General features: G+C 42.1%; 8 protein-coding genes, 1 non-coding gene and 2 pseudogenes across 22 annotated transcripts; 4 read left to right on the top strand and 7 right to left on the bottom strand.

Moving 5' to 3' along the window:
- Positions 1 to 85751: 85751 nt before the first annotated feature.
- LOC128571237 (superoxide dismutase [Cu-Zn]-like) lies at positions 85752 to 86374 on the top strand (annotated as a pseudogene).
- Positions 86375 to 108401: 22027 nt separating this feature from the next.
- Positions 108402 to 109713, bottom strand: ACTL7B (actin like 7B). Its single transcript, XM_053558687.1, has one exon. It carries the CDS (start codon positions 109655 to 109657, stop codon positions 108404 to 108406), a length of 1254 nt encoding a protein of 417 aa, XP_053414662.1. The 5' UTR covers positions 109658 to 109713; the 3' UTR covers positions 108402 to 108403.
- Positions 109714 to 115652: 5939 nt separating this feature from the next.
- Positions 115653 to 117149, top strand: ACTL7A (actin like 7A). The gene has a single exon (XM_053556470.1). The coding sequence runs from the start codon at positions 115700 to 115702 to the stop codon at positions 117020 to 117022; it is 1323 nt and encodes a 440-aa protein (XP_053412445.1). The 5' UTR covers positions 115653 to 115699; the 3' UTR covers positions 117023 to 117149.
- Positions 117150 to 121086: 3937 nt separating this feature from the next.
- Positions 121087 to 196436, bottom strand: ELP1 (elongator acetyltransferase complex subunit 1). Of its 2 annotated transcripts, XM_053566348.1 has the most exons (38): positions 196258 to 196436; positions 193384 to 193498; positions 192213 to 192417; positions 190821 to 190973; positions 187964 to 188045; positions 187090 to 187170; positions 180985 to 181070; positions 176814 to 176910; positions 176276 to 176366; positions 174499 to 174622; positions 173023 to 173116; positions 169724 to 169954; positions 168605 to 168775; positions 165630 to 165729; positions 163297 to 163479; positions 159871 to 159977; positions 159443 to 159546; positions 158216 to 158269; positions 158015 to 158120; positions 156806 to 156921; positions 156107 to 156180; positions 155412 to 155490; positions 155242 to 155321; positions 153250 to 153387; positions 153061 to 153146; positions 152605 to 152753; positions 149844 to 149967; positions 148848 to 148945; positions 148013 to 148214; positions 144942 to 145003; positions 134552 to 134614; positions 134129 to 134189; positions 132242 to 132355; positions 131622 to 131733; positions 129233 to 129360; positions 128383 to 128537; positions 125916 to 125991; positions 121087 to 121728 (listed from the first exon to the last, which is right to left on the bottom strand). In XM_053566348.1, exons 3-38 carry the CDS (start codon positions 192360 to 192362, stop codon positions 121661 to 121663), a joined length of 3999 nt encoding a protein of 1332 aa, XP_053422323.1. In that variant the 5' UTR covers positions 192363 to 192417; positions 193384 to 193498; positions 196258 to 196436; the 3' UTR covers positions 121087 to 121660. The 2 variants fall into 2 exon arrangements, with proteins under 2 accessions (XP_053422323.1, XP_053422312.1); XM_053566337.1 differs by lacking the exon at positions 193384 to 193498.
- Positions 130040 to 130146, bottom strand: LOC128579965 (U6 spliceosomal RNA). The gene has a single exon (XR_008378332.1). It is a non-coding gene; the product is annotated as a U6 spliceosomal RNA (small nuclear RNA).
- Positions 196437 to 196564: 128 nt separating the features above from the next.
- On the top strand, positions 196565 to 204886 carry ABITRAM (actin binding transcription modulator). 3 transcript variants are annotated; one of them, XM_053566388.1, is made up of 6 exons: positions 196565 to 196698; positions 198541 to 198592; positions 199527 to 199656; positions 202430 to 202506; positions 202586 to 202655; positions 202751 to 204886. In XM_053566388.1, exons 1-6 carry the CDS (start codon positions 196566 to 196568, stop codon positions 202886 to 202888), a joined length of 600 nt encoding a protein of 199 aa, XP_053422363.1. In that variant the 5' UTR covers position 196565; the 3' UTR covers positions 202889 to 204886. The 3 variants fall into 3 exon arrangements, with proteins under 3 accessions (XP_053422363.1, XP_053422376.1, XP_053422370.1); XM_053566395.1 differs by lacking the exon at positions 196565 to 196698 and adding an exon at positions 196699 to 196867; XM_053566401.1 differs by lacking the exon at positions 202586 to 202655 and having other exon boundaries at positions 202751 to 202839.
- A 1941-nt stretch (positions 204887 to 206827) lies between these two features.
- Positions 206828 to 274982, bottom strand: CTNNAL1 (catenin alpha like 1). Of its 2 annotated transcripts, none has more exons than XM_053566363.1 (20): positions 274746 to 274982; positions 259502 to 259691; positions 251157 to 251344; positions 249419 to 249538; positions 246281 to 246370; positions 245122 to 245292; positions 241591 to 241791; positions 238997 to 239083; positions 233950 to 234108; positions 231882 to 231974; positions 227193 to 227343; positions 219054 to 219091; positions 215376 to 215426; positions 215079 to 215233; positions 211545 to 211593; positions 208272 to 208328; positions 208022 to 208135; positions 207231 to 207314; positions 207032 to 207086; positions 206828 to 206938 (listed from the first exon to the last, which is right to left on the bottom strand). In XM_053566363.1, exons 1-20 carry the CDS (start codon positions 274884 to 274886, stop codon positions 206907 to 206909), a joined length of 2226 nt encoding a protein of 741 aa, XP_053422338.1. In that variant the 5' UTR covers positions 274887 to 274982; the 3' UTR covers positions 206828 to 206906. The 2 variants fall into 2 exon arrangements, with proteins under 2 accessions (XP_053422338.1, XP_053422348.1); XM_053566373.1 differs by having other exon boundaries at positions 207032 to 207080; positions 274746 to 274978.
- LOC128568661 (cytochrome c oxidase subunit 6C-like) lies at positions 244009 to 244237 on the top strand (annotated as a pseudogene).
- Positions 274983 to 281645: 6663 nt separating the features above from the next.
- TMEM245 (transmembrane protein 245) lies at positions 281646 to 385477 on the bottom strand. 2 transcript variants are annotated; one of them, XM_053566318.1, is made up of 18 exons: positions 384852 to 385477; positions 375708 to 375825; positions 373705 to 373806; positions 357808 to 357924; positions 355068 to 355274; positions 351643 to 351812; positions 350415 to 350438; positions 344035 to 344139; positions 334766 to 334848; positions 333545 to 333635; positions 326516 to 326614; positions 322849 to 322980; positions 313487 to 313609; positions 313201 to 313346; positions 299060 to 299160; positions 297330 to 297504; positions 295065 to 295259; positions 281646 to 282052 (listed from the first exon to the last, which is right to left on the bottom strand). In XM_053566318.1, exons 1-18 carry the CDS (start codon positions 385434 to 385436, stop codon positions 282007 to 282009), a joined length of 2619 nt encoding a protein of 872 aa, XP_053422293.1. In that variant the 5' UTR covers positions 385437 to 385477; the 3' UTR covers positions 281646 to 282006. The 2 variants fall into 2 exon arrangements, with proteins under 2 accessions (XP_053422293.1, XP_053422300.1); XM_053566325.1 differs by lacking the exon at positions 350415 to 350438.
- Positions 385478 to 388733: 3256 nt separating this feature from the next.
- FRRS1L (ferric chelate reductase 1 like) lies at positions 388734 to 424760 on the bottom strand. 2 transcript variants are annotated; one of them, XM_053575072.1, is made up of 7 exons: positions 424432 to 424747; positions 408342 to 408426; positions 406905 to 407043; positions 403222 to 403468; positions 391222 to 391299; positions 390738 to 390821; positions 388734 to 389047 (listed from the first exon to the last, which is right to left on the bottom strand). In XM_053575072.1, the coding sequence occupies exons 1-7, from the start codon at positions 424667 to 424669 to the stop codon at positions 389031 to 389033; spliced, it is 888 nt and encodes a 295-aa protein (XP_053431047.1). In that variant the 5' UTR covers positions 424670 to 424747; the 3' UTR covers positions 388734 to 389030. The 2 variants fall into 2 exon arrangements, with proteins under 2 accessions (XP_053431047.1, XP_053431038.1); XM_053575063.1 differs by lacking the exons at positions 388734 to 389047; positions 390738 to 390821; positions 391222 to 391299 and adding an exon at positions 393761 to 400271 and having other exon boundaries at positions 424432 to 424760.
- A 4577-nt stretch (positions 424761 to 429337) lies between these two features.
- Positions 429338 to 575680, bottom strand: EPB41L4B (erythrocyte membrane protein band 4.1 like 4B). Of its 8 annotated transcripts, none has more exons than XM_053566250.1 (26): positions 574796 to 575680; positions 537899 to 538003; positions 527236 to 527278; positions 526320 to 526398; positions 524137 to 524181; positions 522238 to 522290; positions 517078 to 517198; positions 515919 to 516006; positions 515669 to 515757; positions 515043 to 515112; positions 514780 to 514949; positions 512428 to 512537; positions 510320 to 510350; positions 507200 to 507233; positions 503480 to 503544; positions 473396 to 473613; positions 471167 to 471285; positions 464885 to 465010; positions 461482 to 461549; positions 457953 to 458051; positions 451119 to 451296; positions 448619 to 448696; positions 441191 to 441307; positions 438978 to 439046; positions 433188 to 433333; positions 429338 to 431982 (listed from the first exon to the last, which is right to left on the bottom strand). In XM_053566250.1, the coding sequence occupies exons 1-26, from the start codon at positions 575096 to 575098 to the stop codon at positions 431913 to 431915; spliced, it is 2694 nt and encodes an 897-aa protein (XP_053422225.1). In that variant the 5' UTR covers positions 575099 to 575680; the 3' UTR covers positions 429338 to 431912. The 8 variants fall into 8 exon arrangements, with proteins under 8 accessions (XP_053422225.1, XP_053422216.1, XP_053422235.1 ...); XM_053566241.1 differs by having other exon boundaries at positions 451119 to 451305; positions 574796 to 575653; XM_053566260.1 differs by having other exon boundaries at positions 451119 to 451305; positions 473411 to 473613; positions 574796 to 575653.
- Between the last annotated feature and the right edge of the window lie 1036 nt (positions 575681 to 576716).

Genomic DNA, 576716 nt, shown 5'->3' with positions numbered 1-576716 from the left:
AACCCCATACCCATGATTAAGGTGGCATTAAATTTTTCCCCCATTGCCAAGAAATATATCAGATTGAAAGAGAAAAACTCAAGGAGGCCAGTTGGAGAAGGTAGGTAGAGAGATTTGGATATTCATCAAAGTCCTGAGCTGAAGCGATAACTATTTCTTATGCTCCTCACATGTGCATAGCACTGTCTGGTTTATAACAAAGCACTTTCATGTGTGACATTTGATTTGTCACAACATCCCTGTGAAGCAGGACCGAAAGGCTCAGAGTAACCACGTCAGAGTGACATCACAGGCAGGAAACAACAGCTGCATTTCATCGATTCATTTGTCCATCCATCCATTTAGACAAATATCTGGCAGGCAATCAACAAGGCAGGAGATGGGCTGTGATAATGAGCCACACTGTCCCTGTCCTCATGGAGCTTACAGACCAGAGGGCATAGGAGGCAATGGATAAAAAAGAAACCAGTAATTAAGACACTGTGAACTGTGCAAGAGGGTGCTAAGAGAAGACAAATATCATGAGAGGACAGAGGACTGAGGGTGGGACGCTTCCTCAGGGTGCAGGGGTCAGGAGTGGCTTCTGAAGAATAGTTGGTAGCTGAGCCAGGAAGGGTGAGAAGAAGCCATCCATGTAAAGAGGGGAAGCTGATGGGTTCCAGGAACCAAAAAAAATAGCCTGGGCTTGGATTCAAAGAACTAGTGCCCAAGGTCATTCCACAACTATAATCCCCAGTCATTGGCAGAATGAAAGGATGAAGCCCGACTGCGGGGAGAGGGGCAGGCCCTCTCCTCCATTTCCAGGATATAAGACCAGGAGAAATTTCCTTAACCTTACAGCTCAGTTACCCAGCCTGAAAACTGGAACAATAATAATGATACTCACCTTTTTGGTTGGTGGTAGAGTGGTTTAATGAGACGATCCCTCAAAGCATTAAGCCTGGTATGCAGTAAATACTCAGGAAGCATGGATTGTTGTGAGGATTAGAAAGACACTGGGGAGGAAAGGAAACATTTCTGAACTACTCTGTGCTCATGCTGTGTAAGTGATCATTTTCATAACCCTGACGGTCCTGTTTTACAGGTAAAGGATACATATATTCCTTACCCAAAGTCACAGTGCAGTAAATCATGAGACTAGGATTTAACTTGGATCAGGGCAATTCCACAGATTATAATTTATCTGGCCTCTTACTATCATCCCAAGGAAATATCAGAGGCCCAGTTTTTCTCTACAGGGAAGACTACCTGCTCTACCCTGATCACTCAGGAGCCCAGATCCTGGGAGGGAAGGGGGCACAGTTCCATTCAGAATGAATAGGGGAAGTCACCTAGGCATGTGGGAAGGCTCCCTGTCCGAGCAGGATCCAGAGTCGAGTGATCCATCCCAGTCTCCATCTGTTCATCCCAGTCTCTGACAATCCATCCCAGTCTCTATCCATCCATCACTGTCTCCATCCCTCCCTGACAATCTTTGTCCTTCACAGACTCTATTCAACTACCACAGTCTCTACCCGTCCATCCCTATTTCTGAAAATCCATACAAGTCTCAATCCATCTTTACCTCTGTGCATCCACCCCAGTCACCATCCGTCACAGTCCGTCTGTCCATCACAGTCTCTGCACATCTATCCCAGTCTCCAGCCATCTCTCGCAGTCTCTATTCATCCATCCTAGTCTCTGTCCACCCATCCCAGTCTCCATCCTTCACAGCCTCTGTCACCTGGACATGGAGTCCCCAGGCAGTCAAGTAAGCCAGGCATCTGCCCTCCAGTGATTCCTGTGCTATTTATTCTCCCCATTCTACAAACAATGGCTCAGAGTCCTTTTTTGATTCAAAATTTACATTATTTGGCATTTTGTCAGGAAGCTTCTTCTTGAGGATAGAAAACACTTTAAGAGGTAGATGGCATTTTAGGGATTTCATATTTTAATGAACTGGATAATATAAGAGAGAAAAAGAGAAGAGAGGAGAGGAGAGGACAGAGCAAAAGTATTTTCCCTCGGGCTAATCGAGAAGTCATAGTCTAGTGAATTATATCAGTTTCTTCCCCTTTCCACTTTCCTTTCTAACCTTTAGTGCCATCCACCTGCCCATAAAGATGCTCTTGCAAACCTCCCTTGAGAAACTTAAAAATTAACCGAATCATCAAAGAAATTCTACAAAGAGCCGCCACTTCCTGAGGACATTCCATGAGCCAGGCAGTATACAGGTATTTTCTAACATTGTCTCATTTAATCTCAAAAGACTTCTACAAGGTGGGTGACATTAGCCCCACTGTATACAAGGTAATGAGGCCCAGAAAGGGTAGGCCCTCTGTCACAGAGAAAACACTAGAGGAGAGATTTGATCCCAGACCTAATTCTAAAGCTTTTTTTTTTTTGGAGACAGAGTCTCACTATATCACCCTCAGTAGAGTGCTATAGCATCACAGCTCACAGCAACCTCAAACTCTTGGGCTTAAGCGATTCTCTTGCCTCATCCTCCCAAGTAGCTGGGACTACAGACGCCCACCACAACACCCAGCTATTTTTTTTTTTTGGTGTTGGGGATTCATTGAGGATACAATAAGCCAGGTTACACTGATTGTAATTGTTAGGTAAAGTCCCTCTTGCAATCATGTCTTGCCCCCATAAAGTGTGACACACCAAGGCCCCACCCACCTCCCTCCTTCCCACTTTCTGTCCCACCCCATAACCATAATTGTCATTAATTGTCCTCATATCAAAATTGAGCACATAGGATTCATGCTTCTCCATTCTTGTGATGCTTTACTAAGAATAATGTCTTCCACGTCCATCCAGGTTAATACGAAGGATGTAAAGTTGCCATTTTTTTTAATGGCTGAATAGTATTCCATGGTATACATATACCACAGCTTGTTAATCCATTCCTGGGTTGGTGGGCATTTAGGCTGTTTCCACATTTGGGCGATTGTAAATTGAGCTGCAATAAACAGTCTAGTACAAGTGTCCTTATGATAAAAGGATTTTTTTCCTTCTGGGTAGATGCCCAGTAATGGGATTGCAGGATCAAATGGGAGGTCTAGGTTGAGTGCTTTGAGGTTTCTCCATACTTCCTTCCAGAAAGGTTGTACTAGTTTGCAGTCCCACCAGCAGTGTAAAAGTGTTCCCTTCTCTCCACATCCACGCCAGCATCTGCAGTTATGAGATTTTGTGATGTGGGCCATTCTCACTGGGGTTAGATGATATCTCCGGGTTGTTTTGATTTGCATTTCTCTAATATATAGAGATGATGAACATTTTTTCATGTGTTTGTTAGCCATTCATCTGTCGTCTTTAGAGAAAGTTCTATTCATGTCTCTTGCCCATTGATATAAGGGATTGTTGGCTTTTTTCATGTGGATTAATTTGAGTTCTCTATAGATCCTAGTTATCAAACTTTTGTCTGATTGAAAATATGCAAATATCCTTTCCCATTGTGTAGGTTGTCTCTTTGCTTTGGTTGTTGTCTCCTTAGCTGTACAGAAGATTTTCAGTTTAATGAAGTCCCATTTGTTTATTTTTGTTGTTGTTGCAATTGCCATGGCAGTCTTCTTCATGAAGTCTTTCCCCAGGCCAATATCTTCCAGTGTTTTTCCTATGCTTTCTTGGAGGATTTTTATTGTTTCATGCCTTAAGTTTAAGTCCTTTATCCATCTTGAATCAATTTTTCTGAGTGGGGAAAGGTGTGGGTCCAGTTTCAGTCTTTTACATGTAGACATCCAGTTCTCCCAACACCATTTATTGAATAGGGAGTCTTTCCCCCAAGGTATGTTCTTATTTGGTTTATCAAAGATTAGGTGGTTGTAAAATGTTAGTTTCATTTCTTGGTTTTCAATTTGATTCCAAGTGTCTATCTCTCTGTTTCTGTGCCAGTACCATGCTGTCTTGAGCACTATGGCTTTGTAGTACAGACTAAAATCTGGTATGCTGATGCCCCCAGCTTTATTTTTGTTACAGAGAACTGCCTTAGCTATACGGGGTTTTTTCCAGTTCCATACGAAACGCAGAATCATTTTTTCCAAATCTTGAAAGTACGATGTTGGTATTTTGATAGGAATGGCATTGAATAGGTAGATTGCTTTGGGAAGTATAGACATTTTAACAATGTTGATTCTTCCCATCCATGAGCATGATATGTTCTTCCATTTGTTAATATCCTCTGCTATTTCCTTTCTGAGGATTTCATAGTTTTCTTTATAGAGGTCCTTCACCTCCTTCGTTAGGTATATTCCTAGGTATTTCATTTTCTTTGAGACTATGGTGAAGGGAGTTGTGTCCTTAATTAGCTTCTCATCTTGACTGTTATTGGTGTATACAAAGGCTACTGACTTGTGGACATTGATTTTATACCCTGAAACATTACTGTATTTTTTGACGACTTCTAGGAGTCTTGTGGTTGAGTCTTTGGGGTTCTCTAAGTATAAGATCATGTCATCAGCAAAGAGGGAGAGTTTGACCTCCTCTGCTCCCATTTGGATTCCCTTTATTTCCTTGTCTTGCCTAATTGTATTGGCTAGAACTTCCAGCACTACGTTGAATAGTAAAGGTGACAGAGGACAACCTTGTCTGGTTCCAGTTCTAAGAGGAAAAGTTTTGAGTTTTACTCCATTCAGTCAAATATTGGCTGTGGGTTTGTCATAGATAGCTTCAATCAGTTTTAGAAATGTGCCACCTATGCCTATACTCTTCAGTGTTCTAATTAGAAAAGGATGCTGGATTTTATCAAATGCTTTTTCTGCATCTATTGAGAGGATCATGTGATCTTTATTTTTGCCTCTGTCAATATGGTGGATAACGTTTATAGACTTGCGCATGTTAAACCAGCCTTGCATCCCTGGGATGAAGCCTACTTGATCATGATGAATGACTTTTTTGATGATAAGCTGTAATCTATTGGCTAGGATTTTGTTGAGAATTTTTGCGTCTATGTTCATGAGTGAGATTGGTCTGAAATTCTCCTTTTTGTTTGGGTCTTTTCCTGGTTTTGGTATCAGGGTGATGTTTGCTTCATAGAATGTGTTGGGGAAGATTCCTTCTTCCTCAGTTTTTTGGAATAATTTCTGCAGTACAGGAATAAGCTCTTCCTTGAAGGTTTGATAGAATTCTGGAGTGAAGCCATCTGGACCAGGGCATTTTTTGGTTGGAAGCTTTTTTATTGTTTCTTTGATCTCAGTGCTTGAAATTGGTCTGTTCAGGAGCTCTATTTCTTCCTGGCTGAGTCTAGGGAGAGGGTGTGATTCCAAATATTGATCCATTTCTTTCACATTGTCAAATTTCTGGGCATAGAGTTTCTGGTAGTATTCAGAGATGATCTCTTGTATCTCTGTGGGATCAGTTGTTATTTCCCCTTTATCATTTCTGATTGAGGTTACTAGAGATTTTACTTTTCTATTCCTCGTTAGTCTGGCCAATGGTTTATCTATTTTATTTATTTTTTCAAAAAACCAACTCCTTGTTTCTTTAATTTTCTGAATGATTCTTTTGTTTTCAATTTCATTGATCTCTGATTTGATTTTGGATATTTCTTTTCTTCTACTGAGTTTAGGCTTAGATTGTTCTTCTTTTTCCAATTCCATAAGATCTCTTGTGAGATTGTTGATGTGCTCTCTTTCTGTTTTTCGAATGTAGGCATCTAAAGCGATGAATTTTCCTCTCAATACTGCTTTTGCAGTATCCCACAGGTTTTGGTGGCTTGTGTCTTCATTGTTGTTATGTTCAAGGAAGTTAATGATTTCCTGTTTTATTTCTTCCTTCACCCATCTGTTATTCAACAGAAGATTGTTTAGTTTCCATGCCTTTCGGTGGGGTCGAGCATTTTTGTTAGAATTGAGTTCCACCTTTAGTGCCTTATGGTCTGAGAAGATACAAGGTAAAATTTCAATTCTTTTGATTCTGTTGATATTTGTTTTGTGTCCCAGGATATGATCAATTTTGGAGAATGTTCCATGGGGTGATGAGAAGAATGTATATTCTTTATCTTTGGGATGGAGTGTTCTATATGCGTCTATCAAACACAGTTGTTCTAGGGTCTCATTTAAGTCTCTTATATCTTTGTTTAATTTCTGTTTAGAGGATCTGTCCAGCTCTGTAAGAGGAGTGTTAAGGTCCCCTGTTATGATGGTATTATCAGATATCATTTTGCTCAGACTGAGTACGGTCTGTTTCAAGAATCTGGGAGCATTTAAATTGGGTGCATAGATATTTAGAATTGAAATGTCTTCTTGTTGTATTTTTCCCTTGACCAATATAAAGTGACCATCTTTGTCTTTTTTGACTTTAGTTGCTTTAAATCCACATGTATCTGAAAATAAGATTGCAACTCCTCTTTTCTTCTGAATTCCATTTGCCTGAAAAATTGTCTTCCAACCCTTGACTTGGAGTTTTGTCTTTTGAAGCCAGGTGTGTTTCTTGCAGACAGCAAATGGATGGCTTGTGTTTTTTAATCCAGTCAACCAATCTATGTCTCTTTAGTGGGGAATTCAAGCCATTAACATTTATTGAGATAATTGATAAGTGTGGTAGTATTCTGTTCATCTTATTTTGTGAGAGTCCATTGCTTAGTTTTATCTTTTGCATCAGTGTGGAGGTTTGGTTCTGTCCTTTAATTTCTGAGTTCTTACTTTGCTGCTCATCCATTGTGGTGGTCAGTGTGCAGAACAGGTTGAAGTATTTCCTGTAGAGCTGGTCTTGTTGTGGCGAATTTCCTCAATGTTTCTATATCCGGAAATGATTTGATTTCTCCATCAATTTTGAAGCTTAGCTTAGCAGGGTACAGAATTCTGGGCTAGAAATTGTTCTGTTTAAGTAGATTAAAGGTAGATGACCATTGTCTTCTTGCTTGGAAAGTTTCATTAGAGAAGTCTGCAGTCACTCTGATGGATTTGCCCCTGTAGGTCAACTGGCGCTTACTCCTGGCAGCTTGCAGAATCTTTTCTTTTGTCTTGACTTTGGACAGGTTCATCACAATGTGTCTTGGAGAAGCTCGGTTAGAGTTGAGGCGACCTGGGGTCCGATAGCCCTCTGAAAGCAGTGTGTCAGAATCTTTGGTGATATTTGGGAAATTTTCTTTTATAATATTCTCTAGTATGGCTTCCATTCCTCTGGGGCATTCTTCTTCCCCTTCTGGAATTCCTATAACTCATATGTTGGAACGCTTCATAAAGTCCCATAATTCTGACAGTGAACGTTCTGCTTTCTCTCTCTTCTTTTCTGCCTCTTTTACTATCTGAGTTATCTCAAAAACTTTGTCTTCTACCTCTGAAATTCTTTCTTCTGCATGGTCTAACCTGTTGCTGATACTTTCCATTGCGTCTTTAAGTTCCCTGATTGACTGTTTCATTTCCTTCAGCTCTGCTATATCCTTTTTATATTCTTCATATCGTTCATCTCTTATTTGATTCTGTTTTTGGATTTCCTTTTGGTTATTTTCCACTTTATTAGCAGTTTCCTTCATTGTTTCCATCATTTCTTTCATTGTTTTCAACATGTGTATTCTAAATTCCCTTTCTGTCATTCCTAACATTTCTGTATAGGTGGAATCCTCTGCAGTAGCTACCTCATGGTCCCTTCGCGGGGTTGTTCTGGACTGGTTCTTCATGTTGCCTGGAGTTTTCTGCTGATTCTTCCTCATGGGTGATTTCTTTTATCTGTTTCCTTGCCCTAATTTTCCTTTCTCTTCCTCTTGCTCTTTTAGTTCTCGTGCCTGTGTTCTAAGGGTTACAGGACCAGAAGGGTGAGAAGGTTTAAGAGCAAAAAAGGGATGAGAGAAAGGAGGACTGAGTGATAAGAAAAAAAAAAAGAAAAGAAAAATAGAGAAAGGAGAGGGGGGTGGGTAAAAGGAATATTGACAAAAAGAAGAGAGGTACAGAAAGAGGGAGACAGAGCAATATAGGTGTACAGTAGGGTACTTTGATACAACCTTAAAAAAAAAAAACCACCTTCTGGGGGTGCCCAGTGGGGTGGTTCCCTTGAGGTCAGCAGCTCTTTGCTAACCTGATCAGACACAGTACCCCACCTCCACCAAGTAGAGAGGAAAGACAAAAATGCTGTAAATCAAAGCAAAACAAGCAAACAGAAAACTTTACGGGGTAAAATTGGCTGGAAAAAAAAATAATAGCGGTAGAAACACTAATAAAAATGAAGTTCTAATTATTGAAATAGGCAGCAATGGGAAATTATAATTAAACTAGAGAAATTGAGAAAGAAAAAGGATCTGTATGGAAAAGGTTGAACTTAAAAAACAAAACAACAATCCACAACATCAAAATAAACAAAAAAGAACAACCAAACAAAAAAAAAAACACACAACCAAAAACAAAGCAGTATGTATATGTTATTGAGTATTGTCTGGGCAACACGTGGTCTTCTGGGGTATCAGATGTTAATCACAGTTCTGATATGACTGGAGGCTGCTAGTTTCTCAAAGCCCAGCAGGTAGACACCCTGAATCTCTCTTCAGCCTACTTAAAAGGCACTTTGAACTTGTTCACTTACAGAGCAAAAGCTTTCTCAGGGAAGTGCTTGTCACTGGAATCACTGCTGAAGTGGCTATCCACTTACCCTGTGTGTCAAAACTGGTCTCCCTCTGCCCCTGAGGGTTAGGGCTGCAAGGCGGCTCAGACCCCGCCCTTAGGCTACTTGGTCGCTGGGTTACCAGCTCCCACCCAATTCCAGCTCTGCGACCCTGAGGGCGGAGCTTGCCGGGGCAGATCCCTCACAATGTCTGCCTGTGACCCAGAGCCCAACACTATTAGCTCCGTCTGGCTCAGCGGCTCAGACTGGGGCCCTAGAGAAAGGCCAGAGTTCTCCGCACTCCCGCTCAGGCTCTCCCCAAGGCAGTTCAGCTGAGTGCCAAGTCCAAAGACACCAAAACAGTTCACAGGTAAGGCCTTTCTGGTTTGCAGTCTCGCTGCTACTTAACTTACAGTTGCGGGCGGGTTTAGACGGATTGAACACACGCGACCACTTGCCGGTTTTCCACTGTTTTAGTCCTCCTCTTGGGGTCCAGAAGTCTCTCGCTGACTCCCTGTATCCTCTCAGGGGTGATGATAGGCAGATCCCAGCAGCCAGAGATGCCTGGAGTCCTATATCCCCAGACTCACGGTGCCCAGATGCAAAGAAGCTGTTACTCGGCTGCCATCTTGCTCCGCCTCTCTGACCCAGCTATTTTTTTATTGTAGTTGTCATTGTTGTTTAGCTGGCCCAGGCCAGGTTCAAACCTGCAAACCTCAGCATATGTGGCCAGCACCCTAGCCACTGAGCTATGGGAGCCGAGCCCCTAATCCTAAAGCTCTTGTTCTCTTTGTGCTGTCAGACTGCCTCTCAAGAAGCAAATGGAGCTTGCTTCAGTTAAGGAGTTAACTACGATCTGGCGATAAGGCAGTGACTCCTGATCCAGGTGTCCCTCTGGGGCACTATCCAGTGACCACCTGAGAGAGCTGTATACCAGTGCTGCTCCAAGTGAGGTCCTCCCAGCAGCAGCAGCAGCACCACCACCACCTGGGGGCTGGGAAGAAATCCCATCCTTGGGCCCGAGACCCACTGAATCACTGCAGGGCTCAGAGTGTGTATGGGCAAGCTCTCCAGGGGAGTCTGATGCCCACTAAACTTTAAAAGCCTCTGCTGTCCACAGCATCTCTCTGCGACTGGGCTAGTAGCATTACTGGCCGACTACAGATTGGGAACCTCAGATGTGGAAAAGGAGTGCATCTTCCTCCAAGGACTCAGAGTTCCTTGTGGAACAGGGAATTGAACCCACCAAGTTTCACTTCAGGTTCCATTCCCACAATTAGGAATTCATCCATCCCCACAGGGAAGAAGAATAGAGGCTGAATCTGGCAGATTAGAAATGTTCAATAACAAAGCCTGTCCCACCTCAGGAAACTGTGGAGCCCACTGTTCCCTCACTGCACTTCCAGTTCATGATGGGACTTCTCTGATCAGGTAGCGAACCTAAGCCCCCAACAAACCAGGGCTTTTCTCTTTGTGGTTCTTTATTTCCCCTTTGTGTCCATTTTCACAGTAAATACTGAAAACAAAAGTACTCTTCCAGTTTCCATTTTGGCAGTCCTTTTGCTTTGAGTTTACTGACTGCCTTGGGATTGATGGTACGAAGTATGGATTACAGATGCTTGAAGAACAGTTATGAAGTCCAAGGTTGGGGGGAGTTGTGAAATCGAGTAGATATGTAAATCCAACTGTTATTAATAATGCCCTTTGCCTTCTTTTTCTTAAATCAACCTTAAATGTGTGTTCCAAAAATATCTGCCTTCACTTTATTTTGGAAATGTTTTAACACTGAAAAGCAATGGCCTTCATCTCAGCATAGTAACATAATTATTTTCACTTTTGCCCATTCTGCTCAGGGCCTTGTTTTCATATGCATATACAGTTTTGCATGGCTGTAATTACACAGTAGAAGTGATAGTTAACTCTTGTTTTTTTCCTGGTAAAAGTTTCTAAAGTTCCTACATTATCTCCATGGTGAGCATTTTCAATTTCTGAACAATGGCCTCAGGAGTTGGCGTACATACCACTTGGCGTGCCTCAGTGAATCAGGGGGTATTTATTGAGCACCTACTATGTGTCAGATGCAATTCTAGGCCCTGGGAATCTAGAAGTGAACAGGACAAAGTTCCTGATTGTGAGCCTACAGCTCAAGGAAGAGTCTGTCCATGTGAATGGCACCCCTGGAGCTGGCACTGCACGGCCATGTGGCTCACACTGGAAAGTTACTTCATTGGGGCAGATCCCTTCACTCCTTTAGGGGGCAGGTGAATGGAACTAAAGGCCAGGAGCAGGCCTAGGGACACACGCATCTTCATGGCTGCCACCACAGTGATATTACTACATTGTTCTCCTAAGGCAACTTTCCTGTACCAATTTTCATCGCTAGCAGAGACAGCAACTGTGTTACTTTCATCAGGAACTCATCAGCACTGAGGGTCAACATTTTTGCCAACATGTACCAATTGACTTAGTTCACAGCATTCTCTGAAGACAAGCTACGAATATAAATAAGCATACTCCCTGGTGTTTTCGTTCTTCCTTCTGAGACTTCCTTCCATATATAGGATAACACTGTTAAGGACTAAATTTTGATGCCTCCCCCCAAAAAAAATTTCATGCCCTAACTCAATGTGATGGTATCAGGAGGCACTTTGGGGAGGTGCTTAGGTCATGATAGTAGAGCTCTGATGAATAAATAGGGTTAGTGCCCCCATAAAAAGACACAAGAAATTTGTTTTCTCTCTCTGCTTCCTCCCATGTGGGGATACAACAAGAAGGCCATCTGCAAACCCTTCCCAGACACTGAGTCGGCCAGCACCTTGATCTTGGGCTTCCTAGCCTCCAAAACTGTAATAAATGTTCATTGTTAAGCTACCCAATCTATGGCATTTGCATCCCAAGCTAAAATAAACACTAACCAGGTGATGAACATCAGAGTTAAAACAGGAACTGATATATTTGAATGATCTTCCTAGAACTAAAGGCAGGAGAAGGCTTGTCTACTGTGGTTTAAAATTTTTCTTTGGGGAATAATCTGGACCCTTGTGTTAGGCATGAAAAGGGAAGGGAAAGAGGGTGCAGCCTCCTCCAACAATCATATCTGGGCAGCGCCCTGTTCCTTGGAAGCTGGCTTTCCTCTCCCATTATTGGCTTCCCATCCTTTCAGGATCCCCAGGACACCTCCTTACTAGGTGGGTCTTTCCTGATCCCCATCCAGCAGAATAGGCTGGAGGCTCCCCCACTCTTCCCTCCATGCTAGACCAGACCTTGACGGAGGCTCCCCCACTCCTCCCTCCATGGTAGCCCAGACCTTGATGGAGGCTCCCCCACTCCTCCCTCCATGCTAGGCCAGACTTGACGGAGGCCCTTTGTTGCAGGAATAGTCAACTTGCCTTTCACCTGGGTCTTCCCTATAGACCCCGAAGGCCAGGACCTATCCTCCACTGCCTTGTGTCCCCAGCAGTGAGCATGCCTAGCTCAGGATAAATGCTCAACAGATGTTTGCACTGCCCAGTGAGGCAGAAGAGCCAGAAAGAGGATAAATATTCTGGCAGACTGAAAATAGAAGGTAAGTCATAGTCACCAGCTCAGTGTGATCCTCAGCCATCTGGCCCTTCAGGAATCCCCAACAAATTCCAGATTCCTGAGTGCCCTTCCTTTAGAAGCTCGGGGACACGAGCAGATCTTATACGTATTTCCCATTTGATCCCAAGCACGTGTTCCTTTCATTTTCAGATCTCCTTAATTCAAACTCTGCTGCCACTCACTGACATCTTCACGTTCTCCCATTGTTGTGTTAAGAATCTGCCCAAACCCTACATTTCAGAACAGAAAAGTATATTTCAACGTTCTTGTGCTTTAACATGAAAGAAGTGAATGAGGCCATTAAATAACTGGTCTCATATTTAATGAACAACTTACAGCAATGCCGTCTTTTCAATCCTCAAAAACAACCCTGAGCTATTATCCCATTTTGCAGGTAGAGAGGTGAACCTCAGGGAGGTCAAGTTAACTGCCTGGAGCCATGAATGGCAGGCAGGATGGAAACCCTGGCAGGCTCTGCTCCAGGCCATGGGCTCTCTGCTCTGCATTTTGGCTGCAGTTAATAGCAAATGCCTGACAGTCAGAAGGCCAAGTTCCCACCGACCTCCAGGAGAATTCTCGCCACCATTGCCTTCTTGTTGGCATGCCATCCTGCTCTTAGCAAATGGAAGGAAGTGCCAATGCTGTCTCAGCATCAAAGGACTATAAAAAAGGAGAATCACAGGCTCCAAAGCCAAGCAGGAGTCCAGAGTCTTTGATGCGTCCTTGTGTTGCTCATCAGAACAGCTTGTTCCAAGGCATAATGTCTACTTTAGAAAGCCCCAACGTGGCTCCTAGGGCTAGGTTGCTACAATACCCATACATCACAGTGACAGTCATGTTTACAACATGTCTGCTTTTCATAACTGGAATCCACATGATCCAGGGGAGTTGGACACTCCAACTTGTGGGCACAACATCTGGATTGCAAAGTGGAAAGTGCCATTGCTACAAGAGGGTTGAAAAGCACTCAGCCCAATCCTGTTGTTTCACCGGTAAAGAACTGAGGCCCGAGGCCCTAGCCCCAGGCTGATCTTCAGTCTCCCTGTCTGAAGGAAGGTTGGCCTCACCCCCCACCCCACCCCACGGGAAGGCTCTTCCTAATCTACCTATCTATGAGACTAGAGGCCCCATAGAGGCTCAGACTCACCTCTCTGGACCGAAGCATAGTGTCAGAACTCAAGGAACATGCCAGAAACAACAAATAAAAATCTGAGAACACTCCAAGACGGGAAAGGAAGGAGCCACAGCACATTGGGGGCCACAGATGGCCCTCCTCAGTTGCATAAAAGATCATTGATCAACATCAATTTTACTTTCCTTAATAATGCAAGCCATCGGAACAAGACACATGCTGTCTGCCAAGGGTGCTATGTGTACACAGAACAAAGTGAAGGCTAAGCTTCTGGTACCCAGCTAACAGGGCTGGTACCCCAAAAGGAGATTTTACTGTATTTTTTTACACTGTCTTAATTTTAATGACAGTGATTTTAATAGAAAAGGAGTGCAGGATTAGGCCATTTGTCAATCTTAATAAGTTAAACATAAAGTTGCAGGAGTTGATTTGCGCAGACTAGCTTTCAAGATGAAATGAAAAAAAAAACAATCATGGAGCTTGCACGCCGCCTAGTGGCAGTACTGGATAACTGCTGGGTCTACCCACTAGGAGCATCAGCCCTGCCAAGCTGACCAAGACATAGTCAACCCACATCAGTGGTGATCCTTCCACGTACCAGGGTCTGGGCTATGTGCCAACATATACTTAGTATCATTAATGTTCACAATTAGGTGACTCCAATTTGACTCGTTTTATAGACAATGAAAGAGAAGCTCAAAAAGCTTAAATCACTTGTCCAGAGTTACCACGCTGGAAAAGATTCCAACCAAGACCTGGGGAATTCCCAGTCCAGGGCTCCTTCCCCAACATCACACAGAGTACACAGTGTTAAGGGTACAGAGATGAATAAGATCCAGAACCTGTTGGGCTGTTTGATCTTGCCGTGTTCACATATTTTAACTGGGCAGGCAGACTCATATTAAATAATCAGAACACAAAGTCCTAAGTGCTGTTCGCACAGGGTTAGGAACCAACTGTAGTTAATGTGCTTGGGGATCCCAACCCTCCCTCACCCCAGGGCATCCCCAGCCAACACCCCAGGCCCAGGGAAGCAGGACACCGGTGCGTGGACCACTGCATCATTAATGAGACCATCATGAGCCACTGCCTGCCTCCAGCCTGACACCTGTGTAAGAAATGTGGCCCCAAGTTGAGTGGCTGTAAAAACAGACATCAATAACCAGCCTAAACCTTCCACTCAAATACTCCAAGTCAAAGTAGAGTCGAAAGAGAGTTCACAAGGGTTCCCATTTGTCTTTTACAGGGTTTGACTTCTCAGGTCAAGGAAGATAGAGAATCCAGGGGAAACGGCACAGAGAAAATCGGGCTATTATCTTAGTTTGTTGACAGGACTGACAGGTTAAGAAATGCCCTGTAGAAGCCCTTGGTGTTTATTTTTGCAAGGTAGCAGGGTGCCATTCTCCTTTTGGCACTGGTAAAAACCATCCCACAAGAGAAAAAAAAAAACAGTCACAGATTTCTTCACATGCTAGCCTTTTACATACATAGAACTTATGTGTAGAGTTTTCTCTTCTTTTGTTAATGCGCATAAGTACAATTTTATAGAAATAACAACACAACTTCACACACTATTTTGCAAACTGCCTTTTTTTGCCTATACTGTGAATGGTTTCTCATATTACTTAAATCTTCCTCTATCTCCTTTTTTGATAATTGCCTGAAATTCCAATTTACACATTCAACTAATTTTAAAATATATAACTATTTAAAAATAGAAAATGAAACTCACGTGGCTTCAAATGATTATAAAAATCCTTAAATCTAAGTCCTTGCTACATTTTTATTTTTTACATTTAAATCTATGTGTGTTTTTCCAAATATTTAACCAGTAGCTCCATGTCTTTTAATCATATAACATAGCGGTTAAGGGTACACACCTTGGTGTGAGGTCTGGGTTCAAATTCCAGTTGCATAGCATACTAACTGGGTGACACCAGGCTGTGGAGTGACTGCACCTGAGCTTCGTTCCCTTGTAATAAGTAATGATAGCCCACGATGGCTTGGCGCCTGTAGCTCAGTGGTTAGGGCACCAGCCACATACATCAGAGCTGGCAGGTTCGAATCCAGCCCACGCCTGCCAAACAACAATGACAACTACAACCAAAAATAGCCAGGCATTGTGGCTGGCATCTGTAGTCCCAGCTACTCGGGAGACTGAGGTAAGAGAATCGCTTAAGCCCAAGAGTTTGAGGTTGCTGAGAGCTGTGATACCACTGCACTCTACCCAGGGCAACATGGTGAGACTATGTCTCAAAAAATAAATAAATAAATAAAATAGCCCATGCTTCCCTGGGCCACTGTAAAAAGTAAATAAAATAATGTAGAGAAAGCCCTTTACAAACAGATAATGTTCAATAAATGTTTGTTATTTGTATTCCTTCCCTATTAATGCAAACTCCAGTTGACCCTTGAACAACACAGTTTAAAATGCCCAAGTCTGCTTATACACAGGTTTCTTTTCAAGTCCTGTTACCTGTGTGCTTGCCTCTCCTGCCTTCCCTTCCACCTCCTCCATCTCTTCTGCTTCTGGGCCCCTTAGACAACAAGACTGACCCTTCCTCTTCCTCCTCCTCTTCAGCCTCATGGTAAAGATGAGGAGGATGGACACCTTTATGCCAATCCACTTCCACATAATAAAGAGTAAATATATTTTCTCTTCCTTATTATTTTCCTAATAACATTTTCTTTTCTCTAGCTTATTTTATTGTAAGAATACAATAGCACTGTATAATACAAATATAAAATGTGTTAATTGACTGTTTATGTTAGTGGTAAGGTCAACAGGCTTTTAGCTAAGTTTTTAGAGAGTCAAAAGTTAAGTGCTCAGCGTCCCTAACCCCCATGTGTTCAAGTTGTACCACCTTCATGCCACTGTAGATCTGCACACATCTGCGCCTTGGTCTGAGGTTTCCGTTCTGTCCCATTGGTCTGTCTGATGACTCTTGCACCAGTAGGACACAGCTTTAATTCGGTGCTACAACCATTTCAGTAAAGCTGAATGTGGTGTCCCCCTGCTCTTTTTTATTCATGTTTCTTAGATTTTCTCACTTTTATTCTCCGAAATTGGAAAACCATTTTTTTCAAGTTGAAAAAGGGTTCAAGAGAATGTTATAGAAATTCTATTAACATCTTTTCATACAAAAATCTGATCAAGTAATCACTGCATATCTCTTCATCGACTCCCAACTTTTTTCATGCCCCTCTGTACCGTATTATGATTTTCATCACACATGCTCTGTATATTTCTCAAGTTTATTCCTTTTTTGTGTGTCATTTTCTATTATTACCATGTTTGGGACTTTCTATCCTACTATAGAACAATTCAAATCTCTGCCCCTCCCTGGAACTGACGTCATACCCCCATCATCATGACAATCCAAACAACCCCAAATCTATTCCAAATATCTCCCAGCTGATGAGGGTTACCAGGAACCAGTATTCCAGGCAGGTTCTGCTATCAGGGTTTTGTGCACTTATTCCTGAAAAGACATACTATGCCTTTGACTGACTGGGGAGCCCTGTGCATTACATAGCAGCCACATTGGCAGGAACACTGACATCACATTTTTTTTAATGAAATTCAAAGACGGGAAGAAACTTTCACAAGGTGACACAGCTGGTTAGTGAAGATCAGGATCTGGCTCCTTTTACACATAATTGATAATTAAACTGTCAGCAACTATCAGCAATTCTAAGTTCATCCAGCCCATTTCAATCTCAGTCAAAATGTTTTACATAAACAGGGAGATGGGGGGGTGGAGAATGGACTAATCCTATATAATTTTACATTAATAATAACAGCAGCTTTAATAATGGCAGTAATTATTGTATTTTAAGTGCCAGGTACTGTGCTAACCAGCTTACCCACATTTCCTGCTTCAACCTCTACAATGTAGGTGTACTTATCATCACCCTTCTAACAATTAAGAATCAAGTCTTAGAAAAGTAACAGGGTCATACAGAGAGAAAGGCAGAAATGAGGTTTGATATCCACAGCTAGTCTAGTAACTAGTAGGCTACCCACCTTCAAAGAGTAATATATCCTTATGCTTGCACAGGAGTAATTAATAAATTATAGAAGAATAACCATGCATGGCTCTATATTTTACATCAGGCTTTCATACAGAATTCCAGTCCAAAGTCTCTTTTTTAACAGCTTTCTTTACATCAAAACAGCCAATCTACACAATGGAATCCCAGAATAGTATCTAAAAGCTAAATTACCCCCTAATTACTATTTGGAAGGTGTTTGGCTGAATTTAAAAACCCTTAAGAGTTAACGGTTGCCTTTGGTAACTGTTAATATCTAAATTATTTTTAAAAGCAAATCAAATTTAAAACTTTTAATATTCAGTTCATAAAGGTTTCTTGGGTGTCGAATGGGTTTTGATGAGGACTGAGAGGGAGTTGTACTAGAAATCAAAACCATATGCTCTATAGTTCCCTGCATAGACCACACGCCTGGGTTTTGAAAACAAGGGACAAAGCCTTGCTCACATCCATCATTTTTCCCCAAACACAATATATTTGGGGAAAAAAAAACTCCAACCACACTGAAACAGGTCTAGATTCACCTCTTTTTCTACAATGTTATTCAAGACATCAAATAATTAGAATAACTAATAAGGTACAACATTCAAATGGGAGAGTCACAAGAGAAAACAGTTTGAGAGTCATTAATAGCAAAGGAACTTTAAATGTCACTTAGTCTAACCTTGTCTCAACATCTTATACACATGGGGACGTACAGAAAAAAATTTTTTAATTATTACACTGTTTGCAGCAGAATTAATGTATTTATTTGTTCACGTTTGTAATTTTAATCCCTAACACTTGCCAAAAATGAAGATCATCCAAACAGAAAGATATAATATGGGCAGCACTTGTAGCTCAGTGGGTAGGGAGCCAGCCACATACACCGAGGCTGGCAGGTTAGAACCTGGCTCAGGCCAGCTAAAACAACAATGACAACTGCAACAAAAAAAATAGTCAGGCATTGTGGGGGGCACCCGTGGTCCAGCTACTTGGGAGGCTGAGGCAAGAGAATCACTTAAGCCCAAGAGTTTGAGGTTGCTGTGAGCTGTGATGCCATAGCACTCTACCGAGGGCAACATAATAAGACTCTGCCTTGGGGCGGCGCCTGCGGCTCAGTCGGTAAAGCGCCGGCCCCATATACCAAGGGTGACAGGTTCAAACCCGGCCCCGGCCAAACTGCAACCAAAAAATAGCCGGGCGTTGTGGCGGGCGCCTGTAGTCCCAGCTACTCAGGAGGCTGAGGCAAGAGAATCGCTTAAGCCCAGGAGTTGGAGGTTGCTGTGAGCTGTGTGGGGCCACGGCACTCTACTGAGGGCCATAAAGTGAGACTCTGTCTCTACAAAAAAAAAAAAGACTCTGCCTCAAAAAAAAAAAAAGGATATAATATGGCAGAAAAGAAATAAATGTATCAAAAACCCAGAGTGAACAGGACTAATAGAATTATTGTAATGAAACGTTACATTTTAATTTGCTATTTCTAGTCTCCAATGCCAAAAAAAGAAAAACAGAGGAGTCACAGATTTCTTATTTCCATATGAAAGAAGACTGGTTATCGTTTGTCAGGTGAGACGAGAATTTTCCTGATACTGATTTCTGGCAGGAATTTATCAGTTGACATTCTATATTTTATATGAGAGACATTAAAAATCATTCCTAATGATTCCATTTGCACTGGTTTCACTAAAGGTAAAATACAGATTTCTTCCCAGGTCACTTCTCATACTGACCATAAATAAAAGTTAAGGCATGACGTTAAACTGTCACTCAGCGATGCTTCTGTCTTGCAGGCCGCTGAGTTACTACTGCAGCTGAGGTATATAGGTTAATGCTGATTGGTCGTATTGCTATGAAGGTATAACTTACAGTACAGAGACAAATGGATGAAACGTCACTCAGATTCGCTTCCTCAAACAGCAATAGTCCTGGCCTAGCTTTGGACAAAGGCTGGATCTCTCCTTAATTAACTCCCTGCTGAGACCCAAAAGTACAACTACTCTTTACTGGTTGGCAAGATCCATACCCTTTGGCGGCTATGTTTAAAAACAGAGTATAGAACATGGAAGTAATAAAAGATTTTGAAAGCTTAACGACACTGTGGCACTAATGTGCAGTAATGGCTCCTAGTGAATCAACCCTTCTTTGAGTGGTTCCTGGCTATGCTGACTCCAGGCTTCACTGTGGAACTTGCTTTAACCAATGAGATTTGCCCTCCTTTGTTACTCTCAGTCCACCATGTACAGAAAAGCCCAGGCTTTTCTGGGAGGTGAGAAATCATGCAGAGTAGATAAGGGTGTGCAGCTGATACCCCATAGCAAAACCAGCTTGCCAACCACCCCAGACATGTGAGTGAAGTTGTCCTAGACCATCCAGCTCTAGCCGCCTGACCAGCGGACTACAGAAGAGGCCAATAGTCAACCCATTAACAGTAATAACATGGCTATTTTTTTAAGTCACTATGATTTGGATCAGACACGTATTTAGGAGCAAAGCCAACCAAAGCAGACACCTATTGCAAGCAAATTATGAAGTGTGAAGGAGATTTTCAAAGGGCACATGGTCGTTTTTTAATCTCCGGATCGAGTGGTCCCATGCATCTAGTTTGTAAGTGGGTGAGATAACAATAATGTGAGAACGTGGTGTACAGAATCCATAATGCATTTCCCTATAGAAACTCTGACCAAAAGGATGATTGGGTTACTAGGCTGGGCCACAAAAGTGTATTTAACCAACATAAAAAAATATATATATATAGTTTAAAAAATATATATATTGTTTAAGAGATACATGGATGGTATAAAAATGCTTAAGTAATTATTATAATTAAAGTTGAAAGTGCAATTGGACAAGAAAATGTTAAATCTAAATAATGGTGTTTGAGAAAAACAAGTTCATTTTCAGATTTTTTTTCTCTCAATTACCTAAGCCAACGGTTTCTGTGGTAAACGGCATCTGACACGGCTTCAAAGGATTCCCACTCCGGGTATTCATGCCACTGTGAAAGCTTCTTCCCTTGAGTGTGGGCTGGATCTACTGTATTGTTTCTAATCAATAGAATGTGGCAAAGCAATAACACGTCACTTTCACAGTTAGGTTACAAAGGACTGTGACGTCTTACTGGCACTCTCTTTTTATTGCCTTCTCAGCTTGCAAGCTTTGATAAAGCGAGCCGCTATGATGGAAAGGCTGGCATGGCAAGAACTGAAGGGAGCCACTGTCAACAGCCATTAAGAAACTAAGGCCCTCAGTCCAAATAGCCTGCAAGGCACTGAACCCTGCCACAATCCAGCAAGTGAACTTGGCAGGAGAGCCTTCCCCAATCAGGCCTTAAGATGAGACCACAGCCCCAGCCAATATGTTGGCTGCAGCTTTTCGAGAGATACTAAACCAGAAGACCTAGGTAAAGCCAGGCCTGGATCCTGACCCACAGAAAGTGTGGCATTAACAGAAGTGTTGTTTTAAAATGCTGTAATTTGTCACACAGCAATAGATTACAGATTATAGTCTCCAAACCTGCACAGACATAAAAGTTACATGGAGAGTTTCTATACTTTGGTTCATAATTTAATTTTAAAATTTTTATTTTTTAATTTTTCAAGTTAAACAATCTTCATTATTAAATAAGTTTCACTCATAGGTTTCTGATTATTCTAAAGGAAACCTTCAGAATATTATTTTTGGATGAACTCCTTCATCCAGAAGCTGGTGAAGCTTTTTTCTTTGAACCTAGAAATCACTTTTTTTTTCTTTCTTTTTTTTTTTTAGTTTTGAGAGTTTAAGCCTTCATGGTTTGGATTTCATTCCAAGTTCAGACTGCTCGGAGGTCCAGTGGGATCACAAATTGGCAAAATACATCTGGCTCCTCAAATCAAGCAACTGTTACCAACATCTGAGCTTCCACACTAAGCTTTGAAAGGGTATTTTCATATCACATGGGGAGGCTTCCTGCTGTGGGCAGAGGGGGGCTCGAATCAGGGAAGGCAGACTCAGTTGAAACACACACACACCCCTTCCCCTCCCCCTCCCCCACCCCCACCCCCACTCCCACTCCCGGATTGACTGGGCCTGTCATTTAAGACTAAGTCATATAGACAAATTCAAAGTTCACTCAGGGACATGGGCAAAGAAAGACAACAAAACACACATTCTTCTCTCCAACATCTTTTCCCAGACTTGAGACCTTCACACAGTAGACACCCAATAAAGTTTATGAAATGCTTGAAAGAAACAAACAAAGGAGAAGGAGGGAGATAAAAGGGAGAGAGGGAGAGAAGAGGGAGGGAGGAGAAAAGAAAGAAGAAGGAGGAAGTAAAGATTCTAAAGTGATTTTGAGTAGGAGCTCATTTACATATTTGCATACATCGTCTTATAATGGTTTTTTTTCAGGCAGGCTTTCACTGTGTTGCCATGCTGGGGTGCCATGGCATCATCAGGGCTAACTACAGCCTCAAACTCCGGGGCTCAAGCAGTCCTTCCAGATCAGTTTCCCAAAGTGCTAGAATTACAGGCATGAGCCACCACACACAGCCTACGATAAATTAATAATAAATACAATTGAGTGCTTACTCTGTGGCAGCCACTGCTAACCTGCATCACACACATCGCCTCAAACGTCACAGAACACCATGAGGAAAGCATGGTTAGTAATCCATTTTACAGAGGTTAACTGAGGTTAGAGAGATGAAGTAAAGTGCCCATGGTGCCAAAAATAAGGGCAGGGCCAGAATCTGAATGCAGTTCTCACCGGTGAGAGTCTGAGCTCTTTCTTTCTCACTTGTTCCCTCTACTGTTCATCCTTAGGGCCACAGCACACTTTGTTTCTCTTCTTGTCACTTTTCATCCTGGTGACAATCAATGCAGGTCGTGGGCACATAGGTGTAAGCCCCAGCAGAAAGTAATCACATGCGTCACAGAGCTCACTCACAAGAAGGAGAGGGGGTGGCATTCACAGGCTGGGTAGGCTGGAGGAGCCAGCTCCTTCATGCCAGAAGGGAGGGGACAGCACTCTAGGAAGAAGAAACTGAACCGAAAGGACCCAGTGTGGCTTCAGGGCCAAGGCGTAATGGACTGGAGCCCAATGTGTGCCAGACACCCAGAGTAACCCTCTTGACCAATCACTCACTCAACAAGTGTAGGAGACACCTGAAAAGAAATACCTTGGTAATAAGGGAATGGGGAAGGGATCGGTCTCTCATTAAGAGCACAAGAGAACACACATCATTGCCTGGTAGTCTCCGCACCTGTGATGTAAAGAGCCATGGGAGAAGTTACTCAGGGCTCCTATTAGGCTCCTACTAAGACTGACTGCTGCACCTTTGAGGCGCTCAGGCACCTCTGATCTGATTGAGACAACGGGCTCCCCAGCACCTATGGGAGCCAGACCCTGAGCAAGCTTGAACAGCGATCTGTGTCCTGACAGTTTCATGGGCCAGGGCCGGCAACCTAGCGTACCAGCTCCAACAAACAAGTCTCTGACCCCTGTTTGGTGTTTAGGAATAAATGATTCCCCAATCATTCTGAGGAATCAAAAAGGGCCCCAAGCAAACCACTCAGGGACACTAAGGCAATTCATACCTGATTCCTGCCCTCCAAGAGCTCTCAATCTGGAGAGGGAGGAAGACACATGGACGGGGCAGTCACACTGTGTAGGGAGAGTGGAGGCCATAAGGTCAGCATTGGGGACTGTCACAGAATGCTCCATGGAGGAAGAAAGGTTTGAGCTGGGTCTTAAAGAATGAATAGGAGCTCTAAGAATGAATTCTCCCCAGGATAATCAGGGAAAGGCCTGGAGGCAGGAAAGAACAAGGGGGAACACAGCAGGAGGACAGGGGTGGGAGGACGGTGATAGGGCGGAGGTCTGGGAAAGGCCAGCAGAGAAGAGCAGGAGCTAATCCTCCAGGTCCAGAAAGACCTGGTCCATCATCTTACAGGAACAGTCCTTTTCCTCAGGGGGAGCCAGCTGTGAAAAACAATTAAGTGCGGAGATTTTCCTTTTTAAATGATCTTTGTTGTGAGGGAAGCGAAGACCTAGAAGGAAACCATCTGAGGGTCCAACAGAAGAGAGAAACAAACGCCCCCCGCCAGTCTCTGACAGAGGAGGCTGGCACGCACTGGCCATTACACTCTGCCTTGAGAAGCTGCCCTGAGACCCGGCTTCTCACAAAGGCTCACAGGCCAGAGGCTGCCGGGCATGCTCAGCTCAGTCCAGCCCTCTCTGTCCCAAGAACTAGAAGCCAAAGAAACCTAGGAAGAGGGAATGTTGCCAGAAACCAAAAAGGAGCTGAGTACAAATGGAAGTGAGAAGACCTCTGAGAGCCCTGTGTTGCTTCCACCCCACGGGCCCTTCCCAAGCGAGCTCTACCATGTGAAGAGCCCCACCAGCATCCTTGCCTGGAAACCCTGCCCACATCCTTGGAGTCATTCTGTCTCCCAACCCCTTCGCCCCCCACCCAGGCTCTTTACTAAGCTCAGGATGCAGGGTGCCATGGTGGGAAGAATACAGTTCTGCCAGATCAATGCCCTGCACCCCAACATCCCAGCTCCCACAGTGATTAACTACACTCCATCCCTGGGCCTCGGTTTCCCCATTGACAGTCCAGCCTCCCACATAGAGAATGGATGGAAATAGGCTTTGAGAACACAGAGCACTGTCAAAGTAAGAGAAAATTTCATTTTAAATCAACTGCCTGAAGCAGAGATGATTGTTTTCTTGGGCCCACAGTGTGGGTGCTTAGTAAGAAATGTTGTTGTAGCGTCTGTAGAGACAGTTCTGGAGCTTAAGGCTCACCAAAGTTGCTCTGATGCTTCCTCTTCCATTCATGGTCAAGATCACTGAAGCCTCACGAGAAAGGAGAAGAGGCCCAGGTCACTTCACTCAGGTCTCCTGGAACTTAAGTGGCTGTCCCTTCCTCCAGTGCCAAGGAGCCAGCTGTGTAGAGTGGACCCCACCTTCTAGAGACAAAGATGGGCCGAGGGAGGTGGCAACCCCACAGGGGGAGGAGACAACCAGGCATTGTTTGCCCCCCGAGGCTTGGCAGGGCTAAGTCTGAGTGGGCAGAGGAGTGGGCTGGAGGCCCTGGCAGCCTGGGGGGCAGCCCCTGTGGTGGGGAGACCACGGGGAGTTCTGTGTGACAGCTGGACTTACAAATGGGGCATTGTTCCCTCCCTTTGATCCATCTGTTCGCTGAAGGGTGGTGGGCAGAGAAAGAGAACTGAGTAGGGACCACCTGCCAAAACCTCCAGAGGAAGCTGTGAGCGTCCACGTGAAGGAAGGGAAGTACTGAGTGCCCCCACAGCGGCCCACCCCGACCGCCCGACTGAAGGTAGAGACACGGCAGGAAAGCCCCTCCCTGGGCCCTGCCCCTTCCCTCTGATCCTTTCTCCTATTTCAGTCGGCTTGTGCCATGCTGTGCTTTGGGCTTTGCCTGCTTTTGGATTTTTTTTTTTAATCTTTTATTATTTAAGCATGTCTTTTACACTTCAAAATTTCCCTTATAAAAGTTTTATAATAACTTTTTACATTTATTATATGAACCTTTAAAACCCAAAAATTCAAAGCTGGTGAGTTTGCCCTGAAACCTGCATCCACTCATGACATCGCAACCTTTTGGAAAGGAATCTGATGATACGGATGAAGAAGAGGAAACATGTCTCTCTCTCCTTTCTGCTGAAACTAGCTCATCTGAGACTGCTATGGGCTAATAATTGCACAGTATCTCATGAATCCTCATTAAATCCTATGGGGTATGATACAAATCGAGTTCACAGGTGAGTTCAGTGATGTTAAGAGTAATTTGCCCAGGATCACACAGGTAGTAGATCAGAGGCCAATCCAAGGTCTTCTGACTCTAAAGTCAAGACACCTTCTATTGAGCCAGCCTTTTTGGGTCACCCCATAATCTCACTCTTGGGAATTCATGCTGAAAAATTTTACTTTCTAACTTTAAAATAAAAAGTTGTCACTGTATTGTTGATTCTGATACCAAAAATCAGATGTTATCTAAATATCAATTACAGAAGCTGAAGCAAGGGTGAAACAAATCTACTAGAAACAATATTATTCAACAATTAGAAATTAAAATGTAGCTCAAGGAGTAGGGGGTGGCAGGTTCGAGCCCAGCCCCAGCCAAAACTGCAAAAAAATAAAATGTAGATTATAGCACATAAACATTTTCAAAACTGGAAAATGCATACATGTGTTAAATGTATAACTGTGTAAAAATGTATCTATGTAAATCAAGCAGGCAGGAGATACAGGCAAAATGAAAGCACTATTTACACGGAAGTAGAATTCTGGGTAAATTTTTCTTTACAAGTGTTTTTTAATGCCATTTTAATGTCTTAAAAATAAGTAAATTTATAATGGCCCTGCTGATTTTTTGATGCCAGAAGCATGTGCTTTCCCAAATTCTGTTCTATTTGCCAGTTCAAATAAATCTAATTTTGCTTTACAGAAATAAACATAAAATCGTTTTCTTTAAACTAGGATTTTTTAATTCTATGTTCTATATGGGATAGTTTATAATTTTTCACTTTCTTCTTTGGGACCTTCGAATACATCAAAACCATGCCAATATCTGTAATTGCTCCTTGACTTTGACTTCAATTATTATGCTGTAACAACAGTGTGGCCTTCAGCCACTGTGGGAGAAGGAGAAGAGAAAACTGCAGAAAGCGCTCGATGCCCTGAAGATAGGGGCGGCCAAGGAAGGCACCTGCTCCAGCGTGGGGCCACATTCTCTGGGCACCTTGGCTGGGGCCATTCTGTGGGGACTTCGAGATCTCCCGTGTTTAAATCAGAAACCATTTGGTCATAAAGAGCAGGACTAAAACTAGCTCGGGTTGTGCAGGAGTTAATTCTGAGATTCCTGGAGATATCTGCAACACCCCCAAAGCACAGGAAGTTCAGCCAGGCCCTGGGCGGTGAGGAAGCCGGGGCCCCTCTCTGTTTCTTTCTCTTCTCTTTCTTCCTCTCTTGCCTCCCTGAATCTCTCTCTCCTCCCAGGGGACCCAGCCCCAGCCACACCTTCCCTGAGATCCTGATGCCAGCATTCTCCTGGCTTTTCCTCAGGCCCCTTCCTCTGCGGCCTTCCCCACCCGGCCTCATCCCCTCGGAGAGCATCAAGTTCTGTCATAACAAGAAGAGTCCGAGTTTGACTCGGAAGCCCAGAGGGCAGGCGGGTGGTGGGAGGAGGCTAACACAAGAACATCCGTCTGGTCAAAAGCAGCCAAGATCAGAAAGTAAAAAACCAGGGGTTGATAAAATACCCAGAGCAACAATACAGGGGAGAAAAGAGGAATATTTATCCTCAAAGCAGAAAAACAAAAGGTTGGTAAACTGAACTGGGTCATAGTTGTGAATGGCAAGAGGCGTCACCATGAGCTGCCCTGAGGCTTGGCAGTGCTGGGGAATACCACGAAGCCCCCTGAGTGTGGTGCCCACCCATCTGACTCAGCCAGCAGGTGCAAACATGGAGCAAGGTGGAGCAAGGAGGTAACAGCAATAAAAAGGCAACGATCGAATGAGCAAAGATGACGGAACTACAGGACAGGAAACCTGCTCGGCCATGACTTTGGCAAGCAGCCCTGAATAAATCACTGTCCTCTTTGAGTTTTAGCTTCCCCATTTATAATGTGAGGAGATTGAACTCAAAAACCCTTCAGGACTCGCCAGCAATGGCCCTTGAGGCAGAGGTGTGCTAAGTCACTTTTACAGGCCTGTGATAACCAATTGCTAAATTGGGGGGTGGGGAAGGTGGAATTTGGGAGCCTGTTCTTAGACATAGCCTTTAGGAAAAAAATAAATGTAAATACAACCTTTTAAAATTAAATTGAAGTAGATATTTACAATTAAATAAATTATATTAAAAACCAACAGCAAATATACTCAGCATCACTTCCTAATTATGTTACTACAGTTTACTATTACCTATAAACCAACAGTTCATCTATACCAGGGGTAAGCAATTAGTTTCTGTAAAGGGAGAGATAATATTTTAGGCTTTGAGGGCCACAGTCTCTGTCACGTCGTTCTTTTTTTTTTTTTTCTTTTTTTCTTTTTAATGCTTTAAAAATGTAAAAAGAAATCTTAGCTTATGGGCTACACAGAAACAGGCCACGGGTCAGATTTGACCCACAGGCCATAATTTGCCAACCACTAGCATCTGTTCTTGAGGTCCTTCACATCCACTCCACCTGTATGGTAGAGACGCTGCATGGCTGCATGCTACTGAGCATCTTTTCCCAGCTCCATCTTAAACCATGTTAGCAGCTTCAAATAAGCCGTGGTTGGTGGGAGCACCTACACGGTGCAAACTGGCCATGCGGCACGGCAGGCCTTTCATTCCTGCAGAGCTAGTCGTTAGACATTTGCCAGCACTCCACCATCCTGAGATTACAGGGGGAGAACAGCGCAGAAAACTAAAGTGTTTACCAACGCACCCAGGAAATTAGGTAGGAAGCAGGATGGAAAGGGGAACTGCAGCGCCTGGAGTCAGGGAAACAGCAAGACCGGGGGCCACCCAGGCCTACACGCCCGGACAGGACCCCATCCACAGGGGATCTTTTGTGGCCACCTCAGGTTTCAGGTTTGCTTTTGTCTGCCTGAAACTCTTCCTATTTTTCTCTTCTCTCACTTTGAAAGGGCTATTTCTGTCTTCAGGGCTGCCCCAGACGGTAACAAAGTAGCTGAGGTCTGCTCAGCAGCCGCCGAGGACAGACACTGGGCAGAGCATTCATGGACATGAGGGAGACGAGCAGATGCCACAGGGAACAGCGGTCTCGTGTGGAGCGGCCTCCTCTGCCCTTCTGGGGGTGGATTTGGGGCTTCTCTTAAAATAGAACAATAAACGTGCAGGTCTAGACTAAGCAGCAATTTTGGTTTCAGAGAAAGCTGATACCCAGCAGGATGTGAATAACCCTGAGAAAGTTTGTTCTCAGCAATTTGGGCTCAATTAGGCAGGAAAAGTGTCTGCTAGGGAAAGAAGATACGATCTAAACTGGGAGTAGCCTTTGGGGGCATTTATGCGGGACCCTCTTACAAATGCCCAGACTGCAAACACGAGCAATATGGCCGCTGCCTGTGGGTAAAGGAGGTACGACCTCAACTTTTTTGAAAGACATTTCTGGTGCCCTAATGCCAGGGAAGATCCACCCTAGACATGTGCCCCACTTCTCACCCCCTCTGACCATCACCAGGAAAACTGATGGAAACCAGAACAAAGCCATGTGTTCTCCAACTCTCAATCACCTGATCTAAGTAGCATGAAATGCTGGGGTCCAGGGGGAGCACAGTGGGAGTGGCGGATGAGCACAAAGATGGTTAGGGACAGCTGCATGGACAAAGAGACCCTTGGACTAGACCTTGGACTAACCAGAGAATAAAAGGGAAGGGTATTCAGGAAACATAACAATGCATGTCACAATTGTTATATTTAAAGGTGATATTTAAAGGTGTTCAAATCCATTAGTCAAGGGAAAATTCAAATTAAAACTGCAGTGAAAGGTAAAAGCCACAGAAGAAAATCAATTCCACCCTACCAATGAGAAAACAGCCAGACATCAACAAAATCAGAACTTCTCTTGAGCCTGTCAAAGAGCAGAGGTTCCAAAGCAACCAGGAGAACCAAATTCCAAAGAGAGGCGAGCCCCTCCAGAGAGACACACCAACTCTTCCTCCTTCGCCAAGATACTGGGGAGGAAGTGGTGACTGCTGTTAAAAGAAGATAGGAAGAGCTAACATTATCACAAATGCTTTTTTTAACTGATTCACAATGATTATATATATTATAAATATGTCCTCCCCCTGTAACCTCAGGATGGTGGAGTGCTGGCAAATGTCTAACGACTAGCTCTGCAGGAATAAAAGTCCTGCCGTGCAGCGTGGCTGGTTTGCACAGTATAGATGCTCCCACCATATATATTATATATAATACACTACATATATTATAAATATATAATCTGATATAGCCTATGAATATTAATTGATTCATAATGATTATATAGTATCATGTGATACTTTGATATCTACATACATTTAATGATCAAATCAAGATAAGTAGGATATTCACCACCTTGAACAGTTGTCATTTCTTCATATTAGGAACATTCCAGATCTTCTCATCTGAATATTTTGAAATATACAATAAATTATTCATTATTAACAGAAAAGCTGGCTTGGTGCCTGTAGCATAGTGGTTACGGCGCCGCCACATGCACCAAGGCTGGCAGGTTTGAACCCGGCCCAGGCCAGTTAAACAACAATGACAAACAACAGCAACAAAAAAATAGCTGGGCATTGTGGTGGGCGCCTATAGTCCCAGCTACTAGGGAGGCTGAGGCAAGAGAATTGCTTAAGCCCAAGAGTTTGAGGTTGCTGTGAGTTATGACACCACAGCACTCTACCGAGGGCGACATAGTGAGACTCTGTCTCAAAAAAAAGAAAAAAGAAAAGCTGAGTGGGTGGGAATGACTTAAGAATCCCTTGGGCCCAAACATAAAAGGAGTTCATTCTCCCAGCCCTAAAAAGTGCTCAGGCAGACAATAGAGAGGAGGGAGCCCTCACTGGCCCACAAAAAGGTAACTTGAACCTGCCAATGTTCCAGAATCTTCCTTCATGAGAAATCAAAGCTTTATATCACTAGGGTAGGGAAGGGCAACCTTCCCACTCCCAAGGCCCAGGGAAAGATCTCGTCTGAAGAAAGGGTAGACACCAGCCCACTTTCATCTGGGGAAGAAGACTCACCCTCACGTAAGCCTTCCACTGAGGAATAGGCCACAGCAATCACCAGCTGGGGGCTAGAGCAGACAATCCCCTGCCACTGGTTTCAGCTGATGAGATGCCACTACATACTCCAGCAGAAAGGCCAAAATTAGTAAGACTGATGATGCCAAGAACTGGCAAGAACACAGAGCAGCAGGAATTTTCATACACTCCCAGTAAGACTGTGAATTGGTAAAACCACTTTCAAAAACTATTCAGTCATACCTAGTGAAGCTAAGCATGTGCATAATCTTATGAGCCAGCAATTCTGCTTCCAGTACATGTATATCTAAGTGAAATGAGTATCCATGGGCCAAAAGGCTTGTAAAAAAAAGTTGTCATGAATCAACAAAAAAAGAGCCAATAGAGAAGAATCTTCTCTAAGGAAGACAGATGAATGGCCAACAAACATATGAAAAAAGGAGGGGGATTGGAAGGGAGTGGTGTAGTTCGATAGAGGGAGTGTTAATGGTAGGACCACACCTATGGAGCATATTGCAAGGGTACAAGTCAAATCTATCAAGTATTGCACACAAAAATCTTAACACTGTGATTAAGTAAATGAGGTGAAAGCTATGTTAATTAGTAGTACATAAGCACTCCAATTTGTACAAATAATCAACACATTGAATCCCACAAAGGCATAAATGTATCATGATCTATGTATATATGAAATAATCTATGTAATAAGAAAAAAGAAGAAATGCTCATAGTCCCTAATCATCAGACAAATTCAAATCAAAACCACCATGAGATATCACTTAACCCCAGTGAGAATGACCCACATCACAAAGTCTCAAAACTGCAGATGTTGGACAGTGCCTGTGGCTCAAGGAGTAGGGCACCGGTCCCATATGCCGGAGGTGCCAGGTTCAAACCTAGCCCCGGCCAAAAACCACAAAAAAAAAAAAAGTCTCAAAACTACAGATGCTGGCATGGATGTGGAGAGAAGGGAACACTTATACGCTGTTGGTGGGACTGCAAACTAATACAACCTTTTTGGAAGGAAGTATGGATAATCCTCAAAGAACTCAAATTAGACCTCCCGTTTGATCCTGAAATCCCATTACTAGGCATCTACCCAGAAGAAAAAAAAATCATTTTATCATAAAGATATTTGTACTTGACCGTTTATTGCAGCTCAATTTACAATTGCCAAAATGTGGAAACAACCTAAATGCCCACTAACCCGGGAATGGATTAACAAGCTGTGGTATATGTAAACTATAGAATACTATTCAGCAATTAAAAGAGATGAAGGATCCCTGGTGCTACTGTTTTACGGAATCATTAAAGAAACAGTGGTATGTCTATAAATGGAATACTACTCAGCCAAAACAAAGAATGAATTATTAACATATTAATGTATTAATACAATGATCTGGGCATACACTAATTAATATATTAATACTTGATGTATTAAGCATTAATACATCCAACAGGATAGATCTCAAGGACATTATGCCAAGTGGAGAAAAAAAGCCAATTTCAAAAGGTCACATACTGTAAGATTTCATCTATGTAAGATTCTTATAGTGACAAAAATTATAGAGATGAAAACAGACAAGGGGAAGTGGGTGGCAGGGAAGTAGATATGACTGTAAAAGGCTTTGGGGCAGAAAACGGCCATGCATAACACAAGCCAGAGAATCTACTCTGTTTCCCCGAAAATAATTATTTTCAGGTGTGCTCCCAAAGATGCGCTAGGTCTTATTTTCAGGGGACGTCTTATCTTTCCTGTAAGTAGGTCTTATTTTTGGAGGATGTCTTATTTTGGGGAAAACAGGGTAGCTCATTCATAATGGCTCTACTCTAACTTCCCAAGGCTCTAATCCTTCACCCCTCACACATACCACCCCTACTCCCACTCCACTGCCACCCTCAGTAGCTTCCTCCTGCTGCTTTAATATCCAGTAAAGGGGCAATGGCTTGGGCCTTGATCAAAGGACCCTATTGATAGTGGACCTTCCCACTGGCAGCCCAATATGGCGCCACCCGTCCACTAGGAAAGGCAGCTTGCCCCTTTGCTCTATGACTCCTTTTCATCTCCTGCAGAACTCTTTGAGGAACTCAGAGTCCTTTAACATACTTTGTGCATGAGCTGTCTTGTAAGTTTGAGAAGGTTTTTTGGTTGTTGTTTTCTTTCCCCCTCTTGCTCCTGTATGTTCCCTGGATGCCATGCTCTTAAACTGCTTCAAAAACAAATATGCTGTTGTAGGGGATTGGTAGTTAGTATAACATTTCTCTGTTATTCTGAAATCAGACCCATGGGAAGCCTCCAGGTACACAATAAAGTCTGACATAATCCGCTTAACAAAGGAGCATAAGGGCCTGGTGATCTTGCACGGAACAGGCAACTCCCTGATGTACCCTTGAATGGCACCCTGGGTCCCAGGAGCCAAATGAGAAGAGAAGGTGCATTTCACAAGTACATGCCAGAAAGAAAAACCCTGTAGAAAGGTGCACATGCCAAACTGGCCCCTGAGTGACTCGTCTGCAGGGCTGTGAGCCAGGCCCTGTGCTTCTGGCTGGGGACACTTTCTCTGGAGCAAGCAGACTACCTAGCAGAGGGACATTTGAGCTGGGCCTAAAGGATGTGCATCTTTCCAGGCAGTAGTGGGGATTAGGGAAAGGGGAGTGGTTTTCCAGATAAAGGGAACAGCACAAGAACTTTTCTCGGCACATGGGCAGTCTGAGGTGACATTCTGGGAGAAAGAGGGGAAATAGAAATTAGCCTTGTCTGTCATGGTGAAGAACTTGGCCTTTAGGTGATGAGCAAACACTGGCAGTTTGGAAAGCACAGAAGTGACTCAATACTTCAGAAAAATTACTACGGTGGCCTAGGCAAGCAGATAAATTACAGAGGTGAGTCTCTGGCCAGAGAAGTTAGTTAGACACTCAGCGCCTTCTCTCATCCTCCTCACCAACAAGAAGTGATCCAGCTTCCTGGGAGATTTACACATGAAGGTGATTTGACTGCAAGCACTGCCTCCTCTTGCTGGGACATGACCTATCAAAACAAGGATCAAGCATTTGCTGATGAAAAAAGCATGGAGCACAGTTTTAAGAGGGTTGGGGGCTCCCAACCCCAGCTCAAAGCTGCAAGATTTAGGCCTTCCTGAGCCTGTACAATAATTCATCAGTGGACTGCAGGTCCACCTTGAGAAAGATCTAGTGCTAAGTGCAGGATAGGGAGTCAGGGCCTCTGGCTTATCTGAAAGAGGGGAAGCAGTCTGGCAAGGGTCTGTATAAGGGGGCTACGGAGCCTCCTGAAAGGGGACATATCCTCAGGGAAGAAAGCATGTTAGACTGTTACAAAGTCCTCAGGGTGAGAGAACTGTGAGTTCAGGGAGGTATCTGCCCCTCCAGTTTGTCTCTTGACTCAGCCCCCATTGGCTTCATATCAGAGTTCCTGTTGAGCAAGGGGCTGTGAGTAAAGACAGAAACACCATAGGGCTCAGAGGGCAGCCAGCAAAGAACTGCAGGAGAAGCTGTAGCCCCTTCCAGACTAGTGCAGAGCAGAACAGTGTCCCAGTCATTCCACTCTCTTTTTCCATTTGAGCTGCTCTAACAAAAATATCATGAACTGCAAGGCTCAGAAACAATCAGCATTTATTGCTCACAATTCTGCAGGCTGGGAAGTTCAAGATCAAGGTGCTTGCAGATTCAGGGTCTGGTGAGGGCCAATTTGCTCCTCATAGATGGTGCCTTCTTGCTGGTGAAAGCAGCAACCACCTGGAGCCTCTTTTATAAGAGCACTAATACTATTCATGAGGGCTCCCTGCTCATGACTAATCACCTCCCAAAGGCCCACTTGCTAATACCATCACCTTAGGTTAGGACTTTGACCTGTGGATCTGGGGAAACACAAACATTCAGTCCACAGCACCTACCCTATAGCAGCAACACTCACCACAGGCATGGCCACACACTGCAGTCCTCTGTGATGAGCCAGTATAGACATGAGAGCAGCAGAAACTCCACATTCTGAGCTCATGGGAAACACAGCCTAAAGAGTTACTGGGGGCCCAGAGGGAGCCTCTGCCTGAGTGGTCAGGGCCAAGCTGGGTTACCGTGTCCTGTGTGCTTCATGCAAAGGCAGTACTGCCTCCCCAGAAGTCCTCGTTTTTCAAGTTCTGGATGAGTGTTGTTCATACAAGGAAATGTTAGCAATCTTGAGACAGTCTAATGTTAAAGCAGAATTAGAATTTAAGTAAAGTAGGAAAAAAATATTCCAGACTGCACCCTCTGCCACAATTTGACATCATGTCCTCAGAGCATACTGGTTTTGAGTGGCAGCAGACATGTGTGTGATGATCTTCCCAGCATTCCTATTGTTCTCAGTTATGTAAACACTTCCCAATACCTCTGTTATTTCTCTACACCCCTTCTTAAGAAGCCATCTGACCTGTATACAAATGTTTAGATAACTTGGGATTTTCAAGCACATGGTCATGGTTAATCTTAGAATATCCAGTGTCAAAGCCAAGACCTTTCCAAGCAGGAAAGACTCTTATTTAGTGTGTTGACGTCGTGACGGGTGGTTGATGGTTTGAAAGGAATCTAGGGGTTATTGTAATGTAAGATATTATCAAATCTCTGTCCAAGTCTTTGTATCATAGCTGGGCATGGATTAGATATGGTGAACACCGTGTGATCAATAAAATCTCTTAAGACTTTTCTGCCAAGACTCTCTGCTCCACATTGCTTTAGGACCCCAAGGGCTCAGCTTACTGAGGGATGGGCCTGGAATAACAGTTATAATATAATAGTTCTCAGCTCTGAGAACTATGTCATGAGCACATAACTCAAATGTTGCTGGGTTAAATCAATAGATTGGTACATGTGGAGAGCAGGCTGTGAGACTGGCAGGGCCCTCACAGCCTGGGGAACATTCAGAGAATGAACCCCCAACTGTTTCTCCTCCATTCCCAAAATAGCCATATTCCTTTCTTCATGCTCCCTCTGCCAGAAGTCACATAGTTCTTCCTTTGTCTTGTTAACTATGCTGGGATCCTCATGATCTTTCCCTTCTTGCTTTTTGTCATATGTTAACAAAGTTGAGTAGCAACTATTAACAAGATGATTTGTCTTTATTAAAGTTATTTACATTTTCCTATTCTACTGTAAGACCAAAACTATGTCTTTTGCTTATACAGTTTCCCCATATTGTCTATGCTACTTCCCCCTAGACAACCAGCACAGATACTATAAATAAAGCTGATTTTGTGCTTTGGTACTGGCTGCAGCCATCATCTCAGTCAGCCCTCCCGATCCCATCCTTTGTTACTGTGTCTTCTCTTACACTGTATTTTTCTCATTCCCTACCCATTCCGCTCTGGTTCACTCCCCTTCACGGCGCTGGTTCGCTACAGGTACAAATTTGCCTTCTCTCCTTTCCTCAAATAAGCCAAGTCTTCCCCTTGCGCTGAGTTGTTCTGTTCCACTGCAACACTGTGAACCCAGATCATCGCATGGCCGCCTAGTGAGCAATCAGGTCTCACCTCAGATGTCACCTCCTCAGAGCACAGAACTACCTCTAGAGTGCTGGAAATGTTCTACTGCTTGATTGGGGGAGGGGGGTCCAGGCATGTTTATTTGGCAAAAATTCATCAAGCTGTACATTTGTGACTTGTGCACTTTTCATATATATGTTACCTGAAAAGTCTTTATTTGACTAAAAAATATTTAACAAAAAAAGTCACCTCTTCAGAGAAGCCTTCCCTGACCACCCCTTGCTCCTCACCCTTTCACTTTCCTGCTGTCATATGATATTGTCTTCATGGCATTACGACTGTCTTATGTTAACAGGTCTACGTCTATGTTTACTTGGTCGTTTTCTGTCTCCTTCTCTAGAACATAAGTACCAACAGAGAAAAAGAGCAACCCCCATCTTGTTGCATGCTGTATCCCTGGTGTCTGTAACAGTGCCTGGCAAAGAGTGGTTAGCCAAGAAACAGTGAAAAAATGAATGGCATTTTTTTCCCCAGTCCAGTTCTGAATTACCTGCATATTTAGAATGTCTCTGGATGAAGGATGAACGTGTCTCCTTTTGTGGGTCACTTGAGCCAGTGGTCTCAAGGTCTTTCAGACCACTCTGGTCAGTAAAAGGTCACACATCTTCTCTACACCAGGTACAGCAGCAAATGCTCTGCCCTGCGGTCCCTCAGCCCCATGTGTGTCACCTCCACTTTTGTATGAAGTGATGAAAATAATCTCTAGCTCAGTGGTGCTTGCAAAAATTAAATGAGAAAATAAACATGAAACTGGTTTTAAAGTAGTGTGGATTACATGACTGCTTTTAAACAGGCTATTATTATTTTAAGAATAATTCAAGAAATGGCTTTGCATTTATTTAGTAGAATTCATTTAGTTTGGGACACTATTAAGGATGGATGGAAACAAAGGATCGCCTTCCTTCTGTGCATATGAAAAAAGGTACGTTTGTGTGTCAAATTTGTTTTCAAAAGATTTCAAATAACAGTAGGCATGAACAGTATTCACTGGGTTTCAATAAAATCACATGAAATTACTCATTTCCTGATATTTTTTAAAAAGTGGTTTTTATTTACTTATTTACACATACTTCCCTATTTCCACATTAGATCTGTTTTCCTGAAATACTTCCAAATGAACTAAAATTAAATGTGTGCTTTCACATTTCCTGTGGAAAACAACTGAAGAAGTCTTTGGAAATAGCCTAAAATTGCCCAATTCCCTCACAGCCTGCCCTAGAATCAAAGAAACTACCGGTAAAAATACCAATAATAATGAATAAGTAATCTTTAAGTGGGAAATAGTTTTATTCAAACGACTCCCTCAGATTCCATGGACCACTTCTCTAATTATGTCACAAATACCAGCAACCATAACACCTAAAGCAAAGACCCAGCTTCACCCCTGGGGAGGAAGGCAGTGCCCACTGTAGCACCAGTAGCTGGAAAAAAGTGCAAGGACCACATTCAGGCAGATTTTGTATATTTCTACTTAAGAAACTGAAACATGATGTCACTTAGAGTTTCCAGGCAAATGCAGTCACTATGGCTAGTACCCCCACCCCTGCCCTTCTCATTAGACATTTTCCTGCCAACAAGGTGAAAATCACATTGGATGGGTTTTAACAGGCAAGGGGGACTTGATAGCACAATGGCTTTAGAAAGCAAGGATAGGACAAGTGCAGAAAGGAGGGGGCCACTTCCCAAGAGCTAGAGCTGCACTTTCAGATCTTGGGTGGTGGTCGGTAGTCCCCTCTGAGTACAGAGTGAGGAGAACCCACTCCTAACCTCAGAGAAAAGAAAGGAGGGTCCTGCCTCCTCAGAAGTTTCTGCCAGGGTCCATATTCTATGTCTAGAAGTAACATGTGTGTGGATTGGGCAAGATAAAAGGGAAAGAGGAGTGGACATGAGCTGGAAAGGCATAAAGGCATTTCATAAACACACATTTCTAAAAGTGTGTAGGAAACTGCTAGTTTCCTACCCAGTACACAAACTCCTCTCCTTCTTTATCAATAGAACCCATGTTTTATTAAGGGCAGAAATGGCCCACGTAAAAGACTACATAACCCAGCCTCCCTTGCAGCTTAGTACGGATATGAAATTATGTTCTGGGCAATGACATAAGTCCTGCTGACAAGGAAGGGGAAAGGAGTGGCTGGTGGCCAGAGAATCAAAAGTATCTGTCCCAGTCCCTAGCCACAGTGAGGGGTACGGGTGCATGACACCTGTGTTCTATTCTGTACAAAGGCTATGAAGATACTAAGTGGGAATTACTCTAATATTACAGAGGTTTTCCTAACATTACATAAACAAACAAATGGATTTGAGAGCAATGCCTAGTCATCAGCTGTGTGACTTTCAGCAAATTACTTCTCTTAGTCTGGGTTGTATCATATTAAAATGGAAAAATAAATCTCACCTCACAGAACTACTGTAAGGATTCAATAAATGTAATTATTTAAAGCATCCGACAGGAGTCAATCGCATGGTAAATAATCTAAACCTGGCATCCCCTTCACATCTTTTTCTCAATGCCCTTCAAGAACTAAAGGCCATCGTGCAGAGAAAAAGAGGTTGAATGTTGAGAAGGATGGGGTCTGTTAGACTGTTTACCTCCTTTCATGTACAATACATTTGAAGAATCTTAGTTTCTGCTCTCCTCCTGAAACCAGATCTTATTTAGAAAAGTGGGGATTTCTTTACCACTAATAGAATATTCATGTCATTCACTTGATGCCCCTCATGGCTATCTGAGATGCTGGAGCTGTCCCCACCACCACCATGTGACCCATACCAGGTGGGGACCAGGGAGTGGGGAGTGGGGAAGAAAGGCCTTTAAGAGATTTAGAGTCTCTTTTTTAGAGTCTGTTTTATGTCTTTGGCAAATGTCTCATACACTTAACTTGCCTGATTATTCGGCAAACTTGGCCAGTAAAAGTGTCCTTGCTCTTCAGAGAATTTGATGGTGAGGAAACAAATCCAGATTTGTACCTTGTATGACTAGCTTATTTCAGTAATTTAGAGACTTAAAAAAAAAATACAGTGAGTTAGAAGCACTTTTCCTGCTCCCCTTGGAACTCCTGCACCCCTTCCCCAACTCCACCATCCCCACATACACATACCCTACTCCAACCACAGTATTCTACCCTGAACTGTTTTACTTACTGGGGTTGCAGACAGGTTTCATTTGAAAAAGGCTAAAAATGTAAAGCTAAAGTTTTTTTAAAAGCATTGTTTTCTTAGCCCTTACTAAATTTTTTTTTTTTTTTTTTGCAGTTGTTGGCCGGGGCTGGGTTTAAACCCACCACCTCCAGCATATGGTGCCAGCACCCTACTCCTTTGAGCCACAGGCGCCACCAAGCCCCTACTAATTTTTAAAAAGAATAGCACAAAAATGAAAATGTTAATACTATTAATAATAAGTAGGGGGCGGAGCAAGATGGCAGCCAAGTAACAGCCTCTTTGCAACTGGGAGCAGTGAGATTGGGAAGAGAAGACTCTAGGCATCTCTGGCTTGTGGGCACTGCCCAGAAATATCCCTTTGGGGACGCAGGTTGACAGCAAGAGACTTCTGGACCCCAGGAGGAAGACAAAAGCAGCGGAGAAGTGGTAAGTGGTTGCAAACAGCTGCCATAGCTGTAACTACAACAGCAGCAAGATTGTTGTTTTGTTTGGACTTGGGCACTTGGTTGAATTACCTTGGGAGAACTTGGGCAAGAGTGTGGGTGACTTTAAGCATTGTCCAAGGCACAGGACAGAGCCACTGGGCCGGATCGAAGCTAACATTATTCAGCTGTGGGTCTCTCACACAGCCATTGTGGGAGAACTGCCCCTGCAGTTCCGCCCTCAGGGTCGGACTCAGACAGGTCGGACTCAGCCAGGCTCAGACTGGGAAACCTTGGGTGAGTGATCTAGTGACTGTGCGCAGCGCCAAAGACTGATACTGATATGCTGGGAAAGAGCAGAACTTTCAGCATTTGGCAGTGGAAGGGCTGCCCTGCAGCCTTGGCCCTCAGGGGCATAGAGTGAGGCCAGTTTTGGCCCACCGGATAAGTGGGCAGCCACTTCAGGAGAGATCCTAGCACCAAGTGCTTTCCTGGGAAAGCTTCTGCTCAGCCAAGGTTAACTATTTAAAGTGTCTTTTGGGGCGGCACCTGTGGCCCGGTGAGTAGGGCACCGGCCCCATATACCGAGGGTGGCGGGTTCAAACCCAGCCCCGGCCAAACTGCAACAAAAAAATAGCTGGGCCTTGTGGTGGGCGCTTGTAGTCCCAGCTGCTTGGGAGGCTGAGGCAAGAGAATCATGTAAGCCCAAGAGCTGGAGGTTGCTGTGAGCCGTGTGACGCCATGGCACTCTACCGAGGGCAGTAAAGTGAGACTCTGTCTCTACAAAAAAAAAAAAAAAAAAGTGTCTTTTAAGCACACTGAGGAGAGATTCAGGCTCTCAACCCTGCAGGGTTTGAGGGAAAAATACTCAGCAGAGGCCTCTAATCTCCATCTCATTCAGATATATCAGCACTGTGATTAGCATCTAATACCCCAGAAGATCACCTGTTGCCCAGACAAAATTCAGCAAGACATATGCACTGATTTCTTTTTGGAATTGTTTTTTCTTTTTTTTTTTTAAGAGACAGTCTCACTTTATCACCCTCAGTAGAGTGCTGTGCCATCATAGCTCACAGCAACCTCCAACTCCTATCCTTAGGCAATTCTCCTGCCTCAGCCTCCTGAGTAGCTGGGACCACAGGTACCTGCCACAACGCCCAGCTATTTTTTTCATTGCAGTTTGGCCAGGGTCGGGTTCAAACCCACCACCCTCAGTATATGAGGCCGGTGTCCTACCCACTGAGCCACAGACACCACCCTCTTTTTTGGATTTTTTTTTGTTTTTTTTATTTCAAGTTTTCCCCCCTAGTTTTTTCCTTTGTTTTTTTCTTTTTTCTTTCTTCATTTTTTCTACTATAAATATGATTTTCTATTGTTCCCTTCTTTAATAAGAAGAACTTCATTTTTGCTAGTGTTTCTGACCCTGTTAATTGTTATTTCCACCAATTTTATCCTGTAAGTTACTCTGTTTGGTTGGTTTGGTTTGATTTATAGTATTTTTGTCTTTCCTCTCTATTTGTTGGAGGTGGGGTACCATGTCTGCTCAGGCTGGTAAAGAGCTGCTGACCTCAAGAGAATCACCCAACCCAGCATGCCCAGAGGTTGGGGGGTCTTTAAGGTGTGGGTAAAAGTACCGTACTGTACACTTTTATTACTCCTGTCTCCCTCTTTCTGTGCCTCTCTTCTTTTTGTAAATATTCCCTTTTAATCACTCCCTCTCCTGTCTCTTCTCTGTTGTTTGTTTGTTTTTTTTCTTCTTTAAATCTTTCTTCCCTTCTTGCTCTTCAATCTTCTCATACTTTTGGTCCTGTACCAAAAGGACTCATCAAAACCTTAGGCCAGAGGCATGGTAACTTAAAGAGCAAGAGGAAGTGAAAGGAAAATTAGGGCAAGGAAACAGATAAAATAAAACATTCAGGAGGAAGAATCAGCAGAAAAATCCTGGCAACATGAAAAAACAGTCCAGAGCAACCATCTCCTGACCAAGGGACTGTGAGGCAGCTACTGCAGAGGATTCCATCTATAAAGAAATGATAGAAATGACAGAAAGGGAATTTAATATACAGATAATGAAAACAATGAAGGATATTGCTGAGAAAGTGGAAAATACCCAAAAGGAAATTCAAAAACAGAATCAAATAAGAAATGAACAATATGAAGAATATAGAAAGGATATGGCAGAGCTGAAGGAATTGAAGCAATTAGGGAAGTTAAAGATGCAATAGAAAGTATCAACAGATTAGACCATGCAAAGGAAATAATCTCAGAGGTAGAGGACAAAGCTCTTGAGATAACTCAGATAGTTAAAGAGGCAGAAAAAAAGAGAGAGAAAACAGAATGTTCACTGACAGAATTATGGGACTTTATGTAGCGTTCAAACATACGAGTTATAGGTATCCCAGAAGGGGAAGAAGAATGCCCCCAGAAGAATGGAAGCCATACTAGAGAATATTATAAATAAAAATTTCCCAAATATTACCAAAGATTCTGACATACTCCTTTCAGAGGGTTATCGGACCCCAGAACACCGCAACTCGAATAGACCTTCTCCTATTCGATGAAGATGAGCCACATTGCAATGAGCCTGTCCAAAGTCAAGACAAAAGAAAATATTCTGCAAGCTGCCAGGAGTAAGCTCCAATTGACCTACAGGGGCAAATCCATCAGGGTGACTGCAGACTTCTCTAATGAAACTTTTCAAGCCACAACGGTCATCTACCTTTAATCTACTTAAACAGAACAATTTCCAGCCCAGTTCTATATCCTGCTAAGCTAAGCTTTAAAATTGACAGAGAAATCAAATCTTTTACTGATATGCAAACATTGAGGAAATTTGCCACAATAAGACCAGGTCTACAGGAAATACGTCAACCTGTTCTACACAGTGATCATCACAATGGACCACCAGCAAAGTAACCACTCATAACTTAAAGAACAGAACCTAGCTACCACAATGATGCAAAAGATAAAACTAAGCAATGAACTAAAATGTTCCTTTTGGAAAAATGGAGAACACTTAGGGATCTAAAAACAGACCTGCCATTCAATCCTACAATTCCTCTACTAGGTATATATCCAGAAGACAAAAAATCACATTATAACGAAGATATTTGTACCAGAATGTTTATTGCAGCCCAATTCATAATTGCTAACTCATGGAAGAAGCCCAAGTGCCCATCGATCCATAAATGGATTAATAAATTGTGGTATATGTACACCATGGAATATTATGCAGCCTTTAAAAAGATGAAACTATTACCTCTTTCATGTTTACATGGATGGAGCTAGAACATATTCTTCTTAGCAAAGTATCTCAAGAATGGAAGAAAAAGTATCCAATGTACTCAGCTCTACTATGAAACCAAGTTATAGCTTGGTTATAGCCCAAGAATATGGGGGAAGGGGATAGGGTGGAGGGGTTAAGGGGAGGATGGGGGTAGGGAGGGTAATTGGTGGGACCACACCTACAGTGCATCTTATAAGGGTACATGTGAAATTTACTAAATGTAAAATATAAATATCTTAACACAATAACTAAGAAAATGCCATGAGGGCTACATTAACCAGTTTGATAAAAATATTTCAAATTGTATATAAAACCAGGACATTGTACCCCGTGATTGCATTAATGTACACAGCTATGATTCAATTTTTAAAAAATAAGCAATGGACTGTCACAGAAAAGATGAATAGAACACTACCACACTTATCAATTATCTCAATAAATGTTAAGGGCTTGAATTCCCCACTGAAGAGGCATAGACTGGCTGATCAGATTAAAAAACACAAGCCATCCATCTGCTGTCTGCAGGAAACAACACCTAGCCTCAAAAGACAAATTAAAACTCAGAGTTAAGGGTTGGAAGACAATTGTTCAGGCAAATGGAATTCAGAAGAAAAGAGGGGTTGAAATCTTGTTTTCAGATACAAGTGGATTTAAAGCAACTAAAGTCAAAAAAGACAAAAATGGACACTTCATATTGGTCAAGGGAAAAATACAACAAGAAGACATTTCAATTCTAAATATTTATGCACCCAACTTAAATGTTCCCAGATTCTTGACACAGACCTTAATTAGTCTGAGCAATATGATATACTATAACACAATAATAATAGGGGACTTTAACATTCCTCTTACAGAATCCTCTAAACAGAAATTAAACAAAGATATAAGGGACTTAAATGAAACCCTAGAACAAATGTGCTTGATAGACGTATATAGAACACTCCATCCCAAAGGTAAAGAACATACATTTCTTCTCATCAGCCCATGGAACATTCCCCAAAATTGATCATATCCTAGGACACAAAACAAACCTCAACAGAATCAAAAGAATTGAAATTTTACTCTGTATCTTTTCAGACCACAAGGCACTAAAGGTGGAACTCAACTCTAACAAAAACGTTCAACCCCACACAAAGGCATGGAAATTAAACAACCTTATGCTAAATGACAGTTGGGTGCTGGGAGAAATAAAAGAGGAAACCCATTAACTTTCTTGAGCATAACAACAATGAAGACACAAGCTACCAAAACCTGTGGGATATTGCAAAAAACAGTCCTGAGAGGAAAAATTATCATTTTAGAAGCCTACGTCTGGAAAAACAGAAAAACAGCTGATCAACAAACTCACAAGTCATCTTATGGAATTGGAAAAAGAAGAACAATCTAAGCCTAAACCCAGAAGAAAAGAAATATCCAAAATTAAATCAGAGATTAATGAAATTGAAAACAAAAGAATCATTCAGAAAATTAATGAAGCAAGGAGTTGGTTTTTTGAAAAAATAAATAAAATAGATGAACCTTTAGCCAGACTAACTAGAAATAGAAAAGTAAAATGTCTAGTAACCTCAATCAGAAACGATGAAGGGGAAATAACAACTGATGCCACAGAGATACAAGAGATTATTTCCGAATACTACAAGAAACTGTATGCCCAGAAATTTGACTATGTGAAGGAAATGGATCAATATTTGGAATCACACCCTCTCCCTAGACTTAGCCAGGAAGAAATAGAGCTCCTGAACAGACGAATTTCAAGCAATGAGATCAAAGAAACAATAAAAAATATCTCCCCTCCCCCCCAAAAAAATGCCCTGGTCCAAATAGCTTCACACCAGAATTCTATCAAACTTTCAAAAAAGCTTATTCCCATACTGCAGAAATTATTCCAAAAAATTGAGGAGGAAGGAATCTTTCCCAACACGTTCTATGAAGCAAACATCACCCTGATACCAAACCTAGGAAAAGAACCAACTAAAAAGGAAAACTTCGGACTGATTTCACTAAAAAATCATCATAAGGACATTTGCATTAGACTGTTTATCGAAGCTCAATTTACAATCGCCAAAATATGAAAACAGCCTAAATGCTCACCAACCCAGGAATGGATTAACAAGCTGTGGTATATGTATACCATGGAATACTATTCGGCTATTATAAAAGATGGAGACTTTACATCCTTTGTATTAACCTGGATGGAAGTGGAACACATTATTCTTAGTAAAGCATCACAAGAATGGAGAAGCATGAATCCTATGTACTCAATTTGGATATGAGGACAATTAATGACCTAGTATACAGTGGGGGGGTGGAGGAAGGGCAGAGCAGAGAGAAAGAGAAGGGGGGAGGGGGTGGGAGAAGGAAGAGCAGAGAGAGGAAAGGGGGGAAGGGTTTGGGGTTTTCAGTGTGTGACACACCTTTTGTGGGCAAGACACAAATATAAGAGGAACTTTACTTAACAAATGCAATCAGTGTAACCTGGTTTCTTGTACCCTCAATGAATCCCCAACAATAAAATAATAAGTATGGGACTTACAAACTTATATGAGAAAAATGATGGCACTTGTTAGAGGTGTTAAGAGTGTTTAAAGCCTTGTCAGTTCATTTAGCTAGTTCACAGCATTTTTCAACTGTGATATAATAACAAAATTAAAGAACATGTATGAAAAGTTGAAAAGATAACATCAAAGCTGTGAATGAAAGCCAAGGTGTACATGAGACTACATTTCAGCCTTCGGGTTTACAGTCTCCACCCAGTAGCTGGTATATCTATTCTTGGGAGTGTTGTGCTTTCACATAAGCTTTCAGGAATGTGTAAAGATGGGGAATGCAGGTGCAATCTGGCTCTTTCTATAGCTGTGCCCAATAGCAACCTGCACAGTGGATACTCCAAAGAAATAGCCATGCCTACAGACCCAGGTGGAAGCTTGTCAGGGAGCACCTGTAGCAAGCATGTGTAGAATCGAATACAACTGCCCTGGGAACTAGGTCCAAGCAGCCCCAAGTCAACTAACTCAGGAAGCCTTGAGAATGGGAAGGAGAATTAGAAAGGTTCTCCTCGCAGGCCAGTGGCAGGGCCCAAGGATAGAGGGGGACTAGCCTGAACAAACCTCTATGAGCACCCACAAAGAAAGTCCCACTGGTTTTGAAGAAGTAGAAATTAGTCAGTGCCTAATAGGCAGACCTAGTTGTTCTGGAGATTCTTATTTGAGACAAAACATGAAATTTGAAATATAATTTGTACTGGACTAGTCTGAAAATTCTTAGGTAAGAAAATACAAATGTTCTTGGCAGTGCCTGTGGCTCAGTGGAAAGGGCACTGGCCCCATATACCTAGGGTGGCAGGTTTGAACCCGGCCCCGGCCAAACTGCAACAAAAAATAGCCGGGCATTATGGTGGGCGCCTGTAGTCGCAGCTACTCAGGAGGCTGAGGCAAAAGAATCACCTAAGCCTAGGAGCTGGAGGTTGCTGTGAGCTGTGACACCATGGCACTCTACCAAGGGCGATAAAGTGAAACTCTGTCTCTGAAGAAAAAAAAAAAAAAGAAAGAAAATACAAATGTTCTTTCATAGCTAACCCTAAAGCAGTGCTGTCCAAGAGAAAGCTCATAAAAGACACATATGTAATTTATAAAAGCTTACTAATGAGATATTTTACATTACATTTATCTTATAAAAATCCAGGGTATGCTTTACACTCAACAACATATCCCAATAAATGCCATGTTTTCATAGGAAATACTTGATCTGTGTTTAGATCATAAAATTTACAGCTAGAAAATGGATTCATAGACCCAGATTATTTCAAACTTACTTAAAAGTTTTCCAATAACTAAATTACTAGTTTATAAATTCAAATTTGTTGAGGTTAAACAGAATTTTTAAAATTCACTTCCTCAGTGCTAGTATAGACTCATGGGACAGGTGGCTCCCATAATGAATAGCACAGTTCTAGATAATCAGACTCCATGTCTATTTTTATACCAGAACCATTACTGTATGAATGTCTGCTCAGAAATAAACAGTATGTAACAGAAATAAGAATTTTTTACTTTTGCAGAGTGTTTTGAGATTTATAAAATGCCCTATAAGCCCAGTGAAGTATGGTGGGTAGAATATGGGCCTTGACAGCAAAAATACTCCATCTCAGACACCCTTATTTGAACCTTTTGCATTAGCTTTGCCCAGCCTCAGTTTCCTTGTATGTAAAAAGGCATTGATAATTATGTCCCACCAAGCTCATGGAGTTGATGTGAAGATCAAATAAGCTAATATTTGGGAAAATTACTGAAAGTTTTAGAGATGTGAGTTGTCATTGCTATTGTGACAGTGTGAGATGGGGATCATAACTTGTTTTACAATAAGGAAACTCAGTCTCAGGAACTTAATCAAATAACCCACAGTCACACAGCCAGGATGACGGGGTAGAGGAGGGACTCAGAATTGGATCCTCTAGCTCCAAGTCAAATGCTTTCTCCACCGTGGGCATCACAGATGCCTTACAGAAAATCTAAATGCTCAACACCAGTCTGATGATACTCAGAGGTTTAAGTAAAGGAAAGAAAATTGGATCAAGAAATCAGAATTCAACATAGCAAAAGATGATGAAAAAACCAAAAAAGGCTCCACACACTCTAAATTAGAGGTACTGACCATGAGAGGAAGGATCGGTTTTCTCACACAAGACTCTAAAGTTGGCTTGCCAAACTGCTCCTCAGACTGTCAGGAACATGCAGAGAGCAGGCAAGTGTTTTCAAATCTAAGTGGTTGTATGTCCCTTACAGAAATACTACCAGCCTGAGAGGCTCAGCCATGTCTTGGAAGGGCACAGAACTTTGGGAGATGAGTCAGAATCAGAAAACCTTACTAAGCCCCAAAATTTTAGAGACAGCTATCATATAAAACCTGAGGATTACATATAACAACTGGAGAATCTCCTTGCTGGAGTTTACTGCACCCATTTAACCTGATGTCAGAGGTGGCACTTTCTAGGTAAATCTTTCCGTGACAGTAGGGAATTGTAACTGGCCATTTTCTAGGGGTCTGATATCAAGACATTGGCAGAGTTATGCTCTCTCCAAAGCCTCTAGGAAAGGATCCTTCCTCGCCTCTTCCAGTTTTGGGTGGTTCCCAGTAATCCTTGGCATTCCATGGTTTGGACACCTCAGTCCAACCTCTGCCCCCTCGTCATAGCCGTTCTTCCCCTGTGTCTCTGTCTCTTCTCCTCTTCTTATGAGGACACCAGTCATATAGGACCTACCCTAGTGGTGTTATTTTAGGCTATAATCTTAACTTGATAACATCTGCAAAAAACCTTATTTTCCAAATGAGATCCCCTTCACAGGTACACAGCTTAGGGCTTTAACTTATCTTCTGTGGGGATACAAGTCAACCCATAACAATGAGAAAATCCCCTTCACTTGTTTTCTCAGTCTATCCCTGTCAGATACTCAAGGACATTCTTTCCTGCACCATCATTTTCTTCCTTTTTATTGAATCATTCCCATCAGCATGAAAATATGCTATAATACCTAACACACGGAAAACAAAAACCAAAGAAACAAAGCCCTCCCTCCATTCATCTCTAAATATGGCTGCAGTTCTCTCTCCTTTTATAGAAAAACTACTCAAGAAAAAATGACGTTTTTTACTTCTTCATATGCAACTCTATCTGAACCAGCTCCACTCAGCTTGCTGCCTGTGATTCTTCCTGTCCAGGTCATAGATGACCCTCACATTTTGAGACTCCAGTGGTGAATTTTACACCTCACCTCCCTCCTCATCTCCTCAGGACTGGTCACACTGATTGCCCCATCCTCCACACAAAGCTTTTTTCACTGGCTTCTGGAACTTCATCAGGTTTTCTTCCTATCTGATTTACACTCCTCTTCCCAAATTCTAAGGCAGGTATCCTCAAACTTTTTAAACAGGGGGCCAGTTCACTGTCCCTCAGACCATTGGAGGGCCGGACTATAGTTTAAAAAAAAAAACCATGAACAAATTCCTATGCACACTGCACATAACTTATTTTGAAGTAAAAAAACAAAATGGGAACAAATACAATATTTAAAATGAAGAACAAGTAAAGTTAAATCAACTAACTTACCAGTATTTCAATGGGAACTATGGGCCTGCTTTTGGCTAATGAGATGGTCAATGTCCGGTTTCATATTTGTCACTGCTAGTCATAACAAGTGTTGCAAGTGTGCATCAGTTAGTCCTGATCTGGTTGGAGATTTCAGATGTTTCATTCTAGAAAACGTCTGTTCACAGACATAAGTGCTGCCAAAGATGGTTGCCATTTTGAGTGCATGGTTCCTGAGATTAGGGTATATCTCAGAGGGGAGAGATGCATAGAAATTACGAAGGCTGCTTGACTTAAATGTGTCTTTCAGAGAGTCACAATTCTGCAGTGCAACCAGTTCCATTTGGTAAATCATATCCACATTTTCAATGTCAATAGAAAATGGGTTCCGGAAAAGCTGTATGTCCTGTTCATGGAGATGAAGCTCTTTAAATCTAAATTAGAACTCCTTTTGCAACTTTTCCAGTGAATCCACACGTTTTATTTGGGAATGCAACCAATGGATTATCCGCTAACAGATTCTGAGTTGTGGGGAGATGGCAGAAATTTTCCTCCTTCACTTGTTTGATGAGGAGGCCTAATTTTACTTCAAATGCTTTCACATGTGATTGCATATCACAGAAGAGTTTCCCCTTTCCTTGAAGTTGCACATTGAAACTGTTGAGTAGCTCTGTTACATCTGTCAGAAAGGCAAGGTGCCATTTCCATTCTGCATCATTGAGCTCTGCTACTTCTTTGTTTTTTAAAAGCAGAAAAGCTGTAATCTATGGAAGTAAGTCATAGAAATGTTTCAAAACTCTCCCTCGACTCAACCAACGGACTTCTGAATGGTACAGAACATCTTCATAGGCAACATTTAGCTCAGACAGAAATTCCTGAAATGGTCTGTGGTTTAGTGCATTACCTGTAATGAAGTTAATACAAGATACCACAGTTTTCATAGAGTCCCACTTCAGTGATTTACTACACAGCGCTTGTTGGTGGATGAGGCAGTGTATGGCTATTGGATGAGAATGGTTATGTTTGTCCATCTCTTGGTTAATGCGAGCGAATTAGTCCTTTCTTAGACCCTACCATGCTAGGAGCACCATCAGTTGTCATACTGGCTAGTTTTGCCCAGTCCAGCTCCAAACTATTCACAGTTTGGCAAAACTTTTCATAAAAATCCTTTCCTGTAGTCATTCCTTTGATGCTTTGCAGTGCAGCAAGCTCTTCCATGACTTCAAAATAGTCATTTGTCCCATGAATAAAAATTAGAAGTTGTGCAGAATCAAGAACATCATTACTTTCGTCGAGTGCCAAGGAAAAATAGAAAAGTTTTTTGCGGAGTTTTGCAAATGCTGATGCAAATTGTCTCCCATTTCTTCAATCCTTCATGTAATTGAGGGTCCTGAAAGACTCACTGTACTAAATAAATCGGCCTTCTCTGGACACATCTCTTTGGCAACAGAAAGAAGGCATTCTTTAACAAATTCTCCCTCCACGAATGGTCTGCCAGTACATGCTATTAGCTTGGCAACTTGAAAACTTGCTCACAGTGATGAAGTATTTAGCTGTTTCTGCTTCAGCTCAGTATTTTGCTGAGCTGTCAATGTATATTTCAGTTTTAATATTTTATCTTTTCTCACTTCTCCAACCAAACAATCATATTTATCTTTATGTTGAGTTTGATAGTGTCAACGCAAATTATATTCTTTGAACACAGACACTATATTCTGGCACATCAAGCACAGCTCTTCCCTTGTACTGCATGAAAAAGTTATCATAAGTCCACTGTTCTTTGAATATCCTACACTCCAAGTCAATTTTTCTCTTTCTTGACATCATTGTTTCCTAGGGATTCCAAATTAGTAAAATACATATATATATATATTCTATATATATATATATATATATATATATATACATCGCACTCCAAAAACAATATACCAGCAATAACTTTGCCCAGAGATATATAGACTGCACTGCCCATCAATGTAGTCTGATCAGTGCCCATCAATGCAGCCTTGCCAGTCCACATCATTTCAGCCTCACCAGTGCCCATATGGTGGAACTCTGCTTTTACCTCAGGCTCACACTAGTGCAGTACAGGAACAGGCACAATTACAGAGCCGGTTCCTCTGCCACCTTTCCAGTTCACTACCCTGTGCGAACCACACTGCGATCTGTGAACTCACACAGGAATCTGATCGCGTGGGTGAGAAGACCCACGCGATCAGATTCCACTGCAGGAAAAAAGAAGGCACGTATGCCTTTTTCTTCCGAATCTAATGTGAGTTCAGCCATATGCTTGTGGCCATATGCTTGTTCAGCCATACAAGCATATGGCTGAACTCACACTGCTCAGAGATGGCAACAGTGTGAACCAGGGCTTACACAGCACAGAACATACAACATCATACACAACTGAATAGCAATCAGAATATAAATGCACTTACTGGCAATTAAATTGGGTTTCCTACTCCTTGGTTGTCTGCAGAGCCAGATTAAGTTCCCATGGGGTCCTAGGCAGATTACCAGTTTGGAGCCTTCATGCAATAACACTGAGCACTGACCATTTGCATTAACACTGACCGCTGACCATTTGTGATAACACTGAGCACTGACCATTTACATTAACACTGACCGCTGACAATTTGCATTAATATGGAGCGCTAACAATTTGCATTAACACTGAGCACTTACAATTATCATTACCTCTGAGCTCTGACCATTTGCATTAGCACTGAGTGCTGACTATTTGCGTTATCACTGTGATGCAACCCCCCTAGAAACCATCCCCAACCAACTTAAAAAAAAAGCTCTCCTAACTTCAAAAAAGGCGCCCCATCTGCAAAAAAAGACCTCCTAACTTCAGGAAAAAAAGGCCCCCTTAACTGCAAAAAAAAGGCCCTACTAACTGCAAAATTAAAAAAAAAAAAAATAGACCTCCTAACTTCAAAAAAAAAACAAAAAACCCTAACTTGTTCTTACCTTGGTCCTTAGGCAGCAGCAGGCTCTGCACAGGCAACCTGGTGACTCCTCTGATTACACCAGAGACTGAGAGGAGGAGTCGAGAGACAGAGAGTAGGAGGGGAATCAAGAGAGAGTGGGGCACGTTCCACACATGCGCACTGCGGGCCGGGAGGAGTGGGCTGCTAAGCAGGACGGCAAAAACACCCCGGAGGGAGAGACAGAGAGAAGAAGTGGAGTCGGAGAGTTGGCGCACATTCCACACATGCGCACTGCGGCCCGGGACAAGTTGGCTGCTAAACAGGACAGGCAGCTGTGGCAAAAATACCTGGCGGGCCGGATAAATGCCCTCAGCGGGCCACATGTGGCCAGCGGGCCGTAGTTTGAGGACCCCTGTTCTAAGGTGACATGCTCTCCAGGGTTCAGTCCACTGTGGATGAATTGATAAATCCCATAGCTATAAATATAATATTTACACTGATGACATATGTGTACAAAGACAGAGATATAGTGATATAGATATCTCCCCCAACCATTCCCTCCATATATCCAACCTATACTTAAACATCTCCACTTGAATTTCTAATAGACATCCAAGACAGAACTATGAAATATGCATCTCCAATCCTAACAACATTTTCACTCTACCTATGTAGTTAATGACATCATTATTCACCAAGTTCCTCAAGCTCAAAATTTTGGAGATAACAAAGGCATTATCTCTACCCCAGTTTTGCTTTTCAGATTTCATGGGAAGGCATCTGACAGTTGGAACTCGAATTACATCCAGAACGCTAACTACAAGTGAATCCAAGGATTTTTTTCATACCCTATATATAATCCAGCAGTAAATTCCGATGATTCCATCTTAAAAATAAATTCTGAATCCAACCACCTCTCACCCTCTCTACCAACAGACATCATCCTAGTCCACTGTGATCCCCACCTAGGCAGCAAGTGCCTCCAACTGCCTCCCTGTTCCAATTATGCCCCAATAAATCTATTCTCCACCCAGGAATAAATCTAAATAAGATCATGCCATGCCTATGTCCTTGACTCTCCAGTGGATTTTCATAGCTTCCCCTAACGTGGCAGAAAAAAATAAACAAGTGGCCATGCTTGCCAAGAGAAACCCAGGAAAAGCTTAAAAGCATGACCGCTGCTTCACTTCTGCTTTTCAAATGTGATTGGTGCAACTTAAATTACATGTAGATCTCCAGCTGCAAGGTAGGCTGGGGAATGTAGCTTCTCAGCTCAGGAAGACCCTTGGAAAAATATGAGAATATATGCTTAGACCAATCCACCATGTTCCCACGGTGTTCACTGCAGCAGCATTTACACGAGCAATTAGTATATAGGAAACAGACTAAACGACCAAAAGTAAAAGGCTGGTAAAATAAAGTATACTAAATCCAGGTTTAAAAACTGCTCATTCCTGAAGGACATTTTATCAATGAAGTGAAAAATCTTACAATATATCATTTACCAAAATAAAATCTGCTCAAAAAGTAGTACATTCAGCTCGGCGTCTGTAGCTCAGTGAGTAGGGCGCCAGCCACATACACCAGAGCTGGTGGTTCGAATTCAGCTGGGGCCTGCCAAACAACGACAACTGCAACCAAAAAATAACTGGGTGCTGTTGGGGGGGGCCTATAGTCCCAGCTGCTTGAGAGGTTGAGGCAAAAGAATCACTTGAGCCCAAGAGTTGGAGGTTGCTGTGAGCTGTGACACCACAGCACTCTATTCAGGGTCACATAGTGAGACTCTGCCTAAAAAAAAAAAAGTAGTATATTCACTCTCATTCCTAATTTAGGGGAAACTAGGGACATTTGCATATGGCCTATATATTATATGATATTGTAGAATCAACACTAATTTTACAGGCATGATAATGGTATTGTGATTATACGGAAGGTCCTTGTTCTTAAGCCAAGTGTCTTGAATTTTTATTTTTTTTTCATTAAATCATAACTGTATACATTGATATGATCATGGGGCATCATACACTCGCTTCATAGACCATTTGACACATTTCTATCACAATGGTTAACATAGCCTTTCCGGCGTTATCTCAGTTACTATGCCAAAACATTTACATTCTACATTTACCAAGTTTCACAAATACCCCTGTAAGATGCACCACAGGTGTGATCCCACCGATCCCCCTCCCTCTACCCACCACCCCCCCCTTTCCCACTTCCCCCTATTGTTAGGTTGTAACTGGGTTATAGCTTTCATGTGAGAGCCCCAAATTAGTTTCATAGTAGGGCTGAGTACATTGGGTACTTTTTCTTCCATTCTTGGGATACTTTACTAAGAAGAATATGTTCCAGCTCCATCCATGTAAACATGAAAGAGGTAAAGTCTCCATCTTTCTTTAAGGCTGCATAGTATTCCATGGTGTACATATACCAAAATTTATTAATCCATTCGTGGATCCATGGGCACTTGGGCTTTTTCCATGACTTAGCTATTATGAATTGGGCTGCAATAAACATTCTGGTACAAATATCTTTGTATGTTGTGATCTTTGGTCTTCTGGGTATATGCCCAGCAGAGGGATTACAGGATTGAATGGCAGATCTATTTTTAGATCTCTGAGTGTTCTCCATATATCTTTCCAAAAGGAATGTATTAATTTGCATTCCCACCAGCAGTGCAGAAGTGTTCCCTTTTCTCCGCATCCATGCCAACATCTCTGGTCTTGAGATTCTGTGATATAGGCTAGTCTCAGTGGAGTTAGATGCTATCTCAAAGTAGTTTTGATTTGCATTTCTCTGATGATTAAAGATGATGAGCATTTTTTCATATGTCTGAAGGCCGAGCGCCTGTCTTCTTCAGAGAAGTTTCTCTTCAAATCCCTTGCCCAGCCTGCGATGGGATCCCTTGTTTTTTTCTTGCTGATGCGTTTGAGTTCTCTGTGGATTCTGGTTAATAAACCTTTGTCAGAGATATACCCTGCAAATATCTTCTCCCATTCTGAGGGCTGTTTGTTTGCTTTACTTACAGTGTTCTTAGCTGTGCAGAAGCTTTTTAGTTTGATCAAGTCCCAGTAGTGTATTTTTAAAGCTGCTTCAATTGCCCAGGGGGTTCTCCTCATGAAATACTCACCCAGACCAATTTCTTCAAGGGTTTTCCCTGCATTCTCCTCTAGTATTTTTATAGTTTCATGTCTTAAGTTTAAATCTTTAATCCAATGAGAGTCTATCTTAGTTAATGGTGAAAGGTGTGGGTCCAATTTCAGTCTTCTGCAGGTTGCCAGCCAGTTCACCCAGCACCATTTGTTAAATAGGGAATCTTTTCCCCACTGAATGTTTTTAATTGGCTTGTCAAAAATCAAATAGCGGTAAGTAGCTGGATTCATCTCTTGGTTCTCTATTCTGTTCCAGATATCTACTTCTCTGTTTTTGTGCCAATACCATGCTGTTTTGATCACTATCGATTTGTAGTAAAGTCTGAGGTCTGGTAGTGTGATTCCTCCTGTTTTGTTTTTATTTCTAAGTAATGTCTTGGCTATTCAAGGTTTTTTCTGATTCCATATAAAACGAAGTATTGTTTTTTCAAGATCTTTAAAATATGACAGTGGAACTTTAATAGGGAGTGCGTTGAAATTATATATTGCTTTGGGTTGTATGGACATTTTGATAATGTTGATTCTTCCCAGCCATGAGCATGGTATGTTTTTCCATTTGTTAACATTTTCAGCTATTTCTTTTCTTAGAGTTTCATAGTTCTCTTTATAGAGATCTTTCACGTCTTTTGTTAGGTAAATTCCCAAATATTTCATCTTCTTTGGCACTACTGTGAATGGGATAGAGTCCTTAACTGCCTTTTCAACTTGACTGTTGTTGGTGTATATAAAGGCTACCAATTTATGGATGTTGATTTTGTAACCTGAGACGCTGCTGTATTCCTTGATCAGTTCTAGGAGTTTTGTAGTAGAGTCCCTAGTGTTTTCCAGATACACAATCATATCATCTGCGAAGAGCGAAAGTTTGATCTCTTCTGACCCTATATGGATACCCTTGATCGCCTTTTCTTCCCTAATTGCGGTGTCTAAAACTTCCATTACAATATTGAAAAGCAATGGAGACAATGGGCAGCCTTGTCTGGTTCCTGATCTGAGTGGAAATGATTCCAATTTAACTCCATTCAATACGATATTGGCTGTGGGTTTGCTGTAGATGGCCTCTATCAGTTTAAGAAAAGTCCCTTCTAGACCAATTTTCTTGAGTGTTCTGATCATGAAGGGATGCTGGATATTATCAAAAGCTTTTTCTGGATCAATTGAGAGAATCATATGGTCTTTGTTTTTTAATTTGTTTATGTGCTGAATTACATTTATAGATTTACGTATATTGAACCAGCCTTGACACCCTGGGATAAAACCAACTTGGTCATGATGTATAATTTGTTTGATGTGTTGCTGGATTCTGTTTGTTAGGATCTTGTTGAATATTTTTGCATCTATATTCATTAGTGATATTGGTCTATAATTTTCTTTTCTTGTTGGGTCTTTTCCTGGTTTGGGGATCAGGGTGATGTTTCCTTCATAGAACATGTTGGGTAGTCTTCCTTCTTTTTCTACATTTTGGAACAGGTTGAGTAATATAGGTACTAATTCCTCTTTAAAGGTTTGGTAGAATTCTGACGTGAAACCATCTGGTCCCGGGCTTTTCTTTTTAGGGAGGTTTTGTATAGTTGATGCTATTTCTGAACTTGATATGGGTCTGTTCAACATTTCCACTTGATTCTGGTTAAGTCTTGGAAGGTAGCGTGCTTCCAAGTATCGGTCTATTTCCTTCAGATTTTCATATTTCTGAGAATAAAGTTTCTTGTAATATTCATTAAGGATTTTTTGGATTTCTGAAGAGTCTGTTGTTATTTCGTCTTTGTTGTTTCTGATTGATGATATTAGAGATTTTACTCTTTTTTTTCTGATTAGGTTGGCCAGAGATTTATCTATTTTATTGACCTTTTCAAAAAACCAGCTTTTTGATTTACTGATCTGTTGTATTATTCTTTTGTTTTCAATTTCATTTAATTATGCTCTAATTTTGGTTATTTCTTTTCTTCTACTGGGTTTGGGGTTGGAATGTTCTTCCTTTTCCAAATGCTTGAGATGTCCCATTAAGTTGTTAACTTCCTCTCTTTCCGTTCTCTTGAGGAAGGGTTGCAGTGCTATAAATTTCCCTCTTAGAACTGCCTTTGCGGTGTCCCAGAGGTTCTGATAGTTCGTGTCTTCATTGTCATTTTGTTCCAAAAATTGGCAATTTCTTTCTTAATCTCATCTCTGACCCAGCTATTATTCAGCATAAGGTTATTTAACTTCCATGTTTTTGTATGAGTATGCAGATTCCTGTTGTTACTCAATTCAAGTTTTATTCCATGATGGTCCGAGAAGATGCATGGAATAATTCTATTCCTTTAAATTTACTGAGGTTAGACTTGTGACCTAAAATGTGGTCAATTTTGGAGTAAGTTTCGTGGGCTGATGAGAAGTATGTGTATTCAGTTTTTCTGGGATGAAATGTTCTGTAGATGTCTGCTAAATCTAAATATTGGATGGTTAGGTTTAAATCTAAGATTTCTTTGCTCAGCTTCTTGCTGGAGGATCGATCCAACACTGCCAAAGGAGTGTTGAAATCTCCGATGATTATGGAGCTGGAGGAAATCAAGTTACTCATGTCTGTTAGAGTTTCTTTTATAAATTGAGGTGTACTCTAGTTCGGTGCATAGATATTAATAATTGAGATCTCATCATGTTGAGTATTACCCTTAACAAATATGAAGTGACCATTCTTGTCCTTCCTTACTTTTGATGGTTTAAAGCCTACTGTATCTGCAAATAAAATTGCAACACCTGCTTTTTTCTGATTACCATTTACCTGAAATATGGATGACCATCCTTTCACCCTGAGTCTGTATTTGTCTTTTAAGTTAAGATGTGACTCTTGTATGCAACAAATATCTGGCTTAAGTTTTTGTATCCAGTCAGCTAACCTATGCCTCTTTAGAGGACAGTTTAAGCCATTCACATTGATAGAGAGTATTGATAAGTCTGGTGGAATTTTGGGTATCGAGTTTTCCAAAGGTCCAGTGGACATTTTTAATCCCTTCGCCAGTGTGGAAGTTGGAGTTTGATCCGAAGTTTCTGAGTGAGTTTACTTTTGTGGTATAGGATTGGGTTGGTCATTGTGGAGGATAGGTCTGAGAATATCCTGAAGAGCTGGTTTACTTATGACAAATTTTTTCAACATATGAATGTCATTGAAGTATTTAATTTCTCCATCATAGATGAAACTCAGTTTAGCTGGATACAAGATCCTGGGTTGAAAGTTATTTTGCTTTAGGAGATTAAAAGTTGATGACCACTCTCTTCTGGCTTGAAAAGTTTCAGCAGAGAGATCTGCAGTTATTCTAATATTCTTACCTTTGTACGTAATAGTTTTCTTTCACCGGGCTGCTTTGAGAATCTTCTCTTTCATGTTAACTTTAGTGAAGCTAATTATGATATGTCTGGGGGATGACTTATTGGGGTTGAATCGTGCTGGGGTTCTGAAGCTGTCTACTATCTGAATTTCAGATTCTCTAGGCATGTCTGGAAAATTTTCTTTCATAATTTCATGCAGAAGGGCCTCTGTGCCCTTTGAGGCCACTTCATCATTCTCAGAAATCCCAATAATTCGTATATTGCTTTTTTTCAAATTATCTGAGAGCTTTCTGAGTGAGTGATCCATTTTTGCTCTCCTTTTCTCTTCCTCTTTGAGAGATTGGGAGCATTCGAAGACTTTATCTTCAATGTCAGAAATCCTTTCTTCTGCTTGCTCCATTCTGTTGCTGAGGGATTCTACTGTATTTTTCATATCTTTGAGGGCTGTAAATTCTTGCTTCAGTGTGTCTAAGTCTTTGGTGGTTTTGTCTTTAAATTCGTTAAATTCTTGAGACAACTTTTGAATTTCTCCTCGAATTCCTAATTCCATTTTATTAATCATGTCTGCAATCCAAATTCTGAATTCGATTTCTGACATCTCAGCCAGTTGTTTATGAATGGGATCTTCAATCACATCTGCCGTATCTTTTCTTGGGGGGGTTGATCTATTCTGGTTATTCACGTTACCAGAGTTTTTCCGCTGATTCCGTCCCATGGTTATTTTACTCCCTTTGATTTTTCCCCTGGGGCTTTATCAAGGGCCCGTACAGTGTTGTGGCCTGAGAAACTGGGGCCCTGTCTTGTGTGGTGGAGCTAAGTGGTTCTGTCTTGTTTTCAGCTGGTTTCTGTTCGATCCTATTGCAACTTCTACTCTGGCTTGAAGTCTCAGCTGTGTGGAAAAATCAGCAATTAAGTCACCCCGCCTGCCCTCCTCTGGCCCCAGTTGGAAAAGGAGAATCAAACCTTCCTACAACCGCACACCCAGGGCACCGCCTGAAAAGTCCTCAGTCTATTAGCCCAGTTCGAAAGGTCCAAATCAACTGTCTCAATCGGCACCTGTCTCGGGTGGGAGAGTTCAAGAGGTCTCTGGGAACTGGATCACAGGGGCCTGGTGACTCCTCTGACACGGCTCATCCCAGTGCAGTGTGGAGTCAGGAGGAGCCACCCAGCAAACAGAGAAGTCTGGGAAGGTTGACGTCTCCTTCCCCACTTTGCCCCTCCGTCGGACCCAGTCACTGGTATCTCTGCAGATGGCTAACCCAGTTGCCTGCAGTGAACAGACACTCCAGGGGTTTGCACCTGCCTGAATCGCAAGGAAGTCTGCCAGGCCCCCGCAGACTGCCGCTATTTAGCAGGAGGATATGGGGCCTGACATCTTTGAGTGCTTGATGCAGGTGATGGGAAGGAGGTGTTCACTCAGGCTTAGCCCCATCCCTGATGGATGCTGTTAACAGAACAGAACAGAACAGAAACTTTGCGGGGTTCTGTCTCTGTTCCTGCCAAAATCGCCTACAGAAGACGGGCTGTTCTGAGTTCAAACGTCTTTGCTGCTGGAGGTTTGTGTCCTCTTTGCTGCTGAAGGTTTGCGTCCAATCACCTCTCTGGGTCGGCCCCGCCCTGGAAGCTTCCCGGGTTTGTGAGCAGTGTCAGGAAATCCCCCGCTCACAGGTGGCCTCCTCTGGTTGCCCAGGGAGACAGGGGGTGTGGCCTCAGAATATCCAGAAGTGAGCCGTTCTGCCGTTAAAGAAAAAACGGCTGTTGCTCTGCCTCCAGGGAACTGCTGCTCTGGTGTGGGCACTCGGCCAACCCTTTTCTCCTCTGTCTTGTGCCCCAGAGTCAGGACTGAGCAGCCGCAGTTTATGCTGGGTCCACACCCCTCGAGAGATCCCCCAAGAATCCGAACTCTTGGGGGACAGGCCCCCAGACCCCGAGTGGGAGTGGGGGGGAAGCTAGAGTTTCATTCAGTTTTATGCCCGGCCGTATTGTTGCCCGCCCGGGGAGGGCTGCTACACTGCACCGCAGGGAAGTGCCACCAAGGCTTGATTTCCCCTCAGCAGAGTGCCCTCTCCTCGCTCACGTGTCTCAGAGTCAGCGCTGACCTGACGCAGCTCGGGCACTGTGCACTCCCCTCGAGAAATCACCCAAGGATCCGAACTCCTGGGGGATAGGCCTCCAGACCCCAAGTGAGAGTAGGGGTGCTCAACGGGAAAGCTAGAGTTTTATTCAGTTTTGTGCCCGGCGGTAATGTTGCCCGGGGAGGGCTGCTGCACCGCACCGCAGGGAAGTGCCGCCGAGGCGTGACTCCCCCTCATCCCGGTGCCCTCTCCTCGCTCGTGTGTCTCAGAGTCAGCGCTGACCAGTCACGGCTCAGGCACTGTGTGCTCCCCTCGAGAAATCACCCAAGGATCCGAACTCCTGGGGGACAGGCTCCCAGACCCCGAGTGAGAGTGGGGGGGAAGCTAGAGTTTCATTCAGTTTTATGCCTGGCCATATTGATGCACAGGGAGGGCTGCTGCACCGCACCACAGGGAAGTGCCGCCAAGGCGTGACTCCCCCTCAGCCGGGTGCCCTCTCCTCACTCACGTGCCTCAGAGTCAATGCTGACCAGTCGCAACTCCGGGACTGTCCACTCCCCTTGAGAAATCACTCAAGAATCCGAACTCCTGGGGGACAGGCCTCCAGACCTCAGTGGGCGGGAGGGGAGTGTTGGGGATTCAGGGTTGCCGGCAAAGGATTTTTAAAGTTTTATTCAATTTTATGCCCGGCAGGAGAACGCCACGGCACCCCAGTAGGGGAGGTAGGTCCAGTTTTTAGAAGGTCTCTCCCGTGGAGTGTAGTGGGAGGGCCTTTAATTTCTGCCCGTTTGTTTAATTGTGGGGCTCTTGAGCCGGTCTCATGGGGGAGGGGGACTCCCATCCGCTTGGTGGTGGATTTTGTACCTTTTGTTTGCGTCCTGGTGATCACAGCTTGCCTCAGCGGTGTTGATGTGCGTTCTTCAACCTTCTCTCTTGGTGTGGCTCAAGTCCACCAGGATACTTACTAAATTCCTGTCCCTTAACTCTCCTTCTGGATGGGAACCTCTGTTGAAAGCTGGCTTCAGTCCGCCATCTTGTCTCCCTCCTTGAATTTTAATTACTTTCAAATAATTCAAAATAAAAGCAGAGAAAGAAATGTCAACACTGGTGAATCTAGGAAAATAATACATGGATATTCATTGTACTATTCTTTTAAGGTTTGGGCTCAAAATTTCCTAAATAAAAATTTAGGGACAAAACTTCTGGGGAACAGTAACTAGTTTTATTTATTTGCAAGGCTGTTTCCTTTGCTCGTGCTACATCTTCAAAAAACATGTGCTCCAGGAATGCATGTATGCAAGGTTTTCATCTCCAATAACCCAGTGCAGGTTGAGGTTGCTCTTTATTCCTTTTCCCATTCTTCCAACATGTAGTGAGACACAACAACTCTTCCAGTAAACAATGCATAAGACACACACAGGAAATAATTAAATGAATAATGCCAAATGTATGACATATATGCCCCATCAGAACCCCTATTACACAGATGGCAGGCACACTAATCCATCCAGGTACTCTTTCTACCAAACCTTGTTATACCTCAGAATCCTTCTCAATACACTTTCTGGTCATCTTGATTAAAGCATGGGAGTTGGTACATGAGATAAATTTGCCATCCATTTATGAAATACAGTAGGACCTCTGTAAGTTGACCACCCCAGAGACTGTAACAAACTGGTCAACGTACATACTGTACTGATATATACATGTGGTGAATGTCCAGTCTGTGAAAGTTAGGTCAACTTAAGGAGGTGGCCAATATAGGGAGGTGGTCAACTATAGAGGTTCTACTGTAGTTGACTTTAGCAAATCTAAAAAAAAATATATGATTGTCCTGAGTTTCTCTGAGGCAGCTCTGGCACAAAAGATCTCCGAGTCACGCTATGCCTCTTAGTTCTGTAAGCCTGAGAAAGCCTCTTAAACTTCTTTGGCCCTCAGTTTGCTCATCTGTAATGACATTTACATAGGAAGGGTGACATCAAATGAAGAGTGGTGTCACGAAGCATGGAAAATTCACTCTTCTAAAAGCCACCTGCTAAGAGTATTGACTATAATTCAGAATAAAAAAATGAGTTCTAAGAACCTCAAGTATTACCTGTTCTTATTTTTCTTTAGGCCAATCCAGAAATCGGGCTAATTCTGAATTCTACTTCTCAACATCCTGTTGGTTCTTCATTTCTCCAAATTCTAAAAGCCTTGGGGTTGAAAACCTCAGACCCTTTTGCTGCTCACTCCATAGATGATTTTCTCTAATCCCACGGCTTTAAGTATGATTCACATGCTGTTGATTCCCAAATTTTGAAAGTGTAACAAGATGTTAAAAGGGAGTCTGGATGAGGGTCTGACACAACAGATACCAAATATGAACACAATGCAAATGGGTGTTTTCCAAGTGGAAATCTGAAACCAGTTTAACTTGAACCTCTCACTACATAATCAAGGGCATTCAACGGTTTACTAGGGATTGAGGGGAGTAAGGAGGATTTTTTAAAGGTTTTCACTGGAGAAAGCTGTGCTGTAAACAACTCATGGAAAATAGAATGTTCGGGGAAGTTCCCCCACTACCACCTCGCCAGCTCAGATCTAGTGACTGAGGATGACTTAAGAGCTGACATGTGTTCCCTGCAGTCTGGAGGAGGGAGGGGGAGAAGCCATCTAATTAACTAGAGTCTAGCTCCTACCTGGGAATGTAAAGGTGAGAGGCCGCTAAAGCGGGGGTGGGGGGAACAGAGAAGAGGTGATGCCCTCGGAGATCTGCCAAGACACAGGGTGTGCGTCTCCTGTGTACAAGAGGCCCGGCCATGAAGGAGACAGAGGCAGCCCAGAGGCTCATCATTCTTGATCAAGACGTGTGCTTCACAGAGTGACAGGAACGTAAGTGAGAAACTCTATGTGGAGTGAGCTGCAGGAAAACCAGCAGCAGCTGGAGGAAGAGGCGGCGTCACTCAAACCCGCTGTGCTGCTGAAGGAGGAGCCATAGCAGCAGGTGAGCATGAAGAACAAGCCAGCCCCAGGGAAAGTGAAATCCTGCTGGGACGGCATGTTCTGCCATGTAAGAACTGTCTGATCCCCTTTCCCTACAAGGTCTCCAACTCTGGAGTGGTTGAAATCACAGCCAGTAAGAAGATGAGCAAGGAAAGAGAAAAAAGCTGCCCACAACTTCTTCCCCAGCATGGGTCGCCTACCTGCCTGCCACAAGCAGGAACTTGACATTTATTTCTGAAGCTAGATAGTGGTTACCTAAACAGAACCATGGGACTTTCTGATAAGAATGAGCAGAAAAATCATGGTGCCTGACTGATCACCCAATGGCAGGGAAAACTCTGTTCCACTGAAGGTTAAAAGGACAATAGGAGACAAAAATAAAATTGTATTTAGATTGCATCCTGGAGCAGTGCTTTCTCACAATAACCTCATCATATCCACAGACAATTTTTTTTATTTTTTTAAGACAGGGTCTTGGTCTATCTCCAGGGCTACAGTGCAGGGCTGTCATCATAGTTCACAGCAACCTCAGACTCCTAATCTCAAGAGATCCTTCTGTCTCAGCCTCTCTAGTAGCTGGGACTACAGACACATGCCAATATGCCTGGCTAATTTTTCTATTTTGTAAAGACAGAGTCTTATTATGTTGTCCAGCCTGGTCTTGAACTCATGGCCTCAAGTGATCCTCCCTCCTCAGCCTCTCAAAGTGCTGGGATTACAGGGATGAGCCACCACACCCAACCTAAACACAGATTCTTGATTTCCATCCCCTGACCTATTCTTCCCATAGTCTTCCCATCTCATTAAGTAGGACCGTCATCATTCTACTTGGTCAGACCAAAATGCTTAAAGTCACCCTTGCATCCTCTCTTCCTCCTACAGCCTAGAGTCAAACTATCAACAAATTCTACGAACTCTGCTCTCACAAACCACTCTGAATCTAAGTGCTTTTGACCACAGTCTGATCTGAGCCACGATTGTGTCTCCCCTGGCTCGCTGCCATAGCCGAATGAGAGGTCTTCCTGCTTCCACCCTCGCCCCTCCACCATCTGCTCTCAACACGCAGACCAACTGACCTTTGTACATCAAATCAGAGCTGCCCAAACTCCTTCAATGCCTTCACTTTTAACTCAGAGTAAGAGCCAGCATCCCCAGAATGCCCACACGATCTAGCCCCGAATCTTTTTCCAACCTCATAGCTTACCACTCCTGCCTGCTGGCTCGGATCTGGCCATTCTGGGCTCCTTGCTTTCCCTCAACATGCTAAGCACTCTCCCAACTCAGGATTCTTTGCTCCTTCTGCCTGGAATTCTCTTCCACTTTTGGGCTTTTGCTAAAGTCTCTCATCAGAAAAGCTTCTCTACCTGCATAATGTAAGCAGCAACTCCATCCCCTCCTCTCCCCCACTTCCTCTTAAGCTCCAGTTTTCCTCCTGTCACTATGGCTATGTCCGTGTCACTTACAGCCACCTGAAATACTAAATGTTTCTTTACCTTTTTATTGTCTGCCTTCCCCTACCAGCTACCAGCATGTCAGCTCTCCAAGTCTAGGGGCTTTTTTTCCACTGATGTAGGCATTCACTATTTTTTTAGTAAATGATTTGATTTAAAATACTTGTAAAGCCTCCTGAGTTCCAATTATTATATGAAAAAAAAAATCTTCCATGGTTTTCTTGCAGTTTTGTTTTACTTTTTTTTTCTACATCTCATAAAAAACGTAGAATACAGAAGAGAGTGCTGTGGCGTCCTAGCTCACAGCAACCTCAAACTCTTGGGTTTAAGCAATCCTGTTGCCTCAGTCTCCTGAGTAGCTGAGACTACAGATGCCCACCACAATGCCTGGCTAATTGTTTTATTTTTAGTAGAGACAGGGTCTCACTCTTGCTCAGGTTGATCTCAAACTCCTTAACTCAAGCAATCCCCCTACCTCGACCTCCTAAAGTCTTGCAGTATTTAAAAACCATTCTGAAACAGAAAGGAGCTGGGTACCCTCAGCATCCTCCTGAGTCCTCTCAGGCCTACCACCTCCCATCCCCGTCCCATCTTTCCACAGGAGCACACTCCCTCCCATCCTGGGAGTCTTTCCAGGACAGACAGGGGTGGAGAGAACCCAGGGGGTCTCTCCTTGGCAATTGTGGCTACACATTAGGACTTGACTCTGACACATGCAGGCATCAGGGCCAGATCCATGGCTCTCCAGGCCTCTGTTCTGACCGCCAGACAAGAATGTCTGTCTCTGTTAATTTGACTTAAGCTCTGTTTAATTACTAACTTGGTAGTTTCTGTACTCTGCTTAGCTGCTTGTCAAGTATGTGGCACTTTTGATAATTTAAGGGTTGGAATTTAGTCTATTTTTGCAATTGAAAATCAGCCTGGAGCCAGAGTTTCCCTTTTATTCAGAAAGACAAAACAGACGGGACATCAAAGGCGGTCATCCTGTAATTTTGTCTTTGCTGATACATTAAAAGCAGGCCTTTGCACAATGGCTGCTGGGAGTCATTGGAAACTTCTATCAGGCCTGTAAATATGTAGTGTACTCATATCATCCGTTTTTATCTTTCTACGTCCAGCTTTGTCAGAAAATTTATACAGCAATGACAAACAGCTGCACCCAGAGGCAGCCTGCTGGAGGAAGGGGAGGAGGGGACAGAGAGCTTGAGGCTGGGAGCAGAGCTTGGGAACCAAGACCGGCTCCACAACCTCTGGGCTCAACATCTTGAATCCTTACTTAAGACAATTTTAGCTGCCGTCATGAATTCTACATTTGTTCATTCAAACCAACATTTATTTGGTACTTCACAGATATTAGACACAAGGATCACACAGGTGAGAGGATATGGTTCCTGTGCTCAGGAAGTGCTTGGTCTAACAAGAAGACAGGGTGGGAGACCCTCTCAGTCCACATAACTGCTGTAACCAAGGTATCCAGAAAGTAAACAGTGCTAAGACGGAGCCAGGCGACTTGAAGGATGCATTGAGGAAGTGGGTGAGTGATCAGGACAGAGAAGACAGCCTTCAATGAACAGGAAAGGGAATGTGGAGACAGGCTGTGGAGTGGGGGGAGTGAGACTGTGAAAACCGAACGTGTGAAAGTGAAGACAGGGAGGCTTGACCTGTTAGGTTAAAGTCAGGACAGAAAACCTGAAGTCACAGGGCCAAATGGGCATAGATAGAAATAATAGCTAGCACTTACTGAGCTCTTATTGACACAGTCAATACTTTCAGATTGAATCCATAGGGCTCGAGAATAGTATAATACTTGCTCAAGATGATTCAGCTGGGAAGAGGTGATGATGAGGATTTGAGGGCAGACTCCAGAGCCCAGCCCTTAACCATCATGCAGGCTTGCCAGGGCTTTGCAAATATTAAATAAGCTGATGGATATGAAAACAACTGCAAATTGCAAAGTGCTGGCCAATAAAATGTAGCCGCTGATGTCTATTAGACTGATCACAAAGTTCCCCCAAACAGGGGGCCTTTCTTCTTCATTGTCACTGGACAGTACAACCCTGAGCAGTTTTTCCCAGGCTCAGAGTAACAAGCAAGAAAGGCGATGAGAGACAGAAGCCAGTCTGAATGAAAGGAAAGGAGGTCTGGGCTTTCATGAGTCACACTGAGGGACAGAGAATGATAAAATCAAACCAGGCAGTCCTTCTGAAAGCTTAGCCTGTGCTGGCACCTGCTGGTGCCCACAGTAGATGTGCCAGCTTCACCTTCCTCCAAGAATTTTTCCCTGTAGGGTAAATGCCCAGGGCAGTTGTATGTGTGAAGAGGATGGAGGAAGGGGGGAGTGTTACAGCAGGGAGACTTTTTCTTGGTTTTTTTTTTTTTTTGAGACAGTGTCTCACCTCCTCACCCTCGGTAGAGCACTGTGACATAACAGTTCACAGCAACCTCAAACTCTTGGGCTTAAGCGATTCTCTTGCCTCAGCCTCCCAAGTAGCTGGGACTACAGGCCACAACACCCGGCTATTTTTTGTTGTTGTTGTTACAGTTGTCATTGTTGTTTAGCTGGCCCAGGCCAGGTTCGAACCTGCCAGCCTCGGTGTATGTGGCCAGCACAGTAACCATTGTGCTATGGGTGCCGAGCCAAGACTTCTTTTCTTAACTGAGAGACTGCTGTGCATCTTTGGGGAAAACTCCAGCCTCAAATTTACTAATAATAACCCCAACTAAGTGCCTCATATGAGCATGCATGGTGCTGAGGGGTTCACGCACCTTTCCCAAGAACACCACCTATAGCCCACCTCCGTAAGACACAGATAACTAGAGAAGGTTACTTGATTTGGCCAGGATCATGCAACTAACTAGTAAATTGCAGCCCCAATTCAGGAACCAACATTCGTTCATTCATTATCCTTTTTATAGGAGTAGATTGTTTCCAAACATTTATGTTCAAAACTTTTTTTTTCTCTTTCCTCTGGGCTGGAGCACAGTGGTGTCATTTGTACATAGTTCACTGTAACCTCAAACTCCTGGGCTCAGGCACCCTTCTGCCTCAGCCTGACACGTAGCTGGGACTATAGGCGTGGCTAATTTTTTTTTTTTTCCATTATTTGTGGAAATAGGGTCTTGCTGTGTTTCCTAGTCTGTTCTCAAACTCCTGAACTCAAGCAATCATTCCATCTCAGCCTCCCAAAATGCTGGGATTACAGGTATAAGCCACCATGCTCATCCTTAAATTCAAAGCTTAATTCTCCCATTTGCTACATCTGGGATGCTGGCCCTGTCAATCACCACTGGGAGTTTTGTTCTGATTGACTGATGTGTTGATACCCTTTCCTTATTCCAGGAGAGGATTAACATGGCTACCTTAAAACATTTTCTGCCATGTGGGGAGACTCCCATCCAATGTTGTTTTTAGAGATCCTGAAAAAGGAATTAAGTAACAATATAAATACTTTTAAAACCCCCTCATAAAATGTATCTTTGAAATTAATGGCTCTTGATAGAAACAAGAATTCTAAGGTGCCTCATGAAATGGTTTCCAAATTTACCAGTAGCTAGGGGACTTATTTCCTGGGTCACTATTCAGTAAACATTCACACTTTAGAAAATTCTCTTAACACTGTGTTCAAGCGAAATTTAAAGAAAATAAAGATTAAAGGTTGAACCATATGAAATTGCCAATATTATACTATTTTGACTTCCAAAATAAAAATAGCAAATTGACAGGATTCCACATAATTTATGTGGGCCTTCAATAAGATAGTTCCTTTCTTTATAAGTGCAAAGCTTTTGGACAAGCCCACTCTGGATCAGCAGGCAGGCACAAGACTCACCTGGAGAATTATTTAATATGCAGATTCCAAGACCGATCCCCACACCCAAAAATTCAGATTTCAGTAATAGAGTTGGGGAGGGGTAGTTCAGGATTGTGCCTCTGTAAAAGGCACCCCAGGTATCAGAATGCAGGGAAAGTGTGTGACATTTCTCTCAAAAGGAGCATTACTGGACTAAAGAATAATAAATACATTGTTCCCAAGTCCTCAGAAGACAGCACCCGAAAATGCTGCACTCTCCAAGGGCATCCTCAGCCTGCTGTGGGCAGGCCAGTTTGAGGACTTCTGAAGCCTGGAGGGGCAGTTTCAAATCCTACTTCCATAATTTTCTCCCTGTGACAGGTCTTTTCTATATCCAGCTTTTTTGTTTTAATGACCCACCCTCACCTTTGTTGGTTTTTTTCTTTTGTTGATTTTGTTTTTTGGCTGAAATTAATAATTGTTGCAAGAGGACTACTTTTTGAATAGCTACTTTGGGGTAATAGGCCCAGCGCCACCCGTCTACCTTCCAGAAGAGAATTCCTGCGGCTCCACTTTGTGGTTTATAGACTATTTATAAGCATTTACCCATCTTCTACATCAGATCCAAACCAAAGCCTCGTTCTTTCCACTATGTTTGTTTTGCTGCAGAAATGGAAATGAGTCTTTTTCTCTATCCTGTAATTTGGATTGTTTAGTTTTCCTCTCTGGATGTCTTTGATGCTGCTGAAGAAAGAAGTCCGCAGGAATCTGGGGAGAGGAAGAGGGCACACTGCAGGGGGTGGAGTGGGCGGCAGTGCTGTTTGCCTCTGTCTCTGTGCCCTCCGCCATGACTTCCCCAGCTGCACTAAGCTATCTCCTTCCTGTTTCTGCTTTTCTGCCACTTTAGCTGAATGGAAGTATGTCAGAATTCAGGGCTGGGGATCCAGCTTTGCCACTGACTCTATATGGAACCTGGAACAAGTCTCTTTCCCTCTTGAGGCCTTGCTGCCTATGTGAAAATGTTTAACCAGACAATCTCTAAATTCAATTATTTTCATAACCCCACTGGGCTGTCGATCATACCCTTCTCTTTTCTCTCTGATGAAGTAAAAAAGTTGCTTCTTTATAGGCAAGGCATGAAAGTCATGACCATCCATGTTCCCCTAGAAGCCCCTGAGTTCTAAAGATGATGCCATTACTACCTAAGATTTTCCAAAGACTTTCCGAAAGTTTAAATCCTCTCACATCCCTACTGCGCCAAATACCCTCACTATTACCCCTCACTAGTCCCAATTTAACTGCAACCCCAGAACTTTCTATGTTAATTTCTGCCTCTCCTCTTCCCTTTATTTCTTGCTGGGAAGTTCTAGGAAAAATGTAGTTCCTGTCCTAGATATGTACTGCAGAGAAGCACTTGCCAATGTCTACAGTAGGATGTTTACAGAAGTCTTACCATAATGAATAAAAGGAAACAAATGTCTATCAACCTAAAAAAAATTGAGAAATACATTAATGGAATACTATATAGCAGTTTACAGCAATAAGGCAAATCTATATTTGGGGGGGGGGACGCCTGCAGTTTTTGGCCAGGGCCAGGTTTGAACCCACCACCTCCTGTATATGGGGCAAACACCCTACTCCTTGAGCCACAGGCACCGCCCAGCAAATCCATATTTACTTACATGAGTAGACTGACAACATACACGGTTGAATAAAAGAAGCATGCTATAAAATGATATGCATAGTATGCGATCTTTGGTAAACTATACATACTCTAAGCATACACATACCCATAAATGCACAGCAAAGACTTGGAAAGATATATAAGAAACTGGTAACATTATGTCCTCCAAAGAAGGGATGGTCAAGGGGACTTTATGTGAATTTTTTTTTTTTTTGGAGACAGAATCTCACTGGGTAGAGTGCCATGGCGTCACAGCTCACAGCAACCTCCAACTCCTGGGCTTATGTGATTCTCTTGCCTCAGCCTCCCGCGTAGCTGGGACTACCAGTGCCTGCCACAACACCCAGCTATTTTTGTTGTTGTTGTTGCAGTTTGGCCAGGGTCGGGTTCGAACCCACCACCCTCAGTATATGGGGCTGGCACTTTACCCACTGAGCCACAGGTTCTGCCCAAAATATTTTATTAATAATAATTTTATTGAAAGTAAATCATCCCTTAAGAAGTTTAAAATTAATTTGAAAACAAAGCACAAAGAATGGGAGAAAGGAAAAGTATCCTCTTGTAAGTTCTGACACTATACATGAAGTAGTATAATATTATTCAAAGATAACTATATAAAAGATGTGATACATAAAGAGCTAGTAAATGGTAAATTTTAATCTAACAATATCAACAACCACAATGTAAATGGTCTACACACCCCAATTAAAAGGCATGATACTAAATTAAAAAAAAAAAAGTGAAACCCACACAATATGCTGCCTACAAGAAATCTACCTTAACTATAGAAACATAAATAGATTAAAATAAAGAAAAAGGATGTACTATGCAAACACTAATCAAAAGAAAGCTCAAGTCCTTGTATAAATATTAAAGTAGACTTTACAACGGAAATGTTACCTGAAATAAAGAGTGTCATTAGAAAATGCCAAAGGGAACAATACACTAACAACATATATAAATCCTAAATCTATTAATATGTACATCTGAAAGTAAAGCTTCAAAATGCAGGAAGCGAAATCTGATAGAATCCAAAAGAGAAATAGACAACTCCATGATTTTAGGTGGACACTCCAACAATCTTCTCTCAGTAATAAAAGAAAATCAAGAAAGACATTGAACACGTGAACAATACTATAAAAACACCAAGTCTTTGATATTTAAAGAAAACTCTATTCAACCGCAGCAGAATAGACAGTCCTTCCAAACATTCAGACAAGATAGACCAAGTAATGTGTCATAAAACAAATCTCAACTAAATTTTTAAAAAAATGTTATTATATTATACAAAATATGTTCTCTCACCACAACAGAATTATTTTAGAAATCAAGAATAGAAAGATACCTGAAAATTCCACAATATTTGAAAATTAAAAACATACTTGTGAATGAAAGTCAAATCAGAAATTACAATTTAAACTGAACAAAAAGGAAAGCACAACATAACAAAATTTGGGGGATACAATTAAATCAGTGGTTATAGGGAAATTCATTGCACCAAAAGTTAACAGCAATAGCATTCTCAAGAACATAAACATTCCTAAACCCACCAGACTTTGCGGAAGTAAGGCAAGCATCAACCCAACTCTCTATATGCCTAGGAAAAGCAGAGTTATGAAAGGAAGCAAGAGTGGCTTTGGTAAACAATCTAAGCCAATTTTCTAGGGAAAAAAAGTTAAAACTACAAAAAGATCATGCTGAGGCTTAAATTTTTAACTCAACTGCAGATCTAAAAGAATGCTGCCTATTAAAACATGCAAGCATGTTGACCTAGGAGGAGATAAATAACAAGAGAAAGGGTCAAATGATCCAGTCCTAAGCTTCATTTTTTGTTTTATCATAAAAATGACAAAATCTTTTCTGTATTTCAGATTAAAATGAGAGTACAAATGATTAGGTTACATTATTTATATTTGTTAGGGCCTAACAAAAATAGGTTGTTACTTAACCTAACAGTTAGGTAAGGTTCAAGTTGTAGTTGAGCCCTTCACCCAGGAGGTGGCCATAAACCCCTATGTTGTACTGGTAAGATGAGAGCACACGATTGCCCCTCTCTCTTCCCCTCTACCAGCTCTCTCTCAACCAATTGCATTTAGTTGTGTTTTTCTCTTGTGTGGACTTGTAGTTGGTCATCTACTGGTTTCATATTGAGTACACTGGATACCTGCTTTTCCAGTCTTATGATACTTTACTAAGGAAAATGTTCTTCAACTCCATCTAGGTTATACAAAAGATGTAAAATGTCCATCTTTGTATGTCCAAATAGTATTCCATGGTATACATATACCACAGTTTATTAATCCATTCATGGGTTGATGGGCACTTGGGTTGTTTCCATGTCTTGGCGATTATGAATTGAGGTCCCATAAATATTCTAGTGCAAAGGTCCTTGTGGTATAATGATTTTTTTTTTCTACTTATAGGTCTGCTTGTACCTTTTTAGGATTCTCCATACTTCTTTCCAAAGAGGTTCTATTAGTTTGCAATTCCACCAACAGTATAAAAGTGTTCCTTTCTCTCCACAACCATGTCAGGCATCTGCAACTTCAGGACTTTGTGATGCGGGCTAATCTTATTGGGGTAGGTGCTGTCTCAGGGTGGTTTTGATTTGCATTTGGGTGATGATTAGGGAGGACGAACATTTTTTCATGTGTTTGTTAGCCATTCATCAGACAATAAAATCTTGAGGTTAAGTTCATTTTAAAAACAAAAGTTTATACTGAGAATGGTCTCAAGTCAATAATCTAATAAGTATTGACTTTACACTGAGAAGAACGGTCTTAAGTCAGTAATCTAGTAAGTATTGACCTTAAGAAACTAGGAAAAGGAAGGCAATATAAACCCAAAGAAACTGAAGGAAGATAACAAGGAGACCCTGGCATGACTGCATCAGTACCTGAGTTTTGAAAGCTTTGCCTCCACCGCCCTCCCCACACCCCCACGCCCCCGCCGCCCCAGTCTGCTGGACTCACCTGGAGGCCCCAGGCTGCGATGCTGGAATCTCCTGAGCCAGACACAGGGTTCTGCCACTGCCCCCACTACTGTCCTGGCAGTCTTCTACATGGAGGCTCTCCAACGGCTCCCCTTGGCCTGCCTGAGGATACCGACACCTTTCTGGACTAGCAAGATGGTGGGGAGCCGTGTGGGTGATGGTACTGCGTGGAGACTTCGAGGTGCTGAATCCCCGCCAAGTCCATGTGGCAACTGCAGCAGAACCTCCAGCCCAGCAGTGAACGCAGGTGCCAAGAGAGGCTTCCGGCTCCCTTCACCTCCTGCAAGGAGCCGCCCGGGGCAACTGTATGGAGGAAGGATGAGATCTGGAGCCTGCACTAAGTGGGAGACGGAGAGCCGGGTACTGCCGGAGAGGCCTTGAGAGCCAGCAGTGAGCGTCAGACGTCAAACCACGATGATGGTGGAAGTGATCTTCCTAGAGCTCAGGCAAAGAAAAGGCGGGTCCCATCTCCTGCGGGACAGACTCCAAGCTCCGGGCTTTTCAGGGCCTTCCCAGGCCACAGCCTGGACCACGGCCCCGGTTACGGCACCCTGTGGTGACTGGACAGCTGGTCAGGCACGCACGAAGGGGCAGCCCAAAGGCCTGGTCCACTCAGCTATGACCTCATCTGTGTGAGCGGACTCCCAGCCCTTGCTTCCGGAGTCTGCAGCCTACAGAGACACAGGGCCAGACACTGGGCCAGACGCCACGCAAGCCCCGCCCCCAGGCCGTGAGCCCGCCCCCAGAGTGCTCTGGGCGGGGCCTCCCCATACTCCACCCAACCACTGGCTCTTTAGTTCCAGCTTTCAGTTGTTGAAGATTAGCTAGATGCGATGCACCCAGCCAACAGCGAGGTAGAGAAGGTACCTGTCATCAAGGAAGCTAACTCAGTGACCCAAAGGTACAACACAGAGAAACAAGTTGTACTAAGACGAGCAAGGACGCTGTTCCCTTCTTGGGAAGGTCAAGGAAGGCCTTCAGAAGGACACCTTTTTCACGTTAAGAATCAGAAAGGAAGAAAATGAGGCAACAGATTTTGCAGATTTGGTGATGAAAAGCTCCCACGTGAAGGCCTAGGGCTCCTTTCACAAGTGGGCGGCGTAACAAATCTGTTGAAGGGGTGGGAGGAACAGAATCTTGAGAAAAGGAAGGGAGATTTGGCGTAGTTTGGAGCAGCATGGCATGGGAACTTACTGAGGGACAAATGTCCACTGCACAGGGCAGGCAGCTTTGTTTTCCTTTTTGATGTATCCCATGTGCTCAGTACGATGACCACCATACTTCCCTCAAAAACTCCCGTTTCAACTGAACATGGACAACGTGCACTTGACTTAGTTTTTGCAAGCGACCTTCCTGCCTTTGGTTTTGTGTCCTGGGACAAAGTTGCTGAAATAAGCATTTTAGCCTTTCCCCAAAGTTACTTTTTGTAAAAGTCTATTCCATCTGGGCAAAAACTAGAGCTCTTATTCCCTAGGGTGTTAGCTAAGTCCCTGATCTAGGAGGCTGACTCTCTGACTTGGTGGGACCTTCCTCCTATCTCTCCTCCTTGATGCATTTGGCTTTGACTCTCTGAAGGTCCTCTTGTCCTTTGGGGCTATATTCTTTTTCTGGCTTTTTCTTGGGGCCTGCAGCTTAGGGACACCAGGCTTCTGCTGACCCAGGCTGCTCCACAGATGGAATTCATTGGCCTTAACTATTTCCCTGGACTGTAACTTTAGCCCACCAAAGAATTTCTAAGTTCATTCTTAAATTCACCTCCATCATCATATTTCTAAAGTGGAAACTCAGATTATAGAGATATCTTTCTATGATAAGCACCTTCCCTCTGGAACTTCCCCCTAAGGGCTAGGCCTTATGGTGGGGGCAAGGTCTGGAACTGAAGTGGGAGTAAGGGATTTGTTATCTACATTTGGATTTCAGAAGAGAGCATGAGATTGAATAATAGAAAGGACAGTGATGGGGTACATCTGTCTAAGAGTAGGCGAGAAGCCAGCAGGAACTTTCTGTGCAGACAGGGGAAACCTCAGGAGAACTGTCTGCTGCAGAGGCCCCCAAGGTTTGGGGACTTGGAAGCTCCTAAGGACTGTGCAGTTGCTCTAGTTGGCCTTCCTATCACCAGAAGGGTTGGAGCGCTGTGGGCTACTGCTCAACAGCCAGGTGCGTGGTAGACTGGCAGAACTGGGTGTTGGTAGTGTGCCCTCAGTTGCCTTAGATATTATCCCCTCTTCTTTATCTTCTCCTCCCATATTTGAAAATCTATACTCTTTATGACTTGTATCAACAAGGGCTTCCAAGTAGTAGTGCTGAGAAAAGAGTGCCTACCTGTTTCCACACCTCTGTCACTCCCCAGAGATAGAACCCAAAGAACAGAAAGAAAAAAACTCCTGCTGACTAATTACAGTATGAACATGTAGAGAGACACAGGCCTCAGCAGATAGCTGCCACCAGGAGCAGGTTGAAATGAGCAAGTTTTCTGAGCAGTCAATGCCTAAGACTGTTGCAACAGAAGAGACCGAAGAGGGGTTTGGGAAGGTGAGCTCTCTGGGATGGTATTCCATGGGATTGAAATCATGCCAAATTGAGGCAATGTTAAAGTAGAGTTCAGCAAAGGTAGAGTAGATGGTGGATGGGGAAGGGGAGTGACTGACCAATGAGTCGGTAGGATTCCTGGGTGAATGAAATATTGATGAGAGATGAGAGGTTGAGGTCCTGACAAATAGTAAGCTCATGAGAAGAGATAGGGTCTAGTTGGGGAAGAAGGTCGAGTATCTGAGTATGTCCGAGGGGAGAGGAGGAAGGGTCACTGGTGAGGAGAGAAAATGGTCCAAAAGATTGTGAGCTCCCAAAGCAAAAAGGCATCTTGTGCCCGAGATTGAGACTGAATAAGAGGCTGGGGTGGGGGACAGAGAGGACCTTCCATCTATTGGTTGAAAAGATAAGAAAGCCAGGAGAAAGTGAGAGATGAGGCGAGACAGGGGCAGGGTGACTCCCATGACAGAGGAGATGGGGCCATTGTCACACTGGAGAAAAAGAGTGAAAATGTGGGAGCCAATGGCAGAGCCTCTGCAGGCATAGAAAAGGCCCGTGGTGAAGTTAAAAGGACCCAGTGTGAAGGGCAGGGTGCCGTGAGAAGAAAACAGCCTTGCAAGAACAGAAGTAGAGAGACGTTAGGGGTAGAAGAGGGGATGGGATTCTGGAGGGTCCCAGGCAGCGAGGCTGAGAACAGGTCAGAGGTGGAAAGGACTCAGAAGGAGAGGCTGATGAAAGGGTGGAGGCCAGAGTTAAAGAAGATGCAGGAACAGGAGCCAGGAACCTCAGGGACACGGAGGGAGTAGCATCTCTCTTGAGCTTCCCAAAAGCACAAGGCCACCTGCCCTGGCCATGCGTTCATGCCTCTCCCTGAGCAGAGCATGACCCACAGTTGGCAAAACTGCATTGGGCAGGGAGCTTGCCTGAGTGGCTGCAAGAGGCTGCAAGCTTCAGCCAGGAACAGAGTAGGAATGAGAGGCCAGGGCAGGCACCTGGAGCACTCTGTCCCTTCCCGTCCTCCCACACCTGAGACCTCTTGTACCCCTTTATCCCTCTCCCCGAGGCTTGCTTCCCCATTCTGTTACTTAGGGGTTTCTCTTCCAGGAACAACCGCAGGCCTTAAAATTGCATAGCCCATGCCAGGAAAACAGTAACAGGAAAGAAGGAAAGAGATTAATTACTCCCAGAAAAGATCTCGTGTCCCTGCTGCTGCTTTCTGGCAAGTTCCACAAACGGGAAAAGCAAGAGCCTGGGTTACATGCTGAGAAAGTGAAAATTAGTTTGGCCTAAGAAAATGAAATTTTGCTATGCCATTCATCAGGCTGGGAAAACAGATGCAGATAAAGCCAGCTACAAAGTTAACAGGAAATTGGGCGGCACCTGTGGTTCAAAGGAGTAGGTTGCCGGCCCCATATCCCTGGCCAAAAGCTGCAAAAAAAAAGTTAGCAGAAAATTCTATTTCTCCCAGGGAAACACTCCACGTGGGAAGTACCCTAATGGCACTAGTAGCGTGACTACTGCTTTGGTACTAAGCAATCTGCTTTTCTAAAATCATAGTTTATCAGAAGCTTTGTTTTTGAAATCATTTCACTAAGAACAAAACATCCCACTCTTGGCTGTAAGATCGAATTCACTTTGACACAGAGGCAGCCTTGATACTCAATCCAGGTGCAGATAAAGATAAGGGGTTTGGGGACAGAACATTCCACATCTTAATTTATAGATTCTAAAGAAAAGAGACCTGATGTCATCCCTTTACATTCAGTCCTATTTTGTGTTCACCTATAAAAATACCATTTCACTTAAATTTCATCTAAACACCACCGTTCCCAAAATCACATCATAACTTTTCCCTTCCTGGTCTCCCTCACTACAATGAACCAATAGGCTGACTTTGTCAAACTATAAGTTTGCTCTTGGCTAGCTGAGACTGGTAAGATTAGGACATTTTTAATAAATTGTGGTACATGTATACCAAGGAATAATACGCAGCCTTAGAAAATGTGGAGACTTAACCACTTTTATGTTTACATGGATGGAGCTGGAACACAGTCTTCTTAGTACAGTATCCCAAGAATGGAAGAAAATGTATCCAATGTACTCAGTACTATTATGAAACCAATTTATAATCACCCACACTATCCTATGAAAGACAAAACACAACTATAGCACAGGATGAAGAAGGGAAGAGGATTCATGCTTCTCTATGTACTCAATCTTGATATGAGGACAATTAATGACAATGAAGGTTATGGGGGGGTGCAGAAAGAGGGATGGAGGGAGGGGGGTGGGGCCTTAGTGTGTGTCACACTTTATGGGGGCAAGACATGATTGCAAGAGGGACTTTACCTAACAATTGCAATCAGTGTAACTGGCTTATTGTACCCTCAATGAATCCCCAACAATAAAAAAAAAAAAAAGAAGAAAAAACTAGTACACAGGAAATATTACAAAGAGAAAGAGAAACATAGTGTTTACATTTGGATTTAGGCCATCCCGATGCGAATGTATTCTGATCTATGTGTACTTGACTTAATAAAAAAATAAATTAAAAAAAAAAAAAAAAAACATTCAAACATAAAAAAAAAAAAAAAAGAAGGGAAGAGGAGGGGGGTGGGAAGTGAGAGGTTGGATGGAGGGAGGGTAAACAGTGGGACCACATCTATGGTGCATATTGCAAGGGTACATGTCAAATCGATTACGTGTACAGTATAAATGTCTTAACACAATAAGTAAGTGAGGTGAAGGCTATGTTAATCAGTTTGATGTAAGCATTCCAAATTGTATATGAATCAGCACATTATACCCCATAAATGCATTAATGTATACATGATTTATGTATTAATGACTTAATAAAAAAATAAAATAAAAAAGATTCAGACATTTTAAGATCCCTTTGAGTTTTGAGGACTGGCTTCTTGGACTCAGTAATAATGTGTATACCCAAGACTCCTTGAGTCTCAAGATTTTCAAATCCTGTCTTCACTGTGTGGTTTTACATTGAATTTAGACTCTGATTGTCTCTTTGGCCCTTCAGCATCAGGTTTATTATTTGTCTCCTAAAAATTTTGGCTTCCAATCCGACTCTGGTGTATCTTTGTCTTTCAGCTCTACCTCCCGTGTTCTATTTGTACACACCTTCTGTTCGTCTATGAGAACTTTTCCAGTCTCCTCTGGGTATGAGAACTTGGCTTCGGGAACGATGTCGCTGTGCATTCCATGCCAGCTGGCTGCTGGTCCGCAAGTAGAGGAAGATTAACCTTGAGGTCGGGGGCTCAAGACACAAGTAGTACGTGCATATTACCTTTGCTCTACAGCCAAGCAATTTCTGCCTCTCTGCTAATGAACTTGTGCTACCTCCTGGCGTAACTTCACTGAGAATGAATTAGGAGTATAGTAGCCACATGGGGAACTTTGACATAAACAAGAAGGTTCAATTGAGAAGTGCCTAAGGCAAAAAGGGGACAGATACCCTCCAGAGGAGGTAGTATGTCTGATCTGTCTAAAAGAGGGAGATCAGGCTCGGCACCGGTAGCTCAGCGGCTGGGGTGCCAGCCACATACACGGGAGCTGTTGGGTTCGAATCCAGCCCAGGCCTGCCAAACAGCAGTGACAACTACAAACAAACAAACAAAAAAAAAAAAAAAATAGCCAGGCATGGTGGCAGGCCTGTAGTCCCAGCTACTTGGGAAGCTGAGGTAAGATAATTGCTTAAGCCCAAAAGTTGGAGGTTGCTGTGAGCTGTGACGCCAAAGCACTCTACCCAGGGCAACAGCTTGAGGCTCTGCCTTACAAAAATAAATAAATAAATAAAAGAGGGAGATCATGGATGGATGTGGGCCCCCTCTACATTCACGTTCTTTGGTGGTTAATTGGCACTGGCTTTTAATTGTGTGGCTTGATAAAACTGTCGAGGGCTTGAGTTTTACTGTGTAAACCAGCTATAATCACTTTCTTTTGTGTCTATATGACATATATGTGTCTATATAGACACAATATATGTATAAATAGAGAGAGAAACATATATATATAATATATATATATGGGTTAACTGCATCTAAACTTTCTCCCTTCTTCTTACAGAAGGAAGAGAATCTTTCACAGCAATAATTTCATATTTCTCAAAGCCACCCCTCCCACTCTATTGTTGTTGCTGCCCTATCCTCCCTTCCCTGCACTTGGGAAATTTTAAAAGATTAAATGCTCAGGAAAAGAATCACGGTTATTATCAAAAACTTTAAGTAGACAAAAATTTCTTTCAAAAACTTAGTAAACTTTCAGTTGGCACCCATGTTCAGTGGTTAGGGCACCAGCCACATGCACTGAGGCTGCTGGGTTCAAACCCAGCCAGGGCCTGTTAAATAACAATGAGAACAACAAAATAGCCAGGCGTTGTGGTGGGCACCTGTAGTCCCAGCTACTTGGGAGGCTGAGGCAAGAGAATCGCTTAAGCCCAAGAATTTGAGGTTGCTGTGAGCTGTGATGCCACCGCACTCTACTGAGGGCAACATAGTAAGACTCTGTCTCAAAAAAACAAAGTTAGTAAACTTTCTTTTACATTAAAAAGTAGATAAATATATTTACATTGTAACTTTTTTTCTTCTTTTTTCTTTTTTTTTTTAGAGACAGTGTCTCACTTTATCACCCTTGGTAGAGTGCTGTCGCGTCACAGCTCACAGAAACCTCTAACTCCTGGGCTTAGGCGATTCTCTTGCCTCAGCCTCCCAAGGAGCTAAGAGTGCAGGCGCCCACCACAACGCCCAGCTGTTTTTTGTTGCAGTTTGGTCAAGGCTGGGTTCGAACCCGCCACCCTTGATATATAGGGCCACACCTTACCTACTGAGCCAGACACCTCCCTACACTGTAACCTTCTTTACTATAATTATGAGAGAAAAGATTTTGCTTTCTTTTTTTTTTCCTTTCCTGCCACTTCAGGAAAGAAAAAGATCTTATTTTCAATATAAGGGCTTTTAAATGTTTTTAAGATTGAACATTTGCCTCATGAATACAAAGCTTTAAAAATACAAATATTTTTATACAAATATATTTTTTAAAGTAACCTGAAATGTTTCTGATAAATAGATAAATTTTGGACACATTGAGTTAATTATGTTGATCAAAGACAATTCTATGTTCTGTATTATCCTGGTTTTATATAAAATTAATGCCAAGACAGTATTCTAGTTTATATAATACTAAGATTAAAACTTTTCAAAATTTAAATGTTTGAAATTTCCTATATTGGTTTTAAGGGAGAAGAAAAAGATCATTATGGAAGCAAATTTTTTAATATTATAAAATATAAAATTGTATTTAGGTAAAATCATAGCACAGATGTAAGTTACAAGAGTTTTAGTCTTAACAAAATTCTTATAATTGTATAAATCATGAAGACTTATGTTTTAGCTAACATTGTAATTTCCCAGCTACTCAGTTAAAATTTAAAAATTTTAGAATTTTAGAAACTCTTAGAAAATTTTGAGTTCTTCATATATACCTGGATAGTTTCTATGTTAAAAAAATATAAAATAGGCGGCGCCTGTGGCTCAGTGAGTAGGGCGCCGGCCCCATATGCCGAGGGTGGCGGGTTCAAACCCAGCCCCGGCCAAACTGCATCAAAAAAATAGCCGGGTGCTGTGGCGGGGGCACCTGTAGTCCCAGCTACTCGGGAGGTTGAGGCAAGAGAATCGCTTAAGCCCAGGAGCTGGAGGTTGCTGTGAGCTGTGTGATGCCACGGCACTCTACCGAGGGCCATAAAGTGAGACTCTGTCTCTACAAAAAAAAATATATATATATATAAAATATATACTGTATATAGTTTTTATTTATCTTTGCTCATATGCATCATATAAGGAATGTAGATTAATAGGATGTGTAGTTGCCTTTGGATGAGGTGTTCACTCTGCCTTGTGAAAATGTAAAAGGTAACAGAAAATGTGAACTCAAAAACTTGGGCAGTTCTTGGTTTTTTGCTTCTTACTGTTCCCTGTGTTTGGAGAAAACAAAAATTAGTTACCTTAGCTAATTGTGGTAATTAATTAAAATGATTAAGACTATACTTTATTTAATACAGGTTGAATATTCCTGATCTAAAATTCTCAGAACCAGAAGTGTTTGAGATTTCAGATGTTTTCAGATTTTGGAATATTACCATGTACATAATGAAATATCTTGGGGAATGGCACCCACGTCTAAACATGAGATTGACTTATGTTTCATATATACCTTATACACATCACTGAAGATAATTTTATACAATATTTTTAATAATTTTGTGCATAAAACAATTTGTATACATGGAGCCACCAGAAAGCAAAGTTGTCAGGTGTGGAATTTTCCATTTGTGGTATTACATTGGTACTCAAAAAGTTTTAGATTCTGGAGCATTTTAGATTTTGGATTTTCAGATTAGGGATGCTCAACCCATAATTACAGAAAAGTATAAATGTGTATGTAAGATAAAACAGTTTGGTAAGGGATTATTACCTTATTAAAATGGTAACTCAAGGTAACATAGACATTTGCTTTAACATGCTGAGATAAATTATATCTTAAAACTAAAATTAATTTTGTCATATGAGTATCTATGTATATCTGCATATATAAAGGTATATTAATATTTTTTAAAATTCTATAAATAATAATAAAAAGGCAAATTTCATGGTATATTCCATGTAATTCGATTTATTTGGAAGAAAGGGCTTATAAATCTTTCTCTGCAAATTGTAATATAGATGATATAAAAAGACCAAGTTTTTTTGCACCCAGATAACAGAATTTTCTTTTAAGTCACCATCTTTCTGGCACTCTCTTGAATAACTTTAACACAAATTTCCTTTTGTTGGTGTTTTTTGTCACTGGATCAGACATCAGAGAAAGACTACTGAGGAGCCTCAGTGAGAAGGAGCTTACCAGGTACTAATAACAACTAACACAACAGAAAATCCTCCCAGATACAAAGACATAGCCTGTGCAGAGTCACTGGAAGGCTGTCCTAACAGAGACAGTAAGCAGAGATAGAGAAGGAATCATTCTGAAGCCAGCGGCTGCAGGAAGAGACGCCTTCCACCCAAGACCATCGGGACCAACTGACTTCATAAAGTATCCAACTTTCCCAAGACCCACCAGACAAGATAACCGAAGCCACAGATTTTCATGCTTCAATCTGTATATACTTTTGCTCTTTTTCCTTTGTTCCTTCTTCTTTGCCAATACTTTAATCCTTGACACTTCTTTATAAACCATAATACCTCTAAGATCTTTATCCTTAATACCGCTTATTGCAGCCTTATTCACTCCTTGGTGAGAGTCCAACACCAGGCTACCGTTTGCTCATGATTTGGCTACAGTATGAAATTACACTGTCTGCTGAGTTTGTACTTCTTTCTTCTGGGTGCCACCCAACTTCCTTTGCTACCAATTTCTTGGAATTAGTCAGCTGATTTCCTAGGTAATGGGACTCAACCAAGAAGTAATTTAAGGATGATAATACTGTAACACGCCAAACAGCAGAACTCTGAAACCCCCTTTCCATCAAACACAAAAAGGAAAGTTTCAGTCTCAAACAAAACAACGCTCAGAAACCTTTTGTGAAATTGAGCTTTGCCAACCGAACTTTCACAAAGGGAAAACCAGCCATGGGTTTGAGAGCAGGGGCAGTGAGGTGTTTTGAGAAAACAAGGTACAAGGAGAGGACAGGAAATGGTAAGAATTCAGCAAGGGAAGATGGACCTCCATGGGGTCCCCAGGCACAGAGGCAACAAAGGTAACTAAGGCTCTCAAGAGTCCACAGAGAAGACACTGTAGAGTCAGCAGAGGGCCGCCGTAGAACTCAGGGAGAAGCTGGAAACCAGAGGCAACATGCTCAGAGTGCGGCTGGTTCTGGGTCTTCTGAGAGTCTGATGAGAGGTCGCAGGCAGAGCTTGAGAAGACCCCTTCAGTGGAAGGGCATGAGCCAAGACTCTGAGCATCTTCCACAGGCTCCCCAGACAGCAGAACGTCTGTCAGCTTCCATGGCCACTACAGGACACAATTCAGAGCAGGACTCTTGAGGCAACTTGCCTCAAACTGCCTGTAACAGGGAGTTTGTCTAAGTGGCTGCAGAATAAAAGAGGAATTTGCTGAAGTCAAAAGAGCTGGGCTGAGGCGCTACCAGAGCGGGAAGCATGCCACATTCCCCCACCTCCCGACTGCACAAACTTCTCTTATCCTCACCCCAAGGCCTTCTTCCCAAGGTTTCCCTCCCATGTCAACCCCGGGCTTCAATGGGCCCTGAAACTGATCAGTCCTAGGAAAAGGGGTGCAGGAAAGGGGAGAGATCAATGGCCTTTCCTCAGGAAAGCTTATCCCCTGCTACCTCAGAGTCTTTCAGTCTGAGAAACCAAGAGCTGGGTTACTGGTGGTGGAAAAAGAGGCTGACTGGAATGGTCCTTTACGGGAGACTAAACTCTGAAAGCACCAAAATTCGAATGTAAGGGGAAATGGTCCATGACAGTGAGGATCGTGTGATCCTCACAGCAACCCCGGGAAAGCCAAACAGCTGTCCCAAACCAGAATCAGACTCCAAAAACAGCAATGATCCCAATATATTTCATTCCACTCACCCCTAGTGGCGCCTCCATGACGCTTTCATTCAGACAAGTGGGCGGAAGAGGTTTCCCCTGGGCCTCCTCCCTGAGGGGTTCCATCTTCTAACAGAGACTTGCTCTAGGAACTGACGTCCTCAGAGATTGTGGACCTGGGTCCTCATGGAAAAGTGAGATCAAGGTTAGCCTGTGGGGAGCCCAGCCCTGACGAGAAACTTAGCCCTTAATGCTACACCTTGGCAGGTGCGGTGGCTCACACTTATAATCCTAACACTCTGCCAGGCCAAGGCAGGTGAGTCACTTGAGTCAGTAGTTCAAGACCAGCCTGAGCAAAAGTGATACCCCGTCTCTACTAAAAAAGAAAAGTAGAAAAACTAGCCAGGTGTTGTGGCAGGCGCCTGTAGTCCCAGCTACTTGGGAGACTGAGGCAAGAGAATTACTTGTGCCCAAGAGTTTGAGGTTGCTGTGAGCTATGATGCTACGGCACTCTACTGAGGAGGATAAAGTAAGACTCTGTCTCAAAAAAGAAAAAAAAAAAAATTCTACACCTTTACTTCTCTTTATGACTCTGCATAATCTTGAGAGACTGGAGTGAGTGGCTGAGACCCAATTCTCACTCTCCTCTCTCTCCGGCAAGCTGCAGACATTTATTATTCATGAGTAATCTGATACTCTGTCATGAATGAATAGAGCTCCATGACTCATCTTGTTATTCACTTTAAAGTGGATAAAAATATTTTGGTTTTTTCCTTCTTTGAAAATTTTAAGAAGGATTTTCTGTATGTCATGGTCAATTGACTATTTCACTTTGTATCCTCTTCTGATGAAGGGCACAGCTTCCCAGAAGTGGAAGAGCATGTGTGCTCGACCATGTGGGACCCTGCCCCTGAGGACAGAGCTGGGGTTCCAGCATCTGGTTTGAGACTTTCACAGACATCAGCCTTGTTCTTCCCACCAGCCCTAACCCAAGGGCAAGCCTTGGCCCAGAGATATGTAAGATGGGACTGTGGCTGATGACTCAGAGTTGAGGGGCTGTTCTCCTACAGGTATCCCGAACCCTCTTACTAATCCAGTCCATAGCCAGTGAGTGAATCACTAGAGCCCTGTACCACACTCAGCGAGCAGAAAAATCTCAGTTCCCTTTGATGAAATGCTAATCTTTCCTGAGAGTTTCCATCCCAGGTGGAAAAATTGTCTTCCATGAAATGAGTTCCTTGTGCCAGAAAGGTTGGGGACTGCTGCTTTACCCCATTGGTCATCACGCCTTTGACTCATCAATTATATAGGCTTTAAAAGTCTAAAGTTCTCCCAAGAGATTTTGCTAACTCCAGGGATTTAAATTCTCAGGATTTCTTTTGTTTTCAACTCCAGCTTGTCACATTCTGTCTCACATTATCCCACCTTACTCAGCCATAGGACACACCCATCTTCACGTTTACCCAACAGAGACCACGTTCACGTAAAAGCATTAGTGTTTGGGAATGACCATATTTTAAAAAGGGGAGGGGGAGGCTCAGCACCTGTAGCACAGTGGTTACGGCGCCAGCCACATGCACTAAGGCTGGTGGGGTCAAGTCCAGCCCCGGTCAGCTAAGCAACAATGACAACTACAACCAAAAAATAGCCTGGCATTGTGGCAGGCGCCTGTAGTCCCAGCTACTTGGAAGGCTGAGGCAAGAGAATCACTTAAGCCCAGGAGTTTGAGGTTGCTGTGAGCTGTGACTCCACAGTACTCTATTAAGGGTGACATAGTGAGGGGGGAAGGGGATTTATGCTGCCATCTACTGCAGTGGTTCTTCCCTCTCTCTAATTTCCCAAAGCCTGGACCAGCTCTTGTCCCCTGTGAGTCATGATGAGGAAGGCAGTGTGCATGTTGAAGGGTGACGGCCCGGTGCAAGGCACCATCCACTTCGAGCAGCAGGGAAATGGACCAGTTATGGTAAAGGGGAGCATTACAGGATTGGCTGAAGGCGACCATGGATTACATGTCCATCAGTTTGTAGATAATACACAAGGCATACCAGTGCAGGTCCTCACTTTAATCCTCAATCCAAAAAACATGCTGGGCCAAAGGATGAAGAGAGGCATGTTGGAGACCTGGGCAATGTGACTGCCGGCAAAAATGGTGAGGCCATTGTGTCTACTGAAGATTCTATGATCTCACTCTCTGGTGAACATTCCATCATTAGTCGCACCATGGTGGTCCATGAGAAACCAGATGACTTGGGCAAAGGTGGAAATGAAGAAAGAACAAAGACGGGAAATGCTGGAAGTCGACTGGCATGTGGTGTAATTGGGATCACCCAATAAACATTCCCAAGGGTGTGGCCTGAGTCCTAGTAATTCGTCTATTATCCTGCTAGTTATAGAAATGTAACTTGATAAACATTAAACACTGTAATCTTAAAAAAAGAAAAAAAAGCATTAGCGAGCAATGTAGGCTTTGTAAGATAACTGTGAGAATGATGAAGACATCACTTATTATTGCCCAGGCATTTCACGCGTGTTGTTCTTGGGGACAAAGCACCCCCAGGACAAGTAACTTTAAAATCTCTAACTGCTGAATTAAGCAATAATTTATTTTCTTATCTGAAATAACCTTGGCCCAGGGCATCCAGTGATGATGCTTTGCCAGAATTGGCAGCAAAACTATCAAGATTGAGGGAAATGTTCTCAGTTAACATTGCTACTGTAATATCATTACTTATAGGTTCTTTAAAGTGAATAGAGAAAGTAAAAAATTTTTACTACAATTTCTTATTAATGTGTCCAATACAAATTTAACATTACAGGGCTTTTACTTTGATTGTATCTCATGTCTCACAATGAAGCACTTGGACCTCAGTAACACTAACATTCTTATTTTTTATCCTCATATGTATGTAAAATACTTTCAAAATTATAATACAAATATTACTTCGAATAAAACTACTGCATTAAATTCAAAATTATTTGCAGTTCTTTTTGTCTTAGAATGATATTCTAGTCGCTCTGAGATTTCCCATCCCAGGTGGCTCTCCGTGTCAACATAATTACTCTAAAAAACTGGGTAGAGGAATAAGATAAGGTTGGGCTTTGCAGGGGGCTGGCCCCGGGGTTCCCTTGCCAAACTGATGTTTCTTGGGTGTTGCATATTAGTACCCAAGAATGTATGCCGCAGGAGCATGTCCCAAAGTCACTTGACATAATCCTTTTCTCTATGTGGTTAGGTAGCCAATTTGATAAAGAGGTAAGTATATTAGTTTCAACTTACTTTCAGTTTTAAGATTAGCTTTATTTTCCTTGTTGATTTATTTTTCAAAAAATATAAAACATTGGCTCGGCACCTGTGGCTCAAGCAGCTAAGATGCCAGCCACATACAGCTGAGCTGGTGGGTTCGAATCCAGCCCAGGCCAGCCAAACAACAGTGATGGCTGCAACCAAAAAACAGGCGGGGACTGTGGCGAGCACCTGTGGTCCCGGTTACTTGGGAGGCAGAGGCAGGAGAATCGCTTCAGCCCAGGAGTTGGAGGTTGCTGTGAGCTGTGGTGCCAGACCACTCTACCCAGGGTGACAGCTTGAGGCTCTGTCTCAAAAATAAATAAATAAATAAATAAAAATAAAACATTTACATGGTTCAAAAGCTAAAATTAAATAATATCTTCAGAAAAGATATTAATGTTTTCACTTCCAGGCCTTTCATTTGATTATTAAAGTGGTTCATAAAAAACATCACGGGGATGATAACTCTAGATTTCGTCTTTTCTCTCAAGATGTAGAGGAATATGAGGAGCAGGAAAGAACAGCAACTTACAGAAATAGACATGGTTCAAATCCTACTCACTCTTTGAGAAATTGGACATTTCTCAAAGTTTCTGAGACTTGGTTTCTTCACATGAAAATGAGAATCGTACCCATCTCCTAGAACCAGTCCATGGCTTAAATGAGATAACATGTGAAATGTCCAGGCCATAGCAAGTGCTTGAAATGTGACAGCTATTCAGTATACTTCATCTTAAGAAATTAATGAGACCTTGAAGTTTTAGGCTAATTTCTTGCTCAGTTTTGGTATCCTTTTTTAGACCTTTTACATAATGTAAAAATAATAATATATGATAATAATTTGAGACACAACTCTGTATCTTGTAGGATACAAAAATTCTGTACCTTATAAATTACAAAAATAACTATTTCAACTCTTTGAACCAAAAAAAAATTTTTTTAAGCCTTTTTTTGGATGGTGACTATGAAGTAGAGCATCACACCTAGAATCCTAGCACTTTGGGAGTCTGCAGTGGATTGCTTGATACATGTACCAATCTGGGCAACACAGTGAGACCCTGTCTCAAAAAAAAAAAGAAAAGACATAAAAAAGGAAGGAAACTTCAAAGACCCTATTTGAAATAAGGATACAAAAGCAGAACCAACATTTGTTATAGCATTAAATAAAAGTGAGATAAAATGCTCAGCAAATGCAAACTTCAAATGGAGTAGAAAAACAAAAGGATATTTTATGCTGTATATAAGCCACATGACTAAACCAAAGAGACCCAAAAAGATCATAAAGGCCAAGAGAATTAACTAATACAACAATAAAATCATAAAGTAGCTAAATAAAAAAACAGATACATGAAAATGACAAGTCTCTAAAATTCTATTTGGGGCCCCGAAACAAAACTGGAGAGTAAAATACATCTTCTTTTTGGATAAAAAGATACAATATTATATAGGTGCCAGGTTTCTCTCAATCTCTAAATCAGTTGTAATGAAAATACCCACTGGATTTTTGGTGATCTGATCAAATGTTTCCAAGCTTAAAAACATATGAGAATAGAAAACATCTGGAAAGAAAAATAAAGGGGTAAGTCAGGGGCCCAAAAGGAATTAAAACGTTTTAATAACATTTCAGTAAGTAAAATACTGCAATACTGGTACAGGATATATATAGGAATGTGGATGTGAATGTGGATATGAACAAGTTGTCACAAATATATGTGGAAATTTGGCATCTTGTAACAGTGGCATGGAAAGTCAATGAGAAAAGATGGAATACTCAACAAAGTAGGGATAATTGCATAGGAAGAACCACATACAAAACACTCCTTAAATAAGCATATATTTTAAAAAGTAAGCGTGCTAGTTAAAATCTCAATAATTATAATAATTCTAATCTTAGAGTGGGAAAAGCATGTCTATGTTTTAAAAACATTCAAAAAGTATAACAAAAGAGCATGATTTTTAAAATAAACTCAGACAACACATAACTATACAAATCCCAAAGTGTAGGCATTCTTCTCATCCCTCTAAAATTCCACTCCTGGGAAGTAAGCACTGTTAACACTTTGGTGCGTATGGAAAGGCGTTTTAAAGTATACCCTGAAACCCAGACATCTTAAAGGGGAAAAAAGACTCATTAGTAGGACAATATGAATTTCTAATATTTCCACATTAAAGTAGAAAGTAAAAGTATAGTCAAAAACAAATTACCAATTTGGAATAATTGTAACTCCAATGATGAGGAACTAATGCCCTTGTCATGTGCAAACATTCTAAGAAACCCATAAGAAAAAGATGACTATATGGCCTGACAATTAAGTTCATGAACTTGCTATCATCCTCTTATGTTGGCAGCACTGTATAAACAACTCAGTATGGTTTCATAACCTTGGCATATCAGTGTCTTATAGTTGTGTTTCTGTTGACGTGTGGTGGTGTCTTGTGGAATGCCATTCATTATTGTTGTTTTATGTTTTTGTGTGTTATCATGAGACTGTTAGATTTTGAATGGAAGCAATGAACAAATATTACATTTCTTGTTAAACTTGGCAAAAGTGGAAGTGAAATCAGGGATAAGGTATCCAAGTTTATAAGGATAATGCCATGAAGAAAATGGCAATGTACAAATGTCTTAAACGTTTTCCTGAAGGGAGAGAAGGTATCACTGATGAAGAGAGGTCGGGACAGCCAGTAATGAGCAGAACTGACAAAAACATTGCAAAAATTGTGTGTCAAAATCATTGGCTGACTGTGAGAAGTATAGCAGACCAAGTAAGCATCCTTTCAATTAAGAAAAATCTTGACTGGGGCGGTGCCTGTGGCTCAGTGAGCAGGGCGCCGGCCCCATATACCGAGGGTGGCGGGTTCAAACCCGGCCCCGGCCAAACTGCAACAAAAAAATAGCTGGGCGCTGTGGCGGGCGCCTGTAGTCCCAGCTGCTCGGGAGGCTGAGGCAAGAGAATCGCGTAAGCCCAAGAGTTAGAGGTTGCTGTGAGCCGTGTGACGCCACGGCACTCTACCGAGGGTGGTACAGTGAGACTCTGTCTCTACAAAAAAAAATAAATAAATAAAAAAAAAAATAAAAAAAAAAAAAAAAAAAGAAAAATCTTGACTGAAAATCTGGGCCAACAGCTCATGGCCCTTGCATCATGATAATGCACCAGCTCACATGGCACTGTTTGTGAGTGAGGTTTTAGCCAATAAACAAATAAATGTATCAGAACATCCCCCTACTCACCTGATCTGGCCCCCAGTGATTTTTTTCTTTACCCTAAGAAAGAAAGGAAGACATTTTGATGACATTCAGGACATCATGTGTACTACAACCACAGCTTTGATAGCCATTCTAGAAAAAGAGTTCTGAAATTGCTTTGAAGAGTAGACTAGGCACTGGCATTGGTGCAGAGCTTCCCCATAGGAGTCTTTCAAATGTGATCATAATGACATTCAGCAATGGAGTGTTGTGAACTTAATTGTTAGCCTTCATAATTCACAGAAGGATTTCACAGTTAGAAACATATTTGACAAGCTATTTACTCACTTGAGAAGCATAAGTTAAAAAATAAAAAAGCTTAAGTTTCAACAACAGTAAGGGTATCTTCCCCCTCATCAGAATGACAAAAATAATAAGAATTTAAACAAAGATAATATTCTGACCTGGTATTAAAATAATACTGAGACCTGCATATTTTTTCTATCTTTATTTCACACAATACTGAGAACAAGCAAAAATCATGCAGCCATTCTCATGGAAATACTCTTAGACAATCAGAATGAAAAACAACTAAAATGATATACTCATGAGGACTAACAATTTCTCCTCAAGGCTTACTTCAGAATTTTAGTGTTACGGTGTCTACCCAGACAAAACTGTCAGGTCATAAACTGAAAAAAAAATCCCAGCCAATTCCCCAGCTTGCAAGACTTCTTTTAAAAAATCATCTGGCCACATGTTTCTGCCTGGGGTACTTTCCCTCAGTCCTACAGAAGTAAATGTTTCCCATATTTGCTATCCCTGTGTGCTTTAGACTTCTCTTTTACTCTTTTTGTCAATTACCTTTTATTAATAAACAATTATTTATATTAAATATATTCAGATTACTGGTGTGGTTTTGGCTCCTGACTGGACCCTGACCTAGGCAAGTACCAACCACATATGTGTATTAACTGTATTTGTTTTTGTATGCTGCTCTAACAAATTATCATATAAATTTATGACCTAAAACAACACAAACGTAATAGTTTACAGTTCTAAAGGACAGAAGTCAAGTACAGATCTCACTGATCTAATCAAGTTGTCAGCAGAGGCTACATTTCTTCCTGGAGGCTTTAAGGAGGGGATGTGTTTCTTGTTCATTGGTTGTTAGCAGAATTTGATTCCTTACAATTGCAGAGTTGAAATCCCCAGTCTCTTCAAAGCCAACAATAGCATGTTGAGCCTTTCTCAAATGGCTAATGCCTCCTCCACCTTCTTCTTTTCATCTTAGCTCTCTGGTCCAGTCAGAAAAAGTTCTGTTTAGATTGGGCCCATCTACTTAATCCAGAATAATCTCCCTCATCTCTTAATTACATCTGTGAATTCCTTTTGCTGTGTAAAATAACATTCACAGATTCCCAGGATTAGGATGTGGACACCTTTGGAGGGTACCATTATTCTGACAACCACAAGGTCTATTTCCCTAAACCTTCACAAACAATCATAGTTATTATCTTTTTAATCATTGAAATGATTGACTATCATCTCTTTAAAATACTATTAGAAAAATCTGTTGATTGAGCAAAGTTATTAGGCATAGTAAAGGATTAACAAATTGAACATATTATCATATCCAAAACTGAACTTACCTCTCCATCTTGAAGCCAAATTTACTTCTAATGTTCCCTAACTTAGCACCAATATTCACCCATTGATCCACTGAGAAATCTGTCTTTATCTCCACAGCTTGTATTCTTTCCTCCTCCTTTGCTATTAGCCAAGTGTGGGTAGGCTTATATGAATTATATGAATCACTTACACTGCCTCTTGCTTCCAACCTTCTGTTTCCAGATGTGTTTTCATAGAATTCATTGCATTGAAACCAGAGGTTTAATTAGTGAGCTTGGGCTGCCATAAAAAAATGCTATATTAGGCTTGAACAACAGACATTTTTTTTCTTGCATGTCTGGAGGCTAGAAGTCCAAGATCAAGCTGCCAAAAACCCAAATCTCATACTTAAAATCTTCCTATGTTTCCCCAGTGCTTTTAGGATAAAGTCCAATTAGCTTGATTTTCAACATCCTACATCATCTGTCTCCATTTACCTTTTTCCCACTTCACAACACTCCTCCCACACTCTAGTCATGCTAAACATCTGTTTCCTAGAATGCATGGTATTTACTCTTGTCTCTAGGATTTTGTTTTTGTTATTCCCCCATCTATTTTGTCTAGATCCTCTTCTGCTCCTACAGGAAGTTTTCTCTGACATAGCCTGCTCCCCAAGTGTAGGCCTGGTGCTCCTCCAAGGTACTCCCAGTGCACCCTTACCTCCACTCACCCCACTACCTCTTATGTGGTGGATGGATTGATGGATGGGGTGGATGGATGGGTTGATAGATGGATGGATATGTGGATGAGAGAATGGGTGGATGGGTGAATACATGGATAGATGGATGGATGGATAGATGGATGGATGGATGGATGGATGGATGGATGGATGGGTGGATGGATGAATGGATGGATAAAAGTGTTGCATTTGAAGTGACTCTTGGGCATCCAGGTGAAGCCACACAGTAGATACTTAGGCAAATATGGAGTTCAGAAGATAGACATGGGATGAAGAGAAACCAAGTTCAGGCTCGCACATATTAGTAGCTTTCTCCTTGGCAAGGCACATTTTGTAAAGTATCTTGAGTCATCCAGAGTACTATGCCAAACCCTGGTTTCAAGTGTATTTATCTTTATCTTCTGGGATAATCCTTCTCACCACATCTTAATCCCATCCCACTGGTATTCATGGTCCTGAAGTCATTACTAACAATAAACCATTTCTTTTTTTTTTTAGAGACTGTCTCACTTTGTTGCCTTCGGTAGACTACGGTGGTGTCACAGCTCACAGCAACTTCCAGCTCTTAGGCTTAGGCAATTCTCTTGCCTCAGCCTCCCGAGTAGCTGGGACTACAGGCACCTACCACAACGCCCAGCTGTTTTTTTGTTGCAGTTTGGCTGGGGCCGGGTTCGAACCCACCACCCTTGGTATATGGGGCCAGCACCCTATTCACTGAGCCACAGGCACTGCCCACAATGAACCATTTCTAAGTTACTTCATTATAATATTTACCTTTGAGGTCATCATCCTCATTTTATAGTTAAAGAAATGGAGGGCATGGGCTTGGCGCCTGTGGCTCAGTCAGCTAAGGTGCCAGCCACATACACCTGAGCTGGCAGGTTCGAATCCAGCCTGGGCCCTCCAAACAACAATGACGCCTGTAACCAAAAAATAGCCGGGTGCCTGTAGTCCCAGCTACTTGGGAGGCGGAGGCAAGAGAATTGAGCCCAGGAGTTGGAGGTTACTGTGAGCTATGATGCCATGGCACTCTACCCAGGGTGACAGCTTGAGTCTCTGTCGCAAAAAAAAAAACAAATAGAGGGCATGAAGGTTATCCTCCTTGGTGATTTGCAAAGATTATATTTATAGATATGCATAGATGGATGGATGGATGGATTGATGAATGTGTTGGCTCAACTCAACCTCCATTCCATCCTCCTTCAGAGCTGTCCTAATCAGAACAGTAGCCACAAGCCACACGTGGCTATTCAAACTTAAAAAATTAAAATTTAAAATAAAGTCCTTCAATTGCCCTAGCTGTATTTCAAATGCTCAGTAGCTACATCTGGCTGGAGGCTACCGTACTGGATAGTGCACATACAGACTCTTTCCCTCTCCATAGAAAGTTCTATTGACAGCTTGGATCTAGAGTGCTTTCCTGCATGGCAGATGTTACAAAGCTGAAATGACACCCGCCATACTCCTTTGCAGGTTCTGGTTGCAAGTTGTGTTTACCTATTAGATATGCCTGCATGAGTTCAGTAAGGCAAGTGAGACAAGGGGTTGCTTTTCTGCATCAGCTCTCCAGCCTCCTGGCGTCAAAGGCAGCTGTGGCATTGGTGCTGGCCTTGCCAGGGTATCAGCAGCTTCCCGATTTCCACTTCCTTATCCCTGAGAAGAGCTACAGTGATGGATTCTTGAACTTGATAGTTTCAAGTGGCCTCAGAATTGGTAGCTTTCCTGGTGGGTACTGTTAGTGTAGTGTTGGCCATGCCATACCTAGAGACTCAAAACCACAGCCAGCTCCCCCACACTCACGACTATTTTGGTAAGCAAAATTTGGTTAATATTCCAGGAGCTAAATTATCTTCCTGCCTAAAATATTCAAAATGGATTCTATTTCTTGAGCCAAATTCTCATCAACACGGGAAAAAGTAGACTTATAATCCAACTTTTGTGTTTTCAGATCATTCCTTAAATTTCCATACTCTGTAAATGCAATCCAGTCTCCTAGCAATTGGACTAGGTAACCAGGTATTTGATTGCCTTTTTTTCCCTAACCACTAGACCACCAGGGATGGTTGCCTTTGAAAATTGTTTCCCTACTTCATTCTCCTTTAAAATACTACTTATGCCTTTCCATATTAAACTTTGACTATAAGAATTAACTGTGGTTAACAAAATAACCTAATTCCCTGGACTGATCCAAGCATGCATGTGGACCACAACTACTGCACTATAATAAATTCACTATATAGAACACACATTTTTCTAAGTCCACCATAGTGAGTGAAATAAATATCTTTTTTTTTTTTTTTCGAGACAGCATCTCACTTTGTTGCCCTTTGTAGAGTGCTATGGCATCATAGTTCACAGCAACCTCAAACTCTTGGGCTTAAGCAATCCTCTTGCCTCAACCTCCTGAGTAGCTGGGACTACAGGTGCCCACCACAACACCTGGCTATTTTTCTTTTTTAGAGACGGGGTCTTGCTCTTGCTCAGGCTGATCTCCAACTCCTGAGTGCAAGCAATCCACCTGCCTTGGCCTTTCAGAGTGCTACGATTATAGGTGTGAGCCACTGCACCTGGCTCTGAAATAAATTTCTCAGATAAGACTCATGCCAGCATAAATCAGTTCAGCTTGTTTCCTAATTTATTTCTACATGAAATGAGCTATCGGGGCATTTGGTTGAAATGTAGGGGAGGTGGAAATCTGAGACCTGGCTTGCAGCAACTTGGATGCAAGGCAGGCCAGGGCACAATGGGCATGGGAAATCTCATCACTGGGGATCGTAATCTCCACCATGACTCTCTTTCCTTGCTCCTTAAACCCAGGCCTGAGGCTAGACATGAGTTAACACAGGAGTCTAGGAATGAGCCTGCACATATTTCACCATGAATCACACTGATTCTGTGGAAGAACACACAGTATGGGTCCCAAATGATAGGAAAATAAATGAATTGTCAAATCACTGGTCATTTATAAATTGGGTACAGCCTGAAATGACAGCTTCCTACTAGTGTGAAACAGCCATGCCCTTTTTATTTATAAGCTTGAGACTTTACAACCACCTACGCATGGTCAGCACCTGTTTCCAAAAAAACATTTCCACTTACTGGGGAGGCTTCATTCCACAGAGCAAAGAGCCTGGACTCCAGGATCTGAGATCTGAACTCAGAGACCTGAGTTCAAATCATAATACCATCATTTATTAGTCGTGTGATCTTGAGTGAATTGTCTCCTGGCTCTGAATCTAAGTTTTATCAACTATAAAATGGGAGATAATCCTATTCATAGAATTGTTATAAGGATTACACGAGAATGCCAATTTGCTCACTTAGGAAATTATCAGAAAAAGAAAAGGGCTGGGGAATAGTTCTACAGAGAAACTCAGTGCCCAATTCAGTGATTTTCCAAAAGCATGCTCTGGCCTAGGGTCACTGGTGTTTTGCTAAAAGTATTATCCACTTCTTACTGTGCTCTACCATTATAAGTCAGAGTAAAGAATAAGTTTCTGTATCTGAAAGACCCCCAACATATTTTAAAGGAGATGGAGATTTGTTTCTTTGTCACTAATTGTCCTGAGGTGCTGGTTGGTGAGTGGTTATTCTCCATGCAGTCACTGAGGAACCCAAGTTCCTTCCATCCAGTTGCCATGACCACCTTCTGGTCTGCATGGTCAACACCAGACCCCCATAGGCATATTATGTTCAGCCCAAGGGAAGAGGTCAAAGCTGCTCCAGGACAAAGAACTTTTTTTACACTGAAGATGACTCCGAAATTGTATATAGCACTTGCATGTATATCTCATTGGCCTGAACTTAGTCACATGTCCACTCTTAACTCCACGACCCCACCCCTACAAAAACTAAAAATAGGCCATGCACAGTGGCTCAGACCTGTAATTGTATCACTCTGGAAAGCCAAAGTGGGTGAATTGCTTGAACTCAGGAGTTGGAGACCAGCCTGAGCAAGAGTGTGACTCCATCTCTACTAAAAACAGAAAAAACTAGCCAGAGATGGTGGTATATGCCTGTAGTCCCAGCTACTTAGGAGGCTGAGGCAAGAGGCTCACTTGCACCCAGGAGTTTGAAGTTGCTGTGAGCTATGATGACGCCATGATACTTTACCCAGGCAACAGCGTGAGACTCAGTCTCAAATAAAAATTAAAATTAAAAAGAACAATTAATTAATTAATTTTTAAAACATTAGCCAGGTGTGGTGATGCTCCTCTGTAGTCCCAGCTCCTAGGGAGTCTGACATGGGAGGATTGCTTTAGCCCAGGAGTTTGAGGCTGCAGTATTCAAAAGGCCTAGGCACACTTATAACTCTGACTCAAACTATACAAAAGCAATTAATGTTACCAAAACACACCTACCCTCATAATATTCTGAAATAAAAAGACACAAAGTAAAATGTGAGCTCTTCCCCCACCCCAGTTTCCTGGTCTCTCAGTTCTCCCTAAAACCTGCCTTCCAGGGAAGCCCAGAAACACACAAGCATATAGGCAGCTCTGTAACTTTGGAGGATTTTTGTATTTGCCTTGAGTTTTATGGGATTGCCTCAACAAGTATAAATTAAATTAAATATATTAAGAACATCTGAGTTGCAGACAGACCATTGGGGAGGCCTTGACAGCGTTCTTTTTCACCTCCCATTCAGTCTTTTGGCAATTTCGTTCATGCCCTTAGCTTTCCTCACCTCTAATGTAAAACCCTCCACCCCACCCAGGCCTCTACCCCTGGCTTCATCCTCTTTCTGGAGGCTAAATATGAACTCCAGCCACATCTCTGCCCCTGGTCTGGGCACTCAGGTAGGATTGATCCCTTTCTCCAAACCTACTTCTCTTTGCCTCTTCCCAGATTGCAGACTTTCAAACTCACCCCACTAGGAATGTCGCTCCTCTTTCCCTCCACCTTCTGCCTCATGGCTCTGCTCCTCCAGTGAGTTGAGTCCAGTAACTTGAACGCCAAGAATGCCTCTTCCTCTTGCACACCTTTCCACTGCCCTAGTTCATTTTTTACCACCTCTGGCTCTATATAAGGCAATCTCATAAGTGCCTTATGCATATACACTCATTTTATCCTCACGACAACCCACCAAGGTTCATACCAGATGAGGAAACTGAGACTGAGATAATAAGAACTCTATTTCTGAAGATCACCAGACTCCATTGTGCCTCCTGTGCCTAAACTTTCCACGGTCACCATAGCCTTCAAGACTCAACTCAGCTGCTACTTCCTCCAGGAATTCTTTTCAGAGTCCCCACTATTATCACAATAGTTTCAGACTTTTTTATTTATTTTATTTTATTTTTAGAGACAGAGTCTCACTTTGTCACCCTCGGAAGAGCGCCGTGGCGTCACAACACACAGCAACCTCCAACTCTTGGGCTTACGCGATTCTCTTGCCTCAGCCTCCTGAGTAGCTGGGACTACAGGCACCCGCCAACAATGCCCGGCTATTTTTTGTTGCAGTTTGGCCAGGGCTGGATTTGAACCCACCACCCTCGGTATATGGGGGCCGGTGCCCTAGTCACTGAGCCACAGGTGCCGCCCAGTTTCAGACTTTTAGTCTACCTTCTTTCATAGAGGGTTGTCAGACATAATACTGCCAGATAAAATTGCATGATTCATATTTATATTGAAAAATTATTCCTTGTTTATTGAAATTCAAATTTAACTGGGCATCCCTATCTTCATTTGCCAAATCTGACAATCCTAACCCTCCCCCATCCAAACCATACACAAATTGGTGGCAGGACTTAAGCATTTTCCGGTCCCATGCTCCCAGCCGTAGGGGTAGCACAGACCTGGACCAGGTGGTGCTCATTCAGGTCATTGTACTGAGCTGAAGTCAGGTGCTCAGAGAAGGTTTCATTTGTCTGCTCTGCTAGCTTTTACCACCCTGCCTGCCCCTGGGGGACAGTACATCTCTTCTGTCTTCTCAATGCACCAGGCACAGTGCTGCGTGCACGTAACTAAACTCAGCACATCTCTGAGCCTCCATTTCCCCATCTGTAAAAACAGAATACTCTTAAACACCCACCCCCAGTCTTTCTTCTAGGCTACTCGTGAGAATCAAATGCCACAAAGAAGGTGCAATGATGTTTTGCAACCGAAAAGACCTGCAGCCCTGGGGAGGACGAACACCCCCAGCAGGAGCAGTTCTAATTTAATGATATGGAACTATACAACCTATATCTAATTAAGTTTTTCAATACTTTTAAATATTGAAAGTGACTAATTGTCTACTAAGGAATAGCATGGAATTTCGCAATCTAAGAACCAGGGTGAAGTGAAAGTTCAGACAAGGAATTTGGATACAGGTATTTTATCAGATATTTGTTTCGTATATATTTTTTCCCATTCCATGGCTTGCCTTTTCATTCTCTTAACAGTGTCTTTCAAAGAGAAGATTTTAATTTTAATGAAATCTAACTTCATTCGATTTTCCTTTCACATCATGCTTTTAATTTTGTATCTAAAACTCATAAACAAGGTTACCTAAATGTTCTCCTATGTAGTCTGATCAAAGTGGCTTTTATTCCACCTGGTGCAGGTAGGGTAAAATTCCTGACTGGGAAGAAATCCACACGTGGGCTATGGCAGAGAGGGATATTAAATGGTCAGAGAGGGGGAAGGAGGGGGATTAATGGGATTACACCTGCGGTGCATCTTACAAGTGTATATGTGAATCCTAGTAAATGTGGAATGTAAAGGTCTTAGCAAAATAACTAAGAAAATGCTACAAAAGCTATGTTAACTAATGTGATGAAAATGTGTCAAACGATCTATGAACCAAGTGTATGGTGCCCCACGATCATACTAATGTACACAGCTATGGTTTAATAAAAATAAATAAAATAAATAAAATAAATGGTCAGAGAAGCAGGGAATGGCCTATTCACTATTTCCTGGGAGGGACATACACTCAGTCCTTCCTGGACTGGTCAGTAATCTGATTCTATCAATAATATGTATTCTTTGCTCTGAAATCTACTTTATCTTGCATTAATATAGCCCATTCTACTTTTTTAAATACTAATGTTTTGGGAGGTGGAGATGGGAGAATCACCTGAAGCCAGGAGTTTGAGACCAGCCTGAGCAAGAGTGAGACCCCATCTCTATAAAAAATTGGAAAATTAGCCAGGCATGGTGGCACATGCCTATAGTCCCTGCCTCCTGAGGCAGCAACCTCGCTCAAGCCCACAAGTTTGAGATAGCAGTGAGGTATGATGATGCCACTATGCTCTAGCCTGGGCCACAGTGTGAGACCTTGTCTCAAAACAAACTAACAAAAAACCAAAACCCTAATGTTTGCACGGTATCTATTTTTCTACCCTATTACTTTAGCCTACATATGGCATTAGATTTGAATTTCCTACAGACAGCAAGTGGTCGATCATGTTTTGTTGTTGTGGTTGTTGTTGTTGTTTAATCCACTCCACCAATCTCTTTGTTTGCTTTGTTTGAGACAGGCTCTCCCTCCGTCCCCCAGGCTAAAGTACAGTGGAGCAATCAGAGCTCACCACGACCTCCAACTCTTGAGCTTGAGCAATTCTCCTGGCTCAGCTTTCTCCTAGGACTACAAGCGTGTGTCACCAACCCAGTTATTATTATTGTTATTATGTGGCAGAGACAAGGTCTTGCTATGTTGTTGAGGCTGGTCTCAAACTCCTGGCTTTGTGCTCTGCTCACTTCACCCTCCCAAAGTGCTAGGATTACAGGCATGAGTCACTGTGGCCAGCCCAATCTCTCTTTTTTTTCCAGCCCAATCTTTTTTAATTGGCATATTGGACTATTTACATTTACAGCAATTGACATGTTAGGGCTCGAGTTTGCCATTTTATTATTTGATTTCTCTTCATTTCCTCTGTTTTTGGTTCTTCTGTTTATCTTTTCTTAACTTGCCATGGTTTTTTTATGAACTTTAAAGAATTCTGTCTTGATTTATTTACCTCCTTTTTCTTCTTCTTTTTTTATTTAAGACACAGTTTCACTTTGTCACCCTCAGTAGAGTGCTGTGGCGTAACATCTCACAGCAGCCTCCAGCTCTTGGGCTTAGGTGATTCTTTTGCCTCAGCCTCCCGAATAGCTGGGACTACAGGCGCCCACCATAACACTGGTTATTTTTTTGTTGCAGTTTGGCCAGGGCCAGGTTCGAACCCTCCACCCTCGGTGTATGGGGCTGGCACCCTACTCCCTGAGCCACAGGCACCACCTGTTTGTTTTGTTTTTTTAAGTCAAAGTCTCACTCTCTCACCCTGTGTAGAGTGCCGTGGTGTCAGCATAGCTCAGAGCAACCTCAGTCTCTTGGGCTCAAGCAATCCGCCTGCCTCAGCCTCCTAGAGTGCTAGGATTACAGGCTGAGCCACCACACCGAGCCCTTACATCATTCTTGAGTATTAATTTGTATAATTTTCTTAGTGTTTGCTCTAAGTATTACAATAATCAAAAGTTGTTTGTCACAGCCTACTAGTACTGATGTTTTGCCACTTCAAGTGTAGAAACCTTAAGTTCACATAGTTTCTTTTACTCTCTCCACTTTAAAAATTGTCTTAAATGTTTCCTATATATACTTTGAGCACCACTGTCACATCAGTGTTACCATCAAATATGAGTTCAGACTTCCTATTTCATGATTATGAGAAGTAAGATAGGCTATTATATATATATATCCCTATTTTAACACTTCTGATATCTTCTTTCCTTTCTGAAGTCCTAAATCCCTTTCTGTTATCATTTCCTTTCTGTTTAAAGAGCTTTCTTTAGCCATTCTTAAAGGTTAGGTTTGCTAGTAAAACAAAATAGAACAAACCCTTCATTTTCCTTTATTGTAGGAGCTTTACTTCCCCTGCATTTTTGATGGAGAGTTTTGCATGATGTAAGGTTTGGGATTGACTGTTCATTTCTTTCAGTACTTGAAGAATGCTGTGCCACTTCTTCCTGGCCTCCATACTTTCAGAAGAGAAATCCACTGTCCTTTGCATTAGTAGTGTTCCCCCAGAAGCAGGGCATCATTTCTCTCTGTCTGCTTTCTAGATACCTTTGTCTTTGGTTTTCAGAAGTTTAATTATGATGTGTCTCAACGTGGATTTCTTTGGGTGTATCCTATTTGGGTATACTCTGTTCTTGAATCTGTAGGTTTACTTATGTTTTTTGCCAGCCATTATTTCCTTGAACACTCTTTCAGTGTCCTACACTTTCTCCCTCCTTTGGTTTTGGATCTCTGATGGTGTGAATATTAGCTTTTTGGTTATTTTCCCACAATCCATGAAACTCCATTTCTTTCTTTTTAGTTTACTTTCTCTCTAATTCAGTTCATATTGGGTCAATTGTGTTGATTTTTTTCCTCAAGTGTATTGATTCTATCTTCTATCACCTCCATTCTAATATTAAGCCTATCTAGTAAATTTTTTATTTTGGTTATTACATTTTTCAGTTCTATAATTTCCATGTGTTTATTTTCATGGTTTCCATTTCTTTGCTGAGATATTCTATGCTTTCACTTTCAAAATAATTTGTAATTGCTTGTAAAATAATTTTATAATGGCTGCTTTATGGTCCTTGTCAGATGATTCTAACCTGATTCAACTCATCATTGGGAGTCTGCTGGTTTTCTTTTCTGATACTTATTATAGTTTTCCTGGTTCTTGGTAGGACAAGTATGAGAAGTTTGGGCCAACTATAAAGTTAGAGGGCACCGTCCCCAAGACTATTCTTATTTCTGACACCAACTGTAAGTTCAGGGGACCCCCCCCCATACCGTTAGTTTCAATAATTTACATGAAGGACTTCCAGAATTCACTGAAAGATATTGTCTTAGGGTGATGCCTGGGGCTTAAAGGAGTAGGGCTGTGGCCCCATATGCCGGAGGTGGCAGGTTCAAACCCAGCCCTGGCCAAAACTGCAACAACAACAAAAAGATATTGTCTTAAATATTTCCTATACATACATTGTATGGTTATGGTTTATTATAGGGAAAAGAGAGAGACTAAAATCAGCCAAGAGAGGACACGCACAGAGAAGAGTCCTGGAGGATCCCAAGTGCAAAGTTTCCACTGTCCTCTCCCTGTGGAGTCAGAATGTGTTACTGTCCCCACATCAGTGTGTGATCACAGCCAGGCAGGGTGGCTCACACCTGTAATACACATTCAGGTGAGCAATAAATTCAGCATACTTCCCCTGGGCACCAGCTCTGTGCCAGGCCCAAGCCTGCATTCCAGATGCCGAGATGGACAAAACACAGTTTCTATCCTTTCTGCTGAGGTATGCAGGTGATAGAAACTAAAGCAGATGTCCCAAGGCCACAGCAGAGCTAAGGGGACACAGGGTGGGAGCCCTCTGTCTGGGCATGTCAGGGAACACGTTCCAGAGAAGCGGACATTTGGGCAGCAACTTGAAAGATGAGTGCACTTCAATAGGTGGTGCAATGTTCTGACTGGAAGCTGCAGCCTCTTATTCACCCAGCATCTTCGTTTTGTCCCACATCATGTCACAACTTCTTGTTCATGTCTAAACATTTCTATTATGCTTAGTATGTATATGCCATGTACCTTTGTGAGAGCAGTTGGTTTACTGGGAGTGTCCATTAGGATCACCTGGGGATCTTACAAATGCAGATTTCTAGGTGAGTCACAGGGAGTTTTGCTTTTGTATTTATTTTTGGAACTAGTTCCCTGTGTGATTCTGCTATCTGTCATTTCTCTTGCACTCTCCCACGCTTTAAACATACTATCTCTGGGTATGGACATCCAATTTGTAAAATTTGCTGATTTCTGTTGGGGTAAATACACCCTCCGTGGCAATTTTCAAGCTACCAATAATTCATACCTGATTATTTAACCATCACCTCTCACCAGCTATTAAGAGCTAGCTCCAGCATGCCAGTCCTCACAGCTCTACCCTCACCTATCCACTGGTTTAAGAACCACCACGTTACAAGAACATGTATGGTTAAAAAAATAAGGCTGGGCACAATGGTTCATGCCTATAATCAATGGGAGGTCAAGGCAGATGGATCGCTCAGGAGTTGGAGACCAGCCTGAGCAAGAGCAAGACCCCATCTCTAGTAAAAATAGAAAAGCTAGCCTGGCATTGTGGCGGGCACTGAAGTCCCAGATACTTGGGAGACTGAAGCAGGACGATTGCTTGAACCTAAGAGTTTGAGGTTGCTGTGAGCTATAATGTCGCCACAGCCCTCTACCCCACTCCCCATACTATATTCATAAAATGGCAAACTCTTAATGGGTTGTGTTGTAATAAGTCAGTTTCTTTAAAGCACTTATGCAAATAACTCTCAGAGCAGTCTTGGTGTAAACATTTAGGGGAAGCCAACAGGCAGAGGCTAACAGGCCTCCTGCTCTGTTGCAGTGGTGAGACTTCACCACTTGAGATCGCTCTAATACTTGCTTAAGTCTCTGAAGTCTCAGGCAAGCAAAGTCCTCTGCTAAAAGATTGCCTTCTTTGGTATCTCAGGATGATGACTATGAAATTACATCATACTTGTTCATGATTCGAAAGCAATTTTTACATGTATCTTTTTCTTGGAAAAGAGATTAGTAATTTGCAGAAAGGAAGGAGACAAGGGCAAAGAGGCATTTTGGAATCACAAACTTTGATGTAGCACAAGACCTTGATTTACCAGGCAGATGAACCTGGACAGGACTCAGAACCTCCCCACACCTCAGTGTTCTCATCTCTAAAAAATGGGTCAAAATATATGTAACTTCCACCTCACTAACTGGAATTCAGTTGGCACATACTAAGCACCCATTCTGTGCCATGCTCTGCCTTGGGCTCTGGAAAAGCCAAAAGGAGGGAGGCACCACTCCCGCCCTCAAGCAGAAGCTCTGAGTCTAACCTCAGGGACAGAGATATAAGAAGTGAATATACAGTATAAGGTGATGGTCAACAGATACTCTTGGGTCTCTACCCTTCCACAGTGTGTTATCTGACACACTTAAAAAAATTCCTATGTAGTAGCTTTTTTGTTAGGTGATAAATGAAGTGTAGGTCTCAGTGTTTCAATTATCAGTGGCATCTTCAACCCCGGTTTCTCCTCCATGCAAACTTGCCCCAGAACAATGCCACTATTGAGAAGGGAAACTGAAGTCACTAGAATGCTCTCAGTTGCAAATGGACACACAACTGGGCATGAACGATGAGGCCGAATATATTAGGTCATAGAACGAACATACCTGGTAGTGCCGGGCACTCTAGGCAGGGTTTGGTTCAGATGTTCACTTTGTCTTTGGGGCATGTCCTGTTTCTCTGAATCTCTGAGTTTCACAATCCTTGGTAGCTCAGCTTCCAGTTGGCTTCCTTCCTGGTAACAGATTTTTCTTTTTTTTGAGACAGAGTCTTACTTCGTTGCCCTAGGTAGAGTGCCATGGCATCACAGCTCATAGCAACCTCAAATTCTTGGGCTTAAGTGATTCTCTTGCCTCAGCCTCCCAAGTAGCTGGGACCACAGGCGCCCATCACAACACCCGGCTATTTTTTGGAGACGGGGTCTCGCTCTTGCTCAGCCTGGTCTCGAACCTGTGAGCTCAGGCAATCCACCCACCTCAGCCTCCTAAGTGCTGGGATTATAGGCGTGAGCCCCTGCGCCCGGCCACCCTGGTAACAAATATTGCCATAGCAGTTGTAGGACATACACTGCAATCTCACATCAACTTTCCAAGCAAAAGGATTATGACTCACTCCACACAGCTGGACTGAGATCACACATTTGCCCAAAGCCAATCATTATGGCCAAGGAAATGGGATGCTCTGATTGGTTGATCCTAAATCACATGCTTCACTCTCAGGGCTGGAGAGTAAAGTCAGCCCTGGACCATATCTGCTGCCGCAGGGAAACTGGGAGTTAGGGGGAAGTGGAACATCCACTACTCCACCTCAGGAATATTAGCTAGACTGGAGTTTCGGATTTGGAGAAGCAGTGAGGGGGTGCAAACAGAGTTCATGATCTGCACTTCACACATTTCCCTCCTCCTCTTCCCTGTGTTAGCACCACGTTTAGATAGACAATGTTTCTATTTCTTTTCCTAAGAAATATATATGAGAGGCTGGCCATAGTGTTAACCCCTCTACCTATGGGGCACAGAAGGGGGTGATGCTTCTAGATAAAGAACATGGGTTACCACCTCCCCCCCCCCCAATTTGTTTTCACTCTTATACACTTCACTCTTCTGTCCTTCCTACTTGGCATTTCCAAGTGTGCCAAACTCCTGCTCATTCTGCAGGACAGGAAGTCACCCTGCTCTGCAGGAAGTACCCTGCACAATTCAGGCTGCAGCCTTCTGGCCTTGCTTCTTTCCTGCATCCACTCTCCTTCCAGCATTAGGTATGAGGTAGAAACCTCTAGCTTTTGTAATTTTATGCAGCCTCAGAGAGTGCCCCAAATCAGGATCTGCAGTGGGACTGTGCATTTACTATCACTTTAATGGAGTCTCAAGAGGCAGAGGAAGTAAATACACAGGGTCAGTGAGTCATCTGAAGCTGGAAGTCACTGACCCACTTTTCCACCAAAATTAAATAAATTCAAGCCAAGAAAATTTCTTTAGTTTTTTTTTTTTTTTTTTTTTATAGCCCCGGTCAGGTAAAGGATGCTTTAAAGGTAAAGAAGTTGCTGAACACAGGGGAATGAAAGGAGGGGATGGACTGGTGACACAGACATGGCTTTCAGAGATCAAGACCAGTATGTAGAAGAGGGTTCACACATAGCACCTGCTTAATAATCACACCTGTGTGATTTGGGGCACATCACTTTCTCCTCTACAAACCTGTTTCTGGCTCTGTATTCTCATCAGGTTTTTATAATCAGTGTTAGTCAACACTTCTTGGGTTGCAAGCAACAGAAACTAATGCTAATTAAGTGAAAATTGTAGTTGGAGCAGCAAGTATGTATGAAGACATCAGTAGAGACTTTAGCAACTTGGAAAATATAGGCACACCAAAAGAATTCACATTCAAGAAAAGTCTTATACACTCTGTTAGCCAAACAAAACATGTCTACTGGCCACCTTTGGCCCCCAGGCCTCTAGTCTGTAATGTCCCTGTATAGGAAAGAGCCCCAAGCTCTGTGCCTGGCACCAATCCAGAACAGAAGCCCAATTCTGGGCAACAGGGAAAGACCTTAGTTGATAATGACTATGTCTGGTTCTTGCTCAAGTCCACAACCCCTAGCACTAGGCCCAGGACAGGATTGCCCCAAATAAGGACCCTTTGCTAAGGTAGGAGCTGGCTCAAGGACTTTTGAGTTTCAGCTCATCTGAGACTGTGCAGCTCACTGATGTCTGATCCCATAGATGGGCATGGACCAGGTCATGGGCTCCATTAGAAGGCAGGGGTAGGGAATGGGGCAGGAACCACTCTTCTAGGTAGGCGGTCAGACCCCAGCTGAAATATTACAAGCCTCACAGCCTCTCCTTCAGCCTCATCATGCCCAGTAACTTCTGTTTACAGCTTTCCAATACAGCACCACCACCTTCCACCCTCATACACACTTTGCTCAGACCTCATCTCCCTACCGAGTGGCTTCTACCAGCTGTGTGTAATCCCTGGTCATTTCTCAGTCCTCTGCATTGGGCTTAGCCCATAGTAGATGCTTGCTAAATGCTTCAGGTTGCTGACTAATTATTAAGAACTATGTTGGCCCTTCTGGAAATGATCATGACTTGGGTCAGGAGACCTGGGCTCAACCACTCACCTTGGGCTGGCCCTCTCCCTCCCCGGTCCTCAGTTTCCCCATCTCCACAGCAGGGAGAGGAGCTTATCATTTCTTTTTCTTTTTATTTTTTTAAAGACAGAGTCTCACGTTCTCATCCTAGAGTGCTGTAGTGTCACAGCTCACAGCAACCTCCAGCTCTTGGGCTTAGGCGATTCTCTTGCCTCAGCCTTCCGAGTAGCTGGGACCACAGGCACCTGCCACAACGCCCAGCTATTTTTTGTTGCACTTTGGCCAGGGCTGGGTTTGAACCTGCCATTCTCCGTATATGGGGCCAATGCCCACTCACTGAGCCACAGGCCACCCCTGAACCTTATCATTTCTAAAGGACCTTCTTGTTCTTCTGATATCCTCTGGGTTCAGTGGCTCGCTCTGTGACTGCAATATTGGCTGGGGCTGAAAGGGGAGGCCCACTGATAGATAGAAACGGCCCCTCACCTCAGGAGATGCATGTTCATGCCTGTGGGCTGCCACTGTGAGGGTGGCAGGCAATAAGGGGAGTTTAGTGAGGGAACCAGGGTTGAGTACCCAGTGACAAAGCTGGGAGCAGGTGACTGTCAGGAGCAGAAGCAGGAGACTGAAGTCAGATACCGGACTTTAGTGTCCCCTAGGCAGACATTTAACTATGTGACCCTGAGGTGGTTGTTTCATCGGCGCCATTCCGTCTCTGCTGATGGGCGTTTTGACCCCAGAGGAGTTAATGGAACAGGAAGCCACTCGGGGCTCTGCGGCAGGTGGAGGGGGTGGGCTCAGTGAGGGGACACCCCTCCCACCCCAGCACATCAGACCAAAACGTACCAATACTTCTCCCCACCACCTTCTGCTATCAGATCAGAGCAAGAAATCCAGACAAGAGCTGCTGTGCATTAAAGTTTTATGTGAAACTCTGTAAATGTATAGCATGGCCGGCGGGCTGCTCAGCACTTGGTGTAGATGGCCACGCTGCCCCGCTCCTCGAACTCCTCCTTGCTGACCCAGAGCTGCTGGAAGGCCTGCAGGGAGGCCAGGATGGAGCCGCCGGTCCACACCGAGGTCTTCCTCTCGGGGGCGGCGGCCACGGTGGGGCTGTCCCCGGGGCAGAGCAGGCTCAGCTCCCTCTGGAAGCGCTCGGGAAAGCCGTCCAGCATGGTGCAGCCGCCGCACAGCAGCACGTTGGCGGCCATCTCCTCCTTGAAGCCCGCCTCCTCGCAGCGGCTCAGGCAGGCGGCTGTGAGCGCCGGCAGCCCCGGCTGGCTGCTGCCCACCAGGGCCGGCGTGAAGAGCATCTCGGAGCAGCGGAAGCGCTCCTGGCCGATGGTGATAAGTTTGCCGTCCGGGAGCTCGTAGTCCACGCGCAGCTCGTCCAGCGCCAGGCGCTGCTCCTCCTCAGGCAACAGGGCGGCGTAGCAGCACTTCTTCTTGATGTGCTCCATGATGTGCAGGTGTTCGTCGGTGAACTTGTGGCCCGCCTCGTTGAGCAGCTTCATCAGGTAGTTGGTGAGGTCGCCCCCCGCGTAGTCGACGCGGCTGGTCAGGCCGGGCAGCACGTCGCCCTCCGAGATGGGCACCACGTGCGACACGCCGTGGCCACTCTCCACCACCAGCCCCGAGGTCTTGCCGTACGAGTAGATGGACAGCAGCGACTGCGACGTCACGTGCATGGCCGGGATGCCGAAGGTCTCGAACATGAGCTCGGCGTACTTCTCGCGGTTGCTGTTGGGGCTGAGCGGAGGGTCGGACACCAGCACTGCGTGCTCCTCGGGGAGGATCTTCATGGCCGTGTGGAAGATGTATTCCCAGATGTTCTGCACGCAGTCCCAGTCCACCACGATGCCGTGCTTTAGCGGGTTGACGAGCTTGAGCGGCGTGTCGGTGCCCAGCAGCTCGTGGCCCACGTAGGTCTGCTTGCTCGTGTCGCCCGAGTCGGCCGCCTCGGGGCAGCGCTTGCCCACCGTGGACGAGATGAAGTAGGTGGGCCTGGGCTCCCCCGCGTAGCCGCACTTGCAGTACTGGGAGCCCAGGTCGATGATGAGCGCCTTGATCTTGCGCACCTTCTTGGGCTTCATCTTCAGCTGAGTGGCGGAACCTGCATCTCGGATTCCAGCATCTGGGCCTGACAGTGCTCCTGCCTCTCCAGGGTCACCCTGAGCAGTGCCCAGGGGCATGAGGTTGGGGCTGCTCCTCGTCGCCATCTGCCTTCCCTGCTCACCTTCTCACATCCGCATCCTAGAGGTCCGCTGGGAGAAATAAGTGCACTCCAGCAGCGCCTTGGCAACCGCCAGGATTGTGATGTCACCTGGGCTGGTCCATTCAGCGGCGGGGAGGGCTCAGCTTCCACTGGCCCTCATAGGTCACTTCAACCCCCATCCCTCTAAGTTGAGTTTGATCCAGAACAGAGAAGGCGCTGCCGGTTTTAGAAATTCAAGGACACTGAGATCTCAGAGATTTCTTCTCCCCCACCTTACATCTCCACGTAACCCGGTTTACTACTAACTGAATGCCTTTTCCCCTGCTTCTTGGCCGAGCGGATGCTAATACTCAGTATCTGAGCCCCTACAGTAAGTCAGGCACTGCACCAGGGACTCTGCTTAAATCTGTTTGCAGAATCCTGGGAGGCAGGCAGAACTGAGGAAATAAGAGGCTCAGAATTCAAAGGATTTGCCCAAGAGCATACAGTTCTTAGAGTGTTTGTAATTTAACCCAAGTCCATCCAATTCCAATGCAGCAGGCCTCCGTAAAGCACTTGAGGGCCTGCAGAATACTCTCTTCCCTTCATTTGGCTTTTACTGGGGTGTGTAGCAGGTCCAGCCTAGGGCAAGCTTGCTGGTGACAGACAAAACTCTGGCCACATGCAGTGCCCAGGCTGAGAAGATAGAACGGATGCAAACGAGTTTACAGGTAGTTTACAGATATCCGCTTGGAGAACAGAGGTGCACTAAGGGGAGAGGGCTTATTTGAGGGAAGAAGTCAGAAGGTTCTCTAGAGAGGAGCTGACGCTTATGTCAAGTGCTGAAAGTGGTGTGGGTATTTGTCAAGTAGCTAAGAGGAGAGAAAGGCATCCCACACAGAGAGTAGGGCTTGAGCAGAGGCCCAGGAGGCACAGTGAAGAGCTTCCAGTAGTAAGTGTTTGGAAAGACAGACAAAGCTAGAGAGGTTACAGAGTCAACAGGGAGGGCCTCAAATGCTAGGAGTAAGCTTTGAGTGAACTGAGGAGAGCTGGGGAACCAATGAAAGGTTTTAGCAGGCGAGTGGTCAGATTTGCTTTCCAGAAAAATTTTAGGCAGATTTCCGTTTGTCTGTAGAGAATGGATAGGGGCAAGACTCAATGCTGAGACCTGAAAGGAGGCCATGGAAGAAATTCTTGTAAGACGTCAAGGGGGCCTGACCTAGGGCTGTGATAGCGTGAGAAAGACAGGCTTTAGAGGGATTTAGAAGGTGGAATAAATCTAATCTCTGGGTTCCCCAGCCAATTTTATTTCAAACTCTTATGCAAACTCTTCCAAACTCAAACCCTAACCCATTTGAAGCCTTCTTTCATGGGCTCCTGTGACCTGTTCAGCCTCAAACACCACACTCAGATTAGACAACTGAATGTGGGGCATGAAGGAGAGGAAAGGAGGAATCCCTTACCTGTGCCCAAGCAAGAAACATGGCCTGCCATTCAGAAAGGACAATCCACTGGGTCGCTGCAGAGACCTCCAACTTAATTAGACTGCCCTCCCACCCCAAAGAAGAATCAGGTGGTGAAGAATCAGGAGAAAATGGCAAGAGCGGCCTCTGGGGCTGAGGAAGTTTTATGGGAGAACTAAGAGCAGAAGTGGGTGGCGATGGGATTAGGCAGCATGGTTGGGGGTGGGGCGAGTCGAGAGATACTTCTGGGGAGCATCTAAGAATGCTAATGAAGAACTTCGGGTAATTTTTGTGTGCCAAACTGTTTTTTGGAACTATTAAACTAGATTATTTGGGTAACAACTTTATAAGCATCATGACCTAGAAATGCCACTGGTTGAGATCATAAAATCACAGAACCTGAGGACTAGTCACTTGAATCCCCTCTAGAACACTCCACCCAAAGTTTAGCATGACCAGCTCGCCCTGTCTTGGCCAACTTGAGGAACAAACTTTTCTTCACCCTGGACTGACAGCTGTATCTCTCTACGGCTATGAATTAGTCTGCTCTCAAGGCGGTGCAGAGCAAGTGAGTTCTTCCATGACAACCCTTAGGCTATTCAGAACTTCCTGAGTCGACCTTTCTTCCATTCCCTATGGAAAGGCAGTTCGGAAGGAAGACGAAGGAACTGGACTTAGAGGACCTGGATTCAAATCCAACTGTAGTACTTATCAGTATGATCTTGGGTGGAATACCCAAAATGTCAGTTCACTCTGTTTACTATAGTGCCACGCCTCTCATTAACTGCAGCCCTCCATCTCCTCCGGGTTTCTGTCTAGAGCAGCTGGATGGATGGACTTTCACATGTGGAAAGCAAGAGGAGGGGAGGAGCAGGCCCCAGGGGAAGATAATGAGGCCCATTTAGGACATGCTGACTTAGGCCTAACGTCCACTAGTTTATGCAACATTGGTCTGGAGTTCATGAAAAATTAAGTATCTGTATCCAGATTTGAAACCTCTACTGAACTCTTTCCCTTCCAACATGAGGAAATGGTTATACTTGGTACTTGGGTGTCCACACTGGGGGCTGAACTTTGAGAAGGGCTCAAAGTGCTTGTTTGCTAAGGATCCTCTTTGCTTTGCCTGGAGCTCCTGACTCAGGGGCTCTCAAACTTCAGCATATTGGAGAGGTCAGTTCCTTGCCTTGATATTCAGATTCAGCAAGGCTGTGGCTGGCTCTAGGAAACTACTTTTAAGAAAAAGTCCAGGTGATTCATGAGAAGAAACACTGTACTTTGGCCTTTTTCTCACTGGATTTTCTTTCTTTTCTCCCATAGCTGCTAAAATTACAGGGGTCTGGCTCACGTTTCCTCTCAAGGACAGGGGTAGGAGATATCCCAAAAACTGAAGCCAGAGGCAGGATATACCTCAAGGGAAAATGTGTTCTCTCTCCATTATAAGAGAGGGCCTGGGAGTTGCTTTAAAAAAAGGATCATTTCCTGGTGTTTTTGTCTTGAGCCAGAGAAATAAAAGTAGGTGTGATCCCTAAGATCATACAGAAATACAAGGTGTCTCCACCTAGAGGGACCTCACCAGAGACCACAGGAGGCCTGCATACACCTTAGACAGCTGGTGACAACTGTGGAGAGGTTTGGGACACAGTGTGTCAATAATCTCTACATTGTTCCATCATTGATCCCCTGTGTGATGGCCCAGAAAGGGAGAGAAGCAGCACCGAGGTAACTTGGTAGCCTAAGGAAAGCAGGGTTTCAATTAGGAGCATCCAGCATGCAGGCTGCTAAGAGGTGAAGTAAGAGGAGTCAAAGTGTCTGCTGGCTTCAGCCCAGAGAAGGTGAGGGGGTCCTTATGCTCATGCACCCTGCAGACGAGGCACAGGGACTGGCCTTCAGCTAGCAAACCATATCCCACATCTTCTCCCTGCAAATGCAGAAAGGCTGCTGACAGATGACAGGTGGGCCAGCCCTGGCAGCCCAGGAATAGCCTGTGATCAAAGCATGCCAGGCTTTGAGTATCTTAGTGAAGTGGGATGCACAGGGCGGATGACAGGGTCTCCCACACATGTCCACATCTTAATCCCCAGAATGTGTGAATATGTTTCCTTTCATGCCAAAAGGACCTTGCAGATATGATTAAGGAGCTTGAGGCAGAAAGATCATCCTGTATTACCTAGAGGGGCCCAATGTAATCACAAGCGTGCAGGAAGGTCAAGGTTAGAGAGACATACCATGGGAAGCAGAAGGCTGAGAAGTCTTTTAAGATGGAGGAAGGGCCCAAGAGCAAAGGAACACAGGTGGAGCTAGAAGAGGGGGACCATCCCCCAGAGGCTCCGGAAGGAACACAGCCCTTGGTTTTAGCCCACTAAGACCAACAATGGACTTCCGACCTCCAAAATTATAAGATGATAATAACACTGTTATTTCAAGCCACTCAATCTGTGGTAATTTGTTACAGCAGCAAGAGGAAACTAATATAGGCTCTTACGGGAGTCCAGGTTAGTGAAAAGGACCTACAGACTTCTCAGAATTCAAAAGGGGAGTTGGGAAGAAAATAAAGGATTCTAAATTAACTATGCCTTTGGTCATCACATGAAGTCTTTTGAAATAAGGTTAAACCATCATCATTACCCATGCAAATCCATGAAGAACAGAGCAATTGAACTTTTTTCAGGCAGCCAGGCATAGAAAGCATTTTCCTTCAGAATTCATTATCTCATCTACTACCCATTGAGCCAAGAAGCTGAGATTTTTATCCTTGAGGTGACAGCTGGGCTGCCCCCATCATGCAGTCACAGAGCGCATGAGACTGAACTTGGTCCTTTTCTTCTCACACCCTACAAGGAGCCAAGAGCATTCCAGTAACCAGTAATTTTAAAAGAAAAATTCCATCATTGTAGCAAATGCCGGTTTTATGAAGGGCTAGGGGTAAGTTTGGGTACTGAGCATCCAGAGTACGGCAGGCAATAGCACCAGTGTGTGCAGCTTCCAAGATGGCATGCACAATGGTGACAAATCAGCCTCAGATGCATGCCGGGCCCCATAAAGTGTGTCCCAGCACACCCCCAGGAGGAAGCCACTCCTGGCTGGTTATCCTACAGTGAGCTATGATCTACGAGCCTCAACAGGAGATTCTGAAAGGTCTAACTTCACTGCTTACCCAATGACCTTGATCAAGGAGGTTATGTACAAATATATATCCAAAAATAACTCGTTAAGGTTGTTGTGTCATCCTTAGTGTCCTAAGAGAGAAGAGCATGGCATAGCCACTGTAGCAGATCCTGCTAAAATCTAAATTAGAAGTTGCCACTCCTCTGCTTAAAGAGGAGTCCTTGCAATGGCCCATGAGGCCTGATGTGGGCAGCTGGCCCCCTTCCACACCATCACTTCTCTCCTCTCATCTACTTTTCCCGGCTCCTTCCATGCCAGCCAGCCACACTGGGCTTTCAGTTCTAATCCTCATGGTAGGGGGTGGATGCAAACTTCTTCTGTAAAGGGCCAGTCAAGATTTATTTTTATTCAGTTTTCTGAACCATATAGCCTATCGCAGTGACTCAGCTCTATTGCTGTAATGCAAAAACAACCACAGACAGCACATAACTGAATGAACATGGCTGTGTTCCAGTAAGATTAAACAAAATCAGGCTGGGGCTGGAATTGGCTGCAGCCTGCCAAGCCCTGCTCCAACTCCCAGCCACTGGTCTGCCTTTCCAAGCCTGCTCCTGCTGCTCCCCAACACATGTGGGCAGATGTTTGTGCACCCTTCCTCCTCCATCAGGGTCCTCGGGTAGACAGTGGAATCAGACCCTCCAGAGACCACTGGGGAGGTCCTTCTCTGGCCTCCTGTATGCCTTCACTCAGATTCCAGTCACAGGTAGCCCTGTCTAGGCCACACTGGCACTGCAACCTTGCTGATCCCCTTTCAATGCTTGGTTTTCTCTTTTCTTAAAGCTTTCTAACCTGTATTTATTGTGGTTATTGTCTGTCACCCCTCAACCCTCTCCAACTAGACTGTGGGAATTTTGTCCTTTTTTCCACTGCTGAATTCTCAGCTACCTTGCACATAGCAAGGACTCAGTAAATAAACATTCATTGAATAAATCAGTTTTATGACAAAATTTAGAAAGGGTACAATTTGGACTACTGTAGTGTTAAAAATTTAAGAAACCCCCAAACTCCAAATTTATGAAAATGAAGGGTACTTAAAAATACCCCAAATAGGGCAGCGCCTGTGGCTCAGTGAGTAGGGCACCGGCCCCATATGCCAAGGGTGGCGGGTTCAAACCCAGCCCCGGCCAGCTGCTTGGGAGGCTGAGACAAGAGAATTGCGTAAGCCCAAGAGTTAGAGGTTGCTGTGAGCCATGTGACCTCATGGCACTCTACCCGAGGGAGGTACAGTGAGACTCCGTCTCTACAAAAAACAAAACAAAACAAAAAAAAACAAATATACTTCAACATGGGACAGAGGTTTCCAGTAACTAGAAAGCCCCAGGTCACCAAATGACATCATAATCAGTGATGTCACCATTGGGAAAATTCTCAAATTGTCCTCTGATTTATGCCTTTCAGGCCTTGAAGCCGGCGGGATTAAGGACCTTTCCAAGAGCAGTATGGCTCTTGACAATGTGTGGGCTCCACAGACAGCAATCATGGGGGATGGGCCTGTCAAGAGGGTGGGTGAGCAGGCCCCCACCCAGACACAGGCCCTCCAGACTGCCTCCTTAAGGGATGGCCCTGCAAAGCGGGCAGTGTGGGTCCGCCCTAAGAGTGTGGAGCCAGAAGATCCTACCAAATCAGCAGCAGCCAAGGAGAGGACCAAGCAAGAGGTTACCAAAGCAGTGGTCGTGGACCTTGGCACTGGCTACTGTAAATGTGGCTTTGCCGGCCTGCCAAGGCCCTCCCACAAGATCTCAACAACAGTGGGAAAGCCCTACATGGAGACCGCTAAGACTGGGGATAATCGCAAGGAAACGTACGTGGGGCAGGAGATCACCGAGTCAGAGCTTCATCTCAAGCTAGTTAACCCTCTACAACATGGCATCATTGTGGACTGGGATACAGTGCAAGATATCTGGGAATATCTCTTCCGCCATGAGATGCAGATCTCACCAGAGGAGCATGCTGTCTTGGTTTCAGACCCACCCCTGAGCCCACACACCAACAGAGAAAAGTATGCTGAAATGCTGTTTGAAACCTTCAACACCCCTGCGATGCACATCGCCTACCAGTCCCGCCTGTCCATGTACTCCTATGGAAGGACCTCTGGCCTGGTGGTGGAGGTTGGCCATGGTGTGTCCTATGTGGTCCCCATCTATGAGGGCTATCCTTTGCCCAGCATCACTGGAAGGCTAGACTACGCAGGCTCTGACTTGACAGCCTACCTGATGAGCCTGATGAACAGTTCAGGGAAGCAGTTCACTGAGGACCAGATAGGTACTGTGGAGGACATCAAGAAGAAATGCTGCTTCGTGGCCCTGGATCCCATTGAAGAGAAGAAAGTTCCTCCCAGTGAGCATATGATCCAGTACACTCTGCCTGATGGGAAGGAGATACACCTGTGCCAGGAAAGGTTCCTCTGCTCCGAGATGTTCTTCAAGCCCTCACTCATTAAGTCCATGCAGCTGGGCCTTCACACCCAGACAGTGTCCTGCCTGAACAAGTGTGACATCGCCCTCAAACGAGACCTCATGGGGAACATCCTGCTTTGCGGGGGCAGCACTATGCTTAACGGCTTCCCTAACCGTCTGCAGAAGGAGCTGAGCAGCATGTGTCCTAATGACACCCCGCAGGTAAATGTGTTGCCTGAGAGAGACAGTTCAGTGTGGACTGGTGGCTCCATCCTGGCATCACTTCAGGGATTCCAACCACTGTGGGTCCACCGCTTTGAATATGAGGAACATGGGCCTTTTTTCCTCTACAGAAGGTGCTTCTGAACCCCCAAGAGGCATGGCCACTGAATGGGCAGTGTGTCAGCTTTGCTGGGTGAGCGCCCTCCGACACACTGGGAGCTGAGCCAGCACATTCATTCCTGTAGCATTAAACACCCCTCATGTTCCCTTCCAAGGTGTTTCTCTATTTCCTGACTTAATGAGTACTTTAAAGTTGTACCATATGCCTTAAAATAAACATTTGCCAAAACAAAGGCAAGTGGGGGGAGGAGGAACAAAAAAAGACACAAGTTATATGTTGATTGCTTACACACTTTTCCTGAGAGAAGCTAGCTTTAAAAAAATTGTTCTGTCCCTTATTTTGTGAATGCCCCACTTTAGGGTTAAAATCTGCTTGGAAGGGGTAATGTGATGAAGATAGATTACAGGGTAAGTGCTGTTGGGGCATTCAAGAAGCTCCCTTTCCACAAACACCAATAGAACATAGGCTGTGATGGTTCTATCTCCATAAAGCAGCTGGGGTACATTCATACTTCACCAGCAACACTGAAGGCCTGGAAAGAACTGGTGAAGAAGCCTGACCCCTGCTTTACCTGTACTTTCTTTTAGTTCTAAATAGTCACTAATATCTCAATACCAGTTCTTAATAAGCTATCATAGTTAATTGTAGCTGGAGCCTAGCATATTATGACCAAGATAAGTGGCAACTAGTCAGAGAATGAATGCTATATAGATGTCCCCTTTTTAAAAACTGGGGTGAGGTTTATCTTGCTTTATCAGCACTGAGGTCAAGGATGGAAGTCACAGACATTCTCCAGACACTTCAAGTAGCAGCCCATCTTCTACGAGAATGGATTCTTCATCAACTTATAGAGCATACAGCTGGAGTTTGGGGTAGGCTCAGGATACAGGCTGCTGGTTCAGGTTTGTGGGAGGCTGACCTGTGCCAATCATTTTAACCCAACTAAGGAGCCCGAAAGAAAATACGGATTCTTAGTAACCATGGAAGCCCTTCCAGAGCCCAGCAGGTTCTATGATATTTCTACAGAGTCTGTTTATAATTAAAACACTCTAAATTGGGGATTTCTTTAGAACAGCCCCTAAAATATTCTTTGCCCTGACTTTAAAGCTCAGAAATCTGAACACTACCAACAGGCAGCATAAAATAGTGGGAAAAAACATGGGCTACCAGCTCTATGGTTTGAAACCCTATTTTGCTATCAACTAGCTATGTGACCTGAGTCTTTGCTTACCTATAAAACTGAACATAAATATCTACCTACTCACACAGCAGATATAAAAACCAGAAACCAACTCCTAAATACCAGTATCTTGCCTGAGTAGTGTTCACAGTTAAGTACCTAGTTAGCATCCTGTAGACTACTACCCTTCTATACAGAAAGACAAAGTTCTCTTACTGCGGTCCTTAGCCATGTACGCACTCAGAGGCACACGTTCAGTGGAGAGCTGGCATTTCTCTCATCTCCAAGGATAAATCCTCCAGAGCCATCCTCACAGCCTACAGATTTGCCTCAATAGCCTTGAAAAGCCTCACATGCCTGACTCTGGATCCAGGGTTGGTGAGTAAGCATATCTGGCTGTCACCAGCAAACAGAGAGCCACAGAAGGGCACGTGAGCTTCCTATGGGTCAGCAAGGATGAATAAGCCTTACCCTTCAGTGTCTAGCAATCATCCAGGAGATGGGTATACTGACTTGAGCAAGTTAGATATCCTACAATACACAGGACAGCTCCCTTTGCCTCACACCCCAAAACACAAATTTAGGACCCAAAATGTCAATAGCACAACTTAAAACCTCTACTTAGCCTGATGGGCATACAAGGCTGGAAGAAAGTAAAGTCAGATTAAGTGAACTTGTCCAAGCACACTAAGACGAGTGGACACATGACCCAAAACTTTGTTCTTTCCTTTATACGAGGAAGACATCTGTTCTTAAAGTTCCTGGGACGTTAGAGCCAATAAGGGTGATAGTGGAGCAGCCTACTGTAGACACAGGACAGAGGCAAGGGCTTAGCAGAACCGAGAACATCAGAACCCAAGATCAAAAGCAGGCCTTCAGCACTGCCTAATGTCCCCACATTAGCCTTCGCTTGTCTGCAGCCTATTGAATATTTATAGTTATCTAGCTCCTGAGACTTCATCCTTACTCGCTTATCCATAAATATGACAAAATAGGATAAGCAAGACTTCCAAGAACTTGTCCAAGTGGTGCGTCTACAGAGGCACCGATGGCAAGTACTATGGGAAGAAAATACCTAACTTTGCTTCTGAAACTCACGGTCACCTTAAATTCCTCAGAATCTTCAGCTTTATCTTTTAAAACACCCTTTTCATTTACAGCTGTGACAAATCAAGTGTGTATGTGTGGCTGTTTGTACATATATGCGAGTATATAGACAGAAATTTATTTTAAAACATGTAGTAGTGCTAAATCATACCAAGCTATGTTCATAAAATTAATAAAAACATTCGCTCTTGCTCAGTATTATTAAAAGTGTAAAGTTAACATCATTTTGATCAAAGAAGATAGTCTTCTGCAAGTTCCCTCTGGATGTCCAGAGCCATCTGAGCAAAGCTATTTGACTCAATAGAATTAAGAAAACAATTGAAGATTCTAGCTTATTGAAGCATAAACTTGCTTTGAGATATGATCTAAATTTGGGGTAGAGTATCTACGCTTCTCTAGAATATAACAGAATCTTTCTCCAAAATTGAGCATTTATCACTCACAAGAGTTTCTCCTTTGTGCAAGAGGGACTTTACCTAACAATTGCAATCAGTGTAACTGGCTTATTGTACCCTCAATGAATCCCCAACAATAAAAAAAAAAAAAAAAAGAAAAAAAAAAAGTTTCTCCTTTGCTCATACGCTTCATTTTCCCCATGAATTCTTCCTTGGCTTTGCCCTCAATTTGGAAGTAACTGATAGTAATTTGCATCCACACAAATTCTTTCTTGCTGCTTCAATACGTTCTATTAAGGAAAGTGAGAATCCATGAAAATTCAGAATATTATCAACAGATACATTTACTTCTATAGCTAATCTATCAGCATGGGTCCCTTTACTATTATCCAAAGCAAGGGCACTATAATATATTAAAATACATAAGTTACCATACCCATTTACCCATGCCAAAGAGTAGTCACAAAGCACTTTCAGCCTTTTAACGTTGGGCACTTAATTATAGCAAATCCATTATGGGCATGAATCAAAAAGTAGATTTCTGGGGGGCCTGAAGCCGTGGTACTGGCGCTGGCGGTGGCAGCTGAGGCCTTGGCTGAAGCCGGGCGAACCTTAGGACAAGATGCTTGGAACCCGCCGCCACGGCCGCCGCCGCAGCTGCCACCACCACCACTACCATAAAAAGAAAAAGTAGATTTCCCCAGGGCAGAATATATCTTCTTCCATTTTGGTTTTTTTCTCATTATTTTGTGAAGATTTTCAAATATACAGAAAGGTTTAATTATACAGTGAACAACCCTAGATTCTATAGTTAACATCTTGCTATACTATGAGGAAAAAAATCTTCTTATAACACTATTTTAGGTGTATCTACGATGATTAAAAACATCATTACATGTTATATATAGTAACAAATGTCTTGTCTGACAGAAAAAATGGAAGAGATTTTCAACCTTACCCAAGGCCTAGCCATAAAATTCTTACCGGAATGAATTGGGCTTTTTCTGGATTCACTAAAAAGAAAAATCATTCTCATTGCTTCCAAAGAAAAAAACTGAAAGTTCTTTTCAGTTTTGAAACAGAAGTCAGTTAAACACCATACAGAAAAAGAAATGGCCCAGACACTGACAAAAACATTTCAGTTAAAGAACAGTATTTGGAGAAGAGATAATTTATAACTACGCATGCTATACAAAGTACAGGGCTCACCTATACTGAATGGGCATGATACTACTTAGAAATTCTTCAGTGTTCCAGCTCTAACTTCTAGTAGAAAATACACAGGCAGTAAAACAGTTCCTACAGACAGTGTAGGAGTTTCTCCCCAGGCATAACTGAAAGCACATGACCTGGTAAAATGTCACTAGGTAATAGCTATTAGCACAGAAACACTTAGAATTTTGTAGGAGACTTTTTACTCTGCTTTAGTTTGAAAAGAAGCAAATAGTGATTATATCTGACCAAATGTTGGTAGCACTAACAGTCGTTGTTTATATATAATACTTTTCCTTCCCAATTGTAATTGCAGTACAATTTAAAGATATTATTTTACTTGTCTTCACACTTTTGAGGGAGAAACCACAAAACATTTTTCCCAATTAACAGATGAAGAACTGAAACACAAATCAATTACAGGACTTGTCCAGGGTCTCCATATGAATCAGACTAGTAGCTGGAAGAAAACCCTATCTCATAATTAGCATAAATATGCTCTCAAACAGCACAAGTAAAAAAGGGTAATTCTCACAAAATGATTCTATATTAAAGTTTAATATTTTGCTAGCGATTAAGACATATACACAAAAGAAAAATAGAAATGCTTGGTATTCACTGAAGTCCAGGGCACACAGCAGCTCTCAGCAATGCGAAGGTAAATCATCACCTTATTCTGTCCTGCTCCTGATAGGCGGGCCTCAAAGAGCAAAAAGTGAGAGGACAACTAGGACTGAGTGGAAAATGGTTGTCTCAGCTGCAGTCAGTCACTCTAGTAGGCTCAGTTTCCACTGGGTTCTTGTGTTGATTTTTGGTGGTATAAAAAGCTCAGAATCTGAAAGAAAGGAAAACTGAGACACACACTCTTGTTGGTGGGACCTGAGGCAGTAACTCTTAAGCTAAACAAACTATGCCATTGGGTTTTGCAGCTACAAGATAACCATCAGAGCCAGAGTCAACCTGTCTACAACCCTTAGAAACTCTAGGTCAGAGCAGACTGGAGGCCTTGCCCTGAGAGCAGGGACTGTGTTTCAACCTCAAGCATGAGTGCCAAGTGATTCAAAGTGTAAGAAGGTTCTTTATTTCCATTAGGAAGGAGGGTGGTAGTGGTAGTAGCTACTGGCTATAAACATTTTTAAAAACTCTTCAAATTACATACCTAAGATCTGTGCATTTCACTGTGTATCAAATTTACATCAATTTTTAAAGAGTAAAAAAAAGTGGCAGCATGTATCATAAATTACTTTATGATAAAAAAATACTACAAATATGTTGATCAATAAAGATGCCCCTCCTATAATAAAAAAAAAGTAACGGAGGAGGAGGTTAGTGGAAAATTTTGTCACTGTATCCCAAAACTTCTAGGCATTCTTTCAGTTAGATTTGTGAAATCTCTCATCTAACTAGGAATCATATACAAGAAGCAGAGAAATGAGGAAATATGAATACATAAGGATGTTCTTTCTTGGCATTTTTATAATAATTAAGCTTTCTATAGCACATCTGCACACTGGGGTCATATAGACACACGAGTTATAGTTGACCACTGAACAACTGGGGGTTAGGGGTTCTAATCCCCACATAGTTACAAAAACACACATAACTTTTTTTTTTAGGATATAAAGTCTTACTCAATTGCCCTGGAGTTGAGTGCCATGGTGTCAGAGCTCACAGTAACCTCAAATTCTTGGGCTCAAGTGATTCTCTTGTCTCAGCCTCCCAAGTTGCTAGGTCTACAGGCGTCTGCCACATAACTTTAAAGAAACACATCATATTTTTTTTTTTTAAATATGGGGTCTCATTCTTCCTCAGTCTGGTTTCAAACTCCTGAACTCAAAGGCAATCCACCTGCCACATATAACTTTTTTGTTTTTTAATTGAGATAGAGTCTTACTTTGTCACCCTCAGTATAGTGCCGTGGTGTCATAGCTCACAGGAACCTCAAACTCTTGGGCTCAAGTGATTCTCTTGCCTCAACCTTCCTAGTAACTGGGACTACAGGCACCTGCCACAACACCCGGCTATTTTTTTGTTTCTTTAGCAGGCCCAGGACAGGATCAAACCCACCAGCCCTGGAGCATGTGGCTGGCACTCTAACCACTGAGCAACCGGTGCCCAGCCCACATATAATTTTTGACTCCGCCCAAACCCTAACTATGTATACCCTACCACTGATCAGAAGCCTTACCAATAATACAGTTGATTAATACATGTTATATGTATCAATACTGTATTCTTACAAAACGGCAAGGTAAAGAAAATTAAGACAATCTTAAGGAAAATATTAATATATTTACTATTCATTAAATGGAAGTGGACTGCCATAAAGACTTTCATCCTCATTGCCATCATGTTCAGTAGGCTGAGCAGGAGCAGGAAGAGGGAAGATTGGTCCTATTATCTTGGGGTGGCAGAGAAAGAAGAGGTAGAGGAGAAGAAGGGAAGGCAGGACAGGCAGGCACTCTGTGTAACTTTAAAGAAACACATCATAGGCCGGACACAGTGGCTCATACCTGTAATCCCAGCACTATGGGAGGCCAAGGGGGACGGACTGCCTGAGCTTAGGAGTTCAAGACCAGCCTAAGCCAGAGCACGACCCTACCGCTAAAAATAGCTAGGCATCATGGCGGGCACCTGTAGTACCAGCTACTCAGGAGACTGAGGCAAGAGAATCACTTGAACCCAAGAGTTGGAGGTTGCTGTGAGTTAAGACGCCAAAGCACTCTACCAAGGGTGACAAGTAGTAAAAAAAAAATAAAACAAAACATGATTTTTATATTACACATAATACATGCATACATATATACACACGAACATCATGACTAGAAATTATGACTTTAATTTCCTTTGACATACTTTACAATTCGGATTTTCTCTGCTAAATATATCAATTTTATAATTAAATATACACTTACTATTCTCCATCCCTCCAAAATGAAAACCAATATAGACAAAAGGCAACAGGAGGTTTGGGTTATCTAAGAATATCTATACTAGGAAAAGGCTACTTAAATAAATTCATGGTCAACAATGCCCATTGTTAATTTCGTAAATAGTAATTAAAGTTTGAATAAGACTTTATCTTTAAAAGAAAAAAAAAATAATGAAAATAATGTGTATTCTATCAATTTTTTCCCTTTTTTTTCCCCAGGGTGTCAAACTCCTCGGCTCCTAGTGATCCTCTCACCTCAGCCTGCTGAGCAGCTGGGACTACAGTCATGAACCACCATGCCTAGCAAGCTCTATTTTATTTTGAAAAATCAGGCAGAAATACAACTATATTTGATTCTAGACTTCACTTGGAGTAAATACCAAGTATTGACTTTTTGGCAAGCAAGTGATTATACTGACAAATTGTGGTGGTAGGATGGACATCTTTCATATTCCCACTTTTGAATTTCACAGCACAAAAAGACAGTCACTTTTATAAAAGTAACTTGGGGGCTTTTCACTTTTTCCTAGGACTTCCCTTAATCTTTTGATAGTAAAATCATTTGAAGTACTTACTTTGTTATCATAACAAGTCCAAATTGGCTGTGATTCAAGCACTTTCCCAATATCACTTTAATCCATTTTATGAAATACTACATTTTTGCAAAACTTGCAAATGATCTGCACAATATTGCAATGCATCAAAGCATGAAATAATCAGACAAAATGCCCCATCAAGTTACTGATCCTACTTGTGGGCATGTGTGAATATACTACTGACTGGGGTTGACATGTGAGGAATATTTGAGAGGGAATAATTTTGTAATTAGTTCATCAATGCCAATTTTTGAACAAAGAGAACTTCCCTTTTCATAATCACGTAATTTTAGGAGAATAATAATAAACAGTTGGGTAACGAGGAGCTCTCAATTAAACAGAATGGCTTTGTGGCTCAGCTGGGAAATGAAAGTGTTCTTTGAAGTGGGAAAGCCATCTGGAATACCCCAGGGAATGGTGGGACTGGACCTGACCTGAAGATCAACACAAGGTCAGGAATACAGGAAGCAGAAATCATAATTTGGACAATAGTTAAAAATAAATAAACAAACTTTCTCAGGTCTAAGGTAAATTTTTAGCAACTCAGAAATAAGTGTATGTGTTAGAACTGATACCAAATGCAGCTTGCTAGACTTCAGAAAGAAGGGGAGCTGGGATAGTTTGTATGTATGTATGCGTTTAGCTGGCATGGAAGGTAGTAGTTCATTCCTGGTAGCAACAGAAGCTGCTGAAGTTAAAATAATTTGAATCCTCACAAGCTGCTTCAAATTCCGCCCAAACTCTATTGTAGCGAAGCAATGAAATAAAAAAAATTCAGAACATTGCTTGTCATGTGAAAATGGCAGTAAAAGTGTCAATTTTAGAAAATATCACTAACTTTTCAAAGCTAAGAGAAGTGGTACACTTGAATGATAAATCTGAAGGGCAAATACTCAAGGTGCCAAGTTGATCTAACTAATGTTTCTATCAAACTTTCAAAAGATAGCCTTTAGGACTTTCAACTTTTAGGGATATATATAATCTAATTGAGAACCACCTCCCAACAAGCAAATAAGACATTTTATATATAACTAAAGAAATACATATAAAATGCTAATATTCTTGTGATTTGCCTTCAAATTATATTGTCAATTCTAAACATGATAAAAAGATCCTAGTCATAAGTATTATGAAACATCCCCAAGATGCAATGCATAACTGTCAAGAGCCAAAAAATGATGCTTCAGAAGAATCTTTCAATGTATATTTTAATTAAACTGTTTAGACTAAAACAGTAAATGTGGTATTCCTGTGTAAGTGTTTGCCATTGTCAGCAAGATTTTTTAAAAAATTAGACAAGTAATAGTCATGTTGGATTTCATCCACCAAGTCTGCACCACCAGAAGCATTAAATATTCCTTGAGGAAAAATTGTTGTCAATTGTCAAAAAATTGTCAACCCAATCTCTCCTTACACTGCTGATGTTTTCAATACTTACGGAAAGATATTCTTCCTGCTTATTACTATAATAATTTATAGGGAAAAAATACTAACCAAGAACAGGAACCGAAGTCTTCTGTTGTTGGTAAGAGGCCGTGATACTATGTGCAGTAGAATTGGGACCTAGAACCTAAGTAGAAAGTACACTGCATTAGCAAAGATCATCTCATACATCTGATGACTGCAAACACCAAAGGCCAAGTTTCTACTAGCAGTAAATAGCCTGTCATTTTTACTGGTATAGTATCAAACATAGTAATTCTCTTTCCCTATGTGATTTTAATTTGTCAGTTTTTCCAGATTCAACTCAGATCCCTAATTCTCTTTTCTCCCAGAAAAACAAGGTAATGATGGGGTGGGGGTGAGTAGAAAGAAAGAAAAGAAAAATTACAACAATGATATATGCCTGGCCTTTTCCAAATGAGCAAGCCATTCCCTTAGGGAAAGGAAAAACAGTACAAAAGGCTACAGAATACACAGAGTATCAAATATACTATAAGAGTTGTGGGGAACATTTTCATATTAACACAAATACAAATATGTGCATATTATGAAAGAGAATGCAAACTCTGCACATGTGCTCAAGGTAAAACACAAGATTTCATGGGAATTTCAAGCCTGCAGCAAGAGGCCAGGCCTTGGTAGTACATTCTCAGAAACAATGCCATGTGCTTAAAGCATTTCCAAGTGATTCACAGTATCCTGCACCTACTATTACCATGCTTTACCAGTCAAAACGAAGCACAATTTTCCTGGCCTTTTCCCCTAAAAGACTCATAAAGTTAATGTCTTAAAAGTTAACATGACTGGAATAGAAGAGGGGAGGGAAGAAGCTGAGGGAGCAGCATTATAAATTATCAGCTCCAAAACCACTACACTTTTGGAGATGATCACATTTCTTCTAGAAAATACACATACCTATTTAATTTCAAGAATCTGTTGGGTCCTGATTCTTAGTTGCTTCTATTTATGCTTTGTAAAGTCTATCCTCTTATTCGTATATAAATAACATTCCAGTAAAGCATATAGGGGACATACCCTCCCCTTTCTAACTGAGGAAAGCATCAGAAGCAAGCATTTGTGTCTAACCAGTGAGCTGTTTAATAACCTCTCAGCTTTAAGCCCACCTTTCTACACACTACTTGTGATGCTGGGGCTGAAAGCCTGAAGAAGCGTTACTCTATTACTCTATGTTGCTGGTTCCCTGTTTTGCTCTGCCAACAGACAGTGTCACAGGGAGAGTGCAGGCTGGAGGAAGAAGAAAGCATTTGCTTGCTATTACCCAAGCAATAGCTACTCCTCCTTAGTTTCTGCTTACTCTTGTACACTTAGAACCAGCTTCATCGCGCCCCCTCAGAAATATTAGGACCAGCTGGTTGGTATTTACTTCTCAGAGGTTCAAGAACCAGCTCTGCAGGGCCCTACCTCCAGCTTCTAAATTCCAACAATTCCGAACTTTTTCTTCTGTTCCCTCAGCCTTAGGGATAGAAGCTACTTTCTATAATTACTATCCAATGTCCTTCCATTTTGCCTTTTTCAGTCTTCTAACACTTATTTAACAAATCCATATATTAAATTCTCTGACAAAATAATACTTTTCTTTGTTTTCCTTATTGGACCCTGACTGCTATAGTAGCCTTTCCAAATCAAAATCAGAATCCATTAACAATAGATTAATAACATTAATCTATTGGGGGGAGGTGGTAAGAGAGTGGGCATAAGTGTAAACAATAAACAAAGTGACAATACATAACTTTTTTTTTTTGAGACAGAGTCTCATTGTGTCACCCTTGGTATAGTGCTGTGGTGTCATAGCTCACAGCAACCTCAAACTCTTGGGCTTAAGCGATATCCTCTCTTGCCTTAGCCTCCCAAGCAGCTGGGACTACAGGTGCCTGTCACAACACCCAGCTAATTTTTTTGTTTTTTAGAGATGGGGTCTCACTCGCACTCAGGCTGGTCTCAAACTCATGAGCTGAAGCAATCCACCTGCCTCAGCCTCTTAGAGTGCTACATTAGAATTCTGGATAGGACACAAAACTGATTCAGTCTTAAGCATAAATACCAAAGCTCATCATAACAACATGTAAGTGACAAATCAAATTTCCCATCAAACAAAAGAAAAAGCAATTGTCGAGGGTCCCTTTAAAGACGTTGATCACAATCACAAATTCTTAGCTGGGAAGTGAGAGGCCATCTCTGATCCTATCTTCTCCCTCCGCCCATCCCAATCCCAGTGAAGGTTGGGGCAACCACCTAACTCGCTCTTCTTCCCCATGACAGTTGCTTCACCCAGAAAGGAGAAGTAACAGTCCACTTAGCCTGCACCAAGAAGTACTAATCACTGTGTAGGCAAATATATAATCTTCATGCTAACACAAATCTAAGATAACTATGGCATATTATATATCTGTATTAAGAACAGGAAAGTTTCTGCTTTGACTTTTAAGAGGGATTATGTGAATCCAATAGCCTGTGAAAATGATGGGAAAAAATGCACAATGTCTTTGAGAAAACTTACAGGTGGGACTGAATTCTGCTGGTAGGTGAGAGTCCAAATTTCTGGAAGTGACTTTTCCATTAACTGCAGAGCATCTTCTAAGGCCTTCTGTAATTCCCTTCCTTGCTCATCAAACTCAAAGAGAAAAAGTACCTTTAAGGTATGGTACACTTCATCTAAAGACAAGAAATTTGAGAGAGTGGTAAGTTGTGAACCGTCCCACAGTTTATTTCCCAAGCAAAAATTTCTACTATCACACTACAGTTGCATTCTTTCACATTTTCTTACTTCCCCAATGCTGGAGTAATTCAACAAATCAACTACAAAAAGAAAAACAAACATGCTGGGGCCCAGGCAGGAAGCAGTGTCCCACAATTCTTTATCCTGGCTCAAGTGCCAGGACAGAATTGTCACAGGTCAGTTTGGTGGATGCCAAACAAAGTCTTCTCAGCTACCAGCTGCAGACAACTTTTAGGAATGTACATGGAAATGACTATATATGGAAATGACTCTTCCTGCTAAAAGTTTTCATCTTCTGTCCAATTAGGAAATTTGTATCTTAATTATTATCTGCTGAATTCTGCCTGTTTAGTGTTTTTTGTAGTCAAACATCATCACTACAAGTCTGAGCAAGAGTGAGACCCTGTCTCTACAAAAAATAGAAAAATTAGCCAAGGTGTGGTGGTGCATGCTTATAATCCCAGCTACTTGGGAGGCTGAGGCAGGAGGACTGTTTGAGCCCGGGGGGTATGATGTTGCTGTGAGCTATGAAGACACCACTGCACTCTGGCCTAGGCAAAGAGTGAGACCCTATCAGAAAAGAAAAGAGAAAAGAAAAGAATCACCAACATCTCCAGTACTGAGAATGTACCTTTCAGGTTTTCAGTGTTCTGCACCACTTCATTCAGTGCCTCCAAAAGGGCTAGATCCTCTAGTGGACTCCCTTCTTTGAGGCTGTGCTTCTTCCGCTCCGCTTTGCGACGATTCTTAGACGATCTCCTATTAGACATTGGAGAGATGTTTGAAAGGGGGCTTTTCCTATGCTGAACATACTAAAATGAACACACTTGCTGGCCACCAACTTTCTGCAAAGACAGAGAGTCTACAGATGGTATTTATATTTTGAGGGGGAATGATGAGGTATTAAACCAATACAGAAAAGAAAATTTGAGGTAGAGGGTGAGTCTTATTGGCAGGAAATAATAAGGAAAATCCTAAAGAGTGATATTTTTGCCTTAAAATTCTGATCAAAATACAGAGTAAGATGGTAGGTAATGCAGTATTCCCCATTATCTGCAGTTTCACTTTCCCAGGTTTTTATCACTCCAAGTCTTTCATGGAAAAAATCAGATGGAAAATTCCAGAAATAAACAACTCGTAAGTATTAAATTGTGCACCATTATGAGTAACATGATGAAATCTCAGGCCATTCTGCTGGAACACAAATCCTCCCTTTGCACAGCTGATCAATGCTATCTACACTAGCCATCCATTAGTCAGGTCATCAGACTGACAGTTGTGGTATGACATTGCACTGTGTCCAAGGAATTCTTACTTTACTTCACTGGCCGCAAAATACAAAAGTAGCAAGGATGGCATATTGTTCTACCTATTGTATTTTTTTTTTTTTTTTAGATGTTTGAAACTTTTTATTTATATTTTGGTCTTACAAATGATGAAAAATATGGAACGCTTCACGAATTTGCGTGTCATCCTTGCGCAGGGGCCATGCTAATCTTCTCTGTATCATTCCAATTTTAGTGTATGTGCTGCTGAAGCAAGCACTACCTGTTTATAGTTGCCGTTAATCTCATTGTGCTTAATTTATAAATTAAACCTTATTGTAGGTGTGCAGTACAGGAAAACATTACATATTTAGGGTTTGGTGCTGAGGTTGCAGAAATTCACTGGGAGTCTTGGAGCATATTCCTCTCATGGATAAGGGGCAAATACAGTATGGTGGAACAATGAATAAAAAAACAACCAATTTCAATTTTATAATTAAAAAACAAAAATCTCAGCTAGGCACCTATAGCTCAGCGGCTAGGGTGCCAGCCACATACACGGGAGCTGGAGGGTTCAAATCCAGCTGGGCTTGCCAAACAACAATGACAACTACAACCAAAAAAATAGCCGGGCATTATGGCGGGCACCTATAGTCCCAGCTACTTGGGAGTCTGAGACAAAAGAATCTCTTAAGCCCAAGAATTGGAGGTTGCTGTGAATTATGATGCTATAGCACTCTACTGAGGGAGGCACAGTGAGACTCTCTCAAAAAAAAAAAAAAAATCGAAAAGCAACAAAATAAAATTTAAATAAGGAGATAGGACATACCAGATTGGAATCTGATTATACTAAAATACGTACAAATCCCATTCTTTCCTACCCAAAGGTCTTAAATCATGACACTTCTTTTGTCTGAAACTTTCTATTTCCATCTTTTCTTTTTCGTGAGATGAGGTCTCACTGTATTACCCTGATTGAAGCATAATAGCTACTCATAGGTGTGATCACAGTACACTACAGCCTCAAAACTCCCAGGCTCAAGTGATCCTCCTGCCTCAGCCTCCCAAGTAGCTGAAACTATCGGTATGAACCATCATACTCAGCTTCTCCCCAACTCTTAAAAATCCAGTTCTAATTGACTTTCTTGAAGTTTCTGATCAACTCACACAACTTCACAGATCTCCATTCTGAATTCCTAAAGCACAATTCAGTTTAAATATCTATAATCTTATATTGTTTTGTATCTCCCAACCAAGACTATAAGCTCTTATAACTCATATCTTCTTGTAAGTTTCTGGTAACGTCCACTGCATCCAGTATGTGGATAAATAACTATACTGAGTAAAAGTGTGGTGACTTACTTTATGTGTATGATCTCTTCCAATCCTGATTTTGAATTGAAGCAGTTGAAATACGTTTTTCTTTATAACCTTTTCATTTTTCAGTACCTGCACATTATGGTCATTAACATTTATTCAGCAAGTAAAATCAGCTATTAAGTAAACTGAATGCCCAGTGCAAGTGCCTCATGCGCAACAGGCAAACGCAAAGGCCATGAAGCCACAGAAGAAAACATTTCAACTCTGAGCCTCACTTATCGGATATAATGGGAAAGCACCTGTACAACTTCCACACAGCGTTGGGAACTATTCTCCCCTTTCCTGTTGTACTGTTCAGTGGAAAACCAAGCTATTTGCTTCTACTTCTCCATATGCCTAGAGCATGATTCATCTTTTGAATAACCCAATACATACGCTGATATCCTGGAGTTACTTTGGGAGTATTTGCCGCTCATCTCACTGCCACTCACGATGCTGCTAGTTTCAGAGAAGAGGTCTGACTCTTGACCACGGAGCATCTCGTCATCTAGAAGAGAAGAACCGAATGCAGATGAAACACTGCCTGCTGATGTGGGTTTGCCTTCAGGGAGATGAATGGACTAGAGTCAACTGGGCACAACAAAGAATGGATGAAAATGAATGACTAATATTAAATACAGTTATTATTACAATAAATTAGTAGTTTGCCAAACTTTCTTCTTTCTTTTTTTGAAAGAAGGAGGGAACTCATTTTTTAAAACACAGAAGTTGTTCTGTGGTTTGGACGCAGATGAGTAGGACTGTCTGACAGAGCTATTCCGGTTTATGGCTGGTCTTGTCCCCAGGCCCTTCCACAACACACACAGACATACGTGGCCCCTGAAGGGTTTCACAAAGGCCTCAGACTTCCCTATAGCACAGTAATCACATCACAGAAGGAACATTAACCAGCTCAGACAGTGTGCGGTGTGGCACTCGCCCCCCAGTGCCGCACAAGTCTCAAAGTCTTCATGCAGACACTAAGTCTCAAGGTGTTTGTGCAGACAGATACTTACCCAGATTCACCTGCTGTGCTTGCTCCTTGAGCTCTCGGACCACCAGTAAACGTTTCTTGTGGCGACTGAATGTGGTTGTCTGAGAATCCAGAAACGCCACATAATTTTTCTGGGCTAGAGATGGAGAATGGAAAATAATTTGTGTATGATGTTTAGGCAAAGACAAAAATTAAGATGGAGGGAAGTAAAGGAAGATTAGAATTCAACAAAAATAAAGAGTTAACTAGGTCTTCCAAGCAAGCTTTTTGCTTAATGAGCACTAGTGAAGTGGAGATTGAGATCCAGATAATAGGGCTCCTCAATATCATCCCAGAATATTCTCTACCACTACATTTGTAAAATCACCTAAACAAAGACTTGGTCTAACCCAAGAGAGGACTGGCAAATAAAAGGAGTACACAAGAAGCTGCTACCAAACTTAAGAGGAAAAGCACTCTATTGTTTCTGCCTACACATTACCAAAATACCAATGGGTGTGGAATAAATGTATCTAATGATTTCTGAAAATTTTTGCCCAATGGAAAAATTAACAGAAAAATGACACTAATAAAACATGGAAAAAAGCAAAATGCTACTATCTAAGAACATATTTTATTAGTAGGCATAAGGTTTATACAGATGAATTATCAGCAATTTTTGAGGTTCTCATTAGTGGTGAAAATCCAAGTAACCGTTGGCTGGCTGGATTCCTAGAGAACAGGAATGACACCTTCAGGGTCCAGTCAGGGGGACCTAAAGTGAATGACATGAAAAGCAGGATGGAGGATGGAGGAGCTGGTAGGGTAAAGATGTGAATACACACAAATGTCAGAAAGACCAGACGTTACTTAACAGGATAGACTCGCTTTAAAAGGCAGAGCTTAAAGTCAGCCCTCACTCCTAAGATTTATATAAATCAAACTGAGGTCCTCCTCCTTCTCCATCTTGCTTTTAAGGGAAAACAGTGACCATGTGAGTATTCTACAACTGGTAATATTCATATGTATTCTAGGAACTGTGCACTTCATCTGCAGAACACTTTTTTAAACTTTTTAATATTTTGAAAAATTTCAAACATATAAAAAAGTTGTAATTCAATGAACACACACACACATATATATATACCCTTCACCTAGATGTACCAATTGTTAAGATTTTACCCTATTTTTTTGTTTTCTGTTTCTTTGCACATATGCAAACACATTATTACTTTTGTGGAACCTTTTGAGAGTAAGTTGCAGATATGATCCTTCACTACTATATACTTCAGCATTCATCTTTTAAGAATAATAGAATATACAGGTGGTGCCTGTACATACACCTAGGGTGTTGGGTTCCAACCCAGCCCAGGTCTGCTAAGCAACAATGACAACTGCAACCAAAAAATAGTCAGGCATTGTGGCGGATGCCTGTAGTCCCAGCTACTTGGGAGGCTGAGGCAAGAGAATCACTTTAAGCCCAAGAGTTGGAGGTTGCCATGAGCTGTGACGCCATGACACTCTACCCAGGGTGACAGCTTGAGACTCTGTCTCAAAAAAATAAAAAAAGAATAGAATATGGTCTTACATAACCACATACAATTATTAAATGCAGGAAACTTACCATTAATATTATACTATTATCTAATATAGTTCATATTCAAGTTTACCAACTATTCCCAAATACAAAGATTCTTAACTGTATTTTATCACAGGTTTCTAACATTCAAATCTTTTATGTGTACCATTTGCTAGTTTAGCACATTTAAAATTTTTGGTCAGAATTAAATACAATACACAGTGGAAAATTTAGATTGAGCCTATACAACATATTATCTAAAAATGCAGTAACAGAGGGACGCTCTCTTTCTCTCTCCTTCCCTTCTCTAGGCTTCCATGCAAAGATTTCTATCAAAACTGTGATCCTCACCTTCTAAAATGGAAGGCTTTACGTTGGTTTCTATAATGTCCAGTCTGTTATATTTGTATACCTAGAAGGAAAAACATAATCATTTTAGGCAGGAAAACTTCTAGCCATTGGAAAGACATGAATTGCATTCAGAGATGACCAGGATATTTTCGTGAAAAGCAGGCTTCCTCCAAGGCAGCCAAGAAAACTCAACTCATTTGAGAAAAAAAACAGTAATGTTTGACATTTAGAGAACTAATTCCAAACATTATCAAGGACAAATGTTAAAAACAGTTTTAAAAAGACTGCTAACCCTTAGGTTAGGAACTTGACCTACTTCTACTCATAACCTCAGAAGACAAGAAATTCCAGTTGACCTGGACTCCCCTGCTCTCTCTCCCTGCTTAGCAGGCAACATATGGAGGATTTAAAAATGTTTCTTACCAGCCTCAAAGCTTCTTCCCAGGCAGCTCCTTCTAACAGCAAGAGTACAGCTTCTTCATAATCCTGGTAACAGAACAGCAAGGAAGATAACAGGTGAATGAAGCAAGCATGCCAGATGCCATCCTAACTACCTGTGAAACTGCCCAGAGGTCTGCCTCCATGTCCCTTTCCCTTACACTCCCAGTCCTCAGTATCCCTGGCCAGCCTTAGCCCTTACACTCTCAGTCCTCAGCATCATGCCTGCTTAGAGTCCATGTTCCATAAATACTGATGCAATAGACAAAGGAGGGGCGTGTATTGCAAGTAATGACAAAATACAGGTAAGCATCACATCTCCATGTTTCAGGATATCAAAACCACCAGACAGATCTGTTAAAAATGACCATAGTCCTAGCTTTACTACCAAGTTAGATTTAGCAAATTTAAATGGGCTCTAAAATTGTTAATAAGGCACTTTGAAAAAGTGGTAGACTAAAATAGTAATCTTCCAACATTTTATTTTATCCTTTTAAAATGCTTATTTTTGGCCAGGTGCAGGGGCTCACGTCTGTAGTCCTAGCACTCTGGGAAAATGAAATGGGAGGATCCCTTGAGCTCAGGAGTTAGAGACCAGCCTGAACAAGAGTGAGAACCCATCTCTACTAAAACAACAGAAGACTAGCCAGGCATTGTGATGGGCACCTGTTATCTCAGCTACTCAGATGGTTGAGGCAAGAGAGTCACTCGAGCCCAAGAAATTGAGGTTGCTATGAGATCTGAAGATGGTACTCTATACGGGGCACAGAGTGAGACTCTGTCTTAAAAAATAAAAATAAAAAACTATCTGGTGTCCTGGCAGGTGCCTGTTGTCCCAGCTACTCAGGAAGCTGAAGCAAGAAGACTGCTTGAGCCTAAGAGTTTGAGGTTGTTGTGAGCTATGATACCACCGACTTTACCCAGGGTGATAGAGTGAGACTCTGTCTCAAAAAAAAGCTCATTTTTTTCTTTTTCTTTTGAAAAACTTTAAACTTAAGAAAACAATGAGTAAAATAAACATCTTAATCCTATAGCCTTCAGAAAGTTTTGATGCTGTATCCTTATCAGTAAAAAGATTTTGATTATGTGCCTCGATCTATTATTTAATGTACTTAAAAATCATATACGCTTTAGCATATTTTTAAAAGATGAAATGAATAAAAAAAATCAGCTAGATTACCTCAAACAGTCACTCTCACAAGAAGGGGGGAAAGGGTATATATTAGATTAAAAGATATCCAAAGGACATAAGATACAAAACAGGTGGTGCTCATAGCTTAGTTGGCAAGGGCGCTGGCCACATACACCTAGGGTGGCAGGTTCGAACCCGGCCTGGGTCTGCTAAGCAACAATGACAACTGCAACTAAAAAAAAAAAAAATAGCTGGGCGTTGTGGCAGGCGCCTGTAGTCCCAGCTACTTGGGAGGCTAAGGCAAGAGAATCACTTAAGCCTAAGAGTTGGAGGTTGCCGTGAGCTGTGATGCCACAGCACTCTACCCAAGGCAACAGCTTGAGACCCTGTCTCCAAAAAACCCACCAATATGCAGTCCTATATTTTAAGAATCACTGGAGAAGGCCAGGTGCAGTGGCTCATGCCTGTAAGCCCAGAGCTCTGGGAGGCCGAGGCCAGTGGATGGATTGCTCAAACCCAGGAGTCCGAGACCAGACTGAACAAGAATGAGACTGGAATGAGCGGGAGTGAGACCTCATCTCTAAAAACAGTCGGGTGTTGTGGCAGGTACTTGGGAGGCTGAGGCAAGAGAATAGCTTGAGCCCAAGAGTTTAAGGTTGCTGTGAGCTATGACACCACAGCACTCTACCAAGGGTGACAAAGTGAGACTCTGTCTCAGAAAAAAAGAAAAAAGAATCATTAGAGAAATCTGAGTACTATTAGATGAGATTAAAATGTGTCCACATGATAAGATGGAGATCATAACACAAACGAATCAAGTTTAAAAACAGCACAGAGAATAATTTTATTTTGGTAAAAATACATATATGCATGCATAGAAAACACTATGGAAAGAAATATGAGGGGCTCAAAATGTCAATCTTGGAGTGTTAGAAATAAGCTATTTTTCTTATATTTGCTTTCAGCATTATAAACAATCTATAATATGTATATACTACTTAAAAAAGTTATTTTTAATTAAAAAGATTAAATATTTTCTTCCTAAACTGCAATCCATAAAGGTGCCTAATAGGATGTGTTGTTAGACCTGCTCCTTGTGTTTTGTGGAGGTGGAATTCACATAACACAATCACTGAAAAATTGGTGGTATTTAGTGTATTTCCAATGCTCTGTCCCCTCTACTTTGAAAAGTTTCTTGATAGAGGGAATGGTTGAGGAAAGAGGATAGAGGGGTAGGGACAGGTGGAGATCAAAAGAAAAAAAAGGTTTTTCACGACTCCATGAAAACACCTCATACCCATTAAGTAACTATTCCCCATTTCCTACTCCCTCCATCGCCTGGCAACCTCCAACCTGCTTTTTGTGTCTATGGACTTGGCTCTTCTGGATATATCACATAAAACAAATCATGTATGAGGTAACCTTCTATGTTTGGCTTCTTTCACCTAATAAAATGTTTTGGAGGTTCACCCAAGTTGTAGCATACTATCAGTTCTTTGTTCCATTTTGTGGATGAATAATAAATATTCCACTGGATGTATATATCACCATTTATTCATCCCTCCACCGAGAGACATTTCTTTTGGCTACTATGTATAATGCTGCCATAAATATGCACATACAAGTTTGTGGCTATGTTTTCATTTCTCTTGAGTATATATCTACAAGTAAACTGCTGGGTCACATTGCAATTAATTCAATGTTTAACTTTTTGAGGGACCGCCAAATGGTTTTCCACAGTAACTGCACAATTTTACGACCCCATCGACAATATTTGAAAGGTTCCTATTTCTCCACATCCTTGCCCACATTTTTGTTTACCTTTTAATTTGGGAGAAACACACATAAAACCTACCATCTTAATCACTTTTAAGATAAGCTCAGTAATGTTAAGCACATTCCCTTGACTGTGCAACCAATCTCTAAAACTCTTTCCCTCTTGCAAAACTAAAATTCCATACCCATTAAACCGTAATACCCATTCTCCCTACCCTCAAGCCCATGGCTACCACCATTATACTTTCTGTCACTAAGAATCTGAGTAATCTAGATACCACAAACAAGTGGAATCATACAGTATTTATCTTTTTGTGATTGCCCTATTTCTATTTTTTTTACTAAAGCTATTCTAGTGGACATTATGTGAAAATCCATTGTGGTTTTGATTTGCACTTCCTTAATGACTAATGATGTTGAACATCTGAACATCTTATCACATACTTGTTAGCTGTTCATGTATCTTTGCTGAAGAAATATCTATTCAATTCTTCTGCCTATTTTTACACTGGCTTATTTGGTTTTTTATTCCTGAGTTATAGGAGCTCTTTATATATTCTGGATATTAAACTCTTATCAGATATGTGATTTATAAATATTTACTTCCATTCTATAAATTGTCTTTTCACATTCTTGACAATGTCCTTGATGTCGAAAGTTTTTAATTTTTATGAACTGTAATTTATCAATGTTTTTTAACTCATTGTTTGTGTTTTGGTATTAATTCTACAAATCCATTGTCAAATCAAGTCATGAAGATTTACCCCTATGTTTTCCTCTAGGAGTTTTATTTATAGTTTCAGCTCTTAAATTTAGGTTGTTAGTCCATTTTGAGTGCCCTGCAGATTTTTTTTTTCATTTCAGGTTAATGTAAAGGTACAAACAACCAGGGCACAATATTTGATGGCTTGCAGTTTTTTTAAACTCAAGAAATATCAAATAAAAATCCTTATTTCTACCTTCTCTTGGAAAAAAAGAGAAAAAAATATGAAAGAAAATTTTAGGTCATTTTAAAATTCCCTTTAACAATAATTGATCACTTAAAGCAAAAGCAATTAACACATTACAGAGTTTATAATCTATGTAGAATTAAAATGTTGGGAAGAACAGCACAAAGAAACAGTGGGCAGAAAGGAAGTATACCCTTTTAAGGTTCTTACTTTATATATGAAGTGGCATACTATTACTTGAAGGTGGACAATGATCAATTAATAATATTTATTGTAAATCCCACAACAACCACTAAAATACCGAAACAAAGAATATAGCTAATAGGCCAACAGTAAGATAAAACAGAATTATGAAAAATACTAAATCTGGCTCGATGCCTTGTAGGCTCAGTGGCTAGGGTGCCAGCCACATATACCGGAGCTGGCAGGTTCGAATCCAGCCCAGGCCCGCCAAACAACAATGATGACTACAACCAAAAAATAGCTGGTGTTGTGGCGGGTGCCTGTAGTCCCAGCTCCTTGGGAGGCTGAGGCAAGAGAATCGCTTAAGCCCAAGAGTTTGAGGTTGCTGTGAGCTGTGACACCATGGCACTCTACCAAGGCCGACATAGTGAGACTCTGTCTCAAAAAGAAAAGAAAAAAAAAAAATTTGTGGAATATAGCTAAAATAGTGCTTGAGAGAAACTGCAGCATTATATGCTTAAACTAGAAAGTCTCAAATTTTTTAAACCTTAAGAAACTAAAAAATAAAGAGCAAATTTAACCTAAAGCAAGCAATGCATAGGAAATAATGAGAAATTAATGAAATGGAATACAGAAAATTAACAGAGGCCGAGGGAGAGGACTGCTTGAGCTCAGAAGTTTGAGACCAGCCTAAGCAAAAGAGAGACCCCCATCTCTTCTAAAATTAGAAAAATTAGGCATTATGGCTGGTGCCTATAGTTCTAGCTACTCAGGAAGCTGAGACAAGATCACTTGAGTTCAGGAGTTTGAGGTTGCAATGAGCTACGATGACACCACTACACTCTATCTAGGGCAGGGGTCCTCAAACTGCGGCCCGCGGGCCACATGAGGCAGTGTGATTGTATTTGTTGACGTTTTGTTTTTTTACTTCAAAATAAGTTATGTGCAGTGTGCATAGGAATTTGTTCACAGTTTTTTTTTTTTAAACTATAGTCCAGCCCTTCAACGGTCAGAGGGACAGTGAATTGGCCCCCTGTTTAAAAAGTTTGAGGACGCCTGATCTAGGGCAACAGAGCTTTGTCTCAAAAAACTCCCCCAAACAATGCAAAGACAAAATCAAAACATAGGTCAAGGACCAGTTTCAAGGAAAGGACGTAGAAGACTCTATACCCTAACTACAGCTACAATAGAGTCTTGAAGTGACCTAGAACAGCCTTAAGACTAATTATCTTGTTGTCCACAGCACTCCCCCGCCCCGGCACCATGGGTTTTCAGAGAGGTTCACGAAAGGTCCACATGCCCAGTTAAGCCTCTGGTTCCAAAGCAACCTCTGAACCATGAGGTAGGTCTGACCCAGGCAGTACAAAAGAGAACTGCAGGCTAATAACTTTTGCCTCTTTGCCCTGGCAAGCGAGGTGCATGTGCTGTCTATGGAGAACATTAACTTGCTCTGTAAGCGTCTATCTTGCTCTTAACTCTGTAAACCTAGTTTTCCCTACCTCAATAAACTTTGTTTCATGCTTGCCTTACTTTGCAGTATCTGGTCATTTTTATACCAAGAGCATTCCAAAAACCGAGGACCTAGGCAGCTGGACATTTGAGGAGACAGGCAGCTGCCTTGAAACCCAATGATCAGAAAAAAGGAAGATACAAATAAATAACCAATACATAAGATGAAGGAGAGGATATCAGTACAGACCCTATGGACAATAAAAGGGCAAGAGAATACTATAAACAAATGTATACCAATAAATCTGACCATATAGATGAAATGAACAAATTCTTTGAAAACCACAAACTCATTCCAGGAATACCAAATGCTCACTCCAGAAGAAACAGGTAACTTGAACTGGTTTATATCTACTAAAGAACTGAAGTTCATTGTGAAAAATTTTCAACAAAGAAAAAGCCAGGTCCAGTTGGCTTTACTGGTAAATTTTACTAAACAATTAAGAAAAAGAATCATGTCAGGAACTCAGCTGATCCGGAAGAGAGAACAGGTGTGCTGTCAGTGTCAGAGTAGCTGATCAAAGCAGTAAGCCCAAAATGAAGTGTTAAGCCTTTAGTCTTTTCACTGGTATAAAAAAGAGGGTAAAACCAGAGAAAGTGCCAACTCTCTCTCTCTGTTCCATTCTTCCCTGAGAAACAATACACTGCTTAAGGGTCAGATGGATCAGCAGACATGAGGGCTGTCTCAAAGTGGGGGCAGCCTAGAACAAAAGGCTTAAGTAGTTTTACTGACCTGGGGTGGGGGATGCGGAGCGGCACAGAAAGGGAGGGCTAGGAATGGAAAAATACTGGTAGTGAATCACAATGGGAAAAATGTCTTCCAGGTTTCCCACTCCTCCCTGCATAAGGAGGCCTTGGCAGAGGTGCCAAAAGACAACCTTGTCCCTAGGCCTCAGATAAAAAGACCTAGGCATGAAGGTGCCAAGTCTTGGAATGCAAATACTGTGCAAAGAGCAAGAGCAGCAGGGGAGCCTGAGTCCTAGACCGCACCTCCCTTTAGACACTCTAATACGCTGGCAGTACACCACCTGTGGCGCAGGAAGAGTAGCTGCTCCCCACACGGACAGGTCTGAAAAATCACACATAGATTTTTAACCAGGAGCCAGACTCCTCACATCAATTCCACATGAACTCTTCCAGAAAACAGAAAAGGAACACTTCCTCTCATTTTATGACAGCAGCATTATCCTGATACCAAAACCCGACCAAAGCAACCTATAAAGCAATATTGCTCATAAACACATACCCAGAAATTCCCAAAAAAATTTTAGCAAGGACACATTTATAACTGACTTTATTCACATAAAAACAAACTATGTAATCAAAACATATGTACCCCCATAACAACCTGCAATTTAAAAAAAAATTAAAGCAAATCTAATTCACCAATATAAAAAAATAACAATAGATAGTGACCAAGTTGGGTTTGATGCAAGGTTGGGTTAATAATCAAAATTCAATCGATGTAATTTACCATACTACTGGCCTAAAAACAAATAAAAAAATCATAGCTGAAACATTTGACAAAATTCAACACCCGTTCACGACAAAAAATACTCAGAATCAGAACAGAAGGCAATTTCCTTAAACTAAGTGGGCAGAAATTGGCAAACTTTTTTCTGTAAAAGGCTAGAGAGTAAATATTTTAGGCTTTGTAGACCAAATTATCTCTGTCACACTCTTAACTCTGTTGGTATAGTATAAAAGCAGCCACAGACAACAGGTAAACAAATAAGCACAGCTATGTTCCAAAACTACAGTGGCCATGCTTGACCTGCTGCGGGCTGTAGTTTGCCAACACCTACAAATTAGTGCATTTAAAAAAGCAAACATACTTAATAGTAAAAGATGAATGCATTTTTCCTCCAATATTGGGGGAAAGGCAGGATGTCCACTTCTATTCAACACTGTACAGCAAGTCCTAGCAAATGTAGTAAGGATGGAAAAAATATATAAAGAAATACAAAGTGTAAGGAAGATATAAAACTATCTTTACTCACAGAAGCCATGTTCATGAATGTAAAAAGTCCTAGAGAATATACACAAAAGCTTTTAGAACTATAATAATAAATGAATAAATGAGTTGAACAAGATTGCAAAATATAAGGTCAATATGCCCCCCTCCCCAAAGTCAGCTATATACTAGTAGCCAAATATTGGAAAGTGACATTAAAAAAAAAAAAAAAAAGCAAACAAAAAACTTCAACTACTTAAGCCAAGAGATGACTCCAACCTAGCCAACAACTTAAACCGCAGCCTTGTGAAAGAGATTAAGCCACAGGACCCTAGCAAAGCTCCTGCCCAGATTCTTGACCCACAGAAAAAGTGAGGTAGTAGTTGTTTATTGTATGAAGCTATTAAGTTTTTTCTTGTATTTATTTATTTATTTTTATAGTTTGGGATTCTTTGAGGGTACAAAGAATCAGGGTGCAGTAATTGCATTTATTAGATAAAGTCTTTGTGTTGAAGCTATAAAGTTTTGAGGTGCATTGTTACATAGCCACAAAGTATGCCTGGTGTCATGGTAATACACCTAGGTGAACACAGGAGCAACAGAGGTACTCTCACCTCACTGGTGGGAACACAGAATGCAGCCCCCGCAGAGAAGTTCTACAGCTACTCATAAAGTTACATATCCACTCACCGTGGGAATTTCTACTCCTGTGCCCAAAGACCTGTACTAGAATGTTCAAAGCTGCTGTATTCATATTAACTTCCCACCAAAAATGACCTAAATGTACATCAACTGATGAACGGATCCACAAATTTCTGACACATCCATATAATGCAATACCCTTCAGCAATATAAAGGACTACAATATGGATAAACCTCAAACGTGAGTAAAAGAAGCAAGACAAAAAAATGCATACCATATGATCCTATTCATGTAAAATTCTAAATAAAGCAAAACTTTAGTGACATGTCAGTGGTTGCCATGCCAGGAATGGAGGTAAAAGAGTATCTACAAAAAAGGAATTAGAGACTGGGAGGGGGGGCTCATGCCTATAATCCCAGCCCTCTGGGAGGCCAACGCAGGCAGACTGCTAGAGCTCACAAGTTTGAGACCAGCTTGAGCAAGAGCAAGACCTGTCTCTTTTAAAAACAAGAACACTTAGCTGGGTGTCTTGGCCAGTGCCTATAATCCTAGCTACTCAGGAGGCTGAGGCAAAAGGATTTCTTGAGCCCAAGAGTTTGAGGTTGCTGTGAGTTATGATGTCACGGAACTCCTCTACAAAGGGTGACAGACTGAGACTCTGTACCCCCCACAAAAAAAACAAATAAAAATGGAATTAAGAGAATTTTGAGGGTATTAGTACTATGTTTTTATATCATGAGTGTGGTGGTGGTTACATGACAATAAACATTAATGATTCTTTATTTTAAATTGGTGTGTTTATTTTATTATATGTAAATTATGCCACAGTTGTATAATTTTATTATGTATACATTATATAAATAATTCTATAAATTAATGTTCATTCACAATGAATAAGAAGGCATCTTATTCACTTAATTAACCTTCTTAGGTGGCATCTTTCCACCCCAAGCTCTAGCTTCTTAGGCATAGTTTTTGTCATAGAGTCTTAAGCGGTCGCCCTGGGTAGAGTGCCCTGGCATCACAGCTCAGAGCAACCTCAAACTCTTAGGCTCAAGCGATTCTCTTGCTTCAGCCTCCCAAATAGCTGAGACTACAGGTGCCCACTACACGCCCAGCTATTTTTTTGTTGCAGTTGTCACTGTTGTTTTAACAGGCCCCAGGCTGATTTCAAATCTGCCAGCCTCTATGTGGCTGGCGCCCTACTCACTGAGCTATGGGCACCACCCTCTCTTAGGCATATTTTATTCACTGATGTTTTCAACTCACACACCCAACATACTCTTTCTCCAGGATCTAATAATATAAAATTTCAGTTATCTTTTTTTACCTCCTTTTATTACATGAGAGATAGGTGAAATATTTTGAAAGCACAATTATGTTACATAAATGTGCCTATAAGAAACAACTATAAAAAAAACAAAAAAAGACACTCTTTAAAGACCAAGACTTTTATAAGGCAATAATTCCTGATGTCAATTGTATACCTGTGTACTGTTAAGTCTTTGGCCAGTGTCAGTATAGTTTTATTATTTTCATAATGAATCCTATAATTCTTTTTTTTTTTATTGAGACAAAGTCTCAACTCTCTTGCCCAGGCTGGAGTGCTGTGGTGTCATTAGAGCTCATAGCAACCTCAAACTCCTGGGCTTAAGTGATCCTCTTGCTTCAGCCTCCCACCATCACACCCAGCTAATTTTTCTATTTTTAGCAGAGATGGGGTCTTACTCTTGCTCAGGCTGGTTTCAAAAGCCTGACCTTAAGCTATCTTCCTGCCTCAGCCTCCCAGAGTGCTAGGATTACAGACCTGAATCCAAAAGCTCATATGGTATTTATCCTTATAATCTGCGCTAAAACTAGAACCCCTGAAACTGCCTGAGGTAATAACTATTTTCCAGCAGAGAGAATGGAAATAAAAGCCAAAGAAGAATATAATGTCCAATTAACTGTTTTATAATGGTGCCTTGTCACTGTTTCTACTTTCGCAAAATTAACAACAAAAAGCACAACACCCTTAAGATTTAATGTAGTGTTTTTAAACAAGGACAAATCACTGGTTTATATGATCGTACACACATTAACGCTCTGTGGTATTCTACCTCACAAAACTTATTATTTACAGATGTACTGAATTTAGATTTTCACTTTTCATGATCAGTAAGGTACAAATGAGAAATTCTTTCTTATTCACTGGGGGTGGGGAGTTTAGAAGGAAGAACGGAGTTTACCTGGGCATATTGTTCCAAAACCATGGCTGCATCAACATGCTTCCTCTTCTCAACCAGTTTTCCTGCAAAGATAACAATAAACATTTGACAACAAAATTAAACAGATTCTTTGGGCAAAGTGTTTCTTTAACATCTTTATTACTATCAAACTATGTACTTTGTAATTTCTGGAAGGAGAATGGGCATATATACCACTGAGTGTTACCTTAAGTGGCAGTTAGAATCCAAAAACAGCACAGGATTTGACAATCAGATATACACAAAATTAGTCTTGGAAAAAATGCTTCCAAAAGTATGCATAAGTGAAACTGACCAAGGATTTCTCACTAGTCTATTTCTTCCCTAACAGGAAAAGAATGCTGTTTCTTTGGTTGAGCACTAGATGGAGGCAGCTGACTTATGTCCCAGGTCGCACAATGTCTTTAGATACTCCTCACGCTTGGCCCAACAGAGATAACCACAAAGAGGCAACCACAACCTGATGTGTACTACGACTCTCATCTCAGAAGTAATAACGGAGCCAGAATAAATAATTAAAAGGCCTAAAATAAAGAATTGTCAACATTTGTAAAAAGAGTGCAGCTTGGAAACTGAGAAGAATTACAGACAAGCCCACAGATCTAATAACAAGAATAAGTGATAATCTCCTATATTTTTATAATCCAAGAAAAAAGGAATAATGCAAGGAACAAAAGAGGATATGTTTACAAATTTAACAGGTTATAATTTGGAATTTTTTCAGGACTATTTTTTTTAATACTATACCAACGTAAGATTTGTTAAAAAGGCAGGAGAAAAAAATTTATCAGTCATTCCTTTACTTCTATTCAAGAAGTGCTGAGAAAAGCCCTACCCGACTCTTCTCATACGTACTGCTAACCTCTCCTCTGCTCTACTAAGGATAATCAGACTAGCCTCACCTCGGGTTCAGGCAATCCCTACACCCTGAAGCAGCTAAACTGCCTTTGCTTTCACACTGTTCATTTGGCCTTTTTATTTATTTATTTTTTTTAACCTCACTCCTGACTATTGCTACTACGGTTTCCAATGATTTACTGTCAATAGCAGAATGGTCCATCCCAAAATTCATCTTTACCTTCTTATGTGGTACACGACCACTCAGCCATACAGTATTAGGTGTGGCAATGTAACATAAATTTCAGTAAATGAGATGGAATAGAAGTGATAGTTTAACCTCCAGGCCATTTCTTTTTTTTTTTTTTTTTTGAGACAGAGACTCAAGCTGTTGCCCTGGGTAGAGTACCGTGGCATCATAGCTCACAGCAACCTCCAACTCCTGGGCTCAAGCGAGTGTCTTGCCTTTGCCTCCCAAGTAGCTGGGACTACAGGCGCCCACCAGAACACCCAGCTATTTTTTGGTTGCAGCCATCATTGTTGTTTGGCAGGCCCAGGCTGGATTCGAACTCGCCAGCTCACGTGTACGTGGCTGGTGCCTTAGCCGCTTGAGCCACAGGCACAGAGCCAGTCTTTTTTTTTTTTTTGTGGTTTCTGGCCGGGGCTGGGTTTGATCCCGCCACCTCTGGCATATGGGACTGGCACCCTAGTCCTTGAGCCACAGGCGCCGCCCCTCCTCCAGGCCATTTCTAAATGACTATCACTCTAGCATTTCCCTTTTCTGAGGACTCAAATACAGACCCGGAGATAACAAAGCTACAACTGTCTGACTAAAAAGTTGCAGATCTACATAATGGACCTATAGGTCCCTACATTAGAGAGAAATAAACTACTTTTTTTATTGTGCCACTTCATTTTTGGACTCGTTGCAGCAACTTAACCTTTACCCTACTTAATAAATCATTCTAAATTAATTTTTATCAGTGAGTATGAGACTACATCAAAATATGCTGCCTTACAGCCAAGAACATAGTAATTAAAGCAAGCAGACAGCCCTCAGAATGGCAGAAAATATTTGTAGGTTATACAAATAAATTAGATAAAGGTCTAATAACCAGAATCCACAGAGAACTCAAACGTATTAGCAAGAAAAGAACACGTGATCCCATCTCACGGTGGGCAAGGGACTTGAAAACAAACTTCTCTAAAGAAGATAGATGCACGATCTACAAACACATGAAAAAAAGCTCATCATCCTTAATCATCAGAGAAATGCAAATCAAAACTACTTTGAGATATCACCTAACCCCAGTAAGTGTAGCCCACATAACAAAATCCCAAAACCAGAGATGTTGGCGTGGATGTAGAGAAAAGGGCACATTTCTACACTGCTGGTGGGAATGCACTCTAATATGTTCCTTCTGGAAGGATGTTTGGAGAATACTTAGGGGCCTAAAAATAGACCTGCCATTCGATCCTATAATTCCTTTACTAGGTTTATACCCAGAAGACCAAAAATCACAATATAACAAAGACATCTGTACCAGAATGTTTATTGCAGCCCAATTCATAATTGCTACGTCACGGAAGAAGCCCAAGTGCCCATCGACCCACGAATGGACTAGCAAATTGTGGTACGTGTATACCATGGAATACTATGGAGCCTTAAAGAAAGATGGAGACTTTACCTCTTTCATGTTTACATGGATGGAGCTGGAACATATTCTTCTTAGCAAAGTATCTTAGGAATGGAAGAAAAAGTATCCAATGTACTCAGCCCTACTATGAAGCTAAATTATAGCTTTCACATGAAGGCTATAACCCAACTATAGCATAAGACTATGAGGAAAAGGTCAAGGAAGGGGAAGGGAGGGGGAAGGTTAGAGTGGAGGGAGGGTGATGGGTGGGGCCACACCTACGGTGCATCTTGGAATGGGTACAGGTGAAACTTACTAAAGGCAGAATACAAATGTCTACATACAATAACTAAGAAAATGCCATGAAGGCTACGTTGAACAGATTGATGAGAATATTTCAGATTGTATATGAAACCAGCACATTGTACCCCTTGATTGCATTAATGTACACAGCTATGATTTAACAATTAAAAAAAAAAAAAAGATATGCCACCTTAAACCTATTTGAAGAATTAACAAACAAAACAAAGAACGAAACAAAAACCTTTGCAAAAGTAGACAAACAATGACCACACTTACCTGCCAGAGTCCTGGCAAGGCCAGCCAGTTGATCTGTGGTCAAGTTAAGCTGGGTTGCCACACAGAGGGCTTGCTTCCAGCTGCCACAAGTCAGAAAGGCTGAGAGAGCTTTCTCGTGGGCACCGCATCGGGCAAACATGAGCCCCGCAGGCTCATACATGCACTCCTGCATCAGGTGTTCCCCATAAGCAACACCAATATCCTGAGACAGGAGGAGTTCTGGAGTTAATAAGGAAATGTGACACAGCTCCAGGGTAGGAGCCTTAGTCATTACAATTGAAACTTGCTTGAAATTATTTGGGAAAATCTTAAGATTTATCAGTTAACTCATTTTTCCATTCAATATTTACTAGGGTTGTGCCATTTATTTACTCAACAAACAACTACTAATACCTATACATGCCTTATTCTGGACTGGGGGAATAATATAGCAATGCAAAAAATAAAACCAAACAAGAACTATCACCAAATTCTGCTGGGCAGTTTCTTCAGAACAGGTCAGGACCATTCTCATAGATAAAAAGTTCAAGATGACACTACTTTTTAAAATTTTTTTAAATTTTTTTTGCAGTTTTTGGCCAGGGCCCAGGTCAGGACCATTCTCATAGATAAAATGTTTACGATGACACTAGTTTTTTTGGCCGGGGCCAAATTTGAACCTGCCAACTCCGGTATATGGGGCCAGCGCCCTACTCCTTTGAGCCACAGGCACTGCTCGACACTACTTTATTTTTAAGATGAACCCCGAAACCAAGGTCAATGTTATAAACTCAGGATCCTTTACAACCAATGAATAGAACGACATCAGGAGAGCCTCATTTCACATTCCACATACCTTGTACTGCTGTGAATTTGGTGGATATAACTTCAGAGCTTCATTATACAAGTTTTTATCTTTTATTAAGTTTAAACATTCTGGGAAGTACTCAGGTCCTGCAGCAATAAGATTCACACAGACACAAACTTAAGATTTAGGAAGCATAATGAACTTCACATACACCAATGTTCCCCAAACAAACTCAATGAGGGATCTTTTTAAGGCATACATCATCACTCTACCTGGAGAACAGAATTTGGGAATGTGAATTTTTAATGAGCATCACTGAACTGTGAGATAAGAGAAGCACTGATTCACATCAGCTGTCTACTTAAGAGATGCAGCTACTCAGCACTGTTTTCTCAATTTCCCAGATAAGGAATCATATGGGAAGCTTATTAAACATACACACACATCAGGCCTGTCCCAGCCAGCTGACCCAGATTCTCCAAGGATGCCAGAAGAGCAATACTTAATACACACCCCAATTATTCCTCCCTGTCCCCACATGGGTCCTCAGTGAAGAATCCCAACTGCTCCAGCATGGGACAGGGTGGGGTGAAGCTGAACAGATGGCCCTGAGCCTGTTCCACTCCATCACTGCCAGTCAAAACCTTCTCTTTCCAGGAACCAGGCTATGGGCCTTAACGTGCACTCCAGACAAGTGGGGGTTTCCCTCACATGTTTGCAAACACCATGAGAAAGGGGAAATGTTAACCAGCTTTAATTTTGAGACACTGAAATTAATTTAGGAGGTATTCATTCTTAACTCCCCAAAAGGATCTGTTCTATGTTCTCAGCTAGGAAGCTCCTCCAGTTGGCCAAAAGTGATTTGAAACTTTGCCTTCAACTTTTTGGAACACAGAACAAAATAAGATGAACATACTATATAATTGTTAAGTTTTCAGAGTGAAAATGGAAATTAGTCTCTGTTTAAACTCATTTTAATTTATACCTTGCCTAGTTTCAAAGACGATTTGAAACAGAAATAAACATACTAGTCCTCACACTTACCACATTTGCTGAGGTGGCCAATGGCTTTTTCATAACGTTTCAAGTATTTGTCTATAGTAAACCGCTGATAATTAGTTTCCATTTTCTTAAGTGTATTAAGAAATGGAAGATATTCTTTGGGATCCTAAAAAAAATTAAAGAAAACTTTATTACTTGTGATATATAAAAGTATCTGTAACAGTTATACCAATAAACCCATAGCTACATAATTTTTAAATGTGTATGATATATTAACTATGTTATATAGTATATAAAATCAACTACAGTCATCCCTCAGTATTCACATGGGATTGGTTCCAGGACAACCCCCATGCAAAAATCTGAGCATACTCAAGTCCCACAGTCAGCTCTATAGAACCATCTTATGCAAAAAGTTAGCCCTCCATGTCCTTGGGTTCCCATTCTGTAAATACTAGAGTGTAATGGTGTCATCATAGCTCAAATTCCTGGATTCAAGTAATACTCCTGCTTTAGCCCCAAGTATCTTGAGACTATAGGCATGTGCTATCATGGTCAGCTAATTTTTTTATTTTTGTAGAGACAGGGTCTACCTCTTGGTCAAGCTGATCTTGATCTCCAGGCTTCAATCAGTCCTCCTGCCTCAACCTCTCAAAGTGCTAGGATTACAGGCTTGAGTAACCCCGCCCTACCCAAATGCTATACTTTTGATCTACATTTAGTTGTAGATGTAGAACCTGAGGATATGGGGCAGAGCTGACTATCTAAAAATATCTGTGTATAGGTGGAACCACACAGTTCAAAACTGTGTTTTTCAAGGGTCAACTGTACATCATTTTGTAAAAATACTTACACATATGTTATTAGTTTACATTTGAAATGATAATTCCTAATCCATATCTTAGTCTCACAGTATCACTTATTTCACAACCAAATAAGGAAAACAAGGTTCCAATCCAGAAGATATTCAACAAATACTTTTTTATTTTTTTTGCAGTTTTTGGCCAGGGCTGGGTTTGAACCTGCCACCTCCGGCATATGGGGCTGGCGTCTTACCCCTCTGAGCCACAGGTGCTGCCCTCAACAAATACTTTTTAAGTTTCTCCTGAAAGTGCAAGACACTGCTTTTGGTGCTATTTTCATGATATTCCATGCCCTCAATTTGCAAAGACCACACGTTAAACCAAAAATATTATACTGAGTTGGACATAAAACTCTGAGACCCAGCCAACCAGTACTGGCACTACTATCCTTCGCACTGTGCATCTATAAGAAAATAATTTCTTCTTCCTAAAGAAAAGGTGCTTCCTGTTTTTAAAGCAATTCCACAAGCAAACAGCATGAATACATGTAAGAATAATACAGAAAAAAAATACAATAATTAAATACTCATGCATATAATGTGGAGGATGACCCTGAACCAATACCTTCAATCAACAATACTTGGAAAGAATATGGTAAGAACAAAGAATACAACACAACCCTTAGCCTCAGGAAGCCTCCACTCTAGAAGGAAATAGACTACAGCATGCAGGGCTAGGCCCTGGGCACAACAGAAGCACACAGGAGGCCTATCTCACCCCATCCCTGGAGGGAGGCAAGAATGGCTTATTGGGAAGATGCTGCAACAGCATCCTTTGACCTAGATGAGTACAAGTTAGCCAGGAGAATGGTGAGGGCAGGAAGCTGGTAATGCTGCCTGCAAAGGCACGTGAGGCTTGGTGGTAGTGAGGGAGTGGGGAGGAGGACAAAAGCACTATCTTTCTTCAACGGGCAGAGAAAAAAAGACAATACCAAGAGATGAGAACAGAAAGACACACAAAGGCTAGATCAAGGAAGGGCTTTTTATTATGGGGCAATGGGGAGCTCATGAAGGATTATAAGTAGAGAAATGAAGGATCAGATTTCCCTTTTTGGAAAGCTCATTTTGGCAACAGCAAAGAGTGACAGGGAAAGGAATTGAGGTTGCAGAAAACCAGATAAAAAACAGACCAGTGTGCTCAAACTTTCCAATGGCAGTAAAAGAACTGGGCCTTTCTATGCTCCATGTGCCCTTCACAGAGAAAAAGAGCTATGTGTGGGGCTCGGCGCCTGTAGCTCAGTGGCTAGGGCGCCGGCCACAAACACTGGGGCTGGTGGGTTGGAACCTGGCCCAAGCCTGCTAAACGACAACGACAACTACACCAAGAAACAGCTGGGCATTGTGGCAAGGGTCTGTCGTCCCAGCTACTTGGGAGGCTGAGGCAAGAGAATCTCTTAAGCCCAAAAGTTTGAGGTTGCTGTGAGCTGTGACGCCATAGCTCTCTACTAAGGGTGACATAGTGAGACTCAAAAAAGAAAAAAAAAAGAGCTATGTGATAAACAACTGGAGCACACTGTGAACACTTGCTACACTTCCTTCATAAGGAAGGATTAGTTCACACAAAAGCCTACAGTATTAAAATAACCATGTAACTTTACTTCCTCAATCTAGCAATTAAAGCCTTTAAAAGGTCTCCTCTCACTTGCAAGAGGGACCCTTTTCCAATCTCTCTCGAAAAGTCTATGCCTATCTATAATTTACTTTAAATAAAATATATACTCTTTTTGCTGGGTGGGAAAAACCCCTTTGATAATCAAAGCACTATGATAGAAAATGTAACTCAGGAGCATGGATCCTGGAGACTGTCAGATCTGTCTCCAGTCCTGTATTCACAGGGTAACACCAGCAAAGATACTACTGCATTGTCAGGAGCAGGGTTTCATACTGCCACGATTATTTAAACAAGAAACAAAACAATATAAAATTAATAACTCCACACACCTTCTGTGACTTCTCAGCCACCATGACCACCAAATCAAAGTCATAGGTCCCCAGAGAATGATCATATAATTCATTAACATCTACCAGAAGCAGCAAATATTTCAAGGCCTCTTCCACACTCACAGAATCAGGAACAGAGGGAGTATTTCCTGTCGGTGTTTAGAAAACAAAACAGAACAAAACCATTTGGGGGAAAAAAATTCACAGACCCAGTAACATAACAGAAGACAAAGTAATAAATTTTTCTGACAGAACTGAACACCAGATGAATATACTTTTGACTCCTTTAAACATGCTTTCTAGGGCAGCACTGACAAAACCTGACAGCGGTCTTAAATGGTGATCACAGGGCCACAAGTATATCTGTGACATGCAACAACATGGCAATGGTCACCTGCAGAAGACCAGCAACAGTCCACACCACGTTAAGCACTTTCTCTGTGAACAGATACCTACCTTGAAGCTCGTGTACCTTCTGCAGCACTATTTCCAGTTCTGGGGTTGTTTTCTTGATGTGAGATGTGAGTATTGATAGGCAGTACCTGAGGTAACAAGTGAAGAACCCCAGAATGAAAAGGGTGAATAAACCAGACAACTACACACTGCTGTTATTCAAAAGATGCCGACCAGCACCAACAGACATACTTGTGAGGATTTATGTTCTCCATGGCTGCTCTCATAGCATTGCAGATAAGGTCTAGTTTACTCTCATCGGACTCTCTGGACAGCTGGACACTGCTGGCAACTGTAGGAGGGTACATGGTCTTTGTGACATCTTCTTCCCTAGTAAGAGCGTGAATGAGAATGTCACTAATTGAGCATGAGGTCCAGTAAACTACTAACCTATATCTGGCATGCTGATGAAACAATAAATAAAAGTAATTTTTGGAAAACAGTTCAATTATAAAAATATTGAGACACAGAGGAGGCCAGAAAGTATATGCACAATAATGTTGGTAGATGTTTTATTCACACTTTCTCTTAACAGAGTACAACCTAGGTATCCAGCAATAGGGGAATGAATAATAATTGGTGGTTAATTTACATGATGCCATACTACTGAGCAATAAAAAAATCATGAACTAGTGATTCATACAAAAAAATCATGAACTAGTGATTCATACAAAATCATGAACTAGTGTCCCATGGATGAATCGTGGGACAATATGCTGAATGAAAGCAGCTTTATTTACATAGAAGAGTAAATACTATATGCTTCCATTTACAGAAGTTTGTGAACAGGCAGAAGTGATGTATGGCAAAAAATTCAAAACTCAAAACCCAGTTGCCTAGGGTGGGCGATGAGTGGGACAAAGACTAACTGAGGAGAAATATGAGGCAACTTTCTGAGAAGGAAATGCTCTCTTTAACTCGATAGGGGTTCAGGTTACACAAACTGTACATCTGCCAAAACTCACTGAATGGCAAACTTAGGATCTGTGCATTTCACTGTAGATAATGTGACCTTAAAAAACCTAACAAAACCATCCCATACACAAAGAATGCACTCTACTTAAGGCTGTACACAATAATTACTAAAGGAAAGTAAAGGACACTGATCCCTACAACTGACTTTGAAATTTGTCTACAAACAAGATGAATGATGAATGGACAGATTATAGATAATGCTAAACCAAATACAGAAAGGCATGAACTGGAGAATCTGGGGTAGGGGTTCAGAGTGCTCACTGGACAACTCTCTCAATTTTTCTATATGTTTGAAGTTTCATTAAAAAGTTGCGGGTAAAAAACCATCTCAGAAAAAGACACCATTTGATTTTAATCTCCCCCAAAACACAAATATAGTAGAAGCTCTATACCTCTCTACACTGACCACCTCCCTAAGCTAACCTAATTATCACTGACCAACATGCACCACATGTACATATCAGTACAGTAGACTAGTTCCTTATGTTGACCACTGCTGCATGTTGACCAGTCTGCTCCAGTCCCTTTAGTGGTCAACTCACAAAGGTTCTACTATCGTTTTATATGTATACCTAAGAATGAAATCAATAATAATTTTGAATGACATATTTTAAAGTCATAGTTTTATATAGGTTGTTTTTAAAAGAAGAAGAAAGAAAAGAACCTTTGGGGCTCTGCGCCTGTAGCTCAAGCAACTAAGGTGCCAGCCACATACACCAGAGCTGGCGGGTTTGAATCCGGCCCTGGCCTGCCAAACAATGACAACTACAACCAAAAAATAGCAGGGCGTTGTGGCAGGCACCTGTAGTCACAGCTACTTGGGAGGCTGAGACAAGAGAGTCACTTAAGCCCGGGAGTCGGAGGTTGCTGTGAGCTGTGACACCATGGCACTTTACCCAGGGCGATAGCTTGAGGCTCTGTCTCAAAAAAAAAACAGAAAAGAACAGAACCTTTAGGCATCTAAGAACTATAGTAATTTTTAAAAAAATGAACAGTATGGGTGGCACCTGTGGCTCAAAAGAGTAGAGCAGTGGTCCCATATGCCAGAGGTGGCGGGTTTAAATCCAGCCCCGGACAAAAACCGCAAAAAAAAAAAAAAAAAAAAAAAAGAACAGTATGTAATTTTTCTTCTCCAGCTATTTATGTTTGATTTCCTTAACAAGAGAGAAAATTATGGAAACGTATTCACAAATTATTCAAAATACTTACTTCAATTCTGTGAAAAACAAATTAATATAATTTACAGACTCTATCTGTCTAATGAAAGTTTCCACATTTTCAAGAAACACCTATCAAAAAAAGGGAAAAAACATTTCAGTTCAGATCATGTTCATTCAAGTATAAAGTAAACTAATGTAAAAGTCAGATTAGAAAGTTACCTTAGGATTATGATCATAAATCAGATTGAGATTAATCCTCAGTTTTCTCATGCATTCAAATGCTTCTTTAAACATAAGCCTATGAGGAAAAAGGATAGGTGTTTTCCACAAAAACTAAGCTCCTTTGACCCAGCATATTTTCATTATTATGCAAATCAGTTATAATCAGATTACAGCCCAAATGCCAAACTACTACTAGATTTCTACTCTAAAATTATGGTATTAAAAACCAGATACCACGTTCATTTACCTTCTTAAAAGGTGTCATTAGTCATCAAGGCAATCTGAGCACTATATACCCACACAGACACAAAAGAAAATCACCACAGAACTTAGGTCTACGTTTTAAATGAAGCATTAATTTAGATATTTCTAATACGAAGTTTCCCCCAAATAGACAATTTGGTACTCAATTCCCCTTGGTTTACAGGCTCCGATGAACCCCTTAGAATGAGAGAAGCTTTGCTTCATATGATGAGCATCATGACCCTTTCTGCAAGGAATGTTCATTGCAATATACAGTATTAAAGTTAAAAAATGAAAAACACACCCAAAAAGGCCTCTGAGAATCTGATTAACGATATCTACAATTAAAGTTTTTTTAGATTTTTAAGTTTTTTAAATTATAATAAAATGTTGTTTTCACACATAAGTCACAATAAGCTAACTAGTCATATACAGTACGTGGAACTTACCTGTCCAGCCACTTCCGAATCTGAGCTAAAACCAGGGCTCGATGATGAACAACTTCTAAGTTTCCTCTTGGCATCTTAAAATAAACAAATCAAAAGAATAACTTTTTTTTTCCAGAGAGACAGAGTCTCACTATGTCACCCTTGGTAGAGTGCTATCATGTCACAGCTCACAGCAACCTCCAGCTCTTGGGCTTAGGCAATTCTCTTGCCTCAGCCTCCCAAGTAGCTGGGACTACTGGAGTCTGCCACAATGCCTGGTTATTTTTTGTTGCAGTTTGGCTGGGGCCAGATTTGAACCGGCCACCCTTGGTATATGGGGCTGGTGCCCTCCTCACTGAGCCACAGGCGCTGCCCTAAGAATAACATTTTTAATTAAGCAGAAAAAATTTAAATAGCCAAGATACATAATTTTATCTAACACTTTATAGAGAACTACCACAATGCTATAAAATGCTATAAAATTTTAGCAGAATCTAGTTCTCAATATTTATCTTGAATTTTAAAAAAAGACTTCTCTGAGCCTTACTGGTCAGAGCCAATATTGATACTTCATTGTATAAAGTCAACAGAAAACCTAACAAGGAAATAAATGTAACAAATGATTACAAATCGTAAGAGAACCTAAAATATAACCTCCAAGAATTCTGTTTGGCATTGACTGATTGACAGTAAGGAGGACAACCTGAAAAAACAGCTTACCTGTAATATAAGCTTTGTGTCCTGCGGTACGACAGTGACAATTCGTGAGCCCCTTTCCACCTTCCGCATAATCTCCCCATTGGAAACATGACTGCTGCTCAGACCTGCCTGTAATACTGAAGACACCCTTGGCTAAGCCTTAAGAATTATCATGACAAGCTACTCTCCATTAATGCAGCTGAAACCATACATATTATCTGAAACAGATGATAGCAAATAACAACCAAATTCTTTTGCGCTCCCACAGAACTTCAATAAGACCATTTAACTGCCCTTCTGATAAACACCGGAACTTACCCTCTCTCTTACAGAGCCCTCATGTATATTCCTATACACAACTTCTCAAATGATTTTGAAGAATCTAGGCAGCTTCTCTGTTTCTTAGCAGCATAAGTGTACTATAATCGTATCAATGAAAGAAAGATTCTCTGTTTCCAAGTTAGGAGCAAAGAAAATATGGCATTTTTAGAATACAAAACACACACACACACACAGGGCATGGAATGGAAGAAAAAAAAGGAGTCAATAGCCTATAAATCACGAGATGAGTCCAGATGTACAATGGAGGTTACCACAGTGAGAAAAGGAAGATTATGTATAAGTTAGAACATAATGCTAGCTTGGGATCTATGTGGTAATTCAAAATAAAATATTAGGCTTGGTGCCCATAGCTCAGTGGTTAGAGCACCAGCCACATACACCGGCCTGGGCCTGTTAAACAACAGTGACAACTGCAAAAACAACATCAAAAAAATGGCCGGGTGTTGTGGCAGGCACCTGTAGTCCCAGCTACTTGGGAGGCTGAGACAAGAGAATTGCTTAAGCACAAGAGTTTGAGGTTTCTATGAGCTATGACGCCACAGCACTCTACTGAGGGCGACATAATGAGACTCTGTCTCAAAAAAGAATAAAATAAATAAAGCAAAATAAAAATACTAGATCAGTTATATAATTTCCTAGAAACTGTTATAATGTAGAATGTGCTGCTTAAGGAAGAGGCCTCATTCTTCAGATGTTTTTACTAACAGGTACAGAATTACATAAACCGAGGTACTATGTTAAAATTAGGATCTAAGGAAATGAACTCTAAAGGTTTTCTCCAGCCTAGAACTCCATGATAAAAGTCAAAGTAGGTCAAGAATTTAAAAGTTCAAAAGACAAAAGACATTGGAAGAGGGATTATTTCTATTTTATGCATTGAGAACTTACGTTTAAATGAAGCGTCTCTCAGGCAAAAACATTGGCAGGTATGGAAATGGGTTGTCAACAATAAAAATTCATCGTACACTGCAAATGATGTGATATTTGATGCAATCTGCAATGAGGCAAGAGAGTCAAGGGGGAAAGTTAGCTATATTACTTGGAGCCAACGCTGTGAAAACCATTGACTACCAAACCAAGCCTTGGTACCTCAGTGTCATTGATGAAAAAGTGACAACTGTCAGTCAGACCAAGGACACATTCCTGTAAAGAAATAAAACTGAAATTACAAGCTATTCTATTTCAAACTAGTTAAACCTGATTTTTCTGTAACATAGCACTATTGTCCAGTGGTTTCACCTCTAAGTTCTTATAATCAGTACTGAACACAGATACTAAGACATGACTGATCTGTGCAAACTGGAATGTGATGCCATCAATCCATCAGCAAGCCCTGTCATGTCCATCTCCTACGTAGATCTCAATGACATCTCTTCCTACCCCTCAACCTACCCCCAACACCACTTCAACAGTCTTTCTGTTGATCACTCTTTCCACTCTCAACCCTCTCCAACCAACTCTTCTCTGAGTACCCAAAATCACCTTTCAAACCATGAAGCATTCATCAATAACTTTCTAATCTTAATCTAAAAAAATCCAAACACTCCTATGACATGTCACTAAGCTCTAGCCACACGGCTTCCATTCAGTCCCTTGAACAGAATGAGCTTCTGACAAACTCAAGGTGTTTCACAGTTCCATCCTCCTGAAACCCTCTTCCTTTTGGAGAGAGCTTTCTTTCCTTCATCTCTCAGCTCATATGTCACCACCTCAGAGAGGCTTTTCAAGACCACCAAAAGTAGGACTCCCACTCTCATAGCTACCATCCTCTATTTACACCTCACTGTTCTCTACCATAATATCCTGTCCATTTCTTTCACTCTCCCAGAAGAAGAAAAATTATACCTATATTAATAGAGTACAAGTTCCAGAAGAGCAGAAACTAGTCGAGTTGTTATCATGTATGTTATCATCTACCACAATTATCAGCATTCCAGTTATTTGTTAAATGACTCCTATTGAATACTATTTGTTAAATGACTCCTATTGAATACTATTTTCAAATTCACATCTCTGTTTTCTTCAAAAGATATTTAATAAAACTGACTTGAAATTTTCTGTGTAAGCAGCAATAAAAGTTTGCCAATCACATGCATTATCTCATTTAGTCTTTCTTCCATACCCTGGAAGATTTTTCCCATTTTATAGGTGAACGAAGTATGGCTCAGGAAAGTAAAATAACTTCCTGCTGTTGCCGTGGAATTTAGTGGAGACCTCCATCCACTTCCAAAGCCCTTACTCTTTCTTTCCACCTAATGCTGTCAGTCCCTGGGTAACTACTTTAGCTGGTAAGTTTCCTGCCCTGTGTTCACTTACCTCTCCTCCAATCATGGCCAATTCTGTCTGTGTGCATGCATAAGGAAACTGAAGAGGAAATCCACCAGGGTTCTTCCATGGCTTAATGGCCAGAGAAGGTGACTCTGCAAGATTAGCAGATCTGGCTTACAAACAGCTGGTACACTCTTTGAAAAAACTATTAACATCAATACTTGCTAAAACATTTAGCATGTAATTTGGATCACTTTCCAAATGTATTTTGGAAACTTGTTAGGGTACTTCAGTTTATTTCAGGAGAAAACAGGAGTAAAACTTCACAATTCTGGTCCATAGGTTAGGGTTTTCCAAGGTAGTTAAAACATCTAACAATCAATGTTATCCTGACAAAATACTCACAAGTACATGTTCTTAAGAATAAAACATCTACCTAAGTCACAAACATGCTTTCCTAACACTTTGATACTCACCCCAAAGGTACTTAAGTATCTGGCCATCAGCCAGCTGCAATGCTACTGACTTGGTCTTGGAATTACAGCACAGACTGATTATAATCCCATTCACTGTCACAGAAGAACTGATAAAAGTAAAAAAGGGGAAGGGATAGGGTTTGTGAGCAGACAATTTTTCTCAAAAGTAGTGATATTTCACTGATTTCACAATCCAGAAAGAGAAACTTAATGATGTAGTTCCTATTTCAAAACTCTACATAATACATACACATATACACTTACAGATAAATAGATGGAGGAACGGCTGGTTGAATAAACAATTCTAAGCTCACACCTGTTACATACTATTTTCTACAAAGCCAATAAACCAATTGTCTACATTATGAAGTTATCATTCCTATTCTAGCCACAACTTATTATAGCTTATTGCAGCTTATTACAGTGTATTGACTTATTATAATTTATTGCCTTCATTAGACATAGATGATATCAATATCATTTCTGTCCTCTTAAAATATAAACTGCATTAAATAAAGCAGCTAGTCTGTGGAAAAGTGAGTGCTCTGTCTCTATCATTATCACATACAATCATGGAAAAGCTGAGTCTTCTTTAATGAAGAAAGGGGAGTGTGTTACTGCCATTACATTTTTTCCTGAGTCAACAGAGAAGGAGAATTTCCTTTTGTTTTTTGAGACAAGACTCTTACTCCATTGTCCTCAATAGAGTGCCATGGCATCATGACTCACAGCAACCTCAAACTCCTGGGCTCAAGTAATCCTTTTGTCTCAGCCTCCCGAGTAGCTAGGACTATAGGTGCCCACAACACCCAGCTAGTTTTTAGAGACAGGGTCTCACTCTTGCTCAGGCTGGTCTTGAACTGCTGAGCTCAAGCAATCTACCTGCCTTGGCCTCCCAGAGTGCTAGGATTACAGGTAAGAGCTACCATGCCAGGCCTAAATAGAATTTCTTAAAGAAGAGGTAGTTAGTGAAAACAAATGGTGCTATTGTTAACATTAAATTAAGAGTTTTTAATTAATCTACAAAAACCCTAAAAATAACAATGGTTAATTTTTCTACAAGTGCTTCTAGTTTCTGAGGATAAACTGTCAAGAGATTACAAGAACAGATTTTGGATCTAGAACAGCTGGGATTAGATCCTGGTTCCACAAGCATGATCTCAGGCCTGTTACTTAACTGCTCTCTGCCTCAGCTGTCTCATCTGCACAATGATGATGCTAACAGGACATACTTCAAGGACGTATTATGAGAAATAAATGAGCTAACACAGGGAAGCACTTAGCAGAGTACCTTTTACAAAGCACAAGTAAATATAAGCTATTAATAGTTACAAACTGAGAGACTTTGCATTCCTCAAAGACCATATTTATTATATCTGTATAAACAAGTCTTTTTTAAAAAACAAAAGTCAAAGCAATAGAAATATGCAATAGAAATATACTGTAATTGAACTTCTCATTTTCTTTATAGCAAATGAGAAAACTACATCGAGCTTTTCCATCTCCAAGCTAATAATAAAAAATTTAAAATTCAAAGAAGTAGAAACATAGTAAATTGCTCTGCTTTTTGAAAACTAAGCTCCTGGCTAATTTTGTGTATTTACCTAGCACATACTCTGTATCTAGACATATTTACAAAAACCTTTTCAAAGGTTCTTGAGTCAAAAATTAGGAGTGAATAAGTGTATTAACATGTCTTTTATATATATAATAAGGAAAGGTTCCTAATTTTGCAACAAGCATTCTCAGAATATAAATCTAACCAGCAGGGCTTTAATTACAAACAAATCTGGAATCGACTGATCTGTCAAGTCTGGACCCGAGGGTCCTGGAAGCTGCTCAGAAAATGCTATTTACGTCTACCACACAACAGGGCTTACATTACAGAGATAAGCATTCATGAATTAGAAGCTGTTACATGATAAAGATGCAGTCAAGAATCAAACAAAACTCAGGTCCCAGGAAATGTGACAGTTCAACAAAGAAATAAGGACATGGCTTTCTAGTGCCAAACAGAATATATGAGCAAGGAGGCCAGAAGAAACATTTTGAAGTCTCCATATCAAAACAAAGCATATACATATATATACACATTTACATATACATACATATGCTGCTTAACAATGGGGCCATGTCTTAGATATAGGTCATTTTGCAAATATCATAGAGTATACTTACTCAAACCTAGATGGTAGGTTTGCGTACCTACCTACCTAGCCTACTATATACCCAGGGCTATATGGTATAGTCTATTGCTCCTAGGCTACAAACCCAGAATGTACACCATGTTACTGTACTGAATACTGTAGATGATTATAACACAATGGCAAGTAATTGTATATCCAAACATATCTAAATGTAGAAAAGAGGACTGGGTGCAGGGGTTCATGTTTATAGTCCCAGCAACGTGGGAGGCTGAGGCAGGAAGACTTCTTGAGCCCAAGAGTTCAAGACTGCAGTAAGCTATGATTGCACCACTGCACTCTAGTCCGGGCAACAGAGTGAGACATTGTCTCTTAAAAAACAAACAGACAAAAAAGAAAAACAAAAAACCCCACTGGATTGTGAAGACTTAATACAAAAAATAAATAAATAAAAAGAAAGAAGAGAAAAAGAAAAGATACAATAAAAATACAATGCCAAAAATGGTACACTTGGGCCAGGTGCCGTTGTTCACACCTGTAATCTTAGCACTCTGGGAGGCCAAGGTTGGAGAATCACGTGAGCTTAGGAGTTTGAGACAGACCTGAGCAAAGCTAGATCCATGTCTACTAAAAATAGAAAAAATGACCCAGGCATTATGTCAGGTGCCTATAGTTCTAGCTACTTGACAGGCTGAAGCAAGAAGATTACTTAAATTCAGGAGTTTTAAGGTTGCTGTGAACTAGGCTGACGCCATGGCATTCTAGCCTGAGCAACAGAGTGAGACTCTGTCTGAAAAAAGGAAAAAGGTATGTTTGTATAATACCACTCCACTGTAACCCTATGGGACCACCATCATATATGCAGTCTGGCACTGACAGAACACCATGATGTGGTACATTACTATATATATAATTTCTTCCCACTGCATTAACTCATGAGAATTAGTCACTCTAATTACACTCGATAGTTATTAAAATCAAAATAAGACTTAGCAATTACTCTGCAGGAATGTGGGTGGATGGTGAATTAAAATATTTAATACATCTTAAACATGGCTTGCCTCATCTATTAAAATTTATACTATTTTTCACCACTTGATACATTTTTATTCTGTTATTTTGACATGACTCAAAACTAGACTTAACTCTCTTGCTAAGTTTAACTAGACAGCTACTATTCCAACCTTGCTCAGTAGAAGCCAAAAAAAGTCCCCTGCTCATAAAAGACAAAAGCCTAACTCCATCTATTCAACACATGGAATATAGAGGAGGACTGTACTACCTGACATTGAGCTGTCCTTGCTCTTCATCCATCTTAGAAGGTGCCATAGACAAATGGTGAATGACAGACTGTGGCCTGGCCTGGCTGTGGCTGATGGCCAGGAAGATGTCTTCTTCAATCCAGGTGAGAAGGCTGAGCTTCAGCGGGTTTACTTCCTGATCTTCACTATTCTCAAACTGGATTCTGTTTTAAAATATTGAAGAATATCTAAGAACGTGAATAAAACTAAAAATCATTGAGATTTTCTTGAAAGAAGGAATAAAGCTCCCTGTATACAATCAACTCATAATTATTTGGAAGGGCAAAATCTGAGATAATACCAAATACAAGAAAATCCAAAAATAATGTTTATCTGGCTTAAGAATATGCTTTCCTATCTACTTTATTTGAAACCTTTAGATTTTAAGAGAACACCTCAGGAAACTGATCACACAAGAAAATTCCCTGTCCTAGTTCCTAATGAACCCCGGCGCCTATCTGATGTCACTACTAATCAGTACGGAAGCCAAACTCTAGCAGGTATGTGAGTCTCAGTAGAAGGGGTCCTTTCCTAAGCACCTCACATCAAAATGACTAACTGGCTCCCTGAGAGATGGTTTCCATGCCTCTAACACATTCCTTCAGTAGCATTAAACACCTGACCAGGGCGCTGTTTTTGTCACCTCATGTAGGGACCTATGATGACAATTTCTTGCCTTTTACATCAAGCAGCAAATCCTCGACTCGCACTGGAGAAGCTGGTCACCAGCCTGATCGTCCCACTTACCCAGCTCTCTCCAGACTCAGGCTCTCCACTGTGTTCAGCACACAGCATTCTCTCTACGCAGGATCATCCCCACCTCTGGTTCTCATGACACTCTCCTCCCACAAGACCCAATGTTCCCAATTCTTCTTTGTCAATCTCAAACCTATCCCTTCCTCAAGGATCAACAGAGGTATTCACGTACTTCATGAAATCTCTGAATGACTTGGAGTTATCCTTCTCTCAATTTTTATTAATGAAATCATATTCTAATCTACCTCACACATTCTAATTTGCCTTACAGCTCTATACTGTAGCAGTGGTTTCAAGTCTGGGAAATGATATTATGAATGCAAATAGTCTTTAACACATTGCTACAATAGAAAAAAAAATTTTTTCCCTTTGTGGTGTTTTATTAGGTCAGGATAGGTGTGTGAGCTATATATGCTTTGTGAATCCCCAGGCTCAAAATCAGTGCAAGTTAAATATAATTAATATGGCAGTTAACATGCTAAGAACTACTAAGCATTATATAGGCTGCTCCTAAATCATACACAGGTTAGATACTCATACTGTATTTATTAAATATACACATGACATATATTTAAAAACCATATTTACTAAATTCTGTTATCTGTTATACTCAGATAATTACTTCCATTCATTTAAGAATACATGCTCCCAGGAGGCAGAGTTTCAGTAGTTAAGAACATGGACTTAGACTGGGCGTGGTGGCTCACACCTGTAATCCTAGCACTTTGGGAGGCCAAGGTGGGTGGATTGCCTGAGCTCATGGGTTTGAAACCTCGTCTCTAAAAAAAGCCGGGCATTATGATGACAAAATGAGACTCTGTCTCAAAAAAAAGTAGACACAACATGCAGACCCTGGTTTTTCAGCTCATTTGGGGACTTATCAAATAGAACAGAGCCAAATGCTGGATTCTCTAGTTACCAGGTCTACAACCTTGGGCAAGTTACCTAACCCCTTATCTGCAAGCACTCAGTAAGTGGTACTTTTAAAAAACATTCTCTCACAGAGGAGACATTATAATCTGGCTTCTGAGTCATTTTGCAAATGCCTAAAATGTACCAAAGATATTCAGTTATACCCAATCGTTTTTAACCCTGTTTTAAAGGTGAAATGTGTTCTTATTTACAACTTGGGAAGCTCAAAACATAGTACCCAGAAGTTCTAGAGTGTGGCATGAAGCAAAGACAGAGGCTGCACAAAGTCAATCATATGAACAATCTACACACCCTCATTTATGGAAAAGAATGCAGCTCCATTTTATTATCACCATAATTATCATCATCTCCATCTTTCCCATGTGATTTTCCCTGGAGAACCAACGACTGCTGAGGGGAGTGGATCCTACAGCTTACAACTCATACTCTCCTCCTACACATCAGAGTATATGACATTGAGACTAAGTGACTGGCTTCCCCAAACGAGCTGAAAAACCGGGGCCTGTATGTTGTATCTACTTTCTTGTTCCACTCAGCAACAGGCACAGAATATAAAAGGTGACTGAATTTAGGACGAATGCTGGCTGACCAGGTTCTCCAAGGTCCAAAATAATTAAGAACCTACTTGTATCTCTTTTCCAGGTGAGGCATTCTAAGGGAAACTTTAAATCCGTTTCCACCCACAGCTCCTAGTTTCACTGTAGGGTCCACACTTGGACTATCACCTAGAAAACAAAAATGCAAATACCATCATTGTGAACTATAAGTAATTCTAATTCTAAAGAGACGGGGTTCTGCAATTAATGAGTTTCAAAGACAAATAAAGCAAACTAGAAAATAACCACATCTCAACCTCCTTAAAAATCTCTGCCTTCCCTTAATACCATATCAGTCACAATCTTCATTGATAAAGGCCATAGCTCACCCAGACCAGGTGGAGGGGCTACCCTCTCACCGCAGTACTATTTCCTCCACTGTGTTCAACTATCTCTCAATAACCTTGAATCTTCTTAAGTCTTCAGCATTTGCTTGAAAGACATTCCCTTTCATTCTTAATCCAGTTTATTCCCTGCATGGCAGCTAATGCAAGCCAAGCCCAAATCCAGGAAGAACAGAGCAGTCCTTTGCTCCAGGCCCTCTGGTGGCTTTCTACGTCACTCAGAGTAACCGTCTTCAAATCCTTACACAAACTATTCTCTGTCACTTCCATGACCCCCATGTAAATCTTTCCTTTGTTTGTTCTGCTGTGGCCACCCTGGCCTCCTGGCTCTTTCCTAAACACTACAGGCATCTCTGCAGCAGCTTTTCCTACTACTCAGAGTATTCCTAGCCCTGAGGTCTGCATGGCTTCCTGGGATTCTCACCAGTCTCTGCTTAAACACTACCTCATCAACCTAAATACAAAGGCCACCTTCCTCAAAGGACCTCTACCCTCAAGCTCTCCTCATCCCCCATTTTGCTTCATTTTCTTCCACAGCACTTGCCATCTGATAGATTTTATTTATTTACTATCTTTGTCCCCAACTGGAATACACTATCCATGAAGGAATAGAAAAGCCAGGCACATAATAAACAATCTAGAAACACTGAGGGGTTGGGGAGGGGAAGGAATGATACTCAGGGCATGTCAAATACGACTTTTAAAGATTTTGGAAAGCGGTCTGTCTCCACACCACCCAAATGTCTACCATTTACCTCCAATGGTTAATTTCCCTTCAGCTTAGAAACTGAGTCCTGATCAGTACATTAACTTTTTCCATTCTCAAATCTCAAACTAAAACATTCTGACTTTGACTTCAACCTCTAACCTTTCTGCTTCTCATTCTTTTTGATATCAATAAAATTTAGCACTCTTCAACCTTTACTTAATTCCCTGGACGACACAGAGACTGACGTCAGCCACTTCTACATGAACACTTTTTAATCTCTCACTAACTTGTCCTCTTACCATACTTATCTGACAGATGCCCAATGCTGGTATTCATCAACTTCACATTCATCTAAGCCGCCCCACCAGGGTCATCATCTGAAGCTGCTCCATGTTTGAGATACTAATCTCTAAATCCTACCCTCTGTTGGGAATAGAGGACTCCCACAACCTTTTCCCAATTCTCTTATATCTAAACTCTCTACAGTGAGCTCCTTAACTTCTCAGGCATTTTTAGTTTCTGGATTTGCATGATCTTCCTCTTCTTTCCATTTCTACAAACACTGCCCTGGTGCAAGTTCTCACTATCTCCTGCCTAGACACTCTACAATAGCTTCTCCTAACTAGTATCTCTGTCCTCAGGTGTCCCCTACCCTTGTCTATGAGTCTTCCAAAAGCAGAGCTCTCAAATTGCCCTATCTCATCATTTTAAATATCATATAAAGTGAACAAAGGGTATTACAGGGTTTCATTCTGGGCAGACAAAAAATTGATTGTGGCGATGGTTATCCAATTCTGTAAATATACATGCATACATATATAAACCACTGAATTCTACACATTAAATAGATGAATGGAATAAAGGTATTTTTTTAAAAAATGTAGGACAAAACGTCTGTTCATTGTAAAGTGATATTATAAATTCATTAGCATTATACAGAAAGTACCACAGAGCTTATATCTGATTCTTTCCAATCTCACAAAACCAACATTAAGAAACTCAAACAGAATATAGGGGAAACATATGTTTGCTTTTGATATGACTAGCTGATAGAAACTCTTCTTGGAAAAGCAGTTAACTTTGGCTTTTTCTAATTTGCCTTAACAATGAACACATTAATGTTATTTTTTAAAAAGCTAGTTTAAAAAGGATTGTAATAGCATTTTACAGAGTAAAACTAAAGTCAGAGAAACTGGTGATATATCCAGATAGGATTCATACAGGCTGGTGAGTTAACAGAAAAAAGCTGATATGGAAGTAGGGAATTCTGATATAAATTAATTAAATTTGATTCTTCTCTCTCAGCAACTATCTAGGTTTTTTCTAATTGATAATTCAAAAGGTACTTGAAAACAAGGCTACCACTGCTATATTCAAGTATTATTTATGACATGAACAAAGAATTCACAAATAAAATTTCAGGTTCTCTAGTACAATAGGAAAGCAACAAGGAACTAACAGCAATGGAACTGTGGAAGCATTAACTAGATTAGGAGCTGGAACTCCTGTGTTGAGGCCCTTGCTCATTCTTGCTCAAACAAACTGCAAACTCTCCGGCATCATGTTCCCTTGCCTATAAAGAAGAAATCTCTATCTCTGACATAGTTCTTAGGAGGAGTATAAGATCAACTGGAAGTATGTGTAAAGGCAATTAAATAGTAAAACATGTTAACACAGTAATAAGACATTGTGTCATTTCCAGTGTCTTATTAAAATAAGTGACTGACTCTTGAAGTTCAGTAAGGCAAAAGGAACTGTTCTTATGAACAATGGCCAGAGTAAGATTTAAAAAAAAAAAAAGCCAATAAAGTATCATAATGATAATGAAATCAATTACAGACTTCAAAATATCTAGGAACACTGGACCTAAGGAAACACTAAACTGTAATTTGCTTTTGTGTAGGAGGAGGGACTTGATTCAGAACATTGTGCTAACAGTTTTTTAACATACCACACTTATATATAGAAATCTGGTTACTGGCATCCATGACAGCAAGGTCATTACTATTTTTAGGGTGTGTAGAAAACATGACTTGATTCACAGGATGGGGGAGCAGCAACTGGTAGGTACACATGGGAGGTGGAACCACAGTCTGCCTGAAGACTGTCACCAATACCTTCTCTGCATGTGAAAAAAAAAAAAAAAAAAAAGAGGAGCATTAGACATATTGGATATTCAATTTGTAAAGTAAGTCATCTAACACCATGGTACTAAAATTGGAGTTGTAAGTGTCAGGGCCTAAGGCAAAAAGGCCAAGAGGTCAGAGCTCTAGCTTTAAACCTAGGCCTGCAGCCAAGCCCCATTAAACTAAGGAAATAAAGGCCCTCAAAATCCTTAAAGCACTTTCTTATGCATATTTATTTACTTGGTAATAGGCAGGTATGATTAAGTTCTCTACACAGAACATTTGATTATAAATCAGTATTATAGAACATGAATTAACATACCAACTCACATTACAACCTCAGAAGCAAGTGTACTCTTGTTATAGCAATAAGTAAACCAACCATTTGTGAAGATCTCTCTCCCCAATCCTGCTCTCCAACTCCCTCTTCCCCCCAAAAGCCCTCCCCGTAATTATAAAACATAAACCTAATCCTTATACTTGACAGATGTCTATGACATGAACTGAACACGCCAAAGAGTCATTTAATTAGCTAGTATTTATATCAGGAAACAAAGTAACCCAAGTGGAGAGGTACAAGGGTCACCATAAATCTGTGTCAGGGCAATCAGATAAGGCTAACATACCTAATCCCACAGACTCTGTTGTATTATCTTCCTTCTACCCAAGGTCAAAATGTTCAAAGTCTTTAAAGGACAGAACAGTAAATGTGTAAAGGCCACAGACACAGTACAACAGGAAATTGGTCTGGGGAGAAGATACAATGGTTCTTGAAAGAATATAAACCCTGCCTAAGGGTATTCAACACAAAATAAAACAAATAAGTAAAAATAAACCAAACAAGCAAATCAAAGATTCCCTCTGTTCTAGTCAAACCAACACATCTGCAGGCCCTGGGCCCACGATCCATAGCAGGATCGTGGACATACTTCCTAGTAGCTTACTTCCATCAATGACAGCCACATTTGCCAGGTCACTTGAATTATCTCCCGAGCTCCGGTCAGTTGTCCAATGCCAATCATAGCAAAGATAATGCCAGCCCTGACATAAAACATGCAGCCGGTATGGAGTGATCAGGTCCCACATCATTGACACAATCTTGCTCTTCCCACAGGTGCCAAAGGGCAGACTTTGTTTGAGATACCAGTGATAGTTTCCAATAGTCCAGAGCTGAACTGCAAGGGAAAATGAAAAGGACTTCAGAGACCTAAGGACCAGACTTCACAATACATGCTAAAGGGGGACAGGGAAATCTTTCTTACAGGACCATCCTGCTCAGTCTCTTCATTAAAATCGTATAACAATAATTGTTTTTTAATATTCTTTTTTTTTTTTGTAGAGACAGAGTTTCACTTTATTGCCCTCGGTAGAGTGCTGTGGCGTCACACAGCTCACAGCAACCTCCAACTCCTGGGCTTAGGCGTTTCTCCTGCCTCAGCCTCCCGAGTAGCTGGACTACAGGCGGTATAACAATAATTGTTAAAAGACAGTTTTCCATAGAGATAAAATGTCAAGCATGTATTATCAGAAATACTCCTTTATTTTCATCTCTGCCATCAAACTATATGAAAGTGATGAAAGGCTACTTGGATAAAGCACTGTCTTCCTGAGTTTTTTAATGAAGATTTAGGAAGATAATTTGGCAATTAAATTAAAAGTATTAAAACACTCGATCTAAGATCAGGACCAGCACCATTATCTTGTATTGGGCTTAATATGTTTATTTTCTTAATATGTTTATTTCTTTGCCTATAATTATGTTCATGGTTATCTGGTATTAACTATAATTCAGCTGCCCATGGGAGATGAGCATGCAATTATCCTCTCCAAAAGCTATTAAAAGAACAAGACCTAATCATGCCTAAATCAACCTTTATTAAACAGATGACATATACAAATAAGGATCTTATTAAAACTCATACTATATTAAGGAATCTTGGTTATATTAAGGAATTTATTTTCTTAATCTTGCTCACTACTGCTTAACTTAGTAATCACAGAAAATAACCTAGTCTCTAACCATTCTATGTAGCTGCGAGCTCGTAAGCTAGATGACATGCTCATGCTCTGTGAGGACAGATGTGGCTATGGTGCAATATTTTTATTCTGAGCATATTACAGTGTCATCCCTGGACACATTGGCTAGTCAGTGCTTTTTAACCGTGGCCATATGTTAAAATCGCAAGGGAGTTTGCTTTTCTTTAATTAAATACCGATAGACAATCTCCACTCCAACACACTGAACTCAACTCCAAGATGAAGCCTGGATATCATTATTTCTATCCTAAAGGTACAGCCAGTGTTGAGAACTATTGTGTTGAATGAATTTCTTAATAACATTCCAGTTAAACGGATCCTGCTGATTAAAAACTTGAAAGCCAATTAGAAAACAACCAAGAAGATTTATGAATAAAAATGTTTAGTGCATTATTATTGATTATAATAAGAAATTATAACTCTAACAGCATGAGATCTAATAAACAGGCACAAGTGATTATACAGCAATTTAAAGTGATGAAGATGTACCAGAAATAACATAATAGTGTCAAAGCAAGTTACAAAACTACATGTATCATACCTATACTTTTAACAAAAAATGAGATTATAGCTATACTGAGATAAACACTTAAACTCTACAAGAAAAATTTTAATAGTGATTAGTGAGTGTTAGAACTATGAGACTTTTTTCATTTTTACTTTCTAACATTTTCATATGTTATTTAATATTTAACACATATTTACACGTTGTTTAAGCTATAGGGAAGATTTTTTATTTTTTGAGACAGTCTCACTATGTCGAATGTGGTAGAGTGCTGTGATGTCACAGCTCACAGCAACCTCAAACTCTTGGGCTTAAGAGATTCTCTTGGCTCAGCCTCCCAAGTAGCTGGGACTACAGGTGCCCGCCACAACATCTGGCCACTTTTTGTTGCAGTTGTCATTGTTGTTCAGCCGGCCACGGATTGGGTTCAAACCCGCCAGTCTTGGTGTATGCGGCTGGTGCCATAACCACTGTGCTACCAGCGTTGAGCCAAGATTCTTAATCTAAATCTTTCACTTCCACAGTATTCCTTTGGTTAGTGTTCGATTTTCTGCAATAATACCATCCAAGAAGAAAAAGCACCAATGACTTAAGATGGTTAATTTTATGTGTCAACTTAGTAGGCCATGGTGCTCAGTAGTCTGGTCAAACACTAGCCTACATGTTGCTAAGAAGGTATTTTGTAGATGTGATTAATATTTACTATCAGTTGACTTTAAGTAAAAACAGATTACTCTCTATAGTATGGGTAAGTCTCATAAAATGAGTTAAAAGGCTTAAAAGAAAAAACTGAGTTTTCCCACAGAAGGAATGCTGTCTCACGACTGTAACATAAAAATCCTGCCTAAGTTTCCTGAGTGCCCTAAAGATTTAGACTCGAGACTGCAATATCAACTCTTACCTGAATTTCCAAGCTGCCCTAGAAATTTCATACTTGCCACCCCCTACATGAGCCAATTCCCTAAAATAAATCCATCCATACCTTCTTACTCTCCCTCCCCTCCCATTTTCTCTGATAAAAATACAGTTGACCTTTGAGCCATACTAGTTTGAACTTGGTGGATTCATTTATACACAGATTTTTTTTTTTTTTTTTTGAGACAGTCTCTGTTGCTCAGGCTAGAGTGTAGTGGCATCATTACAGCTTACTGTTACCTCAGACTCCTGAGCGCAAGCTATCCTTCTGCCTTAGCCTCTCCAGTAGCTGGAACTACAGGGGTGTGTCACTGGCCCTGTAATTTTTGGTCTCTTTATTATTGCTCAGGCTAGATTTTTTTCAAGAAATACATCTGGCCCTTCTCATCCATAACTCAGATCGAATATACAGTATTTTCAGGATGCAAAACCTAAGTACACAGAGAGGGCTGAGTTTTCCTACACAAGAGCTCTTCAGGGCCAACTTTGGGAGTTGAGTATATATTTGAGCACAGATTTTGGTATCCATAGGCAATCCTGGAACCAGTCTCCTAGGATACCAAGGGATGACTATATCCTACTGGCTTTGTTTCTGTAGAGAACCCTGACACATGACTAATATCCATAAATAATCAAAACCTAATCACTCCCCCATATCTAGCTACCCACTTTGGCTTCTTTGATTCCACTAAGGATCTAAATAGAAGGGATGAAGGAAATACTACACTCTTCTACTTCCAACTACATTTTATGGGGCATATGACTGAATTATTATCGCTGTCTTACCATAGGTTTTCAGAGTGGAATTTTCTTCTCTCTGAAGGTCTTCTAGCCAAACTGCCAGCACAGAGGAATCAGCATTCCAGAGTAAGTCATTTACCTAGAAGGGAAAAAAGATCTGTCACTGGCCTTTAGCAATGCATTTACTTCAAAATCTTTACAATAACTGAATTCTCTGCTCTCACAAATCAAATAATCCCACTACCTGAGCTAATCCCTACCTATAAATTACTAACTTACAAAGTCATTAAACAAATCTGTGAAATGTCATTATATGTAGATGACTTAAAAAAAAATAAGTGCACTATGCTTGAAGATTAAAAGAGATTTAACCTTCATCAGATGCAAGATAATATTTTTAGACAATCAGGGAAATTTGAATACAGATTGGGTATATTAATAGATAACACTAAGGTAAGGTGTAATAACAGAACTATGGTTATATAAAGAAAAATGTTCTTAATTATTAGATATAAATACTGAAAATATGATTTCTAGAATTAAAACTCCTGGAAATAAAAATGTGTCTTTATGGATGTATGTATAGACCAAGGAGTAGTGGATAGGTGAAAATAATTTTGCAAAGTACTGATATCTATTGAAAGTAATAAACATAAGAGAGTTCACTAAACTCTTCTCTTGACGCTTAGGGTATTTAAAATTTTACCTAAGCCGTGCCCATGGCTCAGTGGGTAGGGTGCCGGCCCCCATATACCAAGGGTGGCAGGTTCAAACTTGGCCCAAGTCAAATTGAAACAAAAAAACAGCCAGGCATTGTGATAGGCGCCTGTAGTCCCAGCTACTCAGGAGGCTGAGGCAAGAGAATCGCCTAAGCCCAGGAGTTGGAGGTTGCTGTGAGCTGTGAGGCCACAGCACTCTACCGAGGGTGATAAAGTGAGACTCTGCCTCTAAAATAAAATAAAGTAAAATTTTACATAAGTAAAGATTACCATTTTATATGTCTCTATTTCAAAAAGGATCTTTTTTTTGGCCAGGGCTGGGTTTGAACCCAGTACTTCTGGCATATGGGGCCAGTGCCCTACCCCTCTGAGCCACAGGCGTCACCAGGATCTTAATAACACACAAGTTTCATAAGATTTAAATATCATAGGCTGGGTGCCCGTAGCCCAATGGTTAGAGCGCCAGCTATGTGTACCGGGGCCAGTAGGTTCAAACCAGCCAGGCCTGCTAAAAATAAAAAAATAAAAAATAAAGATTTAAATATTATAAATGAAAAAAACCTCATAACTGGAAAAATTATGCTGTTGTCAAAATGAACAATAAAAACTATCATTATTTTGAAAAATGTCTTTGGAAAAATAATTTCTCTTTTATAATAAAAGAATCAGGTATAGGAAGCCAAAACTTTTATTACCATCTACTCTGGAGCTTCTATTTATATTACAAGCCTATCAAATATAAATTCCCTCTCTAGCTGCAGCAATCCTCTAAATTTGTTGGTGAAACAACACAGGCACCTACCTTAACCTCATCTTTGAGAAAAGGAAGTGTAAAGTGTCCATGAAGAAGCCCATTTTTCTCAAAAAACACAACATCTTGCTGGTTGGGTTTATCTTGTGTAGATGCAATCAAACTGCCTGAGGGCCTTCAAGTAAAGCCATAGTGTTAGAATATCCAAAAGCCCATCCAACTGCCTTCAAGAACAAGATAAAATTCAGGCAAGAGATTTTTTTTTTCCAAGCAAAAATAAATGAATGAATGAATGAAGTATCTTTATCTCAGGAAGTTTTAAGTCCCATGTGTCCCTTGTCTCTCAGCAAGCAGGTCACCCTAGCGTGGGAATGTACCTGAATAGGGGAAAGATGCCTTTTTCCAGTTTGTACAAAAACTCCATTTGTACAAAGCCTTAAAGGTTTTAATCGTACTCAATGACTTTTAGAAAACCACTAAATTAAACTATTCCAAGCATAAGAACCTAAAAATTATAACCTATTTCTACTTTAATTATATGACTCCAGCAAATATTCTTATTTTTTTAGACTTTCTCCATCTATTGAAAACACCTTAATTGCCTCAACTTATATATATCTGTCCCTAGTGTCTTAATTCAAATACATTTCTCTGTTGCTCTACAATCCATTACCACACTGAAAGGAAACAAGACGTCTAAAACCTAGAGACTCACTGCATGTAACAGATGCTACTGAGACAGGAAAAATTTCTTCTGTCTATAATCAGGGCAGCCATACACAAAAGACAAGAAGTGACCTCAGGTGAATGGAAGGAGAGGGCCTCAATCCAGTCTGTATGTTCCTTGGCAAGCAGATCCCCCTACTGTGGGAATTAATACAAAGCAAGCTCTTTTCTTAGTTTTCACAAAAGCTCCATTTGCCCACAGCCTTGCAGATTTGGACTCCCTTTGTAAGCATCATTTTTTGCTTTATACAATGGCTTCATGTAGGCCCTGCCTATAATTAAAACCTTCTAAGAATTAAGAATGCACAGTGGCTCACACCTGTAATCCTAGTGCTCTGGGAGGCTGAGGCCGGTGGATTGCTCGAGCTCACGAGTTTGAGATCACCCTGAGCAAAAGCAAGACCCTGTCTCTGCTAAAAATAGAAAAACCAAGGCAAGCAGATTGCTTGAGCCCAAGTTGGAGGTTGCTATGAGCTATGATGCCATGGCACTCTACCCAGGGTGACAGCTTGAGACTCTGTCTCAAAAAAAAAAAAAAGAACTAAGAATGCAGGCTGGGCGCAGTGGCTCTCATGTATAATCCTAGCACTTTGGGAAACCAAGGAGGGTGGATTGCCTGAGCTCAGGAGTTTGAGACCAGACTGAGCAAAAGTGAGACCCATCTCTAAAAACTAGCCGGGTATTGTGGTGGGTGCCTGCAGTCTTAGCTACTTCGGAGGCTAAGGCCAGAAGATCACTTGAATCCAGGAGTTTGAGGTTGCCGTGAGCTATGATGCCAAGCACTATAGTGTGGGTGACAAATTGAGACTCTGTCTCAAAAAAATAAAAAAGTATTAAGAATGTAAAATGTATGGGGCCTTAGAATGATGAGATCTATGAAGAAGCCCAGAATCTAATTCAAGTTGAATTCAGACTTCAGAGAAGGGAACCTCCCCCCTCCCCGCAAAAACCCCCCAGATACTAACTTACAACCACATGAAAAAAAAAAATCAATATGCTTTTGTGTTATACAAACATCTGAATTCAATGGGTACCACCACCTCTATCCTGGTTCCAAGAATTTCTCTGAGGAAGAAATATCCAGGTTTCTTTTCCCACTCACTTCCACGCCAGGGCTGGTCCCAATCCTGCCACAGGCTCACTGGTTGACTGCAAAGCAAACTCTCGGTTCCACACTCTGATCTTCCGTGCCCCTGTGCAGTAGGTGAAGCCAAACAAACAGACACTGAAAACATTCTGATAAATATTGTCAAGCCAGAACTTTTCAAATACCTTCCTTATATTTGATTTTATGAAGCCAATTAGATTAATCTTATTAAAAATAAAAGCTCCATTTGCCCACAGCCTTGCAGACTGGGACTCCCTTTCTAAGCACCATTTTTTGCTTTATACAATGGCATGATTGTATAAAGCCAATTAGATTAATCTTATTAAAAATCTGTATCCAGCAGATGAGAAGATGGACCAGATGGCCCCAGAGGACTCTTCTACTTAACTCTAAACTCATTTACCATGTAAAATAGCACATCTTCATCTCATATGTATAATTAATGCCCCACTCAAAGAAAAAGGAAGAAAGCTTTCCAGAGCTTTAATAAGATAAAAAGTTTTCTTTCATTGACTACATTTTATTTTCATACCTGTCTGTGGGCAAACAACACTCACAGCAAAAAACTGTCCATCCCCACGCCAGGTAACTTGTGGTCTATGGTCATCCCAAGGCAAAGCAGATTCATGCTAAAGAGAGAAAAAAGATATATTATACATTATACAATATTAGGGCAGTCATTATACAATATTAGGGCAGTAAGCAGCTCAGAATCAAAAAGCCTTCAGCCATTAAATATAAATCTTTTATATAAGGTTTAAGCTATTTTAAAAACCAACTTCACACAATCTTCAGAAACTCTCCTACAAGGGTTCTTAGACCCAGAAATCATCAAAAAAACTTAAGAAAAAAAAAAAGTTCCTCTTAGGACATTAAGAAAAAGTGGCCTCTGAGACCAGCAACAGAGGAAAAGAACTACAAATCTAGATATTAAATATAATGTGCTAATAAACTTTTCAGCTATCGGTGATATAGAATGAATGTTCTGTTGGTCTGAATATAAGAGTAGAGTTTTATTTATGTAATTATTGTGTAAGCTTCACAACAGGACACAGAGGGGTTAAGAAGATGAGAGGAAAGTGAATAGGGAAGAGCCTGAGAGGTGGGAAAGGCAGCAGCAGTGATGAAAAACAGTGTTCTGGGTGGCGCCTGTGGCTCAAGGAGTAGGGCGCCGGTCCCATATGCCGGAGGTGGCGGGTTCAAACCCAGCCCCGGCCAAAAAAAAAAAAAGTTGAAAAAAAAGAAAAACAGTGTTCTGCCTTCTCCAGCGCAAGAGGAAGAGCAGTCTCCTCCAGCAGCCTCCTCCACGTGCACTTCAATCCTGAAGACCCTGAAGACGATGTCCTGGGATGGGGGACAGATGACCACCTCAGCATTTATCATCACATTCCAGTAAGAGCCCAAGTCAGGATGCTGCTAATACTGTACTGTAAGTCTGCACGGTGGAGAATACCTAAGTAGCCTAACTCTCATTGAAAATGTCCTATGGTATGGAACACAAACTTCCTCTAGTTAAGGGTTAAGGGCTGAAATATGAGTTACATGGAATGTACTTGGAAATAAAACAGAAAATGCAGGTGGCAAGCAGAGTATTACTAAATTATCTATCCTAGAAGGGTAGCTCACAGAAATTTCTACAAATAATTATGCATCTGTTTGTTCAGGCCCAACACTTGGTATCATCCTCAAATCCTCTCTGTCACACCTGTATCTGACCTATTTTAAATCTGGTAGCTCTACCTTCAAAATACTAAGTCACACCACTCTGTACCACCTCTCCAGTCTCTCCAGAACACACATGAATTAGTGAAAGTTTCCCATATCCACTCATGTTTCTCTCAGTCCACTTAACGCAAGAGCCAGAGCGGTCCACTGAAAACATAAATCAGACCCTGTCACTCTGCTCAAACTCGCCATTGGCTCTATTGTCAACTGGAGTAAAAGTGAAAGTAATAACATTGGGCTACAAGCATAACCACCCTCATCACTTCTCTGACCTCATATCCTACCATTCCCTCCTTCCCCAAGGACATATCGCTACACTGGTCGCCTTTCTGTTCTTTGAACACTCCCAAAAATGATACTTTATGGTTTTTATTAGCACCAGCCGTCACCCTGCCTGGAATAGTACTCCCTGGATATTCACAATGCTCAGTCCCTTATTTCCTTTGGGTCCATAAAAAGTAGAATCCCTTGCCACCCCACCTGCTATCTGGCACTCCTTATCCCGCTTTACTTCCCTCCATACCATTTTTCACTCCCAGGTATATTACACATTAGCATTATTTTAATGTCTGTCTCCTCCAACAAATGTATACTCCACTGAGGATAGGGGTTTTGTTTCCTGCTATATATGCAATGCCTCAAGCAGAGCCTGACACAGTAGGTGCTCAAGAAATGCTTTTGAATAAAAGAATCATCAATCACCTGAGAGAGTAGGCCAAGAACACGCAATGCAACTTCCTAGATCAGTGTTACTGGGCAGCAGGACAGCCCAGGCAGTAAGAGCTGAGTGCTGGACCAACACAACTTAAAACCCAAACCATTCACTGGAGTACCTGCATCTGACCAGCACGGATTTTTGTTTGGTTTTCTGAAAGGTAGCTGTGAGCTTCCAAATCAAGACAAGGCCCTAGAAAGCCTTTAGAAAAAGTTCATGAGCATAATCTAGAATAGCCTACCAGATAAGTACATCAGCTACTAGAACACAGGGTTTTTTCCCCATTATGTAAATTATTATACATTAAGAACAAAACCCAATTTTGGCAATACTAAGACAACTCTAAGCAGGTATCAGGGTTAACATGTATTCTCCAGAACTGAACAAAGTATGAAAAACTGCTGCCTTCTAAATACTACTACAGACTCCCTAAAGTAGTATTTTTTTAACCTTTTATTGGGATATAATTTACAAATTACAGTTCACCTATTTGAAGTACACAATCAATGTTTTTTAAGTGTACATAAAAAGCTGTGTAACCATCATCATAATCTAAATTTTTAACATTTTCCTCAACACTTAAAAAAAAACCCATGACCTATTAGCTGTCACTCCCTCCCCACCCTGCCTCTCTGCCCTAGGCAACCACTAATCTATTTTCTGTCTCTATAGATTTGGCCAGTCTGGGCATTTCATAGAAATACATGACCTTTTTGACTGGCTTCTTTCACTTAGCATAACGTCTATAAAGTTCATATATTACACATATCAGTAAAGTACTATTTTTTAAATGAAAAATACACAGTCCATGCCCATAAGCTCAGGGGTGGCAAAAAAAAAAAAAGACTTCAAAATTAGGGGGAAATGAATTATACAGGATCACCCCAAAGAAGTAAGGTTGTATCCTGGGAATATTTATTCCATTTTCTGCCCTCTAATAATCCTTTACTAATTCTACTAGATGAATAGTTTTTAGCACGAGATCCATCATGCATATTTTATTCACAACATAGTTGTTTTGACATAAAAACATTTTTTTAATGTTTCAAAAATTATTTGTCCACTAAAATAAGAGCAGCAACTACCATTTCAGTACCTACCCTGTGCTGAAGCTTATGGTAGCTCTTTTGTATATAAAGAGGGTGCCAAAAAAAGTATAAACTTTTTAAGAAAGAAAAAAACTATTAAAATTATAATACTTTATATATCAACAACAAAAAATGAATACAATTCACCTTTGGGTACCTCTTACAATTGCATAAGTCAAACATGACTTCAGTATTACAATTTTAGTTCATTTTTTCCTTTCTTGAAATATGTATACATTTTTTTGGCACCCTCTGTATTATTAACTACAAATCTCAACGCCAATAAGAAAACTTTATGTCCCTTTTATAGACAAGAATATAAGGCTCACAAACGTCCGGAAGCTTATCAAGCTCTCACAGCTACTAAATCCCATGATGATAATGTAATCTGTTCTTCTCTGATAGACATATGCTACCCCCAAAGGTACTCGGCAGTACGCCAGGGGACAAATAGGGCACATCTTCCTGGGGCATTAATTTTACACAAGAGTAAATTTTTTACTTTATATGGTTAAAATTATTCATATTAAGATATTAAGCATATTATTCATATTAGGCATATTAAGATAAAGCCTACAAATTTAAAGAACTTTCATGTGAGAGCAGACACTGAAGCTACTTCTCCAGGTGCACCAAGAGTATGCACTCCTCTGCTTTCAGAAACTCTCTACATCAGAAGACTGGAAAGTGCTGCCTTGAATCAAGACATCACTATGTGGTCTTCAGAATTTTCTAATCAAGAAAGAAGGAAAACAAAGAGTTTGTTTCATCCAAAAGAAAAAGTCAGAAAAGGCATCCAATATACACGTATGTAGGAAAAGTATGAGAGTATGTGTGCAAATGAACACAGTAAACACAAGGTGGCAGCTCTCAGAGGGACATGGGGAAGAGCTACACAGGGGGTTTCATTTCTGTGTGATGCTGCGTTTTTAAGCTAGGTGATGAATACTGGTTATCATCATGTACTGCACTGAAAATAAATCCCAAAACAACTGGGCAATAAAAAGGACAAAAGGATCTTTCAAGGGTGACTCATTTTCCCAGGGCACTGAAGAGTTTTAACTTAAGCAGAAGAAAGTTGTTCATGACTGCCTCTAACTGGACACCTAAGAGTTCCTGTAGGTAGCAGAACTTCCACTTGTTCTGATCATGGGTCTTTACCAAACCGACCTTACCATTTGCACCTGAAAGGCTGCTTGCCTGCCTTCTGATCCGTGGAACTGTGTCTCCTTCTTACCCCATCCAACAGTGATAAACTTGCCTAGAGAACAAAATTGGTTGAGAAAATAAATGCAAGACAACCAAATAATCTATGTGAAATGAAATAAAAGCAGTTTCGCTGCTATTCTTCATGAAGTCTAAAACCTCACAAGCAACAGTCAGTATTTGAAAAAACTATGTTCCATGTTATATGCACCAATAATTTTGAAGAATTTTTTTTTTTTAGACAGAGTCTCACTTTTGTCACACTTGGTAGAGTGACGTGGCATCACAGCTCACAGTAACCTCAAACTCTTGGGCTCAAGGGATTCTCTTGCCTCAGCCTCCCAAGTAGCTGGGACTACAAATCCCATATTGTATAAATTAAGATAATGTATACAATACAGGTGCCCGCCACATCTCTATTTTTAGAGATGAGGTCTTGCTCTGGCTCAGGCTGGTCTCGAACCTGTGAGCTCAGGCAATCCACCCGCCTCGGCCGCCCAGAGTGCTAGGATTACAGGCATGAGCCACTGCGCCTGGAAATTTTTAAAGAATTTGAAATGTCCTTCATTATTTTGTTATTTATTTATTTTACAACTGGAAAGCTCTGACTTCTCCCTTATTTTGCAAAGTGTTTTAATGCTATCTTTTATATTAGGAGTCAGCAATCTCATCCTCACCTTACAAGCAGGAACGAATTGAAGAATTTATACATTATATCCAAAAACATAAGACCCTAAGACAAGACCTAGGAATAAAATTCTCATTGTAAGTTTTCACTCAACTAAATGTATCCAAGCTACCCCATGCTGGTAGAGGAGACTGCAGATCATCCAGTCCAGCTCCTCTGTAGACTGAGACCCCCTAGTGGCAGAACCCAAAACTACAACATGGCTTTTGCCTTCCAAAATGGGATTCTTTCTAAATCATAATGCTTCTCTTATACACAAGATAAAAGCCAAGCTGTTAAAACAGCTTGGCTGGAGGTAAGATGTGGCATCTATCTGCAAGAGGTACTATGAAGAGGGTCCTAAAAACATCAGCCAAATCCAGGACCCAACAATTCCCTCCCACCACTAATTCTCACTCTGATGAAGCAGGGCTTTTAATAATTTTTATAAATCACGGGTTACATTGGCTCAGCGTCCGTAGCACAGTGGTTATGGCGCCAGTCACATACACCGAAGGCCAGCTAACCAACAATGACAACTGCAACAAAAAGTAGCCAGGACTGTGATGGGCGCCTGTAGTCCCAGCTACTTGGGAGGCTGAGGCAAGAGAATTGCTTGAGCCCAAGCGTTTGACGTTGCTATGAGCTGTGACACCACAGTACTCTACCAAGGGCGACATAGTGAGACTCTGTCTCAAAAAAAAAAAAATATCATGGGTCACAATGACCATTTCCTGTCTTGCTCAAGACAGAGCACCACAATTCCTCAAAGCACACTTTGCTGCTGTGAACAAACAGTAGTGCCTATCTTGCTGCACACCCTTGGGCTTCTGCCTACAAGTTTCCACAGAGGAAAAGGACCAAAAGGCAAAGCAAGAGAACTCTTCCAATGAAACCAGATAATAAGTGACAAGGCTACGGCAGGGATCTCTTAAACCACAGCCTACATCTGCTTTTACAGTCCCTGGCACACAGGCATGCTTATGTAATGTGTATAACTGCTTTTTTTTTGTAGAGACAGAGTCTCACTTTATGGCCCCCGGTAGAGTGCCGTGGCGTCACACCGCTCACAGCAACCTCTAACTCTTGGGCTTACGCGATTCTCCTGCCTCAGCCTCCCAAGCAGCTGGGACCACAGGCGCCCGCCACAACACCGGGCTATTTTTTTGTTGCAGTTTGGCCGGGGCTGGGTTTGAACCCGCCACCCTCGGCATATGGGGCCGGCGCCCTACTCACAGGCGCCGCCCATGTATAACTGCTTTCACACCACAAAAGCAGAGTTGGGCAGACACTGAAGCTGCTTCCCCAGGTGCCCCAAGAGTATACACTCTTCTGGTGTTCACAATCCTCCACATTCACAGGATCTCGACAGAGACTGCAAGGCCAAAACTATTTACTACCAAGCCCTTTCCAGAAAAAGTATGTTGACTCCTGGATTAGAGGAGAAATATTCATCACTAAATAGAGTAATATTTTTTGTACTGATAAATGCATTTCTAAGACCTAACATCCTAACTTTGAATACCTTTCTCTTGATTTATTGCATTAAGTTTTTTTTTGTGTTTTATTTTTTGAGACAGAGGCTCAAGCTGTCGCCCTGGGTAGAGTGCTGTGCCATCACAGCTCACAGCAACCTCCAACTCCTAGGCTCAAGCGATTCTCCTGCCTCCGCCTCCCAAGTAGCTGGGACTACAGGTGCCGGCCACAACGCCTGGCTGTTTTTTGGTTGTAGCTGTCATAGTTGTTTGGCGGGCCCGGGCTGGATTCAAAGCCGCCAGCTCAGTATGTGGCTGGTGCCTTAGCTGCTTGAGTCACAGGCGCCGAGGCAACATTAAGTTCTTTATAAAAAACTGAGTGGAAAAAACAGGCCCAGAACACTTTCCTATCCCCAGGAATGCTATGTACTAGTTACTCTCTCTCTGACAGTCCTCGAAGCTGGATTGGACAGTCCCCAAAGTTCCACCCTGGATCCTAGATTCTTCTAGTAACATATCTGGTCCTTGAACAAGTTCATTTACTCCCAAGACAATAAGGATTTCCTATATACCGATAACTCCCAGCCCCTTATATCTGCCTACTTCACCTAAAAATCCCATTTGGCAAGTCAACAAATCCAAAACAGAACTCACCAGGTTTTTTACCCCTTATCAACCAGCACTTCCCCAATTGCTTCTCTGTTACTAGCATCTTTATTCCCATTACCTGGCTGGTGTCCCACTAAATTCTTTCTTCTTTTACTTTATACACCAAAGCCTATTTATTTCTCTCTAAAATGGTACTTCTAAAACAGGCCCAGGGTAGGAGGGGAACCATGCACATATATTCTAATGAAGTTTCTCAGATAATTCCAAAAAAATGTACTCCCATCCGAGAATCAAATTTTTCCTGAATCTATTCCCCTTTCTACCTACCTCACTTCTTTCTCGGCTAGATTCCTATACAACCTCCTACTTCATCACTCTACCTCTAGTTTCTTTCCTCTACACACAAACAAAAATATGCCAAGAGCAATCTTTCTATAGAAAAATCTCTTTAAACCTCTCATCATCAAAACCTTCAATAGCTCATCAACTATAACTCAACTGTCCAAGCTCCCTATCACAAACTTAATCAAAATCTATCATGACCTGCCACTCCAGTAATGCTGAATTACTCACAGTTGCCTGAGGAACTGTCTATGAACACGTGGGATGGACTCATTCATTCGATTGGACTACTCTCCAACCCTCAGCCCTCCTTCACACAACACCAATTCAACTGAGACTCAGCTCAAGTCAACTGAGTCTTCCCTCTCCATTACTGATTTCCTTCCCATATGCTACCTTCACACCTACACGTTATGTCATGACTGTACTTATGAGACTTCCAAGGCTGGTGATTTTCAACCGGTGTGCCATAGCACACTATTGTACCTTGAGAGGACATTAGGTGTGCCATGAAAAATTTTTAAAGACCATTAAATTATTTTTGAAAGAAGTTCAAAGCACAGTAAGTACACATATGCTTTTTTTTACTCTTCTTTTTGGTCAACGTAAGTGTGCCAGGGAAACTTAACTGTAGGTTAAAGTGTGCTATGAGATAAAAAAGGTTGAAAAACACTGCCCTAGGGGAAAATCCAACTACTTAACCATTTTTGAATTATCCAAAGCACCAAATACACTGTTGGCTTCACAGTACCTACTCAAAATTATTTCTGAATAAATAAATGATTTTTAATAAACAAATGAGCAGTTTTCTAAGTGACTGCTCAGAGTTGGTGGAGCAGACATGAAGTTAGGACTTGGTAGAAGCTGAACTACTTTCTCCTGTTTCTTCCTCAGTTAGGCAGCTACCTGGTACCCTCAGGTTGGTCAGAGCTTCCTATACTCAACAAGAATCTCCCTTTTCTTCCTTTGTCACATTTTCAATAGCTCAATGAAAAATGACCTTGGGTGGACCTTACAAAACAAGTCTGATTGTTCCCATGAAAATGAGAAAATGAAAAAAAGAAAATAGTGACTAACTCTCACATAAATTGGACCAAAGTACATTACTTTAACATTAATTTTTAATTCAATTTGTTAATATGTTGTTTAGGATATTGCACCCTCATTTATAAGCAACATATGTTTGTAATTTCCCCTTTATAATAATATATTTTTTCCAATTTTGATCTCAGGTGTACCCAGATCAAGTAGAATGATTTTGAAGTATTTCTTCTTTTCCTATTGTCTATAAGATTTGGCATGATCTGTTTTTTTTGAAATTATCTTTTACTTTTATTTATAAATATTAGTTATCTATTTTTTGATACTTTAAAAAAAAATAAGAAGTTAACTGATGACTCCATATTGACTCTCAGAGTCAAAGCATTCTATAATAAACATACTCTTATTTGACAAGGTGGATGTTACTTTCTTTGTATTACTATTATTATTATTATTGCTTAATATTTCAATGTAGCAAATGTCTGATTCCTTTTCTGAATGTATGTATGTTCGTTCATTCTTTACGAGGTTTTTATTTCCAGTCCTTATCTTAAACATTGTTATTGTTATTAAATTGTAAGCCTCTTTAATTTGTGAAGGCACAAAAATGGAAACCTTATCAACACATGTGTATGTAAAAATAAATTAAAAAAAAAAAAAAAAGTGGACCCATCATAAATTTCTAGTGGGAATGTAAAATGGTGCAGCCACTTAGGAAAACAGCCTGGTAGTAACCCAGAAAGTTAAAAAGAGTTGCTGTATGACCTAGAAATTCCATTCTTAGGTATATACCTAAGAGAACTAGAAAACATATGTCCCCACAACAACTTGTACACAATATCCTTACAGAAGTAAAAACAACCCAATGCCTATCAACTGATGAATGGGTAAGTAAAATGCAGCACATCTATACAATGGAATATTGTATGAAAAGAAATAAAATTCTATAAAAAGAAAAAGCAGAGTTGGATCTAACAGGTAGTAACAAAAATCAGCCTCTGCCAGGCATAGTGGCTCACACCTATAATCCTAGCACTTTAAGAGGCTGAGGTGGAAGGATCACTTGAGGCCAGGAGTTGGAAATCAGCCTGATCAAGAGTTAAGACCCCCATCTCTACAAAAACTAGAAAAATTAGCCAGGTGTAGTGACTTGTGCCTGTACTCTCAGTTACTTAGGAGGCTAAAGAAGAAAGATTGCTTAAGTCCAGGAGTTTGAGATTGCTATGAGCTATGAAGATGCCACTGCACACTAGCCCAGGAGACAGAGCAAGATCTTGTCTGTTAAAAAAAAAAAAAAAAGGCCAGACCTGGTAGCTCACACCTGTAATCCTGTAACTCTAGCAGGCCAAGGTGGGTGGATTGCTTGAGTTCACGAGTTTGAGACCAGTCTGAGCAAATGCAAGACCCCATCTCTACTAAAAATAGAAAAACTGAGGCAAGAAGACTGCTTGAGCCCAAGAGTTGGAGGTTGCTATGGGCTATGATGCCATGGCACTCTAGCCAGGGCAACAACTTGAGACTCTGGCTCAAACAAACAAACAAACAAACAAAGACTTCTATCCCACTTCTCTTGTTTTCTTCTCCCCATAACTACACCTCAGAAATGCTTTCTTTATTCTAGCTTGTTCAGTTCCTTTTATTAAAAGCCCAAACTATGCCTTTCTTAGGATTTGGGCAACAACTACTCAGGTGACCACAAGCACAGATTTCTATTCTCCAGGTTACCGAGAAAGCCAACACTCAGACCAGCAGAGGAGCCAGAGATATGCCTTTTAAAATTTGAGATGGGCTGAAGGAATTGGGCTAACAGACATCTAATACGTGGGGGTTTAAGTTTCATAGTTCTTTGGGCTTGTGATGTGGTTCTCAGTACACAAGAAAATGAAGAAAATGATCAAAAGTGGGAAGGAACTTAAAGTACCAAACAAAGATATACTCACTTTCACCAAAATCATCCTGATGGATTTGCTGCTCCATGATTGGCTCAAAGTCTTTTGTCATCATAATCAGGGTCTGCTGACCTTACAGGGGCACAAAACAAGAATGGTTTTGCTTTCATGTAACAAATTTGCTATTGCATAAGTATGTATGGCACTGTAAACTACAGAATTGGAGGAATCAGATAAGAAAAACAGATTTCATTCAAAATTCTTTTCTGAATGAAATAAAGCTTTGTCTAAACAAGTTGCCTAGTGCTTATTTTCAGCTATTTACGTGTGTAAAGCTGAACATAGTCCACATAGCCCTCCTCCATCAATGTCAACACTCTTCGTTTCCAAGACATTTCTGCAAATATACACCTCATCATGGTGCTTGTTTACTAAGCTCAGTTGGATAGAAAAGACTTAAAGGAAAAAATAAGGAATACAAGAGGGGGTTTTAGAATCTGTCCATATAACAACTCATAGAGTAGGTTAAAATAAAAGACTGCTGACATTTTTAACTGGGACTGTGGACTTACAGCCTCTCTGCATTTTATGACTTTGTTTCCCACTCTTAAGGAATGAAAAAGTTACACAAAACAACTTTTTATAAAATATTCTAAGAGGTAAAACTTAAGTCAGAAAAAAACACATTCACTTTTTAAAAACTTAAGTACTCAGGCGGCGCCTGTGGCTCAAAGGGGTAGGGTGCCAGCCCCATGTGCTGAAGGTGGCGGGTTCAAACCCAGCCCCAGCCAAAAACTGCAAAAAAAAAAAAACTTAAGTACTCCAAAACTAAAGCCAATAAGATATTTGGAATATCTATAGTAACGTTTAGAGTAATAAATCAGTTAAGCACCAATTAATAAGTCAATTAAGCACTCTAGCTTACCTGTGGCAAGGAGCACCAGCTCTTGGTCAGGACTCCAACTCATAACAGAGATACCACTGGCCACACTCCCAACACATTCCAGCTGAGACACAGAAAATTAAAAAGAGAGACTCAAAATACCAGCATCTCAGTAATCTCAATCTCAATCAGAACAATTAAAAACAAACACATAAATGTGAATTAATCCAACAAACATATCTTTAGTAACAGGTTATCAAGAGACTAGGCAAAGGAATTAGAAATGGATTCCCCACTCTTCCCAGAGCTGTCTCATGAAGGAGATAAAAAGATGACTCTACACAGTGATCAGGGCTTAACCAAATCTCTGGGAAGCAAAGTAGGTCTCAGCACAGAGAATGACAAGTGGCCAGGACAGTTTTTCTGAGGTATCTCAAAGACTGATAATAGGGGCAGGTGAGAGAGATTAAGAGGAAAAATATAGTATTGAGGCACAAAGTCATAAAAAGAGTAGTTTAAAATCAGCTTTAGCAGGGTATGCTGGTGTGTGCCAATAATCTCAGCAACTTAGGAGGCTGAGACAGGAGAATCATTTCAGCTCAGGAGTTCTGGGTTACAGCAGGATACAGTTGCACCACTGCACTCTAGCCTGAGCAATGGAACCAGACTCCAACGCACAAGAAAGTCAGCTACAACTACAGCATAATGTAAACACACACACAGCAATAATGGAGAGAGGGGTAAAGGTAAAAAGAAATTGGGGCAACAGACAGTAAAAGGTCCCAAAAGGCATAATGAGGACCATGGACTCTATCTTCTAGACAATGGAGAAGCCACCAAGGAACAAGATGAGCATAATTAAATGAAGATAAGTGAACTGGAGGAGCTCAGTCATCAGGAAAAAATTCTACAAAATGTTTTAGAAATTAAAGTTTATCTTTTAAATATAAGAAATACTAATTCTAATTGAGTTGTACATAAAGACTTTTTTCTCACCATGAACTAAAAGTAAAGTTTATGGAATAGTTAAGAGCAAAGGGGGCAGATTTAGACTGTTAGGGTTCAAATACCATCTGATAACTGTGTGACTATGGCCTAGTTACTTAAGTATTCTGGGCCTCAATTTCCCCTTCTGAGGAATGGGAAGCAACAATCTACTTCCTAAGGTCATAGTGAAGATTAAATAAACTTGCATAAAAAGCACTTGAAAAAGTGCCTGTATCCTGCAAACATTTAATAAATATAAGCTGCTATTATTACTTACCATAAGTAATACTATAACTCTTGTTACAAAATCAATGTTAAAGAGATTACAACTAATGGAGTAATCAAAGAAGATTAAAAAAGAATCAAGCAACTGTAATTTGAAACCATTGCTGTTAAGAAGCCAGAACTCAAGCTAAGCTAAAGACTCAATTGGTTGAAATCTCTCTTGGCAATCTTAAAATAATGCATGCAATGATAATGTATTACTTTAGTGCCTATAATTAAGGGACCATGGAGTTAGCCAATTAACATTCGTAACTGAAAAAAACAAGCCTTAAAATATATCAAAGATTTTCTAAAATAAAAAAATAAAGATTATAATTCAGGAAGAAATTCTGATAAGAGGTGATTCATACCACACAAGAATGGCCAGTTTTTATCTTTGTATTTTTATTTTTACTGTTTTTGAGACAGAGTCTGACTCTGGTGCCCTGGGATTGAGTGCCATGGTGTCATCGTAGCTCAGAGCAAGATCAAACTCCTGGGTTCAAGCAAATCTCATACCTCGGCTTCCTGAGTAGCTGGGACTACAGTCACTCATCACCACATGTGGCTACTTTTTCTATTTTTAGTAGAGACTGTGCCCAGCCTGTTTTTATTTTTTTAAATAGTCCTCTTTTGGAATGAGGACTATTTCTAATTCTTCTAATTAATATAAGCAGTAGGCCAGGCAAGGTGGCTCACACCTGTAATCCTAGCACTCTTGGAGGCCGAGACAGAAGTATCTGAGCTTGAGCTCAGAAGCTCGAGACCAGCCCAAGCAAGACTGAGACCCTGTCTCCGCTAAAAATAAAAAGATTTATCAGGCATTGTGGCTGGCACCCGTAGTCCCAGTTACTCAGGAGGCTGAGGCATGAGAATCACTGAGCCCAGGAGATTGAGGCTGCCGTCAGCTAGGCTGATGCCACCCACAAGCAATAGACTGAGACCATCTCCAAAAGAAAAAAAAAAAAAAAATTCAGTAGACAAAACTGAGTTTTAGAAGAATCTTGAATTGCTTCTCAGCCTTTAGGCTAGGATCTTGTAGAATAATCTTGAAATACAGCTAAAGCCATGCCAACAATTTTTTTTTTTTGAGACAAAGTTTTACTCTGTTGCTAGGGCTAAAGTACAGTGGTGTCATCATAGCTCACTAAAAGGACAAGTTCCTGGGCTTAAGCAATCTCCTACCTGATTCTCCCCAGGAGCTGGGACTATAGGCCTGCCCCAGTGCTCCACCATGCCCAGCTAATTTTTCTTTCCATTTTTCTAAGAGACAAGGTCTTGCTATGTCACTCAGGTTGGCCTCCAACTCCTGGCCTCAAGCTATCCTCCCACCTCAGTCTCACAAAGTGCTAGAATTACAAGCATGAGCCACCACACCCAGTCCAAAATTTTTTTAATAAATAAATTTATAATAAAAAACCTCTAATATAGGCAAGACAGGAATGCAAGAGGGACTTTACCTAACAATTGCAATCAGTGTAACCTGGCTTATTGTACCCTCAATGAATCCCCAACAATAAAAAAAAAAAAAAACCTCTACTATACAGAAGCTTAAACATTATGGCTACTGATTTGAAAACCTCCACAATAACAAATGATCTATCTGAGGATGCTTAAGACTTCCTCCTCACTAGACTCTTCGACTTACCAGGTGTGTGCTGAGACTGCAGAGTACGACATCTCCAGAAGCTGTGGCCACACACACAGACTCCTGATCTAGCAAGTCCTGAATACCAACAATGCAGCCACTTCCATCCTCTGGGAGAAAGCCTTCTGCCACCAAAGAAATTTCATTTTTCACCTTTCACCAAAACAAACACATAAGCAAATTAACCGAGTATACCTTCAAGAACAATTCATAACACTTCCAGAAATAAAATTTTTTTTCTTTATTTGTGCTTTCAATTTTAGCTGGCTTTCACTCTTCTTAGTTTGAAGGTTTTTTTTTTCTTTTCTTTTTTTTCTGTTCTTCCTTTTGCAATTCTCTTGCCCTTTACCTCCCAAGTAGCTGGGATTACAGGTGCCCACCACAACACCTGGCTTTTTTTCTTTTTTTTTTTTTTTTGGTAGAGACGGGGTTTCACTCTGGCTCACTCCTGCTCATACTGGTCTTGAACCTCTGAGCTCAGGAAATCTACCCACCTCGGCCTCCCACAGTGCTGGGACTAATAAAATACTTTTTAATGGTCCTTTTATAATATAATATAAATACAAATATAATATAAAAAAAATTTTTTTTTACTAGATTAAAACCTAAACTTTCATTTGGGAAATATTATAATTCTGCCACCTTTAACAAGAAAAATAGGTAATGTGACCTTTTTGCCAAACAAAAACAAGCCTAGTCTCTTTAAAAATGTCCAATAAAACATGATGCTAACTATGATCTGCTAAGATTTCCACAGTATGAGGAAAAAGCAATAAAAATGTCATCACTTAAATGCATTAGTAGCAAAATATAACTAAGGAAAGATATCAAGATCAACCCACAGAGCTTTTAAAAGTATATATGATTAGGATGCAGGACTCAAGATTCTGATTTAGTTGATAGGAAATGAGGGCTCAAACATACTTTTAGAGACATGTCCCAGCTACTCAGGAGGCTGAGGCAAGAAGATTGCTTGAACCCAGGAGTTCCAGACCCACTAGGTGACACAGAAAGACCTCATCTCAAAAAAATAAAATGAAAAATTTAAAAACCATATTTTAAAAAAGGTCCATGGGCAATTTTCATGTGCATTCCTAGTTGAGAACCACTATTACAAATAGTATTTACATAGTAGAGAGGGTAAAAAGTTGGGTACCCATTCAAAATACAAGGTCAGAGTTTAGCTGACTTAGCTTAAAATAGCAACAGAGTTAAAGTTAGGTTACTATTTAAACTTTGTCTAATGTGGCATATATATAAAGCAAAGAGAATGCTTATTTAGAAAGATATAAATTCAATATGATGTAAAAAAGATTATCCTGAGGAAGAAAGTTTAGAAGAAGACAATTGAAGGGGCCTACACAAGTGTAGCATTCTCCATCAGTCACTTACTTCTCTTCTGATGGGGTCTACTTCTATCAGTCCACGTTCTGAGCCAATGAGTACTGTATTCTGTTCACTTCGAAGACAGAAGCACTGAGGTCTCCCTGGAGCTTGAATATCCCTGAACTCCAGGGTCCGAAATAATTTCAGGTTTCTCATGATGAAGAGATTCCCAAGAGAAAAGTAAAAATATCCCTTGATGAAGCATTAAACCCTAAAAGGTAAAGGAATAGCTTAATAGCGATAAATGACCACATTTATGTAAAGAAAATGATTCAGCAGATAGAGTAGTGGTAATTAGAATTGAAATAACCAAAACAAACAAATAAAAAACAACAACAACAGAACAAAAGAAAAAAACCTCTCTGAGCACTCACCCACATAAAGATGTATGGCAGCAATCTGACCACTATATATAGTTATGGGCAATAAATTGAGGATTCTGAAATTTATTTTACCTTCTCACACTTTAGAAGAGGCAAGATGCTCAACTTCAAAATTTTTTCTTCAAAAAAGATTTAACTTTGTTCCTCAGTAAAGTTGAAGAGAATAAATGAATAATAAAACATTTTATCTTGATGTATTAGGATATCTTTATAACCTGACAGATTTATAAATCACAAAGAAATACAAACGTTTACCTCACTAATTAGAACTATATAAAAATCCATAAAAATATACTGGCAGTTGAAGAGGACCTGGAAAAAACTACTTTAATATCCACTACGGACATTTATTTATAAACTGGCTTTTTATGTTCATAAAAAAGTAAAAATTAGGCTGGGTGCAGTGGTTCATGCCTTTAATCCTAGCAGTCTGGGAGGCCAAGGCGGGTGGAATGCTTGAGCTCAGGAGTTCAAGACCAGCCTGAGCAAGAGCGAGACCCCATCTCTAAGAAAAGAGCCAGGCATTATGGCAGGTGCCTAAAGTCCCAGTTTCTCAGGAGGCTGAAGCAAGAGGATTGCTTGAGCCCAAGAGACTGAAATTGCTATGAGCTATGAGGCCACAGAACTCTACGCTGGGCAACAAAGAAAGACTCTGTCTCAAAAAAAAAAAAAGTAAAATTAGGCCAAGGCGGGAGGATCACTTAAGCCCAGGTTTTTGAGACCAGCCTAAGCAACACAGCAAGACCTCATCTCTACAAAAAATAGAAAAATCAGCCAGGAGCAGTGGCACACACCTGTTGTTCTAGCTACCTAGGAGGCTGAGACAGAGGATTGAGCCCAGAGTTTGAGGTTGTGGTGAACTACCATGAAGCCATTGCACTCTGGCCCAGGCAACTTTAGAAAGAGATCCTGTTTCAAAAAAAAAAAAAAAAATTGAAACCCAAGATAGCAAATTTAAAAAGTATTTACTGTTCCTAGAGGTAAAAGATACTGTGAAATGACAGGAGTTTACTTCACAATGATGATTTGACATAACTACTTCCAATAACTTTATTTTTCTAGCCAGATTTTTACCAGGAAAGAGTCAGAAAAGAATGTAAACAGGAGATCTACTTTGGTTCAGCAAAATCAGATTTGATTTAATGCACAACACTATCAGTAAAAAAACCAAATGTTAATGTGCTAGGTACTTATACTCAGATCCCTTTAAGATTCATGATTATAAGACCCTAACTTATGGTAGGGGTGGCAATTATAAACCACTTGGCCTTATTATATTATTACTTTAATCCAAGGTGGATTCTCTCATCTTGACATTTCACATGGATGACATTGAAAAAATAAAGATGAGTCAATCCTTAGGGGACACAGCAGATAATGTCAAGTCTAATAGGAACACTACAACATACCTGAGTTAAGAGGAAGGCAAAATCATACAGGTGGAAGAAGAGAATGACGGCAGACGATAGTTACAGTATGTTTTGGTGATGCTTACATTCAAAAACCTCTGGAAATTATGTGAACCTGTATTATATCATACAAGTTTTTCAATTAAATCTAATTCTATAGAGAGCGAGCTTGGGTTTTTCGAACCGTACAAAACTTATGCCTTAAATCACCTTTAAACCTCATAAAAATCCCACTGACGTAGATCTGAATGGATAAGTACACTTGAGATGAGAGAATGCCTGGCATGTCTGGCTATAGGGAATAAATAAGGGATAGAATAACAGGAGGTAAGAACAGGCAACAGGAGCCAGCTGTGCAAAATTTGCTACCTGGTTCTCACATTGGTCTATCTACCCTATAATATTAAACAATAAGCATGCTGTTACTGTTACCCTGATCAGATCATCACAGTGTCTCCATATAACCTCTCTGTGACCTTGAATTCTGGTCACCAACAACCTGTGGAGCCCTGGGGTCCATGGACCAACCCCAAAATAATTAAGAATATGAGAGGGATGGTAAAGGCAAAAGGCAAAACACTTTTTCCTGTTTACTTGCTTTTCCTGTCAATATCACACTAGAAACAGGCCAATAGCTAGCACTCCCAGGACCAGCCTCAAGACTCCCATACTCTGAGGTACCAGCACCACTCAGGCAGGGCCCTCCAGGTGTCTGAAATCCAGCTATGCATTCCTCAGGCATCAACAGCAGAAATCTTGAGTTAAGCTTTACTGCCTCTTCCCTAAGGGCTAGGTCTTGATAACCCCAACATCTTCCCTTGTTTTGACCCAGTCCTAGCTAAGTGTTATAGCTGCTTCCTTTAGTTTATCTCCTGTGCTACTTCACTGCTCCCTTTTACTTTTGTTTCTCTAACAGCTATGTAACTAAAGTCTTCATATTGAATTCTCTCAGTCGAAATACTGTATGATTTCTACTTTTCTATCTGGACCCTAACTGACAAATACAGCAAAAACCTGAGTTCTCAAATCTGACCCTTCAAAAATCACTGAGTTCACAGTCAACTAAGGTGAGTTTATTCATCTACTTCCCATTCCCACCACCACAGCCTCAAACTAACTTCTCTGATTTTTCACATCCATCATCTTTATGCTCTTGTCTTCTTAGAAGAAGCCATGTCTCCGCTCCTTTCAAAGTTAGGAAAGGAATATCCTCCAAACTAACCCCAAGTCTATTAGTCCTTTCTTCGACATTTGCAATCTCCAACTCCCTGCCTTCATTGCTTCAATTTTTTTCAGCCCTTAAATGTAGATCATTTCCTAATTTTCTGACTTCTCTATTTTCTTCCCTTGTCCCTTCAACTATCCACCTCTTCGCTAATCACTCTGCCCATGGCGACAACTACCATGCAGATCACTAATACGCTGGTTAGAATGAAATGTCTAGCCCTGACTGAATTAGCCAAAATGAACACTAAATCCACATTTTCAACCTTCTGATGTTATCACTAGCATGTCTCACAAGCACATCAAATGCAAACTGGAAAATGAAGAATTTACTATTCTTCCGCCGCCCCAAAGTTTCCCTATCTGGAAACATAGCATTTCTACTCTCTAGCCTCAAGCTGAAAACTGTCTTTGCCTCCCTTTCGCGTACTCTTTTTGTTAAACTGGCTACCTCTGTGGTTGTTAACATACAGATAGCTGAATCCTTCAGGTAGTACCTTAGCCTATGATACGGTTTGTGGCCTACATCAAACACCGACCAAGTGCTTGCAAAGTGCTAGAATCAAAAAATAAGACATTATTCAGTCACTCCACGGAAATCACAATTAACGGGAAAGGTCACATACAATATTTAATAGAGAAGCACAGGGAACATCACCTCCACAAAAATGTCGCAGACGCGAGATACACAACATAGCACCCGAACTTCTACTAGCCCCTGTCTTCCACAGTGAATTAATTCATTCGTTTTCAGCGGTATTATCCACCCTCTGGAAGCAACACGGAGGTTGAGTGCAGCTGGAGTAGCAGCAAGTCAAGCCCGGGCTGCCGCGCCCAGAAGCACCTCCGGATGGACAGTGGCAGGACTGCAAAACGAAAAATGTAAGGCTCCCGGGAAAAGGTGGTGCACGCCGCACTCCACTCCTTGGCCCGCAGCAGGCCGAGAAGGCTCGAGGTCCCCTTCGCCAGGCCACTCCTGAGAGAACAAGGCCCGGTCCCGTGCCCCCACACCAGGTGGGTCGCTCGAACGCTCACCTGCGCCGCGCTCCAAGGACTTCCAAACTGCAGTCTGCCCCTGCCTCCACTGCCACCTGCAGCCACCTTCCCACAGGGCGCCCAGGATTGCGTCCGCGCTCTCAAGACGCACACTAAGCCGGGGAGAGTAGAGCCCTGAGAAACCGAAGGACAGAGGACCAGGCGCGGATGAGGGAAGCAAACGAGGTGAATCGTGCACGCGCCGAGCGGCGCGAGAGTGACGTCACGAAACGGGGCGTGGCCACGCAAGGAACCTTTTTTGGTCGCTGGTGGTGACTGTCCTCGTCAGTAGCATTAGCAGGGTAAAGATGGAGGAGCTGCCGCCGTCGCCTGTCCCTAAGCCCATTCTATGGTATTTGACCCGTTATGATGTCGGACTCCAAACAGTAACTGAGGGCAGTAGGCGGAGCCTGCAGGCGGAGAGCAGCGCGCGTGCGCACGGTGCGTGCCGGAAAGACGGCCCTAGCCGGGGCCGCCGGGAGGAAGCGCTCGGGTCCTGGAGGGCGGGGGGTAGCGGCGCTGGGGGTCGCCATGGCTACCGAGTCCGAAGCCACGGACCCGGAGGTACCATCACTTGTGGATCGTTATTTCACTCGCTGGTACAAAGCGGGTAAGTACGGAAAGATGTCGCTCTCAGCCGCACTGTGGAGACCAGGATGACAGACATAGCCGCGCGCGCTCTCCCTGGCGCTTCCTCCCCGCCTCGTAAAAAACTTGGACCTCTTCATTCCTTTCTAGGCCGAGAACACGGTATTTGCAAAGTCTCGGAGCCCCGAAATACAGCAGGGCGCGTTCCGAGGCTGGCGAGTGCTGTGCTCGCTCGCGTGTGTGCTGCTCGCGGGAAAATGAGTAGTTTAAACAGGCCCCCGAGGCAGGCGAGGGCGTAGAGTGCAACAGTCCTTGAGTGCCGGGAGGGATCTGTGGGACTCAGTCGAGTACAAGATCAGGTAGAAACTAAAATAGAGGAAGTAAGGATGGAGAAGAGGGTGGGTTAGGTTAGAGACATTTAGAAAGCAGAATCCTCTGTTTCACTTAAGGAGAGGCTGCTGGGATTCGTTTACCACTTAAAAGTAGGTATTTTCTGTTGTCCTGTTTTGTGGACCCAGTTAAGTACTAGTGGCAGGAGCATCATGGGGGACTCTCTTCCAATCCCAACTTTCTTCCTTTTACCCAGCGATAATGGGCATACTCACTCTTAAAAAAATGTTGTAGCATATTTTCTGTTGACCATATTTACAGCGATCAACTCTCCTGGTTCACACAGGAGAGGATTTTCCTGGAATGTGGGACTATCCATGATAATATCAGAACAGCCCTGGAAACCACCAACAAAAAGTGTACTCCTTCCTGACTACTGCTAAGTTATATTCCATTTTATGAACATACTAGTTTATAGATGGAGGATAAACAAAAATTCTCCTTCTAAAGGATATTTGTATTGTTTGCAGCTTTTGGTTGTTATGCGTAAAGCTCCTGTGAGGATTCTTTTCTTTCTTTTTTTTGAGACAGGGTCTTTCTCTGTTGCCATGACAGGAGTGCAATGACATCATTATAACTCACTGCAACCTCAAACTCCTGGGCTCAAGAAATGCTCCTGCCTCAGCCTCCTGAGTGTCTGGGACTACAGACACATGCCACCACACCAGCTAATTTTTCTATTTTTTGTAGAGAGGAGGTCTCACTCTTGCTCAGGCTGGTATTGAACTCCTGACTTCACGGTATCCTCCATCCTCCACCTCCCAGAGTGCTAGGATTACAGGCTTGAGCCATAATCCAGCCTTCTTCCTGTGAGCATTCTTGTGCAGGTTTTCTTGTGGACGTGTTTTCCTATCACTTGAGTAGATGTCTAGAAGTAGAACAACTAGGTTTATAGGGTAGATGAATATATGTTGTTTTCCAAAGTGCTTGTAGCATTGTACAATTCCACTAGCAGTGTTTGAGAATTTCATTGCCTCTACACTTTGGCCATCATTAGGTGCTACAGATTTTTATTTTAGCCATTTTAGTGAAATGACATCTCGGTGTGATTGTAATTTGTATTTCCCTCTTGATAAATGATGTCAAATACCTTTTCATGTGCTTTTTTGCCATTTGTATATTTTTTGACTTTCATTATTTTTTCTAATTGACAATAATTATATGTATAGTGTATAAATTGATACGTGTATATAATGTATAATGATCAAATCAGGATGATTTGCATATCTATCACCTTAAACATTTATCATTTCTTTGTGTTGGAAACATTTAAAATCTGCTCACTAGACTTATTTGTCCTTCTAGATGTCAAAGGAAAGCCCTATGAGGACCACTGTATACTACAGCACTCTAATAGGTAAATAAATTAGGAATTTTAAATTATCAAAATTTAAATTATTATAATATCAAAAAAAATTTGTTTTTCCTGGTACTTCAGCCTGCAATGGTCTTGAATTGAACAAATTTCATTAAGTGAACATTCATTAAATTATCTTACACTGTTGAAATGGTATGTTTGTTGTTTTTATTTTTTTAGAGATAAGGTCTCACTCTGTTGCCCAGGCTGGAGTGCAGTGGCATGATCATAAATCACTGCAGCCTTGAATTCCTGGGCTCAAGCTAGCCTTTTGCCTCAGCTTCCCAAGGTAGCTGGAACTACAGGTGCTTGCCACCACACCTAGCTAATTTTTAAAACATTTTTGTAGAGATGGGGGTCTCACTATGTTGCCCAGACTGGTCTTAAACTCCTGGCCTCAAGTGATCCACCCACCTCAGCATCCCAAAGTACTGGGATTATAGACATGAACCACTGCATCTAGCCTGAAATGGTATAATTGTAAGAATTTGGCTGGCAAGAATGAGTTTTCCAGTGCCTAGGCACTCTGAATAAACTTGGTTACCCAAAAGTCCATATGGAGGACTTTACCATTACTCTACTACTACCTAAAGTAGCCAGCCTGTGCCTGCCTAGCCACTAACTGCCAGAGCCAACGGGGAGACATACAGCAGCTTCCTTTACTTCCCTCTCTTCTATCCCAAGTGCTCCCTACCCTGAAGACTTCTGATTCTTTCCCTTTCCCAGCAAGGAAATCCAGTTCTATTTTCTCCTCTTAGATTATTGCATTCTCCATTCTACAGTTATGCTCCAATAGGAGCCAAAGGAAAGGGGGTAAGATGACAATTTGTCTAAATAACTATCAGTTCATACATTCTTGTGCCAGTAGAAATACTGTATTATCGGAGGAAGAATCAGACCAAGTAACACAGGATCAATTTTTTTCTCCTTGTAGAATATGTGTCATCACATTGGCAGGATCTCATCCAGTCCTTCAAAGTGGAAAAACAATTAAAAGCATTTCCTATCAGATCAGTAACAACTGTAGCAGACTTCAGAACAAGGTCTCTGGGAAATTTAAGCGGGTACGTTCCTGTTAATTCTGTGGTTGTCTACTTACATCCTCTGTACAGTAATAAAAGATCCAGTCAGTCTCAGACTCTGTTAACATATACTTAGAGCACAATTCTCTAACAGTTTTAGGTACTGATTTTAAGTATACATTATCCCTAAAGAAATGCTCAGACCAAAAATAATGAAGTATTTTAGGAGGTACATTATCTGTTACTGTATTACCATCCCTATTATGCCCAGGGTGCAGGAGGAGGAAACAGGCGTTTGAAAAAACAACTCTAATACCAACATAACAAAATATGTTGTCCCTTCTACTTATATTAAACCAGTATCTCAAGCTCTATAAAAATTTAAGTGAACAACTCTTTTTTTTTACCAAATATTTTTACAAATAAAGTTATTTTGTACTTTGTTTTGTTGTTTTTTGTTGTTGTTGTTTTAGAAATAGTCTTGATCTGTTGCCCTAGACTAGAGTGCAATGGCCCAATCATAGCTTTCTGCAGTCTCAAATTCCTGGGCTCAAATGATCCTCCTGTCTCAGCCTCCACATAGCTAGGACTCCAGGCATGCACCACTATGCCCAGCTTCACATATAAATTAAATAGAAAAAATATATACTGAGGGAGTAGGAAAAAGCATCAATATGAAAAAGTATGCAGTATTTGCTCCTTACCATTTTTCCATTTCTAAAGCATTGCCAATCTAATGCACATCTACCCACACCTATACCTCCACATAAAGCTTGGTCATACAGAATGTTACTTCCACCCTCTTTTTATAACTTTATGCAAGATTGATATTTTATCAAAAGACAGCATCACACCAAGGACAATTTAGTAACACATTAAAGTGTCCGGACGGCCCCAGCAGTTGGGAAAATTTCTGTGAATGATTTATGTCCTTTATTTGTTGAGTTAATACTAAGAGTTTTTGCTAATTGCTCTCCCTGTTCTGGGAGACCTTTATTTGAACTCCCCCTTATAGGTCTGAAGTCTCCTAATAACGTGCCTTAAAATTATTTGGTTTTAACCTCAGGAAACAAATGAATTTAGAAAAACATGCACTTTTCTTAAAAGAAAGTCTACAAATTATAATAATAATTAATGCTTATGAGATTGCTATGATAAATCTCTGTTCAAAATAGTAACACTATTGTTATTAATGAAGAATAGAGAAACCTGCTAAGTGAACCCACTATAGATAAGTTCTGATTGGATCTGAGAACTGTCCATCATTTATTCTCCCAGGGGAGGTGATAAAAAGCAGTGGAAAGGCCAGGTTTGGTGGCTCACACCTGTAATCCTAGCACTCTGGGAGACCAAAATGGGAGGCTCACTTGAGCTCAAGAGTTTGAGGCCAGCCTGAGCAAGCGTAAGTCCGTGTCTCTCCTAAAATAAAAATAAATTAGGCAGGCATGCAGTGGGTTTGTAGTCCCAGCTACTCAGGAGCCTGAGGCAGGAGGATCACTTAAGCCCATGAGTTTGAGGTTGCTATGAGCCAGGCTGACACCACAGCATTCTAGCCTGGGAGACAAAGCAAGACTCTGTCTTTAAACAAACACACACACAATCAAAACACTTCTTTTTTTGACACAGACCCATTTTGTAAATTAGCTTCTGAGATGAATCCCTCTGTCTCCTTCCAAAAGCAAGGAGTCACAATGACTGAGGTATTCTGACATGAAGTGCTCACATACAAAGAAGTGAAACCAATGCAGTATTATCTGCATGTCATCTAATAATGTTTTGAGTAGTGGGGGAGGTCATAAATAGCATCTTAATGTCAAATACTTCACTATAGGAAAAATTCCTGAGAAACAAGAGGGTAACACACCAGCCTGAGCAACATAATGAGACCCCATCTTTACAAAAAAATAAAAAAAATTAGGCAGGCATGGTGGTACATGCCTGTTGGTCCCAGCTAGTTGGGAGGCTGAGGCTCATTTGAGGCCAGGAACTTGAGGTTGCAGTGAGCTATGATGTACTCTAGCCTGTGCAGCAGAGCAAGACCCTATCTTAGAAAAAAAAAGAGCAATACACGAGCCATGTCTCCAGTGGCTCTCATAAGCCTCCTTACGGACACTTGTTAGAACCTTCCCAGCACGTGCATCCAGTGGAGTACATGGAACAGTACCTGTGCCATAACATTCAGATACACATCAATATGTAGTACTGACTGACGGGTTCTAGGATAACAGGCAAACCATGTTTGTTTTACAACTTAAAAACTTTACCATATTTTCCAAATTTTCCTCAGAGTACTTTTTTTTAATTAGAAAAATATTCCTTCTTCAGAAAGTCTTAGTGATTCACCCTGTAAAGGAATCCTTTATCTTTAAAGTTTTAATGTAAAAATAATTTAGGAATCTTAAGGAAACTAACTTTATACAGTATTACTGTCACGTTCTGTCATGTTGAATTTATATTATTGCTTGTTCATGGATTTTCCTGCATTTTTGAAATATTTATATTTGGCTATAAGTAGTTTTCTCATTTATAGTTGATAAAATATATTATTAGTCTATTCTGAGTGATAGGCTTTCCTAAAAGAGAGAGAAAGAGAATCACATGTGTCTTAGGTTTTTTTTTCCTTAGAGTCTGGTATGGTGCGTGGCATACAGTAGACACTATATTTGTTGGAATAAATGAGTGATTTTTCTATTTCTGTCATTTTTATTTAAAACACCAGTTCCAGGAATATATCCTGTTGTAACACTGAAAGCTGTCTCTCAAAGGAAAGTGGAAATGTACATCAGTTAGTAACCTCTTCCTTCTCATTACACAGGGGGCACAGTTTCTAACAGAACTTGCACCTCTGTGTAAGATTTACTGCTCCGATGGAGAAGAATATACCGTATCTAGGTGAGTAACCTTTCTAGCTACCAATTTAGGAGAAACAAGGGAAGTAATATTTTTCTTAAAAATAATTTTTTTTAAATAGTTGTGTTAGAGGACGGCTGATGGAAGTGAATGAAAACATTCTCCATAAGCCATCTATTCTTCAAGAAAAGGTAAAGAAGAGGGAAAAATCTGTGCTCCCATCCACATACCTTTCATTGGATTTTTTTATCATTTGACAATGCTAAATATATGGTTTCTTTTCCAGCCATCTACTGAAGGCTACATTGCAGTTGTGTTACCCAAATTTGAAGAAAGTAAAAGCATAACAGAAGGTTTACTGACACAAAAAGAATATGAAGAAGTAGTGGTGAAACGCATTAATGCCACAACAGCTACGTCATGAGGATTGAGATGGATTAAAAAGTAAAGCAGGATTCTTATCCTTACCTGGTCCAAACCATCAGTGCACTAAATGAAAACATCCAGTATGTGGCTTATCACACCCAGCCGCCCACAGGAGAGAACTAATCCTCCTTCCCTTAACCTCATTTTCCCTCTTTGTCTTGCTTAATGAGCCTGGGTTCTCATTTGTCCTCAGCCTCCCAGATCTGCCCTACCTGTGTACTCACTCTTTTTCTCTTACTTCTTCCTAACAACTGCCACACCAGGAATGTTTTTCTGATTAAAAGCAAACAAAGCTATTTGAGGAAAATCTACAAAATACAGAAAAGTTTTAAGTAGCCAACTAGAAGTAATTGACCCATGATGGTTTAATTGCTGTGTCTCTATTTAAAAATCAAAAATTGTTTCTTTTTCATAAAAGATGCTATTTACTGCACATAACTCTGACACACTTTTACTGTAGGAAAAAAATTATGCTACACAATTTTTTGTTTTTTCCCAAATATTTTTTGAAAGTTAGAATTTTCCTTATGAATTCATGAGCTTATGAGCCTATTTAAAATTGAGAAATAAATGCATATAAACTTAACAATAAAAAAAAATAAAAGGAATTTGACCAGTTATCCTATAACCTGAAAATACAGTTGACCCTTTAACGATAGGGGTTTATACTGCACGGGTCTACCTAGATGTGCATTTTTTTTCAACCAAATGCACATCAAAAATATATCTATAGTATTTGCTGGATATGAAACCCATATACAGAGCAGGCCAATTTTTCTTATACTCAGATAATCAGGATTTGATTGCAAGTCTTGAGTATGTGCAGATTTGGGGTATACACAGAAGGCTCTAGATCTGACGGATCCCTTGCATATGCCAAGAGATGACTATACTACATTTTGACATGCTTTTGTTTGAAGGTTGTGGTATGGTTACTGTTTGGCCTCAATTTTCTATCAAAGTTGGAAGAAAACCTAACTGGCCATTCTTACCCAATCTGCCTCCATGTAACACTACCAAGAAGTCTAAGCCTACCCTTTCTGCCTCAAGCCCTCTCCCATTAGGTTGGAGGAAAGTGACAAAGAGTGCAGAGTGTACCTTTTCTCTTCATTATGCCTTCCTCTCTGAAACAAAGTGAAACTGTAACACTGACTTCTTAAATGAGGAACACATGAAAAGGCTTTGAAAAATACAAAGGCCTCCCCTAGCAAGGGGAAGTTTTTTTTTTGAGACAGAGTCTCACTATATTGCCCTTGGTAGAAGGCCATGGCATCACGGCTCATAACAACCTCAAACTCTTGAGCTTAAGCAATTCTCTTGCCTTAGCCTCCCAAGTAGCTCGGACTACAGGCACCTGCCACAACGCCCAGCTATTTTTCCTTGCAGTTGTCATTGTTTAGCTGGGCTGGACCAGGTTTGAACCTGCCACCCTTGGGGTATGTGGCTGGCGCTGTAGCCGTAACTCTGCTACGGGAGCCTTTTTTTTTTTTTTTTTTTTTTTTGAGACAGAGTCTCCCTATGCTACTTTGTTGCCCTCGGAAGAGTGCAGTAGTGTCACAGCTCACAGCAACCTCAAACTCTTGGTCTCAAGTGATTCTCTTGCTTCAGCCTCCCAAGTAGCTAGGACTACAGGCACACACAACACCCAACTATTCTTGTTTAGCAGGCCCCAGCCGGGTTAGAACCCACCACTCCTGGTGCTTTTGGCTGGCGCCCTAACCACTGGGCTAAAGGCGCCAAGCCCAAGTGTAAGTATTATAATGCAAACTGATTCTTGCAATACATACATTGTAGTCACTCAGTCTCACACACACTATTTTCAAGGTAACCACCAAAGAAGTTGCTAAGAATATGTCATTCAAAGGCACAGACGCCTTTGAACAGAGTAGGCTTTTACTGTTTTTTTTGTTTGTTTTTAAAGCAACTATAAATTTATGGTTTAAAACTGGATACCTATTTATATTGAATTTTAAATAAAAAGGACTTTAAAACTTGTTATTTTTCTTTAAGTGCTGTAACATTTAAATATCCCTGTTTAAAACACATTTTTATACAGAAGAAATCACTTGATGTGTAAATTCCTCTGCTTCTCTATTTTTTAATGCTGTTAAAAACATAATAAGTTATCTCTTTCCCAGCCCCAATTCTCTTCTCAGGTATATAAAAGTGTTTTTGTAAATAAAAATCATTTTGGTTCACAAGAAAAATGGCTTATAACCTGAGTGCCAGCATGACTATCTCCCCAGATAGACCCACCAGATGTGATACAGGCTGTAAGTCTATAAACACCTCCAGGGACAGTGCTGTGAGCTGAAATATTAGCACAAACCAGTAGATTCCCCACTTCAAGTAACACAATGATTCTTGAAGACTTCATAAAGATAGCTTTATAAAAGAATAATGTATATTTTACACATAATCTCACATCATTCTCTCATTTCTATTGTATTTTTTTAAATAATTCATACCATGTAGAGATTATCATTTTCATTGTATTTTAAAAGAATATTCTGGTTTCAGAAAATAAAAACTGTGCTTGATGATTCTGTTTAAACAAGTATTTTATAAAGGTCATTAACCAAGCTGAGTGCATCCCATTTTCTTCCTTAGGACTATGGTAAAGTTTTTCAGTTAAATATTGACCAGCTAATTGGTAGTACTACGGTTCTTCAGGATTTGTGAATACTGATTGTGTGATGGATGACCCAGATAAAGATCATCAGACAAGTTTATATATCGACCGACATTTGGCACTTGACATGTCCCGCTGATTTCAAAATGAATGTCCAAACATTAGGATACAAACATCACGAAAAGAGTCCAAAATATTACTATATCATAAGGAGAAAACCTATGAACCAGATCCTTTGATCAAAACTCCACCCCACAAAAGAAAAGCTTTAAACCCTAAAATTAAAAATACTAAAGAAAGATGTTTATTTGTTTTATAATGAACATTCCAAAGCCACATATATAAAATGCATGATTATTCAGAATTTAAACAGCTTCTTGATTCTATCCGTTTTTTTTTTTTAGAGATAGTCTCACTTTGTCACCCTTGGTAGAGTGCGGTGGCATCACAGCTCACAGCAACCTCCAGCTCTTGGGCTTAGATGATTCTCTTGCCTCAGCCTCCCAAGTAGCTGGGACTACAGGCACCTGCCACAATGCCAGGCTATTTTTTTGTTGCAGTTCGGCCAGGGCTAAGTTTGAACCTACCACCCTCGGTATATGGGGCCAGTGCCCTACTCACTGAGCCACAGGTGCCACCCCATCGTTCTCTTTTTTAATCTTCCATCAATCAATACTGAGAAGGATAGTTCAAACTTTTTAAGCCAAAAAGAAAGGCTTAGGGGTGGTGCCTGTGGCTCAAGGAGTAGGGCGCCGGTCCCATATGCCGGAGGTGGCGGGTTCAAACCTAGCCCTGGCCAAAAACCAAAAAAAAAAAAAAAAAGAAAGGCTTAGAATTGCAGCTAATATTCGGGCAGACTGGCCAGCTATGCTAGAACTAGAACCAAAAGAGCCATTTCATATCCTCCAGGAGTTGCTCCAGGATTCCCTGCTGTTGGCAGTAGGGGAGGGACCCCCAAACCCAACTGATGACCCTTGCTGTGCGTAACTTGCTACTAGCATGGATGATCTGAGATGGGTGCATCAGAGGTGCCCTTGTCATGCTTGGTAAACAGAAGGATAGAAGAATCCAAAGGCTTAAGGGGAACCCTGCATTCACCCAGATTACTATACATTCTTGGCTGAAATTATAGTGTTCTAGATGATAGACTTAAATAAAACAGTAAAGGGAAGATAAGCCAAAAGTGAGCACATATTCAAAACAGCTTCTTTGGATTACACTGTCATTAAGACAGTGGGATATTTGGTTTGACTTTTAAAGAACATTAGTGCAATATTCCATTTTAAAATCACATTGCAATTAGAATTCTAGCAACTACCGTGGTATTTATTAGTTCTCAAAAAGCATCACAACAGGTTTCATGATTAGAAAATAAGGCAGAATTTCAGTATTTTTCTTTATGAAATTGTTGAATTTCTGAAAAAACAAAGGATATTTTGCTTTTTAAAAATGCCAGCTTTGCTACATGACGTTCCAGTGATCTGACCCCAAAAGCTTCTCAAGTTTTACCGTCTATGGTGTCTTTATTTGTAACTGAGACCCATCTGTTATTTTCCACCTGAAGCTGGAAAGAGTTAAGACAATTAGTTTCCGTTTTACTCTGAAAAAAAAAAAAATAGTTGCAAAATCATGTAGTAACTATTATTTATTTTCTTTTGCATTTTCCTTCAATAAAAATAATGAGTTTAAAATAGAAAAACTACCGCACCTTCTTTAACAGTTTATAGCAAAGTGAAAGAAGTTGGACCAAGAGAACCATCATGGATCTTGTCTTTGTAATACACTTGTCAACCTACAGTGACAGAAAGCATGCAAATCATATTCTAAAAGGAGTATTTCAAAACAAACAAAAACCCCCACTTGATCACTTATTTAGTTTTAAAATGATAAAATTTCTCTACCATGGAAATCTAAGGGATGCTGAAAGGTATACAGATCAGGGTACAAGTGCCAACTTGAGGGCCCAGGACACAGGTGCAGGGGTGAGGCCTGTTTCACAAAACAGTAGAAAATCAACTGTTCTATCTCAGTTTAGGACTTTTCAAAATATTCTAAGTAGTGGCAGTGAATCCCCCTACTTGGCAATTCCTTACACTCTGCTTTGTAGGCATAAGCTCATATTGCCTCAGACAAATTACAGAAGCCCAGACTCAGAGGCATTTGTGCCCTAGTTAGACAGGGGAAGACTCAGGATTTAAGGATAGGTTCTCAGTACTATGGAACTAATTACTTCCAAAAAGCTAATCTATTTGGTGAACCTGATGTTTCCTGGGGTCAGTTATAATAGCAGAGAATAAATGATTCTTTTGGACAAGAGATTATGGTTAAAAAAAATTTTAATGTTTGATTCTTGCAGACAACCCATAAAAAATGGAAATGAATTGCCCTTCAGTGGGTTGGCAATACTTCAGTTGAAGAAATGGGCTGGAGATAATATGACAAACATAAAAGTGTGAAAGTTTCTCAGTGTCTACCTGAACAACCCACCCTCTCTTTTACCTTCAGAAATACTTTATTCTGTAAAGATGTCTTAGTTATTGTCTGGAGCTGGTGGCACAGAGGAATTAGCTTGTTTATTTCCAGAAGAAGCATAAGCTTGTCATCATCTTTGAGCTGAAATGTAATTTAGAAAGTTAAAACAACCCCATCAAAACTCCACCTTTTATACCTTAAATACCTTTATACCTTAGAAATATACCCCCAAAGTGGATGTCATCACTACCAGCACAGGCAGGAAGGCACATGTTACCTGTTTTGAAAAAGCTTGTACACTCGAAGTAAGCTTTAAACCCTCTGTGGCAAAAACCTAGTAGAAAGGGAAAGCAACATTCTTTTAGATAAATGTCTATGGATAGTTGGTAAGAAATACACTCATAAATAATTCTTAAATAGAATTTAAAAGTTAGAACCTAAACATTAAAAAAAAAAAACTATTGTGGAACTCCTATAGTTTTTGTTGTACCCCAGAAAACATAAGGGTTTTAACTGTTTTCAGAAGTGTTTACAGACTAGATGGAGAATCATCTCCTGGGGAGGTTCCTCTATACCTGGAGACGTCCCCTTATTCTAGAGGATCACACAGACCCATGATACTCCACTACACAAATTATGTCTGGATTTCTGGAGGGATTCAGATCTCATCTCATAATATGTCCAGTTACAAAAGGATAATGAATAAATTTTGGAGCATGAGGTCTAAAGGTTTGGAACTTGCCTGCTTCTATCTAAGCAAGATAAAATTTGTCCCTCATACACATTTTATAACCAGCCATTTGAGAAGACTAATTCAGATGGTTATTTTTTTCCCCCAAATTAGTTATGACCAATAACCTCGAACCATGCATTTTACAATTTAGTGATGCAAACAGGATGATGGAGAATAGTGCAGAATAAGGTCAGACAGGTAAGACAGAAATATTTAGAATATTAGGTTAAAATGGTATGGAGAATATTTTAAGGTAAGAGATATCAGAGGAGGGAAGGAGAAGATTTAGCTTTAGGTGGCAGCACTAATAAGAAAGAGAACAGGGCAAATCTGAGAGTGATTTGTGAGGAAAATAACAGGTCTTGGTAATAGTTTAGATAAATATTCTACTACTAAACTGACTAATCACTACCCACCCCTTATCATTCCATGTTACCACTTTATATTCTGTAAATCTTCTTTTTTTCTAGCCTGAAAACCTCTTGGGGGTAAGATCCATATCTGTCTCATACAGTGTCATGATTTTAAAGCTGCCTTAAAGCTGGTAACTTCCAAGACTCTCTCTCACTACTCCTGACACCAGTCTTTCTTTTTTTTTTTTTTTTTTGAGACACAGTCTCACTTTGTCGCCCTCAGAGCTCACAGCAACCCCAGACTCCTGGGCTCAAAAGACTCTCTTGCCTCAGCCTCCCAAGTAGCTGGGACGACAGGCGCCCACCATGCTTGGCTATTTTTAGAGGTGGGGTCTCACTCTAGCTCAGGTAGAGTGAGACAATTATTAGACTGTATTGTTTTTCATTTCTATTATTTTTTTCTTGGAACTCCAACCTGTTAGAAATGTATTATTTGGTATTACTGTATTGGTATGTTTTGTCATATTTCTGATCCACAGTTGACTGAATCTGAGAATGTGAGGGAGTACGGTAGGGAGGGCCAGCTGTATATCCCACTCCACCTTTGTATTTGAGCAAAGCAAAACGTTTGATTTCTACCCTCTAAAGCCAGTCTTCTCCCTCAAAGTTGCCTGTGTCAGTACACAGCACTATCCTTTTTCCTTGTCAAGCCAAATACCTTTTAAAACATAAGTCAGATCAGGCCACTACTTCTAAAAACCCTCAAGGGACTTACCAGCATGCTTGAGGAAAAAAGTCGACATTCTTCCCAGGGCCTATAAATGTGTCATACTGTACCACTTTCCTTCTGCCTCACTCCACTCTTTCTATAATTGCCTCCTTATTCTTCAGCAGATACACCCAGCCCTAACCCTGCATCTCAGGGCCTTTGCACTTACTCTATATAAAATCCTCTATTAACAGGCTTAGTGTGGTGGCTCATGCCTGTAATCCCAGCACTCTGGGAGGCTGAGGCAGGAGTTCGAGACCAGCCTGAGCAAAAGCAATACCCCATCTCTACAAATAGCTGGGTGCTGTGGTGGGCGCCTGTAGTCCCAGTTCCTCGGAAGACTGAGGCAAGAGGACTGCTTGAGCCCAAGAGTTTGAGGTTGTTGTGAGCTATGATGCCATAGCACTCTACCAGGGGCGAAAAAGTGAGACTCTGTCTCAAAAAGAAAAAAAAATTAAAATTAAAAAATAAAATCCTCTACTAGCATGTATCCTACTCACTCTCTTGCTTCATGTCTCTACTCAAACGCTACCTGCTTGGAAAGATCTCTTCTGACCACCCCTCTTATGACCTCTACATACTTATCCTTAATGATTTTTTCTCCAAGTACTTATATATGTGCATTATATATAACTTTTTATTACCTATATTCTGCCATTAGAACATAAAGCTTTCCGTTTCTCCCAAGAACTCTTTTCCCCAAGATCTGACATATAGTACAAGCTCAGTAAATATCTGCTGAATAAAGTATGTCATTTTATCTTCATCATAGTTTGGAGACAGTTCAACAGACACTGGTTTACTGAATAAGCTACAGTCAACTGAAAAGAATAAATCCCGAATTTATTCCAAGTGTTTTATGGGAAATAACTCATTAAAAGTCTATAGAAAAATCCAGAAGACCTATTTTCAGTAATTCTTCTATGTTGACAATCATTCCGTTAAATCCCTTTCCTGAAGAGATTCGGGTAGAAGCATATGGGAATGTCAAAGAAAACTACCTAAGAGTAAGAAGACAACAGGGAGTCAGATTTCAAATGCACAATGCTCTCGGTTCCAGACAGGCAAACAGGCTCCCAAGAGGGCCAGGGGAAACAGGAAAGGCATTCTGCGACCTACTGGCCAGTCTGAAGCCTCTACCTCAGGGGAGACTCACAGATAGCCCTGCATGAGTCTCAGGACACAAAGGGCACAAGGGTGGGTCTTAGCATATCGGTCTCCTCCTAATGCCCTAAGGCATCATGGATATGGAAGGAAATGAGGAAGCAGACACACACTGAGTCCCCTCCAATGGTCTCAAGCCTATGACAGATGCTTTTTCCTGTGTTATCTCATTTAATCAATATCATTCACCCCACTTGATAATAGAGGCCAAATAAGCTTTTCTAGAATTCTAGAAGGTATCAAGGATTTGCATCTGCTTACAGGACATTTTCATTTACTTCGGAAAAGCTAAAACTCATTATTGCATTTACTATCAACAAAGCCCCTTCTACTTTATTCCTTTATTTAAGTTTCCTTTCCATGTGATAACCAAGAAAAGTGCCACAAAATGTTACTGCCAGCCTTCTACCTTACTACTTTTCTACCACTCTCCGTAAAACACAACAATATCATACATCATTGAGAAAACCAATTATTACCTACTTTTATCCCACAATTAAAGTAGTAGCATAAAATGGAAACGAAACATACCTCTAATTGATGAATTAAATCCTGGTAAGTTTTCAGTGGCCCCTCTCCTCTAAAATAAAATGAAGTATTAAGAAGGTAACAAAAAGTTATTGCCTAGAAACTGGTTTTATATTATTAAAGTTTTAGAGCATTTTCTATATTAACAAATCCCAAATTTTGACGGATAATATGAATAGACTACAAATATTGTGACTTTTTATTCTTAAAACAATTTTAATATTTAACTATTACTTCTTTGGGTGCTTTCCCAAGTTAACATTATATATGTTAATTTTATAATATAAAAAATTTAAAACAGGTTAGTTACATTTAAGTTCCATTTGTCCTTTTTAACATTTTCCTTCATAAATTAAATATATAAGATCTGATAATATGTCTTAACCAGAGGCCTTTCAGAAACCGTACATCTAATTCTAATTTCAATTCTGATAGGAACTCAGTTGTTCAACTTTGATGAGGCATATCATTTAAGTTTCAATTCTGAGTATGTAAAATAATGGCAATAATACTTGGGCTACCCTCAGAATGGGGAATATCAAATTAAAAACTACCAAGAAGAATTAGGAACTCTAAAAGAATAAAAAGGAAATTACAACAAAGAGAACAGCAGAATACATTAAGAGAAACAAAGGACTAGGCATACATCAGAAAATCTGGTATCCAGCAGCAACCAGTTCTGCCACTTAAGAGTAATGGGAAGGGAATATAACATTCCTGTTCTCTAATAAACTACTGTGAAGATCAAAAGAGATTATGAAACAAAAGCCACATTAAAAACTATAAGGCACTGATATGTTTGGAATTGTTTGAAGCTAAAGGCACTAGAAAATCTTAAATACATAAATTATTAAGACATACAAATTACTATTATAAATATTAGAAATCATATAAATTATTAAGACACCCTTAAAAAATAGACTAAGAAAGGGCTATAAATTTGCCCAGGAAAACTGCTGAACTTGACACTACGTAGGCTAACAAATGTTTTCAGAAAGAAGTACCTTGATCAAGCTGGGAAGTGTACAAGTATACAAACAGTATGGGCAGAAATCAAAACTTGAGATTTTACCACCAAGAGGTAAATTACACTACCAAGACTGCCAAAATGACACGAGTTGTTTATCCATTACAGAAAATTCATTTTCTTTTCTTGAACTTTACCATTTCTGTCCAATAACCATATTCTAGTAACAAATCCCACTCCGCAGAGCTTTATAACCCCTGCCCCTCATGGTGCAGCCCCTCACGCCTCCCAGTACCCAGGGGACACATTCTACCCCGTACCAAAATCAATGTTTCTGACGCTGAAACAAAAAATGCTGACCATATCACCCTGAAATATTCTGAAATAAGAAATAATCAAAGGGACAGTTATAATCTTGTTTTAAAAAAGTCTACTGATGAACACTTTGGGAAGACTTCATACATCAAATTACATTTGTAATACATTTCTCCAGTTTTTGTCAAAAACTTTTTAAAGGCATAATCATTTTTATCAGCATTTAACTAGCATGATTCCAGTCAAAAGTTGAAAGTTTTCTTATTTCAGTTAGCCTATGCAAATTTACTGTGGATAAACACAGTAGTACTATTTTGCAGACTTTGATCATCAGATTTTTAAAAAGGTATGAGCTAAAAAGGAGGTCATAATTCACACTGGGAACATTCAATGCAAGAAAAGTTTGCTCACACAGTTCAGAACAAAGAAAAGAAACTAGCAGGGGAATGGTCTCCACTGATGGAAAATATGGGTAAGGTATTAGTAAATCATAGCTCAACAGTAGCAAAGTTACTAACTCCTATCATTTATGCTTTCTCCCTCCGGAACTATCTATCTAGAAAAGGCAGAAGAGGAAAATGAAGTCTCCTGGCTTGGGAGTGCTTCTTTCAGCCTCCTAATATTCCTTCCAAATGATGGAACCTCCATGAGCACACCCAGCTTCCCTCACTTCTCTGCTGCCTCACGTATTCCATTCCATAGAAAACGTGGGCACTCACATTTTCAGCCTCTCTGGTGACTGTGCAAATATAAAATGATGATAGTAGCTCTTTCTTTTCTCCTTTTTCTCTTTAGAGAGACACATTCTGCCCCTCTGAAGTAAGAGTACTTATTTCTAGGGATCATTTTTAAATACCCACTTGCCTGTGATATAAACTGTATTCTTCAATATCAGTTTTATCAATATAAATGTTACTGTCTCTGGCTTGGCGCCCGTACCTCAGTGAGTAGGGCGCCAGCTACTTACGCCAAGGTTGGCAGGTTTGAGCCCGGCCCGGGCCTCCTACTCAACAACAACAATTGCAACCAGAAAACAGCCAGGCATTGTGGAGGGCACCTGTGGTCCCAGGTACTCGGTAGGCTGAGGCTAGAGAATCGCTTAAGCCCAGGAGTTGGAGGTTGCTGTCAGCTGTGATGATACAACACTCTACTAAGGGTGAGGTAGTGAGACTGTCTCAAAAAAATAAATAATAAAATAAATGTTACTATCTCCCATTTGTCTATTCTTTTGCTCATTTTTTTGTTCAGAACCTAGGTGGGAAAAGGGGGTGCTATTTATTGCACCTCAAAGCCCACACAATTATAGTGATCCTTTGCTACTTTGAGTGTCAGTTTTTGGATCAAATGCATTCCTTCCAGAACACTCAAGAGCTTGTTGATACTCTTTTCAAAATCAAAACGAGTAGGAAGGAGAAGGGCTAGAAAACTGGAGATAGCAAGTATTTTCCCAGTTTCCAAAAGTGAAAAGATTTCAGAAACTGAGTGAAAAGTTTGAAATAATTCCTTGAGAAAATGCTACAGTAGATTATGCCTCATGAATTGGTTACTACACTATAATTACTACACTGTGGAATGTGAGCAACGTTGACTTTAAGAAGGAATCTGATCAATACTCTTATAATATGGACAAGATAGAGAGTGTAGGTTAGGTAATACTAAAGTTAGGGAAATCTTGCTCTCCAGAATGAATGTTGACTCGTGGAGATTTGTACCCTACTTAGGTAGAATAGCTCTATTTTTTTAAATACTTTTAAAAATTTTTTGTAGAGATGGGGTTGTATTATATTGCCCAGGCTGGTCTTAAACTCCTGTCCTTAAGCAATTCTCCCACCTTGCCCTCCCAAAGGGAGGGATTACAGGCATGAGCCATTGCATTCGGATAGCTCTGTTCTTTGCCCTATGTCTAATCAGTACTTGCATAAAGATATAAAAAAACATGCTTTTTAAGTGTTCTGACACTGGCTGATGAGACTCATCCTGAGATATGCAGGATGATAACAAGTAGAATGTAAAATTACATGAATTATTAAAGGAATGGGGCAAAAACCCTGAACAGGATTCCTTCTATGTCTAAACCCTAATTAAAGACATGTGTCTTCCTGTTGCATTCACTTAAATAAACTGTCATAATAGCTACTTTTAGTCTTTTTACCATATATTTCATACTGACTTTAACCTATCAATGATTTAACATGGCACTTTTTCTTTATCAGATATTATACTGATTAACAAAATCAAAATATAACTACATTTACCTAGTAAATAAATATAGAGAATAGGCCATACTGGACATGTTCCGTCCATATCGAACAACCTCATTGTCCTGATCCTCCCACTTCTCAATTTCACAGTCGGCATCAGAAGTCAGCAAACCCAGTTTAAGTCCAAGCTTTGCTATCCTGGCTTGCTCCTACAAAACATACATTTTAATCACAACTTAGTCACAACTGATGTAAAAGGAAGATTAGATGTAAGACAAAGTCACCTGGCCCATGTGTTGATTAAAAAAAGAGAAAAAGATGTAAGATAACAAACAAAGGAAAAAGTCTTACCTCGGAGTCAGGCTTGTCTGGCTTTAATGATTTCAGGTTTGTGTTACTCTTCTGTAACAATAAAAAGATTAAGATATTTCAAAAGGCAATACATTTAATTATGAGGAAATACAATAGTAATCACATAAACAAAGTACTTATAATAAATGTTTTAAATATTTAGTTGTTAGTTAAACTATATTAAGTAATTCAAACGAACAAACAGTTGTAAATACTCTACTAGCAGGTTGAATTCAGCTTTGAACAGGCTACTAGTTTCAAATCTGTGGCCGGGGAAAGCAGGTCAGCGTCGTGCCACGATCTGTGGCCTCTGCGTTTGCAGGTGCTCATCTCTTTTTACAAGGGTATCAAGAGCTTCTAGACAACTTCAGCAATATTCTTGGAATCCAGTTACTATGTCCCCCAAATATCCCTGGCCTCTCTGCTGAACAAGATTATTGTAATGCTTGAATTATTCTTATGAAATGACATACTAAAATTAGCTACTATATGTAGTTTTCTATGCATTCCTAATGTTATGACTCTAGAATTAAATTTCCATAACTAATTTTCCCTTATTTTATGATATATATGGCATGTTTTCATCTAAGGAGAAAACATATGAAAAGTTCTTAGTTTGCTCATCCCAGGGATGCAAGGCTGGTTTAACATACGCAAATCCATTAACGTTATCCACCGTATTAACAGAGGCAAAAATAAAGATAATATGATCCTCTCAATAGATGCAGAAAAAGCATTTGATAAAATCCAGCATCCTTTTCTTTTTTTTTTTTTTTTGTAGAGACAGAGTCTCACTTTATTGCCCTCGGGTAGAGTGCCGTGGTGTCACACAGCTCACAGCAACCTCCAAATCCTTGGGCTTAGGCGATTCTCTTGACTCAGCCTCCCAAGTAGCTGGGACTACAGGCGCCCGCCACAACGCCCGGCTATTTTTTTGTTACAGTTTGGCCGGGGCTGGGTTTGAACCCGCCACCCTCGGCATATGGGGCTGGCGCCCTACCCGCTGAGTCACAGGCGCCGCCCCCAGCATCCTTTCCTAATTAGAACACTGAAGAGTATAGGTATAGGTGGCACATTTCTAAAACTGATTGAAGCTATCTATGAGAAACCCACAGCTAATATTTTACTGAATGGAATAAAACTGAAAACTTTTCCTCTTAGAACTGGAACCAGACAAGATTGTCCTCTGTCACCTTTACTATTCAACGTAGTGCTGGAAGTTCTAGCCAATACAATTAGGCAAGACAAGGAAATAAAGGGAATCCAAATGGGAGCAGAGGTCAAACTCTCCCTTTTTGCTGATGACATGATGTTATAGTTAGAGAATCCCAAAGACTCAACCACAAGACTCCTAGAAGTCATCAAAAAATACAGTAATGTTTCAGGATATAAAATCAATGTCCACAAGTCAGTAGCCTTTGTATACGCCAATAACAGTCAAGATGAGAAGCTAATTAAGGACACAACTCCCTTCACCATAGTTTCAAAGAAAATGAAATACCTAGAAATATACCTAACTAAGGAGGTGAAGGACCTCTATAAAGAAAATTATGAAATCCTCAGAAAGGAAATAGCAGAGGATATTAACAATGGAAGAACATACCATGCTCATGAATGGGAAGAATCAACATTGTTAAAATGTCTATACTTCCCAAAGCAATCTACCTATTCAATGCCATTCCTATTAAAATACCAGATTTGGAAAAAATGATTCTGCGTTTTGTATGGAACCAGAAAAAAAACCCTGTATAGCTAAGTTCTTAGTAATAAAGATAAAGCTGGGGGCATCACCATACCAGATTTTAGGCTGCACTACAAAGCCATAGTGCTCAAGACAGCATGGTACTGGAACAAAAATAGAGACATAGACACTTGGAATCGAATAGAAAACCAGGAAATGAAACTAACATCTTATAACTACCTAATCTTTGATAAACCAAACAAGAACATACCTTGGGGGAAAGACTCCCTATTCAATAAATGGTGTTGGAAGAACTGGATATCCACATGTAAAAGACTGAAACTGAAACACACCTTTCCCCACTCACAAAAATTGATTCAAGATGGATAAAGGACTTAAATTTAAGGAATGAAACAATAAAAATCCTCCACGAAAGCATAGGAAAAACACTGGAAGATATTGGCTTGGGGAAAGACTTCATGAAGAAGACTGCCATGGCAATTGCAACAACAACAAAAATAAACAAATGGGACTTCATTAAACTGAAAAGCTTCTGTACAGCTAAGGAGACAACAACCAAAGCAAATAGACAACCTACACAATGGGAAAGGATATTTGCATATTTTGAATCAGACAAAAGCTTGATAACTAGGATCTATAGAGAACTCAAATTAATCCACATGAAAAAAGCCAACAATCCCATATATCAATCAATGGGCAAGAGACATGAATAGAACCTTCTCTAAAGAAGACAGACGGGTCTTCTCTTTTATTACCTCTTTTATTACCAGTTCTTAGTAATAAAAATAAAGCCATTGTTGATGAATGGCTAATAAACATATGAAAAAATGTTCATCATCCCTATTAGAGAAATGCAAATAAAAACAACCCTGAGATACCATCTAACCCCAGCAAGAATGGCCCACATCACAAAATCTCAAAACTGCAGATGCTGGCATGGATGTGGAGAGAAGGGAACACTTTTACACTGCTGGTGGGACTGCAAACTAGTACAACCTTTCTGGAAGGAAGTATGGAGAAACCTCAAAGCACTCAAGCTAGACCTCCCATTTGATCCTGCAATCCCATTACTGGGCATCTACCCAGAAGGTAAAAAATCCTTTTATCGTAAGGACACTTGTACTAGACTGTTTATTGCAGCTCAATTTACAATCACCAAAATGTGGAAACAGCCTAAATGCCCACCAACCCAGGAATGGATTAACAAGCTGTGGTATATGTATACCATGGAATACTATTCAGCTATTAAAAAAATGGAGACTTTAACATCCTTCGTATTAACCTGGATGGAAGTGGAAGACATTATTCTTAGTAAAACATCACAAGAATGGAGAAGCATGAATCCTATGTACTCAATTTTGATATGAGGACAATTAATAACAATTAAGGTCATGGTGGGGATGGGGGAAGGGGAGAGTAGAAAGAGAAAGAAGGAGGAAGGGATGGGGAAAGGAAGAGCAGAGAGAGGGAAGGAGGGAGTGGTGTGGGGCCTTGGTGTGTGCCACACCTTCTGGAGGGGGCAAGACACAATTGCAGGAGGGACTTTACCTAAAAAATGCAATCAGTGTAACCTGGCTTATTGTACCCTCAATGAATCCCCAACAATAAAAAAAAAAAAAGAAAGTTCTTAGTTTGCAGAAGATGCTTTCAATGTGACTTTGGAAATTAGATCTTATTAGAATAAGATATGGAAAACAAAATAACTTCTGATCTCAAATTACGGCTTCTTCTTAATCACAAAGTCTGTTACCTCTTCTCTCAAACCCTCAGACATAACACAAATATTCATAGCATGGGCCACATCTAGATTACTACCCAGAATAACAACTTCGAATAGTCAACATTAATATCCTAACTTTTTCTGTAATGTCACTTTTTCATTTGGGGGGTGGGGTGGGGAATAACAATAGGCAAAAAGAGCCTAATTTGAATTCCAAATTAAAACTTTCAGAAATGTACGTAATTCTACTACTTACCATTGGCTTTGGAAGTGAAAGGTAGCCATACTTCTCTCCTATAAATAACAGATATAACTTAAATTTTTTTATTCTATTAACATATTTTTCAATTATTCACATTTAACTTTTAAAATATTATTAAACAAGAATGTTAGAACATTCATTTTGAATTACATATGATTCATAACTAAAGTTGTAATTTGGTTGGTAACATGAAGACTACCAACCACTGCGTGTCTAAGGTATTGGGTTGACTGGCCAATCTCAAAATGTAGAGGGAGAAAGACAAAATGTCTCAATCACATGTACTTCCCTTTACAATCAGTTGTGTTCATAGAGCAGCCTGCATCTAATGATTCCCCTTTTATCAGGACCAGTATCAGTGCTTCTTCCTTTTCTGCAAGTACGCGGGCAAATCATTTACAACTAACCTCACAACGTATTCTTCTAGTCAGAGATAAAGACAAACCCTGTACAAGACAGTGAGATGAAATAAAGCAAATAACAGGCTGGCAGAATTGACACATGGCACAAAGCATAATAATGAAGGAAAGAAGGAGTGTTACTTCCTCTCTGCCCCATCCATCACCTCTCTGATTTCCAAGTCATGCATACAGTCAGGTTACAATGGATGACAGATTTTTTATACCTGGCTTGGGATATCTGTGATAAAGATTCAAGGTAAGATTTGAATAATAATTGTTTCTTAAATTAAAATTGCTTCTTCAAAGAAAACAAGTGTATTCAGCTATAATATATTAAGTTGATCCATATGAAATCGCTCACATTCAATCATTCTGAATAGAAAAACATCAATTTCATATGGTCCAACCTAATATAAGTAAATACAATATAACAGCACTAAATCATGGCTTTTCTTATAGAATGACTATTACATTAAAAGGGCAAACCTGTTAGACTCAGAATGGCTTATACAAATATTTAAAATTTCATCTTGAACTGTGCTATTAACTAAAGAACCCACACGTGCTGTAAGTGTAAAAAACATGCCAGATTTTGAAAAGTTAGTACAAAAGGGGAAAAGAGATATGAAATATCTCAGTAATAATTTCAAAATACTGAAATAACATTTTAGATATATTGGGTTAAACAAAAACTACTATTAAAACAAATTTAGCATTGCTTTTTAATTTTTTTGTGCCTACTAGAAAAATTTAAGTTATATATATGGCTAGCATTCACTGCTATTGGACAATGCCCATCTACAAGATGGATTGTTGCTAAGAGTCAGCTGATAGTACTTAGGAACAGCTTTATGATTAAAATTATTTCTTTGTAATGTCAGAATTCTAAGGGAATTTTATTAATGAGTTTCCAATCTCAGAATTGTGAGAAGAAAAAAAACTTAAAGAGGAAGAGGCTATTTTCATGCCTTGTCTCTAAGCCCTGATGTAAAAAGTGCCTAATTTAGCTGCAAGAAGATTAACAGAAGATGGTCTTTGAGTATCTCAGAATCTCAAAATTCACCATCTATCTTAATTCAAAGTCTGAATCTTGTCCATAAGATCCCTAAAAAGTAGTCTTGATATGCTAATAAAAAGGGCACAATTATTACTTAAGTATAATTAGCTCATATGAGTAATCTTATATTATCTAACCTTGTGCTCCTCTATAATGTCCTGAACCTAAAACATTCACATTCACTCTCCAAAAGGTGGTGTGGGGAGAAAGTAAACACCTGTTTCATTATCTCTTATACATCAGAGTTGAGGATACAACAAAGTCAAAGAAACCGGAATGTAGGACAAAATAAATGCAATGAAAACAAAGTTTTCATATAATCTGGCTGACTGCTATTACCACCCACCTAGTGGTATTTATCACTTGGTGGTCCCAATCCCTGTGGTCCTCTTCTACGTACTTCATTCTGCTCCCTATTCCCATTCTTCAGTTAGACTCAGAATGATTTATACAAATTTCAGGATAATTGTAAAATTGACAATTGTTCTGAAAGGTCTCCTGTAAATGCCATGCAAGTAAGGTTGTTCCTCTTTCGCCTAGTTCTAACAATAACTAAGTTGCCAATAATACAAGAAAAAGGAAAATAATACTAACAAGAGATCTGAGTTATTTTAGTTAATCGTACAAATATTATTTCTATCCTCCTTTTTTTTTTGAGACAGGGTCTCTGTTGCCTAGACTAGAGTACAGTGGCATCATCACAGCTCACTGTAGCACTGAATTCCTGGGCTCAAGGGATTCTCCGGCCTCCATCTTCCTAGTAGCTGCCTAACTATTTTGTAGACACAGGTGTCACTATTTTGCCCAGCTGGTCTTGAACTTATCGTCTCAAGCCATGGCCACACCTCAACTTCCAAAGTGCAGGGATTATAGGCGTGAGCCTCCATGCCTGGCCATTTATGCTTTCTAAATGTCTCTAACCTAACCCATCTTCTTCTCCAGTCTTACTGCCTCTACCTTAGTTTCAGTCTGATCATTTAATAATTTTATATATTGCTACTCCCAGAGCAGGGGTCCTCAAACTATGGCCCACGGGCCACATGAGTCAGTGTGATTGTATTTGTTCCCGTTTTGTTTTTTTACTTCAAAATAAGATATATGCAGTGTGCATAGGAATTTGTTCATAGTTTTTTTCTTTTAAACTACAGTCCGGCCCTCCAATGGTCTGAGGGACAATGAACTGGCCCCCTGGTTAAAAAGTTTGAGGACCCCTGCATAGTATTGAGTCCCTTAAATCCCTCCAGCCACTCAAGGACTAATGCAACTGCCTACCCACCTCCAGGGTGTGGTGAAACCCACCTATAGTGCTAAGTATGCAGGAGGCTGTGGCCGGAGGATGGATGCTTTGTGCCCAGGAGTTTGAGGTTGCAGTGAGCTATGATTGCCTGACTGCACTCCAGCCTGGGGCATAAGTCAAGACCCTGTGTTTAAAAACAACAACAACAACAACAAAAAAAAAAACACGGCTTGGCGCCTGTGGCTCAAATGGCTAAGGCACCAGCCACATACACCTGAGCTGGCAGGTTCAAATCCAGCCCAGGCCTGCTAAACAACAATGATGGCTGCAACCAAAAAATAGCCGGGCGTTATGGTGGGCGCCCATGGTCCCAGCTGCTTGGGAGGCAGAGGCAGGAGAATCGCTTGAGCCCAGGAGTTGGAGGTTGCTGTGAGCTGTGATGCCATAGCACTCTACCCAGGGTGACGGCTTGAGGCTCTGTCTCAAAACAACAAAAACAAAGTGGTTTATGAAAGTATGCCATCCATGATGGTAACTGCCCTACGTGGTTTAGTTGGAGGTTCATCCTCATCACCACTCTAAAAATGGTTCAAACGAAACAAAGGGATTCAGTGCCCTTACAAGAGAGAGAGCCTGCAAGCTATGAGAGCAGACTTCTTTTTGACATGCATTTGTCCAAAATAATCTCAATTTCTAAATGCTGACACCTATTCATCACTAAGGAAAATGGAGTCTTTTAGATCTGGTCTCTTCTGATAAAAAGACCATGGCCTCCCTAGAGGTTTGGGTGAGAAGGCCAAATAAGATTAAAGAGAAGGGAGGAAGACAAGTACTGATTTTAACATGCTTGAAACTTCAAGTGGTCCTAGTATAAAGTTTGAATGTCTTAGGTCAAGAAGTACAGTGAACTAGCTCTTAGAATTTTAAAAGGCCCCCTCTCATTGCTTAGTATAACGTTTGCCATTTGGTTGGTTAAATGATAACTGCTAGCACATTGGATAATTTTTCCAATCACAGGAGTCAAGTTCTGCAGTGCAGAATTAAACTGGCTAGAATACAGCAAAACTGTTATGCCCAGGAATAGTCATAACATGACTTATAATAGCGGCAAAGAGAAATCAGGACCTGAGCAACACACCTTTTGTATGGGAAGCAGTGAGCAGGTTTGTCATAACCCCCGCCCCCACCAGATAATAGAAGGACAACACTGTGGCACTGGACTCAGCTGGCTAACCTGGAGTTGGGCTTCTTTTTGGGAAATACTACGCTCATGAGCTTCATGATAAAAGTTAGGACAAAGCAAAGCAGTATAAAGCAGCAACCAGGGCCACCTCAACATGCCTTTCCGAACAGAGAGGCACTTTGTCAGTTAAACAATGGGGGTCCTATCAATTAAAGGCAGCAGAATTTCTCACCTAAAGAGGAGCTCTGTTCAGCCCTTATGAAGTTAAAGTAACCCAGACTTTGAGTATAGGTTACCTAAACTGAAAGAAAAGATCGTTTACATGACAGCCAGCTTTTAAAGTAAAAAACCTGCCTTTCTTATCAGGACACTGGGGGTCCTCTCATTGTCTATAACAAAAGTATCCTGGTCTGTAAACTATAAGCCTGCATCTTGCTCTTGCTCTGTAAGCCTATCTTTCTCTTCCTCAAAAAACTCTGTTTCACACTTAAAAAGAAAGAAAGAAACCACAGTGACCATGTAGTCCCAAAGCAAGTGCAGGGTTTTCTGGTCTATCCAGAGCAGATGGGGGAGCACTGTGCTGAGAAGGACCAACAGAGCGACCACGTGCAAACTCAATGTGAGAACAATGTCAAGATCAGTCAGCAATTTCTGTCATAGAGCGAAAATAAGGAAAGGCGGCACTCATACTGTGTAACTGCCTCCATCCATCTGGCCTACCTCCCTTGTTTTAAAGATGGGAACCTCAGGGAGAAAGGTTAAAGGACACGTCACAGGTCACATAATGATAAAACCAAAAGCAAAACATCTCTTACTACTTACTATATCATAAGCATAAATTATTATATAAATAATTTGAATAAACTGAATAAATCATTTCATTTATGTTCACTGAAATAAAGAAACTGAAATTCTCAAGGCTAGGCAATGTGCCCCGGACTCCATTGTTAACAGATTATTATATCTCTTCTGTTAGCTAGCCAAACAATAAGGTGAAGCAAACAAAACAAGCCTCCAGTCATTCCTTGTTCCTTGCTCTGTACTTTCTCAACTGCCTAAGATTGGGATCTCCTAGTCGTTTCTGGAAGGGAAAGAAGCATAATTCGGAGTGGCAGGAGTGAGCATTTTTCACAGAATTAGTTCATTATCATCAGAATACTTTAGCACTGGGGTGGAGTTTTATTGCTTGAGTGATAGAGCATGGCTGCTTTACAAAATTTCATCTTCAGGCCATGCATGGCGATGCGGCAGCTCAAGTCTGTAATTCCAACAATTTGGGAGGCTAAAGCAGGAGGATTGTTTGAGGCCAGGAGTTTGAGACCAGCTGGAGCAAGATAGCAAGACCCTATTTCTAAATAAAAAAAAAAAAAGAGGCTTCAAGATTTAAAATGCCCAGTGTCTCACAGTGAGTAGGCTAGAGGAGGAGAAGGAAAAGGGGGAGAAAGAGGAAGAAAAGAAGGAGGAGGGCAAATCTCAGAGACAGAAAAAAGGCAGCACTGAATTAATGTTGCCATAGATGTCCAGGGAGAGAAATTCTCCAGAGGGTGTCAGTTCCCCACTGGAGAAGGGATGAGCAGTTTCATTTATACAGAGAAGCAAGAGTAGGCTCTCTGCTCTCTTGTACTGGGCACAGGTTAAGACATCTACTAGGGTGGCACTGGGCAGGTTAATCCAAAAGCCTCTCTGAAGTGGGGGAAAGCACAGAGGGAGGGCTGCCAGAAAGGAGAGACTGAGCGTAATGGGAAAAACTGGTCATGAAGTTTTCTCATAAACTATTTAGTTTGACTGTAGGGTAATGGTCGCCATGATGCTGATGCTGATAGATGTAACATTTAAACTTACTGTGAATTAACTCACTTATTCTTCACATCCGCCATTTGAAGTAGTTATGTCATTATTATCCTCATTTTGTAAATGTAAAACTTGAAACCCGGAGAGATTATGTCAGGAAGTGGCAGGGGCAGGACTGGGATCTAGGCAAACTGACTTCAGAACAGTTCTGAATTTCAACTTTTACCCAATTCTGTCCTTCAGCATGACATTATCCCTCAGAGATCCCAAGGAAGGAAGAGAGTTGCTGACAGAAATGGAAGTTGGGGGCTCGGCGCCTGTAGCTCAGTGAGTAGGGCACCCACCACATACACCAAGGCTGGCAGATTCGAGCCCAGCCTGGGCCAGCTAAAACGACAATGACAAATGCAACAAAAAAATAGTCAGGCGTTGTGGTGGGCACCTGTATTCCCAGCTACTTGGGACGCTGAGGCAAGAGTATATAACTTAAGCCCAGGAGTTTGAGGTTGCTGTGAGCTGTGACACCGAAGGCGACGTAGTGAGATTCCGTCTCAAAAAAAAAAAAAGGAAGAAAGAAAATGGAAGTTGGGTTGTTTGTTTAAGAAAGAAATTTACTTATATTTATAGGGGAAAAAACTCAACGCAAGCTTATCAACCTCTAATTGCTACTCAGAACTCAGCCAGGATTAAGGCAGAGAATAACTGTAAAGTGACTGCTACCTTTCCTGAGGGTAAAAAGAAACTGTTATAAACCTTTTTCTATAGAAATAGAAAAGATAGACTAAAATGCTGGTAGAAGAGCCCAGACACAAAGAGGAAGGCAATTCGGGGCATTGGTCAGGGCACCCAGAACCCTTCCAGTTTGAGGTAGCGGGGAACCCGTGACCCAGGGACATAGGAGGACACATCATGATGACTCAGCCATGCCCCATGTTCACATGAATGAAAACAAATCCTGGCCAGCACTGAAAACAGTGTGAGAGAGCCGCTTACTAAGCTGAATGGTGCTCCGGAAAAGAATAATCAGCCTGGCCATGCCTGGAGCCATATTCCACAGAGTGGATGTGGAACATGTTTCCAAGTCCATGAGTTGATCAATCCCCCCAAAATAGAGGGCCACTCTTTGGCACTCCCCCAACCTCCTTACTTTCACAGACTGATGACAACAGATAAAATAGCCCTTTTAGACAATACTCCTCTCACCTTTAAAGAGAAGCAAGCAGGATGAGGACACACTTGGGGGATATCTTCAGCCCAGAGCCCAAAAGCTCACCAAATTCAGGTAGGGCTCACAAGAGACTTTTAGAACTGGCAGAGCACTCAGCCTGAGACCTTCATTACTGAGCTGAGGATACTCAGGCCCAGAGCAGGGAAGAGCTTGCCTGACCCCAGGTAGAGAAAGGGCCCAGCCCTGCAGACACTCTGGCTAGCCCAGGCTAGGTATCCTTTCACCAGATCAATCCACTTCTCTGCATTTCCTAATAATTCCTAAGGCTAAGAGATCATTCTTCCTTAAGGTTGGATCATTTGGGTTGCTTTACCTTTTAATATATGAAATTGCCTCATAAAAATCGATAATTACTATAAATACTTTATCAAAATATCAAAATGACATCTCATCTTTAAGTGGAGAAGGAAGATAAACATTTACTATACTTTACAAATGATGTTGCAACTAACTACAAAGTCTATCATTCCCTGCTTTTTAAGCAAATCAACATTTATCCTAAATGGGCATTTTTAAAATATGAAAGGTTTAAATGTCCACATTCAATAAAAATAAATATGTAATTTGATGTTATAATTTTAAATAACATTTTATTTTAAAAATAAGCAAACATGCTTTGACACTAACAGAAGCCATTCAAAAGGAAGCAACATATAAAAACACATAAACAAAAATAACAGGACACATAACACAATGGGAAATGAACAAAACTCCCAGTTGACATTAAAGAATAAAAGTAATGCTTTCCTATACATTGTATGAAGCTATTCTATGTGTGGCAGAAATACTAATGAACTTACCCACCACAGGCAATATTCCAAGATTATGTAGTCGTCAAGGACAGAGATTCCATCCAAGTGGAAGGAAAGCAATTCAAAAATCAAATAACTACATTCATTTCATGATAAGTTACAGTAGAATTAAATCAGAGAATTACTGTATTATCGAAGAGCTTTTGTACTAAAACCAAAAAACAATTTAGAAGAAATAAAGAAATGACTTAATTTCAACAGATAAGCTAGGATGCTAATATTAATTCAGATAAATATAACTATGCTATGGTACAACTAATTTTATGCTTAGATACTAAAGAACAAAATCATATTTTTAAAATTTTTCTATGAAAGACATTTTACTATAAAAATAACCCAGCTGGGTTATAACAAGGTAATTCATTTTGCATCTGGGGTGTGACATGAAAACAAGAATATATTTCACACATGGACAGTTTCTCACCTCGTCTTCCTTCAAAAGTATCATTGATTTCTCTCAGCAGAGTTGACATGTCATTAATTTGGGATTCCCAAGCTTCACAAAATACATCTAGGTTTTCTCTAGCAATTTTACTAGATGGATGCAATGTCAATGTTTCAGCAGCAGAAATTATCTAAAAAAACAAAATATACGCTGATGTAAATTTTAAGATCTTAGCCCTCAGAATCTCTTTGGAGACACAGCTTAAGCCTGCACCGTTCAGTCCAACTCAAAAAGCAACTATGATGCAATTTCCACACACAGGCCCCATACTGGGCAATATGGACATACAGAGTAGAGCAAAACTCACTGTTCCTTTCCATGTGACTTACAGATAAATAGTATACATTATACACACAGTGCATTCAGGGAGCAATTATGCTTATTGAAGGAAATTGTTTCAACAAAGCTATTCCATAGGGTAAACCAGAGTTTTACGCAGACAACAAAGAGTGTACTACAGAGTTAAAGATATAGTAGCAGTAATGGCCAGAGTAACAGCGACAGTAGTAAGGGTAGTAATAATGATGCTGGCGGTGGTAGCAGTAATAGTGGCAGCAGCAGTGGCGGTGTGGTGAGTGGACGTGGGAATGGCAGCGGTAACGGCGGCAGTGGCGGTGTGGTGAGTGGACGTGGGAATGGCAGCGGTAACGGCGGCAGTGGCGGTGTGGTGAGAGTGGACGTGGGAATGGCAGCGGTAACGGCGGCAGTGGCGGTGTGGTGAGAGTGGACGTGGGAATGGCAGCGGTAACGGCGGCAGTGGCAGTGGTGGGATTAACAGTGGTGGTGATGTTAGCAGCCATGAAACAGTGGCAGTGGTAGTCGACGCAGTAGCAGTACTAGTAATTGTGACAGAGGTGGGGATAGTAATTGGCAGCAGTAGTGGCAGCAACATATCCTACCTGTGAGTACCTGATAGCTACATACTTAAGATACTGTGTTAGGTGCTTGCTGAATACTACCTTTCCTAAATAAGCAGCATTCCCATTTTATTGGTAAAGAAACAGTCCATGCAGAGCTGATACTTGAACTCAGATCTACCTGGCTCCCAAGTCTAGGCTCTTTCCACATCACGGCCTCTCTCACGAAACACACATTTACACATAAAATGAGCAGTAATCATTCTGGTATTTTTATATCCCACCACATAGGTTAAATAAGTGTCCTGAATAAATAAATGAATTTCTGCAGAGACACCTATGTTTTCCTCAAAATCTGCTTGGTCAACCCACTGGACACACCAAGACAACATCTCCCAGCTTCCTGGGTAGAGGGATGTGGCTATGGGACTGTGTTTTGTCCACTTGACTGTGGGCTACCAATTCCATGGCCAGCCTAGCCCAACCTCCCTCCTGCTCTTCAGGGCTCGGTCCCTTCCATGTGTGATGGCTCAATGCACAGGACCCAGCAGGGATGCCAAGGTCCCAGGGACTAGCAAGCCACAAGGTGGAAGGAACCTGGCTCACCTGAGGAAGAAAGCCATGTCACCAACCAGGACTCGAAGTAAGTGAGAAATAAACTGCCATTGTGTTAAGTCATTGAGAATTGGGGGTTTTAGATTTTATCTTATATTAGCTACCATGTGAATGAATGAATGAATGAATCAACTAATATTTTATCTTTCATGTAATAATCATTTTAACACTAAAGACTTAACGGATGCAATTTGTAACAGCCAGAAAATGGATGCCTAATCTGAGTCTTCACACACCTCCCGCCCTGACATTCAGTAGAAATTACACTTCAACTCCCACCTCAAAATAGAATCTACCGACCTACTGAAATTTCCTGGCAGCCCATTAAATAACACACAGGAAAGATCAGGAGATAGCAATTAGGAGTCTGGTTTGACACACATATGGCAGCTCCTGTCCCTTCCACTTTCACCTACTATCATGATAATAAGACATTGATTCTATCTAATTTCCAAGTTCACAGACGGGGGGGGGAGGGGATCCTATCAAATGCTCATTCAATAAACATAAATATTTTATAGAATCCATTGTGTGAAAAAATCATGCTAGGTGAGAAGGAAAAAAGCACTGAAAAAGAAGGTAAATCCCCTCTATAATGAACCTTATATTCTAGTGGGAGTGTAGAACAATAAACGAGTATATAATTAAAATAATTATAAATTATGGTAAGTGCTATGAAGGAAATTAATACGACCATGTGACAGAGACGCATTAATGTTACTGTCAAGTGATGCTGCTGTTTCATGAATTCATTACATAGGATTATTCACATGCACACACATGTACATGGCTAGTCATCTACCCACTATGTGCTAGGTACTGAGTCACCATCCCCGGAGCAGGGGAAACAGCTTTGAATGAAACAAATAAGTGTCCCTGGTCTTCATGGAATTCATGTTATACTGGGGAGACAGACATTTAAAACAATTAAATCATAAATAAGACATTTTATAAGAGATAAATGACATGTATAAAAATAAAGGGTAGTAGGATGGAGGGTATTGGGTGGTCACAGTATTTTGAGTTAGGTGGTTGACGAAAAGGTGAGGGAGACACAAGAAAAGTCGTTTGGGATGAGGTGGGAGCATTTCTGGTATGTTCAAGGAAGGTTAAAAGTAAGTAAGCCAGAGGAACAGTTAGATGGTGGTGACAAACAAGAAGAAGTGGCCATGTACTGGAGAAGCATATATGATAAGGGCTGGACTTTCTTCTGAGCGAGAAAGGAGAGCTTGCAGGAGATGGATATAATCAGAGCCAGGCCAGCTGACACAGTTAGTACCTCTGAAAGAATTACAACTAGGTGCCCCTCCAGGCACAGTCCCACAGACCAGGCACGGGGCCTATAAGCAGATGGCAGCTCTATGAGAATAAACCTCACCTTCAGGGGAAATGAGCATATAACTTGCCAGTGGACCACAGGGTAGATCTCAGCACTGCTGCTTTCTCAACGAGGGGCCTTTGTACAGTGTGCAAACTGTTCAAATAAGCCCTGAATATGATCTAACATTTTGTATTCTTTTTGATCTAACATTTCAAAGGAAATACAAAAATAGCATTGCTAAAGCAGAGCTATCCAGAATAAATACAAATTATCCCACAGGGATGCTCTATTTCCTTAAATTACCCTTTTGTGAGACAGTTGGCAAAGACTAGAAGAGGGAGCTGAGAACATGGCAACAGAAAAAACTTCTTAAGTTATAGAAGTTATTAACAACAGACTCTGCCACCATCCTAAGGAAGAAAATATGGCTATTACTAATATCTCTGCTGCAGTTGAAACAGTAAGCAAAAAAATGCAACCAGATGGCAACCAGGGCCTGAGGATAGGAAGGAGAACTGATTGCGTGTGGCAGGAGAGTCAAATGCTTCAGTTCTACTGAAATACATTTGCAGCCAAGGCAAGTAGGGGAACCCCCGTGGAGATAAGCAAATACTGAAGCCTCGGGTTTCTCCCAATAAACAGTGATCCCACAGTGATCCCCTGGTTATAATACAATGTTCAGCAGATGATCACTGTGGAGGTTCCCTCACAGTTTCTGCTTCTACATAAGCCTTTGACATTGTTCTCTACGGAGACCAACTCCCTCCCTCCCTCTCTACGCCTTCCAATACCCAACACGATTCTCCTAGTGGCACAAACCACCATTTTGTCTAGGTCACTTTTCCTGTTTTCAGCTATTAATCAAAACTCCAGGGACTCAACTTCTACCACCCAATACTGCAGTTCAAGAGCAAGTCCTTTTGGCTGACAAAAATAAAAGAACACCTGGAAAACTGTATTTTAGAGCTTAGACTTTAAGAAAGGAAAGTCTGTCCTTTACTTTTTCCCATTAATTTGACAGGGATGATGTTAAGCGGAATATTAGTTTTAAAAAGGCTTTTACAAATTATAAAGACAAAGGAACACCTATTCTATACAAAACGCAGTGGAAAAAACTCACAATGCTCCCAAAAGACCAAGCAGAACTTTCATTTCTATACAGTCTCACAACGTCGTTTTCACGTGTATTTACATTTTATATAGTAGCAATTTTAGTATACACATAAATCTATAACCTACTTTTTTCACTTAACTTTTTTTTAATTTTATTTATTTTTTATTGCTAAATCATAGCTATGTACATTACTGCAATCAAGGGGTACAATGTGCTGGTTTCATATACAATCTGAAATAATCTCATCAAACTCACTTAACCTTTTAATAAAACTTTTTTTGATGTTGCTAAATTCTGGTTATCATTTTTATTTTAATATCATATAAAGTATTATTTGCCTAATTTAAGATAGCAGTTTGGTTCCAATTGAATCTTACTCTAAGTAATGTTGGAACAAATATCGTTTTATTTTGCTTTTTAATCTCCTAATGATCAGGTTGAAACATGAACATTTTTATGGCTTGTTACATAATGACAACAATCTCCAAACATGTTATAACAGCCTGCATTGTCAACAGCTTCATTCAAAATAGATATAAACTAGGACATCAGTTAAATGAGCCAATCTCCAGGTTGGCAGATGACCAGAGAATCCAATGAAGGGTCACCCATGACCCACTACACACCAAAGAAAATTCCCTTACCTTTCTTTCTCTCAATAGATTTGGCCTATAGTTATACAAAACCATTTAAACTTTCCCTCTATGCAATTTGTTATGACATAACATATTAGAGAAGGGAACAGTCCGCGGTTTCCATACCTGCTGGCCAGTCACCTGAAACGTCTCTTCTGCATGTATACAGGCTATCTCAAGAGGTTCTGTCCCAGACACGTGTCGCAACAATCGGCAGGTCTATGAGAAAAGATGTCTATAGTTCAACTTTCACATTCTCAACTTCCACAGTATATGTCATTTTATAATTAAAAAGAAAATAAAATGTAGTAAAATACATTTGGGCACTAAGATTATTACATTATATACAGTATTATGTTTTTAGGATGCTATTAATATACTGTCACTAACAAATTCTCTAGGAATAAAACAGGTGCAAATAAAGGTATAGGATTTTGTTTCTACTTCCTATCTAACCAGGGCAAGATGTCATAGAATACTGGTACAAGAAAAATCTCTGCAAGGATCTATGGATGCCCACATATTTTATGTGTGAAGAACTCTGGCTCAGAGGAGCGACCTTGCCCAAGGCCTCACAGCTAAACTACATCACAATAACTACAAGCTACAATTCTATCAACAAACATTACTTCCTCTCCTCATGATTATTTAATTAAGCACACCTTTTACTGTAGCTAGCAGACCAGGGTAATTAGCTGAGAGTCTCTATCAGAGGAAATTATTGAAAATTTTAAGGCCTAAAACAGAAAATTAGAAAAAATTAAAAAGACTTGCTACAGGATTCCTAAAACTAGCCAGTTTGCCTACAGTCACAGTATTTGGTTTATAGATGTAAAAGCATCAAATCTGTCAAATGGAGGCACTGTATCTACAGTCATTTTAAGAATGTTTGCAGAAGTTTCTAGGCTTCTAGGTAATCAAGTAAAGGAGAGGAAGCTAGACCAGTTAGTCTAAAGGTTCCAGGGTCCGTTAGATAACGTGAAGACCTATCTGCGCGCCTATACACATGTTGGCTAGCACATACCTCATACCTACAAGGTATATGTGGGTTAAGTTTATTGTTTTGTTTTTGGAGACACAGTGTCACTTTCTCACCCTCAGTAGAGTGCCGTAACATCATAGCTCACAGTTCTCTTGCCTTAGCCTCTCAAGTAGCTGCGACTACAGGCACCTGTCGTAACACCCAGCTATTTTTAGAGATGGGGTCTCCCTCTTGCTCAGGCTGGTCTTGAACTGAGCTCAAGCAATGCACCTGCCTCATCTAGGTAATCCCAGAGTGCTAGGATTACAGGTGTGAGCCACCATACCCAACCAGATGTGTAGCATTTTCAAAAGGTAGAAGACTTAGAATGTCAATTAATTAGCCAAATTAGAATTACAACAAAACTGGCAGGTAAAGCATCAGTAATACACAACAGATTTGGGCAGAACAGGAAAGGCTTGGGGAAGGAACAGGTGCTGGCTGCCTTCTCTTTGTCCTTCCTTCTCCATTCTCCTCCCTTCTCAAATGAGCTCTTTGCCCTGGGAGACGGACCGGCATGGTCTACAGCTGTATTTGGCCGATGGGCAGTCCCAGCAACAGACAAGCAGGAATGAGGAGGCAGAGGACCTTGATACCTACGTGCCTCCCCTGCAGGAACCACCCTGGCTGTGTCTGGGCCTAGTCCTAAAATCACCACCTTTCAAGGCCATTCTCTGAAAGGCTTCCAGGCTCCACATTCCCCTGTTCATCTGGGCCTGGGGATGGTACCCCCACTCAGCTACCACTAGCCCCAGTTACTCTTATGGTTTCCTCCACACCCTGTCTATGCAGTTGTGAAAAGCTCCTTTATTAAACTCTCTTCAAATCATCTTAATTTGAGCATGCCATCTCTTCCCTGCTGATACCCTGACAGATTCAAACAGAAATGAGGTCATACAACGTACCTCCACTGCTCTGCTTCAAATCTAACCTTTCTGAGAGGATGAAGGAAAAGAAGATTAAGAAGTTCATTTGTGGGTTTGAGCATTTTTTTGTTTTAGAGGCCAGACAACTGAGGGACTAGAATACTCATATGCTATCCCTTTAAGATTCCAAAAGAGAGAAAGAAAAAGCTCCAATAAGTTAACCAAACACTGTATTCATGTCATATAAAATTTCCTCATTGTAGTAGAACTGTCAAAAATTTCTTTAGCAATCAAATCTATCACTCACCTCAACAAGCTGCTCTTTCTGTTCAGAGAGTTTACAAGCATAATCAGCCAAAGCTTCTAAATTTCCTTCTACTCCAGTAAGTTTTAATGCTTTTAGAATCACGTGATCAGCATGGTATTTTAATAGATCTGCTGCCAGCTGTGTTGCTGTACTATGAAGCTGCAAAGGGAGGGCATGAAGGGTCATGCAGGAAAGAAAACAAATAAGATTTGTGACCAACCACCTCATAAGCACTTTAAAAACTAAAGAGGAGAAACCTCAACAACCCCACTTGTTCCACTGAGGGGAAAAATGTGCAGTTCCCTAAGGTAATGGCAGGAGTTATGTCACACAGGGGAGTGTACAGGTTCACCCAAGAGCAGGAGTGATGTCTAATTTATCCTTGACCCCCTGGTGCCAGCAGTAATGCTGTTGGAGTAGCCTGGTCCCTTTTTCACCCTATTATCAGCCAGCTGTTTGCTACACAGCTTCCCCCTTAGTTAAAATGTGAGGTATGGAACAGGACTAAGAGCATGGCATTCAGAGTCCCAAGAGGAAAATCAATGGCAGTTCATTATCATTAATAAGATGCTTCTGGAGAAGTTTCGATGTGAGATTCAGGCAATTAGGTATTCAGTAAAATTTGTTAACACCTCCATTATGGCCAGCGCTGTACTGTTATAGACAGCTGGACATGCATGACCAGTAGGACCTGATTCCTGCCCTGCAATCTGTCTGTATCTGCTTTGCAGAACTTTACTCTCTAACTCTATGAACAAATTGGGTCCCAGGATAATAGAAATAATAGATATAAAGATAACAAAAGCCCTGAGGTTTTTATTTAACTTTGGTGGAATGGATTTTAAGCATTACTCACATTTGGACACTATGAACTCTGAAATCTTTTCTTCTTATCCTGCCTTTTTTGTTTTTCTTTTAACCTTGCCTCTGTTTTTTTTTTTTCCTTAATGATGTGACAGGTTATTTTGGGGTTGTCCAGAAACAGATAATTTTTAATAACATTGTTCCAAGAAAAATCTGACTTATAATTAAGCACATTTGAATGAAGTGATTCCTTTTTCTCTGGAAGTAGTCCAATGTCAATTCAAATTACAGGACTTTCTATAAAATTAACAAAAGGACAGTCTGCATTCATGCAACCAAGTGAGAATAATTATAGTCAGAAACAAAGACATTAAAACCACTTTCCTTAAGATTAGCCTATATCACAAAATCCCAAGACCAGAGATGTTGGAGTGGATATGGAGAAAAGGGAACACTTCTACACTGCTGGTGGGAATGCAAATTAATACATTCCTTTTGGAAAGATGTTTGGAGAACACTTAGAGATTTAAAAATAGACCTGCCATTCAATCCTATAATTCCTCTACTAGGCATATAGCCAGAAAACCAAAAATCACACTATAACAAAGATATTTTGTACCAGAATGTTTATTGCAGCCCAATTCATAATCGCTAAGTCATGGAAAAAGCCCAAGTGCCCATCGATCCACGAATGGATTAATTAATTGTGGTATATGTACACCATGGAATATTATGCAGCCTTAAAGAAAGATGGAGACTTTACTTCTTTCATGTTTACATGGATGGAGCTGGCACATATTCTTCTTAGTAAAGTATCTCAAGAATGGAAGAAAAAGTATCCAATGTACTCAGCCCTACTATGAAACTAATCTATGGCTTTCACATGAAAGCTATAACCCAGTTATAACCCAAGAATAGGGGGAAGGGGGAAAGGGAGGGGAGGAGGGGGGAGGTGGGCGGAGGGAGGGTGATTGGTGGGATTACACCTGAGGTGCATCTTACAAGGGTGTATGTGGAGCTTAGTAGATGTAGAATGTAAATGTCTTGACACAGTAACTAGGAAAATGCCAGGAAGGCTATGTTAACCAGTGTGATGAAAATGTGTCAAACTGTCTGTGAAACCAGTGTATGGTGCCCCGTGATTGCATTAATGTACACAGCTATGATTTAATTAAAAACAAAACAAAACAAAAAGAAAAAAAACACTTTCCTTTGGGAACTAAATGCCACATAAGAATTTTAAAAGGATTTAGCTTAACCTGCAGGGCCATTATTTTACAGACTATGAGACAGGTCCAGAGAGATTGAGTGACTTGCCAAGGTCATGTAACTGTAACAAATGGTTCTGGAGACAATTCATTAACAACCAAAAGGAGGAGGGGAGAGCAGATGTGACGTTCCTGCTCTGTGCATGTCCAGACAGCATCTTTATATATATTATCTCCCTTAATCCTCATAGAAATTCTTCAAGGGTGATGTATTTATAACCGTTTAAGAGACAAGGAAAAAGAAGCCCATGGAAAGTCATTCAGTCTGTCACCCAAGGATTTTATCCTATACTCACAGCCGCGATGTTAACAACCGTTAACACAGAATAGGTTGGAATAAAATGCTTTTAAAAAGGCATGTCCAAAAAAAAGAAGAAAAAAAAAAGGCATGAACTTCTGCATTTAACAGGTTGTTCAAATGGAGGTTTCAATAGAGGTATCAGGACCAAAGAAGATGTAAAACAGATCACCATGTATATAATTTATCAAGAAAATTCAAAAACCAGTTTCATTTTCTTTTTGCATTCTTTTTTAATTTCAGATTAATAAGAGGATACAACCCATTAGGTTATATAATTTACACATGACAGATAAAAATCAGAGTTGTAATTGGGTCCTGCACCCAGGGAGTGTGCCCTATACCCATGCTTTGTACCCACTGGGCAGGAAGCTACTGAACCCTCTCCTCTCCCCCCACCCCCACCACTTGCTGCAATTTCGTTTTCTTGAGTCCTTGGCCCCTCTTCAAAAAAAAAAAAAAAAGAATTAAGAAATTATAAAGCTTTTGTGGGGCCGCTTTTTTGGGAGAACTGATGGGCGTACAGACACATTTCAAAGTGGGGGGAACAACATGACGTGGGAGTTGGGGGTAGGGGACGGGAAAGCCTCCACAGAGCACACTACAATACCCATCAAAGTCAGCTTTAAATACCTGCCCAGCCCAAAACCATGCTATAAGGGCACTGGTCACTAAGAACTTTCTGTCTCCCAACTTCTCTCTTCTCTCCCTTGTTCTACAACCTGGCAAAAATCATGAACAGCAGCCACAGAATAGAGGGTGAGGGGAGCGGAAAGGGAGAAGAGACCACATGTTCCCCACAAGCTCCAGGTCAGGTGGCAAGTAGTGAACAGGGGAAAAATCTGCAACTGAATGAATACTGACATGCTAATTAATATTAGGCACTGCAGTGAACATTCTGATTTTTGAGCCGAGATTGTGTTTTATGACTTAAAGCAGGAATTGGTAAGCTTTCTCTGTGAAAGGCCAGAGAGTAAATATTCCAGGCTTTTCAGGCCACACAGCTCTTTTTAGAACTACGCAACTCTGCTGCTGTAGTGTGAAAACAGCAAGCGTGTGCGCAAAAGGGCAGGGCTGCATCCCAAAAGACTCTACTTACAAAAACAGACAGCCCAGTCATAGCTTATGAATCCCTGAGTTAATGTGACCAGATGACTTCCAATTACCTAAGAGTAACCAAATAAGTCACAAGATGACCAAGTTTTCATTTAGGGAACAGGGATTTCTCTTCAACCAAAAAAGTATCTTTATATTATTTATTTAGGTTTTCTTTGAGACAGAGTCTCAAGCTGTCACTCTGGGTAGAGTGCTGTGGCGTCACAGCTCCCAGTAACCTCAAACTCCTGGACTTGAGTGATTCTCTTGCCTCAGCCTCCCAAGTACCTGGGACTACAGGTGCCCACAACACCTGGCTATTTTTGGTTGTAGTTGTCATTGTTTAGCTGGCCCAGCCTGGGTTCCAACCCTCCAGACGTGGTGTATGTGGCTGGCACTGTAACCACTGTGCTACAGGCGCCTAGCCCAAAAAAGAATCTTTAAAAATCAACTTTAATGGGACAGGGCCTGTAGCACAGTGGGTAGGGCGCCAGCCCCATATACCGAGGGTGGTGGGTTCAAACCCGGCCCTGGCCAAACTGCAACAAAAAATAGCCGGGCGTTGTGGCAGGCGCCTGTAGTCCCAGCTACTCGGGAGGCTGAGGCAACAGAATCGCCTAAATCCAGGAGTTGGAGGCTGCTGTGAGCAATGTGACGCCACGGCACTCTACCGAGGGCGATAAAACGAGACTCTGTCTCTACAGAAAAAATAAATAAAAATCAATTTTAATGAAGTATAATTTATATACAACAAAAATATACTCTTTTTGTTGTTGTTGTTTTTGACAGTCTCACTATGTCACCCTTGGTAGAGTACTGTGGCATCACAGCTCACAGCAACCTCAAACTCTTGGGCTTAAGCAATTTTCTTGCCTCAGCCTCCCTAGTAGCTGGAGTCCCCCCACGACACCTGGCTAAAAAGTATACTCATGTTAAAGGTATAGTTTGATGAGTTTTGACAAACATATACAGCTATGCAGTGCAATATTTCAAACATTTCCATGCCCCTTTGTAGTAAATATACTCCAAGTTTTCAACCTAAGCAACCATTGATCTGATTTCTGTCATTATAAATTAGTTTTATCTTTTCTAAATAGAATTGTGAACAACCACCTCATAAGCACTTAAATTGCAAATGAACTTTCTGGACACCCTGTATATATATGTGTGTGTATGTATATATACTGTGTGTGTGGGGGGGGGGGGTGGCTGGCTTTTTCCACTCAGTATAATGTCTTAGTGACACACATTATTACAAGCAGCCGTATTATTCATTTTTATTGCTAAGTGGTATTTGGTAGAGTTATTTCAAAATTCATTTATCAATTCCCATGTTAGCATAAATCTAGGTTTGTACCCAATTTTTGGCTATTATAAACAAAGCTGCTATAAGCATTCATGTACAAGCTTTGAAAACGATGGCACTATTTCAAGGGTGGCTTCAACATAACCATGTCAAAGAAAACTTTTAAAAGCATTTTCTAGGCACATGGGCATACTAACATTAATTCATTTCATATATCCCACACAACGTGAAAATTAGCAAAGAATTTTCAGAGGCTGAATTTCAAACTATACTTACTTCTTTCTTAAGTTCATTAAGACTGTGACCAATTTTCAAAATACTGAGTTCCAGCTCTTCAGTGATGCTTTTTGTTTTCTTGCTTTGCTATAAAGTTTAAAAAGTATATATGTAAAAAAAAAAGTATATATGTAGTATTGCCTCATCTTTTTACTCTGTTAATTCCAATTTTATGCATACTATAAATTACAATAAATTTTATCATCCTGTGAACTTTAAGTAGCAAAATTTTTGAAATTTGCTTAAGGACAGAGTAGAAAATAACATTTTAGTTGTTTAGTTCTACTTTTCTCATGCTAACTATAAATAGGTAAATTTTTAAAACCTAATTTTCTTTAATAAATTCATTATATCCAAAACTAATCTCTTTTATTTCTGCCTAGAAGTTCACTCTTCCCTCTTAACCTAGAAGAAAATTAAAATCCTATTCATCTTTAAGACTTTACACAATGTCTCCTTTTCAGAAAGGGCTTCTCAGATCATCCGATCTAAATCCGATCTCTTTTTAACTGTACTAATCTTCCTCTAAGTAACCATCCTAGTTTGCAACTATATATTTATTTGGGGGGCTATTTTTGTTTGTTTTAAGTCTGTCTTCCCCTACCAGGCCCATATGAGCTCCACGCAAGCTGGGCTCATGTCTACTCTGCTCACCACTGAATGAATCCAAGTACTTGGCACAGCAAATGGCAGGAAGCTGGTGTTCAATCCTTTGCATGAATAAATTGAAGTTCAATGTCCATACCTCCATGACACCTTCTCCATTCCTTTCCTTAAAAAAATGCATCCTTCTTCAAACCCGCTTAACACCTTCTCTTAGAACACTTAACAAAGGTTTCTATACTTGTCTCACAGCTTCTGACAGATTTCCTCATAGTAAAATTCTAAAAGGCAAAGACTTTGCCTTATTCATCTTTAGATTTCTGGTGCTGAGCACACAAAAAGCACTCAGTTACAAATGCTGGAAAAAATGAATGTATGAGAAACAAAGGGTGGCTCAAAGGTTGCCACATATACATACATAGGCAAAATGGGAAATTTTAGCTAAATGTACCTTTATTTACAAAATATTCATACAAATATTTCTTACAAAACATTTCTCTATGTATTGATATATAAATATTAAAATGCAAAATACAAGTTTGTTAATTTTTCCTATGTATGGCAACCTTTGAGACACCTGTGTTATGTGGTGTGCAAAATCAAAGATCTGAGCACTTGTGAAATATGTGAACAGTGCTAATTGCAAATTTAAGTATTGAATTCCCAACACAAAACATTTCAACACAAAAAACTTTCCCTTTTTTGTGACAGGGTCTTGCTCTACCACTCGAGGCTTGAGTGCCATGGCATCATCATAGCTCACTGAAACCTCAAACTGCTAGACTCAAGTGATCTTCCTGCCTCAGCCTTCCAATTATCTAGGGAGATAGGAAGCATCATTCTACCTGGCTATTTTTTATAGAGACAGGGTCTCACTCTTGCTCAGGCTGGTCTTGAACTCCCGGGCTCAAGAGATCCTCCCAAAGTGCTAGGATTACAGGTGTGAGGCACCATGCCCAGCCACAAGAAATTCTTCATTATGAGCACTGGGAATAATACTTAACACTGAAGCAATCTACACTTCAGATTACATATCACACAGATAATTCCAACTGAACACAAAATATTGCGAAAATTTCTTACACCTCTCTAGGGCAACATTCCCCATTACTATAAGCATTTGTGTTGTTGTGATGATAATATCTGACGAATCTGTGATTCATATCTACTTTCATTTATAAATCAATTTATTTACAAGGATCATGACTTCCAAATTTGTTCTATCCTTGTATGTTGTAAACCATGTTAAATACTTTTTGACAAAGCCTAGGTCTGACATAAATAAATGGTGCCAGAAACACATCCCAGAGCTCTGTCTGTGCATTTTGCAATCCATCTGCTATAAGAAATTGTGCATACACTTCTGGTGCTGGCCTGCTCTGCCACTCTTGCCCAGATAGCCTCCTATGTTTTAAACACACCTGGTGCCTATGTAGTACTCATGGAGCAGCTGCCTGCCAATCTGAGACCATGAATCTCTGAAAGGGTGAAAAATCTTTTATCTGCCAGCTGGATCTATCCTTGTCTTCATTGCTGGATCTTTATGTTTTCTCAAGTGTTGTGCCTATAATCAGCTGTCCTCAAAGTTAAGAACTATGCACATCTGAATGTTCCAGCAGAAAGACTCAAGTCCTAAGAACCTCTAGGTAGGGGTCTACTCCTCTGCTCTTCATGGTGAAGAAGCATTTGGGGGAGTTATTTTCCAGAGTTGAGCTTGGTAAAAGAGTGGGTAAAACAGGGTCAACTAATGATGGTGACAAAGACACAGAATCCAGACTGGCCTTGATGAGAAACAGTGGGCCTGAAAATGCTGAGTAGTGTGAGAGCTTCATCGGAAGCCTGGTTTGGCCAGCTAGGAGGGAAAAGGGATGAGTTGTCTTGTCCCATTCTAGACCAAATTCATACTCCTAGTGATTACGTTAGTTTTGTAGCCCTCCAAACTTTAGGGAAAAACTACATATAAGATTTATTTTGATGAAAAAAGTTCTTACAGCTTGAATCCACACCGAAATGAATTGCTGCACTTCCATTCTTGCCTGAGTTGACAGTTCCAATATGCGTTCCCTGTGCTCATGGCTGGTGTAAGCAGAATCAGTAAAGTCCTCTATACGCTCCAAGATGGCCTCCAGTGTTGCAGAAAGGTTCTCTTTAGACTGAAAATAAAGATTGTCCTGAAGAGCTTCAATATTCATCTGAGAACAAAAAGGATATGCATCCATGTGAGTCAATATTATAACTTGACCAAAATGCACAGTGATTTCTAATAGTACCTAGGATAACGCTGGCAATTTTGGGTTTTTTTTTTGCAGTTTTTGGCCAGGGCTGGGTTTGAACCCGCCACCTCCAGCATATGGGGCCAGCGCCCTACTCCTTTGATCCACAGGCGCCACCCTCACTAGCAGTTTCTTTCCCAGGCAGAAGGGAAATAGAGCCTCTAATAACAACTGTATTTTCCAGTAACCAAAAAGGACACATTGTTCAAGAGCCAACAAAGGCCATGCAAAGCTCCATTCCCAGAGTCATCAACATGCTGCCATGCCTATGAGATTAGTGAATCCTAAGGCAGAAAGAGTATCATCATGTAGCAACTGGTGGGAAAAATGAGCCATCTCCAGGTAAAGGATTTGCATCTGAAAAACTGCCTAGGCAAAGTCCTAGAAGATACCATCCAAATAGGAATATGTGCTGAGCCCATATGGGTGTGGAAGGTATGGGGTGTGACTGGGACTGCAGAAGACATCAAATTTTCCTTCATTAGCTCAGCAAAGGTTCTCCTAGTCACCTAACTGGTCTTTCTACATTTTGTTTTATGACCCCCTAATAGCACCTCATTGGCCCAAACATCTCCTACCAGGAGGCCTGCATAATCTCACCAAAATACAAACCTTCTGATACTGCCACCTCCCTCTAATTAGTTCCTCACCATCTATAGAGACTGCAGCCCAAAGTTCTGTGGTACAGCACAAAATCCTCTATGGCAGCAATCCCCAACCTTTTTGTCACCAGGGACCGGTTTCAGGGAAGACAATTTGTCCACAGATAGGGGGTGGGGAGTGGCAGATAGAGAATCTCATGCCCCCGCTGATGCCACAGGACACAGAACTCAGGCCCCAGACAATCCTTCACTTCATCCCCCTCTTTGGTGTTCCTTGAATGTGTGATGAATGCACTCTCACTTGTGCAACCTTTCTCTTGCTTAGCTTTCTAAGATACATTTTACCACTTCTGCCTTAACTAACCTATAGTTCATGAAATATGTCACAAAGACAACTTGGGCCAATGGGCAATAAACAGTGATGGCCAATGTCATGGTTACAATGAATGCGATAAGGACAGCTTACATTTGTGTAGTACTTTAAAGTCCTTTCACAAATATTATTTTAAGTTAATCCTTACATATGACCCATTTTAACGTGATCTATGAAAATACCAAAGTTCAGGAAGGTCAAGAGGCTAAAAGGGAGTGCTTGTTTCCCCTTCTCCTAAAAATAGCAAAAATTAGCCAGGCATCTTGGCAGGCACCTGTAGTCCCACTTACTCAGGAGGCTGAGGTAGGAGGATTGCTTGAGGCCAGGAATTTGAGGTTGCTATGAGCTAGGCTGATACTATGGCACTCTAGCGTGGGTAAAAAGATAGAGATTTTGTCTCAAAAAGTAAAAAAAAAAAAGAACAGAGACAGTATGTTTTTAGATAGTAACTCAGTAGAGTTTTGTGGGGGTTTTGAAGGCTACTCATTGACACAGTTTCATAAGATCTGTTCATAAATTCACAGCACCAAATACAGTCAAGTATCCAGTTTCCTTCTATAGATTATACTCTTCATCAAAACAAAAGTGAAATGCCAAAGAGATAACCAAGACTGAGCCTGTTCATAATGGTGCTGTCTCTGGGAAGCCTGATCATGAAAGGGCAGCTGCCACAGGCAGGGGCTGCTCCTCCCCGACCCAGCCCGCAAGTGCACAGGAGGAGTCAAAGCCCTGCTTCCCACCTGATTTCCCTCATTATCCTTTGACCTTTGATAACACATCTCCTCCCTCAGCATTTATAAAAAGAGTAGAAAAATAATCCCTAAGATCCCTTTCAGCAATAAAAAAGGGTCCTTGCAGGCTCTTTTCTCTCAGGAAGAGATTTAGGGGTAGGCCTGGCATAAGGACAAACAAACCCAGAGGTGTAAACTCAAAGGTCATAGACTTTGGGATTAGACAGTCCTGTATCTAAAGATGGGTCCCCACTTATTAGCTTTCCTGCTCAAAAAAAAAAAAAAAACTGGAGGTGATTACATCTACCTAAAAGGCCAAGTAGGAATTTAAAAAAATACTTATTAAGAGTACGGCCCTTGGCAGGTCGTGTGTACCTCAGCTGGGAAGGACGCATTGAGGTTGGCATACCCATCAAGGTCAGTGACTACCATGGCTTCTAGTGCTTTGGCCAAACCTCAGATGCGTGGCCTCTTGGCTAGGTGCCTGCAGATTCATATTGTTGGAGCATTTTTTTGTATCCCTGGGGGTTGCAGCTTTCTATAAGTATGCTGTGGCTGAACTAAGAAAAAAGGCATATGCAGATTTCTATAGAAATTATGATTCTATGAAAGATTTTGAGAAGACGAGGAAGGCTGGTATCTTTCAGAGCGTAAAGTGATTTTGGAATATAAAGAATTTCTTTGGCTGATTTACATAGACATTTGTCACTGACCCGTGTTCCTGAGCTATGAATATGAGTGATAAATAAACTATTAATAAACTAAAAAAAAAAAAAGTACAGCCCTTAAAAAGGCACATTCTTCCATTACTTTCTTTCACCCTATGTTCCTACTTGACCTTCACACAATTAGAAGTCAAAGTGAACTGAGATGAAAACATACCACCCTTGTCACAGCCCTGTCTATTAGAGAGGTGGGTAGCCCTTAGCATATTAGATAACTTCCCAAGGTCTTAGTTTTTCCATCTGTTAAATCAAGAGATCGTACTAGATGATTTCCTAGGGTCCTCCTGACTCAGACATTGCTTTTATCCAAAAAATTATGTTCACCATCTCTCTGATTTCTGATGAAAAATTGGTCACACTGACTAGTTTCCAAGTCTAGTTCTTGAGAGGATAATCTGAGTTCATACATTTAAAGCACTCAGAACACGGCTCAAGGTATCAACCTTATTGAACAAGGAGGAGCAGAAATTCTAGTACAAATGATATGCTATTTGTCATCCATGGATGGTCTGACACTACTCAAAAAATGAGAAGGGAACATCCTTCTAAATGTTGGGATAGGAATGGGAAAGGTGCAGCCAGACCACACAGCTAAATACGGACAGAGTAACTGCTATAACCAAAGACCAGCGTTCTTTGTAAATATAACACTAAGCCAAATATCGCCAAACATTAGGTTTGAACATAGTGGCACTGCTTAAAAAAGTTAGTATCTGCTTTTGAAGCATTATTCTAAAGCATTATACAAAAATATGAACACTATGTATAACAATGTTCCTTTAAAAGAAAAAATCAAAATACATTGTCTTTATTTTTACCTTGAATTCTTTAATTCCGGTAAAAATACTCATAGATGAAATGTCAGTCTCTCCATTCAGCTTACAGTCAGTCACAATTTCAATGACCTTATCCAATGCTACTTTCATGCGGTCAAATACTCCTTCTTTGTTTTTATGGGCAGATTCACAGTTGGGATGTCTGAGACACGTCTTCGAAACAATTGAAAATTTTTACTTTAATATTTGATCCGTATCGTTAACACACAAAATCTTACAGAGAACATGTCATGCTAATAAAAATGGTTCTTTACCAAAATCTCCTGCGTCCCTGGCTCACCCAGCTGCTTCTCCTCACTAAAGTGGAAGCAGGATGAGTAAAAAGCGATAGCAAGGTTAAGTGAAAAATGCAGAGTGCAAAACTAAACCTTTACACTTCAATAATAAGGTCAATTAAAATTTTTGCAAGGGCAAAAAAACCCTATCTCTTCAGCATATGCAAGAACTAAAAAAGGAGAAACACTAAACAGAGATAAAATGACCATGGATGCACCTTTGACTTTTAAAAAATGATGTAAATGAAAAGCTACCCAAAGGCCTCCATAGAACACAGCCTTCCAAGTGGGCTCCATGAAGTCTGTTTTTGTGGCTTCACTGATCCTAGTATAAATATTCTCAAAAGAAAAGGCAATTCTAAACAAACTGCCTATGAGACATTTATTAGCTCATTGTTGAACTGCATCACCAACTTGCTGGCCAACTGCTGTTTGGATTGACTATTTTGTTGGAAGTAGAAAAGGAATCAGAGAAATGAATTTACAGAATAAACAAAGGGCTGACTTCACACTCCACTGTTACTTAACAGATCCTAACTTGCTCTGCTTTTTCTAGAGCATGTGGCTCTAGAAAGTGGAAGAATCCTGCAGGTAGTAACTGAGTCTGACAGGTTGTGATTCACAGTACCTAATATATCATCTTCTGCTTAGCTGCTCAATCTGCTGACTTGTAGATTAATTACCATTTAATTGGGGAAGAAAATTTAGCATCCCTTATAAATAATAACGGAGAGTTGACTATTCAGGCCTATGTTCTAAGTTATTGCTTTGATCTTTTTAAAAATGTAAAATATGTTAACTAAGTGCATTTAATCAAGTTTTCTATTAATCAATGTATAACACAGCAAGAACAAAAATCTTCTTACCTTTGAAGCTGTGAGAAGCATCATGGTACACTTTTCAAGAACTGCCCTAGATGCTGCCATTTTTGCTTTTTTCTTTTCATCTTTCAAGTCCTAAATATGAAATAAAATCACTGAGCAGTCTAAGGTCATATAAACAATCCAGCTTCTTGAAAAATCATTTACTCAACAATCATACTCAAACATTCAGTAACACTGGTAAGCAAAACCAACCTGTGGGTCTAGGTGACAATGCATCAAGTGTACATGCCACACACAACACCTGTAAACCACAAATGACACTATGCACTGGAGAGTGACAGCAAGTGACCGAAAAAACAACATCTCAACTGGAAAAGGCTGGTCCACAGGACAAAATAGACACCTCCATAAAACCAGATGGTCCAAGAAGCACTAAGCAAAGCATCCCAGTATTGCCAAAAGCATTTGCCCAGGCTTGGGACCTTCTACTCCCTTGGCCCATGGCACCACCATCTCTTACAGGCTTACAATAATAGGCGCTCAAGTGGTCTCCCTGCCTCTACCCTGTCTCCCTACAAACTATTCTCAATGTGGCAGCTAGAGAGATACTATTAAAATATGTCACGAAGTATCACTCGCCTACTTAAAACATTCAGTGGCTCCTCATTTTAATTAAAGCCAAAGCCCTTGCCCAGTACTCCTCTGATGTCATCTTCACCCTCACTCACTCTGATCCACCCACTGGCCTTCTGGTGTTCTAAACACATCACGCATGTTTCTGTTTTATTGTCTGTCTCCTCCCACCACTACTAAAATGTAAGCTCCATGAGTACAGAAGTTTTTGTCTCTTTATTTACTGTTATATACCCAACACCTAGAACAGTACCTAGTTCACAGGAAGCAGCTGGTGAATATTTGCTGAGTAAACTGAATGAATAAATCTGGACTACAGCTCTTTTCAGAGTATTCTGACCATACTAAGGAGAAAGCGTCTGAGCCCTGGATGCGTATTCCATAAAAATGATCTAGGAGCAGCACTTGTCATACACATAGATGCCAAAGTGGCTCCTAGTAAGTTTCAGGTGTTCCAAATGTGATGAGTTACATTTTAAAACATAGATAGCTCTTGTTATCTATGTATACACAGATACAGCCAAAGTATACACAGTTATAAAGTGTTGGATCACAATCTTACAAGAATTAAAAAAAAAAAAAAAAGGTTCTCCGAACCAAATGTCTAACTACAAATCAAACTAATGGTTATGTCCAGAGGGTGAAGAGGATCCTGCAGAAAGGATAATTGAAGGATGGTAACTTTAGAACCTATACATCATGCCGTGCTTTCTCAAGTGATCCAGAAACTGTTGGATAAGCTATTATTATGATGAAAGTACTCAAGCAAAGAATGTTTACAGGAAAAGAGAGAAGGAGAAAAAAGTTAAAGAGAAAGAGAAGGAAAAGAAAATATTATTTTATTGGCCAGGGTATAAGGGCTCACGCCTATAATCTCAGCACTCTGGGAGGCTGAGGTGGAAGGATTGTTTGAGGTCAAAAGTTTGAGGCCAGCCTGAGCAAAGTGAGACATTGCCTCTATTAAAAAGAGAAAACTGGGGGCAAGACATGATTGCAAGAGGGACTTTACCTAACAATTGCAATCAGTGTAACCTGGCTTATTGTACCCTCAATGAATCCTCAACAATAAAAAAAAATAATAAAATAAAAATAAAAAGAGAAAATTAGCCAGGTGTGGTGATGTGTGCCTATAGTCCCAGCTACTCAAGAAGCTGTGGCAGGAGGATAGCTTGAGCCCAGGTGTCTGAGGTTGCTGTGCACTAGGCCGAGCCCATGGCATGCTAGCCCAGGCAACAGAGCAAGACCCTGTATCCAAAAGAAAAAAATACTTTATAAAGAACAATGTTGGCAGAACAGAAAATGAAACAATAAGGTGCCAATAGAAACAGCTTGGGTATAAGAGACTGACACCATCATCCAGCCTGCTGCTCTGCAGGCCAATAACCATCAGCCAACTCTAGCTGCAACTAGGAAAGTTTTGTGTCCAAAACTAAGAGAACAGACTATGGGACTATACTCAGAAGTATCTCAAAAAAATGACCAATTATTATATAGGTGTCCGTGAAGTTCAAGTGCAATTTAAAATAGTTTTAAATTTTAAATTGCACACGAACTTTATGGACACCATGTGTATTTAACCTGCTGACAAAGGTAGACTCATACACAAATATCCCAAAGGGCAAAGTCAATCCTGAATATAACATGACCTTCCACCTGCCTAAATTTAAGAGTTTATATTCTGAATTGAGGTGCAGACTCATGAGGAATTAATATCATGTTGTAGTTTAGACTTTAGATTAAGACATAACTGAGTTCAATCTCTAGCATTGTGACCTTGAGAAAGTTTATTATCCACTCAGGTTCAGTTCTGTCATATGTAAAAGAGAAATGATAATACCTACCTTACAGAGATGTTTCAGAATTAAACAGGATCATGTGTGAGTTATTACTATTAATCTAAAGTGGTAAGAATAACAGAAACATGCTAATGAGAGACTATAGAATACATATGATGGGCTCAGCACCTGTGGCTCAGCAGCAGGGCGCCAGCCACATGCACTGGGGCTGGTGGGTTCGAACCCAGCCTGGGCCTGCTAAACAACAACGACAACTACAACAACAACAAAATAGCCGGGCATTGTGGCGGGCACCTATAGTCACAGCTACTTGGGAAGCTAAGGTAAGAGAATTGCTTAAGCCCAAGACTTAGAGGTTGCTGTGAGCTGTGACAGCACAGCACTCTACTGAGGGCGACATAGTGAGATTCTGTCTCAATAAAAAAATACATCTGATGACTCAACTTACTTGCCTGAGCCCTGGTAGAGGAGCTAAATGAAAAGCTTCATAAAAGAGAAAAGTCTGAAGTTGTGCCCTGAAGTAAGTATGACCTTTCCCAGTGTGTAAGGTGGGGACCCAATTAATTGTTATATGTGTACAAAAAAGGGTATACTTACTTTATCCTGGTTTATGTACAAAAAGGCTTTTAAGACCAAGATTATATATTTAATAAGGAGAGAAACCAACCTAAAAGATTCCAAAGATTACACCTCCATCCAAACTAAAAAATACTCATTTATCTGCAGGTTTTAAAATGTGGTAAATACATACATTTTGCCTGTCTCCAGTCAGATGTGCAAACTCCACCATTTCATTTCCAAATTGACTAAATATTTGGACAAACTCTTGAAAGCTATTCACTCTCTCTAGTCTTTCCATAGTTGCAAGAACCTGTAAAACAGAGAATATTTCATTATCAAGTGATAGATAGGTAAGGGACTGAGATTGCCAAGGCTGAGGACCAAGGGGAAGAAAAGGAAATTCTAAATTCTAGGGGAAAGCTGAAAAAGGAGGAGCCAGAAAAGAAGGCAGAGAAGGAGGGGCTCGGAGAAGTGGAGGCCGAGTGAGGGGTTAGAAGCATTTAGGGAATGACTCGTTTTTAGGACGAGGAGACGTGGGCTTACTAGAAAAGGAAAAAGCAAAAGGATAAATGAAACAACGAAATATACAAGTGGAGGGATCACTTCTGCAGCCAAGGCTGGAGAAGGTGGGAATGGGCAGAACTACAGTCATCCAACTGCCAGAGAATCAGGGAAGGGTGAGGGTGGAGGACGACACGCAGAACCTCAAGGCTCCACGAACTGAGAGAACAGGAACCCTAACCTTCCCAGAAAGCAGGAAGAAGGTGAAGGGAGGGCTGGGACCTTGCGAGCAGGAAAACAGGTTGGATCAGCAGGGAAGGGTCTCTGTTGAATAAATCACCGGCCAAGAAGCTTTGGGCAGTTGGGGGTGGACAGAGTGTGGACCTGCCACAGAGCCAGTAAACACTGCACTGGGTTTTCTTGGCATAAGAAATAAGGTAAATAGATGTGAAACATATTTCAAATACTTTTCTTTAAAATAACACTACTGGATTAGTTTTAGTCAGACCAAGAGAAGCTAAAAAACACAGATATGCTGTGTTTACTTATTTTTAATGAGGATATGATGAATATTTGTCATGATAATCTGCCCTGGCAGCTCAGGAAGTCCAGGCGACTAACACAGATAAGGCACATTACCACCCCTGAGCACAGCCGCTGTCCTCCAGAGAGGAAGGTTGTTTCTATGCCCCTGGTACTGCCAGATTCATATCTCCAATTACTTTTTAAACTTAGGCTTTTGATTCACTCTATACTTCTCGGGTGTTTTGACCTCAAACCCTACCAGGACTCTCCCTTTCCTGGCTGGCTGCCCTCCTCCCTGCCTAACGGAGGATCCAGGGAAAGAAGAGGCTGTGTTTGTACTGGGTTCCTGGATGATCGAGAGGTACAACCATTACCCAAGAGACTGGAAGGAGTTCTGGACCAGGAGAGCCTAAATCCACCCTCCACACATTGTGATTAATCAGTAACAGTTAGGGACTCTGCATACACAAATTTTGTAGCTGTGGATAATTATGGTTTGTACTGATTTAATTTTGTCTTAAGTTTACCCTCTGATTTGGAAAATCCAAAAGATGGAAGGATGCAGTATTTTTTGTCAAGTGTGTACAGACACAACTGTGGTGCCCGGCTCTCCTTTCTGAAGGTCATACTTACACATTCAGAGCTTCTACCAACAAGCCTCAACAAGTAAATAATGATTTTCTGACAAGAAACATTATTTGCATTCACAAGTTTAGGCCCAGTACACACATCATTTAAGAATTACAGGTGTAGAAGAAATATTACTTTTCAACTATAGATAATTAGAGTTATAAACAATTATAACAGACAAGCATTGCCAAACTACCTGCAATTAATATAAAAAACACTTCTGAAGAGAACACTGAAAGGCAAAATTATAGCAACCCCAGAAAGGCAGGTACCTTATTTCTTGAAGTTATTATCTGTTTAATGACTACTCGGTCTGCCAGCAACAACACCTTTGTCACTGAAGAAAGGAGTAATCTTGCAGCCTTTATAACTCCTGTTTTGTCTGTAAAAATTGTGATCTGGCCATCAGATTGGGGATGATTCAAGTTGGTTACATCTGTAAGTGCTGCAATTGTTTCCCCTAATATGAAAGGAGAGAAACAAAGGTTACATTGGCAGAGGACACATTTAAATTAAAATCTAGGCTTTTCGGCTCAGCACCCATAGCACAGTGAGGAGGGCGCTGGCCACATACACCAAAGCTGGCAGGTTCCAGCCCAGCCTGGGCCTGCTAAAAACAATGACAACTACAACAAAAAATAGCCAGGCACTGTGGCAGGTGGCTGCCTGTAGTCCAGTTACTCAGGAGGCTGAGGCAAGGGAATCAATTAAGCCCAAGAGTTTGAGGTTGCTGTGAGCTGTGACACCACAACACTCTATCGAGGGTGACACAGTGAGACTCTGTCCCAAAAAAAAAGAAAAAAAAAATCTAGGCTTTTCTCCAATCTTCGAGGCAATAAGCATGATGGGGAGAAATCTGGCATTGGAGTCTTACTTTAGCAACAAGAAAACAATCTCATCTTGATGATCAGAGGGACTGTCACCTGAAGTTTGCTAATCAAAAGTAATAGCACACTCTTAAAGAACTGGGAAAAAAATTCACCTTCACCCAGTTTCAAAAATATCATCATTGTTGTTTCCAGTGGCACTGTAAACTACACAATCTAAAAGTCTCCTGCTCTACAAGACAGTAAGAGGAGTCCCACGAATCCAGAACCAAAGAGGAACCTAAGAAAAGAGATAACAACCCCATCTACCACTGGGCAAGAGACATGAACAGAGCCTTCTCTGATGAAGACAGATGGATGGCTAACAAACATGTGAAGAAATGCTCATCATCCTCTATCATCAGAGAAATGCAAACCAAAACCACCCTGAGATATCACCTAACCCCAGTGAGAATGGCCAGCATCACAAAGTCTCACGGCTGCAGATGCTGGTGTGAATGTGGAGAGAAGGGAACACTTTTACACTCCTGGTGGAATTGCAAACTAATATAGTCTCTATGGAATGAAGTATGGAGAATCCTCAAAGAACTCAAATTAAATCTCCTGTTTGATCTTACAATCCCTTTACTGGGGATCTATTCAGAAGAAAAAAAAATCATTTTATCATAAGGATATTTGCATGGGATTGTTTACTGCAGCTCAATTTAGAATTGCCAAGATATGGAAACAACCTAAATACCCATCAACTCAAAAATGGATTAACAAAGTGTGAATATTTCTCATCTTTTGTATTAACCTGGATGGAGTCAGAACACGTTCTTCTTAGTAAAGCATCACAAGAATGAAGAAGCAAGAATCCAATGTACTCAACACTAATATGAAGCCAGGAGAAGATCTAATACACACCTACATAGGAGAATAACTCAAATCAATTCAAGGTTGGGGGATAAGGGGTGGGGCAAAAAGGGAGTAAGGAAAGGGGAGGAGGGGAGGATGGGTGTGCTCCCACTTAATATGCACAATGTTAGGGGGTATGGCACAACTCTTGGGGGTGGGATACAATTATTAGAAGGACTGTATCTAAACATTGTAACCTAATACCCTCAAATTAACCTGAAATAAGAATGAAAAACAAACAAAAAAAAAAAAAAAACCAAAGCTGTAAGTAGGAGCCAAGGCTTGGGCTGGGACCGGGTTAGGGGGGAGAAAGGGGTCCTTGCCAATCACAACCTGAAAGGATCTGGTTTTTAGAGACACTCAGGGAGAGAAGGAAGAGAAGGCTTTGGGCCCCTAGGGATGACATCTTCAGTGAAAAGAAGGCCTGGGTGAAGGCAGATAAGGGAAAGGAAACCACAAGCAGTGTGTCAGTCCGTCTAGACTATGAGTGGGAAGGTCAACAAAACCAAAGCCTCCCTCCCAGGAGTTCAAACCGCAGGCTGACCCGCACTCAGTTTGCAATCTGAATGTATGCTTCTTATAATACCCCAGGTAAACCATTCCACCAATGTACTCCCAGGCAACTCTAGGAAACTCCTCCTCTCTGCTGCTATCAAACCTACTGATTCCTCTAGCAGCAAATGACAAGGAGCTCTAAAACGATATAAATGTTTGCCCCTCAAAGGTGAGACCAGACTGCAATATTCTCCACACTGCTTTACTGTTAATGTTAACAAGATTTGAAAAGTCATACACCTTTAAGTAGCTTATATTGTTCAAGATAATTTTTTTTTATCTTTTTTTTTTGCAGTTTTTGGCCAGGGCTGGGTTTGAACCCACCACCTCCGGCATATGGGGCCGGCGCCCTACTCCTTGGAGCCACAGGCACTGCCCTGTTCAAGATAATTTTAAGTCCTGAATAAACCTGTGTGCGTGAGAGATTGATTTTCTCTTAAAAGCCCTCTTGTCAATTCCATTACATATACACACACTAAGGTATCGGCCACAGACTAAGGATCTGACGTGAAAGTATAGGAATCTTAACGGATTGACCACAGGGTACAACATGGTGGGAGCACAAAAAATGAAATGGAAAGGGAAAACTTAAAGCCAGGCTGCTCTTTCAGTTGTGAGTATAAGATAGTAGGAACCTTACTAAGATAGGAGGTAGCCATAGAAAAATAAAGATGATGACTGGGAGATACTGAGGGAAGAAAACAAAAAAAATTACTACCTAGTCAGTGATAAGAAAGAAAGGAAGAAAAAAAATGACTCTGAAATTGGGAAGCTAAGTCACGTAAAGAAAATTCCAGAGGGGGGCGGCGCCTGTGGCTCAAGGAGTAGGGTGTCGGTCCCACATGCCGGAGGTGGCAGGTTCAAACCTAGCCCCGGCCAAAAACCAAAAAAAAAAAAAAAAAAAAAAAAAAAAAAAGAAAATTCCAGAGGGAATAGGAAGGGACACAATAAATTGAGTTGCAGGCATCAGGAGTATGAAATGGCATGGAGTTCACAAGACACAGATTGGAAATGCAGATTTAGACACCACATGTCTATAGTTACAGGGGAATCTTTACCACTAGATGGAGTGTGTTGCATCGGGCCTCTAAGACCATCCCTGCCTACTGTCCTCACCATCTTGTGTTGTCTCCTCCCACATCATACCAGAGTTGGTACGGCAGAAGGGATGGTCCCACTTTCCAGATCAGGTTCTAAAAGACCCAAGCAGCCTTGGTTGCTTATTCTCTCTGCGGAAAGACAGCTGCCACGTCCTAAGCAGCCCATAATACAACAAGGCCTACACAGAGAGGAACTGAGGGCTCCGGCCAACAGCCAGCAAGAAAGTGAGGCCTCCCAACAACCACAGCCAAGCTTTTAGACATCTGAGGCTGGGTCAAATCTTGACTGCAACTTCATGAGAGACACTTGACCTTGAACCACCAAGTCAAACCACTTCCAGTCCTGACCCTAAAACACTGTTTGAAACAATAAATGTTTGTGGTTTTAAAGTTGCTAAGCTTGGGTTAATTTGCTACAGAGCAATAGATAACTAATACAAAGTTATTATGGCAAAATATACAGAGAATGAGAGTGCTCAGAAGCAAAGCTTAATGAACACAGGAAGGGGCAGAAGGAAAAGCAGCGGTTTGCATTCTCAGTGGCAGCCGAAAGGATCCCTGTTCCTCTAGATTTTGTTAACTTTTGCTAAGGTTCTCAGTCACCAAAGATATCACATATGGCATTATTCGACCTTTCAGAAAAGTACATGGGATGGTAACATTTGGTCAGATCAAATCCCCCAACATGGTCAAATTCTTCCTTAATATTATAAAATTGTTCAACATGCAGACTGTTCAGACATCAATTCTGTGAAAAAAATCTCAAAGCTGTCTTATACCTTCACAGTTGTCACTTTTTATTTATTACATGCAATCAATTAGTGTTATGTCTTAATAGGGAAACCCAGAGTCAATCAAACATATTTATTAAGCTTCATATAAAATCTATAAACCTTGGCAAGTAGCCAGGTAAAGAGTAACAAAATGCTGCAAAAGTTCAACACAGGAAAACAAGAATAAAAAATAATTATTATCATGACAACTAATATTTATTGAACACTTATGTGTCAGACACATACCTCCATCATCTCAAACACCCATATAAACACTAACAGTCCCATTTTATAGATGAGAACACTGAGGCTTAAAATATTTTGTTTTTGAGACAGAATCTCACTCTGTTGTCCTGGAGTTGAGCGCCATGGCATCATCACAGCTCACAGCAGCAGCCTCAAATTCCTGGGCTCCAACAATCCTCTTGTCATAGCCTCCCGAGTAGCTGGGACTACTGGTACCTCCCACAATGCCCTGCTAGCTATAGCCCTGGGTAGAGTGCCATTGATTCACAGCTTACAGCAACCTCCAACTCCTGGACTTAAGCAATTCTCTTGCCTCAGCCTCCCAAGTAGGTGGAACTACAGAAGCCTGCCACACCACCCAACTATTTTTTGGTGGTAGTTGTCATTGTTGTTTGGCGGGCCAGGCTGGATTCAAACCCACCACCTCTAGTGTATGTGGCTGGCGCCTTAGCCGCTTGAGCTACAGGTGCCAAGCCTCCTTTTTTTTTCAGTAGAGACAGGGTCTCACTCTTGCTCAGGTTAGTCTCGAACTCTTGAGCTCAGGCAATCTACCCACCTAGGCCTCCCAAAGTGCTAGGATTACAGGTGAGAGTCACCCATGCCCAGCATGCTTGTGGCTCAAAGGAATAGGGCGCTGGCCACATATACCAGAGGTGGTGGGTTCAAACTCAGCCCCAGCCAAAAACTGCAAAAAAAAAAAAAAAAAAAAAAATATATATATATATATATATTTAATAGCTTGCCTAATGTCACAGTACCAGCAAGTGGAAAAGTTGGATTGAAATCCAGGCAGTCTGATGCTAAAACTCTAGTTCTTTATCTCTACTTTATATTATTTAGCTCAAATAAATGCTAACTTGTTCATAGGAGAAAATGATCAGTATATGCTGAGCGAGCTAGAAACATTTTAGGAGTGATTTAATGAAGTCTTAGGTTTGCATGTGTTATTGAGAAAAAAAGTCTCCATTACCATACAACTCCAGAAGGTACCATTCTCATCTTCTTCCCTCAGTGACTAGAAGAAACAGATGGCATGTGAAGCCCATGACACCTGATGGCTTCCAAGAGACTCCATTTATGGAGCTGCCTAGGCTTACAGCACTTGTGTCAGGGTACCAGGTGCTGGTCTCTAACCTTACACAGCACAGTGATGTGTCAGGGTACCATGTGCTGGTCTCTAACCTTACACAGCGGTGATGTGTCAGGGTACCAGGTGCTGGTCTCTAACCTTACATAGCACGGTGATGTGTCAGGGTACCAGGTGCTGGTCTCTAACCTTACACAGCACAGTGATGTGCTATTAAGCTGGTCTTAGGTTGCCTTTTCATTAAAAAACAAACAAACCCTACTCTTACTTTAATAAAGAGTTGTTAGAAGAAATAGTAATATGTGGGTCATTATGAAAGTTTTAAGATACACAGAAATCAAGAAATGTAAAATCTGTATAGATGAAAACAAATGAAGCTCTCCCCCAACAACACAGATAAACCAAGCAAGTTGAAACTTGCACTGCTGAATTAGTAAGGACCCTGTTTTTTTGTTTTTTGTTTTGGTAAGGATCCTGTTGACTATGTTTCTTGGGACGTGAAATAATGGACCATAACACAGTCTGTCTTAAAACTTTCATAGTGGCCCATGTATGAAGAACATCTCTATATTTTCTGTTGAATCGCCCACTGCATTATGTAATGTCTGTTTCACAAGCACCCACACAATAACCATGAAAAAACTCTCTCCTCTTACAAGCTGGCTTGTTTCCTTTCAACAATGAGAATTATATAACCCTTTGTCTCCAACATTTTTGTCTTGCCTTCCAGGATGTACAAAGATAAATCATGCTTAATTAAAATAATAATGTTTCTGGTATATCTGTTTCATCTCCTATTTTAATAGGTTTGTTGAACACGTCTTTTTGTAAGTTCTTCCAACATTTTTCTAAAAGTAGGAAAAATATAAATTATGGATAGAATAAGGACATTCCCCTGCTTCCTACATAAAACCCATTGTCTATCCCAATAAATGGCTAAAAACTCAAGAATCAATCCAGAGTCCGTCCTTTCCTTTCATCAATAACCTTGTTCTAGCTGTTCGATGTCCTTAATGAGTATTTTGTGTGCTCTCTTCTCTAAGCCCTACTACACTGTCTTGGTCTCACTAGTATTACCGAAAAAGCTTCCCTATAAATCTCCGTGCCTCCTGTCTCAACCATTTCTCAACCTGCCCTCATTCATGCATTTCCTCCATACTATCAGAAAAATGTCTAATACAAAACATTAAGTCTTTCATCTAGCTCTAAATTCTTCAATGACTCCCTTTTACCTATAGATTAATATTGGAAGCCATTCACATAACACACAGGACTGTGTATGATCTAGGTAGCCCCTCCATATTTACTGGGTATTAACACAATCACCCTCTTGATAACTCTCCAAAAACAGCTGCTCCTTCCTCGGGGTTGCCCACCTCTGTACCAGCTGTTCAGACCTGAAACCCTGGAGTTACTCATGACTCTTGTCACATCCCACACTCAAACCACGAGCAAATCATATCAGCTCTAGCTTAACAACATAACCAAATGCAACCAGCTTTCAACACCTCAAATACCATCACCTAGTGTAGGTCACCACCATCTGTGACCTGGCCCACTGCAATAGCCTCCTAATCAGTTTCTCTGGCTCTACCATCACACTCCATAAAATCTAATCTTTACACAGGAGCCACCAGTTATCCCTTTAAAATAAAAATGAGATCACATCACTGCCTGACACAAAACCTCCCTCTGGCCACCCTCCACCCATTACATTTAGAACATTGTCCAAAGTTCTTGTCACTGCCTGAAAGGTCACACCTATTCTTGTTCTTCTCCTTGCCAGGAATGCCCTCCCTCAAGGATTCACATAGCCTAGGCCCTCATTTCATTATAGTCTCTGATCCATGTTCCCTCTCTAGAAGCTCTTCCTAGTCCCCTATCCCAGTAGTTCTCAACTGGGGGCGTTTGACCCCGTAAGGGACATTCAACAATGCCTGCGGATATTTCTGGCTGTCACATGGGGAAGAGGGTTATCTACTGGCATCTAGCAGGCAGAAGAGAGGGATACTGATAAACACTCTACAATGCACAGGACAGCCTCCCACAGCCAAGAATTAATGAGCCCAAGATGTCAATAGTGTGTTTAAAACAGCACTTCCACTGGCCTCCTAACTCTCACCCTGCTTTATTTTTTTCTTCATGATAACTATCATCACCTGACATTACACATTTATTCATTTGTTCACAGTCTGTCTCCCTCACTGGAGGGCAAGCTCCATGAGGGAAGACTTCTCACTTATTTATCCATGGATATGTCCCTGCAGCCTAGAAGAATGCCTGGCCTATTGTAAGTACTCAGTAACTATTTATTAAGAGAGTAAATGGATAAATGATACTTCAACAAGCTGAACTATTTGTAGTTCTCAAAGTCTTCTGTGCTACCAGGTATAAAGAGTTGTCAAACATCACGAAGTCTGGGCTTGGTGCCCGTAGCACAGTGGTTATGGCACCAGCCACATACATAAGGCTGTCGGGTTTGAGCCCGGCCCAGGACTGCTAAACAACGACAACTGCAACCAAAAAATAGCCAGGCATTGTGGCGGGCACCTGTAGTCCCAGCTACTTGGGAGGCTGAGGCGAAAGAATTCTTAAGCCCAAGAGTTTAAGGTTGCTGTGAGCTGTGACGCCATAGTACTCCATGGAGTGCAACACAGTGAGACTCTGTCTCAAAAAAAAAAAAATCATAAAGTCTGAAGTTACTGCACTTTGTTTACTGTAGAGAAATGATGCATCCTAATGTTGATTTATACTTGCTACTTGGTGGAAACTAAACTGATAGGCTCCTGGAGAGCAGAGTCCATGCATCACACTTCTCTGTATGTCTCACATTTCACTGGGTGATGGCAGGTCACTACTCTCACCAGTTTGTCTTCCATAAAACCAGTCCCTAGTGCCAAAAAGGTTGGGGACCACTGCTTAATATATTTACGCATTAATAGTTTGGAATTTCAGAGTCCTGCATTTCAGATTTAGGACTTGAGCCAAGAAAAGTTAATCCAGGCCAGCAATGTCTTAGGCATCCATAATTGTAGAGCTACACATCTTTACTCAAAATAAGACAGTAATTTGTCATCATATCCAAAGCAATAAAACTGGTAGGAATAGCCTTCAAAATCAATATCCACATACCTGCTTGTTTGGCTTCAATACAGGCAATATTTATTTCTTCCTTCAAATCCCAGTTTTCATTGGCTATGGCTTCCCCTACTTTAACAAATCTTCCAACTGCCAAGTTGACGGCTTGTCCTACACGCTGAATTGCTTGCAGAGTTTTGTCAGACTTTTTGGTATTATCTTTATGATTAATAAGTGTGGTGATCTAAAAATAAAAACAAGAGCAATTTGCTTACATTTTACTTTAATACCTTTTTATTTCAATCTATAGCACAAAGACCAAGAAAATTAAGCCCAGCACACTGAACTAGCTCAATAGACTAAATCAATAGTTTCAGATAATTCAATACAGAAACAACCAGCAAAATATCCTGCACCATTCCTCAGGACAATGTTCCCGTTAATTACAACTCCAAGTTCACTGAGGACAGTTAACTGGGGCATACACAGCTCCAGAGGCCCACCAGATCTTTCAATAAATCTTAAAAACAGAAGAAAAGTAGGAGAGGATAGACCATTACATTCACAGAACCCATAAAAAAACCAAAGTATGGTCCAGTTTCCTCTACTATGAATTGAGGGGCTGTTGAGAGTAGAGATAGCATCTTCTTCCCCTTGTGTTCCACTCCACGGCCTACTGTGGAGCCTACAAAATAATATAGCTGTGCCACACAAATTTACTAAGTTAATTAGATACTCTAGAACAACCACTGTGATCTGTGGTTTATACTTTGTTAAATATGGTTGAACTAGACAAAAATTAAACTAAACTTCAAAAGTTTTAACACTTGGTTCCATGCCCTGAAATAAAGTTAGCTCATTGAAACAAACATAAAACTCCAAGCTATCTTAAGAAACTAGTACATGAACAATGCTGACATGTAAAATATTTATTAAAGAACATGGCCTAAAAAACATAGACTCCAAGCAGTACAGGTATGCTGAGTATAACTTTCAAATAATTTATACAGAATATTTACAACCCAAAGAACACAGGGTTTTATGAGAAGAGGAAGGGAATGACTTTTATTCTTCATGCAACTACTATGTACCAAGCACTTTCTATCTGTGGTCCCCAACCCCAGGCTGCAGACCAGTACCAGTCTGAGGCCTGTTGGCAGGAGGTGAGTAGTGGGCAAGCCAGCAAAGTCTCATCTTTATCTGCAGCTCTCCCCATTGTTCGCATCACCGCCTGAGCTCCACCTCCAGTCAGATCAGCCGCAACATTAGATTCTCATAGGAGCGTGAACCCTACTGTAAACTGGGCATGTGAGGGATCTAGGTCATGCTCTCCTTATGAGAATCTGATGCCTCATGATCTGAGGTAGAAATGTAATGTGATTGAATCATCCCCAAACCATCCTCCTTTCCCTGGTCCATGAAAAACAGTCTTCCACGAAACCAGTCCCTAGTGCCAAGAAGGTTGCTGACCACTGCTTTCTATGTTTAGGCATTAATAGTTTGAAATTAATCAAAAGGCCTCAGTTTGAGTCTTGCCTCGGCCATTACCAACTAAGTGATCTAGAGAAATTTATTTAATCTCTCTAAACTTACTCATCTACAATATTGCTTTTCATCAAAAGATTTTTTCATCAAATTTTGAATATCTACAAGATGCTAGGTCCTAAAGAAACATCAGCAAACAAGACTAACACACTCCTCTCCCCTGTAGGTTTATGTATGGTAAAAGAGCAATAAGTCAGTCACATAAAATATATTGGTTATACACTGTCATAAAACTCTAGACAAGAACAAGAAAGAAAAAGCCTACACTCTCACGGAGCTTACATTTGAGTTAAGGAGGGGGAGAAACACCCAATAATCAATCACATGTCCTCACATGGCTCTCACAAGCCTTTTTATAAGCCCCTACAGGGTAAATGAAACAAAATCTTTAATGTAAATGCAATGCAAAATGTTAAAATAGGATAATGCAATACCAAGTGTAGCTATCTGAAATTGGATAGTCTTCCATTCATGAGGAAATCATTCTTACGCCGAGATCTAAATGACAGCAAGGAGCCAGGCTGGCAAAGATCAGGGGATGAAGAGCATTCTAGAGAGAAGAAACAGTTGGTTTAAAAACAAACCAAAAAGCCCTTAGGGATAAGCGTGGTCTGTTTAAGGAATAAATAAGTCCAGAAAGGGTTAAAGCACAGTGGACAAGAGAAGTGTCAAACCACCATCTGAGAGATGGGATGGGCCAGGGCCAGCCAAGGTTGTGCATTAGATTAAAGAATGTTATTCTGTGTTTTACAGAAAGCCACAGAAGGGTTTTTAAGCAGGAAAGTGATACAATCTCTACAATGGTTTTAAAATGTGTCCAAATATTGTTTTGTACTTCTCCCTTGGGGGTGGTGGTGAAGGGACTCATTTCTCTCCCCTAGAGAGTGAGCTGGACTTGGAGACTCACTTCGAATAAAGAGAAAAAAGTGAAAGTAATGGAGTGCTTTCCAGAAGAGATGATTGAACACACTGGGACTGCCATCTCGCTCACTCTCTCTCAGGGTCAGTCACAGAGGACACTCAAACAACCCTCTGGAGAGCCCCATTCTAGAATTCTTGACCCACAGAAACCATAAGATAAATTTTTTTAAGGCACTAAATTTGGGGTTATTTTTATTCATAAGCAATAGATAATTAATACAGATTATGGTACCTAGATATGGGGTGATGCTGTAACTAAACCTAAAATGTAGGAGTAGCTTTGGAATCAGGCAGTGGATGTTGAACAAACTTTGAGGAGTAACAGTTGGAAGTAGCAAAGAGACTGGAGAAGCATCAAGACCTTCGAAGAAGTGGTCTTAGTCAGTTTGGGCTGCTGTAACAAAATACCTCAGACTGGGAAATTCAGAAACAACAGAACTTTATAGCTTACAGATCTGGAAGCCAGGGAGTCTAAGATGCAGGCACTGCTGAGTTTGATATCTGCTTAGGGCCTATTCCTCATGGATGGCCTGCTATGTCCTCACATGGCTCTCACAAGCCTCTTTCATAAGCCCCTTTTATAAGCCCCACTCACAAGGGCTCCCTCATGACCTGATCACTCCCAACGGCCTCTTAATTACCCTCCTTGTGGGGGTTAAGTTCCAACACATGGACTTTGGAAGGACAACAGCATTCAGGTCATCGTAGAAGCTATGGATCCAAGTTTAAAGCAAACTAAGAAACATCACATTAGAAACTGGAGAAAAGTGGCATCCTTGTTACATAGTGACAAAAGCCACCTTCATTAATAAGGAAAGGAGAAAATGTATCTAAGGAACCAGGAGAAGCAGATTTCAAGGCAGATTTAGAAGGTACTACCTGGTTTCTTCTTGCTGCTCCTGGTAAAATGTGAGAGAAGAGGGAGAAGTTAAAGGAGACTCTATTAAACAAAATAAGCCCAAACTTGCTGGTTTGGAAAATCCCCTGTTCAGATGGCACATCATGCTAAAACTAAGATAGCTTCTAAGCAAGAATAAAATCCAGGGCACTGTCAAGAAGGGACAGTGCAAAAAAGAAGACAAGGGTGTGACCTTAAAATCTTATGTTCACATCTCTGAAAGATCCTTCAGTCAATTGTTGAGTTGAAGAACACATCTCCTAAGAAGTTTAAAGGGGTCTAGATCCCTCAGCAGGCCGAGGCGAAGCCCAAGTTAAAACAAAACATATCTCAAAGAAATGCATAAGAGACCAACAAAATTTTTAAGATAACCATGTCAATAGAAACACCACCAGCTGGGACAGAGACAGATCAACACAAAATGAAAGGGAATTCCCATAGGCAGAGAACAGGCTAAGAAATCTATGAAGCTGCAAACATGAGCTACACCTTTCCTGAAACTCAGAGGCCAGTGCCAGGAGGCACGAAGAAGTATTCCCAAGACTTACTCAAAGAACTGGCAAACTTTGCCCAGGAGGACTTCAGAATGCTATAAACCAGTGACTCTTATTTTTCCCGTTTTGAACAGAAATATATAGCAGTTATGTTACACTTCCTATTTTCCTGTTTTTAAACAAAAGGATCTATAGTGGTTATTCTATAGCTGAAAGGAGGTACACCTGAAGAACTACTACATATACGAAGCTTCATCTGAACCAGATTTAGACCCCAGTTGATTTTTGTCACTTTTGGAAGAGTTGAGGTTGGAGACGTTGCTGCAGGTACAAAGAATTGACCACAGGTTGAATGAAGCATGGCAGTTCTAAAGTATATCCACAAATTCTATGCTTTTCCTCACTTTAAGGAGTCTCTCCTCCTTGAGTGCAAGCTGAACTTAGTCACTGATTTCTAACAGGATAAAGCAGAAGTGACAGTATGATATTTTTGAGGACAAGTCATAAAGTCACTGAAGTTTCCACCTTTCTTTCTAAGACCATCCACTCTGGGAAGCCAGTTCTCACTTCATATATACCTGACGAGCCCAATGGAAAGGCCCAAGTGATAAAAAACTGAAGCTTCTGACCAACAGCAAGGAAGATGCTGAGGGCTGCTGCCAGCAGACAGGAGAGATCAGAAGACCCAAGTAAGCTACTCCCAGATTCCTAACTCACAGAAGCTCAGATAATAAATGTTGTTTTAAACCATTATGTTTTGGGATGATTTGTTGTGTAGCAGTAAAAAACTGATGTAATCTCAAATGCCATATTTTTCAAACGGAAAAAAAAAGTATCCCATGTACTCAATACTATTATAACACCAATATATAATCACCTACACATTCATACGAATGATAAAACACAACTATAGTCCAGAAAGAAAGAAGAGGAGGGGGGGAGGGGAGGGAGAAGGGTTGGAGGAGGGAGGGTATTTGATGGGACCTCACCTATTGTGCACAATGCAAGGGTACATTTCAAATCTATTAAGAGTAGAGTATAAATGTCTGACCACAATAAGTGAGGTGATGGTTATGTTAATCCATTTAATGTGAGCATTTCACATTGTATATCAAATTAGCACATTGTACCCAGTAAATGTGCACAGTTATGATTTAATTTAAAAATGCCATATTTTCTAAAAGAAACTTCTAGCTACTGGGGGAAGAACAGATTGCTAGAGTGATAAAAGTAGAAGCAGAGAGACCACTTAGGAAGCTATTGCAATAATGAGGCAAAAGATGATGTTGGTTTGAAATAAGGTGGCAGGGCGCCGGTCCCATATGCCGGAGGTGGCGGGTTCAAATCCAGCCCTGGCCAAAAAAAAAAAAAAAGGTGGCAATATAATAGTAAAAATGGAGAGAAGGGGGAATGGACAAACTGGGGAATGTCTTGAACATGACTTGCTTGATGGATAAGATCAGCAACGTCAAAAAAAACCTCTAAATTTGTGGTATGAGAAAGAAATGGACAGGTGTAACACTGACATCTCTATGTGGCAGGAACGTAAAAGTGGTTTACATAAATAACGTAATTTAATCCTCATAATAACTTCGGACATAGGGACTACTTAGTCCCTTTTTTGCAGATAAGGAAATTGATATTAAAAGATGCTTATTTAAGGTGTAGTAGGCTAATAAGTGGTGTAGTCAGGATTCAGAATCAGACAATTTGACTCCAAAGACCATATTCTTTTTTTTTTTTTTGAGACAGAGCCTCAAGCTGTCACCCTGGGTAGAGTGCGGTGGCATCACAACTCACAGCAACCTCCAACTTCGGGGCTCAAGCGATTCTCCTGCCTCCACCTCCCAAGTAGCTGGGACTACAGGCGCCTGCCACAATGCCCGACTAGTTTTTGGTTGCAGCCGTCATTGTTGTTTGGCGAGCCCAGGCTGGATTCAAACCTGCCAGCTCAGGTATATGTGGCTGACGCCTTAGCTGCTTGAGCCACAGGCACCAAGCCAAAGACCATATTCTTAAAATACTACCCTGTAATGTCACACAACAACCCAAGGAAATAGATATTATTACCATTTTACAAATGAGGAAATTGGACATGAAGAGTGGATTAAGATTTAAATTGTATATTCTGACTGCAAAGTGTAGCCTCTTAACCACTTGACCAGACTGCCTTCTCTGCCTCATAACGTTAATAAGATTTAATGAAATGATGGAAGTACTGTGTTTAACCTAGTACTCAGCCTGTGGTAAGCATTCACAGGTATATTATAATTAGCTCTCTCATTTCTCTTATTTAATCCTTAGTTATTATGAAAGATAAGAAAACTGAGACTGTGTAAAATTACTTACTTGTCTCACACAGCTAATAAGTGGCTTAGTTTAGAATTTTCATCCACCTTTATTTGACACCAAAGCCCAACCAGCGCTCTTTCCTTTACTGAAGGTTTTCAATCTTTATTATCTTTCTTAGAAGAGGACAGAACTCTTTCCTTAAAGGGGCTTTCTAAAAGCCCATTATGTAGTCCTATCAAAGAGTTGCTGTAGTTGAAATTTAAGAATAACTGTAGGTTATGGGACTGGGAGGCAGGGAACAAATATGAATTCCATTAGCACCAGCTCAGTCCTTCTCTACACCTGATAGAGAATAGGAATTCTCTGATAGGAATTCTCAGTATCACGTGGAAAACAGAGAGCTTGATCACCATCAACTATTCTAAGCCACCATCTTGGAAGAGATTCTGGAGTGAAAAAGAAGTTAAGTTTTTGTTGTAAGTTGAATTATTGTGTCTCTCTGCAAAATTCATGTATTGAAATCCTAACACCCAATAATAATAGATTAAGAGGTAGGGCCTTTGGGAAGTGATTAGGTCCCGAGAGAAGAGCTTTCATGAATGAGATTAGCAGCCCCCACCCCTTTTTTTTGAGACAGTCTCAAGCTGTCACCCTAGGTACAGTGCCGTATGGCCACAACTCACAGCAACCTCCAACTCCTGGGCTTACGCGATTCTCCTGCCTCAGCTTCTCAAGCAGCTGGGACTACAGGTACCTACCACAATGCCTAGCTATTTTGTTTTTGTTGTTGCAGTTGTCATTGCTGTTTAGCTGGCTGGGCCAGGTTCTAACCCACCAGCCTTGGTGTATGTATGTGGCCAGCACCCTAACCACTGAGCTACGGGCATCGCCTGGATCAGCACCCTTTAAAAGAGGCTCTTCCCACCACGTGAGGACAATGAGAAGGCAGCCACCTATGAACCAGGAAGTGGACCCTCACTAGACACAAAATCTCTTGGCACTCGATCTTGGACTACCCAGGCCCCAGAACTGTAAGGAACAAACTTCTGTTGTTTAAGCTACCTAGTCTATGATACAGCAGCCAGAATAGACTAAGACAATTGTGTTCGTGAAGTGTTTTATGTATAGAAAGTTTTACATTTTCAATTATAAAGAAAAGATCCTGCAATTAGACTAAAACACCAGCCCTTGTTCAGTTCCAAAACACACACTTGGCTTTCATACAATCATCCTCCCCAGTGCATAATTAGGTGTGGCTGCCTTCCTCTTACTGAAAAGCAGTCTGGAAATTATTCAATCCCAATACAGGTATGCTTCTAAAATTTTCATTTAGAGGAGCTAAGCCAATTCATAAATTCCTTATTAAAAGGTCTACTGGTGTCCTCAAATTATTTTCAAGTGTTTTAAAAGGGAGGTTCAAAAGTTATACATGTTAATTGTTTAAAAAAAGAAAGAAAAGAAAAGGGAATTATAGGAAAGCCTCAAGAAATAAAAATCACCCATATCTGGGAGGCCAAGGCAGGTGGATTGCTTGAGCTCATGACCAGCCTGAGCAAGAGCAAGACCCTGTCTCAAAAAATAGCCAGTGTTGTGGCAGGCACCTGAGTCCCAGCTACTTGAAAGGCTGAGACAAGAGGATCACTCAAGCCCAAGAGTTTGAGGTTGCTGTGAGCTGTGACACGATGGCACTCTACCAAGGGCAACAAAGTGAGGTGCTATCTCAAAAGAAAAAAAAAAAAATCACCCATAATCTCACCTACTCTGTGCATATTTTGACATAATTCTTTCCATTCTTGTTTTATACATATGTATATTTAGAAACAGTTTTACACAATTGAGATTAAACTTCAACTTCCTTTTTGTGCAAAAAATAAGACTAGCCAACATTTATTAAAGACAATAACACCAGGCACTAGCCTATATGTTTTACATATATTAGTTATCAATTCATTTAATGCTTACATCTCTAGTATCTAAGAGGTACATGCTATTATTATCCTCATTTAAAAGCTAAAGAACCAAGGTCACAAAGCCAGAAAACTGCCTACACTCTCAGTCATTAAACTGCCTCTCTTACCTCCCAGGATTATGTTAAGGTCAAGGGAAAGATAGCTAGTAAGAGTTCTTTGTAAATTATAATGTGTCAAATAAAATTTTAGCTATTACTCTGCAAAAATAGGAGGCATGTTAACTAAAGTGTCACAACCTGGAATTGCCTTGACCTCAGAGTCTAGAGAACACCCAAGTGAACCAGAAAAGAGGATGAAGAAGGCATCCGGTGGGGAAGAAAGAGGGTCTGGTGTACTGAAGAACTCTGCATGGAATAAAACAAGAAGAACTAGGGCTTGTTTGATACCTCTAAACAAAGGGGGTCAAGAAGTACAAATCACCAATAAAGTATGTCCTAGCAGTTAAAATCATGGACTCCAACATCTCTCTGCCTGGGTTTGAATGCTGGCTGTGCCATGTGACCACATGGCCAGCCTACCGAACCTTCCTGTGACTCCTATCCTCATCTGTGAAAACAGGGATAATAATGGTACCTATGTCATCAGGGTGGGGAAGAAATAAATTAGTAAATGTAAAGTATTCAGAATAATGACTGGTATATGAGAGCACTGTGTAATTGTTAGATATTATTACACTGGTTAGATTTCTAGAATCTCTGTTCTTTCCTCATGATTGCCATATTGTTCTTATTTTTTTAGAATAAATGACAGTACATAGTTTTCCCTTGATTGAAAGACTTTCTTAGTTTACTTACTTATTTTGTAGGGAAGTAGGAAAGCAAGTGAACTCTGGGAGGCCAAGGCAGGTGGATTGCCTGAGCTCAAGATTCGAGAGCAACCTGAGATAGAGTGAGACTCCATCTCTAAAAATAGGTGGGTGCCTACAGTCCCAGCTACTCGGGAGGTTGGGGCAAGAGAATCGCTTGAGCCCAAGAGTTTGAGATTGCTATGAGCTATGCTGCCATAGCACTCTACCAAGGGCAACAAAATGAGACTCAGTTAAAAAAAAAAAAAGAGAGAGAGCAAGTGAAAAGAGCTAGGAGAAAAAAAAAAAAAAAAGTAGTGGCAACCCAGAAAAAGAGCAAGGCTAAATTCCCAAGGATTAGAATAATCTAGGAGCCATCCTGGGACACAGAAGTTTACCTCTGGGCTTAACTCATTAGTTATATATAATTCTCAGAATTATAAGAATTTAAATATTATATAAACAGCTACAGAAAACAAATAAAAATAAACACATCAATCATAGGAGTGTTTTCAAGAAGGCAGAAAGAAAGCACTTCCACTTACTTTACAAAGCATTTCATCTGAATTTTGTTTAATCTTTAAATTTAAAAACACCTATGCAAATCAGCAAAAAGCAGAAAGGGTCTCTTATCCATTCTTCATCTCTAACTTACTGAAACAAGGAGCTTCCAGGACAATGCAGAGAAAAATGGAAAAATGAGGTGCACTACCTTAGAAATTTAAAGGGTCTGTACAATGGACAATGAAGGAAATCTATTATAGACAGGAAAAGACCAGTGGGCAGTAGAATAACATTCCACTCGGGGGTGGAGCTCTGTGGCAGATAGCCTTCTTCCTGTCCTTGGATAAAAGCGTTTTAAGATTGGGAGTGAGAGTTCTGACAGGAAAAATAAAGTCATTACTAGAGGAGGTAGGGAGTTGTTCTGCAGAAAATACATTTGGTTCTCAGCCCATGGCTTTTCAAAAATTGTTTGAATTATAAAATACACAACATGTAACATATAACGTACCCACTACTAAGCCTAAGAGAACAATTGCCAGTATCTCTGGCAGTCCATGTACCCTGCTGGCTCCTCTCTGTCCATATTCACCTCCCTACCTCTTTTCAGAAAAAGCCAATGTCCTGATCTTGGGTTCATCACTCCCTTATTATAACTTCTGCACATACAATATAGCTCTGAATGATATTTGGTTTAGTTTTGCCTGATCTTGAACCTTTTTTCCCCCTCAACATTACACTTTCATTACACTTTCTATACTGATAATTATAGCCATGATTCATTCATTTCAGAAATACACAGTATCTCTTCGTATAAACACACCACAATTTATTTAAACATCATACTGTTAAAAGACAGTTGAGGAAGCTCTGCACCTGTAGCTCAGTGAGTAGGGTGCCAGCCATATACACTAAAAGCTGGTGGATTCAAGCCTGGCCGGGCTTGCTAAACAACGACAACTGCAACCAAAAAATAGCCACCCAGTGTAGTGGGCGCCTGTAGTCCCAGCTACTTGGGAGGCTGAGGCAAGAGAATCACTTAAGCCCAAGAGTTTGAGGTTGCTGTGAGCTGTGACACCACAGCACTCTACCAAGGGTGACATAGTGAGACTCTGTCTTTAAAAAAAAAAAAAAAAAGACATTTGAGGAGGAAGGTGAAACACATGGGTAGTTTCTAACCTGGGACCAGCAGAAGTAAAAATGCTATCCACATTCCACGCATTTCTCTCCTACGTGTGCAGCAGGGATTTCTCTATTGGTATAGACTAAGAGTGGACTTCTTGGGCGGTAGGTAATACCTACCTTCAATTTTAATAGATTAAACTAAACTATTTTCCAAAATGGTTGTACCATTGATATTCCCACCATCTCCACGTTCCTCATCAACACTTCTTCTCATGCTTTTTGCCTGTATTTTGTTGATTTCTAATGAAGCTGAACATCTTTTCACATACTTTTTAGTCTTTTGTTTCCTTTTCTAAGAGATGACTATTTTCTTTTTAACCAATTTTTAATGGCTAATCTTTTCATTTTTCATTTATTGGAGTCCTTTATTCATTCATACTCTATAAGAATCATTTGTTGGTTATTTCTGTTGCAATCATATTCTCCCACTTCATGGCTTATCTTTACACTTACCTTTGATTTGATACCTTTTGAGAAACAGAGGTTCTTCATTTTAATCAAGTCAAATTTACCAATCTTTCCTTAGAGTTTGTACTTTTGGTGTATTAGAAAAGCCTTTCCAACATGAAATGGTGAGGATTTGCCCTATCTTTCTTTCCTAAAAGTGTCATAAGTTTTTCTTTTTATATTGATGTCCTTGAGGCTTAATCCTACTGAAATTCTTAACACCAGACAGAAATCCAATTTCATGTCTTTCTATTTAAATAACCAATTGTCCAAGCCTCATATTATTAGATGTTTTTCCTTCCCCACTGACCATCAATGCCAGTTGTCATTTACTGAATTTCTATGTATGTGTGCATCTGTTCCGGGGTTCTCTATTCTGTTTCACCTGTCTATGTTTTCATCCCATTTCTTACACCCAAATTGTCTTAATTACTATAGCTTTATAATAAATCCTGAAACCCAGTAGAACAAGTCCATCACCTTGTTCTTCTCCTGGCCATTCTTGGCTCTTTGTTCTTTCATATAAACACTATAATTATTTTTACCAAATTCTACCTAAATAATCCTGTTGACATTTTCATGGGAATTGTGTTAAATTTGATCAGTAGAGGAAACTGACATGTCATTTCAACCTCGGTATCAACACAGTTCTCTCTCATTTATACTGATCCACTTTGGCTTTTGTAATATTTTTATATTTTTTCAAGGAAGTTTGGCATTTCTTTTGCTATAGATAGATAAATAGACAGAATATAGATAGATTCCTAGGAACTTCATACTTTGCTGTTATTGCTATTATAACTGGGGTTTTTAGGATTACTTTTTCTGTTACTAATGTAGAAAAATGCAATTGACCTTAGTATCCTACATTTCGGGAACTTGCTACATACTCCTTATTTTTATAATTGTAGACTCTTTTTGAGTTTCCCGTGTAGATCATTATATCACAAGGAGACTTTTGATTTTTCCTTTCCTATCTTTTCATCTTTTATTTCTTCTCCTTGCCTTACTGCACTGGCTAGGATTTCCAGTACAGTGTAAAATAGAAGCTATGATAGCAGACATCCTACTCTTATTTCTGCTTTTAAAGCAAATGTTCCTTTTACATTCATTGCTATGAGGTTAACTCTAAATTTTCTGCAGATACTCTACCATATCTAGGCAATTTTTTCTATTACCAGTTTGCTAAGTGCTTTTTAGCATGATTAGAAGCTGAACTTAACTGAATACTGTTTTCTGCATCTATTGTTATGAACATCTATCTTTTCTAATCTGTAAATGTGGAAAACTGTATGCATTTTTCTAATATGAATACAACCTTGCATTCCCAGAATAATGCCACTAACCCACTTTCACTTGAAGAGTTGAAAGCAGTATGGGATCAGAATAGAAACTACTTTAAAATGAACACTGCTAGTCCTACTTGTCTACTTCAAAACACTGCCTCCTCCATGGCACTGCTCCTGACTCCTCCACGCTTTCTCTGAGCTCTTACAGTAATTACTATTGATGATTTTCATTTGATACTTCCATGTGCTATTCTATACATGTCCTGTCTACCAACAAGGACATAAGCCCCTCAAAGAACAGCAACTAATAAGCACCCAATAAATACTTGCTTAAAACGCTTAAAATATCCTGGTGAAGGAGTGAAATGTAAGCAGGATAATTATGTAGTATCCTTAGAAAATAAGGCTTTTGGAAATGCAAGTTTTCTAGAGAACTGTTTTAATCTCTTTACACTCACTGAAACTTTAAAAATCATTCTAAATTGTGCTCCAAACACTTCTCTGCTTTGTTAACAGAGTAGTCTAACTTAACACATTTCTTAATTTAAGGATAATTTAACTTTTTCTTGTTGAAGACAGTCAATTATTAGGAATATCAATTACAATATTGTGCTAAAGATAAAGCTGTTGATAAGTGGAATGCAAAACCTCAGCTGAAGCCCTGAACAGGTCTGTAACAGGAAAAAAAAAAAACCCTTTGGCATTGATCTCTAGTTTAACTCGCAGCAGCAATTCATACTTTCTTCCACCACTCCCCTACTCTCCCCACCTTCTTTTACCCCAGAATTACACAATGCAGAACTGTAGGACTATGAAAAGTTACCATCTTAACCTTGAAAAGTTACCATTTCTCCAGATTCAGCCTTCTTGCTTGTTTTCTGATTGTGGACTTTCTTTTTCTCTGTACCTTCTACTAGCTGACTGCATCACTGCTTCTGCTCTCTAGAGGGGACACAGCATACAGCACAGCTGAGGGATCCAGAATATCTAGGTTCAAATCCCAGGGTGGCACTTACAGTTGAAAGCCCAAATGACAAATTACCTAACCTCACCGTTCCTCAGTTTCCCCATCTGTATGTATCATGAGAATAAACATACAACTCCCTCACAAGGTTGTTATAATAATTAAATGAGTTAATATTTATAAAGTGCTTAGAACATGACCTAGCACACAGAAAGCATTATATAAGTATTATTAAATAAATGGATAAAACAGCATCAACTTGAACTCCATCACTATCTTATTTCCCTGTCTCTTAAAACAGCTTCATTATTTCTCATTTGGGGTCCTGGCTGTACTGGTGGTGGTGGTCTTCTGTTGGGGGGGAGGAGCAGTCCAGACATTACTAAGGGATCCCGGCTTGCCTTCCCACTGATCACTGCATCTACCAGACAGGAATGAGAAGAGGGAAGGGAGAACCAGGTACATTCATCACTGCTCTAGGAGCCATGGGAAGGTGAAGGAAATGGGGCTGTTTAATCAGCATAACAGGAATCTGAGGACACGTGTGCCTGCTGTTCTTAAATGTTTTCAGGACTGGGCTAGAGAAGAGGTGGCATTTAAAATGCTGGGCGGCACCTGTGGCTTAGTCGGTGGGGTGCCGGCCCCATATACTGAGGGTGGTGGGTTCAAGCCCAGCCCCGCCAAACTGCAACAAAAAAATGGCTGGGTGTTGTGGCGGGCGCCTGTAGTCCCAGCTGCTTGGGAGGCTGAGGCAAGAGAATAGCTTGGGCCCAGGAGTTGGAGGTTGCTGTGAGCTGTGTGATGCCATGGCACTCTACCTAGGGCCATAAAGTGAAACTCGGTCTCTACAAAAAAACAAAACAACAACAACAAAAAATAATAAAATGCTATGGAAGAGCTTCAGGCGTCCCATCACTAACATGTTTAAGCAGGGTACTGGTGGCCAGGTGTCAAGGATGCTAGAAGAAAGAATTTTTTAATTTAGAGTCAGACAACCTCCAAGATTCCTTCTACTTCTAAAATCTTGGTAATCCTAATATGAGTCACAAAGACATACAACCTAGGGATGAGTCACACATCGCCAACGCGCTCCTGAAGGCATAGAATTAATTCTTCACTCCCCATGGTGCCTGGTACCTTACCGCAGATCTGGATGAGGAATTCTAGCCCTCGGGCTGCGTATAACTCAGCTCAGTAACAAAAACTTTTCTAAAGCTAAGCGCTCGGTTAGCAGATTAGCATACAGTACAATAACGCATACATCCCAAATGGGACTTGGCAAAAAAAGTATCCGGATCAACTATCAGACAGTCCTTCACCTCACTCTTCTAAGAGGCCGGACAAAAGCAGACTGAAGACAAGCAGCAGCTTAAGGGGAAAGGCTGGCTGGGAGAAATGCGAGCTAGGGAGCTGACACCCGGGCAGGGGAGAGGGACAAAGGCCTTGGGGCCAGCACGCTGGGCTCGGAGGTCGGCAGGAATGCCCAGGCCAGGGGGCCAGCAGTCCCAGCTCTGGACTAGGGATGCGAACGGGGGCCGCAGTGGGTTACGCAGCGGCAACCAGGACAGCCCTACGCGCCAGCGGGGGCCCCGCGGGGGTCCTCTCTGCTCCGGGAGCTGGCTCTGCTGCCCGCCCGGCCGCACGGGTGGCCTCGCTCCCGCGCAGCCGCCGAAGCCGCGGCGCCCAGGCGGGTCCAGGGGTGCACAGACCGTGCAGCCCGTCCCCCGGCTCTCCCGGCTCCCCCGGCCCGGCCCCCCACCCCTGACTCGCAGCCTTTCCTGCTGCTCAGCCCCCGCAACCTCGCTGCCAGATTTCGGATTGTCCAGTTTCTCGCCGCCTCGGTCGAGACGGGTCCCAGAGACAAGGGCAGACAGTCGGACAGCAACGCTGCAGTGCCGGCGCCGAATGTGGGGCAGCGGCTGCCCGCCGCCTGGTAGTGCGCGCCGCCGCCGCCATCGCCGGCCGCGGCGGGAGGACAACCAGGGGCCATCTCCAGACGCCGCTTTACCTGAGAAACCAGAGGCAGTAGCGTCTGCTCCACAGAGCGAGTTTTAATCTCGAGTCCCGAGTCCAGGGCAAAGCCTGTCGGGCTGGAGCCGTAGACAGCTCCGGCACCACCAACGCCGGCGGGGCTGGGGGAGGCGGCCATGGCCCCCGACTCGTCCCTCAGCCAGGGCTCCGCGGCACTCGCAGCCCGCCGCCCGTGCGCCAGCCCGCCGCGGCGCCTGCAGCGTACCCCGCGCCGCCCGAGGCCCCGCCCCCGACGCTCCGCCCCATCCGCCTCGGCCCCGCCCCGCGCTCCAGTCCTCAGCCTGCTCCGAGGACCCGGCCCCTGCAGGTCGCGTTCTGCCTCCGTGTCTGCCCCGCCCCCTAACTCAGGCCCCTCCCCTAAGACCCCGCCTCCTTCGACACGCTTCCCTGCCCCGCCCCTCTCCTGAGGCTCCTCTAGGTGGAGAGGGAGGGGTTCCAAGCACCTCCTGCCGGGCTAGCAAGCCAAGCCTAAACACCTGCAGGCCTCCCACGGCCACGTGGCCTCTTACCTGTACGAGGACGACCGTCCCCGACAAAGCTTCCCGTCCTTCTTAGAGGTAACTCATCCTAAATCAATTCTGAAATCCGTCAAGGATTTCTGGAAGCTGCGCTGGGGTTCAAACTGGTAGAGCTTAACCAGAGTCATCTGCAGGGAGGGGACCTTGACCCTGGGACCGGAATTCGTCTTTATGTCGCTTCTCTGGAAAATCCTATTTCCCTTCCACCCTGATCCTTTTTTGACCGTATATTTCTTACACTTTGAGCAGGACTGAAGGTGAAACATTTGAAAATGCAAACACTTAATTAGCATCTGGGCACTGGGCAAGAAGACAGCGTATATTTCAGGATATGGTTTGGACATATTCTTCAGGAGGAAATTGAATACAACAAGAAAGGCTTCGTCCCCTTTTCAACATTATTACTTTTAAATCCAAAATTACTTTTCTCCCAGTGCCAGGCACAGAGCAGTTTATTCGTTGTATGAAAAGATAATCAGGGTGTATTTCTACTGAATTCACTAAGGTGGCAGGTAAGAATCAATCTGTAAGCCCAACTGTGTGCTTACACAGAGCCTCAGGATAGCAGGGAAGGCTGGACACTTTACTTATCCTAAGCCTTGGGGATCCTTGAGTGCAGCCTTTTGACTGAATCCACATATTACAGAACAAATACTTTCAATAAAGAGATTTGTTCTGTGTAGTTTGGATTCAGTCAAGGGGCCCTACTTGGGGATCCGCAGGGGCACATGTGGCTTTGAGGCCACAGGTTTCCCACCTCTCCCCTAAGGTTTCCAAGAGCAAGCCAAAAGGTATCTGAAACATGCATCCTTCACTTAAGCAATGGACTGAGACTATGAAGAAATGTTTTGTGTGCTACCATATCTGCCAATGAGAATCAAGTAAAAAAGAATCTGAGGCTGGCTGGGCCACCGTTACACCTGGGCCAGGATCATTTCTCCCTCCACAATGTCAGACCAATCAGCTAGAAACTATCCACGTGACGTGTCAGAAAGTTCTTTCCCCAGCAAGCGCTGCTGAAATGTGCGTTGCAGCGCTTCCACTTGTCGGTTCAGCTTCGTTTGCCAGTACTGAACAAGGTGTCTTTGGTATTAGAGATAGACAAGTTTAGGCTTCTTCTGTCCATCCAAGAAGTACAGGTCTTCCATCCAACTTTCTTTTCTTTCAGTTCCTACTCCTCAGCCACCCACCTCACCACATCCTTACCTACTGCAAGGCCACCTTCCCTTGTACAATGAGGGGCCTGTATCCTGAGGTGCCCAGAATCCACTCCCCAGACACACCTTCCCTTACAGAAGTTGAAAGAATTTCATAAAATCCAGTGTAAGCTCTGGTGCCAAAGGAAAAGCCTAAAAGACAATGTATTCATGAAAGTTGCTTCTATAAAGATCAAGTATCTCAACAGATAAAAGAGTAAGTTTACCATCTGATTCATCCAACACTAGTAATTTTATTTCAAAATATAAATATTTTACATTTACAAAGAAGTAACATTAGTAGGTTGTCAAAGCAAGTTAAAGCTAAGAAACAGCATTTGTGTGAGAATATTTATTGTTGTCTTTGAATATTCTTTTATACTTTCAAGCCATCTCTCCTTTGCCTGAGAATGCAAAAATGATACACTTTAAAGAATTACATAAACAGTTACAACTATATATCCAATCTTGGTTCAAAAATCAAAGAATATACACTCCAGTCACCTAAATAAGTGGCACTCCAAAGGACAAAGAAGGGTTTTCTTTGAGATAGATAGGTACAATCAAAGTTATACTTTCTGGGTCACTGCAATAACAAAGAAATGATACTTGATAAGCCAAGGTGATACTGCTTTAGGATTTGTTTTCATACCTTTCACTGTAAACTCTAAAGCTAGAAGAAAAATAAGAAACCACTGTGAAGCAAAGAACTGTGGACTTGGAGTCAGAAGTTCTACGACTGAATTCTGGCTCCATTGTTCTATAGAATAAACATAGGGGGAAATCACACACACACAAAAAACCTTTCCCAGACTCCTGTGTTTCATCTGTACAACGAAGACAATACTGCTTTATCTCATAGGGTGTTACTAAAGATGTCTGAAAACTATAAAGTGCCACACAAAAAAACATTATTCAAATGTAATATCAACATATCACCACTGTATTTGCATATTAATTGTTCTTTGAAAAACTTGCAAAATTAAACACACATACTGATTTTTACACACCATAGGTGGAAAAGAATCTCTATACCTTAAGTATAGCTCTGAATGGCAAATATGCTTTCTTTGTAGTATCTCACTAAACTTGGAGATTGTTACAGATTACATGGTACAACCAGTAAGATATGCCATTCAGTATTTCCATTAGGAATGTTTTCTAAAAAAGGTGTAAACTTGATGGACAGCCATGTTTCCCAAAGGACCTATGGATGCTCTGAGGAAAGGGGACGGGGTGTGCATTGTAAAGTCAAACAGTCTGTCCCCTTTTATAAATTCACAATGTAAGCCAGGCGTTGTAGTGGGTGCTTGTTGTCCCAGCTACTCGGGAGGCCGAGGCAAGAGGATTGCTTAAACCCAGGAGTTTGAGAGGTTGCTATGAGCTATAATGCCATGGCATTCTATGCAGGGTGACAGAATGAGACTTTGTCTTTAAAAAAAAAAAATCACAATGTATGATAATAGCACGTTAAAAACTCTTGTAAGTCCTAGGACAGAAAAATTCTTCAATTTTAATTGATCATGGAATCCCCATCCCCAGACATACTTTCTTTTTCTTACATCATCTATTACCATGTCTTGGAACTATTACCATAAGGAACACATTTTGCCAAAAGGTGCTTAAATTATGAGGAAAAGAGAAATAGAACAATGGACAGAGAAAAAAGTATTTTACTCCGAATTGCGTTACTAACTGGCTGTGTGACAAATAAGACACTTTAACCCATGAATTTGTTTTATTTTCTAGAAAATGACAAGATCTTTTTTTTTTTTTGCAGTTTTTGGCCAGGACTGGGTTTGAACCTGCCACCTCTGGCACATGGAGCTGGCGCCCTACTCTTTGAGCCACAGGCACCACCCAAGATCACATATTATTTATGGCCCATTCCAGCAGTGAATTTGAGACTCTAGTAGATAGAACATCTTGATTTATAATTCTGTTTTTAAACAATCTAAAAATGCTCAGTACCTTCAGATATCATGCGTATTTTTTGCAGGTTTTCAATAATCAATAAGTTAATATAATAAATATATTTTGATGGCAGAATCTGTCAGGACAACATATTGATAAATATTTGCTTTTAGCTGAACTAGCACTTGAAGTTACATTTCCACCCCCCAAAGTCTTACTGTAATACTCTGTAAGGGTCTTGGGTGACTCCTCAGAACAGATGGCAAGATCAGGGCCTGCGTATGGGAAGACCTGGGAGTTTTTCCTATAAACCCTGAGGTTGAACGCTCTGGATAGCTTGCATAAATTACTTTGCTCTAACTCCTCATGGCCTGAATTTCTGAGAATTTCTTGCCTAGCAGTGACACATTTCTGAGGCACTGATGGTTACCAACCAAAATGGGAACTAGAGATACCAGGAAGTCCTGACATGTCACAATGGGTTCATTTAGCGGCCCTTTGACTGGAATAAGCAGCTACGTTTCCAAAGTTTGCAGAATTTCTTTAAATACAGGGCCTCCAGGTAGCACGCCTTGGTGTCTTCCCACTGTCCAAGTCAACCCAGGTTAGACTCAGATGTCAAGGGAAAGCTCTACCAGCTAACCACCTCTCATTAAAGAGAGAATTGGAAAACATTGCAACTTTAACAATCTCTAAGATCAGCATGTAAGGCAGCCTGACAGAGATCACTTCCAGGAACAGGGATTGAGAGGAACTTTGAAACTCAAGCAGGACGCATAGGGACGTGAAATTTATGCTGAAGATCCCATGCCACCTTCTCTCTCAGAAAAGAGGGAGCATATCTGTGTGGAGAGCTTTTTATCTCTTTTCCTCTGTCCCCTCATTCAGTTCACAACTCAAAAGTAAATGTGAAAATACAACAAAGATTACTTTTAAATATTTTAGAGACAGGGTCTCACTCTATCTCCCAGGCTGGAGTACAGTTGTGTAATCACAGCTCACTACAACCTCAAACTCCTGGACTCAAGTGATCCTCCCACACCAGCCTCCCAAGTAGCTGGGACTACAGGTGCATGCAAACCATGCTAGCTACTTTTTCTATTTTTTATAGAGATGGGGTCTCCCTATGTTGCCCAGTTTGAGCTTAATCTTTATATAAATCTATAAAATGCATATTATGATAGATTTCTACACTCCATTTTTATTAAAGCTACTTCATCCGCGCATTACATGTTCCTAGAGAAAGTTTCTCTTCCTGGGTCAAATTCTGAGACTCCAAGGGTAGGTTATCTTTGAGTCTTGAACTTAATCCTATCTTTTCATACCACTTGATCTCTATGCCCTGTGAAAATTCTGGAAAACCTCTTCATTGTATCTGAGAAAGCCTGCTGGTTCTCTCTGGCTTTGAGAGTTCCAAGAAGACCTCCCCAGCTGGCAGACCTTCCTAGTCCTTATGCATTGCTGTAGCCATGGAGCAGTTCAAGTTTCCTGATTAAGACAGTGTAGCACCCTAGGGCACCTCTACTCCTGATATTTCAGAGTGGTATCATATCACCTGCTAATTTTGGAAGCTCTAAGCTATTCTCCTAGGGCTCAGAGTTCTCTTCTAAGAACATGGCATTCATACTAATAATTATCCCAGCAACAGCTAAATATTAGCTCAAGTTTAGATTTTTTGTAATATCACTTTACACTGCTAAAAGCACTTTGTATATACACCATCTCACTGTGTATGGCATTTGCCTCTTACGAATATGTGCTAATTCCAGCTATAAATTTACAAGTATAAATGAACAAAAATAAACCCGATTTCTTTCTTAACCTTTTAATGCAAAAATTTAAATTTAGTATTACAGATGATCTGGCTAAGATTTAAGGACAGGCCTTTTTAGGAGTGAACTCCAGCACCCGTACTGTCCCTGACATGGAGCCTACAGTTTAGCAAACTCTCAAGAAATGTTTTATTGAATAAAGGACTGAATAACTGATTAACACATAGGGGAACAGAAGATTATAATCATTGAAAGAGTCGTAACAGACATGAGATCTGCATGTAGTCTACCACATAAAAAACAGTCCAACACAACCTCACGGTAGTCTTTTCTAGATGGGGTTTTTCCTTAGTATAAGGATAAATTTAAGCTAATTATCATTAACTTCTTGATAAGATGTTTTGGAAATCATTATTTCTACCTTTAAATAGGAAATCTTCAACACTGATGAACTCTTTTCTCCTCCATATTCTCATGGGAGCCAAAGGAAGGGCCTGATGATTGTTTTAAACAGTAGGAAGGGCACAGAGAAACGCTGGGACCCAGGCCCAGCCCTGTCATGAACTGCAAGTTTTCACTCACAAAACAAGGGATAGCAACACCTATTCTATCTTATAGCATTGTGAAAATTGCCTAAGATAGCAGAAGAAACATTCTTTAGCACAGCAGAGTTCACTGGCTGTGGAGTCAGAGATCTCAAGCCAAGTTTCACTGATCTTTACGACCTGGAGTTGGTCACTTTGCTGAACTTTAGCTTCCCCGTGAGCATGAAACCCTTAAAAAATGATGTGAGGCCACAAGAAAGCTGATGTAAAGTGGTTCTGAAATAATATGTGCAGAAGGACTTCATAAAATGGAGAGCACTCTGCTTGTTATTGTGGTATCGGCAAGATTTTAAAAGTTGTGATTCAGCTCAACAAGCATTTGTCCAGAGTCATTTGTGCAAGGCACTGTGCTAAGTGATGTAAAAATACTATATAAATATAAAATGCTGCTAATAACTAACTGGCAGAGTTCCAAATGAGACAGGGATGTATTTCACAAATCAGAGTGTCGGTACACCTGAGATTTTTCACTTAAAACATTTGGAAAGAAAAAATTTAATAAAAGCATAAATTCTATCATTACTATTACCATTCATAGCTACTTGGTAAGTATTTTACTCCAATGTGGTCAAGCAAGTTTTCAAATTTTGGCAAGAGAATAATAGGGAGAGAAAGGAAGGGAAGAGCTTTAGTCTTTCCGTCTCCTGTGGTTGCAATCTACAACTGAACATCGAATAAGCCACCTCACTCCAATGCTTAAGATTTATTCTTTCTTAAAGAGGGGACAATACATTATGCAAGAAAGATAGAAATTGATTTTTCCTGCTCACGCAACTACAAATTCAAAGTGAAAGCTCTCTTCATTGAAAAGTGACTATCTTACAAAAGTTTAATATATTTCTTAAAACAAGAGAAAATTAAACTGTATATTATTTTGACAGCAAGTATAGTTCTTAAAATGACATTATAAATACATAGTATAATAATATAGATAACCAAAGTGGAAACATTTCAAACCATAGTACCAGTGTACAAACTGAAACTTTTCAAGCCATCTTAGGAACAGTTAAGTGAGCAAACCACATTTCTGAACTCCCAAGAAGTGTTTTAAAACGCAAAGCAGCCCACAGCAAGTTCTCTCTTGTCCAGGCACTGGGGATGTAAGGCAGGGGCTTCTGCTTCTTTCCTGGGCCGTATTTCCTAGGCACAGCTGAAAGGGCGAGGGCTCACAGCTGAGTTCAACTCACTATCAAGGTTGAAATTCCTAGAAAAATCACTGCAGTGGAAACCATGTCAGTCTGCTGAAGATTTCAGATCTTCAGAAATGTCACGGAAGGTCCTAAGAGAAGATGGAATAAATAAAATAATTAATTGCCATACAAAACTACCTTGTTTTTATAATCGTTAAGAGCTTTGATGAGATTAAGTAGTCCCTATTTTTCTTAGTATTTTCACTGAGTTATTGTTTCCAAGCCTGCTAGTTGTCAGGCTTTCTTTAGTAACAACGACTCCAGTTTTTTGTTGGATCGATTGTCTTCTACTGGAAAAATTATTTCTCCAGACTCCCTTCAAACTATAAAAGACCCTGTGACTGTGTTTTGGCTAATGAGATAGAAGTGTTGTGCAACTCCTGGGCAATTCCTTAAAAGAAAAAGGCAAACTTCTTCAGCTCTTCCATGTTCTCACTGGATGGAAAGCAGATGTGATGTTGAAGAGAAAAAAATACTAAGAGAGCAAAGAGTAAATGCTAAATGCATGCATTTTACAAAATAGGAAGTTTGACCCAACAGAGTACAAGCTCAGAGGGATGTGATTCAAGGCCAGGAGAAATGGGGTAGGCTCTTTTCATCACATGACCTCGTATTTGTACTGTTTTTGACCCATATTAGACAAGCTTACTGGCAGATAATATCAGGACTAGATGGAGGTGATCTGTCGCACGTGTGAGGTGTCTATCTCAGGACTGTCGTGGCTAGATAGCCTTTGCAACATTACATACACCCCTTAGCTGGGATAAGTTACCAGTCAGGTTTACATCTGTGTTGGCATCCAAATGGCCAGGTCAGAATTTATTAATGAACACAACCTCTAGCACCCATCTTAGACAAAAAGGCCTTCTACCAAGGCTGCCAGTACATCAGATGGGGAGAAGCTGGGCTCATTTTCTGTGGAACAGTCATATGAGCCCTGCCCACTTCTGAACTTCTTTTTACCCAAACAAGAAATACACTTTTACCTCATTGATACTTTAGAGTCGATTGCTGGTGGGGTTTTTGTGTGTTTGTTTTTTGGTTATGTATAGCCTAACCTATCTTAAATAATGCAGACAGAAAGCACAGTTTACCACCATCCTCTAAGACACGAGTTATATTGCCCCTTCACAACAATGCAAATTAGGAATACAGAAAAATATGACTTTACAATGCTTGAATTTTTCAAAACAATTTCAACATCATCCAGTTATATTAATCTGTAGTCATATCATGAGGTTAAGCTATTCCTTCCTAGATTTTTACTATAACCAAATAAAGCTATTTTTGTTTTCATACCAATAACCAACTATTTGTTATTATAAACAAACGATTCACCTTTTTCATTAGAAATAGAGCTAAAATAGAATATAAAGCAAGTGTTCCAAAACTTCAGGGAATAGCTCACAGTTGTGAGCTATTGTTTTGTTTCTATTTGTAGAAACAAAACAAGACAAAGGATTTTCATTACAATCACCTAAAAACCCATCACCTAAAAACTCTTAAAGCCGATAATCTGAACTTGAATGCAATTCCACAACCATGCCACCTCCTTTACTTCTTCTGTTTACCTGATTTTCCTTTCTGCAGATATTTAGGAGGCTTAGACTGGCAGGGCAGAGGTAAAGGCTAACTTTTCAGCACTATGTAAAAAGTATTTCAGTGTCAAGAAGGGCATAGGTAAAATGTTCCAGAAAAGAATATCAGCTGTCTGAAGATTCTGTCAAGGACAGTGCCCAATGCCTCTTGTACATGTGAAGGAGCATACCTCTATCCCGCACTATTCTACTTCCAAAGGAACAAGCTTTGAAAAACAGATACTCTTCCTGGCTCTGAAAGGGTTTATGTGTGTCACTCACCATTTTGAAAGGGCTGACAGATCTAAGAATGGGAATGAATTTTGTTTCCTTAAATATTTTTACGTTCTAAAAAAAAGTCCCAAAACAAAGATTTACATACACACATGAATGTTTATGTATTAATACCTATCTATATCAGCATTTTTCAACTATGGCACTGTTGATATTTTTGTACAGCATGTGTAGCTACACCCCTGGCTTCTGTCCACAATCAAAATGTCTCCAGACAGGCATGACCGTGGCTCACACCTGTAATCCCAACACTCTGGGAGGCCAAGGCAGGTGGCCTAACCCTAGCCCTAACCCAAACCCTCACAAGCTTGGGATGAGCCTGTGCCAGAGCGAGACCCCATCTCTAAAAATAGCCAGATGCTGTAATGGGCACCTGTAGTCCCAGGCATTCAGGAAGCTGGGGCAAGAGGATCACTTGAGCCCAAGAGTTTGAGGTTTCTGTGAGCTATGATGCCCTAGCACTCTACCCAGTTGACGCAGTGAGATTTTGTCTCAAAAGAAAAAGAAGAAAAAAAAAAAAACAGAAAGAAAGAAAAAAAAAATCCCCAGACAAACTCAAATGTCCAAAAAGAAAAAAAATAAATAAAATAAATCACCCCTCAACCCCACCAGAATCATAGCTCTGGATATCTGTTTTTCACAATCTCATACAAGCTTTTGTTTTAACATTTGTGTACAGGTGAAGTTCGCTACAGGGAGTCGCAGACAATAAAAACTGGCCGATACTAGACAGCACCTTTCAACACCCAATGGGTTTCTTAATTCGTCCTCTGACATCTTTTTAAATTTCTAAGACATCTCAACTTTGAATCCGTAACTTCATTTCCTCTAAATAATGAATGGAAATTTCTGCCTCAGGGCAAAGATTCCAGGAGTAAGATTAAGACTGCGGTTAGCCTAGTGAGTGACTGCTTTCTTCAGTTGACAAGTAGGCTTAGTTGACAATAGGTGAAATTCACACCTATTATTCAATGCTGCCTCTGGGCCAAGAAAACCTCCAAAAGGACTGGGAGAAAGAAAACAAACTAAAATAAGATTAGAAAACAGTTACTGTGAGTTTTCCATCTCATGTTATCTCTAGATGTACAGGGTGTCATGGTGATTTTGGGGGAAGGGTGGTGGCCTACTGAAGTAACACTGGCCTTAAACAAACTTCTAATTATTTTTAGGAAAACAAAATCTACCATCTGGAGTTGCAGAAATGATTTGTTTCTGGCCTATTCAAGAGGCATAAGTCTAACTAACCAGCAAGGCTCATACAACTATATGTAATTCTCTGGATTAGGAAGATACAGGGATAGCTATTTCTGAAAATGTTTAATGTCCTACCTAAACCATCTAAATAGAGCATTCTTTCCCAAATCATAGGGGTACTAAGAATCACATTTGTAGAATTTCTCATCTAAGAACAAGCAGCCCAGAATGGGACCACGTGCGATTGTGGACACAGAGGACTGTCCACATTGTACACCTCTTTTCAGAGGTAAGAGGCTCTTACCTACTTGCTCCTTTAAAACATTTTGGGATCTGCTTTCCCCAAAGTTTCAAGGAGTTCTTTAAAAATTCATTTTTATCATGCACCCCTCCCCCACTTCTCCACTCAAATGTTTAAATTGCTTATAATTTTAACAACTCAGGCTCACCCTCCAGAGACACAGAATAAATTTTGGATGTCTAAAAATAAAGTTTTAACTGACCAATTTAACTTGCTTCTTTGGCTCCGCAGAGCTGAGTATTTCCTACATCCACACCAGAACACAGGTACAAACCCTTGTGACAGAGCGCATCTCTTCCCTTCCAACAAATTTGGAATAAAGTTCTAAGACAGGAGTTTACTATGTCCGTCTCTTATCAGTTTCAAAATTATATTCAAAAGTCCTCTTCAATTGATCTGTTTTTGGTTGCACTAAGCTATAAACCAAATTTTCACTGCGCTGAATCCTGTGTTAGGAATGACAGAATGACAATAAGTAAGTTAAACATAGTTCTTACCTTCAGAAAGCTCTCCAACTAGTGGGAGGGACAATGAATTAAACACACATTTATAAATCGTATACTAAATTCCAACAGGAGAAGTGCAAGATTCCATGGGGACAACCAGCAAGGACTTCTCACTGAGCTCAGATGCTGCAGTAATGTTTCTCAGAAACAGAGTACTCTGAGTACGGCCTGTGACACTGGACTTGGCTAGGAAGGGGGGTAGTATTCTTTGAAGAAGGGACAAAATAAGCAAAAACTATACTGACTTCAGGAACTAAAACTTGAACATGACTGGGAAATAAAATACAAAGCAGGAAGCACAAAGATTAGTCTGGCATGAAAACTCTGACAGCCTAAACCAGGGGTCCTCAAACTTTTTAAACAGGGGGCCAGTTCACTGTCCCTCAGACTGCTGGAGGCCGGACTATAGTTTTAAAAAAACTATGAACAAATTCCTATGCACACTGCACATATCTTATTTTGAAGTAAAAAAAACAAAATGGGAACAAATACAATCACACCACCTCATGTGGCCCGCGGACCGTAGTTTGAGGACCCCTGGTAAACTAACATCTCAACTTTATCTTAAAGGCCATGGGAAGACACTATGGAAATGTTAAATAATAATACTACTGCTCCAGGAAAACCAAAGAAGCAGCATTAGGGCAAAGAGACTAAAGGGGAGCATGACCAGAAGCAGGCACCCCGAGAAAAGGCCACTGAAGAAGTCCTACAGAGGATGAACAGATCTAGGAAAGAGAATTTTTAAGTCCACAGACTTCCCAACTCCCTTCACAACTCCAATCTACTCTCTTTCTCACTGTTCTAAACTTGAATAATAGGAAGTATACTCCAACTGAAATTCTTAAGGTTGGCATAAAGGTCTACAGGGGTAAGGGTGTTCTTTCAAGAACATCTCCATACCTCATTCTGCAAAGATAAAGAAAATAACTTCTTGATCTATAAAGTAGGATATGCTATACCTCAGTTTACTTAGCAAATAACTTCTTTTATTACACCTCAGTTTACTTACCAATTAATTTCTTTTATTGAAAAGCGCTCACTTTTGATTGAGTTTTGGGTATTTAATTACGAAAGATTTAAACAAGTCAGGGTAAGATACTGCTTCCAAAAAACAGCAATGAATTACCAGTACTAGTAACTCTTCCCTAGATAAAGATAAAGCTCAGTTCCTAAAAGACCACATTCCCACTGTCACCTTAGATACCGTCAAGGTGTGACCCAGGGTAAAGGAAAACTTTAACAAAGAGAATAGCATTCTTAGAAGAGTCCTTAGAACCTATCTTCGTATAGGTTTTCTGAGCTTTTTTTTTTTTTTTTTTTTTTGTAGAGACAGAGTCTCACTTTATGGCCCTCGGGTAGAGTGCCGTGGCCTCACACAGCTCACAGCAACCTCCAACTCCTAGGCTTAGGCGATTCTCCTGCTTCAGCCTCCCGAGTAGCTGGGACTACAGGCGCCCGCCACAACGCCCGGCTATTTTTTTTTGGTTGCAGTTTGGCTGGGGCCGGGTTTGAACCCGCCACCCTCGGTATATGGGGCCGGCGCCTTACTGACTGAGCCACAGGCGCCGCCCAGGTTTTCTGAGCTTTAATATTCAGAGATTGCTACTCAATTATTGGTAGAAGTAAAATAAATACATCAAATCAAATCTGAAGCCAGGCTAGCACTTTGGGAGGTGAGGCAGGAGGACTGCTTAAGGCCAACAGATCAAAACCAGCTTGAAGGGCGGCCCCTGTGGCTCAGTGGGCAGGGCGCCGGCCCCATATAGCGAAGGTGGCGGCTTCAAACCTGGCCCTGGCCAAACTGCAACAATAAGAACAGCCAGGCGTCGTAGCAGGTACCTGTAGATCCAGCAACTCAGGAGGCTGAGGCAAGAGAATCGCCTAAGCCCAGGAGTTAGAGGTTGCTGTGAGCTGTGTGACACCACAGCACTCTAACGAGGGCGATAAAGTGAAACTGTCTCTACCCCCCAAAAAAGCTTGAATAAAAACAAGACCTTTCTCTATTAAAAATAGAAAAACTAGCTGGGTGTTGTAGCAGGTGCCTGCAGACCCAGCTACTCAGAAGAGTGAAGCAGGAAGATCACTTGAACCCAGGAGTTTGAGGTTGTAGTAAGCTGTGATGATACAACTACATTCTAGCCCAAGTAACAAAGAAAGACCCTATCTCAAAAAAAAATAAAAAATAAAAAAATCTAATGTAGAATATAATTGTCTTAACACAACAACTAAGAAAATGCCAGGAAGGCTATGTTAACCAGTGTGATGAAATGTGTCAAACTGTTTATAAAACCAGTGTATGGTGCCCCATGATTACATTGATGTACACAGCTATGATTTAATATTAATAAAAAATAAATAAATATAAAAAAATCTGATTACCCTGTCTCAAAATCAAGAAAGTATGCATGACACCCTTCCCCTCCTAAAAAGACACAATGTGAATAGAGAACACAAGAGGCAAAAGGTTTTAATTATTAAATTAAGGCCAAAATAGCTGGAAACCCAATGCTATATTATACGGACTACATTCACCACCATCAAAATACCAAATTCACCATTACCTACAGTGAGAAGCAGAGAAAGAAAGTCTTCCCTTCTACAGTCTTTCCTTAGGTGTTTGGTTGATCATCTGTCTGAAGACAGACTAGACAAAGAAATACTCTTGCAAGTGTGTCTTTTCAGCCATTAGTGTGCAAATAAGAGGTATGTCTAATGAAACGCAACCATCTACCCTCTATTGTCAGCTGGTAACATAAGAGTTTGTAAAATAAGCTAAGCTCTTTCAGAGCTCAGGCCTCTGCCCATTCCATCACAGTCCATTCATTCCTTCTGCTAGGAAGTGAGCACATTCTGAGCACAAAACAATGTTGAAAGACGTTGTGAACATACCAGTAACTAAAATAGACATGCCCTCTTCAGTAAAAGCAACTGCTACAAAGAAAAATACAAGGTGAAGCCTATAAAACCTATTAAAGTAGGAAGGACATAACCTAATCTTGGGGATAGCAAAAGCTATCTAAAGAATGATTGGAGTTCATCAAAAAGGAACGATGTTCCCACGTAATGGGCACAATGTGAGGGTATAACATGGCACACCTTCTGTGCCACAACTACAACGGGGACTCTACCTAACAAATACAAACATTGTAACCTAATTGTTTATACCTTCACATTAATCTGATAAAAAAAGAAAAGAGGAACTAGGGAAGGGGAAGGGAAGGAAAACAAAGGGGAAAAAAGAAAGGGAGGGAAGAAGGAAGAAAGAGTTTGTTCAGATAAAAAAAAAAAAAAGTAGCACGTATAAAGGGCCACAATTTGGATGGCACCTGGCATATCTGAGGCCCTGATGGAAAAGCCAGCACAGATAGAGATTGGATAACAAAAGAGGAAATGGTAAAGGACTGGTGAGGAAGGCACAAGTCATATCACACAGGACCATGTGAGCCAAGTCAAGAGCTTTCTTTCTCCTAAAACCAATAAGAAACCATGTTTGGTAACAGAGTATCACGACCAGATGTCTTGTGTTTTGAAAGACCACTTTAGCAGCAGTGTGCAGAACTTCGGAGCAGAAGTGGAGAGATGAGCTGGGAGAGTAAGATGACTGTGGCAGTCCTATGAGACATGGCAGGAGCCTGGCCCAACTCAGATGAGGGGTGGCACTGGACATGGTGGCAAGGGCTGGAGTCCAACTGATAGGAGGTGGTGGGAGTGGGGAATGGGGACATGAGGAGTAACGAGCATGACACCACCAGAGCATCAGTGAGGGAAGGAGAATGTCTCTTTCTGGAGCGCCAGTGTGTTTAGGGAAAGGTAAGGCAGAGAAAGAGCATTGGCACAAAGAAACCAGCTTGCATGCCTACTAGGTACCTGACCGTAGACAAGTTAACCTCTCTAGGCCTTGAGTTCCTCATCCATGAAAGGGGAATACATAGTTCCTAACCTCCCGTAAAAACACTGGACAGATTAAGTAACACATGTAAAGTTTCAATCTCAGGATTTAGCATACAATTATGTCCCAATAAATGTGAGCTGGGATCGTGTTTGTTACTAGTGAAGAGGCCATTTAAACTTCCCATTAAAAAATATTCAGCCATAAAAAAAGATGCAGGCTTTACATCTTTTGTATTAACCTGGACAGAGTTGAAGAACATTCTCTTTAGTAAAGTATCATAAGAATGGAAAAGCAAGTATCCGGTGTACTCAATATTAATATGAATTCAGTATGTGATCTAATACACACCCACACAAGAGAAAAACTCAATTCAATTCAACCTGGGGGACTGGCGTGCTCCCACCTTATGGGAACAATCTAAGGGTATAATATGGCACACCTCTTGGGTGAGAGGCACAACTACAACAGGGACCCTACCTAAAAAATGTACATTGTAACCTAATCATTTGTATCCTATTAAACTGAAATGTTTAAAAAAAGAAAAAAAGTGCTTCAGGCCTTCTCCAAACGCCATTAGAATGCCAGTGAAGGTCTGCCCAAAAGCATACCCGACCTGCGGAAGGAGAGCAGACAAACCTAAGAGGCAAGAGCTACGGACTTTTATTTATTTTTTGTTTTTGAGACACAGTCTCACTTTCTCCCCCTGGGTAGAGTGCTGTGACATCTCTAGGGCTCAAGCGATCCTCTTGCCTCAAACTCCTAGCTCAGGCAATCCACCTGCCTCAGCCCTCCAGAGTGCTAGGATTATAGGTGAGCCACCGTGCCCTGCCTAAAAGCAACAGACTTCAGAAGGCAGACAGTGATGGATGGCTATGACCTAGTACATCCTAAAAAACTGAATCTTGAGCCAGTAGAGTGAAAAGCCATGAAGCAATCTAATTTATTCAGAAAAATCCCCTCTAAGTCTCAAGAATTGGTAAAATCAAGTGACCCTGGGGGCAGGGCTGCAGGTGGGGCTAAACACAGGGCTAACACTTTAGATCTGCTTACAGAACAATGAGACACCATCCCTCCAACATCCTCACCCGCTTCCACCCAGCCAAGCAGCTTCCCCTACCCTCTACCCTCTTTAGCAGAAAACTATAGTTTGTTTTTGTGTTTGTTTGTTTCTTCTCACCCTTCCAGAGAGTAAAACAAACAGGCTCTAGGCACAACAGGCAGAGGTGAGGGTTAGGATGCACAGCAACACTGGAAGATGAAGTGGATGTTTACATCTTGAATGCCGTCCAGCCCTCTTCCTCCTCCTGGCTCCTGGGTTTGCTGGCAGCCAGGCTTTCAGCCTCTTGAGCCAGGAGATTAGAAGATCTTTCTTTGAGGAATTTACCAACCCAAAAGGGGAGAACTAAAATCGCTGACACTAAGGGTTGCATAAGGCAATGGCATTGCCAGATTCTATTATAGCAAGACACATAATAACCCGCCCATCTATAGTTTTTAAGTGTCTCTTAATATGAGCCAACGGCCAAAAATCTTCAATATCTAATATCATAGTTCTATTCATACAGGTTAACATCCCTTACCTGAAATGCATGGGACCAAAAGTGTTTCTAATTTTATTAGATTTTATATTATTTGCATTGTAAATACTGGGTGAGCATCCAAAAATCTAAAATCCAAAATGTTCTGGTAAGTGTTCCAAAGTTTGTGCTCAAGAAGTTTCAGATTTTGGGCTTTGAGACTTGCTCAACCTTCATGGCAGAAGTGAAGGGACTTTGCAGATGTAATAAATGCCCCTAGTCAATTGACTTTAATAACAAAGAAATTATGCTGGATAGACCAAGCCTCAACGGGTGAGCTATTCTTTTAAAAAGAGAGATCAGAGACAGAAGTCAGAAAAATACTCTCCTGGTGGCCTTCTAGAAACAAGAAGCCTTGTTATGAACTGCCAGGAAGAGGGGTGGCCGCTAGGAGCTGCCAACATCAGTTCTACAACTGCAAGGAAATGAATTTTGCCAACAAGAGAAGAGCCGACCTAATCTGCAGCTGAAACCCCAGCTCTGGCTGACACCTTGATACCCTGGGTAGTTTTGTCAAACCCTGAGCAGAAGACCCAATCAATCTGTAACCTGTATATGCTCAACTAAGCTCCTGACCCACAGAAACTCCTTAATAAATGTATGCGATTTTAAGCCGCCTTATGTAATTTGTAATACACATCAGAGAAAATACAAACCTGTATGCTAAACAGGTATATTTTACTCTATGGAAATATTAATACTACCTCAATAAACTAGACTATAAAATATATAATTGCAGAAATAGAAACTTTTATATTGAGATTATAAGACAAATTATAATTTGACTGAAGAAATTACCCAGTCAATGGAACCAAAAAGACAGAAACGGAAAAATGGCAGGGAAGAGATTTTTAAAAATGAAATGCATGGTCTATGAAAGTCAATATCAAAACAAAAGAAATTTCTGAAAGAGAGAAGAGGAAGTCAAAACTCAAGTTTTAAAATAAAAACTCAAGAAAATTTTCAGAAAAGGCTTGGCAGCCAGAGCTCAGTGAGTAGGGTACCAGCCACGTTATGCTGAGGCTGGCAGGTTTGCCCAGGCCCGCTAAACAACAATGACAACTGCAACCAAAAAATAGCTGGGTGCTGTGGTGGTGCCTGTAGTCCCAGCTCCTTGGGAGGCTGAGGCAAGAGAATCACTTAAGCCCAAGAGTTTGAGGTTGCTGTGAACTGTGACGCCACGGCACTCTACCAAGGGTGACATAGTGAGACTCTGTCTCAAAAAAAACAAATAAATTTCAGAATACCAGAACATGAGTTTCCAATTTTAAAAGTCTTAGTAAGTGCCCATTAGAACAACAACAGAAAGATAAAACAAAGTACTATAGGTTTTCACTTAACAAGAATCAGGAGCCAAAATGGCTTTGGACCTTTTTTGGGAGGTGGGGGAAGAGAGACAGGGTCTAGCTCTTTTACCCCAGCTAGAGTGCAGGAATGTCCTCAGAATTTACCGCAACCTCAAACTTCTGGGCTTAAACAGTCCTCCTGCCTCAACCTCCCAAGTAGCTGGAAGTACAAGTGTGCATACACAACTATGCCCACCTAATTTCTCTATTTTTAGTTAAGACAGGGTCTCACTCTTGCTCCACCTGGTCTCAAACTCCTGCGCTCAACCAATCCTCCCACCTCAGCCTTCCAAAGTGCTAGGATGACAGGCATGAGCCACGACACTTGGCCGGCTTCAGATTTCTAACCACCCTAAAAGTTAGAAGCTACAGGACAAAGAAATAAAGAAATGTTAAAGTAAAAAATTCAAACATAGAATTCTCTACCTTTAAGAGGACTTAAAGTAGAACGTTTAAGACAATATAAAATTATTGTGAAATAATTGCGAAATTATGTTGTAAAAAAATTTGAATGTTTAAGACAATATAAGCGAAATTATGTTGTAAAAAATTTGCATAAAAATTTGAAAGAGTTTCATTAAATATACTGTCAGAACCAACTTGTCAATGACTCCTCAATTACATGAAAATTAATGTCTTCCAAATGAGGATAATAAGGACAAGGCAAAATATAGTCTTTGGAAAGTTAAAATCCTTCATCCATTCTTTTGAGACTATATTTCTTACTTTTTGTTGTTAAAATGTAATTTCTGGTACACCACATAGAAAAACTGTTTTGCAAATATCCACTGAAGTTAAACCAAATGTATAACCAGATATCTCATGTACTATACACATATCCACCAAAAGACTTATAAGAAAGTTCACAGCATCTTGATTCCTAACAGCCATAAACTGGAAGCTACCCAAATATCTACCACCACTGCAAAGAATAAGACCATGGTGTAGTCATACACTGGAAAAGCAGGCAATAATGAGAAAAGAATGAACAATGGAAAAAGAAAACAACATGGACAAATCACAGAAACTAATGAGCATGAGTTCCAACTCAAATATGTACTACACGATTCCTTACATAAAGTTCAAAAACAAGTGAAGTTAATCTAGAGTGACTAAACTCCAGAACTTCAGCAGGCAGACGTCTGAGAGGAAGCACGGGGAAGCCTTCTGGAGTAATGAAAATATTCCATCTCTTAATATGGGTACTGGGTACATATCCCATAAGAAAAAAATTCAACTTGTATATTTAAGATGTGCATTTCACCATATATAAGTTACGTCTGAATTACAAATCTGAAAAGAATTATGAGATAATTGAGAGTGTTTTTATACGTAATTTATTTCATGAAATGCTGGTGATAGCAGATGATAGCAATTATTATTTTAATATCTTTACTTGAAAAATAACAAGCTGTAACTCTATATTAGTGTCCCCAAATGACTTTTTTTGGGGGGGGACAGAGTCTCACTTTGTCATCCTTCGGAGAGTGCCGTGGTGTCATAACTCACAGCAACCTCCAACTCTTGGGCTCAAGTGATTCTCCTGCCTCAGCCTCTCAAGTAGCTGGGACTACAGGCGCCTGCCATAACACCCGGCTATTTTTAGAGATGGGATCTCGCTCTGGCTCAAATCTGTGAGCTCAGGTGACCCACCTGCCTTGGCCTCCCGGAGTGCTAGGATTACAGGCTTAAGCCACTGCGCCCAGCCTCCCCCAAATAATTTTTTCCCAACATTTTATTTTGAATAAGTATATAACCTACAGAAAAATGCAAAGACTAGTACAATTAACAACTATATGCCCTTCATCTCTATTCACCAATTGCCAACACTTTGCTATTGTCATTATTTCTCTCCTTCTCTGTTTTGGCTGACCTGTTTGAAAATAAGTTGCAGACATCATAACATGTCATCCCTAAAGGCCATTGTCTTACATAAGCAAAGTACGATTATCACACCCAAGAAACTTAACACTGACATATTATTATTATTTAACATTTGGCCCATAAGCAAATTTCCTCAATTTTCCAGAAATGTTCTTTTATAGACTACTCCCACCCCCAATCCAGAAATCACAGATTCATGATAGGCTCCTCTGCTTAAGTCTTCCTTGACCTAGTATATCGTGTCTCATAACCACTTGTAAGTTTTTTTTAATTACTTTTTCATCTTTTATGATATTAACAACTCTGACCCAATATAGGTATTAACATTTTCCTGGCATATGAAATCCAAAAGTCTGCAAATAATTTTTATTTACTCAGTGCCTTCTATAACCCTTACCACCACATTAGTTTTCAAATACCTTTATCCTGACAAGTCTGGATGAAGCTATGTATCAAATACAGAGACAGGATAGTTCAAGGCTTATACCTGGTTCACAGTGTATAAGTTAAATTCTGCTTTAACTTACCGCTGAGTGTGAGCAGGCCACGGGGTCTGGTTTGGCGTGGGCACTGAATTCGTGGGACTCACTAGCATGGCACTATAGATATTGGAAGCAACCACCAGTATGCAGAGAAGTATGGGCCCAATGATTGCCCCTTCCAGGCCTAGGTAGTATGCCCCACCAGCCACTGCTAAGCCTGTCAGGTACGGATGGCCACCTCTGGAATACAAAGTACACAAATTAGTTCATGGCTATTAACACACGTAAACTGGAGTAAATTTGAAATACATTTCTAACATAATGTTCATTTTTTTAACGTACCATGCTTTCTATTACATCATCATTTTTCTTTCAATTAGCTCAACACAGATAGAACCAAACATTGACTATAATCCTGAGACCCAAGAATTTTCTTGTCTGTGCACCAATGTGTGACAACTGCCTCTTTTTATAGTTCCAACAATTGAAAGAATAAAGTCAGCAATGTTAACAGATATTTTGTGCCCATTGCAGGTGGCTGCCTGAGGTGAGTTACTGTTGGCATAGGACTAGCTATAAGTCACCTATTAGGTTTACCTCCATCAAGGATAATTAAGTGGGTTCAACTTAGCAAGTAATTCAGTTAATTATGCTTTTTATAAGACAACAATAATAGCATCCCTCTTACTCGTAGGCTAGAATTCTGGCCACCTCCTAAAATACGTCTTTCAAAACACAGTACAGATAAAAGATCTCATGAAGAAAATATGTCACGGAGCCTAAGATTTTTATTTCACAGAAGAGTTACAAATGCCCTCCAGCCTGTCACAGTATCACCTCCATAAATGGCATAAAACAACACAGAATACAGCAGCACAGAACAATGGTTAAAAGAAATGACCATGACATGAGAGGGACCAGGAAATAGTCAAGTTGTTTGTATCCAGTTTTTAAAAACAGATGAGAACAATTTGGTGAGGGGCAAATAACGAAATAACCCAGTGAGGACGTTCTGTGATATATAACTGTTTAATTAAAGTAGCACTTGCAGTGAGTCCACCCTCAGGAAACCAATCTATTATATTGCTAAGTTTATCTGTCTTCCCCATAAGTAAAAGGGATTGACTGTAGTATTACACGTAAGCTAGGAAAGCTTTTTACCTAAACAATGTATCTGAGGAGAATTTCAAACATGTTTGAAGTTTAAGAAAATAAAGTGGAAACTTTTTTTAAAAGGTTATTAAAAAATAAAATGATTCATACTAAAAGTTTCATTTCCTAATGATGCCAGTTAAGAATTTTATTTTTAAGATAAAATCACACATATATCTTCAATTCTACCTACAAACTTGAATACAAAATTTCTATCAAAATTTAAAGAAATCGATTAAGTATATATCATAAACCTACTTCAACTGCTAAATACTAGTTAATCGTACTCTGATGTTCTCCTTTTTTACTTTAATTTTTTCCTCTTAAGTTTTACACATAAAAAGGTCCCCTTAAGACTGGCTCATAAGTCTTTTTGAGCTTGTTTCTTTTTGCTCTGGAACTCTGGGAGTTTCAGAGTCCTCCTACACCTTTTGTTTGTTTTCTAACTTTTTTTAAAAAAACATTAATTTACCAAAGAGAAAACAAGGTGACAGTGGCACAAAATTTGCCTCTACTTTATTTTTTAAGACATAGGGTCCTGCTCTGTCACCCAAGCTGCAGTAGCCTAATCTTAGCTTATTTTAAGTTCTAATACTTGGCTCAAATGATCCACCTGGCTCATCCTCCCAAGTAGCTGAGATTACAGGCACACACCACCACACCTGTCTAATTTTCTTTATTCTTTGCGGATGGTGGTGTGGGGGGGGCGTCTCACTCTGTTCCCCAGGCTGGTCTCATACGCCTGAGCGCAAGCAATCCTCCCACCTGTGCCTACCTAAGTGCTAAGACTACAGGTATGAGCTACTGTACCCAGCTAGCTTCTACGTAATTTAAATTAAATGAAGGGTGCTCTTTAATAAGCTTAAGACTGTCTTTTCTACATTTATTTAAAGAAAACACAATATATTAACTATTATGACAGTTTCACTAGGCCATATTCTGAATTTGAGTAACATCAAAATTAAACACTCATGTCTTTTAAACAATGTCATTTTAAATTAAAATTTCATTACATCAATGAGAACTCAAAAGTCTACTTCACTAAATAATCCCATACCACTTCTTTCATCCACTCCTCAGGGGAAAAAAAAAAAACTCCTTAAAAAAAAAATGCAATAGAAATCAGCAATAACTTCAGAAAATCTGCGGGATACTTACCCTGATATGTCAGAATAGATTGCAGTATCTACAAAGTAGGTTGGCAAGAGGTGAAAAATCAAAAGTAAAATGGCCTTGCATCCCAACCCTTGTGTCAGCCACAGGTCTAGAACTGCAGGTATTGCTGCCCAATATGTCCCCAGAAATGGCACTGCTCCAAGGATTGCTGCCAAAGCTAATAAAAAATTAAAAGAAGCATTATCAACAAAACAATAGGACCCAGGTGGTAGCTCCTTTAAAATTTCCACCAAAAACAAGTTAAACAAATATGCACAAACTCCAATTTTAAGAAAATGATATGCCTTATTTAACTGAATTTTTTAGTTAAATAAAGGGTCAATACCTTAAAACTTGATATTGAAAATCTACAAGTGTTTTCTTTATGGGTCTGTTCTTAAGCAATAAAACTTCAGTGTTATACAGCTGTTATTCTGGTTAGTTAATGTACAGTCCTATAAATGTAACTATAGAGCATGTGTCAAAATTTGTACTGAGCCCAAAGCCAAATCAGAAATGTGGCTCAGGAATGCATATTCTTCACTTTGCTTCTTTCTAATAACAATGAAATGTAATTAAATACAAAAAAATGTCCTTGCTTCAAAAGCTCATCCCCTTGCAGAGCACTGTTATAGATTCAAATACTCTCTCTCCATCTGGCTTCCCTCCAGACTAAGAGTTAAGTTCTGGTTCTACCACAGCCAGGTGTGTGACCTTGGAAAACTGGGGTTTTCTTGGGTTTTTTTGGAGACAGAGTCTCACTTTATGGCCCTCGGTAGAGTACCGTGGCATCACACAGGTCACAGCAACCTCCAACTCCTGGGCTTAGGAGATTCTCTTGCCTCAGCCTTCCAAGTAGCTGGGACTACAGGTGCCCGCCACAACGTCTGGCTATTTTTTTGTTGCAGTTTGGCCGGGGCCAGGTTTGAACCCGCCACCCTCAGTATGTGGGGTTGGCGCCCTACTCACTGAGCCACAGGCGCCACCAGGGAAACTTGGGTTTTGAATCTATAAAACAAGACCACCACCTACCCTGCCTGCCTCATAGGGTACTTGCATGTCAGCTGGTGGGTTAGTAAACACCATGGTAGGAAAAGAACACGAATGAACTTGGGAATGTAGAGGAGGAGGCACAGACAAAAGAGGGTGGGGAGGGATGGTGGTAAAAGCAAATATGGAAGGCAAGAGAAATTTAGAAAACAAGCAGCCACAGAAATAAAAGGAGAAAAAGTGGAAGGAGAGGAGCAGAGATAACGTAGAGGTGAAAGAAAAAGATGGATATTAAACCACCTGGTGCTTATGGAACGAGGGCATCATGAGAACAGATCTGGAGACAGCTTCTGTGCCCTCAGAAGCCTTCGCCTTGCCCTAGGACAGTACCCTCAAGAGTTAAATGAACTTTGCTCCCTGTCAAATCAGTTCAATTCAAACATTTATCGAGTGCCTGGCTGTTATGCTAAGTGCTAAGAAAGACACTCATTTAACAAGTGCTTATGCAGTGCTGTCTATGTGCTAGTTAAGAACCTGCTACTACTGGGGGGGGGGGGGGGGCGTGTACAGCAATAAGCAAAGACACGACAAATCATATTCCTGCCCCTAATCTGAACTAGAGTAAATCGTGAGCCACAAAATTAAGTATTTTAAACTTGAGGAAACAGACATTTCCTACTGTTTATAAAACAGCTTAATGTTCCTTAAATAGAAGACAGTGGAAGTTATGGTATGGTTGTTACCTGATGGTATGAAGACAATATTGATTCCAAATATAGTATGAGTCAGCCAGGTGTACAATCCATAGAAACCAGCCATTTTGAGGGAAGCATCAAACACCCCTCTAGATAAAAGAAAAAGTAAATAAACACAGTATCATACAGTGTGATTTTGAGAAAAATCGATACTTCTAGGCCTCTGACCACTTCATTCCAAATCTGGGAACAGCTTCAAATTTCTACTGGCCTAAGAAGGCTGTTTTCATTTTATTTCAAAGAAACCTAAAAACCTTATTTTAAATCTTAGAATATGTTCAACACACTGTTGTTTAAATTTCTCTGATAAAAGATAACTGAAGCACCCTAAAGAATCCTCCTCACTGAAATAATTCACCAACTGTTCATTTCTGAAGCAGGTATTTACCACCAACATAGATGGAAAGAAAATTAATTGTGAATAACATTTTACCACAGTTAAACTCCAAGAAACTCAGGCTGTGGCCAGCCCTTCCCTTTGGAAAGAGCAAGTAAGGGACAACATAACTTATAATCCATCATCTTTCTTCTCTTATTATCAAAAGTAGCCCACATTTCTTAAACTATTTAACATTTCTTTAACTTAACTATTTAACTATTACTCAGCAACTAAGCCTGCTGAGTAATATCCTCTACAAATGCTACCCAAAGCATTCAGGTCACTGGGAAAGAATTTTTTGGGGAAAAAAAAATTATTAGGAGAAAAAAACTCCAAATATAAAAGGGATGTAAAAACACATATATTCAATGATTAATATTAAGAATCCAGGACATGAAAAACTCCAGCATCAGGTGCTTTGTGTCTGCACTATGTAAGGGAGAGAAATAAGGAAGTGTTCAGAGATAGCAGCGAACCGTAAGTAATCCCGGGGTACCACAAAAATTATAAAAAACCAGGATTTGCAGGGGGTTGGGAGGAGCACACTCACGTACTCAGGAGAAGGAAACACTAAAACTGAAAAAGGAGCAAAGGTGACATTGTATACCCAGCAGGGAAGACCAAGAGATATAGTGTAGGAGCAAATTCAAGCTCTGGGACCTAGTGATTAATTTAATAGGGCTCTGAAACATGGATCTGGTGACAGCTTCCCAGCTGTGCATCTTTGTCACCCTAACCAGCAGCCCTCACTAGAGAAGTATCATGTGACTCCAATAAGGACCCAGATTAAAGTGACATCAAAAATGCCAAAAGGGAGGAAGATATCCCAAGGAAAAATTTAGGACCTTAACAGCAAATGAACAGAGGAAACAGAAGACAAAGAGAAAATGACAGAGCTTCAGGTTCTAAACCTGAAGGGGAAAGAAGGGCAGTGTCTCAAAAACACAGAGAAAGAGAAAGAAGTAGGTTCCCTTTGGGCTATAAGACAAAAAAGATAATGAAAATACCCCAGAGGTAGCTGAAATAAAAGACAAGGCTTTACAGGGAACTCAGAACCAGAGATCTGAAGTGCACCAGAATAGACCACTCACAGGAAAAGATTAAAGAGCAAGCTAAGAGAAAATGGGGCAGTAAGTTGCAATCTTACAAGGGATCTAAGAACAAAGATGTAACAGCCAAAGAGATAAGGAGTCATTTCTGTAGAGGAGGAAATCACTGGAGTGTGGTATTCCCAGAAACCAAGGGAGAAGGAAGATTTTGTGGAGGAAAGAATAACAACAGCAATAACCAGAGAGGAAAAGAAAGAAAAGTATGGAACTTGTCTAGAACTAGGGAGGTCACAATGAGAGAAGATATAGAACAGGTACTTTTGTTAACCTTACGTTATTTTAAAAACGTATAAACCAAAAATAAGTGGACATCTAAGGTGCAAAAGAATATCGAAACTAAATCAGACCTCTGTATGGCAAGTAAGCAAAGCTCAATCCCAAGAGGATCACTTACATGAAACAGCGCAGTCTTCTCTCTTCCACCTCTGAGAACAATGGTTGTTGGTAATATTCTCATCAAGGCAACTTACTTTTACCTACTTTCTTTCTTTTATCTTTGAGACTCTGCCAGGCTGGAGTGTAGTGACATACTCATAGCTCACTGTAGCCTTGAACTCCTGCGATCAAGTGATCCTCCTGCCTCAACCTTCTGAGGAGCTAGGACTACAGGTACATAACAACATACCTAATTTTTTAAAAAAAATTTGTAGAGACAGGGTCTCATTATGTTGCCCAGGCTGGTCTCAAACTCCCGGCCTTAAACAATCCTCTTGCCTTAACCTCCCAAAGTGCTAGGATTATACACATGAACCACCACACCCAGCCAAGGCAACTTTTACGTAATTTATGGGCTATTTTTGCAGTTACTAAACATGTAACCCAATGAAGGATGAAAAATAATATACACCCCTCTACCTCATAACCTGGTACACAATCTTTATGAAACAGCAGAGAAAAATCCTCTAATGATTTACTCAGAAGAAAATTTAACTTTCCCAGATTTATTTCTCTTTTTAATGTACCAGCTATATTGAACTGCAATTTACAAATAATAAAACTCACAATTTTAGGTATACAATTCAGTAATTTTGACAAACATGTAAGGTTCCATAATCAACATTACTACCAAGACACAGAACATTTCTGTCACCTCAGGAAGTTTGCTCGTGCCCGTACTACTTGGTCCCTCCCTGAACCCTGGCCTCTGACAGCCATCAGATATGTTTCCTATCCACTATAATCTCACCTTGTCTATAAGTTCATATAAACGTAATCATAATTTATATAGCTCTTTATAAACTGTGGTAAAAAATACATAGCTATTTACCATCATAATCATATTTAATGTATAGTTCAGTAGAGTTAAGTGTATGCACTCTGTCAGTGTGTAGCTTTTGGTGGTTGGTTTCTTTCACAGCATAATGCTTCTGAGCTTCATCCCCACTGATGAGTGTATTAGTAGTGTGTTCTTTACTGTTGTTGAGTACTATTCCATTATAAGGATATACCACCATGTGTTTACCCATTTACCAACTGATGAACATTTGGGGTGTTTCCAGTTTGGGGCTATTATACTATTACGAACATTCAAGTGCAAGTCTTTATATAAACATATGCTTTTATTTCTCATCTGTAAACACAACCAGAAGTCACTGCCTCCTACATTGCATGTCTCCTCCAAGTGAGAGGTAACTCCAGAATTATGGTATTATGTTATGTGAGTGGATGCTGGCAGAAAGAGAAATTCAGCTCATGAAAGGCCACACGTCAATGCATCTGAATTCCCTAGTAATGGACCATCGCACAGTAGGTGCTCATTAACAGGGGCTATTACAAATGTGCTATATATACACGTAATACTAGTCAGTCATTTGCAGTAACATGGATGAGCCTGAAGGACTCTACACCAAGTGAAATAAGCCAGGCACAGACAGATACCACAGGACCTCACTCATATGTGGAATTTAAGAGTTGAACTCACAGAAGCAGAGTGGTGGTTGCCAGAGGGTAGGGAGGTAGTGACAGGGGGTCAGGGAGATGGTCAAAGAGTACAAAGGTTCCATTAGGATAAGAGAGCTCTGTACAGCATAGTGATATCAGTGAATAATAATGGATTATATGCTTGAAAACTGCTGACAGATCTTCAATGTAATAAACAAAGAATAGGACACGACTGATATATTAGTTAGCTAGATTTAACCTCTTCATAATGTAGACATATATGTAAACATGTTATACACTGTAAATATAAACAATTTCTTAATTTTTTAATTTATTTTTTTAAATACAGGGTCTCACTCTGATGCCCAGGCTGGAGTGCAATGGTGTCATCATAGCTCACTGTAACCTTTTACTCCTAGGTGCAAGTGATCCTCTCATCTCGGCCTCAGCTTCCCAGTACCTGGAAGTACAGGTGTGCACCACTGTGCCCAACTTGCCCAGCTAATTTTTTTATGTTTTGTAGAGACTGGGCTTTTGCACAGGCTGCGATCTTCCCACTGTGGCCCCACAAAGCACTAGGATTTAAGGGATGAGCCACTGCACCAGGCCTATACAATTTTTATTTGTCAATTACACGTTTTTTTGTTTTTTTTGTAGAGACAGAGTTTCACTTTATTGTCCTCAGTAGAGTGCCATGGCATCACACAGCTCACAGCAACCTTCAACTCCTGGGCTTAGGCGATTCCCTTGCCTCAGCCTCCCAAGTAGCTGGGACTACAGGTGCCCACCACAATGCCCAGCTATTTTTTGTTGTTGTTGCAGTTTGGCCAGGGCTGGGTTTGAACCCGCCACTCTTGGTATATGGGGTCGACACTCTGCCCACTGAGCCACAGGCGCTGCCAGTTACACCTTATTTTTATAAAAAAAGAAAAACAAGTAAAAAAAAAAGTCCTTAGGCCTCTTGCCTCTTTGCCCTTTTGTCACAACTACGGAGCCCCGTTGTTTGTGTCTATGGCGAATGTATCCTGCTGTGTAAACCTATCTTTTTCTTCCTCAGTAAACTTTGTTTCACTCTTGCCTTAAAAAAAAAAAAGTCCTGGGCGGCGCCTGTGGATCAGTGGGCAGGGCACTGGCCCCATATACCAAGAGTGGTGGGTTCAAACCTGGCCCCAGACAAACTGCAACATAAAAATAGCCGGGCATTGTGGCAGGTGCCTGTAGTCCCAGCTACTTGGGAAGCTGAGGCAAGAGAATTGCCTAAGCCCGGGAGTTGGAAGTTGCTGTGAGTTGTGTGATGCCACGGCACTCTACTGAGGGTCATAAAGGGAAACTCTGTTAAAAAAAAAAGTCCTCATAAGAGGGTGACAATTCTAGAAACAGATAGTGAACACAATTACAACAAACTGTAAATACACTGAAACTACTGAATTGCATACTTCACAACGGTTTAAACGGTGAACTTCATATAAACTTTATCTCAGGCTCAGTGCCCATAGCATAGTGGTTAAGGCGCCAGCCACATACACCGAGGGTGGCAGGTTCAAACCCAGCCCGGGCCAGCTAGACAATGATGTCAACTGCAACACAAAATAGCCGGGTGTTGTGGCAGGTGCCTGTAGTCCCAGCTACTTGGGAGGTTGAGGCAAGAGAATCGCTTAAGCCCAAGAGTTTGAGGTTGCTGTGAGCTGTGACACTACGGCACTCGACCGAGGGTGACAAAGTTAGACTCTGTCTCAGAATAAATAAATAAATAAATAAACTTTTATCTCATTAAATCTCTTTCACAGGAAGAGAAAAAAGCAAGAGAGTGAGAGTCAGGGAAGGAGACACAGGAAAAGTCACAGATTTAAGATCTGCTGGCCTTAAACATGGAGGAAGAGCCAGGAGTCAAAGTACGGCAGCCTTTAGGAGCTGGAAAAGACAAGACTACAGATGTTCCCCTAAACCTTCCCAAGAGAACACAACTCTGCCAACGTCTTGATTTTAAGATTTCTAACCTCTTAAATTATAAGATTTTAAAAAATTTATTTAATTACTAAGTTTATGCTATTAGGTCATTAAATATGAAATGTCTGACTTCGATCAAAAGCTTAGTTTATCATATCTCAAATAAGCAGCAGTACAACTAATCAAAATATGGGCCCAAACTACAGACAGTTTTCCCATCTGAACAGTAGCTTGTTTATGCCAGCAACCAAGAAGCTTGGAGGCACGAAATCACGAGAGGCGTTTTCCACAGCTTATTGAGAATTGAATATTTTTCCTTGCAAGAAGTGATTCAAAGCATGGAAGAAGTGGTAGTCAGTTGGTTCGAGATCTGTTGAATACGATGAGTTTCCAAGTCCAGCTTGCATAGTTTGAGCAGCGTTGTTAGTGAGATATGTAGTTGAGCTTTATCTTACAAGAGGATTGACCTGTCTCTACTGAACAATCTCAGCTGCTTAACTGCAAACACCCTCATCACTTCACCTCTGCGGTTGCAGGAGACACCCACTGTAATTGACTGACCAGGAGTTATGAAGCTGTGGTGGAAAATACCAGCGCTGGACCACACAGACTATTTTTTTTTTTTTTTGATGACTATTCGGTTATGGACTGTGTTTCATTACTTCATCTTTATCTAACTCTTGTGCTGAACACTTGCAATTGTCAAAAAGACTCCACATTTCATTGCACATAACAACGTGGTGGAGAAATGGTTCACTTTTATGTCGTAACAACACAGAAAGGCAAGCTGAGAGAAGATTTCTCTTGGGGCGCTCATTTAATTCATGTGGAACCCATCTATCTACCCAGCTTCTCTACCTTGCCCATTTGTTTCAAATGGTGCAATATTGTTGGAATGGTAATGTCAAATCTGACTGCTAACTCATGTGTAGGTTGAGATGGATTTGCTTTCACTTCAGCTTTTAGCTCATCCTTATCCACTTTGCTCTCAGGTAGCCCACATGGCTCATTTTCAAGATTAAAATCACCAGAATGGAACATCTCAAACTGTCCACATATTATGCATTCATTAGCCACATTCTTCCCAAACACTTCTTTGGTATTTTGAGCTGTTTATGCTGCATTTGTTCCAAGATGGAACTCATATTCAAAAATAACACAAATTGTTTACTTATCCATGTTTTCAGAAAAAATTGTTCTAAAAAAAATTTGAAAGAGTATCACAAGCCAAAATGTGCATTTGAAAGAATGGTACATCCCATGTATACTATGGAATATTAGTCAGCCATAAAAAATAAATAAATAAAACAGGCGAACCAATACCTATTTGAACAACCTGGATGGAACTAGAGCCTATTCTTCCTAGTGAAGTTACACAAGAATGGAAAAAGAAACAATACATGTGCTCACTATTAAACTGGAACTAATCAATCAACACCCATGGGCACATTTGGTAGTAAAACACAACAGCAGAAAGCAAGCAGGTGGGCAGAGTTGGGGGGGTAACAGGTACAATGCACACTATTCAAGTGAGGAGCACACTTATAACTTTGACTCATACTATATAAAAACAACCCGGGTAACCAAAACTTATGTACCCCTATAATAGTCTGAAATTAAAAAAAAAATTTAATTAAAAAAAGAATAAGATCCAGCCTCTTTGCAAAGAAATATGGAGAATCCTCGAAGATCTCAAATTAGATCTCCCATTTGACCCCACAATCCCACTACTAGACATCTACCCAGAAGAAGAAAAATCATTTTACCATAAAAACATTTGCACTAGATTTCTTACTGCAGCTCATTCTGCCAGGATGTGGAAACGACCTAAATGCCCATCAACTCAGGAATGGATTAACAAATTGTGGTACATGCACACCATGGAATACTATTCAGCCATAAGAAAAAATGTGACTTCACATCTTTTATAATATCCTAGATGGAGCTGAAATACATTCGTCTTAGTAAAAGTATCTAAAGAATGGAAAAGCAAATATCCAATATACTCAATACTAGTATCAAGCCAGGAGATGATCCAATGCATGCCCTAATAGGAGAAAAACTCACTTCAATTCGAGTTAGGGGGGAGGGGTAATAAGGAAGGCAGTGTGGGGTGCTCTTACTGAATGGGCATGGGGGGGGGCAGTTTGGCACACCTTTTGTGTGTGGGACATAACCACAAGATGAACTCTACCTAAGAAAATCAAATAATTTGACCTGGTTGCTTATACCCTCACATTAACCTGAAGTAAATTTACTTAAAATTAAAAAAAAAAGAATGGGATTGTACCCTCACAATAAAAAAACAGTGTCAATGTCAAGAGATATCAACAGCCAAACTTAGTACTTAAGGAAATTGGACATTTCCGGACTTAACAACCTAATCAGACTTAATAATTTACTAAAGCAGCAACAGGAAATACAACCTACTACCTCCCAGGCACTTTGATACCCACTTTACATATGCAGAAAGTTTCAGTTCAGTTAGTTTAAATTGTAAAGTTGAACAACATATAGGGCAGCACCCATATCTCAGTGGTTAGGGCGCTGGCCACATACACCAAGGCTGGTGGGTTCAAACCCAGCCCAGGCCAGCTAAAACAACAATGACAACTGCAACAAAAACAATAGCCAGGCATTGTAGCAGGCATCTGTTGTCCCAGCTACTTGGGAGTCTGAGACAAGAGAATCACTTAAGCCTAGGAGTTGGAGGTTGCTGTGAGCTATGAAGCCATGACACTCTACCCAGGGTGACATAATGAGACTCTGTCTCAAAAAAAAATAATAAAAATAAAAATAACATAATATTTAGCAATCACTCATCTGGAGTTCTCTGGAATCTAAACTTCAGAGATTTCTAGGCATAATTTACTGCCATCATCAAATAAAACTTCATCCGACATATAACTAATGGCATGCACAACACAGTTTAGCTACCAGAAGTCATTAGTTTTATTAAAGATCATTCCTTCCTTTTATGCACTCACTGATATCACAACCAATTAATCAACATTTTTTACATACTCAAATTCAGTGAGCACTTCCCTGCTTGTCTTGCTATCAGGGAAAACCAGTATGACACACTTCATCGAATCCCTTGCAAAAACCACAATAGACACCCTAAGGGTGGCTGTGTGAATCCATGGTGCCAACACGAATACCCTTCCCTTCATAACTATTCCCAGCCATTTGATCAAGCATATACTAAAGAAACTGACAGAAAATCTATATGAAGTTCACGAGTCTAATATACGGACTATATAGACTTTTTCCACTCTAACTCTTTTGAATAAAAGAATATTTGCCTGTGCTCAGTATTCTAGGACTCTTTCTGTCCATTGATTATTGAAAGATTATTGACAGTTTTTCTTTAAGTACATCTACAAGCACTCAGCAGTTGAAGAAATTGGTTCAGAAGGCTCTGGACACTCTTTTCCTCCTTTGTGGTAGCTCAGCTGATCTGATTTACATTGATGGGGAAAGAGGCAGACATCAGCCACTGAGCTTTAGCAAGTCCTCTTCCTTACTCAGAGAACTTCTATCACTACTATCTTACAGATATGTTTGGCCCCAAACCATACATAGACCATCACAGGGCAAGGCTCCTCTCTATTAGAAGGCAGGCCACAGAGTAATCAATCCAGCTATGTCCTATCTAAACACACCTCTTTTGCTGTGGAATAAAAGTTCTAAGAGTTAGGCAACTTTTCCTCTGCTAAATTTTTTCCCAAATAAACCCTAAGGTATGGCACTACAGGTCTTTGCACCAGGCCTCCTTTACACAACTATATATACATAACTCTCTTTCAAGGGCTTTTGAGCTGATTGCAAATGATGGTTTAGGATATTGGCTTTTTTCCTAACCAACTCTTTATCTTGTTTCATAAACTCTAAGATGGAACTTACTTTTTCATACGTTTTCTGACATTTCACCTCAGCTATCAGCTCTCTCTCATTTCTGACCAACAAGACTATTCTTGTTACTTTTCTAAACTGAGTAAGAAAAAACGAACAAGACAACTCAGGATTTGATCAGATGACCCAATTGTAATGGAATGAGCTTTGAAGCAAGGAGTGGGGTGGAGAGGATGATAAACCACAGTCGACAAGCTCCATACCTCTGGAGTTCACGGGGCCATAGACCGTGGCCAAGAAGGAAGCACGTAACTAAGGAAGAAGAAAAGTAACAAAGGAGTAAAGAGTCCAAAATCAAATTCTGCCTACTCCACAACATTTCCTTACGCTGGGTCAGCACTATTTTCCTTATAAAGGTCAAACAGGAAGACTTCCCAGTATTCTATCCTCAACTGCAATACAGGGTGCCTCAAGTGAAAGTGAGCTAGTGGGGAGAGCCGGGTCAGCTTCCAGAGACGCAGCACACACAGGTGCCAGTGGGGAAAGGATTCCCCAGCTCCCTTGAATGCTAACCACTGTCCTTTTTAAGCTGAAAAAATAATAACTGTACATATTTATGGGATACACAGTGATCTTTTACTATAATATATATAATGATCAGATCTGGGTAGATAGCACATCCGCTATCATCTTGACCAGGTCATTTCTTTGTGTTGGGAATATTCAACGTCCTCCTTCTACCTACTTGAAATTATATATTTAAATCGTTAGTACAGTCACCCTACAGTGCAGTAGGGCACAGAACTTACTCCTCTCATCTAGCTGTAATCCTGTGTCCTTCAGCAAACCTCCCCTATGCTGCTTCTGCCTCCTCTTCCCAGCCTTAACTTCTCTGGAGAAGTCACATTTCCCTCCCTTCCCTGATGCATCTGCTCTAGAAACCCAGCTCCGAAGTTCGATGAAGAGAAACCTGGTTGACATTCAGACTCCCAGCATGAGGGAGATGGCACACTGTGCACTCATACCTAGAGAGTGCTGAGGGGCATGGAAGGGGAGCTGTGTCCATTGAAGCCCTCCATTCCCCCACCACGTGCCCTCCACCCTGTTCTCTGGAAATAGTTGTGAGTCACACACAGAAGCTACAACAATAATATCATACTAGATCATCTGGAGACTCCGGAAGCAGTGATATTAACTTAATTTTATATCAGCAATACATGGTTTTGTGTCCTTGGCAATGCCTAGTGATCACGGATGTTAACTCTAATGCTAACTAAAAAAATAACAAGAAGTCATTTCAGCTACATGGTAAATAGTAAACATTTGTATCTCAAAACTAGTTCTATTATAAGCCCATTAAAATATAATTAGTAATTTCTAAAGCATTACAATTTGAAACTAAATATGAGACAAAAATTTTTAAGGTCATTTTCCCTGGAAACCTAAAAAACTAAAGGTTCAGGTTTATGAGACCAATCTGTAATCAGGTAGCCTAAAAGGGCAGATATTTACTGTATAATATTTAAATATTATTTAAGAACTCCAGGTAATGTGATGTTGCCAAATATGTGTAGGAGATTCTACCTCTCTATTCCAGTGTTAAGAAAAAGAACTCTTCAAATAAATGAAAATGTATTTTCTTACAAATTTATAATATTCCTTCCATATTTTAAACATTGTTTATACCCTTGAATCAATGAGAATTTCCTTCCAATGAATATTCAATTTGCTTAAAGTAAAAAGGGAAAGTACTAGTTTACTAAATAATCAATGCTTTTTTTTTTTAAACCCAAACACTTTTATTTTAACCCTATTTGTTAGATACCAAGTCTTGCTGTGTCACTCAGGCTGGAATGCAGGGGCAGGGTCACAGTTCACTATAGCCTTGAACCCTGGGTTCAAGCAATCCTTTCATCTCAGCCTCCCATTCACTATGACTATAGGAATGCACCACCACACCCAGCAAATTTTTCTATTTTTTTTTGTAGAGACAGAGTCTTGCTGTGTTGCCCAGGTTGGTCTCAAACTCCTAGACTCAAGTTACCCTCCCACCTCAACCTATCAAACACTTAATTCTCCAAGATTGATGGGCACACATGGGTAGCACGTTCACTTTCCAAATGAAAATCTCACGGAATACACATTCTCATATCTAATTCATCAGGATGCCCACCCACCAACACTGAAAGCTGTACTCCCAGCAAGCAAGAGCCATACCTGTGTGCATGCACTCATGTGGAAATATCACACACACTAAATTGCATTGAGGCCGTGACAACATGCAACTTAGTAATGTGCAATATCTCCACCAGAGCAAGCAGAATGGGAGCACCGGGGAAGAAGGGTGTGATGTGTACATTCACAACATGCTGCTCAGGAGAGGACAATGACTTAGAAATAAAGGATGCATGCCCCTGACTCATGAAATGGAAACCCATCACAAATGTATTCCACTTAGAATACTTATTCAAAATTAAAATAACAATTAAGGTTCAAAAATTCAATGAGACAATGATTATTTAAAAAAAAAAAAGCAACATATTTCATAAGGCAAAGCTTCGAGAACACACACTTACTTCCACTGTCTGGTCATGCAGTTAACCCACAATTTCAATTCCACTTTCACAAACAGATCATACAGAATGAGTTAGATTTCCACTTCACTGTAACACTGAGGATAATGACAGATGCTTACAAAATCTGGTATCACTGATAATTTGCAGATTAAACCATTCTTTGAGGATATTACAATAATATTTTCACAACCATTTGTATAATATTTCCCCTCTTAAAATCTTTCTCCACGAAGAAACATTCCTTCAGAATGAAATATCTGTCAAGAGCTCTTAGGAACAGAATCACTGCTATCTCATCTATATGAGAATGCTCTTCAGAGGAACGTCTGCAAAACCTGTACATTGTAAATCTTGAATTTGATCCAAGAAGGAACACCCCCAAAGAACAGCCTGTAAGAAGTCATCCTGAGTTACAATCTTCCATTTACAATAACTTGATACAGCTTTGGTTAGAAAAATGACCCAGGCCCTAACACATTCTCTAGTGTGTACCATATTTATCAGACTCTCATAAATCTATCAAAGTTTGAGAACCATCAAGGGTTATAGTTCTGGTACTAAAAGTTGTTAAAATTTTTTCTGTATTACCACTAACAACCACAGCATTTAAGAATTACCTTACAGAAAGAAAGGTAGCAGTGAATCTGATACGAAAAAAGGAGACGCGAAGACATTCAGAGCTCAGTCAGCAAGTCGCTTACTCTAAGATAGCAGAACAAGAAAAAAATTCAACTGTCATTTGAAAATAGAAAAACTTGTGAGAATAAGAGTCAGTATTAATGAAGGTTAGCTGAAGAAAAGGAAGCATCAGCTTGAAGCTCATTAGAAACAAGGTAAGCATTTTTCTGCAAGCCTTGGCTGAAATCACACTGACTGGAGAGGCCCACCAGCCTGGGATGTGGCTGACTCAACAGTTTCATGTCATGGGGAAGACAGATTAGTTTTCCCTTTTGGCAGAACATTTTCATAAGCTTTTTTGAATCAGAAAAATATCACATAGATAAACAAAAGATGATCTATTGCTGGAATTTTCTTAATTTCATTTACTCAGGAAGGATAGCAACCAACAGTCATATAGGCCTCAGGAAGAGTGCTATGTAGCTCGTACTTCCCTGAAGACAGCATCACCCTGAAAGCTGCTGTGTTAGATACGCACTCTAGGTTAGACATAAACCCATAATCTATACACAGATGGCCCTCATGCGGACACCTGAGGGCACCATATAGGTACTAAGACCTTTTTTATCATCCCACTTGATAGCCAATCAAGAAAAAAAGATATTCGTCGAGACTCTACCCAGGCCTTGCTACTAGGAAAAAGGGGAAGAACCTATCAAAGTTTCTGGAGATGATGTATATTAGGAGCATGCATTCGACTCGAATGTAACTGAAGGTTTTCTAAAGATAAAAGTAGTATTCTCCCTAGCTGCTATATGAACACAGTAAAAAAGAAAAAAAAATGAACCAAATCAATCAGGCCAAATCAAGATTTCTATGGAAAACTAGCAGCAAACAATAGTATTTTTTTTAAGTATGTGGAAACAGAAATGGCAGCCAATGAATCTGTATTCACTGGCCAAGAGAAGCTTAAGACCATCTGGCCAACAACTTATTAGAAAAAGGAGCTCTAATGGCAAATACATGGGTTTACTGTGAGTAGCTATTCACAAGAAATAAAAAGGTAGTTGAGTCTTATTAATGAGCAATGAGGGACACGGGTAGAGAAGGGGATGAGGTGGACCTGCACTGCCAAAGGGCCCTCCCTACCAGAAAGGAGGAAGAGGAAAGAGTAACAGGGGGCCAAAAGCCAACAACTTGGAAAGAGCTCATGGAGAATAAAAGTTGAAGCAGCAGCTCATTCAGAAACCAAGCCTGCAATACATGGACCCCAGGCGCATGGGACAAGCTTCTCCCAAGACCCTACAATGCACCCAGGGCCTATGACTTGGGGATAACCAAAGATTCTGCATTTCCAACACCCCACCTACCTCTGCCGAGGGGACAGTCTGGCTACAGAAGGAAATAGAAAGAAATAGCAAAGCTGGAATTTCTAAGAACAGAGGAGGGTTCTGAGAGGACGTGGGAGGGAGAGTTCTCTTTAGCAAGTGGTATGATAGGAGCTAGTTTAAGAAAGGGCTAAGGGAAAGCTGAAGGAGAAAGACCACTACATTTTTGTAAATCACAGGTTTGAGAGAATTTTCTAACTGTTTTAACTTTTTTCTTAATATCATTTGCGCTGCTTAAAATGAGATAACAGTCTTGAAAACACCTGAGTCCTTCGATAGTTTAACACTAAACGTTCTTAGGAAGCTCACGACAAAAAACAAGCTTCTCACAGAAAGCAGTTTCTGAAAGAACAAGCAGTATAAATCTTATCCCTACCTGATAGCTTCCTCCACAGACTGGCCAATGATATTAGAGGAAGGGCCTGGCTGAGAGAGTGGAGTCAGGCTTATCACCCACTTCACTGGCTTGTAGTACTCATCACTGGAACTTAATAGATAAAATAGTGTGGTCAGGAAAATAATCTGCAAAACAAAGGACACCATCACCTAAAAAACCACATTTGGAAACGATAGGAAGTCAGACATTCGCAAATGCAAGTGGAACCACGAACAAACTTCAATGGGGAAGGAAACGTGAAGAGTTCTTATCCACTCGGACGTACCAGGGAGAGCATGAAATTGAGGAGGGCCGTCCCGCTGTAGAAGAGGATGGTCAGGAGTGTCGTGACGGTGGTGAAAAGCAGGCTCACGTTCCGGCTCATCACGATCCACAGAGACTCCAGGATCTATGCAGAGGGAAAGCTGGATATTAGAACCAATCCTCAGGAAGGAAGTTCCTACAGCCATCTAGTCTGTTGTTTGTGTGAGAGAGAGAGACAGAGACAGAATCTCCCTTTGTCACCTGAAGTCGAGTGCAATAGCATCATCATAGCTCAATGGAACCTCAAATTCCTGGGCTCAAGCTATTCTCCTGACTCATTCCTGAGTAGCTGGAGTAGGTATGCCTCACTGAGTCCAGCTAATTTTTAGTAGAGACAGGGTCTCACTCTTGCTTAGGCTGGTCTCGACCTCCTGAGTTCAAGCAATCCTCCTGCCACAGCCTCCCAGAGACAGTGTTTTAGTACCATGCACTAAAAACATGTAGTGAGGATTATTTTACATAGAAAAATAAAAATCAACTGAAAACAATTATATGTTCAATAGAAAGGAAAATAGTTAAGTAAATTATGGTGATTCCACTCCAAATAACATTAGGCAGCCTTAAAAAAAAAAGTCTACTTACCACTATACTATATATCCACATAAGAAAAAAATCCACTTGTGTCCCCTTAATATACTGAAATTTTTAAGAATCTCTATAATAACTGAGGAAAATATTTTATGATATAATGGTAAATTTAAAAAGCAAAACACAAAAATTTCATATATAACTACGTAAACATGGTATGCAAAGAAGAAAGTCACACATTGCTTAAAGACAGGGATATCTTCTCAGAAATCCATCGTGAGGCCATTTTATCATCATACGGTCATCAGAGAGTGTGCTTACACAAATGTAGAGAGCACCACCTACCCCACAGGTAGATTGTATGAAATAGCCTATGACTCCTAGGCTGCACATCGGGACAGCATGTTACTGTACTGGACAGGGTAGACAATTTTAACACAGTGGTTAGTATTTGTGTCTCTAAATATTTACCTATGCTAGAAAAGCTACAGTAAAATGATGGTATCTTATGGTAGTACCTCCATATGGACAGCGACCAAGATGTCATAGAACAGAACATGACCTGACTTTACATACAGGAAACTACACCAGAATATAAGCTGTGGTTACATTTATCTTGCAGGGTAATGGGTGCAGGCCATGAAATTCCAGCACTTGTTTCATTAGCTGCCTGGTCCCAACCCTTAACTATAGCTTAGATTCATCTACAAATATAAAATACATCACTTCAATGACTTCATTAAAATCACAATAAAAGTAAGAGAGCCAAGGACAGAGCTAGGCACCTGAAAATTTTTCCTGAGACAGACAATGACCATTACATGGAGATGTACTGAGTAAAATTGATCCATCAACTATGAATCCACTAGAATCAGATATCAAGATAAAGGATTTTAGTTTATGTTAACTATAATTAAAGATGTATAATACCTATAGCACACATGCATGTTTTCAATTATGATCTCATGAACTTAAATTCCCTTAGGATTCTGCCTGTTCTATGCTTCCCAAGGGACCATCTTGTCCTTTAACAAAAAAACACAGAAGTAAAATGATCAAGAAAACACCTCCTGTTGCAGTTTTCAAAATGCGTCCATAAACCTCACAACATCGTGCATGAAGCAATGCAGACGATATTTTTATTTTATAGATATATAAACTGAAGCTAAGAAAATTTTAAAAATTAGCCCAAGGGCAGGGAGCTAGTAAGTTGAACTAGAATTGAGACCCACACTCACAATGTCTGATTTTCATGTTGGTGCCTTTTCCAAAAGAGCAGTTCTGTTTTTTGTCACATGTTCCGGTTATACCATCTGCTCTATGAAAGGCCTATCCATTCCTTTCCTACCTAAAATGTATCATTTATAAAGGCACATTTTGTTGCCCGTGGCATTTCTTGCAAACCTCAGCTCAGTCTTCTTAAGAGAACTTTGGCAGACTGGTTTCATTTACAAGAACTCCTTACATAAGATCTTGAAAATGTTTCACAATGCCTACAAAAATATGCACGATTAACTGTTTGACCTTGTGGGATAAAGAATGAATGAACAATGCCATCGATTCCAAGAAACAAACCAACAATGGCTTTACTTGTGATTTTGACAAGCCTTCTTTTTGGGGCTTCAGTCATCTTGGAATTTTTAATCAAAAAAATTTTTAAATACTTTCTGGGTCACATTGAGAGAAAATACTCTGTGGTAATTCTTAAGAATTCTTAAGAAATTAACTGAACATATTCATTGTAGACTGCTAGTCTCCAGTAACAAGTAAAGAAGAAAAAGAGAGACTTTACTTAAAAGAAAAGGAGAAACCACTTGAAGAAAAAAAATAGAGAAAAGGACATTTCTATAATATTAACTAAATCCTTAAGGTAAAGTAGTTTCTAAGCCTAGTTTACATACCAGGGTTAGAAAGGAGGAAATGACTAAGAGGCAAGAGCAATCAATAACCAGACCCCTCAAACTCTAAAAAAAAGAAATTTATAGAGACAAAACATATCCCATCTCAAAAGGAGAAAATATGAGCCAGTATTTGCATTAGTTGAATCAACAGGAGCAACGTAACTCCTGAAAGAAGGCGAGGAACAGAATAGTCATGGAACACATACAACAGCCCAGGAGAAGTACCTGAGCACTCAAGCAAGGGGCTAAGGAAAGGGAAATCTCTGCTGTGGACTGGAGATGGCCAGCAAGGCCTCACCATCTCCAGCGGTTCTGCACCCCTTTACTCTGAGTCCACTAATCACCAAATAGTATTTTTTTTTTGAGACAGAGTCCCACTATGTCGCCCTTGGTAGAGTACCGTAATGTCATAGCTCACAGCAACCTCAAACTCTTGGGCGTAAGTGATTCTCTTGCCTCAGCCTCCCAAGTAGCTGAGACTACAGGCACCTGCCACAACACCTGGCTATTTTGTTGTTGTTCTTGTTGCAGTTGTCATTGTTGTTTAGCTGGCCTGGGCTGGGTTTGAACCCACCACCCTTGGTGTATGTGGCTGGCACTGTAACCACTGTGCTACAGGCACCAAGCCACCAAATAGTCTTTTGTTTATAAATTTGGCTTGCCAGGTACTAGAGTGATTGATTGGCCTGCCTTCTTTGAAGCTAGTGAAGGAGACTCAAAAGAAGCAATTTAGAATAATTGAAGAGGAGTAGATGTTGCAGGGATGTAGAGGCAAAAATAAGAGAAAATGTCTCTCCTGGTAGGACTGAGCTATCTCTGTGCAGCAGACGGTCCAGAGGGAGCCTGCATACGGTGGACTACATGAGCTCTGCTGTTCTTCTCTGGTTCCTGTATTCTTTGTCTATAAATGAAGGTAGTTGAGCCATGTGATCCCAAAATACCATTTCAACTCAGCCACTGTGTTTCTTAATGCAAAAATAATCATTATTCAAGCTGTAATGTACTTTTTTTTTTTTTTTTGTAGAGACAGAGTCTCACTTTATGGCCCTCGGTAGAGTGCCGTGGCTTCACACAGCTCACAGCAACCTCCAACTCCTGGGCTTAAGCGATTCTTAAAGACCGGGTTTCACTCCTGTCTAGGTTAGAGTGCAGTGGCATCATCATAGCTCACTGAAACCTCAAATTCCTGGTCTCAGGTGATCCTCCTGAGCCTCCCAAGTACCTGGAACTACAGGTGCGACCCACTACACCTGGTTAATGACAAATGAGATTTTTTTCTACCTCCAAAAACTTATAATCTAATTGGGAATATTGGGATAAACACTAGAGTCAAAGAAAAAGAAACTAAAATATGTTCAGGTATCAAAAGAAGGGCTGAAAATAATGAATGCAGATGGAATTTGAAAGCAGGGGAAGCCCAATGTGTTCTGAAATACACTAGGAAGATTTTGTGAACATTAGCACTAAGCTGCCTATTTACAACAAGATCAAAAAACAAACAAAACAAAGCAGATAAAAAATGTAAAGGTATGAGACTAAAAAATGTTGAGTTCTACAGAAGGTGAAATACAATTTAGAAGATAACCTAGTATTATATAAAAAGCCTGGTTTCTGGAGCCAACAAAAGAAAAACTGAATTTGAATATTAACTGTTAACCTATTAGGCTAACAAACTTTAATATGTTTCTTTGTTATTAAAATGAAGGCAAGTATTCTGGCTTTGCACAATCTTTGAGAGAATTAAACTAGAAAATACTTATTAAGCATCTAGCACAATATTTGACACAAAGTATTTGATATAAAACCTACCAAATAATCATCTCCTCCTTAAGTAGTACATCAGTCAATTATTTAAATATGTTTAGGTATACAGGAATTTTTTTTAATTTCAAAACCTGCTTATCCTTTTTTTCCCATAAAAATTTATAAAGTTTTAATTATCATTTTTCTGTATAATCTTAATAGTGTCACTTTTCAATTCCAAATGCTCAAAACAATAAAAAAGGATTCATTAACTTTTAGTTAATACACCTGAATTTTGGAGGAAACCAACCATTCAATGTTTTATTTGACAATATACTCTCTTGCATAAGCACTAGTATTAAAAAGTTAACTAGGGCCAGGGGCTCACACCTGTAATCCTAGCATTCTGGAAGGCTGAGGCGGTGGATTGCTTGAGCTTAGGAGTTCGAGCCAGAGTCAGAGCCAGAGCAAGACCCTGTCTCTAAAAACAGCAGGGCATTGTGCCAGGCACCTGTAATCCCAGCTACTTAGGAGGCTGAGGCAAGAGGATCATTTGAGCCCAAGAGCTATGGTGCCACAGCACTCTACCAAGGGTGACAAAAAAAAAATGCTGACTAGAAGGTTTATGAAATTGGACAAACCCTATTGATTGTTGGGCTTTTCTATTCGCTGATCTGTCTCAGACTTTCCATTTGGCTTTCAACATTTCACTCTTAAAAAGGAATAGGTTAAGAAGGATCACCAGACATATGATGAAAGAGAAAGCAAAATAAACTTTAAAGAAACTCAGAGAGGGCGGCGCCTGTGGCTCCATCGGTAAGGCGCTGGCCCCATAAACAGAGGGTGGCGGGTTCAAACCCGGCCCCGGCTGAACTGCAAACCAAAAAATAGCTGGGCGTTGTGGCAGGTGCCTGTAGTCCCAGCTACTCGGGAGGCTGAGGCAAGAGAATCGCTTCAGCCCGGGAGTTGGAGGTTGCTGTGAGCTGTGTGAGGCCACAGCACTCTACAGAGGGCGATAAAGTGAGACTCTGTCTCTACAAAAAAAAAAAAGAAAAAATAATAAGAAACTCAGAGAGCAGAAGACATTTAAAAAAAGAAAGAAACAGCACTCTGGGAGGCCGAGGCAGGTGGACTGCCTGAGCTCACAGGTTTGAGAATAGCCTGAAAGCGAGATCCCCTCTCTAAAAATAGCCGGGCATTGTGGCGGGCGCCTGTAGTCCCAGCTACTCAGGAGGCTGAGGCAAGAGAATCACTTGAGCCCAAGAGTTTGAGGTTGCTGTGAGCTATGACGCCACCACACTCTACCAAGGGTGACAAAGTGAGACTATGTCTCAAATAAATTAACTAATTTATTTATTTATTTTTTAAAAAATAAAGAAACAAAAAAGAAAGTTGAAAACATAAGAAAGAGCTAATGGGTAATGCAGAAGTAAAAAATTCAACCACTAAGGTTCCAAAAGCTACTTCTCAGGGGGGAAGAAAGATGGAAAACAGAAAAGATGTTTTTTAAAATTAAGGGATTATTGGGCGGCGCCTGTGGCTCAGTCGGTAAGGCGCCGGCCCCATATACCAAGGGTGGCAGGTTCAAACCCAGCCCCGGCCAAACTGCAACCAAAAAATAGCCGGGTGTTGTGGCGGGCGCCTGTAGTCCCTGCTACTCGGGAGGCTGAGGCAAGAGAATCGCTTAAGCCCAGGAGTTGGAGGTTGCTGTGAGCTGTGTGAGGCCATGGCACTCTACCAAGGGCGATAAAGTGAGACTCTGTCTCTACAAAAAAAAAAAAAATTAAGGAATCATTAGTACACACTAAAATCAATTTTAAAAAGAATTAAGGAGGCTCAGCCCCATTGCTCAGTGAGCAGGGTGCCAGCCACATACACCAAGGCTGGCGGGCTCGAGCCTGGGCCTGATAAACAACAATGACAACTCCAACCAAAAAATAGCCGGGCATTGTGGCGGATGCCTATAAATCCCAGCTACTTGGGAGGCTGAGGCAAGAGAATTGCTTAAGCCCAAGAGTTTGAGGTTGCTGTGAGCTGTGACGCTACAGCACTCTACTGAAGGTGACATAGTGAGACTCTGTCTCAAAAAAAAAAAAAAAAAAAAAATTTTTTAAGAAATCCATGCCAGAGGCCCAACATCAGATGAGCATTTCAGAAAGTCAGATAAGTGTTTTTTAGAATGCAGCCCCTGGAAAACTACAGTTCCCAAGATCTTTTGAAGGTCTTTGAGGCCACAAATAATTTTTTAATATTACTCAAACATTTGCCTTTTCACTGTGTTGACATCTGCACTGGCAGTGCAAAGGCAATCAGAGGAGGGTAAAAATGCGGGGGCCTTAGCAGGAACCAAGGGGGCAGCACCTAACTGCCCCAGTATCTGTTATGCGCTTCCCTACCACAAACTCAGCACCAGTGTCGCTCAATAATCACTCAGCCTATCATCTCAGTACTTTGGGAGGCCAAGGCAAGAGAACTGTTTGAGGCCCAGAGTTCAAGACCAGCTTGGACAACATGGTCAGACCTTGTCTCTACAAATATTTTTTTTTCTTTTTGAGACAGGGTCTGATTCTGTTGCCTGGGATAGAGTAATGTCACCATCACAGCTCACCACAACCTCAAAGTCTTGGGTTCAAGTGATCCACCTGCCTCAGCCTTCCAAGTTCTACTTTTGTAGAGATGTGGTCTCACTACATTGCTAAAGCTAGTCTCTAACTCCGGCCTCAAGCAACCCCCTCCCACCTCAGCCTCCCAAAGTGCTAGAATTACAGGCTTCGTGAACCATTACACCCAGCCCTCTCCAAAAAATGTTCTTAAAGTTAATTGAGTGTGGTGGTACATGCCTATAGTACAGAATAAGATCCTGTCTCAAAAGAAAAAGAAATGTCTTTTATGAAGCAGTAACAATTATTAATTTTACCGATAATTTTATTAAATGTCTATCTTTTAAATATTCTATGTGACTAAACAAGAAGAAAGCCCAGGCAAGTCTGCTGCTCACTGAAGTGCAACAGTTACTGCAGGAAAAGAACTTGTATGATTGAGATGGATCGATTTTTTTCATAAAACGCCACTTCTCCATAAAAGCATGACTGACAGAGTTGGTATCTGGCAGCAATTTTCAAAAAAATGAGTAAGGTAGGCCTGTCACTTTCAGGAAAACGATTGATAGTCTTTGTCAAAAATAAAACGCTTTCAAGAACAAAATATAATTCTGAAAATTTTATATTGGTTATTGTGACCTTGACAGCTACCTAAGATTTTTTCCTGATGTGACAGGTGATAATAGTAAAGAATCTGATTTTGTTTAAATAATACATAACAAAACATCAGTATTTAGAAGATGTACAGAAATCAGTGATCCCAATGTGAGTTACAAAAGCATGTGACAGTGAAAGAAACATTCCTAGTCTCACTCTGTTGCCCTGGCTGGAGTGCTGTGGCATGCAAACTCTTGGGTTCAGGCAATCTTCCTGCCCCAGCCTGGCTGGAGTGCTGTGGCACGCAAACTCTTGGGTTCAGGCAATCTTCCTGCCCCAGCCTCCCGAGTAGCTGGGATTACAGGCACCCACCATAACGCCCAACTGATTTTTCTATTTTTTGCAGAGACACGGTTTCACACTCCTGAGATCAAGGGATCCTCCTGCCTCGGCCTCCCAGAGTGCTAGGATTACAGATGTGAGCCGCCACACCGAGCCAGATCACTAAGCTTCAATATACCTAAGTACAAAAAGACCACTGACCTGGTGTCAAATTCCACACTGCAATTAACCATTAAAAAGTATCATTTTTTGAGTATGGTGTAGCATCAATTTAGAACAGCCCCCATTAAATGAGAAAAAGCTAATAAAAGACCCCCTTCATTTCTAGTGATATGTGGAGGCTAGATGTTCTTCATGTACTTTTCACTAAAACCTGAATGCAGAAGCAGATATCAGAATCCAGACGTTAAATAAATTTGCAAAAATGTAAAACAAAGCCATTCTTCTCACTAAATATTTTTAGAAAATATTATTTTGCACAAAGGAAAAGCAATGTCTTCATGTTAGCATACACTATTATTAATGGACAAATCAATATGTGCTTTGGGGGTCCTCAATCAAAAAGTGTGAGAACCACTGAACCGGGGGAGGGGGAGGATGGGGGGGGGGGGCAGAGAAAAGGGATTATCAAAATCCATAAAATAAAAACGGAAGGACGTGAATTTCTAGATTTAGTTCCAAGCTGTTTCAACTGTACCAGGTGGCCAGGAAGAAGGGGAAAGTGTCGGGTTAGGGGTAGGGGCTAAAAGAGCTAAAAGATAACTCCAAGAAAGGGATAAGCAAGCTCTAAAGAACTTAGAAAATAGTCTCATCTTCACCTTCAGCTTCCATGTGAAGAAGCCAAAAGATAATATTAAAAATTGCAAAACCCTGGAAGAGCAGCATAAACCTTACTGTAGAAATTCAGAGCTAATGACCCAGAGAAAGCTACAAGCATTGACAGCTATTTCTGGAGAATGAGGCTAAAGCTGGGGGGCATAAAATAGGGCATTACTGTTTCTTAACGAAAGTCGTCAGACACTGTCAACTTATTCAGTCATGTTCATGTATTACTTCGACAAAAATTAAATTTAAGAAATGTAGCATTGTAAAACTCAACTTTTGTTAATCTGATGAAAGTCACAAGTTTATCTCATCTCTGAATAACACCTCACCAGGAATGCTCTGGAACCATGCAGAGCAGCAGTTAACACTCAGAAATGCTGCAAGACTACAGAGGTGGAGGATGCATGGTGGAGGTGAGGTAGGAAACAGCAAGCCAGGTATTTACACATTCATCTCCAGCACTGGCGCGCTGTAAAAGCAGGTCCCTCTCCAGTGGCCCAGCTAGGGACATTCTGGTCAAAGTAAGGGGACCATCTGACAACCCACAGCATTGCTCACATGCTACAGGACAGCATCTTTCAGTCACTCTTCAGTAACAGAGGAGCCACCAGGGGAGCTATACCGGGGCCTGTGGCTTCTGAACATCTTTCTAGTCCATTTAGAGTTCTCAAATCTACAACCATCATGGCATTAAAAGAAAGGTAACTGAAGGGCTCATAGTGTATAAAGAAAACCTGGAATTAGAGTTTGTTTATAAGTTCAGTTTAACTACAAATACTATTACTTACCGAAAGAAACGTCTCGATGTTCTCGTGGACAAAGGACGCAATATCCTGCCAGTCCATAATGTCTCCCAGCCAGCTATTCTGGCGACTTACATGCATCTTGTGTCCTTTGTGCCTTCCAGAATGTGTTACATTCTATGAATAAAACAGTGCAGACATGAAATTTCCATCTTAACCTACAGTATAAGAGTATCAATGTCCCATTTTGCTTCAGGTCCACTTAAGCACTTTGGTATGTACTCAGAGGCGACAGCTTTGTGTTATTTAGAAAAGCAGCTAAGGGCTCCATCTAAACACCTAAAATGCTCCTCTATTTATATTCTAGGTACCATGCCTGAGCCCTGCCCCAGGGCCCCCCGTGAAAACGCTGCATCCCTCCACACCTGCAACAGTGCACCCACACAGCAGGGACTCTAACCTTTTTTCCTTTTATCCCCTCCACCTTTCTCTTAGTCTCCCATCTTCGCTATTTTCCTCCTTTCCTTATCTCCCTGATTAATCTTTCACACAAGATAAAGAGAGTGGAAGAGAGAAAAATATGACAAATAAGAATAAGAGGGGAGGAAGACTGAATCCATCTATGTGAAAGCCACTGGCAGAGATGCAGGAATAACTAAATTTGAAAAAACGTATAAATAAAGTGACAGGCAATGCTAAAATCCATGGGTAATTTCTTAACATTTCCCATGTGTTTCCCTTCTCCCCCATTTGCTAATGGGATGATGATAGTAACCTGTGTTACGCAATGCAAAAAGATACTAGATTCCAGCCAAAGAGGTAAAGAAGCCAACATACAGTGAGCCCTCCGATCTGTGGGTTCTGCATCTATAGATTCAACCAAATATGGATGGAAAATATCGGGGGGGAAATTAAAAGTTCCACAAACTAAATCTTGAATTTGGCATGTGCTGAGTACTATAAGGAATCTACACATCAAATGCTATCTTGAAAACATGCAAGATAAGGAATCTACACATCAAATGCTATCTTGAAACATCAATATCTGTATATAGTGATGTACAGATATTGTATGAGGTGTTACAAGTGATCCAAAGACGATATAAAGTATACGGAAGGGTGTATGCAGGGCATGTGCAAATACACCCTATGGCACAAGGGACTTGAGCATCTCTGGTTTTTGGTAACTGTGGACAGTGTGGAACCAATCCTCCATGGATACTGAGGGACAACCATACTTAACTGCTTACAAACCTATGCTTTTAAGACACTGACCTTCCTCTACCATAAAATGAAGCTCAGAAGGGTGAAAGATAGGAAAAGCTGTTTGTGTGTAGGCAGAAGCCCCAGGATTAGTAAAGGAAAGAGACAGAACCTTTATAATTACCTGGTTCTTCAGCAGATGGAATCAAATCTGTGATACTCCACGTAGATATTCTCTAGGTATTTTTCCCCCAATCTTTGAAACCCACAAAAACCATCTAAGTTCCCCAAACTCATCCCAAGGCAAGAGTACACATTCCCAAACAGGTCACTAAGCAACAAGTTCAAATTTAAAATCACCCCTTCTCCCTCTCCACCTGATGTGCTCACAGATTTAGACACTCCTGTTCTCCCAACATCACCCAAGAGAAATCACCTACCAAATCTGCCTACTGTACACAGAGAACAGCTCCCACTGGTCCCCAGGCCCTGCCAGACCGAGTAACACAGGCCAGCATGGCATATGCAGTAGCTTCTAAAATCACTGATTTTATATGGAGTATAAATACATGCATTACTTTCCATCATAAATTCTTTTTTTTTTTTTTTTGAGACTAAATCTCACTCTTTCACCTTGGGTAGAATGCCATGGTGTCATAGCTCACAATAGCCTCAACCTCTTTGGACGAGTGATCTTCCTGCCTCAGCCTCCCAGGTAGCTGGGACTATAGGTGCTTGCCACAACACCCAGCTAGTTTTTCTATTTTTAGTAGAGACAGGGTCTGCTCTTGCTCAGGCTGGTCTCAAACTCCTGAGCTCAAGAGATATGCTCCTGCCTCAGGAAATCCCAGAGTGCTAGGATTACAGGCATCAGTCACCACACCTGGTCCCACCATAAATTCTAAAGTGAGAGTACATAAGCACAAGTAGCACACAGGTTGACTTAAAACTTTTAGATCTATTTTTATTTCCTCAGAAAGTTCTTAGAGTTGACAAGTGTGCCATGCAAAACAGGAGCGGCTAGCCCCATGTGGCTGCTGAGCACTTATTACGTGGCTAGTCCAAACGCTGGGCAGCTGGTGTTACACGTACACTACATTTCCAAGATTTAGTACAAAAAAATATATATATAAAATATCTCATTGAATTTTTTCTACTGATTATATATTGTAATGACAGTATTTGGAGTAACCAGGTTAAGTAAAGTATTCTTAAAAAACTGAAAAAGCTGAGTGCAGTAGCACGTATACCTGTAATCCTAGCCATTTGGGAGGCTGAGGTGGGAGGACCACTGGAGCCTGGGAGTTCAAGAACAGCTGGGGCAACATAGTGAGACCCCCAACTCTTTCTCTCCCTTCCTTTTTTTTTCTTTTTTTGAGACAGAGTCTCACTATGTCACCCTCAGTAGAGTGCGGTGGCATCACAGCTCACAGCAACCTCAAACTCTTGGGCTTAAGTGATTCTCTTGCCTCAGCCTCCCAAGTAGCTGGGACTACAGGTGCATGCTACTACACTTGACTAATTTTTTTATTTTTTGTAGAGATGCAGTCTTGCTGTTGCCCAGGGGAAGGAAAGGAGAAAGGAAAGGAAAGGTGAGAGGAAAAAGGAGAGAGGAGGGGAGGGGAAAGAAAAGAAAAAAAGAAAAGAAAAGAGAGAGAAAGGCCGGGCATGGTAGCTCATGCCTATAATCCTAGCACTCTGGGAGGCCGAGGCAGATGGAATGCCTGAGCTCACAGGTTGGAGACCAACCTGAGCCAAGAATGAGACCACGTCTCTAAAAAAAAAAAAAAAAAAATAGCCAGGTGTTGTGGAGGGTACCTGTAGTCCCACCTACTCTGGAGGCTGAGGCAAAAGAACTGCTTGAGCCCACAAGTTTGAGGTTGCTGTGAGCTATGACGTCACAGCACTCTACCAAGGTGACACTGTCTAAAAAATAAAAAAAATGAAAGAGGGGAAGAGAAGCGGGGAAGGGAAGGGAAGAAGGGAAGGGAAATAGGGAAGTGGGGGGAAGGAAGAAGGAGAGGGAAGAAGGGGAAGGAAGAAGGGAAGGGAAGGGGGAAGGGGAAGGAAAAGGGGGAGGGGAGGGTAAGAGGGAGGGAGGGGGAAGGGTAAGGGGGAGGGAGGGGGAGGGTAAGGGGGAGGGAGAGGGGGGAGGGGAGGGGAGGGGAGGAAGGGAGGGACCTAAAACAGATAAAATTAACTTTAATGTAATTACTAGAAAAACTAACAGTCCATATGGGGCCTGCACAGAGCTAATCTAGAGAGTAAGATGTCAACGACAAAGCAGAGAACGTGATCCTGACACACGAGAGAGGATGAGAGGTTCTGTCCTGGAGATTAACCATCAACTCAAGCTGACTTTTAGCGACCTGAGGATTAAGAGCTGCTTATTTCAAAATGTCAATAATTTAAACTCCAATGTGAATACATTCATATCTAGTCAACGAGTCAATAAAATCAAAGGACTTTATTGGCTTACCAAGAACAACCTTAGTTAAAATAAACTTACCTTTACAAACCAAGAATGATACAGTCTGTCCCAAAGTTCCAGCACTTGCTTTTCAATTACAGCTGTGTTGTTCATCTTATCTCCTAGAATTTTATGAAGCTAAAAGAAACAGATATCACCTGGTTTAGCGTTTCAGGTAACAATCCAGTAAAATTAACATATCTTCATATTTGTTCAAAACAAACTAAAATGTTTCAGACCATTTAATTTCTCTAGCCATCTTATGTTCTTTTCTTAAACTCTAGTCCTTGCTATTCTCAGAAATTTCCTCTGCTTTCTCATCTTTTTGCTTCTTTTCTCTTTCCTCTATTGTCAGATCTCTAAGAGAACTACTTTGGAGAATGGTGCAAATGAAGACATGGCCACTGACTCAGCTGATGTTCTCTGCCCAGAGAAAAATGTTTTCCCTGCCATGCCAGTGCCCACCTACTGTACGTAAGTCTCACGTTACGCTTCTCTCTATTATTAAGAATTATCCCAGAACTTTAAGTAACATTATAGGACTTCAGCTACGAACCCAAGTCCTTCCTTCCCTTAGTTTGTTTGCAGGGAGCTGTCCAGTCTCAGTCATGACTGAAGAGCGTGGCTTCTGGGTGTGTGAGAATCAGGAGCACCGAGACGAAGTAACTAAGAGGAAGGCTATTCAATACCTTACCCCACTCACTCATTCAAATCGTAGTGTCCTATGAACACAAATACTGATTTGTAGTCCCACCTCCTTTAGACAATTACCCTGTTGCCCTGAAAATAAGACATCCTCCGAAAATAAGACCTGCTTACAGGAAAGATAAGACGTCCCCTAAAAATAAGACCTAGCGCATCTTTGGGAGCACACCTTAAAATAAGACACTGTCTTATTTTTGGGGAAACAGGGTATTTCCATTTTTCCATTTTCTCTGTAACACTCTGCCTGTTGACATACAGAAAATTCAATACTGCTTTCTTTTGCATTATAAGCATTTCATCTTTAGCCTGAATCACTAACTTTCATCTTTATTTTATTTATTTATTTGCAGTTTTTGGCTGGGGTTGGGCTTGAACCCACCACCTCCGGCATATGGGGCCAGCACCCTACTCCTTTGAGCCACGGGTGCCACCCTCATCTTAATTCTTAATGTGTTTCTTTGTTCATTATGTTCCAGTATTATTTAATCATTACCCACATATAGGACATATAGATAATTACCAATTTTTAATGCCATATGTAAGACTGCAATGAACAGTCAGACTCCAGCCGAGGTGTTCACACAGAGTGGTCTTTACTACAATGAAGTAGTATTCAAACTGGCATCACTTTTAGCAGTCTTGCTCCCAAAATGTCCATGAATAATTCTAAAATATAACAACTATTTAAGGAGACTTCACTATAATTTTACAACATGTTACAAACACTGCAAAACTGTGGTGCTATCAAATATAGCAGAACATTAGACCCAGAATACTGTCCTGTGATATTGCAATGCACATTGTAAATTGCAAGGAAGAAGGGGCCAGAGAATACAGAGTCTAATGGACTTAACACTGCTATCAGAAGAATCATTAAGGCCGGGCACAGTCGCTCAGGCCTATAATCATAGCACTCTGGGAGGCCAAGGCAGAAGAATCACATCAAGACCAGCCTAGGCAAGAATGAGACTCTTTCTCTGGAAAAAAAAAAAAAAAAAAAAAACAGAAAAATTAACAGGGCATGGTGGTGCATACCTGCACTCCCAGCTACCTGGGAGGCTGAGGCAGGAGGATACCTTCAGCCCATGAGTTAGTCAGCTATGATGGCAGCAATGCACTCTAGGCAGGGCAACAGAGCAAGACTCTCAAAAAAAAAAAAAAAAAGAAGAAGAAGAAGAATTGCTCTCAAAACAAAAACAAAAAAAAGAAGCAGCAGAATCGCGAAACATACGTACTGCTGGTGGAATGTGACATGCCTCTGGATACCAAGCACCCAGAGCAGCCAGACCCACCTGAGAGCCGTCTAACTTGACATCATCTATAAACTGGAGAGCACAAAAGTAAGTGGGCAATTTTCTGTACCCATCTTGCTTGAATCTCAGCAGCCTTTGCCACAACTGACCAAATCTTTCTTGAAACATTTTCTTTTCTAGGCACCAATGACACTAGTTGGTTTTCCACTCAGGGGCTGCTCTTCAGTCTGCTGGCTCATCCTCTGATCTCCAAAGCTCAGTGCTCCAAACGGGTATCTCTGGTCCTCTCAGGCCACGTTACAGGCTAAGGTGTGCGCCCCCCAAATTCCACCGTGGAAATCCTAACCAGCAATACTTCAGAATGGTACTGTATTTACAGACAGTGTCTTTAAGTGATTAACATAAAATGTGGTCCTCAGGGTGGGCCCTAATCCAGTATGACCGGTGTCCTTATAAGAGGAGATTAGGACATGAAGAGACACGGGGGGGGGGGGGGGAGGGACCAACTGAAGACACAGGAGAACACAGCCATCTACAAGCCAAGGAGAGAGGACTCAGAAGGAACCCACCCTGCCCACACCTTCTTCTTGGTCTTCCAGCCTCCAAAACTGTGAGTAAACAAATTTCTGGTGTTTAAGCAATGCAGCCCGTAGTACACTGTAATGGCGGCTCTAGCAAAGTAGTGGAGGCCAGCTCATCAATCCCACAGGTACCATTTGACGATTCACAGACCATCACCTACAACCCACCCAGATATCCTGCCTGAGTTCCAGCTAAGTATGTCCAGGTGCCTTTTCAGCATCCCTACTCAGATAGTCAGCACCATGGACCTTCCACACCACTACCCACCCTCCGAGTCTTTTCTACCTCAAGAAGCGACACAGTATTCCTTCTAGGTGGGCAAACCAAAACTTCCTTTCCTGACACCGCATGTCCAATCCATGAGGGATTCCTGTCAGCGCAACCTAAAAAATATATCCCAAATTTGACCATTTTTCTCGATTTCCATTTCTATAATCTTAGTGATCCTAATCCAAAGCACCAGTATCTCTCTACTAAACTATCAGGAAAACCTTTTATCTGGCCTCCCTGACTTCTCTTTTCTTGCCCCCTTCTCCACTAAGCAGCCAAAATGAGCTTCTAAGCTTCTAAATCAGGTCCCTTAAATCAGTATAACGTTTGCCTTTGTAACTCAAATAAAATTCCAGCTTCTTTTACGACCTCTAGCTTATTTTATTGTCTCATTCCCTGTTCCAGCCACACTGGCCTTCACCTAAGCTTGCTATCAGCTCAGACTTTGAATGTGCTACACCCTCAGCTTGAAACATTCTTCTCCAGACCTTCACAAATTGTTGCCTTCTCATGACTCAAGTCATAATGAGAATAGGCATTCTCAGAGACCTCTGACCACTCCTTCTAAAGCCTCTTCCCCACTCACTCTCCACCTCATTACTGTCTGCCCTTGTCACAGCATTCATTAGCACCTGCAATTTTTTTTTTTTTTTGTAGAGACAGAGTCTCACTGTACCGCCCTCGGGTAGAGTGCCATGGCGTCACACGGCTCACAGCAACCTCTAATTCTTGAGCTTACGCGATTCTCTTGCCTCAGCCTCCCGAGCAGCTGGGACTACAGGCGCCCGCCACAACGCCCGGCTATTTTTTTGTTGTTGTTGCAGTTTGGCCGGGGCTGGGTTTGAACCCGCCACCCTCGGCATATGGGGCCGGCGCCCTACTCACTGAGCCACAGGCGCCACCCAGCACCTGCAATTTTTACTTGCTTGCACGTTTACTGATGGCTCCGCTCATCAGCACCTGCAATTTTTACTTGCTTGCACGTTTACTGATGGCTCCGCTCATCAGAGGGTAAGGAGAGGTGGTGAATCTTTCCGGTTCATTGCTTGCCCCCCAGCACTTAGAGCACACCTGGCACCATTAGGGACCAGCTGTCATTTCCATCACTGTGCTCAGCAGAGACAGTACACAGGAAACACCACTTACTCTCTTGCTGTCCCAGGGCAACACCGCCAGGCACAAATCTTAGAAAGGGCAGCTCAAGCAAGGAGAGCCAACTGGGAGGTCTAAGCAGAAACTGGACAAACTTAAGGGAAATGGGAGATCCAGCTGACGAAGTAGGCTGGGCAGGGAGAAGGGAACCTTGTCTGCTAACACCTAAACACATCCTGAAAAACTCTTCTCTTCTGGGCATCACATTTTTTTCCTAGCTTCAGCCCTTCTAGACCAGGAGTCCTCAAACTGCTGCCTGCGGGCCACATGAGGCGGTATTAATTGTATTTGTTCCCGTTTTGTTTTTTTACTTCAAAATAAGATATGTGCAGTGTGCATAGGAAATTTGTTCATAGTTCTTTTTTTAAACTACAGTCTGGCCCTACAACGGTCTGAGGGACAGTGAACTGGCCCCCTGTTTAAAAAGTTTGAGGACGCCTGCTCTAGACTTTTGCTCTTAGGACCCAATTCTTACAAGATTCTTACCTGGGTAGTATCTGAGACTTAGTAGGAAGCTACCTCTGCAGTTTCACTGTTGTTTTGTTGTTGTTGTTTTAAATTTCAAATTAATATGAGGGTACAAATGATTAGGTTATATTTTTGCATTCCTTAAGTAAAGTTCGAGTTGTAGTTGAACCTTCTCCCGGGGGCGTGCGGTATACCTGTCCTCACATCTGTACACCTTAGGTGAGAGCTTACCACTCCCCCTCTCTCCCTTTTCCTTTTTCCCCCTTCCCCCCCCCATTTGAATTTAATTGTGGTTTTTCTCTCATGTGGGTGTGTAGTTGTTTATCTATTGGTTTCATATTAGTATTGACTATATTAGACACTGGCTTTTCCAGTCTTTGTTTTTTAACAACTTTACTGAAATATCACTCACACACCTCACGACTCACCTATTTAGGCATACAAGTCGATGGTTTTTTAGTACATTCATAGTTATGTGATCTTGATCACCATGAATTTTAAAACATCTTTGTCATCCCAAAAGGAAACCCCATACCCAGAAGCAGTCACTCCCCCATTTCCTGCCAATCCTCCCGACTCCTAGAAACCACTACTTTGCTTTCTATCTCTACAGGTTTTCCTCTTTGGGACATTTAACAATAAAGGAATCACACGTGTTGTTTTTGGAGACTGCTTCTTTGACTTAGCACAATGCTTTCAAGGTTAATCCATGGTGTACCATGGTGTACCATTTCCTTCCTTTTATGGCTGAATAATATTCCATCATATAAATCAGATTTATTCATCAGATGGCAAACATTCAGCAGCTGTTTTTAGACATAACTCCTGTGTCTTCTAAATCAAGATCACAAATATTAACCATTTTTGTTATCCCTCTTCAGCTGTCTTCCTTCTTGAAACCTTGAGCAAAAAGTCTATTCATACCTGAACTAGTCAAGCAACACTTACAAACATACAGGAAATAAAACTCAATGGGAACCAAGCACGGGAGGTTTGGCTTAATTCAACCTAACGGGTTGAGTGCAGGGCATGAGTACAAGAGGGACTCTACCTAACAAACTCAAATATTTTGACCTGGTTGTTTGTACCCTCACATTTACCTAAAATTTTAAAAAATTCAACCTAATGGATATAATGTACTCATTCTAGATGAAGGGGATACTTGTAACTTTCACCTGAAATGCACAAAATAAACTATGTAACCAAAACATGTGTATCCCTATAATATTCTAAAATTTTAAGAGTCTTTTTAAAGAAATTTAAAACATAAAAAAGTCTCATACTTGTCTTTCTCTAAGTTGAAATCTACTTCTTTAAAAATCTAAAGCACATTGCTCCTGCTACCCAAAATTCCCATTATCCTCTTCTCAAAAAGGTAAAAATTCCTGAATAAAACTTTTTCCCCAATAGGTAAATCAATAAATAATTAAATGCTATGTTTTCAGCAAGATAACATATGTGTAGAGGGCTAAAAAGCCTTCTGCAATGGCTAGATCTTCTTGACGGTTCTGAGATCTGAAGCCACATACTTACCTTTTGCTTATACAATAAATATTTTTTAAAGACTTGCCATGTGACACTTAACTAAGATATCTAAGATAGACAAAAGACAATCAATAACATACTTATGTGAACAGACTACCATAAAGAATGTCTTCCACAATATCTTTTTAAGATTTTGTTTCTGAATTGTGAATAAGGAGTCACATATGAATACATTTCTCTGGGGACGAGTCCCATGACAACAAATCTTGTCAATCTGTACATGATATTAATTACTTCAGAATATTAAAAGTGCAATAAAATTGCCTTTTCCCTCATAGGCAATGCAGGGAGGAGAGAGGGAGGATATCCCAAATCCAGTGTGGAGTCTAATCCTTATCTGTCTTTTCCACTGTCATTCATCCCCTTCATAACACTCCCGCCAATCTAGTCAAGAGCACTTCCTCAAGCACACTCCTGTCTCTGCATCTAGGCGCTCATAAATACTCTTCTTAAAATCTGTTCTTCCTTGATCTGCCATTCCTCCAAGGTTTATCTCAAGTGCCACGTTAAAGCATTTAATCCAGTTCTGAGCACACACTGCCAGCATGCTACAGTGGAAAGAACAGGGATTTGCAGGTAGTCTTCAGTTTTTGAAACCAAGCTCTGTAATTTACTGCAGGACCACTGGAAATTACTCAGCCTTGCTAAGTGTGTTTCCTTGTCTATAAAGCAGGCAAAATAATTCAGACTACTGCAGGTTTCTTGGAAAGATTAGATGAAACTAACTGGAAACTGCTAAGCACAGTTACCTCCAAAATAGGATTTAATATACCTTAAAATCTTTTTCTCCAGAAAAGCCTTATTTGACCCCCCCCATTCATTCTGTCCTAAAGCACAAATAATAAATCAGATCTTTTTTGAAATAAAAGCAAATGACCAACCTCTCAGATTATTTGGGTCACTAACACTATTCAATGACCATCTAGAATGTTTAATTTCATTCTATGTCCCTTGTCAACCTATATATTTAAGCCTATTTCAAAACAGAAATCGTTGTAAATAAAAAAAATCTCTGTTCATACCTTATCAATGAAGGAGCCATTACCAGTAATGCCCCTCAGGAGAAAGTCACAAAGAAAGGCTTGTCCCTTACCTTGTGTGTTATCCATTCTCTTCCATACTGATAAACATTGTTAGCCGCAGAATTCAGGGCTCTCTGGACTACCTGAGCCTCAGGAAGCCAACTAATTAAAACAAAGAAAAAATGAAGAAAGCACACTTTTAGTGCACTGTACCAGTAACACCTTGAGCTTGATGTACTTAAGCTATCCTAACAAATTGCCGATCAGTCATCAATACACAGATACAAATGCATCACCAACAGGAATCTGTGACTTCTAGGCCTTACTGGCCTGATTCTAACATTCAAGATGTCCCTTCAGTCTTTTCGTAGCTTTTAGACCCACTTTCCCCACAACCTCCCTTTCACTCTGCCTCCTTTCTCTGTCCATATGTGTTTTGGGTCATCTGTCTTACTCAGTACCAGAAGAAGTGGTTCTGGAACACTGGGATATTCAGATGGGGTTCTCAAAGTGTGGCAAACAGACCAGCATCAGAACTGCTTTAAAACCTCCTTAGAAATCTTAGAGATCCTCTAAGACAGGGGTCAGAAAACTTTTTCTGTAAAGGGCCAGTGAATAAGCATCTTAGGCTTTGCAGAATATATCTCTGCCACTACTACTCAATTCTGCCGACCCTTGTAGTCCCAGAACAACCAGACACCATATGCAAGTGAATGGACACAGGTGTGATCCAATAAAACTGTATTTATAAGAACAGGAGCTGAATTTGGCACTGGCCATAGTTTGCCTATCCCTCCTCAAAAATAATACTATATGGGAATATGTCAAGATGTTAGAGTGGAAAGTTCCCTTCAGTTAGTTGGAAGCACTGGTTGAAAGTGTTGACTCTCCCACTGGGGGTTACTGTTTCAAGTTCCTTAACCTATCGTCTTGGTTCCTCATCTGTGAAATAGGGATAATCTCTTCAATCTACCTCAAAAAGCCAGTGCAAGGAACAAACATAAGGTAGGTGAAAGTGTGTTGTAAATTATAACATGCTGTAGACTATAAATTTCAATTAAAATACAAGGTATCACTCACTATAAGTTGTTCCTAAAAAACTAAGCACTTCTCTCTCCCACCCAACCCCAGGACAGCACACCTGCATGCCATTCTCCTACACAAATAACAGTACTTATCAAAGCTTTGGCAAATTCTCTCCCAAATACATGCATCCGTGAAGATCATTCCATGCAAACAGATGCTGAAACTGGGTCACTCATCTCTATTCTTTTGCAAAACCATATTCTTACTTTGCCCACTCAGGGTGATTTGCCACAGTTTCATTAATCAAATTACTTGTGACTTCAATCATGTGTACGCTCTCTTGATGTACCTGTATTACGAACAAAGAAAGAAAAGAATCTCAGTATAAAATAAACCCAATTTAACGTTTACTTTTCCACTTTATTACTGGAACAATGCTTTTAGAGTCAAATAATTATACACCTTGGTTTTAATTCATTAAAACATGTACCAAAATGTTGCTACACGTAATATCCTTTGATACACACTATAATACTTAACACATAAATATATTTTGTTCATATATATATCTGTGTGAATATACTTTATGTATCTAAGTGAACAATACCAACACTACCTGAGCCAAAAGAATTATAATGTAGTAAAAGACATAAAGGCAAATAAACAACTGAGTAAAGTTTCTGAGTAAAAACAAAACAGAACAAAAAAAGCCAAGTGAAACTGTACCTCTCAACGTACCTTGCCTAATAACCAACAAAATGAGGAAGACAGAAAGTCAACTAGTTAAAAACATTTTTTTTACCCAGGACACCTAAACAAGAAATGAAGCATAATTTCATACAATTTTCAACATGGCAATGAAATAAAACATCTGGAGCACGACAAAGAGACATAACAATTAAAACTGACTCTGACACCCATAAACTATACGGGCGAACTGACAAATTCTTTAGATTCACAAGTAACATGGAGGAAAAAAAAAATAACCTTATCATTTTCTGGGTAAGGAAAAAAACACAGTGCAGGAGGAGAGAATAAATCAGAAAACAAAGATCAACAGTCCTCCACACACACCTGTCTCTCTCCCTCCCTGCAGTGGAAGTTCCAAAGGATTTTAGGATGAGGAGAGAGGCAACAAAGAGAGTGAAGATATTTCCCCATAGGAATGGGTATGGCCTTAACCAAGTGGCAAAACCCCTAAGGGTCACAAACAAAACCAGAACCGAATAATGTCTAGGTATCCTTACGAAGAGGTACATAACCACCTAGGCCTCCCCACGAACTTCCAAGTGTATCTGGACCCAAAAACTAACTAGTAAAGGAAGATAAACAGATTTCAGAAACAATGAAGAGAGAACCAACTCAAACACAATGCCTGAAAGAAAACCAGATGGAGTAAGACCCTCCAAGTTTTAGCGAGAAATTTGGCTTTCACTCCGTGAGATATGGCAAACCACGGAGTGCTTTATGCTTAGAAGTAACATAATCTTAAATGTTTTAAGTGTATTTGGAGGCTGTGCTGAGAACAAACAAAATGAAGTGAAGAATGAGAGATCAGATAGGAGGGCACTGCAATAATTCAAGACAAAAAGGAGATAGCTTTGAGCAGGTGTGGGGGGGAAGGTAGAGGAAACTTCCCCTTTACCCCAAAAGAACATAGGTAATTCTGTTTAAGGGCAGTAAGTGGTTGGTAGGGAGGATGAACAGACACTTGGGAGAATGAATGGATAGGGGAAACAGACTGCCTTGTGAACTAACCTGAGAGAAAGGTTTTAGGTATAAAATGATTTCGGCCAGGATCTGGCTGCATTTTTGCTTTTATCTCCTATAATATAGTGAGGTAACAGGGAAGGAAGAGAAAGCCCCTTCCAAAGGCCAGTTATTCTGTAAGGGCCTTTAATTCAAAATGCCAAGGAATCATATTTTGGGGTGAAATTTCCTGAACTCCTTCACAGAGCAGTAGTGGCAGGGAGGGTAAAAAGTGATTGGATTCAAAATATATCACACAATATATCATATAGTAATCAACTGACTGTTAGAAATTAAACTAACCTTGCATTCCAGAAATAAAGGTGATATGTATTATCCTTTCCACATACTATTGAACTTAATCTGTTAATATTTTGCAAGGAATTTTTCTTTTTATTGAGGCAGAGTCTCACTTTGTTGCCCTTGATAGATTGCCGTGGTGTCACAGCTCATAGTAATCTCAAACTCTTAGGCTCAAGTGATCCTCTAGCCTCAGCCTCCCAAGTAGCTGGGACTACAGGCGCCCACCACAACACCCGGCTACTTTTTAGAGAAGAGTCTTGCTCTTGCTCAGGCTGGTCTCAAACTCCTGAGCTCAAACAATCCACCCGCCTCAGCCTCTCAGAGTTTTGTGTTTGTTTTTAAGTGACAATGGTCTGCAGTTTCCTTTCAATGGACATAGTTGACTTTGGTATCTGGGCAACACTGTCATAAAACTAGCTGGGAAGTGTTAATTTTTCCTCTGCTATCTAAAAAGATGTTGCACAGAGAAAGTATCATTTCTTCAATAATGTTTGGTAAAATTTGCCATTGAAACCATCTGACCTGAACTCTTCTTGATAGGAAGATTTCAAACACTAATTCAATTTCTTTCTTTCTTTTTTAAGACAGAGTCTTTCTCTGTCACCCTGGGCAGAGAGCCGTGGTATCAAAGCTCACAGCAACCTCAAATTCTTGGGCTCAAGTGATTCTCTTGCCTCAACTTCCTTAGTAGCTGGGACTACAAGTGCCTACCACAACACTCAGTTTTTCTATTTTGAGTAGAAATGAGGTCTTGTTTTACTCAAGCTGGTCACAAACTCCTGAGTTCAAGTGATCCACCCACCCTGGCTTCCCAGAGTGCTAGCATTACAGGTGTGAGCCACCGTGCCTGGCCTCAGTTTCTTTTATTGATATAAGGCTACTTGATTTTTCTATTTCTTTTTGAGTCTACTTCCTTACAAGTAATTTCTCTATTTAAAATAATCTAAGTTACCAAACTTGTTGGCATAAAGATGTTCACAATATTCCCTTGCTATCCTTTTTAAGATCTGTGAGCTATCTACAGATGTCTCTTCTTACTTGATTTTTTTCTTAATCCACCTGGCTAAAAATTCATCAATTTTATGGATGTTTTTCAAAAAACCCTATTTTGACTTTATTAACATTTTTCCTATTGTTTCTCTATTTCCAACTTCATTGATCTTTATTTTCTTCCTTCCATTTACTTTGAATTTGCACTCCTTTGTTAGCTTCTGAAGGTGGAAGCTTAAGTCACTGATTTTTTCCTCATTATTGAATACCACAGATTTTCCTCTCAGCATTGCTTGAGCTGCATCCCACAAATTTTTTTTTTTTTTTTTTTTTGAGACAGAGTCTCACCATGTTGCCCTTGGTAGAATGCTATGGCATCACAGCTCACAGCAATCGCCAACCCTTGGGCTTAAGGGATTCTCTTGTCTGAGCCTCCCAAGTAGCTGGGACTAAAGGTGCCTGCCACAATGCCCGGCTATTTTTTGGTCTCAATTGTCATTGTTTTAGCTGGCCTAGGCTGGGTTTGAACCCGTCAGCTTTGGTGTATGAGGCTGGCACTGTAACCACTGCGCTATAGGCACTGAGCCTACATCCCACAAATTTTGATAAGCACTCATTTCTATCCACTTCAAAATATTCTAATTTCCCTTGCAATTTCTTTGATTCAGATTTAGAAGCATGTTGCTTAAATTCTAAATATTTAAGAATGTCCTGGATTTCTTTTTGCTACTTTAATTCTGATATGTCAGAGAACATGCTATGTTCTCAATATTTTCAAATGTATTGAACATACTATTTATCCCGGTGTTTCATGTTTACTTGAAATTCCTGATTGTTAATTAGGTCAAGTTGACTGACAGTATATTAAAAGCCTTCTAAACAACCTTGTTGATATTCTACCTCCTTATTCTCTCAATTATTGCAAGAGTAGGATTGACTCCCTAGCTACAGTCATAGATGTGTCTATTTCTCCTTTTAATTCTGAGCGTTTGATTTCATGTATTTTAGAGCTGTTGTTAGGAGTACATACATTTATAATTGTTACGGCAACATTAACGCTCATCCTTATTAAAAGTCTTTATTCATTTGTAATAATATTACTTTTTGAAAATCTATTTTTTCTGGTTATCAATATTAATTACTCATTTCTGTTTAAAGTTTGCAGTGTATGTGGCAGCGCACCTATAGCTCAGTGGGTAGAGCGCCAGCCGCATACACCAAGGCTGGTGGATTCGAGCCCGGCCTGGGCCTGCTGAACGATGATGAAAACTGCAGCAAATAAATAGCTGGGCCTTCTGGCAGGCGCCTGTAGTCTCAGCTACTTGGGAAGCTGAGGCAAGAGAATCACCTAAGCCCCAGAGTTTAAGGTTGCTGTGAGCTGTGAGGCCAAGGCATTCTACCGAGGGTGAGACTCTGTCTCAAAAAAAAAAAGAAGTTTGCAGTTTATCTTTCAATACTTTTACTATAGACCTTTTTTGTGGCTTTGAATTTAAAATGTATCTTTCATAGATACTGAATAGTTGGAATTTTTGTAACCAGTCTGACAATCTCTGCTTTTGGATTAAAGTGTTTAGTTCCTTCTCACATAATATATTTCGTTGGTTCAAAAGTAATTGAGGTTTTTGCATTGTTGAAAATTGCCACTTGAGGGCAGCGCCTGTGGCTCAAAGGAGTAGAGCTCCGGCCCCATAAGCTGGAGATGGCGGTTCAAACCCAGCCCTGGCCAAAAACTGCAAAAAAAGAGAAAATTCCCACTTGATACTGGTAATACTGGTAATACATTCCTAAATAAATGTGGTTATGTGACATAACCACATAAATGTGGTTACATCAATTTAATGGGCATTTCTTGCTTTATGTTTTTTAGCTAATGACTTATTTAGACTATGGAAATATAGACATGTCAGACAAATAGCAAATTCAAGCACTTTTCTTACTTGAATTCAAAATGGGTTGTAAAGCAGAGGAAACAACTCACAACATCAACAGTGCATTTGGCCCAGGAACTATTAATGAACACACAGTGAAGTGGTGGTTCAAGAAGTTCTGTGAATCAAAAAATTTGAAGACAAGTTTTGAGAGCCTTGAAGATGAGTGGAATAGCTAGCCACCGGAAGCTGATGACAAATTAAGCACAATCATCAGAGCTAATCCTTGGAGAAGTTGCTGAAAAACTCAACATGGACCTTTTATTCAGCATTTGAAGCAAATTGGAAAGGTGAAAAGGCTCCTTAAGTGGGTGCCTCATGGGTGGCGCCTGTGGCTCAAAGGAATAGGGCACCGGCCCCATATGCCAGAGTTCACGGTCATTTTGGGTGGTGTGTTGCCTGTCTGATCCCCTGTAGCTTTCTGAATCCCAGCAAAACCACATCTGAGAAATCTGCTCAGCTAATCGACGAGATGCACTGAAAACTGCAATTCCTGCAGTCAGCACTGGCCAGCAGAAAGGGGCCAGTTCTCCACAACAACGCCTAATTGCACTTCACACAACCAAGACTTCAAAAGTTGAACGAAACGGGCTAGGAAGTTTTGCCTCATCTGCCATATTCACCTGACCTCTTGCCAACCAAGTAACACTCTTGAAACATCTCAACAACTCTTTGCAGGGAAAACACTTCCACAACCAGCAGGATGCAGAAAATGCTTTCCAAGAATTCATTGAATCCTGAAGCTCAGATTTTTACCCTACAGGAAGAAACAAACTTCTTTCTCATTGGCAACAATGTGTTGGTTATAATAGCTCCTATTTTGATTAACAAAATGTGTCTGAGCCTAGTAACGATGATTTAAAATCCATGGCCCAAAACCTCAGTTACTTTTGCACCAACCCAGTGCACTAATCAGGATTTAGGTCTGCCCACTTTGCTATTTGATTTTTATTTGTCCCATGTCTATTTTTCCTCCTGTCTTTGGTGTTCAGCAAATACTTTTTAGTACGCCATTTTAGTTTCCCTAAACCTCATGATTTAGTGGTTGCTATTTAACATTATCTAAAATTTATCCAATCTTTAAATTTACCACAATCTACTTCAAGTTTATACTGACTTATGTCCAGCAAAGTATTTATAAAAACTTCACACCAGTACAATTCCATTTCCAAGCCCTCTTCTTGGTGCTATGGTTTCCTATATGTATTGGTCATCTGTATATGTTATAAAGTCCACAACAGTGTTACAGTTTTTCTTCAAATAGTCGCATGTTGTTTAAATAAACTAAAAGAAGAGAGAAGAAAACATAACTTGTACATTTACTATGTATTCACAAAGTGCTCTTCGTTCCTTACGTGAGATCCAAGTTATTTCTGGAGTCATTTCTCTTCACTTGGAAGTAATGAGGTCTATCAATGAATTCTCTCAGTTTCAGTTTACCTAGAAATATTTTTATTTTGCCTTTACTTTTAAAGAGTAGTATCACTGAATATACAACTCTTTTTTTTTTTTTTTTTTTGTAGAGACAGAGTCTCACTGTATCACCCTCAGGTAGAGTGCCGTGGCGTTACACGGCTCACAGCAACCTCTAACTCTTGGGCTTACGCGATTCTCTTGCCTCAGCCTCCCGAGCACCTGGGACTACAGGCACCCGCCACAATGAATATACAATTCTTGGCTGACGAGTTTTTGCCTATGACTTTAAACACAGCATGCCAATGTCTTTGGATGTTCACTGTTTATGACAATTAAGGCATCGACTATGTTATTCCCTATGTGTGATGTGTAATTGTTCTCTTGCTTCCTTCAAGATTCAACCTTCGTCTTTGGCTTTCAACAATTTGATTATGGTGTCTCTAGGTATGGTCTTGTGTTCGTGTGTGTTTATTCTACTGAAGGTTTGTTGAGCTTCTTGGAACTGTTACCGTTTTTCACCAGATGTGGGAAGTTTTTGACCATTGTTTGCTCAAATAATTTTTTCTACTTTTTTCTCTTCCTCTTCTCATCTTCTGTTATACCAGTTACATGCCTCTTAGAATGTCAAATATTATTCCCATCTCTGAGACTCTGCTCATCTCCAATTGGACTTAACAATGATTTCTTAGTCGTGACACCACAAGCACAGATGGCAATAGCAAAAACAGATGAATGGTACTACATGAATCCTAAAGGCTGGGCACGGTGGCTCGCACCTATAATCCCAGCACTTTGGGAAGTCAAGGCAGGAGGATCATTTGAGCCTAGGAGTGTGAGATCGGCTTGGGCAACATAGCAAGACCCTATCTCTAAAAAATAAATTAAATTAAAAAACCCTAAAAACTTCTGTGCTTCAAAGATTACCTCCTTCAGGAAAAGCTACAGGGCCACCAAAGCTAGAATGGCACCAAGCAAGAAAGGCACAATCTACCTGTTTTTACCAACACAGTAGAAGTTTTTCATTATCAAACACCCCTCCCCACTCAGTTCATGCCCACCTGGGCATTTTCCAATGCCTTTCAGTGGTGTTTTTAATAATTTGATGTTGTTTTATTCTTGACCTCTGTGGAGGAGAATTACCTGACATTCTCACACTGCTATTAACCCCAGAATACATTAGTAAGATGGAGCCAGAAAGAATTTTCAGACACTGGATGTGGACACAAAACAAAGAGGAGAGTCAAGGACGATCGTGCGGCTTTTGATCTGAGCAAGCAGAAGAACAGAGGTGTCATTTACTAAAATGGGGACTCCCTGAAGCAGGGGATAAACACAGAAAAGGGACTTGAAAGGCAAAATTGATAAGTGCAGGCAAAAAGACTCTATGCAAAGGGACAAAGAAGAGAAAGTAGAAGAGCAAGACAGAAGAACAACGGAAATTTCTTTCATGTTAATGAAAGAAATCTCTAAGAACTGGAATTGAATATGGCACAGTAACAGACTCCGGCAAAATATGACAAAAAACAAAGGCCTCTAAACAAGTCTGAGCGTACAGATAAGTGACTATAGAGAATTAATACCTAAAGAATAGGTAGGACTTCTGTTTCAGCCTCTGTGCAGTTCCTAAGAAAGCAGGTTGACAAAAGCAAATGTTTAAGTGTGAGGATGTAATGAGGCTGAGGCTGACGGAGAACAGGACTTCCAAGTGGACAGACAACCTAACAAGAAACAATGTCATTCTTTTTTTCTAGGACCAGGAGGCAAGAACAATGCAATTCTTTAACAAACAGCTTTATATTAGATTATCTATCAATAATAATTACTCACATATCTCAATAGGCCTATGGGCATATGAAAAATTTTCATATCTGTGATTTCATGTAAGCCTCACACTTCCCTGAAAAAGTCATGCCAAAATCTGGGATGCAGAATTCAGCAGAGTTCAGATAAATAAATAGTCAAATATATTATAAAAGGTTAAGGAAAAAAAAAAAAAGGCCAGGTGCAGTGGCTCTCGCCTACAATTCCGGAGCTTTGGGAGACTGAGGCAGGAGGATTACTTGAGTCCACGAGTTCAAGAGTAGCCTGGACAGTGTAGCAAGATCACTCTCTACTAAAAACAAACAAAAAAATACTTTTAAGGGCGGTGGCGCCTGTGGCTCAGTGAGTAGGGCGTCGGCCCCATATGCCGAGAGTGGCGGGTTCAAACCTAGCCCCAGCCAAACTGCAACAAAAAAATAGCCGGGCGTTGTGGCGGGCGCCTGTAGTCTCAGCTGCTTGGGAGGCTGAGGCAAGAGAATCGCGTAAGCCCAAGAGTTGGAGGTTGCTGTGAGCCGTGTGACGCCACAACACTCTACCAGAGGGCGGTACAGTGAGAGACACTGTCTCTACCAAAAAAAAAAAATACTTTTAAGTAGCCAGGTGTGGTGGTATACACCTCTACTCCCAGCTGCTCAGGAGGCTGAGGCAGGAGGATCACCTGAGCCCAGGAGCTCAAGACCACAGTGAGCTGTGATCACAGCACTCCAGCCTGGGCAACAGAGCAAGATCCTCCCTCTCAAAAAAACAAACAAACAAACAAAAAAACAACAACAACAACAAAAAAACTAGGCAGTCAGAGATACCACCACCATAGAGATAAAATTTTAGGTACAATTTGGAGAATAGTTTTCTTTGATGAGATGAAAGGGGACAGAAGAAAAATGTAAGCTCGAAGGACCTGGGAATCGAGAAATAAAGATATGATGGGTACATTAGCAGAAACACCAATGAGACAGGAAGAGAAGGAGCTAATCAAGAAACGCTGATCCAGGGAACGGTTTACTAACTGTCAGATTAGGTGTCATGAGAACAGATCGTAATTCTACTGAAAAAACAAAAAAGGCACTTTCCCTTCAGTGTCTCAGTTTTCATCTGCATTTACCCCTCAGGATTTTGATAAAATAAAAATGCATGTAAAAGAGGTCTAAAAAGAAAATATTCTAGGCAAATTCATAGCAAAATTAGTAATATACAAATCAAATACTTTAGCTGTATACATATTTATAAGCCAAATAATATTTCCATGCTGCTTTTGCAATCTTATCTAGACTACCATTGTACTAACAATTAAAAGTACATTAATGGGAATAGTAATTGTTGTACTGTACCTTTGCAGTCAGGAGCAGGGCTAAAAGAAGAGTTCCTATCACTAACAAAAATATGATGAAAATGCTAATTATTTTATCTAACATCTTCTCCAACCAGATGATCATCTGCATAAAAATGAGAAAGAGAATTACTTGTCTCTTAAGAACAACTTACTGAAAACATATATGTATTCAAATATCATGAAGACAAAACAGGATATTCAGCACTGCAAAGCAAACTATGGTGTAATGATTAAAGCATTAAAAAAAAAGCTGTAAGCAACTTTAGCAATTTAACTTTAGCAGTATAAACTACATTGTTGTTATAGGAAGAATTTATTATTGTCAGATCCAAGAAAAGGTGGTTAATTTGAACATATCCTATAAATCTTTGATTAAATTCACACACTGTGGTATCATTTCAAGTTATAACTTACAACCTGGCAAATATTCTAAACAAAATAATGACAACCCATTAGTGGGCATAAAATCACATAAAGTTGTACTGTTGATTGAGTACAAAGAGAGATGACATTAGCAAAAGTATGCCACTTACAATACAGGGGAGTTCTAAAATGAGTAGATTAAAATAGAAACTGCATTCAAAATATTTTTTCCCTTTGATATCCTTAGGGTTATGAAAACAGCAATAATAAAAATCTAACATTAAAGCAATGATAAACAGTGAATTCGGGGTAACAGTTATCCTGAGGGGCAGGAGGCTGGGAGTTGGATGACACTCAGGGAGAGGCACAAAACAGGTTTCACTCATATAATGGGTGGTATCACCAAGCCCAGGGGAAGACAAACGGGGGTTCTTTATAAAATGTTTTGTAAAATCTGATATTCTACTTCCAGTTTCTACCCTTTTCAAAACATTAGCCTTATGATGTAATCATAATTAAATGATATAAATTAAAAATAATTCAGTGTAGTAACTGCTTATTAAAATTCCACTATCCCTGAATGATATTTGATATTCTATCCTGACTATAACTTCCCTCATCTTTCAAAAATCGCAAATAATCCTACATTTTAAACAATTTGTTTTCAGAACATAATTCTGATGGATTTCTATTATATAATTCATGGCATGCAAAACTAACACCTAATTAAATGTAGTTTTGAAATGTTAATGAATTCTGAAACACCACATCACAGGAGCTACAGCATTGCTAAATAAATTATTCTTAATTTTAATCTGAATGATGCTCTCCAAACAGTGAATTAAACATCCAAGAGCAAAGAATGTTGGTTAAAAACCAACATGACTTCTCAAACATTTTCCACTTGGGGCTTACAGGCTTGCCCCCAGCCTTATCTGTCTTTCACGGAGGATTCTGTCACTAAGAGATCAATGCTATCACCAACTCAAAGATAAAAAAGTTAATCTTTCATCTTGACAATAACAACTTCAAACAGAAGAGTTAATTTTCAGTGCATGCTACCAAAGCATCAAAGACAATGTAGAGATTTTTAAAAAGCAACAAATTTCTAAGATATGGAAGGTCAGATGTCATATTTTGAAGGTAACCTCTAAAATCAATGAAGCGGAAAAGTTTCACAATCAAAAACCAACCGAATACCTAGTTCTTGAGATACCTTCCTAAGCAGAGGCATTGTATATCTCCAAAATCTATCAGTACACAGTATGTGGTAAACATTTGATGACAACATAGTTGAATAAGTAGGCATAAATAAAATTTCATAATTAAGACCAGATTTGTATTAACAAACTACAACTTCCGAAAATAACTTAAGAGTCTCTATTTTATTTTTTTAAGAAAAATCATACCCTGGAATGTATTTTTAAATGTGTTTTAAATGTAACTGATATTATATTTAGAAAGTATGAATTTCTGGCTAGGTGTGTTGGCTCATGCCTGTGTATAATCCTAGCACTCGGGGAGGCCCAGGCAGATGGATTGCTTAGGCTCGGAAGACCAGCCTTAATAAGAGTGAAACCCCATGTCTAAGAATCACTGGGCACTGGGTGGCACCTGTGGCTCAGTGGGTAGGGTGCCAGCCCCATATACTGAGGGTGGCGGGTTTGAACCCGGCTCTGGCCAGCTAAAAAAAACAGCAGTGGCAACTGCAACAAAAATAGCCGGGCATTGTGGCGGGCGCCTGTAGTCCTAGCTGCTTGGGAGGCTGAGGCAAGAGAATCGCGTAAGCCCAAGAGTTGGAGGTTGCTTGAACTGTGACGCCATGGCACTCTATCGAGGACAACAGAGTAAGACTCTGTCTCATTAAAAAAAAAAAAAAAAAATCACTGGGCATTGTGGTGGGTGACTAGAGTTCCAGGTACTCAGGAGGCTGAGGCAAGAGGATCATTTGAGCCCATGAGTTTGAGGCTGCTGTGAGCTATGATGCCACAGCACTCTACCCAGAGTGACAAGGTGAGACCCTGTCTCAAAAAAAAAAAAAAAAAAAAGTATGAACCTTTAACTTTATGTCTAAGTATTTTTAACATATAAAACAGAACATTCAAAAACATATCATATATGATCAACATTATAAAAGCAAACTTTATATTTTTAAGCTAAAGTAAGATTTTCCTATCACAAGCCATATACGCAAGGGTTGAAAAAAATTCACACTAAGAGTCATCTAAATAAAAATGGAGATAGGCACAGTGGCTCATGCCTATAATCTTTGAGAGGCTAAGGTGGGAACAGGGTTTGAGGCCAGGAGTTCAAGACCAGCCTAGGTAATATAAAGAAATTAGGCATGGTAGCAGGCACTTATAGTCCTGGCTATGGGAGGCTGAGGCAGAAGAGCCCAGAAACGTGAGGTTACAGAGAACCATGACAACGTCACTGTACAAGGCAACAGAGGCTGACAGTAAGAGAGAAAAGAGTGGGAAATGGAGACAGTGAGAGAGAGCGATAGAAGAATGGAAGGAGAGAGAGTGAAAGACTTATTAATAACAAAAAGAGACGAAGAAGTCCAGAGAAGAAGAGAAAATAATTGGGTTGAGGGCAGTTGGTACATAAAATTAAGGACCAACAGAGAAGGAAAAAAAATAGAATGGAAAACGTAGATGGACAAAAGAGTAAATGAAATACAACTCACAAAGAAACAAACTCACAGAGGTAGGAAGAGAAACGGACATAGGAAACAATGGAGACGGGGAGCAAATGCCAAAAATGCTGTCCCAGAAGGCTGATCCTGTCCCATGCTCTGCTTTGGGCAAAGGAAACCAAACTGCCTGCCCTTACTACCTCGCTCCTGGAAATTACAGTCTCTATCAATTTTCTCAGTCCTTCCGCACTGTAAGAAGTTAACTTTCTTTTTGTTTCATTTTGTGTGTGTGTTTGGGAGGATTGTTTTGTTTTGTTTTGAGAAAGGGTCTCATTCTATTGCCCAGGCTAGAGTGCAAGGGCATCGTCATAGCTGACTGCAGCCTCAAACTGCTGAGCTTAAATGATCCTCCTGCCTAAGCTTCCTGAGTAGCTGGGACTGTAAGTGCACAGCACTGCACGCAGCTAATTTTTCTGTTTTTAATAAGAGATTGGATCTTGCTCTTGCTCAGACTGGTCTCCAACTCTTGAGCTCACACTACCCTCCTGCCTCAACCTCGCAAAGTTTACAGACATGAGCTACCACATATGGCCTTCCTTTAATTTTTAACAATATTTATTTTTTAAGGGGATAAGCAGTAATTTTTAAATGACATTCTGAATGTTTCAAGTATGAATAAAGAGAATGAGATATTCTAAAACACCTACACTAACTGGCCTGACTTATCAAGCTATTAAAAACATTGCCAGGTCTGGTTGCTCAGACCTATAATTCCAGGATTTTGAGAGACTAAGGCAGGAAGATTTCTTCAGGCCAGGAGCTTGAGACCCACCTGGGCACATAGCCAGATTCTGTCTCAACCAAAAAATGTAAAAGTTAGCCAAGCATGGTGGTATGTGGCTATACTCCCAGCTACTCAGGAGGCTGAGGCAGGAGAATCACTTGAGCCCAAAAGTTTGAGGTTATGCCACTAGGTGACAGAGTGAGACTCTGTTTCTAAAAAAAATTACAAAATAAAAAATGAAGTATCAATTCACGATTGACTTTCTCTTCTGTTCCATTTTTCTGGTTTGGTTTTGTTTTGGGGTTTTTTTGAGACACAGTCTTGCTCTCTTGCAGAGGTAGACTGCAATAGCATCATAGCTCATCTACTTAAAACTCCTGGGCTCAACCGATTCGCCTGCCTCAGCCCACTAAGTTATGTTTTGCTTTTTTTTTTCCACCAAATTCTAGTTGAACCTTGGTGAAAATAATCAATTCTAAGACATAAACAATTAATCCCTGAGAAATAGAGAGGTTATGTTTCATTTAACCATAAGATATGTGCTTTCTCACCCTCTCTTCTTTTCTTGGTTTCCTAATTCACTTAACTTTTTACATATAAAAATTACCAAATGCTGCAATTTTCTGACCTTAGGGTAATGTAATAAGTCCTCAACTTATTTATGTGCTTTCCTGAAACACACATGCTTCAGAATTTCAAGCAGTTACTCCACTTCACAGCAATACTTTATCTATGTTATGTGGAATCAAAGAAAAAAAGCTATTCAATCTCCTAGAAATCTTTTAAAACTAATCAACTATTCAGCTATGAATTGAGCTCATCGATAATCTAACTCAGTCCACTAAAGGTTAAATCCAATTGAACCTAATGAATTTAGCTCTCCTTTCTCCCATCTCTTGAGGACAATTTCATTTCGATACACACAGATTCAGGAAACACACAAAACCACCTACTTCGATCAAAATAAGAAGTGCCAAGTGCAATGGCTTACACCTAGAATCCCAGCTACTCAGGAGAATGAGGCAAGAAGATCGCCTGAGGCCAAGAATCCAGGAGCAGCCTGGGCAACACGGAACACTATCTCTTTAAAAAAGAAAAAGATTAGCCAGATGTGGTGGTGCACACCTGTTGTCCCTTGAGCCCAAGGGTTCAAGATTATAGTGAGCTGTGGTCGCACCACTGTACTCCAGCCTAGGTAACAGAGTGAGGCCCCATCTCTAAAAACACATAAACAAAAAGAAAATGAAACTTACGTTTGCACATCATTTGCCAAGGACTGAACTCATCTACTTATAACGAGTTTGATAGGGAACAGAGGTTCCCTCTACAACCATGCACGGTAGGGAAGGGGGAGGGTTTATTTTACACATTACTTATTTTTAATCCAAAGTTTCGAATTTTAGGCATTGTCAAAAATTCTCCCTTTCTTCCATTTCAACAGGAAAAACATGAAATCCTAATCTTTAGGTTCAAAAGTCTCATTCTGATCTTTTAAGAAGTATATCTTTCTTGAGGTCTGCTGTTTCTACTGAAGACAAGAGTTTTACATTTGGGCTCGGGGCCTGTGGCTCAAGTGGCTAAGGCGCCAGCCACGTACACCTGAGCTGGCGGGTTCAAATTCAGCCCGGGCCTGCCAAACAACAATGATGGCTGCAACCAAAAAATAGCCGGGCATTGTGGCAGGCGCCTGTAATCCCAGCTACTTGGGAGGCGGAGGCAGGAGAATCGCTTGAGCCCAGGAGTTGGAGGTTGCTATGAGCTATGATGCCACGGCATTCTACCCAGGGTGACAGCTTGAGGCTCTGTCTCAAAAAAAAAAGGAATAGTGAAGAGTTTTACATTTGAACACAATACACATAAATGATGTCATCTTCTGCTACCTGTCCTAGGGACTCACTAAAATTAACTTACATACTATATGTGGGCTATCTGTCAAAGGTACAGCAGTCCTAATGTATCTGGATTAGCTTTTATTTATTAAAAGTGTGCCTATTATAATTCCATGCCAATCATGCAAAGCACTGACCACAGACACAACCTCACACCTTTGGAAATATACAAAATTACATGTCATAGGCCATGACTATAATCTGTTTTAAGTTAAAAATAAAATTCTCCAATACTAGTTATTAAAAAAAAAAGACAAGATATAAAATTATCAGCCAAGGAAATCATATACATATTTTACAGATTTGTCTTTCTAAAAAGTTCTGTGTCCTATATAGAAAAAGTAACAAATAAAGAGCTCTCTTGTCTTTACAGTAACGATTGCCTAATATGCTTTCACACACCAAAGGAGACTAGAGTACCAGGTTGAGCCACATTAGAGAGCTAAAAGGGAGTGGAAAGCATTTTCAGTGGACGAAAGGTCTACCAGACAGAATTTCTTATATTAACTCAAGCCTTTGCTGAGTTTTTAGCAAATTATACTGTGAAAGTATTAATGCTTCACGACCTTCCATAGCTTATAATTAGAACTTTGAAAACAAAACTTAGTTTAACATATGGACAGAAACACAGAGAGAGGTGACTGGGGGGAGGGAGAATGTTACAGAATTTAATAGCAAAAACCAACATTCAGGTATTCATTTACCTTCTTATTTAGCCAGTGCCAGAGCTTGAAGATGGGGGTAAGGTGAGAAAGAGAAGATAAGAACAGTGGAATATCATTAGAGAATTCAATAACAGCATGAAAAGGAAAGAAAAGAATAGTCACTGAAAGCATGAGAAGGAAATTGTTCCAGACAAAGGAAAAACTGGGGTGGGGTGGGGAACTATAACACATCAACCAAGTTTTACAATCAAGAGAATGTAGTATTCCTTTAAGATGATTGAAATGATAACCACAGCTTTGTTGGGAATCCAACAAATAAAAACACATAAAATAATCTGAATCCTTGTAGACTTAGTACCTCTGTGCCTTTGCCCTGCTCCATCCATCTGCTGTCTTGCTGCGTCTGCCTAATCAACTGCTAAAGCTCCAAAATCCTTTATCATTTCCTCTGCAAAATCTTCCCCTTCCCACCACCTTTTCAACAGTTACTTCTTGCTCAGCACTACCACTGTATCCTGTACATATTTCTTCTACAGAAGTTATAACAGCTATCCCTTACATACAGCGTACTGTGCACCAGGCACTGATCTAGAGATCTTACACATATTAACTCAGTAAGCCCTTATAACCATTCTATGAGGTAGGTGGCATTACACCCATTTTGTCGATAAAGAAACCAAGGCACAGAAAGGTTAAGACATTTGTCTAAGGTCACATGGTTAGTAAGTAGCAGAACAGAGATCTGGAAGCAGAATACAGATTCAGAGGCCATGCTTTTTAACCACCAGGACTCTGAATCTAACCACCACCTCAGAATTATTATAAATTGCTATTGCTCCTTACTAAACAGAGCTTCTATCTGATTTTTCTAAGCTCTGTCTGATCATAGAAATGTGTCAGTATCTGACACATGGAGTTATTCCAAAAATATTCAATGAACTGAGTGACTGAGTCACTACCCCAATATATAATTTTAGGCAAGACTCTTAAACTCTCAGGATTTCAATTTAGTCCTAATAAAATGAGGGAGTTGAACCAGGTATTCCATAAGATCCTTTTCTCCCATTTTTTAAGAGTAAATAAACACTTATCCATTTTATCCTTATGTAAACCATAAATTCTAGAATTTCATCATAGAACTGGATGCACATATTAAATGTACTATCAACAGTTACAATACAAACACCATATAACATGGGACAGAATATTTCAAACCACGAAATATAAAAACTCCATTAAGACACCCCAAGCGCTTAAACTACAATACCTTGCTATCAACTTTCAACAAGAATTTCCCAAGCCCGACAATGGGCCAAGGTGCAAGAGCACCCCGCCGCTCCTTCAGGAAGCTCTCCACGACTCCCCACCACACGCGGTAGCGTTTCCCCAGGAAGTCCACAACTCCAAAGTGAATGAACAGCTTCTTGAGTATCCAGACTATAAAGAAGATAAAAAATACATATGTAAATAAAAGAGAGATTAGAAAGCCATAACATGAAAAGGTTCCTCAATTTCACATGACCTTTCTAAAACATCAAAGCCAGTATTTAAAAAAAAAAAAAAAAAAAAAAAGATCAATGCTTTAAAAAAGAGGGAGGGGAGCTCAAGGTATTTCAAACAGACAGAATTCGACCAAATGACTTTTCACACAATTTCTGCCTGTCTATCTATTATCTTCTTTGTGAAGTCTGAATCCCTGAAGAAGTCAGGGATTACTTTACAGCCCATGTAAACATAAGATACTCTTATCATAAAGACTTCGGTGACTACAATCACAGCCGTCATACCTCCTCGTCCTCCTGAGTAAAGAAAATGAACCCCTGACATTTCCTTTGCTTTTATAGCTGCTCTTGCCAAATTCTGTTCTTTTCCTTAGACAGGAACAAAATGAGTGACAAGTATAAAGTATTCCACACACATCGGGATTTTATACCACTGCTGGGTAGTTTTCATTTGTGTTGTTGTTTGCCCATTTGAAGCTGCTCTAGACATCTGAACAGAAATCAGGGTTTGCTGGAGAAGCTGATTCGAGCAAGGCTGCTACAAATGGCCCAAGTCTGTACCCTGCACAGCTTCAGTGGGGACCTTCACAGATTGCAGGGGGACCTACCACAGCCACACACAAACCCCCGCCCCTCCTCTTCTCCTCCTAAGACAAAAACACAAAGGATCTGGCTGGTTCGTGCCAAAAGACCCTAACTTTCTAAGCAAGCTATGGAATTTGCCCACTCCCTACGGCCCCATATAAAAGGGGTCTCTGCCCCAGGTGCAGGTGCCATCTTTGCACTGCCCAGGCCAGTCAACCTCCCCTTTCAATAAATCTGACCTTAACATTTCCTCTGTGGCCTCGTCTCTGGCACCATCAGTTTACACCTTTCACAGACCACAACGGGAATATCTCCCACCACCCCAGAGTGCAGTGCAGTGGTCCATCAAGCAAGGGTTAAGAATCTTATTCAAGGCCAACTAAGAAGGTGACTGGGCCAGAAAGCAAACGTTACCAATCTGTATGGCTTACCTTGAAGTTTGGACCCTGGATAATTGATCCCAACCACTGTAACTTCCCTAACTCAAAGGGGGTTCTCAGCCTCGCCCTCATATGCCAAAGATTCAGTTTTCTATTTTGAACCACAAGCTCAGTGTTATATACCAGTTCAACGATTCTTTTACGTTCATTTTAAAATCCCTCTACAGCCCCTAGAAAAGCTCTGATAGCTTCTACAATAAGTCCAGGGAAATTATGGGCTATAGAAAGCTTTTGGAGGATACCCTGAACACAACCTACTCTGTCAAGACCATGTCAAATTCCTATGATGACCAGATGGTTAAGATATAAGAAATGTAACTTCTCCTAACAAACTTAATGAAAAAGAGGGATTCCAACAGCACTTGACATGTGATTTTTCCAGCATAAAGAAATCACTTGGCAAAACCAAAAACAGTATGGGACGATCCAGAAGAGCAATTTAAACCCTGGTTCACTAAGAATTTCTTCACAGAAACCATGGCCTGGTAAGTATTCTGTGAGTCGCTCAATTATAGCTGTGTCTTATTCCAACTGCCTGAGAGAAGTTATTAATATCTGAGGATAAGAAGCAGATAAAAACATCTGCCTTTACACCGCATGCTCCCTGAGGAAAGGCACGGTACAGTGCTCTGCTCGTAATGTTTAAAATAATGGTTAACTAATTACCCAACTTAATGAGACAAATAAATGGTGAAAACTAATTTAAAAAGTAAATGGGCCGATAATTTTAGACTTTTAGACCTTAGTGGAGAACAGGCTTCTAAAAATCAGATTATGTTTTTATCAAGAGTGAAAAACCTTGACATGGGAAATGAGGACTAACTAAAGTAGGAGGTACCGGGATGGCAGAATCCAGAGCATCCATTGAGGAGTTAATAAATTCCACACAGAATATGCTTACAATCAGAGGAAAGCCCAAATAATCAAGAAAGTGTCAAAAGATGCTTTTCCAGCACACCTAAGTTAGAAATAACTCTTCCTTACTCTTTCCAATCTTAGAAGACAGTCTTAGAGAAAATCAAAACAGAGTTGGGCCTTAAATTACCATGGTAACAAGGTACAAAGACATGGTTTAATTATTTATGAAGAACCATATGATTCCATTTTGTCACAATACATATAATACACATACATATAATTCAATTTTTCTGCCAAACAAAAGAAAACCCAAAATTTTGCATACTTACATTTCTCAAAGACCACACTTCCTTTGAATTAAAAAAGCAATATACAGTCTGCTTCCCTAAAAGCAGCTCTCAAAATACAATCATGAACCACAAAACCCAGATAGCTATTAATATTCTCCTCCACAGAACCATGGACAATTGCACAGTCAAATCTGTATGTGGAGCTATAAATCTCAAATACTACATCAAAGCATAAGAGGCTAAAGATATATATATATATTTTTTTTTTTTTTTGTAGAGACAGAGTCTCACTTTATGGCCCTCAGTAGAGTGCTGTGGCCTCACACGGCTCACAGCAACCTCCAACTCCTGGGCTTAAGCGATTCTCCTGCCTCAGCCTCCCGAGCAGCTGGGATCACAGGTGCCCGCCACAACACCCGGCCATTTCTTGGCTGCAGTTCAGCTGGGGCCCGGTCTGAATCTGCCACCCTCGGTATATGGGGCCGGCGCCTTACCGACTGAGCCACAGGCGCCGCCCCGGCTAAATATATTTTTGAGTTTAAAAGTAAAATATCACCCCGGTGCAGGGGCTCACGCTTATAATCCTAGTACTCTGGGAGGCCGAGGCAGTAGGACCACTTGCGCTCAGAAGGCCAAGACCCGCCTGAGCAAAAGCGAGATCCCGTCTCTACTAAAAATAGAAAAAGCTAGCTGGGTTTGGTGGTAGGCACCTGTAGTCCCAGTTACTCTGGAGGCTGAAAAGGGAGGATGGCTTGAGCCCAGGAGTTTGAGGTTGCTGTGAGCTACCATAATACCACTGCACTCTACCCAGGATGACAGAGTGAATCTCAAAAAAAAAAAAAAAAAAGTGAAGTATTAAAGTAATAAATTCCCAAAGTTATATTTATTACTTAAATGCAAATAAAACCTTGCTTTATCTACAAGTATAGAAATATCTCATCTTTTAAAATATGACAGTAAAACAAGAAAGTAAAGTCTTCAAAAACAAGACAAGATCATAATTAACCAGGCAGTAACCTGCAATAGGCACTGGTAACAACTGCACGATCCACAGGTTCAACCAGATCTGGACACTGACAATGGCCCAAACGAGGGACACAAAGTAGATATCACTAGTTTTCTTCTTCTTTCTAAGAAACGTTCCGATTTCAGGCCTTTGTCTGCCCAGCGTAGGTGAAGGGGAGGAGGACAATGTTGGAGGGGGCTCTCCCCTGTCTGTGGTTTCTGAAGAGGGAAAGGAAAAAACAAAACCCACACCGTATTAGTCCACACGAGGAAACAGTAACACAGAACAAATCAGCAGGCTACTTTAAAGTAGGTAATATACTCTGATAGTAAGTATACTATGGTTATTGGGTTAAAAGACAAAAAGATTTGTGTATGTGTTTGCAACACACTGAAAATCCAGTGGAGAATTACAACGATGACAGGGTTTCAATCTTGGGAGATTAAGTTTGTTGGCGGAGGGGAGAAGAGGGGGAGAGGAGGGAAACAAAAAATGTTTTATTTTTTATATTTTATTCTGTTCTAAGATTTATACGACTAGTGTGTGTGTGCGTGTGTGAGTGTGTATATATATCATTAAAACAAAATATATGACATAGTAGTGGGGAATTATAATTATCCCATGAAAATAATTCAAACAGTATAAAGCAACAAACACTAACATTTAAAAATTCTATCATTTTTAATAGAACATTAGAATTTATATATATTTCTAATATAATAAGCTTTCCAGAGTCACTTCATCTAAAATGGAATCATCTGCCCTTACAAGAACCTAGCGCTTTCAAAGATATCTTTTCCTCTGAAAGAGATATAAAACAAAAAATGACAGATTGCTGGGCTAAGAAATTTCCAAAAAAAAAGAAATCTGGGCTCGGCGCCTGTAGCACAGTGGTTACAGCGGTGCCGGCCACATACACTGAAGCTGGCAGGTTCGAACCTGGCCCAGGCCAGCTAAAAACAATGACAACTCCAACAAAAAAAATAGCTGGGTGTTGTGGCAGGCGCCTGTACTCCCAGCTACTTGGGAGGCTGAGGCAAGAGAATCGCTTAAGCCCAAGAATTTGAGGTTGCTGTGAGCTGTGACACTACAACACTCTACCAACGGCAACATAGTGAGACTCTGTTTCACAAAAAAAAAAAAAAAAAAATGAAAGAAAGAAATCTGGATTATTTCATACAAGGTACTGTTTCCTGACAATGCAACTACTATATTACATTTTACTATAGGAACCTATGATTTCTCTTTCCTAGTTTTAATAAGACATAGCATACACATCAGAACCCACAAAACTCTTGAAGTAATACTACTCTATATATACCATGATGATGAAAATTATTAAGATCCTAAAACTTGTATTTTGACTTCCTTTAAAAAAATTACAAAAGTACATATTTCATAAAGTCATGAAAAAAAGAGTAAAGACAGAAGAACACCCATAATCCCAATCTCCTTTGCCCCAGGGTCCTAGTTACCCTTTCTCAGTTTCTATTTACTTTTATCATATAAACCTTGTCTGCCTCCCCCGCACTGCTGGCCCATAGAACAGTACCTGACATATACTAGGTGCTCACTAAATATTTGTTGAATGAATGACTTCCCTATTATTTCATAATTTTCATGAGGAACCACATAGTAGTCCACTGAGTTATCATAATTTCCTTAATTTTTAATGTTAAATGTTCAGCTGCAAGCAAATTTTTACTACTGAGATTACCAGGGTAAGCCGGCTCACTAGTATTTGACACTAACGTTTGGGGCTAAAGCCCAAACTAGTTATAATATACTTTTGTTGGACTCTGCTCTCCCACTTTCCATTTTAGGAACTTCATGTTGGTTGAGTGTGGCAAATAATTGGAAGAATTACAGTAAGTCCATAACCAAACATACTCTCTCCACTTTGGAAACACAACTCAACGTGTAAGGAAAGTGTTCCTACTACTCCATGTGACTGTCTCTTAGCTGAGCCTTTCTTTCAAGACGTTTCCAAAGTCAGTTCTTCGAGAAGAACTCACTGTAATTATTTCCCAACTCTGAAAACTTCTGGCACTAATGGAACTCTCAGCACAGACCAGGACAGCCCTTTACATTCCTGAACACCGTGCAAGTGTGGCAGAACTCTAGCACTGGTGTAAGTCTAACAGCAGGATCTGCAGGAGCCTGCAACTCCAGAAAACAGGCCACATGGAACAATGGGTCCAAAACAGCCAAAAGGGTCTGTCTTATGTAAGTTAAACTTTTAGAGAAAGAAAGCCAGAGAAACGGATGGCTGAAAGACGAAAAATAAAAGCCTCCCAAAAAAAAGAGTTGGAGAAAGAGAACAAAAGAAAAAGGAACATAAAGAGAGAAAGGAAAATAAAACAACAGAGAACAGCTGTAGAAAAAAGAAATGGCAAATGAAGAAACCAAGATATGAAGAAAGTGTAAAGTGGAGGAGACAAAGTGAAAAATGAGAAAAGGAAAATACTGCGAAAGGAAAGTGCGAAAGAACAAAAGAAAATAAGACAAGCATTAAAAGAAAAGGAAAGAATGAAGAACCAAGAAACTCAAGGTAAATAATATTTTAAAAAATGATATCTGAGAACAAGGGTCAGAGAGTAAAAGCTTTGAAAACAGAAATCAGAGAAAAAAAAATACAAAAGGGCCACAAGAGTAAGTAGCATTCTGTGATGCTAGCAGCCTTCTTGATTCTATATTCTATTTATATTCATTTTCCGGAATAACCTTGAATGACATCAGAACATCAGTCACCTGCAGGCTGAGTCGAGGGCTGGTCTTCACTGCTTGATTCGTACCCTGTGATAGAGATGGCCAAGTTTGCTAGAGTAGAGGCTGCCATGGAAATAACTTGCCCTGGTAACTCTGCCCCTGTAAAACAAGTGTGCATTTTTAACACTTTTTAAAGCAAATGAACAAAGTAGGAAGTTACTCTTGCAAATTTAAACACAGTCCAAAGTTTTCAAAAGCAATAATACAAATTAGTTATTACTAATCCACTGGACCGGTGGTTCTCTAGCAAGGAAGAATGTTTAAGAATCAACAAGAAAAAAAAAAAAAAGAAATCAATAGGAAAGTTTGCCTAAAAGGCAAATCTCTAGACTCCATGTGTCTGCCTCAGCACAGCAGATATTGCATATATAAATTTGGCGTGCATACTTATTAATCTTTACTAGTTGATCATAAAGCACATTTCTATTGAGAAACACAAGTCTGTGAGCTCCCTTATCAAGTAAGATTGCCTTAGGCCACTCTGTATTACCAGGTCCTATCACAGTATGGGACAGCCGACACTTGGTGCTCTCAAAAATACCCTTTTACAAATGAATATCTAAATGTATGTATGGATATGCCTATGTACAGGTATTATGCAAAACCAGAGAGATCTATAAAGTACACAATTCTGGTAAGGCAAAATCCACCACTTGAAAATCTAAAGGAACATCATGACTACTTATTAAATGTTCCCATGTTAAATTACTAATAGGTAGCATGGACTTTGATCATTTGTAGTAGACTCAAATAGAACATTTACTGGCAAAATAAGGTCTCGAAAAGTCAGCTTTTAACCTACTATGGCAGACAAGACAAATTAGCTCATACAACACCAAATTCCAGCACACTTTCTTGCACACTAGAATGGATAAAGATTATATTTCCTGGACTCCCTTGAAGCTACGGTACCACATGGGATGTACTTTCCACTAAGCAAGCAGAAAGACAGTACGAGACTTCAAAGGAGACTAAAATAATGCACTGTAATTTGGAAGCAGCACAGCCCTCCTGTCAAATGCAGTCAAAGAGGCAGATGGTTTTTCTGTAGCAACTTAACAGAGGTTCCAGAGGGTCTGCTCTCTGATTCTAACTTCAAGGCAGATAGCAGCAGCCATGGCCTTCTGTCCAAACAGTCCTTTGGTGTCACTGGACATTTCTCCTGCTTGCATTGCTTCTGCCTGTGTCAGATCCAAGCTTAGCTGCCATGGCCTATCCAAAAGTTCTAAATGCTAACCAATACCTCTTATTATTTCAACCAGCCATAGTAGATTCTCTTAGCCAAAACTAAGAACACCTAGTCACCAAATCACACATCCACACTCATAAATTGGGGACTTATTTTTAGTAGACCAATACTCAGTGTGACAACACAGAATTTTGCCACGCTAATGATGAGTCATGACCCTTCAGAAAGCCCATGAAATTCTACTCCAAATTAACTCCACACACATACCCCCACCAAATCCAAGGCCAGCCATCTCCCAGACAGAAGCAAGCCAGGGCCTAAAACGGCTCTTTGGTAAATTCAGCAGTCCCGATCAAGAGCACACATCTTGCTCAGTCATACCCTATCCCTCCTCTACTAAATGCTCCTGTGACCTGAAAGAAGTTTATCTTTACACATGATACCATCTTTACATATCTTTACATATGATATCATCTTTATGTATCTTTACGTATGGTATCATCTCTGCCAATATGAGAGAAATTGAAAGTCATGGCCCAAGAAAGCACAAGTTAGACACCTTGCTCGGGACCTTAGTCTCCTGGCCTGGGTACCTGAGGTGCTTGTGAGACGCCAGTGAGAGGAAGGGCTGACAGAGCGTCTTTCCTGTTGTACGTGTACTCACTACTCACTGCACTATGTGCTGGGGGTAAAGATACTTCCCCTGCCCCATGCAGTCTAATGAAAGGGACAGGTATGAATCAAAGAGCCACATAAATTAATGCCTGTATACAAATTATGAATGCCATAAAGGATAATTCCTGAATTATGTGAGCTACTAAGAGAAGAAACCTGGCTTATCCTAGAGAATCAGGAAAAGCTTCTCTTAAGAAGTGAAAATGGAGTTGGTATATCAAAAAAGGAGAAGAAATTAACCAAAAGTGTGTGTGTATTTATATGTAGCATGTTGGGCAGAAGGAAGTAAGAGGGAAGGCTGTGTGAAGAACTCAGCATGGTAAAAGATGCTGAAAGAAGATCCATGTGTCTGGAACCCAGACAGCTAGTAAAAAAGTGGCGTCACATAAGCAAGGGGGAAGGGGAAGGCGGCTGAAGCAGGTGGCAGACCATAGTAAGGGCTTTGGTCTTTATCCTGAGAGTAACAGGAAAGCACTGAAGAGTTTTAAATAGGAAAGTAATCTTTTTTAACCATAACTTTATTAAGATAAATGCAGATTCATATACAGTTGTAAGAAATAGTTCCCATGTACCCTTTGCCCAGTTTCCACCAGTGGTAACATCTGTAAAACTATAGTACAGTATCACAATCAGGATACCAGCACAAGGCCAGGCGCGGTGGCTCACATCTGTGATCATAGCACTCTGGGAGGCCAAGGGCGGAGGATTGCCTGTGCTCACAGGTTCGAGACCAGCCTGAGCAAGAGTGAGACCTCATCTCTAAAAATAGCAGGTGCTGTGGCGGGCACCTGTAGTCCCAGCTACTTGAGAGCCTGAGGCAAGAGAATCGCTTAAACCCAAGGGTTGGAGATTGCTGTGAGCTGTAACACCACACCACTCTACCAAGAGTGACAAAGTGAGACTCTGTCCCAAAAAACAAAAAACAAACCAAAAAAAAAAGGATATCAGCACAGATACAGGATACAGAATGGTTTCATCATGCACACCTTTTGTAACCACATTCACTTGCCTCTCATCCCTCCTACCTTGTAAATAAATGATCAGTTTTGACATATGAAATAATCATTCTTGCTTGTTTGGAGAACAGACTAGAGGGGAGCAAGAGTGAGTAAGGAGGGAAGTTACTGCAGTGCCTCAGGCAAGACATGATAGTGTGGTCTACAGCAGAAACAGGGAAGGTGGGGGAGTGGCTGGATTTAGGAAACAAGCAGGAGTCACACTGGGTCACACTTGGAGATATGCTGATAAAAAGAACCAGAGAAATGAAGGCGTCCAAGTTTCCAGATTCTGATTAGATAGGTAACATGTAGGGGAACAGGATGAGGATCCTGGACACATTAAAGTTCCTTTGGGACAGAACAGGACTCCGCTTCGCAAAAGTACACCCAGGAGAGACATCTTAAGTCCCACTCAAGAACAAAGTTTGGAAACACCTAAAAATAGCCTGGTACAGTAGAAAAGGGGAGTGGAACAAACGTCAAGTCAAAACTCAAAAACACAAAGTATTCAACACTAGAATATCATCTATGAATGAATAAAAAAAAGAATTCTCTTACATGTACAAGATAAAAAGCTAGGTAAAGGTCCTGAATTACTGAACTGACCTCTTCCACAACTAATTTAATTAAGTGGTGACATATCTTTGAGACACTGTGAAGTTAAGTCCCTTGAGAGTTTTTAAATAACTCCAAAATAACAAGATTATTGCACAGCTCCTCAAATATGAACTTGCAGTTCAGCTGCATTTTAACTTACATTTCTAAAAGCCCACTAAGCGTTCATTCACCAAATAGGTGGCCAGGTGACGTGTTGAGACAAGAGACTAAGACCCTGGCCTCAAGCTCAGTCTAATATTTAACCAGCTATGATTCGGCCTGTTAAGGCCTAATGTAAATTAAGTGTGGGATGTTTGGAGAGCCCAGAGAATAGAAACCAAATCCACAGTCTGGGGAGGGTTTCCCAGGGAGCTACCTGACAAAAATGTTAAAAGATGCCATCCTTTGAATCTATCTGAACAAAAGTTAGCCAGATAAAGACGACAGAAGCCTATCTTGGGAAGGAGCTCTGGAGCCACTGGGGTCTTAGAACACAGCAGTAGAAAAAAAATATGACAGGAGGACAAAAAAAGCAGGTATAAAGACACAAAGGCCAAGAAAAGCCGAGTATCTTTGTCAAAGGATGCTCAGTTCAAGAAGGCTAGACTGGACATAGGGTACAATGAAGAGAGCAAAGAGGTACCAGGATGCGGAGGAAGACGGAGCAGAAAATGGAGGGTCTCATGTTTGCTGGGCACAGAGGACACACAATCCAGTGGCTGGACACAAATGAGGAAAGCAGCCTGCTCAGGTCCAGATCCCAGGTCTATTCCTTACTGCTTGGAAGATCACGAGCAAATTACTTAACATCTGGATGCCTCTGTCTCCTCATGTCTAACATGAAGCTTATATAAATTCCTGTCTTTCGAGAGAATAAAGTGGAACAATACATACAAAAATGCCTACATATGCAGGAAGCACTACCCCATCTACTGGCATTGACGGTGTCAACTACAAGCATAAGTCACTAACACTCTATCTGACCGCTCAACCTCTTCGTGCTTTGTGTTGCAACCATTTCCCTAAACCATACCCCACTTACTGGACATTTTTAGATCTCCACAGAGAGAAGCAAAATATCTTACATAAAGGGTAGGCATGGAAAGACTTGAGAAAAAGCTAAAGAAAAAAAAGTAAATCAATTCTTTAGAACTGTGGTGTAAAGACTTAACTCTCCAACTTGCTGATGCCACTAAAATATATAGCACATATTCAATTAGTCTTAGCTGCATCAACAAAAACTATGCAGCATTGTTCTAGTTAACACACAAATGAGTCAGCAAATTTTTAGAGTCCCTTAAACTTTACAACAGCATGAAAAAATAGCACAGAGAAAATCAACAAGGAGTATTTGAAAACTATAGATAGAAGATTTGACAACTGCTCTTATCAAACAGATACAGCTTTAAGTAACTTCTGCCTTTGGGATATCCTTCAGCATTTCAAAAACCCCACGGGTACAGGCAGGGAGATGACAAACTGAACAAAAGAATGCCAGGGCTGGGAATCTTGGCAAAGTCCTGGTATTAGATAAAAAGCCATGGCTAAAAATAGGCACATAAACAAGGGAACATAATCTTGGGACTCAAGGACCAAGAAAGAAAGGAAAGAGCATCCAAGGTTTCAAGTATCAAGATACCCCAGGAACAGGGCCAGTATTAAGTGGGGGTCCAAATAACAAGGGATCTACATGAGTCCACACAAGCAGGTCACTGACATTAGCAGCCTAGCACCAGGGGACAGGAACTCAGAGTCTGACACATAAGAAACAGATCACAAGGTCAGATAATAGCTGTTCATATGACTAACTCAACAACAGGCAGACTTAACTTTTCTTCCTTTTTTTTTTTATTGTTGGGGATTCATTGAAGGTACAATAAGCCAGGTTACACTGATTGCAACTGTAGACTAACTTTTCTAATAATCATAGGGGAATATATTTTGAAACCAGTCCAAATAAGGAGACATTTCTTGATCTACTTCATTCTTTTACACAGGAATAGCAGCAAGTGCCAGAAATACAACCAAAGATGCCTCCTGGAACGAGGCACTGTATACCAAATAAAACCCCTCAGCTTGGGAAGCTCCCTTTGAAGAAGGCTTCTGTTTCCATTACTAATGTGGAAAACACAACTCCCTCTCAATGGCTTCAGTATCACTTTACAAGAGCCTCTAGGCCAGCTGAACCAATATTGTAAGAATTGGGGAGAGAGGCCAGGCACAGTAGCTTACACCTGCAATCCTAGCACTCTGGGAAGCTGAGGCAGAATGACTGCTTAAGGTCAGGAGTTCAAGACCAGCCTAAGCAAAGTGAGTCTCTACTAACAATAGAAAAAATTACTGGGCGAGGTGGCGCATGCCTATAGTCCCAGCTACTAAGGAGACTGAGGTAGGAGAATAGTTTGAGCTCAGGAGTCTGAGGTTGCTGTGAGCTAGACCAAGGCCCCGCATCCTCCCTCCTATACCCTCCCTGCCTCCACACAAGCCCGCTCATCTGGCCAGAGACTCTGGTAGCCACTTGCCCTCCGGAGCCCTCCCTGCGTCTGTGCGGAGCCCTTCTCCTGGCCAGAGACTGCTGGAGCCTTGGGCTCTCTGTGCCAAACTCACCGGACGCCAGGCACTTGCAGAACCGTGTGCACCACCCCCGACCCTGTTGCTGGATCCGGGTGTGTCACACTCCAGAGCTGCTTCCACAACCAGAACTCCCTGGCTGGGGCAGCCCCAGAGGAACTACACAGGGTCACTCCCTACAAAGATCCAGCAACAATAGAGTGATCCTGCTGGGGTCTAATCTTGGAGAGACACCTCCCAAACTCTGAGGACAGCCAGAGGCAACCATGAAAAACAACCATGAGGCAAAATCAACAGAAAAACTCTGGCAATATGAATAATCAAAGTAGATCAACTCTCCCAAGGATCAATGGGGCAAACACAGCACAAGATCCCAAGCACAAACAAATAGCTGAAATGTCAGAAATCGAATTCAGAATCTGAATAGCAAATACGATCGAATTAGAATTCTAAGCAGTAACCCAAAAGATATCTCAAGAATTCAACGAATTCAAAGACCAAACGACCAAAGATTTTGACACATTGAGACAAGAAGTTGCATCCCTCAAAGATCTGAGAAACACAGTAGAATCCCTACTGTGGCAGAAGAAAGGATTTCCAACATTGAAGACAAAGCTTTCAAATGCTCCCAAACTCTCAAAGAGGAAGAGAAATGGAGGGCAAAAACAGATCACTCTCTCAGAGAGCTCTGAGATAATTCAAAGAAAACCAATATTCATCTTATAGGGATCCCCGAAAGCGACAAAGTGGCTTCACAAGGCACAGAGTCTCTTCTCCATGACATTATAAAGGAGAACTTTCCAGACATGCCAAGAGATTCTGAAATTCAGATAGCAGACAGTTTCCAAACGCCAGCATGACTCAACCCAAATAAGAAATCCCCCAGACACATCATAATCAATTTCACTAAAGTTAATATGAAGGAGAAAATTCTGAAAGCAGCCAGACGAAAGAAAACCATCACCTACAAAGGCAAGAATATTAGAATAACTGCAGATATCTCTGCTGAAACCTTTCAAGCTAGAAGAGGATGGTCATCGACTTTTAATCTCCTAAAACAAAATAACTTTCAAACCAGGATCCTGTACCCAGCTAAACTGAGTTTCATTGATGACGGAGAAATTAAATACTTTAACAACAGTCACATGTTGAAGAAATTTGCCATAACTAAACCAGCTCTCCAGGCTATTCTCAGACCTATCCTTCATAAAGACCATCACAACCGTCCACCACAAAAGTAAACCCACCCAGAAAATTTTGATCAAATTCCAACTTCCACAGTTGCAAAAGGATTAAAAATGTCCACCGGACTCTCGAAAGGCTGATCAATATTCTCAATTAATGTGAATGGTTTAAATTATCCTCTAAAGAGGCACAGGTTGGCTGACTGGATACAAAAACTCAAGCCAGATATCTGCTGCATACAAGAATCTCACCTTACATTAAAAGACAAATATAGACTCAAGGTAAAGGGATGGTCATCTATACTCCAGGCAAATGGAAAGCAGAAAAAAGCAGGCGTTGCAATCCTATTCGCAGATGCAATAGGCTTTAAACCAACCAAATTAAGGAAGGATAAGGATGGACACTTCAAATTTGTTAAAGGTAATACTCAATATGATGCGATTTCAATTATTAATATTTATACACCCAACCAGAATGCACCTAAATTTATAAGAGAAACTCTAACAGACATGAGCAACTTGATTTCCTCCAGTTCCATAGTAGTTAGAGATTTTAACAACCCTTTAGCAGTGCTGGATAGATCCTCCAAAAAGAAGCTAAGCAAAGAAATTTTAGATTTAAACTTAACCATTCAACATCTGGACTTAACAGACATCTACAGAACATTTCATCCCAACAAAACTGAATACACATTCTTCTCATCAGCCCACGGAACATACTTCAAAATTGACCACATTCTAAGCCACAAATCTAACCTCAGCAAATTAAAAAAAATAGAAATTATTCCTTGCATCTTCTCAGACCATCATGGAATAAAAGTTGAACTCAATAACAACAGGAATCTGCATACTCATACAAAAACACAGAAGCTAAACAACCTTATGCTGAAGGATAGATGGGTTATAGATGAGATTAAGAAGGAAATCACCAAATTTTTGGAACAAACAACAATCAAGACACAAACTATCAGAACCTCTGGGATATCTCAAAGGCAGTCCTAAGAGGGAAATTTATAGCACTGCAAGCCTTCCTCAAAAACCGGAAAGATTTCGGTGGAGGGAGGGTAAGGGGTGGGGCCACATCTATGATGCATCTTAGAATGGGTATAGACGATTGCACTAATGTACACAGCTATGATTTGACAATAAAAAAATAAAAATAAAAATAAAATTCCTTCAGGGTAAAAAAAAAAAAAAAAAGAAAAGAAAACAGAAAGAGAGGAAGTTAATAACTTAATGGGACATCTCAAGCAACTGGAGAAGGAAGAACATTCCAACCCCAAACCCAGCAAAAAAAAAGAAATAACCAAAATCAGAGCAGAATTAAATGAAATTGAAAACAAAAGAACTATACAACAGATAAATAAATCCAAAAGTTGGTTTTTTAAAAAGATCAATAAAATAGATAAACCTTTGGCCAACCTAACCAGGAAAAAAAAAAGAGTAAAATGCCTAATTTCATAAATCAAAAATGGTAACAATGAAATAACAGACCCCTCAGAAATTCAAAAAATCCTTAACGAATACTACAAGAAACTTTACTCTCAGAAATATGAAAATCTGAAAGAAATCAACCAACACCTGGAAGTACGCCACCTACCAAGACTTAGCCAGACGAAGTGGAAATGTTGAACAGGCCTATATCAAGTTCTGAAATAGTATCAACTATACAAAATCTCCCTAAAAAGAAAAGCCCAGGACCAGATGGCTTTATGTCAGAATTCTACCAAACATTTAAAGAAGAACTAGTATCTACATAACTAAACCTCTTCCAAAATATAAAAAAAGAAGGAATAATACCCAACACATTCTACGAAGCAAACATCACCTTGATCCCCAAACCAGGGAAAGACCCAACAAGAAAATTATAGACCAATATCACTAATGAATATTGATGCAAAAATACTCAATAAGATCCTAACAAACAGAATCCAACAACACATCAAAAAAATTATACACCATGATCAAGTGGGATTTATTCCAGGGACTCAAGGCTGGTTCAATATACGTAAATCTATAAACATAATTAAGCACATAAACTAACTAAAAAATAAAGACCATATGATTCTCTCAATTGATGCAGAAAAAGCTTTTGATAATATCCAGCATCCCTTCATCATCAGAACACTTAAGAAAATTGGTATAGAAGGGACATTTCTTAAACTAATAGAGGACATCTACAGCAAACCCACAGCCAATATCATATTGAATGGAGTTAAATTGAAATCATTTCCACTTAGATCAGGAACCAGGCAAGGTTGCCCATTGTCTCCATTGCTCTTTAACATTGTAATGGAAGTTTTAGCCATTGCAATTAGGGAAGAAAAGGCGATCAAGAATATCCACGTAGGGTCAGAAGAGATCAAACTTTCACTCTTCACAGATGATATGATCGTATATCTGGAAAACACTAGGGATTCTACTATAAAACTTTTAGAAGTGATCAAGGAATACAGCAATGTCTCAGGCTACAAAATCAACACCCATAAATCTGTAACCTTTATATATACCAACATAACCAAGCCGAAAAAACAGTCAAGAACTCTATTCCTTTCACAGTAGCGCCAAAGAAGATGAAATATTTGGGAGTATACCTATCAAAGGACGTGAAAGATCTCTACAAAAAGAACTATGAAATTTTAAGAAAAGAAATAGCTGAAGATGTTAACAAATGGAAAAACATACCAGGCTCATGGCTGGGAAGAATCAACATCATTAAAATCTCTATACTACCCAAAGCAATATATAATTTTAATGCAATTCCTATTAAAGTTCCATTGTCATATTTTAAAGATCTTGAAAAAATAATACTTCATTTTATATGGAATCAGAAAAAACCTCGAATAGCCAAAACATTACTCAAGAATAAAAACAAAGCAGGAGGAATCACGCTACCAGATCTGAGACTGTACTATAAATCCATAGTGATCAAAACAGCATGATTCTGGCACAAAAACAGAGAAGTAGATGTCTGGAACAGAATAGAGAACCAAGAGATGAATCCAGCTACTTACGGTTATTTGATCTTTGACAAGCCAATTAAAAACATTCAGTGGGGAAAAGATTCCCTATTTAACAAATGGTGGTGGGTGAACTGGCTGGCAATCTGTAAAAGACTGAAACTGGACCCACACCTTTCACCATTAATTAAGATAGACTCTCACTGGATAAAAGATTTAAACTTAAGACATGAAACTATAAAAATACTTGAAGAAAGTGCAGGGAAAACTCTTGAAGGAATCGGCCTGGGTGAATATTTTATGAGGAGGACTCCCCAGGCAATTGAAGCAGTATCAAAAATACGTTACTGGGACCTGATCAAACTAAAAAGCTTCTGCACAGCCAAGAACATAGTGAGTAAAGCAAGCAGACAGCCCTCAGAATGGGAGAAAATACTTGCAGGTTATACCTCCGACAAAGGTTTAATAACCAGAATCCACAGAGAACTCAAACATATTAGCAAGAAAAGAACACGTGATCCCATCTCAGGGTGGGCAAGGGACTTGAAAAGAAACTTCTCTAAAGAAGACAGACACATGAAAAAAAGCTCATGATCCTTAATCATCAGAGAAATGCAAATCAAAACTACTTTGAGATATAACCTAACCCCAGTAAGAGTAGCCCACATAACAAAATCCCCAAACCAGAGATGTTGGCGCGGATGTGGAAGAAAGGGCACACTTCTACACTGCTGGTGGAAATACATACTAATATGTTCCTTCTGGAAGGATTTTTGGAGACTACTTAGAGACCTAAAAATAGACCTGCCATTCAATCCTATAATTCCTTTACTAGGTTTATACCCAGAAGACCAAAAATCACAATATAACAAAGACATCTGTACCAGGATGTTTATTGCAGCCCAATTCACAATTGCTAAGTCATGGAGCGGCGCCTGTGGCTCAAGGAGTAGGGCGCCGGTCCCATATGCCGGAGGTGGTGGGTTCAAACCCAGTTCCGGCCAAAAACACACACACACACACACACACATACACACGATTGCTAAGTCATGGAAGAAGCCCAAGTGCCCATCGACCCACGAATGGACTAGCAAATTGTGGTACATGTATACCATGGAATATTATGCAGCCTTAAAGAAAGATGGAGATTTTACCTCTTTCATGTTTATATGGATGGAGCTGGAACATATTCTTCTTAGCAAAGTATCTCAGGAATGGAAGAAAAAGTATCCAATGTACTCTGTCCTACTATGAAGCTAATTTATAGCTTTCACATGAAGGCTATAACCCAACTATAGCACAGGAATATGGGGAAAGGGAGGGGAAGGGAGTGGGGAGGTTAGGGTGTAGGGAGGGTAATGGGTGGGGCCACACCTATGGTGCATCTTAGAATGGGTACAGGTGAAACTTAAACGCAGAATACAAATGTGTGCATACAATAACTAAGAAAATGCTATGTTGAACAGTTTGATGAGAATATTTCAGATTGTATATGAAACCAGCACATTGTACCCCTTAATTGCACTAATGTACACAGCTATGATTTAAGAATAAAAAAATAGGCACTTAACACATTTTTCCCCTACATTACCTTGAACTTCTAGGAAATACCATGCAAGAGCTCCCCAGGTCTAAGAGAAAACCATTGAACCCTGAGCTCAGAAGAAACTGCTCAAAATACTCAGCAATGATCTACAAGAAGAGTTTTCTGGGTCTAGAACAAAACAAATTCATATTTAAAATTCTGATGAAATCCAGAAGACTACTTCTGGGAGCCTACCACAAATCATAAAAACCTCTACAGCACAAATAACTCAAAGCTCACAGGGAAAGATGCCCACACAAGTGACTGGAATACAAGAGCAAGTTCTGCAATGGAACAGTGGAAACAACATCGCCACAACAGCCATAGAGGGAAGCATTCCTGCACCTAACTTTTATCAGGGTGACGTCTGCAGGAGGGAATGTCTAAATAAAAGAGAAAGTATGTCCCATTATGAGTCAGATGGTTTGAGTTCTGACACTTGAAAAAAAAGGAAACAAGGTTTCAGTGACAAGAGGAAAAAAAAAAAAAACATTTAAAAAATTTATTTAGAGTAGAAGTCCACAAAAGGATTCTAAATCAAGAATAACCTATTCAGAAGCTGGCTGGAATGCAACAAGGAAAAAGCAACATTTCCAAATCTGCTCTTGACATTTATTCTGTGTCCCTGTGATTTCCTTCCTTGTATGTAGTAATAGTCTGGAATACAAATACCAGCAAACTAGCTTGCATATCAATACACCACTATTCTGTTTTCTTTTTCTTTTTTGCTTACGTTTAACACAAGAAAGAAAGAATTGAGTGGAAGATGAACAGTAAAAGACACACCACTATTCTGAATTTATAGCAGATAGTAATAATCAATTATGGCCTTCTTCCTCCCATGCTCAAAACTTGGACTTAGAATTCCTGTCTTCACAGTTTTCCAACTTGAATTTATACCTTAGAAAAAACCCAACTGAAACCCTTAGTTTAGGCCTGCATTATTCATATAGTTGTAATAAGGTACTTAGCCCTTTACAAAAATAGTCAAAAGAGAAAACCATCCTGGGTGAGGGTAGTAAAGGGTAAGCAGAGCTGTCTGAATCACTTAAAATTAGGGGAAAGGGAAAAAAAATAAGTGCAAACCACCAAGCTTTCTATAGCAGTTGCCAAAGCAGGAAATTTACTTCCACTGGTCTGATGCACAACCACAGACTCTAACAGATTATGACCAGGAAGACAGGCTGAACCAAAAAAAAAAAAAAAAAAGACCTAGCAAAGTATAAATAAAATCTTCCTTATTTTCCATGGTCAGATATGTAACGAAGATTTTTTTGTTTCATATCTTTTAAAATTCTCAATAAAAAGACAGCTTACAATAGTCAGACGTTGCTCATTTACCAAATAAAGTAATAAAGAGCTATTTAATTGTTCAAAAAAACTTTGGTAAGGCAGCTTTACGAGTACACTGAAGTGCCACCAAGAGCCTCATGGTTAGAATAAAATAAAGATGCAAAAAATATTACATAAGTACATACATTGACATAGAAAGGTACTCATGACATAAGTTTACAATGTGGGTTACAAAAAAAGTATATGCACAATGAGCCAGTTTTTTGTGTTTTAGAAAGTCTAAAGGCTTAAAAACCACTAGTTAATATTTCAGTATCATCTGTGGGCATGTGCGATTTTAAGTGATTTTTAGTTTCTTCCTTTTGCTTCTCTGTATTTCCTAACTATACTGCATTAAACTGATACTATTTGAGAAATTAATTTTTCCTTTTTTTTGGCTTGTTGTGTTTTTCTTGTTTGTTTGTTTTTTTGAGAGAAGGTCTCACTCTGTCGCCCAGGAATGCAACAATGTCATCATAGCTCACTGCAGCCTCAAACTCCTGGCCTTAAGTGATCCTCTTGCCTCAGCCTCCCATATGGCTGGGATGACAGGAATGTGCCACCATGCCTATTTTTTTTTTTTCATAGAAAGAGGTCTCACTCTTGCTCTAACTGGTCTCAAACTCCTGACCTTAAGTGATCCTCCCATCTCAGCCTCCCAAAGTGCTAAGATTATAGGCATAAACCACCACACCCAATCTAACTTTTCTCTTTAAAAACATACTACATTTAGTAATTTGCTCTTTTAATATATGTACAGTGATCAGAAAGACATAAGAACAAAGCACTGGGCAGTCCAGAAGCTCTGTGTTCAGATTTACCTCTCAAGCCATAGCTGATTCCACATGACTGAGAAACTGGAAGGTCCTATCCAATAACCTGAGGACCCCTGCTATATCTTCACACCTTCCCCACTTATAACTCATAAACTTGCACTGTTAACAAACTATTTCTGGATATAGACTAGGGCATCTCAAAAATCTTTAAAGAGCATTATGTACTAAACACTGTATTAGAAGTTCCAGCCAGTGCAATCAGGCAAGAAAAATAAACTACAGGCATTTAAATTATAAAGAAGTAAAATTATCTCTGCTGCAGATGACACAACCTATTATGTACAAAATCCTAATGAACCCACCAAAAAAACTACTGAAGCTAATAAATCCAGCAGGATACAAGCTCAACCCACAAAAATGTAAGTTGTCTTTCTATATGCTAGCAATGAACCATCCAAAAAGAAAATAAAGATGACATTCCATTTATAAGAGCATTAAACAGAATAAAGAATAAATTAAACCACACAGGTGTAAGACTTTACACTAAAAAGCACAAAACACTAGTGAAGGAAATTAAGAATAAATAAATGGAAATGAATCCTATGCTCACAAACAGGAAAGTTTGGAGTTTGGAAGGTTTTTTTTTTTTTTTTTTAATATTATAAAGATGGCAATACTCCTCAAAGTCATCTACAGATTCAATGAAATCTTTATCAAAATCCCAATACTCTTTTCTGCAAAAACAGAAAATCTGATAGTAAAATGTAAGTGGAAATGCTAGACAAAATAGCCAAAACAACCTTAAAAAGATTAAAGTTGGAAAACTCACACTTCTCATTTTCAAAAATTAACTACAAACTACAGCAATCAAAACAATGTGGTAAATGGCATAAGGACAGACATACAGTGGAACAGAAGTCCAGAAATGAACTCGTACATCTATGGGCAACTGATTTTTGACATGGGTGTCAAGACCGTGAGATGGAAAAACAAAGTCTCTTTAACAGACAGTATTGGATAACTGGACATCCACAGGTGTGGGCCTTCTGGATCCTTAAATGCAGTCTTTTGATTGAATCCAAATTTTACAGAATAAACACCTTTAATAAGATACCATAAGATACCCCTTTACCCACTAGATTGGCCATTATCAAAAAATGACCTTGTTGGCAAGGACATGGAGAAAATAAACTCCTCATACATTGCTGGTGGGAATGTAAAATGGTACAGTTGCCATGGCCAACAGTCTGGCAGTTCCTCAAAAAGTTAAACATAGAATTACCAGATGACCCGGTAATTCCGCTCCTAGGTAAATCCCCAAAAGAATTAAAAACAGGTATTTAAACAAACACTTGTACATGAATGTTCATAGCAGCACTATTCCCAATAGTCAAAAGAGGGGAGTAACCTAAACATCAACCAACTGATGAATGAACAAAATGTAGCATATTCTTACAATGGAATATTATAAAAAGCCATAAAAAGGAATGAAGTACTAATACACGTACAGGGTTTCCTTTGGGATTGACGAAAATGTCTTAGAACAAACAGAGGTGTTGGTTGCACAACACTGTGGGTGTACTAGATGCCATTTTTAAATGGTTATTGGTTAATTTTATGTTATATGAATTATACATCAATTTAAAAAATAAATAAATAAATAAATAAAAAGCATGATCTAACAACCTAAGATATTTTAAACAAATTTATTTCCTGTTTGGAAACCACTACGGGTTTTTAAATAGATTCAAAGCTATTTAAAACTTTGGATCTTGCAGATAAAAATCCTCTAAAGCTGTTTCATTAAACAAAAAAAAAAAAAAAAGCTGTTTCATCATAGCTTTGTTTTTGCAGTCTTTGGCTGGGGCCAGATTTGAACCCGCCACCTCCGGTATATGGGGCTGGCGCCCTACTCACTGAGCCACAGTCGCCACCCCATCATAGCATTTTTTATAAAGCTAATCTTCAAAATACTTCAAAGAGTAATGTTAACAGAATGCTCTATTTCTTACCAGAAGTTTCTTTTCCATTCTGTTTTTCATAGAGGGTGCCCACAGACATCAGAAAAACAATAACCAGGAACACTGGAATTCTCCATGAGCCAGCCAGGGATGCTGTAAATTATTAAGAATTAACATTTTTAGTGAAAAAAACCTAATACGTGTTTTTAAATGACTCAGATTTGTAGACTGATAGAACAATACAGTATATATATTAATTACACAATTATTTCACAAGGAAAAAATCTTTTAAAAGCCATCAGACAGATGAAACTTCAATTCAGGATTTCTCAAATAAGTTCACCAGTGCTCTCAAGAGTGTCAAGTATGTGGCAGCCTGCCTGTAAAGCACTTGTATTGCCTGAGGAATTGAGTCCATTCCAGTGCACATCCAGGGCTTAAGATCGTCTCAAACTCAAACCAACTATTAGACCCAGGGATAACCAGAATCAGGCACAGACCCTACAATTGTGAAGTCTGACTTGATTTCCTAAAACACCATTGTGTGTGAACTCTCTCAAGAAAGGGTACAATGGCCTAAAAGAGCACAGCAAAGCTTCAATGTTTCCTCCTCAGTATATAGTGCAAACGTGTTTATAAGTCGTCAAGCAGCAGGTCCTTATCCATAAACATTTGCATTTCCCTGAGTCTATCTAAAGCCTCACGGGCATAGCTGCCTGCCTTCCTCTTCTGCCTTCCCCAAATTCAAAATGAGTCGTATGAGACAGTAGGGGATCTTGCAGATAAAATCCTCTACAATTCCAACTCAGCAAAGCTCTAAGCCAGTGGTTCTCAACCTTCCTAATGCCACGACCCTTTAATACAGTTCCTCATGACTGGGGGTCACCACAACATGAGGAACTGTATTAAAGGGCTGCGGCATTAGGAAGGTTGAGAACCACTGCAACAGAGGCAAAACATTTTTTATTTTATTTTTAATTATAAGTAGCTCTAAAAACTACTTTAAATAAGCTATCTACTGCCCTGGGTTACTGAATTTTGTTTTGAAATTAGAACTTATTGTTTCCATGGACTTAGACTTGGAGATGAGAGTCTCAACCATATATACCATGCTGGAAAAAAAAAAAAAAATCACTCATCATCCTAGCAGCCAACCAACCAACAGTGAATGGTTTCACATAACAGGGAACTCATTACTCTGACATGGATCTTCCTTATGTTGCATAGAGATCTGTCTCTCTCTGAAGCTACTTAGTACTCTGACATCTGTCCCTGATGATTGCAGAGATCTGTCAAAAGACAGTCTTCAAATATTAGAAATAGGCTTTCATATTTTACAACCTCCTTACCTTCACCTCTCCACCACTAGAGCACCTGTCTCCTCCTTTTATCCTAAGCAAACATCCTCTCTCGTTCCTTTAACTGGTTTTCACCCATCAGTTTCACTTTAACTGATTTTGAGCACTTCTTATTATTGACTGCTTATCTATACCTTCCCTAAGTAGGACACTCAGAATGACCGTAGGAGTCCATGTGGTCTCTAAAGACACATTAACTTTTATTTTTTTTTTTTTGTAGAGACAGAGTCTCACTGTACCACCCTTGGGTAGAGTGCCGTGGCGTCACACGGCTCGCAGCAACCTCTAACTCCTGGGCTTAAGCGATTCTCTTGCCTCAGCCTCCCGAGCAGCTGGGACTACAGGCGCCCGCCACAACGCCCAGCTATTTTTTGTTGCAGTTTGGCCGGGGCTGGGTTTGAACCCGCCACCCTCGGCATATGGGGCCGGTGCCCTACTCACTGAGCCACAGGTGCCGCCCGACACATTAACTTTTAAAGGACCTTTCTGAAAACAAACATGTAATATAATTAAAAGCTATATCTTAAAGCATATAATTTCATTAAAGATTAATAAAAGATTAAAGCATAACATTTTCTAAAGGCTTTAAAGAATTTTAAATGCAACATATAACAATACAAAGAATTCACTTTCTTTCACACAGTCAGCCTCTGCTGATCTTAAGCTAGACTTTTTTTATAAAAAGAAAGAACCCACCTAAATGAAAAAGCAATATAATCCAGACAGGAATTGAAACTGCTCTCAAGTAGCGTTCAGTGCTTGCATTCCACTTGAATGAAACAGTCAACACATAGCCAACTACCAACGTCCAGATCTTAAATAAATGAAATATAGACACAGCTGTAAAATTATACACATGAAAATGAACATACAATTATACAAAATTTGCAAGCGTCTATATAGCAAGGGAGTACTGAACACAGCACAGATAAGATGAACATTGGTGGTGCTAAAAGGAACACTTCTAGGTTCTCGGCCCCTGTTCAGTTAAGTTTTCAAATGAATAGGCTTTTGAAATCTCAGGTAGTGATATCATTTAAGTAATTGTCTAACAAAAAATACATAGTTTTAAGATACGCAAAAGTATAAAATTCATTTTATACATAAAAATACCTCCAACAAAATAATGTATAAACCAGTTTAAATTAAGATTCTTCACTTGGTAAGTTGGCTATAGACAAGAAAAAAAGAAAGAAAAATAAATTAAGAGCCTAATCTTGTGGCATTCCAAAGGGTTTCTCTCTCAATTAATTCCAAAAGCTTTCCAAAAAAAGAGGTTAAAATTTTTTACTTCAGCCTATAAAGTATGCTTGTTACTGTGAAAGGAATTTTTTTTAAAAGCCATAAAGAAGGCAGCCAGCTGAAGTGTGACCCTGCTGAAGTAATCTAGGTAACAGATGGTTAGAACCTAATCCAGAGTTATCATGGATCAGCTGAAGAAATGTGCCTGAAAAAAATGTGCTAGAGGAAAAACAAGACTTGAGAACAGAAGAACAGACCAGGGTCCCCTTCCCAGTTCTCTGCAACACTAAAGCTACATGACTGAGAACTTAAATAGAAACATAAAAAGAAACCAGCAGGGCCTACTCAGAAACTCATTTTTTTTTTTTTTTTTTTGGTAGAGACAGAGTCTCACTTTATTGCCCTCGGTAGAGTGCTTGGCATCACAGCTCACAGCAAACTCCAACTCCTGGACTTAGGCGATTCTCTTGCCTCAGCCTCCCGAGTAGCTGGGACTACAGGCGCCCGCCACAATGCCCAGCTATTTTTTTTGTTGTTGTTGCAGTTTGGCCGGGGCTGGGTTTGAACCCGCCACCCTCGGCATATGGGGCCGGCGCCCTACTCACGGAGCCACAGGCGCCGCTCCAGAAACTCATTTTTATAGAATATTTACAAAACTGTAAGGAATACATAATCCAGAAAAAAATTTGAGCACAAAGAACTTAAGACCAAGAAGGTAAAATTCAAGTCTGATTCAAACTTGCAAAAAAAGAAATAAAAGAATCAAGACAGAAGGAACTTTAAGCTATAATTCAGAGAAGAAAAAAACTGATAAGATTATTATAAAAGACAGAAAAATATGGTGATATCTCTCAGTAAAAACAATCTTCAGACCTTAAGACTATTTATAGCTTCTCACTGAGAACTGAACTTTATCCTCACTAAATAATGATAAACTCTGAAAAAACGTTAAATATATAAAGCCCATCAGAGTGTAACAGTAAAACATGATTACCTAAAAAGTCAACAATTGGGAAATGATAAACTATGGATGATTCACACAATAGGATGTATGGATGGAAAAACACTGATGTATTACATCTGTAATCCTAGCACTCTGGGAGGCCGAGGTGGGTGGATCCCTTGAGCTCATGAGATCAAAACCAGCCAGCGCAAAAGCAAGACCCCATCTGTACTAAAAATAGAAAAACTAAGGCAAGAGGATCACTTGAGTCCAAGAGATGGAAGTTGCTGTAAGCTATGATGCCACAGCACTCTACTTAGGGTGACAGCTTAAGACTCTGTCTCAAAAAAAAAAAAAAAAAAAAAGAATGTTATACAACCATTAAAATCATAAAATCATTTTTTAAAAAACAAACACTATGTGGTGTAAAAATCCCTAATAGCATATCAGGTTAAAAGAAAAATACATATGATGTGATTATGTCTCCTGTATGAGGGAAAAAGAAAATATACCAAGAAGTTTTACTGGGGTGGTAAGATTTTGTTTTTCCTTCTATTTTTTTCTGCATTTTCCTAATTGCCTTTAATGAGGCCTAATTTTCTTATGATAAAAAAGATATTAAGATATTCACCTTAAAAAAACTACCAGATGAAATATTAAATAAAGAGCTTTGAAGCCCAGAAAGACGTGAGGAAATGGAAAGTGAGAGACAGCTGCTTCAAAAAAGTTCAGGCTTGTAGGAACAGACAAATTAACCCTGGGAATTCAGAGAATTTGAAAAATGTAGCACTCAGAACAAAATCTGAGAACTACCATAGTACACTTATGTAACATTATGTGCCAGGCCCTGTTGCCATGCTTTATATATATGAATACATATAATCCTCATAATTCCACAAAATGAATACTATTATGATCCCCATTTTACAGATGGAAGAAACAGACTTCAGAAAAGAGAAATGACAAAGCCGGGATTAGAATCCAGGAACGCAGCTCTAGAGTGAGCTTTCTTAGCCATAAGGAGAAAGAAGTGTGTCACTAGAAAAATAAAGATAACCCACAGCTGCTCTAAGTTTTCACAAGGAAAAATAAAACACAGCTGATTCTGACAACTACAAATTGTTGAAACAAAAAATCACCCTCAGTAAATGAATGGTCTTCAGTGGTATGCCGCACAGGAACAAAAATTATTTTTCCTTTTTTTTGAGACAGAGTTTCTATTCTATCACCCAGGCTAGAATTCAGTCGGGGGCGGGGGGGGGGGGGTGTGTGTGTGTGTCAAGTAATCTTCTTCTCAGCCTCCCAAATAGCTGGGACTACAGGCATGCACCACCATGCCCAGCTAATTTTTTTCTATTGACAGGGTCTCACTCCTGCTCAAGCTGGTCTTGAACTCCTGGCCCCAAGAAATACTCCAGCCTTGGCCTCCCAAACTGCTAGGATTACAGGTGTAAGCCACCTCGCCCAGCCGAGCCTCACCCTATTAAATGTTAAGTCAATAACTTAGATAAAAAAACTAGAGGCATATTAATCAGGTTACACAAAACTAGGTAGTCAATAAAAATTGAGAAGACCTACAATGGATTCAAAAAGATCCTTAAATCAGAAACATCAGCTAATCTAAATAAGGTTACATTTACTGGAGAGAAATGCAAAGCTCTGCTTTTAGTTTCAAAAGTCAACTACACAAATATGCAATGAGAAGAGGGAACTCTAAGCCACTTTCCAGTTCAGTATGAGTCAGAGTACAGCTGGTATGAGTGTTTATTTATAAAAGAACAATATTCATATCAGAGAAAGTGACTGTTTCAATGAATTTTGCACTAACACACCACATGAACAATAAAATGCAGCCTGGGAAAGGAAATGAGAATCACAACATAATGAGATAATAGATACAGCTAGAGGGCAGGGGGAGAGAAATAATTTAGCTTAGAAAAGAGAAGGAAATATCAAGATTTCATAGCCATCTTCAAATAGATTTTTAAAATGTCATCTGGAAGAGGCATGAGACTTAACTTTCTGTGTTTCAAAGGGCAGAATTAATAGGTGAGAATTAGGAAGCAACATGTATCAACTCAGTATGGAACAAGCGATCTTCACGAAAACTGAGGAAACTCAACCAGCCATGGCAGAGTTGGAAAGCCTGCCCTTAGTTAGGTGTATACAGAATTACAGACTTCAGATTCTAAGTCCATAATTCTTAGACCCATCTCCAAGAAATCTTACCTGTTCTCTTTCTTCACAGGGAGAGACTGTGTACCTTAGATTTTTAAGGAGAAATTTATGTTCTAAAAAGAAGCATGCATTTTCATCTAGTGAACCAGAAACTCATAGATTATCTCATTTCAGACTAAACTAACTACTTTTAAAATATATTTCCAATCCACTTTTAGAAATGTTTTACAAGGCACTACACACTGTGCAGATATAAAAATATTCACTGTTGTGGTTTACAATATTAAAAACTGAAAACAATCTAAATGTCATTTTATAGAGAGGACTGTCTAAATGATGGTATCTGCAAAAGGTGAAATAATTATTCAGACTTTCACATGTATGATGAATATCTATGTTCAGTGACACAGTATAAATGCATGCGTATGCATCTGTAAATTTATAATGGGGAAATACACTCAACAAAACCAGTTTAAAAATAGCTCTGGATGGTTGGATTTTAAGGAGTAATTTGCTTCTTCATGGTTTTTTACAATTATTGAATGGACTGCCCTAGTGGTTTTTACTTTAAAAAACCACTTGTGGCTTATGAATTTTTTCCCAATATTGTGAAGTGCTTCCTCAGAAGATGCTCCCAGAACATTAGTAGTTCAAAAGGTGTGGTCATTTATAAAAACACTTTAGACTTTATATTAAAACCATCATGATTATGTAATTATCAGTGGTTAAAAATGTTTATCAGAGTATTCAAATACAAATTCAGAGCTAAGAAAATCTGTTAGAAATGTTTTCTAAAAGACATCTGGGGAAAAAAGGATTTACACTATAGCAACATTAAAAAGAAAGAAGCCTCTGTAAGTGCTAACAAGAAAGATATCTACACTACAGTGACAAAATAAAGAGCAAAGCACAGAATTATATTTTATCCCATCTTTTTTTCAAAAAACAAAATTTTTATGTGAACTTTATATGTTCACATAGGTACTGAAATAAACTTAGAAGACTATATACAGTTAACAACAGTCACATCTGTACAGTGCGAACTGAGGCAGAGAAAAGGAACGATTTCACTTTTACTATCTATATAAACTTCTATGCCACTTAAATTGTTTTTTATATAACAAGCACATTTTACTTGAGTCAACTTTTTAAAATCACTAAATATACTTTAAAAATAACTTAGTGAAAGTAAGGATTTGTACATTCACATTTCACACATGATATCTAGTCTAAGGCCCCTTAAGAGTTTATCATTAAGCCTTCACTAATGCAGAAGCCTGAGATTAACAAGTCAACTTTGTACATGACTGGCCTCTGAGCAAACCTGCTTTAAGTGTGAATTTTTTTCCAGGCATAATTCAACGAGCCACAGTTATAGATAGGAGGGCACACTTTCCCAAATTTATGTTCTTCAAAACAGTATGTCCTTCTCAAAATATGTATTCCATAATCATTTTAAAGTACCAATGTGCAAGACACCGCCCAAGAATGCATAAAATTTGGCAACATGTACTTAGCACTGCAGGTAAAGGGAACTAAAAATCACATTTTCCTTTCATTTGACATGATAACCCACAAACTCTTTTCTGGTTAAATAGAAACTCCACATTTTAGACTGTGTTTTACTTATTACCCGATGGGCATTCACTGGGAAAACAATGTGGCTTGCTTCTACGGCAACATTTTTGCAGAGTAATTTCCAAAGGCTTTTTCAGAGAGAATAAAAGGACAGACCTCCTCCCAAATTAGGGTGCCACAGCCCTCATCAGAGCCCCAGGCAGTGACTGCTTCAGGTACTTCATTCTCCTTTAGAACAGCTTACTTTTAATTTGAAAAACTGTTCTCTTCATCATCTGGCCACAGAAGATTTTTGTAAGTGTTCTGAAGTCACTAAGTCGGTGCAATATTCTAATAATAACTCATAATTTTTATAATCAAATAAAGAAGAAATAAGCATTGAAAACTTTCCTCTTCACTGCTGCCAGGCAAGTGGAAACACTAGAGATCAGTTTAGGAATGGAATGGAGTCAGCAGTGAATGGCTGACTAATAATGTGCACTTCTGAAGAGCCTCCTGTCATCTGTAAAACAGAACATTGAGGAATCTTAGAAATCATCCAAGCCAACCCCTCACTTCACACAACGTGGATTGGGTGGCCCAGAGTGCAGCTCTGATTTGTCCAGTGTCACAGACGCGAGTTTAGAACTTAGTCTTCTGATTTTTCAGCCACTATTCTTTCTACTACCTTGTGGTTCTTTATAAAGTAGATGGAAACAGTGGAATCAGAGACGATGGAGAAAACAAATCTCCTGCACAGACTATAAATGGTCTTCAAATTTTCTAACAAGTGTAAACTAACAGGGAAAGGAAGTTCAGAACACTCCCAAAGACAAAGATGGTGAAGCTGGGCAGGCCTGTTAGCTTTTCAGATGCACCTTGAACAACTAACTACACCACCGGGAGACTCCCAGGCCTGAACCACATGTGAACTTGGTTCAACAGAAGATTTTTGTAAGTGCTCTGAAGTCATTAAGTCAGTGCAATATTCTAATATATTTGAAATTGTCATAAAAGAATTACTCATACCATAACTGTAAGCAGGATAGAGTGTTGGGACACTGAGGTAATACAAAAGGAAGGAACTGTAGGGATGAACCTGTGACAAAGAAAAACACAGGTACTGAGTGTACCACAGGGGAAAAGCGGACAGGACCTGGAAAAACTGCATAGATAGAAGAGAAGAAAGAAGAGAGAGGACTAAGGTTCCTAGATCCATTTACTGGGGTCAATTTATATTTTTAAAAAAGGTGGACACCATTGAAGGAGAAAACTCCTTAAAATTCTTACTGAAAGTTAGCCACTATAGAGTTTTGATGACAGCGGAACATCAACTGCTGGTAGGTCTACTCAATGCCATTAGTTTTCTCATATATGAAATTCCATCCTCCTACATCACAGGATTATTGTTTGACACCCAAACACCCATGAAAGAACCCAACCCAGTAGGTTCTCTGGCTAAGGACAGTAGCATCTTAAATGGCATGAATTTTCAGCTCATCAAAATGTGAACTGGCAGTTTGGGATCACTTGAGACCAGGAATTCAAGACAAGCCTGGGCAGCAGTGAGACCCCACCTCTACAAAAATTTTAAAAATTAGCTGGACATGGTAGCATGCACCTGTAGTCCCAGTTATTCAAGAAGCTGTGGCAGAAGTGTTTCTTGAGCCCAGTAGTTGGAAGCTGCAGCTATGATTGCAACACTGGACTCCAGCCCAGGTAGACTAGTGACAAACTGTCTCAAAAAAAAAAAGTTGGATTTGCTTAAATGTAACTTTTCTCTTTGCCTCTCATCTATACCTCTTTTCAGCAGCAGGCTCATATTTACAAGTTATCTAGAAAGCATAAAGGCCACTGTTCTGTAACAGGAAGCCCTGCTTGGGCTCACACAACCAAACTGCTGTGAACTATGAGAAAGAAGTGTTACAGAGTGGGCCCACTCCCAGTCATATGACCTGCTTTCACTTTATGTCAGGCCTTCATCAGCACTTTTGTGTGAGAAGAGAGGACTTCCTGTCTCTCCTTCCCAGGTATACCTCACTCCCATCCCACCAAGTGGACCCTGACAGTAAGTGCTGCTTCAGCCCCTTTCTCTGAAAGTCAGATCCACCCGGATGCTCTTTCAGATTTAGCTCTTCTACCACTCCCTACTCACTTCTAATTAACTCATACCGTCTCTTTTATAATGGGTTTGTTGGGGGCTTTTTTAACCTCTCCTCTTCTCCCTTGCTCTCAACACTATAGCCAAATGGTTGAGTTTCAAGCCTTTTAAAATTTATTAACTGGCTTACCCTTTCTTCTCCCAGTCTAATCAATCTTGGCCCTTCTCTTCCACTCATCCACAATTCATACAAATAAAATACAAAGAGGGCTTTTCTTCAGTACAAGGATATTCAAATATTCATATGTGGTAGGCAACAGTCAAAAATGCCAGCAGAATCTATAATAAATGTGTCTGACTTTGACAAGACTGAATTTCTTGAGGATAAGAACCAATTGTATATATATATTTTTAACAACACATAGCATTCTGCCTTCATTTTAAAAGGCATTCAGTTCATTTAACTGAATGTGAAACCGCAAGGTAAAGGAGAAAGATCACTAAACTGGGCCTCCACAAAAGTGAAACACAGGTTTGTTCACAAGATGTATGACTCTGGGACAATCACATTCCCTGGGCATGACTTATGACTGGTAGGTAATGAACATTTATCTGTGAGTTTGTCATTTCTAACAAAATATGCTCATATAGAATTATATGCACCTTGAAAAGAGGGCCTGCATCTTACACCTTTCTTAAATCCTTCACAAAGCCCAATCCCTACCTAACCCATGCCCAGTTAACTTTCAACTTGAACGCAAACCTGTTACGGATGAAAGAGAAGACAGGAGTTTAAACCCTGCTTGACAGATAAGGACCTATTTTGCAACTTGATGTCAAGGTACAGTGAACTTTACTTCACTAACAAAAGTGGTGAATCAAATTATTTTAAAATGGTACTGTTACTCAACTAGCATTCTCATGCACTAACCATTCGTTTTAACAGTCTCCAGTTAAATATATGGATAATTAACTGGTCCATAATACAGCCTGAGATAGCAATTGTGTCACTAGATTATCTTCGAAATCCCTTCCGATTCTAAAGTTCCCTATTTTCTAACAGTAAGCTCATGCATCACAAATCCACCTCTCCTTCGCTCAGCTGGCTGCTGTCGTCCAGGCAGGAGTTGTGCTGTGGAAGAGCAGTCGCTGCACAACACACACGGTATAGCTCCCAATAAGGAGAGGATGGAGAGGAAGAGGGCCAGGCGGCTTAGTGCCTTGCACAAATTATATTGAAATCACCTGAAATGAGAAGGACCACCAGCCGGTAAAGAAAGCTTTGTTTTAGGACTTGAGAACTCTGAATCACCCAGTCTCCTTTGTCTCTAATTAGCCCTAGAGTGATAAGATGTCACCTCTCCTATCTGTAGGATGGCTACAAGTTGGGCTAGAATCTCTAAGGTCTCCTCCAGCTGACATGAAGGTGTGCAGAACAAGGGGAGGCTGGCACACTTCCTCCCTCTCAAACCAGGAGTTTACACCAAGCCCCCTTGCCATGCTTTGGGGCTTTCCCTGTAAGGTGGAATAGTGCTTCTCTAGCAGGGGCCCTGTCCCCCAAAATGGGCCTATTAGGATGTGGGCGGAGAGCAGCCAGGGCTCTTTCAAAAATCACACGCGCCCTCTCTTTGGTAGAAAGTGCGCCAAGTTCCTCCAGTGAGGGAAGACGACGGAGACCGACGCTCACTGCAGCACAGGTGTGGCTCTCTGGTCGCCCCAGCACGGCTTGGAGGGGTTGCAGGATTGCACCCCGGGAGTGCAGGAAAGGACAGGGCGTGGCCGCTAGTACCACCGAGGGCTCGGGCCGCCGCTCACTCACCCACAGGCTGCTGAAGTAGTCCAGCCCCCGGCAGATGAGCACGCCGGCCTGTGCCAGCAACACCTGCACGCCCAGGTAGCTGCCCAGGCAGTAGAGGCCATAGAGGAGCGGGCCGCCGGCGCCAAGCAGCAGCAGCAAGCGGCGGCGGCGCAGCACCTGCTCGCCCAGGGCCTCGACGCCGTAGTCGAGGAAGCAGAGGGGCAGCAGCAGCGCAGCCAGCACGATGGGCGTGTGCGCGCGGTGCAGGCGCTGCAGCCAGTGGCGGCCCAGGCGCGTCAGAGAGCTCTTGAAGGGGTGCAGGAAGGTGCCGCACAGCACGGCCCACAGCAGCGGCCGCAGAAAGGCCTCCAGGATGAAGTAGACGAGCACCGCGGCGCCGCAGCACAGGCACACGAACAGCACGGCGCCAGTGTTGTAGAAGGCCTGCTTGATGGGCTTGTCGAAGCGCAGCGCCAGCGCCGCTGTCCGCGGGGTCTCCCCACCTCTGCTGCCGCCGCCCGGCCCGACAACGTGCGGGACCCGCCGGGCCTGCCCGGGGGAGCCCCGCGAGCTGGGCGCCTCGGCAGGGACGCCGCCGTCTGCCATCGCGTCCCTGTTGCTGCCGCCGCCGCGAGGCGGTACTGGGAGCCCGGAGGGCGGGGCGGGGGCGGGGGGGCGGGGCGGCGCGCGGCATTGTGGGAGTTGTAGTTCCCGGCGGGCCGCTGAGCGCCTGCGGGAACTGTGGGAACTACGGCTCCCAAGGAGCACGCCTCCGCCCATTGGTCCTCCAGGGCCCAGGTAACAAATTTTTGAGGTCTACATCTTCTTGGAGACAAAGAAGAAAAATTTTTTAAAAAGGTCCCTTCGCTCATTGGTTAATGTCAACCTGTCAGAAGGCGAGATCCCAAAGAGGCGCTGCGTTCAGGAATACTGAAAATCCAGGAGTGATTATAAAAAACCAATGCCCAGATTCTGTTTTAATGATTTATCTAATAAATGCTTTTAAAGTGTTTGCTCTGGTGTATTTAACAGGGTTTTAAATAGCGATTTCTGTAAAGCTGGTCCTGTTCTAAAAGGCTCGCTGCTATTAACTCATTTAATCCTTAGAACAACCCTACAAAGAGGTGTTACTGTTCTCATTTTACAAACAGGAAAACTGAAACAGTTAAGTACCTGGCCACATTACATAACAAAAGGTCACACAGCTACCTAGTGACCAAGGCATGACTACAAACTCTAGGAATCTGGCTCCTAAAGACTGTACTCTTATCTACTATGCTATTTGGCCTAAGGAAGGAACTCTTGGCATTTTTAAAAATGCTCAGAGGACTGTAATGTGTGGCAGCTGTTGACAATTATCTGTGTTGGTGTTGATGTGGAAACAGTCTACAACTCTTAAAAGAGTCCTAGATCAGAGTCTCAAACTACCAGTTTCTTTTGAGACTTGAGGTAAAGTCAATTAAGCTTCCAACCTCAATTTCCCTCTGTCATATGAGAATGATAATAGAAGCTCTTGCCTCTGGGTTGTTGTGGAAAAAGGAAACTCTGGGGCAACAAGGTACTTCTCTTCTCCTGTTGGAAAAGTCCTGGGATCCAAGCCTGCTACCCATAAAAAATCCCAATCAACATTTTTATTTTTTTAAAAATTAAAAAACAAAGCCTTTAGTAAGTACTTAATATATGACTGCTTCAAAACCTGCAAGTTACCTCTTTTCTGTTTTCAAGACCTCATTAATTTCAACATAATTTTTGTTTCTCTTCTATAGTAGACAAGGCAGGTATCAACCACATTTTTCAGATAAAGAAATCATTGCTTATTAAGACATGGAGCCTAAAGGATTCAGTAAATGAATAAAGGAAAAAGTAATTCCTGGCAGTGCCCGTGGCTCAGTGGGTAGGGCACCAGCCACATACATGGAGGCTGGCTGGTTCCAACCCGGCCCAGGACTTCTAAACAATGGCAACTGCAACAAAAAAATAGCCCGGTGTTGTGGCAGGTGCTTGTAGTCCCAGCTGCTCGGGAGGCTGAGGTAAGAGAATTGCTTAAGCCAAGAGCTTGAGGTTGCTGTGAGCTATAATGCCATGGCATTCCACCAAGGACGACATGAAAAAAAAAAAAAAAGACACTCTGTCTCAAAAAAAAAAAAAAAAAAAGTAATTCTTTTCCATCTCATTTACAGGTTTCAGATCTCAGTTTTTCAGATGGTCTTTAGAGTTTGACTCTAAATATTTTGCTTTGCTTCTTAAATACTTTGATCAAGCTTTCTGAGATTAGGATTACAAATTATAGTCACTTTTGCTTTCAGTGTCCATTTTACATTGATTCAAGCTCCCATTTATATTGATAGAATAACAAGGCCTCTCTTTAGCTCAGTTGTACTCCTAAAAGCAAGATGGGTCACCAGCAGCTGTACTGGAGCCACCTGTGAAAATCCAGCCACCGGTTCTCACTCTTTGGCATCTGCTAAAACTGGCATGGTCTGATCCAGAAATAGGCCTCAATATGTGCCTCCAATGTTTCCATCAGCATATGAAGAACACTGGTTTCATTAAATTGGACTAAGTGATTTTCCTTGAATGAATTATCCACATCACCTGTCCACACTATCTATTTGTATCTAAAATAAAATTTTAAAAAAGACCTCAGCCTCCCTTCCAAAAAGTCTTCAGTCATTTCTTACAAGGATCCCAAAAGGGGTACCTCGGATATGCCCAGAGACATGAGACCACCAACAACCACCCTGCTGCCCACAAAGCTCACTGAGTCTTGTGTCTATCATACACTTGCCAGAGCCTGTGTCTTTATGCCCAGATCCTAGATACTCTCAAACTTCTAATCTTCAGGGTGCCAGGGCAGAACTGAGTTCCATTCAGAGATGGGTAAAAAATTCTTTTTTTTTGAGACAGAATCACACTCTGTCACCCTGGGGTTGAGTGCCATGGCATCATCATAGCTCACAGAAACCTCAAACTCTTAGGCTCAAGTGATCCTCTTGTTTCAGCCTCCCAAGTAGTTATAACTACAGGCATCCATCACAAAGGTCCAGCTGGTTTTTCTATTTTTCAACAACAAATTTTCACTGTTGCTCACTCTCGTCTCAAACTCATGAGCTCAAGCGATCTACCCACCCTGGGTTCTGTCTTCCTTCAACCAAAGATTCTCTTCTCCATGTTACCTAACAAAAACATCCATAGATGGATGCGAACAGAAACTGGACAGGATTGGGAGGGGGCGGTGTTAATGGTGCCTAAATTGTGTTGGAGCCCCAACTCAGCACATCAAAAATGCCCTGCCATGGTGCTCTGCTTCCAAGTCTCAATGAAGGGCAAAATTGCTGAACATTTCAAAATCATTCTAATGACCAAAGCAATAGAACTGACAGGTGTCAAACAGAATTTCAGGTGAGGAATGGAATTGTAACAGAAATGAAGGCCAGAGTAGGTGCTCAGTGATTGCTGAACAGGAGAATGAATGAGGGTATCCTTTCAAAGAAGCCTTTTTGTGCTTCCTATAAGAAATGGTATTGCAGCCCTGGGGATGTTTCTATGAATATTCATGTGGTTGAGAGCAGGAACAAATTAAAAACGGGGACATACGACCTAAAAACTAAATTTGAGAAAAGCATCCATAGTCCATTCAATTCTCTAGGTCACAGGGCATATGCTGTTCAGTGTCTCCTCCAAAATGCAAGGCTACCTGGGTTCTCTTTGTTGGCCCCACACAGTACCTCACTCCACCAACCTCAGAGACTAACAGCCTCCACAGCACCAGGATACAGCAGAGGTGAAATAGACGCAGAGTAGTGGATTGAGCTGACCCTGGAGACCACACTGCTTTTGGCCTTCCAGTTGCATGAATCCATGAGTTTCCTAATCACGTAAGTCAGTTTTAGTTCAGTTTAATATTACTTAAAACAGAAGCTTTCCTAGTTTACAAAATTGGTTGCTGCAAGAATGAAATGAGAGAGTATATATCCAGCGGCACAGTGCCTGGGACATGGTAAGAACCTGTGAGTTGTTCCAGGGCAACTCTTCATTTTGTCCCTAGAGACGCCAAGGGGCGCCTCTTAAACAATTAATGTCCACAGACTCACCAGGTATCAAGATAACATTCCCAGAGATGTAATAAACACAGGTGGGAAGATGATTCTCCAAGCAGCGTCTGTCTTAGAATTCTCCAGGTGTCTCCACAAACATTTACTAAGGTGTGCTGAGTCCTCAGGTGCAAAAGAAGAGACCATGTAAGATAAGCATACATATGCATTCAGACTCCAAATCTACCACTTATTGTCTGCATAATCACGAGCAAATTACGCAGAATCTCTGAGCTCCATTTCCTCATCTATAAAGGGGACGTAATCCTTTTTCACAGGGTGGCAATAAGAATTAAATTGGAGAATTGCATGTGTTAAACATTTAGGACTACTTGTGGTGTCTCCCCCTTGTCCAGGGCCACCACCTTGCACGATTCCAAGGGCATAATTTACATGTGGAGGCACGAGTCACATTTTGTGTCCCCTGGAGTTGTGCAACAACTGCCAGGAGCACATTAGCTCCTTAGACCAATGACCTGATTCCGGACATCCTTTCTAGGTCTTCATAGGACCAGCCACACAGACAGAGGCATACCTCTCCAGTCTGTGCCTTCTCCACCATTGTGGTGTCTCAGCTACAAAACGCTCTCCTAACAGATGTCTTTGCCTCCAATCTTGTCCCATTACTACAAGGATTATATTCCTAAAATACAATTTTAGTAATGCTACTCCTCTGTTAAACAGAAATTGCTAGTGGGTCCCCATAGCAAAAGGAATGAAAGGTTTTTGCCTGGTACATGATACCCTGTTGACTGATACCTGCTCTTCCCCTTTGCCTAGCTAGATAATTCCCATTCATTTTTCAAGCCCAGTTCAAAATTAGCTCCAACGTCCCTGATCCCAAGAAACTTAGCAGCTACTTCATGTTGCACTTACATGTCCCTCTTCTCAAGCCCAACCATGTTAATTATTTTAATCATTTTCACAAATATCTGAATTTCTCATTGGATCAAAACTCATTAATAAGATTATTTGCTTGTCTTCCAATGTCTTGCACACTTTTTTTAATAATTAAAAAAATGAGCAGACACCATATGATTGTAGATGTTGCAAGATGCGCTAGAAAGGACGCGCGCTTTTAAGGCAGACAGATTTGGATCGTAATCCTAGCTCTGCCAATTTCTTGCTGTATAACCATGGAAATTAACTCCCTGAGCATGTTTCCTCATTTGTACGAGAGAGACGATAACTCTATTGCAGGACTATTGTGAGGTATGGCACTTGGCCACAGAGGTGTCGTTACTTCCATTTCCATGGGCCCCTTTACACAGACCACCTAGCACCCAACCACAATGGTTATTTTACAATACAAATGAAAACAGTGTCTATTTGAAGAGTTGTAACAAGGCGTTTGATTATCACTACTGTAAACTAGGGCTGGCAATCACAGACATACGGGCTACTATTTTCCTTTGCTGAGTCCACAGCAGACATGATTAATCAACCACTAAGTTCTTTCTTGCTGAAGCCTCAAAATAGCCTCAAACATCTTTCTCAGCAGAACATTCTAGGGACTCAGTCCCAACTGAACAAAGCAGGCAATCAAGGTGAAACTTAACTGCCTTCCTTAGTGCCACTAACCATGGAGTGTCTGCTACGAGATAACATTGGTAGACTGAAAATGTAGACAGCTGATTAGTTAAAAAAAAGTTTTGGAAGATAAGGTTAGTGTGTACGTGAGAAAGCACTGAGAGATTTGTTTTTAAAACTCAGTGGCTGAAGGATAAATGGTGCAGTCAAGTCTGACACCATCAGGCCCTGCCTTTTCCCCATTGTCCCTCTTATACCCAGGGCTGGACATGTGATTCCCCACCTTTCAGGGCAGGTCCTGCTTGGTCACTGTGCCCAGGGTGATCTTTTCTGTCCTTCTGTTCTGCAGCTAACCTTCCATACAATGCTTCCCAGTGGCAACAAAGACAATTGATCAGTTAGTGAAACGGTTCACTGAAGATTATCAAATTAATTCAACCAAACCCAGCTGAGACTGATGGATCCAAAAGAGGGTCAGAGGAATAAAAAGTAGTGTAGACATATATACATTTTTTTAGATCTGTAACCAAGGCAGCTTATTTTTCCCTTCCTATTGGGAGATATGTTGGGAGGGAGGATGGGCATCATAAGCTGAATTTTGTGATTAACACTTATGTGCTAAAAGCCATAATCCTCTGTCCAGAAAGTGACTGACCTTAAGTATCCTTCACTAGTGGTTCCTCATCTTCACAGGAGTGGTTTTCATTTTACGTGTATCTAGAATAGCTGAAGTTTGAGAGGTAGGGGTCGGGATTTGGGATTCTTACCCCATCGCTTTCTAGACTCTAAGCAGAGGTCACTCAATGGCATAAACAACCGGTCTTCTCCAGCAAACCTGAGCAAGACTGAAAAACAGAAGAAAGTGGATGGCTTTCAAAGGGCTCAGACTAATTCCTCTTTATTGGTAAATAAATCATCTTTATTTACAGTTAAAGTCCTGCTTGTTTTGAATCCTAAGTGTGGCAAGTCTATACACTCTCTGCATCACACTGATGTGACTGCAGCCCCTAGCTGGTCTCGCCACCTGCCCTTTTGCTCCACCACTGTCAGTTCTCCGCATAGCAGCCAGTGTGATCTTTCTAAACTACAACCTAGTCCCTCCCCAAGCCTCCTTATACTACCTGGGACAGTGTCTAAATCCTGCACTACAATTTTCATAGTCCTCTATGATGGAGCCCCGGCTGACCCTGACTCACCTCTCTCCACTCATCACCTCATCCTTTACTCTCCAGCCTTGGGATGGAAGGAATAACGGCTCCCAAAGATATCCAAGTCCTAATTCCTGGAATGTGTGACATGGGTTACCTTGCAGGGCAAAACACACTTTGAAGATATAATTAAATTAAGGATCTTGAGGCGGGGAGATTATCCTGGATTACATGGCTGGGCCCCTTTTGTAATCCCAAATATCCTTATTAGAAGGAGAGAAGGAAAGATCAGACTACAGAAGAGGAGAAGGCCATCTGATCAGGAGGCAGAGACTGAAGTGATAAAGCCACAGGCTAAGAAATTTGGAAGGGGCGAGGGATGGATTCTCTCCGCTGGAGCCTCCAATAGGAACCAGCCCTACCAACACCTTGATTTTATGTCTGTAAGATTCATTTCAGACTTCTGATCTCCAGAACTGTAAGAGAATAATTATTTCTGTAGTTTTAAACTGCTAAATTGCGGTAATTTAATACAGGAGCAATAGGAAACTATTATAATACAGGATGGCCATAAAGTTCATGTGGAACTTAAAGTAGTTGCCTATTTTAAATTGCACATGAACTTTAAGGCCACCCTGTATAAGCCTTGTCAAATAACAGTGGTTCTAGAACACGTTCTACTGGTCTTTCTTCTAAAGTTGTTCTCCTCTTTCTTGGAGATTCTTCTGTACACCCTTTGCCGAGATTATTTCTACCCCTTTGTGTTAGTCAGTTCAGGCTGCTATCACAGATTACTACACATTGAGTGGTTTAAACAACAGAAACTTATGTCTCACAGTTCTGGAGGCTTGGAAGCCCAAATTGGGGTGCCAGCATCTTTGGGTTCTGGTGAGGGCCTTTTCCTGCTTCAAAGACGGCCTCCTTCCTGTTGCAGCCTCCCATGGCAGAGAGTAGAGAGAAGGAGAAATCTCTGTTCTGTCTCTTTCTGTAAGGACACTAATCTCACTGATGAGGGCTCTACCCCTGTGACCTAATTACCTCCCAAAAGCTCTATCTCCAATTGTCCCCACATTGAGGATTAGCATTTCAACATATGAATTTAGGGGACACAAACATTCTGTTCATAGTAGCCCTCCTTAAGGTTCAGCTTCAGTATTGCTTGCTGTATTCCTCCTTGCCCCAGGCTGGGTGAGGACCCCAACTCTGGGTGTACATCATGCCTCAGTGTTCCTTACCACTGCATTTGCCATAGGTAATGTGATGGTATTTATGTTTCTCACTCCCTAATTAGTCTGTAAGCCCCACAAGGGCAGAACTCAAGACCTGTTCTTCTGAGCACAGGGATAGGCATGTCAGTATCCTCAATAAATATTTATTGAATGAATGAATGGTTCAAGCTTCTTGACCTTCGGGATGCAGGTAACTTCCACATCCGCTCCAGTTCAGCTGTCTCTTCTCACAACTCATCCCCTGATCCTTGCACCTGGGATTGATAAGACCTCCCCAAATTAAACATCAACCTGGGTCAGTTCTGATAACTGGGCTACTCACTGACAATACTGCAAAATAAATAGCACAGAGAACAAGTAGAATACTAAACAAGGACAAAATATGTGTGTGTGTGTGTGTGTGTGTGTGTGTGTGCGCGTGCGCGCTAGGACCTCTCCTGCAGAATGTGGTCAATGCCCGATTCTGTCTTAACATTCAATTCCTTAGTATTCTCAACCAAGCCCTAATAGTACTGGCTGCTCAGCCACCACATTTCGTAATTTCTGTACCTCCCTCATGATTCATCAAGTTCTATAATGAAACTAACTATTCTTAACATATGATTTACTTGTGATTGAAATTCTTAGAGTTAGCTATATGCAATTATTCAACTGCTAGTACCTGAAATGGGTTTATAGACCCCCATTTACTACTTAATAAGGTATTAAACTGAAGCTATAAATACAAACCAACAAATCTATAAATGCAAGTTTATTTTACAAATCATTTCTCTACAGGAATTTTTACCTGACTACAACAAAATGATTTTCCTCTTTGTCAGACAAGACAGGTTATCATTTCTATAGATTCAGAATGCAGGAGATTTTACTAATGAAAAGATTTAAAAGAAAGAAACAGAAAAAAGAAAAAGGCACCAGGGCAAAGCAAGAAGGAATTATAAACTAACTTTAATTACATCAACAGGAAGAGTTTCAAACTATGTTGAGAATTTATATTTTAAAATTTAAATCTAGTTAATATATTCTGACTGTAACATAATCATCAAAAGATAAAAGCATGATGGCAAATGGAGAGAACAGTTATTTAGGTAGCATCAAGGAATACTGCTACAATTAATTTACATAAATAGAAATCCTTGTCTGTGTCAGTAATTTTCCATACATCTTAGAGTAAAAATTCACAAAGGACAGGCTTATAAACATACATAAATCTCAAAATCAATCACAATTGAACATTAGATACACAATTATTATAAAATAAAATATAACCCATCGATGTCTATTTAAAGGCATAGTTTTTACAAAATCGTTTTTTGTAGACAGTTTCAAAAAAGTATATTAATACTCCTGGAGCCAGATTGTTCCAGCAAATCAGCACATCTGTGGGAATAAGGCATGTGGAGAAGCTGCATTCACTCTTCCGGTAGCCAGGGCCTTCCATGTGATGAAACAGTAAGGATTCTAGTGACCTGGGTGAATGCCACACCCACCACAGCACCCCATAATCTTACAGCATCAATTACTCTCCAGAAGAATCAAACTGAATAGCTATTAGCCCAATAGTAAATATCTAAGGGAAAGCATTAATCAGGCATCAGTATATTTTAAGCCAAAAATCTCAAATAGCTTGATGATTTGGTTATATTTTCAGTTGCCAAACATATTTAAAATTACATTAGCCTAGCCACTGCTTTTGTGAAACACAACTCATATGCAAGTCATCTATTAAATATAAAACAAAGAGGTCCAACTTAAAACTAAATAATTGTAAATTGAATAAAGGAATAAGGAATCTAATTAAATATGAAACGTGTACAGGTTACATCAACATGCCAATTACTCACCTAATACTAGTCTTGGTTTCTTAACTAAGAGTATAGAAAAGTCAAATTTGACAATGATACTTCATATGCTCTTAACACTCATACGATGTTGGATGGAGGAGGCAAGACTTAATAAAATATCTAGGAATCCTTTCTACAAACTAAATTACTATAAACTCAGGGGTAGTTTTGCCTATAATATGTTTTATCTCTTGGATTTTAAAGTATTCAAGAGATCAGATACAGAAACAACCTTCATAATGACCTTCAAATGCTTGTGGGGTATATGTACAGGAATTTATGTATAAACATACACCATCATGTAGGTACCAATAGACAGATGATCCTCAACTTATGATGGGGCTACATCCCAATAAACCCATCAATCATAAATAGGAAATACTGTGAATCTCAATTTCTTTTTATTTACAATGGGTCTGATGGACCGCAGCCCCATTATAAGTTGAGGACTGTACCAGATGCATATTGCTTTCAGATCATTTATGGTCAGAAAATCCTAAGTTGAACCACTGTAAGTTGGGAACCATTTGTGTATATACACACTGAGAACCACGAAACTGTTCATTAAACATAGCTGTTTAGAGAACAAGGACATAAATTATACAGGGTGGCCATAAAGCCCATGTGCAATTTAAAACAGCCAACTATTTTAAAATGGCACACAAACTTTATGGCCCCCCATACAACAACAAAGCACGCACATCTCAGCATTTGGCTTAGTGCAGTGGTTCTCGAACATTTTTCCATAATGATACATAAGATAGATGCCATGTCACATGCATAGAACACTCCCATGGGTGCAGCAGGTTTTGATAAAACTTTAAAAAAAAAATCTACAGGGAAATGAATTACTCCGAAACATTGAAACCCTTACCAGAGAGAGCAATTCGGGAGTAAAAGGTGTTCACAATCACCACACTAAGGTAAGGCAAAACTGCTGCTTAGCAGTTCGGTACTTTACCACCACCTCTTGCATCAACTTCAGAAAATATATTCAAATGCAAATGCACAGAATGCCATTATGCCATTTATGTACAACAATTAATCGATAATATTGTAAAAGCAAATTATTCACTGACTTCAATATTTTTACAGTTAGCCAGTAGTGAGTTACTGTCAGTATCCTTTGCAACTGATCATGATACTTTGGTGTGTCCCAGAACAAGGATGGGAAAACCACAGTCCACAATCCAAACCCAGCCCACTTCCTGTCTTTGTGCCAAATGCAAAGACCATTCTCAGCTTGCAGAATAAAAACGACCTTTGCATTTTAAATGGTTTTTCTTTTTAAAAATCGAAAGGGAAACATTTGTAATACGTGAAAATTACACGAAATTCAAACTTCAGTGTCAATTGAGTTTTATCGGAACCCAGCCATGCTCATTCATGTATATATTGTCTACGGCAGAGCCAAACAGTGGAAACAGAGATTGAAAAGCCTGAAATATTTACCATCTGGCCCTTTATAGAGAAAGTTTGCTGACCCTAGGGCAAGAGCTAAGAATGACACACGACCTCCATGGTTCCATGTTAGGCACAAAGTCCTAAATACAGACAGTAAACTTCATTACAAAGTAGAAGATTCCATCTAGCATGGAAAGCCACTCCAAACTTGTCCAAACTTTCTGATTTCTTTATTGACAAAAGCCAACGTAAGGTAATGCTTCTGCATTTTGTCTGAAATCATGTTGATAAATTCACCTCTGAGACTGCAGTAGAACAACAAAAAGACATTGGGCTCCAAGTTAGAAGAGCTAGACTTTAAGCATTTTAAATTGTTAAACTGGGTTGCAGTGGCTCACTCCTATCATCCCAGCTGAGGGATGCAGAGGCAAGAGGATCTCTTAACGCCAGGAGTTCACAGCGAGCCCCTCCTCAATAAATAAATAAATTGTTAAAAAAAAAAAACTATTAAAAACACTAAAATGATGGGTCAAATAATCAAAATGTTTTTAAGCAGAGAAGTTGATATAAACTAAAATGTGTTCCTTTGCCCGAAATATAACTATTAAAAGTCCTCTGGTTAATTTTAAACTACTAAAGGGAATAAAAGGCACCCAGCTCAATTTGAGTGTCCCCTTCTAAAACAGGAGCAGTGAATTCAATCATCTCTAATGTTCTGGTCAGCACTGGTAATTTATGCCAAATGACTAGCCTCAGTTTTTTCATCTGTAAAATTGGATTAATAATGGAATCTTCTTCCTACGGTTATTGTAAGGATTAAATAAATTAATCCATGTATAAGGGCTTAGAATAGCACTAAATACATTTAGCTAGCATTATTATTATTATTATTCTATCTGCTCATTTTATTAAAAAACAATGGTTGGACATCTCTGGGACAAGATGTATATTAGAAAATGGGAATACAGAGATAAAACAGAAGTTGATTCTCTTATATTAGGTAAGAATAAATGAAAGTGAGGTCTACAGAGTTTTCAACATGTCTATCAATTGATGGTTCTCTGAGATAATGGTCAAATGATGCTCTGCATCTCTTCCCTGCTAATTCTTATTAAATTAATTGATTTAATTTCAGTTTTGAGACAGGGTCTCACTCCGTCACCTAGGCTGGAGAGCAGAGAGCACAATCATAGCTCACTGCATCCTCAAATTCCTAGGGCCAAATGATCCTCCTACTTCAGCCTCTCAAGTTGCTGGGATTAGAAGTGTGAGCCACCATGCCTGGCTTAATTGTTACTTCTGCATAGTGATGATTGTTAAAAATGTCCAAACATCACTGTTATTAAGGATCTTTCAATTTACATTTCAAAAGACAAAGTTCAGGGTTGTCTAAAAGAATTGTTTATGCTTGGATCTCTGATGGAAGAATATAAAAATGTTAGCCAGTCTGGTAATGTACATGAAATACAAGCCTTCTGAACCGAACAAACTTGCCAAAGAAGTATAGTTTCATATATTTATTTATTCCTCAAATGTTTGCTGAGGGCCTGCTAGGGAGCAGCGTCTGCTCTAATGATTAGTGACAAGAAATGGTCCCTGCCTTAAGGAGATAGCAGGAGAATAAGCCAGCAATTTTAATAACGTATGATGAGGAAGCCCAGTGTGCTATGGAAGGGACACAAATCTATGTAGTCCAGGGGATTCGAGGAAGAAATATTTCAGCCGTGACCTGAAAAATGAGCAGGAGTTCATTAAGCACAAGAGGCAGAGACTGTCTGAATACAGGGAACACAATGAGAGGTGAGAGAAAACAGGTCAGAAAAACTGAGAGCCTTTCAATCTTGCTGGGACATAGCAAGAGAAGAGGAGTAGCAAAAGATGACATTGGAAGTCATCAAAAGGCTGTGCATTCTGGTGGCAACGAGAAGCCACTGAAAATCCTAATCATAAATATGCAAAACTGGTAACCAAAGTAGAAATAATGAGTTTGATTTGATCTAAGCAGAAAGAAACACTATTCATTTATACCTTCTGTGCCTACCACTGGCTGAAGTCTCTCTTGTGTTTTAACTTATTTATAGCTTAATTATTATACATGTAAGAGAGGGGAATATAAAAATATTTGCTTTCTTATTTACAACATGAGTGCCTGTGTATTGGGTCTATTCACTACTAAACACCACTGTAGCTGACAAGACAACACATGCTTAGCCATGACCAGAGGGCTTAGTGCAGCAGAGCTGAGTATTTGATGTTAAATTCCTTCCAGTTCCATCACTCCCTTGATGCCACTTAATCTCTCCCCATCTGCAGTGAGGAATGTTTCTCCTCCTGTATGATGTCACAGAGCATCAGTGTTTTCCTTATTTTGGTTCAGTTCTAAGAGAATTTGGAAGCTCTCTCCCAGGTGGAATTTCACCTCTTGCATGAATCTCAAGGATGGGATTAGAAATCACAATCTCCTGTGTTGTTTGGAGCCAGCTTTAAAGCAACAAGGGCAAGAGAACTCTAGAAGGCCACAATGGAAATGTCTCAGGAGCATAACTATACCCATAGACTCCTCTCCTCTAAACGGGCCATTAGCACAGACCTTTGGAACAAAGGAGCTTTGGAGCTCCTTCGAAAAAAGGAAACAACATTACATCAAGGCATTATTATGAATTATGCTGACTGCCACTTATAAGCCTAAACATTTTTTTTTTTTTTTTGGAGACAGAGTCTCACTATGTCACCCTCAGTAGAGTACCATGGAGTCACAGCTCACAGCAAGCTCAAACTCTTGGGCTCAAGCGATTCTCTTGCCTAGCCTCCCAAGTAGCTGGGACTACAGGTGCCTGCCACAATGCCTGGCTATTTTTTTTGTTGCAGTTGTCATTGTTGTTTAGCAGACCCGGGCTGGGCTCAACTCAGCAGCCCCGGTGTATGTGGCTGGCACCGTAACCACTGAGCTACAGGAGCCAAGCCAGGCCTGAACGTTTTGAATGGATATTCGTGGTGAATTCACTTATGGGTCATTTTCCCATTTTCTAATTAAACAAACAAAAAAACCCACTTCATTAAAAAAATGTTTTTTTTACTCCAAATCTCTACAATCTCCAAAAATTGGTGTATTATTAAAATGCCTTAAATTTTTATTAAAATGTTTTATCTGTCATAATACATATTTAATCATACTTTAATGTGCACTGACTCTGATATCAGAATTAGCTATAGCCACAGAAGAACAACCTCAGTTTATAAAATACAATACTCAAACAGCTCAGATTCTAATTGCTAAGAATTCCCTTTTTTTAATCATTAACACAATTGTACATCTTCAGGAACACTCACATTTCCATTTCTAACCTTTCTAAGCAGAAATAAAAAATGTTCTCTTACAACTACTAACTGAGAAGAGATTTCAAGTAAGTTGAATCATTTTATATCATTGCAATCTTCCCCATTCTCCTCCTAGGCACTGTAAATAAACACACTTAGGCTTTATGTACTTTTGAAAATTCTTCTGCCCAAAGGCTAACTGTGAACTTGTGACATTCAGTGAAGCTCTCCCTAGTAATACTCAAAGCAACTCTCTTGTGCTGTAGTACTCAGAGTAATGATTGTTTAAAGACATGAGTCTACACCTAGCTCTTTCTCTCCCTCGTTACGTGTTATTTGACCACACAGCCAAAACTGCATGGCGTGTGGGTCATCAAAAGGCTGCCTTTCTGTGTCTCAAATCCCATTCAGTACAGTGACAATAACTTTCATCAATCCAACTCAGAGCCATGTTTAAATAAGAAAACATATTTGAAAGTGCTTAGAAAACTTTTTAGTACTTTCCAAAAAGCGTGGGGTCATTATTAAACAATCCTCTTTGACTAAAAAAGAAGCTTGTTCTGTCTTCCAAAAAGGTGAAATCATATGAGGTGTTTTTTTTTAAAAATAATTGAAGCTAAAATTATACTGGATATTCTCTAAAAATATATTTATACTAAAGATGTTCCAATCCAGTTAATCTCTTGGACTTGCAGCTGTGGTTAAGGGGTTCCCATCAACAAGTAGAAGGTCAGAGCAACAATCAGAAGCAAACAAAACGGAGATGAGAAGGTTTGATAGGCAGCTGATGGCATAAAAATGTCTTCATACTTGTAAATACTGACAACACGCTCTGAAGCTGGCGGTGAGTCTATATCATGTCGGGTGATAGAGCCTTTGAGAAAGAAATAGAAAGGGAGAGGCAGTCGAAAACAGTTCAGATTTAAAATAGTATAGGCAAACAACAGAAAAATTAAAGAAAAGTCTTCAGTATTGAATAAACAATGATTATAAAGATCTGGAAAGAGGTATTGGCGTGAATTCTCTATAATTATACATATAGTGAAAAACACAGAAGTTAGCTAAATGTATCCCCAAAGACTGATTCTCATGAATCTATACACCCTATTATGTGTGGCATCCTAGTTCCAAGACTGCTATCAGGCAATATTGTAGGAATGCCCTCTTTGGATGTCTCTAATGAGTTTCCTCTTATTAGTACCCAATGGAAAACTACATTTTGATTTCAAACAGCAGAGACTACTAATTTTTTTCTCTCAAATCTGTCTTTTATATATAGATCATCAGCTCCTGACCGCAGTATTAAAGTCTCTCTTTCAGACGGAAGCTCTCTTTTGTTTTCCTGCCCAGACCAGGCTGGAGGGGGTGTGGTAGGTTGGGTGTGTGTCTATGTGTCTGTCAGGCAGAGCGCTTAGAATGGGTACCAACAGGGTGGGGCCTTGGTGTGTGTCACACTTTATGCGGGCAAGACATGATTGCAAGAGGGACTTTGCCTAACAATTGCAATCAGTGTAACCTGGCTTATTGTACTCTCAATGAATCCCCCACAATAAAAAAAAAAAAAAAAGACTGGGTACCAACAGTAGGATTGATTAAGATACCAAACAAGTCTTTGGATGGGAAACTTTTTGACCTGCTTACAAGTAGAAAGTACAGGCTGTGTGTAAAACAGCTGAGCTGTTCAGTCTCATTCCCATGAGACTTGGGTTAGGGAAACTAAGGCATATGAGTTCAGTGCAAAGATATCCTTAGAATAGCGCTCAGAGTGAGGGGTTTTTAATGTACTCTCTGCTCGAGAAGCCCTGCTGAACTTGACACATCTAATGCTTGTACCATCATTCGTGCTGTCTCCTGTTAGTGCAAATCAAACTCCTTGGGTGGGCATAGAGACTTTTCTCTCTTCCTACTGAGCCTCAGCTCCTCGGTCACCAGCATGGTCTGCTAGGCTTAATCATGCACCTGCAGTCCACACCTACCTTGAAGGAAATCTAATCCCATACCCCTTTCTAGCCTTTGTTGAAAGTTTTCCCCTTTAAGAGACTTTAGAGAACAGATTTGATCAACAGAAAGGCATTAAAAGGGCGTTCAAGAAGCAAGAAAGGCACAAGCCTGTCTGGGAGGTAGGAATGTGACAGTTTTGCTATGAACGAGAATAACAACAGAAATCTTAAGAAAGCTCATCAGGTAAAGCAAGGCCAGATGTGGAGAGAGCATTGAACTTTAGGCTAGTCTGCCACATAGGAAAGATGTCCTTTTGAAAATGTAACACTTGCCAATTAGTTAGTAAAGCAATTTCAAACACTTGCTCTCATTCAACCCTTATAATAATCCTAAGGAGTAGGTATTATTATTATTTCCATTTTAGATACAAGGAAATGAAGTTCAGAATTAAGACAACGGGTTAAATATTATATAGCTACCAAGGGGCAGAACCAATACTCAAACTTAAATTTTTAGACTCCAAATCTCATCACTTTAAAAGAGTCAATTTCTCTAGGCTGAGATATAATTTATTTCCCAGGGTACTGAAAGTACTTGAAGATATAACTGCAGAGGCATAGTTGGTAGTCAGGGAAATCAGCAAATGAAAAAAGTGTCACCAATTTGCAGGCATTCAAGTGTTTTCCAAATGGCAACAGGCAAAACAAAGTAGATTATATAATCTCTAAACTGGTCAATGGAAATAAATTGCGGGGGGAGGGGGGGAAGATCAGGTTAGGCAACAGATAGTAAAGAAAGATGCAATTCCCAAGAGCCAGAATGCATTCTCAGTACAAGGACTGCAAACCTCACTCACTTCCATTCTTGGTCAGGCCTTTAGGCTGATCAACCAGAAGGAATACCCAAGACACAGTGTGACTTGATTTTAGCAGTCTTTAAAAGGTCTCACAATATTCTTGGGTCTTCATTGGGGAAATGCTCAAGAGCCTTGTCATCCAAAACCAGGTCATCAAGAAACCAACATCACCAGGGAGCTTGTGATGGGCAGAATCTCAGGCCCCACCTTACGCCTACAGACAACTGCATTTTAACAATATATGCAGGTAATTCCTACACACATGAAAATTTAAGAAGTAATGGGCTGAACTATTTATAGGACAATTTAAGGAGTAATGGGCTGAGCTATAGGACGATGGATATGTGATTGCCAGAATAGTCACAAAGCGAGCACTAATAAAATGCTTGGTGTCAACCCCTGGAGAAGTCTTCAGCAACGCTTTCCAATTCAGTATTTTTAATATTTACAGCATAGATGTTGAGAGTATTCCCTAACTTTGGAGTCAGACAGTTCAAGGATTAAATTTCACTTCTTCCATTAATTAGTTGTATGGCCTTGAGCATGTTTCTTAATGTCTCTAAAACAAGGGTAAGAATACCTAGACCTCTTGAGAATGCAGTGAGGAATAAATGAGATGGTGTGAGAATTAACGAGAGCCCAAATCCCACAAACAGCAAACATCTTAATGTCTCTAAAACAAGGGTAATAATACCTAGACCTCTTGAGAATGCAGTGAGGAATAAATGAGATGATATGAGAATTAACGAGAGCCCAAATCCCACAAACAGCAGACATGATCTGTTTCACTAAGCATGTAACACTATCCTGTCCTGCTCTCACTTTCCATGTATACCCCTTGTCCATTTGTTCGTCCATCTGTAGAGTAAGTCCATTATAACCTTTGGAAGGCAGGAGTCACATCGCTTTTTTCTTTACTATTATCCAGAGTGCGTATTACTCTCCTGTGCACATAGAACAGCTTCAATTAACAATGAACACAGCACAGTGGTGTCTGATGTTTAATCCAGATGCTAAAAAAGCTTACCCTGAATGGCTGGACCCCAAGCAAACAGATAATACCAACTCAAATGCAGATCAACAATTGTTTCATCTCTGGGCACATTCACAGGGCGTTTAAATCTGCAGGTGACGCGATTATTCTCAAACACTCCTTCTTCATCTCTGGCAGGATTTCTCTGAATCTCCTTTGCCCACTGGCCTACGTTGTAGAAGTGCTGTATGCGGACCCTGCCATTGTCATCATGGACACAGGCCATGACATCATCACCACCCTAACACGAAAGATAATTAAGAAGAAAAAAGTCAAAGGTTCATGTTTTACAAATTTGTCACCAGGTATATACAGTTCATCACCTCTGTAATTGGAAATCCCACTAAAAAATTCTTTTAAATGCCATTAAAAAGCCTTAACCAAGAGACCAAAGTTAGCATCACAAGAACTAGCCTGATGTTTGAAGAAGAATAAATCACCACCTATCTGGTATTCCTGCCCAAAACACAAACTAACCTAATTATCTAATTGTGAGAAGACAATCAGGCAAATTCAAACAGCCTATAATCTTCAAAGGAGTCAATGTGAAAGACAAAAAAAAAGAAAAAAGAAGAAAAGAAGCAACTACTTTAGAATAAAGAAGACTAACACTCCTAGGCAAGGGAGAGACTCCATCTCCGCTAAGAATTAAAAAATGAGGCTGGACTTTGTGGCTCCCGCCTATAATCCTAGCACTCCAGGAGGCCAAGGAGAGTGGATTGCTTGCGCTCAGGAGTTTGAGACTAGCCTGAGCAAGAATGAGACCCCATCTCTAAAAACAAAAAATAGCTGGGCATGGTGGAGGGTGCCGGTTGTCCCAGCTACTTGGGAGGCTGAGGCAAGCACATTGCTTGAGCCCAGGAGTTTGAGGTTGCTGTGAGCTACAACACCACAGCACTCTACCAAGAGTGACAAGGTGAGACTCTGGCTCAAACATAAATAAATAAATAAAAATAAAAAAAGTAAAATGAGCCAGGTGTCATGGAGGGCACCTGTGACCCCAGCTAACAGTGAAGCTAGAGGATTTCTTCAGTTCAGGAGTTTGAGATTGCTGTGAGCTATGATGATGCCATAGCACTCTACTCAGAGTGACAGAGTGAGACGGAAGGAAGGAAGGAAGAGAGGGAGGGAGGGAAGGAGGGAGGAAGGAAGACTAAAGAAAAACATTGAATGTAAATCTAGATGTTCCTAGACAGAATCCTGGGCCATAACCTAAAAATTTCTCTAAAGGACAGAAGTTGGACAACTGGTAACATTTGAAAGAAATCAGTATATTTGATAACACCTTCATATCAATGTTAAACTGTCTGAATTTTTAACAAGTGAACGGTATACGTAATAAGAGAGAACATCTTTGATTTTAGGAGATACCTGCTTAAGTATTTTGGGTTAAAGGGTCATGATTTGAACACCAAAGTTTCCAGAAAAAAAAAATATGTAAAATCTATGCATTAGGTTTTTAAAAACATTGACTCTGTGCTTTTTCTTGCGATAATAAGAGAATAAAAAAAAGAGACTTCTATGTATACAGATAATATCAGACTAGATATCTTAAAGGCCTTTAAAGAGCAGACTATCAAACATAAAATTTGAATGTTCCTCACCTCACTCCACCTCAGTCCTCTGAGCCCTCTAATTTAATAGGCCTATCATGAGTGCAAATATATTCCAGGACAGGAAGTGGCCACTGTCAAAGCACGCCCAGCTTCTTCTCCCACTGAACAAGAGCAGCAGATAAGTAATGTATCCGTGCTGTCTCACCACTTGAGCCCACTATCTTAGCGCATATACCCATTGTATTACCACCTGGATTGGGACCTGGTGGAAACTCATCCTCCTGATGATCACTCCAAGAGCAAAATCATCAGAGCGGCCACTGCTTAGACTGCTCCCCCAGTATTTTCCTACCACCCACCTGCAATCCATATCTAATCCACTTGCAAATCTTGTCAGTGCTACTTTCAAAACCTATTCAAAATCTGAACCCTGTCACCATCGTCACAACTGTAACCCTGCTCTGAGCCACCCTCCTCTCTCACCTGCACAAACCTCAGAATAGGCCAGGTGAGGAGAAAGGAAAGGGTCCTCCAGACAGCAGTGGTGGTACGTGCAGTGGTACAGAGGCCTAAGGAAGCCTGGCAGTTTGGGAAACAGAAGTGAGGTGAGAGTGACAGGGCTCCAGAAGAAAGAAGGAGGAAAGCAGGAGGGCAGAAAGAAAAGCAGAGGTCAGACAACAGCTGCCGGGCCCTGTCTGTTTCCAGCCCCAGGCCTTCCTAAGGCCCAAAGGTTTTCTTGCCCAAGACCCAGAAGTTTCATTCCCCTGTAGTCTTACAGATGCATACCTTTGCAGGGCCTCTTGGAAGGGGGAGTGTCGTTCCTGGCCCTTACTTTCTGTGTTTGGTTCTGAGACGTGCTCTGGGTAATGGAATGTTAGCAGCTGCACACTAGTAGCGGTTTGACCTATGCTCAGGTGGCTGTGATGCTGTGATATAATAAAAAATCAGCATCTAGTGTTTGCCCCTGGTTCCTGGCACAGAGCTCCTAAAACCTCTGGAATCTCAGGAGTATCTTTTGTACACTAATGAGATGACTGGTGGCCAGGGTGGGTGGGGGCCTAGCTAGCTTCAGGATGGAGCTGGTCTGTAGAAAGACCAAGGCACAATTAGGGATTGAGACTTTCAACCCTTCCTCCCAACCTCAGTGGGGGCAGCTGGTGGAGGAGGGAGGAGCTGCAGTTGAGTGCATGACCAAGGATCAATCACTTGATCACATCTACATAATGAAACAAAAACCTAAAAGGATAGGGTTTGAGAACCTTCATCTTTTTTTAACTTGCTATCACAAAGTCATAACTAATACAATCGTTAGGGAGAAGGGACCCTAAGAAAGGGGAGTGGGAAGAAAACCTGGCCTGCGGAACCAGGAAGTCTGGAGAGCCCATAAGAATAAATATATAAAGTAACCCAGGTAACCAATGACCAGTAGAAAAGGGCACTACTACCTGGAGGCACAGAAAGGCCAGTGAAAGACTTGCAGCCGATTGCAAATAGAGTAGCGGGTATTTTCATTGTTACAAAGGGGTTGCAACCCACAGGTTGAGAACCTCTGGAATAGAGTATTTATGCCCCTGCAGGCCTGGATTTCAAATAGAGTATTTATAGCTGTGCAGGCCTTTGTCTCCACTCACCTTTTCACCCTCGAGTGAGGGACCCACTTCCAGCTCTCTTTGGAAGTGCTCTAAACTTTCTCTTTGTTCTTCCTAAATACAATCTCTCTGTTCCCTGAAATTTGTGTTAGTTACCTTTACTTTCTATCCACAGTGCCTGTGCCGCTCCCTCTGGTTCTATTTTCAGTTTCCACTCACTTTTGCTTTCTTTTTTTTTTGTGATTTTTGGCCGGGGCTGGGTTTGAACCCGCCACCTCTGGCATATGGGACCGGCGCCCTACTCCTTGAGCCACAGGCACCGCCCCACTTTTGCTTTCAATGACTGCCATGCCTCGGTTGAACTTTCCAGCTCAGCCAAGTAATCGAAACAGGTCGACAGGATTCAGGGAACCGGGATCCCCGACCCCCAACAGTTATGCTACTTTGATCAATTTATTTGCCTCTAAAATCTAAAGTAGTACAGCCAACTAAAGAAAAAAAAAATTTGTTTTTACCTTGATTTGCCTCTTACCATTTTCTTGTCTGAAGAGAATCCAACTGCTACCCAGCCATCTGTGTCTGCGCTCAGCTCAAATTCCACGTCAGCCCCTATCATCCGATAGCTGAGAAAGTAGTCACAGGTCTCCGCATTACAGCCTGGTTTGCCATATCTAGAAGAGGTAGCAAAAGAGACATCACTACTTATTCAAAATACATTAAGAGAGCATCCACCATAAATCAGGCTGGATGATACTCAATATTATTAAATAAATTAGATCTTTGCTCCCTAAGACCTCAAAAACACAGTTTTCTTTAGTTAAAAGGAAGCTTGGAGGGGATTGGACCCACTTTATCCACATATGAACTGAGGTCCTCAGGGTAAGAAGGGGCTCCCCCGAGGTTGTATAGGAAGTCGGTGGCTGCAACAAGACTTGAGTCTGGGCCTCCCAACTCCCAGCCAGTGTTCCCTGCCTTAGAGTTTTTAAAATATCAGTTATTATGGAATTATTTCTAAATCCCCTTTAGAGGAAAAGGATTCTTTGAGTCAAAATTTCAATTGTTTTTGCTAATTAAATATATATTAATTCTTTCTTACTTGCAAATCAAACTAACACAAATTTATAAATTAAATATAAACTAAAAAAACCAGGAACAGTGAAATTCACAGCATTCATGTACCAGATTATATGCTTTTACCAGAAATACATTTCTGCTTCTGTGCATGTGGTTACATTTGACTGTACCGTGCAGGGTCTTTGGAGTTGAGCATGGTCTTATCTCTGACTGGAACACGATGGCTTAACTCTCCTCCACTTATTTCTGTTTGAACTGCTACAGACCCCTCATTTATACACTACACCCGTAAATACCCTCATCTGGTGTTCACTGAGCATGAATGAATGCATTATTTATTTATTTGTTCTATTTGGCTACTTGGTGCTAATGCAATCAGCAGTATAAGGTTATCCGGGTAGTGAGATTATGCACACACTTATCTTTTTAAAGAGCATGTTTGGAACTAAAACAGAACTTTTCTTACAGAGGTCTTGAGGATCCTTTCAGACTGGCAAGCCCTCATTGGAGGAACACCGTATTACACCACTCTCAGGATGACAGAAAATTGCAGCAAGGGGTGGGGCATTTACACTCAGATAGAAGATATCTGAAGGAACCGGACACAGGGTGCGGAGATCTGATTGAGGAGAGAGGTAAGAATATGCTACTATGCTGGCAGGGACACCCTGGGTGGCCAGGAGGAGATGTAAGATACAGGCAACATGGAACGAGGGTGGAAAGGATGAAAGGAGTTAAAGGGAATGGGCCAGAAAATGGCCCAGTACGTACCCTGCTGAAGTCATGAAGGCGTATGGGCCCCTGATTAGAAGCAACTGCATGCAATTTAAATATTACCCTGAGAAATACATCTGTTTCTCATCCTTAAAGTTATCCAGCTTGCAGTTCTACCAACCTAAAGCATCCTTTAGTTTTTCCACAGTCATCCACTTTGATTTTGGCAAACGGATCCACGGGAGGAGCAGTTGGGAAAGGGTAACCTGGGCAGTGAGAATGAAGAATTGTTAGAAAGTCCAGGAACAACCTGACCAGCGAGAATTTTTTTTCCTATGTGTTGACTGTTTTCTATCATACATATCTAGAAATGACTCAGAAAAGGACTTTGTTTCAGCCTAGTCATCCCCTTCCTGGGGGAGGGTATAGGGCACATGCCTTTGGACCCAACCCTCCATGCGAGCTGAGAACAGGTACACTCTTCTCATTTTATAGGCAATGAATCCAAGGCCCAGAGAGGGGGCATGAGTCATACAACCACTGGCTTACACTGTCTCCTGGGAGTTTGAAAACCACAGTTTGAATACAATACAAATGCGCTAAGAAAAAAACATTAACAACACAAAGGATGCACTTATGTGCTTGATAGTAGGGTTTTCTCATTTACATGTATAATAGGATTTTTTCCATTCCATTTTTAACTTTCCTTTTGCATTAAGCTGTACGTGACATTTTTCATATGTCACCAAATTCTTTTTTTTGTCACCAAATTCTTATAAACAGTTTCTAGCCACCATCTATCTTTCCATAAGATTACTTCTTACCATAATGCGTTAAACCGTATGTTGAAGAGTAAGACCTCATTATGCCTCCAGTTTGTAACAAGAATCTTTTTCTCCTAGGCTATATACTCGGTCTATACAGAAACCACGTGTGATTCATCTTATATTCCCTGTCCAGCATAGAGCACGGCACTGGACACTAACCAAGGGATTGTCAAATGAATTAATAAAATCACCCACCGACTTTAGGCAAGATATATAAATACAAACTTAAAAAAATTATTCTATTTTATTGGTTTTTCTTTTCTCATAAATAATGAAGTTTTTTCTTGTTGCTTTTTTTGAGACAGTCTCACTTTGTTACCCTGCGTAGGGTGCCAGGATGTCATCATAGCTCACAGCAACCTCAAACTCTGGGGCTTAAGCAATTCTCTTGCCTCAGCCTCCCAAGTAGCTGGGACCACAGGCACCCACCACAACGCCCAGCTATATTTTAGTTGTGGTTGTCATTGTTGTTTTAGCTGGCCCAGGGCCGGGTTCGAACCTGCCAGCCTCGGGGTATGTGGCTAGTGCCCTACCCACTGAGCTGGTGCTGCCAGGTGCCAGTTATTATTATTACTACTGGATTATCACTATTAAATTTTGTAAACCGTATGGGGTAACTAATAACCATTGGGGGAGATTGTTTCTTTAAGAAGAATGGTTTTCAGGCGGCGCCTGTGGCTCAGTGAGTAGGGTGCCGGCCCCATATACTGAGGGTGACAGGTTCAAACTTGGCCCCGGCCAAACTGCAACAAAAAAAAAATAGCCAGGCGTTGTGGTGGGTGCCTATAGTCCCAGTCTCATTTTCTTTCTTTCTCTTTCTTTCCTTTTTTTTTTTTTCCCCAGAGTCTCCACTCTGTTGCCCAGGCTGGAATTCAGGGGTGTCGTAATAACTCACTGCAATCTTGAACTGGTGGGCTCAAACTATCTCCTGCCTCAGCCTCCAAAGTAGCTGGGACCTCAGGCATTTTCCACCATGTCCGGCCCAACTCAGGAGGCTGAGGCAAGAGAATTGCCTAAGCCCAAAAGCTAGAGGTTGCTATGAGCTGTGATGCCACGGCATTCTACTGAGGGCGACAAAGTGAGACTCTGTCTCTAAAAAAAAGAAAAAAGAAAAAAAGAAGAATGGGTTTCTAAACTCTATATAAAAATAAATTTGGTGGGGCCTTGGCGTGTGTCACACTTTATGGGGGCAAGACATGATTGCAAGAGGGACTTTGCCTAACAATTGCAATCAATGTAACCTAGCTTATTGTAACCTCGATGAATCCCCAACAATAAAAAAATAAAAAAAAAAAAGAAAAGAAAAATAAATAAATTTGGGGCCAGGTATGGTAGCTTATGCTTGTAATCCTACAACTCTGGGAGGCCAAAGCTGAAGGATCCATTGGGGCTAGGAGTTCAATACCAGCCTGAGCAGGATTGAGGCCCTGTCTCTTCAACAAACAGGAAAAACTGGACTCTGTCTGGAAAAAAAAAAGGAAAGAAAGAGAGAGAGAAAGAAAGAAAATGAGAGAGAGGAAAATAAAGAAAGAGAAAGGAATGAAAAGAAAACTGTGGAACAATACTCACACATGTTCTGAACTAGTTTATTCACGTTGGGAAATGGCTTCATGGGGCTTTTCGAGCACTTATTTTCTACTATCTTACATGTTTCTAAAATTTGGACTGAGAACTTATGTTCTATCAAATGTACCTGGGCAGGAATTTAATAACATAGTTTTCTCTTATTTTGCAAGCTGTTGAAAAATAATTTTACCTCGTCCCTGGTTCCTGAGAGAGACTTAAGTCCTCATAATTTCCCAGGTAATGGGAGTGTCTTTGTTCTTCATGAGCCTATTGGGTCACTGAGTTTTTGATAAGAGATGACTCAGAAGGGAGGCTGGTCATATGATTAGAAGGTTGGAAAAATAGAAGAAGAAAAAGAAGGTTGCATCTTTGTGCTAGCCCCTCCTCCAGAGAGAGAAAAGGGGCTGGAGATTGAATTCAATCATGCCTACATAGTGAAACCTCAACAAAAACCCTGGACACTGAAACCTAGTGGAGCTTCCTAGAGGACGTGTTTGGAGGGAGATGTCTTGAGTCCAGGAGGAGAGACCATGGAAACTCTGCATTTGGGGGGGCTCCCACCCCTCACCTCATGTGTCTTTTCATTAGATATTCCTGATTTGTAAACTTTACATAAAACTATAATAGTAAGGATAGCACTTTCCTGAGTTCTGTGAGACATTCCAGCAAATTATAAAACCTGAAGGGGGTTGTAGGAAGGCCTGGCATTTACAGCCTGTTGGTCTGAAGTGTGGTCAGTGTTGTGAACCATGCTCTCTAACTTGTGGGGTCTGCACTAACTCTGCATTCTTGGTGCCAGAACTGAATCACAGGACAGCAGTCAGGGGGTTGATACAAGAATATAAGCAGGGAAAAATGACATTTTTTTTCCCTAAAATTAAATGATCTCTTACCATTTGGTATAAAATAAGTTTGGGCCATGTGCCAATATCTTGTCTCTCAGCTATAACCCAAACTTCTACAGGCTAAGTACTCTGCTGGCCCTCAGCAACTCCATTTCATCCTTACAGTTGCAAAGTTGGTTTGAATTTCCAGCTTTTGCCGGGCTCCCATAACCAGCCTCATCATGCTGCTCAAAGGTACCAGCAGCAGCTACACAGAACCCCTTTCTCAAGGATGGGTCCCAGCTCTGGGAGGCCCCTCACCTGAGCCTTTCTGACAACCTGAAGCCCTTATTCTTTGCCACTCCAGCCCCAGGGGTGTAGCTGTTTCTTGGCACTCCCTTTTTGCTTCTCTGGTCCCCCAGCACCTCCTTAGATAGCTCCGTGGATGGTCATCTGTTTAAAAAGCTAGTATGATTTCTCTTTCTGACTGGACCTTGATTGATACGGAGCAAATGGATCAATCCTTGAACATTGATACAATGTATCTGCCAAAACTGTAGCTTATTAGCCGTGATCATTTTGAAGGTGAGAGAATAATGATATTCAATAGGATCTATGTTTTACATGCACTATTCTATTAGAAAATTATTTTGATCGTAGAATTTTAAGTAACTTAGGTGCACATAATTAAATTGATTTTTTTGGTTTATGGAATACTCATTATCAGTCTGCACAAAACCCAATCTTAGATTTTCCCTGAATCTATCCCTAACTTCATTTTCCTCCCCACCTTAGATACTAGATCTAGTCTATTTTGTGTATATTCTTCTGGCAAGGATGGAAGTTTTAACAAAAATAAATACTCTGACGCACACATTGCAGAAAATATTTTACTGTGAGAAAGTGAAAAGACACATTAGCAATAATGGATACCAGATAACATGGGGTGGAGGGGAAGGTTCCCAACTCATTCAGTTCCATGGAGCATGGAATTCTGCCCAGCCAAGGCAAAGTCCTGCCAGTCTGCAAAAGGTCTTTTCCATTCCCAACACCACCATCAGAAAGTCTACCATGATTCCTTATAATTACCAAAACTGCCTTCAGCAGAACCTGGATCAAAAGTTCAAGTTCTAGGTACAATTTCTCATTCTGCCTATAGTATCATCTTGTCACACTGTCTGTAGCTACACTGTGCCAGCCAATCCATGACTGGTCTGGAAATTCCCAACCCATGTGTTTTTCTTATGTAGGTGTGCTTTTGAAAAATGTGTCATCTGCATAAACGATACTGTGCAGTAAACCTCATTTTGTTTATTTTCCTTAGGAAGTTGATCTACATATGAAGACTGAATATTATTCAATCATTGAGAAAACTAAGTACTGATGTCTGCTACAACATGGATAAACCTCAAAATCATTGCTTAGAACAGGGGTGGAGACACTGTTCATGTTGGAAGGCTGATTTCATTGATCTGTAATCAAATAGGACCACATTCAAGAAACTTCAATTAGATATACTTTAAAATATCCATTATTTTGTAAAAATCTAACTACTATATACTCAATAATTTAGAAAAATGAAAGCTGTTGTTTTTAAAGTTAACCAGGCTTTCAATGACTTTGTCGTGCCTGCTTTTTGTTGGAAAGTATTGGAATATTTGGTTGCAGTATGGAGGTCCTCTAGGATGGGTGTCAGTCATTTGTGACCTTAAGGGCATATTGATCTGGGTTAGGTAGGAGAATGTAGATTCACAGCAATAAGTGGTTGAAAAGAAAGCATTTTTCCTGCATGTCGCTGAAGACATGGGTGTTCTATACTGCATTTTCCCCTATTTTAATTTAATCTGCTTTAGGATCAAACATTGATTTTAAAATGTTATCTAGCGAGAACTCAATGAATTCTAGCTGTCATTCTTTAGGTGCCTTGGTGAGGTCAACTAGGTGAGGCTGAAATGCTAAGTTGAGTATGATGTCATGATTCTCAAAGTCAGGGAACCTGTCTTTGGATTTTCTAATTAATAGGTCTGTGACAGCTGTGTATTCTTCAAACGCTCATCATATATCATCCTACTCATCAATGAACTTTGCTAACTTGGGAAAATGTTCACCCAAAATTTCCTTTTGAAGTAGTGCTATTTCCTTTTGAAGTAGTGTTTTGAAAAAAGATAGTTTTTTGAAATGCTTGGATTTTGTTGCCACATGTCACATATAGACTTAGTTTTACCTTGGAAAGAAATATTCAAGTTGTTTCGATTTGACATAATATCACACAGAAATGCTGCATTCCTACAGAAATCATCTTTCAATAATTTACATTGCTGATTCTGTACTTCATAAAATTGAACTATCTGTTCTCATAGAGATAAAATTTTGGCTAACACCTTTCCCCGCAGTTGCCAAATCTACACTGAATTATTTTCATCATTCAACTTCAGCATGTTATGAAACTGATGATGCCACGTTGCATTTGCATACATATAGTTAACAATACTTACAACTTGTTGCAAAGTGTCGCTTAAAGTAGTAGCTTTAGCACAGAGATTTTGCTGATACAAGATACAATGAAAAGAAACGAGCTGGATCTGTTAATACTTTTTTTTTTTTTTTGTAGAGACAGAGTCTCACTGTACCGCCCTCGGGTAGAGTGCCCTGGCGTCACATGGCTCACAGCAACCTCTAACTCTTGGGCTTACGCGATTCTCTTGCCTCAGCCTCCCGAGCAGCTGGGACTACAGGCGCCGGCCACAACGCCCGGCTATTTTTTTGTTGCAGTTTGGCCGGGGCTGGGTTTGAACCCGCCACCCTTGGCATATGGGGCCGGCGCCCTACTCACTGAGCCACTTTTTTAATCTGCTTCACAGGCATAAATACACTCACTAAATTTACCCGATTTTGATTAATTTCACGACATTCATCTTGAAAGTTAATGAAGATATCTGTTCCCCATGTTGTTTGCAAGTATTCCCAAAGCAAGTAACTCTTCATAGCAAAGAGAATCTTCTGTTATGACCCGAATGAAGTATAAAACCTGCACTGAGGCAGTAGTTGATTCATCCAAAGTGATTGAAAATACATATTTTCCATTCGAAGTATTTCATGAATTTGTTCATGCTGCTGATCAGTTATGGTTCTTCATGAAAGAAGTTGTACTTTGAAACATTGTTGGAGTCTAAGCATCCTACAATTTCAACAACACATGCTTTCACAATGTCCACATCACTGAATGGCTTTCTTTTTTCCCTTAGTATATAAGCTACTTTATAAATTGAAAAGAAAATGAGAACATTGGGTAGCATTATTTCTAGGTCTTATTGCTGCATAAAGAATTGTCCTTGGTTTTGCTTTTCATCTTTTAACTTCTCCAATACCTTTCACGCCTCTCCTTCTAATGTAAAATGTGTGGTCCTTCTGAGTGTAATAATGCTGATGAGCATTGGCTTTCCCTAATGTTGACATCTCACTATCACAAAGCAAGAAAATCATCATATCTTTAGCAGAAACAAGATAATATTGCAATTCCCAAGCCTCATTAAAAATTTTGTTCTGAGTTCTCTTCGTCTTCTTTGACATGTTAGGCTGTTAAGCAGACAAAATTAAAAAATGCTGTTGAGCTGTGCAACTATTCCCAAATTCCACTTCATACAGAAACATAGTGCACCGTTGTCAAGAGTGGATGACAGGTGTATTCGACCATCATAAACTCTCAGTAACCAGCCTCCTGCGGTACTAGCACCAGTCAGATGTGGGGAGTTAGAACTAAATCCTAAGTGTAACAGCTGTCAACTCATCCCTTATGCTCACTAACATTTTAATTGTACTGGTCAATCTGGGAGGGTGATTTTGTTGAAACATATTTTATTCTTTGGTATTTTAAATGTTCACTTCAAAAATAAAAAGATAAAAGATAAACAAAAATGTATTAATAAAAGTAAAAGCTTTTGTTCTGTAAAGTTTGGATTCAATCAAAAGGCTACACTTAAGAACCTAGAAGGCCACTCTGGGCTTAGAAGAGAGTAACAAATGACCACCTATTATATAATCTCATTTACATGAAATGTCCAGAACAGACAAATACTGAGATAGAACAATCAGTGTTTGCCTAGAGCTGGGGTTGAGGAGAGGAAGATGAAAAGACTGTCATGGCTCAAGGGTAGAGGATTTCTTTGGAGGTGATGAAAACATTCCAAAATTGATTGTGATAATGGTTACACAACCCTGTGAATATACTGAAAGCCACTGCATTGTACACTTTAAATGGGAAGGAGTGAATTGTATGGTGTGTGGGTTATATCCCAATAAAGCTGCTGCAAAAAGAGAAATGGATGTTTTGCATACTACTCCCTGAAACCCAGTTCTCTTCCAAAAGCACACAAAAATAACAAAATGTCAATAAATGAACAGAAACAAGAGGAGCAAAGACGGATTATACAAAAGACTAACAGAGGTGACTGAGCAACAAAGAAACTTTCTGATAGAAAGGTCACCAGTGCTTTCAACTAGAGGACCCCAGGACAGCCCTGAACTTGGATTGGTCACCTTGAAACCTACAAGCAATGGAAAATGAAAGTCAGTACATGGAGACAGTAGAATCCAGGCCTCTTTAGCCTTGAGACCTGATTAACTAGTTAATTGATTAACTTTAATCACTTTAGTGCCAGTGAAATACACAAGAGAAGTAGCAGAGGGCAGTGGTCATACAGCTTGGGTGCTGAGGTCATCTCTGTAGACACTGACATGGTGGGAGACCACACATTGTCAGGACCCTGCATCTTCTCTCCCGGCACTGCTATTGATAAGTCCTGGAAGACATCCCAGGACTCTCCATTTTTTTTAGAGTCTCAGGTTCTGGTCATTGTAGGACCACTCAACAGAGGTGCCTGTGCCACTCAAGTGACAGCTCTGGGTTTTCTCTGAGTTGCTGGTGGCGGCGAGTGTGGATGTGATCATTGTCCCTTTGTCTTTGTTAGTGATTTCCTGAATTGTATCTTCCAGGTCATTTGATGGGTCTTTCAGCAGTTACACTGAATTTGTTTTTCCATTTGTGTTTCTAACTTCTGGATACCCTTTTGTTCTCTGACTGCAGCCTTTTTATGGGAATTGATCCAGGAATCTTCCAGAAACCATTTCCAAGGCATCGGCTCCCTGAGCAGAAATCAAATCTGGGCCATGATGGGGACAGTGTGGAATCTTAGCACTGGTCTACAGAATGAAGGGCCTGTTCCTTGTGTTATTACCCTGTTTCCCCGAAAATAAGACAGTTGTCTTATTTTAAGGTGTGCTCCCAAAGATGCGCTAGGTCTTATTTTCAGGGGACGTCTTAGCTTTTCTGTAAGTAGGTCTTATTTTCGGAGGATGTCTTATTTTCAGGAAAACAGGGTAGCTTGTTTGATCTCCTTCCATTTTTAGTGAGCTATAGTTTGCACACCACAAAATTCTCCATTTTTAACTGTACAAATCTGTCATTTTTAGTATCTTCACAAGGTTATGCAACCATCATCACTATCTAATGTGAACAATTCCAAGAAGAAACTGTGTACCTATTAGCAATCACTCCCCCTTCTCCTCCCCAGAGCCCTTGGCGACTACTGATCTACTTTCTGTCTCCATGCATTTACCTGGTTTGTACATTTTTCAGCAAAGGAATCATACTGGCTCTTATCAGTTAGTGTAATATTTTAAAGCTTCATTAATATTGTAGTGTGCATGTGTATTAGAACTTCATTCCATTTTATGGCTAAATAATATTCCATCCTGTGGACTACACGTGTTTATCCATTCATCTGCTGACAGACATTTGGGTTGTTTCCACTTGGGGGCTATGATGAATAATGCTGCCAGGTACATGCTTTTGCACAAACATGTTTTCAATTCTTTTAGAGAACGGCTGCATCCTTTTGTGCTTAACTCAAAAGTGCTTAACTTTTGAGGAACTCCCAAACTGCCAAAGTAGTTGTACCATTTCACCCTGTATTAACAAGGTATTAGGGTTCCAATTTCACCACATCCTCACCAATTGTTATTGTCCTTTTTTAAAAATTATAGCCATTGTTAAAAAAAAAAAGGTCTAAAAAAAATTATAGCCATTGCAGTGGCTGTGAAGTGGTATCTCATGATTTTTGCATTTACTTAATGCTCAGTGATGTTGAGCATCTTTTCACGTGCTTGTGCCATATTTGGAAATATGTCTTTCTAAAGGCTGTCCCTATTTTTTAATTGGGTTATCTGCCTTTTTATTAAGTTGTAACAATTACAACTTAATTAGCTTTTTAATATCTGTGGTGTCTATGGGTTCAGATGTTTCTGTAAGGGTGTTTTAGGAGGGGATTTACATTAAAATTGATGGACTCTGAGTAAAGCAGATTGCCCTCCATAATGGGAGTGGGCCTCATCCAATCAAAGGCCTGGAAAGAACAAAGAGTGACCTCCTCCCAGCAGTGCAGCAGCAGCTGGTCTTTGGACCTGAGCTGTAACGTCAGCTCCTCCCTGGAGTCTCCAGTCTGCCAACCCACCCTGCAGACTGCAGACTTGCCAGCCTCCATAATACGAGCCAATTCCTTACAAAAGAAGTCTCTTTGTATAAACACATATCCTCTTTGTTTTGTCTCTCTACAGAACCATGACTAAATAAACCTATTAATATTTCCAAAGAATCACTTTTGGCCTTGTGGATCTTCTTTACTGAATATTTATTTCTTAATTCTGCTACAGCCTTATTATTTCCCTCTACTTTTAGTTTGTTCTGTTCTTTCTCTCACTTTATAATTTCCAGCCTTTCCTGTTGGCTGTTTAAATCCAACAGCCAACTATAATCCCACTGCCCACCCACAGCCTCCCAATCTGGAAAGCTCAGTCCCGGCCGTCCCCCGTCCCCCGTCCCCTACCTGGCCCCTTCACCCAGTCATCTCTTCCTGCTGTTCCTCCCTCAGAAATGGAGCCTGCCTTTTAGTTGTGGTTCTGCCTCTTGTCCAGTTTCTGACTTCTCTCCCACTCCGTCCGCCACGCGCCATCTTTATAAAGCAAAAGTCGGACCCTGTCACTCCTCTGCCCCTGACCCCACTTGCCACACTCTACCTCCTCGACACCTGTCTCCTTGAGTCTTGAGATACGTGGCTTGAACCACCCAGAATAAGCCAGCTCTTCCCTCTCAGCTTCATTTAATCTATTCACCCATTTTTTTGATTTTTTTTTTTTTTTTGGCTTGTTCCTTTCACTCCATTTTCCATTTTGATGTGTTTTCTCCCCCCTTGAAAATAAAAACCTGGATAAGACTAAATAACATAGATTTGGGACTTTACAAAGAAAGCTGTATAAATTTTTTCTCCTTCCCTTTTTTTTTTTTTTAATTAAATCATAACTGTATACAATGATACGATTACGGGGCATCATACACTCACTTCATCCTTCCTTCTCTTTCTTTCCTCTCTCATGGGCTCTATAAACCTTCCAATAACTGTTCTGTATTGCAGAACAATTAACAGCCATTGTTTTCTTCTTCATTTTTTCTGTCATCATTTCCTCCCTTCAGATATTCCTATAACATTCCTGATTGATATTTCAGAGTCTCAATATGGTTTTGTGGTTTCCATTCTTGTCTAATGCATGGACACTGTCTGTTCCTTTTTTGCAATCCCTTGAGCCTATTTTGCCATACTCTACCGGATGGTTAATGGCTTCTGGCTTGCTATTTATGGCTTCTAATTAACTGCTTGGATCACGGTGTTCAGGTATTAATTTAGCACTTGATTCCTTGAAGTCTTAACCAGAAAATGTTTGGCCACATCCTTCAGTTTTATCTCTGAGAAGCACCGCATCGGCCTCTTCCTGGACTGCCCCAAGGGTTGTTTCTACTCTCTTCAGAGTCAGATAATGAAGTAAAAATGCCGAGAGACTTTGTAAAATTCCACACCCAAGTGAACGTAGCGTTCATGGTGGCACCCCAAAGCTTACCAACCTACAGTCCTACCCATATCACTTCCAAAGCCCTCAAGTTCATGTGTAAAAACACTCAATTCTGCCTATAAATCCATTGCCTCCTGCAGGTCCACACTAGCAGGCAAGACACCTTCTTGAAGTCAATCAATAACCCCACCCCCACCCCCATTCTCTGCTACTTTCTGAATGACTTTAGCTAAGATATTTAAATTGTCTGTGGGTCAGTTTAACTCTAAAGTGAAGGTAATAATAGACTTGCAGTATTGCCGTAAGAATTAAAGTTTATATGGATAAGGGTCCTTATACGGCAGACAGTAAGCACCTATTTAAAGTTGGCTCTACTTAGTGTATTAGCAAGCTAGATTCATGGAGGATACAAAGATAAATCTGATGTACACTGTTACCTTTAAAGAACTTTCTGATTACAGGGTGAGGAGTTAGGCCTCCACATACCATACACACTACGCATGGACAGGATATAGGGAGCCCAGTAAACTTCTTCCCTTTGCCCCAGGATCTGTCCTCCTCTCCACTTCCTTACTAGCCCTTTCCCAAGAAAGGAAAAATTGTGATCAGAAGTCTATGGTCAATCATGGATCGAGCAATGTTTTACAAGTGGTCATATCATCATGCCTTTAAAATACACAACTGCAGGGCGGCACCTGTGGCTCAGTGGGTAGGGTGCCGGCCCCATATACTGAGGGTGGTGGGTTCAGACCCGGCCCCGGCCAAACTGCAACCAAAAAATAGCCCGGCATTGTGGCGGGCGCCTGTAGTCCCAGCTACTTGGGAGGCTGAGGCAAGAGAATCGCTTAAGCCCAGGAGTTGGAGGTTGCTGTGAGCTATGTGAGGCCACGGCACTCTACCAAGGGCCATAAAGTGAGGCTCTGTCTCTACAAAAAAAAAAAAAAAAAAGCAACTGCAAATAGTGTTCTGTTTTTTATTTCTAGTCTCTAGGTTCTAAGGGCAGGCTAGGTAGCATGTTAGCATCATCCATGTAGCTGGCTGGGTTAGAACTCAAGGTCTATTCCTCAAACGTGGCCATCTTAGCAGCAGGGAGAAGGAAGCAGGAGGCTTCACTTGGGACTTAACTCTAAGCCAATGCTCAACTCAGTCATACTTTTTTCAGAGAACCCTCCAAGTAGGGTATTTTCCCACAATCAAATGGTAATCTGTATGCCACTGTTCTATCAGGGGTCCTCAAACTGCGGCCCACAGGCCATATGAGGCAGTGTGATTGTATTTGTTCCCGTTTTGTTTTTTTACTTCAAAATAAGATATGTGCAGTGTGCATAGAAATTTGTTATAGTTTTTTTTTTTTTTAAACTACAGTCTGGCCCTCCAACGGTCTGAGGGACAGTGGAACTGGCCCTCTGTTTAAAAAGTTTGAGGACCCCTGATTCTGTGTTGAGAACCTCAGGGAAAGAGGTCTGAGGGGTAGGATTCGGGCACCGAGAGCAGAGGGTCATGGCAGGATTACAAACCATGCTGTGGGACAGTATCCTTGCCTAGTGGCAGGGGACAAGAATAGGAGAAAATAAGAGAAGGCTTCCTGAAAGAGGTGGCATGTGAACAGAGACCGTAGGGTGCATGATATAAGCTGGAACAGTGGGAACTCCAAGAATTCTGAAAACTAGGGCGGCGCCTGTGGCTCAGTGAGTAGGGCGCCGGCCCCATATGCCGAGGGTGGTGGGTTCAAACCCAGCCCCGGCCAAACTGCAACAAAAAAATAGCCGGGCGTTGTGGTGGGCGCCTGTAGTCCCAGCTACTCGGGAGGCTGAGGCAAGAGAATCGTGTAAGCCCAAGAGTTAGAGGTTGCTGTTAGCCGCGTGACGCCACGGCACTCTACCGAGGGCCATAAAGTGAGACTCTGTCTCTACAAAAAAAAAATAAAATAAAATAAAAAGAATTCTGAAAACTAGCAAGGACAAAACAGAATTTAAATAAAAGAAAAAAAAACACATTAGGGAATTTGTTTGTTTTTGAGAAACCAAATTGGCCAGTGTCCAGGCTCTGGATGTGAGGGCTGCAGGCAATCTGGACACTGGGGAACTAGTCCTTTTACAAGGTAGATAATGGTCAGTGGGCTCTTCCACGGTTCAGTGAAATCCCCAATCCTACCTCCATCATCAAAAACCTCAGTTTCTTGGCAACTCGGAACATGAGAAGTGAGCATCTTTCATAAAGGGAAACAAGTAGCCCAATAACTAGAAAAGGTCAAACCCAATTGTCTTGATAGAATAGTTTAATAAAGGCAATATTTCCACCTCTTGTCTGCCACTTCCTCCAAGGTCAAATGCCCTTCTCCACTGAATCCTTCCGAGGAAAGCTCACCCATTACCTTGCGTCTCCTGAATCCACTGAGTCTTCGTCTTCATGCTATCAGGTGTCACCTTGATATGGGACACCCCTCCTTCCTGTTTCTGCTTCTCTCTCTCTAGCAGCCCCTCCTCAGTCCCCCTTTAAGGCTGAATCATTGACTCTCTCTGAGCATCTTGGAAAAGTCTCTATTAAGGACTCAGCGGTCTAACGCCCAGGTCCAAGGTACCCTAGCAGAGGTGCTGCCTCTGACAGGCCCACCCCACAAACATCCCCACTAGCACCTAGCAGATGGTAGTACAATCTATATTTGAGAAGTGAAACTGTCAGAAGAGGACAGGAAAAGAATGAAGAGTGAAACTCCCAGGGTGAGGGAAGGGGAGGGGTGAGAGATGGTTATAAAAGGAAGGGGGGCCAGAGAAAAAGTTTCCAATAAAGGAGTTAAGTTTCATCCAGGGAGCATCACAGATTTTTTAGTGCAACACCAACAGGCTTAGGGGTGGGCTTTGTTGGTTTTAAGCGCAGAATAGGGTTGGGGGGACAAGATGACACACCAGGGATTTGTACACATCATAAGCCCTGCTGCCCCCCGAATAGTCATCTCACCTAAATGCCCCCCTCTTCTGTCTCACTAGAGTCTTTCGTACTTACTAGCTGGACTCTATGAAGCTGTCCTTGATGGCTGCAGCCCACCTGATATCTAGGTTCATAAAACTGGACTATTTAAGAAAAGTCCATTCTCTCTGAATGTACAAATTGACATAAAGAATACGACTTTGTCCTTCATTTGTCAGATATATGTGTCCAATCAGAATATAAACTCTCATGTGCCACATTTACGTCACCTGGCAGTACTAGCCTGGGTACAGAATGAATATGCATTAGATGATTTCAGAAACAGATGGGCTTTGGAATATTCTTTTCTAGAGTGATAGATTCTGCTTCTGCTTTTTGTCTTCCTACCTCCCCAATTTCTCTTTCTCCCTGCCCATATGGCTGCCCAACTAGAAGACTGTATTTCCCAGCCTCCCTTGCAGCTAGGTCATGTAATTATGTTTTTGTCAAATGAATATGAGCAGTAGAGATTTGTGAAAACAGCCTAAAAGGTAACTGCTTGCCCTGAACTTCTCTTTTTTCTTTCCTCAACCTCAAACAAGAACATGCAAACAACCTGGCTTCTACTGCATATTCTTGGGGATAGCGGAGCAGCAAGATGGAAGGAACCTGAGTCCCTGAATGATCTTTTGGCACAGAGTTGCCCCACCAGCCCCAGACCAGCCAGATTTTTATCTGAGAGAAAAATAAACTATCTTGTTTAAGCCACTACACATTGGAGTCTGTTTCAATAGTTAAGCCTCTATCGAAGGAACATACTTCCTCAAATCTATTCTTTCCACTTACTTTAATACACTAATTATAATTTTTTTATTATTAAATCATAGCTATGAACATTAATGCGATCATGGGGCACCATACACTGGTTTTATAAACAGTTTGACACATTTTCATCACACTGGTCAACATAGCCTTCCTGGCATTTTCTTAGTTATTACGTTAAGACATTTATATTCTACATGTACTAAGTTTCATATGTACCCTTGTAAGATGCACAGCAGGTGTAACCCCACCAATCACCCTCCCTCGACCCATCTTCCCCCCCCCTCTCCTCCCTCTCCCCCTTCCCCCTATTCTTAGGTTATAACTGAGTTATAGTTTTCATATGAAAGCCATAAATGAAAAAATTCTTATATGAAACTTCTGAGTACTCCCCTTATCAAGTAGTCAGTGACCTTCCTGTTTCCTCTTTCCCACTGTCTGGAATGTGATGGTAATATTTGGAGCTTAAGCAGTCATTCCGGACCATGAAGTTACATGCTAAGAATTAGAAAGAAGCCTAAGAGCAGGATCCGGGGTCCCTGGTGACCATGGAGCTCCACACCAGTTCTGGACTGCCTATTTCCAGATTTCTTCACAAGGGAGAAAAGCGTCTATATTCTTGAAGTTATTAATGGTTGCTTGTTGTATACAGCTGAAACTAACTAACTATAGACACATCCACTAACAGATGTCAGCTGCAGGGGCACACATTTCAAACCCCAGCTTGATCCTTGGTATGCCTGGCGGTAGAAAAGGGAAATCACTACTACCCAAAGTTGTACAAGTAAGAGGCTTTGCTTTCGTGTTCATTGAAGTAACTCTACAGGGAGGTCAGGGGCTGACAAATCCCCAGCCTCTGCGCCCAGCAGGCCTCAACAATGGTGGCTCACACTGGGGGATCATGAGCTGTGTGGTGACAGAAAAGAAGAGGAAGGAAGTAGGGAGCTGATGTGACCCCCTGTGATGGGTCAGTGAGCAGGAACAGACTGCTCTGAGGTGGGCGCTGGTCACTGCAAATTTAGGTCAATACAGACAAGAAGGAAATAAGGCAACATCTAGCTTTACGCTGCCCTGGTCTCTGCACACCCCAGGCCGGATGCGGCGCCCTCCCCCACTATCCCGGAAAGAGGGTGGAAGCCAGATTCTGAGATCTGGGGGAGCACAGACTCAGCACCCGGCACGGTCCACAGCCTGCGAGGGCTTGGGCGACCCTCCCGCTCGCGGCCTCAGTCTCCCCGCCTGTAAATCGGGCAGCAGGCACTGACAGTTCCGGAGGGCCCTTGCTCCAAGCCTGCCGGGGTCCGAGCAGTGCGCTCTCCATCCCAGCCTCGCTGTGTCAGAGCGGTCTCCTCTGGCGTCCTTACCACCCCCGCCCCGTCCCCGTCCCTCCGTCCCCGGCTCCAGCTCTCCCCTCCCGCAGCCTCACCCTCCTCGGACAGGTAGCGCAGGTCGTAGAATTCCCCCGCGAAGGTGCCGTAGGAGGAGTCGTGGCGCGGCACCGACTCGTCTGCGCCCGCGTTCCCCTGCGCTCGGCCCCGGGGTCCCCGGCCCCCCGGGCCCGCGCCGTCGTCGGCGGGGCTGGCAGCGCAGGCGGCGGGCCCCTCCAGCAGCAGCAAGAGCAGCGGCGCCCAGGCCCCCAGGCGCTGCTGCGGTGGCCGCGCCATCGCCGCGCTCAGATCCCGCAGCCAGGCCGCTCCGGCCGCAGCGGGGGCGCCGCGGGCGCGGGCCGGGACCGAGTTACAGCCACCGCCGCCACCGCCGCCACCGCCGCCACCGCCGCCACCGCGCGCCCGCGCAGCCGCGGAGCCGCCCGCACTCCGCCTCCCGGCCGCGGTCTGCGCATCCTCGCTCCAGCCCCGCAGCCGCCTCCTTCCTCGCGACAACCTTTCCTCCGGGCCCCGACCCTCCTTCCTCGCGGCTCCCTTCCTCCCGCCCTCCTTTCCATTCTCCCCACCTCCTGCACGTCCGTCCACGTCCTCCTCCAGCCTCCTGCAAATTTGGCCCTTCTAGTCCTTTGCTACTCGGAGTGTGGTCCGCGGATCAGCAGCATCAGCTGATCACTGAAGCTTGTCAGCATCATTCGTCTTAGACCCCACTCCAGACCCGAGATTTAGGATCTGCATTTTACCAAAATCCGCAGGGCATCCCAAGAAGCGCTCCTCGAGGGTTTATCCTGGACACAGCTTGTTAGAATTGCTGCCTCCGGTACCTTGTTCCTGCACTTTTTGGTTTATACAACCACTTACTGGATCCATTGTTTCTTGGATTATCACAGAAGGAACTTGAAATTGCAAGACCACCACTGAGTGGATATCCAGGCTGAGGTGCTTAGAGGCAGAGAGGAAACAAGGACCCAGATCTCCGGCCTGGATTCAACCCCTTCCCCTCCAGGCTCTCGGAGTGTGTAACCAGCAGAGACTGGTGTCTGTACATTACCTGCCCCCTTCAAAACGAGGCAGCTGGCTCACCTGTAGCCTGTCCCGAGCACGCCCAGGCTTTGGAAGGCCTGTACTAAGTCTGATGGGCAGGCTGAATTCTTGACTTGATTAAACCCATTCCTGCCACTTGCAATTCACTTTCAGTTATTTATTCAGCCATCCATTTATTCCCTCTAAGCACTTGCTACAAGAGGGGCCCCAGGGTTCTCTTCTGATGATGGTTGTTGGGGTGCTAACACAGTTAAACTGCTAAGCTGTTTTCTGGAAGAGACATGTACGCAATTCTTCCCACACTGGTGTTGCATAGCCAGGATTTTAACCTGCTTTTATCTACTTCTTTTTATTGCATTGTATAAACAAAATAATGATGGAGAAAGAAAAGCATATTTGTCCCAAATGCAGACCTGGAAGTCAACCTGCCTGCAGTGGTCATCGATAGTCTCCTGTGATTAGTAATCTCCATAATGCAATGAAGATTAGGTCAGGTAATAGAGGTAATGATCAACAGGGTTCAATGCTATGAATAAAAATGTATATTATGAAAATTTAATATGCAAAAAGAAACTAGTGACTTCAACCTTTCATGGCTGGGTTGGCCAGGAGATTTAAGTAGTGCTATTGAAATAGGCAGGCCTGCTGGACAGCTCAGAGAGCAGGTGTCTGCTATTGGGTGTTATCTGATGGTGAGTTGTCCAGTTGGAGTTTAAACATGTTACTCTTGACAACTGAATCAAGGTGTGATTCTTGAAAATCATGGGTTTCACTAGATTCCCCCTAATACCAGTTATTGAAAGAAATAGATCCAATTTATTGTTTGAAAGAGGTAAGATGAACTATAATTACTTTTACAAAATCAAAACAAAGAGACTTGTGAAAAAGCATAGCTTGGGGCTTGGCGCCTGTAGCTCAGTGCCTAGGGTGCCAGCCACATACAGCGGAGCTGGTGGGTTCGAACCCGGCCCTGGCCTGCCAAGCAACAATGACAACTACAACAAAAAATTAGCCGGTGTTGTGGTGGCCACCTGTAGTCCCAGCTACTCGGGAGGCTGAGTCAAGAGAATCGCTTAAGCCCAAGAGTTTGAGGTTGCTGTGAACTGTGATGCCACAGCACTCTCCTGAGGGTGTAGTGAGACTCTGTCTGAAAAAAAAAAAAAGCATAGCTTGGCATTGCATCAAATTCTAAAACACAAATGTCTGATCTAATAGATTAAAAATCTATTCAAGTATCATCCTTCAGAAATCAATCTTCCTTAAAAATTGAGATTTCTTTCTTTTCTTCTCCTTCATTCACCAGGGGAGGTATGGTCAATTTTAAATGTATCAACATTTAGCCAACAAAATAAAGCATCAAACACTGAGACTTGTGATCTCAGTGTCAATTCTCTGGTTTGGGAAACCAAAATGTTACCTAGTACTTTCTTTCTCTTTTATTTTTCTTTTCTTTTCTTTTCTTTTTTTTTTTTTTTTGAGACAGAAGACTCTGTCACCCTGGGTAAGTGCCATGGCATCATCATAGCTCACAGCAACCTCAAACTCTTGGGCCCCGTGATCCTCTTGCCTCAGCTTCCCAAGTAGCTGGGACTATAGGAGGCCACCACAATGCCCAGCTAATTTTTCTATTTTTAGTAGAGATGGGGTCTTGTTCTTGCTCAGGCTGGTCTTGCATTTCTGAGCTCAAGCAGTCCACCCACCTCGGCCTCCCAGAGTGCTGGGATTACAGGTGAGAGCCACCATGCCTGGCCTATTCTTCTCCTTTCAGTTACTAAAATTAACAGTAATGGTGCCCAAATAGAAGGCAAATGAAAACCAGACGATTCCTCTCCTGGTAAATAAGTCTGATAAAAACTCATGGGTTTTCTGTATTGTTTTACAGAGGAGAGTGTAGGGAAGGGTTTGCAACCACAGCCTACAATGAAGTTTGCAGGTAATCTGTGGATTTCAACTCTCTACTCATGTTTAAGAACCCAAGGTCTATGGCCTCAAAAGGGGCTACAGACAGTCTTCATGGGTGGCGAGAGGAGCATATGAAAGTCTGGAATAATGTTGTGATGCATGGATTTTTCTAGGGAGAAACCCATAGTGTTCATGTGTCACTCAAAGTCTATGAGCCTCTTCAGGACCTTAGAATTTATTCGAGTTCCCAATTCCTTACAGACTTAGCTGTTTCCATTTCATGAGATTCTCTCCCATCCACTTAAAATTATTTTTTGGGGGGGAGGGGTTTCTTACACTTCGGACAGGGGTCCTCAAACTTTTTAAACAGGGGACCAGTTCACTGTCCCTCAGACCGTTGGAGGGCCAGACTATAGTTAAAAAAAAAAAACTATGAACAGATCCCTATGCACACTGCACATATCTTATGTTGAAGTAAAAAAACAAAACAGAACAAATACAATCACAACGCCTCATGTGGCCCGCAGGCCTTAGTTTGAGGACCCCTGTTGATGTAAAGCCTATTCCAGTCCTCCACATGCAGAGACCCTCTGCTCCCTACCAATGTGAGTTTACTGGAGGGCTAAGAAATAGTTTGGTTTCCATTTTGAGCACATTTTCTGGGAAGAACTTTGCCTTGAACATTCTGAGACCACTGGCTAAATAAGAACTGGCTATTCAAACAAGAACTTAAGAGATGAACCAGAGTTTAAATTCAGTTTCATTTTTAAAAGAAAGACAGCACCTTTATTTTCTCTCCTTATCAAAGCCAGTTCTGTAAAACAAACTTTTCTCTGTTATAAAAACCTCCCCAAATCAGTGCTGTATCTTGGCATCTGACCAGTAACAGATTTGCCCATGCGTCTGACTGCCTACAATATATGATTTTTCTCTTTGGATTTCCTAAGAAATAAAAGCTATGACTGTGGCATTTCCTCAGAAAGTTAAGCACAGAGTTGGCATATGACCCAGCAATTCCAATAGAATTAAAAAGATATGTTTACATAAAAACCTATACATGAATGTTCATTACAATGTTACTCATAATAGCTAGGAAGTAAAAGCAACCCAAATATCTATCAACTGATGAATGTGATACATTACTCAGCCATAAGAAGGAAGGAAGCTCTGATATATGCTACAACATGGATGAACCTCGAAAACATGTTAAGTGAAAGATGCTAAGTCGCAAGAGACTAGTATGATTCCATTTATATGAAATGTCTAAAATCAGCAAATCTATAGACAGAAAGTAGATTAGTGGCTGCCAAAGCTTACAGGGGTGGTGGTGGGGACATGGTAGTGACTGCTAACAGATACAGGGTTTCTTTTTGGTGTAATGGAAATGTTCTGGAATTAGACGGTGGTATTGTTTGAGCGATATGGTGAATATACTAAAAAAGCACTGAACTGTACACTTTAAAATGGTTACAATGATGAACTTTATTTGACTTTTTTAAAAAGCTGTGATCTTTGAGATCACATGATAATTGTAGAGGTGAAAGAAAGATAGATATGATATCAGAATATTCCTGTGCTATTTGGGGAATATAAAATTCTGGGTGCATACAGTTGAGATCTTCCAAATGCTCTAGAGGACCTCACACTTTCAAACCTAAAGATCTCCCATGCAGTCTGCAATCCATACACCCTGTGGGGTGCAGAATTCCCAGACCCCTTGTAGTGACCTTCCATGCCCACCAGGAGTCTGGCCTAGTCTGGAGCCCTAGCTGTGGAATGATCAAGTCAACAAGCTGATTTTTCTCCCCTGGACGTACAGTATATGTTGCGTGACCGTGTGGTGCTGTTGTTTTCATTTTAAATACATTTTAAAAGGTGAAACAAGTCTAACAATTCCTCAGAGTCCCTACAAATCCACCCCTACAATTTCATCTTCTTGCGTCACAGGGTCAAGCACCCATCATACACTTAAGGAGGCAAATAACCAAGACAATGGCCGAAACCATGGAATCCTCTTGATTTTACTGCTTAGAGGTGAGCTGCCAAAAGTACGGGGTTTTCAAATACAATCACAGCCAACTTCTTTGTGGTCAGACTTCCAATGACATCAACCTTCAGAATCATCTGTGAACTCGGGGAAGTGGGGAAGCAGCTGGTGACTCAGAGCCTCCAGGAAACATTGGCCAAAAAGCCCATGCACCCCTCCTTGGAAGCCAGGCAAATCTGACACATGAAATACTTGGTTTCCTGGCTCCCTGGAGAAAACTTCCGCTTTGGCCTGGAGGTTTCCATCAGAAAGCAGGAGGTGGGGGAGCAGAAGCCTCAGAAAGCAGGTTAGACAAGGAAAAGGGTGCTGGGCTGGTGAGAGGGGACAGCCCCATAGTGTATAGGAACACGTTTTTTATCACGTGCAGGAGATAAGGAACAACAAAGCTGTTTTAAAAGTATAGCCAGGGAACATGGGGGCAAAAGGCCCCCAATTCCACAACTGCCCCAGATAGCTCCACTGGTAGAGAGCAGGCAACAGTAAAAAACCATCAGGGAAAAGAGAATAATATCCTATAAAAGGCCAAGCCAAGTCCAACACATTTTGACAGTTCCTGATGACATCACTGCACCATACCAAGGTACAAAAGGGGCTGATGTTTGTAATGATGACCATGACTCATCAAGAAAAGGTTAAATACTCTCCAGGATACTCTGTTTACTAAGGCAGGGAAGTGCGTAATACAGCTTAGAAAGAGTTCCCTCAAAAAAATATTAAAATTTTAAAGATTCAGCACTTAAAGGGTTAATACTTAGTTATCCGAATATTTGCTTACATACCTCATTTTACAACAATGCTCATGAATGAGGCATCACTTTTTTTTTATAGTCGTTAGTATCAAATTATTGGCACCATTCAGTTTTAAGGATAGGGACAGGAGAGCAAACTATACAATATAACATAAAAATACAGTTCTGATACAAATATATGAGATCGATTCCTCTTAACAAGTGGTCATAAGAAATGTATGGACATTTTACACACAAGGTAATACAGCTAGTAAATTATCACATGGAAAAGTGCTCAGCCTCTCTAGCAATTAATGAAATAAAACAACTTTTCAAGAACAACTATACACACCTATTAAACTAGTGAAAATAAATAAAAATGGCAAAACCCAATATTGGCAGAGCAATTGGTAAATAGAAATGCTCATACATTGCTGGTGGCATCATAAATTGTAGAGGGGATTCAAGCATTTGGGGGGAACGGGAGTTGAACTAGATGACCTTTAAGGTCTTTCCAACCCCAAAATTGGATCTTTCTAGAAAGCAATCTGGCAATATAAAACAAGAGCTATAAAATATTTCATGCTCTTTGACCTTGTAATCCCTCTTTGGAGATACTCCCATGGGAATAATCCAAAGGAAGAAGCATTTTTTACAAAGACATTCATAGCAGCACTATTTATAAGAGTGAAAAATGACACATAACCCAAATCTCTAATAACACGGAGAAGTGAGGTTAACCATGTTACATGGACAAAAAGACATTTAAATTGGTGAGAGTAGAATTTGTATTGAGGAGACAAGTGTCAGGTGTCCAAGTACAACAAGAGAGAATGATCAGTAGCTATGTAAAAATATGTGCATATTTATCGAGAAAGCTAGGGAAATAACTAAGAGGGATAGTTTGTGGTGGTTAGGGGGGCTCCTTTATTCCTGCAAAGTTGTTCAAGTGCATAATAAAAATTTAAAAACACCCTCTTGAAACTATATAAAAAGAGAACAAAGTATCTTCTGGTCAAGGTTCTATCAATAGGCTATTAATTGATCAACTTTAGAAATACTTTACCTTATGGAACACCCCAATGAATCTTGTTGATAATGAATTGTTGTAACCTTGTAAGGATTTCTAGACAATTTAAGTTTAATTTTCTACTTTGGGTTTGGTGATAAATTCTATTTATCCCAAATAATATTGTAGCCAATAAATTCACTAGTTAAATTATATTTCAGGTTAAACTGAAGTTCTTTCAGTCGAGATGATATATGAACTTTCTATTTTTAAGTTCATCGCCTCATGTCTGAATAAAAATGAATGTTAAGGACTTTATAAGATCTGTGTATTTATCAATGTAAATGGAAAAACCAGCAGTAAAGAATTATTCTCTCATTAAAAATGACTCTTTAGCAAACAGTCAAAGCTTGGTGCAAGTTTCAGTCATACAAAATCACATGGTTGAGATTGATAGCAAAGGATTCCATGCTATATTTACCCCTTGTGGTTGTTAACAGATACACACAGGTACTTCTAAAAAGGAATCCCTGTTTCCCCACCTTTTTTCCCCTAGATTTACCAAATCCTGTCTCAACTACCTTGAGTAGTAGAAAAACTCTAATGCTCAGGAGACCTAAAATAACTTTTCCCATAAAAGTCGAGCCAGAAGCTGGCTTCAACGAACCAACGGAGACCTGGGCAAACCGAGCACACAACATTTGTGTGTTGTGCTAAAGTGAGCACACGAAGCCCGAAGAAAGAAAACGGACAGAAGGCACCATGCCGTCCTCCAGGCAACAGGGGAGAATTTCACAGTTCGGTCATCAACAGTCTTTTCATCATTTTCTCTCTCTCCAGTTCCTGCCGCAGTGTCTCTGCACTAAAAAAGAATAAGTGACAAAAGAGTGAGACGAATCTTCAGAAACTGTAGGAACAAACAGCTTAAGTATCATCTCCCAGGTTCTTTCCTGATCTCAATTATAGATTTTCCTTTTTAGGCTCCACAAGGACCCGCTCCCAACATTTGCTAGCATCTTAGTGACCTTGAACTGTCTGGCTACTTATTGTTTTTTCAGTCCCACCAGACTGAGAGTTCCTCAGGAGACTGACTGGTTATTCATCTCTACAACCTCAGAACCATGGCCCAGTGCAGTGGCTCACAACTGTAGCACTCTGGGAGGCCAACGTGGGTGGATAGCCTGAGCAAGAGTGAGACTCCATCTCTACCAAAAACAGAAAAACTAGCCAGGCGTTTTGGTGGATTCCTGTAGTCCCAGCTACTCAGGAGGCTGAGACAAGAGGATCTCTTGAGCATAAGAGTTTGAGGTTGCTATCAGCTGGGCTGACACCATGGTATTCTACCCCAGGGTGACCTGAGTGAGACATTGTTTCAAAAAAATAAAAATAAAAATAAACCCCCAAACCTAGCACAGGTTTTGGGGTGTGATAGCCACTCAGAAAAAGTCTTTTAAATGAATGGGAAGATGTGTAAGGGTTAGATTTCTTTAAATCATGCTCTAAATTGATTTCCATATGTATTTTATCTCAGAGTTTAATTCAATTAACGTCTGAGGCAATGTCCTAACAAAGAATTCATTACATTTTATGTATGTATGTATATATGTGTTTATGTATTTATTTATTTATTTATTTTTTTGAGGCAGAGTCTCACTCTGAAGCCCTGGGTAGAGTGCTATAGCATCACAGCTCACAGCAATTGCAAACTCCTGGGCTCAAACGATCCTCTTGCCTCAGCATCCCAAGTAGCTGGGACTACAGGCACCTGTCACCATTCTGGACTGATTTTTCTATTTTTAGTAGAGACAGGATCTCACTCCTGCTCAGGCTGGTCTCAAATTCTTGAGGTCAAGCAATCCTCTCATCTCAGCCTCCCAGAGTGTTAGGATTACAGGCATGAGCCACCATGCAGGGCCCTTTGCAGACATTTCAACAAATACTTAACAGTACAAATAAAAGAAAAAATGAAGGAGTTGCAGATGTCACAAGCACAACGAGCCCGGAGCCTATCTATGTGCGATTTCCCGGTCACCAGAGATACTGCCACTACCTCCTGAGCAGACTAACCTGGCTGCCAGAGAAACAGGCTTCCGGGTAGTGTAAACGGTCTGCACTGTGGAGACGGTCTCTGTCAAAGGCCTCAGGGTCGCTGTTGGAATCAGCGGGGAAGACTGGCCAGGACAGCACTGTAATTTACTGTCTCGAAAGTCTGCCTGGAGAAGAAACAGAGCAGAGGAGATCAATCTCAATTTGGGTTTCATTTCCACACTGTCAGCTGCTCCCTGAGCCTCACTCCCCAGTTCTTCCTGCTATTTTTTACTACTAGCTAAGATCGGTTGCCATTTGAAGTGATTTCACTTTGTGCCAGACACCATGCTAAACACTTACATACATTACCTCTTGACACTCTTTTAAGGTAAAGACTGTATTTCATCGCCTCTTAGACACCATTAGTTATACGTTGCACCATTTTTGCATGTGCCTCAGGGAAAGACAAATGTGGCCCCTCAAACTTTGTCATGCCCACTATTGTAGCAAACATTCTGATTTCAGAGGTGTTGAAAGGTGAAAAAAATGTGTCTCTCAAAACCAATTTTATGGGGGCAAAAAACTCCAAACTGTGAGGCTCAGAGATGTAATCTACCCAAGGTCACACAGTGTTAAGAACAATATTCAAAAACTGGGTTAGCTTGTGGCAGGTGCTTGCAGGCCCAGCTACTTGGGAGGCTGAGGCAAAAAGATCTCCTGAACCCAAGAGTTTGAGATTGTTGTGAGCTATGACAACACCACAGTACTCTATCCAGGGCGACAGAGTGAGACTACGTCTCCAAACAAAACAAAACAAAAAACACAAAAAAACTAGGTTAGCCAACTCCATAACTAATACTTTTCATCACTGCAGCAGATGTTTCCAAAGTATGGTCCCTAAATTAGCAGCATCAGCATTATCTTAAAATTTGGGAAAATTGGCTCAGTGCCCATAGCACAGTGGTTACAGCGCCGGCCATGTACACCGAGGGTGGCAGGTTGGAACCCACCCCGGGCCACCAACAAGGACAACTGCAGCAACAACAAAAAAAAAAATAGCCAGGCATTGTGGCGGCACCTGCAGTCCCAGCTACTTATGAGGCTGAGGCTTAAGACCAAGAGTTGGAGGTTGCTGTGAGCTATAACACCACGGCACTCTACTAAGGGTGACAAAGTGAGACTCTGTCTCAAAAAAAAAAAAAAAGTTGGAAAAATAGGAAAGGCCCCACCCAAAGACCTTTGGGAAGGTCTGGGGATAAAGTCTAACAATGCACATTTTAATAAGACCTCCAGATGATTCTCTGGGGGAATTATGGGAAAGTTTCAGAAATACTGGTCTGGAGTATACAGCCTCATGTGGAGAAGATAATGTTGTCATTTTTATTACAAAGCAAATTGTGCTTATTACTTTTTTTTTTTTTTTTTAAACATAGTCTCACCCTGGGTAGAGTGCCATGGCGTCCCAGCTCACAGCAACCTCAAACTTTTGGGCTTAAGCGATTCTTTGTCTCAGCCTCCCAAGTAGCTGGGACTACAGGCGCCTGCCACAATGCCTGGCTATTTTTTGTTGCAGTTGTCATTGTTGTTTTTTAGCTGGTCTAGGCCGGGTTTGAACCCACCAGAAAAATGAAAAAAAATTCCATAATTCCTTACCCTTGTCATTAGTATGTTTCCTCATACTGTTCCTTCTTTCTTTTTCTTTTATTTTTGACAGGATCTTTCCCTGGCACCGAGAGAGCAATGGTTCAATTATTGCTCACCGCAGCCCTGAACTCCAGGGGACTCGAGGAGTCCTCCAAAGTAGCTGAGACTACAGGTGCACACCATGACAGCTAATTTTTAAATTTTTTGTAGAGGTGGGGTCTTGCTATATTACCCAAGCTGGTCTCAAACTCCTGGTCTCAAGCAATCCTCCCACCTTGGTCTCCCTGCATACTGGGATAATCGGCATGAGCCACCACATTTGGCTATTGTAGTATTTTTTCAAATTCAATGCATGGTTTTTGTTTGTTTTATATCCTTTTGACCATACAAGCTACATATTTTATAACTTGTTCTTGGCCCTGAACTTGGAGAAATTTAATACGTGACTTTCTGAAGAAGACACTTTTTAGGGGCTTAGGTGCCACCTCAAGGAGGCCATCCCAGCAGGTCACCATGTAATACATACAGTAACATCATACATTTGTCTAGTATGTAACGTTTTCCACAAAGAACTTTCACACATGTTGTTCTGTAGTAGTCGTGGGTGCTGTTCACCAGATAATTCCACCCCTAATGGTCAGGCAGCAAGGGGAGGAAATTCAATGTGTCATTTTAAGACCTTTCCAGCCTGATATAAGAGTAAGAAGGTCTTTTGTTTTGTCAGTGAAGTGAGCAAAGGGTTGGGCTTCTGACGCCATTTTTGATTCCTCCTGGAAAAAGAGGGAAATTTGCACGGATGGTACAAAGGTAACCGTGGGGAAAAGTGCTTGGGCCTTGGCATGAATCGAGAGAGTGGCACCAAAGTATACGAGCAGTCACTGTGTTCTTGACTGCCATGCACACCAAGTGAAAGAAAAAAAAAAAAGAAAACACCAGTTTCACTTAAGAATGGCCCCTCTACAGCAGTAAAAATTATTTATGTTATTAAAACTCAACCCTAGATACCTGTATCTTTAGTATTTATTGAATGAGGAAATGAATAGATGAATGAACAAACTTTTGTTAGATAAAGCAGGTAACAGAGGGACAGACCCAGGTTAGAAATATGCATGTGGGACAGAAATCTGGCCGGAGCCAGGCAGAGGCCTTCATACTAGATGGACCAACCAAAGTCCTCGGCTGAGTATCAGCAGAGACTCAGCTAATAGGCCTGAATACAAAGTAGAAACTGGTCTCAGGATGAAGCAAGAAGCCCAGTCACTGAGACCAGCTCCAAGGTCAATGCTAGATCACTGCCAGACCAACTGTGTCCAGAGTTTCTGAGAGCTGCTAAGCTCCCCTGTGACTGTGGCCAGCATAGGTAGAGGCCTTTCGGAGAGGTAGAAGTGGAACCTGAAGCAAGTTCAAGTGTCATGACCTTGGTGAGAAGCTTGACCATGACACATAGGAGTGAGAAAATTGGGAGCCTGAAGCCCCCAAGGTTGGCCTCTGTTGCCAGACAGCTGTCCATAACTCCCTAGTCATTATATCCATCCAGTCCTCTCTCCCCAGGTCACAGACTTGTCTATCCAGCTGCCCAGCCATTGTTGCCACCTGGATATTTCAAAGGCATTTCTCATGTGTCATGGCCAAAGGCAACCTCATTATCCCTCCCTGCCTGTGTTCTTCCAAGTTCCTTATCCCAGGGAATGGACTCACTGTCTATCCACATTCTTCAATTCAGAGATCTGACAACCATTCCTGACCTTCCCTCTCCCCCACCCAACCCATTATCCCACCAACCTCTTAAATATCTCCCCGATCTGTGCACTTCTCCCCACTTTCACCAACAAAAACCACTCTGGGCCAGGCGCTCTGCCCTCCCCCCACCGAATCCACAGAGTGGACTGTCTTGAATCCACTCTGCCTGGACCTAACTGTTGTCCCACTGTGATCACAGGGACCCTGTCCAAGTGCATCTGCCCTGTCACGAACTCCCCTGCTTAAAGGCCTGCATGGGCTTCCCATTGCTTTGAGGATGGAGATGAGAGTCTTTGTTGTGGTCTAAAGGCCAAGGGGTGGTTGTGCCCCTCCCTATGTCCCTTTCCTCCTCTCACCATCCTCCACCCCTGCCACTGTGCTTTTGACGTTCCAGTCCCACTGGCCTGCTTTTCAGTCCCTTGAATGTGTGATGACCCCATCCGCCCCAGGCCTCTGGTTCATGCTGTTCCCTCCTCCTGGTCCAGCTGTCTGCGAGCCACTCTCTTGCCCAGTTCTTAAAAGTCCAAGTGTGGTTTCTGCCATTGGCTCCCTGCTCTGCCTTGGCCCCCACCTTTTAGGAAGGGCTTCTCTAAGAGTCTCACAGCACTGCCAAGGCTGGGCAGGAGGCCAGAGTGCCCCACCATGGCCAAATGAGGGAGGTGGAGCCAGAGTTTCCAGCTGGGGAGCTGTGGCCAACAAAACCACAGGAGGGCCAGAATGAGTGTCAAGGCAATAGCATCTAACATCCTGGCACAGCCCTTGTGTCTCTGCCCTCTTATTCTTAAAAGGCAGATGCTGGAAGCAGCTTATGACCCTAGAAATGGATTGTTCTAGGAACCTGTTTTTTCCTTTGCCTAGCTTGCTGGACACCTTCCCACTTCTGCTCACCCTGTGAAACTTGAATCAGCCACCGCTCACTCTGTCGGTCTCCATGTGGCTGCAGGTGGTGACCATCATCCAGCTCATGACCCTGCCCTTAGAGCTACTCCTGGACCACCCAAGTCTATTTCGCAGATGCTCCAGAAGCACAGAAACCCTTCGGAAAGTGCCTCGGGGATCATGTGGTTCTAGCAATTGCAAACCCTGATTCCTGGGAGAAGGAGAGAATGAGAAGAAGGAAGAGTGGACCCTGGACTCCCCACTTCTGCTCATCATCCCGTAGCTTCTACAGAAGCTTTCCTTTAAAGAACGAGGTGAGTAGCTGAAAAGAAGTGTGAAAATCATCAGACGCTTCACTTTGCAGATGATGACACTACACTACTTAAATTTTTAAAAGTATTTAAACATTTGGCAGAGTTTAACCAAGCTGCCCAGTGACACCCAGAGATGTGGTAACAAGAAGCTGGTTGTCAGGACTACCGTTCTTGTTCCTTACAACACCCTGCCGGTGGAGAAACAACATTCTAATTGACATTTGTGGGATGCTCTGTGGTTGGTAAAGTACTTCCAAAGTTTTGGTCTCTTTTGATCTTTGCTTCCATTGGATACAAAGAGAACATTCTTATTACTATTTCCACTTTAAATAAGAGTAGGCTAGTACTCAGAATGAGAAAGTGACTTACCTAAGATCACACCGTTATCAAGAACCAACCAGAAAGAAATGAAAACAGGTGTTCAAACAAATATGCGTACACACACGTCACTGCAGCACTATTCACAACCACCACAAAGGTGGAAACCAAATACCCACCAAGAAATGAATTGGTAAATTGCAGTATATACATATAATGGATTATTATTTGATTGTAAAGAGAAAAGAAGTACTGATATGTACACAAGTGTGGATGAACCTCAAAATATGATGCTAAGTGAAAGAAGATGGTCACAAAGGTCACATATTATATGATCCCATTCATATGAAATATTCATACTGGGAAAATCCATAGAATCAGAATGCAGGTTAGAAGTTAGAGGGTAGAGGCAAGGGGAAAATGGGGAGAAACTGCTTAATGGGTATGGGGTCTTCTTTTGGGGCAGTAAAAATGCACTGGAACTAGATAGAGGTGGTCATCGCACCACCTCTAAATGTTACCGAGTTGTCACTTTAAAATGGTTAATTTCATGTAAATCTCACCTTCATAAAATACAAGACAGTAGAACCTCTGTAAGTTGACCACCCACGGGACTGTAACAAACTGGTCAACATACGGAGGTGGTCAACATAAGGAACTAGGCCTACTGTGCTGATACTTATGTGTGGAGCATGTCTGCTTTATGAAAATTTAAGTCAACTTAAGGAGGTGGTCAGTGTAGGGAGGTGGTTAACTATGGAGGTTCTACTGTAATTAAAAGAGGCAGACGCTAAATCCAAGCTCCTTCTCAACCTCACAGAGTCCAACCGCGATCAGAAGAAGCTGTGGACGTTGCTGTCTGGCACCCCACAGTAAAGCACACGGTGTGAGAGCAATGTTTTAAAATGCAGATCTGGTTGCTGGATCTACTTACAGTAAACTGTGGCCCTGTGGTAAAAGTATCAGGAAACGGGTTCATTGTATCAGCTGGGAATGTTTTTATCTTCAAAAAAGAGAAAGACAAGGGTGTTACTTTCAGATTAGAGAACCAAGTTTTGAATCATTGGCAGAGCACCTTTAAAACAGAACTGAAAGATCTGAAGCCCTGGCAGAGCCTTCATCACTGCATGAGGAACATACAGAGGGCCCTCGGGAGCACAGGCTGGCATTTATGTCTCTCTGTGTCTGCTGCTGGACTGTAGGGACTGGGCCAGAAGCGTGACAGACTGGAGTCAAAGGCATCATGCCTGTCTGGCCCTGGAACTCCCTCACCAGGGTCTGCTTGGGCCTTCCAGGTGTGCTGGGTCCCAGGCCTTGACTCCCAAGAGGCCACAATTAGGGCAGATATAAGGGAAGACGGAGCTGCCCAGGGTGGCTTCTGATGGCTTCTTCATAGCTATGGGGAGTGGCCAAGAGGCTGCTAAGAGGTCACATCCCAGGACATTTTCTCTCGTCGGGTACCAGGTCAGGGATGCTGGGACAATTAAGCCAGAAAGTATTCCCTTGTCTAATCACTTGAGTTCTTGCACTCACTTCCTGTCCACTTTGGGCAATAGAGGGAGACCACAGGGAAACTCCTGAGGCTTGCAAGAACCCTGTCCTACAGCCCCTGGGGACAGAAGGCACGGTATACAGTGGTGCCCAGTGCTGGGGGTAACTACAACACGGAGCTACTCTCAAAGAGGCTGGTCTATCACAGTGGCCAACAGACCCTTGGCTTCCATTTCTTTCTCTTTGATCATTCTATCTTTGGCCTCCTGGGGGCCTTGGGAATTAGGAGGCTTATTTCTTCAAGCCAGTTGAGGGCATGCCAGGAAACCCAGGGGCCTGAGGACTCTGACCCTCACTCTGCCTGCAGCCCCTGGGCTGTAGAAACTGCCTGCACACCTACTGGTGGACCCATCCTGTGTCACCCGCTGGCAGAGGACAGCAGCCAAGACACCAAGGCCACCACTGCCCAGTGGCAGCAGGCTTTGTATCTTGCCTGTGGACACTGGGAGAGCTCCACCAATGCTCTTAATAGGAGATTAAGAACACATTTGCCCAGACCCATGTGGGCCAAATGGGTGCAGCAGGTCTCAACCCACGTGGGGAGTGTCTTGCAAGGCGCACTGACATGTCCAGCCCACGCCTGCTCCTCTCTCCCCACATCTCTTCCATCTCCTCAAACATCTTAAAAGTGCCAGAATACAGATAAGACTCCCAGACCACCGTGAAGTAGAGGGGAAATGCAGTTTATTATTACCATAAAGGAAGATAAAAGCAACCTCAAAGAACTGTTTTATACCTGCTATAAAAAAGCAAATATATCCCGACAGTTACGCTCCGTGTTGCTCAGGTTATGGCAAAGCATATTCTCTCTCGGCTGACGGCACTGTCAGCACAACCACTTCAGGAAAGGAGTAAAAGCCAAAGTTACAATATTTAGTACAGCAGGGTCTAGCCTCAAAAATAAAATACCTGACGCCAAAAGTTATATGCGTTCTCCAGAACAGTGACAGCCTGGAAACAAAGCCCATATCCTGCGGTGAAGAATGTGTTAGTAAACGGTGGACCATTTGAACAGTCATGGAATGTGGTGACAGGACAAGAGAGAGACCACACAGCGCTGAGTGAAAAGAGAAAAAGGGGCGATGATAGGGCTACTACGCTTTAAGTATCTAAGATTACAAATGAAATGAAAAAATAGAAGGAAGCATGCAAAAACTAAAAAAAAAAAATTGTACATGTGATTCCTTTCCCAGCGTCAGGTAGCACTCCTGTCATAGCATTTGATAAATAGCAGGAAAGACAAATGACAATTTTTCATTTTCAATACCAATGCAATTTAAGAGTCGACCTGGTGAGTACCAAAGCATAAATCTCTCTCTGGGAAAAGCATCTTTACTCATCAAAATTCTAGGAAAATAATCTCTTCCTGGGTCTTGAGACCTAAAGGCAAAGGGGTAGGATCATAGCCGTGTGTCCCACTTTGAGCAGGGCTGGCTGGACTCCAAACTCTCCATCCATCCCGGGGTGAGAGCACCTGTCAGTGGCGCTTCCGGAGGCCTGGCACTCCTGCACACCCGTGGGCCTCCGCCTCGCCTGGTGGGCTCCTGCCCACCTCACCTCTCCTGGCCAGGCCCCTCTCCCTGCCAGGGTACCTACCAGCCTCGTTTTGATTGGAGGGTACATGTAAACTCCAGTGGTCTCTTCCTTCATGGGGAGAGAGAGTGGAGGAGAACAGCGAGAGTGGGCACAGTGGGGGTTGCTGGCGGGCTCTGCCTGCTCACGAGGAGAGGAGAGAAGGGGAGGAGGAGGTGGTGAGAGAGGGGGAGGAGGAAGAGGAGATAGGGGAGGGGAAGGAAGAGAAAGATAGCACAGTGCAAGACGGATCTAGCAATTCCAGACTCTTCTCAAGCCAGCCTCACCCACAGCCTGTTTCCAGCCTCTGGCAGCTGGCTCCTGGTACAGCCCTCCCCCTCCTCTCTCAGCCTTCATGCCTCCTATCTGGCCCTCATCTGTCTTCTCCAACGTCTGAGCAGAGGGACACGCCAAGACCCCATTCCCGGGGCTGGCATGTGGAGGCCATCCCTCGTGGCAACTACACAAGACTGGGGTGGCTTCCTGACACGCCGTTGAGGGTTCTGAAGCATTGCCCAGGCCAAGCCAGAAAGAGCGCCATGATGAATTAGTGATGTCAGCCATGGGAGTGATGTGAGGAGCGGCCACACAGTGGAAAGCGCTTTCCTCCCGAGCCAGGTGCCTTCCCGCACTCTGCTAAATAAGGGCACACATTACAGTGTGCAGGGGAGTGATGCCAAGAGACAACACCGGGAAAGAAATATATTGGGGGGAGGAACATGTAATCCAGGACTGCATCTGTTTAGCTCTTTGTTCTATGTTTTCAAAAAATAACACTGGCCTCGACCCACCTCCCACAGCCACAGGCCCAAACCTTGGCACCTTGTATTGGCACTGGGCACCATGCTACTTAGCTGGAGAACATGAAGCAGTATGAGAAAACTGTCACACCATGTGGGAAACCCTGGGCCATGATGTGCACAGCAGAGGTCCAATAGCTCATACTAGTGAGGATGAGGATGGTGAACAGAGGATGTTTGATGTTAGGAGAGCAAGCTGCTGACTGGGTTAGTTTCAGTTTCAGGGAGGGAACATTCCCTCCCTAGGGAACAAATACACACATATTTTAGCTTAAGAGAATTTCCTTAAATAGTTGGTATCATCCTGCAGGGAAGAACAAAATACAGCCCCTGGGTAAGTTTCATTGAAAAATGATTGAGAAAATTGCAGGCCTCTCGGCCTCCTTAAATTGATCTAACTCTGTCCTCTTTAGAATTGCATAGTCCTGGACAATTACCAAAGGGCTTTTACAACCATTATCTCACAATGATCTTCACAACAACCTTGTTTTACTATTCAAATTTAGGAGATGCAGAGATGGCTTTTGCAAAGTCTAAATCTGTGGTTCTAGACCCTCTTTGTCGACTGTTTCTGAATTCACTCTTCAGAGATCAGTGAATCTGTATTAGTCACCTGCAGTTAAATTTTACCAGCCTACTTCAAATCCTCCCATTGATCTCTGGAGTCCTCGGGATAAATCCTACCCGCTCTAAGGTAGGGTCTGAAGCTCACTTCACCACCTTCCAGGATGGGTTCCTACCAATGCCCCAGGACATCCATGCCCTACTCAGAACCAACTACTCTGGGGACCCCAGGCTAATGAGCCTGTGCTCTTGCTTATAACAACAGGCACTCAATGTGTGTTTTTTGAAGGAAATACAACATGGCATAAATGACCAAGAAACATGGTCATACTGCCCAGAGGCCAAAATGTATCCTGGCTAGCAGGGTCTCAATTGGAGACCATAATGAGTAGCTTAAGGCTTGGCCTTAATAGCCCTGGGACCCCCACACTCTGGACTTTTGGTAAATGAGAAGGAAATAACACACAAGATAGGATACTATTTTGAAACACCGTTTTATTCTCTCTCCTGGTATTTCCTTTCTTCCTTGGGTCCTTTCCACATCCAGGCAGCTATATGCTTCTATATATACTTGGCTTTGGAGTTCAAAATCTGACTCTTGGGGGAACAGAAAGATTCTTGGCAGATAAATGATGATGTTTAAAATGTATAAGGCTTCTTCATCATCCAGCTACGCAAAGGAGATTACTAGTCTGCGGATAGGGGAGAAAAGTCAGAGGGAGATGACGGAGAGGTGGATGAGGGTGGGTACTGAGTGAAGGGGCCCTGTGTATCTCTCTACCTGGGCTGAGGCAGGGAATGGAGAGTAAGGAAAAGCGGGGACCAGAGCAGAGGAGGTGGCAGCCCCAGAATGACCCCAGGACAGAATGGTGTCCAACATGCAAGGATTCACACATCCCAACATGACAGCGATTTTCACACCCACCCAAAAGGGCCATGAAAGAAGCAGAGAGCATCCCGGGTATATTGGCAAACAGACGGCATCATGGACTAAGCGGGCTTCTCTCCACCTCCCTGGGGAGCAGAGATGAAACCGCAGGGAGACAGAAGGGGCACGATTGTGTTGGGACTAAGCTTTAGCACTGCTGGTAGAATAAGGTTCAAAATACAAACTAAGTTACTGAGCCTGGTGGGAACCCAGTTCTTCCTTCTATGCCCTACACAGCCTTCCTTGGGTCAGGCCCATGTCCTTCCTGACACACAAACTTTGGACTAACATGCCATGGCCTAGAAGACACCTGGGTTTTGATTGGCTTGGCTTTGCAGTTGGGTGAAGTATGGGGATCAGACAAGGATAGGCCCAAAAGACAGAGTCAAGAACACAAAAGGCACAGGTGTTCATGGTCTGTGTCACCTGGGGTGGGAAGCTGACTTGGCAGAGCTGGAGTAGAAGGGCAGGACTCTGCCTTCAGTTTCTAGGGTCAACTTTACTAGTAAATGAATGCCCCCGCCCCACCTCCCCTTGCTCAGTCAACAGCAATATCTCATGCACCTGCTCGCACTCACACCCCAAAGAAAATACCAGATGGAGAACGGGTGCCGTCTGGGCTCACTTGCCTCCTTTCCTTCCCACCCTCATGCCCCACCTCTTGCATCCCAGGCAGAAACCCAAAAACTCAAATTACAAAAGCTGCTGCATAATCTGTGAGCAGGAAGATGACGTTGAGCCGTGAAGGGTGCAAGGCGTAAGATTGCTAAATTGATCCCTAATAAAAAGAGTTGGGGATTAGAGAAGAAAAGGTTGGGCAAAGGAGAGAGAAAATGCCACAGGAGCAGAGTTGCAGAGTGTTTTTGTGGCGAGTTTGAGAATGAAAGTCCTTAGAATCATGCAGGATAAAAGACAGTGGAAAAGGAAGCAAACAGAGATTCAAGACGTATTAGCAGGAGGTATTAGTTTACTTTTCTTTAATGTGTTTTTGAGAGTGGTCAATTCAAGAGCAAACCTTTCTACTGCTCTTCTGGCTTTTTCTATTATTCTACTGGCTCTTTAGACTGTGCTTCTTTGAAAACCATTCCACACAAAGACTGGGCCACAAGGACTAGGCTAGCTTTGATAGTGACTTGGTGGAAGCTTGCTGAATGAAAGCGAGAAATCCTGGCCTTATTCTCCTCCTTCCAGTTCCCTGCCCTCCACACACTGGCCTGAGGAGCTGGAACAGTTATAGGGACCTTGGGAGTCTCAGCCACTAGGAGGTACAGGTTATGAGCCTGGGAAGTGACTGCCCAGAAAAAGTGTTAACTGAGGAGGGGTCATCCACTACTTGTGTGGTGAGTATCCCCTGGAAGTTGGACAGTAATCCTGCAAAGCTGCTTTCCCATCTGATAGGAAGGGCTCATGGGAAGTCCCAGTAGAGCAATCCCAAAAAACCATGCCTTGGCCAGGGCGGTGGTTCTTGCTTATAATCCTAGCACTCTGGGAGGCCGAGGCAGGTGGATTGCTTGAGCTCACGAGTTCAAGACCAGCCTGAGCAAGCACAAGATCCCATCTCTACTAAAAAACACTTGCCAGGCATCATGGCAGGTGCCTGTGGTCCCAGCTACTCAAAAGGCTAAGGCAGGAAGATCTCTTGATCCCAAGAGTTTGAGGTTGCTGTGAGCTATGACACCATAGCACTCTACCCAGGGTGACAGAGTGAGACTCTGTTTCAAAAAAAAAAAAAATCTATGCCTGATCCAGGCTGTCTTTCAGACCGAGATTCCTGAGCACCTCCAGACTCATGCCCTTCATGCCTGGGCTGTGTGGCACAGGGATGATGCGGCCGGAGGCTCTGACCAGCTCTGCTACTGGGGAACTGGCTAACAGGGAAGGAAAGACATATTGCTGGTCAGGCCACCAGGGCCTGAGCTCCAGTCCTGGCTCTGACACAGTCTTGCCATGTGATCTGGGACAAGTGTCTGCCCCTGTCTGGGCCTCAGTTTCCCCATGTTTACATGAGGGACTGGATAAGATGGTCTCAAGGAAGTGTTCCAGTTCGCAGCTGCGTCCAGGTGGTAAGAAGTCCTGGTCACAAGTCAGGCATGGGGGCTGCCCTTGCCACGCTCTGGTTCTGGCAACTTCCTCTGGGAGCCCCTCTGCAGCCCTCTCCCATAGAGTCCAGATGCTCAGCCACAGCATGTTTTGATGCTAACATGCTGGTGTCCATGAGCCCTGACTAGGAACAAGTTTCCCAGCCCCAGACCCTAAGTCTACTCTCTCCCCATCTGCCCTCCAAGACATGGATCCTCCCCATCACCCCAACAATGAGGTGAGAGGGCTGGGCTTGCTCCTGACACTGGCAGGAGGAACAGAGGGGAGAGAAGAGGCAGAGAAGCAGACGGCTGGAGTCCCCTCTTCCTCTCTTGGGCCTTCGACACTCACAGAAACAGGATTCTAAAGCCAAAGTAATGTTGAAACCAGTGGTTCTGAGGAGAGCCTGGATGAAGTGTGCCCTTGCTAAAATGCCAGACCTCCATTCCTTCTCCCTGGGGCCTGAGTACAGCACTCATCCCTCAGACAGATGGGGAATTCATCCTGAGGACACACCGTCACTGCCAGCTTCAGCTGCAAAGGGCAAGCTGGGCCCCAGCACAGTGCGGGCAGCTCCGTGGTCCTGTGCCTTGGCAGAGCAGCACCTGAACCCTGTTTCGGAGCAAAGTCAGAGCCGCCCAGAGATGAAGGCAGGGTGTCCTGGGGAGAGGGAATGAGCTTCTTGCTGCTGACAGGGGCACACCCGGGGGCTAGGCAAGCGTTACACCTCGGAGCGGAGTCTCTGCCAGACGCTGTTTCCTTTCTAATCTCAGTCTGTTGTGTTGAGACAAAGAAAAGGCCATTTAAAATCTATAAGTAATTAAATCTACAAGCTTGGACCTATAACACAGTGGTCTTAAAAGGAAACCCATCACTCCTGTCAAAGCCATGGTGTGTGTGTTTTTTTTTAGTAAACTGACTCTAATTCTCAGATCCACCAAGACTTTTGATAAATACATGGTACCTATTTCATGCTGTGCTTTCTACCTAGAATGTCTTGGTCCATATTCCTCACCTAGTGAAATTCCTACTTAAAAACCCTGATACCACGAGCCTTCTTTCCCCGAGTCCTCCCAGACAGGGCTAGACACTGAGTCCCACAGATTCATACAGCCTGTCTTGGGGCATATTTCAGCAGCCTGGAAGTTGCCCACAAGCCTAACTCGGAAGGACCTTCCTCCACTGGTTTCTGTTCCTGCCAGGTATGTTTCTCCAGCGAGGCCCTGGGAGCTTAGACTCTTCCTCCTCTTTCACAGGCTCTCAGCTTGTATTGTAGAGGTTTGCAGGTCCCTTTGGAGGATACTGTCCTCCAGCTAGACTGGATGTCCTCAGACTGCTGCTTGGGCTTCCGCCTCCCACAAGAAGGCCTTCCTGGGATGTAAGGCCTCAGTTGGGATATGCAGTTGGGACACTGATGTGGCACCAGGCCAGGCCACCTAACTTCCTGTTTCTTCCTCCATGCCCTTTGTTCTGCCCGCCCCCTCCAAGCATGGTGAGTGCTTTAAATGCACCCATTCCCCCAAGCATTGCTTTTTTCCTGAAGAGGAGACCAGATGAGCCCAGTGTGATGCTGACAGCATCAGGAGAGGAGCCAGGACACCTGGTGCCAGCTCCAGCTTGGCACCTGTGTGATGACCCAATGTAGGGATTCAGTTTCCTATCCCCAAAGGGGTGATGAGGTGATGCAGAAAGGGCCTCTGTTTCTGAGTCCCCCTGTTTGAAAGGCAGGAAGAAGGGTCCTTCCGTCTGTGAACAGTCTTGGCAAGCTGTCTAATGAGAGCCCATGAATAAGTCTACTACATTTACTTGAACATGGGAGGGAGATAACTCTGGGAGTTCCCAGAGCAGGGGTCACCCGTGGTCAGTTCTCAGCTGTGTATCCAGAGCTGCTGCCTAGAAGCTTTCACGCTGTACTGACTCCCCAGATGAGAAGGACAATTACATAAAGCATTTCCATATGCCAGCTGCCCAGGATCAGTGAGAACTCCTAAAGGCTGCACGGCACTTTGCCCCATCTGTCCTCTTTTGAAAGCCTTCCACGATGCTTCCCACCCACCACACTCCTCCTCCAGGAAGCCATCTCTGAATGACTCCCACTTCTGGCTTCTCCCTGAGCATCTTGTAGGAAGCTACTGTTTATCTGTGGCTGCTTATCAACCTGATTTTCCCTCCAGCCTCAGCTGCCCTCTCTATCCCCAGAGCCAGGCACACAGCTGACTGTCAGGAGTCTCGGCTTGAAATATGACTTACAGTCCAAATATGTGGACCATGATGTATGCTCAGGTACACTCAGGTATTAGGCTGAGCCCAGCCAGAGACACAACCAAGTTTGCCTGGGTCATCTAATAATATCAGGAACACCTGAACATCTTTGTGGCGCCTTCTACGCTCAAGGGACTCTCTCTTACTCTCATGTGATCCTTACAGTCCTCCTGTGAGGCAGGGCAAACAATGACAAGAAGATGGGGCAGTGACTGTCCACTGACAAGGCTCTTAAAAAGGGGAGCAGAGATTGGAGCCAGGTCTAGCCTGTGTGACTCCTGGTCTGGTGTTCTGTCCCCTAAAAAGCATTTCTCACCAGCAGAAGTCCCATGAGGGCCACCAGTCCTGAAGGGAGACCTGTATGTAGAGGATTGATGATGACAGGAAGTGCAAGGGCCCTGGAAAGCCCGAGTGCAGCCTGGACCCAGGGCCCCAGACAGACAGATCACTGGAAGCAACAGCAGCAGATGCCTCAATGGTGGGCATGCAGGGCGCAGCCCAGGAAGCTGAGAAGCAGAAACTGGAGCACTGAGGAGCTCTCTAATGCTGGAGGGGCAGCAGACAGGTGGGGGTCCCACCCCTGAAATCACCCTTGGAGCAAGGGAGCACCTCTTCTCCTCTGAAGGGCTCTGAGCAGCAGCGGGTGGAAGGAAGGGGAACCAATGGTGCCTGAACCCCGGATGAAAGCTGATCCCTGAGCCTCCAGGACTAGAGGAAGAGCCTTCCCAACAGCAATGCCCACCTCTGTCCATCCATCCCACTGCCAAGATGTTTTTGTGGTCTGTGGCTTTTCTGGTTTTAGCAAAATAGGAAGTTTACCAGAGGAGTGGCTTCTGTGAAATCCATCAGAAGATCACCTGGCTCCAAGGTAAAGGCGCCTCCTCGGTCAGAGGGGCTCTAGGAAGGCAGACAAAAATACCCCAGTTAGTGATGGCACTGAATTGACCATGGAATTCTCCAGAAAAGGCAGAGGTTCCCAACACTGAACTCATCAGCATACTAATCCCCTCATGTTCCCCTAGCTCAAAGTGTTGAGACTGAATCCCAATTTTTCCCGAAAATGCCTTAAAAAGAAGTAAGCTTGGATTTGGGGAACTATCCTTTTTAAAGCTGAAAACAACTTTTCTTAAGTGTGCTGAGTGCTCTTTGACTTCTTGGGGTAGGGAAAACACTTTAAAGAGTCCTCTGAACGTATAAAGAGAAAGCAAAGACTTTGGGCTTGAGCGGGAGTTTCTACTGGCCTTCAGCCACCAAACCGATATGCAGAAAAAGAGGGAAGCTCTTCAGGGTAGGTGGGTGGAACCTTGAAAATTATTTCTTGCTTTTGAAAAACATTTTGTCCTTCTGCTCTGGGCTCTGAGTGGAAGGGTCAGCTGTTGAGGCAGAAAAAAATGAGTCCTGTCAACTTGGCACCAGCAGGGCCCCGTGGAGAGAGACGGCCAGGAGAGGGAGCCCTGCGGCCTTCAGATGCAAGCTGCCTCATCCTCCCCCAACTCCCTCCAGTCTTGTAAATATTTCAGCCTGGTTTTAACACAGTATGGGAAATATAGTAGAAACCTGAGCCTGTACTTGGGACAAGGCTGTGGAGGCAACTCCCCACAGTGGAGGACAATCCGACCTGAGAAGACAGCAGGTGGCCTACAGAGGGATGGGGGGCCTCAGTCTGGGCCAGTCTCTGGCTGAGGAGTGTCAAGGGTTCCTATGAGGAGTGCGGAGGTATTTCCAGGGATAGCCAGGGAAGCGACCAGGGCAAACACTGCCCTTGGTTTTGCAGGAGAGGGTGGAGCCTGTTACTATTTATCGGTTACCAGGAACTGTGATTCCTGAAGCTGCAGAAGCCCTGGGCATCCAGTTTACATGAGCACTTTAACCTCCACTGGACCTGACACTGGCCCATGAGCTGGGCAAGGTAGCAGATCTTATTCCTAATTTCAGGAGGAAGAAACTGAGGCTTGAAGAAATGAAGGCTTGGGAAACTCTCTTTGAGCGTGAGATGGAACGGAGACCCTTCTCAGGGGCCCGCAGGGGGACCCCACCTCCAAGCATGGAAATAAAAGAGAACCTTGAGTCCCTTCAGGGGAAGTTCTGGGCACCTGACTGGCTTTGAAAAGTGAAAGAGCCACCTGAGAGAACAGTGGCCCTCCAAGCAAGCCAGAGGCACAGGTGTTTGGGTTCCCTGTGGAAACTAAAAGATGGCATCTTCACATATGTCCTGGAGTTGTTTCTCCGAAATCCCCACCAGATGGAAAATACAGATAAGGGGGGAACTGAGGAATTGAACTCTGACCACAATTCTTTTTTCTAAGCCTCCCTAAGGGGCCTGCCTGGTGAGCAAGCCACATCTATCTTAACATTCCTTTCAGCTAATCCAGGAATCTCTGAATCCACCAATGACCCGATGACCCCTCGCCTTTTGGAGCCAGGCCAATATATAACCTCCAGGTATTGATTTATAATTCTGCTTGCCTGAAATGTACCCCTGCCTTTAAAAACCCTGGCTTGAAAGCCATCAGGGAATTCAGGTCTTAAGCTTGTCCTCCTTAGTGGCGCCAATGCAATAAAAATGCCTCTCTTGCTGCAACTCTCCGCTCCAGTGTCTGGTTTTGCTGTGCCCTAGTCTGGCTCAGTAACAAGCAGTCACAAGGCACGTGAACAGATCAGGCTCCAGAGCTCTGGTGTACCTCCACGGCACCTGCCCCATGCACAGACCAAAACAGCCTACCACGCGTCCTTGGATAGCAATAAGTTTGACTATATTTGGACCAATTACCAAGGAGTGACCAACCATAGCTACAAGTCACTCAAGGGAAACCAAGAAAAATATCGTGTCAGACCTTTGTCACAGTCCATTCCCATCCCCAGCAATTTCCTGAAATTTCAGGCTGGCAAATGGAATAATATTTCCTATTTTCAAACTATTAACACAGGTGATCTAATCTAAGGAATGGATGGGGACATATTGTTTTTATTCTACAAATTTTCCATTGTGGTGGTGGGAGGACATTTCTCACTTTCTGTATTCACAGTGGAGTAATAGATTAGGTAGGGATGATATTCTGAGTGCTCTCAAAAATCTCTTAAATTGCAATTAAACTACAAAGAACATGGTTTTATATTTTACTCTGTCTCTCATACATGGCTTATATTTTGGAGACAAGTTATATAAAAACATGTTCTGGTGGTTGTTGCTGTTGTTTTACGAGGGCACACAATTGATTAAGCAAAGTTTACATGCACACTCCAGATGCTACCCAGCAAATTGATAGAATTCCCAGCAAGTGCAGCTACTTTCCCGGGATTTCCCTCCCCACTTTCATACCTTGGCCCCTGGGGACAGCTGGCCTTTGCCTTCTGATGACTGGGGTGAGCTGACCTTCTGGACCTTGGGGGATGCCAGTGGCACTGAGACTTGTGTGGCCGCCGTTGTGGTATTTGTGGTTGTAGGTGTGGTCACTCCCACTGCCTCTGCCAGGTCTGGAGGGAGGTCATCTTCATCACTGCGGTTACTAAAAGCACATGAAGCTCTGCTCATTACAATAATAAACAGGCTGTGAGGAGTGCAGGGAGGATGAGGAGGGTGAGTGGGCCAGGGTGGGGGTTGGGGACTCCCCGAACAGATGTCCACCAGATGTCCAGCTTGCAAGACCCAATGCACTGACTTTTTTGCCAAAGCAAATTTGGGCTGGATTTTCTGTCATTTGTCAGGGGCTATTTTGTGTGTGGTTTTAGTAATAAAATATACATAACACACCATTTTACAATCATTTGTAACTGTACAATTCGGTGCCATTAAATGCATTTACAATGTTGTGCAACCATCACCACTATGTATCCCCAAACTTTTTCATCAACACTAACAGAAACTCTGCATCGTTACTAAATAATAATTCCCCATGGCCCCCCTCCCTGCAGCCTTGATAACATCTATTCTCAGTGAATTTGCCTGTTCTGGGAACCTTATATAATTGGAATCACACAATATATGTCCATCATTCTGTGTCTGATTTATTTCATTCATCATAATGTTTTCAAGTCCATCCATGTTGTAGTGTATATCAAAATTTCATTCCTGGCTAGACACAACAGTTCAGTCTTGTAACCGTAGCACTTTGGGAGGCTGAGGCAGGAGGATTGTTTGAGCCCAGGAGTTTAAGAACAGCCTGGGACACAATTATTGCACAAAATCACACTGCTACCCACTCCAGTCAGGGCAACAGAGAGCAACACTATCTCTAAAAAAACATTTTTTAAAAAAAATTTCATTTTTTTTTTTTTTTGTAGAGACAGAGTCTTACTTTATGGCCCTGGGTAGAGTGCCATGGCATCACACAGCTCACAGCAACCTCCAACTCCCGGGCTTAAGCGATTCTCTTGCCTCAGCCTCTTGAGTAGCTGGGACTACAGACACCTGCCACAACGCCCAGCTATTTAAAATTTCATTATTTTTAAATTTAAAAATTTTTATCAAGGGCCAGGGGGACTCAGGCCTGTAATCCTAGCACTCTGGGAAGCTCAAGCAGGTGGATTGCTTGAGCTCATGAGTTTGAGACCAGCCTGAGCAAGAGCAAGATCCTTTCTCTACTAAAAAAAGAAAAACTAGCCAGGCATTGTGGCGGGCGCCTGTAGTCTCAGATACTTGGGAAGTTGAGGCAAGACGATTGCTTGAGCCCAAGAGTTTGAGGCTGCTCTGAACTATGATGATACCACACCAGGGCACTCAACTCAGGATGACTGAGTGAGAATCTGTCTCAATAAATAAATAAATAAATAAACAATATATTCTATTGAATAGATATACCATATTTTGTTCATCCATTCATCCATCGGATGAAGGTTGTTTCCACCTTTTGGGAATTGGGAATAACACTACTATGAACACCAGCGTACAAATACCTGTTTGATTCTCTGCTTTGAGGGTGGCATTAAAGACCCCTGGCGCACTGTCCCTAAGGATCTCCTGTGTGGAACTTCTTAGAGCCACACCGGCACAGGATTGTGTTTTACAAATGATGGATGAGCACAAAATGTAGAAAAAAGGCCTATCAAAGGAAGGCACCAGTGTGGCCTGTGCAGGGTCCTTAACAGGGGCCTCACCGTGACACTGGGCCTTGTGGAAACGTGTGGCCACAGGACACAACTGCAGTGTGGACAGGACTCACTAAGGAGGGCCTTGGGGATCCCAGATCATTCTGTGTATGCAAAAGACTCAATAGGAGGATTTAGGATTCATAACTAAAAAGGGAGAGAGGTGAAATTTGAGCAAATAACGTGGAAAAGTTAATGACACCAAGTAGGTGGATCCACGTGCATAAAGCTGGTCAGAGCAGTTACATACACATTTACCCACTTAGTTTTGATGCTCACCCTGTATGTTTTGATCTCCATTTTTCAGAGAATCAGATGATATTCAGTGGCTGACTGTGAAATTACTTGCTCAAGGTCACATAGCTGGTTAAGTGGAGAAGTGGGATGACAATGTCTTTTTACCTCATTTTAAAAAGTCTGTCAGTCTTAAATGGATATTTATTATTTAGTTTTCCATAAAAGGCCATTTAAAAAACAGTTAATTTTTAACTGATACTGATTTTTTTTTTTTTTATTGTTGGGGATTCACTGAGGGTACAATAAGCCAGGTTACACTGATTGCAATTGTTAGGTAAAGTCCCTCTTGCAATCATGTCTTGCCCCCATAAAGTGTGACACACACCAAGGCCCCAGCCCCCTCCCTCCGTCCCTCTTTCTGCTTTCCCCCCCATAACCTTAATTGTCATTAATTGTCCTCATATCAAAATTGAGTACATAGGATTCATGCTTCTCCATTCTTGTGATGCTTTACTAAGAATAATGTCTTCCACTTCCATCCAGGTTAATACGAAGGATGTAAAGTCTCCATTTTTTTTAATGGCTGAATAGTATTCCATGGTATACATATACCACAGCTTGTTAATCCATTCCTGGGTTGGTGGGCATTTAGGCTGTTTCCACATTTAGGCAATTGTAAATTGATCTGCAATAAACAGTCTAGTACAAGTGTCCTTATGATAAAAGGATTTTTTTCCTTCTGGGTAGATGCCCAGTAATGGGATTGCAGGATCAAATGGGAGGTCTAGCTTGAGTGCTTTGAGGTTTCTCCATACTTCCTTCCAGAAAGGTTGTACTAGTTTGCAGTCCCACCAACAGTGTAAAAGTGTTCCCTTCTCTCCACATCCACGCCAGCATCTGCAGTTTTGAGATTTTGGGACGTGGGCCATTCTCACTGGGGTTAGATGATATCTCAGGGTTGTTTTTATTTGCATTTCTCTAATATATAGAGATGATGAACATTTTTTTCATGTGTTTGTTAGCCATTCGTCTGTCATCTTTAGAGAAAGTTCTATTCATGTCTCTTGCCCATTGATATAAGGGATTGTTGGCTTTTTTCATGTGGATTAATTTGAGTTCTCTATAGATCCTAGTTATCAAGCTTTTGTCTGATTGAAAATATGCAAATATCCTTTCCCATTGTGTAGGTTGTCTCTTTGCTTTGGTTATTGTCTCCTTAGCTGTACAGAAGCTTTTCAGTTTAATGAAGTCCCATTTGTTTATTTTTGTTGTTGTTGCAATTGCCATGGCAGTCTTCTTCATAAGTCTTTCCCCAGGCCAATATCTTCCAGTGTTTTTCCTATGCTTTCGTGGAGGATTTTTATTGTTTCATGCCTTAAATTTAAGTCCTTTATCCATCTTGAATCAATTTTTGTGAGTGGGGAAAGGTGTGGGTCCAGTTTCAGTCTTTTACATGTAGACATCCAGTTCTCCCAACACCATTTATTGAATAGGGAGTCTTTCCCCCAAGGTATGTTCTTGTTTGGTTTATCGAAGATTAGGTGGTTGTAAGATGTTAGTTTCATTTCTTGGTTTTCAATTCGATTCCAAGTGTATATGTCTCTGTTTTTGTGCCAGTACCATGCTGTCTTGAGCACTATGGCTTTGTAGTACAGACTAAAATCTGGTATGCTGATACCCTCAGCTTTATTTAACTGATACTGATTTTTAACTATTTTTAACTTGATACTGTCTAAAGTTGAAAAAGACCCCAAACTCTTAATGGTTTTTATAAACTTTTGTGTTAACTTAGATCTTGTGGCAAAGACCCATATTTAAAATTCAGCAAGCCTTCTAATTTTACCTCAGTGTCTAGGGCAAATTCATGTTAAATTCACAAATCACCATTTTAATGAATAGAATTTTATGTAGACAATGACCTTGGCTTTGAAGTTATTTCTTCCTATTTTAACAATATGTATGCATAGAAACATGTCTAATGTAATAGCCATCAACTGTGAACATGGGTTGCTTTTCATGGTGTAGTTCTGGAGAATTGGTTTCTTTTCTCTTTGAACTTTTCTGTCTTGCCTATTGAGTTTTTTACACTATTTTTAAATAAGTAGTAAAGTTATATTTGCAGGAAATAATGAAATAGCTCATCATTTTCTAAGCATACTAACTAGTTTTAATATAAAAATGACACTTTTACTTGAACTCTCAGCAGAGTTCTTCAGCTTCTTCCTTCTTTCTGGAATGCAGCAGCCCCCCATTTCTTCCCTGTTGTATTTCTAGGAAAGAATGTGGCTGAGGGTTTTGTTTGCATCGTTAAAAACAGCAGTTTGAAAACTTGTTCAGAGCACCTGAATGTTACGATGTTCTTGGTGGAGCAACCTAAAATCTAAATACACATAATTGCAGCTTAGGAACTAGGAAATGTTACAGCAGCCAAAAGGGTTGTATGGGTACACAAGTCTGTATCTCAAAAACTTATGATGCAAAAAATCTTTCCATAAAAGCAGAAATCTGAGTTTTCCCAGCTGTATTCTTTGACCATGTGTTTATCCCCCTTACTAAAATCTATGAGTTAAAGAGATGGGTAAATGAGTAGTCAACCAGTGTTAAGGATTCAAGAACTCTTCATGGGACAAAAACGTAATCCTGGGGAAATCCCATTTTTAATTTTGCTATTTTCTACTAACACCACCATTCTTTGATTTTTGCAGAATACTTTGGGGCAGTTTAAGAAATATATACACAAAGTTAGAGGTTTGAAAAGGTGGGTTTTTTGTTCTTGTTGTTTTGTTTTGTTTTTGAGACAAAGTCTCATTCTGCTGCCCAGGCTAGAGTGCTGTGGTGTGAGCCCAGCTCACAGCAACCCAAACTCCTGGGCTCAAGTGATCCTCCTACCTTGGCCTCTTGAGTAGCTGGGACTGCAGCTGCCCACCACAATGCCTGGCTAATTCTTCTGTTTTTAGTAGAGATGGGGTCTCACTTTGGCTCAGGCTGGTATCCAACTCCTGAGCCACTCCTCCCACCTCGCCTCCCAGGGTGCTAGGATTACAGGTGTGAGCTACCAGTTTGAAAAGTGTTTTAAGAGCCAGTTTGGTGAGTTAGTGAAATTTTCTTTCCTTCCAGGTCACATATCAGTCACTTATTGTCTCGAACATGATTACATACCTCAAGTAAGTGCTGATAACATTTTGAGTTTTAAAATGTAAGAGGAAAGGCAAGTTCTGCCAGCTTCATCCTCAGGGGAAACAGATTTTTGTGGTTTAATTTGTTCCCCAGAGATCATTAGGACTGTTAATTATTTGAACCTTCCTCATTTTAGCTTTCCTAGGACATGCAGCTGCTATCTTGCCCAGAAGCTTCTATTGAGGCTAATGAGGTGGGATGTGTCTGCCCTCAACCCCCCCCCGCCCCCACGCCTGCCTCTTTTGCTTTTCACAGGTTCAAATGGTGGACTGAGATGGCTGTTTGAAAAATGCACCTGGAGTCACATTCCTTGTCCTCCATTTTGCACTCTGGATACTCCCTAAACGTAACCTTTTTCCAGAAGCTTCCAGGTTGTAGAGATTAAGGAAGGGGAACTCATCTTACGGGCCACACTACTTGCTAGGGACTTTACCCATATTGTCTCAGGTTAACCCTCACAAAAGGCCTCTGAGATAGCTATTATCTCACCCACATCACAGAAGAAGAAAGAGAGGCTCAAAGAGTGATCGTCCCAAGACCTCACAGCTGTAACTAGCTGGGGCCCTAATAGAAGCCTTTCCAACTCCAGAGCTCCCATGCTTTCCACTTCACCCACAGATGCCCCTGCAGCTCTCTGACCAATGACACATCAGGCACAGTACCAGAGCCACAGCCAAGATCAAGAAATGGGAACTACCACCCTGATTGGCACAACTATTACTAATACCACCACCACCCTCACAAGTGAGTCCATTTAACTGTCTTCTTAGGATTACAATTATTTGTGACTTTGACTTTTCCTCCAATAAACTGTCTTTGGATGGGAATTGTCAAAGTCACTTCACTATTTCCTGACAATGCCTACAACAGTCTAGTGCACACAGTAGCCGAGAGACTTTTGTTAAGCCCAACACAACTGGACAGGCCCCAGTGGCTCTCGGACACTTTGGGAAAATGGCTCTTCCTACAGATCTCAGAGCTCAGTGATTATTTTAGGCTCTGTTGACAGATCGCACTACCATGTCACTAATATGCTGTGGAAGGCAGTTTCTGATACAGTCCACAATGCTCCCAGACCTGGTATGCCTGGCCCTCTGTAATCCTCTCCTTCAGTGTGTGCTGGTCAGAGCAACTCACTGCTAATGAACAGAATCTGGCAAAAGTGATGAGATGTCATTTCTGTGATTAGGTTACAAAAGCCTGTGACTCTGGCCTTGCTGGCACTCCCCCTGACTTGTGTGCTTCTCTCTGATGGAGCATCCCAGAGAGGAATATATGATTATTTACTGAGGATAATCTCAGCCCAGCAGCCCTCAAGGAAGTGAATGAGCCTTCCATGAGACACAAAGGATCCTGCTGAGCCATGCCTGGACTCCCAAACCACAGACACTACAAGCTGACAAATGTGGATTGTTTTATGACACTTACTTGAACGTCCATTTTGTTACCCAATAATTGATAACGAATATATACGCCAACGATGTAAAGTTTTCAGGGAGGAAGGGCTAAAACTGTTATGACCTAAATTGGAAAAAAACGGTATTTGGAGGAAAGCTTTCTTTGGGAATGGCCTGATGGGCCAAGAAGCATTTATTCCCAGACATTTAGCATCACCATAGTTATTATAATTGAAGAACTGCGGTACAGAACTCACAAGCTATACTGTCTTGTCAACTTCCTCACTCGGGGAGGCTTGATTTCCAGTTTTTCCACAGCTGGTTGTGTAGTTTCCACACGTATAGGAATAGGACTTCTAGAGACATAACAAAAAAGAGAAAAGAGTTATATTGTCTTGTTTGGGCCATAGATACTGCTTTCTCAGTTCATTTATACCTTAATAACATCGATAGTCAAGAAATCCACTTGTTTTGCCTTTTTACTCTACTTTTAGTAACTACAATTGTTTTTAAAAACTGTAGGAAGGCCAAAAAAAAAAAAATCATAGGGAAGAAAAGAAAGCAAGTCAGCATTGATTTATGAATGTCCTGGTTCTCATATGAATGAACAATTTTGCTTCTTCTCAGTGGCAAGAGGCACTTATTGAGGTATGATTGGCTGGCTATTTATTTTGTGCGTTCTTGATGTGTGTTTAAACGAATTACTATTTATCTTAGAACAACAAAAAGGGGCTTATCTAGTATACGGAATCTGACAATAAAGTTTGAGAAATACCCCTACAATAAGTGCTGCGTACTTTATTGCTGATTATCACTATGGTCACCTTAAAAGTACTCTGGTTGGGAAGCTTTGCACTGACACTATTGCCCAGTTCACCCTTCAAAGTAAAGGTGATTTTTTGATTTGCTTCAAAAAAGCAAATCATAGGGAAGAAAAGATAGCACCCTAAATATAATTGGGGTGCCAAATAAAATTTCCCTGTGGCAGCCACCCACAACAATATGAGGGTTTGGTTCATAACTTTTTGCCAATAAAATGGAGAGAAACCTATAGATAACTTGTTTTGACTTTCAAGTAATCTGGTAGGTTTTCTATTTTAAACATAACACAGACTATGTATTTTTTAAAGAAAAGATAAAGAATCACAGTGTATTTTATGTGAAAAATACACAATCAGAAGACCTTTAGGACTTGCTCTAAAACATTTTAATTCTATGTACATGTGAAGATGTTCAAAATTACATTTCACTTTTCTCTTTCCTGAAGAATTTATGCCAGATAACCAATGGGTCCTACTGAAAACAGTGACTTTTTTAAGGAAACATTTTTAACACATTTTTGTAGTGGACATGACTAATTTCATTTTTTTTTTAATCAGCAATTACCTTCTTTGACCAAAAAGGCATCAAAATAAGTTGAGGACCTCAATAAAGAACCCCTGACAAGTCAGTTAACACTTCTGGGCCTTCATTTTCTCTTCTATTTCATGCCCTATATGGTGGCAAGTTTGTGGCCAGTGCCCACTAAGTGTTTGTTGGATAAACACATGGATGAGCAAATAAGGAGTGAGAGACTACTGTATTCTAGGTTCATGAATTCCTCAAGTGGGGATCCTGAGAGTAAAGGGAGCATGGTCCCTGGAAGAACTCCTAGCCTAGAAGGGGAGCACATGACTTTGCTTGGGGGGAATGGTTGGTGTCCGGGAAAGTTTCATGGAGGAGTGTTCTCTTAACCATATGGTGGGAAGACCATTAAGGTGAGAGACAGGGTAAAGACCTGGCTGAATGAAGGGCACCTGAACTGCTGATGTGTGGGCTCCCAGCAGAAGAGCAGAGGATTTGCACCAAAGGGAACTAGGCTAGTGAGGGGCCCCAGGCTGAGGAGCCTACACTGAAGGCGATGGCAGTCTCCAAAAGTTTCCGGGCAGACTTGCATTTAGAAAGTCCTTAGAGTGATGAAGAGGACCCTGGGGAAAGAAGGCCAGGAGCCTCTTAGAAGACTGTTGTGCCAGTAATTCTGGAAGAGAGAAGGTGAGGGTGCAAAGTAGGCAGGGATTATGGTCATGAAGAGAAGAGGATAGACATGGAAGATAAAACGAAAGTCAAATCGGCAGGACTTGGTGACCAGTTAGATGAGGGAAAGAGGAAAGAGAAAATCAAGCATTCCCAGGTTTCAGGCCTGGGTCAGGGGTCAGTAATGATGATTAGGCAAGATTGGGAAACAGGTGAAGGATAATAGAATGGGGTGGGAAGAGAAGAAAGTTTTTGTAAAGTCCTAGAGTCAGTTGGGTATGCATCTCTGGAATAAGACAAAAATTTATACCAAGAACAGAGACTGGGAATCATAAGGTGATACAGAGAAATGTTAGCTTTTATTTTTGGCATCAAGTATGAGACCAGGACGGTGGTTCTATCTAGATCATATGTGGTGCTTGTTGAAAGGCTGATTCCTGTCTCTACTAGCACCTCCCCCCACCAAACCTCCACCACATACTTATACAAGAAGGATCTACAGAGGCTGGAGTAGGACCCAAGAGTCTGTGTTTTCGGCTCGGTGCCTGTGGCTTAAGTGGCTAAGGCGCCTGCCACATACACCTGAGCTGGCGGGTTTGAATCCAGCCCTGGCCCGCCAAACAACAATGATGGCTGTAACCAAAAAAATAGCCAGGCGTTGTGGCAGGCACCTGTGTTCCCAGCTACTTGGGAGGCGGAGGCAGGAGAATTGCTTGAGCCCAGGAAGTTGGAGGTTGCTGTGAGCTGTGATGCCACGGCACTACCCAGGGTGACAGCTTGAGGCTCTGTCTCAAAAAAAAAAAAAAAAAGAGTCTGTGTTTTTAACAAGAGACTCTGAAGCAATAGTCTTTGGACCCACTTTGGGGAAACTCTCCCCTAGAGAGAAGCTGCCAGAGTTAGGAAACCAGCAGGTGGCATTGGGGCCACCATGATCTTTAGGTTGCTACTCTTTGAGCTGAGGGGGGAAGAGTTTCTGTTCTCTGTGCAATCAAGAGAGGAAATAAGAGTTTGGGGTGGTGGTGAAGCTTAAAGAACCTGTGTGGCGGGCGGCGCCTGTGGCTCAGTGAGTAGGGCGCCAGCCCCATATGCTGAGGGTGGTGGGTTCAAACCCAGCCCCAGCCAAACTGCAACCAAAAAATAGCCAGCCAGGTGTTGTGGCAGGCGCCTGTAGTCCCAGCTGCTCGGGAGGCTGAGGCAAGAGAATCGCGACGTAAGCCCAAGAGTTAGAGGTTGCTGTGAGCTGTGTGACGTCATGGCACTCTACCCGAGGGCGGTACAGTGAGACTCTGTCACTACAAAAAAAAAAAAAAAGAACCTGTGTGGCTCCAGCACTGGCAAGGAGCTCAGCACAAGAGTCATGTCCATGGGCCAAGGGTAGAGTGAAGAACTCCAGACAAGGTGAGCAGAAGCCAGGTGGGGAAGGGCCTCCAGCACTCTGTGGTGCCATTCTGAGAGCACACAGAGAGTTTCAAGGACTGGAAGCCTGGGAACGACAGGAAGGTCAGGTCTAGGCACTTGGGAGAAAGTTCAAGGTAATTGATTTCTTTGTTAGTACAGGAGGCGGGGGTGTTAAAACGGAAGACGCAGCATTTTTGAGGCCTAAAGGAAGTTGTTGTTTATTCCAGTCTTTCCCCATCTTTTGGGGCTCACATTTTCTTAGTTTTATTTTTCCCCTTCTATTTTATCTGCAAATACTCTCATGAGCAATGTTTTGAGGATAACGTTGATGATACAGAGAGCATCATTTCCCCATTCAAACAAGAAGCAACAGACCTTACATTAGCATCCTGAAGACTGGATTTCTTATTGATATTTACAAACGTTGATTCCTCTTTTCCAACCTGTTAAAGAAAACAGTCAGGTTAGCAAAACTGAATATGTTGGCATACAAAAATGTTTTCAAGTCTCTTACAAAATAGAAATGTGCAGGTGAACCAAAGAAGCAGTTCCTCGAGTATTCAATCAATAGTGAATTTTGTTCTGGTGTTTCTCTAAGTTAACAAAAAGATGTTTTCTTGAATGATGGGATTAAGACAATCATTCAAATGCAATTGATTCTTGCATTCAGACTTTTACTGAGCACCTGCTAGGGGCCAGCTGATGCTTGAATGCTGCAGGAAAAACCAAACCCACAGTTTAATCCCTCACCTCGGAGTTCAGATCAGGAAGAATAATTAGCTCTATGCTGGAATCTGTCTTTTCACATCAGCGTAACAACCGTAACAGCCTGGCAGGAATTATGTCATATTAGTTTGAGAGAAGCCTTGTCCTCTTCCCTCTGGGGAGTCTCCTAAAGAATGGGCTGGGGAGGAAGGACACTCCCTTCAGCCAGCCAGACCAGCTGGCTGCACATAGGAGGTCAACGGGAGATGCAGGAGCCTGAGGCCCTTACACTACCACAACATACAGAGCTTGGCCTCTGTTCTAAATACATGTTGAGCAGAGATTTCAAGGATACTGGCTCAGAGGGCTCTGCATCCTTAGCCTGCCACAGGTGCCCACCTATGGATCCAGATCTGATTCCTGCTCAAGGATGTTTTTAGAGCCAGCACATAGGTCCATGGGCCTGTTTGACTTCTGTTTTTTTCCCTTGCCCTCAGGGAATTAACGCTTAAACCCCTAGCAGTATACTTGGCCATGCACCACAACCCCTCCCTCTGTCACAGAGGTTCTCAACCTATGGGTCGCATTAGGAAGGTTGAGAACCACTGCTCTATCATAACCCCTCAAACCAGGAATTCCCAAAGCACATTTCTGAGTTCTCGTGAACACCAGTTCCACAGATGACCATGGAGCGCTCACAAACTGTTCCGTGGCCAATTAATTGTGAAAGAAAGTAAAACAGGTTCTTCCCTGTGGGATTTCTCGGAGCCTCTAAGAGGCTAAGGGGCACGTGCACAGTCCCATGGGATTCAGTGTGGAGCACTTCTGGAATTACCAGGGAGCATCCTGTGGGGCTTATGCTCCTCATACCATCTTGGAAAACACTGCCCTAAAATGACCGATTTCACACCTCCCCTACTTCTTTCCTGCTTTCATGTGCTTACGTTATGTTTGCTTGGCCACATTTTCTTTCCTTCTCACCTATTTCTCATCTGTTCCCTACACGTTACAAAATGAAATATTTCCAATACGCCGCAGTTCTTCACCAGAGTGGAAACACGGGTTCTCTACAGATAACACCTACAATGTGTGGCTACTGGAAACAGGCTAGAGCTTTCTAATGCAGATAATATCAGCTTTGTAAATTGCAAAATATATCTCAGTTTTATCTGTTCTGGGATAGTATAAAAAGACATAAAAAGAGAGCCAGGCATGGTGGCTCACGCCTGTAATCCTAGCACTCTGGGAGGCTGAAACAGGTGGATTGCTTGAGCTCAGGAGTTTGATACTAGCCTGAGCAAGAGCAAGACCCTGTCTCTACTACAAATAGAAAAAATGAGCCAGGCATTGTGATGGGCGCCTGTAGTCCCAGCTACTCAGGAGGCTGAGGCAAGAGGATCACTTGAGCCCCAAGAGTTTGAGGTTGCTATGAGCTATGATGCCACACACTCTACCCACAGTGACAGAGTGAGACTCTGGCTCAAAAAAAAAAAAAAAAAAAGACAAAGAGAGTTTGCGACCATGACTTTGATATAACTAAGTTTGTGATCCCGTAAAAAATGCTACCACTGTGACCTGTAAGTAGTCAGTGTCCCTGAGAATTTCATCCCACAACTGTGACCGTTGCTGTCAATATCTCCACATGGTAGAGCAAGGCCTTGTGCTAGGTACTTTACATGTATCACTTCATTTAATCGTCCCAGTAACCTAAAGTGGTCGATCCTATTACTGCCACTTAAAACCTGAGAAAACAGAGGCTCAGAGAGGTTAACCAACAAGTTCAAGGTGACATTGCCAATCAATGGTAGATCAAGATTCAAACCCAGGCTGACTTTGACCTCCGTGTTCTGTACCTTCCTGCCTCCTGTTTACATCACAACTCCAAAGTGGAAGAAATTCTCTAAGCTTTCTCTTGTCTTTCATGGCACATTCTGGAAGGGCCTCAATTATTAAGATGGCCTTGTACTTAAATGGAAATAACAATAAAACAGATTACTGAATATTTCCTTTGCTCTTGGTAACATAAGCATAGACATTAGGCTCATAAGGAATGAAAAAGAGAGTTATGTATCTTTCAAATGGAATCGTGGACCACGGCAGCTCTTTACAGAATGTTTCCAGGGCAGGGGTGGCCAATGGATTTCTACTTGAGTGCCAACACTGATCAGCCGGTGCTATCTCCTTGGAACACCCACCACATGGAACATGATTCTGAGGCTACTTAGGGTCAGAGCAAAAGAGCAAGTAAATGGTCAACCAGGGGTATCTATTATGAGTACAAGAGGGAGGATTAATGGCAGCTATTAAACTATCATCCCTCATCTCCAAGTTTACCCTTAGAACTTCTACTTTGTGGAGCTGGCCCTGGAGCCGGCAGAGCTAGCTGGCTCTCTGACAATAGGCGGTGCTCTTAGGGAGGGATCTGCTCCTTCCCTGTCTGCTCTCTCTGCTCCTGGGAGTCACCCCAGCCTTGCTTCTTCACCTGGCAATGGCACTGCCTCCTGAATGCAACTTGCAGTTTCCAATACTGGCAGATCCAGCTTCATGGTATCCACCTCCCACGTCTCAGCCCCCGGCTGAGGTGCCCTCCTCACAGTCTGGGTCCTCAGGGCTCACGGACACCAGCACTGGGTACAGCAACCTCTGCTCAGACTAAATTTTCATACTTATAGCCATCGATCGTTCCCTCGGCGGTCGGGATGGAAGGTGCTGCCACAGTTGCTACCTCTAGTATCTTAGAGCAGTGTCACTCAAAGTGCGGTCCTGAGGGCTCGTTAACACAAATTCAGGAGCCCCCACTCAGTTTACTGACTCTCCGGGGAAAGAGTGCCGCAGTCCCATGACTCGCACACATTTGAGAATCACCGCCTTCACATTTTCTGTTTGCCCTTCCACATACCTAAGTAATAAGTGTCCACCAGTTAATAATTCTTTATATTAAAATTCACCGACCCGTCTCCTGCTGGGACCCTAACTGACGCACTCCCTTAGTCCTCACAGTGCCTCTTTCTACCTGACAGGGTTAGAGAAACCCTGCAAGGCGAAATCAAAGGCAGGCGTGTGCTCCACATACCTGGACGTTCACGCGGGAAGCATTCTCCAGCTGGGCTTTCAAAATGTTACACTTCACATGATCTGCGACAGGGGAAGGCAGAAGTGGCGTCTGAAGAGTTTTCTCAGAGACTTTCTTTTCTTCAGCCTGAGACAAACCAGAATAGGAAACTGATTGTAAATGAAGAGAAAAGAACATGCACATTGACTCTTCCCAACAGTCGTGACCTTGTAACACACAGACCTTATACCAGGATAAGTGTGTCCACCAACTCCCTGTATTTTTACCAGCACTTTACAGTTTGCACAGGATTCACAAGCACATCATCTGGTTCTCTCATGAAATCGGGAGAGGACCTATCAGAAGTCAGGGTTAAGGTTCAAAGAGAAAAAGAGGCTACAGGCAGTTCCTGGGTTATGAATGAGATAGGTTCTGTAGGTTTGCTCTTAAGTTGAATTTGTAGGTAAGTTGGAACGGGTACATTTACCTATCACCTATGATAGCCTCGGTTTCATAAGTGTGAGTTGTATATCAGTCAGATGTTTGTAACTTGGGGACTTACTATAATAGCCCTCGTTTGTAAGTGCAAGTTACATGTAGGTCAGCTGTTTGTAACTCGGAGACTTGCCTGTGTTGGAGAATCACACAGCCAGAGCCAGTGGCAGAGAGTTTTGTTTGCTACAACCCGGGTCAGTGCTGTTTCCCCAACTGTTCTCTTACATCGAAAGATTCAATTCTATAACATGTTGGGCCAAGGGAAAGCAGCATAATATTCATTGGTAAATCATGACTTTCAGCAAGGAATTTGTATCTGTTAATATGTTACCTTACTGTAGAGTGTCTGGGGCTCCTATAAACTGGCAGCACTTTCACTATTTTTGCCACATTCCATGTATTCACTGAACATGTACCTCTAATTCAGGTGATCCAGCTAAGATGGATTATCTGAGACTATCTATTTGAACTGTGTCCAAAGCAATAATACCTTTTAAATCACAGGCTTTGTGACTATTATACACAATACACATGAAGCTATTTATATACCTATTAAAACGAAAAGTACTCATCCATTTGAATAACCTGAAATTGTCCCACATTTTGTGAGATAAGGTCTTATTGTTAACCATGCCTAGTGTGGTTACTGTATATCCCAAGGCTAGTATGGTGCCTGGAACACAGTAGGTGTCCAATAAATACTACCCTGTTTCCCTGAAAATAAGACATGCTCCGAAAATAAGACCTACTTACAGGAAAGATAAGACCTAGCGCATCTTTGGGAGCACACCTTAAAATAAGACACTGTCTTATTTTCGGGGAAACAGGCTAGTGAAGAAGATGATGACATACAGTTATTATTAGAAGTCAGTTCAGTAATATCAGGACTAAATGTGGCATGTCAGCCGCCATGAACCAGGATGAGAATAAATGTCCAAAAGGCCTCAAGTTCTACAAGTTCCAAAGTTAATCTTATTCACTAATTCCAAAGTCCCATTGAGCACTTTGTTATACACAGTAGGAATATTATGAAGGACACAGAGGAAGTATGGGGTGATTGGCTGTCTGACATTATTGAATCGAAAAAAAGGAGGACACTGTATACAGTTTCCCAGGAGGACCTCCAAACATAGAGAAGCCCCTGGTAGAGCAAACAGAACTCACCAACTTTATGGACTAGTAAGATAGGCAGAGACAGGAGATCTGGATGTGGATCTCAGCTTTTTCCCTTACTTGTACTATTTAACAAGATGATGATGACGATGATAAAAAGAAAAATAATGACAGTAGCCAACATTTACCAACACCTTAACATGTGTTAGCCACTGACTATAAGTTTCATATGCACATCTCATCAAATCATCTCCTTAACCATCCTATTTGGAGGCAGGTACTCTCATTATCCCCATTTTATAGATGAGAAAAACGAAGCAGAGAGATGGGAAGTTACTTGCTCCCGGTCACGCAGGAAGAAGCAGAAGAGCCAAGATTCACATCCAGGGATGGTGACTTTGGTTGACTCCAAAGCCAGAGCACTTCACCACTCAGCCATTCTAGCTCCCCTTAACTTCTCCGAATCTTAGTTTCTTTCTTCATAAGGTTTTTATGAGGATTAAATGAGAAAGAATTATATGAAAAACATTTTCATCTTAGAGGGTTAGAAAAGAAGATGTAACCACAAAAAAAAAGATCTGATGCAAGGACACTAATGTTCAATCCTGAGCCATCAAGTTGGATTTAAAGAAAACTGGCTCATTTGACTGGAGTCAGTATCCTGAGTGACTTAGCATTCTCCTTTAAGCAAATAAGTATCATTTTATTTTGAAAGGTGAAGTTTATAGTATAAGCTTAAGATAATTTTTCTTGTGTTTGCAAATCCTGTTACATTATGAAAATGGATGGCTGTTTTCATTGGTGGATGAAAAGGTAATTTTTAAATTAGATTTACTTTTTTTGGAATGGCATGCTGGGATACAGGAATTAAATTGGTTATGAAGCCTATTTAAGGCTTTTGACAATTGCTTAAGGGGATGTAGTTATGTTGACAGTAATGACCTAAGACCTACTTTAAAAAATGGAATGCTGCTAAATAAGAAAAGGATGAGAATTTAGCATTGATATTCTCCTCAAATTTACTAATTCTAAATTGCTTCTTTGGACATAAAATTCAAGCTGGCTTGTTCTTGTTCAATCTGGGCAAAGCAAGAGCAGTAATGTTCCTCTGTATGAATTGACTCAGGTGAAGGCCAATATAAATTTTGGGAAATTTATGCACCATTGTATGAATTTGTATAAAAGGCTTCTCTTTGGGAGATAAACATCTGGGTTAGAAGACCGTAATTTCAGCAAGGAGAATGACTCCAAGAATGTTGTGCTTTCTCTCTTTAGCATGACCATATTTTATGTTTTGTGTTCAATCAATTTAAATTGTGGAAAGATACTTTATAGTTGGAATGCAGACTTCAAAATATAGGGGGGGAAGACAATTGGCTTTGATATTATTATACTTAGAACAGTCCATCTGTTTGGGGCTATCATTTGGGGATAAAGAAATGATCAGATGCATATTTAAAGGTTCATACAAATTGTGTGCACATCTGAAATCAAATGAGATTTAAATTTCTGTGATAATCCTGGTTCTAACCAGGATTTTTTAAATTTTAATTTTAATTTAATTTAATTTATTAATTTATTTTAAGATAGAGCCTCCCTTGGTTACCCTTGGTAAAGTACCGTGGTGTCACAGCTCACAGCAGCTTCAAACTCTTGGGTTCAAGTGATCCTCTTGCCTCAGCCTCCAGAGCAGCTGGGACTACAGGTGCCCTCCACAATGCCTAGCTATTTTTTAGAGATGGGGGTCTTGCTCTGGCTATGGCTGGTCTTGAACCTGTGACAAGGTTCAGGCAATCCACCTGCCAAGTGCTAGGATTACAGGCATGAGCCACGGCTCCCGGCCCTGGTTTAACTTTGGAACTGGCCAGTGAATTATTTCTCACCATTCAGTCAAGAACAGGAAGTCCAAACGTGAAGAATTAGAAGATTCTTGATACTTGAGGCTGGAAATAAAACCTTAAAAAGCTATCCAAGCCAGTGGTTTCCAATTGTGGTGTCATAATTAGAAGTGACGTCTGTGGCAAGGAATGTTTTATTAATGATAAAAAATCAAAGTGTGAGGCAAGACATGATTGCAAGAGGGACTTTACCTAACAATTGCAATCAGTGTAACTGGCTTATTGTACCCTCAATGAATCCCCAACAATAAAAAAAAAAAAAAAATCAAAGTGTGGGCCAGGCATGGCAGTTCACACCTGTAATCTTGGCACTCTGGGAGGCCAAGGTGGGTGAATCACCTGAGCTCAGGAGTTCGAGATCTGCTTGACAAGAGCGAGACCCCATCTCTAGTAAAAATAGAAAAGCTAGCTGGGCATTGTGGCGGGTGCCTGTAGTTCCAGCTTCTTGGAAGGCTGATGCAAGAGGATCACTTGATCCCAGGAGTTTGAGGTTGCTGTGAGCTACGATGCTACAGCACACTACTGAGGGAGACAGAGTGAGAGTGTCTCCACAAAGAAAAAAGAAACACGGTGTGAAGTAATAGATTTCATGTATGTGTTAGGACAAAGTGAAGTCAACTGTACAGTCACTCACTCTGGATTCCTTGCTTGCTGATGTTTTTCTCTGAGTGGTGGGGTGTTAACAGCTTGACTTCCAGGGACATGCCTAATAATCCACAGGGGTCTCAGGTATGCCTTACCCAGAGCAAGCCACTGCTATCAATGTCCCACCAAATAGTCATGGCAACTACAAATCACTACAGAGTTTGTGAATTCTGTGCTGCACTATATGCTGTATTTCCTTGCAAAATATTTTGAGATTTTTGTCAAACTCTGGGAATGCACTCATGGAAACCACTGATCACGTGTACTGTAGAAGAAAAGTTGAAAAACAAGAAACTAAGAGCAAGGAGACCAGGGCGGCGCCTGTGGCTCAGTGAGTAGGGCGCCGGCCCCATATGCCGAGGGTGGCGGGTTCAAACCCAGCCCCGGCCGAACTGCAACAACCAAAAAAAATAGCCGGGCGTTGTGGCTGGCGCCTGTAGTCCCAGCTGCTCTGGAGGCTGAGGCAAGAGAATCGCGTAAGCCCAAGAGTTAGAGGTTGCTATGAGCTGTGTGACGCCACGGCGCTCTACCGAGGGCGGTACAGTGAGACTCTGTCTCTACAAAAAAAAAAAATAATAAGAGCAAGGAGACCAGTCTGGGGGTCCATGAGGAACTGGGCTGACTCCTCAGCATCCCGTGCAATAAGGATTTGTTGATGAATGAACGTAAGTGCCATCCTGCTGGGGGACGTCTTTCCAGCTGGCCACCAGGAGGGTGGCGGAAGCAAAAGTAGGTGAGCAGGGCTTTGAAGGTTAAACCTGAAGGTGAGGCCATCAGTGATCAACAGACCTGAAGGGACAGAGGGACAGTTGGGGATGGGAGTGGGAAACAGATGGGGGTGGGGGAGGCAGGAGGTGCTTCCCGTGCTTTGCAGGTTAAGAAGGGGAGCTTCCCAAGCCAATTCTTCCAAACTCTTCCTATTCCCTCCCATAGAGGGACAAAACTAAGCATTAGGATGGAAGAAATGAACCATGAGTGAAGAAGAATATTTCTCCAGGGATTTAAAAAATTAAAGTATGTGGCTGGGCACTGTGGCTCCCCCCTGTAAACCTAGCCTAGAAGGCTGAGGTGAGTGGATGGCATGAGTTCAGGAGTTCAAGACCAGCCTGAGCAAGAATGAGACCCTCCCCATCTCTAACAAATAGCCGGGTGTTGTGGTGGGTGCCTCTAGTCCCAGATACTTGGGAGACTGAGGCCAGAGGATCTCTTGAGCCCAAAAGTTTGAGGTTACTGTACGCTATGACACCACACACTCTACCCAGGGCACAGAGTGAGGCTCTGTTTCAAAAAAAAAAAAAAAATTAAAATACATGAACAACAGTGGTTCTCAACTGGGGCTATTTTGCCCTTTAGGGAGAACATCTGGGAATGTCAGGAGACATTTTTGGTTGTCACAACTGGATGGGGGTTGCTACTGGCACCTAGGGGGTTGTGGCAGAGAAACACCCTAATGCACAGGGTGCATTTCGACAGTGCCGAAATGTCACCCGTGCCAAAGTTGAGAAATATTTGCATAGAAAACAAAGAAGCATGTTGGAGGGTGAAGGGCACTGGATTTTGGCGCAGGCTTCAGCCCCTGAATCTGTGATTGTGCAACCTTAAGAAGGTCATTTCTTTCTTCTGGTCTCAGATGTTGAGAAGGTTGAACTGAACACAGGCTGAATCCAGTACCATTCACAGTTCTAAGATAAATCCTGGCTTCTCTGAAGCTGCCCATTTGGACGTAACAATAGCTTTAGCCAAAGGCAAGCTTAGCTCCTACCCCGTCTCGCCCTCCTTCCCTGATTCAATCCCTCTCTGCCTTCCATCTGCAAGTGGTGCCTGAACACCTACTCCTACCACATGCCAGACACTGTCCAGGGGGCCTGGGGGTAAAAACAGAAAGAGGTAAATATGGATGCTCCCTCCTGGAGTTTTCGGTCTAGGAGAAGGGAGAGAAACTAACAGGCAGATGTGGCCTATTGGCCAGAACACCAAGGCAATGCCTAATGCCTAATTCACCCAAAAGGAAGGTAAGTAAATGTCCGCTCCTAAGCAGAAGTGTCAGGAAAGATGGTGTAGAAGCCCCTCCAAGGCAAAGGCATGGGGTTTGGGGGCAGGTCAGGGTCACGATCAGAGGTTGAGCTCACGGCACAGCCCCAGCCCTGGGCACCTTGTTGATGTTGATGTGCAGAGAGGGCCAGGGGCCAGCAGCCTTCACGGTTTCCAGTTCCAACTTCTTTAGATGGGCAGCAGCTTCACTGTACAAGGCAGGTGTTCCTGGACTCAGTTCTACAAGTGGCCGGGGGAGATGAATAAGGAAAGGTGAAAGGACAGAAAGGTACAGAGGAAAACGGACACTTGCAGAGCCCAGCTCCCCGCACCCTCTCTGCCAGCCTCCTCCTCCTCCAGCAGCTCAGAGGCCTTGGGGATAGGTCAGCTGAGGGGTGTGAGAACACCTGAGGTCAAGGTCTCAGACCTCCCTCCCCCACTTCTCAGCTGAACAGCTCTGGGTAAGTCCCTTTACCTCTCTGGCCCTCTGAGCCATTTTAAAATGAAAATAAAATCACTTACCTTTCAGGGTTGCTGTGAATATTAAGTGAGGTGATTCATGTACAAGTGCTTTAAAAACGGAAAAGCACGACACAAATCGGAAGGATTTGCATTTCAGCCTAACAGGAACGTAATGTGATCTTAAAAGCCATGTTATGTTTCTAAAATCAAATCTGTTGATTTTGACTTTTGTACTACTTTGGATTAGTTTGCTACTATGTCTCCCTTCAGCTTGAATTTACTCATTAATACATTAAATATTCATTATACATTAAATATTCACTACATATTCAAATTTGTACTGAGTATTGTTAGCAATTGAGATCTGGGAGCTGAAATAAAGAGGAGAAGGACACAAAATTCTAGTCTAATGGGAGGAGACAGATGCATGAACAGATATTCCAAAGACAAGTGATATGAGATTTATTTAATTGCTATAGTTGTAGCAAGAGGGAAGGCACAGCAGCCACATGGGGATCATTTCACTAACGAGATAATATTTGAGCTGGCTCCTGAGGGATGTGTAGGAGTTCTCTAGGGTGGAGAAAAGCATTCCAGGCAGATGCAAAGGACAGAGCTGGGACCCAGCCAAGTAGATGGAGAGAGAAGAGTAGTTCTGAGTAGCTAGAGTGTGATGAGGCACAGGGGAAAGGCTGTGAAGGTCTGCATGTGGCCCCGGCTCCCAAGTGTGGCTTCATCCCACGGCAGTGAGGAGCTACTGAAGGGTCTTAGGGCACTTGGTCAGAGCTATCTGGTGAGAACTATGCCTTTGGCAGCTACTATATGGAGACTGCACTAGAAGGAGTGACCCATAGGCGGCTATTAGAGTTACCCAGCTACAAAAAGATGAGGCAGGCACTTGGGCAAGGGCAATGGGGATGGATAGTGATGAGGGCACAGAGCTCTGATTCTTCAATACCAAGTGCGGTGACTTCCCATTGCCAGTTTAGCCAACCCAGATTTGTTCTGCATGGCCTACAGCACAGGGTGAAGGCTGAATGGCTCATCCTGTTTCACCTGCTCACAGCCTCGTATAAGGTCAGAGGTGGAAGATTCCTTGGCGAGCATGCCAACACCTTCTACCCCATTTCATGGATGAGGAAACCAAGGATTGAAAAGGGGATTCAGCTCCACAGTGGGAATTGACTCTTGCCTCTGCCTCAATGCTTTTCAAACCACATTTGACAAAGAATCAGTTCTTCCCCCCCAGAGATGAATTCTTTGATGAAATATAGTAAAAGTGCATTGCTAGAAAAATAAAATACAAATTGTGCATTGCTAACAACTGAGACCAGACATACAATATCCAAACCCATATTTCTTTTTACTAGATTTAATGGGCATAAAATCATTCTATCATCTTGCTAAAACTGTTTTTAATTGCTTACTCTCTGTTTCTGTACCTTCTCTTCCTGGGACCTGTCACAGTGGACAGGCTGGACCTACCGGACACCACCTTGCTCTCAGAAGTGGGATATCAGAAATGGGGCGGAATAGATTTTTCTGTAATGAGGTAAGCAGAAATTCCAGCCCTCTCCCCACTCCCCTCCTTCTCTTTTCCACTGCTTGAGCAGTGCTGGGAGGTGCACAGAGCGCTGCTGAGAAATGAGGTGGGGAGAGGAGCGTTACCTTGTAACAAACTGGAGTTGATGGGTAAGCCACCATCCCTAAACGCTCCTGCCTGAATGCACAAGGCTCACTGTCCTCTGTTGTCTGAACCTGGTAGCCCGGCTTAAGGTTACCACTATCGCGTGCTGCGCAGAACAATTCTGTCCTGAGGATCCAGGAAGGCACTGGTGCCCTGCAGCGTGGCTCCCCTCTCCCGCCCCTGCTCCTTCACCCTACTCACTTGCTAGGGACTTACTGCTGGAGTTCGGGGACCTCAAAGGTCCCTCTTTGTTCTCCAGGGTCAGTGACAGGCCATAGTTTGAGTGGTGCTGGTGCTGGTGCTGGTGCTGGTGGTGATGCCTTCCCGAAGCTTTTGGGGGGAACGGTGTGCCCCCATTTTCCTCCATGCCAAAGGGCAGCCGGTCCGAAGTGCTGAGCACTGGGGAAGGGAGTGGGTAGCTGTGGAGGGTGACGAAGTTGGGATTTAGACAAGAAAAATGCCCTGCTATTCCCGGGCGTGCTGTGAAGACATTTTCTAGGTACTGAACAACACAAGAAATAAATTCGAAAAATAGATTCATAGCGTTGTTATAAAATATGGCACAACTGGCAACAGTGGACTTAAAGAAAAAGAACCATGTGGAAATTTGCATTTAAATGACTTTAAAAGACTTTAAACCTCCTTGTACCTTAAAAAATTCTTAACTTTGACATAGAAAATAATTTTTATTCATTTATTTATTTTTTGAGACAAAAGTCTCACTTGGTCACCCTCAGTAGAGGTACCGTGGCATCTAGCTCACAGCCATCTCAAACACTTGGGCTCAAGTGATCCTCTTGCCTCAGCCTCCCAAGTAGCTGGGACTACAGGCGCCTACCACAATGCCTGGCTATTTTTTTATTTTTAGTAGAGATGGGGTCTTGCTGTTGCTTAGACTGTTCTTGAACTCCTGAGCTCAGGCAATCAATCCACCTGCCTCAGCCTCCCAGGGTGCTAGGATTACAGGCGTGTTTAGTAGAGATGGGGTCTTGCTGTTGCTTAGACTGTTCTTGAACTCCTGAGCTCAGGCAATCAATCCACCTGCCTCAGCCTCCCAGGGTGCTAGGATTACAGGCGTGAGCCATCATGTCTGGCCTTAATTTTTATTTTATTTTTTTAAAAAAGACATTCAGGCTGGGCACGGAGGCTCACATCTATAATCCTAACGCTCTGGGAGGACAAGGAGGATCACTTGAGCTTGGGAGTTCAAGACCAGCCTGAGCAAGGGTAGGATCCTGTTACTACCAAAAATTTAAAAACTAGCTAGGCATCGTGGTGTGTGTGTGTGGTCCCATCTATTCAGGAGGCTGAGGCGGAAGGATAGCTTGAGCCTAGGAGTTTGTTGTTGCTGTGAGCCATGATGATGCCATGGCACTCTACCCAGCGTGACAGAGTAAAACTCTTTCAAGAAACAAAAAGACATTTTCTAAATGGGAGGAAGAAATAACAATAATAAAAGAATGTTGTCAATGATCCTGTGACAAAATCATGGTGCAAACTCAAAGTCTTGGGGTCACTTTCTCTTTCAGTTTTACCCCCAAATGCAAAGAACTCCTGTTAACCTTTTTTTCTTTTCTTTTTTTTTTTTTTACTGTTACATCTTTTAACACCAGTGGCTTTTCCCCCCTGCTTTATTTTTAACCAATATTGTCTATTCAAAATCTACACCATCTCCCACCTAGACTCTTAACAAATTCCGAGTAACTCTCTGCTCACCCCTTCAGCGCCCCCTCCACAGAGTCTAGGGGGCGCTGAAGTTAATTAAGTTCTAGGCCATAGCCCACTTTCCTCAAGCAATTTGAATACATTTCAATTTCTGTTAATTCTTAACCACTTTAAGACAGAAACCCCTCTTGAAATCTGATAAATACCACGGCCCATCCCTGCAGGAAAAGGCCCCGAGGTGTGCAACGTTCCATGTGCAATCTCAGGCCCTCTCCAGCCTCTCTGTGCACTCACGTCTGGAGTCAGGGCTTGCAGTCACAGTCTGCTGTATGCCAGGCCCGGCCTCCCATCACCTCGTCTCATTCTCTTTTCAGCTTTATCTCCTGCTACATCCTTCTCTACTCCCCAACTGCCTTCCATATGGACACCTCCCACTTCCTCCTGCTCCCTGGAATCCTTCCTTATCCCTGATCCGAAGAACACACCCCTCTTCCAGGAGGACTTCCAGCCTTTGAGGCCCAGAGATGGGTCCCCTCCTCACACTGCCAGGCAGGGCTCAGCCCTACTTCTGCTCATTCCCACAGTGCAGATCTTCAGTCTGCCTTCAAGAGAGCTCACAGCCCAATGTAGGGAACGCTGGGACTCAGTCTGTCACAATCACACTAGGACAAACTCCCACCGAGGAAAGGTACTAGGAAACCACTCTCCTGGGTGAGGGTGTGTCAGGGAAAGAGCTCTCGGGCAGACAGAAACATTTGGTGGACATTCTTGAAAAAGAATGCTCTTCTTACAGGAAACCCGTTTCCTGCGTGTGTTTGGTAGGAAGGGCCTGAGTCTCAAGCCTGACCACAGTCCTCCAGCCTTCTAGTTAGAGTGACTTGTGGCATGTGATCCAATCAGGGACAGAGTTTTCCCTAAGATTTCACATGTGAAAATTGAAGAAAAAAGCTTTTGATAATATCCAGCACCCCTTCATGATCAAAACGCTTAAGAAAATTGGTATAGAAGGGACATTTCTTAAACTGATAGAGGCCATCTACAGAAAACCACAGCCAATATCGTATTGAATGGAGTTAAATTGAAATCATTTCCACTCAGATCAGGAACCAGACAAGGCTGCCCACTGTCTCCACTGCTCTTTAACATTATAATGGAAGTTTTAGCCACCGCAATTAGGGAAGAAAAGGCGATCAAGGGTATTCATATAGGGTCAGAAGAGATCAAACTGTCGCTCTTCGCAGATGATATGATTGTATATCTGGAAAACACCAGGGATTCTACTATAAAACTCTTAGAAGTGATCGAGGAATACAGCAGCGTCTCAGGTTACAAAATCAACATTCATAAATTGGTAGCCTTTATATATACCAACAATAGTCAAGCTGAAAAAGCAGTTAAGGACTCTATTCCATTCACAGTAGTGCCAAAGAAGATGAAATATTTGGGAGTTTATCTAACAAAGGACGTAAAAGATCTCCATAAAGAGAACTATGAAACTCTAAAAAAAAGAAATAGCTGAAAAGTTAACAAATGGGGAAAAACATACCATGCTCATGGCTGGGAAGAATCAACATTGTTAAAATGTCCATATTACCCAAAGCAATATACAATTTTAATGCAATCCCTATTAAAGCTCCACTGTCATACTTTAAAGATCTTGAAAAAACAATACTTCGTTTTATATGGAATCAGAAAAAAACCTCAAATAGCCAAGACATTACTCAGAAATAAAAACAAAGCAGGAGGAATCATACTACTGGACCTCAGACAATACTACAAATCAATAGTGATCAAAACAGCATGGTACTCGCACAAAAACAGAGAGGTATATGTATGGAACAGAATAGAGAACCAAGAGATTAACTCAGCTACTTACTGTTATTTGATTTTTGACAAGCCAATTAAAAATATTCAGTGGGGAAAAGATTCCCTATTTAACAAATGGTGCTGGGTGAACTGGCTGGCAACCTGTAGAAGACTGAAACTGGACCCACATCTTTCACCATTAACTAAGATAGACTCTTACTGGATTAAGGATTTAAACTTAAGACATGAAGCTATAAAAATACTAGAAGAGGGGCGGCACCTGTAGCTCAAGGAGTAGGGCGCTGGTCCCATATGCCGGAGGTGGTGGGTTCAAACCTAGCCCGGGCCAAAAAAAAAAAAAAAAAAAAATATAATACTAGAAGAGAGTGCAGGGAAAACTCTTGAAGAAATCGGTCTGGGTGAGTATTTTATGAGGAGGACCCCCCAGGCAATTGAAGCAGCTTCAAAAATACACCACTGGGACCTGATCAAACTAAAAAGCTTCTGCACAGTCAAGAACACAGTAAGTAAAGCAAGCAGACAGCCCTCAGAATGGGAGAAGATATTCACAGATTATGTCTCCGACAAAGGTTTAATAACCAGAATTCACAGAGAACTCAAACGTATAAGCAAGAAAAGAACAAGTGATCCCATCACAGGCTGGCCAAGGGACTTGAAGAGAAACTTCTCTGAAGAAGACAGGCACATGGCCTTCAGACATATGAAAAAATGATCATCCTTAATCATCAGAGAAATGCAAATGAAAACTACTTTGAGATATCATCTAACTCCAGTAAGATTAGCCCATATCACAAAATCCCAAGACCAGAGATGTTGGTGTGGATGTGGAGAAAAGGGAACACTTGTACACTGCTGGTGGGAATGCAAATTAATACATTCCTTTTGGAAAGAGATATGGAGAACACTTAGAGATCTAAAAATAGACCTGCCATTCAATCCTGTAATTCCTCTACTAGGCATATACCCAGAAGACCAAAAATCACATTATAACAAAGATATTTGTACCAGAATGTTTATTGCAGCCCAATTCATAATTGCTAAGTCATGGAAATAGCCCAAGTGCCCATTGATCCACAAATGGATTAATAAATTGTGGTATATGTACACCATGGAATATTATGCAGCCTTAAAGAAAGATGGAAACTTTACCTCTTTCATGTTTACATGGATGGAGCTGGAACATATTCTTCTTAGTAAAGTATCTCAAGAATGGAAGAAAAAGTATCCAATGTACTCAGCCCTACTATGAAACTAATTTATGGCTTTCTCATGAAAGCTATAACCCAGTTATAACCTAAGAATATGGGGAAGGGGGAGAGGGAGGGAGGGGGAGGATGGTCGGAGGGAGTGTGATTGGTGGGATTACACCTATGGTGCATCTTACAAGGGTACATGTGAAACTTAGTAAATGTAGAATATAAATGTCTTAACACAATAACTAAAAAAATGCCAGGAAGTGTGATGAAAAGTTAAAAAAAAAAAATGGTGGTTACACTAAAAAAAAAAAAATTTTTTTTTAAAGAATTAGACAATTTATGAAACCAAAACAACTGACCATATTTCTTACTTAAGGGGAAAGTTTGGCTGCTCAGACACCACCTCACTGAGCAAAGCTAACTGCTGGGTCTCTAGGTTGGGGAAGCTTGCTGGCTTAGGAATCAGGCAGGTTCAAAACCAGCTGTGAGCTAACTGGGAACCTTAGCCACAGAACAGTCCTCACATTCCTAGGCCTGAGGGGACTGCAATCCTTACTGTGAACTGTGGCTAGAGCCATCCCTCCATCTCTCATGGTTCTTTGGTCAGATTTAGGACAGAGAAACCAGCAGCATCTGAGTCAAACAACTTCTGCAAAAGTTCAGAGGACACCGATTGTCAGTACACCCAGCAACTCTAGTCATCCCCTGACCTAGGAACTGCAGACCTGCCCCTTGAGAAATCAAGCTCTCTTAAGGCTGAAATGTGAGCCTGTTTTGTAGAGGGTGTGAGGGGGCTGTGCCCTGAGTCTCTGCACTCCGCTGTAGGACTCAGCAGAGTGCCTTGGGCATGGGAAATCTCCCCTGGGAGGGTGTGTGGGGGAGAAGCAAGTCCTTCCAGGGATTTTGCTCTTCCAGGACAGGATGCTGTGCAGTGGGGGTGGGGGCGGGGGCGGGGGTCAGAGACAACTCCACCCTCTAAGAAGAGATCCAAACTTTGCCACCTGAGGGACTGACCCGTGACAGAACACTGCCCTTAAGCCAGTCACAGAGATTCTCTGAGCACCAGAATTGGGAGATAATAATATTATCTTGCTATTAAAACTTTTCAATGAATACAAAATCACTCACTCACAGTTCCTGGTCCCAGCAGTAGTGCAATAAATAGTAACAATTAAAAAAAAAAAAGAAAGAAAATTGAAGAAACAAGGATCTCTCTCTTTGTGACAGTTAAGCAAGGCCTTATTGTGACTTCTGTGGCCCCTAAGCACATTTGTCTTTGTCCCCTCTCTATAAAAATAAATAAAAATTACATTTCATGACTGTATCAGAGTAAAAAAAAAAAGTTAGCCGGGCCTGGTGGCGTATGTCCATAGCACTGGTTACTCCAGGGGTTGAGGCAAGAGGATGGCTCGAGCCCTGGAGTTTGAGGTTTCCGTGGGCTATGATGGCTCCACTGCACTCCAGCCTGGGCAACAGAGCAAGACTCTATCTCAAAGGAAAGAAAAGGCTGATGTAAGTTGAGGTTGAGGCTGTTTGTACCATCTTCCCTGGACACACAGATGTAGTGTCAGTGGGAACGAGGCCCGCACACATGGGAAGTCAGGATGAGCACGGGCTCACGGTAGACGGGGAGAGAGAAAAGCACAAATGGTGTGAGGGGAGAAGCTGGTTCTGGCCACACCTGAAGTGAATGCTCTTCTTATTGCTGGAGGGAGTTGGGTTTCTCCCATTTATAGCCCACATGCTCTAAATCCAGGAGGCGTGTTATTGTATCGGATCTTTGTACGCAGAATTCCTGTCAGGTGGAAAAGGTCAAACAGCTACTCCAGGCCTCGGGAAGAGTTTGCACAAGAGAGTGGTGGGTGAAAGAGCTGGACATCTGGAGAGGAGAAGTGAGAAGCCGGAGGGGGGCGCCATCACAAGCTGGGGCTCAGTTACCAAGGGCTCAGCGGGGTCCTCCCAGAAAGGTGTGGCAGAGGAGTTACGTTTGGGAAGCTTCATTCTGAGTGCCATGTGGAGCAGTGATGGGGGGGGTGTGACATTCCAGGATCACTATTGGCACGCTGCCACTGGGCAGCATCTGGACCTGCCCAGCCCGTGGAGTGAGGTGAGCTGCCTCTGGGATATAGCATGAGCAGGGCTTGCAGGCCTTCCCTAGGGGCATTAGGAGAAGGCGGTATCATCAAGCCTTCTGCTGCAGGAATAGGAGATAGTCCAGAAGAAATGGCACTTGTCCCCACATTGCTCGAAGAGCTGAATCTATCCACCCTGCTGCCTTCTGGGGACTTTGCTCAAGGCCCGTGCTACATTGTATGGGCATGTATAAGAATGTGGAAGAAGGCATGATTTTGGCTTCTGGGGATCATGATTCATCCTCACCCCTCCAACCTGAAACCTAACCAGGGTATCTCTCCCTCCCATTGGAGGCCACCTTGTGGCAGCACCTGGTGCACCAGGTTGCAGTCGGAACACCTGGGCTCTGGTCTTAGTTCTGCCCCTACCTTGCAGGAGAGTCTTGGGTATTTGCTCTGGACCTCAGTTTCCACACAAGGTGGGTTAGGCTATTTCTGGGCAGATTTCCAGATCTGAGAATTGTCCTTTCTCCCAACTACTTATCCAGTTCTTGCTATGCCCCTGGTACATGCAATTTACATAATGGATTCCATTTTATAAATGTGGAGACCTTGATACACAGGAGGTACTCCATAAATATGTGATGGAAGGAAGAAAGAGGGGAGGAAGGAAGGCAGGATGTATTAATGAAATGTAGAGCTGCAATTTGACAACTCCTCTGTGGACTCCAACGCCTGATAAGGTTATTTTTCCTGTCGTTCAAATATGTTGAAAATAACTTCTGTCCTTAAAAGATGCAAAGACTGGGAGTTCAGGAGAAGGAAAATTTCCTGTTGCCTGGACAGACGGGAGGGCTTCCTGGCTGAAGGCTCATCGTCTTCCAGCTGCCCTTTCACCTTGCCACCGCTAGCCTCTGAAGGCTATTAAAGCCTGTTGCAGTGGGCACTGTGACTGCCCAGGCAAGGGACAAATCAGAGAAACACAGAAAGTAAGAGAGGGATGGCAGGATTCGAGAAGGGGAAAACACAAAGACATGGAGGAAGCTGAAAACTTCAATTAGTCAGCCTAGAAGACAAGACAAATAGTGTGTCATTAATAGAAAAAGGAGGTGGAGAATGAGGGCTGCTCTGAGCAGAGAAAATTATGATTGAGCTTTCGTGGGTAACAATGCGTGTCAGAATGAACACCCAAAGGGAAAGATGTCTTGTAGTCAAGATCTAGCATCCATTCAGGGCTGGAGGTGGAGTTGGAAAGCTTTGAGTAAGAGTTTCTGAGGGATGGCAAATAGACATTATCCCTCATGCCAACTCCAATTGATTCTCACTCTGCTTGGAGTGCAAGATTGAGGATTCTGAGGTTGTGCCCAGCTCAGGGGGAAGGAGTGCGGTGATTGATTAGTGATGTCTGCCATAGACTTGGAAGTGGTATCATGCATTTGTCTTTCCAAGCTAAAGTGTGTGGCTTTTAACTTCAAAAACCCAGATAAAAAGAGTCACACAGATAACATATATATACATATATCATGTATATATTCAGGAAGTGAGAAATTGCATTTAATAACATGTCATATAAAATATGCATGTGTGACTTTCAGCTTATGGTCTTATGGGAGATTGAGAAAGAGACATATGGGAAGAGAAATAGATGAGGGTTAGAGAAGCTGCCTGAAGCTGGACCCAGGAATCTACTCAGGTTAAGGGTTTTTAGAAGGGGAAAAGTTCTTAGGCAGTAGCATGACTTGGGAGCTTTCTCAGCTCATATGTATGGGGAACCATCCTAAAAATTTTACCTGGAGAAGTTTTGTGGTGTGTGGGCCCACTAAGGAAACTAATCATTGCCTCATGGGTTGGTACCTGCAGAACTCCCAGAGGTGCCATTCACACAAAGTCCATTAGGTTATGCACCTGTCCTGTTCACAGGGACCTCAGAAAAGGTCAAGCCCACCCCAGAAGGTCCAGCAGCACTCAGGGACCTTGGCTAAGGCCCAGGACATGAGTCCAGTTTCATGCTCACTATCCACAACCACTGAGGCTCATGCGGTTCCTGGCATTCTGGAAAAGAGGTTTCCAGTCCTTATTTTTGGAGTGAGTGACAGAAGTGGTATGTAGGCTCCAGCTTCCACTTCCATGAGCTTGTGGTTGAGAAGGAATCTGGCCAGGAAGAACGGGCTGCTGTGCGCCCGGTGCTGGACTTGGCATTTTAATGTTTACTTTTCAGTTTTCCTGCAAGGAGACTGCTGATGCCTCACTGGACACTGGGCTTAGGGAAGGTGAGTGATGTGCCCTGTTAGTAAACGCAAAGTGAGAAGTGAAGCTCATCTGAGTTCTCTTCCACTGTCTCGGGGGAGAGACTTCCTTCTTATTCTACCTCCAACTGAAGGGAAGCTGGTGTTCCTATTGGGGTCAGTGTCACAGGGAACTTTATTGGCCATATTAGAGGTGGCCATGATTCTGCAGAACCAGCATGGGGAAGGGAGTGGTCTTCCAACCCTGCCGAATCCCATAGGCACTCCCCATCAGAGGCTCTCCCCTCCCTGACCCTGGAATGCCAGACTACCAGTTGCAGGGTGTTGGATCAAAATGTGCCACATACTGAATAATGGTATCCTCCAGAATCCACCACCAGAATTGTGACCAGGGCAGAGCAGGGATGGAGAGAGGGTCCCAAGCTGGAACATAGGGCATTCTCTCCAAAAAAAAGGCTGAGTGAGAGGCTAGGCTCATGTTTGCAATCACAGCACTTTGGGAGGCCAAGGTGGGAGAATCACTTGAGGCCAGGAGATCAAGACCAATCTGGACAACATATCAAGACTCAGTCTCTACCAAAACAAAACAAAACAAACAAAAAAAAAACAACAAAAAACTAAGGCTGAATGATCAAGGTGCTCTGAGGGGGCCATTCATACACCCTATAGCTTAGCCACATTGTGGGTGACACGGTCTTTTGGAAACAGCCCCGGTTATCTAATCCTGGATAAGAAATTATGCTATTTTAGCAATGGAGCCCCTCAGATACCATCCAATTTGGTGGTTTTAACCCCTGGATATATATTAAAATCACTAGGGGAGCCACTATCCACTGCTGGAAGGAATATGAAATAGTGCAGCCACTTTGGAAAACAGCCTTGCAGTTCCTCAAAAAGTTAAGACATAGGGTTGTTATATGATAGCAATCCTACCCTTAAGTATATGCCTAGGAGAAAGGAAAACATCCTTGCACAAACTTGTACATGAATATTCATAGCGGCATTATTCATAATATCCAAAAGGTGGAAACAACCCAGATGTCCATCAAGTGATGAATGGATAAACAAAATGCGGTCTGCCCATACATTAGAACATTATTCAGCTATAAAAAGAATGAAATATTGATTCATCCTATGACATGAATAAACCTTGAAACCAATATGCTACGTGAATAAAGTCAGACATAAAAGGTAAAATATTGTATGATTTCATTGATATGAAATGCTTAGAACAGGCAAATCCATAGAGACAGAAAATAGATTACTGGTTACCTAAGACTGGGAAAGATGGGGGAGAGAGGGGAGATTGATAATGGGTACCAAGTTTCTCTTAGGGGGAATGAAAATGTTTTATTTACATTTTACTAGTCAGTGTGGTTGTGAGGGGAGACAATGAAAAATGTTTTAAAATTAGATTGTAGTGGGGTGGCGCCTTGGCTCAAAGGAGTAGGGCACCGGCCCCATATGCCGGAAGTGGCAGGTTCAAACCCAGCCCTGGCCAAAAACTGCAAAAAAAAAAAATTAGATTGTAGTGATAGTTACACAAGTTCTTGAAAATGGTAAAAAAAAAAAAAAAAAATTACATTGTATAATTTGGTGAATTGTATGGTACATGATCTTTATTTTAATAAACCTGATTAAAAAAAATAACTAGGAGGGCTGGGTATGGTGGTTCATGCCTATAATCCTAGCACTCTGGGAGGCTGAGGCAGGTGGATTGCTTGAGCTCAGGAGTTGGAGACCAGCCTGAGCAAAAGTGAGACCCTGTTTTTACTAAAAGTAAAAAAACTATCTTGGCGTTGTGAAGGGCACCTGTAGTCCCAGCTACTCGGGAGGCTGAGGCAGGCGGATCACTTGAGCCCAAGAGTTTGAGGTTGCTGTGAGCTATAACACCAAGCACTCTACCCAGGGTGACAGAGTGAGACTCTGTCTCAAAACAAAACAAACAAAAAACTGGGAGATTTTGAAAAATACCAATGCCTAGGCCCTACCACAGGCCAATTATATCATAATCAAGGTCTAAATCTGGTGTGTGCCAGGGCTGGTTACAACTCCCTGGTCCAAGCTCCTCATTTTGCAGCTGAGATGTGAGGTGACCAGGTCACACAGCGGGTACCTGGCTGATCCTGGGACACAGTCCAGGACTCCCGCCTCTCCACTGGCTGCCTCAAGTGCTACCCATCTGCTGCACCTTCCCATCTGTCTCGGCTTCTATTTAAGGCAGCAAGTGCACTCATCAGGAAAATCCAAGTCCTCCTTACAACCCCCAGGCTAAGACAGCCTTGTGCACACATCTACCCTACTACACAGTTAACTCAGTAGCAACAGAGCCAGTCACATCATAAGTTTTCCTGTGTCCTTCACTGTGCTAAGAAAATTGCTAAAGCATATAGCAGGTGCTCAACTAACACTGGCGAGCCTGAGAGTCGCACAAAATATCATTGCATGTGATAAGCATTTGAGGCCAACTGTCTGGCTGGCCCTGTGCTAGGCACAAGAATAAAGATGAGTGAGACACTGTCACTGCCCTCAAGGAGCTCACTGCTGTCTTAATAAACAGGTTAGAGGTGCCCAACCCAGCCTGGGGAGGAGCCAACAGGGAAGACTTCCTGGGGTAGTGATGAAGTAGGTGACGTCCTGAAGCCTGAGTGACAGTGGGTGGGGCTGGGCTGCACCGGGGTTCTGCGAGAGGGTGTGGCTGTGAACTGAGGCAGGGAGTTGACAATGCACACTAATTGATGAGGAGACTTGCCTGAGCTCAGTGCTGGCATGAGAACGAGCTTCCTGCTTTCATAATTTTATTTTTCACATTTGGATTATAAACTCATCAGGAATTTATGTATCTTGTGAGGAAAGTTGTAACTTTTTCTGAAATGGAGAACTGATTGTTCCAACATCACCCAAAGAATAATTCACCCTTGCCCCATGAACTTGAAATGCCATTCTTTATGTGCACCAACTTTCCTGAGTGCTCTCAGATCCTTTCTCTGCTATCCTCCGGACCTAATCTATTCCCAAGGAACTGCACTTCCCAGGCTCCCCACCCTCTGGCTTCCACACAGGTTTGGCCAATGACATAGGCTAGAGGTGGAAAAAGATACGTCAGGCTGTATCTTCCCCATCTCTTTGTGCCACAGGTGATGTTCCCAGCAGCAGCTGTGAGTTCTTTGTAGTTCTGGGGTCCTGTAGCCTTGCTCCTGGGTGCTAGAACACACCACCTCCCTCTGTCCCCCCAACTCCAGGAGTGACAAGCAGTTTCTGGTTACTGCTAATTTCTAGGTTGCCTTATTATCCAATTTACCTACTTTCTGCCCTTGTATAACCAATTCCCTGTGTTAAATTCCCTCTGAAAGAAATGACTAGTTTCCATTTTCTTCATGGCCCATGACTATACATAGTGTAATCCTGTTTCTATTTCTGGATTCTTCAGTGTAAGATTGTCTTAATTACCTTTGTTTTTAATGCATGTTTTTTATGTCTTACAGCACAAAGTCTATTTCCTTTCCCATATCATTACCTTTTCTTTTGTTTTTTTTTTCCCTTTGCTGTTATTATGCACTTAGTCTTCCAGATTAATACCTTCAGAATTACTTAAGTTACTATCAAAAACTCCCATTGGAATTCTGATTTAGAATGTTAAATATTACGGATTAATCTGAAAGAATACATTCATAAGGAACACAATATTTCTCTCCATTTATTCAATCACACGATATTTCTCTCCATTTATTCAACCCTTTCAGAATGTCCTATAGTTGGAATTTTTAACTTTTTCATTAAGGCATGGAACACATATTCTTAACTTTATTCCTAGGTATTTTTCAGTTTTGTCACAATTGAAAATGGGACCTCATTAATGATTACACATCCCTAATATTTATCTAGGCACCATATGGGTGACTAGATTTCAAGGATAATCCTGCCTCTGGCCACCTTGCTAAACTCTCTTATTAGTTGAAATAATAAGAACTTGGATTTTAAGAAGATAACCACATGAATTTTGTTTCTTTCTTGTCAGTAGCTATTCCTTATTTTGTTTTCTTGGCTTATTGCATTGGCAAAGCCTCCAGAACGATACCAAAATTAGCAGTTATCCTTGTCTTATTTCTGAAGTTTATAGATTACCTAGTATCTCAACATTAAATGTTGGTTCCTGGCAAATTCTGCTTACCAGGTTGGACAGTTCTCCTACTGCTGGCTTGCTAAGAATCCTGAGAGATTAGCATGACTTCTGAGAGAATCTGTGCTATTCCTAACTGAACACCACTTCCTTTACTAAGTGCTTAAAAAAAGACTCTGTTCTCAACCTTTCCTCAGTATCACTGTCTAGCCTTTCAGTCTAGTTTTTGGAATTCATTTTCCAAGAAACTGTACGCCGCTTCCCTGTCTACTCTTCTGGCATTTTCCCAAGGATCCATACTTTTTCAAAGGGTATAATGCTGACTCAGAATGACAAATACAAATTTCCTCAGGACTCTGGGAAGCCATTTTTCTAAGCCTAAAGACTTGAGCTATTCACCAAGCAGTGAAATCTTTCTAGACTATTCTCTCTTGTTTTAGACTTCAATTTCCTTACCTTCTACAGTTACTACATTGACTACCTTACTTCTTGAAAAAGCGAAAAGCAAAACAGACATTGACCAGCTCAGCTCTGCCTATTAATCTCACATACCATACTCAAGAACGGCTTTTAGTAAAGTGCTCATCTTTTCATTCCAACCAAAATGTGCATCTATAAACCTTTACAGTCCTTTAAAAAAAAGTTCTATGCACTTTTGTTTTGGATCATATGTTCTCCCTTCCTTCTCTTTAAAGTACTGTTTTAGGCTAGGTGTGGTGGCTCATGCCTGTAATCCTAGCACTTTAGGGGGCCTAGGTGGGTGGATTGCTTGAGCTCAGGAGTTCAAGACCAGCCTGAGCAAAATGAGACCCCAATGTCTACTAAACAGAAAAAGTAGGCAGATGTGGTGGTGCATGCCTGTAGTCCCAGCTACTTGGGAGGCTGAGGCAAGAAGACTGCTCAAGGCTAAGAGTTTAAGGTTACTGGGAGCTATGATGCTCTGGTACTCCACCCAGGGCAACGGAGTGAGACTGTCTCAAAAATAATAATAGAATAAAATACTGTTTTAAATTGGAAGTTTATCTAAGAAGTTCCTGAAAGCCCTTCTCTTTCAGATTCTCCATGCCAGTGCTTCTCAACCTGTGGGCTGCGACCCCTTTGTAACAATGAAAATACATCACTGCATTAGGAAGGTTGAGAACCACCTAAATACATCGCGGCATTAGGAAGGTTGAGAATCATAGCCCACATGAAAAAGATCCCCTTTTGGGTGGCAGGGTGTGGTATATGGTAGGGTGCCAGCCCCATATACTGAGGGTGGCGGGTTCAAACCCAGCCCCAGCCAAACTGAAACAAAAACATAGCCAGGTGTTGTGGTGGGCACCTATAGTTCCAGCTACTCGGGAGGTTGAGGCAAGAGAACTGCCTAAGCCCAGGAGTTGGAGGTTGCTGTGAGCTGTGATGCCAGAGCACTCTACCAAGGGCAATAAAGTGAGACTCTGTCTCTAAAAAAAAAAAAGAGGGCGGTGCCCATGGCTCAAGGAGTAGGGCACTGGCACCATACGGGTGATGGGTTCAAGCTCAGCCCCCGGCAAAAAACTACAACAACAAAAAAATTGATTAAAAAAATATATATTCTAACCTTTAAATAAAGTTTCATTTCTTAAAAAAAAAAGAAAGAAAGGGTGGTACCTATGGCTCAAAGGAGTAGGGTGCTGGCCCCATATACTAGAGGTGGCGGGTTCAAACCTGGCCCCGGCCAAAAACTGCAAAAATTAAAAGAAGAAAAAGATTCCCTTTCAGGTCCGTCATTTTTTTTCTTTTTTTTTTTACATTTTGGAATTGGATTTTCTAAAGATTAGAATACATGGAGGATTAAATCCTGCATTTTAAACCCATTTCATGCTAATGATTCCAAGATGTTAGGCTGACTTTCTTCCAAGGATCTCATCACACATTTCCAACCTCTTCTTCCTCATGGACCAGAATTACCAAGTTAGTATCTGCAGTGTTTCTTCTACCTTCCAGAAAACCAAATCATGACCCACAGGGCCAAGAAAGCAACAGATCCTCTGGTTTTAACAGAATGCCAATGTCTGGATGGCCAAGAAGTCCCTCATAGATACTGTGCCAGTCTGATGTCTCTCTGAGGACAACACAACAAATGTCCCTTACCCAAAGCCCCCACCCCCACCCCCAGCATCTTGTCTGGATTGCTCACGGCACACTTACCACGTGCTGCCTGAACTGAGACTTACTCTTTTACCTACTCACACCTTGTGTCTTAGCTCCAAGGCAGGGTTCCTGCAGGTGGGATTAGCACCTGCGGAGCCTACATTGTAGACCTATGTAGCACACAAATTCTCCAAACACCTGCCAGAGGAGCTGATTGGGACAAACTTGTTCCTGTTTTACTTTTAGCCTACATGGGGATGATTCCATACTCCTAATCAGAACTGAAGCATCAGGCTGGGGGCACTGGCTCATGCCTGTAATCCTAGCACTCTGGGAGGTCGAGGTGAGAGGACTTTCTTGGGCTCAGAAGTTGGAGACCAGTTTGAGCAAGAGCAAGACCCCATTTCAGCAAAAAAATTGAAAAATTAGCTGGGCACAGTGGCATGGGGCTATAGTCCCAGCTACTTGGGAGCCTGAGGCAGGAGGATCGCTAGAGCCTGGGTGTTTGATGTTACAGTAAGCTGTGACAACACCACTGTAGTCTAGCCTGAGTGATAGAATGAGACTATGTCCCCAAAACAACAACAACACTTTGCATCAGTGAAAAATGTCTCAGTAGAGCTTCCCAGCTGATAAGCCTCAGAATGGTTGCAAGTGGGCTGAACCATTTATTCTTCCAGTCCTTGGAGTAAGCAGACAGGGCCTGAGAAGTCTGGAGCTGCAAGCAGCCTTGTCTGCCACCGCAGTGTGCTACACAAATACCCCACTTTCTATGTGTGCTGAGGACAAGAAATAGCCAGGAAGCAAAACCAGGAAGCACTGCCACTGGTCCATACCCCAGTCCACTTGCCCAGATACGTGTGGCTCTCCAGCTGCAACTCCCTTAGCAGAATCCACTCAAATACCCTGTTTTTATAGCAGATGGTATCAGTTGGCACCATACCTCTTGACTGAACACCAATGATTAATCACGTTCTTTAAATATTCACAGACAACCTGCCTGACACTGTACCATAAATTAGCTTAACCTTCCAACAACCATTTGAAGAAAGGTTATTATTATCCTTATTTTATAGAATAGGAAAGAAGAACAGAAAGACTAAGTAACTTTCCCAAAGCCACACAGCTTGCAAGTGGCACCGCTGGGATTTGAACCCAGGCAACCTGACCCTAGAGGCCTGGGCTCTCTTAAATGCCAGGCGGCACTGCTTTGCCATTTGGATGAAAGAAGCAGTCTAATGACAAAAAGGAATGCTGGTTGGCATTTGGCTTTGGCTTTGTTGTTTGACTAATGCAACCTTAGGTAACTCACTTCACTTTTCTGGGCTGCAGATGCTGCATTTTGTGGACATTAAGACTTTATATTCCAGGAACTACAGCTCGATGATATAATTTGATCTGTACAATGTCTGACTGAAAGATGAGAGCAAGCGCATTTACTTGTTCTGGCTTCCAAGATACCTGTCATTTATTTCAATTCTAATTTAGTAGAGATTAAACAGACCAACATATTGTTACAAGTTCTTACGGAATTCAGTGCAAGCATACTGTTTGGCAGAAAATAAAGTATATATTTGCAAAACTATACTTTTTCATAATAGGTTTGAAAAGAAATTGTATCAACTTCTTGGAAAAATGACACATTATGAATGTTATGTCTATTAATTAGGGGTGATTTCTTACAATAACTTAGTGGTTTTATTTTTTTTTAAAGGCTAGAGATAAAGATGACTCTACCTCACTTTTCTCTTGTCTGAAAAGGTCAAAATCACATTTGGGGGAAGGGCATGATTAAGATTCCTTTGTATAGACTACTAACTTGCAGAAAGATTTTCCAATTTGTATTTTTTTCAAGAAAGTTTCCAAGCAAGGACCGGACACGGTGGCTTATGTCTATAATCCTAGCACTCTGGGAGGCCGAGGCGGGTGGATCACTTGAGCTCAAGAATTCAAGACCAGCCTAAGCAAGAGTGAAACCCTTCTAAATATAGCTAAGCATTGTGACAGGTGCCTGTAGTCCTAGCTACTTGGGAGGCTAAGGCAAGAGGATTGCTTGAGCCCAAGAGACTGAGGTTGCTGTGAGCTATGATGCCATTGCACTCTATGCAGGATGACAAAATGAGACTCTGTCTCAAAAAAGAAAAAAAAAGAAAGAAATTTTCCAAGCAATGTTCCTAGCAATTTTGGTGCTAGCACAGGTGATGTCTGAATCCATACTACATTGGGACCTCTGGTTATGATTAGTTTACTAGCTACTTGGAGCCAAAGAAGGCATCTTCTTCAACATACCATTGTCTGACACAGGGTAGAGGCATAACATATACTGACTCAATGAATTAGTTTTAGCACATTCAGTTTTAACTCTTTTTAGGTAAGTTATCAAATATCTATTCATAAAAGTTTCACTTTGGTCATTAATTCTCTAGCTGATCCTTACTACATCAGTCTGTGCAAAACTGTAGTGACATATACCACATCCTAAAGAGTGATGACCTTTAGGGCTCAAGAGTGCCTGGGCCTCTGTCCTCTGTGAGCTAGGGTAGGCTATGTACTTCCATCACTGCGTCTGCAATTTTCCTGTGGTGAAACTGCTATCAAATGATTCCCATGAATGGCTGTAAGCAAGTCTGTTTGTCTTGATGTTATTCTTGCTAAGTTTTCCAATGGCTTTCTCATGGTGTGTATCATCACTGGTGTACCTCTGTGTGCCACTGAGGCACCGAGAAGCTGTGAGGAGGGGCTCTACAATTTTGTGGTGAGACCTAGGATGTTAATAATAATTTCAGGATCTGAGTCCAGAGAATTCCTATTTCATTAGTTCATTTTTGCTCAGAGACTCACCACTAAGAGTTTTATTCGATCTTTTTCCTGCCTTAAAAAGGAAAAAAAAAGACACAAATATAGTTGTTTTCCTTTACAGAAAAATGTATTCACTTCTAAGTCAACAGTGCTTTCCCTTCTAAGTTTCTTACCTATTTCTTTGGCCTCTGATTTCTGTGTCCCAATCCCCTCACTTTTTCCCATAACCGAAGAGGCTTTCTTTTTCCAAGAGCACTAATCAATTTGCCCCTACCCCTGCTTTGAAGGCATCCCCACACAGTATTCTATGGGAGCCCTTGAGGAACAATAGTAAGACAAAATAAACATTGTCATGAAAGCTGAGTGTAAGGGTGAGCACGGTGGCTCATGCTTGTAATCCTAGCACTCTGGGAGGTCAAGGCGGGTGGATGGCCCGAGCTCAAAGAGTTCAAGACCAGCCTGAGCCAGAGTGAGACCTTGTCTCTAAAAATAGTCAGGCATTGTGTTAGGTGCCTGTAGTCCCAGCTCCTTGGGAGGCTGAAGCCAGAGAATAGCTTGAGCCTAAAAGTTTGAGGTTGCTGTGAGCTATGATGCCAAAGCACTCTACCAAGTTATCTCAAAAAAAAAAAAGAAGAAAAGGAAAAAGAAAAGAAAGCTGAGTGTGTATCACGATGGCTAAATAGCCAGATTCTTTATCACCCTGTGCACCCTGACAGAGCTATGCAAGACTGGGAGTGTTCCACAGACACCATCCAATTCACTGAATGAACAAAATTAAAACAATCTTCATTCCAGGCTCAGGGCCCATAGCACAGTGGTTACAGTGCTGGCCACGTGCACCAAGTGGGGCGGGTTCGAACCTAACCCGGGCCTGCTGAACAATGACAACTGCAACAAAAAAATAGTCAATGCATTGTGGCAGGTGCCTGTAGTCCCAGCTTCTTGGGAGGCTGAGGCAAGAGAATCACTTAAGCCCAAGAGTTTGAAGTTGCTGTAAGCTATGACCGACATAGCACTCTACTGAGGGTGACATAGTGAGATTCTGTCTCAAAAAAAAAAAAAAAATCTTCATTCCAGAATGTACTTTAGGTGAGATGAGTAAAATGCAAACCTGTTAAGAGTAGCCTTCAGACTTACTACACAAAACATCAGTGTGAGTCACAGTTAGAGCTGAAAACCAGTGTTTCTGAGGGGATACAGCTGAGGATTCATTTATTCTGGGACTCATTAGTGCTTAAAGATCTCAAATGATCCTCTCTCTGTTCCTCAATTCTTGTAGGATTCTCAGAAGCTTCTATGTTAAACATCTTTAGTTGGCCTGTGAGGCCACACACTGGGCCTAACTCTAAGGACTTGTTGGTTTAATTGCCTTTCATATAGATTAGTGTCCATTTTTCAGCCATGAAATGAAGCTGGCTGAGCCATTAGCACAGCAACTCCTTTGCTTTCCAGGTCTCAGCTGTAGAAAGTCGATGCTTAAACCATTCACTATTCAGGAGAGGATGATTAGGTAGGTTTCTGCGGGTTCCTTACAACATCTGCCTACGGGGAAGTTTCTCTAATTATTCTAACGCTTGCCAGTGGATTGCCTAGATTAGAGATTTTCAACTAGTGTACTGCGAGAAGATCTTAGAAGTGCTGTGAAATTTTTTAAAGCTCATTAATTATTTTTGAAAGAAATTCAAAGCACAGATTCCTTTTTTTTAACCCTTTTTTTTTGATCAACATAATTTAGGTGTGCCAGAGAAGTGCAACTATAGGTTCAAGGGATGCCATGAGGTAATAAAGGTTGAAAAACACTGGCCTAGACTATGGCGGTTTTGGTATTTTAAATTCCACAGCCTTTCCGCCAATAAAACCACAGGTGACCCTGGGGATAGAGCTGTGATTTCAGATCCGATATATTGAAACTTCAATTGTAACTAAGAGTAGATCAGTCTGCCTTGGTCAAATGCACCAGGGAAATTCCCCGTATCAGAGTGGGTATTTAAGATGTCTGAGTGGAAAGTTCTCAGTAAATTCCCAAACAGGAAAGAAAACAGATATTAGAAATTTCAGGATCTGGAATAATTGAAAAAAAATAAGATCGAATTCCTTTATTCTGATTATTTTAATGTTGCCCAATCTGCCCTTTTCAGCTCTCTGGGGTGGTACCATGCTGAATATGACTTAAACTTCTGGGAATCTACATTCAAAACACGGCTGGTAAATATCAACGCTTCCTCCCCTTCTTCACTCTTATAAATACTAAGATGACACAGTTAATTGTACTTCATCAGCCTGATCTTTATTAAAGAGCATGACTCAAGAATAGGAGTTTCAGATGGTTTATAGAAATCAAATAAGAAATGGCGTTCAGAAAGATGAAAAGGTGTGCGGCCTTGCTCATAAAGAAATGTAATTAAAGTGGAAATCCTGGGTTTTACCCATCAGAAGAACAGAAGTTAAAAAAAAAAAAAGCTAGCAAAGGCTATGTGCTTGTTTCAGAGAGGTGTCATAATTCCTGGTGTGTCTGAAGAATGTAAATAGAATATCTTTGGAGGGAAATTTGTTAGGCAATACCCAAATTCACGTGCACATAGCTTTTGATCTAGTGATTCTACTGCTAGGGAATTTATTCTACAGACAGATTTGTTCAGGTGCACAAACAGAATATAAGAATGGCAGCACACTTCTAACTTCTGGGATTTGATGCTGTGTAAATGTCCATCAATATTGACTGGTTAAATAAAGACATGTGCTTATTTATGTGCAGAGTGGCTCTAGATTGACAAGAAACACTAACACTGTTTGCCTTGGAGAACTAGGGAATACCTTTTAGGTATTACTGTTTGAATTTCTACCACTATCTGTATTACCCATTTATTACCTAATTTTTTTAAAATAACAAAGTACAGCAGTTCCTTTTATTATTGTCTTTCTACTTAGTCTCCTAATAGTTAAAATCTTCCTCTGCTTTGTCTAAGATAAAACCCCAAATTGGACAAGTTGGGAACCAAGCAGATACTCTGTTTCAATTCGCCGAAGTTCGGAGCCCCAATTGTACCCGCAGAATGGATTCTCGGCAATCTCACCAATTCCTTCCTCTGTGCCAATTCTGCCGTCTGCAGATGGCAAAGCATTGTCTACATTTTGCCTGGACAGTTATTTCCTAGTATTCTCACACAGAAATATCGTTTCTACTTCTTTTTATTCCCATTCAAAAGTCCCCCATGGAGTTTCTGGTCTTACTTTGTTAGAGTTTCAAAGAGCTGTGTCATTATGTATTGTGTTAACCCTCTTCCATCTGCTCTTTTCTTTGGAACCAAACATCCTTTTCCATTGCTAAATTTAGGATATACATCTTAAACTGTCACCCTATGAGGGAGATCATTTCTTGAGCTAGACTGACTCTCCTTGGCCTGTTTCGGTCCACATGGACAGTTAAGGCTTTACATCTCAAAAACCACCCAAGATTCTTACCAGCTAACAGCAAACACTGGGCCTTTCATACATAATCCCATTTAATTCTCTGAATGGTGAGATATGGGTCAATTCCACTTGGGGATGAGAAAAATAAGGCACACAGAAGAAACCAGGCAAAGTCACAGGGCTAGTAAGTAGCAAAGATGGGATTCAAATCATTGAGATTCTATTCTATTTTTTTATTTTTTTGTAGAGACAGAATTTCACTTTATTGCCCTTGGTAGAGTGCCGTGGCATCACACAGCTCACAGCAACCTCCAACTCCTGGGCTTAGGTGATTCTCCTTCCTCAGCCTCCCGAGTAGCTGGGACTACAGGCGCCCACCACAGCACCCGGCTATTTTTTTGTTGCAGTTTGGCCGGGGCTGGGTTTGAACCCGCCACCCTCTGCATATGGGGCCGGCGCCCTACTCACTGAGCCACAGGCGCCGCCCCAAATCATTGAGATTCTAAAGATTCCAAATTTCACCTGTCAGAGAACTACGGGGCTCTTGCCTCAACATCAGAACACCACACTGTGGGCTTCTAAGTCCTTCTTTCTTCTGGTTGGCAACAACCTGCCATTTTGCTTCTGTAAACTTCCACCTGTTTCCCCACTGTGGGCTCTAATCTTGGCCCAAGTGCTTAGACCAGCATGCATACACCCTGTCCTTCTCTGGCAGCTGGAATTCACTAGCCCTTTGCTTCTGGAGTAAGGAGGTCAGAACAATGACATAGACTTGGTTTGCTAGATTGGGGTGGCATTTAATGATGAAATTAAAGCCATAAAAAAACTGCTAGAATTGTCACATGCTTCTGCTTTACTTTGGGTCTAAGGAAGTGCAGAACTCTATTGAGCAAACAGATCTAGCTACTTGCTATGGTGTATCCATCCATTAACTTAACATCATGCTTACTAAAAAAGAAGAGCTGGCCTTTAAAGAGTTAAAATTGAGCCATTAACGCATGGAAGGATATAACCAGACAAGCAGTTTTCCTTTTCCAAAGAGAGGTCCTATCTCCACCCACCTCGGACTCTGTTGGGATGATTGTTAAAACTCAGGTTCTTGGGTCTCCCCTTGGTCACCCCTGACCACTCAGACCTGCAACCTCATTTTTTTTTTTTTTGAGACAGAGCCTCAAACTGTTGCCGAGTAGAGTGTCATGGCGTCACAGCTCACAGCAACCTTCAACTCCTGGGCTTAAGCAATTCTCTTGCCTCAGTCTCCCGAGTAGCTGGAACTACAGGTGCCCACCACAACACCCAGCTATTTTTTGGTTGTAGTCATCATTGTTTGGCAGGCCCAGGCCTGATTTGAACTCATCAGCTCTGGTGTATGTGGCTGGTGCCTTAGCCACTTGAGCTACAGGCGCCACCAGCAACCCCATTTTTAATGATCCCCAGTCCTTCTTTGCTTTCCCAATTTGGGGGGAAGTGAGCCTATTGGGAGAATTATTGAGGACTTCTCTCACTAAGGCTTGGCCGAATGTCAGTTTCACGTTTCCTTTTAGATACCCCAAGGGCTTCTTTAAATATGCTATTTTTCATGTGGTAGAGACTTTTAACAGTATTTTGCTTTTGCTCTCAGAGCCCTCATAGCTCATCTCTTGCCTCTGTAGAGGCTTCCTGTATGAAATGGAGGAAGGGGATCATCACAGGCCAATTTAGGGTATTTACCTAGTACATTTGGAAGACTTGGTCGGCCAGGGAATTGACTTAGAGCTCTAAGTTTGAGAACTATTGATCTGAAGAAATCAATATGGCTCTTCAGAGAGTTCTCTGATGAGCTCAGATTATAAAGGACTAGTTAAAAGCTGCAGAGTCAAGGGCAACAAAAAGGCTCTGTCATCAGTTGTGTTCAGGGAAGGACCCAGGAGGCTAGAGTCGCTGACCTGGAAGGATGGTGAAACATTAACAGGCAAGAAAGAGGGGCGCCCACAGCACCCTATTCCTCCCATCTTTGCTCCTAAAGAGCACTATTTTCAGTAAAAAAAAGTAGGCCAAAGGGAGGTGCCTGTGACAGTGAGTAGGGCGCTGGCCCCATGTACCGAGGTTGGCAGGTTCAAACCCAGCCCCGGCCAAACTGAAACAAAAAAACAGCTGGGCATTGTGGCAGGCGCCTGTAGTCCCAGCTGCTCAGGAGGCTGAGGCAAGAGAATCGCCTAAGCCCAGGAGCTGGAGGTTGCTGTGAGCTGTGATGCCATAGCACTCTACCAAGGGTGACAAAGTGGGACTCTGTCTGAAAAAAAAAAAAAAAAAGAAAAAAAAAAAGTAGGCCAAAAAATGGGAAAGGCAAGAGGGCTCTGAAGGCCAAGGTAACTACCTGGCAGGATTTGAAGACTTCTGGCCCACGTGAATTACATCACTCCGACGACGCTGTCAACTCACTGTTAGATATCTGAGGTCCACAGGAACATGAATGGGTGAGAGAAGGCCAGCAAATAGCCAAGTTTCAAAAATGCAAAAAGTTATCAATTCAATGAGTTATGGAATAGTGAGCGAAAGTGGTAGAGTGGATCATCTCAGAGGAGGAGTGGTTCTCTAAGAATATTGCATAGTCTCTGCTTCTTTGGAAATGGGACTGTTCAATGAGGCCTGTATGGACAGGGTCTTAGACTGGGGCAAGAGTGGTAAGGGGTGGAGAGGGTTACTGGACCACTGGCAGGGGGGTAGTAGTTTAGAGAGGAGGTAGACAGTGTTATTAGATCATGGATGATGGACAGGGTAGCCAGGGTAGCCAGCCACTGGTATGTGGGGAAGTGTGGACAGTTACTAGATCACAGTGGGCAGTAATAGTGGTGAAGGGAATATGATTACTAGGCCGCTAATAGGGGATGCACAGACAGTTAGCCAACTACTGGTGGAAGTGGTAATGGTAACAGAGGTGAACAGGGTTACTAGATGGCTGGACAGAGTAGGTGGCTCTCCAGTTAGTAATTAGAGTTCGATGAATCGGATTTAGGTTCAACAGAATCTAAATCTCATGGAGATGTGCACCAGTAGGGTACAAGTGGTAGAGTGATTAGCAGTGAAAGGCTGCAGGGCACAGGGGTTGAGAACATGGGCTCTGGAGTCAGCATTCTGGCACCACTTACCAGTGGCAGGACTGTGTACAACTTGCTTGGTTAAACCCTAAGGCTAAGCTTCCTCACCTTTTAAAAAGGATACCACCCACCTCACAGAGCAGTCAAGAAGACCAAGCAAAGCAACACGCGTACAACATGAAGCTCAGCAACTGGCTATAGCCCTTATATATTAACACAGATCAATGTCACCTGACTATTCTCTGTTCTGCTCGATACCTACACCTCAAGTGAGAACACAGCTAACATACTAAACAATGTTCAGATGATGAAGCTGAATCCAGCTTCAAGGAAATTACAAGGTGGTCAATGTCCTTCCTACTCAAAATAGGATTCCCCCAGACTGGGTAAGGTGGTTCCGATACCTTCAGACGGGCCCAGAGATGACATACTACTGCCTGTTACCTAGTTAGACATTTCCTCTTGAGTGAATGTGGAACAATCCATTTGCTCTATTCATTGAGCATCTGCTACGTTGGGCATTGGGGAACAAAGACACAAAACTCAGACTTGACGAGCGTACAGGCTCCAGGATGAGAAGAACAAAAGAGCCCATTTTAATACAAAGCAATGAGTGTGCTGCTGTGGGGGTGGGAGAGGAGCAGGACAGTAGTGGAATGCAGAAATTAACTCAATTTGCAGAAGGGGTGCTGTCAGACAGTCCCTGGGAGAAGATGATGGCTGAGCAGAGGCTTAAGGAAGGAGCGGGAGTTGGGGGAAGGAAAGGGGAGCGACAGAGTCCTAGGCAGAAGGAACAGTATTTGCAAAGGCACAGATGTGAATAACAGCAGGGTGTGGCGCATGCCAGGATCTACACGCAGTTTGGCATCGTAGGATTTTAAACAGGGTGAGAAATGGGGGAAATATGCTGGAGCAGTAGGATGGAAACAGAGCAGGGAAATTCCTCAGAGAGGACCTTGGACTTCATCCTGTGCTGATGTCAAGCATTGCAGCAGCACAATCAGATGGTGTTTCAGAAAGATTGCTTAGTGACTGTGAGAATGATCCTGTCAGCACAGACTGGAGCCAGGGGGATGAGCAAGGCCACCTCTGACCCAGAGTAGAGATGCTTCTACAAGACCAGTGTTGGCAGGAGAGAGAAGAAAGGCTAAGTAAAATAAGCAGGCCGGGTTGAACAGACCTGGACACTGCCTGGATGTGGGTGGTAAAAGAGAGAAGACTTGTGGATGATGTGTACATTCCTACTATGGGGAAAAAAGAGAGAATTCAGGCAGAAGACAAGTTATTTTTATGGTATGGGGTTGTGGGGGGGGGAGAATATGATAAATTTGATTTCTGATATGTAGAGTTTGAGGTGTAAACAGGATATCAAAGTTAAAATGCAATCTAAAAACTCATAGTAGTCTGAGTTAAAGATAATGGTTTCAGAGTCAATAATATTATAACATCGTGACAGAATGATAAGTGAGAAAAGCAGTGGGTAGAGGAGAGACTCTTAGAAAACACCAATATCCAATAGGGTGACAGAAGAGGAGGCTGTTAAGAAGACCAAAGCTGCCAAATGCAGTAGAGAAAGATCCACTAAGTTAAGGAATGAAAAGTGAATATTTCATTTAACAATTAGGATGTCAGAAACATGCCGTGTTTTATCCTTCTTGACTGCAGACAACTGAATTCACTTAAGTTATTTTAAGCAGACAGGTATTTATTAGAGGGTATTAGATAGCATACATAATGCCCAGAAGGCCACAGACATGGCTGGCTAGTCAGGAAGAGCAAAAGTATGAACACCCACCACCTTCACCATAGGACTGTTACTGGGAAAGCCCCACTGCCACCCCTTTACTCTGCTGAGCACCTGGGACCAGGTACTACAACCTTCTCCAGAGTTGCCCCAGATGAAGAAACGCCTCAGCTGCTGTGCCTACAAAAAGCTAGTCTTGCCAAGAGCAGCCTCATTCAAGGATGATCTTGCTCCACACCACCTGAGTGCTCACCTTCAACTTCCAAAAGTCAACTGTTCCGTGACAGAGGTCATTCACAAAGGAGATTTCTGCTCAGCAGCAAAAATCAATAAAATGAAGATGGAGTCCAAAAAAAAAAAAAGCAAGTATAATCTTTATTCCTTGGAAATGCATTTGTAAAACTGTTATCAATAAGATGAAAAGATTCAGAACACATTTATTTATATAAAGCACATACACCGAGGATCAAAACATTTGCTAAAATGGAATACACCCGTAAACAAGTATCTTAGGGAAAGTCTATAGGTGGTTGACTCCACTGTGCAAGGTATGCGCTGATACCCTCCTTCTGACTAGGTATTTGTGGTAACAAAGAAAGACCAATAAAATATCTCAAAGGGTGTCAATACATTTTTTAAAAGGGATTAAGATGGGGAATATTACAATAATATATTTAAAAATGGTAGAAGAACTGATTTCACAAAAATGCTAATGAAAAATTATCTTAGGCCTATCTATTAAGAGAAGAAAAATGTTTTGACTTGGGGTTTGAAAAGGGGCAAATAAATATTTTGGTACAAGCTTTATCCTAAAAGACAACATGTTGATTTCTGGTTCTACAAAACAATTGGGGCAATGCCCTTTCTATCCTAGTCTACAGAATACTTTGGCACAAAAACAAAACCTTATATGCTTTCATTCGAGCCACAACTGCTTCTCAATTGCATGTTGTATTTTAGAAGAGTGAAGTCTAGGGTAAAAACCAACCCCCCATTCTGACAGCAGGTATTCACAATTATGTCTTCTGAAATCAAGCAAGTTAGCAGCACCAATCATTAAAACATTAAAAATTATACTTGAGCAGCAAATTCTATCAGAATGCATGCTATGCAATTTATGATTAGTATAACTGCTAAAATTCAAAGTGGCTAAACTGCTTTAAGATATAAACTTCAAAGTCTCCCTGTATTTATATAACATCTAATAAGTTATATACTTTATTTAGCTTCTGAAAGGAATAACCCTCTATCAAAGAAGTGGGTACTGTAATTTTCCTTATGAGGAATTTAGTTTGAATGTATGCCCTTAGACTAAAAAAAAAAAAAAATTAAGTTTTTAATACATCACAGAATTTTATAGGCAGAAAGGACCTTGGAGATCACTTGGACCAACCCACACTTTTTAGATGGGGAAAATGAGAAAAAAGGAAGTGACCTGTCCAAGGTCACAAAAGGTGGGAGGCTAGACCCTAGCAATCTTTTTTTTTTTGTGTGTGTAGAGACAGAGTCTCACTTTGTCACCCTCGGTAGAGTGCCGTGGTGTCACAGCTCACAGCAACCTCCAACTCCTGGGCTTAGGCGATTCTCTTGCCTCAGCCTCCCGAGTAGCTGGGACTACAGGCGCCCGCCACAACACCCAGCTATTTTTTTGTTGCAATTTGGCCGGGGCTGGGTTTGAACCCGCCACCCTCGGCATATGGGGCCGGCGCCCTACTCACTGAGCCACAGGCGCCGCCCGACCCTCACAATCTTGATCTCTATGACAGTACTATGTGTATATGCCAAGCTAGCTGGCCAGGCTTTTCTGGCTTTATTTGGTCCCATTAATTAAATAAAGAATATCAGGTACACAGCAATATCATAAACATAGACTTTTACTCCAATTTTAAAATCAGAATATCAAAATGATTCCTGAGCCTTTAACTACCTTCATTTTATTGAGAATGTAGCCAACAATAAGTTGTGACTAGCTATCATGGTTTTTATCATGATAACATGACACTGAAAACACCTTTTAGGACTACTGCTTAAAGACACTTATACAAACACATCCACGTGATGCCAAGACACTTTTTATGGAATGCAATGAAACCATGATGGTGAATGGAAGTGAGATGCTTCAGTCTGTCAAAGTGCAGTCATGAGTTTATCTCGACACATCATACTCTGCATCCCTCCTAAGTTCTTCTGGTTCTGGTCGTGCACATAATCAAAAGGGCTGTCATCTCCACTGGCCGAAGCTTTCCAATGCGACCTGTCATCCTGAAAGGATGGCCTGTTTTGTTTGCAGAGTGAATGATTAGTGGGAGAATGGGAGAAAATTCACAAATGTGAGTAAAACAACACAAGTACAAGGGAAATGGGCAGGGGGGACCATGAACCACGCAAATGAGGATGGCTTACAAATGGAAATGAATGGATTTTCATCAGTCAGTATTTTAAAAATTCAGATCATCTATCAATTTCCACATAGAGCAAAGCTCTGTATGTGGTTGAATCATCATTGCTCAAAGGGCATTGATGGTTCAGTCAGTCTGGTGGGCACAGGTGAAAGAGGTTGCTTTACTACAGGACTTCTCAGAGCTTATATCATACTGACGTGCACTGTAAATGCCTTAGGCAGCACTTGCCAAAAGTGTTTGGATACCTAGATAAGACACTGAAATGCTGGGCACCACCCCAGAGAGCCTGACTGAGGAGATCTGGGGTGGGGCCAAGAACTTACAATAACAAGCTCCCCATGATGGCAAAGCCCCCAAGGGTGCAGCCCCCCTCCCCAAGACCACTCTATGCAGCTTTCCTCAGAATGCCCATTGTGCAAAACTGGGCTAGGCCAGGCTTCTGTCAGAAACCAATATGATAACGGAGGCAATGGTCAGAACAAACTTTTGCAAAAGCAATGTTAATAAAAACAGCACTTCTATAAATCTCTCCTATTTCTCTTGTCTTGGAAGAGGGGGAGGAACTACCTTTGAAATACAGAAAGATTTTAAGTGACCACCCCACGAATCTAACTTGCTTTTAAAAGTTACGTGAATATCAAGTGTTTAGAAACAAGTCACACTGTTGTATAACAGGATCCTCCACAAACTTGTATTTGCCTTGCTCTGAGTGGCTGTATTCCCATCACTCCACTCTCCGGATTTTGTCAAAGCGTATAAGGCTAGCAACCTCACCTTTAGGCAAGCTGAATTCACCAACTATGTTTCTGAAATAGCTTCACACATAAACACCAATTAAGCCTGATTTAAAATTCAAATCTTAAAGGAACGTTTGCTTTCACAATGCTAGCCTTAAAAAAAAACTTTCAAGCCTAACTATAAACACAGCACAGCAGATGCCAGTTGGCTCAGGAAGGATATGGCAGGTTAGGGCCAAGGTTGGTAAACGACAGCCCTCGGCCCAATCCCACTGTTTATTTGTAAATCAGTTTTATTGAAACACAGCCACAGCCTCTCATTTATGGCTTGGTCCTGGCTCTTTTCGAGCTAAAATGGCAGAGTTGAATAGCAGTGACAGTGACCACAGAGCTGAAAATATTGCCTCTCCGGCCCTTTACAGGAAGTTTACTAACCCCTGGGTTTGGAAGATCCATTGCCACAAAAAGCAAACTCTGCCTATCCCTACCCCCCATCCTGAAGGAAAAAAAAAATCCTTAAACAGAACAACAAATATCCCAAAGGTTTAGTCACATTTTAAGTAAATGAATTCTCAAGACAGAAAATGTTACTTAGAAATTTTAAGTAACATGTTGAATACGAAAAACCAAACCAAAAATATCTGAGGTTAGAACAATTTAAAAAAATCAATTCCTTTTTATTTCACAGAGGACACCTTTGGGAAGTCCATCGCTAGCTTCATTTGCTTTGCAAATCATTCATCTCTGCAATGATAATGCAACCCGTAAGAGCTGTGTCTGATACAGACTGTCAATTCATTACTCACTAGAATCTCAACTTTTCTGGAGAAAGGAGAGCTTTCAAAGGTGCAGCCCTGTGAGCTCAAGCACTTACCTGACATTTGGAGAGTGAGGATGCCATCGGGGCTGGCTGGGGTGGATATTAGGATGATACTGAGGCTAGAAAAGAAAATACCAAACTTGATTATTTGACGACCTTTTAATTTCAATGGTCTTCATTCACTGTCTCTTTTACTGGGGCCCAGGGGGCTGTGAACTGAAAGGCTACCACTAAACGATGGCCGGAGGGGCAGTTGCTTCCCAGGATGATCCTGTTTCTGTGGACAAAGGCTGGGAAGCTGCCCTGGGAAGAAAGGTGACAGCATCTGCCTTCAAAGGGGCCATCCAGAGCACCCAAGACAGGCGTATTCATCTCTCCCAAGGGAACAGGCAGAAGGTGCCAGGAAGATAGAGAGAGTGGGAGGCAATTTCTGTCTTCAGAAACAATTTTTGTCATTGCTGAAAATGACGATGACCACGTGGAACAGTTACATCTTGTTCACCGACAGGGACTGGATGGGGACGCTAAGTACAGCAGCAGGGCTGTGGGTGAAAGTTTTTTTCTTTCTCCCTGGTTAAAGCAATAAAAATAACTTTCTGAAAGGTAATCCAAAACCAAACACCGAAACAAATAAAAACCATCTAGAGCAGCTTATAACCATGATAAAACTAGAGGGAGGGAGGGAAGAAGGAAGGAAGGGAGAGAAGGGAAGAAGGGGGGGAGACGAGGGAGGGAAGGGGGGAAAAGAAGGGAAGTAAAGGACAGAAAAAAGGAAGCTGTCTATTTTAAGATGAGAAAACAGATCCAGACCAGAGCCAGGTCACCGGTCCCGTCCACTGTAGCCTACAGAGGGCAGCAGTCCCAGACATAACCAGAAGCCCCAGAGCTTTTCCAGGCTAAACTAACTTTCTAATGGGGCACACCATGTCCTCCTGACATTGAAGCCTCTATGGTCTTGCCACTGTTGCTCCTTTAATGATTTCTTCCTCTCCTCCTTCTACCCTGGCTGATAAGCAATAGCTGGCTCTCCCATATTATACAGAGTTCTCGGCTTCTGCTCATTCATTTTTCATGGACCTGAGATGCCCTCCCCGCCTACTCTGTACTCCAGTGGCCTTTCTCCTTCAGAGATGTCTGTCAGGAAGCTGAGTCTGCAGCCCCACAAAGGACCATGCTACAAGAAAAAAGGAATCTGGAGAGCTGACCGGGGCTTTAGAAACTCCCAGATGCAATCTCTCCACATTTCTCTCTTTTAGGGGATGCGAAAAGACCCAGAGTTTAGGTGATTTGCCCAAAGCCAGGCTGTTCCAGCTGTTTTGATCACACCCATCCACTGGGTCTTCAACAAAAGGGAATGGCTGATCTAGAACTGGACCCTCCATTCTTTTCTGTCTTCAAACACAATCAAATCAGATTCCCCAGAGAGAGCTGGGGACCTTATTTATCCACAGACCCTTCCTCAGTCTTCTTTCTTTTTTACATTCTCAACGTTCAAGGAGTTAACCCAGGTGATTCTCAACTGGTGTAGTCATGAAAGGGGAAGCTAAACATCCTGTACTCCCAGGGACGGTCCCAAACAAGGAAGAACTGTCCCTCCCCAAATGCCAGGAGCGTCCTCACTGAGAACAGGGCGATCCACCCTTTGCAATTGGCTGACCTTGCTGCATTCAGAACGACATAAACGCAGCAACACCATCCTCCCCAAAAGGCCGCCCAGCATGCAGTGCAGACCAGGCTGCTCAGGACCTTCTCCTCCCAGTTTACCCCCAAACCTTGATAGAGCAACAGAGGACCAGCAAGGTACAAAGGGCCAGGGGTTGCCAGAGATGCTGAGAGAGCGATGTCTCAGTAACAGTTTCTGTAGACCTGATTTCAACAAACACTTGCCTCGATGTTCACTCTGCACAGAGGAGCCATAGCAGGCACACACCTGCGGGCCTGGAGAGCCCGGCGGGCCGAAGGCTGGGGAGCACCCAGTTGCCATGCTTTGTTTTTATTTTTTTTTCTCCCAGCCCTGAGCTCTAATCACCCATCACCCACTTTTCCCTTCCCTTACAACATTCTAGTTACTCATACCTGAAAATCCCTCAACAAAAACTCAATCCGTGAAGATTCAAGGACTCAAAGCGGGCAGGGAGCGCAAGAACAGGACTTTTCCCCTACCGAGTTCAAAGCACAGTTAAATTAACTTGCTGTTCCCTCCCTTCCAGGTTCTGCCCATTGGGAACATGACTTCATGGATGGAAGTCAATGATCACGATACTCTCCCACAGCATAATCCAGAAATTTCACAAAGATGTGTACTGGGATCGCCCCTCATCTAAGGAATTAAGACACACTCCAATAAGAGGCCTAAAAGGGGGATATATTAGAATAAGTCTCGCAAGAGAAATTATTTGTGGAATAGCTTCATTACTTGTGAAATTCAAATCCAGTCCAATGACAGGGAACAAAAACCAGGAGCATAGTGTCCCTCGGGCAGTTACACCTACTTCCAGGTGAGTTGGCTACAACTCAGACGTCATTAGACACAGATGCTGCTTCTGAGCACAAATGACCACCTAGGAGGTGAGGCCCTCCAGGTCCCCCTCCCCACCCAGTTGCTCCCTAGACCCACAGAAGGAGCTCTGAAGCTGTACCAGTGCCCACATCCTACTCCTAGAGTTCCTGCTTCAATCTGTCAGGGGTGAGACCCAAGCACTGTTTTGTTTTTTTTTTTTTAAGCTGCCCAGATGGTTTTAAATGTGCAGCAGGACTGAGGACCACTGGTGCTGGAGGCTTCCAATCGGGAAGATCAGAGAAGGCGCTGTGGAGGAGGTGGCTTCTGAGCTGGTCTTCGAGAGACGTTTTAATGTACTGACAGGAGGCACACGACTTCCAGGCAGACAAGCACGGGCAAAAGAACAGTGGAGCGATGGGGCAAGAATTATGTAATTCCCTGCAAGCTGAACTTATGGTGTGTGGTGGAGAGGGGTGAGAAGCTCGAGCCAGGTGCTAGAAGGCTGTGAATGGCCAGAGAAAGGGACGTGCTTGATCCAGACTGGGGTGAGGACCACACCTTCCCTGCTCCTGAGCCTGGTGGACAGGCAGGTGGGCAGCACAGGCCCTGGCTAGCCATCCTGTGGAAAAGCAGGACACTGGCTGTGGAAATGAACTTGTGCTCCTTCTCCAGGTGACGTGCCTAGCACAGAGCTTTACAAAGTGAGTTCTAGAAACTACTGGTCCATTGATGTTACTGGGTTTGCCACCACCCTAAAAAGGGGAGAGGCCAGTTTTTTTAATGGGTGTGTGTGTGGGGGGGAGGGACCAATACGCAAATGATTTTGGTAAACACTGGATTAAAAATAAAACACATGTCTTTCTTGCAGGACCTCAGTACTTTACACTCCAATGGGCACTGTAAAATCCGAGAAGGGGAATGAAGGACACAACATTTCCCAAACACTTGCCCCAGACATCCCTTCCTGGAGGCATGTCTCAAGGGACTCATGTTCCCCAGGCCTAGAACACACACTCTTGACGAAAGCTGCCTCACTTGGATGCTGCTCAGAGGCTGTGTCTGACCACCCACAAACAAACCTCTGTCCCTGACACCTGCAGTTGACAAGGTTAAGGAAAAACAGGCAGTTCAGAGCAGCAGGGCTCAGGAGGGGAGTGTTCTCATTATTTTCTCAAAAAACATATTATTTCCTAAAAATCTGATTATAAATATAATGCCTACTTATTGTGGAAAATTTAGAAACTTTAAGACAATCTTTAAAAGCAGTGCCTTACCTGGTAATTATGGACTTCAGGATTTGGTTTAGAGCTACATGAAAAACAAAGATAGAAAAAGAAAAATGTAATAGGTTGTAAAGCAGCATTATTACTCATTCATTTAATAATCATGAACTACTCCTATAGGCTACCTACACCATTAGGAACTTTCACATACTGTTTCTTTTTGGTTACTGGCTGCTTAAACAAACATAACCACGGAAATCACACAGCAACTTTCATTTGTCCCTTTGGGCCTCACAAATAGAAACAAGTAAGTAATATGCCAGAATACAGCCTTGATGTCATGTTATGGTAGCAAAAGGAGGTCCTTTCAGTTAGGCAAGTTAAGTCACTTTAGTTCCCATATCAGACCTTCCTTGGCATTGCTGGGTGGTCCCAGGGCACCAGGAAGTTCTCATGATGCTCAGAGATCTCTCCAGCTGGAGGGAATGTCACCAGCTGCTTCTGAGCCCCTCCCACTGGGCACTGGATCCCTTACAATTAAAAATACTGCCTATGACCCGGCCACCACTTTGGAGTATTCGCGCCAGACGAGGCCTGTAAGGGAAACTTCACATCTGTTATTATTTAATCCACACCACAAGGCCATGAGGTCAACAAATGTTACCACCTCATTTTACAGATAAGAGAACAGTTGCCTAACAGAGAACTAGGAAAGTTGCTCAGGGTCACCCAGCTGGCCAGTGGCAGCCTGGAATCCACCTGTGCGTAATCCCAAAGCCTTCTTCCTTCTGCTAAACCAACTTGGCTCTCGGGGCCCAAGAAAAGGCCAGGGCTTCTCATGCATGATCCTATTTTGATGGAATCAACTACTCTGGTTAAATATAAAAAAAAAAAATGGATGGGGCAGGTTGGGATAAAACACAATATATTTAAAATTTTAATTCAGTATCTGCAGAAAAAACCCACAAATGTGGCACAATCATTGGGCAATCCTTGTTGCTAGAGGCGTGTGCTCAAAACCAAGGGTTACTGCTTGCTTCATTATCAGTCTTGTTCGGGGTCACAACAGCTCTGTTGCAATTTGCAGTGAGGATCAGAACAGAGACAGACTTTGGGCCAGATCTCCTCCTGCTGAATTTCACCAGGTATAGGCTAAGCATTCTATGGAGTACTATTTTTCTGGTGGCACTGCTGCAGCCCAGGGCACGATTTCATCCCTGGCTCCCTTAGCAATCTTTCTCGCCCCGGGATCCCACAGGGTGTGAAGAGCAATTGAACAGCTGCGAACAGCGGTTATTAGCTCATTTGTTCCTAAAGGGTATATTTACCAGCACTGTGTGTGTGTGTGTGTGTGTGGACATTTTTTTTTTTTTTTAGTTTGTTTTGGTTCCCAATATATAATCTCCACTAGATGCTAAGAAGAAAATTAATTTTATTAGGGAAAAATAAACAAACAAAACAATCACCTCCCGAGAGAGCAAACGAAAGAGATGCTGTAACATACAAGCCCCTGAGAATGGAAGCAAAAGGACATCCTGACAGGCTAAAAAAGATGCAGATGCTTTTTAGCAGATGAGCTACGAGGAGGAGCCTACCAACAGAGCAGAATGCAGGCCTGCAGCCAACCCACGCAAGAAAACCCCAGCCTCCTCCCAACCTGCAGGCCAGGGCAATGCACGGCAGTCACCAGGACCCGCCGGCTCCTTCATTCAGTGCTGGAGATGAAACCCAGGCACAGGGGCAAACCCGCACTGCAAGCATGTCTGCTATCAGAGCCACAAGGCTGGCTGTGCTCTCTAGACCCCTGGGTTTCTTGGAGGTGCCTTGGAGCTACCTGGGCTGGGAGAGGAGGTGGATGAACAGACAGGCACTGACCCTCCCCTCCCAACTCGCGTCCATCCAGAGTATCTCTGCTTTGGGGCTTTTACATCAGGCTTCCTCTGGAGGGTGAGAATCAGAGGGTAAAAAAGGTTGAGAGAACACCAGTCTGGCCAAATCTCCTTATTTGCAAAAAAGAAAAAGGAGGCCCAGAAAGGAGAAGGCCTTCTCACCCAGAGTTGGGTGAGAACAAAGCTGGGGCAAGGGAGGACATCTATGGGGTGCTCATCTAACCAGGGCTCTGTGTGCCGAGTTCTGCCCACTATCCTCAGAGTGCATGAGGGTGGGCAAGCTGTGCCCCCCTTTCAGAAGGCCACTCTCCCTAGCAGCCTCGAGACCTGTGGCTGAGATGACAGAGAGGCTGGAGTTCAGAGCAAGGGTTGAAACAACTTCATCTTGTGGTTCTCTCACAGGACAGCTTGTCCACCTTATAAGAGGGAGAGAGGCGGGCGAACACCAGGTGAACTAACTAGGGAGCTTTAAGAAACAGATACTGCGGTTCTGCCCCAGAGACTGAATCAATGAACCTAGAGAGTGGCCTGGCTGCAGGGACGCTGCAGATAAGCACAGCTCACCAGATTATTCTAGTATCAGGCACGATCCAGAACACCTGTGCTCGGGCAGAGGCCAGCAAACTCTACTCCAGGGGTACAGCCTGGCCCACCCCTGCTCCTGAGGAAAGCTCTACTGGTGCCCACTCACATTCGCTCATTCACACGTCATCTACCGTCAAGTAACGACAGCAGAGCTGAGGAGCTGTGCTGCAAAGTCTAATACGTATATTCACTATCTGGCCCTCTGCAGAAAATGTGCGCTGACTCCTGCACTGGAGATTTTCAGTCTTGTGATAAATTCTTTTTCCTGCAGGGATTTCAGTAAAGGGTGTTTAATGTCTTCTGCAATGTAAGACTATAAACCCCACAGGCCACTGAGCAAATCCAGCTTCAGCCCTGTCTAGCTTGTGCTCACAGCACAGCCCTGCACCCCGTCACCGCCTGGCACGCCGTCCACACACGGTATGATGCACCTGCCTCTCACCTCCCCACCCCTGCTCCAACGAAGCACACACCTACTCCAACAAAGTGGCTGTGTAACAGTCTTAAAACAATCCATTGTGTGCTTATTGAAAGCCAGGAGAATGGTATAGCCAGGCAGCAGGAAAAGGGGAAAAAAATTATTGGGTGATTCGCTTTCTGATTTAACTGTATTAAGGTAAAAGTCAACATTGCAAATAAATACAATAATTAGAGAAGAGAGCCGTATTCCAGAGCCTGGGAGATGGGGGAGACTTACCAGAGCTGAGCCGCTATCACTGGGTTGCTTGCTTTAAAGGAAAAAGAGAAAGTTATGACATTCTGGAGAGCTCTTCAACTTCCGTAATTCAACAACAGGCAATGACCAGGAAAGAGACTTCTGAGATCACAGTTCCGAAGTTCCAACCCCAACCCAGGGGGTCTGCACTCGGGCTACTTCTGCTTTCCAAAGGGACAGTCAAGCCTCCAGTTCACTCAGGAACCACCCACCGGACAGTCCCTGCTCTCAAGGAGCTTGAGACAAGGAGGCGTGTAAAAGGCAAAACAGCACAAGGTAATAAAGGCAAACATGAGTCTGGCCTGGGGGGCCACAGGGCAGGGATGGGAGGGAGTCTGGGTGAAAGGGGCCAGGGGATGAGGCAGAGCTGATTCATCTAAACTCTCAAAAATCATTAAAAGCTTCACAAAGAAGAGGCTAGAACTCTGGCTGGGAAAAAACAATGTCAGAAAAACAAAGGAGGAAAAAGAAGACAGAGACCAGGTAGGAAGGTGAAAGAGCACGGCAGAAACCGGAGGCCTCTGAAGCCGTCTGCGTGGTCAAGCTGGGGGACACCCCTCCCCGCCGAACAGGCACGCCAGGGGACTTTCCTTTGAGCCTGCTCAGACCCATAGGTCTGGGAGCTCCCTGCTCTCTGGACATAGCTCTTCTCATCTTTGGAAAACTCTTCCATATACTGGGCTATTTCTGGACAACTGTCCCAGCAGACTACACATACGAGGATAAACCACCTCCGGGAGAAACAGCCCCGGGAACAGAGACAGTTCTCACCTCTCCCTCCCTAGTTCCTTCGATTACCCTTCAGGGACCCATCACCCTTCTCTAGACACAATTTTAGCCTCTGGCCTTTCTAGAAGGTGAGAACACATTTCCTGGGCTGCGGGCATTTTCCCTTCACCGAAGTGGCTAAGAATTTCAGGCTGTCATGCTCTTGAACTGCTGCTGGTTCATAAAGGATGGAAACCGCCGGGAAGCACAACATTAAAGACTCCAGAAGGGGCCGGGCGCAGTGACTCACACCTGTAATCCCAGCACTCTGGGAGGTCGAGGTGGGAGGATCACTTGAGCTCAGGAGTTCCAAGACCAGCCTGAACAAGAGTCAGCCCCTGTCTCTACTAGAAATAGAAAAATTAGCCCGGTGTTGTAGCGCGCCTGTAGTCTCAGCTACAGGGGAGGCTGAGGCAGGAGAATCGCGAGCCCAGTGTGTATGAGGTTGCAGTGACCTATGATGCCACCACTGCACTCTAGCTCAGGCAACAGAACGTGATTCTGTCTTTAAATAAGTAAATAAATATTCTAGAAGGGAGTGGATAGAGGCACCAGGTCCTTGGAGGATCACTACATCCTGAGCTGTGTGGGAAAAACATATATGGAAGGAGTGGGGGGCTGAAAGTGCAGACAGGGTGAGCAACTTCGTGCTAACTGGGTGTCCCAAATGCAGAAGCAGTCTAGCGTGGAGAAAGGGCTACGAGGAGGGATTTCCTTGCTTCAAGGAAATCAACCCAGCCTACACACACACTGGCTGAGCAGGGCCATGTTCCAGGCCTCATATGGTGGGAGTGATGTAACCAGCAGAGCTCCTGGTGGAGGGGGCAGGCATTTGAGAGCCTGGCTTAGTGTAAGGGTGAGGTGTGTTTGGACTGACAGCAGAAACTCAGCCAAGTAGGTACAAGTTCTGCACCTCCTTGTACATGGTCAGAAGTCCACTGAGTAGGAGCCTGGTATCCCCACGTAGCTGCAAGGTGGGGTAGAGAACGGACTGAGTTTCAAGATGCAGTACCTTCTATAGATGAGAAAGGGGTTTCCTTATGATATTCATGAGGTTCCAGGGTTTGGTTGAAAGAGACATTATGTGTATCTGAAAGTCCATAATCTAAAAAATTATGGAGGAGGAGGAGGTACAAGTGAACACATCCAATGCGGACAGACGAACGACAGAGGGTGGCGGAAGCAGCCTGTCACTGAGACACACGACTGGGACTTTCCTCAAAAGCTCCAGAATGGAGTGGAAAGACAGAAAGTTTCCTCACAAGCTGCTTAACTGACTAAACCATAACATAAAACGCCCAGGCAGAAAATCCCAACCCCACCTTTGAACGTCGAATGTCTCCGGGATGGATAACGTTTACTCGGCTTCCTCTCGAAGGTGCTGGTTCTTCGTAACCTGGAGCTGTGTGTGGCTTGATATTCCGTCCGCCCGCTGGCAAGTAAATATTTGATTTCATGTCAGCGATACTGGAATCTCAGCATATTATGTGTATCTGAAAGTACACTTTCATTTCCAAATGCTCTAAGCTCCCTTTCAACTTAGCTCGAACCTGTTCGACACCGACACACTTAGTCTTCCATGTGGAAATAAAATCTCTTTTGCCAAATCCAGGCTATATTATAGGGGCAGATATTTCCATCAAAGGATAAAACCTGCCAAGTTAGGTACCACCCACTTGGCTGCACAAATCAAACAGGTCTGAGTACTCGGAACATTTGATTAAGAGAACATTGATTTGCACATGAAATCACCTTTCATGGAACACGCTGCACAGACATTTCACTCATCTTTTACTCACTGCCCTCAATGCCCACTTAACTAAGCGTTGGCTTTCCTTGCTATGCCAAGGGAAACATTATTTGTCTCACCAAGGCTTTCTGGGTTTCTACTGACGTGACACCCAGCTGCGGCTTCCAGGAGGTCTGCTGGTTTTCTCTGATCTACCCACTACTTCTTCACTCCAGTTGCTCTTGGTTTATGATTTGTAGACAGAAGGAGCTACGTGCCACCTGCTCTGAGCACCTCCAAGGGGCAACCTCATCTCCAAACTTCCCTTTCCTTCTAAGAGTTCTGGAAGAGCAGAAGAGAGTGTGGTCTGGGCCAAATCCCAGGGCAATTTTTCCCCAACACCCTGACCATCATTTCCACCTCATTCCACCTGGAATAGACAACGGCATCTCCGCTACCCTCTGTGGTTCTCACGTTTTCCATTTTCTGCAGAATCCTGTGATTAGATTCTTTCTTAAGAATGACTTTGTCTTTCTCCCCCCTACTTGGAGCATTTCAAAATTCATTCAAACAAAATAATTCTTTAAACAGACGTGCACAGCCATTTCCTTGCATGGTAGATACTCTGATGTGAGCAAATCTTTGGCATTTTAAATAGAGTTCAGGGACATGCCATGTGTGGGTAGAGGTTATGAAACCATGTGAAGTTTCAGATCTTGTAACTGTGATTCTCAGACTGGGCAAATGAGCCCCCAAACATAAACTCTGCCTTACACGTACATACATGTGTGCATGCCTATTGATTCTGACTGCAAAGGTTTCAGATAAGGTCACTGATCCTGATTTCCGACAAACTCAGGGAGCTTTCATGCACTTTGAGAAATGTGGTCCTACTTGTAAGCAAAAACACATTAGAATAAGCTCTGTCTTCAGGCTCTTTTTAGATTCAAATATTTACTGAGCCTGCCCTGGGTCACACCCACACCCACCACACACTGACCGTCTGCTCTCATTCTGAATGGTCCCAAATTTCTTGACGTTAGCAACATGAAAGGCAATACGGTAGTAGTCAGAAATTAAAGAGCCAGACGGCCTGGGATTGAACCTCAGCTCTCCCAGTTACTGGCTTTGTTAAGTGTGTAACTTGGGCAGTTTATAGAATGCCTTGGATTCTAGTTTCCTTGTATGTAAAATGGGCAAAATCAACCCACCTTATTAAAGTACACGAAGAGTTCCAGTGCAGTGCTATCTGAAAGAACTTTCCGCAATGATGCTTTGCCCTACACTGCCCGTTACAGCAGCCCTAGCCTCACATGGCTCCTGGCACTTATGTGCCAGTGAGATGGGGGAAACATTTTAATAAAATCTACTTAGCATCCATTCACTTCAACAGCCACACGTGGCTAGTGGCTACTGTAGTGGGCAGCACAGCTCCGGCTCAATGTCAGCTACTAACACTTTTATTATTAGTTCCATTTTACCAATGAGGATATGGAGGCCAATTTGGCTTCACTGATTCACCTTAAGTAGAGGGCTGGGTGAGGTGGCTCACACCTATAATCCTAGCACTCCATGAGGCTGAGGCGGGTGGATCACTCGAGCTCAAAAATTCGAGATCAGCCTGAGTAAGAGTGACACCCCTTTTCTACTAAAAATAGAATATCTAGCTGGGTGTTGTGGCCACGCCTGTAGTCCAGCTCCTTGGGAGGCTGAAGAAGGTGGATTGCTTGAGGTTGATGTGAGCTATGACACCACAGCACTTTACTCAGGGCGGCAGAGTAAGACTGTATTTCAAAAAAAAAAAAGAAAAGAAAGAAATGGGGATAGGATATATAACCCACAACCTTGGACTCAAATCCACTGGCCCATTCATAGAACAACAAAAAAAAAATCACAGCTGCTCTTCTGTGAAACACACAACGCATGTTTTGAGAAAGGCTCCCACCTGAATCTGAAGCGAGAGCCCAGCCTGATGAAGTCGGACCTGCTGGCCTTGCCGTTTCCCGGCGTCCGCAGCCGGAAGAACGCGTGGTGCTCCACCGCACACTTCCACAGGTGCTTGCAGGTCCTGGCGCTGTCCAGCCGGAACACGAATGTGTGTTCTTGCTCCCGTCCCTGGAAGAGGCAGCGCCAGGTCTGCGTGTGGGCATGTGTCACACTGATGTAGGATTATTCACAGCTGGGGGCGGTGACGGGGGCAAGGCCTACCTGGTCATCATCCTCGACCACCACGAGTGTCAGTTTGCTTTTTTTAAAATCCATTTTGGTAATTTTAGGCCTGGTCAGAGAGAAAGCATTTCAAAAGCGCAGTCTGCAATGAAACAATCTGCACATCAGACAGCAGTTCCCTTTCTACTTTTCTTTTTTTTTTTTTTTGAGACAAAGTCTCAAGCTGTCGCCCTGGGTTGAGTGCCGTGCTGTCATAGCTCATAGCAACCTCCAACTCTTGGGCTCAAGCGATCCTCTTGCCTCAGGTTTTCTATTTTTAGTAGAGACAGGGTCTTGCTTTATGCTCAGGCTGGTATCGAACTCATGAGCGCAAGCAATCTACCTGCCTCGGCCTCCCAGAGTGCTAGGATTACAGGCGTGAGCCACTGTGCCCAGCCTCCCTTTCTACTTTTTAAGCTTAGATTGACCAAAAAGAAATCACTCATTCACATGTGACTATGCAGAAGTTCCAAGGCAACCGCCAGACACACCCACCAAGACAATGGCATGGTAGGCATTTAAAACAAATCTGGGTGCTGCACATATGCCTTGATAATCATCCACCATATAGAATTCCACTACAAGATAGGAAAAGACATTTGTAATATTAGACAAAACTAAATTACCAAAAGAATAAGCCTATTTTGTTAGCTCCTTCAAAGATTAATATGCCTGTCGGCGTCAATCCAAGAGAATATTCACAGCCATCTCTTCCCTACAAACAAACGAAGTGACAATCGGTAGAGGGTTCTCACAGGTCATCACAGAGCAGAATGCAAAAACAGTTTCCTCGTCACAAGTTACTTTGTTTATACACTGTCTGTACGTCTTTCAGTAACAGCAAAACCGAATCAGTGAAACGCACACAGTTCTTACCCTGACAACGTGCATGTCTACCCCATACATTTCCAGCCACTTCGCTTTATTCAGATAGGACAGTTCCGCCTGGGCAGGGCTCTTTCCCCTTAGAAAAAACAATGGAAACACATGTGAACTACAACTGGTACATCCACAGAACTCCGAACTACAATGGGATGTCACATAGCAATTAAAGCAAGGAGGGACACTGGGTTACAGTAACACACAAAGAATCATGTCCTGTTAATGGAACAGAAAGATCATAGAACGGTACTTATAACTTGATCACTTAAGGAAGCAAGACAAGGCTGTTGTGCGTAGACATGTTATGTGTAAATGCAGAGGGAAAAGGCTGGGAGGACACACAACAGACCTCCAACAACAGCTTCCTGCAGGGAGGACAGTGGGTTCGGATTCGTGTGAGCAGGGTGGGGCAGGGCGACTCCCTCCGCTCACTTCTACGTCGTTTTAATGTTATACGATGAGAATGCACTACTGCCACCTTCCACTGAAAGTCACAGGAGCTCCACAAAATGACTGAGGGACAACAGGAAGCCATGCTAAGTTCCGGAGTCCAAGGGCGAGTGCAACAGGCAGAGTTTGGGGAAGATGGAGTGAGAGAAAAGTACAGGTATAGAAGTGGTGACTGCAGGGGGAATGGAAGGGGAAAAACACAGGGACAGATGACACAGCTGGAATGGGGCGTGACAGCCTCATTTCCTGAAACGTAACAATACATGGCCTCAAACGTGTGTAATATTAGACAAAACTTAGATACACTCTGCAACAGAGTGTATCTCTAAAACGTGAGCTTGACAAGGTCACCAGAGGCACAGGTGTGTGGGCGTGTGCTGGGGCAATGTCTTCTGGGTGTCCACACCTGGGGTGTCATGAGGACAGCTGTGACACTCCTGGTCACAACAAGCAGAACAGAACCAGGCTCTGTGTTTCAGAGAGAAAAAAGAACATGGTTTGGTGGTTGCCACACATCTCTCAAAAGACAGATGACACATGGGCTTTGCAGAAACAGGACAAGACACAGAGGGAAAGAGTTGGAGCTGCAGTTTTCCAGTCACCAACAGAGCAATTCTATTGGCAGATAAAGGAGTCTGACAAACGCTTACAGATGACAAAATCAATAAATATATCACCATGCTAGATGGTGGCGTCAAGGTACCTGCACTCTTTCCACCTCTGGAAGATGTCAAATTCCATGGCTTCTGACTGATTTGGAATGAACCGAAACTCAGACACGAGCTCTGGTGTGTGTTCTGGAAGCTCGCACTCTCCAAGCTCCGCTGCAAGTTTCAGAAAAGGGAGGAAAACAGGAAACGAGGAACATTTTCGGTTATTGCTGCAACCAGGTCCAGAGGTGCTTTGCACGATCATAAAGCACAGGTACCCCCCGACGTGCACGCCCTCTGGTCAGGAGGATCTGGCTCTCTTGGTAGCCACGCATGCACTCTAGAAACCCCCAGGAAGCATTCGAACGGCCCTCCCCCTTCGGATGATTCACCATCCTCTTAGTTATTACCGTCTTTCTCCCCACCGTTTCTCCCACCCTGGGAGGCCACAATTACATTTTCCCCCATGATGTGGTAGAACCCTGAATTTGCAATAAAAGGCAAATTGCAGGGAATGAGGATCTGCCCGGAAACATCCGTTTAACAAGGCTCTCGTTAAGGGTAGGGCAGAGCAGCACTTCAGGGGCTGCAGTGCTGCAGAGGACAGATCAAAAATTCGGTATATGCAGAATCCAGGGGGAAAATAGGGAGAGAGAGAGAGGGAGGGATTAAGGAGGGAAGGAGTCAGGGAGGAGGGGTGAGGGCTGCAGGAGCAACTGGCAAGTCAGACAGAGCCTGGGAGGGGATGGTTGTGCAGCAAGGAAAGGGGCCACCACACAAGCCTGCGACCATGGCAAAAAGCCCAGATGGTGCCTAGAGGCCCTTGCTCTAGCCTAGTCCCCCAAAGAATGAAGGACCAGAGAACACGGGGGCCCCTATCTTCCAGGGCACAGATGAGAAAATCCATTCTCCCCACCCCGCAGCTCAGGAGGCAGCCCCCAGAATGAAAAGGAAGCTCCCAAGCCCCCCTCATAGTAGGCTACATCTCAGACCAACACCACTGACATCTCCTGGGAGTTCGTCAGAATGCAGAATCTCAGGCCCCATCTCAGCCCTACTCAAGCGAAACCTGCCATTTAACAAGCTGCCTAGGGGACTGGTAGGCACGTTCACTAGAAAAGCACTGATCTGTAACAGTGGTTTTGAATTTGAACATGTACCAGAATCACCTGGTGGGCACCTCAAACTGTGCATCACTGGGCCCCATCCCCAGAGACTGACTCTGCAGGTCTGGAACGAGGCCTCGGAATATGCATTTCTATAATAACAAGTCCCCAGAGGATGCTGACACGCCTGACGCGGGAAACACACTTTAATAACCTCTGTCTCACACACCAAACCTCACCATCTGACTCAGCAGGACCTGCTTGAACACCCCCAGTGACAACCACTCGCTGTGTACCCAGCATCCCTTTCCATCACCCCACATAGGCCACGCTGGGCTTGACAGGGGCTTCTGAGTATCCCACTTCTGCAGCCTGGCCTGCAGAAGAAATAGATGAAACAGCCCTGTCCCTACGGAGGAAGCAGTGATGGCAAACTCAAAGGGACAGTGGGAGGACCATACAAGACAATGTCTGACACAGAGCAGGGACCTGGACAGTGTCTCCTCATCTGACAGCAGAACCCTGCCTACACCTGCAACTCTGAATTGGAACCCAGACCTAAGACCAAGGCCGAGGGACCTTGGCAAAGGCACGAGTGACGACTCTGCTTTGGAAATAATATTTGATTAGAAAAGGTGAGAGCTGGGCTCCCAGGGTCAGAGGCCACCACCAACCCCTAAGGGGTCACTCTGAAACTAGGGATCTGGTAAGGGCAGAAGGGCATTCTGATTTGGGAAGACAGTCCCTGGATATGAACCACCCTTTCTCCTGCATCCAGGGGCCAAAGTGAGGCAACAGAGTCCTGCATTTCGCAGTGTTTCTGGACAAGACAGGCTTACCTGGGCCTCGCCCAGCAAATCCCACCAACTGACCAAGCACTGGAGGACAGAGAGTGATACGGTGTCCTTGGTGCATCCAGACTGGGCAAGGGGGCTGGTGTCTCATCTCATCATTATTGGACTCAAACAGTCCTGAGTGATGTGTGGTATGCCTACTTGGTAGCACACCTGCCATCCAAGAGTCTGTTAGAAAAGCTTGACACTTCACTCAGTGCAACCTCTGCAGCCAGGCCCACCTTGAGAGAGACTGTGATGCAGAAAACAGGTGCAGAAAATAGCTCAGACACAGAAGGGTTTGAACGGCAGCTCTATCATGTGCTATCCACGTGGCCTCGGGCAAGTCACTTAACATCTCTGGTGCCTCATCCCTAAAATGGGAATTACTACCAGCAGGAAACAAGACCACAGGTGTGCATCCCATGAGTTTCCTATTCACCCGTCTCCCTTTTCCTTTTGTTCCTCTGTTACCTGAATTAATTTTTGAATCTATTACAAACTTTGTTCCCAATAAAGCACAGCCTCCCGGCAGGGCCACTGTTATCACAACTCAGGAGATGCCATTAATCCAAGGACAACCGCAATAATGTCTGCAAGGCCCAAGCATGGGAGGAGACAACCCCTCACTCTACCCAAAGCCAGGGGACTCTCAGTGATCCTGAGAGTCCCAGGCAAGCTGGCTCAGCTGAGGCTGAAGGGGAAAGCAGGCTGCAGCATTTAGAGAAGGGACGTCCTTCTCGTTACACAGAGGGACAGAGTAACAAGAGCTTCCCCCAGGTGTCTGTTTTCAAAGCCTTTTTATTTCTATCTGACATACGATTACATCTTAAATGACACTGATATTGGGGGTTATATCTCCAAGACAGGCTCTCGGACACTGTCCTTCTTCTTGTCTGCCTCTGCTCTGGGGCAAGGTTCTGGTTCGACTACAGCGGGACTTGGGAAGTGTGGTGAAACCTTCACCACATGGGGAGCGGGATGGTGATCTCCCCACGCACCCATCTTCTCATCAGTCAGGACCGTGCACAAGCTCACGATATTGTGCCATTGGACAGCCTGAGGTGGAGAACTTCCAATGGATTAACGGCCCCTGGTCTGAATGGACGCTCTCCTCTGATTAACTACACCCTGACATCTACTGCTGCGCTGCTAAGCCTAATGGTATGACCTCTGCCAGCTCAGGACTCTACGGGGCAAGAAGTCCACTTGCTGAGTCAGTGACCTCCGTACTTGGCCAAAGTGGAGAGGTCACTGCCGCATTCCCCAAGCCATGTGTGTCCTTATGGCACTCACCACAGGACCATCCTCCCAGAGAAATATGGCTATGAAGCACTCAGCATCGTAACTGGCACAGATGGCTACAGATGACATTATCAACACCTCCACCAGCAGTGGCTTCAGACCACATGGGAAGCTCCCTCTTCTTCGAGGGTCTGTCCAATCTCATTCATCCAATTTACTCTGCATTCCTGGGTGGCTACTATACACCATACTCCCATTAGGTAATAAAAGTAAAAGGTGACTGAGGCTCGGCGCCCGTAGCACAGTGGTTAGGGCGCCAGCCACATACACTGAGGTTAGCGGGTTTGAACCTAGTCTGGGCCAGCTAAACAACTGCAACAAAAAATAGCTGGGCGTTGTGGCAGGTGCCTGTAGTCCCAGTTAGTTGGGAGGCTGAGGCAAGAGAATTGCTTAAGCCCAAGAGTTTGAGGTTGCTTTGAGCTGTGACGCCACAGCACTCTACCGAGGGCGACATACTAAGACTCTGTCTCAAAAATAAATAAATAAATAAATAAATAAATAATAAAACGTGACTGAGAAATGGAAGTATCAGATAATGGGAGTATCCTGAAGTCATTCAGCACCACCTTCCTGACTGCAAACATGACAAAATACATACACTAAAAACACCAAGTTTAAAAAAATATACAAAAATTTAGCACATGAGTCTGATCGGAAACACATTTGTCAACGTCTGCCTGAAACCCTTTGACAGAAACGGTTGTCTGTGGGCAGCAGGACCGTGGGTTCCTTCCTTCCCTCCTTGACGGGTGGTTGAACTGCTGTCCTGACAGTCTGTAGTAAGTGTGTACTAATTCTATAATTCGAAGGAACTTCTCAGTTGAACTTTTTAAAAATTGGTGAAACATGAAAGTGGAAGGCCAAATAGCATGATAAATAATTACCAATTATGAATGACTACATCATAGTCCATAATCCAACTGAAGCTGCTGAACGCCCTGCACTGGTACATGAGCACACAACACAGGTCCATCTGAGTACGGACGAAATCCCCCATGTGCGGTTACACACTCGCATTTTCTCACTGAGGGCTACAGACTCCAGCAACTGCTTCCCATGTATTTTAAACTATAATCCACCAGGGCATCACACAGATGAACAGCTAATGTTGGGTAATCGTGCAGGCAAACCTCTTACCATCCTGTTCCCACCCACATGCTAATGATCCCCCATCAATGCTTCTAGGCTGACCTCTCTGAACCAGCCAGATTCAGATACTCAAGAAGCTGCTGGAGTTTCTGACACGTCTCAGCCAAGAGGGCTGTGTAGACCATCTCCTCCTCCTCCAGAGCCCAACTCTTCCACCCACTCACCATTGCCACCACCCACCCTTGGAAGCATCCTATGAGTCACCTCGGACTCCTTTTTCAACACCCAAGTCTAATCCCTGCACCACTAGTGCTGTTTGTTGGTATGTTGGGGCGTGTGTGTGTTTGCAAATGACCTCCGCCCTAGTCGGTTTCTCTGTGCTTCTATGACAGCAGCACCTCCTCACTGTGCTCCCAGTTCCAGTCTGGGCCCAGCTCCAATCCCTTTTCCCCATAAGCCCGCGTGGCCTTTCTAAAGGATACATCTGGCCAGGCTTGCCTCCCTCTTAAGGAGCCCTTCAAGGCATCATTGCAAATAGGGTCCAGGGTCATCCACCTATGCACCTTCTTGAAGTCCACCCTGCAATGCCACTCAGCACCTTTTATTTTGTGCCCTGGTTCCTGGATTCACCATCACCTCCTCACCGCTCCCCTCCCGCCTTCCTGCCCCTCAAACTTCCTGAGCCTCTCTGCTCCTAAGGGATCCACAGTACACTCTGCCCACCTTCCTCACTGGACTGCAAGCTACTTGGGGACAGAGACTGTGTTGTGTTCATTTATATCCCCAAAGCTCAACACCAGGTCTGGTGCAAAGTAGACACTCATTTGTTGAAATGAAAAGCAACAACATTAAAATGCTAATTACTGCTGAAGATATGTACCTTGCAGACAAAGAGCGGCTAACTCCACAGCTGTTTCATAGGGGCATTTCAATCTTGAAAAAAAAAGAAAAAAAATTAATTCTAAATAGGAACTTAAGTACTTGTAACCACATCAAATGTCATTAAAATCATTTTTCAAAAGGTAGTGATATCTGGATAGTGATTTTTGCTGTCTATTTAAAAGACTACAAACAAGCCAACTTATACTACAAATTTCCTAAAGTCAGTTCTCACCATATAGCACAATAACCAGGTCTAGCTATAGTTTCTATCAACCATGTAGGCAGTTTTACTGAATTTGGTAAGAATGGAGATGTTTGGAACACAATGAAAAGCATCCCTTTGCCTTATTATTTTTAAACTTATTTTAAATGTGTTTTATTCTGATACAGTACCTGCATCTTTTAAAGCTGCCTTCAATCTTTCTTAAAACAAGGTCATAGTGTTAAAAATAAACACACAGACACCGGAACTAATGTTGCCAGGACAACTGGATACACTCAGAATTCTAATAAGTATAATCGAGGCAAAGCCATAGGACAGTATAACCACAAATCCTGTGATCTCATTAATACTTAATTTTCATATGTAGGTAGAAAAATACTAATGACACACATTGGTATAGCACTTTGTAGTTTTCAAAGCTTTTCCACATATGTTATCTCTTTTGGCTAGTGCATCAAGTTTGTAAACCCCTAGGATGGGTGTTGCCAGGCCTTCCCTTACTCCCTCCCAGCACCATTTTATAGACGAGGAAATGAGTGTTAAAGGCTCATGCTCAAGGTCATCCCACTGGTAGGAGGCAATGGGGATAGGAGAACACCCACCGTTCTGCGCTAAGTGCAATAAAACAGGCTGAAGTGCGTGTAAACTGCAAAGTACTGTACAAATGCAAGGTGTTGCCATTAATATTTTTCCAAATTGAAGACAATTTCTAGAGTTACAAGGCTTTTGGTATGAGGCGCACGGTATGAAGAGAGAGAGAAGAAAGAGATAAAAAGGAAAATACACTCACGATATGCACACAACCAAAGATTTGTACTGCATGGCTGCATAGGTAAATGTATACACTGTACAATCTACATGTTCCATGGAGTACATTCCACTGAGATTTTTATAGCACAGATTCTATCAAAAAGTTCGCAAATTTCAGAAACATTTTAAATTTCCTTCAGATTATATTCAAAATCAGAATGTATTCTTGTCAGTATCAGGAAGGAATTGCTTTTTAGACTCAATACAGCCTTAGTTCTTCACGTAATAGAAAATATGCAATACATATGCTGAAAAAATGACACAATTATTAGAGATATGACTGTTGAAATCTCCTTTCAAATAAAGTAATATTGCATGCGAAATCAACCACTTCAGTGCCAATGTTTCTCATGCTCAACAAGCATTATGTGTAGCCAGAGGCCTAGCATTTAAAAACCATTTTTAAGAGGGGAAAAGGAAGTGAGATGAAATGTCTAAACGTCTTTCCATTGGAATCAGAACACAATCTCTTTATATTACTTAAATGCAGATGGTGATGAATGAGACTTTTTTGACTGTCTGAATACTTGTAAGTGTATACATACTAATAACGTATCTTGCTTGCATACGACAAAAGCCATTATGAATGGGCAAGTGATGTGATCTGGGAAAGAGTTATTCCCAAATACACATCACTTAAGATATTAAATGCTCTTGGAAATGCTTCAAGCCATATAGTAATCATTTAAAATAGGATGATAATGACAGTGATTCAAGTATTAGACTCACTTTACAATGCCTGGTGCACTTTTTTTTTTGAATTTTGAAAAGGGAACAAGGGTAAAAGAGTTAAAACAGTGAATTATTTTGAAATATATACTGTGATCTATCCCAGGTTAAGAGTTAGAACAAAAACATACTTACTTTCCAGAAAGAATGTCATGCCTGAGTTGTAAAACAAACAGGTACCTGACAAACATATACAAAAGTCAACAGAAGGTAACTCCTTCCCAGCCACTTCCAATCCCCAACTTCTTAGCACAAATCCCACCCCCTCGCACAGCCTGGAATTTTTGCATTGTAAAAAGGGAGTCCAAATCAAATGAGAACTTTGGTGGAAGCATCTCCTCTTGGGTTTCCAGGAAGGCACCCCAGAACCTAGCTAGAAGGGTGAGTGTGTGGGGAATTCGCAAGATACTGGGAGGATGGCACATGGAACGCCGCATGGTCCGATGACAGCCTCCACAACCCCCTCAGTGCTTGAGAAGAGAGCAGAACACGCACACAGAACGCGGCACACGGGCAGCAGCACGCAACACGCCCAACAGGGACAGGCAGGGCGCAGCCACCGGTCCGGCTCTAAGCCAGCTCTGCCAGCCCAGTCCAGATCTGCTGCAGCTGACTACCTTCAGCAACTGCTTGAGGCTTTTTTTCCTGATGCAGTTTAGCTGCAGGCTCTGCTTTTAAAAAACAAAACAGGCACACACACGCACACATACAGACAAAAGAAGAAAAATCCTGGAATTGGACTGCAACCAGTTACGAGGGTAACAAAAAAATGGGGAAGAGGCAGCAAATAACCTAATGGGGGCTTACTTAGGTAACAAATAAATGTCTCGGCTCAAAAGAAGTTGTCGTTGTTTTGTGTTTTTTAACCAGGAGGACGTGGGCATCAGAACCACTTATAGCGCTTTGTAAAAACCAGAGCCGCCCGTGCTCTACTCCATACCTACACAATCAGACTCTTGCACGCAAGAGCGGCTCCCAGGAATCTGATTTGTTCAAAAGCTTCCCAGGTGTTCTGATTCATACAACCCAGGTTAAAAACCACTGGCCTTGATGACGGGTGGAAGCAGCGTTTCATAAAGGACTCCGAAGAGGAACACTGGAATTATTGTTTGTCAGAAATGGGGTTGGGAGTGGAGCACTAACGGTTCTAGTACATTCCAGAATGTTCCTGTTTCCCAACAGGAGTTTGACCTCCACTGAACTTCACTTTGAAATTAAGGCTATCTGGTGGGATTACACCAGCGGGGCATCTTACAAGGGTATATGTGAAACTTGGTAAACGGTCTGTGAAGCTAGTGAATGATGCCCCATGAATATATCAATGCACACAGCTATGATTTAATAATAAAAAAAATAACAAATTAAAAAAAAAAGAAATTAAGGCTATCATTTTGTATACTTGTATTAAGGGGGGCAGTGTTGACATGGCCGGAATTCTCAATTCCTTAGGAAAACCTACTTATAGAAACACACTAGGCTTTTCCTGTAGGGAATGGTGATAACCGGCCTGAAAAGCATTTCTAGGTGGTCATTTCCAAGCTAGTGGCCATCCCCATGGACCACCCAGTAGCCCACATGTCACCAATGAAATCCATCCCCTAAACAACACCAAGGAGGCTCCAGGAATATGAAAAGCAGGAAAAGATTGAGTAGAGAATTTCATTGATGGAAGGTTGGCTGCAGAGAAACTCCATGCTTAAAAATGTCACTTAAACTCTCTTTTTGCTCTATTCTGTTTTCGAAGTCCAAGAGACAGACACAGGCAGATGTAAAACAAAAAACAAAACAAAAACAAACAAACAAAAATCAGTGGGGCTGGAAAAAATAACACGAAGGGGTTCTAACAACCTTATTCTAATTCCCGCAGTATTTTAGAAGAAAGGGTTTCTTATAACAATGTTGTAATCCCTTAAAAAAATAAGATAGTTCAAATCACAACTTGGTAAAAGAAAAAAAAAAAAAAGATGGCGATTTTGGGCTGAGAAATGCTCTCCCCATATCTGCCTTCCCTTTGTAGCGGAGACAAAAATAAAACCCCATAGAACAACACAACCAACCGATTTACCCAAGGTCCAAGGAAATAGAAGTGTGACAAGAAAATGAATCTCCTAATTTCTATTCACTAAGAAAAACGTCAAATTAAGCAAAGTCATGGATGTTCAACAGAATACAGAAGCAGAGGAAAAGTGCTCATAGTTCCTGCTCCGAGATAAGAAGACGGCAAACAGAAAGCGAGGCAGACCCACGATTTAGAAGCCCCATATGCACTGGAAGGCGAGCAGGACTGGGCAGAAATCTCGCTGTTCGCTATGTCCTACCTTGTAAACTCTTCACGAAGGTTGTTCGGTTCTGAAGAATAGTATTTAACTCGAAAGTGCAAAGCATAAGCAGGTCCAACTAAACATGTGGAGAAGGAAGGTTGAAGATGATTTTCCCCCAGTTTTGAAGATCATAGAATGGACAAAAGGAAAAACACATTAAATCTGTAATACATTTATCTGTCCCTCTACATCAGGAGGGCGCAGGGAGGCACGCAAAGCTAGTAAGTTCTTTTCAATGTTAGTTGGAAAAACAGAGCTGGACTTCGGTGTTGACTCAGACGGTTTGGCTAGTAACCTCGTTCTGGAAGAAAACCCTTATGATCTGCCTGAGTTACCAAGAACCGACACTTGACTTTCACCCCTCAATGCCAGGATACTCCAAGTTGATACCTACTTTTTACAAAGTACAATGTGGACTAAAGGAAAGTGCTGCATAAATGAGAAAGCATTTTGTCCTCTAAAAATGTACTTTTAAGAGAAAATACATTTTAAAAAATTACCTAGCACACACAACATTAAAAATGTGTGGTTCCCACACCTGTAAGTTGGGAAGAGCTGGACCACATCCCTAAATAGCCTTCATCTTCTGCATCCAGTTTGTAGCTCATTCGAAAGTGAATAGGCGTGAAGTCAGGTTTCTGTCTAGTGTATTAATCAGTCCTCACTGGCAGAGGTGTCTGATTTCAAATGAGAATACAGTGGCTATTTTAATATCTACTAAAAACTCTGACTCAAATTTTAAACTCTAACCTTTGGCCAGCCTTAAAAAATTAAAACTCATCTACTTAAAATGGAATCTATATTGAAATGTTTCTGACTTCTAATGAAAACATTAATACCTCAAAACATTGACAAAGGAGTTTACTCTCAGATTAAAAAAAAATAATAACTGAGGAGGCTAAAGTCAACTTACTTTTCATCTGCTTTTTTATGGGTTTGGAATGATCCAGCCAGTGCTGAAAGAAAGAAAAACATTTCTTTAGGAAAAGTTCATCAGCAAGATTGTACAAACCTCCTAGTCTTCCTCCCTATACACATGAGTAATTCTTTCCATAAAACCCAGGGGTTAGACCGGATCAGAAGTTCTTAGGCTGGGAATGTGCAAACTGCTCGGGTCTGTATAAAAAAATTTGTGCTCATGTACACATAGCATTTTTTGAGGTAGAGGGCTCTCAGTTTCTGAAAGCTTTACTAAGAAGTACCTGAAAGAAAGAAGTTAAGGCCCATTAACCAACTATCTGTAAAGGCCCTTCCGGGCAGTGGGACCACCACCTGCCTCTTCCTTCTGAGTTTTTCAAGTTACAATCAATCTTCCCCAATAAATCCAAGTCTCTGTTAATCTAGCACAAAGTAAAAAATACAATGCCAAGAACCTATAAACTCTAAAAATTATTAAGACCAAAATTCATGTGCCAGGATAGCAACCCACATTGCCATTGGACAGACATGCTATCTGTTTAAGCTCACTTTCCTCTGGTTAATCAGGGTATTTTAACTTCTTCTAGTGAGACTTCTACAGTCTCACTATGTCACCCTCAGCAAAGTGCTGTGGCATAGCAGCTCACAGCAACCTCAAACTCTTGGGCTCAAGCAATTCTCCTGCCTCAGCCCGCCAAGTAGTTAGGACTATAGGTGCCCGCCACAATGCCTGGCTGTTTTTTGTTGCAGTTGTCATTGTTGGTTAGCTGGCCCAGGTTGGGTTCGAACCCGCCAACTTCGGTGTATGTGGCTGGCCTCGTAACCACTGTGCTATGGTCGCCAAGCCAAATTCCTCTAGTTTTTAACCAGAAGAACTGCTTCAGTCTTGTCAGTCTAAGGACAGTATAAACCATTTGCCTTATTTAGAAGTTTCTCTACAATGTTAAAGTCGTTGATACTGTAGTGGGGAGGAGCCTCGACAGCTTAAGTTCCCTGAAAACTACATTTAGGAAGATTATACTATACCGTGCTCCAGGCAAACACAAGCCCCTGGACACCAGGGACAATGCACTGTGTCTGCGTTTCCTGGGGCAGCCACAAAGTATGGCACCAGCAGGCCCTTAGAGATCTAAAAATAGACCTGCCATTCAATCCTATAATTCCTCTACTAGGCATATACCCTCCAGAAGACCAAAAATCACATCATAACAAAGATATTTGTACCAGAATGTTTATTGCAGCCCAATTCATAATTGCTAAGTCATGGAAAAAGCCCAAGTGCCCATCGATCCACAAATGGATTAATAAATTGTGGTATATGTACACCATGGAATATTATGTAGCCTTAAAGAAAGATGGAGACTTTACCTCTTTCATGTTTACGTGGATGGAGCTAGAACATATTCTTAGTAAAGTATCTCAAGAATGGAAGAAAAAATATCCAATGTACTCAACCCTACTATGAAACTAATCTATGGCTTTCACATGAAAGCTATAATCCAGTTATAACCCAAGAATAGGGGGAAGGGGGAAGGGGGAAAGGGAGGGAGGAGGTGGGCGGAGGGAGGTGATTGGTGGGATTACACCTGCGATGCATCTTACAAGGGTATATGTGAAACTTAGTAAATGTCTTAACACGATAACTAAGAAAATGCCAGGAAGGCTGTTAACCAGTGTGATGAAAATGTGTCAAACGGTCTATAAAACCAGTGTATGGTGCCCCATGATCACATTCATGTACACAGCTATGATTTAATAAAATAAAAAAAAAGAGAAATAAACAAATGTTGAATATTATATAAAATATTTTCTTTAAATGAGGCAAGTAGTGGCTTTTCCCATCACTTTTTGTAAACCCAGAACACGCTGGAACTTCTCTGTTAGAAAGACAGCTGGGACGACAAAGCCAGAGTGGGCTCTCACTGGCGACTCAGAATCAAAGGCTACCGCCAATGGACTTGCAGACGCAGCCCAGCTCTGCACTGTTTAGGAAGGAGAGCGGACGGGGACTGTGTAGCACAGTGTACTACTCTACACCTAACCTTCCATTACGACGGTGTGGAAGGAGGGGGATAAGGAAACAAAAAGCAAGTAACAGATAAATTATAATACCAAGAAGCCAGGAGCAGCGCCACTGGAGAATGTGGGCTTTTGTCATCTCTGCTCCTGGCTGGACAACCAGGCAATATCCACCACAGGGGGATGTCTATCTCAAAGGTGCACGTACAGGACAGCTTTATCTCACTGTTAACAGCTTTGAATTGGAAATGACCTGAACATGCATCAACAAAGACGGATTAGAAAATGGATCATCCATATAATGAAATACTATTTAAAACTGACGTAGACCTGTATTTATTGATGTGGCGGGAGAGCCACAGCACAATGTCAGATGAAGAAAAATCAGGTAAGATCCCATTTATAGGAAATCATTATTTTCTATCAAGATATGTCCAGGCCTGGCACGGTGGCTCAGGCCTATAATCCTAGCACTCTGGGAGGCTGGGGCAGATGGAATGCTGGAGCTCAGGAGTTCAAGACCAACCTCTGCAAGAGCAAGACTCCATTTCTGCTAAACATAGAAAAACTAATCAGGTGTTGTGGCGGGCGCCTGTAGTTCCAGCTACTTGGAAGGCTGAGGCAAGAGGATCTATTGACCCTAGCAGTATGAGGTTGCTGTGAGCTTTGACACCACAGCACTCTACCCAGAGCGACAGGGTGAGACTCTGTATCAAAGAAAAAGTCCAGAAGGCTTTGTAGAGGTTCTTCTTTTTTATTGGATGAGTACCTAATTTACCTTCTTTTGACCTTTCTGTATAAATTCTCATTGTAAGAAGAATATTGTTTTCCAGGGGGTGGGCTAGGGCAGTGATTTTCAACTGGTGTGCCGTGAAAGATTTTAAAGTTCATTAATCAAATTACTTACAAAAGAAGTTCAAAGCACATTAAGTGTATTCTTTTTTTTACTCTTTTTTTTTGATCAACATAATTTAAGTTTGTCTCAGTTTATAGGTTCAAGTGTGCAGGATGAAAGGATGAAAAACGCTGGACTAGGGGACAGGTTATCAACGTCTATCTGTACCTATTCATCCTGGGCCTGTTGGGCAGTTTTGATTATGAGTTTGTATTGCTAGAATGAGATGCCACCGTCACCCTCAAGAAATCTGAAAACCCTCAACCTTGGACCCTAGGAGGAGGATAGATACAGACTTAATATAATATTTACTTTTCTGCCAGGTATCATGTTCATAGCTATGACTAAGCCTGTTCTCACTTTCAACAGAATTCTCTAGTACCAAGCAAAGAAAGTTCTCCTCACGAGCAATCTTCTAGTCTAACCAGCCCCAGAGTCTCCTGCTTAAAGGAGCTCACCCCACTTCTTTCCTAAGTCTCCTTGCCATTGTTTTATGTAGAGTAAGTTTAAGGCTCTCTTTCCTCTTCACTCTATTGTCAAACTCTGATCTGATCCACGTCCAACTTGTACAGTCTCCTTGGCCATGGTTTTCAACCCTGGCGGTGTATTATAATCACTGAGGGACTTTTAAAAAGTCAATACCCAGGTCCCACCCAAGACTCAGTAAATGGAATCTCAGAGCATGAGGGCTTTATAAATGCTTGTAATGAGCCAATGTTAACTCCTCAACCAGAAAAGTCTGGGCTTGCTAAGCTGAGAAAGAAATCAGAATCGACTCTGTCATTTTAAAAACTCCTTGACCCTTTGGAGTTCAGATCAGATTTTGCTTGCCTGTATTAGAGACGGGAAGAAAGCCAGTCACAATCCTAAAATGAGAGATGACAAAAACCTAGCTTGTATCCAGCCAGTTCAAAATGACCTGACTTTCTTCTTAGCTGCAGGAGCTTCCCAGACTCTGATCACCCGTACTTTATCCTGTAAGACCACCCTGTGACTTGAATACTGGGGTGATGAAAGCCCAACGTGGCATTTAGTAAACTGTATCCTATGCTCGGCTTTGAGGACTGCGTTCAGCAGCAGCGGGACCTATCTCAGATGTTCACCTGTGTCCTGGCTAAATATAGCCGTGCCGCCTGTCCACAAAGGCCAAGGCAAATGGCTCTAGACCTCTTAACAGACCATTAAACTAGTCACTGGAAAGAGACAGGTGCATTTCTGAGTTCAAATGGCAAGGCATTTATCTAAAACACTCCCACAGGTACTAGACAAGTGGTTTCCCATCTGAATTTCTCATCCAAGTCCATCTGCCAAAACCCTTTCCATAAATCAAGATGTCTAAGTGTGTGAGATGATCTTGGCAAAGCCCAACTGTTCTCATAGCACATCAATTCTGGAAATAAGACACGTATAGGCTGGTTGTAGAATTTAATTATCTGCAAACTACACAAAGCATTGGAACCACAATGCCTGAGAGCAGCTCAGGGGTTGAAGAGGCTCTAAAAACTCTTCCTGAACATCCCCTGAGCCCTCACTATTATGTCTGAGGGATGGAACTCATTATGGGATTTCTGCTACCTACAGACTTCCTGGCCTTATCAAGAGTATCCAGTTTGTGTTTAAATTAGAGCTGGAAGGGGTCTGAAGAGACGATTGTATCCAAGAGGAGGAAGGGGACACGCACTTTTGAAGCTCATCTGGTCACATCCACCCTGACTCAGGCTCAGAATGGGTGAGGGTGGCCCTAAGAGGGTGGGGGTGTGTGTGTGTGTGTGGCCCTGACACGAGGCAGAGGCAGAATTCAAATTCAAACTGGATGTCAAACTCTAGACTTGCACTAAAGCGCCTGTCTGCCAATGGGAGAGATCTCTCCTGCCTGTCCGGGATGAAGCCCTATAAACTCTCATTCACACTGGCTACCTGAGACTTCCCAGGAGTCATCTAAATCAACTGCAGAAACCCCTTTCCTCATCAGCCTCCTGTTCAGCATCAGTATGTGCACAAAAGCCGAGAACCGGGGCCCTGCCTCCCAGCGCTCAGAGACCAGCCCCGCTGGTGTTTCTTTGTGCTGTGGTCCAAGGAGGCCAAAGAGCAGAGCTCAGGTCCCAGCTCTGCCACTCACCTCTCGCCTCACAGGGGGCCTAGATTTCCTGGTAGAGGACTGAACACACTGTATCCCGAGACACTACTTATCTGTTCCCCCCAGCAGAATGCGGTGGGCGGGGCAGTATGCGGCTCCTGGTGCGGCCAGGAGCAGCCAGGCTCCATCCTGAGTCTCAGCTTCAATCCCTAGGAACTGAGCTATCCTCTCAAGCATTGTCTACAGAACCAAGTGAGTGTCTATGGAAACTATCCTGAACCATTCAAACCGACAGAAGGAAGGGGGTTTGTTTGATTTGCTATAATAGCAACACAGAGCTGAGCCCACTTGGCGCTTTCCCACTATCCTACATCCCCCTCCAGGCACATCCCATAGTCAACCACATCTGAGATGGCAGGAGCGTCCAGCAGTGCCCACACAAGTGGCAAATGTGATGAGGTTCTGAGCAACTCAGAGTCCCTTTAGCAGCCACTGAGCCCTGCCAGCAGCTCTGTTATCTGCATGCTGACCTCACCGGGCAGCCCTGTGCCTCATATTGCCAGATCTATGCTACAAAGGCCAGAGGAAAAACATCTGACGAGTCCTGAGACAAAGGCCACAATCATCCTTTTTTGATTCCCTGCTATAAAATGAAGCATTATAAAAAAGCTCCCTTTTCATGTAGGGAAGGGGCTTGGGAAAGAAACATCTACCCTCCAGGATCCCTGTCCCTGAGAGAGGGAGGGGCTACTGTTATTACCCCTACCCCCAAATCCCTGCCCTTCCTCTGCCTGGCAAACTCCTCCACCCTCTGTGGCCCACATCAATGTTCACCTCTCGCACCTTGTTCATTTTATGGCCAGTACATGAGCAATCCCTCCTCTAGCCTCACAGTGGGGCCTAGATTTCCTGGTAGACAACTCAACACACTGTATCCCAAGACACTACTTATCTGTCGCCCCCAGCAGAACAAGGCAGGCAGGGGCAGTGTGAAGCTCACTTCTGCACCCATAGAACTTGGCATTGAGTAACTTCCAAGTCAGAGATGGCAGCTCCTGCTGCGTATGTGTGCACATGTATGTGTATGTGTGCACGTGTGTACACGTTCATAAATGGAAGGGGGAAAGTGCTGGGCTCTGGAATAAGACCAAGCTCTGAATCCTAGCTCCGTCTCTTACTTTAACCTTTACAAAGTCCCTAATGTCTCTGAGCCTCAGTTTTATCATCCATAAAATGGGTCTGCTTTGTGGCCAAGTTTACACCAAGAGTTATGTAAAGACTGTAGCTCAATGCCTGACTCACAGCAGGAACTCAGTGAAGAGCAGTTATCGCGGCCCAACAGTGAGGATGTGGGAAGGTGTAGGCCTGAGCCCATGGCTCTCAAATGAAAGTTTTGATAAGTAGAACCACACTTCCAGACCTTGCTTTGAGCTGTACCAAAGGGACAGCTGCAGAGTGGGTCCCTGGGTGGCCTTCCTGTTTTGACATGGAAAGGGAAACAGGAGGTCACAGCCCCAACTGCTAAAAATAGGTGATGCCAATAGGCTTTGACAGTTGCTTCGGGGCTGGGCAGGGCACTGTGGAAAGCAGGCCTGGTTCTTTGCCGAGAGCCGGGGATATAAACTGGGTGTGCGGAGAGCTGTGCCAAGTGCCCTGCCGCCGCCAGCCCTCTGATCTGCATGTCGAGGGCTGGGTGGGGAGGTCAGTCCTTAATGGAGGCTCAATCGTGGGGCAAGAAGCCAAAAGCCAAGTGAACCATGCCCTTCTGAGATGCATCTGCTACCCCATTCTCCCCAGAAACATCACATATGACACCCAGTCACCTCCCAGGTCCCCTGAAAATCAATGACCCCAGCATTCGTCTCAGCTGACTCTTCCCAAAAGGCTCTTATTTAAATTTGCCAAAGTTTCTCCCACAGGCAGTGTAGGCCTTGTAGGTTCCACTCACTTCACCTTCTCAGAGTGCTCACCTGGGCACCTGGGTGACTTACAGTGTCCCGTCAGACTGCCCAGCGAGGGAAAGGAGGCCCACACCATGTTACAGATCCCCAAATCCTTTCTCTTCCATTAGCTCATGGAGTTCTTAATCTCCCCAAGGAACACATGTTGTTACTTCCACTTTACAGTTAGGGAAACTGAAACTCAAAAAGTACAGTGTACCTGAAATTGCAAAATCTGGGTTTGCGTCCAGGCCATGCTAGTCACTAAGTGAACTGACAAAATCTAAAGGCTTTGGTTTCACCATCTAAAAAACAGTGAAAGAGAGATCTAGAAAGATTTGACACACGCTCTTCTGAGGTCTATTCTGGAGCTAAGGAGGAAGGCTCTAGGTTGTGGTCTGTGTCTTGGTCCCAAGAGTCACCAAGGTAAGAAGAGTAAGGTCCTTGGGCGGCACCTGTGGCTCAAAGGAGTAGGGTGCTGGCCCCATAAGCCAGAGGTGGCAGGTTCAAATCCAGCCCTGACCAAAAAACTGCAAAAAAAAAAAAAAGAGTAAGTCCTAAGTCTTAGGAACTAGTCTAAAAATTCTATTTGTTGGTTTATACAAACAAATAATGAACTAGAAGCTAAGAGCAAACTGCCACGGAAGGCAAGATAAGATAAGCTCAGAGGTTTACACAGAAGAAAACATTTTGGGATCTCAGGGCATGCTTTATGATGGGAGGTCATTAGGATGATTTTAAAGGGTGGCTGGAAGTTTCTCACACAGGGTGAGAATTGGCATTCCAGGAGGAGGAACAGCACAAGCAGGGCACTGAGACAAGCCCAGGCACCATCAGACCAAGCCTGTCACAGGCGCAGCTCAGAAATCAAAGCGTAGGATGACAAGAAGGTCCTGGCAGATGCTGCTGCACCTCTCTTGGATTCCCAGAGCCATAGGCAGGTGGGCACCCTGTGCCCGCTTCTGTGGGGCAGAAAAGCCAGTCACATTCATAGAACAGGAGGCTGGAAAGGCTTCAGAACCCGCAGAGTCAGAGCATCTGCAGGCGTCTGGCCTGGGAAGGACGTCTGGAGCCCACTGTGAACAGCCCTCCCACCGCACAGCGACAGGGCACTGGCAGGTGGGGAAGTCTGCCAGCCCTGTCAGCAGAGGTTCACAGCAAAGTCTTTTGTAACACAGTCACATCCTCAGCTTTCTGGGAATCCAACTGGCTAAAGTAGGGTCACCTGGGGATGAGGACAGGCCACCAAGGCAAAAGGCACTTGACTCCCATGGCAGAAATGACAGCCACCTTCCCCTTTCTAACAGGGAAGACATTTGGAGCAGACACAGGTGCCTCCCCTTTAAGACTCAGAATCACGGAACGCTAGAAGGGAGAACGCGTCCAAGAATCTCAAGTTTGTAGAAGAGCAAACTGAGGACAAGGGAGAACAGGTGGCCCCGCTGAAGCCTACTGAGGAGTCGGGGCAGAGCCAGCAAGACACTAACTCCTGCTCTAGGCCCGGGGATATGCTGACGCCAAAAATACCACATGCTTTAGGACACACAGGAAAAGGTAGAATCAAGAAGAGTTCCAGAGAAGAGGAGGGCCACCGAGTGTTAGGTGCTGGGGATGGTGGAGGATGCTGAGGACTGAGGGGAACTCTAGATTCGGGAAGCAGGTGGAAACAGGACTGCCTAAGCAGGTATGCAGAGTACACTCCCTTCTCTGCAGACAAAACAAAAGGACGGACAGAAAGGAACTGCTGAGGCGTAGGGCAAGAAAACTCAAGGAGTTTTTGCTAAATGACCTTGGTCTTCTCAGCAACTGCTGCAACACAGTCTCCGTGGGGACTAGACTACAGGTCTGTGCTCAAATTCAGACACAGAACCATGGGGTGCCCAAGAGTCGCTAGGGACTACCAAGGCACAGAGAGCAGCTCAGGGGTGTGGACTTTGCTGAACCTGCGATTTACCTGGTGCCAGAAGGCACAGCCTGTGGCTCTCTCCAGCAATGTTTGGTAGCCAGGGAGAAGCTGCAGAGGAAACAGATGGACCTGTGTGTCGAGGGGAGACGAGAGGACAGTCATGGGGGCAGGAGAGTCAAAGGCCAACAGAGGACTTGGATAGGCGAGATGGCTGGGCCTTAGGTCAGACTGGGAGGAAGGCTAGGATGGGAAGATGCTGGGAGAGGGGAGAATAAGGTGGGAAGAGAACATTACAGGCTAAGACCAGAGTGAGAGAGACTGTAAAAATGTAATCAGGCAAAGTTATCATGGGATGGGTACCCAAGGGAACTTGTGTAAGGTTACCTCAGCTCAAGTTTAAACAACACGAAACAGTGCCCAGAATATTTGGAAGGGTCAGGCACGTGAATCCTAAGGTCGCCCAGGGGAAGAGAAAAACAGACACCAGAGGCCATGAGGGATGTGAAGGACAGACACGAGGCCCGGGAAGGACAGGGCACTGGGAAGCCCAACTCCAAAGGAAGTGGACAGACAGGGAGGCAAGGCTGGTCTGGGGCCAGGTGGGCCGGAGGGAGCAGCTTCCCGTGAGAGAAGAAAAAGGAACCCAGGCAGCTAAGGAGGCCACGGCTGGGGTGTGAGGGAATCTGCTGTGGGAGGACAGAAAATGCTGAAGGTGCAGAGGAAGTTGCTATGGTGAGGGGGACACATCTCCAGGCCACCTAGGAGGCATGGGAGCTAGGATGCGCCTACGTCCAGATTCCAACCTGGGTCACAGCATCTCACGAACATTCTCCAGCAGACCTAGTTCCCAGGGACCACTTTTGTGCATCTTCACCTTACAACTGTCACGTGTCACCTTGCAACTCCAGATACTATCAGGAGGTATCCGCTAAATATCTTTCAGGTAGAAAGGCTTAACCATTACGAGGAGCCCCAAGCCTCTCGCTCCAACATCTCCTTATGGGGAACCCAGGCTTTAGTACACTGTCTAAAATAGCACCTCCTCTCCCTCCATCTGCCCACCCTTGCTCTGTTTTATTTTCCTTAACTCTTATTACCACCTGGCATATCACATATCTCTGTGCGCTGCTTTCTCCGCAATGCTCAGAACAGGGCCTGAGAGACAACAGGCACTCAATAAATATTTTTAGACTGTTGAATAAATTATCTTTGAAACCCCAAACTAGATTTCGTTGGGAAGGGGGACGATGAAGTCATTCCCAACATACAAAAGAGCGGTTCTGAGATCTGCAGGGTTTACTCATTCTAGCATCTCCACTGAGAAGGGTTCTGTCTCTGGCAAAGCAAGTGCTAGCCTAACACAGCCTCCTAGAGCGGCAGGATGGCTCCTGCGTGATGCCAGGGCCTGCTCTGGCGCCCCTCCCCCACCAGCAGGGCTGGGAGTCAGCTGTGTGCACAGTAGCCACCCTCTACCCAGCCAGACTCCGCTAGATGGTGGCACAGCCTCTTCCGCTAGTTAAAAATAAAAGCAGCACCTTTAAAAGAAATTCCATAATGATATTTCTTCTTCTTTATACCTACTCTAGAAATGCACCCCTAATGCATCCTTAATGCATTTATGTGCATCCTCTCCAGATCACCGCTACACCTCAAGGGTGGGGCCACCTACAGGCATTATGACGCATTTCCTACCATCTCAATGCCCATTACTAGAACACGATCACACTTTCACTGCTTTTCTCTGCTCATTTCTAGCAACTACGGATCTGCAATTAGCATTAAAAGTCAATCTATCCTGAAACGAATGAAACCAATACATACCGCGACCTGGGCAGAGTCGAGGAACTGGAGGCCAAAGTAATCTGTCTCCACGAGGTCCAAGTGGTATACAATCTGATCGAACAAATCTTGGCCTTTGGCATATTTCTGAAAGACAATTGGGCAGATGAAAACTTTGGGTGAGGCAGCTGGATAAGAAACAAAAAGATTTTTTAAAAAGCACTTTTCTCTATAGGCTGTATACAAGTACGTTGTCACTGCACGTAGATGTTTTAAAAATTTAGTTTTAAGTGTAATAAAAACTCATGAGTAAAGAAATTCAAATGCCACGTAATAATATCGAGAATATAGATAACTCTGTTAGGTTGTGTTAGTGTTAATTTACACAAAGAATACTTTCTGGATGGATGTCTACAGGGGATGGTAAGTGTCACCAAAATCAGACTCTCTTGAAGAAAGGTATGACCTGGGTTGTTTCTCAATACAGGCAATCTTCGGAAAGCAAGCTCAACCTCTGGAATTGCCTCTCCCACCCTTCCTACTTCACAGAGCAGGTAACCAAGGCCCACAAAAACCCTAAGGCCTGCTGGAGGCCACGGGCCAAGGAGTCAGGACTCAAACCCAAATTCCTGGTTCATCCCAGCGTTGACTGTATGGCACACATGGGGCAAGAGCACAAGGAAGGAGCCAGGGAGACAAGGGGTAAAGTCCTGCATCTGCCACTTAGCAGCAGGTGTAACCCCAGACGCTCCGCCCCTCCACTCCTCCTCCTGAAATGGGCCTCAGGGTGCCGGCTCACCAAGACCAGAAAAAGACCTCAGATGAGAAACCACTGTAAGAAGACCAAGTCCCTGACCAATGGGAAAGCTAATCTAATCCTTACTCAGGCAGAGGCATAATTCTCAGACTACACTACATCAGTGCCAATGGATCCAAACGTGAGTATGTTTTAATCTAAGCATCACAAGGACCAAGAAAAGAAACAACTGCACAGGATGACTAGGCAATCAGCTCATTATGAAAACTGGTAAATAAAGGGAGAGACTCCAGCACCCATCCTGTCGTGGTGGCACTACAGAACCAAAGAGTAGATGGCAGCATATAAAAATTAACTCAAAATGGATCAGAGACCTAAAGGTAACAGGTAAAACCATACAACTGGACAAAATAAAACACAGCCTCATGATTTTAGATTAGGCAATGGTTTCCTAGACAGGGCACCAAAAGCACAAGCAATCGGAGAAGAAATAAACTGGACATCATCAAAATACAAAATGTTTGTGCTTCAAAGGACATCAAGAAAGTACAGAGTCAATCCAGATGGGAAATTTTTTGCAACTCATATATCTGAGAATGGACTTTTATCTAGAACATATAAAACAACTCAATTATAAAAAGACAAATACCCAATTAAAAAATGGGCAGAGGATATATATAGATATGTCATCTGCAAAGACATACAAATGGTCAAGCACATGAAAAGGAGCTCTACTTAGTTATTAGGGAAATTCAAATACAGTTACCACTTCATCCCCAGGATGGCTACAATAAAAAATAACAAACACTGGAGAAACAGGAACCCTCATAGACTGCTAACAGGGATGTAAAATTGTGCAGCTACTTTGGAAAACAGCCTAGCAGTTCTGCAAATGGTTCAACATAGGGTTACTACATGATCTGGCAAATCTACTCCTAGATTAAGAGGAATGAAAATACAAGTTCATACACAAGCTTGTCCACAAATTGTTCACAGTAATATTATTTACAATATTCAAAAGGTAAAGAAACAGCCCAAATATCCATCAATGGATAAACAGGTCAACAACATGCAGTCTACCCATACAATAGATTATTTAGCCATAAAAAGGAATGAAATACTGACAAATGTTTCCACGTGGATGGACCTAGAAAACATTGTACTAAGTGGAAGAAGCCAGTCACAAACAGCCACAATATTACACAATCCAATCATAAAAAATGTCCAAAGTAGGCCAATGTATACAAACAGAAATTAGATTAGTGGTTGGTTTGGGCTAGGAGGTTTGGGGATGACAGCTGAGGGGAGCAGGATTACTTTGGTGAGGTAATGAAATGATCTAAAATTGATTGTTGTAGAGGATGCCAAGAGCCAGCTGACCTCTGAGCAAGATGATCTGTGGCTTGGGGGCGGACCCTGGGGCAATTCGTCTGCAGGTGTTCATTGTGGAGAAAGAGCCCAGCCTATGGCGATCCTTAGGCTCGTAGTCATTGTGTAATACTCCCCTCACCTGTCTCGTACTGTCTCAGTAAAAGGCTACTGCGGAGGTTGCTCAGGGCTACCCTGCAATCAAGGTTAGCCGCCTCCTGCAAGCTTATACTTCTAATCTGCGTCACACATGGTTCCTTTCTGCTGCGATGGAGACCAGGGCCAGAGAGGCTGGTAAACTGGGCTCCGTGGCTCATGCCTGTAATCTTAGCACTTTGAGGGGCTGAGGAGGCGGGGGGAGGATTGCTTGAGATCATAAGTTGGAGACTAACCTGAGCAAAGGCAAAAAATAGAGAAAATAAGCCAGGCATATTGGTGCGGGGCTTTAGTCCCAGCTACTTGGGAGGCTAAGGAAGGAGGAACACTGGAGCCCAGAAATGTGAGATTGCTGCGAGCTACAATTACTCCAAGACAGTCTCCCCACAAAAGGCAGCATATATAAAAATTAATAAAGGGCAACAAAATGAGACTCCGTCTCATAAAAAAAAGAAAAAGAAAAAGAAAAAAATTGATTGTGGTAATAATAGATGCGCAACTCTTTGACTATACCTAAAGCCTCTGAATTGTACACTTAGATGGATGAATTGTACGACATATGAATCTCAGAAAGCTATTAAAAATAGTAGATGGGTGGCATTTTTATTTATTTAAATATTCCAAAAAATAAATGAAGGAATAACAGAAGTACAATATTATCATTTTGCAAACTCTTAAGAGTGGCAGGCTCACAACAGGAGGCAACCAGCCGTTAGGCACCTGCTGGTGTGTCTCCTGGTGTGTACCCTTCACCTAAGATACGCCTTGCTCCTCGGTCTCTCTCTGGGAGATCCAGCCTGTGAGACAGTCTAGAAACGCCTCAGGACAAATGATCCAGTTTTTTTCTTCAACAGAATACATGGAAGAGAAGGGCAAGAGGAAACACTGATGAAAAGAGATTTAAAAGACATTTTTTAAAAGACAAAACTAAACAGCAATATCCAGAAATGCTCACTTGGGGGACAAAGCTAGAAAAGAGTAAGGAATAAAGTCAGGAGAGTGGCTGCTGCCCAGGTATGCACCCCCTCAGCTGGTAGACACGGTTCTCTCCCGACTGGGTCACGGTACGAGGGAGTCTGTCTTCTAGTAACCCATTCAACTGTCCCTTCGTTTTCTTTGGGCATTTCTCTTTGCATGAACACACCAGTGATAACAAAGTAAAAACAAAAATCCAAAGGACTTCACTGGATTACAGCCTCCAGACTTTGCTTCCTGAAGTACTCCTTGGAAGGCAACAATTCAACAGAAGCAGTTGGTTGGATGTGCAATGAAATTCTCCACACCGCGGCCTACTGGAGAAAGGGGCAGTGGGTGAACTGCTCTCATCTCCCAACCGCAGGGACACAGAACCTCAGCACAGCTACACTCCGGAATACTGTCCAGCCATTATAAAAGATAATTATGAAGATGAGAAAGAAAGAAGGAAAAATTTTATAACAATGTTGGATAAACAGACTATTAAAAAAAATAAGCTATGATTCCAACTATATAAAAATACATATGCATTATGTACGCAGTGCTTGATTAAAAACAGGAAATTTACCAACACAAAAATAGGTGTAGAAAGGCTCTTCAACTTAGAATGAAGTTCCATCCCAATAAACCCACTGTAAGTTGAAGTGCATTTAATACACCTAGCCTACCTTACACATGCTCAGAACATTTCCATTAGTCTACAGTTGGGCAAAATCATCTAACACAAAGCCTATTTACAACAACGTGATGTCTACCTTATGTAATTTACTAAACATTGTACTGCAAATGAAATACAGAATGGTTGCATAGCTGCTGTTTCTACGTGCACCATTGTAAAATAAAAAAATCTTAAATCCAACCATCCTAAATCAGGGACCATCTGTACTAGGATGGAGAAACTGGTAGATGGTTTCTTTCCCAAGTTTTAACAGAGATCTCGTAGCAGTTGTCAGACAGCAAATAACAAAGTTTTATAAAAATCACCATCCTAGGACTCTGCTTGTCCTGAACAACCCATCCTCTGGATATATTTTTTCCCTATTATTATCAAGGCCTATGCAATACCTGTGAGCATGGCTCTAATATTTCATTATCGGGTTTCCTAGTGGGAAAGAACTAGTTAAGTAATGCTTTAGCAGCAGGACGTGGCAGAAAAATTGGGCCAAGAAGAAGCAAGAGGCCTGTGCTTTATTCCCAGATGGACCACTGACTGTGACCTCGAGCAGTTCATAATTTCCCCAAATCCTTACCACCATCCCAGACTTGTCCTGCAGCTGTTAATGTGCCATGATGCCCTGAATATACAGGGCTACAAAATTCAAATGCCTTCAAATCCAACCTGCTCCCATCTCAGTCTCTCTGTTCCAGTTCAGGGCTTACCATCCAGGTATGCGATTTCACCAATCATACGACAGTAACTGAAAAATCACGGTTCTGCTTGTGTGAAATGAGCATTAGCCCAAGCTCCTGTCCAGAGCATTCCAAATCTAACTTCTCTGCTGTGTTTCTAAAAAGGCTCTTAATGTGGACGGATCTAAGAGCAGAAGCTGGGGAAAGGACTTTTCCAGGGGCAGCCGGTCTCCTCTGCCACGCCAGATCCTCCCTCAGCTGCACTTGGGAGTGGCAGGCAGTAGGGTCTGGGGGTAGGAAATACCATCTTCACTCAACTCTGGTGCTTTTTTACACATCTATAAATACCTCCTCCTCTGTCCCCCCACCCTCACCCCACCAAGTACAGTCTTTATTTGGTATCTTCTGTTGGAAGAGAGAATTCCCAATGGCCCTGTCCAGCTCCAAAAAGAATCTAGTAAAATTATGAGGGCTAGAATGGGGAGGAGTGCTCAGAGCAGAAGTCCCAGTGGGTTAGTGGGTAGAATGCAGACAGGAAGACGAATCCCAGTGCACTTGAACCCACTACCTCCCACTGCTCCCAGCCTGCAAAATGTCCACTCTCAAAACTAAGGAGCCTTCACCTGCAACAGCAGCCTGGATACCCTAACCAGCCCACAAACTGTCATCCAGGCTTAGCCCAGACATTCCTTCTTTCAGGGACCTTCCCAACTCCACTCCCGCCCCAGAGAAGTAAATGTTTTCTCCTTGGCATTCCTACAAGCAGGCACATACCTTAACTGTATACAGATTTATCACATGTACTCACTCCCCAGGGGCAGGGACTAGCTGTGTTCATCATCTGAGTACCCACTGCCATGTCCCTCCATGCCCAAGACACAGTGCCTGGCTAGCACACTACAGGTGCTCCATAAATGACTGTTTCATTTAGGGATGGAAGGATAGCTGGATGGATAACAGGGGACGTGGGGGTGGGGCCAAGAAAGAGATGTTCTGGATGGGCCACGCTACAGCACGTACAACAGACTGGTGATGTTTCTCAAGTGGCTGGCCTAAAAATGAGAGCACACTCATTAAAATCTTTTCCAATTAAGTATTCCCTGAACAAGTGCCTGGGGAGTGGTGCTGCACTTCCAAGACTGTTTACCTAAGCACAATTTTGTTGCTATTATGTGAAACACTGTCTAGTGGTTATAACAGGAGATGAGTTAATGTCACCAGACCGGAAAGCCATTCCTTGCTGTCTTATTGAGAGGCAGGTCTCCTCATCTGTGATGTATGCATTCATCCATTCACTCATTCATGCGACAAATACCTGCCAAATGCTTACCAAGTGCCCAACTGCCCTTCTAAGAGCTAAGGACACAGCTGGGGCTATTCCGTTCACTATAGGAAGCCCTACAGAAACACAGGAAGTTCTCACTGGACAAGTACTTCTTAACAGAGCCAAGTCATCCAAAACAGCATGAGACTGAAACCCACAGGCGGTAACACCACTTCCACACCTGCCCTCGTAAGCAGTATGTACCGAACGTGAAACCTAAATCAGATCCCTGTTCTGAAATGCAAGGATGGCCCAGCTACTTCCAGACTTGCAGGGTGAGCTGTGTCCAATAGAGCAGGCTCTAGAGAGCTCTACCCTTGAGTTCTTACATCGATGTTTTCAAGTTTTTCTGCCTCACATCTCAACACATCACTTCTCTTTTGTTTGTTCGTTTTTTGAGACAAGAGTCTCACTTTGTTGCCCTCGCCCTCTGTAGAGTGCCATGGTGTCACAGCTCACAGCAACCTCAAACTCTTGGGCTCAAGCGATTCTCTTGCCTCCTCCTCTGAAGTAGCTGGGACTACAAGCACCCACCACAATGCCTGACTATTTTTAAAGACAAGGTCTCACTCTTGCTCAAGCTGGTCTTGAACCTGTGAGCTCAGGCAACCACCCGCCTCGGCCTCCCAGAGTGCTAGGATTACAGGCATGACAGACCATGCCCGGCCAACACACCACTTTTCACAAGGACCAACAACCAGTGGGTTTGAATCAGTGTATCTCTCTGTAGCAGCTCCTTCTGATGACAAGAGCTCAAAATAACCAAGCTCATTAAAATCATGTATAAAATTCGTAGTTGCCAACGAGAGACTGGGGAAGGCAGGCAGGCAGCCAGCAGGGGAAAGCACGGACACTGTGATATCTTTGCTGGCTAGTCTGAGGCCCTTATTTTGCTTACTCACTGATTCCTAGCCATGCTCCTGTGATAAGGGAGACTGCGGGACATATGATGTCTTAACTGCCCCCCAAAATAAATGAAGCATCCTGACCTTCTTAGATAAGATGCTGTTAGCAATGCCTGACTACAACCCAACCCAAGTGCAATACTGATGGGTCAAATCTGGTCCTGCAAGAATAAAGAAGATAGCAGCCAACCCGTGCCAATCTCATTAGTCTCAGCAGTGGAAGATGTCGGCATCCCAAGCAGGCTTGAAAGGAGGAAAGAGGCTGTGAGTGTGTCTGTAGGTGAGTACATTCATCCTCCTTCGAACTAAATGGGCAAAGCACGGCATCTGAGCAGTGAATGCGGTTTCAGAAGCACCTCCCTGTGGGTATGTCCGGCTCGCCTCTGTCCACAGGCCCCAACATCCATCAGGGGGTACGGTTCATGTGTCCCTCTTCAGGAACACCTACCCCTTCCATTTCCATCACGGCTCAGGCCATGTCACCTCAGACCTGGACCACAGCAACAGCCCTCTGAGTGGTCCACTGTTATGGTTTGAATGTTGATGTTCCCCCAAATTCATCCGTATGTTAAGACCCAATATCCACTATGATGGGATTAAGAGGGTAGAGCCTTCAGGAAGTGATTAAGTCATGAGGACTCTGCTCTGACAAATGGGACTAGTACCCCTGTAAAAGAGGTTGGAAGGGAGCCGCCTGGGCCTCCCGCCATCTGGGGACACAGTAACAAGGCACCATCTGTGACACTGAATCCGCGGGTGCCTTGAACTTGGACCTCCCAGGCTCCAGAATTGTAAGAAATAAATTTCTGTTGTTTATAAATTGCCCAGTCTAAAGACTGTTACGGCAGCCCAAATAATCCATAGAGATCAAGTCCTTTCTTTCCAAGTCCTTGCACACTCCTGGTTTAAGCAGATGTCTCAGAATTCCACCTGGGTCATCGGTTGGCTTCCTGGGTAGCAGTTCCCAGAAGGCACCTACCTTGAGACCTAGTTCAGCTATTTCTAAGAAGTGCTAATTTCATGGTTAGTTACCAGCTGTCCTCCCTACCCTTGATAACTTGCCAGTTTTCTGTAAGTCTTGGTGGGAAACCAGCCCTCTATTTCTTTCACACACACATACACCCTCCCCCAAGTGGGCCAGGAGTCTGTGTTCTCTTTGCTGACACTACCAAGTCATCATAAGCAAATAAACTGTTTACTCCAGAACATCATAAACACAAATATCTAAAATTACGAAATGATCCCGACATTTTATCATCAATGAAAAATACCCTGTCAGCCATCAGCAAGATGTGATGACTCAAAACTGGAACATGATAATGCAAAGACTGTGCAGAAGTGTCTACAGTCTGCTGGATTTAAAGCCAGGCTGTTCAGTTTATAAATTCCCCACCTTCCGTTTGAAGAGTAGTTCAATGGTACAAAGGTCCTGTTACCTCCTTTGACAGTGAAGGAGACTAAGCCTCAGAGAAGTTACGGGACCAAGTTCATACTGCTTATCAGTTGAAGAACTAGAATCATGACCCTTCCTTCCTGATTTTTAGGACAGTGCTCTTTCTATCCAACCCCACTAATTCTCTAGCCAGCTCATTTACTTCCCTGGCTTCAAGCACATACAATGTGCCCTGCGACAAGAAATATTTTTTTAAGCCCAATTCAACACATAAATACTGATAACCGACTCCATGCGTGGTCTTGGCTACAGCGAGGATCTAAGACCACACAGTCCAACATAAACACCTCATGGCTGGGAGGCAATTCCCACTTTGTTTGGAGGGCAGGAAAATTGCAGCCGAGTGCAAAGTAGATTATTTGCTCACAAACTAACACAGAAGCCAAGACACTGTAGTGATGGCGGGACATCAACAGTCTGGGCGGCTCCTGGAAATTCAATTCTGGTAAAACAGAGCACATGTTATTAATTTCCTGATGTGCCTGGCTAACAATCTCTTAGAAATCAGAGGAAGCAACAAAAACAACTGCCCTTAATTTTGATCAACAAGGAAGAAAGAATGATCTTAGAAGAAAGTGACTGTCTGTCATTGTGATGTGGGAGTCACTGGAAGGACACATGATCTACTCCACAGACAACCAAGGTCTTCCTTTTACCAGGGGAAAGGGTAACAGTATGCTGCAGGAGGTCCTGGCAGGCAAATACCAGGTTTAACTGTTCCTCCACAGCACCACAGCCACACTGGCTTCCACTAATCGAGGGATCATTTTTTTTTTTTTTTTTTGTGGTTTTTGGCCAGGGCTGGGTTTGAACCCGCCACCTCCGGCATATGGGACCAGCGCCCTACTCCTTGAGCCACAGGCGCTGCCCGAGGGATCATTTTTTAACCCTGAGACTTTGTGTTGCATTATTGATTGACTATTGATCAACCTCTATTCCAGGCCGATAAACTGTCCTTGGGCCAAGCTGTATTTAGATTGCAGCAGGGATTCAAAGCTCATGATCATTTCTTCCTTTAACAGGGCCTTCCTCACAGGGCTGCTGTGGGGACTACATGATCCCACCAGCCACAATCCTATGAACCCTCTTTCACTCAATGAAAAATACCCAATGTCTACCAGTGACCTCAATCCCTATCTACCTACAACTCTGTCCTTACATGCCTAATGTGAGTGATTCAATAATTATTTTAAGAGATGGGTTGTCCACTTATTCCTGAAGATGAAGAATGAAGTTAAGAACAGCTACGGCTACTGAACTCTAGTGGCCCTTGATGTCACCCAATAGTTCAACTATGCTTCCTACTCTCAACGAGGAACAGCAAAACTGCATATCCTGGGCTGGGTGCAGCCATGACACCTATAATCCCAGCTCACTGAGAAGCCAAGGCAGGAGGACTGTGTGAGGCCAGGAATTCAAAACTAGCCTGGGCAACAAAGCAAGACCCCAACTATACCATTAAAAAAAAAAAGAAGAAGAAAAAGAAAAATGGTACATGCTAAATACTCTTCAATTTTTTGGTCATACTACTGTCAGGCACATGTACTATCTCTACCAACAGGGACATTAACAAAATATCAGGCAAACTCCCTAAGACAAAGGTCCACTGGACAAATTCCTCTTAGACTTTGGATTGGGAGACTCCCCGCTGTTTCCTAAATTATTTGGCAAGGTAAGTAGTGTAAGCTGTCACAATGTCTTGCCCAAATGAGTCTATTTAAATCCCAGTGGATGGGAACAGGGGCAGGAGATGGCCTCACTGATCTCCAAGGCAGGTGTCTCCCACCCCAGCAGTTTCCATCTTAAATCTAAAGACAAGCAAGTACAGGGGGACTTAAAAAGTATCTAAGGTGTTAGTTTTAGTGTTATCCTTTTCAACTATAGTGCTTACAAAGATAGCTGCAAATTCTCTGACACGCCTCCTATCAAGGGTGGAGGGGGGATGTCTGTCCTTTTCTCTTAAACCTGGAAGAAAGGGGAAAGGGAGGGGAGGGAGGGGGAAGGAGGGGGATTAATGGGATTACACCTGCGGTGCATCTTACAAGGGTATATGTGAATCCTAGTAAATGTGGAATGTAGAGGTCTTGGCAAAATAACTAAGAAAATGCTACAAAAGCTATGTTAACTAATGTGATGAAAATGTGTCAAACAATCTATGAACCAAGTGTATGGTGCCCCACGATCATACTGATGTACACAGCTATGGTTTAATAAAAATAAATAAATATAAAACAAACAAACAAAAAAAACCTGGAAGAGGCTCAAAACTGCTGCAAACAAATCAACTATGGTATTAATGATGTTTTGTGATTTCCAAGGCAAAGTGACAGCTCTCTTAGGATACTCGCTCTAGTGCAAGAGCCAGCCACCATGTAAAAAGTCCAACTACCCTGAGACTGCCATGCTTAAGAGGCCACAAGTAGATGTTCCAGTCAACTGTCCCTGCCTTCCACCATCCCTGCCAAGGCACCAGAGATGTGAACACAACTGTTTTGGGCCTTCTTCCCCAATCCATCTTCTAACTAAGTATACCTGAATGACATTGGTCGATACCCTGAGCAGCAGAAGACTCTCCCAGCTGAGCCCTGCCAAATTCTTCACCAAGAGAATCTATGAGCTATGATAAATGGTGTTTGTTTTAAGCTGCTAAGCCCTGGGGGAGTTTGTTAAGCAGTAACAGATAACCAGAATGAAATCCTACATATACATAGAATATAGCATATGTGCATGATGTATGTGTGTGTACATAAAAGATTTCATATGTATCGTAATTTTTCATAATTTTAAAAAAGTGTTTCTCAGGAAATCCCCATACTACGATGCTAACTTAGGCATTGCCTGCTTGTAGGCAAAGAAGCAGAATAAACATATGTATTCTTTAGGCCAGGCGCTGGGCTCACACCTGTAATTCTAGCACTCTGAAGAGGCCAGGTCAGGAGGATCACTTGAGCTTAGGAGTTCAAGACCAGCCCGAGCAAGAGCAAGAACCCATCTCTACTAAACATAGAAAAATTAGCCAGGCACTGTGGTGTGCACCTAGACTCCCAACTACCTGGGAGGCTGAAGCAGGAGGACCACTTGAACCCAGGAATTTGAAGTTGCTATGAGCTATACTGATGCCATGATACTCTGGCATAGGCAGCAGAGTTAGACCCTGTCTCAAAAAAGGAGACAAAGAAATGAGAAACTGTTTTCTGAAGGCCATTGATCCTACTTAAAAGAAAATATTAAAGACACTGGACTATCTGAGGCTGCCTTACATTACATTCCCCAGTTCCTTATTAAGAACCCCGTAAGGTCGGGAGGGGACTGCACAGATAAAATGAAACTAAGAAACGCATCTACCAGACACAATGTGTGTTCTGCAGTTGGCTTGTGATTCGAACCAACCAACTACAAAGAGGTGGTTAAGATGACCGTGGAAAATCCATCAAGGACTTGGTATTAGATGACAGTCAAGGATCACTGCTCATTTTGTTGAGTATGATAATGATACTGTGGCTATACATATACAATGACATATCTATTAGACACCTATTAGAGATACCTAGTTTAGTATTAGATAGCTTAAATGATAAATTGAGGGCAGGGCATGGTGGCTCAAGCCTAATCCGAGACACCACATCATTTTACAGAAAGAAACAAAGTATACGCAGCAATGAAAGCCAAATGTTCAGCTCAGAATGCTGAAGCTAACTTTCTACCAAATCTCATTTCATGGAAATGAAGTTTCTATCCTTTAGAAGGACTGATTTTTGACCTTGAACTAAAGTACCATAATCCTTGACCCAGCACAGTAAAAACATCCTGACAGAGAACAGGACACGCTTCTCAGTGGACATCCTTGGTTAGTCACAGAGATCTGAGCTCAGATCAGCACATTCAAGTCCTTCACTTGACGGATGAGAAAGGCAGGTGACGTTACCAGGCAGCCACTGCAAAGCTGGGAACAAAACGCAAGGCTTCTGGCCCTGGAACCACCACGACTTTCCCTCTTAGGACCATCTTGAAACAACTGCATGCCAGATTTTACCTGAACCAGAAAGGAAAAGGCAGGCCTGCCATTTCTGCTACTTAAAAAGTTAAGAACCAAATATGCAACATTGAAACACCAGACATCTCAGTGTTATAAACTCCTGGACCATAAAAAGCGTTTGGTTTGGAGAAACTTTCTTGGCTTTGGCTTTTTTTTTTTCTTCTTTCATGGTGGTAGTGGGGGGAACCTACCACCACAGGAGAAAGGAAAAAGAAAATGAAAGAAATTTGTGCCTGACTAAACAGTAACACGCAATTAAAATGATGGATGTCTCTGTGCCAGAGGTTGAGCCTGAAACAAGCTGCTAGAAGAAGGGCAGCCCTGAAAATAAATTGCCAAATTACTTTTTGCAGCCAGATTGCAGATTCCCCCCACCCCGCCCCCTTGCACAATTCCGAGAGCAAGTAACTCCACATAAATAAATATGCAACAAATTCCCAGGAAATCCAGCCAAGAAACACTAACAGAAGAACTAGCTTAGGGTGGATGACTGCCCCCACCCAACATGCAACTTAAGAATGTGACTACATTTGAACAGCAAGGCACGTCAAGGCCACCTTGCCCATGAGAAGCTTACCTCAACCCCCTAGCCCTATAGTGACTGCTCCCTTTTCATCCCCAGAGCTCTCCACAGCTCTGAAGTCACAGTTTTGAATGTTGTAACAAACCTTGGGAGGCAGGGGCACTGGAAGGCTCATTTTCTGGAGTCAGCGTCGGGGGGTCTGAGTCCTAACTCTGTTACTCAGCTCAGGCTGAGTTTGATGTGCAGGAAATGTCTTACCAGTAAGGATGTTGTAAGGATTACATAAAATGAGATAATAAATTTAACAGGGTTTGGTCTGGGGTTTGCCCACAAGACAGGTCTGGTGAAAAAGGCAGCCTCATTCTAAGTAGCCTGACTGTGTCCACAAGAGGGGTTGGGCTTACAGAGGTTAATGAACAGGGGAGTGGTCGGGGCTGAACCGTGACCAACCCCCAACTCATATGTTGAAGCCCTAACCCCCCAGTAATTCGGAATGTGACAGTGTGTGGAGATGGGGCTTTTAGAGAGGCAACTAAATTAAAATAAGGGTAATCCAATTTGACTAGTGTCTTCACAAAAAGAGGAGATTGGGACAGAGACACAACAGCGTCATGCGTGCAGAGGGGGAAAGACCACACGCAGACAGAGGGAGAAGGGGCCGAGGAGAGGTCACCTACACTCCTTGGAGGCGGCCTTGGAGGAGACCAATCCTGCAAGCACCTGGATCTTGTTCTTCCACAATAAGAAAATAAATTTCTGTCACTCAAGAAGGCTAGTCTGCGGTATTTTGCTACGGCAGCCTAGGAAACCAACAGAGAGACAAACACAGGCCTGGGTGAGGAGCAGGTGTCAGGCAACCACAGCCAGCACAGCCCCAGCTAAGCCCTTCACCTTTCTGAACTTACTTCTTATGTATGAAATGGAGATGACGGTGCAGCGCCCACCAAGCCACGTGAGAAGGAGTTAAATGAGAACATGTGCAGAGGACACCATCTGGCACGGCCACGGGCAGAGCCTGAGCCTATGCCTGGGACCTCGGACTCTTAAGCCCCGGGGCTCCCACCATATTCCTCTAGTGAAAGGGTTCTTTGCCCCTCAGAAGCCCTCAGACACCTCGCATGGTATTCCTGGGACCAAAACTGATGATCAGACCTGTCCCCAATAACCTTCACATTTCCTAGGCCACAGCACAGTCTTGGACCCCAAACCCCTTAGGTCCACCTATGGCTGGTATTCAATGAACCCAGCTAGCAAATTAGCCTGTACTTCAGCAATTCTAGTGACCACACCAACTGTAAGGGTCCAGAATTTTATTTTTTTGGAGACAAGAGTCTCACTTGGTCACCCTTGGTAGAGTGCTGTGGTGTCTCAGCTCACAGCAACCTCAAACTCTTGGGTTCAAGCGATCCTCTTGCCTCAGCCTCCCAAGTAGCTGGGACTACAGATGCCCACCACAAATTTTTTAAAGACAAGGTCTCACTCTGGTTCAGGCTGCTCTCGAACCTGTGCGCTCAAGCAATCCATCCACCTTGGCCTCCCAAGTAGCTGGGACCTCAGGCGTGAGCCACCTCACCCGGCAGGGTGCAGAATTTTAGAGCTAGACTCTGTATGTGTGTATGTGTCAAGATTTTCAAAAAGGTTAATGAGTAGAAAAGCACATAAACATTCCTTTAACCCTATCTATAAAACGATAACTGAGGCACCACCATCCACTCACTGGATTGAGGGGTATACAAATAAAGTTGTCTTTTTATAGGTAGCCTTTGATTTTTCTTTTTTTCTACTGAGTGAGTCAGTAGTCTTAAGAAAAAAGAAAAGTCACTACCTCCTGTAGGAAGAAGGCAGAGAATGACACATTTAGAGGAAAAGAAAGGTAGGAGTGAAGCTTACAGCCTCTCCTCCGGTGTGGATTTGTAAGAATGACATTATTAAGATTACTTCCTCGAGGTGCGTGGTTTGTGGTTAGTGTGAGGTGTTGTGAGAAGAATCTTGACTGTAAGTTCCCCACACAAAAAGTTAGCCTGTCCTTACCCATTCACTAAGGAAAAAAAGTCCCAATCATACATGCATTTTTAAAGCAACAGCTGAATGCCAAGTAGGTATGCACCATTAATTATTACAAAATGTTACTTTAACAAATAGGTATGGGCAGGGTGCGTTGGCTCAAGCCTATAATCCTAGCACTCTGGGAGGCCGAGGGAGGTGGATCCTTTGAGCTAAGGAGTTCAAGACTAGTCTGAGCAAGAGCAAGACCTCATCTCTACTAATTATAGAAAAATCAGCTGGGTGTCGTGGCAGGGGCCTGTAGTCCCAGATACTCTGGAGGCTGAGGCAAGAGGACTGTCTGAGCCCAAGAGTTGGAGGTTGCTGTGAGCTGTGATGCCATGGCACTCTACCCAGGGCAACAGCTTGAGGCTCTATCTCAAAAAAGAAAGAAAGAAAGAAAGAGAGAGAGAGAGAGAAAGAGAGAAAGAAAGAAAGAAAGAAAGAAAAGGAATATACAAAAGTGTGAGTGATTATAAATTGGTTTTATAATAGTACTGAGTACACTGGATACTTTTTCTTCCATTCTTGAGATACTTTACTAAGTAGAATATGTTCTAGCTCCATCCATGATCTATGTGTTTATGACTTAATAAAAAAAAGAGGGAAAAAAAGGAATATACATGCTTACACTCCTAGCACTCTGGGAGGCCAGGCAGGTGGATTGCCTTGAGCTTGGAAGTTCGAGACCAGCCTGAGCAAGAACAAGACCATATTTCTACTAAAAAATAGAAAAAGTAGCCAGGCATAGCAGTGGGCCTCGCTTAGTAGAGTCTGTATCTCAGATCCTAAGAAGGCTGAGGCAAGAAAACTGCTCAAGCCCAAGAGTTGGAGTTTGCTATGAGCTATGACTCCACAGCACGCTACCGAGGACAACAGAGTAAGATTCTGTTAAAAAAAAAAATATATATATATATATAAAAATAAGAAATTATTTATATAAATAAACATCTAGGTGCAAATATTGTAACATCTCGTGATCTTTAACTATTATGTGTTGGTCATAAGGTAACCAGTTCAAGCAGAACTAACTCACCTGGAATGCTGAACACGTGAGCCCCAATTCCCAAGATATCCAAATCCACATCAAAGGTATTCATTCAAGATTGCTACTAAATCAAGACTGCCTCCCAAACCTTTCCCCCCTTTCTAAGTAACCTAGAGAAGAGAAAAAAAAATCCAGGGTTCCACAGCTGCCACCCACTTGCTAAGCACTTTCAGGAACTTCTGTGGGATGATGCAGAGGCAGGGACGTTCCCATGAGCGAAGTGGCCCTCAGGAATGGGCCACAAATACAGAGCTGCTCTATGGAAATTCAGACTGTGCTGCTGGCTCTACCAAATTTTCAAGAAAACCTACAAATTTGCATTTTTTGTGTGAAATGGGAAGATTTTTAAAAAACCTTGCAGAGCCATCTAATCTTTTTGTTTTAATGAAGGCGTCACATACCTAGACAGAAATGCAGGGGTCACAGGTTGTATAACTCAAGGAATTACCACAAGTAAACATACCTGGCAACCACCACCCAGGTCAAAAAGCAGAACACATACCCAGCATCATCCCTGCCCTCCCTGGAAGCCCCTGGGAGCCTCCTTCCCAATCTCTACCCTCTCTTTCCCTCCCACAGCGGTGCAGATCCATTCCGCCTGTTTTGAAGTTCATGTAAATGGAACCACAAAGCTTGTATCTTTTACAGCTGTGTGGGAACAGGGTCCTCCCTCTTGGATTCACGGCAGAGTTTGCATCTACAAACAAAGGCACACAGATGGAACTTCACAACCCTACAAGGAAGGGCAATGACACTGATTTACCCACAGTAGACAAAGATAAGAACAGACTAGGTGGAGTAGGGCAAAGTCAAGAAAGGAAAGAGAGGGTCTATTCCCGGATTAAGATCAAAAGACAGCGAAAGGACTGGGTGGTGGCAAGTGCCAGTGGGAAGAGGCCAAAGTTCAAAGTCACCAAGAGGGCAGAGAGCAAGTCAACCCAGAGACACGATAGCCAGGGTGGCTGGGAACATCTCACTGCCCTGAGATGCTGCATTCACCACAGGAGACACCAGGAAGGCTCCCAGGGCTGAGGAACCAACAAAGATTATAATTTCAAATAAGTACAAAGTCAACACAATAGTAAGCACCTGTCACTCAGCTTTGACAGTGACAAACATTCTGTACCATCCTTTCCTCTCGTCATTCCTTCCCCGGCCCTCTATGAATCTTTTCCACTTCTTTGCAGGGATGGTAGTAAATTGCACTCACACTAAAATGCAGAAATCTAAGCTGATCCACTTTGACAAACGACAAACATCTGTGTACTCATGCCCCTTGCCTGTCAGGCTCATTTCTACCCCCCAGAAAGTTTTGGGGTGCTCCTTCCTAGTCAATCCCTGGCCTTCTCTGTACCCGAGGCAAAGCGCTATTCTAATTTGTTTTCTACGCAGACTAGTTCTGCCAGTGTGGGAACTGCCCATAAATGGAATAAAGTTAATTTCACTCAGTATAATGTGTCTGAATACAAAAAAATGAGCTTTCCAAGTTCAGTTTTAGTTCACATTGTATAGACCCATCTACATCCTTCCTGTACCACCTTCTGTGGATAAGCTATCAAGCGCTGAGATAAACAGTGGGATTCAGAGCCATGATTTTGGAGGACTTTCTCGAATCCTGCTTTCTTCCCTTGTTCTGTTACAGATACGTTTCTGCACCTACATGCTGCAGCACAACCACCCTAGAGCTCTGATCAACAGAGCAGATTTTCAGCATCTGCAGAGATGACCGACCACTCATTTTTTTTTTTGGGGGGGGGTCTCCATCCTGGCTCTTCTCCCTTAAACACAAAGCTGGGTGAAAGCATATAAAAACCGTGGAGTGCTCTGCAAATGCAAGGATATCCTCTCACTCACCCAGCAGGTACCTAGGGAAAGAGCTGTACCTCTTAGTGTTGTCTCTCCCTGGTGCCTGCGTTGGTTCTGTGTACACAGTAGGCACTCAATAAATGCCTGTCCTTTTATCATTCCCTCCCTCTTGGAAATGTCAACTCCTCACAGGTTTGAGGCTACAGAGTGGAGTGGCCAGGAATCCCGGCTGCCTTCCTTTTCCCACCTGGACCAGCTGGTGGCACAACACCAGCACCTGGGCTCAGGGTCTCTGCAAGGTGAGAACCCACAAAAAGCTCTTCTGTGCCTGAGTCGCTGGCCACTCAGACTGGCCTCATCTAAGAAACAACTAGGTCCGGCTGGGCATTGGCTCACACCTGCAATGCCAGGACTCTGGGAGGCTGAGGCAGGTGGACTGCCTGAGCTCAGGAGTTCAAGACCAGCCTGAGCAAGAGCAAGGCCATCGCTACTAAAAATAGAAAAAAACAAAAAACAAAACACAACCAGCTGGGCATTGTGGTGGGCATCTGAAGTCCCAGCTACTTGGGAGGCTGAGACAAAAGGATCTCTTGAGTCCAAGAGTTTGAGGTTGCTGTGAGCTATGATGCTATGCACACTACCCAGGGCAACTGACACCCTGTCTCAAAAAAACGAAACAAAAAAACACAACCAGGTCACACAACATTCCACTGCTCAAAGGCACTCCACGGTCTCAGCCTTCCTTCCCATCTTCCCTGCCTCTGCATCCCGCAAGCCCCACTGCTTCCCAGACGTGCCCGCCAGTTTTCATCGCAGTCAAAATCCCCCTCTACTTCCCAAAACCCCCCCACATGGCTTACTTTGGCAGGCTGTTGGCACCCAAATCACTCTGCATGGCATGCCCTTATCTGGGAAGCTTAATAAGGGACAAAGAGCTTGAAAGAATCAAAAGAACAAATAAGGTTTTCCAGGTCTTTATTTATTCCAGGTCACTGTATTTATTTGCTAGGCTTAATATTACAAAATATCCCGGCTAGGTGGCCTAAACAACAGCAACAAATTTTCTCACTATTCTGGAGGCTGGAAGTCAAGGATCAAGGTGCGGGCAGGCCTGGTTCTTTCCGAGGCTCTCTCCTTGGCCTGTGGATGGCCGTCCCCCCTTCATCTCCCCAGGGCCTTCCCTCTGTACCTGTGTCCTTCTTACAAGGACACCGGTCATACTGAATCAGGGCTCACCTCGATGACCCCGTTTTAACTGAATTTTGCCTTTAAAGACCCTGTCCCCAAATACAGTCACATGCTGAGGTACTGGGGGTGAAGATTCAACATATGAGTTTGGGGAAGAAGTGAGAGGAGCAAGATTCCACTAGTAACTACTTCAGGCAAGCAGGAGTGACAGTACCTGGTCTTTGTGTGTTCCCAGATGGCAGGATTATCACAAGGTCTGGGAACACACAAAGCGCCAATGTTCTCAGCAGGACCTTAGAACCTGCTGGCGAATCTCAGCCCTATTATGAGCCATAAATGCCCTGTAATGAGCCTTTTTGCACCACAGCCGTCTGGATCTTTCTGTAACAGGGCACAGCTGCCTCCCTGGCTGCAAAGGTAAGAATTCTCCTTCCCATGCTAAGGACCAGAGAGATCTCCCTAAGCTTTTCTTCCACTATAAGAGACAATACAGGGGCAGCGCCTGTGGCTCAGCAGGTAGGGTGCCGGCCCCATATGCCGAGGGTGGCGGGTTCAAACCCAGCCCCGGCCAAACTGCAACAACAACAACAAAAAAATAGCTGGGCGTTGTGGTGGGCGCCTGTAGTCCCAGCTACTCGGGAGGCTGAGGCAAGAGAATCGGCTAAGCCCAGGAGTTGGAGGTTGCTGTGAGCTGTGTGACGCCACGGCACCCTACCGAAGGTGATAAGGTGAGACTCTGTCTCTACAAAAAAAAAAAAAGAGGCAATACAACAAAGACCAAGGTCATGTTTTACCACAATTTTAAAAAAAAGAAAACAAGTATACATAGTACTACCACATTTTTTGTTCAAAAAAAATATATATATATTTTTCCTCCATAATTAGCAAAAAGGTGGCAAGGATATATACCAAAATGGTAACGAAGTCGTCTCCTGGTGGAAACCATTGTACATGATTTTTATTGAACTTTCTTTAATCAGTCATTCCTAAATAGTATCAAATAAAGAAGTATTGCTTTAAAAAAAAAAAAAAAGCACAGGATAAACCTTTAAAAAATTAAATAATCAGTACTTTTCCTGTGTTTTTTCCCCCCCTTTTTCTCTTCTTACCCAAGTAACTAGACTATTTGTTCTTTTCTTGCTGCCTCGGGAAAAGTACATTATGGCAACAACAACAACAAAAAAAAAATTAAAAAGATGAAGCACACAGACGCGGAACCAGATTCTCTGGGTCACCACATTCCAGCAGCCAAGATTTTGGATGAGATATTTAGCTGTTCTGCACCTCTGTTTCTTCAACCACAAAATAGAATAGGAGTTTTTATCAGACATAACCAAGTAAATATACATAAAGTGCTCAAAACTATGTCTGGCACATAGTAAGTACTACTCTGGTAAGAAACCCTTTACCTGGAGTACCCTCCGCCTGTCAGGAGTCCTCAAGATTCATTCCCCAACATTTCAGTGACCTCAGAACACCAGGTGGCTTCGCATGCCAGGTAAACAATCCTGGCATGCTATCAATCAACGGCTAACATTTGTGGGAAATCTGTAACAAAACTGACCCACTCCAAATAAACCAACCACTTTAACCACAGAATCTGCCCTAGAATAATTCTGTTCTGCAGCCCCCTGAGAGATACCCCTGATGGTTTCTGCTCCTGGGCTGTATCTTGTGTTGTTCTTATGCTGTACGCGAATACTTTCTCGACGTTTCTTCTTTGCCCTTCGAAAGGTCAACGTCCATAGCAGACACCAGCAGGACAGTGCATGGCGCCAAGAGCACACATGTGCTGTGTGTGCTTTAGTAACTGCTTAACCTCTCTGTGCCTCGATCTCCTCATCTGTATCATATGCAGGCTAACAGGAACTCCCTACTTCGTAGGGTTGTGAGGAGTCGGGAGTTATGCCACATGAAGGGATTTAAGTAATATAAATGGGCAACACACTCTGAAAATATAATGCTCAGTGAGAGAAGGCAGATACCAAATGCCACATATTGCATGATTGTATTTCTATGAAATGTCCAGAGTCAACAGGTCCATAGAGACAGAAAACAGATTAGAGGTTGCTAGGGGCTGGGAAGAGGTGGGGAATGACTATTTAATGCGTAGAAGGTTTTCCTTTGGGGTGATGACAATATCCTGGAACTAGAGAGTGATGATGGTTGTACGATACTATGAATATACGAAATGTCATTAATGGTAAATTTTATGTCGCGTATATTTTACTGCAACCTAAAAAAAAAATCACTTGCCACAAACCTGGTCATTAATGTCATCTATTATTTAAATCCTCAGTTCTCAGCCTATGGGTCTTGACCCACAGGAAGTGTATTAAAGGCATTAGGAAGGTTGAGAACCACTGGTTTCAATTATCACATAAAGAACTGCTAGAATGGGCTGTGCCTGTGGCTCAGTGGGTAAGGCGCTGGCCTCATATACCGAGAGTGGTGGGTTCAAACCTGGCCCCGGCCAAACTGCAACAAAAAAATAGCCAAGCGTTGTGACGGGCGCCTGTAGTCCCAGCTACTCAGGAGGTTGAGGCAAAAGAATCACCTAAGCCCAGGAGCTGGAGGTTGCTGTGAGCTGTGTGACACCACGGCACTCTACCGAGGGAGGGCAATAAAGTGAGACTGTCTCTACCAAGAAAAAAAAAAAAAAAAACTGCAGACATGTCCTGCAAATTCCTAGGCTGGAGAGCAAATGTTGTATGGGAAAAGTTGGGGGCGAGGAGGGGTGGTTGGGACAAGCTTCATAAGCTGGTAGCAACTGAGATGTTCCCTGAAAGCTGGCTAGGCCCTTAAGGGATAAGAAACCAGCCAATAAAAAGGAGCAAAGGTACACAGGTGAGATATGAAGGGTGGGGGCTGGGAAGCTGCCAGAGAACCACTAGAGTGACAGCCAGAGATTAGGGACAGGTGGCCCTAGAGCCTGAAAATGATTTAGGTATGGATTTGTCATTTACTGGCAGTGGGCTACTGAGTCAAAAACCTTACTGCTGATCTATGAAACTGGAACCCACAATTCTCTCAATGAGGTACTATAAGTATTAAATAAAATACGACAGGTTACAGCCTGATCTAAACCCAAAATACTACACAAATGTAAGGGATGTGCCCCAGTAAGACACTGGTTCATAAACTTTGGTTGCACTTGGAATTACCTTGGGAATTTTTTAACATTTTCACCACAGAGCTCTGCCTCCCAAGCCCAGCAATCCTGGTAGCAGTAGTCTGTGGTGCGGCCTAGAAGCTGGACTTTGAAAAGATCCTTCAGAAGATTCCAGCATGCAATAAATGTTGAAAACCATTGTTGTAGCTCATTAGTCAGCCCCAGAAACGCCAGAAGGTAAAGCAATAATGCTTCGAAGGCTGCAACACTATATAAAGCTGACCCAAGAATCCAGGTGATTTGGAAGCCTGCGATTGCCTGGGGGTGGAGGGCCTTTAACCAGCATGCTGAGTGAAGCACCGGGAGTCCTCTAAGTAGGAGAACTGGGCACTCAGCATGCTGAGCCAGTTACCAGAACACCATTCAAGAGCAATTCACCCTCCACCCTAAATGAGCTCCCTACACACGGTGCCCAAAGTGTTTCCTATTTCTCAGGGCCTTCCAGACACTCCATGCTCTGTGTCTCCCCCTCCCCCTGCAACAAATAAATGAAACAGCTGAAATAAAACAGGTTTGTCAGTAAATGGAATGAGTTGCAGCTATCCAGAAAACTCACATAGGTGGAAGAGCTCCTTCCCAGAAGTGAGTTAATATGATAAATGATGTGTGTGGTAAATTCTGGGACATGAACTCCTTATTCTTTTAAAAGACAGCATGCGATTTTCACATTTTTCTTCAGGAGCCTCTTTAATGAAGAAGTTCTTCATAGTTTTTAGAATAAAGCTAAATATTTTTGGACTTCAAAGCAAAATCCCATAGCTCAAGAATACTGGGATATCCTCAACAAATGCCTCCAACCTTCAATTCCCCTCTCTCATTTAAAATACCCCAGGTCCCAGACCTTCTTTGGTTTTCAGCTGTGAGCATCCCTGGATTTGCCACCACTGGCCTGTGCACGTAACCTGGGCCAAGTTCCAAACCAATCCAGACCCCTCCCTGGACTCGGACCAGCCACTCCTGCTACCATCAAAGCGGCACTCATGGCACCCAACACAGCCTGTAACTGTGTGAGCAGGTGGCGGGGCCTGGGGTCCCCAGCAAGCAGGAGCAGTAAAAGGCCCCCAGTCAGAGAAACGCCACAGAGCAGCTTGTGGAGAGCGCACTGCAGGTTAATAACTAACCCTCGTGAGCCTCAGCAGTTTACCAGGCTTCCCTGGATGAAGCCCACATCCATTTCATAGGCAGAAGGCAGGAGAATCCCTGCCACGTGCCAGGGAGAGAACACCAGTCCACTTTCAAAGGAGGTAGCAGAGCCCAGAGAGGCCAAGAGGCCTGCTGGGTGTCACCCGTAGGGGCTGGGAGGGCTGCACGCAAGGAAACTGGCTCTTCAGACTCTTCATTTGCCGCAGGTGAATACCTGGAGTGAGCAGCTCTAAACCACTCCACAGTAGCCAGGGAAGCCCGCCCCCTGCCCCAGAACGAGGCTTTGGACCCTGTGGTCGCCATGGGCTTCCTTAGGGGTAAAACCCAATGGTCCCTGCTGTCTCACACTCAGCCCGTTTCCCTGCTCTCTGAAGTGTTCCTGGATCCTGCATTCCTAAAAGGTTTGTTGGTGCTCCAGGCCGGAGACATGGAGAGGACACACCGAGGGCCTCCCTGGGAGTGTACACAGGAGTGAACTAGAGAAAGAAAGAATCCAAGGTCCAGGAAGACATTCAAAGCCAGTGTCAGGGAGCTGATAAAAGGGGGACATGGGGGTGGAGGGAGCCATTCTTTCATCAAATCTATAGGAAAACTTTAAAAGACCAGGAGGAATGTGGACCTCTTTAAGATGTAACATCCCCTGGAAAACGAGGAGGATGGCTGGAGACTGCCAAGGGCTGAGCAAGGAGCAGGAATCTGGAACTGTTGTCTCAAGCCTCAGCGCCTTTGCATATGAACAGAGAAATGCTGTTCTCTGAATTGTTCTCAGACCCAAAGTTTTCTCTCTGGTCCTTCCCAGTTGCTTACCCTAGAGTTAACTCTCCCCTGCCAACCTCCACCCCTTGCCTTAAGCCTTCCTCTGAGCTAGTTTAATGTACTCTGCGGCACTTTTCACATCAGGTGTAATTACTTACCTCCACTCAGCCTTCCTAAGGACAAGCAGCCTATCTTCCAGATCCAGATGCTTTAAATAAGTCCTGTCCTCTATTCCACCTGTTCCTCGGGGGCAACCAAATACGGAGGATGCAAACAAAATCCAGAAAGTAGCAAACTAAATAGGACAAATGACCCAACATCTTCAACAGACAAATGGCTGGGGGGTGGGGGGATGTGGTTCTAGATTAAGAGTCTTAGAACCACCACCAAATGCAATGAAAGGCTCTTGATGAAAACTGAAGAGGAACACTTGAACAATGACGAAATATCTGATACTAAAGGGTAATCACTGATCACTTTCAGGTGTTTTAGTAGTCTGCTATGTGCATATATGTACACTCCGAGTGCATGCATATATATTTTTTATTGTTGCCCAGGCTGGCCTTGAACTCCTGGGCACAAGTGATCCTCCCACCTCAGCCTCCCAAGTAGCCAGAACTACAGGCGAGCCACTGAACCCAGCTGTATTTTTCAAAAATACAGTCCTTATCATTTAGAGCAGGCGTCCTCAAACTTTTTAAACAGGGGGGCAATTCACTGTCCCTCAGACCGTTGGAGGGCCGGACTATAGTTTAAAAAAAAAACAAACTATGAACAAATTCCTATGCACACTGCACATATCTTATTTTGAAGTAAAAAAACAAACGGGAACAAATACAATCACACCGCCTCATGTGGCCCGTGGGCCAAAGTTTGAGGACCCCTGATTTAGAGAGACATATTAAATTCATGTTTGGAATTACCAATTTAGAATTTGTTTTAAAATAATCAGGAAAGGTTAGTGGTGAGGGTATAAATGAAAGGAGCCTGGTTAGTACTGAAGCACCTTGATAAGTACGTGGGGCCCATTATACATTTCTCTCTACCTTTAAATACATAAGAGTGGGCAGAATTGAATATTATAGATCCTGCAGTTGCTCACCACCAGCTGCAACTGACTACAGCTCATTACTGGCGAACATCAATAATTCCTACTTAGGGAGGAAAGGCCTACCAGGGCCAGTTTAGGGACTTAGAGTGAGGAAGAGGAGACAATCTCATCAAGACCAAGGGTGAATGAGCTGCATACAAAGAGCAAAATACAACTCCGCCCCCCAAACAGGCGAAAATCATAAAACAAAGCATTGTAGGAAGAACGGCAGATGGCTAATCTAAATATGAAAGATATACAACCCCGTCAATAATTGGGGAAAAGTGAGAATCACAGAATGTTCCAGCTAACTCCCATCAGTGTGGCAAAATTAAACAAAAAAAAGCTGCACAATGCCAAGTATTGGAGAAGAATGGATTAGGGAGCCTTTCATATGCTGCCGAGACTCTGGAGAACAATTCCCCATGATCTTAAAAGGCCCTCCCCACTCTTCCTCCTGGATACAGACCCAGGAGAGATGCCTGCTTGCACATGAGCACCAGGAAACCAGTTCCAGAAGGTTCAAAGCAGTATTTTTTCCTAATAGTGCCAAGCTAAAAATATCCCCAATGTTCACAAAGGATGAGTTCTGGTATATTCATGCAGTGGCATAACTACAGAGCAGTAAGAACTATAGTTACCTCATTGACCTAGATGAATCTCACAGATACAATATTGAATGAAAAATCCATTTATATGAAGTTCACAAACATGCAAAACGGGCAAGAACAAAGAAGGGATGAAAGACAAACTTCAGGAGGAAAGGAGGGAGAAAATACCGTCAGAGAGGAACATTTGGGGGCTTGAACAGCACTGGCGAGGGTCTCTGCTCTTAGGCTGGGTGGTGGGTACAAGGATGTTCATTGCATTATGATTCTTTTTTATTTATTTATTTTTTTTTACTGTTTCATTTTTTATTTTATTTATTTATTTATTTTTTAATTGTTGGGGATTCATTGAGGGTACAATAAGCCAGGTTACACTGATTGCAATTTGCATTATGATTCTTTTAACCATTCATGTTATAGAGCAACTTTAGTATTTACATTTCATCATTAAAAAATTTAAAGAGAAAAAAAAAAAAAAAGAAAAATTTAAAGAACGTGCCAGACAGAGGACTCGAGCCAACAGTGAGCAACTCAGACAAAAATGTAAGGGGGAGAAAGGAACGTGTCTGCCACACCCCCCTGAAGTAAGACCATATAGCCTTGGGGGGGATCAGCACGGCACAGAAGAATCCCAGAGAAGACTTGCTGGAATTCCAAGAATAAAACCATGAGATGAGGGCTGGGGACATGCATTCTCTAATGGCAGTGCCACAAATGAATGGGCAGGACTGAGTCAAGAAGACCCAGATCTGCATAAAAACCCACAACTCGGGACTGGCGTAGGGGCTCCCACCTGTAATCCTAGCACTCTGCGCGGCTGAGGCGGTAGATTGCTTGAGCTCAGGAGTAAGACCAGCCCGAGCAAAAGCAAGACACAAGTGTTGTGGTGGGTGCCTGGAGTCCCAACTCCTCCGCAGGCTGAGGCAGGAGGATCATTTGAGCCCAAGAATTTGAGGTTGCCGTGAACTATGATGCCACATTAATCTACCCAGGGTGACAGTGAGAGTCTGTCTCAAAAAAAAAAAAAAAAAAAAATTCGCAACCCAGATGAATGGACAAAGTGTAGTATATGCTTGCAATGGAACATCACTCAGCCTTGAAAAGGAATAAGGTGCTTTTTTATTTTTAGAGCCTCTACCTGGAATGGACGGAGTCTGACACACATGCTATGACACAGATGAACCTTAAAGACATTAAGGGAAAGAAGCCACACGCAAATGAGCAAGCAACGCATGATTCCACTTACGGGAAGCCCCTTGAGTAGCCAAGTTCACAGAGACAAAAAAGCAGGGGTTGGGGAAGGGGAAATGGAGAGTTGGCACTTAACAGGGACAGTTTCAGTGTGGGAAGACAAAATGGTTCTGTGGATGGATGTGATGACTGCACCTCAAGGTGAGTCTACTTAATGCCAGTTGAAAATGGTTATGATGGGGCGGTGCCTGTGCCTCAGTCGGTAAGGCGCCAGCCCCATATACCGAGGGTGGTGGGTTCAAACCCGGCCCCGGCCGAACTGCAACCAAAAAATAGCCAGGCATTGTGGGGCGCCTGTAGTCCCAGCTACTCGGGAGGCTGAGGCAAGAGAATCGCTTAAGCCCAGGAGTTGGAGGTTGCTGTGAGCTGTGTGAGGCCACGGCACTCTACCAAGGGCCATAAAGTGAGACTCTGTCTCTACAAAAAAATAAATAAATAAATAAATAAAAAAAGAAAATGGTTAAGATGGAAATTTTTATGTTGCTTATATTATAACCATGATTTTCAAAAAATCATAATCCAGGGTACTAGCAGACAGGATGAAGGAATAGCACTGTCAGGCCTACCTCAAATGATACAGACAAGAGCACTCAGATCACAAACCAGGCAGGGAAAGGACACCCCAGAGCTGAGGGATGTCAACTCTGCGGGGACCTGCCGAACCAGGCAGGTGGCATCCTCACAGCAGGGCTTGCAGTGTGGACAATTCCACCCCTGGGACTGGGCTTGATGCTGGGTAACAAGGAAGCATCAGATGATTCTGCAGGTAGGACAGGACCCCTGAGATACCATCTCCCAGTTATTAGCTCCCAGAAGAAAATGCTGGGCACTCAGCCAGCTATGACTTCACGGAAAAGAGCCTACAAAAAAAAAGCTGAGAAATGGTAGACAGAACGCAAATGCCAGAGATGCTGAGAGGCAAAATGGCTCAGGAGAGACAGGGCTGTTTACCCCAGAGAACTCTGACTGTCCCAGGGAATTCTAAGGGAACACTTCACACAGGAAGGCTAGGGTGTACACAGATTGGGCTGAGGGGATAGCACTGGAAAATGACTCAGAAAACAAAATTCAATCTGGCCCCACCACACTCACTAGCTGAGTAGCCCGAGGCCATCTGTTCTCTGAGACCATCTGTAAAGGGATGACAATGCATTAGCTTCCCAGGTGGTGGCAGCGATTAAGGAAGAAACACAGAATCTGTGAGCCTGGGAGGTAAGGTTACCTAATAGGTAAGAGACTAGGTGCTTTGCCTATCAACCTCCAACCTAGAGAGGCGGGTATTACTCACTCAAAACACACACCCACCTCTCACACAGAATGATAGTTGAATTTAATCCAGAATAAAAGCACAAAAGAGGGCACCAAACTGGTAAGAAACCTGTCAGGATGCTTGGGTGGAGAGGGAAACAGTTTTTAAAAAAGAATACACATCATGTTTATAAACACGTACACAAACACACAAAGAGTGAAAGGAACAAAGTGAAACCAACTGGTTGCTATTCAGCAAGAAGAGAACATGTAAAATGCTTTTCTTTGAGATCATTTTAATGTTGTTCTATTAAGTACTTTTAAAAAATGCAGCTTCAGCTGGGCAAGGTGGCTGTAATCCTAGCACTCTGGGAGGCTAAAGTAATTGCTTGAGCTCAGGAGCTCGACACCAGCCTGAACAAAAGCAAGACCCTGTCTTTACTGAAAACAGAAAAAATTAGCTGGGCATTATGACCAGCACCTGTACTCCCAGCTCTCGGGAGACTGAGGCAGAAGGATCGCTTGAGCCCAAGAGTTTAAGGATGCAATGAGCTACGATGAATACTACTGCACTCTACCTGGGGTGACAGACTGAGACCATCTCAAAAAATAAAAACGTGACCAGGTGTGGTGGCTCATACCTGTAATCCTAGCACTCTGGAAGGTCGAGGTAGGTGAATCGCCCGAGCTCACGCGTTCAAGAGTAGCCTGAGCCAGAGTGAGACCTTATCTCTAAAAATAAGCGGGCGTTGTGGCAGGCACCTATAGTCCCAGCTACTCAGGAGGCGGAGGCAAGAGAATCGTTTGAGCCCAGGAGTTTGAGGTTGCTGTGAGCTATGATGTCACAGCACTCTACCAAGGGTGACAAAGTGAGACTCTGTCTCAAAAATAAATAAAAACGTACCCTACTTCTGATCCAAGTGTTGAAGAATTCAAGAATTAGAGCCATCAAACTGAGATGCACCTGGATGGAACTACATTCAAGAAATCTGACTAAAAACCTAAATCTGATCTTGAAATCCCAAGCGGCCTACAAAGAAGATGCCCTTCTGAGGTCCAGGGGTCACCATCCATCTCAGATCCTCTAGTGGACACTCCAAGCCCCCCTCCATGCCTAGATATGCTGTCAGAGACCTTCTCAGGCCACAAATCCCCTCCAGCCAGACTGAGCTTGAAGCTAGTCTGCCTTTACTAGCTATGCGACCTTGAGCAAGTTTTTAACCTGTCTGCTAAGCCTTTAGTCTCTCGCCTCTACAAATCAGGGGTAATCACCACCAACACAGTTTTTATGAGGATTCCATATGATAATCATGTGAGTTGCCTTTTATTATCATGCTCATCTGCACCTTAAAAGGTCCTCACTACTTTAAGATCTAGGGACCAAGGAGCCCAGAGCCCAGAGAGTGGGGTTTCCTGGATGCCATCCTCTATGAGTTTGCACCTGCTGTTGCCTCTGCACAGATACTTTCCCGCTAAACCTCATAGCTAAACTCCTATGCATCCTTTGGGATGATTCCAATGTCACTTCAGTCATTAAATCTTCTCCAACTCCAGCCCACACAGCTGCTCAAATCCAGCACTAGCCCATGTTGGGTTACAAGCATCTACTTACACGGTCCACTCTTCTAGACTGGGAGCTCAGGAAAATATCATATTCTCCTAAACTCATCCCCAGGGCTCAACACAGTGTAAGGGCTCAATAAGCCTTTCCCGATGAAAGAAAATATACAGTGAGCAAAAACATCTTGGAAAACTACTTAAAATAAACCAGAAAATGAAAATTAAGTGGGACTAGTAAATAAATCCAACTCTGCGGAGAAGCCATGAAGGCTGCAGATGGAGATTTGGGGGATCAGGCCAGAGGGGGGCACACCAGGCATGCTGCACAGCTTGAGCAGCCCTCTGCCAGATCACCTCTCCCTGGTGGCAGAGTCACAGGCGTCCCCAGGCAGGTGAGAGAGTCACAACCACCCTGGAGTACATGCTCCCAGATGCAAGGGGACTGTCAAGGGGTCATATCAACAAGACCTTTAACCTGCCCGCAAGAGAAAAGATCAAGGGGCAGGGGCTCAGAGGATTGGGCAGCTTGCTTCTCACTGAGGAAGGGACGGCAGGTAGCAGATAGTTCAGATGGTCTATCAGCACTGGGGGACTCCCCACCCCAGGTGAGCGTCCCAGGAAATGTAAAGAAGGAGGGCCGAGAGCCTCACCTGAAAGAGACACAAACTCAGGGTCTACAGTCCTTATTCAGCTGTGCTGAGACAGTGGGGAGAGACAACCAGAGTTCCCAAAGTAGCCCATGCCAACTCTCTGAGTTACAGAGGTGAGTCACCTCATATCCACAGGTCTCAGTTTGCCATTAAGTCCATCATTTTAAATACATATTTATACCTGAATATGAAAGAAAAAAAGCACAAATACAAACCCTCAATTTTGACGGCAGTTATCTCTGATAACATTTTAGATGGGGAGGTGGGGGTGTTTGTTTTTTGACGCAGAGTCTCACTCTGTTGCCCAGGCTACAATGCAATGGCCTCAGCCTGGTTCACACCAACCTCAAACTCCTGGGTTCAAGCGATCCTCCTGCCTTAGCCTCCCAGGTAGCTGGGGCCTGGCTCATTCTTGTATTTTTAGTAGAGATAGCGGTTTTGCTAGGATTGGAGGTGTGAGCCACCGTACCCAGCCTAGATGCTGTCTTACCTTCTCTTGCTTCTCTACTATTTTCTAATCTGTCTGCCATGAACATGTTCTAAATGTGAAATGAAAATGGGGTAGGGAGGCACATGCCAAAAACACCTTGATGAATCAGCAGCTGACCCTGCCCGCAGACAGCAACCACCTGCTAGAGGTAGAATCCAACAGCAGAGTCCTGAGGAAGAGAAGGCTCCAGGCAGGGCAGGCCTGCAGGGGGAGAAACGCACCCCCAGCTGGGCAAAGGGAGTTGAGCAGTGGGCAAGGATGGAACACATGCTTTGAGGACAAATTGTAGGCGGAGGATTTCTGTGGTTGCTGGGTTGGATTTTTTCTAAGTCCCCACGCAAGAATTTAAGGGAAGGCCCCACCCCCACTGACCTTCTGCTATTTCAAAACTCAACAGACCTGTGCCTCCATCCACAGCAGTGTACTTGGTACAGAATGCAATGAGATTATGCACATGAAAGTGCTTAGCAAGTTAATATTTGTTTGGAGCCCTGTACCAGCACAGGGTCATGTTACTGGCACTGGAGGGGCTGGGCAGACCCCATCATCACCTGCGGCCCCCTGCACACCAATTCCGGCCCACCAACACCATTAATGTTGATCCGGCAAATCTGGACCCATCCTATCCTCTTTGGGAAAGGGGTTCATCCACCTCTCTCCCCATCCTCACCACAGCCCCCCTTAAAAAAAAAGGTATTTCTAAAAATAACACAAACTCATGACCCAGGCAGATCTCCAAGGCTTGCCACAGCCTCAGTCATGGTCTGAGAAGGGGAGGGACGGGATAGGCAATGGAGGGACACTTTTAGCCAATATTACCTTCAGGGGTAGAAAAAGCAAGCCACCCAGAGGCCTGAGATAAGGCAAGGTGCCCACAGCAGCCAGAGCCTTGGGAGAAGGTAGAAAAAGGGAATGGCCTTCTCAGGCCTCGTGAGGTGTCCAGTATGGCCCCTCACTTCTCAGCTGTGGGTGAAGACAGCATAGTCCCCTAAGCCTCTTCACTTTCCCTTCCCCCAACACTCACCTGACTCCACCTGTGCAGGGCTCTACCCCTGCCCCTTCCAGCCAGCTCATCCCTCCCTCCCTCCCTGGACTATTGCCATAGCATAACTGGCCTGTGGTTCCTCCTCCTGCCCAGACTCCACTCCACTGTGGCAAACATGGACTGCGCACACAGGTCCACTCCCAGCTCAAAGACTGCCAGGCCCTTCATCAGAATCACTCTCTTATCAAGAGTACTTGTTAAAAGTCCAGCTCCCTTGGCAGCGCCCATAGCTCAGTTGGTAGGGCGCTGGCCTCATACACCAAGGCTGGCGGGTTCGAACCAGGCCACGCCAGCTAAACAACGACAACAACCGCAACAAAAAAAAATAGCCAAGTGCTGTGGAGGGCACCTGTAGTCCCAACTACTTGAGAGGCTGAGGCAGGAGAATCACTTAAGCCCAAGAGTTTAAGGTTGCTGTGAGCTGTGATGCTACAGCACTCTACCCAGGGCCACAGCTTGAGTCTCTGTCTCAAAAAAAAAAAAGTCCTGTTCCCTGAACTACTGAATCAGAAATTCTGGGGGTGGGCTCTGGGAATTTTAATTGGAGGAAAAAAAATTGCAGATGAACTTTGTGCACAGTGAATCATTATGCTAGAGTTTCCTACTGTTCAGAAAAATCTGTCCTATTTCCAACTGGCAGGAACATACCCTACTCTACTCCTTGGTGCTGTGGAAGGACTAGGGGTCCATCTTCTCTCCTATGCTGACACCTTCCAAGGCTAGACAACCAGGATCCCCAAATAGCCCATGCCAACTCTCTCACTGAACAACAAAGGTAAGTCATCTTATATCTACGAGCCTGTTTCCCATATATATGAAATGGGTGGGACAGGTGCCATCCCGGGTCCCTTTCAACTCCAAAATAAGGCATATGACCTTTATGTTGTATATGTATGTTCTGTCAGATCAGATGTTTCTTTGTTCTGAAATTAGGGGTTTTTTTCCAGGGGGAGTTCTTTTTTTCACCCCAAGTAAAACTTTTGAAAAGCATCTCTCATACTATATCCAACTTCCAATTTCCACTGAAGAGCCAGGCAATGGTTAGCCTGCCTGGCACAGCGTTTGTTTGTTTGTTTTTAAATGTCCATTACTATAATAGAAATTTCTTCCAATCCTTTGCAGAGTCCAAAGCAGAGAACTAAGAGGTTTATTAGACTACAACCTACTAGCAACCCTTCAGCACCCAGTTGTTTTTTGAGGCTTTTTATATCCTTCCTGTTACTGAATCCTCCCAACATCCGGGTTTTAAAGACCAGGAAAGAAATCGATGCTCAGAGAGCTGCAGTTGACCTAGGATGCACAGCCAGGCTGCACGAAAAATGGAGGTCTAACTCTGAAATCCTCCGCGTCTGCACTGTACCACCACAAGTCCACGTAGAGTTCTACATCCAGGGGAAGCAACTGCACAAATGCAACGTTAGCCAGTGAGCCATCCCCTCCAAGGCATGGCGGGATTGCTAACTAGCCAGGCACACAACCCCACAGCGTTCCACACCCAAGCTGCTGAAGGCTGTGCTTGCAGGGCAATGGGGGGCGGGGCTGAGCAGAAGCGCACGAGCAAGAGCAATGCCAGGGATTTAGTCAACAGAGAGCTAATATGAGTCAACAGTGGGTGCCGCTGCCAAGCACACTAATGGGATCTTCAGCTGCATTAATAGAAGGAAAGTGTCTAGGGCAGGCCAAGGGAGGGAGGGAGTCCTGCCCGGCTCCTACCAAACCACACCTGGGCTGGGCAGGGCTGGGCGAAGGAGAGGGAGGCGCCGTCCAAGCCAGGGCCAGGGTTTCTGGAGAGGAGTGGCTCAGGGTGGCATTCTGGTTGGTAAGGTAAGCAGAGGACGCACCTGGACACTACGTTTGTACAGCAAGGCCACCTTAGACTGCAGATATTTTTTTAAAAATCTCTTTGTTCACATTTTATCAAAGACTGCAAAACCACTGACTATCCATAGCCAAGGTTAAAAACAGGGGTGCTAGGCAACTCGACCTACTGCCAGTGACAGGGACTCCAAGCCCTGTCACAGAAGACAATTATAGTTGCTTCTTCCTTTAAACACACATACATACACATATGAAACAACTGGGCCATGGTTTTGCCAAGGGACACTGAGCAAGGAATGCTGAATTTGAGATCCTGTAATCTCAAGTGTCAATGTCTGCAGGAAACCCCCACCCATTTCCCTGATCCTGTCCCAGCACCACGTCTGGGTGTGCCTGTCATATCACTTAGCAACACTCAGAGTAAAAAACAGGTGTTTCCACCTGTGTTTCCCGAGCGCCTCTAGGCCATGTCTCATTCACCTTTCCGTCCACAGCACACTTGGCACACTGAAGATGCCCAATAAACGTTGATTACACTGAACTGAGGTGCCACAGCACGGTCATACTAGGGCATTATTGTGTTTGAGGCAGTTTCTGAACACAAGTGTCCTGACTAGGTCTAATAAAAGGGTTTATGACAGCACATAACTGCTTTTAGTAGGCTGAGCAAAGGAATTGAGGCTAATGCCACCAGAGGGTTTTAATTACAAAAGAGCCACAGTTAGCCTGGCAGGATCTCTGGGAGCCCATAGAAGAGAACCCAGCTTAGGAGTATCACGGTCAAAGGTAAATTCTATCTTTCCATAAGCAGCAAGGTGACACTAGAGCCCAAGAAGCAGTAAAAATCCAAGAACACACAAGAGAATAATGACAAGTGGGGCCAAATGCCAAAGAGGACAGCATAAAAAGCGAGCCCAGTGAAGTGGGTCTGAGGACCAGGACAAATGCTACAAATTCATCCGGGAGCCTGGCACTTACCTTGTAACTCTGAGAATTAATTACAGGAACTCGCACTCTGATGTGGGAAGATTAGTGTAGGGAACTGTGTGATGCAGCCCTAATATCTAATAAATCTTTGTATCTTTGAGCCATGCTCACTGGGGATTTTTCTTCATCTTTCCTCTCTGAGAGCTCACACGACACAAGCCAGCCTTTTGCTTTTTATTTGCCTTTGGACAAGGTGCATGTACATATATATGCATATACATAAAACTGGGAGTTCATTAAGTCCCATCTTAAAGACATCGAGAAATCTGCCATCACAACAAAACCTGGGACCAGTGAATTATCTATTTTCTGTCAAGTAGCCTTTCATAAAGTTAGCAAAAAAAAAAAAAAAAAAACCCGTAGGATGCAAATCTCCCCTTCCTGGCCATGCACAGTGAGGGCTCCACCGTCTGCAGTAAGTCAGCATGCTGTTCATTTGTGTACCCATCTGGTTCTGTTTATCATGCACAATACTTAAGCCTGTCGCCCAAACCTAACAGAAGTAATGCATTTTATAAACCAATCATCCCCAGGGAACAGATGAGAAAATCACCAGCAAGGAGCACTGTTAAAGTTCCCAAGGATAGCATTCTTTTCCCAGAGCCGAGATGTAAACTACGCCACATCCTCTCCAAACACAAGCTGCCCACCCCAGAGGCAGCCTGCTCCCTTCTCCCCTCCCTTCCCAGGCTCTCAGGCCTCCTTCCCAGGCTCTCAGGCCTCCTCCCCAAGCTGAATAAAAGCTGAAGAGCCTCACTCTTGGGGAGCAATAACATTTTAATGCCAGTTTAAAGACAACAGCTCTAAGCAACAGAATGTTGGCTCCTTTTCTATAAATAAAAAGGCCCGAAAGGGTATTTCATAACAAAATGATATCCTATAGCGAGCACAAGGAACCACAAAAATAAAATTGCCATAAATTGAAACTGTCTAAAAATTAAACCTACCCTACAAGGGAAGTGTTAAACTCCAGGCCAGCAAGGCTCTGATTTTCCCATCTAAGACCCTTTGCATGTTCCTAGTTCCATGGTGAAGTCCAAAGAATTTCTACCACCCGAAAAGGCCTAAATGCTTTCTTTGGAAGTCCGGGTATGTTATTTCTTCCCTTGACATCCCCAGGATGATCTGTAACATTATCTAAAGCTCAATTACTGCTGTGTCCTCAGTCACACCCAAAGATTCTCCAAGGCACCGTCTGCCACAGCACCAGGTGTACAGTGGGCACCCGGTTGATATGTGGGTTTGATTTGGTCTGACTTGACCCCTTCAGCCAGGAAGGCTCCTGGGTAGATGAACGCCCTGCAGGGGACGGCAGCTCCTGGCCTAGCACTGGGCTGGAGCCAGTGGGGGTGCAACCACCTGTGGGTGAGTGGCAGTAAGGCCAGGACACAGGCTTGGGGGTTGTTGCCCTGGGACACCCCACCGGTTACAGCCATGTCGCCAGGGGAAAAAAATCCTGAGAGCCAGGCCCCGCGGGCACCCCGGGGTCGAATCCCAGCGTCCCAGCTAGGGTTCTGCCTGTGCGAAGTTGGCCAGGTCCAGGAGATTCTAGAGTTAGCTCCCAAGTCGCCCAACCTTACGCTGGGCTGCGGGCCAGAGGGGCTCTTTATAATGCCAACAGGGAATCAGCAGAAAGCAGAAATGGTTCCCTAACTCCCTCCCAACCTTGAGGCACCTGCTGGACAGCGAGCGAGGGGCCCCTCTCCCCATCTCACCAAGGCCTGATGGTTGAGTTTGTGGGGAGAAAGCTGGACACCCCCGGGAGAACCTCCCCTCCACATCGCCTTGAGATTTTCTTCTCAATAATCCAGCATCAGGAGGACCCCCGCTGGAACGGAAGGGATCACGAGCCGAAAACACCCGCCACCCGCGCCAAGGGGCGGGGACTCGAGATGGGGGACAGTGCGCATTGGGGAAGGAGTGAGGCCCAGTGGACCAGGGGGCCGCCAGAGTAGGCGACCCCGCGGTGCAATGTGCCAAGGAGAGGGCGCAAGCCAAAGGTGGGGCCCAGGAAGAGACGGGGACAGGGTGGCCGGAGAGAGAGAATGGTAAATGAGTGCTGAGAGGAGATGGGGGAGGGGATACCCGATTAGACGCAACGGGAGCGCCCCAGGAGGAAGCACTGGGGTAGGGGGTGCTGCCCCTAGGGGCGCAGGAAGCCAGTGCCCCAGCCCGGCCCCGTCACTCACCGGCAGGTCCACGCTCACTTCGGTCCCGTCGAGCAGGAAGACGCGACAGTAGAGGGTGGCCTTGGCTGCGCCGGCGGCGGAGATGTGCACTGCCGCGCCGCCCGTAAGCAGGGGCCCGCCGCCGGGGGGAAACACGCTGCCCCCAGGCGCGGCGGGCAGCGCCGAGGAGGCTGCGACGGCCGGGCCCCCCCGCAGCCCCCCGTCGCGCTCGTCCCCCAAGCCGGCGGCCCCGCGCCCCGCCGCACCCCGCGCGTAGCGCTGCATGGAGCGGCGGCCAAAGGTCCGGCGCAGGAACCGCAGCATCCTGGCTGGGGGCGCCCCCTGCCTCCGCCCCCTGCGCCGCCGCCGCTGCGCCGCCGCCCGGGAGCGCCCCGCGACGCCGTCAGTGCCCGCGGCCGCCCGCACCGCTTCCCGCAGGCTACGGCAGGGGGCTAGCTGCCGCCGAGGCCGAGGCCGCGCTCCGGCCGCCTGCGGGGCGCGCCGGCCCAGCCAGCGCCAGCTGCGAGTGGCAGCAGGCGGGAGGACGCGCTCGGGGCCGTCCCGCCGCTGGCGCCGCCGCCGCGCGCTCTCCCCGGCCGGTGGCCTGCGCCGGCTGCCCAGGGACCGCTCCCGACGGCCGGCCACGGGCGGCGCGGGGGCTGCGGGGGGTGCGGGGGTCGGGCAGCAGGCTGCTTCCGCGCCGCGCGCCGGCCGAGGGCCAGCCGGAGCAGGGCGCCTGCGTGCTCTTGGCACGCTCGCTCCCACTCGCCGCGCCGCGCCCGGGGCCCGAGGAGGCCCGGCCGAGCGCCCGCTCCCAAGGCGCCTTTCCTGCGCCCGCAGCCCCCGCCTCCCACCTGGGAGGCTGCACCTCCAGCCGCCGCCGCCACAGAGACTGCAGCACGCCCTCCTCCCTCGGGGCTGCTCCGGGGAATTGCAAGCCGGGTCTGTGCTGCCCCCTGCCGGCCCGAGCGCCCCCTGCTGCTGTAGGTGCGCTCACGTGTGTACACGTAGGTGAGCACACACGTGTTTCCGGCGCCTAGAGCCCTGAGCACGCCAGGGGTCCCCCGCCCCTTGTCCAGATGGGAAAACTGGGCTTTGTGCCCTGTGGGAAGCCTTGTCCCGGAGGCCAGAGAATAGCATTAAGTTTCCCCTTCTGGAAAAATAGCTCTCAGTTTCCGCTTCTGGAAGAGGAGAGTGGTGGACTAGGTAATACACAAGGTCGACGGGTGAGATTTCGGAGCCGTAGACTTAAGATCTCAGAGCTGGTAGGGCCCCTTTAGCCCTTCCAGTCCAATGGACTCATTCCAAATGAGGAAATTAGGGCTGGGCGAGGAAGGGAAGTACTTTTCCAACATACTACTCAAGAAAAACCTTTCCTCAAGGAAGTCAGATCCAGTATTGAGACAAAGGCTGGCGTAAGTACCTATCCCTGAGAAGGCTAGTGAAGGTTCATGAGACTGCTGCAAAGCAGAGTAGAACCGAAGCCTGGGGAGTGAACAGCGTGGAACGCTTTGAGAAGATCACAGAATTGTTTATAAGCAATACCTCTCAGGTATACAAGTTCAAGATCTGCTTCAGAGAGAAGTGGGTTGTCCAGTGCTGCTAAATGAGGAAAGTGGGAGAAAATGAAGCAAAAAGGAGGCCAGGCCTTTGGGGAAGAATAACACTACTATTTATCGTGCCCTTAATCTTGTGCCAGACACTGTGCTGAGCTTTCCATTCATGATCTGTCTTAATCCTTCCAGCAGCCCGGTTCCATTGATATTCTTATCCCCATTGTACAGAGGAGGAAACTGAAGCTTAGAGAGCTTAAGAGAGTAGCTCCTGATTCTGCGGTTAACACAGGCTCTTTTCTCCAGTGTTGCTGCTAACCACAACCGCTGCTGCCAGGCAAAGGCATGAGGCATAATTGGCACGTGATGAAGGTACCCGAGAAGCCTGG

The sequence above is a fragment of the Nycticebus coucang genome, chromosome 2 (genome assembly GCF_027406575.1).
Source record: "Nycticebus coucang isolate mNycCou1 chromosome 2, mNycCou1.pri, whole genome shotgun sequence".
In the NCBI taxonomy this organism is placed as follows: domain Eukaryota; kingdom Metazoa; phylum Chordata; class Mammalia; order Primates; family Lorisidae; genus Nycticebus; species Nycticebus coucang.
Note: the sequence above shows the minus strand (reverse complement) of the source record. Positions and strands in the feature narration are given on the sequence as shown.

What these genes read in the sequence shown, in the direction of transcription:
- ACTL7B (XM_053558687.1), bottom strand. Translation starts at nt 109,657, where the DNA reads ATGGCGACGAGGAGCAGCCCCAACCTCATGCCCCTGGGCACTGCTCAG.
- TMEM245 (XM_053566318.1), bottom strand. Translation starts at nt 385,436, where the DNA reads ATGGCAGACGGCGGCGTCCCTGCCGAGGCGCCCAGCTCGCGGGGCTCC. An exon ending in TGTTGAAAGTTGATAGCAAG is followed by an intron (nt 350,439 to 351,642) that starts GTATTGTAGTTT and finishes CCCATCTTCAAG; the next exon opens with CTCTGGCACTGGCTAAATAA. An exon ending in GAGAATGGATAACACACAAG is followed by an intron (nt 326,615 to 333,544) that starts GTAAGGGACAAG and finishes TGTTTCTTTTAG; the next exon opens with CTTCATAAAATTCTAGGAGA.
- FRRS1L (XM_053575072.1), bottom strand. Translation starts at nt 424,669, where the DNA reads ATGGCGCGGCCACCGCAGCAGCGCCTGGGGGCCTGGGCGCCGCTGCTC. An exon ending in GCGCTACCTGTCCGAGGAGG is followed by an intron (nt 408,427 to 424,431) that starts GTGAGGCTGCGG and finishes CTCACTGCCCAG; the next exon opens with GTTACCCTTTCCCAACTGCT. An exon ending in TTGGGGTCCAGCCATTCAGG is followed by an intron (nt 391,300 to 403,221) that starts GTAAGCTTTTTT and finishes TCTGTTTTTCAG; the next exon opens with TCTTGCTCAGGTTTGCTGGA.
- ACTL7A (XM_053556470.1), top strand. Translation starts at nt 115,700, where the DNA reads ATGGCTCTTGACAATGTGTGGGCTCCACAGACAGCAATCATGGGGGAT.
- ABITRAM (XM_053566388.1), top strand. Translation starts at nt 196,566, where the DNA reads ATGGAGGAGCTGCCGCCGTCGCCTGTCCCTAAGCCCATTCTATGGTAT. An exon ending in TCTCTGGGAAATTTAAGCGG is followed by an intron (nt 199,657 to 202,429) that starts GTACGTTCCTGT and finishes CTCATTACACAG; the next exon opens with GGGGCACAGTTTCTAACAGA. An exon ending in GAAGAATATACCGTATCTAG is followed by an intron (nt 202,507 to 202,585) that starts GTGAGTAACCTT and finishes TTTTTTAAATAG; the next exon opens with TTGTGTTAGAGGACGGCTGA.
- CTNNAL1 (XM_053566363.1), bottom strand. Translation starts at nt 274,886, where the DNA reads ATGGCCGCCTCCCCCAGCCCCGCCGGCGTTGGTGGTGCCGGAGCTGTC. An exon ending in TTAATGAACTTAAGAAAGAA is followed by an intron (nt 234,109 to 238,996) that starts GTAAGTATAGTT and finishes CTCCCTTTGCAG; the next exon opens with CTTCATAGTACAGCAACACA. An exon ending in TTTCACTTCCAAAGCCAATG is followed by an intron (nt 215,427 to 219,053) that starts GTAAGTAGTAGA and finishes TTATTGTTACAG; the next exon opens with AAGAGTAACACAAACCTGAA.
- EPB41L4B (XM_053566241.1), bottom strand. Translation starts at nt 575,098, where the DNA reads ATGCTGCGGTTCCTGCGCCGGACCTTTGGCCGCCGCTCCATGCAGCGC. An exon ending in AGCCGCTCTTTGTCTGCAAG is followed by an intron (nt 517,199 to 522,237) that starts GTACATATCTTC and finishes TGAAACTTGCAG; the next exon opens with CGGAGCTTGGAGAGTGCGAG. An exon ending in TGGTCGAGGATGATGACCAG is followed by an intron (nt 514,950 to 515,042) that starts GTAGGCCTTGCC and finishes TGCCTCTTCCAG; the next exon opens with GGACGGGAGCAAGAACACAC.
- ELP1 (XM_053566348.1), bottom strand. Translation starts at nt 192,362, where the DNA reads ATGAGAAACCTGAAATTATTTCGGACCCTGGAGTTCAGGGATATTCAA. An exon ending in GCAGTCTCAGCACACACCTG is followed by an intron (nt 188,046 to 190,820) that starts GTAAGTCGAAGA and finishes TCTGTGTCTCAG; the next exon opens with CTGGAATGTGTTGGGAGTGT. An exon ending in TGTGGCTGTCATTGATGGAA is followed by an intron (nt 168,776 to 169,723) that starts GTAAGCTACTAG and finishes TTTCACATGCAG; the next exon opens with AGAAGGTATTGGTGACAGTC.